General features: G+C 43.5%; 4 protein-coding genes and 1 non-coding gene across 14 annotated transcripts; 2 read left to right on the plus strand and 3 right to left on the minus strand.

Annotated features, from left to right (window-relative positions):
• Positions 1–1,468: 1,468 nt before the first annotated feature.
• COCH (cochlin) lies at positions 1,469–85,010 on the plus strand. Its single transcript, XM_040333397.1, has 12 exons — positions 1,469–1,590; positions 5,248–5,301; positions 12,003–12,047; positions 57,388–57,544; positions 59,970–60,103; positions 64,509–64,562; positions 68,254–68,298; positions 68,438–68,585; positions 68,759–68,862; positions 69,347–69,573; positions 71,782–72,298; positions 84,663–85,010. Exons 2-12 carry the CDS (start codon positions 5,268–5,270, stop codon positions 84,836–84,838), a joined length of 1,641 nt encoding a protein of 546 aa, XP_040189331.1. The 5' UTR covers positions 1,469–1,590; positions 5,248–5,267; the 3' UTR covers positions 84,839–85,010.
• Positions 85,011–121,232: 36,222 nt separating this feature from the next.
• On the minus strand, positions 121,233–221,768 carry STRN3 (striatin 3). 7 transcript variants are annotated; one of them, XM_040333572.1, is made up of 18 exons: positions 221,270–221,768; positions 194,846–194,949; positions 190,582–190,655; positions 188,200–188,281; positions 180,140–180,319; positions 169,261–169,393; positions 163,874–164,009; positions 155,311–155,421; positions 152,141–152,260; positions 151,797–151,930; positions 140,368–140,543; positions 138,764–138,817; positions 138,552–138,673; positions 132,435–132,602; positions 131,209–131,349; positions 131,013–131,120; positions 129,726–129,812; positions 121,233–123,661 (listed from the first exon to the last, which is right to left on the minus strand). In XM_040333572.1, the coding sequence occupies exons 1-18, from the start codon at positions 221,495–221,497 to the stop codon at positions 123,492–123,494; spliced, it is 2,328 nt and encodes a 775-aa protein (XP_040189506.1). In that variant the 5' UTR covers positions 221,498–221,768; the 3' UTR covers positions 121,233–123,491. The 7 variants fall into 7 exon arrangements, with proteins under 7 accessions (XP_040189506.1, XP_040189505.1, XP_040189504.1 ...); XM_040333571.1 differs by having other exon boundaries at positions 138,764–138,811; positions 152,123–152,260; positions 221,270–221,767; XM_040333570.1 differs by having other exon boundaries at positions 152,123–152,260; positions 221,270–221,767.
• An 18-nt stretch (positions 221,769–221,786) lies between these two features.
• AP4S1 (adaptor related protein complex 4 subunit sigma 1) lies at positions 221,787–325,546 on the plus strand. The gene is made up of 6 exons (XM_040333577.1): positions 221,787–221,885; positions 263,602–263,783; positions 280,880–280,966; positions 287,836–287,904; positions 312,415–312,426; positions 324,691–325,546. The coding sequence occupies exons 2-6, from the start codon at positions 263,646–263,648 to the stop codon at positions 324,817–324,819; spliced, it is 435 nt and encodes a 144-aa protein (XP_040189511.1). The 5' UTR covers positions 221,787–221,885; positions 263,602–263,645; the 3' UTR covers positions 324,820–325,546.
• Positions 325,547–327,751: 2,205 nt separating this feature from the next.
• On the minus strand, positions 327,752–478,347 carry HECTD1 (HECT domain E3 ubiquitin protein ligase 1). 4 transcript variants are annotated; one of them, XM_040332852.1, is made up of 42 exons: positions 478,235–478,347; positions 449,083–449,316; positions 429,050–429,284; positions 424,544–424,771; positions 424,156–424,437; positions 423,798–424,068; positions 413,885–413,961; positions 413,712–413,810; positions 398,607–398,721; positions 398,258–398,432; positions 396,965–397,103; positions 396,617–396,787; positions 396,276–396,498; positions 392,767–393,030; positions 391,138–391,214; positions 390,859–390,993; positions 390,488–390,634; positions 386,808–386,902; positions 385,402–385,507; positions 384,044–384,178; positions 383,582–383,721; positions 380,170–380,493; positions 379,839–380,005; positions 376,669–376,845; positions 370,633–371,421; positions 369,733–369,951; positions 366,093–366,226; positions 357,881–358,037; positions 357,493–357,715; positions 356,933–356,987; positions 355,420–355,602; positions 354,947–355,157; positions 353,293–353,378; positions 353,023–353,150; positions 352,732–352,933; positions 348,481–348,618; positions 347,483–348,090; positions 337,221–337,299; positions 333,604–333,697; positions 332,702–332,852; positions 332,061–332,205; positions 327,752–328,839 (listed from the first exon to the last, which is right to left on the minus strand). In XM_040332852.1, exons 2-42 carry the CDS (start codon positions 449,220–449,222, stop codon positions 328,702–328,704), a joined length of 7,662 nt encoding a protein of 2,553 aa, XP_040188786.1. In that variant the 5' UTR covers positions 449,223–449,316; positions 478,235–478,347; the 3' UTR covers positions 327,752–328,701. The 4 variants fall into 4 exon arrangements, with proteins under 4 accessions (XP_040188786.1, XP_040188788.1, XP_040188787.1 ...); XM_040332854.1 differs by having other exon boundaries at positions 370,633–371,280; positions 478,235–478,346; XM_040332853.1 differs by lacking the exon at positions 413,712–413,810.
• On the minus strand, positions 417,902–418,034 carry LOC120921470. The gene has a single exon (XR_005744889.1). It is a non-coding gene; the product is annotated as a small nucleolar RNA SNORA3/SNORA45 family (small nucleolar RNA).
• Positions 478,348–500,742: the final 22,395 nt, after the last annotated feature.

Genomic DNA, 500,742 nt, shown 5'->3' on the forward strand with positions numbered 1-500,742 from the left:
ATTGTGTGGGAACTTACCTAGTTGCATGCATAGACTATCTCTGACTACCTCCCGTGCTGACCACCTCTTTACATATAATATTGTGTGGGAACTTACCTAGTTGCATGCATGGTCTATCTCTAAATACCTCAGGTGATGACCACCTCTTTACATATAATATTGTGTGGGAACTTACCTAGTTGCATGCATAGACTATCTCTGACTACCTCCCGTGCTGACCACCTCTTTACATATAATATTGTGTGGGAACTTACCTAGTTGCATGCATGGTCTATCTCTAAATACCTCAGGTGATGACCACCTCTTTACATATAATATTGTGTGGGAACTTACCTAGTTGCATGCATGGATTATCTCTGACTACCTCCCGTGCTGACCACCTCTTTACATATAATATTGTGTGGGAACTTACCTAGTTGCATGCATGGTCTATCTCTAAATACCTCAGGTGATGACCACCTCTTTACATATAATATTGTGTGGGAACTTACCTAGTTGCATGCATGGATTATCTCTGACTACCTCCCGTGCTGACCACCTCTTTACATATAATATTGTGTGGGAACTTACCTAGTTGCATGCATGGTCTATCTCTAAATACCTCAGGTGATGACCACCTCTTTACATATAATATTGTGTGGGAACTTACCTAGTTGCATGCATAGACTATCTCTGACTACCTCAGGTGCTGACCACCTCTTTACATATAATATTGTGTGGGAACTTACCTAGGTGCATGCATAAACTATCTCTTACTCCCTCAGGTGCTGACCACCTCTTTACATATAATATTTTGTGGGAACTTACCTAGGTGCATGCATAGACTATCTCTGACTACCTCAGGTGCTGACCACCTCTTTACATATAATATTGTGTGGAAACTTACCTAGGTGCATGCATAAACTATCTCTGACTATCTCAGGTGCTGACCGCCTCTTTGCATATATTATATATTACATTTGTGTGGCATGTCTAGTGTATAGGATAACAGTAGATATGAAATAAGATATACATATAGGTGTAGAATAGTTATGATAAAATTAGGTGTGCGATCCTAGGCAAAACTAAGACAATAAGTCTCCGATATAAATTGGTATAGGTGACATAATATTTTAGATGTTGTTAATAGGAATACAATGTATGTCCAGTCTATTATCTATCAAAAATGTTATTGATTACACCCTGAATTTAAATAACATTTTAATCATGCTTTTATTTTGCTTCTTTAAAATATTGCACTAATATCCAGGCATTACTACTTCTGTATGATTATGTAGATATATACAACCCACTCTACTTGAATTGTAAATGAAGGATTTCTAACTTATAGTGGCCAGGTTTCAGACCAGATCACACTTTGGGATGAAGCTTTATAAATGTTTTTAGGGGGATGCTCTGCACCTTCCTCACCTCCGCCCCATTATAATGCCTCCTCCTTCCCAGCCCTCCTCACTGTGGTCCTGATGTTCTTATAAGTAGCACATTTACAGATCACATACTACACATTACAGAAGAGACAGATCAGAGCATAGCAGACAGTGTATATCTATACAGACCCTATACAGACATCAGCTGAAGTGAGCAACACAGGTGAGTGCCCTGCATGAAGCTTACTTGGTGCCGAGCTCAGTTAAATAAAGGTAACAGAGGGGACAGAACCCACTTTGTGTCTGGGAACACTATAGTGAAATCTGTTTTATTTAGGGAATGAAAATCTGTATATTGTTGAATTTGTCGTAGTAATGTGTGACACTATTATCCTGTCCTATATTTATTTATTTATTGTGTTCTGCTTAATAATATGTTACATTTGTAATATCCATTATTCAGGAGCTCAGGTGCATGTGTTTCCACTATGAGTTTATGTGCAAAGGTTTACAATATGAGCTCAGGTCATAGGTTTTCAATATATTCATCCCCAATATTGCCAGGTTTACTGTAGGTGTATAGTTGCTAGGTAAAAGAATGTGTCAAACAAGAAGTCTTATGCCGCGTACACACCATCACTTTATGTGATGAAAAAAAACTACGTTTTAAATCATGAAATAAAACGACGTTTTTGAAACTTCATTTTCAAAAACGACGTTGCCTACACACCATCGTTTTTTCAAAATGCTCTAGCAAAGCGCGGTTACGTTCAGCACTCTTTTCCATTGAAGCTAGCTTCATTACTTGCTTCTGAGCATGCGCGGGTTTAAAAACTTAGTTTTAAACGTCGTTTTGCCCACACACTATCATTTTAATTGACACAAAAAACGACGTTTTGAAAAACGACACAAAAAATTGAAGCATGCTTAAAAAAATTTTTTCCGTTTTTCACAAGACATAAAACAACGTTTTCCCCCCACACAAGGTCATTTTAATTGACGTTTTTCAAAACGTCATTTTTTTTTTCATCACATAAAGTGATGGTGTGTACGCGGCATTAGAAGGAATGAACCGGAATAGCAAACACATGATGACAAATTCTAATAGTGGAACATATTATACCCTTGCTAGAATCCAATCCAATTCATAAGTGTATCTTGTAAGACTACAAAATTTGTGGTTTTATACGCTAATACCTGGCATATACATTTATATATATAGAGTGCATAGTTTTAGAGGGAACATTAAATATTTGAAGTGCGTATTATATGATTATAAGCATGATAATGTTAGTCATGTGTCAATATTAGATAGAATGCATTGTGATGCAGCTTATTTCTGTAGCTATATAGTATTGTGTTGGGACTTACCCATTTGCATGCATGGATTATTTCTGACTACCTCAGGTGCTGACTGCCTCTTAACATATAGTATTGTGTGGGGACTTACCTAGTTGCATGCATTGACTATCTTTGACTAACTCAGGTGCTGACCGCCTCTTAACATATAGTATTGTGTGGGGACTTACCTAGTTGCATGCATTGACTATCTTTGACTACCTCAGGTGCTGACCGCCTCTTAACATATAGTATTGTGTGGGGACTTACCTAGTTGCATGCATTGACTATCTTTGACTAACTCAGGTGCTGACCGCCTCTTAACATATAGTATTGTGTGGGGACTTACCTAGTTGCATGCATTGACTATCTTTGACTACCTCAGGTGCTGACCACCTCTTAACATATAGTATTGTGTGGGGACTTACCTAGTTGCATGCATTGACTATCTTTGACTACCTCAGGTGCTGACCGCCTCTTAACATATAGTATTGTGTGAGAACTTACCTAGTTGCATGCATTGACTATCTTTGACTACCTCAGGTGCTGAACGCCTCTTAACATATAGTATTGTGTGGGGACTTACCTAGTTGCATGCATTGACTATCTTTGACTACCTCAGATGCTGACCGCCTCTTAACATATAGTATTGTGTGGGGACTTACCTAGTTTCATGCATTGACTATCTTTGACTACCTCAGGTGCTGCCCGCCTCTTTGCATATACTATATATATTTGTGTGGCATGTCTAGACTATAGGATAACAGTAGCTATGAAATAAGATATACTTATAGGATATAGGTGTAGAATAGTTATGATAACGCTAGGTGTGTTATTCCTAGGCAAAACAAAGGTAATGAGTCTCTGGTATAAATTAGTATATTTAACATAATATTTAAGGTGTTTTTAATAGGAAACAATGTATGTCTTATCTAAAATAAATACTGCTAGGTTCATGATATTAGCAGACCCCAGTATTGGTGTAGTATTAGTGAGTACAGATACGATTATATTAGGTGAGTGACTGGAAAATTGAAAAGTGATATATCAAATGATATTTATAAATGGAATTCATTTCTGAGTCAAATTTTTAGCTCTGAACTGCAGTGATGTAATGTTTGGATTTTACTTTTTGCTGCTATTCATGGCTGAAACGTTTTTTTTAAATAGTAGCTGCATGAATCAGTTTATCTCCTTATACTATATGCAGTATTAAAGAAGGTTATTAAAAAGTCTGTATGTCAAATTCTGCACAGAATATATTGAAATATGAATGGATTTTCATGGAAAACGTCAGCTAGATAGGTAGATAGATAGATACTATTTTAAGCTGTAGAGATAAGAAACATATTGGCCCGGATTCACAAAGCACTTACACCGACGTATCTCGAGATACGCCGCGTAGGTCTATCTATGCGCCGTCGTATCTATGCGCCGTGCCCACAAAACTAGATACTCCTGAAAATAGGCTGCATACGACCAACGTAACTTTCCTACGCCGGCGTATCGTGGGCGCATATTTACGCTGGCCGCAAGGGGCGCTCCCATTGATTTTCTATGCACATATGCAAATGAGGGAGATACGCCGATTCACGAACGTAGTTGCGCCCGGCGCATAATATACGTGGTTTGCGTAAGGCGTACATCTGGCGTAAAGGTATTCCACATATAGGAGGCGCAACTCATGCAAAGGTATGGACCAGGGAACAGAGCCGTCATATTTTACGTTGTTTACGTAGTACGTGAATAGGGGTGGGCGTCGGTTATGTTCACGTCGTAGGCAGTGAAACCTGTCGTATCTTAGGGAGTAGTTCCGATGTGATTCTGCGCATGCGCACTGGGATGCGTCCACGGGACGGCGCATGCGCTGTACGTTATTCGTATCTTTATGACGCTCAGTCCATCATTTACATGGGGTCACGCCTCATTAGCATGGCTCACGCCCACTTCCACCTACGCTGGCTTACGCCGAGGAGACCCAGCGTAGATTTAGGGGCGAGTGCTTTGTGAATACTGTGCTTGCCTCTGTGCGCTGCGTCGGCGTAGCGTATATTCGATATGCTACGCCGGCATAAATATGCGCCGATGTATGTGAATCCAGGCCGTTGACTCTGCATTTAGCATTATGTGTGGGTATAAAGTGAACTGTATTTTTGACATTAGCTAAAGCTCCTACTCTGTTATATAAAAAGATGCTGAATAATAACTGCACAGTAATGACAATTTCAATACAATTATCTGAGTGGCCTTTAACATGTGCAGAAAAACTACATAACAATTTGTACTGCATTTTCATAAGTATATGCAGGGTGGATTTTCCTAATATTTCTCTGTATTCTAAATGTATCATATGTAGAGTATGTATATTTATTGAATGCATTTAGAAACACTCTAAATAAAGGTGAAAATCACCAGAGAAAATATTTCTACAGTTGGTGTTATTTTTATTTATACTGCCAATAAGGTTCTATTTGGACAAATAATACTTTTTTTTTTTGTACAAAAATATTAACTTATATTGTATAATACTGTGTCCCTGCAGGTTTAATCTACCGTTTTACAATGCTTTCACTCCACACTATATTTGTGATTTTAGGTAAGTTCATTTCAGATATATAATATACATATATTAAGTACAGGAAGAGTTAAGAGATACTGTTCTTCTCCTATCCATATTATTTTTGCTACTAATTAATCACTTGCAATATATAATATGAAAGTCATCTAAAATGTAAAGATTACTGTTTAAGTTTGCCCCCTCCGCCTTGCTGAACCACTGATCAAAAGCCTAAAAATTACCTGTAGGGGGAAAAAAGTTAGCTAGTATGCACATTTTCCCCCAGTTTATGCAGAAGCACCTTAACAAGAGCGAGGTCATCCACCCTTTGACGAAATTTGGGGAATGTATAGAAATACATATCTCAATGAGAAGGCACTCCAAAGTGTCTTCTCCTGATATTTAGAGTACTCAGCTTTCCCCAGGATCACGTTACTCGCAGGGGTGTCAAGCTGTTGGCACTCCAGCTGTTGCGGAACTACAAGTCCCATCATGCCTCTGCCTGTTGTAGTCATGCTTGTAAATGTCAGACTTGCAATGCCTCATGGGACTTGTAGTTCTGAAACAGTTGGAGGGCCACTAGTTTGACACCTGTGTGTTATAGGATGATGACATAAACCCTTGCAACAAGGAAACTGAAAGAAAAAGGTGATTATAATACTTTTTTATAATACTTTTTTTAGCCTACTATTTCAGCAAGGGGAGTGGGGCAGACCTCCTCAATGGACCTTGGGCTATATGAGCTATGTGATTTTTCAATTTTAAAGCTTGCACCGCACCAACATTTTTTTCCGTTTTGGATGGAGTGGGAAAGCGTTAAAAAAATTTTGTTTGTTTTTTAGTACCTGTGACCCCACTGGGGAGTGATTGTCTATGGAACAGGAGCAGGCCCACAGTAGAATAAAATCATTTCGCCACCCTTCCCTACTCTCTCCAAAACTAAATAAAACTGTTTTTGTTGGAGATGTGCTTTAACAGTAAAAGATACATTTAAAACACTGGCTTTAAACATTATTGAACAAAAAAATACCAAAATGTTGGTTAACTGAATTCCGATCTACTAATACTGCTTGTGGATAGGGATGAGCTTCGTATTTGAGTCAAACTCATGTTCGACTCGAACATCGTATGTTCGATCGTTCGTCGAAATATGAACAAAACGGGCCGTTAGCGCCAAATTCGAGTTACGTTTCACAGACCATGATTCACTGCGGCATCGCTGGCTTTGCAAGCTGTGATTGGCCAAGCATGCGGGTCATAGTGCATGCTTGGCCAATCACAGCTTGCAAAAAACTGAGAGCCATAATTGGCCAAAGCCAGGGTGGCTTTGGCAAATTATGGCTCAGGGGGTTTAGTACACGCCCCACACTATAAAAGGCCGCCTGCAGGTCGGCCTTGTGTAGTGTGTTGCGGTGGTTAAGAGAGGACAGAGAGAGTGTCATTTTTTGCAGGTAGATAGGGCAGGCAGGCAGGCTAGTCAGTTAATGTTACAGTGTGTAGAGGATATATATACATCCCAGGTGTTGTACATATATTTATACACTGTATAGCTTAGCTACATCAGTTCTTCCTAATTTACTGGCAGGCAGGTGATTGTGCTAGCTGCAGTATTCTTACGTGGTTTATTGCCTGTGTCCTCTGTAGTTTGCACCTAAAGCTACTTGGTGTGTACTGGCCGTGTTATCTGTAGTTTGCATCTAAAGATTCAGGAGCAGTAGATGAGAGGGCCAAGGGATGGGGGCCCTGCTTAAACTTGCGAGTGTCGGGAAGTGTGAGGGTCCGATGTTGCAAATTACCCGTACTACTGTGGTATTTCTGGGTTTGATGTGAGGAGAGTAGGCCATGTTAAATGTTTGGTAGTGTTTCTACTTTTTTCGTGTGCTGTTACATGAGGATGATGTGAGACGAATTTGTCTAAAAAAAAAGTATGTACCCATGTATTTTTTACCATAATGTTCAATAAACATCCTTTTTCGAGAAAAAAAAAGATTCAGGAGCAGTGATTTTAATGATGCTTAAATAAAAAAAAAAAAATGAAAAATTCCTTTAAATATTGTACCTGCTGGGTGTCTATAGTATGCCTGTGAAAATGTCTTTGAGAACCTGGGTCTTTCCAGAGGGAACATGTATCAATGGAAAAAAAGTTTTAAAAACGGTCGTTTTTTCAGGAGTCCTGAAAAAAATTACCGTTTTTTTTTTTTTTTCAATTGATACATGTTCCCTGGGGCAAGACCCAGGTTCTCAAAGACATTTTCACAAGCATACTATTTAAGCATCATTAAAATCACTGCTCCTGAAAAAACTACCGTTTTTAAAACTTTTCTTCCATTGATACATGTTCCCTGGGGCAAGACCCGGGTTCTCAAAGACGTTTTACGACAATAACTTGCATATTAGGCTTTAAAATGAGCACTTTTGAATTTGAACGTTCGAGTCCCATAGACGTCAATGGGGTTCTTAATGTTCGCGCGAACGTTCGGTCTGTTCGAAGGTTCTGGTGCGAACCGAACGGGGGGGGGGGGTGTTCGGCTCATCCCTACTTGTGGAAGTGAATGAATTGAAAAACTGAAAATTAAAAATCTCAAATGAACAGCTAAATGTGTGGTGTTTGGATCTTCTTGAACTGGGCAAACCACCAAAAATTGCTGTCCACTGTACAGAGTATGATCAATCTGAAGGGGTGTGCAAGTGGTAAAGCTTGGCTATTTGTGCCTGAAAATAATACAGGAAAGTACACCCATATGTTAATTTATTTATTATAAGTCAGTTAGGTGTCCGTTTATGAAGCAGTGAAGAGCGGTGATCCCAGGGATCACCAGTGATCACAGCCCATAAACAGTTTATGAAACAGTGATAATGGGGGGAGAAGTGTTGGAATTTGTTCTCCCGCCGATTATCTCTACACACAGTGAAGTCTCATAGACTGACACAGAAACGGCCAGTTTATGAAGCTGTGATCTGAGCTCTTCACTGGCGATCTGTGTCAGAATTCACATGCCCCGATTCACCATCTCAGAGCTGGTGAAGCGGGGAGTGAAGAGGGAATCCCGGGGGATCTGAGGAGGAAGGAGGAATATTTTTAACTTCCTTCTACCTCGTTCAGAACCCCCAACACTGTAACCATGTCCCCCTGTAATATTTATGTGTATACATATATATACATACATATATATAATGTGTACATGTATATATATATATAATGTGTGTGTATATACATGTATATATAGTGTATGTGTGTATACATATATATATTATGTAGGGGGACTCGTTATTTTAATTACATTGACCACGCGGTCTGTCAGTGTAATGAGCAGTGATAATTTATCACCGCTCAATAAACTGACATCTCAGTGTTTCTGTGAATTTCTGGTACTGTAATCTCGTAGAGTCTCACGAGATTCCAGTATCAGGGGCCGTTCTCCACTGTTAGAAGCGTTGGAAGATCACTTCACTCCTCTGAGGGTGAAGCGATCTTCTCCGCTTGATAAACCGGCACACAGAGGAGAAAAATCTTCACTGTGAATGCCGGAGAACGAAGCAGTGAATAGAATTCACTGCTTCATAAACGGACACCTTAGGAAGAAGAAACTAGGGGAAAATGTGACAGCGCAGAAGAGAAAGACGGTTATTATGACCTGAGATACACAAAAAAAATTGCTACCTTTACAGTCCTTACAAAGACCAAAATGCTTGGGGAAGAATGTTTATTGTCACACTAAACCTGGGAAAAAAAATTGAAAAAGAAAGGGCATGAATGCTTCTCTGTGTGGTCACATGAAGAAAATTGAAGAATGTTGTCGCCTTCTCTCCCAAACTGCCACTGATCTTTACTACCACATTTAGAATGTCAGGCCTTCCACCAATAGGCAACTAAACAGAATCGCTTCATGTTCAGGTGAAAGACTGACGAGGATAAGTATGGTTAAATAGATTCTTTCAAACTTTAAAAAAAATATATATATTGGCCATCATCACAAGTGTCTTGATAAAAACAAGACCCAACAGTATCATTATGGATAGAGAAATACCATGAAGACATTTAAGAACAGTAGTATACAACAAGTAAGACAGTGGTGCTCTTAAGAAGGTTCCAGTTTTAGGATTTGTGAGAAAGAATTATTGAATAATGTGAATTTTACAGTACAGTGAACACAAGAAGCAACATCCTCATCAATGCCCATTGGAGGGAATCTAAAACATTCAGTAAAAGGAAGAGTATGGTCTTTATTTCTGCCCAGTATACAAACTCTTACTCAAGTTCCTATAAAGTGTAATAGGAACTTCCCATCAATATTGTAATTGCTGATGAGACCTGTTTTACCTGTATTAATTTGAATTTAAAGTGGAGGTTCACCCAAAAAATTAATTTTTAACATTACATTAGTTGTCCTAATGACAATCGGCAGTTTTTGTTTTTTTCCCGTACATACCGTATTTTCACCGCCGCTTCCGGGTATGTCTTCTGTGGAACTGGGCGTTCCCATCTGATTGACAGGCTTCCGACCATCGCATACTACGCGTCACGAGTTGCCGAAAAAAGCCGAACGTCGGTGTGCAGGAGCCGTATAGAGCCGCACCGACGTTCGGCTTCTTTCGGCAACTCGTGATGCGCTGTATGCGACGGTCGGAAGCCTGTCAATCAGATAGGAACGCCCAGTCCCGCAGAAGACATACCCGGGAGCGGCGGTGAAATACGGTATGTACGGGGAAAAAAAACAGCCGATTGTCATTTGGACAACTCGGCTAAATGTAAATGTAAATGTTAAAAATGTATTTTTGGGTGAACCCCCGCTTTAAGGGCATTGTGCTTAAATGGTGATAATCTTTTTACTCCTGTCAATGTGTACAGCTCTGGATGTTGTTGCCAAAACAGTAAATAACCAAAAAGTCTAGGTCAGATGAGTCTGCTCAAAAGCAATACATTCTGCACTAAGGATGCCAAGCCAAGCTTCATAATACATTTCCTTTCTCATACCAAGGACTTGAATAATAAGGTCTTTCAAGAGAAATTGATTTACATAAGTAAACACTGTCTATGTTCCCCTTAAGAATAGCACTTTTTAGAAGATAAAGATCACACTGCTGTGTAGATGAGTAGCAAATGATAATCTTTAGAAGAAAAATATATTTACTAATACATCTGTGACTGACCGCCATTCAGCAAACATCTGGAAATGAAGAATGTTTTCTTTTGGAATTATCCCACAGGAAGGCGTTTTGCTTTATTGGGATACCTAACAATTATGTGGCTTCTTGTGGAAATAAAGATAAAACAAAGGGAACATTTGAAATTCAGTTAACAAAAATTACAGCAATAGAAAGCTGATATAGGGCCAGATTCACGTACCTTGTCGCATCTATACGTCCGGCGTAGCGTATCTCAGATACACTACGCCACCGTAACTTACAGCGTATTTTCCGTATCCTCAAAGAATTTGCGCCGTAAGTTACGGCGGCATAGTGTAAATGTGTCGGCGTAAGGGCGCGCAATTCAAATGGCTAAGTTGTGGGCGTGTTTTATGCTAATACGTCTTGACCCAACGTAAATTAAGTTTTTTCTGAACGGCGCATGCACCGTCCGTGGGGGTATCACAGTGCGCATGCTCCAAATTAACCCGCAACAAGCCAATGCTTTCGACGTGAACTTCATTCTACGCAAAGCCCTATTCGTGGAAGTTTTACGCAAACGACGTACACAGCGGAAAATTAGACGCTGGCCCGACGTCCATACTTAACATTGGCTACGCCTCATATAGCATGGGTAACGTTACGCCGAAAAAAGCCTTACGAAAACGACGTAAAAAAAATGCGCCGGCCGGACGTACGTTTGTGGATTGGCGTATTTAGCTAATTTGCATACTCGACGCGGAAATCGACGGGAGCGCCACCTAGCGGCCAGTGTAAATATGCACCTTAGATCCGACGGCGTACTAAGACGTATGCCAGTCGGATCTAGCACAGCTTCAGGCGTATCTTGTTTTGTGGATACAAAACAAAGATACGCCGGAGCAACCTAGAAGTTACGCGGCGTATCAATAGATACGCCAGCGTAACTGCTTTGTGGATCTGGCCCATAAGGTATATACAGTTGCAGGAAAAATGCAATACCTTAGAATGTTTCTGCATTTTTTAATAAAGTCAGAATAATTAATAAATTAAGTCTTATTTAAAAAATAACACACATAATAAATGACAATAATATAATGGTCTAAAAAATGGTATTGAACCTTGGGGGTGCTGGTATTTAGGTACTCTAGGTAATAATTCAACTGTAGTCATTTGCTCTTCACAACAAAATTCTGTTGAAGCACAAAATTATCCAATCAAAAGAGATTCCGAAGAAAATTTTCTCAAGAATATTGTATTTGGATAATCTCATAAAATAGGGATTGTACAATTATTTCTAAAGGTCTGGTTATCTTATGAGGAAAACATGAATATGTGGTAAGCTTCACAGATCAGAGGTTGTTTAATGTAGCGGTCCTAAAGAACAGAAGTAATATCTGCTTTTGAATGCTCTCACTGGTCATTTGGACACTCCATTTCTCTCTTCACAGTTTGATGGTTGTCATAATTTGGATTAGTACCGGGGCAACAATTAATAAATGAAATAATAGATACATATAAAACACTGGAAAATGATGCTATTGTAATATACTTTAAAACATACATATGAAAGATACATTTTTTATTATCAAGTGTGTTATGTTTAATTAAGCAAAACTTTCTCCTTTTCCCAGGAATTATTGTGCAATCAGCATCAGGAGATCCTGGGGCTGGAGAATGTGAGTGAGTCAAGTATATTATTCTTGTTTTCCAAAATGTTATTTTAATAGCCTATTATATAATACAGTAAAAACTTGGATTGCAAGCATAATTCGTTCCGGGTGCATGCTTGTAATCCAAAGCACTTGTATATCAAAGCAAATTTTCCCATAAGAAATAATGGAAACTTAAATGATTCGTTCCACAACCATTTTTTCATAAGTCCTTCAGTTTATAGTCCATATAAAATGATTATAGCAATGTAATTGGTTGTGTAACCATAGAATGTCCATCCACAAATGGCAGCCTCCCCAAGGGGATTAGAAGCAAAATCCAGCAGGAGCTACAGAGTATAAAAGAGATGAGGGGTGCCTCTAATTGTAGCAATATGGTTACATTTAATGAAGGTATAAGATTTAGCAACTCACATGACTCATGATTAAAATAGGCACATTTAAGTATGCAGGCATCCGGGGTTAAGCTGTCCATATAGACCGTCATCCTAACCGCCGGCTCTCACCGCTATCAATCTGCAATCGTGACCGGGAAGACTACCCTGCAGTTGAGCGACATGAAAGCGAAACTTGAACCGCTCGTGGAAAGGACGACATCAATGGCGGTGAGGAGAATGGTCTATGTGGACAGCTTTATCCCGTATGCCTGCATACTTAGATGTGCCGGTTTTAATCATCAACCATGTGAGTTTCTAAATGCTGTACTTTCATTAAATGTAACCATATTGCTACACTAAAGCCTCGTACACACGATCAGTCCATCCGATGAGAACGGTCTGAAGGACCGTTGTCATCGGTTAACCGATGAAGCTGACTGATGGTCCGTCGTACCTACACACCATGAGTTAAAAACCGATCGTGTCAGAACGCGGTGACGTAAAACACAATGACGTGCTGAAAAAAACGAAGTTCAATGCTTCCAAGCATGCGTCGACTTGATTCAGAGCATGCGCGGGTTTTTAACCGATGCTTTTGCATACTAACGATCGGTTTTGACCTATCGGTTAGGCGTCCATCGGTTAAATTTTAACGCAAGTTCTAATTTTTTTGACCGAAGGTTAAATAACCTATGGGGCCTACACACGATCGGTTTGGACTGATGAAAACGGTCCTTTAGACCGTTGTCCTCTGGCGATCCTATCGTGTGTACACGGCCTTAGAGGCGCCTCTCTTTTATACTCAGTTGAGACATGACGCTACTCTCATATGAAGATACCGCTTGTATATCAAGTCAAAATGTATTAAATAATTTTGCTCATCTTGCAAAACGCTCTCAAACCAAGTTACTCTCAAACCAAGGTTTTACTGTACTGCGTAGATCTCAACCTTAGACAAAACCCTAACTGAGCTGCTGTGCAGTATACAAATTAATATATGTGTATTCTTCTAGTATACAGTACTGTCAGATTAAAATCATCCTACCTAATCCTAGAAATTCAATAAATAAGTGCATGTATATCATCAAGTGTAACATATACAAATCTAAATGGATCTAAGGGAAGGAGGAGAGGCAGAGTAGTGCGGATATGTATCCAAAATTTGATTGGAGGGGAAAGCATTTACTGACCTTTTTTTAAAGTCACATGTGTCTGGTTAGTTCACTTAGTCATTGGCACATTGAGGTGGAATAAAAATTGGAATAGAAATTGGATTTAGCAACAAGATTGATCACATATGGTTACCACAGGTTATCAATCATTGGACTGCACATTAGCACTTTATTATACACATTTATTTCAATATTGGTTGAATCTTTAGTGGACACTTTTATTTTGTTGTGTTTATTGATGGACATATTATTGGTTTACAGTGCACTATTATCTGATTTTGCACATTGCACTAAGTGCATAGTAGATTGTGTTTTTGCTTATTAAGTTTTCATTTTGTGTGATATATTGGTTGCATTTACATATGGACTTTTTTCGTATATATGACACTTATGCCGCGTACACACGATCGGTTTGTCTGATGAAAACGGTCTGATGGACCGTTTTCATCAGACTAAACTGATTGTGTGTGGGCCCCATCGGTTATTTATCCATCGGTTAAAAAAATAGGAACTTGTTTTAAAATTATCTGATGGAAAAAAAACCTATAGAAAAAAACGATCGTCTGTGGGCACGTACATCGGTTAAAAATCCACGCATGCTCAGAATCAAGTCGACGCATGCTTGGAAGCATTGAACTTCATTTTTTTCAGCACGTCGTTGTGTTTTACGTCACCGCGTTCTGACACGATCGTTTTTTAACTGATGGTGTAAGCACGACTGATCATCAGTCAGCTTCATCGGATAACTGATGGAAAAATTTATCAGACCGTTTTCATCGGATGGACCGATTGTGTGTACAGGGCATAGACATATACATGCACTTATTTATTGATGATAATGGAGTAGGAGGATTTGATCATATATCGCTGTGCACTGGGAGAATATTATAAATTACTCCTGGAGATCATATTCAAGGTAAGGTAATGCCAGAAAGGAGTTTCTTTTTTCTGAGATGTACCTTGTAAAGACCAAAGCATGTTTTTTTTTTTTTTATGCAGAACAGATAAAATGTAGCTCAATTTATCATTTATCATGTGCATTTGTTCTTATTCAATAAAAATTCCACATGCAGCATTTTTCTGTTTGCATTGCTCTCTCTCAGGATTTTGTAATGGGAAAGACTAAATCATTTAGGAATATCTCTTCCAACAATGGCATCACGTGGTAAGTGGGGCACTAACCACACCTGATGAGAGAGGTTACATTTGGGGGGTCTCAAAAAACACTGTAGCCACAGGAAATTCTCGGGTGTCCCCATGCACACAAACAACAGCCATCTTGTTATTCCCAGAGACCTCTGTAGTAACTAATTCAGCTTTTGCCATTGTCACCAGGCTACCTGAATCCAGCAACACAACAACATTTCTACCATTAATATACATTTTGCATAAGTGTGCCTCAGTTCCCCGAGTAGCAGTGCATGCAAGTGTCGCAAACAGCGACTGACATCTGACCATTATAAAGTCAAATTGCATAGGTTCATCCACAACTGGGCAATTTGCTGCAATATGTCCCTCTTGCCGGCAGCAGTAGCAAACAATCTTTTTTGCTGCCTCTTGCGGCCTTGGCTTCCTGGGCTGCTCTCGCCAGGCTTTAGGTAGAACTCCCACCCTCTCACTCTCTGCACCCTCACCCCTTGGAGTCATCTTACCCGCTGCTGGGGATGGTCTGGTCTTAGGTGGAAAGTCAGTGAGTCCCTGGAAGAGGCGGTAAGGTTCTCTTTAGCCAAGTACCTCTCAACCAGATCCACAAGATTGTCAGCAGTTTCTGGGTCTCCGTGGTTTACCCACTTTTGGATGGCAGTAGGAAGAGATCTCAGGAACTGATCCAAGACAACACGCTCCACAATCTTTGGTGCGGTCAAAGTCTCTGGCTGCAGACACTCCCTGCTCAGGTGAATGTGATCATACATTTGAGACCTGGGGTTTTTTTTAAGCTGAAAAGTCCAGTTATGTACACGCTGAGCCCGGACGGCCAGGGTGACACCCAGCCGTGCTAATATTTCAGTTTTTAGCACATCATAGACATTGCTGCATTAATGTCTCCACTTATCATTGGAGTCTCTGCTCCTGCTTCTGCAATAGCTCTATGAAGCGAGCCTCAGATTGTTGCTGGGCTTGTTGCTGAGCTTCCAGACTCTGCAGCAAAGTTGCATTTGTCTGCTGTTGAGCTGCAAGACTCTTTTGCAAATCCACATTTGTCTGCTGCTGATTTGCTAGAGCCAGCTGTCTCCGTATCTCCTCCATGCTGGCCTTAGAAAAAAAATAAATGCTTCTTTAGCAAGGCAGAGATCATCTTGGAGGTGTGTTTGGAGAGAGAAAAAAACAAAAAAAGAAAAATGACTGCTGCACACCCTTAAGAGTTATTACTACGTTTTATTAAATATCAGAAAATAGAGCATAAAAGGCATTAAAAACACACAGGTAACCAATAATGGTATAGTACCCTAGAGGTGACCTGAGAATACACTCACAAAAACGAGACAGCAAAAATCAGTGACAAATTGAAAACTGGAGCTTGATCATCCAATAAGGAGATCTAAGTCCATAACTCACCCATTCACCCTCCACACAACACTAAGAGACCCCCCACCCCAAGCACATATAAAACCCCCACTGCTATCAATAATCCTAAAGATTTCCACACCATGCGGTGGTTCCCTGTAACTACAGGTGAAAGTACCACCGTCTAAGTGGGAAAAGTTGCAAAAAAGAAAAGCTCAAAAATGGGGACATGAGAAGGATCCACTATATAGTGGTATAGTAATACTGCTCAATTGGAGATAAATGGCAAGTGATAAATCAGATGAGAGAGATATAGTCCCAGGGACCGCAGACAATTCTACTAGGCTGGAGAAAAAAAGTGGTATATATATATATATATATGTCTCTGCTCTTCAGATGGGTCGCCGCGTCTGGCGTAAACAGTTATTCAATTTCCATCAGATAGTAACTGATAAGGAGGCATTCAACAAAAATATATATTTGAGACACTGTAGTAGTGATCATTAAGTATCAGAGTTCACCTATGCTGCACTTGAGAGGACTTTGCAACAATGTAGCCACAATTAATTGACGGGTTCCCATTAGTTATGGGTAGTGTCCATTCTAATATATCAAGTAGATATGTCCATCAGATATTGAAATCTTGTTGAACTGCTAGTGGCAATTAGGCTTACATGAATATTGGATGTGTTGATATATACACTGTTGGTGAGCAGATAATTGATCAGCATTCCACAGAAAATAAACGGTTGAAGTTGTACTCACTGTTGGGCTGTTATGTGTAGCTCAGAGTTGTAGCTACCACATCAAATCTGTACTCACGTGCTGCCAGAGAGATTTGCAGCCGAGCCATCCATCCATGTGTAGCACACAGAGCCTGAAGCACTCCTCATCAGTGCAGTAATGATAGGTGAATGGTATAGTAATGTCCAGTATAGAACTGCGATTATACAGTGTCTTCAATGATGTTAGGCAAATACCAGTCTCCAAAGTTGAGAATAAAGAATGTATTAGGTCTCCATGGGGTCAGTCTCTCCAATTTGAGCGTGCAAGTTATGTTCAGATTGCACTGTTCATGTCTCCATGTGATACTTTTCCTTAAGTTGCTTAATGGCTCAAGGTAACCATGTTACCGAGCTCCAAAAGAAAGAAAAGCACTGAGGTTCAAAATGTGCATCGGGGGGTCCCTGTACCCCAAGAGTTTACATGTTTCGTTCCTTTAGAACTAGGGAAGTCCCTAGTTCTAAAGGAACGAAACATGTCCCTGTACCCCAAGAGTTTACATGTTTTGTTCCTTTAGAACTAGGGAAGTCCCTAGTTCTAAAGGAACGAAACATGTAAACTCTTGGGGTACAGGGACCCCCCGATGCACATTTTGAACCTCAGTGCTTTTCTTTCTTTTGGAGCTCGGTAACATGGTTACCTTGAGCCATTAAGCAACTTAAGGAAAAGTATCACATGGAGACATGAACAGTGCAATCTGAACATAACTTGCACGCTCAAATTGGAGAGACTGACCCCATGGAGACCTAATACATTCTTTATTCTCAACTTTGGAGACTGGTATTTGCCTAACATCATTGAAGACACTGTATAATCGCAGTTCTATACTGGACATTACTATACCAATCACCTATCATTACTGCACTGATGAGGAGTGCTTCAGGCTCTGTGTGCTACACATGGATGGATGGCTCGGCTGCAAATCTCTCTGGCAGCACGTGAGTACAGATTTGATGTGGTAGCTACAACTCTGAGCTACACATAACAGCCCAACAGTGAGTACAACTTCAACCGTTTATTTTCTGTGGAATGCTGATCAATTATCTGCTCACCAACAGTGTATATATCAACACATCCAATATTCATGTAAGCCTAATTGCCACTAGCAGTTCAACAAGATTTCAATATCTGATGGACATATCTACTTGATATATTAGAATGGACACTACCCATAAGTAATGGGAACCCGTCAATTAATTGTGGCTACATTGTTGCAAAGTCCTCTCAAGTGCAGCATAGGTGAACTCTGATACTTAATGATCACTACTACAGTGTCTCAAATATATATTTTTGTTGAATGCCTCCTTATCAGTTACTATCTGATGGAAATTGAATAACTGTTTACGCCAGACGCGGCGACCCATCTGAAGAGCAGAGACATATATATATATATATATACCACTTTTTTTCTCCAGCCTAGTAGAATTGTCTGCGGTCCCTGGGACTATATCTCTCTCATCTGATTTATCACTTGCCATTTATCTCCAATTGAGCAGTATTACTATACCACTATATAGTGGATCCTTCTCATGTCCCCATTTTTGAGCTTTTCTTTTTTGCAACTTTTCCCACTTAGACAGTGGTACTTTCACCTGTAGTTACAGGGAACCACCGCATGGTGTGGAAATCTTTAGGATTATTGATAGCAGTGGGGGTTTTATATGTGCTTGGGGTGGGGGGTCTCTTTGTGTTGTGTGGAGGGTGAATGGGTGAGTTATGGACTTAGATCTCCTTATTGGATGATCAAGCTCCAGTTTTCAATTTGTCACTGATTTTTGCTGTCTCGTTTTTGTGAGTGTATTCTCAGGTCACCTCTAGGGTACTATACCATTATTGGTTACCTGTGTGTTTTTAATGCCTTTTATGCTCTATTTTCTGATATTTAATAAAACGTAGTAATAACTCTTAAGGGTGTGCAGCAGTCATTTTTCTTTTTTTCTCTTTTGGTACATTATATTTTTGATTGCACCCCCCGACAATATCGGTGAGTACTACATATTTGATAAATAGGTGGGATTCCCATATCCTTCTCTCCTTTGTTTGGAGGTGTGTTTGGGGTTGTTGTTGGAATACTGCCCTCTACTTCAGTATGTCACAGTACATGTCGGCATTCATGGCGTTCATGGTTCCCTTAATGAACTGTAGCTCCCCAGTGCCGGCAGCACTCATGCAGCCCCAGACCATATATATTATATAGGGAGACTAATTATTTTTTTAACATAAGGTTGGTGGTCTCCTCTGAGAATGTCCGTGTACACAGCAGTGGTAATTTATCGCTGCTTAACCACTTAAGGACCGCCTCATGTACATATACGTCAGCAGAATGGCACAGGCAGGCACATCAACGTATATATACGTCCTCTGCTTGACGTGGGTCGGGGGTCCGATCGGGACCCCCCCCCGGTACATGCGGCGGTCCCCGTGGCTTCAGGAGCGATCCGGGACGACGGCGCGGCTATTCGTTTATAGCCGCTCCGTCTCGATCGCTCCCCGGAGCTGAAGAACGGGGAGAGCCGTGTGTAAACACGGCTTCCCCGTGCTTCACTGTGTCGGCGCATCGATCGCGTCATTCCCTTTATAGGGAAGACACGGTCGATGACGTCATTCCTACAGCCACACCCCCTACACTAGTAAACACATACACAGTGATCCCTAAATGTTACAGCGCCCCCTGTGTTTAACTCCCAAACTGCAACTGTCATTTTCACAATAAAGAATGCAATTTAAATGCATTTTTTGCTGTGAAAATGACAATTGTCCCAAAAATGTGTCAAAATTGTCCGAAGTGTTCGCCATAATGTCGCAGTCACGAAAAAAATCGCTGATCGCCGCCATTAGTAGTAAAAATAAATAAATAAATAAAAATGCAAAAAAACTATCCCCTATTTTGTAAACACTATAAATTTTGCGCAAACCAACCGATAAACGATTATTGCGTTTTTTTTACCAAAAATAGGTAGAAGAATACGTATCGGCCTAAACTGAGGAAAAAAAATGTTATATATGTTTTTGGGGGATATTTATTATAGCAAAAAGTAAAAAAATATTGCATTTTTTTCAAAATTGTCGCTCTATTTTTGTTTATAGCGCAAAAAATTAAAACCGCAGAGGTGATCAAATACCACCAAAAGAAAGCTCTATTTGTGGGGAAAAAAAGACGCCAATTTTGTTTGGGAGCCACGTCGCACGACCGCGCAATTGTCTGTTAAAGCGACGCAGTCCCGAACTGTAAAAACCCCTTGGGTCTTTAGGCAGCATTTTGGTCCGGGGCTTAAGTGGTTAATAAACGGACACCAGAGTGTTTCAGTGAATTTCTGGTACTGTAATGTCACTATGTCTCACACAATTACTGTTCAAACAGATGCTTAACTTCTCAAAAGGATAAGCGATCTACACCGCTTCAAAAACAGGCACTCAGAGGAGAACGATCTCCTCTGTGAATGCCAGAGAACTCAGCAGTAGATTATTTTCCACTGCATTATAAACGGACACCATAGATAGATTCCTATATTGAACTGATGGTGGATATATCAGCACACTCTAAGAAACATACCCTGTAGTTTTTAACTAACAAATACACATTCCACATAGTCCTGTGTGAAAGACTGCTAGATAAAGTTAAACAAAAATGAGATATTAGTCAAGCAAGTCTAGCTGCAGTTCACCTCAAAGTTTAATGATTCATTTTTAATTATCTGTGTCTGGCTAATATCAACAATATTGACAATGCCAGCTTCTGGAAACATATTACTAGAGATGAATATGTACAGTTTGTTGCGTGAAAAGCGAAAGCTGTTACAGACATCCTCAGTCGTGAATGAATACAGTACATCTTGGCATTTTTAAGCATAGTTCTATGTGTTTCATAGCCTGCAGATGTCAAAAAGCTTCAGTGGCTCTGGACTGTTAGGCAACAGAAAATGTAACTTTGCAGAATATGAGGTTTCCATGAAGATCTTTTAAAAGCAGATGTATTTTTTACAGTCACAATGACTCAACTGTGTAATAAACATAAAAAGCATTTTTTTCCCAGCATACAGAAAACTCTTCTGAACTACTTACTTTAAAAGGGCACCTGTCATCTGAAACCGCACATTACACCAATATTTGGTCCAGCCAGGTCTATATTTATAGACCTGAGTCTAGCACAGGAAAATATTTCCTTCTCTTATGTAACTCTTCTGTTACAAAGTTAATGCTGAATTCCAAGTAAACAACTAAATACATGGATGGAATATACATATGGGAGCATTTGTATTAGTGTTCATCCAATTCAGAGATATACACAGCTAAGCCACACATTATAGCCCTTTCTGACAGGTCAGGAGAGTTTTTTTCTCCAGCTGGAAACAAAAAACAGCGCTTCTACCTCCTTAAATAAACATCCACAGCTGAATGGCCGGTGCTCACGCACGGATTGAAGTCCGCTGAAGAATTGAGTAAAGGAAGGTCGCCAGCATCATGGTCAACTGCAGCAGGAAATCAGCTTTATTAAGACATCGGTGTATACAGCACAAGCAGTCAACGCGTTTCCACCATAACGGTCTTACTCATGACTTTATGTCACGATTAAGTTCACCATGGCAGAACTGCATTGAATGTTTGTGCTGTATACACTGATGTCCAAATAAAGTCAATGTCTTGCTGCACTTGACCGTGATGTCAGTGATCTTCAATTCTTCAGTTGTTTTTTCCCTGCTGTTCTTCAAGGTCCATTTTTTTTAGTAATGGCCACTTTCCCTTGCTAAAATTCCTTCATTAAATTGGGAAAACGCTGTGGTGGGAAAAAAATTACAATACTTGCCAATATAGATGGCCTAGTTTAATCTAGCTTAGCCTAGCTTACACAATGCAGGGTTTGACATCACCATCATTCTAATGAAATCCAGGGAAAGGCCAAGTAGCCCAAATCTTGTGATATGATGCTGCGATACAGTGCATAATATTTTTGTATCAGTTATATGAAGGGGATGTTCTACTTCATTTTAATATATTAAAAGTCCGCTATCAGTTAACAAATAATATCTTCTACCAATATCTTCAAATACGCCACGCATTACAAATCCAAAGCAAAAAAATCTAATTACAGTATAGACACTCTAAATTACTATCAAAGACAATTTTGGTTACCTGCACAAAACGAGGATTAATAGGAGACCTTTATTCCAATTTACAAATAATAGAGACTACTGCCCGGTGGCAAGGAGACATAGAGGATCTAGATGGACACATGCCCTGAAAACACTTCCCAGTACATCTCTCTCGCCCTCCCAAAAGTTATCTCAGCTTTTTATCATACATAGGGCTCATTATACCCCACAAAAATGATATGCTTGGGGAAAATATATAACACCATTATGCCCACAATGCTCTCTATTTAATGGTTCTCTTATACACATGTTCTGGCGATGTCCAAACCTTTATCATTACTGGTAAAAAATCCCCTGATGAGTCACGTGATGTGACGATACGCGTCGGGATTGGAGCACTAGACCCAGCACTCTGACGGCAGGCATTTGAATCACGGCGCTCGTAAGTGTCACCGATCATTTAGCTGAAGTATATGTGAGTGTTTTTTACTGTTCTTTACCAATAAATGTGCACAGTTTTTTATGGGATTATGCAATGTGCTCCTATTCCTTTTTTCCTTGACCATACTCCCACCCTTCGAGTACACTTTGCTGTTCACTGGGAGTAGGAGAGATCTAAGAGGAACATAAGGATTTTTGCAAGCTCGGCGCTTGTGGGGACAAGCCCACCATTCATTGTTCCATGTGAGTGCAGTAGTGTGTTTACCATCTGAGTCTACTTTGGGGTAACAGAGTTACACTATATACATCCTTTTTCTTTCCACATGGTATCATCCGAGAGTGATTCCCCTGACCGTATATGAGCTCATCGCAGTATCTGCTGTGTTACATGAGGTGCTATAAGCTGTCATTAAAACAGCTTTGAGGTAAGCTACTTGGCATCACTGGAGGTGTGTGTACTTTTGGAGTTTTTTACCCCCCAACACGTGTGCTGGTTTCCTGGATTCACCACTCAGAGAATCTTTCCATATCTGCTGGGCATTTAGTCTAGCTGGTGTAAGAGTTAAATTAGATACTCACTGGTTTCCTACCATCTGACTGATTATATTATCGGATGTGTATCCCTTGAGAATTATCAGGTCTTTAGAGCAACAGCTGTGAGGTAAACTGCTAAGAAGTCACAAGAGGTGTCCTTTGCACACTGAAGCTCCTCATTTCTCAACACTTGTTTTTTTGGGACCACCACTCAGAGACTTTCCTATATATATTTATTTATTTATTACATTATTACCGTATTTTCCGTCGTATAAGACGACTTTTTGGATGCAAAAAAATGCATCCAAAGTCGGGGGTCGTCTTATACGCCGATGACAGTCTCTGTCTGCTGCGAGCGTCCATGATTTAAAAGCCGCGCCTTCTCCTCAGACTGTCCTGTGATAGGCGGAACACAAATTTTCCCAGCAGCGCCTCTGTTCCGTGTTCCTCCTATCACGGATGCCTTCTCATCCTCGGACGAGAGGACGTCCGTGATAGGTGGAACACTGAAAGGAGGTCCTGCTGGGAAAATTTGTGTTCCGCCTATCACAGAACAGTCTGAGGAGAAGGCGCAGCTTTTAAATCATGGACGCCCGCAGCCTGAAGGAGACTGTCATCGGCCTGGAAGCCAGAATCTGCAAAACGTGAGTGATGGCACAGTGGGGGGAAAGTGATGGCACAGTGGGGGGAAAGTGATGGCACAGTGGGGGCAAGTGATGGCACAGTGGGGGGCAAGTGATGGCACAGTGGAGGCAAGTGATGGCACAGTGGGGGCAAGTGATGGCACAGTGGGGGCATGTAATGTAATGACACAGTGAGGCATGTAATGTAATGTAATGGCACAGTAAGATTTGAAAAAAGCCTGTTTTGCACGTATTCTATGCTGACTTTGTTTGGCCCTTACATTTATTTATTATATTAAAGCGGATGTGCCATGGGAAAAACATATTAAAAGCCAGCAGCTACAAATACTGCAGCTGCTGACTTTTAATATTAGGACACTTACCTGTCCTGGAGTCCAGCGCCGATCGCAGCAGAGGATGAGCGATCGCTCGTCTCTCTGCTGCTCCCCCCGCCATCCACGCTGAGGGAACCAGGAAGTGAAGCGCTGCGGCTTCACTGCCTGGTTCCCTACGGCGCATGCGCGAGTTACGCCGCACCTGCCGATTGGCTCCCGCTGTGTGCTGGGAGCCGAGTGTTTCCAGCACACAACGGGGGGGGGTGACGGCTAGTGACGGAATGCCCGTCTTTTGCCCGTGAATGCCGGGCCGGAAGTGGGTGCAAATACCTGTCTTTAGACGGGTATCTGCACCCCCCTCCCCCCTGAAAGGTGTCAAATGTGACACCGGAGGGGGGGAGGGTTCCGATCAGCGGGACTCCACTTTAGGGTGGCGAACCGCTTTAAGTCTACATATTTATGCATTATTTATTTGTTTGTGTATAGTGTGGCACTCACTTTATTGTAATTAATTTTTTTCTGAGATATTTGTTTCACCTATCGATCCAGGCAGAGATCTGAAATATTTGGTAGTCTATATAGACACTTTTTTATGCATATAGGGCCAAATTCTCAAAAAGTCTGCGTAACTTAAATTTCAGCAGTTAAGTTACACTGACTTAAAATTTCTACCTAAGTGCCTGATCGTCAAAGCACTTAGGTAGAAATTTCAGGCCGTGTAACTTAAGTGCCGCCGTCGTAAGGCGGTCCTCCTCTCCTGGGGGCGGTTAAAATTTAAATGAGGCGTGCTCCCGCGCCGGCCGTACTGCGCATGCGTGTGACGTAATTTTCCCGACGTGCAGCGTGCGAACGTAATTAACGCCGGGCGGCTTTGAGAATTTCGACGGGACACTAAAGTTGCGACGGGTGAAAAAAAAAGACGCGCCGGGAAAACAAATGATTATAAAAAAAAATGACAGCGTCGCTCAGCATGCATTCCTGAGAGGGTGAACTCCATGCCAATTTTCAAAGAAAAAAACGGCATGGGTTCCCCCCCCAGGAGCATACCAGGCCCTTAGGTCTGGTATGGGTTGTAAGGAGACCCCCCACGCCGAAAAATTGACGTAGGGGGTCCCCCTACAATCCATACCAGACCCGTATCCAAAGCACGCTACCCGGCCGGTCAGGAATGGGAGTGGGGACGAGCGAGCGTCCCCCCCCTCCTGAGCCGTGCCAGGCCGCATGCCCTCAACATGGGGGGGTTGGGTGCTCTGGGGCAGGGGGGCGCACTGCGGGCCCCCCCACCCCAGAGCACCCTGTCCCCATGTTGATGAGGACAGGACCTCTTCCCGACAACCCTTGCCATTGGTTGTCGGGGTCTGCGGGCGGGGGCTTATCGGAATCTGGGAGTCCCCTTTAATAAGGGGGCCCCCAGATACCGGCCCCCCACCCTAAGTGAATGGATATGGGGTACATCGTACCCCTATCCATTCACCTGGAGGCAAAAAAGTAAGTTAGTAAACACACAACACAAGGCTTTTTAAAATAATTTATTATTCTGCTCCGGATGCCCCCCCTGTCTTCGTTATTAGCTCAATTAGCAGGGGGGGCTTCTTCTTCCACTCTCCGGGGGTCTTCCGCTCTCCGGGGGTCTTCCGCTCTCCGGGGGTCTTCTCCGCTCTCCGGGGGGGGCTTCTCCGGACTCCGGGGGGCTTCTTCCATCTTCTCCCCTCTTCCGCTGTTGACTCGGCGAACCCCGGTTCTTCTGCAGCTCTCCGGTGCCTTCTTCTTCAGCGCTGGCTGCCTGCTATGTTTGTGTGTTAGCTCGATTTCAAACAGGCAGCCGGCGCGGTCTTCTGTGACGTCAGGGTCTTGTCTTCTGTTCTTCCGATGTTGACTCGTCGCCTGTTGTCGCTGTAATGATGGAAGCGCGCCTTGCATCACATTTATATAGGCATCACCGTCCCATCATGCTCCGGTAGGTACCCACGTGGTGGGTGCACGTGGGTAGGCACCCACCACGTGGGTACCTGCCGGAGCATGATGGGACGGTGATGCCTATATAAATGTGATGCAAGGCGCGCTTCCATCATTACAGCGACAACAGGCGACGAGTCAACATCGGAAGAACAGAAGACAAGACCCTGACGTCACAGAAGACCGCGCCGGCTGCCTGTTTGAAATCGAGCTAACACACAAACATAGCAGGCAGCCAGCGCTGAAGAAGAAGGCACCGGAGAGCTGCAGAAGAACCGGGGTTCGCCGAGTCAACAGCGGAAGAGGGGAGAAGATGGAAGAAGCCCCCCGGAGTCCGGAGAAGCCCCCCCGGAGAGCGGAGAAGACCCCCGGAGAGCGGAAGACCCCCGGAGAGTGGAAGAAGAAGCCCCCCCTGCTAATTGAGCTAATAACGAAGACAGGGGGGGCATCCGGAGCAGAATAATAAATTATTTTAAAAAGCCTTGTGTTGTGTGTTTACTAACTTACTTTTTTGCCTCCAGGTGAATGGATAGGGGTACCATTCACTTAGGGTGGGGGGCCGGTATCTGGGGGCCCCCTTATTAAAGGGGACTCCCAGATTCCGATAAGCCCCCGCCCGCAGACCCCGACAACCAATGGCAAGGGTTGTCGGGAAGAGGTCCTGTCCTCATCAACATGGGGACAGGGTGCTCTGGGGTGGGGGGGCCCGCAGTGCGCCCCCCTGCCCCAGAGCACCCAACCCCCCCATGTTGAGGGCATGCGGCCTGGCACGGCTCAGGAGGGGGGGGACGCTCGCTCGTCCCCACTCCCATTCCTGACCGGCCGGGTAGCGTGCTTTGGATACGGGTCTGGTATGCATTGTAGGGGGACCCCCTACGTCGAATTTTTGGCGGAGGGGGGTCTCCTTACAACCCAACCCATACCAGACCTAAGGGCCTGGTATGCTCCTGGGGGGGAACCCATGCCGGTTTTGAATTTTAAAATTGCCGTGGAGTTCTCCCTCGGGAATGCATACCAAATGCCGTCGCTGGAATGGGCCTTTACAATGTGTGACTAACTTTCCACATTATAAAACCAGCCCTAGTTTTGCGCAGGCAAATTCGGAACTTACGCAGAAATCAAAGTGCTGAAATGCTTTGAAAATCTGCTTAAGTCCTCATTTGCATACGCAAAGCTGCATTTCAATGAGAAATGCCCCCAGTGGCGGATGCGGTACTGCATCCTAAAATCTGACCGTGTAAGTGTCTTACACATGTCAGATTTTCTGCCTAACTTTGGAAAAAGCCTTTTGAGAATCGTTTCCAAAGTTAGGCACAGGGATACGCAGGCTGAACAGCAGTTAAGTCTGCGTATCTCTTTTGAGAATTTGGCCCATAGAGTGTGTTATAGTCACATTATCTATTTCCTTTTTCCCTCCCCCCTCCCCCCCTTTTCTCTGTTACACAGCGCAGATACCATCACCTTTTTTTATTTACCACCATATATAGTCCCCACTGTAATTTCCACAGACATCTCCCTCACTGTAATATCCACAGACATCTCCCCACTGTAATATCCACAGACATCTCCCCCACTGTAATATACACAGACATCTCCCCAACTGTAATATGCACAATATCCCCCACTGTAATATCCACAGACATCTCCCCCCACTGTAATATCCTCATCTCCCCCCACTGTTATATCCACAGACATCTCCCCCACTGTAATATCCACATCTCCCCCACTGTAATATCCACATCTCCCCCCACTGTAATATCCACAATCTCCCCCACTCTAATATCCACAATCACCCCCACTGTAATATCTACAATCTCCCCCACTGTAATATCCACAAACATCTCCCCACTGTAATATCCACAGACATCTCCCCACTGTAATCTACAGACATCTCCCCACTGTAATCCACAGACATCTCCCCACTGTATTATGGTCCATATTTCCCCCAGTGTATAGGAAGATTAGTGCTTGCTTAGTCTTACCAGAGAAGCCGGCCGAAGACACGAGCAGTTGAGGCCGGGTGATGACGACAGCGCGCCACTCTAAGCTCACCTAGGCCTGCCGCTGGGTGGACCAAGATGGCCGCTGCTCTGCGAGCTAGGCCGAAGCCGCGGCCTTTCCTATGGCCGAGGCAGCAGCGGGGCTCCGCGGATCACGTGACCCGTTCGGATTACGGATCATTTACGATCCGTTGCACCACTAGTACCGATCAAAAGAATTTTGATCGATTAAAAGAAATTAACGATTAATCGAGGAATTAATCTTTCATTTCCACAGCCCTAAATATTTTAGGAACTAAATGTTAATTTCATGTATTTTTGCAACTGCCTGCCTCCCAAAATACAACCTATTAAATAGTATGAGATTCTGTGCCTCAAATGTGTACAATGTTCATACAGTGTTTGTAAAGTTTAACCTAATATTTCTGGGTGAAATATGCCTACTCTCTGCCTCCAAAACCCCATCACATCCTGCCTCTAAACCCCATCAGTTCCTAAAAACGATGATTCAGTCCAACATATGATGACATTTAAATTATAAAAGGCTTTTGCAAGCAATACATTCTCGTTGAGATTTATTCCCCTGAGGATGTCTACATGGACAAAATGCGTAGGGGCAGGGCTTTGGCGATGAAGTTATGGCACTCGCGTGCCGAACCGAGCAGCATGTTGAGTTGTTGATTGCATGCCATCTTAGCATATTTCCTTTGTGAGTACATTTCTTTTAATAAATGCTGGTTTATTGTTGTTTACTGTAATACAATATGGTCCTAACTTATTTCTTTTGTGACATATTGGGACTTGTACCAAGGATGTGTTTTGGCATAAACCTAAACAGAGTTTACAGCATTCACCAGTAGAGGATGCAGAGGAGTTGAGGAGCTGGCTGTGCCCTTGTAGCTTTGTGATCGGATGATTGTTGGGCTGTGTTCCATATTTAAGCTCTGTTGTCATCTATGTGTTGGTGAAGAAGCATGGGAATTACAACAAGGATTTCTGGCACCTGTAGTTCACTTATCACAGGACTATATAAGATAATTTTTTAACAGTTATCCATATTTGTAGCTTAAAAAAGCTGACTATCTGCCTCAAATATGTGCCTATTATAAAGAATAATATTATGTTCTGCAAATATGTTCAATTTTGAAAACCTTTGTCTGAAACAATGAAGTTTCAGGCAAAATTTCTGACTTAAAGAGACCTAAGATTTATTTCCCCACAACTAAGGATGAGATTCTCCATAGCAAATATTGCTTGTTCCTTAACAAAAGGTGGCCTGCTTGAAAAAGATTACAAACTTTACTTCAGTTTTTCTTTAGTCTGTGAAAAAAAAAAGATTTTTTTCTTCCAGTTGTGTCCCATTCCTTACACTTTCATTTTCATAACTTGAAAGTATATTGTGTGGGATAATTAGCGACATTATATACTAAATATGCTAAATACTGCTAAAAAATAAAGCTATTATGTTACCTTTTATGATTGAAATACATCCTTCAGTGCTGGTGGAACAAAATTCCTTTTTCCACAGTACAATGTGCAGTAACTCAATCTAGGGTATTTTATGGAGAGAGTGGAATTTATAAATACAGAAAACAGGGCCATGGTATTTCATTGCCAAGAGCTTCCAATGTAGAGGAAGAGAGACCGTTGTAGGAGACCTTTTTTTTAATCAGCGTCACAGTGAGATGGTATTAACTGTTTTCTAAGGAGTGTAAAGCCATTCTTGGACCTTCTCTATCACATTCCCTATGTCTCTGGGACACGGTGTGCAAGATATATTCTCTAAAGTCACCATGCACACTGTGGTTGCCCTCCTTTTTGGAAACCTGCATTTCCCTCCTGGACAAAATCTCAAATGGTTTACATGGGGCTTCTACAGGATAGCTCATTTTATAAACCATAAAAAAATCAGAAAGCCCTCTTAATTTCTGGAGACCTTACAAATGCCCCCTTCAGAGACATTCTATCTTTGTCAGATCACTTATTATTTACAGACACTGTATTGGGATCAGGTGGATATCTCTTTCTATGAAAATAGGTGTTTGCGTGGTCCGGGGACACATGGCAGTATTTTGGAGCTATATACTCTGTTCGTGGACCAGGGTTCTAAACACTCTTGCCAACTAACTTGGGAGACAGACCTGGGGGAGACTATAGAGGAGGACATTTGGGCCTGTTGGTGACTATGGTGCACAAAGGAATTCTCAATACATCATTGGTGGAGGCAAATTACAAAGTATTGCAATGATGGTATCTTCCTCCGGTGCGGTTATCTAAGACACCTCACCCCTTTGTTTCAGAGGGTCAGGACAGCAATATGTTCCATATCTGATGGGCTTGCCTGAAGGTTCAAAGGTTTTGGACAAGAATATTTAATTTGGTATACTCAGTGACTGAGTTGAATATTCCCAAAAACGTTAAGACGTCATTATTTTCTGACCTATCGAGTGAGCTACCCAAACATCTTAGAACCCTCACTTTTTTATTTTTCTAGCAGCTAAAGTTACCAAAGCATGAGCATGGAAATCTCCTGTGAATAAACTTGCATTAGTCAAAAACAAAATCTCTTGGATCATGATTAATGAAAAATTGGCTAGTATCTTCCAAGACAAGCAACTTCACTTGGAACACCTGGATAAGTTCCCTTCAGTCTCCTGATGGGTGGCGTGGGAGGTCGGCAGTCTGGGATATGGTGATCAGCTGTAAATCTCTTCTCTTTTCCTTGTTCCCTTTTCTTTATTAAACCTTTCTTTTCTTTCTTCTAGCTTTCATATTAACTCCTCATGAACACTTTGATGTAGGCTACAGGGACCCCTCCTCTAGCCTAGCCTACAGGGCCTCCTCTGTTTGGCACTGGAAATTTTGTTTAGTTTTTTACAGAATTTATTTTATTGATTTTTTTTTCCTTCAAGAACAATATACACATAATAGTTTTGCATTAATGCATGTGCAAATATATTCCTTAGAGTACGTATAGTAAATGGATAACCCCAACTACTGCACTCTGGGCCTCTTGTACATCTTCATTCTACCCCTCCAGGTGGAGTTGGTTGTGAATTGACAATTTAATATTGCTTAGTCATGGTATGATAAGAATAAGATGGTTTTGTCACTTCTCAATGTAACATCATTGCTTGATATTCATTTGTACAACTTTGTACTTTATTGTTTGTCTAAACTTTTTTCAATAAAATTATTGGAAAAGAAGAACAGTTTGCATTTTCTACCCAGAAAGAACACACAGCTGCATAATCTCAGCTGCACATGAACAGAGATAATGACACAGAGTCAAGCATGCAGACCCCTTTTACCATAGTCCTTAGTTTACTTGTTACCTACTGCTACTAGCAGTCTTGTTGAGATGGATTTATTGTAAAAGTAAAAAAAAGACAGGAGAAAATATCTTCTCTGATCCATAAAGGCGATAAGATACTGCCACGATCAACATTCTACATTGACAATCAGAAACTACTTGGATCAAGATTCTATAATATATAATGTGTGAAAAAGTGGCTTGTATGTGAAGGCTGTAGGCAAAAACTATATCATTAGTACGGCAAATAAGTCCACTGTAATTATAAAAGAAGTTGTGGGTATAAATATAGTTCCTCATGTCTCTATCCCAAGTAGTTACCGGTCTGTCTCAATAATAAATTTGAAGATAACCTTATTGCTAAGTAAAAGCAATAAACTAGAAAGGGATATGGACAACTATAGAAAGGGTAAAGAGGAGGCTTTTTTGAGGGAAAGTATTCTTCTCAACCCATAAAGAAGCCCGCTGTAATTAAAAAATAAGAGTAATAGGCAGTGTTCATTTTGGCAGCAAATTTCGATCTAGTTTTAGTCCTAGTCTTAGGACTAAAATGGCATTTTAGTTTCAGGCCTCGTACACACGATAGGTTAAACAGAGGACAACGGTCTGATGGACCGTTTTCATTGTTTAAAACCGATCATGTGTGGGCCACATAGTTTTTTTTACCATCGGTTAAAAAAAAGCCAACTTGCTTTAAATTTAACCAATGGATTTCTGACCGATAGGTCAAAACCGATCGTTAGTAGGCACGACCATCGGTTAAAAATCCACGCATGCTCAGAATCAAGTCGATGCATGCTTGGAAGCATTGAACTTAATTTTTTTCAGCACGTCGTTGTGTTTTACGTCACCGCGTTCTGACACAATCAGTTATTTAACCGATGGTGTGTAGGCGCGACGGACCATCAGTCAGCTTCATCGGTTAACCGATGACAACGGTCCTTCAGACCGTTCTCATCGGATGGACTGATCGTGTGTACGAGGCTTAAGTCCCATTTTTGTTTTCTGCAATTGTTTTAGTTTTAGTCTTATTTAGTCAACTAAATCTCCAGGACATTTTAGTCAACTAAAACCCCAGTAAATTTTAGTTGAGACTCATTTTTGTCATCTAAAATCAAATGGGTGTAGTTAAATTGTAATGCATTATTTAAGCATTTCTCTACAATTTCCTCATTATATACTGCTGGAGTGAAAAATCTAATATGTTATTATTTATATTATTGAGGTATGAACATGCACTACAGACCAGTATTTTGACGTCAAATTTCAATTTAGTTTTAGTCTTTTGACTAAAATGCCATTTAAATTTTAGTCCCATTTTAGTCTTTTGACTAAAATGCCATTTAGTTTTAGTCATATTTTATTCATCTTAATTGTTTTAGTCATATTTTAGTCGACTAAAATGGTATTAAGTTAGTCGACAAAATTGTTTTAGTCGACAAAATTAACACTAGTAATAGGTCTAAGAAAAGAACTTTGACAAACACAGGGATAACAACAATAATAAGAACATGGATATTCCTATAATAGCAACTCAGGTAGCATCTGCTAATAAAGATCTTGGGACAAGTATGAGAGGGGTTAATATTTCTCTCCCCAAGGTGACCAAGCTCTCCAATGTGACTCCTCCCGAACACCTTTGTTAGTCATTCGGACTGAGGGGGCTACTAAAAACCCTGAGGATCCTTCATCTGGTCAACAGAGTGATATAGCTCCCACAAGGAAATCCATGGTTTCACCCAAGTAGATATATCCCATCCCTGTACAAAAGGATATGCTCCCCTCAGTGAGAGAGACAGATCATTTTTTAGAAGTCACACTCGGTAATTCTCTAATGGAGAAAAGAAAACTAGAAGAGGTAGACGAGGGAGGTAGAAGATACAGCATCCAACAAGAAAGAAAGGAAAGAAAGTTGCTAAACACAATGCAGTACCAAAAAATCTTCAATTTCTCCAAACGTATCCTAAACAATTCAGAACATTCGTTATTAAGTAAGGGGTTACGTTTTGAACCAGATACCAACACGTTTGTGCTATTCAAGGACCTAAATAGGTTTGTTTGAAACCTTACAGTCAGATGGAATTTTATAAAACAGGAGTTTGAAGGGGAGGTCATTAGACATGTGCAATTCGTTTTGGTCCAAATACAAATTCGGACAAATTTTTGGTTATTCGCCGATTCATGTGCATCCTAATCTCTGAATGAATAAGTAACGAATTTAGTTGAAATTGGTTAAAATGTGTTTTGTTTATTCATTTTCTAATGAATTCCAAATTAGCAGGACGATTCAAATTCAAATCGGTCAAAAAATGTATTCAAATCTTGTATGAAGAATAGCTGGTTGTTAAGCAGTGGGCTGGGAAGCCAGCCGCTGCATCCTTAAGTGATGACTTATCAGCTGTCAGCGGGCTTCTCCACTGACAGCTGGCCCCCAGATACCACCCCCAGAACCCCCCTATGTGAATGTGTATGTGCTGTTCTGCACTCAGATTCCAGAAGTTGATTTCATCTTAGCTAGGGACAACTTTCATGTCATCCATCCTACAGAAATTATGGAATGAGGGCTATATATGTAGCCAATTAGTTGAATCACTTTCAAATCCAGATAGAATACACAACGGTTTTAGACTGAAATCAGACTTTTACCCTTCACAGTCCAAAGGATCATTTATGCAGACTTATCAGGCCACTTATAAAGACCTTCTCAAACTATGCAATAGGAAGTCCCCCTTTGGCAAGCCTAATCTTAGTGTAGAGGATATATTGGGTGGTGTGTGATAAATTTCAGCAGTAAAAAATCCAATATAAAGTTCATAAACTGGGATTCTTAACCACTTAAGGACCCGCTCATGTATATATACATCCTGTTTTTAAAGATGGATATCTCTGTAATGGCAGCAGCTGCTGCCACAACCGAGATATCCATCTTTTCTTTGAGCGGTCCTGTAAACCATAACGGTGGTCTCCACGGCAGATTCGCCGCAAGATTACCGTTATCGGCAGCGGGAGAGGGGCCACCCCTCCCGCTGCTTATTGGAGCCGTCGACAGCGGCGGAGGCAATCGGGTCCTTTCTCCCGCTTGCTGTAGATGCAAAAGAGGGCAAGATGGCCCCCACCCATCCCCATAGCGTAGCAGGGCGGAAGCGACGTCAAAACGTCACTTCCGCCCATGCTTCTTAAAGCAATATTTTCTTGTTGTAATTTTTTCAAATGGCAAATTTTTTATTTTTTTGCATTTAAGTCTAAATATGAGATATGAGGTCTTTTTTGCTTTTCTTTCATGCTTTTTTCTATTACAAGGGATGTTTACATTCCTTGTAATAGGAATAAAAGTGATCCTTTTTTTTTTTTTTTTTCAGTGTAAAAATGAATAAAATAAATAAAAATAAATAAGAAAACAAAAAAAAATGTTTTCAAAGCGCCCTGTCCCGACGAGCTTGTGCGCAGAAGCGAACGCATACGTGAGTAGCGTCTGCATATGAAAACGGTGTTCAAACCACACAAATGAGGTATCACCGCGATCGTTAGAGCGAGAGCAATAATTATAGCCCTAGACCTCCTCTGTAGCTCAAAAGATGCAACCTATATAATTTTTTAAACGTCGCCTATGGAGATTTTTAAGGGTAAAAGTTTGACACCATTCCACTTGCGGGCGCAATTTTGAAGCGTGACATGTTGGGTATCATTTTACTCGGCGTAACATTACCTTTCACAATATATAAAAAATTGGGCTAACTTTACTGTGGTCTTATTTTTTAATTAAAAAAAGTGTTTTTTTTTTCAAAAAAAGTGCGCTTGTAAGACTGCTGCGCAAATACGCTGTGACAAAAAGTATTGCAATGACTGCCATTTTATTCTCTAGGGTGTTAGAAAAAATATATATAATGTTTGGGGGTTTTAAGTAATTTTCTAACGGCGCCTGCGCAGTCAGCTCTACACGGCAGGCGCAGGCGCCGTAAACACTCGAGTGTCACTTTGGGTATTTTCGGAAGGCGTGACGCGCTTTAGCAGCCCGTCAATCAAATCCGCTTGGCTTAGGAACGCCTATTCCCCGCAGAAATCCCCGCTCGGAGCCGGATAACAACGGCTGATAAAACGATAAGTACAAAAAAAAAAAAACAGCATACTGCAGATGTCAGCAGTATGCTGGATCTAATGGTAGAAAGTTGATTTTTGGGTGAACCTCCGCTTTAAAGTGCAAATGGTCTTCAAATCCTCCCAAAATACCAAATGTCTCACTCACCAGAAATCCTGGCTGCTCATTTACAGTAAGTGCAGCAATAACGCATGTATCCATAACCAATCCAATGGTCTTTTAGGACTCCGGATATGGCATAGGATGAAAGGCTATATATTGTAATAAAATAAAGAAAAAACTGCGCTAATACAAAAATAAGTGCCAAGCTGCTACATACAAACAAACAAAGCCAGCAAGATAATAAACAAAAATGTAGCGCTAACAGACTCAAAATTATATAGTACCAAGTGAGGTAACAACTCTCATAATATAAGAGCATAAATATAAACAATCGGCATGGATGAAAGTGACTAAAACAATGCTCAATGTAAAACAAAAAATATAAACGTATCAAAGTCTATATTATAAAGATGAGTGAACATCAGATGGAGTGATTGATGCAGGAAAACAGGTGAGCTGCAATCCAGTGATTAAGATGCAACAGGTGTGCAAGTTGTCTGTAGAACCCCGTGAAGATCACAATCACATCAAAGTATGAAATGGGTAAAACACGCTTACCAGATGGTGTTGGACTCTACTACCTTACAGCAAAGAGTCAGCCAGACATTGTGGTCTTTGGAAGCCGGGACCACTAGAAACCGGACTTGGATCATATGCAGGGCTGGAACTCCAATGGAATGGACAACAGGAACCAGCAGTACTTGAATGATGTATTTGCGTCAATGCCACAGGCTCTGAATACGATCTTTGGACCATCGATCAGGAAATGCAGGCAGAGGAAGTAGTTAGAGCTCCAAATGAAGCCATGGGGTGGATGATAGAAAAGGAAAAAAGAACTCCAATGGTGCAGGTCAATTAAAACCAATAGGTTTATTTATAAAAGTCATAAAAATGACAAAGATAAAAGTGATCACGTACAGGGGTAGCAATGTGGGGTGCTCAAAGGCAATACCCGACGCGTTTCGGCTCAGTAAGCCTTCAACAGGGGCATAAAGATGCACCCCCACATTGCTTGCTTAAATACACATAGTGGTTACAAGGCCCTCCCCCAACAGGGTGGTGCCAAGAGACAGGATATGATGTAACAAGTATGCATTGTAACAAACATATAAATAAATGAAAAACACAATAAATCTCCAATCTAATATGCATAAAATACCGATATCACATGCAACACATACAGTAAATCTCAACATAATGCATATATCATATTAGTCGGAGCTAATATTCTGCAACACTTTATAGTTCATCAAGAGACAGCATGACTTATACTGTGTCACCCAACAGGAAATTCTCTAATTAGTGTCTATGGGGACACTGCACCATCACGGTATATTGTGAATGATTCACAATCGATGAAGCACCACGATAAGCATTACAGACTGCCACCTATATATGGTAATCCTCATACTGGAAACTATAAAGTTCCCCATAGGTGAATTCACAAATGAAGACAATGCATACTATGACATGATGTAACTTTGAATGATATGCAACATTTTAAAATTCAGCAGAACCAAACATAGCTCATAGTTGTGTCACCAGACAGGGAAACTTCCTGAATGTTATGTATGGGGACACTGCACTACCATGTTGCGTTATGGCCTTTATATAATCGATATAGTGTAAAAACAGTCCGTCAGCAACCTGTCATCAGTGGATGACAGTGCTGATATATGGAATTAAAGTCCCCCATGGATGGATGAATAAATGGGGAACAACCCCGCAATAACTCAGATCGGTGCAGCGCTGGTACATACAAACCGCGCAAGCACCAATCAGACGAGGCGGGGGCGTGGCCAGAAGCCGCGCCGACCAATCAGCAGATGCCTCCCGATAGCCTATCAGACGTGGGGAAATACACGTACCAATAGGGCATCAGGGGGCGTGCCTTATAGTCATAGTGTCCGACAGAGAGCTAGGGACCTAGCCATGCCGACCGGAGGGTGGGTGTACATCACGCAGCCGCGGCCTCCAAACGGCGTAAGCAGTGGGGCCGACAGCATGTGGCGTGACGAATCACCGCCAACCAATCGGAGGGGCCATTATGGATCACACAAACTCACAAGCTGTAGCAGCCCAGGGCTGTCACACACACCCAGTGAGCAGACTCACAACAAGACTCCAAAACGGAGTCATATATGCAAAGTGCTGAAAAAATCAGATACTTAGATATATGTCTCTAAATTAGGGTGGGATATCAACCAATAGGGCATGTAGAAAAATACTATGAGTAAATTCCCACAAAATTGGGGATTTACTCATAGTATTTTTCTACATGCCCTATTGGTTGATATCCCACCCTAATTTAGAGACATATATCTAAGTATCTGATTTTTTCAGCACTTTGCATATATGACTCCGTTTTGGAGTCTTGTTGTGAGTCTGCTCACTGGGTGTGTGTGACAGCCCCGGGCTGCTACAGCTTGTGAGTTTGTGTGATCCATAATGGCCCCTCCGATTGGTTGGCGGTGATTCGTCACGCCACATGCTGTCGGCCCCACTGCTTACGCCGTTTGGAGGCCGCGGCTGCGTGATGTACACCCACCCTCCGGTCGGCATGGCTAGGTCCCTAGCTCTCTGTCGGACACTATGACTATAAGGCACGCCCCCTGATGCCCTATTGGTACGTGTATTTCCCCACGTCTGGTAGGCTATCGGGAGGCATCTGCTGATTGGTCGGCGCGGCTTCTGGCCACGCCCCCGCCTCGTCTGATTGGTGCTTGCGCGGTTTGTATGTACCAGCGCTGCACCGATCTGAGTTATTGCGGGGTTGTTCCCCATTTATTCATCCATCCATGGGGGACTTTAATTCCATATATCAGCACTGTCATCCACTGATGACAGGTTGCTGACGGACTGTTTTTACACTATATCGATTATATAAAGGCCATAACGCAACATGGTAGTGCAGTGTCCCCATACATAACATTCAGGAAGTTTCCCTGTCTGGTGACACAACTATGAGCTATGTTTGGTTCTGCTGAATTTTAAAATGTTGCATATCATTCAAAGTTACATCATGTCTTCATTTGTGAATTCACCTATGGGGAACTTTATAGTTTCCAGTATGAGGATTACCATATATAGGTGGCAGTCTGTAATGCTCTATCGTGGTGCTTCATCAATTGTGAATCATTCACAATATACCGTGATGGTGCAGTGTCCCCATAGACACTAATTAGAGAATTTCCTGTTGGGTGACACAGTATAAGTCATGCTGTCTCTTGCTGAACTATAAAGTGTTGCAGAATATTAGCTCCGACTAATATGATATATGCATTATGTTGAGATTTACTGTATGTGTTGCATGTGATATCGGTATTTTATGCATATTAGATTGGAGATTTATTGTGTTTTTTATTTATTTATATGTTTGTTACAATGCATACTTGTTACATCATATCCTGTCTCTTGGCACCACCCTGTTGGGGGAGGGCCTTGTAACCACTATGTGTATTTAAGCAAGCAATGTGGGGGTGCATCTTTATGCCCCTGTTGAAGGCTTACTGAGCCGAAACGCGTCGGGTATTGCCTTTGAGCACCCCACATTGCTACCCCTGTACGTGATCACTTTTATCTTTGTCATTTTTATGACTTTTATAAATAAACCTATTGGTTTTAATTGACCTGCACCATTGGAGTTCTTTTTTCCTTTTCTATCATCCACCCCATGGCTTCATTTGGAGCTCTAACTACGTCCTCTGCCTGCATTTCCTGATCGATGGTCCAAAGATCGTATTCAGAGCCTGTGGCATTGACGCAAATACATCATTCAAGTACTGCTGGTTCCTGTTGTCCATTCCATTGGAGTTCCAGCCCTGCATATGATCCAAGTCCGGTTTCTAGTGGTCCCGGCTTCCAAAGACCACAATGTCTGGCTGACTCTTTGCTGTAAGGTAGTAGAGTCCAACACCATCTGGTAAGCGTGTTTTACCCATTTCATACTTTGATGTGATTGTGATCTTCACGGGGTTCTACAGACAACTTGCACACCTGTTGCATCTTAATCACTGGATTGCAGCTCACCTGTTTTCCTGCATCAATCACTCCATCTGATGTTCACTCATCTTTATAATATAGACTTTGATACGTTTATATTTTTTGTTTTACATTGAGCATTGTTTTAGTCACTTTCATCCATGCCGATTGTTTATATTTATGCTCTTATATTATGAGAGTTGTTACCTCAATTGGTACTATATAATTTTGAGTCTGTTAGCGCTACATTTTTGTTTATTATATATTGTAATACTGTATGAAATTACCATATGTACCACAACCGTGCATGCAGTGTCAATCACAAAGATACAAAGAAAAGGAGAGCGCACAGGCTCTGGTGCAAAACCTTTATTCATGGGATGAAATGTATAGATGTTACATTCACAAACATGGGTGATTAATAGCATGAAATCCACTGCAGTACACCTCTCTGTACAGGGCTTCCTGCTGTGGGCTCAGGGTATGGTGAGGATGGATGTAACTTGTTAGCGTGCAGCTGCTGACAATTTACAGCAAGGTAGTGATCTTCTTAACCAGACTATATATATATATATATATATATATACAGTATATATATATATATATATATATATATATATATATATATATATATATATATACAGTATATATTGGATTGTTTCATTGGACTTTTAAGGACTTCTGCCTTTGGATTCATTTTGACTTGAGCGCAAGTACTGTCTAAATTGGTGGCTTAGTGAGAGCCGTCACCACACCAGCCGTGACCTACATGTAGTGCACACTTACCATTACCTATGCTGCCCAAATGTTAAGCAGCAATAAGGCTACTGTAAATTACCCATGCATGCGTCTCAGAGATTTTTCCAATCACAATGCAGGTGTCACAGAGATCCTTCCAACAGTAATGCAGGTCATGCTAGTATCCTTCCGATTTTTTTCCTGGGAGCACAGCACAGAGGCTTTCCTTCATCACGTGTCATAAATCATAGACAAAAGGTACGATAAAGTGTAGTATTTATTAAATAACTGATAAGGTCCAATGCAGAGCCTCATAAAAACATAACCAAAAATAAAAAAAAGTAATAAAAACAAAAATGCCAACACTCACATATATCTCCACCACAAGACATCCAGCATGGTGGTGCAGTGTGCCAAGCTTGTCAAGCCTGTCTAGATGCCCTTTGGGGCAAAATATGTGAGTGTTGTGGTATGTTTTGTTACTATTTTGTCATTTTTGGTTATGTTTTTAGGAGGCTCTAACTGCATTCGACCTTGTCAGTTTTTTAATAAATACTACACTATATGGCACCTTTTGTCTAGGATTTATGATGTGATAGATGAGAGCCTCTGTGCTGTGCTCCCTGGAGGATACTGTTGGAAGGATCTCTGTGACACCTGCATTGCTAAGATAAAGAGAAAACAAATCAGTGCAAAAAATACCCCAAACAATGAATAGCAGCTGAACACCAGGGTCAATGATCAAATTCCTAAGGTAAAATATAAAAACAGATAGTGCAGCGCTAGTATCCAGTCCATATATCAATAACAAACACCATCTGTTTGGTCTTCAGTGATGATACATGAATTCAACATGCAGGTGACTTGGTGTATAAACAGGAAACCTTCATAGATAATAAGGATGGCCACTCACCTTATGTAAAGGACCCTTTAATTATGGAGGGTCACATGCAAATTCCCTTACGGGCATAAAAGTGGATGATACAATATTGCAGCCAACCAATCCAGGATCAAAGGAGGATAGCAGTGAACAAATGCTTTAAAACTCCAAGGTCACACGATTCATGCAATCATAAAAACACAATACATAGTGCTCTCTGCAATAATGATCGTTTTAATGATAAAAGTGTAGTGAAAAACTTACAAACATGGCACTTTTCCAGTTCCAGATAAACAGCGTGTAATGTATGAGAAACAAACAGCGTGATGGCCACGGGTGACATCACGACGTTGCGTTCCAATGGGCGGGACGTCATCAGCGGGTACAGAAACGACGTGACCACCCGCTATAAATAACACAAATGATTGACATAGTAACCAGACACCCCGTCACATTCCGCAACGCGGGGCGGGATGATTTATCACATGCATATTCACGGAAGTGTCCCCACATACTATTTACAGAGCTTGAGATGCAGAGGCAACCAACATAAAGCTGCATAAATCACCCAACTAAAAATCATTAGCCAAAATTAACACATAATTAACACAATGGCAAAAATTGTATGCACAATCAAGTACACAATATCAGATTAATTATGCGATAAGGCAAAATGACATCAATATAAAATATAAAATATTTTTATCGGAAAATATATAAAATATTTCATATAAACCAATACAATAAAATTCATGTCTGGATTACCAGTAAACAGAGAATGTAATTATAAAACGTGATGTCATCCACGGCCATCATAAAACACTCAAATACATAAATACAAATATTTATTGATCAGTAATAAAGCAATTGATATCAAAATCAACGTTTAGTACTTGGGTCTCATTTATCCAGTATGATTCTCTCTTACTTCAACTGACAGATGAAATTCCCCCCTCCAATGTTTGGTAACCCTTTCGATACCCCAAAATTTGAGGCCTTTTGGGTTCTGCTGGTGGAATTGTTTGAAGTTTTTGGATACATTGTGGGTTTTAAGGCCCTTTTTAATGTTGTTGACATGTTCTGCCAGTCGACCATGTAAAGGCCTAGATGTCCTGCCAATGTACTGTAACCCACATTCACACTCTAACATATAGACCACTCCCACTGTGTCACAAGTGATCAATTGTTGTATGTTATATTCTCTATTAGTGGCCGATGCTAAAAACGTTTTATGTTTTTTAATGTTCACCTTTGAGTGTTTACATGAAACACAGTGTTCACAGCAATAAAAAAAAAACTAAAAAGGTTTTTAGGGGATACAACAGGTGTATTTAAAACACTCGGTGCAAGACGGTCCCTCAAGGAAGGAGCGTTCTTGTATATGAACTGTGGACGTGCGGGTAAAACTGGACTGAGCACCTTGTCCAGTTTTAAAATAGACAATTTTTTTCCACAATTTTCTCAAATTTTCTATACTGAACATTATAGTCAAGTATCATTCTAAAGTTGTGATCTACTCCTTGGGGATCTCTGATACGATTGGAGACCAATGCTTGTCTATCCATCGTTTTCATTTTTTCTATTTCACCCTCCAGACTTTGCTTATCATACCCTTTTTGTTCAAATCTAGAGGATAAGATTTGTGATTGGCTAATGAAATCGTTTCTCTGAGTACAGTTTTGACGTAACCTAATGAACTGTCCCCTGGGGATATTGCACAACCATGAACGATGGTGGGGAATATAGGAATTACGATCAGTCGACTTGAAGTAATTGACTAATCTGAAACGGTCAACATCTTTGTTGATGACCAAGTCAAGGAAAACATCCTTCTCATGATCAATGTTCCATGTGAGAGAGATGTTTTTATCATTACTGTTCAATGAGTCAATAAATGAATCAAGAACAGATCTCTCACCATCCCAGACCATGACAAGATCATCAATGTATCTACGTTAGCAGATCAATTCGGGGGGACGATGTTGAAAAATTGCCTTCTTCTCCCAGTGGGCCATGAACAAGTTGGCCACACTGGGAGCAAAACGAGCCCCCATTGCTACTCCTCTGGTCTGCAAATAAAACTCCTTATTATGCCAGAAATTATTTCTAGTGAGACAAACATTTAGGTAACTAAGCAAAAATTCTTGATGTCTCCCAGATAGAGAAGATGTAGATAGGGCCCATTCCACCGAAGTCATGGCATCTGCGTGGCCTATGATAGTATATAATGAGCTCACATCCACCGTTACCAATATGCTGCATTGCTGGTGGAAGGATCAGTGTAACATCTGCATTGTGATTGGAAGGATCTTAGTGACACCTGCATGGTTAATTCACAGTAGTCTTATTGCTGCTTAACGTTTGGGCAGCATATGTGAAGGGGAGCATGCACTACATATGTGTGACAACTGGCTTGGTGATGGCCGCTGGTGTTCACATGTCTCATGCTGTTTTGTGTGTGACACTGAATGCACAGTTGTGATATATATTATAATTTCATACAGTATTATACTATATAGTCTTTCTTTCTTCCTATGCCATTTAGAGTCCGAAAAGACCATAAAGAGGTTCCAGTTATCCTGGAGGTTATTGATACATGTGTTATTGCTGCACTTATGTGAGCATCCAGGATTTCTGGTGAGTGAGACATTCAGCTATTTTGGGAGGATTTGAAGACCGTTTGAACTTTGAGAAGCACAGTTTATGAACTTTTTGAACTTAATATAGATTTTTTTAGTGCTGCAATATTATACACATTCGTTCCATAAAGGTTATACACATCACCTTATTGCCAGCAGCTGTAAGATAGGCTTTTAGCGCTGACTATTTTTGTTGTACTATTTGTTTTTTTTAATATAGGGGGTATTCTGGTTATCCAAGACAGGGAACAGTACCTCAAGGAATCTTTCCACCTGTTTTCAGACAATCTAACATAGTTACATACCGTATTTTCCGCACTATAAGACGCACTTTTTCCCCCCAGAAATATGTGGGAAAATGTCCCTGCGTCTTATAGTGCGAATATACGACAGGCACCGCCCCCCCCCGCTGCCGCTGGTACCGCCCCCCGCCCAGTGCATATTGTGGGGCGGCATCAAGGCAAGAAGAAAGCCCCCCTCTGCAAGTCCCGACTCCCACACACATAACTGTCCCCAGCTACAGACCCCCAGGCAGACCTGTAGTGATAAAAACAGCAGCGAGACTTTGCCAGAGAGGGAGGGCGGGAACTAGCATCCCATAAGCGTCCCAAAAGCGGCCAGTGACGGAGGCTCTGCCTACCCTCCTCCGTGGCTCAGCTCAGATGTGCTCACTGCGCTGTCTACTAGTAAACACTCAGCCTCAGTTCTGTGCTTGCTAGCTCTGAACGCATCTGTCATGCTGGCTTTCACAGAATCTCTGAGCTGCTGCACTAAAACAACGGAGACAGTTGCCCAGCGCTGTGTAATAATGGGCAGGAGGTGGGGGCGGGGCACTACACGCTGAGCTTCAGATGTCTGGATGGTGACCCCAATGCCTGATGATCCCATGGCTGCCACTGGCAAGTGAAAAGAGTTGCAGTCACAAGTGCTGTACATTGCGTGGGTAAAGCCAGAAAGAAGGGGGTTATGGATGGGTGGGTGTGCAGATGTGAGTTATGGACAGGGGGTCAATGGTCAGTCTGCATTTATCATTTATGGCAATGGTCAGTCTGCGTTTATCATTTATGGCAATGGTCAGTCTGCGTTTATGGCAATGGTCAGTCTGCGTTTATAGCAATGGTCAGGCTGCGTTTATGGCAATGGTCAGGCTGTGTTTACGGCAATGATCAGGCTGCGTTTATGGCAATGAAATCTTTAGTTGACACTGCCATTATGGAAGGGGTGATAAATAAAAAATAAAAAAGCATTATTGTTATCAGAGGAATGCAATACTCCATATTTTTATAATTTACCAAAGGTTCAACCGAGTGGCAATCCCCCCGTTAGGCCTATTATAGCTAGTACAAATAGCTTTATTCGCAAACACACAAATAACAGTCATAGGAAAAAACAAGGGTATACCATTGGTGACAAAGGGCAATACTTTAGCGAATTCAATCCAAATAATTATTTTATTGATCTCAAACAATAAAAAAACAGAATAATACTCCTAATTTGACTAATAGCTTTGCAGTGCCATCACAGTGTTACAAAACTGAAGTAAAGTGCATCTACATGGGACAACACATATATTAAAAGAATGGACGTCCCAAACCTGATTGTGATGCTCAGACATGATGTCAAGCGAATTATCGCATGTTATAGCAGGTTCAAGCTATTGATAAATATGTGGTATAATATGACATCAGGTCTGAGCATCCCCCCGAGGATGAGGAGCTGGCAAATGGAAAACCACTTCAAGCACTAATTAGAATCTGAGACATCACTGTAGATCATAAATAGTGGAGCACTGTAAATGCCTATTGTGTAAGATGGGCTGGAGCTCCTGACCCGCATCATTGAATCTGTGCTTTGTTATTACTTGGTGATGTCATAGTAATTATGGTAGAGAGAATAAAAAAGTCTGTTGTATATAATGTTGATTATTAGCAGCCTGTCACACTATATATATTTCTTTATTCCCTGCCTTTGATTATCAAAGACTCAAGTCATCTGATTCACGTACTGCAAAATTAAACTTGGGAGCCTGGTTACACATGGGTGTCCCTAGATGTTAGCGTACTGTATACATATACAATGTAGGTCTCAACGCATTGTGTTTTTTTTTCTAGCCAATGATGTTAACCTTAACTACAAGCAAGCCAACTTTTTATTTGATTCTACGAAGTTCAGCCTAGTGCATAATAATTTTAGTTTTTTTGGATTACTTTTATTTGCAGACTCATGGAACAGTCATGGGGGGAGAATTATGCCTCATGCTATGCAAATATCACAATAGGCTATTGGGAAGAGATAGAAATCTGGAACGACTATGCTTTTTTTTAATTCATTATATTTTATGGTAGATACATTGATGATATTTTGCTGATTTGGAGTGGGGGGAGTAACACATTGGAATCCTTTCTGAAGCATTGTAACAACAATACCCTTGGTCAAAACTTCACATACGTAGTAGATTCTGTCAAACTAGTTTTCCTTAATCTTGAACTGTCCCATGAGGAGGATGTGATTATCACCAGGAACCACTTGAAACTTACGAGTGGTAATTCATATTTACAATATTGTAGTTGTCCCCACCCCTCATGCAAAAACAAAATCCCAGTAGGTCAGTTCAATAGATTAATGAGAAATTGTTTTAAGGTAAAGGATTATATAGAACAAAGTCAGATCTTGATCAAGAACTTTGTAGAAAAGGGATATCCCTTAGATTTAGTTATGGAGCCCATGGGAAGTATCTTCCCAGGTTACAGCAGACCAGGGGAAAAGAGGAACATGATCACAATGTCAAATTTATTACTAGTTTACTCTGATTATCAGGCCATACAGAGAGTGATCTGAAGGAAATGGCACATTTTGCTTCTAGATCTTAGATTAACCTCAATCCTACCCATGGGTCCCAAGGTTATCTTTAGGAGGGCCATGGCTTCCAAAAATATGATTGCCCTTAGTAAGTTGGTGGCTAAGCATAACAAAAAGAATATGTAGTATATACCCTACAATGCCCCTGTAAACAGTTGTATGTGGAACGTACCAAATGTACATTACAGAAAAAAATAGGTGAACATTGTAGATTTATAGAGGCAGGGTAGACAAAACATAATGTTCCTCAACATTTCTCACAACTACATAAGAAAAATATTCATGATCTTAAGGTTTTTGCTATCAAAACCATGCCAGCTCACCTTACAGACAATGAAACGTTTCTTAGATTATGTAGGCAGGAAACCTTCTGTATTCACAACCTTAACCCATATGGTCTCAATGAGGAATTTGACGTACATATGGTCATGTAGGGGCTTCTCTATTATAGATGTGAATCTTTCTATACTATTCTGACAAGATCCAGTTATTGGTGGATATTTTTTGATTTTTTTCTATCTAACCATCAATTATTTATCAGGGGTAATAATAATAATTTTCTTTTTTTTCCCTTTTGTTTCTTTTTTCATATTTTTTCAATTTTATCACATTTTTGTCCTCATTTAGTACATAAAAGAATTGACAGTTTATCAGTTTACAGTATTTCATGATTTACATACACTATATTGCCAAAAGTATTGGGCAATTCATGCGCCCAACTTCGTAGGAACAGTTCCTGTTCCAACATAACTGTGCACCAGTGCACAAAGCAAGGTCCATAAAGACACCGATGAGTGAGTTTGGGGTGGAGGATCTTGACTGGCCTGCACAGAGTCCTGATCTCAACCCGATAGAACACCTTTGAATGAATTAGAGCGGAGACTGCGAGCTAGGCCTTCTTGTCCAACATCAGTGCCTGACCTCACGAATGCACTTCTGGAAAAATTGTCAAACATTCCCATAGACACACTCCGAAACCTTGTGGACAGCCTTCCAAGAAGAGTTGAAGCTGGTAGAGCTGCAAAGGGTGGGCCAACTCAATATTGAACCCTACGGACTAAGATGGGAATGCCATTAAAGTTAATGTGCATGTAAAGGCAGGCGTCCCAATACTTTTGGGAATATTGCGCATTATATTATTTTCCCAATCTCCATTATTGGGTTTTAATATTTTGAGTGATTACATACATTAATTATTTATTTATTTTATCATTTTAATCTTGTTATTGATTAATTTGTTTGATATTCATTAAACACAGTATGACTTTTCTGGTGATATTTAGATTTTTATTGAAATATATTGTAATCAACATATTATAACATGTTTTTACACATTTTGGACACTCTATCAATTTTATAATGAGAGCAGAGGCAAATGGTGTGATGGGCAGCTTTTTTCCTGATTAGGCTCCTTCCCTTCCCTTCCACTTTCTTGACAGTTCTTATTTAATCTTTTGTCCCCCCCCCCCCCTTTGGATTTAACATAGAAGCAGTCAGTCACTTCCAAACGCATTACATCGGAAAGTGTGGTCCTTTTCCCACCCATACCAGTGCTGACATGACTTCTGTGTGATGCGGCTTCCAGTAATACCAGTCCAGCTTCCTGGCTATGCTACTACTACCATCTTCTTAAGCCGGCCATACACTTTTCGAATTTCGTATCAAAGCATTTTTTTTTGCACCATTAGTGGGCTGCAGCAACAGCTGATTTACGTGCGGCAATCAAATTTGAGGAATCGGACATGTTGGAAATCTTTGAAAAACGAACGAGTTTCTAATCAATGATGGGAGAATCGTGCAAGAAGTGTAATAGAAGTGTAGCAACATGAAGGTTTGGTCGGTCGAATTTCGAAAAACAATGGTGGCATCATCGGAAAAAACACAAAAAAAAAAAACTTTCTGATTTTAAAAAGAAAATTTGTTTGAATTTCGACCGTGTATGGCCTGCTTTAGTTTCCATCTGACAGCCCCAATGTTGACAGCTTTGTGGCTCCCTTGGCTCAATACTACTGTTTTGATTGGCCACAAGGATGGGTAACGTTGAGCCTCACCAGCCAAGCTTGGTGTTGCAGCAGCTCTCTTGGTCAGGAGGTTGATACTGGATACGTTTTTTATGCTTAGAACTTATTTTATTATTAACCACTTCAGCTCCGGGAAAGGTTTTACCCACTTCCTGACCACGCCATTTTTTGCGATACGGCACTCCGTTGCTTTAACTGGCACAATTGCAATGTTGTACCCAAATAAAATGCATGTCCTTTTTTCCCCACAAATAGAGATTTCTTTTGGTGGTATTTAATCACCTCTGCGGTTTTTATTTTTTGCGCTATAAATAAATAATTAACGCCAATTTTGAATAAAAAATAATATTTTTTTACTTTCTGCTATAATAAATTCCCAATAAAATAAAATAAAAATCTAATTTCTTCATCAATTTAGACCAATATGTATTCTGCTACATATTTTTGGTAAAAAAATCCCAATAAGCGTATATTGATTGGTTTGTGCAAAAATTATAGAATCCGAAAAGAATGGGATAGATTTAGGGACTTAGGTGATCAGCGATTTTTAGCTGGCCTGCGACATTGTGGTGGACCAATTGGACACTAAGTGACACTTTTTGGGGACCAGCGATACCAATACTGTGATGAGTGCTGTAAAAAATGCACTGGCACATATAAGCTGGCTAGGTGCTGCCGCCGCCGGCTGATGTACACCTACCTCTCTTCCTGTCCACTTATTTTCCCGTTGGTGAAGGGGTTTGGATCTGAAGCTCCAGGGCCAGAGTACTTTTTTGATAATGGTAATTATGCTCTTATTTTCCTCTTATTTGACACCAGTCTTCTAATCATCTGGCTCAGACTTTTTTAATCAGCGTGCACCTGCTGTCTTTGGGCAATGGGGTAGCATGGGGGGGCAGCTTGACTATGGCCCCGGACGCAAAATTTAGAGGGGCGCTGTCGCGAGTGTGCTGCCCTTGATGTCATGTCAGGTTTCCTGGTGGTGGGAGTGCGGCAGCATCCTCCGCATGTGAGATGAGATTAGGTAAATCCATGGATTAGGGGGCATAAATTACCTGCCTTGCATCCTGCACTGACAATCCACGCTACGCCACTGGAACTTCCATCAATTTTTTTAATCTTTCCTGTGTTTTCTTGTCATGTGTCCAGGTAGGTTAGCAGAAACCTCCACAGCATTAGCTGGTCAATAACTAAACACTCTAAGCATGGGCAGCACAGTGACTAAGTGATTAGCACTTCTGCCTGGCAGCACTAGCATTGTTGGTTTGAATCCCAACTATGGCACAATCTGCCTGGACTCCAAAGACATGCTGGTAAGTTTTTTTAAGTCAAAAAGTATTTTATTCAATTAAACACAGCCTATTTACAATTCAGCAATAACAAAGTAGATGTCACAGTAGCTTATCCAGCTCTTTCTTAACAGTCAATGCACAGGTTACATTACCGCAATTGGTTATTTTTTGCTCAGCAATTTAAAGTATCCAAACATACCATAGATGCAAATTCTATTAATTGCATGCTACCTACTTTCATCCAACATAACTCCCAGGGGTTCAGTCCAGGGGTGTCTAACAAAGGGGCCCACAGTCTTTTTAAATTTACCCAGGCAACCTCTACGTGGATAGACAACATTTATGAAGATAAGTGCATTTCCCATGTTAGTTTGTTGTTTTCCAATGCAGCAGCAGGCAGTATAAGGTCATTAAGAATGTTCAGCGACATGCTGGTAAGGTAATTGGCTCCTGTCTAAATTGGCCCTAGTATGTCTACCGTATGTATTAATGTGAGTTAGGGACTTTAAATTGTAAGCTTCTTGAGGGCAGGGACTGATGTGACTGTACAATGTACAGTATATGTAAAGTGCTGTGTAAACTATCAGCACTATATAAGTACCTGTAATAAATAAAATACACATAGTTCTGTCAACAAAATAAAAAATGTATGTGGTCTATTATTTTACCCACCATCAAAACTTAATCAGAAAAACAAACTTTGGACAATCCTTAATAAAACATTTAAGCCTGAAAAACAGCAGATGGCTCTGAATGGAACAAAAGAATAACAGTTATAACACTTGCTTATAGAAAACCTTCCTTCCTTAGACAAAAAATAACAATGCAATAGGTATTTCCATTTTGCCATAAACTACATTTTCTAAAGCCATGAAGGAGTTGTAATTCTTTTTTTGCTAAGCAACTCTGCATATTTTTATCCATCTGCTTTTGTATTCCATAAAGGGAGCTGGAATACGCAAGTGTCCATTTGTCCAAAAAAATCTACCAGGAAACAGTTACATTAATGGGATACTGGGGAGTTTTGGAACCTTACAGATCTCTGCTAAATAGAACTGACTAAATGCCAATTGAATTGTGGTGTTAGCCCTATTCAGGCCCAGGAAACTAAACAGCTATTGGTTAAAAGTGGTTGGGACAGACAGAGCTGGGAATTTGGCTGCACCTTAGATTTGGCTTCTACATAACTACGTGAAAGCTAATGATTTTATCCCTTCTTATAAATACCTGGTTCCAGTGACAGTTACAGTGCTGAACACTGGATAAAGTTGCTGCATTTAATTGTGTATTAATAGTTAACAAGATCCATCTGCTGTCTGTGTGACAAATAATAAAAAATGTCTTAGAACCCCTTAGCATGTGGGCCAAAGGCAATAAAAATCATTATAATTTTACAATAATTATTTACTTTCATTCCAAGTTAAATGTAATAAAATCACAACACTATTACATCAATTTTTTATTTATTTTAATAGTTAAGTCCAGAAATTGGAATTTGCAATTTGAAACAATAAAAAAAAGAATGCAGAAGAAATTAAAGATGACAAAATTGAATGCGTACAATAGCCTACAAATATCACTGAAGAGGTAACAAACAATTCTTGGAGTAAAAAATAAGTTCCCAGGTTTCTCATTTCACTATTCCCTAGCCAAGCTAATAAAAAGATGCACATAAAATAGGTAATGGTGCAAAGGAATTACACTATAAAATATATAAGTATTCCATGCAATCCTAAATCGGACCACCCAAATCTAAATTGGGCTCAGACAGTGTATCTTTAGCAATTATGACCATGAAGCATGGCTAGACAACGTTTGAAACTAAGGCCAAACTTCTGGATTGTATGAGAGTCAAACAAGGAACTCATTCAATAGCAGATGTGCTCATTTAAAGTCCAAACACATATAGATTTGTCATGCTTGTTGGCTTTTTTAAACTGATCATCTCAGATTTGGACATTTGGGAACTCTTACTTCTGTTGTTGATGAAGCACTATCCTATCTTCTAAGATTCAAGATCCAAGATTCCAATTTCAACACAAATGGATTCTGCCAGAGTTTTGCCTCCACTTACCCGTGTGCTTACCTGCAGTCTCTAACTTCTGTAGGACTTGTGTGGACAGGCATTTATTTACTTTAAACAGGTTTAAGGCAGGCCAAATGCAGGTCAGAAGGAAATGAAATGCACCTGTCAAGGAATTCTGAAAAAATCGTAGAAAGTGTCTCAAACTGATCCCACTGCCACTGCCACAACCCCAAGACCCATCAACAGAGGCCGCTATAATCTATACCTAACAGATATGGTATTAGTTATTGTGCACACAATAATTCATGGTATTCTATTCCCTACACCTCACATCATACTGTCAATAAATCAACCATTTCAGCACCGCTTAGCATGCACACTAAAGCCTCGTACACACTATACGAAAATCAGATGGGAAAATTCATAAGACGAGCTGTCTGTGGATTTTCAGATCGTTAGTGCGGTGCATTTCGACAGCCAATTTCGCTTTTTTATCAGGCAAAAGCTGGATGTACAGGCTATAAAATTTTTGTCGGATGTGAACTCAACATCTGTTTTTTTGATGGTCAGTACAGAAATCGTCACACAAAAGTCAAAAGTACAAACACGCATGCTCAGAATCAAGGAACGACTGGCAAGAGTTTGGTCTTACCGTTCGCAATCTAGAATTAACAATCGTGATGCGGGAATTGATGAAATGTCGAAATGCAGCGCACATTCTCATCTTCTTTAATGGGATAATAATGAAGCTGCTTTGCTGGTGATACTGGTATAGTTATGCCAAACATATTTTAAAAGGCATTTGTTTTGTAGTGATAAAAATAATATTAATATTATGGTTGTTTGATTTTTTGGGGAAGTTACCACAACACCATTATCCTTGAGTTTTAAGTATGTTGGTGTCCCTTGTTAATTTTCCATTGTATTGTTTTTAATTTAACTGCCAACTCCCAAACTGTCATTTAAAGAAAAACACATAGCCAAGTATTATTCTATAAAACAAAGTATCAAAATAAATATGGAACCGTGGTTCAATGATAAAAACAGCGCTATAAATTAATAATGTGTAGCCCCAGATGAGAGCTTAAATGTAAAAACAGAGGTGGTGTGCTAGGTGACCAAGAAACAAGGCGTAAGTGCCCCCTGTACCCTATTTAAAGATTCACCAAATATTGTGATAATATCCCCCTCTGGGATGCAGGCTTACCACAGCCTGCAAGAGGACTAGCGTGTTACTGTCAATCCTCTCAGGCACACCTTCCTCTTATTTTCAGAGTCTGCCGCGGTCATTCCCATTGAGGGTACATAAAGGCAAAAGAAATACTCAATAGTGAAGTACTACTAAAGAAATATCCCACAAAATGCCAAGGAGACAAACCCCCTTTTGAAAATGCCCGTACAGAAAAAGCAAAGTAAATGAACAAATAAGCAAGCCTGTAAACTTCTGCTGTCACCGCCGTCCTCGAGCACCAGGGGCCGCACGAGTGCTTGTATCGCTGGTAAACCGATGGTCAGCTGTGGAGCGCAGAAAGGCTTCCTGTGTTGCGCTGATGTAGCCACGCCCTGACACGTTTCGTCACTTCCGACTTCGACTGAGGGCGTGGCTACACAGCGCTGTCACTATCCCTTTATTCCCCGACATCCACAGCTATTGGATGAGTGGCATCCGCCCTCCGGCCTCGATTGGTGCACAACGGAGGAGGGGCGGACGCCAGCTGTGTTGTTTGGGGCTAGCAGGGAAACGTAGACTAATCTATTGCTGCACGTTTTTTTAATTGAGCACTATGTCTCCAAAAGATAAAAGAGCAAAACAGGATGCATTAGCCGTAGTACAGCCTGCGGAATCATTGGTAAATGACTCCAGCATTCCAAAGTGAAATATTAAAAGCGTATTTGTAAAAACAGGCACAGAGCTAGGGCATAGGGAGTAACAGCCAATCAGGGAAGACCTGGGCGGGTGTTATGCAAATGGATCTGCGGGCTGTGTTAAAGGCATCTAGAGACTGCGCTCCCTTTAGCCAATCTGCAAAGACTAGGGCGGGTATAATTGCTCAGCAGCACACCATTGCAGGCTTAAGCCAAACATATTACAGGTCCCAAAGACACAGACACTTTGCTACAGGTATAAGATTGTGCTGCTAATCGGACGGCTAGTCCAAAGGAATAAACGAATACTAATATCCATAATGGACTAGCTGCAAAATCAAGTATCTTGCACACTGTATATGCCACTTACATATATTTTATTAATCTGTGTGCGTGATGAATGTACTACATATAAAGTGCACATCCACCATCGTGCTATTACATTTTCATACAGACAGCTTCATATTTATAGGTCATGTGCTCGTACGTGTGCATAAACGATGACTGTCACAATCATAGAAAGTATGTGCATGGATGTTTTAATGCAAAAATGTCACGCGTGTGGCTTGTGTGCCACGTATATATATATGCAAATATACTGGTGGGGAGAGTCTAGAGGTAGGTTCATGTTAGCTATGCACTCTCCTTTTTTAGTGTTTGTGGGACCCCCATATATACTATGCTGGTTGTATCCCGATCTAAAAGAGAATATATCATATTAAAGATGATATATATATACTGAGATGACCAGTAATGGTCAAAATAAAATTAAAAAAGGTAGCTGAATGAAATCAATATATAATTATAATAAAATAACTATAATAGAATGAGATAAATCAGGGAAGGGGGAGGAGGAGGAGGAGGAGGAGGGTTGGTGCACCAGGCAGGGCAGTGGGGACGCACTGCAACAATGGATCAGATAGGTTGCCAGTGATTAAAAGGAGGATAATCAATAGCAATATCAATAAATCACAGGCACTTTCTAAAATCTTGAATAAAAAGAGACCGAAAGGGATAAATGACTATGATAATAAATAAATAAATATCAATAAATATTGATAAAATGAGTAAATATCAATAAATATCAATAAAAAGAGAGAATATCAATAAATATCAATAAAAGAGAGAGGGCTCGGGATCTGCCTTAAAACGTCCCGAGATAAAGGTAATTATGTGGACCACCATGGAAGGTTAGGAGTCACTGATGAAACAATTTATATCGAGTTCTACATTCAAGCCTTTTGGCAATAACGTATCAGCAATGTAGATCCACTCAGTTTCACGTTTTGAGAGTTCCCTAACCAAATTAGAGCCTCTCCAAGATGGCTTGATGTGGTCAATACCCCAAAACTTGAGGCCAGCTGGGTCTTGGTTGTGATGTTGCTTAAAGTGAAGCGATACACTGTGATCCTTGTATCCCAACTTAATATTTGCAACATGTTCAGCAATTCTCACTCTCAAGGCTCGTTTAGTTCTCCCAATGTACATTAATTTGCATGGGCATTCCAACATGTAGACCACATGGGTGGTGTTGCAGGTAATGAAATCTTTTACACTAAATGTCATTCCGTTTGGTGAAGATGTGAATGTTTCGATGGGGCCTCTGGATCTGTCAGCCTCTCTGCAAGGAAGGCATTTTCTGCATGGGAAAAAACAGTCCTTATCCCAAAAAGAGGGGGGTTTCTTTGGAGCATCGAGTACTTTCTTTATAATTTTGTCCCCGATACTCACAGCCTTTCTATAGATGAACCCAGGATTAGTGGGTAGTACTGTACTTAATACCCTATCTAAAAAAAGAACATGCCAATGGGTTTTAAAAATTCTCTCCACTTCTTTGTACTGACTGTGGTACCCTGAAATAAAACTCCACTCATGCACATTAGTAGTGTTCTTGGGCCTAGTTGTGAGAAGGCAATTTGCTCTTGGTATCAAGGATAGATCATTAATAACTTTGTCCAAGTGAACATCCTTATAGCCCCTTTTCCACAAATTTTCCTTTAAGAACCAGGGCCTGTGAGATGAAGTCGGTGTCATTGGTGCAATTACGTTTCACCCTCATTAGTTGGCCTTTAGGTATATTTCTAAGCCACATAGGATGATGTCCACTATGAGTTGGGAGGTAGCTATTTGCATCAGTTGGTTTGAAATATACTTTAGTTCCTAATTTATTGCCATTCCTAAAAATATTCAAGTCTAAAAAGTGGATGCTCTGTTGATTGTATTCACTTGTTAAAACTATATTACAGGTATTGGTGTTAAGATCCTTTAAAAACTTCTCCAACGTTAAAAGCGAGCCCACCCATATAAAAAACAGATCATCAATATATCTTCGGTAAAACAGTAACTCCTTGGGTCTCACATTAAAAATGGTCTTATCCTCCCACTCTGCCATGAATAAGTTAGCTATACTGGGGGCAAATTTGGCCCCCATGGCAACGCCATTCTTCTGGGAGTGAAAACATCCATCATACCAGAAATAGTTATGGCTTAGGCAGAAATCCAAGTATTATTCTACACAATTTTTTGTGCAGAAAAAAAAACTTGAAATTAAATAAGAGATGCTATCTCCCATCTAAATAAAAATAACTTAACAAAAAAGTGTGAATCATCGCTCACCAAACCAAAGGGTGGCACTTGAGAAATTAACTTTCTCTTTATACTCTCATAGTACGTCACTACGTTTGTGTTTGTCGAATGACAATTTGTGGATAGTCTGCTAGACAAAATCCTGCACATGCACTTTTGACAAAAATCAGACACTCAGTCTAGGCCCACCCCCTCCTCTTTTACTCAGTGCTCCACACTCCTCGATGTCTTCTCCCGTCCTCTCTTCCCATCCTATGCTATGATTGGATGCCTGATAGGCATCCAATCACAGAGCCTGTCGTTTCAGCCAATCAAGTAACAGACCCAAGCACCTGATTGGTGGAGAGGCGGTTTAGTGTTAGGAAAGCAAATATCTGTGTGTAGTGTACCTCTAAACTCTGCACTCTGAACATGGCAGACCCCTACACTCTGCACTCCATGTGTTGCTCACCCTTGAACTCTGCAATCTATGTGTAGCATACCCTTGAACTCTCTCCTCTGTGTGTAGTGTACCCCTGCACTCTGAATATGGTGCCCCATGAACTCTGCACTCCATGTGTGGTGCACCCTTGAAATCTGCACTCTGTGTGTAGCACAGCCCTGAACTCAGAACTCTGTGTGTTGCATACCCCTGAATTTTGCACTCTGTGTGTAGCACACCCCTAAACTCTGCAATCTGAACATGGTGCACCCCTAAACTCTACAGTCTATGTGTAGCAAAGCCCTGAACTCTGCATTCTATGTGTACTGTACCTCTGAACTCTGCACTCTGTATATAGCGCACTCCAGAACTATGCACTCTTTGTGTACCACATCCCTAAACTCTGCATTATGTATGTAACACACTCCTGGTATTTAATACCCCTTTAAGACATTTGAAATTTGGCCACACTTATTACCTGATGCAGTTTGGTGGGTGTGTGTGGGGGGGAGAGGGGCCATGGAGGCGCATGGTTGAATTCCTGCACCTATTCTCTGAGAAAAAAAAGCCCTGTATATATACATTTAATCTGTGCAGTCTATTATCTTCATTTGGTCGTGTGTACATTGCATCAACAAATGTATAAATAAGGTTAGTAACTGTAAATTATACCCACTTGATTCACCAGCATGCATGTCTGTTACATACAGCTCCTGTTCCTATAACCTGCTCCATGAGAGGAATGGATTTGAAAAAAGAATCCGCTCAAGTACTATGTCCCCCAGGATGCAACACCCAGCACGTCTCTGTCTATGGAGATGGCGTGTATGCAGGAGTGTCCAGTGTTTGCGGGGCTGCACATCACCGGTATGTCTGATTTATATAATCTACTTTACTAAAATTATTAATATCATATTAAATGAGAGTACAGGAACCAGAGGTAATATCAATAGACACAAAAGTGCATGTCTATGTAGGTAATGATTACATAATTTTATGGAAGGGGGGAAAAGTATCAAGTGTAGCTGTATTGGATACGGTGTCAAAGTCATTCTGTGTCATTATGGCATGTGTGTAATTTGCACCATAATCAGCACCATCGAACATAAACATGTTTTTTTTAAATAAGTAGAATGCCATTGCTGAACTTCCCTTTTAGAAATGCTAGTTGGGGCTGTGAATTTCTGACCTTTAGCAAATTATGTTGACTTTCCTATGCCTTCACTAGTGACATGCTTGTTATGGGTAAGTGGTTCAGAAAGTGTCACAGGCAATCAGCACTTTTTTATTTTCTGAATAAGCAGCCTCCCTATTTTTTCCAGTGCAGATTCCCTTTGCTTAGGATGAGAGACTAATCTCCTCTTCAACAGATCAAGTCCCTTATCCACACAACATGTCTCCACTAAGCAAGTTCTCTCTCTCTCTCTCTCTCTCTCTCTCTCTCTCTCTCTCACTCTCTTCTCTCTCATATCTCTCTCTCTCTTCTCTCTCTCTCTCCTCTTTTTCCTCTCTCTCAAACTGTTCAATCGATCAACTTGGGTACAATGATTTAGTTACAATTATTGCTAGTGGCTCCTATAGCCGCTAGCAATAATCACTGTCTTCTTAGCAATTGTGTGATCCCGGCTGGGAAAGATGCAGACAATTTCTCAGCAGGAGGGATTCCCCTGTCAGCACTGTCTGTGTTTATGGAGGAATCGTGAAAATCTCTTACCTGCAACCTGTGGTTGCAGGAAAGAAATTTGCACCGTCTATTGCCTGCCTAAGTGGTCATTATATCACCAATTTGCTTTTCAAATGTCTCCAAATTTGCACAAAAGTCACAGATAATACAGTAATATTTGTAATATGTAGCAGCAACAAAGTTCTATCTCTGCAAAATTGTATCAGTTTTGCATAGTGGTTTAATTTCTGCAGTAACTGATTCATTACACTGGCAGTGGTGAGCACAGGAATCTCCATACATTTTGTACACAGCACTGAGGACTCATTCATATGTTAGGGAATGTTATAATCACCTTGCAATAGGCAACACATAGACACTGACATTTCACACATATTCTAACATTACATGTTTTATTTGTGATTTTTGTGCAAATCCTGAGACATTCGCAAAGCAGAATTTTTATAACCAGACCCCTTAATGTCTTCCTATATCCAATATAAAATGTTTGAACCTCTCCCTCTTTCCATGTGACCTTTCATGGTGCCTGACCGGCCAATCAACAAGTTCCAGGGCTGTCAAACAAGAGGAATAGGGATGCATTAATTGTATTTTTTCTTCTCTCCCAGTGGCCAAATGTAGTGGAGGGGAGCAAGCTGGATGGGTGGCTGATAAAGGGACCCTTTCCTTTGCCCATGTAGGGCAAAAGTAAAGGGTTGCTTAGTTCCCTTCTCCCCAGGATCATTTACTCAACTTTTCTCCCCCGCCACTACACTCAAACACTGGTATGAGAGGCATCTGACTCACTTGTTCCTCCAGCATAAAACAGCATTTAGTGTCTCGTGATTATTTTAGGGTAGGGAAGGAGCCCATAGCCCAGTGTGAGCTCTAGCAAGTCTGTTTGTAGTTTTCCAAAGAGATTTTTTTCCCCTTGTATCAGCCATTGAAGAGAGCAAGAAAGAGTCAAATGTTTGCTGTTGGGGATTGGAGAAGTTAAGAGGCCATGTTTTTTTGCACTGCATTGGGATATTGTAGGTTTATTATAAATTATAAAACACATAGGATCTCAATGAGTTCTAATAGCAATGGATTCAGTCTTTTTGAATACATCTTGACGTGTATGTAAAGGCAAAACTTTAAAAAAAAATTAGAGCAAGAAAACACTGGACCATCTGCCAAGTTTTTTTGCTGTCTGTGTCCCCTCTGCGGAGCTTTGCCCACCCCACCAGAACCAAAAAGGTTGTCTGAGAAGAGGTGAGGGTTAATTTCCAATGGGGACACCTGTTCCAGTGACAGCTGCCTAAGAGGAGAATTTCTCTCACTTTAGGAAATGTGTTCTTATTTTTCCTGGTTCCTGTTGCATCTCCAGGACAGGATAGGGAAGGGAAATGTCCCCAACTGTATACACACAGCAAAAAAAAAATAGTCCTTCCCTAATCTATTCAAAACAAAGAAAAAGCTGTGGCTATAATACATTTTAGGTCAACTTGCCCTTTGCCTACATGGACAAATTAAGGGGTCAATTTAAGTTTGTAAATACAGATATTTTATATATTTGATGGCAGAAATGTAAGAGCCCTATGACTGTCCAGATAATTAGCAGAAATGTCTCTTTTGCTCTTTTGCTAGTGGGGTGATCTCCAGCAATGGTGGACCTCTGTCACTACGTAGACTTCCTGGTCAACAAAATTACGCAGCTGTCTTAGCAAATGGCGTGCAATCACAGCCACTGACCAAATGGACATCATCTTTCTCTGTATCCAGTAAGTAAATGCATTTGTTTATATTCTACATGTAGTGCACCTATGGATGTTGACTTTGATAAATATGCCGGTACAGCTCCTACCTAAATCTGGTGACACCCCCCGAAACCCAGTAACAAAATAAAAAACACGGTTACAAAAATGTGCAATTGTATTCAGAGGGAGCTGCAAGCTAAAAAATTTAAAAAAATGATTAGTACGGAGCAACATGTTCAATAATTAAAAGTGGAATCTCAATGGCATTAGAACATCAACAAATGCAATATATCACTTTAATTTCCCACATGGCTAAGCTAACTATAATATAACTCCAAAACATGTCTGTTGGTGAGCTCCCAAGTCTGTGCTGGGGCCCTGAATGACTGAATGGTAACAACTTTACAGAATAGGAAACTAGCAACTATCCTATTGTCTCTTTATGATATTATACACAGAAAGATATAACAAGTGTGCAGTCCCTTTAAGATAATCAGCCCCAAAAAAAATGTTTTCCTCCACAGTTTACTTTATCCAGCAAAAATAACTGTAAAGCAATTCTTCTGTACGTGTAACAGGGGCTAGTACCCCTTAGGTAATCTACCTCCCTCCTTACTGTCAGTGGTTTGTGGTGGCTGCTCCCTACCCATCTTGAGAAATGTGGAAGTTTCCCCCATGCAGGTGTCCTTAGCAGAATGGGACCTGGACTCACCATACTTTTTGGAATTCAGAGAAACCTGGAGCACTGGGTCTGGAGAGTAGAAAGCTGGTTAGTTGGGGAGCAACAAAGAGAGCACCCGACTATTGGTGAGCACCTAAGCCTGACTTTTAGGTCTAGCCTAACATTGACAATGAAATCTACCATTAAAGCATTTGTAGGCTACAACGAAGATGGCATGTCCTAGTAATCTCGGCTTTTCGTGTTCTACCTCCCTATGGATGAATCCTCGACTTCCTCAATTTTACTCCCTGCCAGACCCCATGATTTGGGCAATAAAGGTGTTAAGACTTTGAGAGACAATAGAAGGGAGGGGGAAATTCTGAAGTTTTTGACCAACTGAACACAAGACACGACCTACCCAACCCCTACTTGTTCAGATATCTTCAACTAAGTCATGCATTCTAAATTCAATTTTGTGGTGTCGGGATAGAGACTCTGCCTTCAGCCCTTGAAGAACTACTGTCAGCCAATGATCTTACAAAACCATTGTCAGTCATGTATAAGGAGTTATTCAAAAAGACTCCACCTGCAGTGACTAGATGCAGAGAACAATGGGCAACAGAAGTCCCTTATATCAGGGGTAGGATTGGGATGACATGTGGGAACAACCATTCAAACATACATCTTGTGTCAGCTAGAGATAGGTTAACCCCAGCAAGACTAGCACATATTTACCTCCTCAGCTGAATGCTGGCGTTGTTCTTTTGCCCCTGCTAATGATGAGCAACTTTTTTGGAAGTGCCCGCAGATAAAGACTTTTTGGTCTATGGTCACTTCTTGTATATCAGAGGTTCTCAATGTTCCCATTCCAATGTCAGTCAGGGTCTGTCTCCTTGGCCTGGTAGAGGAGGTTGTTCCATCCCTGGCACACAGGATCCTTCTTAACAAGGTATTAATTTATGTCAGGAAAGCAATCCTTTTGCATTGTAAGAAGCCACATGCCCTCCATATATCCTTTTGGAAGAGGCTGGTAAACACCATGATGCCATTATACAGGGCAACCTTTATTTCCAGGGGCTGTAAACATAATTTTTTTTATCTATTTATTAAAGCCCATTCCAGGCTAAACCTATTTTGCCCTCCCTACTAGTTATTTTTTTCTTACCTTATGAAGCTTCATATATTCACCTAAGTCCTCCCACCAGATCCCTCACCACTTATAGTTCTGGGTGTGGGGCACTGCAAATCCAGTGGAGCAATGGAGCTTGAGATTGCCAGTCCCCAACCAGCCCCCTGTGATGACGTCAGTCCTCTTATGTATCCAGGGGGCAACATGTCGCTGGACAACGAATAAGAAGTGTCCACATCATGCAGGCACTGATGTGGATACCCAAAGAAGGATCTAAGCAGGAAGTAAATAGAAGAGGAGAAGAATTGGGGTTGTGGCATCATGTGACCTCATGTGAGAAATTAAATAAATCGTGCTAACTTTAAAACATAAACACTTTTTGAAAGCTCAAAATTATGATTTTAAATGTGAGTGATATATGATGATATATATAGCTCACTAATATATCAAAGACAATGGAGTTTGATGGCCACTAGAAAGCGCTATGTGGCAATCTCAGAACCCCTCAGTGTAGGTAAAACAGTGATATGATAGTACCAACAGAAGAATGAGTTATATACATTTCGATCAAAAAACACATATAAACAAAAACTGGAAACAGAAATAAAATTAAAGTGAAATAAAATAAAAAAATAGAAATAAATAAAATATGAAAAATTAAAGATTACAAATTGTGACAATAAAGTCCATACGTTTTCAACAGATGGATTATCAAACACCCGTGGTTTGTGCCAAATTTCAGATAGGTTGCAAACGTGTCCAAAGAAAACAGTGATGTATCCTCCACCAGACTATGGATGGGCTCCTTACCAAAACTCCATGATCCCTTATTACAGGGGATCATAAACAGCATGTAATGGGTAGTCACTCCTAGTGTCGTAGTTCAGACATATACGGTCCAATTTCGATCTCATTCACAAGTGATTTCACCGGCATCAATGCCCACCATGTAAAAATAATAATAATAGCTCCACATAGTGTGTTAAATTAGTAAAAAAGGTTTATTAAAAAGTAGTAATGCACTTACAAGAATGCAGTTAAAAGATTGCCTTGAATCTGATGTTCCGGCCGGTACACAAATTCTCAGACACCCGTCCACTGGGGGAACGTTTGGAGCTTCTTTCATTGTCTTTGATATATTAGTGAGCTATATATATCATCATATATCACTCACATTTAAAATCATAATTTTGCGCTTTCAAAAAGTGTTTATGTTTTAGAGTTAGCGCGATTTATTTGATTTCTCACATTTTTCACTTGTATTTATTGTTTACATGCTAATCGCAGCTCTCGGAGTGAATAGATTGTCACTGGGTTGCAGGTCTTCTTTCCTCTTTTTTCCCTCTTGTCCATTTATGTTATTTTAGCGCAGTTTCTTTTCTATTTTCCATCATGTGACCTCAGCTTAAGGTAAGTAAACAGGCTTTTTATAACGATTTTTTGTTCCAGCAATCAGAGGGGGGAAGAGGTGGGCAGGGGTAGGCAATTACCCTGGCGTGGGGCTTTATCTTTATTTTTGTTGTTTGTTATTATATCTTATGTATAAATCTCATCCATTCTGTATAATTTAATAGAATTCATATTTATTTTGTTTCTCAGTTTTTTATTGGGATTTGCAATTCCTTATTTATCTTAATAACTAAATCAAAATGATCTTACTCATCTAATTTTTTTCTCTATTTTGGACCAAAAACATCAGCTTATTATAATGGCATTTTAAAAAAATGTTTTCCCTTAATTACTGATAAAGGGTGCTTTTGAATTCAATCTAAAGATCCATTGTGCTACTGTTTAAAGTCGGACTTTACCAGGTCTTTACCAGGAATCAGTGTGGACTTGTTGTTTGGCACTCATACTGTGTCCTAAAGCTCTCAAACGTCATATTTGTTCACTGAAGAAAAACTGATAAAAGCCAGGCAAGTGACTTTTTGGAGGCATTTGGAAATGGAGGCATAGACCTTTCTATTATAGGAGGTTGCTCGGGACATGTCCATTTCAAAATTAAAACATTTACCTTTTGATAAGCACCCTCCCTCTCCTGATGATCAGTAGTAAATTGTATATTCAGTCACATAGACTTTGTACTATCTTTGAATAGTCTTTGCCTATCTTTCCTGTTACAGCAGTTGTACAACTTGTCTGTTTGCAATTGTGAAATTTTAGGCATCGGATTAACCACTTCCCACCCATATACTGTACATGCGACCTCCAGAACAAACCGTTTTACCAGGATCATTACTGCAGCTGCAGCCTTGATCCTGGTATTGTTTTATAGAGCCGGCAATCCAGAGCCACTGCATTCAGAAAATACAGTAAAGAACACTGCAGTGTGAGAGCTAAAAGCAAGATTTCAAGGTATTTCCCATCAAAAATCACAAACCATAACATATGGAGGTACAGCACGATATATATGTGTGTATGTATATACAGTATATGTGTATGTACATATAGCAAGGATTTGTTTTTAAAATACATGAGAGGCCATTATACTAAACTGTCCCAGATTGCCAATTTAGGAGATCTATCTGCTGTAATCACACAATAAGGTCAATTTATTCAAGTAGCATTGCATTTTTGGTGACTCTTTTATACCTTACGAGTATATATAAAATACAAAAATGCTCTTTACTTTCTTTTAGAACAGAAGAGTCGTGGGATGGAGGTCTCTGGAAAACCTGTGTCTACCAGTACAAGTGAGCAACAGTATTCTCGAATCATGCTACTTTTTTTTTTAACAGAAAGAGGTTTTTATTAACAAAACAGCATTACAAGATATGCATTATTCGACAATCAGATTTGCATAGAAACAATGACAGTCAGAAACAAGTGATTTCAGCATTTGCAGATCATAAACAAAGGCAATCCAAAAAGGAAAAGGGAAAATAATACAAGTATATCAAGCAACGAGATGCTAGTCCATAGCCCTCCCTCCCCAGTCCCCCCCGACCGTAAGCCACCAGTCGCAGACCAACCGGAGTATTCCTTGGAGTACACACGGGCAAAAGACCGTCGCCCCCGCACCAAGTCCCTAGATAACCCCCAAACCGTGTGAGGACCCCAGCAGCCGATCGAAGTGGGCATCGCCCCGAGAGAGAGGGGGGGGCAAAGGCCCCCATTCCGGGCGGGGGGGGGGAATCCATCTTAGTCCCCCACCCCCCCGGCCCCCCATCCCGGTGCATCCACCCAGGCCGACCAGACCTTATCGTACTTAGCAGGGCACTGCCTACTCTCATACGTGAGTTTGTAAAGGGGCAAAGCCGAGTCCACCGCCTTCCTCCAGGATCCAAGGGTGGGAGGTCCTACCGACTTCCACCGTAGCAATATCTCCCTCCTAGCATAGAACAGTGAGAACGTGATACATAGCTTAGTGTACCTGTCTCCCTCGACCTCACCCAAATGACTCAGAAGGAGCACCAAGGGGTCCAACGGCACTCTGGTCCCTCCAATGTCGCTAAGCCTCTCTGCTACCCCCGCCCAATACGGCCGAAGCTTCGGGCAGTCCCACACCATGTGCCAGAATGTCCCCACCTCGACCCCACACCTGGGACAGTTCGGATCAAGATGCGGGTATATGTTGGCCATTCTATGAGGGGTGAAGTAGGCCCTATGTAGGAACTTGAGCTGGAGGAACCTGTCCTTAGCTGCTATCATGGATGGGATGTATGTGGAGACACATTCCTCCCATTCCTCCTCCCCCAAAGCTGGAATGTCCCCCCTCCATTTATCCATTAACCGGGTGAGTTTAACATCGTGGGCCACCGTAAGGTACATGTATAGAGTGGAAAGGGGCTTCCCCATTGCGCTCGATGTCAAGTCGCTCAATTGAGTCGGGTTCCAGGATCAGTGCGTCCGGGAATTGGGCCCTCATCGCATGTCTCAGCTGAAAGTATTTAAACTCAAGGGAGCCAGGGAGGGAGTACTGTCGTCTCAGGTCCTGAAAGGGCTTGATCCTACCATCTGCTATAACGTGTTTAAGGGTGGTGATCCCGCGTCTGGCCCACTGTGAGGGTTCGGGCAGATCACAGAGATGAGGCAGGGTGGGGTTACCCCACAGCGGGGTGTGTGGGGAGATACAATTCGGTTTAGCATAAATAGCTCTGGCCGCCCGCCACACCCCAACAGTCGTCTTCATGGACGCCGTCAGAGGATGGGGGGCGCCGGGACCCCTGTACACCAGATTAGACAACGCAGCATATGATCCCAGTATAGCAGCTTCCAGCCTCACCGCCGGGTTCTGTGAATCATGCTACTTTAAAAAAAAAAATGAATACAGTAAAACCTTGGCTTGCAAGCATAATTTGTCTGGAAGCATGCTTGTAATCCAAAGCACTCGTATATCAAAGCGAATAATGGAAACTAAAATGATTCGTTCCACAACCATTTATTCCTAAATCCTTCAGTTTATAGTCCATATAAAAGATTATAGCTAAGCATAAAATGTCCATCCACAAAAGCCTCCACAAAATCCAGCAGGAGCTAGAGAGAATAAAAGAGAAGAGAGGTGCCTCCAATTGTAGCAATATGGTTACATTTAATGAAGGTACAACATTTAGCAACTCACATGATGATTACAAGAGGCACATCAAATTATGCAGGCATCCGGGGTAGAGCTGTCTGCAATCGTGACCGGGAAGACTACCCAGCAGTAGAGCGATCTGAAAGCAAGACTTGAAACGCTTGTGGAGCGCAGCGTGGAAGGACGGTGAGGAGAATGGTCTATGTGGACATTTTTACCCCGGATGCCTGTTTTAATCATCAACCATGTGAGTTTCTAAATGTTGTACCTTCGTTAAATGTAACTGTATTGCTACACTTAGAGGCGCCTCTCTTCTCTTTTATACTCAGTTGTGAAATGACGCTACTTGTATATCAAGACATTGCTTGTATATCAAGTCAATATGTATTAAAAAATGTTGCTTGCCTTGCAAAACTCTCTCAAACCAAGGTTTTACTGTGTATGCATTTTAAACATACAGTACACTTAGAAAGCTTCCATGTGGCTAAGGATTAGTCATATGAAAATAAGTCCACTTAGGGATCTGACATCCTGTTTGGCCGGGTTTGGTATGGCACACCTATAATAAGCCTCTTGCTCACTGATTGCAATACTAAAGGGATGTTCCACCTCTTTAATATGGTCATTCAGAGGATGTGTCAGTCTGGCAAAGGAACCCTCTTCCGAGAGAGAGAGTCAGAGGCTGCCATTAATGGCATTCATTTGAAAATGATAGCTAACTGATTGTCTCGGGCTAAGGTAATTTCTAAATCACTCAGAGGCATTGCTAGGGGGGTGCGGTCCGCACCGGGTGACACCCGCTAGAGGGGTGACACCATCCCATTTTTTTTTTTTTTTTTTTTTAGCTGACATGCCCAGCCTGCCCTGTGACATCCCAGCCTGCCCTGTACCACCCCAGCCTGCTCTGTGCCACCCCAGCCTGCCCTGTACCACCCCAGCCTGCCCTGTACCACCCAGCCTGCCCTGTGCCACCACAGCCTGCCCTGTACCACCCAAGCCTGCCCTGTACCACCCCAAACTTTCCCATGCCACCCCAACTTTCCCTATGCCACCCTAACTTGCCCTGTACCCCCCAATCTGCCCTATGCCACCATAACTTGCCCTATACCACCCAACCTGCCCAATGCCACCCTAACTTGCCCTGTACCCCCCCAACCTTTTCCCATGCCAGCCCTATGCCACCATAACTTGCCCTATACCACCCAATCTGCCCTATGCCACCATAACTTGCCCTATACCTCCCAACCTGCCCAATGCCACCCTAACTTGCACTATACCACCCCAACCTGCCCTGTACCACCCTAACTTTCCCTATACCACCCCAACCTGCCCTATGCAACCCTAACTTGCCCTATACCACCCCCAAACTACCCTATATCACCCCAACATGCCCTATACCACCTTGACCTGTCCTATACCACCCCACTACACCAACCTGCCACTATACCACTCTATACTACCCTAACCTGCTGGGCAGCCTAGACAGAGGGGGGGTGACACCATGTTTTACCGCACCGGGTGACACCAACCCTAGTGACGCCACTGAAATCACTGACATGAAACAAGCATGGAAACAGTGAAGTCAAAGTCAGAATGCCTTATCTGCATACTTGTTCCAGGCCAGTGACTTGGGAAGTGTTGAGGCCTGTAAATGACAATCAGGAAAATAGCATTTTAGAAAGTGAGATCAGTAATGGCTTCCTTATATCTTACCTCACCGGTTAATTTGGTGTCTTTTACTTACAGTAAGTGTAACCAATGTTTCAACTTTACGAATCAACAATATAGGCAAAACAAAAGTTACCCAATGTGGAATGTGAAGGGAATTAATACAGATCTCAGGATTCATTCATGTCTCATTCTTGCAGCAAGACGCCAAAAGAAAACACCACAGAAATCAACTGGAAACAAAGGTATAATATAACTGATGAGTAAGGCATAATGAACAGTATGTGTGCTGGCACTATGTGGACTCCTATTTTTACATCCGAGATTTTTTCATTGTCTAATGTAATTACTGTTCTTGTTTTATCGTCCCCTCTCCATCTTTAGACTGTAAAGCTGAAATTGCCTTCCTGATGGATGGTAGTAACAACATTGGACAGCGTCGGTTCAACCTGCAGAAGAATTTTGTGGCTAAAGTGGCTCTCATGCTGGGAATTGGCACGGATGGGCCTCACGTGGGAGTAGTGCAAACCAGGTAATATGTTTTGCAGATTACACAAGAAGAAGTCCATGGGATGCGATTAACATAATGATTATGAAAGATGACAGACGGACCTTTTTCACTGCATGTAAAGCGCTGTGTAAATTGACGGCGCTATATAAGTACCAAAAACAAAGAAATAAATGTGTCTCATGTTCTTTTAACAGTGAACTGCCAAAGACAGAGTTCTTTCTGAAAAATTTCACCTCTGCAAAGGATGTCGTGTTTGCAGTGAAAGAAATCAACTTCAAAGGAGGAAACTCTAACATAGGTTAGGAATAATAATGATGAAAACAGAAAGTATGTGAAATAAATGTTTTAACTTACTTAAAGTGACATTAAAGGAGCTGCAAAATAATTTACACAGCCAGAGCAAAGCAGGAGACCTAAACTTTCTTTGCTGCAATTAATCAAAACAGTACCTTGGATGAATGAGTGATTGGCTCAGCAGTAAAAATAACAGCTTTAGTAAACTTTCAGTGCATGCCTGTAACTTTGTTAATAATGTTTCAAAAAAGTGAATTGACAAGGCAGTAATCCAGTGCATACCATCTTTGGGGACTCATACCAATGAAGTAAAACTGAATTCACAATAGAAATAACAACTGCTGCCTATCTCTATACTTGCATTATACTTAAATCTGGGGTCTGCAGCTTCTCTTCATTCATGAAGTTTCTCAGTTTGTAGCCACAGACATTTAAATGCTATATTATGTTCTCCTCTTCTAATTCAGCTCCCACTTGTTATATTTTAGGAAAAGCCATAAAACACACAGCTCAAACCTTTTTCAGCATTTCTAATGGAGTGCGAAAAGGAATCCCGAAAGTGATGGTGGTATTTATAGATGGATGGCCATCTGACAACATTGAAGAAGCTGGTATAATAGCTCGGGAATATGGCATCAACGTTTTCATTGTGTCAGTGGCACCTCCCAGCCCCGAAGAACTTGGAATGGTGCAGGATGTGGCATTTATAGACAAGGTGAGTAGTAAAGCTCTCAAAAGCAGAAATAATGTTCTAACACACTATCTGGATCAACTGTGGGTATAGGACTATATTGAGGTTTCAATTTGTGTGTGTTTTGTTTTGTTTTTTTTTCTGTGGGTTGAACTGGATGAACTTATGTCTTTTTTCAACCAGATTAACTACCGTATTTTTCGCACCATAAGACGCACTCCCCCCCCCCCCAAAATGGGGGGAAATGTCTGTGCGTCTTATTGAGCGAATATAGGTCAGCCCCCCCCCCCCCCCCCCGCCGCCGAATGCTGAGCCAGCCGCATAACTCCTCATCTTTGGGTTGCCTGCTCCTCCCTGTCAGGATGGGAGCATCTTTGTGTCTGTGACAGGGAGCGTGTGCCCCCTCCTTCTCCGGGCAGAGCGGGCTGTCTGTGTTCTCCCCCCTTCTCCAGGCAAAGTAGGCTGTCTGTGTACACCCCCCTTCTCAGGGCAGAGCGGGCTCTCTGTGTCCCCCCTCCTTCTCCGGGCAGAGCGGGCTCTCTGTGTCCCCCCTCCTTCTCCGGGCAGAGCGGGCTGTCTATGTCCTCCCCTTTTCTCTGGGAAAAGCAGGCTGTCCGTGTCCCCTTCTTCTCCGCGCAGCAGCACAAGCCGAGTAAGAGATCAAAGACACACAGAGCGGGCTGTGTCTGTGTGCATTCCATTTCCTCTCCCTTCTTCTGTCAGCAGTGGGGGTGGGGATTGTTAAAGCAGTGGCAGGACTGAGCAACTTGCAGAGGGGGACACTGAATTGCAGGCAATTAGTGTACAATCTGTAGTAACCTCTAGAAACCAATCAGCAAGAAGTAATGTGTTGTAACCTTCAGCAACTGAATGGTAAATGGTAATGTGTATGTAACCTCCTCAGAATATTTTTTTTCTTGTTTTTTTCCTCTAAAGCCTAGGTGCGTCTTATGGTCAGGTGCGTCTTATGGAGCGAAAAATACGGTATATAACTATCTCACAAACTTATTTAATTGGGTACGGGGGAAGGCAAAGGTGCACTGTCCAGCATTGCTGCCAGTATTCCGTCAGATATGGCAACCTGTCAGAATTGTAGATGAAAGTGATGTTCCGTCGCCGCCATCTTGCTACACCCCGCACTCCTCCACAGTAATGATATACTGAGAAGGGGGCAAGCGGACATCTTGTTACACCCACCGTTTGCATTTCACTGTTATTTTTAACAGGAAACAGAGCATATATGGTGAAATACAGGATTTCGAAATCTGACAGACTGTTTCCATGTTGAATTTTAAAATCAGTGGTGTTCTGTCACATTAGTGAGGTCAGCAGGTTTGGGATTTCTAAATACTGTATTTCACCTTAAAAGCTCAGTTTCCTGTTGAAAATAACAGTGGAATGCAAAACACCAGTGGGTGTAACAAAATGTTCGCTTGCTCCTTGCCGGTTTACCATTACTGTGGAGGAGTGCAAGGTGTAGCAAGATGGCAGTGAAGGAATGTTACTTTCATTACCAATTCTGACAGGTTGCCATATCTGACGGAACACCGGCAGCAATGCTGGACCGTGTATCTTTGCCTTCCCCTGTACCTAATTGAGTACGTTTGTGAGATAGTTATATAGTTGGGGGGGGGGGGGGCAACTGACAGGCTGCATGTACCCCAACACAAGGCTCGGGAACGATCTTAGCAAAGTGACTAGACAGGAATATGATGCAGACTATCACTGGGTGCAATGCTCTGCACTAATACAGACAAAGCCAAAAAAAACTATCAAGGCTATTAGGGAACACACTATTATATAAATATTAAATTAGAACTTTAGTCAGAAAATTAAGTCCTGCTATAGCTAAAAACAATAAAAATAAGTGCATATACTGTTTAAAATAGAGTAATACACTGTCTCACCCTGTTCTACACATGCTCAGTAACGCTCTATTTTTCTGCACTATGCCAAAAATGTAGAGGCCGATCTGCTGACAGCCTAAAGATTACTGCTGCTGAGGGGCTGCAGGTCAAAATAAAGCTAAAGACCAAACCAAAGATTAGTAAGCTGCAATACATTTTTTTTTGGTTTGAGGTTTAGATACACTATAGGCAAAGTAAATGTCATTCAGTTAGGGTTTACTGTATTTGGTTTAGATACACTATAAAACAAATTTGTTATAGCATCATGCAAGTCCGGACTTTTATGTAAAAATAATGTATTACATTTTGTTTTATATTTTTATAGGCTGTCTGCAAGAACAACAGCTTTTTCTCCTTCCACATGCCGAGCTGGTTTGGCACCGCTAAATACACAAAGCCTCTTGTACAAAAGCTATGTACACATGAGCAACTTCTCTGCAGCAAAACCTGCTACAACTCAGTCAACATTGCGTTCTTAATTGACGGCTCCAGTAGTATTGGGGATCAAAACTTCCGTATCATGTTGGACTTCATAACCAACATTGTACGTGCATTTGAAGTGTCTGATGTTGGTGCAAAAGTAGCTGCTGTACAATTCACCTATGATCAGCGTTTAGAGTTTGGCCTGAATGACTATTCCACCAAGGAGGATGTCTTGCGAGCCACCAACAACATCCCTTACATGAGTGGTGGCACTGCTACTGGAGATGCCATCAACTTTGTTTTGCGCAGTGTCTTCCAGCCAACTAAAGACGGGCCCAACAAAAACTTCCTAGTCCTCATCACCGATGGTCAGTCTTATGATGATGTCAGGGGGCCAGCTCTTGCAGCACACAGAGAAGGTAAAGGAAATTTATATTTAGACTATTCACAAGCACATATTGCAAGTAGAGGGGTAGCTGTCAGTAGGGCTGAAACACTCCGTGAATCCGTTCTCTTAGATTGGAAAGGTGAACTTATGATTCAAAATATTTAAAGCAAGTAGTAGATAAAGCAGGGAAAGGTGGGAGCTAAAGAAGTGGGAAGTATGGGCCAGATTCACGTAGAGCGGGCGCAATTTTACGTAACCGGTTTACGTTACACCGCCGCAATTTTTCTGATTTAGTGCCTGATCCACAAAGCACTTACCTGGAAATTTGCGGCGGTGTATCGTAAACAGGTCCGGCGCAAGGCGGCCCAATTCAAATGGGGCGGGTACCATGTAAATTAGGCGCGCCTCCAGCGCCGGACGTACTGCGCATGCTCCCGTCGCAAATTTTTCCGACGTGCTTTGCGCAAAATTACGACGCACCGACGTTTTGTGAACCGCAACGTGAAAAAAGAGTTACGCCGGGAAAATTAAATTTTTTTAAAATAATTCAAAAGCGACGCGGGAAACACAGGCATACTTTAACATGGTGGAGTACTTTTACACCATGTTAAAAGTGCACTATCTTTGCGTCGGAAATCTAACACTCGCAACGACGGGAAAAAGCTTTGTGGATCGCCGTAACTCCTAATTTGCATACCCGACGCTGGTTTACGACGCAAACTCCCCCCAGCGGCGGCCGGGGTACTGCATCCTAAGATCCGACAGTGTAAGTCCATAACACCTGTCGGATCTTCTGCCTATCTATGCGTAACTGATTCTATGAATCAGTCGCATAGTTAGAAACAGAGATACGACGGCGTATCGGGAGATACGCCGTCGTATCTCTTTTGTGAATCTGGCCCTATGTGCTGGAGAGGATGGTATGTCATTCAGCAGTTTGTACAGTATAAGAGAGAATTGTGGAGAAAATTACTTTGGGAAGTATTTGCAGGAGAAGATGTGGAGGGTGTAATAATGGGCAGTATGTGTAGAAGGGGAGTGTTGAGGGTATGACAGTGGACAGTAATGTACAGGAGAAGAGTGAGGAGGATATGACAGTAGGCAGTATGAACAGGAGAAGGGTGAGGCATGTATGAAGGCAGTCATGAGAAGAGTGAGGAGGGTGGACCATTGACCATGTTTTGGATGCTCTGGATAGGCGTGTACTACAGCATGTTCCAGTTCCTGACAATATCCAGCAAATTTACACAACCATTGAAGAGGAATTGACCAACATTCCACTGCACATTTTAGAGTGACCTCTTATTGTGGTCTGCCTAAGGCACACCTGTGCAATAATCATGCTGTCTAATCAGCATCTTAATATGCCACACCTGTGAGGTGGATGGATGGATTATCTCGGCAAAGGAGAAGTGCTCACTAACACAGATTTAGCCCTGGTTTACATTGCTGCTACTTTGAAATCGAGCTGCTTCTCTTGAAGCAGCGCGATTTCAAAGTAGCAAGGTCAGTGCGATTTCAGGTGCTACTTGATAGACATCTCTGTGGCTTTATACACAGATGTCTAATTGAAGTCACACCTGAAATCGGAAAAAGTAGTACCGGAACTACTTTTGCAAATCGGTGCAGCGCCGCAAAATCTGTGTTACACCAATTGGAACAGTGCCATTGCCTCCTATAGGCTGCGACTTGTCATGCGATTTGCTGTAGAGGAATGTAGAGGGTAGGGGGAAGTATTACAGTGGACAGTATGTGCAGGAAAGGAGTTTACATGGTATAAGTTTGGCAGTTTGCGTAGGGAAGGAGTGCAGGTGAGAGGTATATGCCAGGCTGAGGGATGTGGTGGGCAAGAAGTGGAAAGCGTGGATAAGATACCTGTTTTATTAACTTGGTCCATGTGAGCATATTTCTGGTTTTAGCCAGTTTTTAATTAAAAAATAAATAAGATAAGGTTGAATATAATGATATTTTCATGGTCTAAGCGTAAATACATCTCTAAATATGGCAGATCCATTTCACCTAGTTCACCACTCCTATTCCTAATATAGGGTCAGTGATCTTAAAATTTAGAACAAAGCTTCCCTGCCATGCATCAACAGACACAATATGAATAGACAAAAAAAAAAATATTATTTATTAATGTAACCTTGGTGTTTTTGACTAATATAGTACAACGAGCAGCATTGTGCACCATGCAATAACAAGCTGTTGAATATCAGCTTGCACAGATCTTCCAGCTCCAATTTCTTGATATATGATCGGTTATTATGGGCCATTGCTCATTTCTGATCATTGCAATGTGTTCGTAATAAGCCAAGCCTATTCATCTGTGTAGTATAAAATCACAGTTAGTTATGTCATTAAAAGAACATTGAACATCAATCAGCACATTATATCTTATATACTTTGCTTTCTAAGAATTTAGAGCCCCAAAACATCAGTGTGTATGGATCCCCCTACTGTATAAACCAGGATTAGCATGTGCTATTGGGAATGCAATTTGTGTTTGCATATTATTTCTTTGTGTTATATTAAAGGTAAAAAATTAAATATATATTTTTATCTAGGTAAACAAGCCACATAAATATATAAAATTTACACCGTGTAGCTAACAGATTGTGCATTAGAACATATTCACACGGCATACTGATCTGTACACCTGTGCAAAGGGCCGTCTTCATCTACATGGGAAGCACAGGTGTCCCATAGGGCGTGCTGAAATGTGCATTAGACCTGCACAGATGTATATCCAGGGATGCACAGGTTGATCCATGCAGATCCATGCAGCTGGCCACCTGTCACTGATTTGAACAGGTGGCCTGGAACACCCACGTGTATACCTGTGTGAATGAGGCCTTAGTCTGGTACTTTAGGAATTATGTTACCTGTTTACTGCTGGGACACACAGACAAACGCACATCTACCTTTTAGTTTTGATTAGCCAAAAAATGTTGAAAGCAATGGTTTCCAGTAGGGTTGTCCCGATACCGATACCAGTATCGGTATCGGGACCGATACCGAGTACTTGCGCTAGTACTCGTACTCGCGAAAATACTCCCGATACCAAAATAGAATACTTTTTTTTTTGTGACATCGAGCGGTGCACAGAGGCAGGGCCGGATTAACCGTGGGGCTGATGGAGCTGCAGCTCCAGGCCCCCATCATAATATAGGCCCAAACTTAATTCTCTAACCAGGGCCCGGCGGCCGGCCGACGACCGCTATATAATAAATCCACACGTCCAGGCAGCTGCAGCCTGCATTATGATATAGGCCCAATTGACGCAGTGAACAACATTTAATCACGGGCCGTGGGCCGCTGCTATGATTCACAGCAGAGCCGCGGCTATCCACAACAACACAGCCTCTTGTAGCGTGGGCGGTGCCAGTGCGCCGAGGCTGAGCGTGCTCCTCCCCTTCAGTACTGTACTGAACACAGACACTGACTGTAGGTGGAGCTTGACGTCCCCGGCGGCGTGCGTGACGTCATCCAGAGGCCGTCCCCGGCGTCCTAGGAGTCTCCATTGCCTTGCGAAAGGACCGCACCGCACGATCGACAGGAAAAGTACAGTAAAAAGCAAGTAAGCCATGAGCGCTGGGGAAGTCACTGTCATACAGATGAGATAATGTTTAATTGTGCAGAAGAAGTGTGGGTACAGTACTGGCTGCAACGAACCTGAAGTGGTTAACTTTTTTTTGGGGGGGGGGGGGTGCTAGATCAGTGCAGGGAGGCAGCTTATTAGTGCATCTCATCAGTGCCACATTTATGAGTGCCACCCAATCAATGCCAGTGCCACCTATCAGTGCCATCCATTTATGAGTGCCATCCAATCAATGCCAGTGCCACCTATCAGTGCCATTGGATGGCACTGATAGGTGGCACTGGCATTGATTGAATGGCACTCATAAATGGATGGCACTGATAGGTGGCACTGGCATTGATTGGGTGGCACTGATGAGATGCACTAATAAGCTGCCTCCCTGCACTGATGCACTAATGGGCACTGATGTGCACTGATAGCTGGCACTGGCTAGCTGCACTTTTGGGCACTGGCACCGATGAGCTGCACTGATAGGTGGCACTGGCAGTGATCACTCCTTCAATGATATGTAGTTTTCCAGTACCGTATGCTAAAAAACAGCCCCACACCATGATGTACCAGTTCTTCATAATTCTAAAGAAAATTTCCTTGGTCTGTATTGTGGTTTGAAAACGGTCACATGACATTTAAAAAAAGTATCGGTATTCGGTATCGGCGACTACTTGAGAAAAAGTATCGGTACTTGTACTCGGTCCTAAAAAAGTGGTATCGGGACAACCCTAGTTTCCAGCTTTCACAGCAGTTCACAATAGCTCAGGTATGGGATATGAATACTTACATTGATCCAAGATGAACCAATGTAACTAAGCAATTAAGCTTATACCTTTTAATGACATGGGAGGCAAAGTCTGGTTGTGTTTGTAACCAGTTTATTGTTTTCTTGTATACCACTTGAAATTTAAACATATCTTTTAAAAAAAACAGGTCAAACCTGGAGTTCTCCTCTGCTGCCAACGTCTTCCGCTACTGTGGGGGTTATTAGGGCCAAGGGATCACTCCTATGAACTCAAGAGTACCGACTTCACCCACCCTTTCCACCTCCCTCTTCCATTCATGGAAGCTGTGCTATAGCTTTTATGAATTGAAAACAATCTATGAATGGAGGCTGGGTAGATGAATATGAAAGGTCCGCCTTCTCCATTCATAGATTGCCTTTTGTTCATAGAGGCTATAGTATGGTTTCTAGGAATGGGGGGGGGGGTGGAAAGGGCAGCCTAATAGTCATCACTCTTGATTAAAGGGCTGGAACAGCTGTATTGGCTCTATTACCCTCTCCTACACTTGAGGATTATAATACAAGAAAATGTTGGCTGGTGCAGATGATGCAAAGAATAATCAGACATATATGGATGGCTGTAGTTTACTTGGATTCATTTGTATTGAAGAGACATACAGCAGAGAGCATGGTTCTCATGTTAGTACACGAGATGTAGAAAAACCAACAACAACAGATAACAGGAAACTGCAGTAACAGATAGTTAACACAAAGAACATTATGATAGAGTATCTGTGTATAGTGACATCTAGTGGTCATACTCCTAATACACAGGGAAATAAACCAAGCAATGTATAACATAGCATGAAACAATGTTCAGTCTCCAACACCCCTTCTCATTGTGAAGTGCTTAATTAGACAAACCGATTCTTCTTGTTAGATCCATATGTCTCTTTGCAGGCAAAGGCTTAGTAAGGATGTCTGCTAACATTTCCTCAGTGGGACAGTATTGTAGATCCATCTGTCCTTGCTCTTGTAAGTCTCTTAAGAAGTGATATCTCACGTCTATGTGTTTGGTTCTCGGGTTTATCCGCTCTGTCTGTGCGAGTGCTATACATCCTTGATTGTCCTCATAGATTGGCGTGGACTCTTTCTGGTTCTGATCTAGATCTTCCAGCAATTGTCTCAACCAGATTACCTCTTGCCCTGCTTGTGATGCGGCCACGTATTCTGCTTTGGTGGAGGACAGTGTCACTGTGGACTGTTTTCTGGTGGTCCAGCTGATCAGACCGTCTTTAAATAGAAACAGGTGTCCACTGGTGGATTTCCGATCACTGGGGTCACCTGCCCAGTCTGCATCCACATATCCAGTCAGACCACTCTTCCCTGTTGATGAAAATTTCAGTTTAAAGTCTATTGTTCCCTTCAAATAGCGTATGATCCTTTTTGCTGCGTTCCAGTCCATCTGGGTTGGCTGGGATATTTTTCTGCATAAGAATCCCACTGCTGTAGCTATGTCAGGCCTTGCCACTGTGGCAATGTATAGTAACTTCCCCATTGCCCTTCTGAATTGTGAGTCATTTTGCAAGGGGTTAATTGAGTTGTTTAATTCTTTAAGATAATTTGTCTCCATAGGCGAGTTGACTGGTTTGGCATCATTGAGCCCAAAAGTTTCAATTACTTCCTGTATTTTGTGACTCTGGTTAATAAGAAAACTACCATCTTCTTCTCTTTCTATCTGCATGCCTAGGAAGTGTTTGACATCACCTAGATCTTTTGTTTCAAAGTCCATGTTTAAGACCTCCAGCAGTCTGGAACAATCCCCTTCTTGCTCATAACATACTAACAGATCATCTACATAAATGAGTACAAAGATCCACCTACCATTTAGTTTCTTGGTGTATAGGCAGGGATCGGCCTTGCTCCTCTGAAAGGATTCTCTCAAAAGCGCCTCATTAATCTTCATGTTCCATGCTCTGGCTGCTTGCTTGAGCCCGTAGATCCCCTTCTTAAGTTTACACACCTGTTCTGGCTTTTGTGGGTCTACAAAGCCCTCTGGTTGCTCCATGTAGATGTCTTCTGTTAAGTCACTGTGTAGGAAAGCGGTTTTTACATCAAAGTGCTTTACCAGCATTTGTCTTGTAGTTGCAACTGTGAGTAGAGCTCTGATTGTGGTATGTTTGACGACTGGGGCATATGTCTCATCGTAGTCTTCTCCATATTTTTGGGAGTATCCTTTGGCTACGAGTCTCGCTTTATATCTCTCAACTGTGCCATCAGTGTTGTACTTGACCTTGAAAGTCCATTTACACCCAATTGCCCTCTTTTTGGCCGGCAGTTGCGTTAGTACCCAAGCCTGCGTGTCCTGTAGTGAGATGATTTCTTCCTCAGCTGCCTTTATCCATCTCTTGGCTTCCCTCTCTGGGAGTTGTGTTATGTCTTTCCAACAAGTGGGTTCTCTTACGCAGGATGTTTCTACTTTGTACGAGAGTCTGTTGGGGGGTTTACCTCTGTTTTCCCTCATTGAGCGTCTTGGTTCAGCGTCATTAGCTGGTTCAGTTTGTTCCAGTCTTTTCTGTGACACAGTATCACTTTCGGGGGTTCGTTCCATAGGAAAGAAAACCTGCTCAGCGTTATTTGGTTCTTCTGCTCTTGGCATGGCTGGCTCCGTTACTTCATTTCTCGGGTCCTCGATAAATGTTACGCTGCTGCTGATTGTCACTTTATCGGTCTTCGGGTCTATGATTCTGTATCCTTTGGTGTTGTCGGCATAACCAACAAAGACACCTTCAATTGCTCGATTCTGGAGCTTGCTGCGCTTTTCTCCCGGAATGTAAGCAAAAGCTTTGCTTCCAAATACCTTGAGGTGTCCTATGCTTGGTTTTCGACTGTGCCATAGCTCGTATGGAGTTTTGGTTGTTGCCTTGGAGTGTAATCTGTTTTGTAAGTAGGTGGCCGTTTGTGCTGCTTCTCCCCAATATTTTTCAGGGAGTCCAGAATCAGTCAACATGCATCTGATCATTTCAGTCAGGGATCTGTTTTTCCTCTCTGCTACCCCGTTCTGCTCTGGAGTATATGGGACAGTCTTTTGATGTTCTATTCCTAGTTCCCTGAGTGTATTCTCAACTTGAAACCCGGTGTACTCCCCACCGTTATCACTTCTGAGTACTAATGGTTTTCTGTGAAATTTATTGCTTACTTTGGTAACATAGTCCTTCAGCTTGTCGAATACTTCTGACTTATTCTTCATTAGGTATGTCACTGTAAACCTTGAGTAGTCGTCTATAAAAGTTAATATGTATTTATTTCCTCCTGGGGTGGTTGTTCTCATAGGCCCGCATACATCTGTGTGTATTAGGTCGATCGGTCTTGTTGCTCTGCTTTCACTTGCCTTTGGTGGGGTTACTCTGGTGGCTTTGGCCTTGATGCAGCATTCACACCTTAGCGTGTTTGGGCAGCCTGTTAACTTGAAGCCTTTCGTTAAATCCCGTCTGGCCAGCTCCTGTATGCTGTCAGGGTGCCTGTGGCCCAGACGTCTGTGCCATAAATGAATACAGTTCTTGTGTTTACAGAGCTTTGTTTCTTGCTCAACAACATCGAGTTCATAAAGGTGCTTGCCCGCTTTAGCTGTTGCTATCACTCTTTCCCCATCTTGGATAGTGCATTGGTCACCTTTAAACGTTGTGGTTAATCCTTTGCTTGCCAGTCGCCTGACTGATATAAGGCCGCCATTGAGTCCGGGAACATACAATACATCCATCATTGGTATTTTTAACACTTGTCCATCCTCATTTTTACAAGTGACTATTCCATGTCCTGTTCCTTCAGCAGTTGTGCAACTCCCGTCTGCAAGATATATGGCTTCTTTCTTGTCTGGATTGAGCTCTATAAAGAATTCTCTGTCGTTAGTCATGTGACTTGTTGCTCCAGAATCTATATACCATTTATGGTTGGTGACGGCATCTGTCACTTTAAAAGTTCCGTGCCACGCTGCTTGGTCGTTGTTTTTCATCATGGTTATGAGTGCCTGATTGGGATCTTTTTCCCTCTGCTCATTCCTCCACAATGGACAGTCGCGCTTGAAATGCCCGGCCCTGTTACACCGGAAACATAGTTTGGCCTTCCAGTTTGGCATCTTAGTGTCTGTTGCTTTAAGTGCTGCTCCTGTATCGCTCTCTTGCCTGTGAGAAGTTTGCTCCTTTCTGCGCTTGTATTCATCTGAAAGTCGAGATTTCACTAACTGTAATGTGAGTTCTGCTTCAGATCTTGTCTCTAATGCATTAATCAGAGGGTTGTATGACTCTGGCAGGCTGCATAAAAGTATTGCTGTCACATGGTTATCTTTGATCTCCTCTCCGAGGTCCCTGAGTTGTGCAACAATCTCCAGCACGCTTCTTATATGTTCTTGCATATCCCCTTCTGGAGTCAGTTTGGACTGGTACAGCTTCCTTAGTAAATATAACTTGTTGTTTAAGCTAGAGCTCTCATGTAATCTACGGAGTGCATTCCACATACCTTTGGCAGTATCTTCCCCTTTTATGTGGATAAGCTGTTCATCTTCTACCAGTAGGGCTATTGTGGCTCTTGCCTGTCTGTTTTTCTTATCCCACTCCTGGTTGTCTACATCCGGCCTGTCTGTGGTGAGGACATCCCATGTGTCATCTTTGCTCAGCAACATCTCCATCTTGAACTTCCACATCTGGTAGTTGTCACTATTTAGCTTAGTGATCCCCAGTTTAAGATCCCCGCTGCTAGCCATGATTGATGTACCTTGCTCGTATTCCAAGTGCCTGGATACCTCAGAGCAGATTTCCTCCGCAGCTTGATCAAAGATGGTGTGCAGGTGAAGACTAGGCCTCTGTTCCGGCTGTCTGATGATTCACGTTGTCTGGGCCCATAACCTTTGTTGGCTGGTGCAGATGATGCAAAGAATAATCAGACATATATGGATGGCTGTAGTTTACTTGGATTCATTTGTATTGAAGAGACATACAGCAGAGAGCATGGTTCTCATGTTAGTACACGAGATGTAGAAAAACCAACAACAACAGATAACAGGAAACTGCAGTAACAGATAGTTAACACAAAGAACATTATGATAGAGTATCTGTGTATAGTGACATCTAGTGGTCATACTCCTAATACACAGGGAAATAAACCAAGCAATGTATAACATAGCATGAAACAATGTTCAGTCTCCAACAGAAAAAACTGCGCTAACCTAAAAAAAAATTAAACGGTTGTAAAAACCAGAAGGCTGCAATTATGTGGTACAAACACAGATACAAATGGAAGAAGGAAAACTGCGCCAACTAATAAATATACTCAGCAAGCAAGGCCGATATAAATATGACAGTGTGAACAAAGTCCAAATTAATGTTGAGTAATTGAATGGACGTTTTGGATAGTAGGAATCAGGACGAACAACACCCAGGTGCACTTGACATCCGTGGAAACCACCACCACATGGAAAGCAGCTTACCAGATTGCAGATAAAAACAGCAATGTATGATAATCCAACAGCGAATGAACCCAGAGTATTCCAAAGCCACAGTATGGTTGTCATCAAACCATGGAGACTCAGATCAGTATCATGCAATCGATCCGTGGGTCTACTCTGCTGCCACTTCCAACAATGTCTTCTCTCTATTTCCATGGAAATAGAGAGAAGTCATTGTTGGAAGTGGCAGAATAGAGAGACCAACGGATCGATTGCATGATACTGATCTGAGTCTCCATGGTTTGATGACAACCGTACTGTGGCTTTGGAATACTCTGGGTTCAGTCGCTGCTGGATTATCATACATTACTGTTTTTATCTGCAATCTGGTAAGCTGCTTTCCATGTGGTGGTGGTTTCCACGGATGTCAAGTGCACCTGGGTGTTGTTCGATTCCTACTATCCAAAACGTCCATTCAATTACTTAACATTAATCTGGACTGTGTTCACACTGTCATATTTCTACCGGCCTTGCTTGCTGAGTATATTTATTAGTTGGCGCAGTTTTCCTTCTTCCACCTGAGGATTATAGCTGCAAGGGCATCTATAGGAGGAATAATTCAACTAAAGCAGGGGCCAGTAGCACAAGGGACACATCGCACCGATAGTAAGTAATGTCCCAATAGCATAAAATTACAGTATTCAGTGTGCTTACTGACCACTGTCAAATTTGGGAGAGGAGGAGGTTTTTTTTTTTATAAATTAAAGGAGCTTTTGTTTGAAATGAAATGGTCATAAAGTGACGGGAGGGGAGAATGTTTGACATGAATGACAAACAAATAAATTGTAGATTTAACAGTAGTCCTTTTTTTTTTTTTTTTTTACCACAGATACCCTTTAATGATTGCAGTGCTGCACTAATTGGTGTCTTTTATGTCTAATTAGAATTCAGCATTAGGTTACACAATACACTAGTGTACACATAATACATAATAATGTAGCACGCCTCTTCTCTGGGTGATTGAGGATGACCCCCCAATGTGGGGTGGCAGGCTAGCATTTAACTCTCAAGATGGAATCCTTGGCTTTTGATGGATAAAATAATGTTTTGCGCCTGTCGTTTTATTCTCTTTTTTATAGTTTTATTTACTCAGTAAATTCTTGAGGGAGGGTTAGGGGCATAGGATACACAAAAATGAACAAAACAGCTCAGGTCTTCTAATAACAGTTCATACTGCTGGCCCTTTATGAGCAGTCGAGCACATTAAAATTATTCTATGAGAGCATTCACTGTCTGTGGTTTAAGATCAATAGATCTTCCTCTTTCTCTAAGTAGATTCTATTCTTTTTTTACCTATGCAAGCAGTCACAGGCAACTCACATTTTAGGTAGTGAAATTTTGTTGCATTATCCACCGGAAGCAACCTCTCCCAAGCTTACCAGGACACACTTCAGCACAACAAACTTCTCTAAATATGCTGCATACAGGCAGTCAGGCTCCTGCTTTGTTTTTTGTTTTTTTGGATGTACCCTCCAGTAGGGCATCTAAAACTCCCTAGGGTGTTCTCACTGTGGCATCCACGCGAGGCAATAGGCCAAGAGGGAAGACACCTTTGGAAGCTTTGCACAAAATATTTATCACTATTATTTCCTCGGATCAAACTATCCCTATAAGACCGCCAGTATTTTGGTGGTGTGATTATCCTCATGGGCAGCACTTCTGTTATCATATTCCTGGAAGCTGTGTGAAATCATCATTCAGTGGAAAAAAGTTCCAGGCAGGACAATGACTGCTGCATAACTATGGAAATTAAACTTTACTGGAAAATGTTACATTAAAGGCCAAATGACACATGTGCTACTTGTTGGTGCAATGTGGTTCCATTTAATTTAAATAATATTCCTACACACCTGCATTGTAAAACAGAGCAAGGCACGGTAGTGCTTTGCCATACATTACGAAAAAAATGGCCATGTCCAAAAGTGGATACATGGGCAGCCAATTCAAAATAAATGAACTGCCTTACTACAATGAACAGTAAGTTCATTATCGCATGGTGTATGCAATGTACATAGTACCTTGTTTTTGTTTGTTTTTTGGTTACTGTATACTGAGCAAAAATAGCAGCACATCACAAAATGCTTCCTATAGCAGTTGCCAATATATTTTTTTTTCTAATTACACTGCAGTACAAAACAGTAAATATATTTCCCTCCAAACATAGGCGTGCGCACAGGGTGTTCTGGGTGTGCCTGGGCACACCCTAATCGCCCTGTGCAATGTAGATTTTCACTGCTGAATGGCCCTACCCCTGTTGCAGCTGAGGCTACAGAGAAAGGGACTAGGGAAACTCTGTTCTCAGTCCATGTCTCTGCTATTTCACCAAAGTCCCTCAATGGGGCTCCTAAAAAGAAATTGTAAAAAAAATAATAATAAAAAATAAATAAAATTGTAAAACATAATAACAAAATGAAATAATAAAAACAAAAAACTACTGACACCAATCTTATCTCTACTGCACATGTGTATTTGAGCTTTGGGGTGCACACCCTAATGCAATAGGCTGAGTACACCTATGCCTCCAAACCTGGGACCTTGGAAAAAGTCAGCTAATCATCGATATACTTTTGTTTTTATAGGTGTAACAGTGTATTCCGTAGGCGTAGCTTGGGCACCTCTCGACGACCTGAAGGACATGGCATCCGAACCCAAAAACTCTCACACCTTCTTTAGCAGAGAATTCCCAGGGCTGGAGCAAATTGTTCCTAGCATAATCCGTGGAATCTGCAGAGATTATCTGGATTCACAGAAGTGAGGTCATCCGACAAAACTATCCCCCAAGAGAGCACTGGCAAAGAGGTGGTTTATAGATACTGGAGAAAATGGGGGAAAAGAAAGCAAACAAGCAATATGCAGTACCTATAGACTACAGAAACGCACTGCATTTTCTTCTTTGCTAAATGTGTAGAATATAATCTTTATCTTCATCCACTTTTATGTTTTTTTTTAAGATCATTGACACCGTCTTTTTTATGCGTAAGAAAATATACAATCACAGGGAGCTCAGAATGTATTTAATCCTATTTTCCCTAATGGCAATTTAAATTCCAAATTCAGATGGCTCTTGCTATGTTTTTATAATTGAGATCATTTATTCAACTTTAGGTCCTCAAAAAGCTAATGATCTGTACTATTAACCACTTACCCCCCGGAACATATTGCTGCCTAAAGACCAGAGTACTTTTTGCGATTCGGGACTGCGTCGCTTTAACAGACAATTGCGCGGTCGTGCGACGTGGCTCCCAAACAAAATTGGCGTCCTTTTTTTCCCACAAATAGAGCTTTCTTTTGGTGGTATTTGATCACCTCTGCGTTTTTTATTTTTTGCGCTATAAACAAAAATAGAGCGACAATTTTGAAAAAAATGAATATTTTTTACTTTTTGCTGTAATAAATATCCCCCAAAAATATATAAAAAAACATTTTTTTTCCTCAGTTTAGGCCGATACGTATTCTTCTACATATTTTTCGTAAAAAAAATCGCAATAAGCGTTTATTGATTGGTTTGCGCAAAAGTTATAGCGTTTACAAAATAGGGGGTATTTTTATGGCATTTTTATTAATATTTTTTTTACTAGTAATGGCGGCGATCAGCGATTTTTTTTTTCGGTATTGCGACATTATGGCGGACACTTCGGACATTTTTGACACATTTTTGGGACCATTGGCATTTTTATAGCGATCAGTGCTATAAAAATGCATTAGATTACTATAAAAATGCCACTGGCAGTGAAGGGGTTAACACTAGGGGGCGGGGAAGGGGTTAAGTATGCCTGGGTGTGTTCTTACTGTGGGGGGGGGGGGGTGGCCTCACTAGGGGAAACACTGATTTTCTGTTCATACATTGTATGAACAGAAAATCAGCATTTCCCCTGCTGACAGGAACGAGAGCTGTGTGTTTACACACACAGCTCCCGTTCCCCGCTCTGTACCGAGCGATCGCGTGTGCCCGGCGGCGATCGCGCCCGCCGGGCACACGCACGGGAGTCGGGGGCGAGCGGGGAGCGCGCGCGCGCGCCTCCGGCGGCGCGCACGCGCCCCCTAGTGGCGGCTATACGATAGGACGTATAGCTACGGGCTCTCGCCCAGGAGAGCCGACCTGCCGCCGTATAATGACGGTGGCTGGTCGGCTACTAGTTAAAGGGGGTTGTAAAGGTTTGTTTTTTTATTTTCTAAAGCTACTTTAAGCTACTGAATTGTTTGTTCCCTTACCTTTTCCTTTGATTTCCCTTCTAAATGTTGTTTTTCTTTGTCTGAATTTCTCACTTCCTGTTTCTCCTCAGTAAGCTTGCCCCCATCATCCGAGCCCTTCTGGCTGGGGGTTAGTCAGCGTGTTCACCCCCTCCCTTGGGACTACATCCTCGTGGGGAGATGCTATGAACACAGCATCTCCCCGCAGGGATGTAGTCCCGAGGGAGTGAGCACGCTGACTAACCCCCAGCCAGAACGGCTCGGATGATGGTGGAAAGCTTACTGAGGAGAAACAGGAAGTGAGAAAGAAAAAAAACATTTAGAAGGGAAATCGAAGGAAAATATAAGTGAACCAACAATGCATTAGCTTAAAGTGGAGGTTCACCCAAAAAGTTAATTTTTAACATTAGATTGAGGCTCGTTTTGTCAAGGGGAATCGGGTGTTTTTTTTTTTAAATCGAAGCAGTACTTACCGTTTTAGAGATAGATCTTCTCTGCCGCTTCCGGGTATGGGCTGCGGGACTGGGCGTTCCTATTTGATTGACAGGCTTCCGACGGTCGCATCTATCGCGTCACGATTTTCCGAAAGTAGCCGAACGTCGGTGCGCAGGCGCCGTATAGAGCCACACCGACGTTCGGCTTCTTTCGGCTACTCGTGACGAGATGTATGCGACCGTCGGAAGCCTGTCAATCAAATAGGACCAGTCCCGAAGACCATACCCGGAAGCGGCGGAGAAGATCTATCTCTAAAACGGTAAGTACTGCTTTGATTTAAAAAAAAAACACCCGATTCCCCTTGACAAAATGAGCCTCAATCTAATGTTAAAAAAAAAATTTCGGGTGAACTCCCGCTTTAAAGGAACCTATTTAGAAAATAAAAAAACGAACAGTTACAACCCCTTTAAAGGTTGAATAAAAACTTAGCAAGCGCACTTCTATTTTTTTCAGTTTCCCATTGAACAAATCTATTAAAAGCAAAACCTTTTTGCATAACACAGGATTGTGGATGGCTCTGCAGTTGGTCCCGCATTTTAAAAACTTGTGCATGTAATGCTTTAAAGCTGCATACTAAAAAATGGCCATTAGGTGGCACATTTGCACAAGTAAAGCTTCACAGAACTTGGTAACCTAGACAGATGGGCTACAAATTATCTTCATAATTAAGATAACAGGCAAGAAAAAATAAAATAAAGTTTGTATTACAACTGGTATTTTGTTAAGGTTAACATCCAGCAATATGGCTGTTGATTTGTTTGTATAGTGTTGCTTTCATTGTCATTCTCATAATTACATCAGTATCTACATATTGTTTTACTGTTTATGGGAAGCTGTACCTGTATAGTACATCAATTTGTGTGTGTATATATATTTATATATTTGATAACTGAAGATTGATGTAACAGACCAAAGCTCACAATTTTACATCAAATAAATGCCTTGGCTTTAAAAAACCGAAGTACTCTTTTTTTAGGACTGTTGTTAGAAATAATTATAAATGAAGGATGTTCAAATCAGACATTGCATGGCCAGCTATCTGTAGCTGGCCTAAAGTCTTTCAAAATTAAAAATCTTGGCTAAAAACAGATGTCACAAAATAACTGCTGTAACCTGAAAGTAAAATTCCAGGATTCAAACAACATTTGGGGTTGTGAAGATTCGTTATTTATTTTCTAAATAGGTTCCTTTAAGCTAGTGCATTGTTGGTTAACTTACCTTTTCCTTCGATTTCCCTTCTAAATGTTTTTCTTTTCTTTGCTTTCTTTGTCTGAATTTCTCACTTCCTGTTACTCCTCAGTAAACTGTTCAGTAAGCTGTTCTGACTGACTAACCCCCAGCCAGAACGGCTCGGATAGTGGAAAGCTTACTGAGAAGAAACAGGAAGTGAGAAATTCAGACAAAGAAAAAAACATTTAGAAGGGAAATCGAAGGAAAAGGTAAGTGAACCAACAATGCACTAGCTTAAAGGAACCTATTTTGAAAATAAAAAACAAACCTTTACAACACCTTTGAATAAATACAGTAAAACCTTGGATTGTGAGCATAATTTGTTCCAGAAACATGCTTGTAATCCAAAGCACTTGTATATCAAAGCAAATTTTTCCCCATCAGAAATAATGGAAACTCAAATGATTCGTTCCACAACCATTTATTCATAGGTCCTTCCGTTTATAGTCCATATAAAAATATTTTAGCAATGTGATAGGTTGTGTAACCATAAAATGTCCATCCACAATTGGAAGCCTCTACAAGGGGAATAGAAGCAAAAACCAGCAGGAGCTACAGAGTATAAAATAGAAGAGCAGTACCTCTAAGTCATGGGTGCCCAACCAGTGGCCCGGGGCTTAGGTTAATGAAGATACAACATTTAGCAACTCACATGGTTGATGATTAAGAGGCACATCTAAGTATGCAGGTGTGTTGTCACATTCTCCTCTTTCTGGAGTTGAACTTCTGGCACTGCAGGGGTTAATAGGTTTCAGGTCTCCAGGTTGATCTCAAAAAAATACCTCGCCCCCTCCTGTCCTCTCATCCGCTGAGAAAAGCACTTCCATTTAGATTTGTGTTTAACCTCCCCAAACTGGAACTGAAAAGTTCTTTAAAGGTTTCAACAAAGCTGCCTAAATCTTGCAGAAAGCATCCCACATGTTTGGTGTACATGGTGCTCTAAGATTTATACAATAGGAAGACCATGTGAACAAAGCCTTATTATCTAGAAAACCCTCCCTTGTTTGCCACTCTAACGCTAGTTTAACCACTTCAATAATGGACACATTTACTCATTTCTGCCCAGGCCAATATTTAGCTTTCATCACCATCACTCTTTAAATGACAATTACTCAGTTATGCAAAATTGTACCCAAATTACCTTTTTATAATTTTTTGGAGAGAGAGAGCTTTCTTTTAATCACAACTGGGTTTTCATTTTTTTGGTATATAAACAAAAAAAATGCAAATAAATAATCTTTCTTCATAAATTTAGGACAAAATGTATTTTGCTACATTTCATTGGTAAAAATAACCCAAATCAGTGTATATTATTTATATTATTTAGTCTGTGTGAAACTTAGAGTCTACAAACTACTACTGCTAATAAATAATCATGTGACCAAATACTCATAAGTGCACATAAATACATACAATAAGTATGACTATGAACAGGTTGAAGGTATTAAAATAAGTGCAAGACATTAACTTGAGATCAGGTATGCTCCCAGTGAAAGTAATGATATGCTATTTGTCTAAGGAATGCCAAAACAAAAACCGATCCATGTGCGTGCCAAACAACTTGCGTGCTCCCACCAGGGTTCGCACTCACCCATAGGTGTGGACCCCCTGGGCTTATGCCAAGGCAGGTCTACCAGGCATGTATGTGTATATTAATCCCCCTGGAAAAATGGAGTCCCCCTTATTGGTTCCAATTCATAGGAAAAACAAGATCACAGGAAGGTGTAATTCCGTTAAATATTAAAACACATTAAAATCAAAGGTTTCCACTAAAACAGTTTTGTGATGTGTCCAAGCACCAGGAACGATCTTCCAACTGGTTTTAATGCTGGATTCGCCGATGCTCTGTGATTCCCTAAAGCCAGTGTGCATTTCACTCGGCGGAAGTGACGATGTACGTGAGCAGTGTGTTTGTAATGGAGAAGGGGGTCCTATGGTCCCTAAAGCCTACCTATATACTTGGGTGCATGTATCTGACATCTTACCCATAGAACATACTAGATGCACCATGTGCAAGCTGCACCCTAGCCCCAAATGTTCCTCCAGTATTTCTTGGTAACATAGTGCATTTATCTTGCAATCTCTCTTTTAATATTTGAAGTGAGTAAAGATAGGTCCTTGTTATGAAATTGTAGGAAGTGCCTAGACACTCTGTACTTGGGATATCCCTTACGGATATTTCTGATGTGTTCTTGCACCCTAATCAATAATGCTTGGGTAGTCCTACTCACGTACTGGAGCCCACACGGGCATTCCAGTACCTAGGTGACTCCCATAGATTGGCAAGTGATACATTTTTCAATATTAAACTTCTGACCTGTAGAGTCATACAAGAACTCCACTTGTGATCTGGTGGAGTCTCATTTGTCATTTGTCTATAGGCCAGGTGGGAAAAGGTTAATTTTGTTATCAGGGACTGATTTCTGGGCTGAGGCCTGCCAGCTGCCATTCACCTGTACTGTAGTCGCGCTCTAATTTGCAATTGAGGCACTCTCATTGATCAGGGGATGGCAGTTGCCGGGACTTAGCCCAGAGATCAAGCCCCCTGTGACAAAATACAACTATAGGGGAAGGAAAATGTTTTTTTTTTACTAAAAAAGTAAACAAGCAGGCATCTTGTGGGGTCTAATCTTAGGCAGGACTGTAGTTTCCCCCATATGTTTATACACCACCTAACTTTCTGAAATGAAAAAGAGGGACACAGTATGTAGGCAAAGGGCGTGTCCCTTCCATAGCCCTGGCATATGCAGAAAATTATTGGCTACACCACATAAGTGCTTTTTTCCCCTCTATTTTTTCTATGTTGTTGTTTTTTTTTTTCAAAATAACAAATATAGTTATAGAGGTTGGATAAAATGTTTAGTGAGCATAACACTTTTGGTAGTAAAATAGTACAATTTGTATAGAGTTGTACACACCAGAGAAGGGGGACAACTAAGACCAAATGAGGGACAGTTGGGAGCTATGTTTATAATGGTTGATATGTTGAATTAAAGGGTGGATGCTGGTTGGTAGAAGCCACTAGGTTCTCGAGGACTCTTGAAGATCTTCCGGCTTAGCTTCTGGCTCTGCTTCCCATAATAGTCAAAGGAAACCCAACAAGAAGAGTGAAAACGTGGGTACCGAAACATACTATAAAAACAACTAAGAGTCTATAAAGTCCAGGGAGTATACGTATGCAGCATTAGTTGTAAGATTTGTGACTGGTGCTTTATGCCCATTTTTATTTTATTTTATTTTTATTTATTTATTTTTTTACTAGATCTCAGCTTTATTAATTTTTGGAAAATAAGATTTTTTTCTTTACCAGTAAAATCCATGTTTTGGAGTAGCGTGCCAGACATTTGAACTTTAGTCTTTATTATAGTTATCCAGTATATAGGTACCTTCTGGAGATTGGACACTGGAAAAGAAAAAGGGAAGGGTGTAGGGACATCCCACTATATAACCTCTAATGCCTCGTACACACAGTCGGTCTTTCAGAGAAAAAAAGTCTGACCGTGTGTACGAGGCATTACAGTCCCAGCTAGCATTAGATTTGGAGCAAGCATTAGGGGTATCAGAAGAACAGAAATGAGGGACCTGTATTTCATACTGTAATGCAAGAAACAGATTTTATTGAGACTGGAATGGTACCACTGGATTGGTGCAGGGCCAACGTGGTGCCTATATTTAAAAAGGGATCAAAGTCTTTACCAAGCAACCTGTTAGTTTAACTTCTATAGTTGGGAAGATACTGCAGAGTTTAATAAAATATCACACAGACGAGTTCTAGCTAAAAAAAAAAAATATTTTAAGCAACCGACAGCATGGATTCATGAAAGACAAAAGTTGTCAAACAAACCTGATTTTTTTTCATGAGGAGGTAAGTAAAACCTTGGACAGAGGGGTGGCGGTGGATGTGGTATACTTGGATTTTGCAAAAGCGTTTGACACAGTTCCCCACACACGACTAATGTGTAAGGTAAAGTCTACAGGCTTGGAAAGATCAATTTGTAAATGGATAGAAAACTGGTTAAAAAACTCAGAATGGTCTAAGGCCATCAGTGGTGTACCCCAAGGTTCAGTGTTGGGACCCTTGGATTTTTTTTATTATTAACTTTATAATCGTTATTGAATTTTTTGTCCATTAAACATCTTTACATACAAAAAAGCCATTATCTCCTCCCCCTTCCCACCCCATTTAATATACAAGGATACGAAGAGAGGAGAGAGAAACATATTCGCTATAAATTTTGTAATATTTGTTCTATGCCAAGTCCATCTTTCTCCCATAAACTTCCCATTTAAAACCTACCCTCATAACACCCCCTATCGCACCATTCACTCCCCTTCTGTTCCATCTCTTCCTTCACTATCCCAATACCCACTCTCAACCACCCTCTTCTCCATGTTCCACACCTTTCACCCTCATTCACACTATTCTACTATTTCTATGTGTCACCTCTTTTTTGTATTGCATTCATTCTTTGCCCCCTTTTTTTTTTCCTTTAACATGGGTATCATTTATCCATGTCCTCTCTTCAAACCTTCTTATCCTTCTTCCTCTGTACAAATGGTTCATGACTATTAGTGTCTTCCACCTTACTCTAGAAAGGATATCCTTTTACCTCCCACCAGGGTTTCCAGGTCTCTTCATATTTCTATAAACAACCTTGTCTGACATATACAGATTTTTCCTTCCAAATTGTTTCATTCATGCCACGCTCCCATTCTATACAGGATGGGCGTGAGACTGATTGACACCTTTGTGCTATCAATTTCCTTGCCTGAAATAGACACCTGAGGATTGCAATCTGGGTGAATCCGGGGTTTTCCTCCCCCTCTACAAACCCCAATACATAAAGCCTTACATCCAGGTTTTCCTCCCCCTCTACAAACCCCAATACATAAAGCCTTACTTCCAGTTCCAGAATAGTTTCAGACACCTCCAAAACATGTGGATTAAATCACCTTCCATTTGCCCACATCTTGGACAACTAGCATCTAATCTACGGCCAAACGAAAAAAGCATTTAAGGGATAGAGTAAGCTTTATATAGCAGGAACAGATGTGACATCTTTTGGGGGTAAGTGAGACCAAGGCACACAAATTCAAGGATTCTATACCATTGCTCTTCTGATATAAATCCGATGTCTTGTTCCCATCTCCTCCTACTTGGTGGGGCTGCTATACCTTCCAGGCTCCCCTTAAAAATGCGGATATAAGCTTGAAATAAGGCCTTTTGGGGTGGTTGCATTAATTACCTTCTAATCTTCGGAATCTTCATGTGCCCTCTCTCTAAACTGTGCTTCCAAAGCATGCCTAACCTGTAGGTAAGGTACCTAAAAAAGGATTTATTTGATATTGTGCATTGTTCCCTCAATTCCTAAAAAGATTTCAGAATATCATCCTTGTATAACTGGCTAATAAACTTTATTCTGCACCTTTTCCATTCCGAATTGTCCCCCATCTTCTGAATTTCGCCCAGATTTCTATTCTTCCATAAGGGATTATACTCTGTAAGTCCCTTATACCCTAGCAATGTTTTCACTGTATCCCATATTTTAACCATTAGACTAAGGCCTAGTACACACGAGAGGATCGATCCGCGGAAACGGTCCGGAGGACCGTTTCCGCGGATAAATCCTCTGGTGGATTTTGATCTCATGGTTGTACTAACCATGAGATCAAAATCCCCGCGGAATTCCCTCCGCGGTGATGTGTCCCGCCGTCGCCGCGATGATGACGCGGCGACGTGCGCGACGCTGTAATATAAGGAATTCCACGCATGCGTCGAATCATTACGACGCATGCGAGGGATGTAATCGGACGGATTGATCCGCTGTGTCTGTACAGACCAGCGGATCAATTCGCTGGACTGGATTCCAGCGGATAGATTTCTTAGCATGCTAAGAAATTTTGATCCGCTGGAAATCCATCCCCGGGGGAAAAAATCCGCGGATAAATATCCGCTGGGTTGTACACACCAGGGGATCTATCCGCTGAAACCGGTCCGCGGATAAATTTCAGCGGATCGATCCTCTCGTGTGTACGAAGCCTTAGTTTGGGGAGCCTAGAGGGGAAAGAGCCGCCTCCATAGCTTCTATATAAAGTTGATATATACTTATTTTGTGTTCTCATTAATACAGTAAACTCACTTGAATTGTTTCTTTAATACTGTGTGAGTCTCCATTTACTACTAAAGTTGGTAAGATGACTGAACCCCGGGTGTCAGAGGTAATGGAGGATTTGCAGAGTCGAGGTACTCAGTGGGGTACAGAGTCTATTAGAAGCCCTCACTGGGGTACCGCTACATACATGGTTACATTCCAACTTAGACCAATGTCATTATGCATATACCATACCTGGCCAATGCCCCCCTAAGCTGGAAATCACTGAGGTAGACACAACTACTCCAGTGATCTCCACTTACTTCCAGCTATGTGCTGAGCAGCTGACCTGCTGCATTCTGAACACATGAGGCTGGCCGCGTGGCAGCATTCAGAGAATGTTTTGCATTTTCTGAATGAATGCAAAACATTATTTGATTGGATGAGGTGGAGGGGCGAGGCATCACACAGTCAAAACTTGTCCAAGGGGTGGGGGGCCATCTGCCCCTTAGGACTGTGAGCAGTTCAGCATCAGACTCTGCAGGTAAAGGCCCAGAAGTGTGTTTGGGGTTTGTGTGATCAGAACCCGTGAGGATTTAAAGCGGTGTTCTGCCAAAAAAAATAAAAACATTAAAAGCCAGCAGCTACACATACTGCTGGCTTTTAATTAATGGACACTTACCTGTCCTGGAGTCCAACAATGTCGGCACTGATGATGCTCCGCCGCCATTGTGGGTATGGGAACCCGGCAGTGTAGCCTTTCGGGTTCACGCTGGGAACCCTACTGCGCATGCGCGTGGCCCTACTCCTCTCTCCTATTGGCCCGGCAGCCGGGGGAGGAGGAGGAGGGAGCACCGCGGTGATATCACGGCTCCGCGGCAAGGACTCCCAGAAGTGCGAAAGGATACCTGTCAAAGACGAAATGTGCCAATTGTGGCACCGGAGGGGTGGAGGAATAAGATGAACGGAAGTTCCACTTTTGAGTGGAACTCCGATTTAAGTGAATTTGGAAGTTTTGAGTGACTATAGTAGAGGCCCAGTTCGATAAGGTGATGGTTTGATGGCCGTTGGCAAGATCATTATTCTGTGATGTTAAATGGCAGGAAAAAGCAGATGAAGTTAACCCCTTCTGAAATAGAAACCAGCAAAGAGCAGGAATTTTAAAAGATGCCTTGCAGTGAGCTAGCTCCCAGTGCTTAGTCTGAGAGGTAGTCTTCAGAGACTGGGCAAGTACCGTGGCAATGCCAGTGGCTTTGGAAGTGATTAGGTTTTTTAACATGTTAGCAGAAAGGGGTCAAAAAAGAGAAGTGCATGAAGGTCACTTACAGGCTACCCCTGCAATATCCAGTCCAACCTGGCTGGTCACACCACTCCAAGGTAAGAAAGTTATGAAAGAGAAACTAGATTGATCTTTGGTTAATCCTGAGACTTGCTGCCACATCCCAAAATGATTTGAGAAAACAAAGAGAACCCCAATGGATAGTGCGGGCAGAAAGCCAAATCAGGATACTGTGAAAAAGTACAAAAAATATATATAAAAGTATACATTTTATTATAAAACAGGTAAATGTTTAAAAACAATTGTGGAACAGTATAATTCAAAAAATAATAATAAGGTACAGCTACTCAATTACCGCAATTCACAATTGTACTGATAGACATAAGTCAAAAAACAGATAGTGATTGCAATAACAACCCTACATGTTTCGGATCAGCATAAGAGGCATACAATTCCTGCTATGATGGGTACAGTTCCTTCTTCAGGAGTTGAGCGTGAGCTGGCTGTTATATTTCTATAGAAAAAATATATGTAAATAGGTAAATATGACAATAAACAATGATTTTTAATTTTAGATTCTTTGACCTTTAACCAATTAGGTTTTTAGTAAGAAAGTGCTGAGAAAAAGAAAGAAAAGAAAAGGGGAAAGGAGAAGAAAGAGAGGGGAAAAAAAAGAAAGGGGAGGGGAAAGGAAAATAAAGAGTGCCACTCTTTCTTGAAAAAGATGGCAGAAAAATATGTCATAAAGAATGGGTACTACAGATTATATATTCCGACAGTATACAGGATACACAGCGTTATTGCAAATGGATGTAATCACATATCAAAAAATGAGAGGGGCCAGAAAAAGAGTGGCTTGTGATGGTTTTTCGTTGAGCCTCAGAACGGGGTAAAAATACCTAGTGGCTTATTCCCCAAACATCATTTCTGGGCTCTCTAAGACACAATTACTGGCTTTATATTAGGATTCTCTACATCTGCGGTCTCCTGCCAAAGAACGTGAAGCAGCAAGTCAGAGCTCACGGGAGCCAAAACAGCAAAGGGGAACAGGAACCTAACATATAAAAAATGAAACAAAACAAAAAGAAAACAGAACAACCAAAAATATATTAGACTACGTGAGTTGTCTGGGACAAGGTCAGCATTGAACTCACCGTGGAGTTCACAGGCAGAGAACTGGGGTATATGTTCTTTACCTAAATGAGGTGTCTCTGACATAGAAGTGTGATCCCAAAGACCATTCTGGCTGTGCAGCAATGGTATGCTGCACCTGCCTGAATTAAATACCTGACAAGGTGGGAGTGTCCTACTGTTATTGACCATCCCTGTAATTTGAGGGCTAGAGGTAGGGAAGTACTCCGGACGTGCCAGATAAACCAAAAAATCGCCCTGCCTTATATTTTTTGTGTTTCCGTGTGAGGTCCAAAAGGTGGAGCTCTTAAGTTCTACGGGAATGTGTATGAGAGGTGGGAGATTCATTATATTCAGTCCCTGCTTTCAACATGGCAGACTCAAGTTCTTCGGTACATATTTTAGTATTCTTTCTGAGCATGCCAGTAATGGACATAAATGTATCACGAATCGAGGTCTTAAAGGCCTCCCATTCTATATCAGGGTTAACGGTGTTAAGGTCACATTTCCAACATTCCGTCATTTCTCTTGTGCATGTTCCTTGGACTGTTTGGCCCTCCAACCAGTACAAATTTAAGCACCAAAGGGGTGGACCATGAAAGGGGAGGATATCAATATCTAATAAGAGGGAGGGGTGCATGGTCACAAATACCTTGAATTAATATAATCGTGTTGAAAATAAGAGGAGGGGTTAAGGAAGTGGTAAAAGCTAGGTAAATATGGGACATTGCACGGAAGGAGTCTGAATGGCAGGTAAATTGTCTAACATCTAAATGCTTCCATCTCCAAACATCCGTGAGATCATACACTTGTACTTAATCCAAAAGAGTTTGAAAAATTTTCCTCTCACCCCACAAGCGATCCATAACAGGGTCCATTAATGCATTAAAGTCACCAACATATATCACAGGACCCCTAGGGAGATCAAGTGTAAACAAGGTGAGAATTTCAGCAGAGAAAGGTGGAGGTAAATAGAGGTTAACTAAATTTATTGTGGACCGATTATTGTTCCGGAAGATTATTGTCCTCTAGCGTAGTAGGGGAGTTAGTCAGAATGAACTTGAGAAATCAGGTAAAAGCCATGTAGTACTTCCCATTAGGAGACTGGAATCAACACAAATGGTAAATATTGCGGATTTTGACAGCAACCAGTAGACCATCACCAATATTTAGTGTCTACGAGAGCGTTGTGAGCCGCTGAAGGTCTCGTCAACCGAGAAGGAGGCGTCCACAGGTGAAGTGAAGAAATTAGACTTGTGCACGTGGATAACTTTAAGCTTCACTGGATACAACATGGAGTATTTTCTGTTCCCTCAGCCTGGCTTTAACCGTGATGAAAGAGGCTCGCTGTCTCTGGACTTCAGCTGAGAAGTCTGTAAAAATATGGATCATTTGGCTATTACCCCACAATCTCGCAGCTCATATATAGCCACTTTATCTTGAAAAAGTAGTATGCGAGCAATGAGGGGTCGCGTGTGGCACACGCAGGATTAGGGAGAGGAGTGCAATGTGCCCATTCAATAGCAAAGGAGGTAGGGATGACATTTTGGCCCAGGGTCCCTCTAAGCCAGGCAAGTAGAAACTGCTCTGGGTTAGCCCCCTTTGATTTGTCTGGGAAGCCCACAAAACACAAATTGTTGCGGCTGGATCTGTTTTCAAGGTCATCCACTTCACTGGAAGCTTCACACACAGTGGTAGTGAGAGGTACAAGGGTATCCTTAACAGTACTAATGCGCACCTCTGTATCCCCAGTGCGATCTCACAGATTCTGGACATCCTGCTCCAGCAGGGAGAAATCAGTGTGAATGGTTTCTATCTGGGCTGTTATTGTTGCCTTACAGTCTTGTATGGCAAACATTGTTTGTGCTAGAGTGGGTTTAACAGGGGGAAATGGAAAGCTTTAGGTGGACAAGACAAGAGGAGAACTCTGGGTCTGCATTGATGAACACTTTAGGAGGATTAGGAGCAAGGAAAAGGCTAGACAGGGATGACCCCTTGCCACAATATTTTGAAACATACACAAAGGTCAAACAAGTGGTCTTCAGATTAAAAGGTATTTTTGCTTTAAATCTGCCCCGACACAGAGGGGACTTCAATAAGGTCCTCCTACAAAAAAAAGTGTGGATTTACAAATTAGGAGCTCTTTCTCCCAATGGTCTAAATACTGAATTACATTTTAGGTAACTTTTGAGATTCCTAGATAGGAAAAATTGTGGGTGTTTTTGTTTAATCATGAACTCTAGTGTGATCATTTGTCCTGCTCTAGGTTTCTCTATTATACTTTCAAATCTCCTCAAGTGGGCTCACTTCCTCCTAAATGGTATTGTTTTTGTTCTTTTGAAATGGGGACAATGTGCTTTGCACAGGATCCCAGTCAAAAATGATTTCCACATCATTGTCCCACTAATGCCTTTTTATTTTATTTAAAAACAATTGTTAAATTGCTTGTTTAGGTTTTTCTACCCATGAATGATGATGTCTACTAAGTTGGGAGGGGTCATATTTTGGCAGGAATGCATTTCAATAAGTTTAAGGTACACAAATTAACAAAAGAAAGACCCTCCTTTGTCCTGACGAAGCCTGCAACCATTGGATGGGTGAAACGTGTTGACGTAACGTAGTGACATCACGTCTGAATGAAATGACGACTCGTGCACTCCATCAAATTAAGGTGTTGCCTGCCAGAACTGTTTTCACTTCACAGCGACATAGCTGCCTCCTCTTTCCAACATGCAGGCCCCACTGTACCTCTCCTGAGATCCAGGGCCTTCGTGTTGGCTGGCTGGAGGAGAGGGTAGCCTTGTATGCTGACGAATTGCTCTTTTTGCAGGAACCCGGCCCATCCTTGCAGAGGGCTCTCAGGGTACTACTTTCTCAGAGGTCACGGGCCTAAAAGTAAATTGGACCAAATTATAAATTTTCCCAACAGACCCTGGGGTGCAAAACCTTGCCTCCCCTGATATACCATTGCAGTGGGTAGACAGGTTTAAGTACATGGGTGTTGTAATTCCTCCACCTCTGACTTTGTTGAATTGAACTTACTGCCAATTCTTTCTGTCAAGGCAAAACTAAAAGCATGGGAGAATCTGCCATTGTCGTTGTTAGGTAAATCTTACCAAAATGAAAATTCTATCCAAGTTCACTTATTTGTTTAGGAACTTCCTCCAGTGGTTACCTAAATGTTTTTTTGCAAAATTAAATCAATCATTCTCCTCCTTCCTGTAGGGACCTCGCCCACTCCGCTAAAAACGGTTCACCCTCTCAGGAGGGCTTGGCCCTGCCAGACAGCTTTGGAGGTGGCGGTGCTGTCCTCTTTAGAGGCCCTCCCATCTCTTCCAATGCTCATCACCCTTAAGGCGTGGAGAGTGAGCTTAAGCTTTGAATCCCACAATTTTCTCCAAACACCCTGCTATGGCTGAACCCCACTATGCCACATATATGGTATACGAATGATTGGATGGCTGCACACTCAATACTTGCAAAAAATAAATAAAAAAAATGCTTTATTGTAGAACAAAGTCCATAAAAACAACTACAATAAAGCTGTTTTTTTTGTTGCAAGTATTGAGTGTGCAGCCATCCAATCATTCGTATACCCGAGAGGCTGCAGTGGCAGTGCATGCACCTCAATTGCTGTGCAGTCTGAGCATCATGGCCAGCAAACATTACCTGCTGTAAGCAGCTGTTTCTTATTGTACAGACTTTGCCACATCTATATTCCCTTCTGGACCCTGAGGTCTGAGCCAAATATAAAATTAAATTTCTCTCACATTTATTTATTTTTTTAAATCCAACAAAATTTTATTTAGTTTACAGAGGTACAAGGTATGCAAGGTCCCCTTGACATTGCAGGGAAAGATAAAGAGCTGCAATGATATAACCACTACTCACAATACATCTATGTACAGGAGGTAACCCCCCCCCCCCCCCAGCAAGTCAAACATTTCCCTCCCGACAAGTAGCTCAGTGCCCACCTCACCCAATATTGATGCCCAGAAGCCTGTCCATTACCAGGTCCACAGGGGCCAGACCCGGCACATCCAGCCACTTTGCCCGTAACTTCTCAAATTTTTGGGCATTACCCCTGTGTTGATATATCACCTTCTCCATCCTCAGCACTATCCCAATGTTATTGATCCATTCAGCTAGAGTCGGAGAAGCCTCGGCCCTCCAGTGAACCATAATAAGCTTCCTAGCTTGGAACAAGACCCTTTGCACCGCCTCCCTGTCCGCCTCCTCCCATTCGTACTCCTCCAGAGCCCCCAAGAGACAAGCCCTCGGGTCCTGCGGAAGAGACACTCCAAATGCTGAATTGACGGTACTCACGACTCCCGCCCAATACGTGTGGAGCTTTGGGCATCTCCACAGCATATGTATCATATCTCCATGGTCTCTCTTGCACCTGGTGCAGGTAGGGTCGAGCTGTGGATTCATCCTATGGAGCCTGTGAGGGGTATAATAGGATTGCAACAAAATGTACAGCTGCGTGAGCCTCTGTGAGACATTCAGTGAGCACTTGCCTACTGCCTGAAAAATGTCCTCCCATTGTTCACCGTCCAAGTCCCCTGCATCTGCCTCCCACCTTTCCCGTATCTTCAGGGGATGCTGCTTCATCACATACTGTAACAGGATGGCGTAGCATTGGGAGATAAAGCCCTTAGACGTCCCAGCATCCCCCAGAAGGTCAAAAGCAGGGGTCGGCGACAGGCACCACTCAGAGGAGCGACCCTGTGCCGCCACTGCGTGTCTCAACTGTATGTATGAGAAGTGCATGGACTGTGGCAAGCCGAACGCCTCCCGCAATTCTGGAAACGTGCGAAGCACCCCGTTACGGAATATGTGGGTAAGGTGTGTAATCCCATAATGTTTCCACCTGGCACCGGACTGCAGTTTAGCCAATTCAGTGTACGTGTCATTTTGCCATATATAGGACTGTACTTCGTGTAACCCTCCGCGTTTTGGACATATTTAACCTTATTCCATATCTTCTGAATTAGACTAAATGTGGGGAGCTTCCTGTGTGGTCTAGCAAATGCCTGCGCCTCCAACGCCTCAGGGATCGGACCTCCGCCCACGGTGTGCTCCATAAGCTTCTGAGCCGAGGACCGCACCGGCGGCTGAAACATGCCAACCAGCTGCTGCATCTGAGCCGCCAAGTAGTATAGCCAGGGGTTTGGCAACGCCAATCCCCCGCTATCTTTAGGTCTCTGCAGGTGTTCCAACTTAATCCTAGGATTCTTATCCTTCCAGATGAGACCACGAAAAATACTGTTCACTGTATGAAAAACTTTCAAGGGGATGACCATAGGGGTGTTGTGGAGAAAGTATAATAGTTGCGGCATGAGTATCATCTTGATAAGATTCACCCTCCCGGCAACCGACAGAAGCAGGGCCTTCCAAGTTTTAACTTTGTCCCTAAACCTCAGCAACAGGGGGGAGATATTTAGATGAATGAAGTCTCGTGGCCGAGCCGTTATCTGTACCCCTAGATATTTAAAGGATGAAGTAATGGATATGGGGCATACGGGGTTAATTACTTGTGTGTCATCGCCGTCCAACAAAAGCAATGCTGACTTTGCCCAGTTTATGAGCAAACCAGAGAATTTTCCAAACTCTGTGATTGCCATCATAGCCTCTCTAAGGGAGGAGTCTGTGTCTCCCAGCAGAAGAAGCGTGTCGTCAGCGTACAACATCACCTTTTCCTGCATGTCACCATAACAAAAACCGGTGATGCGAGGGTTAGCCCTGATACTAATGGCCAGCGGTTCAATAGCCAGGGCAAAGAGGAGGGGGGACAGGGGACAGCCCTGCCGCGTCCCCCTCCTCAGTGCAAAGCCCGCCGACAACGAGCCGAATGTCCGTATCGCCGCCTGCGGCTGGCTGTACAGCAGCCGCACCCAGGAAATGTAGACAGGGCCAAATCCGAATTTCCGCAACACGGTCCAGAGATAGTTCCAATCAATACTATCGAAGGCTTTTGTTGCGTCTAAGGACAATAGAGCCCTACTGCCCTTGTTGTCCGCCCGCGCCTGCATGTTAAGGAACAGCCTTCTCAAATTAACCGCCGTCGATTTGTTAGGCATGAACCCGGCTTGGTCTCCATGTACTATAGAAGTCACCACCCCATTTAGCCGAATGGCGAGCACCTTGGCCAGGATCTTAACGTCACTCTGTAATAGGGAAATGGGACGGTAGGCCCCCGGGTCCACGGGATCCTTGCCTGGCTTAAGTAACAATACTATATTTGCTTTGGACATGGAAGGGGGCAGGGTCCCCCCCTCCCTGGCGCTGTTAAAGACCTGCAAAAGCTGTAGCAGCAACACCCCCGAGTACTGTTTGTATACCTCCATGGGCAGCCCATCCTCCCCCGGAGCTTTACAGTTAGGGAAGGCACTGACTGCCTCTTGCAACTCCTCAACAGTGACCGGTTTCTCCAACAAAGTACGCTGATTAGCGGACAGCCCCGGGAAGGTCAATTGAGTCAAATATAACTCCAGATCCTCCTGGGTATACGCCGCGCCGGAACTGTACAGGGCCTCATAGAAACCCGCCAGTTCCTGCATAATCTGGTCTGGCTGAGAGACTACCCCTCCTGACCTAGCTCTAATAGCCCCTATCTCAGGTGAACGTTGATGGGAGTTCGCAATCCGTGCCAGTATACGGCCGGTTTTCTCACCCTCCACAAAGAACGCCTGTTTGGCAAAGAATCTCTTCTTCTCTGCTGACGAGGAGAGCAACTGCTGGTAGGCGGATTGAGCCGCCTGCCAGGACTCCCTGGCCAAGTCAGAAGGATCAGCAATGTAAGCCCGCTCCATTTCCTGGACTCTGTTCTCCACTTCTATCAATAATGCAGCAGAGGCCATCTTCACCCCAGTCACTTCCCGTATGAGGAGGCCCCTAAGATATGCCTTGAAGGCATCCCACTGTAGCACATTTCGTTCCACCCCCTCCTCCGCAACAAAGTACCTCCTTATACTCTCCTCTATTTCGGCATGGGATCTAATCAATTTCAACCAAAATGCATTCAGCTTCCATGGTGCCTTAACCAGGTTCCCCTGCGGTGCCACGCAGAGCTGCACCACCAGGGCCGAGTGATCCGACACACTACGGGGCCTGTGCGACAGGTCCGCTATCAGTGGAAGCATGCTTGCGTTACCCACCCCCAGGTCTATCCTGGACAGGCATCCATGCGTCTTCGAAAAGCATGTGAACTGCCTGCCCCTGGGATTACGGTGCCTCCAGATATCCACCCAGCCCACCTCTTGCAGCAACCGCGCCAGGGGAGTACTCCTAGCGAGGGCAGAGGGTCTAGGGCCCGGATGTCTATCTGCCACCTGGTCTAGACAACAATTAAAGTCGCCAAGCACGAGCAACGGAACTTCCGGCTTACCCTCCAAAAAAGAGAGGAGGAGCCTGAGCACCGCTGCCGTGAATGGCGGGGGGATATAAACACACGCCAATACACAAATCAAGGTACCAATTTTGCAATGGATGAATACATAGCGACCCTCAGAGTCTATAGCACTGTCAATTTCCTGGAAATCCAGGGCATTGTGCACTAGTACACTCACCCCCCTAGAGAAGGAGGTGTGTGTAGAGTGATATGCCTTGCCCACCCACACATATTTCAGAAAGCACACAGTTTCCGCTGTCAGGTGCGTTTCCTGAAAACAGATCACCCCTGGCAGAAATTTTTTTATAAACATAAACAGCATCGTGCGTTTCAATGGAGAGTGCATACCCCTCACGTTCCATGACACAATAGATACCTTAGCCATGGGTGTCTTCCTTTAACATCAAAAAGCAATACACTTGTGGGCAAAAATATACAGTCTGACCCCACTGTCGGGAAAACGGGCCTCCCCATACCTGTCCACTCCTGCACAATATCTTGCATAAGGGCCAAAGGCCCAGGTCTGTTGAGTTGTACCTCTGTCTTCATATGGTAGCTAGAGAAACAAAAGTTAGTATAACTTGCGGACCAAACGGGTCCCGAATCATCAATGCCCGCCAACAGGGCGGTTCCAGCACTTTGTGCGACTAAACGTCGACTTACTCCAGTCACATTAATCATCATACTAAGAACAGCTTTCCTCACGATGTGCTGCCAATCATAATGTCCCCCGGCCAAAGGGTAAGTGAAAAAAGTTTCAAACAGGCAAAAAGTAGGGGATCCCCCCTAAAAGACAGCAGTGAGGCATAGAAACATTTCCAATCGTGCATATTCGGTGTCTGGAGGCAAAACCAAAGAAATAAAAAATAAAAATAACTTGCTCATGACTCACTCTCCCTCCTCCTGCGCTTGGCGTTGTAGATTGTTTGTTTCTATCCAGCCATGACATGGCCTCCTTTGCAGACTCAAAGAATTGGGCTTGACCCCGCACCACCACCCGGAGCTTCGCTGGGTAGAGCATAGCATAGGGGAGTTGCAGACGTCGCAGTCGCCTCTTCACATCAAGGAATTTAGCCCGGCGCCTTTGTACTTCCTGCGAAAAATCTGGGTAAAATGACACCCGGACGCCATTATGTTGGATATTCGCTCGCTCCCGAGCCTGACGCAGCACCGCTTCCCTGTCCCGGTAGTGGAGTAGTTTTGCCAGGATGGATCTAGGGGGGCCCCCCTGCTGCGGTGGGCGCGAAGGTACTCGGTGGGCCCTTTCCACTGCAAAAAATGGTGACAGCGTATTTTTGCCAAAAAGTTCAATCAGCCAGTTCTCTACAAACATGGTGGGGTCCTTGCCTTCCACCCTCTCCGGCAGCCCTACTATACGGACGTTATTGCGTCTGAGACGGTTCTCCATGTCTTCCACGCGGTCATAAGCGTCTCTAGCCATCTGCAGGGCAGCTCTAGTGTCTTGGGCCATGGGCTGCAGCTGATCCTCCACCTCACTGACTCTGCTTTCCACTGCAGTAGTACGTTCACGAATCTTTTGCATATCCTGCCTTAGTAATCCAAACTGCTCCTTCAAAGTGTCCACAGATGCAGTACATTTATTAACTGCTTTAAGTATGTCTGCCAGCGTGGGTTGCACAGTATTCGCAGCTTGTGCATCTGGGGCCTGCTCGTCCTCCGGCCCAGGGCCTGCTCCTTCTCTGTCCTCCTCCTCCCCCCAGTAAAGTGGGACATTGTCACCCTGTGCTGCAGGCCTAGACTGGTGTGCGGCACCCGATCGGGACGGTTGTTCTGGCCCCCCATTCCAGACATCTTCTGGGCGTAGTAGAGCATATCCCTGGGGGGGTCTTTACCCTGGGTCTTGGCAGGCTTACCATGTTTGGGGCCTGTTTTGTCCGCTCCACGAGGCGTCCCTTTTACAGTCGGCGCGGCGGCGCCATCTTGGGCCTCCATCCCCACGATCTCCGCCTGTCCTTTGCGGGTCTTTCCCTGGTGCACAACGCCAGTGGTGGTACCGCTGTGGTCCCGGGAGTGCTGGATTCCAGCATATGGCGGTCTCGAACCGGAATAACGGCCGGGGGAGGATCAATACCGGATCAGCACTGGGAGCTGTGAGAGATGCGTCCTCTCACATGCCTGTCCTGGCCACGCCCCCGCTCTCACATTTATTTGATCAAGGCAGATTTCTTCCTTTCCCTATTATCCGTACGAAAAGCAATGTTCCCACCAAGCACCTTTTTCCCGATACCGGCAACCATTTCATGCTTTTGGTAGCCAATTTTCTAGCTCATCTGTGACTTTAAATATGTAGGTTCATGAGGAAGTTGTGAGATCAGATTGTTCTGTCAAACCTATGTTCGTTCTGTATAATCATCTGTGTATAGTCACTCTTATGGACTTGACCTCCCTCTGGAGAGGGTGGCTGGCTTATATACCAGGTTTTGATCGAGACGACTGATTGGATATCTGGGACTTCCACTTCAAACAGCTCCTTGGGGACAGACTCATTAAATTCAAAATAGTACCTAGGGCTTATTTCACCCCTTACAGGGTTCATAAAATGGATCCAAATGCTCCTCCGAACTGCTGGAGATGTTCCCACATGCTGGGAGGTTTCATTCATTTTTTGGACCTGCTCTGCTATCGCCCAATATTGGGAGGCCACAGTCTGTATTATTACCTCTGTCTCTGGAATTGCATTCTCCCCCTCTTTGCGCATTTGCCTGTTGGGCCTAGCTGAAGATCTAGCCCCCAAGATAGCTGAAGGGACCCTGCTAGGGATCCTCCTGTTTTACACCAGAAAGGCCATTATCCTCACCTGTAAAAAAAAAAACCTCCAACATTTATATGTGCAACAGCTTTATAAGGATACCTATTGTCACAGGGGCTGCCCTAAAACGTTTACCAAGGTGTGGCCCAAGTAGATTCCACAGCTCGTTTATAGGTGGTTTCCCATTGATTGTGTTCTTACAGTAGTCTGTTTTTGTGTCTCTTGTTTTTTGTTGAACTGTCTACAGCAGATACTTGTGATCTACACATGTGTTGGCCCCTGCATGGGCATCTTCTGTATCTTTATTGTGAATTCAATAAATAGAATAACAAATAAAAAAAAACACTTATCTGGCTGATCTTTTGATATGCTTTTTGGCTTGCTCTTTCACCAATCACCAATCAATATGATTTGTTCAAGGTAGCATTGAGAACAATTGCAGTCTTTTGTCAAGGTGAGGCCTAAGATTTATTATTGGTACTATTGCCTTAATTTATGCATTGTTGATTAATTTATTTTCTAAACACTGACCACCATCTTTGCAAATGATAGTAATACCATCTGTAGGTTTAGTAATCACCTCTGATTTATGCATTGTTGATTAATTTATTTTCTAAACACTGACCACCATCTTTGCAAATGATAGTAATACCATCTGTAGGTTTAGTAATCACCTCTGATTTTGCTCACAGCACTGTGCATTCTGATTTTTCAGGTATTCAAAGTAATCATTGATTGAATTGCCACAAAAAAAAAAAACATGCAAGTTTAGCAAATATTTCCCCTACTCTCTCTCTACATGACACTGCATACTCTTTTTTTTTTATATCTAAACACGGATAAATAAAACAGCCCCTGGCTTTATTTGGATGCAAAAGGTAACCCATTTGTTTCCTTATATATGTAGTCTTTTTATCAATATGAGTGTCTGCTGTCATTCAGTTGCAGAAATACAACATGAATTCATATGTTAAAGAAAAAAAAAAAGTTTATCTCAGTTTGTCTGTAGCATGCAGATCTCTGCTTGTGTGTCCTCACAGTCCCCCATCTGGAATCCTTTCAGGTTGTTTCTCAGTGTGGTTAAATACACCCTTTCTTGGCAAGATGTTTTTTCTGTCTACTTGGAGACCATCAAGGATCCTTTTGCCCACAATATAACCTTCAAAAACATATTGGATCAGGAACGACAGCAATCAAAAGCAGAGGAGTTATCTGAATGTGTCAAGCACTTCAGCATTGATGAATTGCATGCTGAGGGATCAGATGCTTCTATGAGGAAGGAGCTAGAGACCTTGTAGATAGATTATGTTACTCCACAATCAAATTCATGCTCTCTACCCTTTCAGGTAACAACTCGAGCATATACAGTGGGGATCTAAAGTTTGGGCACCCCAGGTAAAAATGTGTATTAACCACTTCCATACAGGGCACGTATACACCTTCCTGCCCAAGCCAATTTTCAGCTTTCAGCACTGTCGCACTTTGAATGGCAATTGCGCGGTCATGCTACACTGTACCCAAACAAAACTGGCGTCCTTTTTTCCCCACAAATAGAGCTTTCTTTTGGTGGTATTTGATCACCTCTGCGATTTTTTTTTGTGCGCAACAACTAAAAAAAGACTGAAAATTTGGAAAAAAAATATGTTTTTATTTTTTTCTGTTACTTTTTTTGTAAATAAGTACGTTTTCTTTCAATTACGGGCACTGATATGGCAGCACTGATGGGCACCGATGAGATGGCACTGATGGACATCGATGACGTAGTACTGACGGGCACAGATGAGGTGGCACTGATTGGCGGCGCTTGTATGCGGCACTGATGGGCACACACAGGCAGCACTGATGGGCACACATAGGCGGCACTGATGGGCACACATAGGCGGCACTGATGGGCACTCATAGGCGGCACAGATGGGCACGCATGGGCGGCACTTATGGGTGGCACTGATGGCTACTTATGGGTGGCACAGATGGGCACTGATAGGTGGGCACTGGGCATGGATGGGCACTGTGGGGGTGGCACTGATGGACACTGTAGGGTGGCACTGATGGACAATGTGGGGTGGCACTGATGGACACTGGGGCGGCACTGATTTAGCTATGTTGCCAGTCAGTGCCCATTTGTGGGCACTGATTGGCATCTTTTTTTTTTTTTTTTTACAGACTTTTTTTTTTTTTTTGCCCACCCTGGTGGTCCAGGGTGGGCTTCCCTGGTGGTCCATGTGGCGATCCGAGGAGGGGGCTGCGCTGATAAACAATCAGCGCGAGCCCCCCCCTGTCAGGAGAGCCGCAGATCGGCTCTCCTATACTCGTGTCTGTCAGACGCGAGCGAGGAAGAGCCGACAACGGCTTTTCCTGTTTACATCGTGAACAGCCGTGATTCGACACGGCTGATCACGTGGTAAAGAGTCTCCGTGAGAGACTCTTTACCGAGATCGGTGTTGCGGGGTGTCAGACTGACACCCCGCAACAACGATCCCCGGGGGCGCGCAGAGGCTCAGAATCCTGAGGACGTCATATGACGTCCGGTCAGGATCAGACAACCACTTTGCCGCCGTCAATATGTCATTGGCGGACGGCAAGTGGTTAATGTGCATAACGAAGCCAAGGAAAGATGGAAAAATCTCCAAAAGGCATTAAATTACAGATTAGACATTCTTATAATATGTCAAAAAAAGTTAGATTTTATTTCCATCATTTACACTTTCAAAATTACAGAAAACAAAAAAATGGCATCTGCAAAAGTTTGGGCACCCTGCAGAGTTAATATCTTGTACTGCCCCCTTTGGCAAGTATCACAGCTTGTAAACGCTTTTTGTAGCCAGCCAAGAGTCTTTCAATTCTTGTTTGAGGGATCTTTGCCCATTCTTCCTTACAAAAGTCTTCCAGTTCTTTGAGATTTCTGGGCTGTCTGTCACGCACTGCTCTTTTAAGGTCTATCCATAGATTTTCAATTATGTTGAGGTCAGGAGATTGTGAAGGCCATGGCAAAACCTTCAGTTTACTCCTCTTGTTGTAATCCCCCGTGGATTTTGAGGTGTGTTTAGGATCATTATCCATTTGTAGAAGCCATCCTCTCTTTAACTTCAGCTTTTTCACAGATGGCATCAAGTTACCATCCACAATTTGCTGAAATTTTATTGAATCCATTTTTCCTTCTACTCGTGAAATGTTCCCTGTGCCACTGGCTTCAATACAACCCCAAAGCATGATTGATCCACCCCCATGCTTCACAGTTGGACAGAGGTTCTTTTCATTAAATGCTGTGCCCTTTCTTCTCCAAACGTACCTTTGCTCATTCCGGACAAAAAGTTCTATTTTAACCTCATCGGTCCACAGAACTTGTTTCCAAAATGCATCAGGCTTGTCTATATGTTCATTTGCAAAGTTCAAACGCTGATTTTTGTGGTGAGGACGTAGAAGAGGTTTTCTTCTAATGACTCTTCCATGAAGACCATATTTGTACAAGTATCTCTTTATAGTGGAATAGTGTACCACAACTCCAGTGTCTGCCAGATCTTTCTGGAGGGATCGTGCCGTCAAACGTGGGTTTTGAATTGCTTTTCTCACAATCCTGCGAGCTGTTCTGTCTGATATTTTTCTTGGTCTTCCAGATCTTGCTTTAACTTCCACTGTTCCTGATGACTGCCATTTCTTAATTACATTCCGAACAGAGGATATTGACATCTGAAAACGCTTTGCTATCTTCTTATAGCCTTCTCCAGCTTTGTGAGCGACAACTATTTTCAGTTTCAGTTTTGTAGACAACTGCTTAGAAGAACCCATGGTGCTGATTGTTGGGGCAAGGTCAGATGAGTCTGGGCATTTAAAACCTTTGAGATTGACATCACCTGGTCTTCCCAGACGATGATTGAGAACAATCCATGACACTGGCAGGTCTCAGCTTTGCAAAGGGGGCAGTGCATGCTATAAATTCTGCAGGGTGCCCAAACTTTTGCAGACGCCATTTTTTTGTTTTCTGTAATTCTGAAAGTGTAAATGATGGAAATAAAATCTAACTTTTTTTGACATATTATAAGAATGTCTAATCTGTAATTTGATGCCTTTTGGAGACTTTTCCATCTTTCCTTGGCTTCGTTATGCACATTAATACACATTTTTACCTGGGGTGCCCAAACTTTCAATCCCCACTGTAGAAGACTTTAGTCAAGATTTTTAGAGCACTTTGTACAGAGGTCCACATCAAGGATTTAAATAAGGAAATTTTTGATATCCTCAACACTAAAGTTCCACACACCCCTACCTTCTTTACCCTTCCCAAAGATGGACAAGAATATCACCCAACCACCAGGTAGACCAATAGGCATTGGATCCCTCACAGAAAATACTAGTATATTTGTGGACGTATTCCTCATGTCCCATGTTTTACGGTTATCATCTTATGTCCAGGACACATTAGTGAAAGGCTAGAGTTCCCCCATAATATCAATGCATTGTAAGGCTTGCTAGAGTTCCCCCATAATATTAATGCTTGTATGAGATGTATCCTTTAACCTAAAGCCATTAGGAGTGATTACACAGAAGCTAGGAACAACCATCCAAAATGTTATGTACTGAGCAGAGAATAATAACATAGATAAGGCGTGCGGGTAGACACAAGGTTTAGCTGGTTACACAGAAAATAGATTGTTTTCATGCTCTAAGAAAAGAGGGTTACACGTTGTATAATTGTGACGTGCTGTATTACTTGTATAACCTAATTACTTAAATACGATTGGCTGAGCTAAGGACATTCCTTTTCTTGTATGTTTTGATTAGGTACAGTGCGCATGGAAAATAAAGTCTAGTTTTGCATTCACCATATTGCTGTGGGTGTCCTGACTCGCCGATGCAAGAGAGAGCTCCATATATCCAGATAGTCCTAAAAGCCCGGGTCTAGTTGAACCACCCTTACAATTAGATCACCTCAAACATATTAAGGGCATCCAGATCCCTCCTGGCACCCTGCTTGTGGCTATCAATATCAAGGTGCTTTACGCAAGTATCCCCCACGAGCAGGGCATCAGAATAGTAAGATCCTTTCTGATGGAACAGGACCGCACCACATGCAGTCCTGTATTTAGGTAGTAACAATTACTCTCATTTACAATCTTGAAAGAATTCCTGTTCCCGACTTGGAAGTTTATGAATGTGTTACACCCAGTTACTACACACCCAGCCAGCTGACATCTCTAGGAGCCAGGGAGAGCTTTCGCTACAGGCAAGCGTAATGTCTTCTACCTAGGGAAAGCAATTCATCAACTACAATGCCACATTATTGACTATCTATATCTGGACAATGGCAAAATGCTCACCCCTGTTATCAACCATTTTGGATAATGAAATTGTTTTGACACTTGTTTTTTTTTATCATGCTGGAGGTGGTTCCCAGCAACCCACATGGAAATCGCAACAAAAAGAGCTTCCAGCTTGAAACTTTATTGATTAAGAGGTTAAATGCAACTGTCCCACTTGGCCTCAGCCTAGGTTCACACTGCTGCGAATTCAAAATCGCGGTAAAATGCGCGATTTTGCCGCGATTTCGAGGCGATTTCGGCCGCAATTTAATGTAAATCGCGGCCCGAAATCGCAAAAAGTAGTACAGGAACTACTTTTTGAAATCGCAGATGCGGCGTCGCACTGATTAGGACAGTGCCATTGCCGACAATTGCCGCCGATTTGAGATGCGATTTGACATGTCAAATCGCATCTCAAATCGTTCCAAATCGTACTCAGTGTGAACCAGGGCTCAATGAGAGGATTTCCCTATAAACCTTTTCTGGGATATTGGCTTCTATGGCCATACAGGGGGTCCCAAAGTTACGAACGACTCCTACTTATGAACAGGGGTGTTAGTGAGGAGCTCCAAGAATCCTGCACTCCATTCTTATCCATCCATGCACATAAATGCTGAAAAACAACCTAATTACCCACCTGCCTGTTCCTCACCATACCCTGCTGTGTCCTGTGCCTGTTTGCGGCGAACCCGCACACCTGCAGCCACCGCCATCTTCCTGGCCTGTGCCTTGCTGGAGTGAGCCGTTCCAGGCCTGGCTGCGAGTTAAGGGCCCCCAAACATTATATATATTTTTTTTATTCTAACACCCTAGAGAATAAAATGGCGGTCATTGCAATACTTTCTGTCACACCGTGCGCAGCGGTCTTACAAGCACACTTTTATGGGGAAAAATACACTTTATTTAAATTTAAAAAAAAATAAGACAACAGTAAAGTAAGCCCAATTTTTTTAATATTGTGAAAGATAAATGTTACGGCGAGTAAATAGACACCCAACATGTCACGCTTTAAAATTGCATCCGCTCGTGGAATGGCGACAAATGTTTACTTTTTAAAATCTCCATAGGCAACGTTTAAAAAATTCTACAGATTGCATGTTTTGAGTTACAGAGAAAGCCTAGGGCTAGAATTATTGCTCTCGCTCTACCAATCACGGCGATACCTCACATGTGTGGTTTGAACACCGTTTACATATGTGGGTGCTACTGGCGTATGCGTTTGCTTCTGCGTGCGAGCTCGACCGGACAGGGCGGGGCGGGTTTGATGGCTCCTAGATTCCAAGCAAATTTGTCAAACCCTGCTTGACTCCATGCCCAACCCAGGGGGGTTCATTGTTTCTGGGATTTGGGTCGGCTCCTTTTGTACCCTTACACTTCCCTGCTATGGGCAAGCCTCTGTGCCCCTCCCTACACCTACAGTGAACATATTATATTATGTTAGAACAGGATAGTTAGCTTTCAATTTTTGTTTAAGTTATTCAGAAAAGCTGGATGGCTCTACCCTGTCCCCTCCCACGTCTCCTGAAGAAGCGGTTTGGGACCACAAAACAGAGTATTTTTACTATTTGCAAGACATTTCCTTCTATTTAGCTACATTAAACATTGTGATTTGGGTCATTACTGGTGATAGAGATGTTCAGGAAAACCACCACGTTTACTATAATGAGATGCATCCGTTTTCCCTTTTATATTTTTCTTGCGTTTTAAAAAAAATCTTTGTAATAAAATCGAGACAATTATTTAAGATGGTGTATTTGTGTGCATGGAGAACAAAAAGTCCAAAATATTTTCTGTTTTATTTGCAAGCTAAGGGAGCAGTTTTAGAAAGTAGTCAAAAACGTGCATACATGCGTTTACATTTACAAATTTATAACAAATAATTTTTTTATTTGCAATCACTTTATAAGATCCGTGTTCGGCTCTGTACAGGGAGTGCAGAATTATTAGGCAAATGAGTATTTTGACCACATCATCCTCTTTATGCATGTTGTCTTACTCCAAGCTGTATAGGCTCGAAAGCCTACTACCAATTAAGCATATTAGGTGATGTGCATCTCTGTAATGAGAAGGTGTGTGGTCTAATGACATCAACACCCTATATCAGGTGTGCATAATTATTAGTCAACTTCCTTTCCTTTGGCAAAATGGGTCAAAAGAAGGACTTGACAGGCTCAGAAAAGTCAAAAATAGTGAGATATCTTGCAGAGGGATGCAGCACTCTTAAAATTGCAAAGCTTCTGAAGCGTGATCATCGAACAATCAAGCGTTTCATTCAAAATAGTCAACAGCGTAGCAAGAAGCGTGTGGAAAAACCAAGGCGCAAAATAACTGCCCATGAATTGAGAAAAGTCAAGCGTGCAGCTGCCAAGATGCCACCAGTTTGGCCATATTTCAGAGCTGCAACATCACTGGAGTGCCCAAAAGCACAAGGTGTGCAATACTCAGAGACATGGCCAAGGTAAGAAAGGCTGAAAGACGACCACCACTGAACAAGACACAAGCTGAAACGTAAAGACTGGGCCAAGAAATATCTCAAGACTGATTTTTCTAAGGTTTTATGGACTGATGAAATGAGAGTGAGTCTTGATGGGCCAGATGGATGGGCCCGTGGCTGGATTGGTAAAGGGCAGAGCTCCAGTCCGACTCAGACGCCAGCAAGGTGGAGGTGGAGTACTGGTTTGGGCTGGTATCATCAAAGATGAGCTTGTGGGGCCTTTTCGGGTTGAGGATGGAGTCAAGCTCAACTCCCAGTCCTACTGCCAGTTTCTGGAAGACACCTTCTTCAAGCAGTGGTACAGGAAGAAGTCTGCATCCTTCAAGAAAAACATGATTTTCATGCAGGACAATGCTCCATCACACGCGTCCAAGTACTCCACAGCGTGGCTGGCAAGAAAGGGTATAAAAGAAGAAAAACTAATGACATGGCCTCCTTGTTCACCTGATCTGAACCCCATTAAGAACCTGTGGTCCATCATCAAATGTGAGATTTACAAGGAGGGAAAACAGTACACCTCTCTGAACAGTGTCTGGGAGGCTGTGGTTGCTGCTGCACGCAATGTTGATGGTGAACAGATCAAAACACTGACAGAATCCATGGGTGGCAGGCTTTGAGTGTCCTTGCAAAGAAAGGTGGCTATATTGGTCACTGATTTGTTTTTGTTTTTGAATGTCAGAAATGTATATTTGTGAATGTTGAGATGTTATATTGGTTTCACTGGTAAAAATAAATAATTGAAATGGGTATATATTTTTTTTTTGTTAAGTTGCCTAATAATTATGCACAGTAATAGTCACCTGCACACACAGATATCCCCCTAAAATAGCTAAAACTAAAAACAAACTAAAAACTACTTCCAAAAATATTCAGCTTTGATATTAATGAGTTTTTTGGGTTCATTGAGAACATGGTTGTTGTTCAATAATAAAATTAATCCTCAAAAATACAACTTGCCTAATAATTCTGCACTCCCTGTATAGATAATCCCCCATCACTCCACTATTGCCTTGTGACCTCTGGCCAGCCACCCCCCAAAGATCATGCGTCTCCTCTCGCCATACTGACTGTTCCATATGCAAGTTGCTTATTGTTTGAATAAACTTGAAGTGTTGTGTTGTTCTGTGCATGGCATAGATCTGACCATGCAGGGCAGAAAGGTCTAATAGTAAGACACAAACTATTAGCCAACCATACTAAAATTATGATTTTTATAACCTTTTTGTTATTATACACTGTAAATCTATTTTCTCCAAGTTCATTGATGGACACAGCTCTTCCTATTCTTAATCACAGGTTTATAGAGCTGGCCGCAGGACACTAGGCATAAAAGAACACAGCACACCTATGGACAGTCCTAGCTAGTATAAACCCCCTCACTGCTATTAGGTGGCTGTGCTGTGTCCATCAAACTCAGAGAAAGAGCTTTTACGCAGTAAAAAATAAAATAAAAAATCAGTTTTTCTTTTACGTGGACAGACCTGCTTTTCTATTCTTGACCATTGGGACATCCCAAAGCAGTGCCTTAATGAGGGGTAGGTCCCCAACACAGCAACCAGGCACACATGCCAACCACCTAAACAACCCTCCCTCCAAACTTGAGACAAATAACCCTGATAAGCACTAATCACCCGGTGCAACAGGGAAGGGAAAAACCAGACTCCCCATGCCTGAACAATCATCTTCCAATTCCCATGGGAAGCAGTGGCAGAGGACAACACCTGGCTTACACCAAGGCAATCTTTGAGCACACAAAACAATAAAAATAAAATACATAAAGAAATCCAACTTCTGGAAAGAAGGTGCAGCAAATACACAGAAACGACAGCCATGAGTGCAGTACAACCAACTTAGGCTGAAACAGTCAGGGACACAGGGAAGGCAGGACAATGCCCTCATTCAGGTGTAAATTCTACACTGCCTTCAGAAGGCAAGAGGGGGACAGACAGAATCCCTTCATCTCTGTGGAAGGCCAAATAGGGAGACTTGCAGAACAGCTCCAAAACCACCATGGCAAATGTAACTGTAAAAAGCCACAAGTAAAAATGCAAGCCCTGCCACAAACCTAAGTAGGTGGCAAGCGGCACCCTAAATTTGTAGACTGCTCAGCTGCGTTGTGATCGTACCATACCCATGGCTGGGCAGAGCACCACCCCACAAGAGGCGGCCAACCCAACAAAGCTGAAGATCTACACCATGCAGCCCCCCCAGCTGCAGGGAGCGTGTCGCGACTGCATGGTTGCCAACCAAACATATGCTTCTCAGTGCCAAAAGCAGAGAGGTAGTGTCCAGGTTGAGATAGACTGGCCCTAAAACCCACTACCACCCAATAGTGGGTCACCAGTCAGTATCCCTGATAACCGCCACACCAGTCATATGAGGATGCTGTACTGGGCGCTAGTGAGCTAGTAGGTTTTAAAATAAAATATAAAAATTGTAATGCCTCTTAATACCTTAACACTGTCTGCTTTTCAAAAATCCATTGGGGGGGGGGGGGGGTATTTGTCCTGTTCTGGCATTTTAGGGAGATGAGATAGGCAGTCAGTTCATCAGAACTGATCAGTTTGTAAAAGTTGTAGCGGCTACAAACTATGGGATATAGATTTAAAGAGACCAAATAAACGCACACCGATTTTTTTTTTTTTACAAAAGAGATTTAGTATACTACATTTTGGCCTAAATTTATGAAGAAAGATTTGTTTGCAAAATTTTATAACAAAAACAAAAGTTATTTCCAAAATGTGCGCTTTTTTTGTTTCTGAAGCATAAAAATAAAAAACCCTGTGGTGATTAAATACCAATAGAAAGCTCAATTTGTGTGAAAAGATCATATAAATGTAATTTAGGTACAGTGTTGCATGACAGTTAAGCACTTCCGGAATGGCTCACAACGATATACGTCGGCACTTTGAAGAGGAAGATCGTTGTTATGGCAGCAGCTAGCTGCAATACCCTCAGCATCCTCTTCAGTGAGCGGTCTGGCTTCAGATAAAAGTGGTCTCTGCGCTGCAAAATTACTTAGATCACCCTTCCTGCCGCGGTGCTCTCCGCTACTTATCCGAGCCGCCAGCAGCGATCTGATCCTGTCCCCTTACTTAGCATGGAGCTGAGTGAGGCAACTCAAAACTGGTAACCTGTATACATTTTTCAATGTCACCATTCCACGAGTGGGTGCAATTTTGAAGTGTGACAAGATGGGTATCAATTTTTCTCAGCATAACATTATCTTTTACAATATAAAAAAAAAAAAAAAAGACCGTCTTATTTTTTTTATTCAAAAAAGTGTTCCCCCCCCCCCCCCCCAAAAGTATTGCAACGACCGCCATTTTATTCTCTAGGGTGTTAGAAAAATATATATAGAGAGTTTGGGGGTTCCAAGTAATTTTCTAGCAAAAAAAAACAGATTTCAACTTGTAAGCAACAAATCTTAAAAGAGGCTTGGTCCTTTAGTTAAAGTAGGACAGCGCTAAATTGCAAAAAAAAATGCCCCGATCATGAAGAGGGTAAAACCTTCCTGGAAGTCAAGTAATTAAACTTGCCTGGCATATTCCTATATAGATATTTCAATACAGATGAAATTCCAATGATACGGCCCATCAAAAAAACTGGTTGACTACAGCATAATGATTACTGAACAATCCCCTAGGAACCAAAGGCAAAGTCCAACTAGAACTTAAATATTGAATATCCAGATAGTAAGATGCAGACATGAAACAGTAAATGACTCTCACCTCAATGCACATAGCAAATTCTTTGGGGAAAAAAAATAAATAATAAAAATCGGTGCTCACCAGTCGTAGATCCCCCAGACAACAAACTTTGCACACTTAGAAGAAATAGGGCTACATGTGTGCCAAGTTCCGTTTAACATGGGAGTCTATGAAAGAGGTGCCCGGGTTTGAAAAAAAAAATAAAAAAAAAATAAATAAATAATAAAAAAAAAAAATCGGTGCTCCCCGGCCGTAGCTCCCCTGGACAACAAACTTTGCACACTTGAAAAGGAAGAGTGAGGCTACATGTGTGCCAAGCTTGGGGTCCATGGGACCTACGGACGGCCGGTACAGGGTCCCCAAAATCCGGGAGATCAGGCGCAAAAAGGTGGGGCATTTTCAGCACAAAAAGAAAAAAGAATGTGCTGAAAAACTTGGCTTATACTCGAGTATATACAGTAAGCCTATATGCAGTGGCTTCTTAGTGTGTAGTTGCCAATCTGATCTTGGTTTATCAAAAATATGGTCGAAATAGTCTCACAAGAGGAACTGTAAATGAATGCCCAATAAAATAAGGTAGTGCCTGGGTAGAAGGAGATCAGTGCGGCTTTTGGAGTGCTCACCAATTACTGTTAGCTGAAGAAATCATCTGCTAACATCAGTGCTTCAATGGCCAGGCACAGATATTCTAACCTTCAAAAGTGAATAGACCTGCTCCCTTAGAAGTCATCCAGGTACCCTATACCAGGGACATCCCGGGTACACAAAAGCCACAGGAACAAGACCTTGGTGAACACTCTGGAAGCAGTGTGCAGGCCAAATGGTAGTGCCACAAACTACACAATCTTTGGTGAGGTGGAAAGAACATGTATGTAGCTAAGCATTTTAGATATTCACTGATGCTAAAAAAAAAACCCTGCTAGAGAGGGGCCACAATTGACTGCACAGATTTCATTTGAAACTTCCACATCTATAGAAAGTTCTTGCGTCTCTGGAGGTCCAAGATATCAAACATTGCTATTTAGAACCATGAAGAGATTTGAGCAGAAATTCACTAGGAGAGGGGAATACTCCAGGCACTCACCAGTCAATGCTGCAGGCCCCCAAGTGGATCAAGCCCTCACTCATCATGGCAAGCAATGACACAAGGGCTTTTTAGGGTCTCCATTGCCTAGCCGAGGACCACTGTTCTGGACTTGTATAGCACCCTACCGGTCCATAAGGTAATAAATCATTGCACATGGTCCCATTCCTCGGGATCTAGTGCCGACACTAACCAAAAAAAAAACAAAACAAAAAAAAAACAAAACAAAAAAAAAAACGGTAGCCTTGGTGAAGTGTTATACTTGAGAGCGGACTTCCAGTTTTTGATTTTTGCCAGTGTTTAAGCACCTGAAGGTAGCAGTATAACCCTATTGTAATGGAGATGACATTTTAAAGGTTTTTAAGAACTCCTGGTGAAACGATGCATATCCAGCATGTGTCAGGGTCTGTGGAATCCTATACCAGTGTGTAATGAGTTTAACACAAGATTTTTAGTGTTGGTGCTGATCAAGGTTTTGTGTGCAAAGAAAACTATTCTCTTTCCTCTGGGGTCAGTTGCAAAGTCTTGCTCCCATTTTGCAATGCAATGAGATCAGTAAATTGTAGATCAGATTGTTTGTGTGTCTTAATATTTTTTTTTTTTAACCAGGTAAGAGTAGAGTACATTTATCTGCAGGTGGGAAGGTCTTAATACAACACAGTGTGACAACTGTCCTTCAAAAATCTAGATGAGCTGAGTGTTCCTCATCAAACAATAAAGTGTAGGTCACTGGAGGCAAGATCATTTTAGACCCTGTGGAACTTCTCTTGAACTAGCCTCCCAGAGCCAACTGGGAAAAAGGGTTCCAAATAATCAGGAGGGGGGGGGTGTTGGAAAGGTATGACCAAGCGCTGATACCCCAGTGCGAAGCGCGTCAGTTATCCACCCCACTGTCTGCTGTGATTTGTAGTGCGGTTTCCATTTTTTACCATTAAAGGCAACTTTTTAAGAATTTTGTGGAAGTGCGGCTGTCCAGTCTTTTCTCCGGTCTTCGCTTTGTGCCTTGCCAGCACCCACGCTTCTGAGAGGACACTGATTGCTGAGTGCACTCACCTAGAGCGGTAGTTTCCCTTTTCTCTAGGTGTTGGAAAGGTGTCATCTTTCCAAGCCTCAAATGGCTGATTATGTGTACCCAGAAAAAGAAAAATACTAAAGTGTTACTAAACCCAGTAATATGAAAATAGTTAATCCACCCTCTGCAGTGCCCACAGCTTATTAATCATCTTTATACATTAAATACTGCAACTATACACCTTTTTAGCTGATCTGTATACTACGGTCACATGATAAACTGTAGGGTCCCCCTGAGTGCTGAGTATTCAGGTAGGAGGAGATTTCGACTACAGCCTGTGTCCTCATGCTGTTATGGGAAGCAGATGATCCATGAATCAAGATGTGACATCCCACCCACTGTGTTCTTTTTTTAGTTACTGTGCATGGAAGAGGAGGGGGAGGGACTGGGGTGTCATTAAGGATCTGTATACATGCCCAAATGTCAAATACCATGTGACCTGACTAGTGCAGCAAGGAAATATTTTTTACAGTGATCGAGACCAAACTGAGTATGTGCAGGGAAACCACTCTGTCTTATCTGGCCTTGCCCAGAAAGACCCTGCAGGAGGGGGAGGCTCTTTGCATACAGGAACAAAAAGCATTTTTACACAATACAGAAGATTAACCCCTTAAGCTCCACAGTGAGTAGAACAAGCATGCCATTTTGCATATACAGACATATTTTACTGTTGTGGGTTTAGTAACACATTAAAGACTGAAAGCAAGTTTTGTCTTGGAGATTAAATATGTAACTATGAGCATTCCTTCATTTGTGAAAAGAACTTGTGTGCTAGAATGGCAGCCCTTTATAGGTGTGAAATTCACATGATTTTGCGAGGAAAAGATGACACAAGGAATTAGTAATACAATGGAGAGAAACAATGTACTGCCTAAATGTTAGACCAGAGAATTAGAGGAGATAAGTGAAAATGCACATTAAAACATTTTATTCCTTATTCGATCCATTAAAAATGGGAAAGGTATTAGTGACTCTTAAGGAAAAAGGATTGAGGACTGTCATTACATGCAGGAATTTATTTCAAGAATAAAATAAAAATATAGAATTTATGTATAATTTCATCTATATAAAACAGAAAACTACGCTAGGTTACTTAAAGTTGTGTTACCATAAATACACAATTTTAATCGTCTCCCTAAAGAGACTATTCATATTAAACAAATATAGAAATTATTTACAAAAATATCTTGATACCTGTTATGATGTTAGTTGGACGTTTCAATCAATGCAAGTTAATGTATACAGGTACACCATTTAATATTTATTATATGCATTTTATATACATTATTTTTCAACAACTGTACTTCTGCATTTTTTGTGGTACAATCTTAAAAATTAGCCGATTTGCAGTCTGTAAAATGAAAACCTTACAAAACTTGCAAACTGATCAGGTTTTTTTTTTTTCTTTGTGGAAGACTAGAAAAAATGTGAAATTATCTCAGTCATGCATAAAACAACGTAAAATCTTCCGTCAACAACAGAAGCTAAATGTCTGAAAAAAAAATATGGGAAAAAAGCGAATCCCGAAGGTATGAAAAATGCAAAAAGAACCCTGCGATCACACCGCTATGAAGGGCAGGTACAGGGTATTAAGTATATGGGGGGGGGGGTCAGGGAGCAAGCCGTATAAGCTCAGTAATGCTTAAGAAGCAAAATTTTTGCCTGCAAACAATCCTGTCTTTTGCAGGCATAGATTTTACCTCCATGACCGTCTTTCAAATTGAAACAAATCTCCAATTTAAATCATCCTTTCTTATAACATTGTTCTGTCCCTCAGATGTCCTCAGTTAATTGTCCCAAAAATAATAAAATTCCTGTGTCACATGAAAAAAAAAAAAAAAAAGAATATAAAGCTGAAATAAATAACAATAAGCCACTGTAACTTACCTGGGAAACATTCGGATAAATTAACTCGTAAATAAAGTAAACATACAAAATATCACACAGTGATAGAATGCTGCAATTGTTAAAAAAAGGGGTAGAGGTGCATTGGGCAGAACATATGAAACCCCTCTTACAGAAACAAAAACAAACGAAAAAAATGTAAAAAGCCAAAATAACTAGTTGTTAGTCTGTAGTCACTCAGATATGTTATCCTCTCTAACGCCAGGCTTCCTGGCAGCGTCACTGACTTCTGGCTGTATAAAGGGATGCAGGGTAAAACAGATGATTATCTATTTGCAAGATAAATCCCCTTATGCAGATAGCGGGGCAGCACTATTTATAAAAAAAAAAAGCTGCAAAATGCATTCACCTTCAGGCGTAATAGCCTGATAAAAAAACACTGCAATTATGTGACAGGTAAAAAAAAATAAAGAAAAGGAAAAAAAAAAAACTTGTGATTGTATTAATGCTAAAAATATATAGTTACACACTAGCGTCTGTTGCCAGGTAATAATAAATTAAAAAAAGTGTCAAAAAAAAATTGAAGTCCCTTCATTGGCTGCCAGGCACAGAGTCAAACAATGCCAGCTCTGTGAGTAATTACCTACACACAAATGAGAAAGTAAGCCAACGAGAATCTGCAGTTTACACAGGGTTTGCTTCGTGTGGAACTGGCTCATCACAAGTCCTTTACTGTTCCATTGAAAATATGATTGCAAGTATTAAAACCGCTTGAGATTGCTATTGCATTGTAACTGTATCTGGACAGGCAAACAAATTCATTAAAGGGGGTATGTCAAAAAGTTGATAAGCAGCTCCATAGCCCCCATGTTAGATGAGCTTCCGAGTCACAATAAATGCGCATCCGGAGCCTGAATTAAAATGGCACAAGGCCAAAATAATTAAAATTAAATTAAAGTTTGTTTTATTCTCTATGGACTGTAGAAGAAAAAAAACATATTTATATTATATATAATAAAGGACAGACACCCTATGCAGGGGCTGTGAATACTGGTTACTGTGGTAAGAGGAAATATTAAATTACAGTAATTAAAGCCCTGCACAGAGCAATCCTGATAAATGAGAAAAAAAAGGGAGGGTAGTGCCCGCCGCTCTGTAACCAGTATCTTTCTGTCCTGCAGAGGGAGCTGTGTCTTGTAGTGTCAGCATGAAAGCAAACTCCTCTTGGCAGTGATGTAAGAATTTGTTTAAATACCGCAAGTGTCCAAATTTCGTCCCAGAATGCACTTGTGGCATTGAGTGAAGGATAAGGTCAGGCTAGTGGGTCAAACAAAGACCTTGGCCAGAGCATCTGCTCCAGCACTGGCGATGAATGCTTTGGATGGGTGAAAGGCAACATCGTAAATGGACTCATCCAACTTCTTGCGATGGGCTGTAATCTCCTGCACGCATGTCTTGCTGTCCAGATTCCACAAGCGAATAGAACAATCATGGCCTGTAAGAAAAGATAGCGGTGTTATTAATCCCCATTCTTAAATTTGTTAGGAAATACAAATGGACAAAGAATTGTCAGAGTAACCACTTAAGGACCGCTTCCTGCAGATATACGTCGGCAGAATGGCACGGCTGGGCACAAGCACGTACCTGTACGTCCTCTTTAAGTGCCCAGCCGAGGGTCACGGGCACGTGCCCGCTCGCGACCTGGTCCGAAGCTCCGTTACCGCGGGACCCGCTCGTCCCGCGATCGGTGCCCGGAGCTGAAGAACGGGGAGAGCTGTGTGTAAACACAGCTTCCCCGTTCTTCACTGTGGCAGCTTCATTGATCGTGTGTTCCCTGATATAGGGAAACACGATCGATGACGTCACACGTCCAGCCCCGCCCTCCAACAGTTAGAAAAACATATGAGGTCACACAACCCCTACAGCGCCCCCTAGTAGTTAACTCCCAAACTGCAATTGTCATTTTCACAGTAAACAATGCATTTGTATAGCATTTTTTGCTGTGAAAATGACAATGGTCCCAAAAATGTGTCAAAATTGTCCCATGTGTCCGCCATAATGTCGCAGTCACGGGAAAAAAAAAAAAAAAAAAAAAAAATCGCTGTTCGCCACCATTAGTAGTAAAAAAAAAAAAAAATATTATAAAAATGCAATAAAACTATCTCCTATTCTGTAAACGCTATAAATTTTGCGCAAACCAATCGATAAACGCTTATTGCGATATTTTTACCAAAAATAGGTAGAAGAATACGTATCGGCCTAAACTGAGGAAAAAACACGTTTTTATATATTTTTGGGGATATTTTTTATAGCAAAAAGTAAAAAATATTGCATCTTTTTCAAAATTGTGGCTCTATTTTTGTTTATAGCGCAAAAAAAAAAAAAGACCGCAGAGGTGATCAAATACCACCAAAAGAAAGCTCTATTTGTGGGAAAAAAAGGACGCCAATTTTGTTTGGAAGCCACGTCGCACGACTGTGCAATTGTCAGTTAAAGCGACGCAGTGCCGAATCGCAAAAACTGGCCAGGTCCTTTACCTGCATAAAGGTCCGGGTCTTAAGTGGTTAACAAACACGATGCAAAAGTACATTATGTAAATGCTTAACTACTTTGCGTCCAGAGCAAATATTGTATTGCACACACACATTAAAAGTGCACTTACACACTGAAAAAGCGCACTTAGATTTGAATGCACAAACCAAATAAATTCTTTGGTAAAAAAAAATAAAAAATATTATATTATATTATATTATATTATATTATATTATATTATATATATTTATATATATATTTATATATATATTTATATATATATATATATATATATATATATATATATATATATATATATATATATATATATATAGGAGTTGTGTCTCATTTGCGGTGCATACCAACACATTATGGCATAAACCTCTTGAAAGGCCCATTTATTAAAAATAGAAAAAATAAATGTTCAAACTGCTTCAAAGCACACCTTGAAAGTCCTCCATGGGTGCTCACAGACTTTGGATTATGTTCCAGCAGCCACAAACACTGGGTTATTTCTTATGCAAATGAAAACGTCAGTCTGAAGATGCACTTTGCCCTAACCTTTAAGCCTGGTACACATGATCGGATTTTCGTCGGACAAAGCGTAGGACTTTTGTCCGAAGGGCGTTGGCCAGGAACTTGTCTTGCCTACAAACGGCAAAGAAGTGTCGGCCAAAAAACACGAAACTACGTGTTTTTTTCAGCTTTTAAGCACCCCCTTTGGGCAACTTCTGCTAATGTGTTATGATGAACATTGCGTCTGAGCATGCGTGTTTGTACTTTGGAGTTTTGTCCAATGGGCTTGTGTACACACGATCGGATAATCCGTCAACACACATTTGTTGGCGGACAATTTTAAAGCATGCTATCCCACATTTGTTCGCAGAAAATACGACAACCGTCTGATGGAGCATCCAAACGGTTGGATTTTCCGACAACAGCCTGTCATCTCACAATTAGTCGGATAATCCGATCGTGTGTACGAGGCTTTAGGCCTCATGCACACTGGAAGTTATAAAAAACTTCAGTAGCTTAGCTGTAGAATGCTGCATTAAAAATGCATGCATTTTTAGCATTTTGCAGCATTTATGCAATTTTTTTTTTTTTAGCAAAGCTATACTCCCACAAATGTTTATGGCTCAAAACACTTATTCAGAGTTGGAACGTTTTTACAGCTGGAAAACTCCTCTTCAAACCCACTAGTTCTGGGGGTTTTTTTCCCAGCCAGAAAATGCCCCTCCCAAAAACTGCTGATAAAAGCCTGTGTGCGCAGGAATACATGGGATAACAGGCTGGGGAGTTTACTGGCTACAGAAAAAGATGGCTGAAGGCAAAAACTTACTAAACAAAAAGTATGAGGGAAGACTCAACTGTATCAAGGTAGTCAAGCTGAACTGCAGTATATTTTTCTTTTTTTTTAACTTGCAGTAGTTCAGCTTGGTTATGTCTAATCCTTCCTCTTTTATATTTTTTCTATCCTGTACCAGGGATATGCAATTAGCGGACCACCAGCTGTGGCAGAACTACAATTCCCATGAGGTATAGCAAGACTGACAGCCACAAGCATGACACCCAGAGGCATGATGGGACTTGTAGTTTTGTAACAGCTGGAGGTCCGCTAATTGCATATCCCTACTGTAGACCCTCCTCACCAAACTTTTACATATGTATCGGTGGTTTGGTGTGCTCACAAATTTACTATCATATACATATAAAAGATTTTCTTCCTTTCCACAATAATATTAAGCTTTATGTATATTTATATTACAGGGTCCTCATCTCCATTCAAGGAGGGGGAACGTCCCTCTGCACCCGACTCCGCCCACCTTGATTCCTGGTCCTTCCCTCGCTGGCTTGTTTTGCCTTTCCTGGCTCCGCCGCCGATCCCCTCTCCTCCCCTCCCCCCCTCCGGCCTTTTCCTGCCCTCCCCCCCCCCCCCCGCAACCTTTGGCGCGTTAGGTTGTGACCTCTCGTAGGTCCAGGGGGTGTCTCTCTTTTTTGTGCCTATATTGGAGTCTTTTCCAACAGACCCAGGGGATCCCTTGCGTTTCCCCCTCCCCACCCCCCGGCACTCCATTGGGGAGTTTGATGATGCGGCTCGATGCTCGGTCAGCCCTCCGACACGCGTTTTGGTAAGTGGCAGTGGGTGTTTTACATCAGTTCATTTATGTAGGAGGAACACCTGCATCCCGCCATCTACTCATATGGTTGTGGTAGGCGGGTCCTCCTTATGTTCTTTTGCTAATATGACCTATTTATTTGTATGTATTTTTCTCTATAGAACCTATGGTCGCGTTTAATAACCTACTCCCTGAAGAAGACCGCTACTTTTAAAGGTCGAAACGCGTAGGGGTTATTTTCGCCCATAGCACTCACATATTCACAGTACTGTTATGTCTGTATTTATCATCATTTGTGTGATCTTACTTGTTCTCAATTGATATATGTTTTTATGTCAAGCTCATATCCTGAGTCCCTCATTTGGGGCTCTTTTTGAACATTATATTAAATAAAATGTATACTTTATCAACTGGTATATTTTTCATTTTTTTGCTGCAGCACAAAGCCCCTAGGGGTAATTTTCTCTTTCTTCATGTCTAATCCTTCATAGTTCACATTTGAAGGCCTACACTGGGAGGAAGAAACTCGCTGCAGTAGCCCATGTTACATACAGTCAGTACTGGTCTCTCTTGGAGAATGCTCAAGCGACTTGCCTTCTCTATATTGGACACAGGGGTTGCTTGGCATCTTCCCCATTCAGAGAATGTCTTTTTATCACCAAATACAAAGTGTTCGGTCATTGAAAGAGTAAGAGGCGGGCAGATATTATTGCAATCTCTTCCTCAGTCAGAGAAAGCCATGTGTTCATTGAAAACAAAAAACAAACAAAAAACACAAGACTTTTTTTGACTGGTGGAGAAGTCCAGTCAGTAATCCCGTATTCAGCATAAAGACAAATGTCTCAAGCAGCACCAAGAAGAAACCAGCACAGTCTATGTAGTACAGGCTGCTAAAGTGAATTTCTGCATCCCTGGTGGCCCTCTGGATGCGAGCTATGAAAGAATAGATGTAACCAAGTTTTAAAAAGATCTTTCCTGGATTTCAGTTTTGCTTTAATTCATCTACATTTTGAAACATCATCACCTTTGCTTTGCTGCTCATTACCAAGAACAGCATATCTGGCTCTTCAAGGTATAAAGGGATATGCAACAATCCATATGACAGTGCTGTTGCTTGGGATTAGCTCTGCTCTGGCACATGAGGGTTAAAAAAGTCTTCAGCTCTGTGTTGGCTGAAACTAGAGCCCTGCAAAATTTGCATATTAGATCACCAAGATTTTGGGGCAGATTTATACAATAACTACAGGAGATAGTCTAATCATTAAATGTAAGCTGCTGAGGTCAAATGCAATGACATGCAATAGTGCTGTGTTTGAGATCGCATCTGAACCACCAGGATTTGTTTGTCCTAACTGCTGGTCTGACCCAGAAAAGAGCACAGGATAAAGTTGTGAAAAAAATATCGGCCGGCAGTCTTCACACCATTACCAAGCACCATCTAGTGGTCAAAAGGAGTCTTTTCTGTATTAAAAGGCATGTTAGCACCACAGTTCATATTTCTGATGTGTGCCTCTGCTACAATATACTTGTAATAAAGTATCCGGTTCTCTTTGCATTGCTTCCTTTTTGTGAAATACCTGGTGATCCTGACAGTCACCCTACTTTCCCATTTCAAACTGACTACACCAGGGCATGACAGCACATCCACTCCAACTTGGTTAATTTCCTTCTTTGCATTCTGCTTCGGAGCACAGCCTACCCGTATACAAGTTGTCAGACTTGTGCTGAAAGCCCCCCCCCCCCCTATAACTCCTTTCACTACCTGTGGGCCCTGTGTAAAGCTGTGGCTTATGGTGCAAGATTCCAGTGTTATCAGTTTTTTTTCTTCTCTCAAACAAAGGTTTTTATTGAGCAAATGTGGAAAACAACATACAAAACTCCAGAGCACAGTCATACATGAGATCACAAGGAATAATACACGTATAACATGACATAACACTTCATCAAATGCCACTCAGTATTGCAAAATCCCGTAAAGCCGTCCCCCACCCTGTGGGCGTATACAAACAGTGTTATCAGTTTGAAGACTAAAACTGGGCATCCATAGAACCCCCATCCAAACGAAACCACATGGATTGACAAATCTACCGCTTATGACTATTGCATTCTGAGAGCCAGCACTCGTGACCGAACACCTGAACAATGACTGCAGACACAATGTTCGGCCAGCTTTCTTCTACCAGGCTTCCCAACTGAGCCAAGTGGTGATGGCATGAATCATCCGAAATTTGAGCTGTGTGTGTGGCCAACCTAAAGACGACTCCAACATTATTGGTTTATGCATATTTTAGGTCAAAACACTGAAAACGTATTATTTAAAAGCCACAGTGTGAATCCTGCAGAGCTCTCTGTTCGAGCAGCAAAGTAGGTTTGAGTGCAGACATGGTTTAATTTTTGAACATACCCATAGCATTGTGCTATATGAACTAATCACTGGTCCACCACACAAGTTTAAGAAATTCCCCTTGAACAGCCCTGATGAAATGTGTGCATTACTCCTGTAAGCTTCAGTTTATGATAATAGATTATACCACCTATTATATACCTATATATATATATATATATATATATTATATATTATGTACATACCCACACATACATTCACTGTGTTTTTGGACAAGCAAATAGGATTGCAAAAGCAGCTTGAAGAAGCGATCGTTAGGATGCACGCACTTCAGTCAACAAAATTCCATCATCTCTAGGATTTTGGTATTGTTTTGTTTAAACAAATATCCATATATCTAAGGCAGAAAACCTTTATTTTTTGCATTTTTCAGCAGGCTCATAAATAAAACCTGGAATCTGTGCAAAAATTGTAGTGTTGTCCATTTTCCCATGTACTAGATTTACTAGTGACATTTTATATTATGAAACAATATAGGCTACATGTCTCATCAGAATACTTACTTCCAGACATCAAGTAAATCCCATTGGGGTCCACTGCAAGACTTGTAACGGCATCCAGGTGAGCAACCATTGAATGAATGGTCTTGCCTGAAATAGAAGAACAGTAGCTATGCTGAAAGTCTAACAATACAAAAAGGTATGTACTTGTGTAAATGGATAGGAGCAGCTTCAATATTCCCAGATCCACCAGATTACTAGGTTAATTTCTGGACAATGCTGTGCCTTTCTATAGATAAAGCTCAACCCCATTCAGGTTCACTGCACTGAAGTACATCAGCATGCTTAAAGTGATTGAAGTCGTGTTTTTTTTTTTAAATAACAAAAATGTTCTACTTATCTGCTCTGTGCAGTGGTTTTGCACAGAGCAGCCCGAATCCTCCTTTTCTCGGGTCCTTTACTTGCGCTCCTGGCTCCTCCTTCCTGCTGTGTGGGCACCCAATCAAGCGTGCTCCCGATCAGCGGATCGGTGTCCCTTCACACACGGAGCTGTGGTTCGGCACAGCCCCATCCCCCTCAGTCTAGATAGGCTCACTGGCTGTGATTGACAGCAGTGGGAGCAAATGCTTTTGTGGACATTGCTGGATTGAGAGGGGGCTCAGGTAAGCATTGGGAGGTCTTATGTTGCACACAGGTTTCTTTACCTTCATGCATAGAATGCATGAAGGTAAAAACCCTGTGCCTTGACAACCACTTTAATAGTCAACATTTACCCCAATCACACAGAAAATATGTAATGCATGCACAGTGTGGGCAAAACACTATTGATGTGAAACCTGTGTTCATTACAGAGGTGAATGTGAGCCGTCAAGCAGACTCATCCGTGCTTTTAACTATAAGCACATCACACCTTAAAGACTTTATGCTATTAAGAAGCTCCATTATAGCGTTAAAATGTGAGGGAGATGTCAGACAAATAAAGAAAGACTTTAGCAATATCACTGCATACATATTGTAAAATGCCCTATTGAACTTATTTCACACTAGAAAAAGGGTGTTGTGTGCAATGTCTAGAGACTGGTTTTCATTAATCTGCATAATTTAGAGCTCATGCAAACAGCTGTAAAACATCCAGAGATCCCTTAAAAACCTTCCCGGGACCCGCAGCTGCAGAGAACAGCCACTCGTTTTTACAGAGGTTCTGGGTGCCGAACGGCCCTTACACGTATGAGCTCTTGCGCTGCTAAAAAAATGAATTCTTATTTGACACACCAATTTCTTTTTGCAACAATGTTTTAATTAATGATCAAACTATGCAGTCTATATAGAAACAGAACAAGGTCAGCATACCTGATTTGTTGTCAAAAAACTTGATGTGTCTATCCTCAAATGCAGCAATGGTAACAGGAAGCGTAGGATGACTTACAATTTTATTTATGTGGCCACCAAATGGGATAGCTTAAAAAAAAAAAACACACACATGTCAACCCAATGTCTGAAAAACACACTTATTCCACTAGGATATGGATTGTTAGAACATACTTACTAGAATCTGTAGGTGAAGATAACTGCAGTAAAGACTGCGATGTTTCTAAGTCATAGACTATGATGCAACCACTGGTAAATGAGGCAACAGCATGTGCAGGGTCACAGCCAACGAAATCTACAGAGGTTGGGATTCCATGTTCTAAGAAAACAAGAAATTACAATCTAAAACCAGTGACAATTAACTGAATCACTACGCTAGTCATAATATGCTTGCTAATACTTTTTAAAATAGGTCAGTTAACCCCTAAAGCCATTCCATAAGCGCACTTTTGTTATTTTAAGGAGAGTAATTAGCCCTCCGAATCCAACCTGAAGATGGGAGAGTATGTGGGTCTGAGTAGTTTGGAAAGAGAAAACTGAGCAGAGCTAATAACACTCAGCCCACAAAAATGTTAATAATTTTCACCATTACTGGGTAAAGTGGAGATACTTTATTTCACTGGATTATTTAGCAACTTGCCATCCAGCGCATGTATATAAACATCCTGGATATTAAGCAGTTTTCCCAGCATCATGGTTGTAAGTAGGGGTGCAACGGATCAAAAAACTCACGGTTCGTATTGTTCCGAAGACAGAGCCAGGCGAGAGATGTATGTGGGGGGGGGGGGGGGGGGGGGGGTAGAGAACGGGCAGCAGCACACACTCTCTGCTAGAAAGCAACTCACCACCCGTATGTTAAAACTGTCTCCGCTCTGCTCGCACACAGCCCCGCCTCCTCCTAACCCCACATTGTGATAGACAGAGCACATCCCAGCATTGGACCCACATTCTCTCTATCACAGCGTGGTTAGGAGCAGGCGGGGCTGTGTGCGAGCAGAGCGGAGACAGTTTCAATGTGTGTTTTACTGCTCTGCAATCCCGTGGCACGCTGCGGATCACGCGTGTGCCGATCCGAAGTCATTGATCCGTACGGATCAATGACGATCCGTGGCACCACTAGTTGTAAGTTACAGCTGCATAATCCGTGTTTGATCAGCTGCTCTGAAAGACAGACATCATATTGTAAAGCGCTGCACAAACTGCTGGTGCTATATAAATCCTGTATAAAATAATAATTTGAAGCAAATAGATCATGCTTCAATATACCAATAACTTCCTCTTGTGATAAGAGGATCAATCATTGCATATTGCTTGCACAGTCATAGGGTTGAACCAAGAAAGTGTATAAACAGTGATTAAGATGTCTATGCAATGACTGACTAAGCAGGTTATTGGACTACTTACCTTTGTTACCATTATATGTGCCAACACATGGTTTGCTTTCTGGTGGGTTCCATAACCGGACAGTTCCATCAGCAGAGCAGGATAGCAGACTGTCTTTAATTCCACTGTGAGAAAGTCCCCACACTGCATCTGTGTGTCCAGCCAATGTGCCAGCAAGAACACTAGGATCTGGAGAAACATTTTTTTTTTTATTATTAGATTTTAGCAATTGTAAAGACAAAGTTTTACAAAATAAAAACAAAAGGCTTATGAATAAAATAATAATATGTATATTCTGTTTGCCTCTGAGCAAGATTCAAAACCAACAGCCTGAAGAACCAAACCAAGTTCAAAATTCTGCTAATTGTTTGGGATTATCTACGGAAGACCCAGCTGAGGGTAGGAAGCCGTACCGAAAGCAAATGGAGGCTTGGCAGCATGTGGCGCCGGTTACCTGTGAATGAATGAAAAAAAATTTATAGAGCGCAACACATGCGAACTGAATCGCTTCTGGGCGCTAGTTGTTCGTGACTCATGACCTCAAAAGAGCAGAGTTTTGATCCGTCTTCTGAAAATCAGGTGGTTTTCCTCCAACCGAATGCTGGTTGGTAAAGCGTTCCATAGTCTAGGACCCTGGAAAGCAAACCTTCTTTCTCCTTTGGATTTGTATTTAGTTTTTGGTACCCTGACCAGATTTTGGTCGGTGGATCGCAGAACGCGATTCGAATTGTGAGGTTCTATCTTGTCGCAAAGATATTGCGGAGCCTTCCCATGGATGCACTTATGTGTAAGGCAGAGTGCTTTAAATACAATTCTGTCTTTTACTGGCAGCCAGTGAAGGGTTCTCAGCGAAGGTGAGATTGATTCCCATTTTTTTTTCCCAGTCACCAGTCTGGCGGCCGTATTCTGTACGACTTGCAGACGGGAGATTTGGTACTTTGGGAGTCCGAGGTACAGTGCGTTGGCATAGTCCAGTCTGGAGTTTATGATTGTTCCCACCACGACTGCTACGTCTTCTTTAGGGATAAATGGAATAAGTCTGCGTAGTTGGCTACTGATAATATCAAAGAAAGGGCGAAGATAGATGTTGAAAAGCACTGGTGACAGGGGGGATCCTTGGGGGACTCCACATGACACCGTGCGCCTCTCAGACGTGAAAGAACCCAATTTAACTGTTTGTGAACGGTTTTCAAGAAAGGAAGAAAACCATGGTAAATCACCTTCTGCAACTCCTGCTACCGAAGCTAGTCGCATCAGTAACAGTTTGTGATCTACCGTGTCAAAGGCTGCGCTTAGGTCCAGCAGAATTAAGAGACAAGATTCTCCTTCGTCTGCGGCCTCGAGGGCGTCGTCCCATATTTTAAGTAAGGCCGTTTCTGTCCCGTGTCCAGGACGGAAGCCTGATTGTAATGGATCCAGTAGGTTATGGGTATCTAGATGCTGTTGCAGCTGTTGTACCACTATTTTCTCCATTATCTTAGAGAGAACGTTTAGGCCTGTTATGGGGCGGCGGTGAATTGGGTCCTTGGGATCCAGATTAGTTTTTTTCAGGATGGGCTGGATTATGCCCTCTTTCAGCATGGATGGCACTATGCCTTCCTTAAAAGATTGATTTATAAGCTGTGTGATGGGTGGTGCCAGAATGTCGGCACAATCCTTCAACAGTTTAGTAGGGATGATATCATTGGGCGATGTGCTGTTCCGCAAGGCACCGATGATATTTTTTGTGGTATCGCTGGAAATAGGCTCCAGAGTAAATTTTGTAGAGTGCAGAAAATTTCTGCGGGAATTTTGTGGCTGATTGGCAGCCGGATTGAGGTGGGTATTGTTTTGCAGAATACTTTCCCGGATTCTTTCAATTTTGCTAATGAAGAAATCCGATAGTTCATTACAGAACTCTTGGGTGTCTGAGTTGGGGACTTCAAGACATCCCGGATTCATGGTCTGGGTGACCATTTTGAATAGTTCGCGGGGGCGATTTAGGGAACTGTTAATCGCCATAGAAAAATGATGTTTCTTGGCTTTGAAAATTTCTTTGTGATATCGTGTTGTTATTGCTCTGTAGAAGATAAGATTATCCTCTGCAGGGTTTCTTTTCCAGGCGGCTTCCGCCCTCCTTCGCTCTTGCTTCAGAAGAGATAGCTGGTTGTTAAACCAGCCAGCCAGCCAGACTTTGCGTTTCGGTGCTACTAAGTCGGCTGAGTGTAGCAAGGCTGCGTTTATGGCGTCCAGTGTATCAGCGGCTGTTTGCTGAGGCTGGATTGTTTTGATTTTGTTTCTCAAGGTAGATTTGAAGAGTTCCGAGCGGAGCTTGTTCTGAGACCTAGCCCAGTGTATTGTCACCGGTTTGGGTGCTTTTGACACTGGGGGGATTTTGGAGATTGTGAACTTGATTGCATGGTGGTCTGTCCATGGCAATGGTTAATTTTCTAAAATGCTTATTTCCAGATTTTGTCTGAAAATTAGGTCAAGTGTGTGACCTGAAGCATGAGTGGGCCCGCATATAAGTTGCTGTAGTCCTAATCTATCTAGGTGATCAATGCAGGCGTCCGCAATGGGATCCTGTGCGGAGTTAGCCCACAGGTTGAAATCCCCGAGTAGCAAAAGATGTTTGCTGTTGAGGGTATAAGTGGATATAAACTCCGTTAATGATGGCAAAAACTGCGATTTAGGCCCAGGTGGCCTATAGCAGAGGAGAATGTGAACAGTCTCCTGGGGGGAAGTTTGGAGCTGAAGAGTAAGGGTTTCCATGAATGGAAGAGGATTTTGCAGGGCTGGTTTAGTGATTGCGATGTGATTCTTATGGATCACCGCAAGGCCTCCTCCTCTTTGCCCTATTCTGTTTTCTGTTATTAGGTGATAGTTTTCTGGCACCAGTTCATCGAGAATGGTGTTGCAGTCGTCTGAGAGCCAGCTTTCTGTAATAAAGAGGCAATCTAGATCGTTTTGTAGTAAGAAATCGTGGATTTCTGATCGGTGTTTTACTGCCGATCTTGTATTAATCAAAACACATGATATGTGTTTTAGCTGTGTCAAGTGGTTAAAATTTTTGATGATCGATCGTCGATCGACTCTCCAGAGTTGGTCTATTTTTAAGGCCTTTTTGGTGACGGCTGGTAATGTAGTTGCGAATTGTCTCAGATCCCGAATGGAGTCCGCAGAGTAACGCAGATTACCCATTATTGCCTGTCACTGTGGGGGGGGGTTGATGATTTAATTTACAATTGGAGGGAGGATTAACAGAGTCCGTCCTCTTGATCTTGGTCCGGAGGAAGGCGAAAAAACCCCTGGCAGAGCTGAGCCAATATGCTGTCACGGGGAAAAATTCCTTCCTGATCCCTGAGGGGCGATCGGCTGCAAAGCCCTGGACCAAGTATCGTAGGGTAGAGGGAGGAGAGGAGGGTGACAGGTGTCCCTGTTCTGAGGGGGTACCGAGGCTCAAGCCTCAGATTTGTCTAGGCAGTGTTACCTTTTTTCTTTTATTAAAAAAGTAAAAAACACTGCTGATTGCTAATCCCGGGAGGACGGGGTCCTCCAGGGATATGGGGGGGGGGAGTTTCTTTCCTAGGACTAGCGCAATTCCGGCTGGATTTGTTCCTGGCTGCGGCGCGCCGCTAGGCCGCGGCTGAAGCCGCGGTGTTTCCTGATTTCGGCGGCCGCGAAAGAGTCAGGCCTGGCGCGGATGCGGAGAAAAAAACGGCCGCCCGCACAGTGCAAGAGACGTGCGAGATGCGGGGCGATCGTGGGTGGTTGTATGGGGACCGATGTGGGTTTGCAGTAAGCAGTGTCCACAGTTGGATCGCTGGGGTGGCTGTCCTTACAAGGACGGTTCTCAGCGATTTCGGGGGGATAGACCTGAGAAGCAGGGATAGAGTCTTACCAGTAAGAGAGCTGGTCAGTCCAAAAGCTGCAGGTGGAAAACGGCAGCAAGGTGCTGGAAGCGAGCGTAGGCGACGGAGAGGAACCCCTGCCTGTCTGGGACCAGGAGCCACACGTCCTACTACTAGGGCCGTGCGCCGATTACTGCTGGCCCAGTTCTAGCCCTGGGGAGGAGTCAGAGTCAGAGTGCTTCTGCTTCTGCTGATTGCAGTGATCAACGCTTGTGTATAGCCATAGAAAACACAGTCACGTCATGTCACCTGTGAATGATTGGCCCTGAATGCAGATTGCTTTCCTGCCATCAGAAAACAGGGAACTCCCAAGTCTTCTGTAGCAAACGGCCCCATTTGCAAAAGTCAACAGGGCCGAAGAAAATGTGCACCTGTAGCCGTTTAGCATTGGAAAAACCTCAAATACTTGGATTAAACTACTTGTTCCCAGGTCTTTTTCTCCCTAAATCCCCTTAAGTTGCAGAATGGTTTTATGCTCATCCCACATATATCAAAGTTTTATTCAACCCTAATGTAATATTCATATTTCTTGCACAGATAAAACTTTTAGTAGCAAATTTGAAAATGTTTTTAATTGCGTAAAACGAGTTTAAAACATTGGAAATTGGGGGATTTTTGACCCACTAGTAAAATCTGTCTCGTGGATTACAGCTACTTTTAAATATTATACCATCAAGGAATTTTTATAAATGCCCTGGTATTCAAAGGGTTAAAAGCAAGCTCACCACTGCTGCAACTATGAACTTAGTATTGATTTTTAGGGCCAGTGATCAGCTTTCAGGTATAAGTGATCTAAGCAGCCCAAGAGCCACCACATCACTTTTACAGGGCTCTGAAGGTAGGGGCCTACATCACCCATGGTGGTTCCTGGGCTCTACCATTCCTTTCTGGGGAGCATAGGGCAGCAGCAAAGTCATGCAACATTGACAGCAGAAAGTGATTGGGGAAGGTCTGTGTATCACGTCACTTCTGGGTTCACAGTTGTACTAATCCGTGCTTAATTCGATGAAATGGGAGGGCAGGGAAAGACATCGCAGGCATAAAAGACACCTGTTGTCTCCATAAAGAGGGCCTATCCCCATATTGGAAAAAGTGGGAAAAGTGGTATGAGGGGGAACCCATCATTTATCCTCCACCCCTGCTACCTTCCTTCCCCGCCATTTAACCATTTTTATTTTTCTCCTCCATCTTCAGTATCCCTTTACTTTTTGGCCCTGGGTTATTTCCATTTCCACATATTTTTAAAAACAGGGGACCTATTGTTACCCCAGCAGACAAGCAGCAAAAGCATGATTACTTGTTCATTTATTCCCCCAAGTTTAGTTTCTAGATAATCATTTTAGGCTCATTGATGTAATCAACAGATACTGATGGATGCTGATGGATGGATTAGAAAGTGCCATTATTTTATTCATCAGGGTCTCCGCTTTCAATAAATATTTAATTGAAGGTTTTAAGTCATTTCTAGCAAAAAACGCACTTAGAAAATGTGTGCAAAAAATAAAAACTGCCCCAGAAGGCTAGTGGTTAAAGGAGAAGTATGGGTTTTGGGTTTTTAATGGATTCCTACTTACCTCGGTGGATGGAGCATCAGACCGATGCTCCATCTGTCCCCCGCCGTCTGTGAACAGAGAGCCGAGCCACCGAACATCGCCGCTGGCTCGGTTCTAACAGATAGCCGAGAGGAAAGAGGCTGACTGTCAGTCAGCCTCTTTCCTCTCTGCTTCTCCACGCTCATTGGAGCGCTGAGCAGTGGAGGGGCGGGGAGAGGCTGTCTCAGCGTCTCGCTGATACGATGAGACCGCCATCAATCAGGGCAGATGGCGGATCCCAACTTGGGAAGTCCTGATGACACGCTGCCCTGACTGATGGCAGTGACGTCAGAGGAGAGCAGAATTGGTGCATTTCATTTTGCTTTAGTATATATTAGATTGGCAGTACATAAAGTGTACTTATTATTATAATATGTATATTGTATCAAATCTGAAAGATGTGGTTAAAATTAAATGTTAAACTTCCTAATAATTTTAATCTTAGAGGCTTAGGTGTTTTTGATCTGATAAATGCAATAAAAGTAGTTTTGCTGTATTTTTTTTTTTTATTAGACAGTAAATGTAGATTTTGACCAAATTAGCTTTGTTCTTTTGTGTTATTTGGCTTCAAAACAGTAAGTGCCACCTTCATAGCCACTGTTATCAGAAGTGGTGCTTAGTGTAAAAGTACAGGTAAGAATTGTAATGTAACCTACCGTATGTGTCATATGGATCTACATTGGGACTTGGCATTTTCCACCACTGTATTGTAGCATCCAATCCACCGCTGTAACAGTGCTCACCATTAGAACTGACTACAAGAGACAAAACTGGACCGCTGTAGAAAAGAATGAACAGTGTATAAATACTGGTTATGTATCTGAAAATTGAAGCAGTACTAACACAGTCACTTAAAATCGCAACTTACATGTGAGCCCTAAACGTATAGATTGGTTCCACATCAAGAGAGGCACTCCTAAAGCAATAAAACAAAAACAAAACAACAGTTATTCTAACACATACCCTATCACGTTGTAGTAAAAAATAACACCACAGTATAAATTTACATTTACTGAAAAATCCACCCAACCGCCCTCCCTAATACAATTGTTGTATCACCCCTTAGCCTCCATCACCGACTGTAGCCGGCCAGTCAAACATGCAGCCTGTGCACTTACAACCCATAGACTTTGGGCTGAGTTGTATCCTTGGGATGTCATTGCGAATGCAAAACCGCATGCACACATCCATACTAGAAAGTAGTGCAGACCTCTGATTCAATTACAAGCCCAACATCTTAATCCTCTTGTATTTTATTGTATTGTAACTGTATTGTCTCCCGTTTATATTGTAAAGCGCTGTGTAAACTGTTGGCGCTATATAAATCCTGTATAATATTATACAGTGGAACCTTGGATTATGAGCATAATCCATTCCAGGAGAATGATTGTAATCCAAAGCACTCGCATATCAAAGCGAGTTTCCCCATAGAAGTCAATGGAAATTAAGATAATTTGTTCCGCATTGCCTTCCATGGCATGCAATACCGCATGTGGCCAGAGGTGCACACCCCATTAGCTTGAATTCTGCTGGTTTTGCAAGACAACACTCGCAAACCAAGTCGATATTAAAAAAAAAAAAAAAAAAAAAAAAATGATAGTCTTTCAAAATGCTCGTTAACCGCGTTACTTTGAAAGACAAACCATTTGTCTATAGATTAAAAAAAAATTGTGTGCGTTTGTTTATATATTTTTTTTATTTTATTTTAATAAGTGATCACAAACCCTCTGTTCTGAGCTGCATAAGAGCTGGGTGCAGTTTCTCTCCCGTGAAAGAAAGGCTGTGCATTGGTGGCATGTAGGGACAAGTCTGATCATTAGCGGAGAGCAGGCTTAGTTCCCAGCGCAGCTAGTAAACTGACCAAACCATGCTGTGTGTGCCTAGTGTGATCAGTTTTAATAGGAAAGCAGAGGGACTGGCAGAACACCAGGGATTTCACACAAAGGGAAAAGCCTGGCACCAACCACCATGCCATGTTCAAAGTCCCTTAAATCCCCTTTCCTCCCCATTCAGTTTGAACTTCAGCAAATTGTCTTCACCACCTCTAGACACCTACATGCTGGTGTAAGCATCCCTGTCAGTGGTAAATGATTTGTCTCATCCCTGTAACTGATGCATCTGGAAAGGAGCTTGTTCTTTTGGAAAACAGACTTAATGGCTGAATCGGCAGGTGAAAATAAAAGTGAAAAAACAAAACAAAAAAACAAACAAACAAGTGCAGCCCTCACATCTAGAATTGGTAAGCTGCAACATAATAAATGTTTACTTTTGAGTTCAATACCGCTTTAAGTTCAGAACAATTCAGCGAAGACTGTTGAACTGTGGGGAATGGTGTGTAAATGGTAATCCCCCCAGCCACTGTGCAAAGGCAAACAAATTCCTGCTATTGTTACATAGCTAGAAAGATTGAGAACATATCATTTTAGGTATTTTGTATCCTATGCTCGCCTGGAATGCTACCTGTAAACTTACTTTTTGGCAGGGACCGTTTTCTGCAGATTCCACAGTTTTAGGGTGTGGTCTTCAGAGGCAGTCACCAATACAGGTTCAACAGGATGAAATGCCAGGGATCTGACACCATCAAAATGACTTCTTAGAGTGTATTTGGGGTTCCAGGTCTTCCTGAATGCATCTTTATTAGATGGCATCTACAAAGCAAGAGGAAGAAAAAGCTCTGGTTTGTAGTAGTGCAACTTTGTCTTGCAACATTGGTTAGATAAGCACTTCATAAAGGATAAGGAACCACAATTCAGGTACCAGGGCCTTGAAAAAGTATTCATACCCCTTGAAATGTTCCACAATTTATCATGTTACAACCAAAAACACAAATGTATGATTGCGATTTTAAGTGACAGACCAACACAAAGTGTTCAACACAGGGATCAGTCACATGTCTTCCTCAGGGGAATACCCCCCTGAGGAAGACACGTGACTGATCCCTGTGTCAAACACACATAGGGGAGGGGACAGGACAGTGCAGTAGGTTTGAACGCTGCGAACAGGCAAACTACTTAATTGTTTTTTTCTTTTATCTGCTATAGAATGGTGCGTTTCAGCACCTGGAAGATGCGAGGACCCAGATTGATGTTTTTATTATTATAATTATATATATATATATATATATATATATATATATATATATATATATATATATATATATATATATATATATATATATATATATATATATATATATATATATATATATATATATATATATATATATATATTATAGTTTTTAAATGATAAACACCATTTTAAAACCCAGGGTGTGGTTCAAAGGCCATTTTTGACCAAAACGTAGGTACCACTTCAATACCAGGCGCATTCCCCCCTTTCTGCCCAGGACAATTTTCAGCGCTGTCACACAGAAGACAATTGCGCGATCATACAACACTGTACCAAAACATGATTTTAATAATTGTCTTCCCACAAATTCTATCGTTCTTTTGGTGGTATATGTTCACCACTGGGTTTTTCATTTTTTGCTAAACTAAAAAAAAGACCAAAAAAAAAAAAAAGAGGAAGTTTTCGTTCTGAAATTTTGTTTCTCCTTCACCGACGAGGCTGCACTAATGGGCATTGATGAGGTGGCACGAACAGAGGTTAATGATGGGGCACCAAGGCCCCTTTCACACTGGGGCGGGAGGTGCAGTGGTGGTATAGCGCCGCTATTTTTAGCCACGCTATACCGTCGGAATTGCGGCGGTATTCGGCCGCTAGCGGTTTTAACCCCCGCAGAAGTGTATTGCCGGCGGTATAGCCACAGTTTCCTGTTCCTTTTAATGGGAAGGAGCTGTAAATACACCGGTCCAAAAATGCTGCTAGCAGGACTTTTGAAGCGGTGCTGCTAGCGCACCGCTCCAGTGTGAAAGCCCTCGGGCTTTCACACTCTAGAAACAGTAGCCACTGTTAAGGGTCGGTTTGCAGGCACTATTTTTAGCGCAATAGCGCCTGCAACCCGCCTCAGTGTGAAAGGGGCCTAACTGGAAGTTGATGGGCACCTCTCACGGGGGTTGTGCGGATAATCAATGTGCTGATTATTAGCACAGACCCCCCCTCTAAAAGGGAGAGCTGTCGATCGGATCTCCTCGTCAGCGCGAACTGAGAAAAAAGCCGTTTACCAACACTTCCTGGTTCACGCTGTGATCGGTCACAGCTGATCACATGGCAAGAAGCCTCTGTCAGAGTCTCCATACCGCGATCGGAAATGCAGGGTTTGACAGACAGACAAACAGCGCCCCTGCGGGTGGGCACCAGGATGTTATCCTGAAAGCCGTCATTTGATGTCCAGTCAGGATAACAAAACCACCGCCCGGTTGTCATTCTGCTATGGGCCAGGTGGGAAGTGGTTAATCTTGCATCGATCTTTCATTAGGCATGTTGAAGTGTACAGGAGATGGAGATAACAGTCTATGTGGATAGAGCTGTAGTATTGAAAACAGGAAAAGGGTCTCCTGGGTTCTGTAAAGATCACCATACACCCTAATTGTACAATCTCCTTTAGAGCTACCATCAACTATGTAGTGCAAGGACCTGCCTGATTGGATACAGAGTGATTGACTAGATAGGCGTTTGCTCCTATTATATAAAGTTGGTATATCTAAAAGGAGATTGTACAAGAGATATACCAACTTTATATAATAGGAGCAAACGCCTATCTAAAGGAGATTGTACAATCAGATTGTATAGTGTATGGCCATGTTTATACACCTAAAATTGCAAGTTGCGCTTTCAGTGCAATTGTTAACGGCACACTAAACACAGAAGCAAACACATTTTGCCATGTGAAAAAACGAGGGGCAAATGCTGCAAAAACACACAACCCACAAAATGCCAAAATGTCCCATTAACCACATGTAACCCAACACAGGCTGCCCTATGTGTGTCACAGAAAAACGATCCACAAAATGTGCGCTCCCACTATGCTAGATGTGAATGGGGCCTGAAAGTGAAATTGGTGTGTTACCACAAGAACAATGAGGCTCCATTCATATTTGCGCATTTCAGAAATGCACTGCACCAAAATTCACAGAAAAACGCACCGGACTCCACTTTAGAAAAAGTTCTGAAGCTTCTTTGGGCGATCGCTTTGTGTAGGTCTGCCCTATGTGTGATGAATGAAAATGTTCAAACGCCTCGCCCTCGCCCACCCCCCCCCCCTCCTCGTTAAAGAAAGAAAAAAAAAACATGCACGTGGGAATGCAAGTTCCTGCTATGCAGAGTTATGAACAGGGCTTGACAGCTCTTTCTGTCCACTCCCCCTTATGTATTTGTATATCTGATTGTGTATTTAGTGAGAAAAGTGATCACTGATTGATTGCATTTCATTAAAAAATAAAAATGCACCTGGGAGCGGGAGGGTGTATGATGCAGGGCGTGGTGCTGAGGTCAGCTGGTCAACTCCTTCCCGTGTCATGACCCCTAGTCTGATCAGGAAGAAGACATTACCAATAGAAATGTCTGGATACATGGATTAACACAAGAAAAGTAAGCGACTGTAGATTTAATGAAAATGCTATATTGGTGCATAGGGAGGGGAGCTGGAATTTAGAAAAAAAGTGTACAAAAGGTGAACTTAACCTTTTAAGTGGTTAAACCTCTGAGGGCTTCACAGAACAGCTGTAGTTATACTGAGATTAAATTACACATAGGTGGACTATATTTACCAATTATTAGGTGACTTCTAAAGGCAATTGGTTCCACCAGACTTTAGTATCAGCGTAAAGGGGGCTGAATACAAGGGCACGCCACACTTTTCAGATCTTTATTTTTCCAAAATTTTGAAAAACATTTATCATTTTCCTTCCACTTTATAATTATGCATCACTTTGTGTTGGTCTACCACATACAAATTACAACCAAAAACAAATGTTTTTTTATTGGAATATGACAAAATGTGGAAAATTTCAAGGGGTATGAATACTTTTTCAAGGCACTGTATATATAGCAGGAAGAGAGGCTAGCACAACATCCATTAGTAGATGTACACTACATTTTAAACCAATTCACACTAAAAAACCCAGTAACATGCAAAACCAGAGCAAGTCAAGCATTAGGACAGAGACACATTAGGCTGAATTCACAACACCTTAAAGCGGAGTTCCGCCCAAAAGTGGAACTTCTGCTTATTGGGTTCCTCACACCCTTCCGTGCAACAATTGGCACCTTTCGGGGGGAGGGGGGACAGGATGTCTGTCTTTGACAGGTATCCTTTCCCACTTCCGGGAGTTCGAGCCGCGGCTCGAGACATCATCCCTCCTCCTCCGGCCCAGTAGGAGAGAGGAGAGATCCTCACGCATGCGCCGTAGGGTTCCCAGCGTGAAGCAATAAGGCTACACTGCCGGGTACCCTTACCTGCAATGGTAGCGGCAGCACTCGACAGCCGATTGAAACATTAGCTGCGGGTGCCGACATCGCTGGACTCCAGGATAGGCAAGTGTCCATTTATTAAAAGCCAGCAGCTGTAGTAATACATGTAGCTGCTGGTTTTAATATTTTTATCTTTTTTAGGGAGGAACACCGATTTAAGGGCCTGATGATCACATGTGCCAAATGGCGTTTTCCTGCACTTGATGTAGCTACACAATTGTGTATCTCCATGTGTCCTTTTCACACTGCAACTCTGCCTTCAGGCGAGATGCAGGGCATTGCAGAAAAATACAGACCTGCTGAATTTTTCCCCAGTGCACCAGACCTCACTCGAAGTCGCTATTTTTGCACTGCAGTGGAACATAAAACAAAAATTTATATTTTTTTTACTAAAAATGTAAAAGCAAACTGTGCCTTGCACTGTAATAATGCCACAAGCACGCATAGTAAAAGCATTATTTTAGCATACGGCTAGTGAGTACTTGCCCCAATCCAAGGACAAGTTTCTTTATTTCAGCCACGTAAACCATTTTAAATTTCATTGAAAGCAACTGAAAATAAAACCTCATTTATCCTCATCTTGGTTTGTTAGCTTTATGAATTGAATCTAATGTACTTAGATAGTGGTGCTCTGTTTTGTCTCTTCACTTGTCCTACTCACTCCTCCTGATCTCTCATTGAAGTACAACCTGGTAGTCTACATTAATTGAGGAAGCTCTCAGAAGAAGGTCGTCCAGGTATCCCACGATATCGATCCCGCGCTGCCGTAGCAGGGCCAGAATCGGGGCGAGCACCTTGGTGAAAACCTGCGGTGCTGAGGCCAGGCCGAACGGGAGGGCCACAAATTGAAAGTGGTCCTCCCCGACCGCAAAACGCAGAAACCTCTAGTCTTTTGCGCATATGGGCATATGCAGGTACGCATCCTTGATATCCAAGGATGCTAGGAAATCCCCCTGATGGAGCGCTGTTTTACTGAGCGAATCGACTCCATCCTGAATTTTTGCACTTTGACAAAGCAATTGAGGGCCTTGAGGTCCAGGATTGGACGGACCCCATCCTTTTTGGGGACAACAGATTGGAGTAAAATCCCTGAAACCGTTCCGTTGAGGGAACCGGCACAATCACTCCCCTGACCAGCAGATCCTGGACAGCCCCTGACAGATCCTTCAGGCGATCCGGAGGTTGGAGGGAAAAAAATCTGTTTGGTGGACAAGAGAGAAACTATCTTGTACCCCGGGAAAACTACTTCGCAAACCCAAACGGTCGGAAAGCAGAAACCTCCACCGAGCCGCGAATTCGTGAAGCCGGCCCCCCACCCGAGATGTGGGCGGGGCAGACCTTCATGCGGAGGCAGGCTTGTTGGGCTTGCGGTACCAGGGGCGCTTTTGCCCTTCAGTGGATGCCTTAGCACCCTGGAAACGTTTCCTGCCGCACTTGGCCGGCGAAAAAAACGCTTGGGGGTAGTAAATGAGGGCCCTTGCTTACGGCAAGGCTCCTTACCCTTCCCAGATTGCGGGAGCAGAGTGCTCTTACCGCCTGTGGCATCTTTTATGTCATCCAGGGACGCCCCAAAAAGCCGTTCACCCTTAAAAGGCAAATCCACCAGGGCCTACTTAGGAGGACTGGTCCGCAGACTAACACTTTAGCCACACAAGGCGGAGTAGTACCACTGCATAGGCGGAGGCCCTGGAGAGCAAGGGGAGCTTATCCAGGGCCGACTTAAAGGCAAATTTTAGGCCTTGCACCAACTGGTCGGCCAGATCCACACAGGTCTCAGAAGCCTTCTGCGCCTCCAGCTCCTGCAACAGGGACTTAGCCCGTTCTGCAAGTGTCTGCGACACCAGAGCCCTGGACAAAACCGGTCTCACCGCCGACCCCACCACTGTGAATATGGAGCGGGCCACAACCTCAGCTCTCCTATCTGCAGGGTCCTTAAATGCGGGAGCCCCTTCCACAGGCAACGCGGTGGCCTTGTTCAGCCTGGACACCAGAGGGTCCACTGACGGAGGAGAAACACTTTTTTTTTTAAAAGTCCTCCTCAAAAGGGTAACGGACCACAAAGTATTTCGGTACTGCAAAAACTTTCTGCGGCTGTTCCCATTCCTTGTATAACAGTTTGTCCAGATATGGAACACAAAGGAAACACTTTGGCGGTGCGGGGTGGCTTGCGGAACCCAAAAGGGACCGGCATGTCTGATGCCTCCGCCAAATCCTCAAGTTTTTGAGTGTCCCGCACCGCAGTGATAAGAGCTCCAACAAATTCTTTATCATGCTTTGACCCTGAAGCAGAGTCATCCTCACTGTCCATGTGGGCCAAGTCTGCATCATCTGACATGACAGAACCAGATGCAGTAGCAGGGCCTGATTCCACGTCAGAGACATCCCGAGAAGCAGGCGCAGGGATTTTTACCCCCCCCCCTTTCTGGCCACTTGCCGCTTCAATCCTGGCAACAAACGCCTCAAGGACTGCCGTCATAGCATCCACCATGCTGACCCACCTATATATGCCGCCTAAGCACTGCAGAACAGGACCCACAGGCCACCCTCCCAGCTGTCACAGAGAGCAGGGGACCCCCAGGGGACTCACCACCCAAAAACAGGCTGTACTACTGCTGCAGAGCTGAGAGCGCTGTCCGTGCTGTGCCGTCCCTCAGGAAGTATGCTGCGGGCTTTGGCGCTGTTATTCCAGACACTAGAGGCCAAAACTTTTTCCAAGATGCCCGCCGACATGCAGAAAAAACAGCATGTGGGCTACAAAAAAATGGCCGCCGATATATAGAACCGCGTCACCGGAAAAATAGCGGCCATACACGTGTTTAAAAAACCCAGTAACACACAGCAGACACTGTCCAGCATACACAGCACATAAGCACAATAAAAAACAATAGCATAGCAGCACAGCCCCCCGGCAGCAACAGAGCCCCCCAGGTGGACCTCACAGCCGCCACCCAGAACGGGGAAGGAGGGGGAGAGGAAAGCAGGGCGGACCCTCAGTCGACCTCCCCAGGAATGCACCAGCCGAACCACCCAGCCGAGGGCAAGGGGATACTACTTACCCATCCTGCGACCACCGGCTGGAGGCATTCCAGACAGACCCAACATCCGCAGGTAGATACGGCATGGCTGTCGGCCCGGCACACTGTGACACAGCCATTGAGACCGGTCATATGTGTGCCCTGTAGCATATAGCTCACTGGCCACCCCTGAGCAACGGGGCATGTCGTGGACGGCCTAGCTAAAGGCCGGCACGCGCTCGATAGCCGAACATGGGGGGACTACAAGGTTCGCAGATCCAGCCTGTCACCCAGTTGGCAGTTGATTGTAGATCCCAGGATCCAAAAATGCAGGAAAAAAATCTAATAAAAAGCGAAAAATCGCAAAAAATCTCCAGAGCACATGGGCTCCAGAAAGGCCATGTCTTCTCCTAATGCTAGGCAAAAAAAAAATTGAGGCTGGATGTTCCAGAGAGTGGGATGTACCCAGGAGACCCACCCCCTGGGAGGTGCTGTACTGAGAGAAGTGTTAACACTTGAAGTGCTGTTTTTTTCTGCCTAGTCTCTCCTGAAAGGAAGGATATATAACCTCAAGGTCAATGCTGCTGTGTCTGTCCATGAACGGAAGAGAAAAAATACAAAAACTCATTGATCAACTTGATAAAAATGCTGCTAGAGCCACCATCCTAATTCCATGGAATCAGACATCTCCTTTCACTGAAAGAATATTTAGGGCACTTTCACATCAAGGTGATGGGGGTGGTAGCGGTAAAGCGGCGATTTGCTGCCGCTAGCGGTGCGCTTTTAACCCTCCCCCTAAGGGGTTAAAAGCACCCGCAAAGTGCCTCTGCCGAATCGCTGCCCATTGATTTCAATGGGCAGGGCGGTTTAGGAGCGATGTATTCACCACTCCAGCACCGCCCCAAAGATGCTGCTTTTTTTCTCGTCCTGCAAGTGCACCGCTCCAGTGTGAAAGCTCTCAGGCCTTCACACTGGAGCTGCAGGTGAGGCAGTTTTCAGGCGCTATTTTTAGCACTAAAGCGTCTGAAAAATGCCTCAATGTGAAAGTAGCCTTAACAGACTTGGTGGGACTTCTGCTCTATGCTGGAGTATGGTTCTAATCTCCAAGATATCCCCTAAATTACATCTTCTATCTGCATTTCAAACTCACCCTGCTAAAGTCCCCTCAGTAGACAGAAATTGGCAGGAATTTGCTCTCCTCCTTACTCACTACATGCCTGGCTAATCCATGCCACCTAGCCCAACTCCCCACTTTAGACGGAAGCCGTTTTTACTCCCCCCTTATACTAGGCTATCACAATTCCTTCTTCTCACACCCTTTATAGTGGTTGTAAAGTTTCTCTTATCTTCACACCTTCGACCTTTAATTTTTGATGTAAAAAGCTCTGAAAAGGAGCTCTAGGTTTTAGAAGTGTCAAGTCGTTCCAGTAGGAAAAAACATTAAAGTGGATGTAAACCCGCTGTCATTAATTTTAAACCATTAACGCAGTTGTTATCTATAAGGCTATACATGCCTCCTGCATGTATCCTTTTAGTTCGCAAGTTGCCCCCTCGGTGGGCGGGGTCATGACATCAGAGGACTCCTCCACCCACCGCTACACGCCCAGCCAGTGTTGAGAGGACCTCGCACCTGGTTAGACTGACGTGCATGTGCAGGAGTGACAGAGCGCGTTCTGTGAAGAAGCAGAGCGCACTCATGTTACTCCTGCGCATGTGCAGTAGAAACAGGAGCATAATAGAGGCAGAGCTTACTCCCCCCAGTCCCCCTCCGTGTCTTCCACATCCCACGCTGTCTTCCTCCTCCGCAGCTGCCAGCTTCCCTCTCCTTTACCATGGGGTGCGAGGGGGGTTTGATGCGCACGGGGGAATCTGTCAGGATGGAGAGCGGAGAAGCTTGTGCATGACATATGTAAATCCCGGTCACTCACAACAAGGGGGATGAACGACAAAGTGTTCTCTGCTTGTCGGTTTTATCACACTGAAAAAAAGAAGAGGATTGCTCAGAGCTGGATTAACTCTTTGTGGCAAGACTGGGCACAGATGATCCGAAATTTGAATGATTTCGGGTTTACATCCACTAACTCCCAAGCCTATGTGTGTTGTCCTAGATTAACTTTTTAGCATGGACATTATACTGTTTTCTTGGCTCTATCCTCATATGAGGAAGTATTACTGCTTGATTTTCTGTATTACAGTACAGTAAGTAGTGTCTTGTTCTACAACCGATACACTTGTGCTTGTATGGAACACTTCTGTTTGGACAGCAGCATTCTAAAAGCGTAAAACAAAGCTGGCATAAAAGATTACAGATAACAACCTTAATAAATAACTTGCGTTATTGTACACTTTGGCAAGATGTCTGGGACATCCTTACCAAGCAATAATAAAAGGTACACTCTTTACCACTAGGTGGTGCCAATATATCAAGGGTTGTGCTCAAAGGCAATAATTACTTGCGGCACATAGCAACTGCATTTGAAGCATACAGCTATTCCCGAAATAAACCACATTTGAGGACAATGACTGCATTTGGCACAAATTAGGGGAATGTATGTTTTGTTTAACACAGCTCTTAAAATAACAGATTTTTTTGTTTGCCCAGTATACATGCTTATCTGTGTTTTGCTTTCGACATCAGTTTGTAAAGCATTTTTGATGGACAGCAATGTTTGAATTTGGAAATGGAGACATACTGTAGGACATGGAATTACATTTCACAGATGAGCTTCTAGTTCTAAATACCTATAATGGCTAATGTATATACAGTAGTTATTGGAAGGATTGGTATTGGACACTGAGGCACTGAGATACACAATGTTTAAAGCTAAAAAAAAATGTTTTTATTACAAATTGATTAGAAAACACAGACACCAAGTTAAAAACTTTGCAAAGTAGAAATTGCCTATATGCCATTACAACACACAACCCATACACCAAGAAATATACTCCTGATTGATCACGACGACGTCCTTGTTATTGTTCTATCAGGCTTGGTGGGAGTTGATCATAGTGTGCAGTAGCTCGGCTCTACATGTTACGTGCATAAACGCTTCTTCAGGAGCTTAGGCTTACATTCTATATAAAATAGAGAAACAACAATAAATTTTTAAAAAACAGACTGGTGTGCATCAAAAAAAAAAAAAAGAAAAAGAAAAAAACACCAACAATGTATAGCAAATGAAATATCACATGCCGACAGTTTACCATCTCCTACACATAATGCAAAGATTTGCAGGACCCAGCGCAAAATCAATAAATTGCAGCTAAGGGGTGAGGTGTATTGAAATCCAATAGTGTAACCATGGATGGGCATAACAGGACAAACCCCTGGATGCAATCGGAGTAGTGAGCAAGCTAATCCAGTTTAGAGACTTATGCACATCAACCAGGAGATGGTAACAAAGTAGGTAACAAACAAATCCTGGGTGATGTGCATATTGTAAGTAAACTTGATTAGCTTGCTTATTTCTCCAATTGCATGCAGGGCTCTTGTCCTATTATACCCATCCATGGTTGTACTGTCTCCTTGACGATATACACTTTTAGATTTCAATAAACCTGTCCCCTTAGCAGCAATTTCGTTCTTCTGCGCTGGGTCCTGCAAATCTTTGTATGGGTTGATAAACAGTCAGCATGTGATATTTCAATATTTGCTATATATTGATTTTTTTTGATTCACTAAAGGATTTTGTTTTAAAAATGTATTGTCATTTCTCTATTTTATATAGAACGTAAGCCTAAGCTCCTGAAGAAGCACTTATGATCGCAACATGTGGAGCCGAGCTACTGCACACTATGATCAACTCCCACCAAGCCTGATAGAATAAAAACTTGTTTCAACAAGGACATCGTCATGACCATTCAGGAGTATATTTCTTGGTGTATGGGTTGTGTGTTGTAATAGCATATATGCAATTTCTACTTTGCAAAGTGAACGGATTGTTCTAATAAATTTGTAAAAAAAATATTTTTATCATTAAAACATTGCGCATCTCAGTGCCTATAAAATCCAAAACCAATCCTTCCAATAAGCATCTCCAGTTAATGGGACGTGGCACACATACATATATTTATATTATTTTGGCATCCACAGCACCACTCTGTGGCGATACCTCAAAAATTATCATCTATTTCAATATATACAGTAGTTGTCAGACTAGGAAAGAAACACAGAACAGGACATGCATTTGAGATCACATTAAGGTCAGTTAGGAATTGGTTTGATCTGGATTCATATGGTCTTAGATAGAAGGATCGAAGCTTAGTAAATATTGCAAAAGAATAGCAAACACTTTTTTTTTTTAATACTACAATTATCGGACAATTAGAGTATTAAACAGATGCACACCGACACCTTAAGACTGCAGTGAAATATGTATCCTGAAGATTATTTTGTGCTTTAACTGTCAGTTGTCAAGCGATCACTATGTTTTAACGGACAAACTAAAAAACGCAAAGAAACATGCAGACAGGTTCATATGTTGCTAGGATGGCAATTCATATCAGGTTCCTTACATCATAACTGTAGTCGGACTCATTGGTGACGGTGAGGTCTGCAAGGTCTCCAAGTCCTAACACGCTCTCAAGGACATCCTCAGATCCCATAATGAAAGACTTCCCACTACCAGATGGAAAAGTTATAGGCTCAGCTATAACAAAAAACAAAAACACTTTGTTAGGAAAAAACAGTCTAATATATGAAATACATTTCTTACCAAAACACCTAAGATTAGGAATGCTGATATAGAACCTCAGGTTGAAAATTGCAAAAGAAAAACAGTGAAGGAGTCAGAACATGTAACAAGATGAAGCATAAGGAACATTCCCCAAGGGGTGCGTACCTTCCTCTGCCCTCCCACCTTCATGATCTGTTATTCTGGTTGGTGACCGGGCCGGACTCAGGATGCCTGGCGGGATGTGGGACAGATCCTCATCACCCAGGTCCGCAATCATATCGTGCAATTTCGTCCGGTTTACCCCTGTAAAGTAACAGTGTTGGTTCGCATTGAATAGATCTCACCCCTTCTACTCTGAAACGGCTTAGGAAATTACAGTAGTTGGCGTTCACCACATTTTACCTCCCTCAATTGCCAAATAAGCCAAGAGCATAAGGGGCACATCTATGTCCATCTAACATACAGCATGTATATCTGGCTACCAAATCAATACAAGTTACTTTAGATATATTTTTAAAATCATAAAAATTTGTATGACAGGTAAGCGATTATCTGCGTACTAAATCAGGGCACATGCGTATGTTTGCCCAGTCTACACCTATCTAGGAAAGAGCTCAAGGAGTACAAATATTTTTCTACAAGACAACATGGAAAAGCACAATAGGCTCATGCATTACTGAAAGCATCTTATCATATTTTAGGTTTAAAAGGTTTAGGTGCAAATATTAAAGTCTGCAAATCTATTAGAGGTTGATAACTACTGTGGCAAGCAGTCTGCATTCCGGGCATTTGTCCTTAGGCACATACTTCCCTAAACTTAAAGTGTTACTAAACCCACAGCAGGAAAATCAGTCTGTATATGCAGTAACACACGCTTGTTATACTCACTGTGGACCCTAAGGGGGTTAATCCTCTGCATTTAAAAAGGCTGTTTGATCCCGTCTTCTCATATCCTCCCTTTCTCCCACAGTCCCCAATATATCTGCTGATAGAACAAAATCTTGGGGGCAAGCTGTACATGCTGGGTGTGTGTGTGTGTGTTCTTGGGAGTGTGCATGTGATCAGCACTATCCAGAGGGTCAGGGGTCATGCAGCCTCACAGGACAGTCAGATAATGAAAACTCCTCCTATAAGCTTTAACCAGTGATCTACTGGACACCGATAGTAGTCACAAGAGCGCTATATACCGCCGATGAGAAAGGGTATTTAGCAGTTTATATTTACAAAAATTATTGCATTTCCATGTTGTGTTTACTGTGGGAGACCAGATATAGTGAACTTAGGGTCCTGGGTTTAGTAACATTTTAAGTACCACTCAGTGCAGTGTCTAGCCGCAGCAGCTATAAAAGCCTCTCAAGCTTTTACAGGCTACCTGCAATGGGGCTGGATAGTGTACCTGCACCTGAAATGCAGGAGTCTCATGCACCGGAACTAAACGTCCAGTATACATGAGGTCTTAAGCTCAGCTTAGGTCAGTAGTTCAAATACTTATAGGTACGTGCTATCTGGAAATCAGAGTAACCTAAAGCCCCATACACATTAGACCAGGGGTGCCCAACCAGTGGCTTGGGGGCCACATGTGGCCCGCGGAGCCCTTTGATGTGGCCCGCGACCTCCTGCTCTGGGATGGAATAGAATAGAACACGGTTATTAAAAGGTAAGTTTATTACTAAAATCAGTGTATATATGGGCATATCTGTTCTGCAGTGGTTACTGGGCTGCTTTCAAACTGATTCGCAGGTGCAAAGCAGTGCACCTGAGAGTTACCTGTACTGAGCCATAGGCACCTTTGACACAGTCAGTCCGACCCAATTGGACCCTCCAGTCACCTCTAAGGAGTAGCAGATGTAACTGGACTTTTACGCACGCCTACCTCCAATCTGATCCGCAAAAAAAAGTAGAGTGGGCTGCCATCCAACCCGCTCATTGTGGCCCACGACCAGTTACCAAGTTGCTTAGTGGCCCTAGCTCATCAAAAGGTTGGGCACCCCTGCATTAGACTTTCTGCAGATTTTTGTCTTCAGATTTACCAAAACCATATAATATGAGGTCAAACCTTAAGAGAGTTTCAATTTGCATGCAATCAGGCAAGACTTTACACTACATGATTTTGTTAAAATTTGAAGACAAAATGGGGCTTTAGTCACTGTCCACAATGACATTTAAGACGGCCTAAAACAAACACACACACACACACACACACACACACACACACACACACACACACGCACCTCAATGTTTAACTTCTATAACAAATTAAGGGTACTAATGAAGAGTAACAAATACACATGGATTCAGTGAACTATTGTACTGTAGACATTAAAGGGGTCGTAAAGGTTCGGTTTTTATTTTCTAAATAGGTTACTTTAAGCTAGTGCATTGTTGGTTCACTTACCTTTTCCTTCGATTTCCCTTCTAAATGTTTTTTTTTTTGTTTTCTTTGTCTGAATTTTTCACTTCCTGTTCCTCATTAAGGTGTTCAGTAAGCAGTTCTAAATAACTTTCCACCACTCAGATGATGGTGGAAAGCTTACTGAGGAGAAACAGGAAGTGAGAAATTCAAACAAAGAAAAAAAACATTTAGAAGGGAAATCAAAGGAAAAGGCAAGTGAACCAACAATGCACTAGCTTAAAGGAACCAATTTAGAAAATAAAAGACAAACCTTTACAACCCCTTTAAAGCCTAAATGCATCCAAAATCAAACAGAAAAATCAGCACAAGGGACATAACAGAGTTCTAGCAGGATGTGTCCATTGTGCAGATTCCTCTCCTGTTGAAGAGGACGTGAGCTGTACTACAGCTTCTATGCATGAAACAGGATTCAAGCATGGAGAACATAGGAGGAGGATTGATAGCTCTGACCCCTCCCATTCATAGACGCAGTAATACAGCGTCTATGAATTGCAGAGCTGGACGGAAAGGGTAGGCATAGACAGGCTCTCTTTAATGAAAGGATGGGACAGCACAATAGAATTAACCCCTGCCGTACCAGAAGATTACAGTGGCGGGGGGGTGGGGGCTAGGATCTAGAAAGACTTACTAACAGAACAGAAATAGGCACATGAGACACATCCTACTGATTGCAAGTTATGTCCCTTGTGTTGTTTTTGGCTGCACTTTGGATTTAAGAATGCTAAAGTGATACTTTGTAAAGTGTTGGGAGATATCGATATTTTGATATCTATTAAAGTGGTTTACAGAAAATGTGCATAAATGTTACCCAGACCAACCAAAATTTATTTGTCAAACCCACAGAAAATACCACCTGAAAATGCTTGCTGTATTTAATGATATATTTTCTATAATCCAATGACAGACAATTTCACGAATCATTGAAATAATCTGCACTTACGCTTGGCCCCCTTTGTTCCCTTGCGTTCCTTTGTGTACTGCTCCTTCAGTTTATTTATCAGAGACTGGTCTACATCCCAAATCTCAGCAGTTGGGGACAGGACATCCTTGTCTGCATGCAGCATGTTAGTAAAAGAGAGAGGACATTTAACAAATGATCAGTAGGTTAGTGTGAACTTCAGTTACAATGGAGGGGAACTATGTTTATTCCAACTATTAGTAGATTAGGCGGGAAGGGCTTAGATCAGTGCTTATAAATAAGTGCTGCCATTTAGGAGAATTGCAAAGCACCATTATATAATGTTGTGCAGCATTACCATTAGAAACAGTGACAAGAACGTTAGTTTACATTTAAAGTTTAAAATCATGGATATAGGGCTAATTTAACATTTGGGGATACCAAATCGCAATCTTTTGATGGTATTATTAGGCATTGCCCCAAAAGAATTCATAAAATTTGACAGCTAAATTTCAGTTGCTGACTTACTTATTCTGCACTTCATGGATGAAAGGCTAACCACCTAGTTACTAACAGCAAAGAAATGTTGCTAGTGCATACACCAAAAAAAATGTATACACTACAGAATCATTTGACTTAACACATTCAAATGAATATCCGGCTCTGTTTTTTTTTTTTTTTTTTTTTTTGAGAGAAGGGTAGAGAATAGTTAAACCCTAGTGTGTTTTAACTGCTATCTGGAGTTCTGTAAGGGTTCAAACAGAACGTTAGGGTTGGGGATGTTCAAAGATTATAACTGAAGTTCTGACCAGCACTTTAAATTAATTGCTAGCAGGCTTCGGTTAACTACAGCATCAACTTTAATTTTGTTAAAAGTCTGCTAGAAAGTGTTTAAAGTGCATCTATGGTCAAAATTTAGAATTTCAACATCATGTTTCAATTATTTCCAGTCTACTCATTCATTTGAATAAACTTGACATTTATAAACTTACTTTGTGATGATCCTCACATTTACTTCCTTGAAACCTGTGACACATTCACTATGCCCTGTGAGTAGGCACCGCTGTGTCACACATTTCACAGAGCCTGCCTTCTGAAGTACAGAGGTGCTAAGAGGAGGACCTAGGAATCACCGCTTGCAGAGAGCAAGAAACCATCTGATAGTCAGTCCTTAGAAATTGAAAGTAAACCAAAAGGAATGAGTAGAAAAGAAGCCAAATAGCATGCAGGGAGTCCGGTGATTTATGGAAAGAAATAGCCAGATGACAGGCAGCGCTCATAACATGAAAATATTTTTTAGGTTTATATTGGATTGTCAAATATAATTGTTTGTAATGCTATTACAGTGTATGTTGTAACCATAGAACTACAGTGTGTTTCAAAAAGAATGACCCAATTGTAAAACCATATATCCGAGTCCATAATAAAGTTGCTTTGTGTGTTTGACAGCGTTTCAGTATTAATCCACCATTGACAAAGAACATTCGTCGTCGATAAATCTATTGGAAAAATCAATGTATTTATTTTAGGTTAGGTGGACGAGTCCAGGGCAACTACGCACTTCCTGTCATATGACAGTTTGGCGTGTTAAAGGGGTTGTAAAGGTTTGTTTTTTATTTTCTAAATAGGTTCTTTTAAGATAATGCATTGTTGGTTCACTTACCTTTTCCTTCCATTTCCCTTCTAAATGTTTTTTTCTTTGTCTGAATTTCTCACTTCCTGTTCCTCCTCAGTAAGCGGTTCTGCCCAACTAAACCCCAGCCAGAACGGCTCGGATGATGGGGGGCAAGCTTACTGAGGAGAAACAGGAAGTGAGAAATTCAGACAAAGGAAAAAAAAACATTTAGAAGGAAAATCAAAGGAAAAGGTAAGTGAACCAACAATGCACTAGCTTAAAGGAACCTATTTAGAAACTATAAAACAAACCTTTACAACCCCTTTAAGGCAACGTTTGCTTCGGAGGCCATACTTATTGCAAATGGTGCAAGCTTTTCATGCAAGTGACAGAAGAAAACGTTTACATTTCTGTTATATGCTCTTAGACATGAAGGAAGACATTCTTACTGCGGATGATTTTTAGTGAAGTGGTAAAGTTTCACATCACAATGTTCATTCATATGGGGACTTGAGAAGCCACACTAACTTGTACAGCAAGATTCACCAAAAATGGATGCGTTTTGTGGCCCTCTCTTTTTTGAGAGAAAAACACTGTTACAGGACATTCCCATCTTGGAATGCTGAAGGACTGGCTTTTCCCAATAGCAGAATTAAGGCCCCTTTCAGACGGACGGATAGAATGGTGCTTTTAGCTGCGGATTTTCTATTTTTCTACCGCAGCTAAAAGCACACAATGTTTTCCTATGGCCCCATTCACACACACAGCGTTTGTGTGCGATTACGTTACATGCGGTTTGGTGCGAATAGAAAAAATAGAATTGAATGCGTCCAGGTGCGATGTAGCGCAGCTATATGCACATAACCGCAGGTAATCGCAGTCTTTTTTGTCAACTGCGGATAGCAGCGTTTTAGAATTCAAGGGACCCAAACAAAAAAAAAAGAAACAAATGGTTGCTATGGAAATGAATACCGCAGCTAAACGCAGCCGCAGTTAAACGCACGTAAACGCATGTAATCGCAATGTGCAAATGCAGCTAATCGCAGTGCCTGGAGCCTTGAATTTCACAAAACATTTGTAGTGCTTTTAACTGCGGCAAAACAGCCGTCCGTCTGAAAGGGGCCTAAGACTCTAAAGATTTCATTTTTCAGCAAGATGAAGCACCAATGCATTGGCACAACAAAGTTCATTGGTTTCGAAATGAAACACTGCCTCAACATTGGATAGGTCACACGGGACCCCAAGACTTGGTATTGCACTCTTTGGCCCCCCAAGATCTCAAGACATTATACCCCGTGTCTTTCTTTTGTGGGGATGTGTAAAATAACCCTGTTTATGTTCCACTTAGATAAAATCAAGGCTGCAGTAATTTTTCTTTGGAAGAAGACACTCTCAGACGTGTTGGGGACAAATTCAGCGATCGTCTTGATGTTTTCCATGTAGTAGGTAGAGGGCACATAGAGCACGTATAACATTTTAAGTGACACTTGAGGACTTAATGGTTTGTAAATTGTTATGTAACAAACACATTTTCATTATTAAATATAACCATTTGAAATAGGATCACTCTTTTCAAAACACACTGCACTTTAAATTGACTGTCAGCACTCCCTGAATAGTCCTTTGAAGACTTTAAAGGAGTTCTCCAAGCTAAAACTTTTAACCCCCGCTGTGCCCGTGCTGTAAAACTATACAAAATAAACTTTCACTTACCTGCCTACGATCCCCCGTTGTTCCGATATCGCCGTCCCGGTCTCTTCCACGTCCTGCGGGTCGGTGACTCACAGTGCGCTCAGCCAATCAGCGGCCGCAACGGGACATTTCTGCGGCCGCTGATAGGCTGAGCGCACTGTGAGTCACCGACCCGCAGGACGTGGAAGAGACCGGGACGGCGATATCGGAACAACGGGGGATCGTAGGCAGGTAAGTGAAAGTTTATTTTGTATAGTTTTACAGCCCGGGCACAGCGGGGGTTAAAAGTTTTAGCTTGGAGAACTCCTTTAACAAAACTGTTCGAAGCTTGCTGCAAAAACACAGCTTTTATACAAATTGAAGCGCATATAAACCAGGCCCAAAAAACAGACACTGCTACTAATCCATCCCTACTATACTAACTACTTGTAAATCACAGGTATACGCTTTTATCAGTCAATATCCCTCCAACTGCATACATTTCCCAATCATCAGGGCAAAAATTAAAGAACATTTCATATTCCCGATATGTGCCTGTTGCATTTGTGTTAAAAAGTATCCTGCTCGTAACCTTGAACCAATGACCAATAAAACGGTTATTGATTTAAAAAAAAAAAAAAAAAGTATCCTGCTCTCTTTGTATTACTTCCTTTGTGTGAACGCCGATGTTGCCGCCAGTCTCCATGCTTTTCTATTTCAACATGACCAGCCATCTCAGAGTGGTTAGCTTTTCTGGCTGAGCACTACATGCCTGTCTAATGGCCAAGACTTCTGCTTTCTGCTGACAAACCCTGCCCCCCTCTTACTCCACCCCCAGCTCTCCAAGCCCCTTATGCAGCAGAGAACAGAAAACCTAGGAGCGGGATCAGCTGGGGAGCTGTGCTGTCAGACTCGCCGCCGACAATTGTTTCGTGATCCCGCTCCTAGGTCCCTGCACAGACGTACTACCGCTCCTTCACACGGCAAGCTAGCAGACCCACATGGGGTTATGTAAACCACGCATGCAGTCCTAGTGCCGGGTAGGCACCTACAAAAGAGGCCAATTCAGCTTTGTTTTTATGTATTTTTTAAATAAAAACGGTAATGCACTATAGTTTTTCTCCTGCTTTTTTGTGGATGAAACTTCTGGGACACCAATGATCTAACCAGAGTGGCAATCTCCAAGTGGCACAGTGCACAGGGACTTAAACCTGTCAAGCCTGTTAGACCTTTTTCATTAAAGTGGTCCACAATTTCTGGTAAGCATATACCCACATTAGAGCACATCGGGTGAAAGTTTAATCAGATGGTGGTGGCTACAGCAATATCAAGACTGATTGCATGACTATCCAATGAAACATCATGTGAAAGAGATTTCCTATGAATAGTGTTAATCACTGTGGCAATTCAGAGACACTTTTTCACTGTCGTTGATTTTTATGTTCCATGGTAAATTTTTGTGTGTATGCATATTTCAATTGATTTCACTTTGTATTATTTTTTTGGACTTTGATTAATAGTTCAATATTTGGGCAGAGTGTCCATTTACAGGACTTTGTGAGCACTCCTATTTTATCTCACCAGAGATTCAAGTTGTCACGTATTGAGCGTTTAATTTATTAATATTGTTTAGCTATTAGTTTTTATGTATTAAGAAGATCTTCCTGCTAGGGCAGCACACCAAGGAAGATTTTCTCGCTAGCGCCCTCTACCTCACCTTTAATAAAAACACTTTGACAAGGAAGGGTTAAAAACACTTACAAGATGGAAGTAAAGAACAGGCATATCAATGAATCCATAAATGTCCAGTGGGATGCCTCCTGGGAGTAAGACAGCTGCAGGTGGAACTTTCAGTCGACCAGCGATGGTAAATACTGTCTCTCTGAGCCAAGATGGAGGGCTGTGCTGTCAGAACCAGCATGGAATCCAGGCAACCTGAAGTGACGTCAGAATGGATAGTACATGTTTCAGGAGCATGCCCAGTCGCTCCTTAAAACCATTGGTATTTACCATCGCTGGTGGGCTGGAACTTCCTCCTGCAGCGGTCTTACTCCCAGGAGGCATCCGCGGGACGTTATGGATTCATTGATATGCCAGTTTTTCAGCGTTATTACTGCACTTGGTATGCTTCCCTCTTCTGAAGTGCTGCTCTGGTGCATTAATCACATCCCAAGAGCCAGTCATGTACGGTTTGTTGAAGTCTCCTAGTTATCCAGAGCACCCTATTCTTTGCACTCCTTCCCATGTACTTTAGTTGTCCGATTGGTGTCTCATAGGCCTATGGCCACTCACATCTGTCACAGGTGGTTAGCCTGTTGCACGCATAAAAATACTGTATATTGGATGTAACACTTACACAACCTATACAGGGCCTTCCCTGCCCTGGCTTTCCCACCAACTGAATGTACCAAAGATGTGTCTGGTGACCTGTGCACAATATGGAAGTGGTACACAATGGTGGAATGGACGAGGTGGGAAGCTTGGAGAGGGTGGATGGGCGATGGGTGGCTTTGGCCGCCAGTCACACCATTACGGCACATGCACAGAAGCACATCTACCTGCGCCATGTCAGGTTCCTGGCAGGAGGCGGCACTCACAGGGTGATGTTTTGGTGCAAATTTATGTATTGTATGCATCCCAATAGGCAACCAAATGGAGGCATATCCTTGAGTAGCAACTATTCTCTCTGAACATGCTGGCATAAGATCAACTGAACTTGCTTCACGGGTATTGTGCATCTTATTTGTGGCTCCAGAATGACTAAATACATACTCTGGGGGTTCCAATGGGCTCCAAATGAGGTGTTCCCCCCCCTTTTATGCAATTTCAGACGTATGCACCTTGAATGTAGTTACCTGACTTAATTTTGAATTTGAGGTTGTACATTGGACATACGGGTAAGGTAGGTCTGTATAAATGCTCTTACGGATGTATGCTTGTCTTTGGCTGTGTATGCTCCTCTATATGCAGTGGCTCATTAGCAATTTCTCCGATTCTTTTGATAGTGCTCTCTACATTTCAGAATTGAGAGTTTAAGATGCCATTTGCCTGTTCCCTGATAATTTGCGTCATCTTCATTGTTTTTTTCCGTCTTATGAGTATCGTGTGTTTGTCTGCACTGGGAGAAACTATAGGTGCACGTTTTGGACCCCCCCCCCCCCCCTCATTCTGCCTAATTATATGTCATTTTCAATACAGTGAAAAAATGTATAATGAAATTATGTATTGGATGTATATTATGTATGTATTTCGTTCTTTTTTTCTTCCTAGCAACCTTATCTAACTGCACCCCTTGAGCCCCTGAAAAAGCAGACAAGGCAAAATATGTTGGAATGAGCTATCCTTCCCTATTGTGATGTTTTGAGGTGTTAATACAAATGTGTGAAATATCAAACATAGATCTCACTAAGGACCTCCATCTTTAAGGTTGATTTGGTTGGACTATAGGCTGTGGAAGCTTTTCATGTTTTTTAAAAGGGGTGCATACACCCCAATACTATTTTTTAACCAATTCTGTAATAAAGAACTGTAATGTATGTGTATTGGTAATCATTCTGTGAGGAGGTATCAACACCTTTAAAGTCCCACCTTTCTATAAGTTATTTGGTATTTAAAATATTTGGGATGTAGTGTTAATTGTTCAACTGAGTTCATGCTTTTTATTTTCTTCCCTTTGACCTCCAAAATACAGTAATCCAGGTTTGAAAATGCCATTTCCTGTCTCTCCTGTTCTTGCTTTCCACCAGCATCTGAGCCGTTTTGCATGGTGGAAAGCAGAATGTGCTCACCCCTTCCCTATGACTACAGCCCTGCGTGAAGATGCTCTCTTATCCCTCACAGGCATGGAGGCTAAGCCTAATGGGAACTGAAGTTCCCATTAGGCCGTGATGTAGCAAGAATGAATGCGCACCGCAAACCAGGAAGTCCGTGAGAATAATGATTCAGGAGTGAGAGGTGAATAAAACAGCTCGATTTCAACAGGTATCAAAACTAGTTATAATGCAAAACATTACTTTTTACTTTATCAGCTACTGTCAGACTTTAATTTAAGAGGAAAATATTTTTGTCTTTACAACCCCTTTAAGCAGCACAATCATTGGCTGGTGTTTGATAGCTGTAAGGCCTTGCCCACCACCAACATCACTGCTGAATTTTGACAGCTGGTCTCTCTCTGCATTCAGTTACATATTGTGCAACTGTGAAACCCGAGAGTACCCAACAGAGCCACCAGCCAGTGCCACCCTCTATGATGGATAATGCATTCTTGGTCTTGAAGAGGTCAGGACCACTAGAGCATTGAGAAAAAAGCACTAAGGTGACCCAGTCTAGCAGCGCAGAGTATCAGAAAGGTGATTTGTTTTGTCCATGCCATCTAGACCTAAATGAGCAGTTAACCCACTAGGAGGAGGAATTTCACAATTTCTGGCGTTGGGCTTTAGATGAAAATTATAGTGCATTTTTCAGTAAGCACAGACTGACATTTTTAAAAATAATTTTTTTGCTAAAAAGTTTATATTTTATCATACTTGCTGTTCTTGCTTATAGTAATATAGATATTGGGACAAGGCACTATATGGAGTTTTCAGTGACTCTGTGCAATTACTTTGCCTCTTTTCATTTGTTAAAATATTGGCAACACAGGGAGTAAACTCTGTTTTACATGAGTGGACAGACTTGCACTTTCATTTTGAAAAGTCTCAATAAAAGCACATATATGAAAAGCTGAAAAGTGGGACCTGAGCACGCAACAAGCAAATATGTGAATATATACAGTACTGTATACTCCCTTTATTAGGAATGGAATCTGCTGGAAGGCAGAAGCAGTCAGCACAGAAAAAAGATAATCTACTAAAGCAGACATGCACCAAATGTTTCCAAGTACCAATTCCACCACGCTTTTTAATACTGAACTGATCAAATTACTTTGATAGGATTATTTTTTTCTATATACCATACTATAGCATTCGTCAAAGGACAAAACAGCAATCACCAAGACCTGGAAAAAAAGTGACGTAAATGCCGATACCAATGGGGCAGCAGCAATCCTATTAGTCAGTATTTACCCAACACAAAAAGAGTTACAAGTACGACTGCGGGTAATTATGCACATTTACTCCTGGGTGGCATTTTTACAGAGATTGCTTTGGCCAACATCCTGTAATGTAGAGCAGCCAACTTTTTTGCGAGTCAACATAAGGCAGCTTTGTGTTGTAGATTTCCTTCATCTAGCCCAATTATTTGGCAAATTTTCTGCAGAGCAACGCATGTCATTTTTAGATAACAAGAATTAAAATGAAGGGCTGACTTGGCTCTTCTTACCCCACTCTGTGCCATCTCCTGAACTTCTAGCTTCACCTGCTCCTTCTCCATCCTCCGCCGTCACAAGGAAGTCAAATTCTTTCAGTGCTTCCTCCGTATCTTCAGCAAGTTCAGCAGCTAAACCTTCATTTCCAATCTGTGAACAAGAGTAGAAAACTAAGCGTGATTGCTTTGTTTATATAAATCTAACATGACATGCTGTCAAAACATCGGAATAAGAGCTTTGTATACGTCTCTCAATAAAAGTGTATGCAAACCAACAAACTTTTCTAGTTTCATCCCTTCTGGTCTTTAAAGAAACAAAAGAAAAAACGAATGCAGCCACCACACCCAAGGACTGATTTAAGACAAAACCGTATACGTTTTTCTTTGAGTCCAAATGCTCTAGCCCAGTGTTTCTCAACGTCAGTCCTCAAGGCGCCCCAACAGGTCATGTTTTCAGGTTTCCCCCCACATAAACAGCTGTGGTAATTAGTATGGCAGTGAAACCGATCAAATCACCTGTGCAAAAAAATGGTTAGACTAAAGACATGACCTGATGGGGTGCCTATAGGACTGGAGTTCAGAAACACTGCTCTAGCCTATCCTTTTAAGGACATGGTCAACACATGGTTCCAATGTGAAAAGAAAATAAATAAAATAAAAAATTGATAGAAAACATCAATAAAAGGATGTTCCTTGTAATACAGAATATAGAACATGTCCAACTGTCTGTATTGATGGGCATATGAAAAGCATCACCAGAACTCCACTGGTGGAGAGTGCTCTCCTGTGAAAGACAACTTGTCCAAATAAGGTAAAGTACATTCCAAAACAGCAGCTGGAGCACACCGTTTAGAAAACCGACTTATGTCCAAAGGGCGTTAGCCATGAACTTGTCTTGCATACAAACGGCACACAATTGTTGGCCAAACACAAACGTAGTTGATAATTACGCGATTTTTCAGCTCTTTAGCGCCACCCTTTTGGCACCTTCTGCCAATGTTGTGTTTGGTGAGCATTGATTCCGAGCATTCGTGTTTGTACTTTGGACTTTTGACGGACGGACTTGAGTACACACGCTCGGAAAATCTGACAACAGACCATTGCCCATCCAACATTTGTCTGCGGAAAATCCGACAATTGTCTGATTGAGCATACAAACTGTCGGAGTCTCCTGTCATCACACAATTCCCGTCGGAAAATCCAATCGTGTGTACTAGGCTTAACTCACACAGGCAAAACTGCATCCAGGCAAAGGAGGGAGATCTAATTAATTGAGGCCAGAGGGAGAATGATATTGTAGTTGATGTGAAAGGCCAAAACTACTTTAGGTAGGGAGGACGTTCAAGGCCTTACCACCACCTTGCATTTGTGTTAGACCAGAAGTGATGCCAACAAGGAAAACAACCTTGGAGAGTGAGAATAGAAAGAGGTATATCCCTGATCGGTTCAAAGAATAGTTTTTGAAGTGCAGAGAAAACAAAATTTAAATTCCTTGAAGTCACAGGAAGCCACATAGGAGAAACTCATGTGAAGCCAATGGTCTTTGGAATAAGATCGCAGGCGCAGAGGCCTGACACTTAACGGTGACAAGGGCAAAAAGCTGGTCTATTCCCATAAGTAAAAATGCCAGAATTGATCCCTAAAAAGAGAACTTCCCAGGGTGAAGGTTTCTCATTAAGCAAAGTGTGTCTTCTATGTGCAGTTACAGACAATGCGAAAAGTAGACATACTAGCATTTAGTATCATAGTGATCACAGATTCAGAAATGCATGTCCTTCAAAAACAGACTTCATGCTGTTAATGCCAATAACAAAAAAGTAGGATGGTGAACCCGGTCCTTGGGACAAAATACAGACTAGATGACAAAGAAGAAAACACAGAGCATATGCCAGGAGTCTCATTTGGTCGAAGTACCATATCCAACTAGGCCAGTGTGGAGCTACGAGGACCATCAAGATGCCCTCTCTCTCAATCCTGCAAAGCAAACAAGTAAAACCCTCCCTTCTAGATTGTAAGCTCTAACGAGCAGGGCCCTCTGATCCCTCCTGTATTGAATTGTATTGCGACTGTACTGTCTTCCCTGATGTAAAGCGCTGCGCAAACTGTTGGCGCTATATAAATCCTGTATAATAATAATAATAACTTTCAGTAGAGGAAAGCCATAAATCAGGGTGTACTAGACAAATTTTGTACACAGAGATAAACCAGTCTAGTTTATTGTTTAACCTGGAGGGCAAGAGGTCTGTAATGGGTGTCCCCCAACTTTGCCAAAAGCCCTAGAACATTACTGGGTGTAGGGACGTTACCCCCTGGTTCAAGTGCTGCCGGCAGAGGAAGTCTGCCTGCCAACTGTCTATGCCCGAGTGTAAATATTTGACAGGGCTGGCGCATGAAGTTCTGACCATATCAGAATCCACTCTAGCTCTTGCCATGGTGAGACTTCTGGTTCCTCCCTCATGCTTGGTGGATGCCACTGCCATTGCGTTGTCCAACAGGATCAGGATTAGTAACCCTCCAGCCAAAGGGTCCAGTGTTGCAGGGACAACACAATCACACTGGTATTCAGTGTCAGAAAAAAAGTTTTGCCCAAGGACTGAACGATTTGTCCAACAATAACCAGATTTTGTGTTGTAGATTTCCAGAGTGAAAATGGGCAAATGGGACTGCCTCAAAACCCAAGAACTCATGCAGATGCCTGGACTGAACAATACAAAGCCTGAGAGCAAAAGGTTTTAAGTTTTTCTGGGGGAAGAAAGACTGGCTTGAGTGCTCTAGGATTAGATGAAGATATTCCAACTGATGAAACTAAATATTGCACAATAGGGATGCCCCGAGAGAACAGTATAGCTAGCACAGTGCCTTCCTGGTTTGTAGTGCAAAGAAGAGGGTGAACACCAGTGCTTCAAACTGGAAGTGCAAAGGGCCCACAGCAAAGTGGAGGAATCTTTGGGAAAAAGGAGCACATGCAGGTTTGCATTCCTCAACGTCCACAGAGGCCAATAAGTCTCGCTGATAAAAGGTACGCTATGACAGACCAGGTGGGCCCCAAGCATGTGAGATGTTAAGTTGTTCAAATTATCCACCAAGGCTAAAGTTGGAAAGTGATGGAGCCCCCTCATGCTGAAGATCTGGGGATTTGCATGCAGACTGGACAGGATACTGCAGGCACTCAGTCCCTCCATGGTAACTTCTACATAAAACCAGGGAAAAGCAGGAAACTTAAGACATTATTTGATGCTAGTAACAAGGTAGCTCCCGATGATCGGGCTGCACAGCTTGCTCAATGTGAGCCTCAAGTAAAACAGGATCACAATAAAGCAGGGATATGCAATTAGTGGACCTCCAGCTGTTGCAGAACTACAAGTCCCATGAGGCATAGCAAGACTGACAGCCACAAGTATGACACCCAGAGGCATGATGGGAGTTGTAGTTTTGCAATAGCTGGAGGTCCGCCAATTACATAATACTGCACTAAAGCAATGCCCCAGCAACTGGACCAGGAAAGTGTTCTATGGCCTATCTTTATAAGAGCACAGTGCCCAGTCACACTACAAGCTAGTCCTGCAACTACCAATCCAGTGGAGAATGGCAAATTCTCCTGTTGGCGACAGTATAGCCGATTAGGGCAAAGGGTAAGTTGACATTTGTTTACCTTTCAAAAATGTGCAATCTACCCATGATCAAAAGGTCGGGCTCCTGCAGACATTTCTTACAGTTCTCCGCCCGCACCTTCACACGAGCTGTCAGTTACTGAGCTACAGGTAGTGTGACTGGATTATGAGGGTGCTAATCAGCACCCTTATAGTTGTTTGAAAACTACAAGTAAGTCTGCCACTGTGCCAGATGGGGCTTATAGTTTGTTCATTCCAGATCATTGCGAATGAATGACGTGGCTGCATGTGCCGAGTCCCGCATAGCCCTGCCATTTTTAAATGGGACAGCGGCTCTGGGGGAGAGAAATACATGGCTGCTGTTTTGGAGGGGGGCTGGTGCTTGAACGCCTGAATATGGGTGTAACATGTTGCTAAAGATGAACCTGTCCTTTAACTAAGGAATATCAATGTGTTAAACAGTAACGCCTCATACACAGGATTGAACTTCCATCGGACAAATCCGTGGATATTTGTCGGAAGGCCGTTGGCCGTGAACTTATTCTGCATACAAACGGCAGAACATTTTCAGCCAACATACATCAAACTACGTGGTTTTTCAGCTCTTTACCGCCACCCTTTGGGCAACTTCTGCCATTGTTGCATGATGTTTAGCATTGGTTTGGAGCATGCGTGTTTGTACTTTGGATTTGTGTACACACGATCGGATAATCCGACGGAACACATGTGTTGTCGGACAATGTGAGAGCATGCACAGGCAACATTTGTTGTCAGAAAGTCCGACAACAATTGTCTGATAGAGCATACAGACGGTCTGATTATCCAACAAAACACATCCATCGCACAATTGTTGTTGGAATACCCGATCATGTGCCTTTAGAAAGAAAAAACAATTTTAAAAAAACACACACGTTGATTTACTAAAGCTTGAGTGCGCAAAATCTGGTACATCTTTGCATGGTAGCCAATCAGCTTCTATCTTCAGCTTGTTCAATTGAGCTTTGACAAAAATTCCTGGCAGCAAATTGGTTTATATGCACAGCTACACAAGATTTTGCACTTTCCAGTCTAAGTAAATCAACCCCATTGTGTCTACAGTTGCTTTTTACACTTGAAGGGTTGTTTTAATTGGCATCATATGCACATCAAAGTCTTCCATGTGATCTGCATATAAAATACACAGAGTAAATACAAAGTAGCAATCATGTTACTTTCCATCTCTGAAACACTGTTCAGAAAGAAATTTTTGGAAGCAGTAGCTACAGATGCTACTGCATTACGTGGAAAGTTACAGCTATCATCTTAAAAGGAAATGGCCACCAAGAACAGCAGGGGAAATGCACAGGGCATGCTATGCACACCTATGTATTTTGCCAATTTTTTTTGTGGGGGTATATAGCACAGCCGGCTGGCTAAAAACACCTCCTGTCGGGGAAAGACAGTGATTATTGCTAGTGGTTATAGCAGCCACAAGAGATAACTGCAAGGGAATCCGGCAGGCTGGTTGTACCCAAGTTGATTGTTCGATCAACTTGGTACATTCAGCCTGCCCACGCGTGGTTCGAATGTCGGCCGTTTCCTGCTGAACTGACCAATATTCAAACTGTCTATGGTCAGCCTGAGTTGGGGACAACACAATCCTGATGTGTTACATTGCGTTAAATCAACCTATTAAATTTTAGTAGGTTGCCGAAACACCCCAGCGCAACTAAAGCTGCGCATGGACCTTTTTCGGTGCAACATAACCGTATAAATTGCGATTGCATAATACAAAAGGTGACTTTTGCTTACTTTGTGTTTTTTGTTTAATCGTATTGTGTCTGTCCCATCAGTGACGTCTTCTATTATGTCTCCTTCATCCTCTTCATCACTGTCATCTGCACTTTCTAAGAAGTTGAACGTTTCAAGGACATCACCTGAGTTCCTATGGGAAAGACCATAAATGTTACACCAGACAAAATGAATTGTATGGGTAATGCTCCCTCAGAAAAACGTCAATGTATTCTGAAAGGAAAAACAATAATACATCATGTCAACTAAATATATGTCAATTTTTTTTTAGCTTTAAAGCAACATTTAAAGAAATTAAAACATGTTATACTTACCTGCTCTGGGCAATGGTTTTGCACAGAGCAGCCCCAATCCTCCTTTTCTGGGGTTCCCCGCGATGGTGCTCCAGGCCCCTGGTCTTCGGTGAGTGCCCCCATGGAAAGCCACTTTCCACGGGGGAAACCGTGTGCGCTTTTTTCCAAGCCAATCAGTCCTATTGACACGGACTGGGCGACTCGGCTCCGCCCACTTGTCACAGCATTTGATTTACAGCAGCAAGAGCCAATGGACACCACTACTATCAATTCGCCCAATGAGGAGGGAGACAGCAGCAAAAGCTGCTGTTCTAGTGCACGTCGCTGGATCGGATCAAGCTCCAGTAAGAATAGGGGGGGGGGGGGTCTTCCTGCAGAACAGAAGTTTTTTATTTTACCTTAATGCATACAAATGCATTAAGGTAAAGAAACACCTTGAGGCTTTAACCACTTAAGACCCGGACCTTTAGGCCAGTTTTTGCGATTCAGCACTGTGTCGCTTTAACTGACAATTGCGCGGTCGTGCGACGTGGCTCCCAAACAAAATTGGCGTCCTTTTTTTTCCACAATTAGAGCTTTCTTTTGGTGGTATTTGATCACCTCTGCGGTTTTTATTTTTTGCGCTATAAACAAAAATAGGGAGACAATTTTGAGAAAAAAAAAACAATATTTTTTACTTTGCTATAATAAATATCCCCCAAAAATATATAAAAAAAAGTTTTCTCCTCAGTTTAGGCCGATACGTATTCTTCTACCTATTTTTGGTAAAAATAAAAAAAATTGCAATAAGCGTTTATCGATTGGTTTGCGCAAAATGTATAGCGTTTACAAAATAGGGGATAGTTTTATTGCATTTTTATTTTTTATTTTTTTTACTACTAATGGCATCGAACAGCAATTTTTTTCGTGACTGCGACATTATGGCGGACACTTCGGACAATTTTGACACATTTTTGGGACCATTGTAATTTTCACAGCAAAAAAAATGCATTAAAAATGCATTGTTTACTGTGAAAATGAAAATTGCAGTTTGGGAGTTAACCACAAGGGGGCGCTGAAGGGGTTAGGTGTGACCTAATTTGTGTTTCTAACTGTAGGGGGTGTGGCTGTAAGTGTGACGTCATTGATTGTGTTTTTCTATAAAAGGGAAGACACGATCAATGGCGGCGCCACAGTGAAGAATGGGGAAGCTGTGTTTACACACTGCTCTCCCCGTTCTTCAGCTCCGGGGACCGATCGCGGGACTCCAGCAGCGATCAGGTCCGCTAGTCCCACAATCACAGAGCTTCGGACCAGGTTGCGGGCGCGCGCCCACGGCTGGGCACTTAAAGAGGACGTACCTGTACGTGCTTGTGCCCAGCCGTGCCATTCTGCTGACGTATATGTGCAGGAGGCGGTCCTTAAGTGGTTAAACCACTTTAAAATGTTAGCCGTGCAAACATAGTCGATAGGAGCAGCCTGTGTGTGTTGAGGTCAGCTGGTAAACTGCTTCCTGTGTTACTGGTTTCTATGTCCCAAATCTACATAACAGGAAATCATTACGTTTTTTATGGCACACAGCAGAGCCAAGGTAAGGCCTTGCTCTAAAAAATAAAAACTTTTATTTTTCTGCACCAGAGGTACATTAGCAGAGAGCTGTACATAGGAGAGCTGAAATTTAGAAAAAAAAAAAAAAAAAAAAAAAAAAGGGTCTAATTTGTCCTATAATCATTTACACAAAAAATTAGTAGTCATAATTTTCAGGAAATCTGACTGCCTTGCACGGGTGTGTGGTACAGCCCCCTATAATGACAGGCATACAATATGCAAAGTACACCCACGCAGGTAATGGGTAATTAAATTTCAAAGAATCTGTGTCTTTTATGCATGGATCAGCCAACATACAGGATCAAAGTAACAAAAAGCAGCAAATCATAATTTGCATATACAATAAAATACAATTTAGCGAAAAGCCCACAGAGATAGAAAATGATTGTTTGAGCTTCTTGGTAAATAAACTTGAGAAAAAAAAAAAAAAATGACAACCCTTAGAAAGGAGATAAAAAATTATAATGCCTGTCTATGGTACATAACATCCTTCCATTAACTATAACCGCTGAATGTGGAGACACCCTTACAGTTTGTAAAGCATGCATTAAACCTTTGGACATTATAAACAAAATTACTGCTTTTCCATTCAAATAATTAAACTGTTGTACTGACATGATATGAATATTTAACTGAATCTGTAAAGGTTTTGATGTATTCCACACTGTGGCAAGAATGAGCAGCCGTATTACCTATACCAGGTATGCGAAACTGCCGTTTTGTGGCTTCAATTAAAATTTGAAAAAGAACATTGATCTAAATTAGGAGAACACTTTCCGATACCTCCCATTTATTGGTGTTACTCTGGAACCTTGTGCTTATTTCATTAATTATCTGACAAATCCTATTTAACTGGCAGCCTAACTTTCCACTGACTAAAGATGGTGAGCCGTTCTAAAGTGACTAACACCCTCTGGCAGCAGGTTGGGGAAGGGGAAGAGACGCAAAACAGACGCAACTCCTAGGCCTCATCTATTGTCCCTACTTCATAAATCTTCTCACTGAGCCACCAGAAGGATTGTTTCTCCTCATATCTGCAAATGGGAACCTGAACTTTGGAAATCCCTCACCTCGGTGTAAATCACTAGAGCAATTAATTTAGCATACAGGTCCTCTATTGTCAATCAATTAAACCAGAGCTTCCAATTACTCTCTAACTGGAGATGCCAGGGACACTGCTGCATGTATTCTGGTACGGTCTCCTATTGCTCCCTTTTTGTCCAAGGTCTGTAAATTGACCCTTCAACTAATATCATTACATCTATGGATATAACCTTAATGGGCTAACTGCACTATAAAGAAAGAGTTTACCTTTCCAGAAAAAAAAGTGTATTTATTTTTCCGTCAGGAGCCTGAAAGGCATTCTACCCACGATCAGTGGTTCAGGGGTGCAATGTCAGGCTTCCACAGACAAGCCCTGCAGCTTCCTGCCCGTACCTTATGCGGTCTGACCGTTTGAAAGCTGCAAGGCTTGCGAATAAACTACAAGAGCGCTCATCAGCACCCTCACAATTCATTCAGAACTACAAGCCATCAGCCACAGTGGCACTTGAAGTTTATGAATTCACAGGAAACTAAATGAACACTGCGAATGTGTAGGCGGAGACCTGCACTGCAGCACTGTTTTCAAGACGTGACAGCGGGTGGGGGAAGAAGATTCCCCCTTCCGCTGTCACACTAAGGGAGGGTGAATCGGGGGAACTATCAGCAGGAGCTGGAAGATGTTACATGTTGCAAAAGGTGAACTTAGACTTCAACAAAATTCCAAATAAAACACCAAGTCTTCATTGACCAGGTTCCTGTTAAAGAGGAAGTAAACCCTAATAGGACTTTACTTTTGCCCTTGCAAATTAAAAGCACATGGGCTAGTATGCATCGCATACCAGCCCATTATGTTGTACTTTCCTGCAAACGAAGCCTGCGATGCATAGTTTAGGAGATATTTACCATATTCGCTGGTGGCCGCATCCATCTTCACCCGTTTCTTCCAGGCCGTGGGCTCTGGTGACTGGCCGCAGTCGTGTGATGTCACTTATGCGCATGGGAGCCGCCGGTCACGGCATGACCGTGCCCTTTCTTCAGTGCGCATGCGCCGACACAAGCGAATATGGTAGATATCTCCTAAACTATGCAGTTCGCTGTGAAAGCGGGTACCCTGTCAAAACCAGGTACCCGCTCCCCAAAAGGTGGCAAATAGGGGGGTAGACAGACAAGCAGCGCTTAACCTTTTGGGTGGAGCTCCGCTTTAAGAAAAAAAAAAAATGCCCTGGCTGGCAGGCAAGTGTAATAAGCAAATTGACAGTCACACGAGACCTCTTTCAGGTATACGTTTTGTATTTCATGTGCCAACAATGTCTTATATAGAAGTTACATTCTTAACTACTGGGCACATCTGCCGATGTAATTTGCTTCTTTTTCCATGGTTCATTCAGATGAATGTCAATGCCTGACCATTTACGTTCACAATGAAGAATTTAAACATGCTTAACGGTCCAAAAAAAGAGATTTTTAATACAGCTTACCTGTAAAATCTTTTTCTTGGAGTACATCACGGGACACAGAGCGGCATTCATTACTATATGGGTTATATGGAGTACCTTCAGGTGTAGACACTGGCAATCTCAAACAGGAAATGCCCCTCCCTATATAACCCCCTCCCATAGGAGGAGTACCTCAGTTTTGTAGCAAGCAGTATGCCTCCCAAAATGGTCCTCAAAAAAGAGGGGTGGGAGCTCTGTGTCCCGTGATGTACTCCAAGAAAAAGATTTTACAGGTAAGCTGTATTAAAAATCTCTTTTTCTTTATCGTACATCACGGGACACAGAGCGGCATTCATTACTATATGGGATGTCCCAAAGCAATGCTTACAATGAGGGGAGGGAGAACATCTCCAAGACAAAAGGATTTAATTTAGAGATATACTCAAATCATAATAAATCCAACTTAGTTGAGAAAAATAAAATTTTTAAATTTAACTCGAACAAGAGGAGCCCCCGGAATCCGAGGGTCTCAAACTGCAGCCTGCAGCACTGCCTGCCCGAAGGCAGTATCAGTATTCCTTCTTACGTCCAACTTGTAGAATTTTGTAAACGTGTGGACAGAAGACCAGGTTGCCGCCTGCAAACTTGAGCCATAGAGATCTGGTGGTGTGCTGCCCAGGAGGCGCCCATGGCTCTAGTAGAATGAGCCTTTAATGATACTGGAGGAGGCAACCCTTTCAAGCCGTAGGCCTGAGTGATTAATTGCTTAATCCACCTAGAAATGGTGGACTTTGCAGCTGCCTGCCCCTTCTTGGGCCCATCCGGTAGAATGAACAGCACATCTGTCTTCCGGATCTTCTTTGTAGCTTTAAGATAGGCCTTCATGGCCCTGACAATATCCAAGGTATGCAGCAACCCTTCCTTTCTGGAAGTAGGTTTAGGGAAGAAGGATGGTAATACCAAATCCTGGTTCAAATGAAAACTGGATATGACCTTCGGAAGGAAGGAAGGATGAGGGCGGAGAACGACCCTGTCCTTATGAAAAACAAGATATGGTTCCTTACAGGATAAGGCTGCCAGCTCCGAAACTCTTCTTGCGGAAACTATGGCAACCAAAAATACTAACTTCCTTGTCAGTAGAACCAAAGGAATATCAGCCAACGGCTCAAACGGTTGTTTCTGTAAACTTGACAGAACAAGATTTAAATCCCACGGACAAAGCGGGGATTTAACTGGAGGTCTAATACGTAAGACCCCTTGAAGGAAGGTCTTAACCAGCGAGTGGGTGGCCAGCGGCCGCTGAAACCACACTGACAGAGCAGAAATCTGTCCTTTGATTGTGCTTAATGCCAATCCTTTATCCACTCCTAGCTGGAGAAAACTTAATACTCTATCGATGGTAAATTTGCGAGAAAGCCATCGCTTGGACTCACACCAGCCTACATAGGCCTTCCAGACCCTGTAATAAATCACCCTAGAGACCGGTTTCCTGGCTCTGATTAGGGTAGAGATTACTTTCTGAGACAGACCTCTACCCCTGAGAATCAGGGATTCAGCTTCCAGGCCGTCAAATTTAGATGCCGTAAGGCAGGGTGGAGGATCGGACCTTGCGATAGCAGGTCTGGCCGTAGAGGAAGAGTCCAAGGGTCTCCCACTACCATCCTTAAGATTAGTGAGTACCATGCCCTTCTGGGCCATGCTGGAGCTACCAGGATGACTGGTATGTGCTCCACCCTGATCCTGCGCAGCAGGCGGGGTAGTAACTGGAGCGGGGGAAACGCATAAAGAAGTTTGAACTGATGCCAAGGGCAAACCAGCGCATCGGTTCCGCAGGCCATCGGATCCCTTGAGCGGGACATGAACCTGTCTAGTTTCTTGTTGAGTCTCGATGCCATGATATCCACGTCCGGCACTCCCCATCTTTGGCAGAGTGCTTGAAAGACTTGTGGATGCAGAGACCATTCCCCCGGCCATAGAGTCTGGCGGCTTAAGAAGTCCGCCTGAAAGTTGTCCACTCCTGGAATGAATATTGCCGATATGCAGGGCACATGAGCCTCTGCCCATAGGAGAATCAAGCTCACCTCTCTTTGAGCGGCTTGACTCCTGGTTCCCCCTTGGTGATTTATGTATGCCACGGCCGTGGCATTGTCTGATTGAATTCTCACCGGGAACCCCTGCAATTTTGACGTCCAAGCCCTGAGGGCTAGTCGAGCAGCTCTGAGCTCCAAGATGTTGATGGGCAACTGCTTCTCTGGCTTTGCCCAAGTACCTTGGCGAGTGCAACCATCCAAAATTGCTCCCCAGCCCGTCAGGCTGGCGTCTGTGGTCACTATCTTCCAAGCCACTGGGCTGAAAGACCTCCCCTTCAGTAGATTCTGAGGGTCTAACCACCAACACAGACTTTGTCGGACTCTTGATGAGAGCGGCAACGGGATATCCAAGGCCTGTGGCCTTCTGCTCCATGCTGACAGGATGGCTGCCTGTAGGATGCGAGTGTGGCTCTGGGCGTATGGTACCGCCTCGAATGTGGCCACCATCTTGCCTAGTAACCTCATACATAGGCGAATAGTCGGTTCTTTCTTGCTTAGAACCAGTAGGATTAATTCCTTGATGGCTTTTACCTTCCTCAGAGGTAGGAACACTCCTTGTTGTTCTGTGTCTAATCTCATGCCGAGATATTCCAACTGCTTTGTGGGCTGGAAAGCTGACTTTTCTCGATTTAGGACCCAGCCGAACCTCTCGAGGTATTGGACCGTGAGGGCCACTGCTCGCTCCAAGCCGGGAGACGAGTGATCTATGACTAGGAGGTCGTCCAGGTATGCTAGGATCGTGACCCCTTGGATCCTTAGTTTGGCTAGGATTGGAGCTAGGACCTTCGTGAACACCCGGGGGGCCGTAGCCAACCCGAAGGGAAGCGCCACGAATTGGAAGTGACGCGAAGCCACCATGAAGCGTAGATATCTTTGATGTGGCTGATAAATTGGAACATGAAGGTAGGCATCCTTTATGTCTATGGACGCCATGAAGTCGTCCTTCTGGAGTGTGGCAGCTGCTGACCGCACGGATTCCATCCGAAATGAGCGGATCTTTAGATATGCATTTACCATCTTTAGGTCCAAAATTGGCCTGACATCTCCATTGGATTTTGGGATGATGAATAGGTTGGAGTAGAAACCCAGCCCCTGTTCCAGGACTGGTACCTCTACTATTACTTCCTGGGAAAGTAGATGATCTAATGCCGATCTTAATGCGGCTCCCTTTTCCGGATCGTTTGGAATCCTCGACTTCTGGAAATGAGGAGGAGGAAACCTTAGGAAATCTAATTTGTAGCCTGTGGCCACGGAAGACCGTACCCACTCGTCGGGAATGCTGGCTTCCCAAATCTCTGAAAAGAGTCGCAGCCTTCCCCCCACCTTCGTGGGTGGGGGCGCCCCTTCATAAGGTTGGCTTGGGGGCTGGTTTTGCTGGTTTGCGAAACCACTGCCTTTTGCCTCTAACAGCCTGTCCTTGTGATCTGCTGTTGAAGCCGAAGTTTGCTTTTGCAGGAGGCCGTCGATACTGCTTGGCATTAGAGGGCCCCTGCCCAGGGGAATACTGTCGTTTAAACGCAGGTCCCTGAACCTTCTTCTTAGTTGGCAAGAGAGTACTCTTGCCGTTTGAAATGGTCTGAATGTATTTATCTAGGTCTTCTCCGAAGAGTCGTCCTCCATGGAAGGGGAACCCTACCAGGAGCTTCTTGCATGGGGGCTCAGCCTCCCAGCTTTTTAACCATAAGAGTCTTCTCATATGGATAAGGGATAACGATAAACGTGACGCTTGCTGGATAGAATCCTTGATTGCGTCTACCGTAAAACATATGGCCTTAGGGACATCCGAAAATTTTTCTGCCTGCTGGGCCGGAATAAGTTTAAGCATCTGCTTAAATTGATCCGATAATGCTTGAGCGACCCCAATCGCAGCCACAGCTGGCTGTACTACTGCCCCTGCAGTAGTGAAGGAGTTCTTAAGTAGTGCTTCCAAGCGCTTATCAACTGGATCCTTGAACACCTGTATGTTTTCTACAGGGCATGTTAACGATCTGTTAACACATGAGATGGCTGCGTCCACTGCAGGAGTAGCCCATCTTTTGGAAAAATTTTCTTCCATAGGATATAGGACAGAGAACCTTTTAGGTGGTAAGAAGATCTTATCTGGCTTGTTCCAATCTTGGAACAAAATTCCCTCTAATAGAGGATGGATCGGAAACACAGCATTGCTTTGAGGCGCCCTCAGTGAGCCCAAAGCTGAAACCGTCGATACCTGGAGATCTGGTACTGGCAAGTTGAATGTCCTATGGACCAAGTCCGACAATCCTTGAATCCACCAGCTCTCCCTCAGGGAGACTGCCCCAGACTCCTCTGTATCCGGGTCTTCGATCCCTGAACCTACTTGGTCCGTGTCCAAGAGGTCGTCCAATTCCCCTGAGGAAAGGACCTCCTCTTCTGAGGGTCCGCGCTCGGGCGACGGAGATCTATTCCGCTTACTGCCCCGCATAGCTGCGGATATCATTTTTCCCATGCTTTTCTGCATCTCTTTTAAAGAGGTGAGTAATACCTCCTCCGTGACCATCTTAGGGTTGGACTGACCCGCGTCAGCTCCAGCCCCAGATCCCGATGGCCCCAAGGCTCCCTGTAGGGAAAACAGCGGCATACCATGGTACAATACCGAGGTACACCTGCTACCTATTGGTATTTGGAACTATAAAAGTTAATTGTCCAAACACCTGTTTGGGGGATAAAAAAAATGCTTCCTCTCCCCTAGATGACTTTTTTTTTTTTTTTTTTTTTTTTTTTTTTCGTTTTTGTTTCAAATCCAGGAAAGAAAAAACATTCTGTCCCCCTGAGTAGTATTGCAAAGAAAAACTATGAGATGGAAAAGAAACAGCCTATTTCTAGGCTTGACAAAACAGTCCTCTGAAGACTGCAATATCCTTTCTGGCCACTGTGTGTCCTCGGCGCCCCGTGCTGCCGCTCTGGTCTTTCTCCTCAGTTCCAAAGTATTGATGGAACAAACAAGGAAGGGCCGCCCCTTCCTTTAAGCCACTGACCCGCCCTTCCCCCCCAGCAACCTCAAACAGGAAATGCCCCTCCCGACAGGGGGAGGGGGGGGGGATTTTGGGAGGAAGGGACCTCTCTGTTCCAGCAAACTGCAGCCTGGAACCATGAGGAGGTCAGCGTTTTGCCTGCTTGCAGGCTCTGAGGAGGAAGACTGAATGGAGCATCGCCTGGAGGCCTGCAGGTAAGCAAAGCTCTCTGACACACACATATATTTTTATATAACACAGGCCCCACTCAATGCTTTTCCAACACTACAAGGGAGGTCACATCTTATGGGGAATAATACATAGAGAGCCATCCTATCTTTATGATATGTGACTAGTTTGCCAGATGCAGTGCATAACTTTAGGCATGTCCCCTGTGACCCCCCAGAAAAAAACCTGCTAAGAACCAAGTTCCGCAAGTTTTCCCCTCACTTACCTGCTCCATGCCGCAGGACTTTGCCAAGCAAGAGGCCCAATCTTCCCCCATCTCCGTGGGGATGTCTAGACCTTCAGGCCCTGGGTTCCTATGAAGGATCCACTGTCCTGGGCCCATATAGCACCCTGGCAACAGAAAACTTTAGGTACCCAAAGGTTTCTAAGTTCTGGGCCCAGGGTCCAGCTCTCTAAAAAGAAAAGCATTATGGGCTATACCCCAAGGGTTTGGGGTCCGGTTACTGACCACTTTAGCGCTGAGGCTTTTTTGGACAGAACCGGTAGCTCACCTAATCCCAAGGATGCGGAGGCAAGCTAAACCATGACTAACACCTAAGACACTGGCGTAAAAACTGAGGTACTCCTCCTATGGGAGGGGGTTATATAGGGAGGGGCATTTCCTGTTTGAGATTGCCAGTGTCTACACCTGAAGGTACTCCATATAACCCATATAGTAATGAATGCCGCTCTGTGTCCCGTGATGTACGATAAAGAAATTGTATTTCATTAATAGATGTCTGCTCACGGAATACTACTATATCTGCTGATAGAACAAATGAGGGGGTGGTGGGGGAAGGGAAGTGCGCAAGACTCCACTAGTGTGTAGGTGGTGAATGTCAACACCTGCAGAGGATCATATGCCCTGTTGGGTATTGTTGCCGTAACCGAAAGTATCATGCATAAAAAAAGGGAAGAGGGGGATTGGGGGTGCGGCCGACAGGGGGGCCTACAGGGGTTACTTTGGGCAACAAAATGATTATCGTGATACAAAATTATTTATTGGTAGTATCAAAAGATAAAATATTTTAACAAAGTACAGCGATAGGTGAACTATATGGACACAAAGGTAATCTGGTATGGACAGGTGATTACCATGTGGACAATTTCAGACAGGACAAACAAAAAGGACAACAACAGCACGGTCTGCTGATAGACTTCTAAACTGCACAAAAGAGCACACGCAGATACCCAAAGTGGCACAGCAGTACAACAGAGTTTAAGATTACCTTTTGTTTTCCTGTCCCTTTTGTTTCAGTGAAGAAGAGTCTCCTCCATTGAGTATCTGTTCTAGGTTCTTTGTTTCAACAGAGCCATTTGGCTCAGAGCCTGAAAGTCCAAGCAGAGAACGTACCCTTTGTGACCGAACATCTAATATTGTGTCTGTATACCCAACCTCTTGAAGATACCTGTAGAAGGGAACACATTTAAGCAACATTTAAGCCTTTTTTGGCACAGCCACATCTACACTAAAATGCAGGATACAAGTCCACATTTGTTATGTCAAAGTGAAAAACTAAGGCCAATACTCAAAAGACCATGTTTATATCGGTTCAGTCATTTTACTGAGAGGGAAAACAGAAAATCATGAACAGACTAAAAATATTACATGCAACAGACTCTGAACACAGATTATTCAAATAGTAAACATTGGTGTCATGGGCACATGGAAATCTGCTTTCACCCGCAGGGCATGGGATATTGGGTGACCGATAACAGTCTTTCAGCAATATTTCTGCAGCAGCAAGGACACAAATATTTTTAGTTTGGATAAAAAAAAAGTATTAAAACAGAAAGGGCAGAAGATACACCCATCTACAATAAAGCATAAGTGTATATACAATATATACAGTATATTAATATACGTATTGTTTTTAAGGTAAACACTGTAGTAAGAAATATATATTTGACAGTCACATTTTTATATGCTTGCTAAAGAAGGGCTGGTATTGTATTTAAAGAGTAACTCCACTTTTTTTTTTTTTTTTAAATGACCAAAAGTTCCCTGCTGGGTGATATACGTACATTGCATGGATTTTACCCAACACTGCTGCAAATTCCTAGAAATAGCTGTTTGTCTGTGTCCATGAGGTAAGTGAATTTAATGGGAGTGGTTTTATAATTCTTAATCAGCTGCTGAACTTGCAGGACTCCGAGGAGGAAAATAGCAGGGTCTGCATCTTTCCCTTAAGTAGCGCACCAAAAAAATGTTTTACATTTCTGATGCAGGGGATGCCTAAAAACTGACTGGTCTGACTGAAAAAATCAATAAGCCAATCGCACAAGCAGGAACAGACATATGGGGGCAGAACGCACCATGTGTCTCCTGGTAGCCATATTGCATTTTACAGAAAATTACAGTGCTGCAAACTGAAAAGGAAAGGCAATTTTTAATACCAGTCAACTACAATATGACTTGTGCAAAAATTGTATACGAGTGAGATACCCTTTCAAAGTGTATCCATGAAGGGGTGTACTTGGTCAGCAACATTGTTTAGGTAGGTGGTATGTGTAAAGTAACATCCATATGATTGACAGGACCCAAGATTCCCAACAGAACATTGCGCAAAGCATCACACTGCCTCTGCTGGCTTGCCTTCTTCCCATACTGCATCCCGGTGCATCTCTTCCCCAAGTAAACACACTACCATGCCGTCCATATGATACAAAAGAAAATGTGATTCATCAAACCAAGCTACCATCTTCCATGGCTCTGTGGTTCAGTTCCGACGCTCACATTGCCATCAAAGGCACATACAGGGGAAACTAGGGCACCCCGACTGGTCTGAGACTATGTAGCCCCATACACAAACCGCAATGCTCGTTTAGTTCTGCTTTCAACACATTACCATCAGAGACAACATTTACTTGCTTTCTAATATATATTATTATATATATATATACACACACACACATACATACATACATAATATATATATATATTATATATATATATATATATATATATATATATATATATATATATATATATATATATATATATATATATATATATATATATATATATATATATATATATATATATATATATATATATATACACACACATACATACACACACCACTGACTACAGATGCCATTATAAGGGGATAATCAATATCATTAAAGCGGGAGTTCACCCATTAATCTATTTTTTCAAACAATCCCCTTAGATTCCTGCTCGTTTTGTCTAGGGGAATCGGCTAGTTTTAAAATATGAGCTGTACTTACCGTTTCTCGAGATGCATCTTCTCCGTCGCTTCCGGGTATGGGTCTTCGGGAGCGGGCGTTCCTTCTTGATTGACAGTCTTCCGAGAGGCTTTCGACGGTCGCATCCATCGCGTCACTAGTAGCCGAAAGAAGCCGAACGTCGGTGCGGCTCTATACTGCGCCTGCGCACCGACGTTCGGCTTCTTTCGGAAAATCGTGGCGCGATGGATGCGACCGTCGGAAGCCTCTCGGAAGACTGTCAATCAAAATAGGAACGCCCAGTCCCGCAGCCCATACTCGGAAGCGACGGAGAGGATGCATCTCGTAAACGGGTAAGTACGGCTCATATTTTAAAACTAGTCGATTCCCCTAGACAAAACGAGCATGAAGCTAAGGGGAAAAAGTATATTGTACGGGTGAACCTCCGCTTTAACTTGACCTGTCTTGTCATAAAGTTTATGCTGACCTGTGTATAATAAACGTACCATTCTGCCAACTTCCACTTACCTTTGCACATAACTAGTTCCCCCTGAAGTCTGCTGAAAACCAGACACTTCCAGAAGTGTCAGACTCCATTGGTTTCCCCTGCAGCGCTCACTGGTTCCTCACTGTGACCTTACAGCTCTACAGGATACAACAGTGATAGGAGGGCAGAGGAAGGAAACCAGCGAGAGCTACAGGAGAAACCGTGGTGCTCACCACTTACAGGTATGGTCCGTTTTCCAGAAGACTGCAGGGGGGACTGTTCTACTACACTGAAATGGCGAGTAGAGCAGGCAGCAGACAGGGGTATATTTTCAGTCTCTTCTACAGGTATGTGCTTTCCTCATAGCATAAGGCTCCATGCACACTGGAGCTGATAAACTGCAGTTTATTGGATTTCGGCAGTTTTTTTTTTTTTTTTAAAGCCCATAAACTCATTGACCTAGAACAAGCCCTGACACCTTGCTAGCTTCCGGTTTGCTCTGGGCCAGTGATTCACCAAGCAGAGAAAAAAAAAAAAAAAAAAAAAAGAACAGCCTGAGAGCATAAGCATACACCTTCAAAGACTAGTTCTATCTTGATAAGTTCCTTTATGGAGTAAAATGTATGACTTGGGGATAACTCCGTTGTGCAATTTAGCATTAGCAACCTACTAAAAAAAAAATTACTTGCTGCCTGGATTTCTATTTAACAAAAGAAAAGGGCAATATGAGTAGACAAAGCAGCCAATCAGAATGAACCAATTTAAAAACAGTTCCTATTGGTTGCTTAACCTTGTATAAACTCAACTATACCTATATTGTCTGGTAAAAATACTGCAGAAACAATATATCACTGTCTCCCATATAACCATTAAAAGCAACAAAAACTTTACTCATAACAAATTCATAAAAAAAAAAAAAAAAAAAAAAAAAAAAAAGTTCTTTAGCAAAGAACATACTTTTCACATTAATAAATATGCCACCAACCTGGGTGGATTTGATTTAGATCACTAGTAAAAGGGCTTGATTTGACCCTTACAATTCAGTTTTTACTACAGGTAAGCCTATAATAAAGTCTTACCTGTAGCTACCCTGGATATCTCCTAAACCTGCACTGTTTAGGAGATATTCCCGTCATCGGCACATGTGCACTGAAGCAATGGTTCGTTGATTCAGCAGACGTGTCATTACCGGCGGCTCCTGCGTGGGAGTGAAGTCAATCACAGCGCCAGAGCCAGCGATACCTGGAAATAACTCCGGGGCGATGTCGCCAACCGGATCAGTGTGCGGGGACCGCTGCGGGGGTTTCTATCCAAGATGAGTATTTCATAATGAGCTAGTATGCTATGCATACTGTATTATGACATTCTGTAATCCCAAAACCTTGATTAAAGAGGAAGGTAACACCCCCCCCCCCATAGACATCGGCGCCTGTAATTAGTAAATCTCCTAAATCGTGCAGGTTTAGGAGATATTTCTTGCACCTACAGGTAAGCTTAATCTAGGCTTACCTGTAGGTGGCAAGATGTGTGGTTGGGTTTACAACCACTTTAAAGTCCTTGTACAATTATGTAATCCATTCTGTTAAAAGATATGGATGTGCAGTGTCTCCTTGTATAACTTTATTGTGAAAGGATACCTTATTTACAGCACTGATGGGCGCTCACGCAACCTACCGGAGGTCTTCTTCCCTGCTCTGCACAGGGAGGGACTGAGATCTCCGCTGACATCAGCCCTGCTCTGAGCACTGTCTGCCGGGAGGAAAGGCGAAGATCTCTGGCAGGTCACGCGAGCGCCCAGCGGCGCTGTAAATAAGGTATTTTCCATAATAAAGTTACGCAAGGAGAAAAACTACACATTATATAACCTTTTTTACAAAATGGATTGTGTTTTTACAAGAGCTTGAACTAGGGCTTATTTTGGGTATAGGGCTTATATTGCAGCCATCCTAGAAGATCACCCTAGGTCTTATTTTCGTGGGAAATCATATTTCCAAGAAAAATTAAGGTTTCCCATTTAGAATAAGCTATCAGGTTAGTAAAACAGCGATATCAGAACCAATTCAATCATACAGTGTATGTAGATTTGCAAAACAATGGAATAAAGGAACATTCCTGAACTTTGTTTTGTTTATCTCATGGTTACTGTCAAATTGTGTCAATGCATGTTATCTCCGCTTGCAGAGCTTAGATTCATTGAGTTTACCAAAAATTTAAATATTGCAGCATATAAAGCCTCACGCTACATAACCAAGCTCGCATACTGAATAAACTACATTTATTTAATGCATCTTGAATAGAAAACAATTTTTAGACAGATGTTTTACACCAAAAGCATAATAAAATAAATTTGATAAAAAAAAAAAATATATATATATATATATATATATATATATATATATATATATATATATATATATATATATATATATATATATATATATACACACACACACACACACTGAGGAAAATAAGTATTTGAACACCCTGCTATTTTGCAAGTTCTCCCACTTCGAAATCATGGAGGGGTCTGAAATTGTCATCGTAGGTGCATGTCCACTGTGAGAGACATAATCAAAAAAAAAAAAAATTCCAGAAATCACAATTTATGATTTTTTAACTATTTATTTGTATGATACAGCTGCAAATAAGTATTTGAACACCTATCAGCTAGAATTCTGACCCTCAAAGACCTGTTAGTCTGCCTTTAAAATGTCCATCTCCACTCCATTTATTAGCTGCATAAAGACACCTGTCCACCCCATACAATCAGTAAGAATCCAACTACTAACATGGCCAAGACCAAAGAGCTGTCCAAAGACACTAGAGACAAAATTGTACTCCTCCACAAGGCTGGAAAGGGCTACGGGGAAATTGCCAAGCAGCTTGGTGAAAAAAGGTCCACTGTTGGAGCAATCATTAGAAAATGGAAGAAGCTAAACATGACTGTCAATCTCCCTCGGACTGGGGCTCCATGCAAAATCTCACCTCGTGGGGTCTCAATGATCCTAAGAAAGGTGAGAAATCAGCCCAGGACTACACGGGAGGAGCTGGTCAATGACCTGAAAAGAGCTGGGACCACCGTTTCCAAGGTTACTGTTGGTAATACACCAAGACGTCATGGTTTGAAATCATGCATGGCATGTCAAGGCCCGTCTTAAGTTTGCCAATGATCATTTGGATGATCCAGAGGAGTCATGGGAGAAAGTCATGTGGTCAGATGAGACCAAAATAGAACTTTTTGGTCATAATTCCACTAACCGTGTTTGGAGGAAGAAGAATGATGAGTACTATCCCAAGGACACCATCCCTACTGTGAAGCATGGGGGTGGTAGCATCATGCTTTGGGGGTGTTTTTCTGCACATGGGACAGGGCGACTGCACTGTATTAAGGAGAGGATGACCGGGGCCACGTATTGCGAGATTTTGGGCAACAACCTCCTTCCCTCAGTTAGAGCTTTGAAGATGGGTCGAGGCTGGGTCTTCCAACATGACAATGACCCGAAGCACACAGCCAGGATAACCAAGGAGTGGCTCTGTAAGAAGCATATCAAGGTTCTGGCGTGGCCCAGCCAGTCTCCAGACCTAAACCCAATAGAGAATCTTTGGAGGGAGCTCAAACTCTGTGTTTCTCAGCGACAGCCCAGAAACCTGACTGATCTAGAGAAGATCTGTGTGGAGGAGTGGGCCAAAATCCCTCCTCCAGTGTGTGCAAACCTGGTGAAAAACTACAAGAAACGTTTGACCTCTGTAATTGCAAACAAAGGCTAATGTACCAAATATTAACATTGATTTTCTCAGGTGTTCAAATACTTATTTGCAGCTGTATTATACAAATAAATAGTTAAAAAAAATCATACATTGTGATTTCTGTTTTTTTTATTATGTCTCTCACAGTGGACATGCACCTACGATGACAATTTCAGACCCCTCCATGATTTCCAAGTGGGAGAACTTGCAAAATAGCAGGGTGTTCAAATACTTATTTTCATCACTGTGTATGTGTAATATATATATATATATATATATATATATATATATATATATATATATATATATATATATATATATATATATATATATATATATATATATATATATATATATATATATTAAACATTGATTTTTATCCACCCTGCCAACATCCATGTGCACTGTAAATTGCCTCCAGCATTGCATATGTTTCCTCTAGCTGGAGGATGCCATTTTGCTGAAGCCCAGAGCCCCTGAAAAGCAGTAAATCATAAAGCGGAACTAAACTCATCAATTTCACTCTTTCAAAAAAAGAAATACATTACTGGAATGCCGGGAATGCTAGCTGTCAAATTTGCTTGTGTTGGCAACCAAACTGTCAAACCATCAAATGGCTGGTGTCATAACTGATCACATGTGCAGCACCACGGCAGTTGCAAATAAAACAGAAGTAGACTCCTTGGCTGTAAAGGATAGGAGGGTTTAATTCCACTTTAAGACTGTCAGCAGATCGGTCTCTACAAAATCAGCAGTGCCTAAAAATGGAGAGTAACTGAGCATGTGCAAAGCAGGGCGAGTATGTATATTACTGAATTTTAAACAGTATAGATACTTATTTTTAAAGCGATTGTATAGTCCCATAATTTTTTTATTTTTTTTTATTGTTGTTGCCTGTAAGGCAAAAGGCATAATGAGCTAGTATGCACCACATACTAGCTCATAATGCAATACTTACCTTAGAACGAGGCATCGGTAACTCACCTGGTCCACGCCGAGGGAGATGACATGTTGCCTTGGCGTGTCTTCCAGGTATCGCAGCTCCAGCACTGAGTGGCTGGAGCCGCAATGTCGTCACTTCTTTCCGGCATCTGCTGGGCCTTAACCTGAGAATCCCGTGCGCATGCACAACCACTTTAATGTGTTACATAGATATACCTGCAAAAGGGGCCATCCTGAAGTGATCTAGCAGGACTTCATTTTCTGACTTAAAGCGGTGGTTCACCCACACTAACAACATTTTACCATTAAATTAGGCATAGTAGCGCGAGCTACAGTATGCCTGTATTGATTTTTTTATCCCCGTACTCACAGTGTAATCCTCTATAGAAGATTCCGACTCCCCGCGGGGAATGGGCGTTCCTATCAAGAGGGAGGATGATTGACGGCCGGCTATGGCACGTCACGCTCCCCGAAGATAGCCGGAACAGGTCTCGGCTCTTCACGGCGCTATACGGCGCCTGCGCACAGACTATGCGCAGGCGCCGTGAAGCGCCGAGTCCTATTTCGGCTATTTCCGGAGAAGCATGACGTGCCATAGCCGGCCGTCAATCATCCTCCCTCTTGATAGGAACGCCAATTCCCCGCGGGGCGTCGGAATCTTCTATAGAGGATTGCACAGTGAGTCGCGCTACTATGCCTAATTTAATGCTATAAAAAAAAAAAATGTTTCATTAGGGTGAACCACCGCTTTAAGTTCCACTAACTTGCTTTGCTACTTGTAGCTCTAGCAGATCTTCCCACTTTGCCTCCTTCTGTCTGCATAAAATGGTTATTGTCTAGCTCACAGAAAATAACAGAACTTCCAAACAATCTAAAAGTGTCACATTAGCCAAATCTACCATAGAAGTAAACACTCTTACTTACTGTCTTAAAAGCTGTCGTCCTTGCTTCCACGTCAGCTGACTATTCTGAGGTCCCGCAGGAATCTCTGAATCTTTGGTTTCTTCTGGAAAGGACAGTAAACATACAGCCAGAATGAACAAAAGGATAGTTAATCTGGCTTAGCAGCAGATTCAGTATTTATAAAGTCACCACTGGATTTTATTACAGTGCACAAGTCCATGGAGCCCTTTCAACTCCCAGCTTGAAAAAGCAGCAGAGGTCCACACTGACCCAGCGACTGGTGTCACCAACAGTTAAAGAAAACAAAAAAAACAAAACACACACAAGACCTGCCATTGAAAAATAACGGCGTGATCCTTTATTCAGAAAGTTATGGGATTTATTCAGGGTATCAATGAAGCGATTATGTCTGTGGAGTAAGTTATAAAGCAGGTTACTCTAAACTGAACCACATTAACAAATGCATAAAAAGACAAAATCTCAATCATGTGTCCTGGGATTAAAAGTTAAAGTAGAAGTTACTAAGAAACGAATTCTAAATCTACTTAGAACATTCTAAAGCCTCATACACACAATCGTATTTTCCGATGGGAATTGTGTGATGGCAGGCTTTTGTCGGAAAATCCGACCGTTTGTATGCTCCATCGGACAGTTGTTGTCGGATTTTCCGACAACAAATGTGGGGTAGCATGCTTTAAAATTTTCCGACAACAAACGTGTGCTGTCAGATTATCCGATTGTGTGTACACAAGTCCTTCGGGAAAAAAATCCAAAGTACAAACACAACATTAGAACAATTTGCCCAAAGGGTGGCGCTAAAGAGCTGAAAAAACACTTAGGCCCAGATTCAGACAGCGGCGCACATTTATGCCGCCGTAGCGAATCTCCTTTATGCTACGCCGACGCAGCGCAGCGAGGCAAGCATGGAATTCACAAAGCACCTCCTCCCAAAACTGCGCTGGGTTTCCTAGGCGCAAGCCGGCGTAGGTGGAAGTGGGCGTGAGCCATGCAAATGAGGCGTGACCCCATGCTGGGCCGAGCGCCATCCAGTGGACGTATCTCAGTGCGCATGCTCACAATCACGTCGGAACAACTGCCTAAGATACGCCGGATCACTGCCTACGGCGTGAACGTAACCTACACCTAGTCATATTCACGTCAAACGTAAACTACGTAAAATACGCGGGCTTGAGTTCCCTGGTGCAGCCCTTTCCATGTCTGCTGCCAAGTTACACCTGCTTTATGGGGCTTAACTTTACGCCGGACGTACAACTTGCACGCACCAGTCGTAGCCTGCGTCGGGCGCATGTACGATCGTGAATCGGCGTATCTCCCTCATTTGCATATTTTAATAGAAAATCAATGGGAGCGCCACATGCGTCCAGCGGAAATATGCGCCCACTCTACGCCGGTGTAGGCAAGTTACGTCGGTCGGATGAAGCCTGTTTTTGGGCGTATCTTAGTTTGTGGGTACGGCGCACAGATACGACGGCGCATATTTGCACTTACACGGCGTATCTCGAGATACGTTGGCGCAAGTGCTTTGCGAATCCGAGCCATAGTTTTGCGACTGTCAGCCGGCAATTGTTTGCCGTTTGTATGCAACACAAGTTCATAGCCAACACCCTTCGGACAAAAGTCCTACACTTTGTCCGATTGTGTGCATCTAGGCATGAAAATACATACCTTTTCTGAAGCCGATTCCGGCCCCACGCTGGGATGTCAGCGAAGGCTTGTGTGTGCGCAGAAGAGGCAGCCGACAACAGAAGTCCCATAGAAACTATGGGTGACGTCACACAGGCATTTCCTAGATATTGTCAGCTGTCTCCTGCACACAGTATCCGCCGCTGGAGACCGGACTGGATCGGCTTCAGAAAGGCATGTATGTATAGCGATTTTTGCTTTACAGGGTTAGATAGTTTAGTCATAGAATGTGGTTGCAAGTAGATTTAGAGTTAGTTTTAGGCTGAACTGTTACCCCTCTGTACACCTGGATATAGAGGAAACAAATCTCTCAATTTTTCTCACCGTATTCCTGGACAGTGCAGTGCTCACTTGTTATTACATGACTGCTGTATTGACCAGGAGCGAGGATTAATTACTATGGGAAAAACAAGAACTGATGCTGACCAAACCGGCCAGCTAACCGAAGGGGGGAAAAAAAGCATGTATAAAAGTTATTTTCTTTTTTAAATGGATTTGGGCTTTAAGCAAGCTCGAATTGCAACAGAACCCGCTGTAGATGGGAGGACAACATTCTCCCATGTTCCTTCTATCAGCATAGACATAGCAAGTCAATTGACTAATCTCCAAAACCAGTTAAAGTTAAAAAAAAAAAAAACAAAAAAAAAAAAAAACACACGTTTGTAAAGTTGCAAATAGACCATCTATAATAAAGCCAACCTGGTTCAAATGCTGGCATCTTCAATTCTCCTTGATTTAACTCTGTGCCATATTTTAATTTATGGTATTTTGCCCTATAATAGAAAAACAAGAAAACAAAAACATGATCAAAATAATAAAAAAGTATACAACAAGTAATATTTCAACCCTCAACACATTTCTCCCTTCCAGAGCTCACAGCCTACTACTGGACCCTAGCCATAGGGTCTCCACTCACTAAAAGTTACATGTAGCCACAGGCACCGTTAAGACATAAAATACTTAACTCTGCATACATTGACATTTTCTTAACCACAGTCAGAACAGAATAGAAACAATTTCAACTCAAGTTTGCATTTTGGGAAAGTTTTTTTTTTTGGTGCCTTTCTTAGCGCAGGGTTTTTGATGGGGGGGGGGGGGGAAAGTGTATAGTGTCTGACCAAATTAACTCGACCCCTAATCTAAAAATAACCCCAACATAAACCAATAAAACCCACCCAAGCTCTAAAATTACCTAAACAAAAACACTTAAGCACCCACGTAAAGGCAAAAAAAAAAAAGTTTTGGATGCAAGAGGGGGATTAGAACTCTGGTTGTATCTGGTTTTTAATTTTATTTTTTGGATTCATACTTACCTTGGTGATGTAGCATCGGTCCGATGCTGCATCTGTCCACTGGCGCCTCTGCACCGAGAAACAAGCGATCAAACACTGCAGATGGCTCGGTTCTCACAGCTCCCAGAGCAGGAGAGCTGCTCACCATCAGTCTGCAGCTCTCTGATCTGCCCCCTCCTTGCTCACTGGCATGTGGGCGGATGCAGACTCTGGTCATGATGGCGCACGAGCCTGGGCCGACTGACGTCAGCAGAGAGGTCACAGGGGTGCAGAATGAACTGCATTCCTGTGATCCATAGGAGAAGTAAAGCCAAACAAGCTTTGGCTGTACTTCTAGTTTAATCTAACCGCATCTCCCATTCAAGAAATCCAGTGACCTCCCTCATGCCCCTAGGGCCGACAACATTGCTTGGAAATTTCAGTGCCACACAATGTCGGGTAACTTCAGGAAGCATGGCGCTTACTGGAGCTGGCAGGAAGGAACATCAGGTGCTTTACTTACAGTACTTTTAGATGGGGAAAAAAGGGCATTAAATTGGAGTAATGTAGTGAATTTCATTTTTTCTTTGTCAAACACCACACAGCTAAGTGTTAGCCACGTAACCAGATGTGTAATCACCGCACAGCATTGTCAGATTTAAAAATCCATGCACAGGTATGTCACCTAAATGTGATTTTGACTGCATTTTTATCTGTAGCTTGAAGATTCTTTTTAAAGCTCCTATCCAGGCAATAAATAGAAATCTCCTACCCCACTCCCTCAGTGTGTGTATAGTGAGGATGTGTTCATCTTACCATGCTCCTTGGTAAAGATACTGGCACTTGAAAACCCTGTGACATCAATCACAGTGTGTCTTACAGACCGATCACTATCAGGAGCTGGTGGGAGGAATTGGAAGGTTGCCCAATATCTCTCAGGAGCCCACTGCCTGCAGGCAGTCCGTGGGCTGAATTCTCCAGAACTAAACCCCTTCAGCACCTGAAGCCTGGATCCACCAACTACAGACAGCAATGACTGAAACTATATGGCTGTGAGGTCACCCAGCAGACAAGATGTAGAAACCTAAAGGCTAATTTTTTAAAGGTCCTGATGCTCACACTTTGATTCTTGTATAGAATGCCCATAAAAAAAAAAAAGGAGATAGATCTCTCTCTCAGTACACTGTTAAAGTTAACCCCAAATAAAGTTCAGCTCAGTTCTAGTAGGTCTTTCCTGACATTTTCTTAGTTGCATCCTACAACAAAAGCCATGGTCCGCAGACAGGGATCGCATTGTTAAAGGCATCAGTCAGAAAAAGTGTGCAAAAGAATTTCCAAGGCATTAGATATACCATGGAACGCAGTGAGGAGTCATCATTAAGTGGAGAAAATATGGCACAACCAAGAACTGGATGTCCCTCCACAATTAAGAGACAAGAAGAAAACTGGTCAGGGAGGCGGCCAAGAGGCCTACAGCAACATTAAAAGCTGCAGGAATATATGGCAAGCACTGGCTATGTGGTACATGTGACAACAATCTTCTGTATTCTTCATATGTTTGGGCTATGGGGTGGAGTGGCAAGTCGGAAGCCTTTTCTTACAAAGAAAAAAATCCAAGCCTGGCTACATGTGGGAAAATGTGTTATGGGCCGATTGAACCAAGGCTGAACTTTTTGGCCTTTATTCCAAAAGGTATGTTTGGTGCAAAACCACTGCACATCACCAAAATAACACCATACCCACTGTGAAGCATTGTGGGGGCAGCATCATGCTTTGGGGTTGTTTTTCTTCAGCTGAAACAGGGGCTTAGTCAAAAGGTAGAGGGAGTTATGAACAGTTCCAAATACCAGTCAATATTGGCACAAAACCTTCAGGTTTTTGCTAGAAAGCTGAACATGAAGAGGAACTTAATCTTTCAGCATGACAACGCCCCAAAGCATACATCCAAATCAACAAAGGAATGGCTTCACCAGAAGAAGACTAAAGTTTTGGAATGGCCCAGCCCTGAATTTAATCTGTGGTGTGATCTAAAGAGGGCTGTGCACAGAGGTCGTCCTTGCAATCTGACAGATTTTGAGTGTTTTTGCAAAGATGTGCCATGCCAATAGATTCATACCCAAAAAGACTGAGTGCTGTAATAAAATCAAAAGGTGCTGCAACAAAGTATTAGTTTAAGGAAGTGCACACTTCTGCAACCATATTTTAGTTTACTTCCCTCCACCTAAAACAGCAGGGTCTGGATCAGTCAACCAGAAGGCTTTTCTTGATCCCTGACTTTTGGGACCCTTAACACACTGGTATGCTTTTGCTGCACTTTTTCAGGTCAAAAAGTGCATGAAGACTATTCCACATTAAAACCTATTTAACTGTTCACACTGCAGGCGGGCTGCACTTTGAAAAGTCCTGCATTCGTCATTTTTGGTACAGTTTGTATAAAGCGCACCAAAAACGCATCTTCCACTGTAAGTCAGAGAACGCATCAAAAGTGCTTCAGTGTTCAGTGTTCTGCTATTAAAGGGCTGCTTTTTCTTTGCAGAGTGCAGACTGCTATAAATAGCAAGTGAGGATTTGCATAAAAAGCACATTTATGCTTTAGGGGTGATGGAGATCTACCTGGACAACATTGAAGAGATCAACAAAGATCACCAGAGTGCAGCATCCCCCCCCCCCTTTTTCATTTTAAGAAATTAACTAGCAAGCCCTCAATAAATAGTAAAAAAAAAAAATCTACTAAAACTAATGCAATGTCACTGTATAAATAAAAACGTAGCCTACCTTAAACGTTAGCTTCAGCAAGAAACTGCCATTCACTTTCATTCACATTTTTTTTTTTCATGCCTAGGGAATAATTGATCACTCCCACAAGTCTGATGCCAGAGTTCACATGAAAGCAGAACATCTGATACTGCATGCCGATTTTGAATAGTTTCAGGCTTGTCTATCTGCTCCGATTTCTGACCAGTGCACATAGGATGTAGGGCAGCATAGAGGGTGGTCAGGAGCAGAGTACTGTACAGGGTGGTCAGGAGCAGAGCACTGTACAGGGTGGTCAGGAGCAGAGCACTGTACAGGGTGGTCAAAAGAAGATCATGGCATTGGGGGCGGGGGTCAAAAAAATAGAATGGTACAGTGGTGTCAGGAGGGCATCAGAGGGGTACACGTTTTTTTAATGCAGAGCAACAGGGAAGGTGCACCTACATGTCCTGGTCCCTGCCAACAATCCTCTCTCACCTTATATTCCCCACAAGACCTTTGGAATGGAGGGGGGGGGGGGGGGGGGAGTGGTTTGGCATAATCGCGGAAGAGAAATAGCGTGTGTGTACTGAGAAGAACCCAAATCTGGCTGAGCTATTCCGGAGGCTTTCCCCACCCCGTGAAGCCGCATGTATGCAAGGACTGCCTCTGCAGCCTAGGATTGTGTAAGCGTGCGCCTGTGCCCCGAAGAGAAGACGGGTCTAGACTAAGGGCCTCTACACACAACACTGGGTGCCAAGCTGAATGCATTCTTATGCATTAAGACAAGCTGTGTCAGCCGTCTATTGAAATGGTATGGCGCACTACTGCATTTCACTACTCTTTACCTTAACGCACATGTGTTTACAAGCCCCAGTGCTACCAGCTCTACAAAGAAAATTTGAAAGTGCATGGGCAGATTTCACAATTTTATCCTACATACATTTCTCAGGCCTTACCTTTCTTGCTTCAAAGCGTATTCTAACATTTTTATTCTTCGTACTAAATCCTTCTTTAGATTTTCTTGACCTTTTCTTTCACCTTGCAGGAAAGCTATCCGTGCCTGAAAAACAAGTAAAATGTTTTTTTAGAGAACAATTTTTTTATGCTTACCCCCACAAAATCAAAGAGTTTTGGCACACTACTTTACAGCAACTTTTTTTAACGGCTTGTTTTCTCTGGCCTCTGTGCCTATTCTCATCCGATCCTTCGGAAATGGTGCTCCCCCACATCCAGCGGTGGACTGTTCCTGATGTCTTTACATCTATGGCCAGACTATGGGCGCAATGACATCCGCAACAGTTCACCTAAGACTGCTGGACAGGGGGAGCGGTGATGGTTGTTGGTTAGGAGCCGAAGGGATCAGTCTTACGCTGGGAGGATTAGGGAAGTACATCTTGGCTCTCTGAACTCCAAACCCCCAAAACAGGCAGTTAATACATACATACATACATACTACATTAATAAAAAAAAATTGGCCAGAGTTCTGCTTTAAAGGAGCGTTTTTTATTATTATGTTTATCAGGTTTCAGAACGTACATTTAAGACAGAAGTAACTGGCGCAAAGTATGTGGATGTAGCTGGTGATGATACCCACTTAGAACAATTGTTTTCAAGATTTAGAACACCCAGCATTGCCAGGATATTTCACAAATTTAGTCAGGTGTAAGGTAATTTTTTATCCCCCTCCCCACACACAAAAAAAAAAATTATTTTTTAGATTTGGAGGGGGTGGCGTCTATGAAGAAAACTTTGCATTTTGGTGCAAGGTCTGCTTCAAGCCATGAAAAACCAATCTGACTTGCAACTTTTGACTTTCCCCTGAATCTAATGGAGCTTTGTGCATGAGACGGGCATCAAAATGTACCAATTTTTAGGAAGTAGTAAAAGGGAGCATCAGACCTTAGGCCAATTTATGAGTCTAGGTGTGCTTTAAACCAACTAGGAATAATGAACAGACATGCATGCAATACTGTACTAATTGTTTTTCACGAATTGGCAAAAAAACATGATCCATTGAGAGCCCATTTTGATCAGTAGGGCGACTATTCATATTCTCCATTAGAAACAAAAAGTATGTCTGGCATGCAACTTGGCAGCTGTGTGGGCATACAAAAAACACATTTACAGGGGCCAGCCTGAACAGGATCCCGTACAATATGACCCCAAGGTAAAGTTCATTCAAAGTCTGCTGAATCACATCACACCCTGACACATACCTCAGTGATAAATCACTGCGCCATCAAGGGTAGAGAACTTTTGTTTGTTAGGTGCTGGGTTCAATAAACTTCAGGTCTCAGGTGGAGACTTTCAATTTTGTGTTACAGGACAAACTACTGAATAAACCAAAAGAAGTGCCGCAATACTTAAACCGCTAAAGTTTTTAATAATGTGCCTGGTCAAATATATACACACATATATACTTATCCATCAGATCTCTCGTTTACAAAGCAAGCCTAGTTGTGACTATTTCTGTTCAATGCGTCCCAAACTTAGAACCAAAAGTATGTATCATCTGCTAGATCATGGCCAACTGTGCATACTTCACAAATCATGTATGGTGTTTGGTCAAAAATACCACCAAGTATAAATATGATTATGAGCAAGCTCTACCATGAACAGATAATATAAGCAATGCCATAATAAAGCAGTCTGTTCAAAAGAGATATATATATATATATATATATATATATATAAGAAATGAACGTTTAAATATCCACTGTATTCACCAACAAATTTTGCTGAGCTTGTAGAAAGCAGTGCATTGCCCATGTAGGTCAAAGCAATGGGTTTAAAGTATGGGATAGCAAAAAAAAAAAAAAAAGCTACACACACTCTCATATAACATTTTTACCACTTCAATACCAGGCACTTTCAGCCATTCCTGCCCAGAAACAATTTTCAGCTTTCAGCGCTATCACACTTTGAATGACAATTGCGCGCTCATGCTACACTGTACCCAAACTAAATATTTATAAATTTTCTTCCCACAAATAGAGCTTTCTGTTGGTGATATGCGATCACCTCTAGGGTTTTTCACCTCTAGGGTTTTTCTTTTTTGCTAGACAAAACTAAAAAAAGACCAAAAAAAATAAAAAATGTGTGTCATAAAATTTTGTTTTCCCCTTCACTGACGGGCAGTGATGAGGAGACACTGATATGTAGAGAATTGATGGGCACTGATATGCAGCATTGATGGCCACAGAGACTTTGTTGCGTTTATTGCTGGGCACTGATTGGCACAACTGAGGGGGCTGTGCCAATAGTCAATGTTCTGATCAGCGCAGACCCCCCAGCCCCCCCTCGACATGGAGAGCAGCAGAACGGATCTCCCTGTAAGCACGTACCGAGGAATGCCATTTACCGTTTAAAAGGGCTCCTTATCACGATCGGAGATGCGGCGTGTCAGACTGACAGGTGCGCGCAGGCATGTTATCCTGCTGTACATCATATGACGCCCAGTCAGGATAACAGAACCACTTCCTGGCCGTCATTCTGCATACAGCGGGAGCGAAGTGCTGGAGGGGCAAAGCAGAGAGCCAATGACTGACGGTCACTGGCTCTCTGCTCAGTGAAGACCGAAAAACTAAATGATCAGCAGTACTATGTCTAAAGACCTGGCAGATACAGATGCAGCATCAGACAGACTGAACCCGTACCCACCGGGTCTATAGACAGAGTACTGCTGATCATTTAGTTCCGTCTTCACTGATCATCTGCCACTCTAGCACTCACTGAAGTACCAAGCTGTGGAAGAGGTGGGAGCAAATGGCTAAAGCTCTTAGCAGTGCACTGAAAAGCTGATCCATCTGTTGGTCAGTCATCTTGACCTGTCTTGATCGTGCCTTCCTGTGACCCAGAGGAGAAGTATGGCCTGCTGCAGTGCGGGTGAGCTCCTGAGCTGGGCTGTGTGCACCCATAGACACACAGAATGCATTTCAGGCACTACCCCTGCCCCCTCCTCACAGGATTTAACCGACGGACTGCAGCGGGAGGCATTGACTTCTCCAGCTGAGTCTCTTGTGAGAAGAGGGAGTGAAGGGAGAAGACCGGCAATCGAGCACAGCACTGGATCAGGATACAGGTAAGGTGTTTAGTGGGAGTATAAAAGGTAGCAAAACATTTAGCCTTAATGCAGGGATTACATGAAGGAAAAAATGTTTAAACTTTAGAACCACTTTAAGAGATAACTCTTGCCAAAACTGGGTGCAGGTGGGGTCGTCCAAGGGGCACAATTACATATTAACATATCAGACGTATATCGCATTGCTAAAATTTCAATACAGAAAAGCATAACATGATTGTTAAATACTTTGATTCGCTAATAAATGACAGATTTTCAATGCATAAATACTGTAGATCTGTATGTGGTATCAGGTTTTAATTTTTATAGGCACTTTAGCACCTGAAATTTGAAGGGCTGGACAAATAAATAAAGAATTCTGGAGCAACCAGGAACTTTTAATGATCCAAAGAACATAAGCTGCCACAAGAAAAAAATAAGAGGCCTTTAACATTTACGAACAAGCTTCCAAATGTAATTGCATTGGCTACGAGGCTCTGGAGCTAAAATCCCAGTGCAAGGCAATGCATACATTATTATTAGCCTTGTGGTTTGCCAAAGGATAATTGCATGCAAATCCGGCAGGCTGGTTGTACCCAAGTTGATCTTGGTGGATTCAGCGTGTCCACTAATGGTTTGAATCTAGGCTGGTAAAGCTGAACCGGCCAAGATTCGAACCATGTATGGCCAGCCTAACTTGTAGAAAAAAAAAAAAACCCTCATGCGAGCCAGAGCCAAACTTTCGTACGAAAATTCCCAAAGGGTACAAACTCTAAGATTTTTCTTGTATGGGAACGGAAACAATTTTCGTTCAAAGTGTACCGTTTTCGTAGAAAGAAAAATCAGAAAAAACTGTGCATGATCAGCAAAAAAAAAAAAAAAAAAAAAAAAAAAAAAAAGGGCCTTTGTCGAAAGAAAATTCTCGTACCTCGGTTCCAATTTGCTGTGAAACATTGCGAAAAAAGGACGAACGGTCGCCCGATTTTCTTATAGTGTGTACCAGAAGGGAACATGTTTTATCTTTTTGGGAAACAAATGCAAGTATCTTGCTGGTAAAACACCAGTGTCCCGCTTGCATTGGATACATTTAAAATGCCATAGTATGGTTTATCCATGAGTTAATGTGAATGTTTGTCCAACAGCTGTGGCCTTCAGCAGCTGAAAGTCCAGGCCATGGAAGGACTTCTTGACATACAAAGCACAATATATTTCTGTACATTCTAAGCTTATGCTTTCAAAAGCAATGCAAAGTGTGCAGAAGAGGAGAGGATATGATGGAGAATATGTACAAATGATACCCAGTTGTTTATATACCACGTCAGACTATAAGCTTAACACAGGTAATCGGATCTCCAGACAAGAAACTTCTGTACTTTTGAAATGGGAAAGATGCGGCGTGTCAGACCGCCAGGTGCGCGCAGGCATGTTATCCTGCTGTACATCATATGACGCCCAGTCAGGATAACAGAACCACTTCCCGGCCGTCATTTTGCATTCAGCGGATGGGAAGTGCTGGAGGGGCAAAGCAGAGAGCCAGTGACTGACGGTCACTGGCTCTCTGCTCAGTGAAGACTAAATGATCAGCAGTACTCTGTCTATAGACCTGGCAGATACAGCATCAGACAGACTGTAGCTGTACCCATACCCACCGGGTCTATAGACAGCCTGGTGGTAGTTTTTGATGCAGAGAACCCAGGACAGGCAAAGTTCAGCACAAGTTTTTTTTTTAAATAAAATATATATATATATATATATATATATATATATATATATATATATATATATATATATATATATATATATATATATATATATATATATATATATATATATATATATATATATATATAATTTTACACACACACACACGACCAAAAGTTTGGACACACCTTCTCATTCAAAGAGAATTCTTTATTTTCATGACTATGAAAATTGTAGATTCACACTGAAGGCATTAAAACTATGAATGAACACATGTGGAATTATACATAACAAAAAAGTGTGAAACTGAAAATATATTTCATATTCTAGGTTCTTCAAAGTAGCCACCTTTTGCAGCAGACACATCTCTAGAACTGTTAAGAGGAGACTGTGTGAATCCGGCCTTCATGGTAGAATATCTGCCAGGAAACCACTGCTAAAGAAAGGCAACAAGCAGAAGAGACTTGTTTGGGCTAAAGAACACAAGGAATGGACATTAGACCAGTGGAAATCTGTGCTTTGGTCTGATGAGTCCAAACTTGAGATCTTTGGTTCCAACCCCCGTGTCTTTGTGCGACGCAGAAAAGGTGAACGGATGAACTCTACATGCCTGGTTCCCACCGTGAAGCATGGAGGAGGAGGTGTGATGGTGTGGGGGTGCTTTGCTGGTGACACTTTTGGGGATTTATTCAAAATTGAAGGCATACTGAACCAGCATGGCTACCACAGCATCTTGCAGCGGCATGCTATTCCATTCGGTTTGCGTTTAGTTGGACCATCATTTATTTTTCAACAGGACAATGACCCCAAACACACCTCCAGGCTGTGTAAGGGCTATTTGACCAAGAAGGAGAGTGATGGGGTGCTGCGCCAGGTGACTACCTCTTGAAGCTCATCAAGAGAATGCCAAGAGTGTGCCAAGCAGTAATCAAAGCAAAAGGTGGCTACTTTGAAGAACCTAGAATATGAAATATATTTTCAGTTGTTTCACACTTTTTTGTTATGTAAAATTCCACATGTGTTAATTCATAGTTTTGATGCCTTCAGTGTGAATCTACAATTTTCATTGTCATGAAAATAAAGAATTCTCTTTGAATGAGAAGGTGTGTCCAAACTTTTGGTCTGTACTGTATATATATTATAAAAAAAAAAAAAAGTATTGACCTCACATCTTAATCTTTTATGGTGTTCCCATTAAAAAAGACTTGCCTATGTTGGTAAATGTTCTATGATCTATGTAATGCTTTTATTAGAAATGAGGGAAGGGTTAGGACATCTGTCGCGTTTTTATTGCTCTGGGTTTACCGGTCTCATTGAAGACAGGAAGAAGAGCAATAGCCCCAATGGTGACACACAGAAATAAAATTTGAGAGAGGATTTGGCAATTTCTCACCAAAGAAAACGTTTTGGTTTGAGTGCAGCATCCGGCACTAAAAGAGCAGTACTGTGAGGCACTTACAATACAAGTAAAGTCTTGGCCTCTAGGAGAGGGCAGAGTCAGTGTGTGATCAAGTGATAAACCACCAATGAAGGCATGTGAAGGAGGATTTACCCTTCACTGCATCCACAGCCAACCAACGCTGGGGGGCACCATCACTGCATCCACAACCAACACTGGGGGGCCCCATCACTGCATCCACAACCAACCAACGCTGGGGGGGGGCCCCCCATCACTGCATCCACAGCCAACCAACGCCGAGGGGGCCATCACTGCATCCACAGCCAACCAACGCCGAGGGGGCCATCACTGCATCCACAGCCAACCAACGCCGAGGGGGGCCATCACTGCATCCACAGCCAACCAACGCCGAGGGGGGCCATCACTGCATCCACAGCCAACCAACGCCGAGGGGGGCCATCACTGCATCCACAGCCAACCAACGCCGAGGGGGGCCATCACTGCATCCACAGCCAACCAACGCCGAGGGGGGCCATCACTGCATCCACAGCCAACCAACGCCGAGGGGGGCCATCACTGCATCCACAGCCAACCAACGCCGAGGGGGGCCATCACTGCATCCACAGCCAACCAACGCCGAGGGGGGCCATCACTGCATCCACAGCCAACCAACGCCGAGGGGGGCCATCACTGCATCCACAGCCAACCAACGCCGAGGGGGGCCATCACTGCATCCACAGCCAACCAACGCTGAGGGGGGCCATCACTGCATCCACAGCCAACCAACGCTGAGGGGGGCCATCACTGCATCCACAGCCAACCAACGCTGAGGGGGGCCATCACTGCATCCACAACCAACCAACGCTGAGGGGGGCCATCACTGCATCCACAGCCAACCAACGCCGAGGGGGGCCATCACTGCATCCACAGCCAACCAACGCTGAGGGGGGCCATCACTGCATCCACAGCCAACCAACGCTGAGGGGGGCCATCACTGCATCCACAACCAACCAACGCTGAGGGGGGCCATCACTGCATCCACAGCCAACCAACGCTGAGGGGGCCATCACTGCTTCCACAGCCAACCAACGCTGGGGGGGGGGCCATCACTGCTTCCACAGCCAACCAACGCTGAGGGGGGCCATCACTGCATCCACAGCCAACCAACGCTGGGGGGGGGGCCCATCACTGCTTCCACAGCCAACCAACGCTGAGGGGGGCCATCACTGCATCCACAGCCAACCAACGCTGAGGGGGCCATCACTGCTTCCACAGCCAACCAACGCTGGGGGGGGGGCCATCACTGCTTCCACAGCCAACCAACGCTGGGGGGGGGGGCCATCACTGCATCCACAGCCAACCAACGCTGAGGGGGGCCATCACTGCATCCACAACCAACCAACGCTGAGGGGGGCCATCACTGCATCCACAACCAACCAACGCTGGGGGGGAGCCATCACTGCTTCCACAGCCAACCAACGCTGGGGGGGGAGCCATCACTGCTTCCACAGCCAACCAACGCTGGGGGGGGAGCCATCACTGCTTCCACAGCCAACCAACGCTGGGGGGGGAGCCATCACTGCTTCCACAGCCAACCAACGCTGAGGGGGGGGCCATCACTGCATCCACAGCCAACCAACGCTGGGGGGGGAGCCATCACTGCTTCCACAGCCAACCAACGCTGAGGGGGACATCACTGCTTCCACAGCCAACCAACGCTGAGGGGGGGGCCATCACTGCATCCACAGCCAACCAATGCTGGTAGCTATTACTACATTAAAAATAGAAGTGCAAGGAAAAAAAAAAAAAAAAAAAAAGTTTAGGAGTGAACATTCTCCCAAGGGAAAGCACTTGTGATGACGGACCACAAATCACCACAATCGCTTTTCCAATGGTCTGCATAAAACTCCTTTTCTTTGCTTTTGGATTTTTAATAAAAAGAATGTTTGCATGAAGCACGGTCATTCATTATATATCCAGGACTGTTGATTTGAGGTTGGTGCGCCATCTTGTGTGCATTTTTCTGGCTTCAGTATTATGATGGTTTCCCTTTTTACCATTTTAGCAGCAGCAAGTTCACAGCTTCTTGGGTTTAAGATTATTTTCATGTTTTTAATATTGTTCTCATATTTTTGTACTTCTGTAACTCATTTGTCAGGGAATATTGAATGCCGTTGTAGATTTGGGCTTGGTGTGATTCTTAGTTACATAGTCTTGAAAAGACAAGTTCATCTAGATCAATAAAAAAGGAGGAGAAAAAAAAACAAAACAAAAAAAAAAAACCTCACTAACATACTGTACTACCGGTAGTAGAGCTGCACAATTAATCGTTAAAAAATCATGATCTCGTTTCAACCCCCCCACGATCTCCAATGCAGATTTTGACGATTCTATTATATGACAAGTGGAGAGAATTTATCTGCTCACTCAGCTGTCAAAAGAAAAAGTCCGGGCAGTCTGCCAAGTTTAGATCAAAGGGATAAACTTCTGTGTGTAAACAAAGTTTGGGCAGTCTGCCAAGTTTTTTTTTTTTTTTTTAACTACATGAAGCATTGTATCCAACTTCCTTCTTAGTCTGTGTGTAAATGCAGGAAGTTTAACCATTTAAAGACCAAATCTTTTTCTGACACTTGTTTCTTAAGTTAAAAATCAATATTTTTTTGCCAGACAATTACTTGGAACCTAAAACATATATATTTTAGCAGAGACCCTAGGGAATAAAATGGTAATTGCTGCAATATTTTATGTCACACTGTATTTGCCCAGTGGTCTTTCAAATGCAATTTTTTGGGAAATACAAAAATACAAAGAGCTGAGAGTACTGTGTGCTCGGCTCGCAGTCACGCCCAGTCCGGCCTCCCAGCATTCACGTTCCACCATTGGACCCATGTTATGCCCATCATAGGAGCCGGCCCAAGGGGCGGGACTTCGAGAGAAGGTCCGTCTGTTGCATTTTTGATATCACTACCAGACTTTCATTTCCATAGTTGAAATGGTAATAAATATGTTTGTAGATCAACTACATTAAGGAACCCTCAGTGGCACATGGCACCTCCTGGGTCTGGTTTACTGAAGAGATCGCTGCTCAACCTGAACTGAGCCATGATGCTAATGTGCAAATGCCCATTTCCTGGCATTTATCAAACTAAAGATGACACTAATCCAAAAGAGACATTTAGTGCACTACTTCATGCTTTAAGATGGCGGTTTACAGTGTGCCTGGTGGGCAAGGCTGCAGATTGACACTGATCATTCTTCAATGATGGACAAGGCTGCAGATGGACCCTGATAAGGCTGCATTGATGGGCATTTAAAATGCATTTTTTTCCCTTAAACTTCCCTCCTAAACTTAGGGTGCGTGTTACACGCCAATAAATACGAGGTATATAATGTTTGGGCATTCCAAGTAATTTTCTAGCAAAAATACAGATTTTAACTTGTAAGCAACAAATGTCAGAAAAAAGTTTGGTCTTCAAGTGGTTAAAACGGACCTCATTTACAGACCGAAGTTCATCCCTTTGATCCAAGAATTAAATGTTTACAATGTTTCTCTTTATCTCCTGTTGAGATAAACAATGCAGGCAGCCTGCCAAGTTTTTTGTCAGCTGTCAGAAGTGAACAGAGGACGCTTCACTTCTTACATAGAATCGGGAAACTACGTTTTAAGATTGGGAAGGGAGTAGAATCATGCAGCTCTACTATATAGACAACCCTATAACCACAGTTGACCCAGAGCAGTGTTTCTCACTTTGTTTTGCGGCGCACCAAAAAAAAAAAAAAAATTCACGGCAGACCTGAAAAAAAGATTTAAAACAAATTTTGTGGTGAAGAACATATTGTTACATATATATTTATTTTACATTTATAATGAAAACCTTTGTGTTTTTTCACCTTAATGCATCCTCTATGATTTTTCGGAGGCTGGGTGCGATGTTATGATGTCACGCCCGGCCTCTGCATTCAAACAAATGGGCCGCCTCGGCTAGGAAGCGGAGATGTTTTTATTTATTTGGTTTCAGTCTTTCCAGTCTAGAGGGATTATTGACACCACATCTCACTGTAAAGAGGACCAATCGTGCCATATTCCCATTACAAGGGATGTTTACATTCCTTGTAATAGGAATAAAAGTGAAAAGTGTCCAACTAAAAGATTTAAAGTAAAATTAACAATAAAATAAATTATCGTGCCCCTGCCCCCATCTGCTTGCACGCAGAAGCGAACACATACGCAAGTCCCGCCCACATAAGAAAATGGTGGTCAAACAACATGTGAGGTGTTGCCGCAAACGTTAGAGTGAGAGCAATAATTCTAACTCTAGACCTCCAGTCACTCAAAACATGTAACCAATAAAGAAATTAAAAGTGTCGCCTATTGGGATTTTTAAGTACCAAAGTTTGGCGCCATTCCACGAGCGTGTGCAATTTTGAAGCGTGACATGTTAGGCATCTATTTACTCGGCGTAACTTCATCTTTTACATAAAAAAAAAAAAGAAAGAAAAAGGTGTTTGAAAAATTGGTGCGCAATTACTGTGCGAGATCAAAAGTTGCAATGAACGGCATTGTATTCTCTGGGGTCTCTGAGAGAAGTGGTTAAAGTTTTTGATCCTCTTGAGAAAAAAACAAAAAAAAAACAAAACAAACACCTCTTAAAAACGCTAGTGCAAAAATGCAGAAAAACTCACTGCATAGCTACTGGCGTTTAACATTATTCTAAATGTCCAGTGTGCATGAGGCCCAAGTGTTCTTGGTGGGCAAAGTTTGCAGTGTATTTAAAGTGGTTGTAAACCCTTACAACACACTTTATGCTACAGGCAAGCCTATAAGGCTTACCTGTAGCTACCCTAGATATCTCCTAAACCTGAACGGTTAAGAGCCGATGTAATCGGCGCACTGAAGCAATAGCACGTACCAATTGCTTTCAGTGACTGTGCCGTTACTGACGGGTCCCGCATACATGCACGCGAGTGACGTCATCGCGGCTCTGGTCAATCACAGCGCCGGAGCTGCAATACCCAGATGCAACTCTGGGATGACATGTCGGCGGCCGGTGCCATGTCGGGCACCGCGGGCTTCGATCTAAGGCGAGTATTACATAATGAGCTAGTATGCTATGCATACTAGATTATTGCCTTTGTCTTGCAATTGTTAGATTTTTTATTTATGTTTTTGCAAAGTGGGTTTACAACCACTTTAAATAATGCCTTCAGTCAGGGGCAGAAGTTTACACTCATTTTAATACAAGCAACAATGAAGGCGTACTCAAACACAAATGATAAAACTATATCAGCGTCCCAAAGTGAGATGTTAGATCTCAATTAGGATCTTTACCAGCGACTCGTATTCCGGCTAGGAGACTCCACAAAAGTATGGGCCACAAATGTGAATTAAAAGTCAAACTTGTCAGTGTCAACATGTACATATCAAGTCACAACAGCTGGTTGGCACTTGACATATCTTCCTCCTTTTAGACATATGACAATAGTCTCAGGAACAAGTTTACTTTTCTTAGGCTATTCTTGATGAGCTATTGAAAATATGGGCTGGTCATTAGCAACCACATTGGCTTGTCCACCAGCTACTCAGGCCCAATTTAACATCCTACCATACAACACACGGAAAGAAAATCCCAGAGACACGAGGATACTGTGAAGCCTGTCAAGTGCACAACCCATTCGTTTACCAGCGGCATTCCTCAGACCATTTGCATATTGGGAAAACCAAAGCACTTGAGATAGAACTAAACCCTACAATCCTTTTCAGCCATGGAAGCTGCCGTCTTAGCTAGCTTGATCTGCAGTTGCCGTGGTGTTGCCCATATTAATTAGAACACCAATCATTTGAAGGCTTGACAGTTCGATTGAGATCCGAAGCAGCTATAACCATCATTGGTTATATGGCACCTGTAAAAAGCAAGTACCAGTGCTTAAAAGGCAAATACCCACATTCAGCATACCCTCATTACAGTTCTATGGGCATTACACACCAACTGGGACTCCCAGGTATCTCAAATAGAAATATATATTTTATGTGTGCGCCCATACACCGGTCTGCAAGAGCTCCTGCGACTTGTCATGTGATTCAGATGGTCACCAGTCATCTATCTTCCCGTCAGAGGCCTGGGCGCGATGTGATGAAAAAAAAAAACAAAAAAAAATGCCCGTCCCCGGTAGCTCGCACACAGAAGTTAACATCCTTTTTTCCCCCACAACTAGAGGTTTCTTTTGGTGGTATTTGACCACCTCTGCAGTTTTTATTTTTTGCGCTATAAACAAAAAAATTTAAATTTTGAAAAAAAAATAAAAAAATAACCCCACACAATATTTTTTGCTATAATAAATATCCCCAAAAAGGGTTTTTAAAAAACATTTCTTCCTTAGTTTAGGACAATATATATTCTACTTTTTTCAAAATTGCAATAAGCATATATTGATTGGTTTGCGCAAAAGTTATAGCGTCTACAAACTACGGGAGAGATTTATGGCATTTTTATAAATGTATTTATTTTACTAGCAATGACGGCGATTTGTGATTTTCAGCAGTACTGCGACATTGCGATGGACAGATCAGACACCTTCGACACATTTTTGGTACCATTGACAGCGATTAGCGCTATAAATATGCACCGATTACTGTATGTCACTGGTAGGAAAGGGGTTAACGGTATGTTCCCTCAGTGTGTTATAACTGTATGGGGATAGGACCGACTGGGAGAGGAGACAGATCGTTATTCACAACACACACACACCCCCCTGTGCTGGCTGTCATGCACGCGACCGCCGACCACGCGCATCGGGTCCCCCGCCGTGCAGCGAGCACACGCCCTATGGCGGCTCTTAAAGGGAAACCCATTGATGGATGGGATTTTGCCCACACACGACCGGTTTTCCCGACTGTGATGGAGGAGATAAGCCCGGGAATCCCGGCCGTGTTTTCCCATAGGAAAACTGCCCAAAAACGCTGGATTTCCATAAAAAAAAAAAAAAAACTTTTTTTTCCTGTCAGGCAGATTTTGGGCAGTTTTCCCGTCGGAAAAACTGCGAGGAGCATACACACGGCCGGGATTCCCGGCCAAAAGCTCTCCTCGCATTGTGTAAATCTGCATGAGCCGATCGGGAACTGGTTAATTGAGACAACAATCTAACAGAATTTGTTCTATAGCACTAAACTAATGTTCCTCTAATATCACATAGAACACATAGTAAAGCCAGCCATATGTGAAGTGAAATTCAGCAGGCAACAGCCAAATTTCAATCCTGGCATTTAACTTTGTTACAGACAGTTTGTAAAGAGTTTTGCAAAGGTGCACTTTGCTCCAAACATTACCCAAGATCGGGTAACCATAGCGTGTAATCTTGCAGCATTATTTGTCCGAGTGTAACAGAAACAAACATGAATGGTGATCTCATGCAAGTGACACAACAGTTATTTTAGGGAAATGACTGAAACAAATTTTAGTATTAGTAACAAAGAATCTCCTGGAGGAAAACATAATCCGGCGGTCACTGGCTGTCCATTACTACACATATTGATCTGCAGAGTTGATGATCTAAAGTCTAAAATGTTCTGGGAATAAGTGAGTCAGCATTTAATATTTTTATTTATCTAAACTTACGAATACCAAAAATGGAAAATAAGCAAGTAAATACACTATAGGACACCATTGATTTTTAGTGGCTCAACAGTCCGAGTATAAGATTGCCAAAACATATCAATGACTTGAGGAGCCACAGGTGGCACACATCAGGATGTATGTGGCCATACTTACCTAAACATCAACGCTTATATTCCAAATGTATGAAGCTTGCAGTAACAACTAGGCCTGAGTTAGCACTGTCCTGGGAGTATTCCACTCACCGTATGAGGTATGACAAGGGAATTATTCCACTTTAGTCAGAGCTGCACAACTTGTTTTTCTCTCCAGGCATCCCTCATCTACATAGGCAGTTCAAAAACCACACTATGCAACACAGGTTGCGGTTCTGGAGTGGTTTACCAGGGTTATGGCTGCCTGCAGCTGCCAACCACAGCCCCGGTTTTATCATTTTCACCTGGAGATTCTCTTTTTCCCCCAAAACTGATCCAGCAGCTGGATCACTTTTAAACCTCGTACAAACGATCAGTTTTCCCGACGGGAAAACTGAGGAGAGCTTATGGCTGGGAATCCCGGCCGTGTGTATGCGCCTCGCAGTTTTTCCGAGGGGAAAACTGCCCAAAATCCACCAGACAAAAAAAAAAAAAAAAAAAAAAAAAAAGGAGAATAAGTTCTTTTTTCCCCACCGGGAAATCCGGCAGACTTTTGTCCGGCAGTTTTCCTATGGGAAAACATGGCCAGGATTCCCGACTAATGCTCCATCGCAGTTTTCCTGTCGGGAAAACTGCCCGTGTGTAAGGGAAAGACTAAACTGAGCAGGTTCTCAGCTTTCCCTGCGGTAAAAAGTCCATCGGAAAACCCAATTGTGTGTACGAGGCTTCAGAGGCAGCAGGAGGGAGGCGTTAAACAGCCCCCCCCCCCCCCAACTCAAGCCAGTATTTCTTGGGCTTACCTGTCTCACAAGAAAGCCTGAGTTCTCCTCCAGCGGCTGACACTAGAGGTGAATTGAGACAAGATGGTCTCCGATCACCTCTATGATCTAGGAGGCCGGCAGTGATCCCATGATGTCACTTGGGGTTTAGGGCAGATGTAAACACTAAAATAGAAGGAAATACCAGCAACTCGATTGTTTCTTCTTACATTTTTATTGGGCACCAACAGCAGTGCGACATCTAAAAGGGCCATCATGTTCCGGCCGGAGCCTGTGTGTAAACGGATCATCCGCTAACGTCCGTTTTTCGTCCGTTCCGTTTTTTTGACGGAAGAAAAATAGGGTTTTCTTCCGTCCAAAAGAACGGAACTTAACGCAGACGGATGCTAACGGACGTTAGCGGATGCTCATCTGCTAACGGACGTTAACCCATAGGGAAGCATTGCGGTCCGTTAACGGACGTCCAAAAAATGGACGAACGGAACGGACGTGTGAAAGAGCCTTTAGTCTGCCTTTAAAATGTCCACCTCCACTCCATTTATTATCCTAAATTAGATGCACCTGTTTGAGGTCATTAGCTGCATAAAGACACCTGTCCACCCCATACAATCAGTAAGAATCCAACTACTAACATGGCCAAGACCAAAGAGCTGTCCAAAGACACTAGAGACAAAATTGTACACCTCCACAAGGCTGGAAAGGGCTACGGGGAAATTGCCAAGCAGCTTGGTGAAAAAAGGTCCACTGTTGGAGCAATCATTAGAAAATGGAAGAAGCTAAACATGACTGTCAATCTCCCTCGGACTGGGGCTCCATGCAAAATCTCACCTCGTGGGGTCTTAATGATCCTAAGAAAGGTGAGAAATCAGCCCAGGACTACAGGGGAGGAGCTGGTCAATGACCTGAAAAGAGCTGGGACCACTGTTTCCAAGGTTACTGTTGGTAATACACTAAGACGTCATGGTTTGAAATCATGCATGGCACGGAAGGTTCCCCTGCTTAAACCAGCACATGTCAAGGCCCGTCTTAAGTTTGCCAATGACCATTTGGATGATCCAGAGGAGTCATGGGAGAAAGTCATGTGGTCAGATGAGACCAAAATAGAACTTTTTGGTCATAATTCCACTAACCGTGTTTGAAGAAGAATGATGAGTACCATCCCAAGAACACCACCCCTACTGTGAAGCATGGGGGTGGTAGCATCATGCTTTGGGGGTGTTTTTCTGCACATGGGACAGGGCGACTGCACTGTATTAAGGAGAGGATGACCGGGGCCATGTATTGCGAGATTTTGGGCAACAACCTCCTTCCCTCAGTTAGAGCTTTGAAGATGGGTCGAGGCTGGGTCTTCCAACATGACAATGACCCGAAGCACACAGCCAGGATAACCAAGGAGTGGCTCTGTAAGAAGCATATCAAGGTTCTGGCGTGGCCTAGCCAGTCTCCAGACCTAAACCCAATAGAGAATCTTTGGAGGGAGCTCAAACTCCGTGTTTCTCAGCGACAGCCCAGAAACCTGACTGATCTAGAGAAGATCTGTGTGGAGGAGTGGGCCAAAATCCCTCCTCCAGTGTGTGCAAAGCTGGTGTAAAACTACAAGAAACGTTTGACCTCTGTAATTGCAAACAAAGGCTACTGTACCAAATATTAACATTGATTTTCTCAGGTGTTCAAATACTTATTTGCAGCTGTATCATACAAATAAATAGTTAAAAAAATCATACATTGTGATTTCTGGATTTTTTTTTTTTTTTATTATGTCTCACAGTGGACATGCACCTACGATAACAATTTCAGACCCCTCCATGATTTCCAAGTGGGAGAACTTGCAAAATAGCAGGGTGTTCAAATACTTATTTTCATCACTGTAATATATATATATATATATATATATATATATATATATATATATATATATACACACACACACACACACACACACACACACACACACACACACACACACACACACACACACACACACACACACACACACACACACACACACACACACACACACACACACACACACACACACACACACACACACACACACACACACACACACACACACACACACACACACCTGAATACCCGTGCCCGGTCTTCCTATCTTAACCTTTTGGGGAGGAAAATCATAGTAATATAAATATACCCATCTTTTATATAAGGGTGTAGGTAAGGGTTAATTTAACTGTCATATTTTTATTTGGCATATAAGTAATATGTGTACCAGGTATTATTGAAATATCTCCAGGCGTACAGAAGTTATGTGGGAACATACATTTCCCATTGATTTGCATGGGACTTTAAACAAAAACCCCGACCCTCACAAATGGGGGTAGTTAAGGGATAAATTAACTATCCTATAGTTTAAGTGGACATATAAGTAACATGTGACCAAGTGTCATCGAAATATCTACAGCCGTTTGGAAGTTATGAAGTAACATGCATTTCCCATAGAGTTGAATGGGACTTTAAAGGAAAACCCCGACCATGGCAAATGGGGGTGGGTAAGGGTTAAACCACCTATCCTATGTTTGTTGCTGACATATAAGTAACATATGTGCCAAGTTTCATGTTAATATCTTTAGCCGTGATGCTGGAACATACATACACACACTTGAGATTATATATATATATATATATATAAAAAACTCAAGTGTATGTATGTTCCAGCATCACGTCCAAACGGCTAAAGATATTAACATGAAACTTGGCACACATGTTACTTATATGTCAGCAACAAACATAGGATAGGTGGTTTAACCCTTACCCACCCCCATTTGCCATGGTCGGGGTTTTCCTTTAAAGTCCCATTCAACTCTATGGGAAATACAGGTTACTTCATAACTTCCAAACGGCTGTACATATTTCAATAACACTTGGTCACATGTTACTTATATGTCCACTTAAACTATAGGATAGTTAATTTATCCCTTAACTACCCCCATTTGTGAGGGTCGGGGTTTTTGTTTAAAGTCCCATGCAAATCAATGGGAAATGTATGTTCCCACATAACTTCTGTACCCTGGAGATATTTCAATAATACCTGGTACACATATTACTTATATGCCAAATAAAAATATATGACAGTTAAATTAACCCTTACCTACACCCTTATATAAAAGATGGGTATATTTATATTACTGTGATTTTCCTCCCCAAAAGGTTAAGATAGGAAGACCGGGCAACGCCGGGTATTCAGTGTGTATATATATATATATATTATATATATATATATATATATATATATATATATATATATATATATTTATATATTTATATATATATTTGGGGATTCAAAAGTAATTTTCTAGCCAAAAATACAGATTTTTACAAAAAGTGTCAGAAAAGGCCTGGTCTTAAAGTGGTAAAAAAATCACTTCAGAGAGCTTCTGCTTGACTAGGTAGTCGTTAGAGTAGGCTTCTATTCCTACTAATCATGTGGTTGCTGCAGGTAAAGCTGAAGGTGACTGTTAAATATCCCAGGTAGCTGGATGAGAATCCTATGAATTTAACTTTAGTCAGAGCTACGCCAGTTTGTGTACAGGTGCCCCTAAATCAGCATAGGCAGTTTTTTTGGTAAAGGTGAACCAACCCTTAACCACTTAAGCACCTTGCCTGTTTTTCAGATTTGGCATTTACAAGATTAAAACATTTTTTTTTTGCTAGAAAATTACTTAAAACCCTCAAACATTATAAATATATATTTTTTTTTCTAACACCCTAGAGAATAAAATGGCGGTCATTGCAATACTTTCTGTCACACCTTATTTGCGCAGCGGTCTTACAAGTGCACTTTTTTTGGAAAAAAATTCACTTTTGGTATTAAAAAAAAAAGACAACAGTAAAGTTAGCCCAATTTTTTTGATATATTGTGAAAGATAATGTTACGCCGAGTAAAATAATACCCAACATGTCACGCTTCAAAATTGCGCCCGCTCGTGGAACGACGTCAAACTTTTGCCCTTAAAAATCTCCATAGGCGACGCTTAAAAAATTATATAGGTTGCATCTTTTGAGCTACAGGAGGTCTAGGGCTAGAATTATTGCTCTCGCTCTAACGATCGTGGCGATACCTCACTTGTGTGGTTTGAACACCGTTTTCATATGCGGACACTACTCACGTATGCATTCACTTCTGCGCACAAGCTCGTCGTGACGGGCGCTTTAAAAAAAATGTTTTTGTTTTCTTATTTTTTTTATTAATTTTTACACAAAAAAAAAAAATGGATCACTTTTATTCCTATTACAAGGAATAGAAAAAAGCATGACAGGTCCTCTTAAATATGAGATCTGGGGTCAAAAAGACCTCAGATCTCATATTTAGACTAAAATGCAAAAAAATAAAATAAAAATAAATTTGTCATTTGAAAAAATGACAAGAAAATATTGCTTTAAGGCCTGGTTCACACTGGTATGATTTGAGATGCGATTTTAGATGTGAAATCGCATCTCAAATCGGCGGCATTTGCCGACAATGGCACCGTCCTAAATCGGTACGATGCCGCATCTCCGGCGCTGCACCAATTTCAAACAATAGTTCCTGTACTACTTTTTGCAATTTTGGGCCACGATTTACATTGACATCTGTGCAGAAACCTGCACAATGTCTCAAATCGCGGCCGAAAACGGGACTGACAACGGGAGTGAAATTGTGCGAGTTCAGCTGAACTCGTACGGCCTCATTCCCGCAGCCCAGTGTGAACCTGGGCTAAGAAGCATGGGCGGAGGTGACGTTTTGATGTTGCTTCCGCCCTGCTATGGGGACCATCTTGCCCTCACTCGTATCCCAGCCGAACAGGGGACAGGACCCCATCGCCTCCGTCGCTCTCCCGCTGCCGATAACGGTGATCTTGCGGCGAATCCGCCGCGGAGACCGCGGTTATCGTTGAAAGGACCGCTCACTGAAAAGATGGATATCTCGGTTGTGGCGGCAGCAGTCCTGTAAAGCACAACAAGACGTGAAAAGATATTTCCCAAAAGTAAGACAAGTCCCATATTAGACTTTTGTCTTAAAGTGGAGTTCCACCCATTTTTTTATGTTTGTCTGTGCTGCATGCCCTAATCTCATAGTGTTCAGAATGGACAATTTTTATTTAATTTGTTGCTTGTAAATAGCTTTATTTTGTAATCCTTAATTACTTCCTCCTCCTTATTAGCCTAGGCTATTAATTAACAAGGCTATTTGCAAGGGTTTCTGGGATAGGCATCATGTTTCCCAGTAGTCCTTGCAAACCTGATTGAAACCTATTACATTGCTTGTGCAGCACTGAGCATGTGCGAGATATGCAAAGCTGAAATCCAGGAAGTCATACAGTCTGGCTTCATGATGCCCACACTTAAGATGGGCACGGTCTATTTCTAGATTATAAACTATAAATGCTGTAACAACCTAACAGAACGGACCTTAGTTTACAGCCTAACTTTACTAGAATACATTAAGCTTGTGTATTACAGGGGTATTTATATTTAAAAAGTGAAATTGTGGGTGGAACTCCCCTTTAAGAACAAGTGTCCCCGCAAGATTTCTATTCTACTCCATTAGCAGAATAAGATTGTGAATTCATCTAAAAATGTCAATCATGGGGACAGCAGTCAGCAGGAATATTGGGAATGAATCTCTCCTACAGGACACAGACACTGAGAACATGACAGGGGTTCTAACCCTTCCCTGCTCCATTGAAAACAAAATAAGTTGGGTTTTTGAATATATGTTAAATATAGAATGTATATGAATTATTACTTTTATTATCCAAGCTGATCCAGATGGTACCTTTTCCTCATAAATGGTATGGGAAAAAATAAATAAAAATAAAGAGACATATAATAGAAGAATGTGGGTAAACTTCACATCTGTGCACAGATACAGACCCAGACTACATTTTCTAGTCCCAAGACTTTTCAAAGTCATAAACTGGGGGACCCTAAAACAAAGCTAAACTGACAGATGAGCATCTTTGGGATTTACATGATTATACTTCAAGCTGCAAAAAAATAAATAAAAAATAAAAAATAGACTTAGCAAGATGCCATCTCCCGATTGATTGTCATGGCATTTTTTTTTTATTATGGAGCACAAACTATTTGCAAAATGTCTATCTTTCATTATATAAATGTTTGACCAAGACATATGGTTTGGATTCCTCTATATAGGAAGCAATCATAGGTTCAATTTAATGCAAGGTTAGAAGCACACCATCATTTCCCATATCTTATGGATACATGAGCCTAGTATACACGGGCTGGTCACCATTCGGCCCATGTGTATGGCAGCTGCACCAGCTTCGGTCGAAGGCCCATGACCAAAAAAGGTCACGGGGGGGGGGGGGCTGTCCCCATGAGAACATGATAGCTTAGCAGGGGTGGTTGCTGTACCAACATCAGATTGTTAGTACAGCGGCTCTGACCTGAGCTAGTAGTGTGCATGCGGCTTTAGGGGGCAGATCTCTTTCTCTATATGTAATCTTTTTGTATGATGCAAACCGATTATCTGCACTGTGATACAAGGGGGAGAAGGGTTCATCCAACATAAAGCTCTATGGGCCAAAAGAAAACTAAGGGCTCAAATCAACAACCTGTCAATCAAAAAAGTGCTTGAAGTCCTGTGCCAGAAGTTTGAACGCACCACCACAGGACAAAAGAAACGCAACGCAAAGCAGGTCAGACATCTGAACGTGTGTACTGCTCCATTAAACTCAATTGGATTTTGCTGACCTGCATTCGGCTTGCGTTTGAAAAATGAAGGGAAACAAGGCTCATAATCATAAGCCATTAGAGGACAAACACTTAAAGCGGGGGTTCACCCTTAGAGGGCACTTTTCCCCCTTAGCTTCCTGCTCGTTATTACTAGGGGAATCGGCTATTTATTTTAAAATATGTGCAGTACTTACCCGTTTACGAGATGCATCCTCTCCGTCGCTTCCGGGTATGGGCTTCGGGAATGGGCGTTCCTTCTTGATTGACAGGCTTCCGACGGTCGCATCCATCGCTTCACGATTTTCCGAAAGAAGCCGAACGTCGGTGCGCAGGCGCAGTATAGAGCCGCACCGACGTTCGGCTTCTTTCGGCTACGAGTGACGCGATGGATGCGACCGTCGGAAGCCTCTCGGAAGGCTGTCACTCAAGAAGGAACGCCCGCTCCCGAAGACCCATACCCGGAAGCGACGGAAGAAGATGCAGCTCGAAAACGGGTAAGTACTGCTCATATTTTAATACAAATAGCCGATTCCCCTAGACCGAACGAGCAGGAAGCTAAGGGGAGAATTTTTTTTTTTTTTACAAATGGGTGAACTCCCGCTTTAAGCAGTGAATATAAGACACAAAAGATATAGGGACAATAACACCTCACCACTGCGTCATTCATACATTTCCTTTATTACAAAAGATTAACCCGACAGTGCAACAGGTGGTGAGCCTTACTGTTGGTACAATGGGTTGCCTCTTATCAGAGGTCAGTATGTTTTTTGTTTGGGTTACCATTGATCTGAGATCAGTATGGAGGTACACTGGGCATACTCTGATCTGCAGCCAAAATGGGGGATACACTGGGTTACCCTATATGATATCAGGTCAGTACGTGGGTACACTGGGTGCCCGTCTGATGAGAGGGTGCTTCTGGGTTCCTCTAATCTCTGACGAGGGGGTGCTCTGAGTGTCCTATGATATGTCTTTGGAGGAGTGCTTAGGGTGTCCTGTAATCAGAGGGGGGTGCTCTGGGTGTCCCGTAATCAGAGGGGGGGGTGCTCTGGGTGTCCCGTAATCAGAGGGGGGGGGTGCTCTGGGTGTCCCGTAATCAGAGGGGGGGGGTGCTCTGGGTGTCCCGTAATCAGAGGGGGGGGGGTGCTCTGGGTGTCCCGTAATCAGGGGGGGGGGGGTGCTCTGGGTGTCCCGTAATCAAGGGGGGGGGGGTGCCCCGTAATCAGAGGGGAGGGGGTGCTCTGGGTGTCCCGTAATCAGAGGGGAGGGGGTGCTCTGGGTGTCCCGTAATCAGAGGGGGGGGGGTGCTCTGGGTGTCCCGTAATCAGAGGGGGGGGGGGTGCTCTGGGTGTCCCGTAATCAGAGGGGGGGGGGGTGCTCTGGGTGTCCCGTAATCAGAGGGGGGGGGGGCTCTGGGTGTCCCGTAATCAGAGGGGGGGGGTGCTCTGGGTGTCCCGTAATCAGAGGGGGGGGGGGTGCTCTGGGTGTCCCGTAATCAGAGGGGGGGGGGTGCTCTGGGTGTCCCGTAATCAGAGGGGGGGGGTGCTCTGGGTGTCCCGTAATCAGAGGGGGGGTGCTCTGGGTGTCCCGTAATCAGAGGGGGGGTGCCATGTGATCAGAGGGGGGGGTGCTCTGGGTGTCCTGTGATTTGGAGGGGAGGGGGTGCTCTGAAGAAAGTCCTGTGATTTGGAGGGGAGGGGGTGCTCTGAAGAAAGTCCTGTGATTTGGAGGGGAGGGGGTGCTCTGAAGAAAGTCCTGTGATTTGGAGGGGAGGGGGTGCTCTGAAGAAAGTCCTGTGATTTGGAGGGGAGGGGGTGATCTGAAAGTCCTGTGATTTGGAGGGGAGGAGGTGCTCTGAAAGTCCTGTGATTTGGAGGGGAGGGGGTGCTCTGAAAGTCCTGTGATTTGGAGGGGAGGGGGTGCTCTGAAAGTCCTGTGATTTGGAGGGGAGGAGGTGCTCTGAAAGTCCTGTGATTTGGAGGGGAGGGGGTGCTCTGCAAGTCCTGTGATTTGGAGGGGGTGCTCTGAAAATCCTGTGATTTGGAGGGGAGGGGGTAATCTGAAAGTCCTGTGATTTGGAGGGGGTGCTCTGAAAGTCCTGTGATTTGGAGGGGGTGCTCTGAAAGTCCTGTGATTTGGAGGGGGTGCTCTGAAAGTCCTGTGATGGGGAGGGGGTGCTCTGAAAGTCCTGTGATGGGGAGGGGGTGCTCTGAAAGTCCTGTGATTTGGAGGGGGTGCTCTGAAAGTCCTGTGATTTGGAGGGGGTGCTCTGAAAGTCCTGTGATTTGGAGGGGAGGGGGGTGCTCTGAAAGTCCTGTGATGGGGAGGGGGTGCTCTGAAAGTCCTGTGATGGGGAGGGGGTGCTCTGAAAGTCCTGTGATTTGGAGGGGGTGCTCTGAAAGTCCTGTGATTTGGAGGGGAGGGGGTGCTCTGAAAGTCCTGTGATTTGGAGGGGAGGGGTGATCTGAAAGTCCTGTGATTTGGAGGGGAGGGGGTGCTCTGAAAGTCCTGTGATTTGGAGGGGAGGGGTGATCTGAAAGTCCTGTGATTTGGAGGGGAGGGGGTGCTCTGAAAGTCCTGTGATTTGGAGGGGAGGGGTGCTCTGAAAGTCCTGTGATTTGGAGGGGAGGGGGTGCTCTGAAAGTCCTGTGATTTGGAGGGGAGGGGTGATCTGAAAGTCCTGTGATTTGGAGGGGTGCTCTGAAAGTCCTGTGATTTGGAGGGGGTGCTCTGAAAGTCCTGTGATATGGAGGGGAGGGGGTGCTCTGAAAGTCCTGTGATTTGGAGGGGGTGCTCTGAAAGTCCTGTGATTTGGAGGGGGTGCTCTGAAAGTCCTGTGATTTGGAGGGGTGCTCTGAAAGTCCTGTGATTTGGAGGGGTGCTCTGAAAGTCCTGTGATTTGGAGGGGAGGGGGTGCTCTGAAAGTCCTGTGATTTGGGAGGGGAGGGGGTGATCTGAAAGTCCTGTGATTTGGGAGGGGGTGATCTGAAAGTCCTGTGATTTGGGAGGGGAGGGGGTGATCTGAAAGTCCTGTGATTTGGGAGGGGGTGCTCTGGGTGTCCCGTAATCAGAGGGGGGGGTGCTCTGGGTGTCCCGTAATCAGAGGGGGGGGGTGCTCTGGGTGTCCCCCGTAATCAGAGGGGGGGGGTGCTCTGGGTGTCCCGTAATCAGAGGGGGGGGGGTGCTCTGGGTGTCCCGTAATCAGAGGGGGGGGGGGTGCTCTGGGTGTCCCGTAATCAGAGGGGGGGGTGCTCTGGGTGTCCCGTAATCAGAGGGGGGGGGGGTGCTCTGGGTGTCCCGTAATCAGAGGGGGGGGGGTGCTCTGGGTGTCCCGTAATCAGAGGGGGGGGGCTCTGGGTGTCCCGTAATCAGAGGGGGGGTGCCATGTGATCAGAGGGGGGGGTGCTCTGGGTGTCCTGTGATTTGGAGGGGAGGGGGTGCTCTGAAGAAAGTCCTGTGATTTGGAGGGGAGGGGGTGCTCTGAAGAAAGTCCTGTGATTTGGAGGGGAGGGGGTGCTCTGAAGAAAGTCCTGTGATTTGGAGGGGAGGGGGTGCTCTGAAGAAAGTCCTGTGATTTGGAGGGGAGGGGGTGATCTGAAAGTCCTGTGATTTGGAGGGGAGGAGGTGCTCTGAAAGTCCTGTGATTTGGAGGGGAGGGGGTGCTCTGAAAGTCCTGTGATTTGGAGGGGAGGGGGTGCTCTGAAAGTCCTGTGATTTGGAGGGGAGGAGGTGCTCTGAAAGTCCTGTGATTTGGAGGGGAGGGGGTGCTCTGCAAGTCCTGTGATTTGGAGGGGGTGCTCTGAAAATCCTGTGATTTGGAGGGGAGGGGGTAATCTGAAAGTCCTGTGATTTGGAGGGGGTGCTCTGAAAGTCCTGTGATTTGGAGGGGGTGCTCTGAAAGTCCTGTGATTTGGAGGGGGTGCTCTGAAAGTCCTGTGATGGGGAGGGGGTGCTCTGAAAGTCCTGTGATTTGGAGGGGGTGCTCTGAAAGTCCTGTGATTTGGAGGGGAGGGGGGTGCTCTGAAAGTCCTGTGATGGGGAGGGGGTGCTCTGAAAGTCCTGTGATGGGGAGGGGGTGCTCTGAAAGTCCTGTGATTTGGAGGGGGTGCTCTGAAAGTCCTGTGATTTGGAGGGGAGGGGGTGCTCTGAAAGTCCTGTGATTTGGAGGGAGGGGGTGCTCTGAAAGTCCTGTGATTTGGAGGGGAGGGGGTGCTCTGAAAGTCCTGTGATTTGGAGGGGAGGGGTGATCTGAAAGTCCTGTGATTTGGAGGGGAGGGGGTGCTCTGAAAGTCCTGTGATTTGGAGGGGAGGGGTGATCTGAAAGTCCTGTGATTTGGAGGGGAGGGGTGCTCTGAAAGTCCTGTGATTTGGAGGGGAGGGGTGATCTGAAAGTCCTGTGATTTGGAGGGGAGGGGGTGCTCTGAAAGTCCTGTGATTTGGAGGGGAGGGGTGATCTGAAAGTCCTGTGATTTGGAGGGGTGCTCTGAAAGTCCTGTGATTTGGAGGGGGTGCTCTGAAAGTCCTGTGATATGGAGGGGAGGGGGTGCTCTGAAAGTCCTGTGATTTGGAGGGGGTGCTCTGAAAGTCCTGTGATTTGGAGGGGTGCTCTGAAAGTCCTGTGATTTGGAGGGGTGCTCTGAAAGTCCTGTGATTTGGAGGGGAGGGGGTGCTCTGAAAGTCCTGTGATTTGGGAGGGGAGGGGGTGATCTGAAAGTCCTGTGATTTGGGAGGGGAGGGGGTGATCTGAAAGTCCTGTGATTTGGGAGGGGGTGCCCTGAAAGTCCTGTGATTTGGAGGGGGTGCTCTGAAGGTCCTGTGATTTGGAGGGGAGGGGGTTCTCTAGCAGAGCTCACACCGTTGCTCCTCCAGCACACTCAGGCCGGTCCCTGTCAGCTGTGGTGAGCGGATGAGTACACCGCACACCTCCCTGCTCCTCAGGCCACACTGATCCCCAAGATGGCCTCCAGAGTGGGCCCAGTTTCCTGCCCTCCTCACCTGTAGCTCGGCCCTCTCCACCTCCCAGTGCGCTCTCTCCATCTCGAAGCGGGCCCATTCGTGCTGGATGTAGTGCAGGATCCCGGGGATAGTGTACTGCATGGGCCGGGCGGAGAGCTCACAGCCTGTGTCTGATGAGGGGACTCCCTGTGTCGGGCTCTGCCCGGGACCTGCGATTTGCGGCCTAGCTGAGGCAGCCATTCCCGCCACCGCCGGGTGATCCTCCATGTAGTCCCGGGGCTCCGCCGATACGGGCACAGTTACGTTAGGAAACAGCTCCGGTAGGTGATGAAGGGGGAGGGGAAACGGCCTCGGTGCCCGGCCACCGGAGAGAAAACAAATGTCCGCTCTATAACCTCCGCCCGATCACATTACTGACGGTCGCCATCTTTCAGACCTCCCCCGGGCCCGGTTCGCTCCGCGGGGCACTCTGGGTAACCGGCCTCGTTCGCCGCCTCCCGCTTGACAGCGTCAGTGCGCAGGTGCGAGACCCGTGAACCGACGTCACAAAGGCAACCTGCATCACGTGGCTTCGCTCCGCCTATTTCGCCTCATGACGCGACCTTACTTGTGAGGGAAGACTCTTCCGGTGGTGACGTCAATGAGCCCACACACGGTAATGCACTGCTACTTATAAACATAGAGGAGGATCTACCGGGGCCGTTCCCTGCTACTGCCTGTGTGACGGGCGTGAGGCTGACATTGTGCGTCTCCTTAGCTAATGCCTTACATTGTATCACACTATGGGGTGGTAATGGACGACACGACTAAAGGCGACCTTTTTATTTCTATTCTGAATAGAGTTCTAATATTCTTTTCTCCATCTTTGTCTCGCTGAGGAGATTAGCCTTCACTTCCTGTCCTACAACCAAAACAGGAAGTGAGAGGAAATCCCTCCAAGGTGAGGGACTAGTGTCCCCATTGGAAGATTCCCCCCTTTCCTATCCTGGAGACAACCCAACGCTTGGGATTTTCTTTCACTTCCGGTGATAATGGTAAACGGGACAAATAGAGAGAATGAATCTTCCTAATGGGGGCACAGACAGCAATACAATCTGATACTCTATTCTAAGTGGGAAAAAACAAGTTTTGCAGTTAATTATACTTTATTTTATTGTATCCAAAGAGAAAATCTATGGGTGGGTATAGATATCTGGAGATTTGTCTTCATATCCTATACTGTAGATACAGCAGGAAGTGCTAGTGGACTGCTACCTTCAGATGTGGCAAACGCTGCCTATGGACGCAGCGCGCTCTGTATTCTGGGTGAGGAGAAATGGACGTTTAGCTGCAGTCACAACCACAGTCTCTGGATACTTCTTATTTGAATTCACTAAACTTTATCTGTAAAGGAAACTTTGACTGGCTGCTTTAACTCCTGCATTGCCCTACACTGACGTGTTGTACTGAAAAAAAAGACTCCCCCCCCCAGAAAGGATAGTGTAAGTAGGGCAGAGTGGACCGTGTCAGTAGTTTTTTGATTTTTATTATTTTTTACATTATTATATTTTTCTTTTAATTTTAGAAACCCTGTTGGGGTGGTTTTGTTAAAGCGGGAGTTCACCCATAAGTTTTTTTTTTTTCAAAAAATCCACTTAGATTCCTGCTCGTTTTGTCTAGGGGAATCGGCTAGTTGTGTTAAAATATGATCCGTACTTACCCGTTTTCGAGATGCATCTTCTCCGTCGCTTCCGGGTATGGGTCTTCGGGAGCGGGCGTTCCTTCTTGATTGACAGTCTTCCGAGAGGCTTCCGACGGTCGCATCCATCACGTCACTCGTAGCCGAAAGAAGCCGAACGTCGGTGCGGCTCTATACTGCGCCTGCGCACCGACGTTCGGCTTCTTTCGGAAAATCGTGACGCGTTGGATGCGACCGTCGGAAGCCTCTCGGAAGACTGTCAATCAAAATAGGAACGCCCAGTCCCGCAGCCCATACCCGGAAGTGGCGGAGAAGATGCATCTCGTAAACGGTAAGTACGGCTCATATTTTAACACAACTAGCGGATTCCCCTAGACAAAACGAGCATTAATCTAAGGGGGAAAAAGTGTAATTTAGGGGTGAACCTCCGCTTTAAGATATCAGGGGTCTAAACTGACCCCCTAGACTACAGAGCAATCTTTACATCAGAAGCCCTCTCCACTTCAGAAGTCCACCTTTACATTAGGAGCCCCACCTCCCTCCCTACTCATCAGTCCCCCTTGTATAAGAGGTCCTCCTTTCACACAGCAGTCCCAAATTTACATCAGAGTCCCCCCTTGCATCAGAGTCCCTTTTACATCAGTCCTTTAACTACTTCCCACCTGGCCACTGCACATATACGGCACTCTCTCCTTCTGAGTTCAGGAACGTCCCTCAGAAGGAGGGGGATCGCGCTCGCGTTCCTGTGCAGCGGCACGATCCCGATGCACTCGTGTCACCTGGACACGGCGCATCTCAGGGCTCTGTGATTGGCCCTCCTGATCACATGACGGCCGTGTACAATCACAGCCATCATGTGATGTAAACAGAGAGCCGATTGGCTCTCCTCACACAGAAGTCGTTGGTAAGGAGAGCGGATCGATGCATCCGGCTGGTGATCAGTGAGTATGTGCTGTATTTTTACAGCTTTTTACACACTGATCACCAGTCTAGTGTCCCCACAATGTAAAACACACAAAGTAAACACACATGTCCCCACAGAGTAAAAACACCTGTCCCCCACATATGCAACAGTAAAATCACATGTCCCAATGATCATTTGCGCACATCTGTACATGATCATTTGCGTACATATGTCCATGATCACACAAACCAATTATTATACACTTAACAGGATTTTTTTTTTATTTTCCCAAAAACATGTAGTAGAATACATTTTGGCTTAAATTTATGACAAAATTAAATTTTATTGGATTTCTTTTAAAATAGAATAAAGAAAATATATATTTTTTCCAAATTTTCGCTCTTTTTTTTTTGCTTATATCGCAAAAAAAAAAGTGGATAAATACCACCAAAAGAAAGCTCTATTTGTGTGAACAAAATGATAAAAATGTAATTTGGGTACAGTGTTGCATGACCCCCCAATTGTCATTGTAAGTGCGAGAGCGACGAAAGCTGAAAATTGGCCTGGGAAGGAAGGGGGCGAAAGTGCCCAGTATTGATGTGGTTAACAGGAGCCAAGAAAGTTTAAGTTGGTCAATTGGTATGGCTGCTGACTTCCAGTTCCTAGCTATTGTGATTTTGGCTGATACGAATATGAACGTAAGGAGCCGTCTTTGGGTTTTGGAGGCCTCCTCTACCTTGCAGCCCAGGAGTGCATGCTTTGGGGACTTGGTCAGGTTGATCTGGGTGAGGGTATAAATAAAGTTATAGACCCTGATCCAAAATCTTTGTACTTTATGGCATTGCCGCCATATATGGTATACTGTCCCTTGATATTGCTTTTTCACATTTGTTTTAATGTTTTTTTTTATTCACGTGCTAACACTGTACCGGATGAAGGTAGATAAATAAATAAATGCACACAGAAATATTATGAAACTGAAAACATTCTAGTAGGCTTTCATTCACAAAACCATCTCCCTCTGCTGAAATGTTACAGAAACATTTCCCTCTAGGGAAATGTTACAATATATTTGTCAGTGCAGAGTTTCCCTCATTCTTATTTTGTACATAGCTAAAATTCCAACTGCCAGGTGAAAAATAACAAATGTGTAAGTTCTTTAGGCCCCTTTTTAGAAGGGGCAGAATCTGTCTATAGGATCCACCTGCTCAGCAGGGGATCTCTCCGCTGATCCCCACTGAGGCTGGGTTCACACTACTACGCTACTTTCATCCTACTTTGCTCTGTGTTCAATGTTTCCCTATGAGAGCGTCTTGTAGCATCCTACACAAGTCGGTCCGACTTTGAAAATGCTCCCTGTACTACTTTTAAATGTAGGACCAATGTAGCAGAGCAAAGTAGGATGAAAGTAGTGTAGTAGTGTGAACCCAGCCTCAGCAGGTGGATGACAGGTCCATGTCCGTTTCGCTATGCAGAGCAGACATATACGCAGCCGGCTGCTCTCTATGGGGTGGTCAGATGGAAACAGACTGCATGTCTGTTTCCATCTGACTGTCATCCGACCTGTTTGACAGATGGCAAATGTATTCCTATCTATCTGTCTTATTGGATCTTATGGGATCAGATCCGGGCCCCCTTCCCTTCTCCCTCGTCGCCATGGACACACAGGGGTTTGGGCAGGCCTGACCTGCTGCGCAGTGGCTGTCCATCCATTTGGGGTGCCGTTCTTACTATCCACACCACCCCCTATATGAATAATCCAACGCCGCTGCCACCCCCTATTCTTGCGTCCTGCCCATTTCAGGCCGCCGGGCACCTGACTTACAGCGATGTTTGATGTTTTTTTTTTTTTAAAGCACCTGATTAGAGCCATGGGCTCCAATAGGATGGGCTCTGAGAGCAGAGCATTGCGCCATAAGCCCACCCAGGTGTTACAACAGCGAATTAATATTCACTCATGCTCATATGTACTAATATCAATGGTTGTCATTGGAAATCATGGGGAACAACTTGTCATGCGACTTTGCAGTCCCAAGTCGTAGGACGAGTCATACAAGTGTGAAAGGGGCCTAAGGCGACTGTCATCCTACTTTGCTCTGCAACATCTGTCCTACTTCCATCTGGCTTGAATGAACAGGATAAGATTTTGCTTTAACTTTGAGATAGTCTGACTTGTCTTTTGACCAATAAAAACAATCCCAGTGTGACATAAATTCCTTTTATTGCTGCTGTAAGTCAGATGGTTAGGACAAGGATCCAATTTTGATCCAACGTCAAAGATATTGAATGGGGAACAATAACAGAGTCGTATTAGAACTATGAGAAAATAATAGATAAGGATGAACATAAGTATGCTATGTTAGAATAATGCAACTGTGTTGAGATGGCATTGGCTAGCAAATGTCGAAGAGAATATTAGTAGCATAAGTAGAATGAAATTGTCAATGCATGCATGTATGTTACTGTATAATATGAATGCAGCTGAGAAAATAAAGGATTTATAAAAATAAAAAAAAAGATATTGAATGGGCTAAAAACGGACCAAAGTAGTGCAGGAACCTTTTTCAAAGTTGGGCCGACTTGTTTCGGACCAGTTAAGATGGCCCTCATAGGGAATCATTGATTTACACGTGTAATGCGACATGAGCTCCCAAATTCGGAGCGCATGTCGTACCAGTGTGAACCTGGACTAAAAGCGAGAGTGTGTCCGTGTTCACACTGGTACGACATGACAATCGTATGACTGTGGATCCTACTTTGCCCTGCAACTTCAAGTCTGACATCCATTCGACTTTAATGAACAGGGATCCAACTTTGAGCCCGACAATACCTACCAGGCACTTTGTGTCTGGTATGACTCTTTAGGGAAAAATTCACGCCAAATAATAAAAAAAAAGTCACAGGGTTCCCCCTCCAAGAGCATACTATGCCCTTCAGTCTGGTGTGGATTTTAAGGGGAAACCCCACACTAAAAAACGACAAGGGGGCCCCCCCAAGATCCATACCAGACCCTTATCTAAACACACAGCCCAGAAGGTCAGGAAAGGGGGTGGGGACAAGCGAGTGCCCCCTCCTGAACCATATCCGGCCACATGCCCTCAACATGGGGGGGGGGGTTGGTGCTTTGGGATGGGAGGGCCTGCGCCCCCAAAGCACCTTGTTGATGGGGACAAGAGCCTCTTCCCAACAATCCTTGATTGTCAGGGTTTGAGGGTGGGGGTCTTATCGGAATCCATCGAGTATCCCTACCCATTCACCTAAAAAAAAAAATGTAATTAATTTAATTTATTAAGGCAGCTCCGGCATCTCTTACGATTTTTTCCCCCCTCTCTGGCTCTTCTGGCGATGTATTCTGGTTTTGCTGGTTCTTCTCCGCTGATGTCTTTTATCCCTCTCCAGTTTTTTTCCCTCTGCCGGGTCTCCTCTCCACTTGTCAAAAAAAATGTTTATCAACATACCTCAGCGCTGGGAGATAGAGAAGAGGTACATTGTCTCTCTGATCTTTTAGATCAGGGGTCTCCAAACTTTTTACTTGGAGGCCACATTCTATATTTTACCCATATTCGCGGGCCAGAATTTATTTTTTTTAATTAATCAACAGTAGAAGAATGGAATATAATTTGACTTCCTGCTGACAGCAGGGCTGGATGGTGCTCCTGTATCCTTTGCTGGCATTTAAACACTGGAACATCATGTAACAGGGTTAAACTTCCAGTGTGCATGAGGCTTTACATGTGTGTCCCCATCCGTCTCCCCATTCGTCTGTATCCCCATCAGTCTCCCCATATATAGTAGGCGAGGTTGACAAAAGACACCTAGTCCATCAAGTCCAACCTATGTGTGTGATTTTATGTCAGTATTACATTGTATATCCCTGTATGTTGTGGTTGTTCAGGTGCTTATCTAATAGTTTCTTGAAATTATCGATGCTCCCCGCTGAAACCAGTGCCTGTGGAAGGGAATTCCACATCCTCAAGGCTCTTACAATAAAGAACCCTCTATGCAGTTTAAGGTTAAACCGCTTTTATTCAAATTTTAGTAAATGTCTTATTAAATTCCCTTTTGAGGAAAAGTTTTATCCCTATTGTATGGTCACCAGTATGGTATTTATACATTGAAATCGCATCCCCTCTCAAGCGTCTCTTCTCCAGAGAGAATACGTTCAGTCTTCATAACTAATGTCCTCCAGTCCCTTTTATTAGTTATGTTGCTCTTCTCTGGACTCTCTCCAGTTCCAGCACATCCTTTCTGAGGACTGAACTGGACAGCATACTCCAGGTGCGGCCGGACCAGAGTCTTGTAGAGTGGGAGAATTATTGTTTTATCTCTGGAGTTAAAGGGGTTGTAAACCCTTGTGTTTTTTCACCTTAATGCATCCTATGCCCCCCCCCCCCGTTTTACTTACCTGAACCTCTTAATTTAGTTGGCAGAGAAGCGCTCTCCCTCTCTCCACGGGGTCCCGGCTCTTAAATGGATAGATTGATAGCAGCGCAGCTATTGGCTCCTGCTGCTGTCAATCAAATCCAATGTCCGACATTCATGTCTATTGGCGCAAATGCTGGATATGGGAGCGCACCCTCAAGGTAACCCCCCTCGGGAGAGCGCTTCTCCTAGGGGGTTATCTGATGTAGGGAGGAGCCGCCGGGGGACCCTAGAAGAGAACGATCGGGGCGGCCACTCTGTGCAAAACAAGCTGCACAGTGGAGGTAAGTATGATATGTTTGTTATTTAAAAAAATCAATCAATCAATCACTTTAATCCTCTTTTTTTTTTGATGCATGCCAATATTATGTTTGCTTTGCCTGCAGTAGCTTGGCATTGCATGCTCTTGCTGAGCCTGTCATCTACTAGGACCCCCCAGGTCCTTTTCCAGAGGTCATCCCCAGTGAGTAGATTGCATTCATATTTTTGCCAACCAAATGCATTATTTAAAAAAAAAAACTAATTTGCCACGTAGTTGTCCACCCCGATAATGTGTTTAGATTTTCTTGCAAGGTTTCCACATCCTGCAGAGAAGATATTGTCCTGCTTAGCTTAGTATTGTCCGCAAATTCAGAGATTGAGCTGTTATGAACAAATTTAAATAGGACATCTGTGTCCCCATCAGTCTCCCCATTCATCTGTGTCCCCATCACTTAGGGTATCTCCACACATTTTTGTCCCCATTAGAGCCCCCCCACTTAAATTTTTGTGTCCGCATTAGAGCCATCAACTTTCCCTACGCATATTTGTGTCCCCATCAGAGCCATCGGCCCATCAGTTCCCCCTAGCCACTGATCACTGTATAAATGGCACTGGCGTGGAAGGCTATAACACTAGGGAGGGCGATCAAAAGGCTAATTATGTCCAAGATGGCGATTGGAGAGGATGTTCTGTAACTGAGCTCCTGGAGTCAGTTCATTCATCCTGACTGTATCCGGTGCAGAGGCACTAGTTGGGCTGTGGATCGGTCCTGAAGTTCAGCGGTGGTTCCAGGTCATGCCCAGGGGTAGACCCCGTCGCTCAAACTTAGCTGCTGCTTCGTGGGACCGAGCAAGGACCAGGGGACAAACCGCCATTACAGCGCACATGGCTACTCAAACAAAGGCCTCGGTTCCTCCCACTGCCACGGCGGCAGATTTGGTGGCTGCCATGCAGACTATTGCTACTTGGCAATCTGCACTTATGGGCAAAATAGATCACCTGCAGACTAATGTGGACTTTATACGCAGGGACCTGGACACCTTCCGTGGCGGAGATGGAGCAGCAGGTCTCTACGGCAGAGGACTCCATCACCATCCCTTGCTACATCATACAATGCCTGCCTCTGAGCCCTATGTCCCTTATGAATCCATTCTCTGTAGGAGATGTTGCTTATATCCGTAATGGAAATTGTTTCAGTTACCTGTTTCAAACTGTTCTTGCACCACTAACTTATGTAACCCCAGTGTCACCGGGGGACTGCACCAGCTCATTTATCACGACTCTAGAGGCTGGTTCATGTACTGCACTCCAGACGACCAGTCACTTATGCCTTCTTGCACATTGTGCTCTCACATAGGCATATTGCCCTTATCTCTCCTGGCTGATAGGCCTCCTCCAGTTGGGGCGGGGGGTAGGGTTTGTTTATGCTTTCCTTTTTAATGCTTATGCTTATCAGTATGTTTTTGGAATTGTCCGCCTAATATTCTGTCTGGGGGGAAGCTACATTCAATGATTATATGGTTTTATGGTGGGTAACCAACTCCGGGCCTCTGCTCGCTGCGTTTTCCTGCTGCAGGTTTTAATATAGGGAAGTATGTCTACCTGTAAAATAGTGTCCTGGAATTCCAGGGGTTTAAATTCCAAAATGTAAAGGTCACTGGTGTTTCAGTTCCTGCAGCGTCCTACACCTCACGTTTGTATCCTCCAGGAGACTCACTTGACTGGCGGTAAACTTGTGAGTCTTTGAAGGCCCTTGGTTGGACATTTATATTACTCCACATATTCTTACGTCTCGTGTGATGTTAGTATTTTGATATGCAAATCTTTGCCCTTCCACCTTTTGGCGTTAGAAACCTTGGGGGTTGATATGTTGTAATTCATGGAATTATCACTAGTCTGGAAGTTGTTATTGTGGGATTGTATTTGCCCCCCCCCCCCCCTAGCCCCAGTCCATTTACTCTACCAGCTAGCCTCTAGGCTCCTGCTGTATGCTACTGATAATATCATGATCTTTGGGTACTTTAATATGGTTTCGGACCCTGAGATGGACAGACTTTCTCATACATTCGCCTCTGTCACCGAACTGGCATCCTGGGCGGAAGCGTCCAACTTCACAGATGTCTGGTGGTGGAGGCATCCCAACCTGTGGGCGTGTATACCTGTCATTCTGCCGCATACAGAACTTTTTCCAGAATCGATCTAGTGTACCCAGAGGCGTATCTAGTGAAAATGGAGCCTATGGCAAGCACTGAAACTGCGCCCCTGTCAAAACATTTGAAACCCATCTTTCAGATAATACTGTCAGTATATACAGGTATATAGAGAGAACAGTAGGTTAGTTGTTGGGACTTGCCTCTCTTGGTTCGAATCTGGGCCAGGAAGCTATCTGCATGTTCTCTTGGTATGGGCACACTCCAAAGCCATGTTGGTAGGTGATGGTCCCCTGTCTGTATGAAGTGGCAATGAACATGGGTGATCACAGTCTGCATGTCACCCCCCCATGCCTGAAAAATTATCCAAAATGAGCGCTGGCCCAAAATCTGGCAAGAGCTGGACAGGACTGAATGGAAGTATACATAGAATAGATATGTGTAGGATTGTGTAGAATATGATTGGCCATGTACACTGCCAGTCTGTACACAGGGTACAATTCACCTACCTGCATGTGTTTAGGGGGGGCAGATGGAGAGACAGGAACAAAAGTAGGGGGGCCCCCAACTACAACAATTTTTATATATATATATATATATATATATATATATATATATATATATATATATATATATATATATATATATATATATATATATATATATATATATATATATTAGTGCTGTCAGTTAAACGCGCTATTAACGGCGTTAACGCAAACCCATGTTAACGCCGTCAATTTTTTTATCGCACGATTAACGAGGCGGCGTTCGGGGGTTATACCGGGATGATGCCTGCAGCCGCAGGCATCATCCCGGTACTGTTGTTTAGAGCGGGCGATCGGCTATCCAAACATAACAACCGATGCGGCTAAAAGCCGCTTGGTTGTTATGCCGGAGGAGCGGGAGGGGACATCCCCCCCCTCCCGCCGCCTTTCGCCGCTCTGACCGGGCCTCCCGTCCCACCGGGAGACCCGATCCTCGATCCGCCGCCTTCTGTGTCCAGGTTGGAGACTGACACTAAGCCGTAAGCGGCTTTGATTCAGTCTCCGCATTGAAACCACGGAAGCGGCGTCATGACGTCACTTCCGGGTTTCTCGGCTGCCAATGGCGCCGGATTTAAAAAAGTACACAGTATTCAGAATCGCCGTTTTCGGCGATCTGAATACTTTGAAGTGCAAAGGAGGGCTCGGAGGTCTTTTAGACCCCCGATCCCTCCATAAAGAGTACCTGTCACCACCTATTACTGTCACAAGGGATGTTTACATTCCTTGTGACAGCAATAAAAGTGATCAAAATGTAAAAAAATAAAAAAACACAATTTAATATTATAAAAAAAAATAAAATAAATAAAACAAAAAAAAAAATGTTTTAAAGGGTGAACCTCCTTAATCGCGCGATTAATCGTGAGTTAACTATGACATTAAAGCGATTAATCGCGATTAGAAATTTTAATCGCTTGACAGCACTAATATATATATATATATATATATATATATATTCATATACATATATATATACACACACACAATGCCTTGGAAAAGTATTCATACCCCTTGAAATTTTCCAAATTTTGTCATGTTACAACCAAAAATGTGAATGTATTTTATGTGATAGACCAACACAAAGTGCCAGGTTAGGGTGGTATAGTGCCAAGTTAGGGGGTATAGTACCAAGTTAGGTGGTATAATCTCTGGTTAGGTGGTATAGTGCCAGGTTAGGGTACAATGCCAGGTTAGGGTACAATGCCAAGTTAGGTGGTATAGTGTCAGGTTAGGGGGTATAGTGTCAGGTTAGGGGGTATAATGCCAGGTTAGGTGGTATAGTGCCAGGTTAGGGTATAATGTCAGGTTAGGTGGTATAGTGCCAGGTTAGGTGGTATAGTGCCAGGTTAGGTGGTATAGTGCCAGGTTAGGGTATAATGTCAGGTTAGGGGGTATAATGCCAAGTTAGGGGGTATAATGCCAGGTTAGGTGGTATAGTGCCAGAGTAAATACATGACAACATGAAGATAAGAGAATGCTGGTTCTGTTTCCCTCTTCCTCTGTCACCTGCACTAAAAGTCTAAATGAACACATGGCTGTCTCTGCTGCTGCAGAACCTCCTTCTTCCCCCCTCCCTGAAGTAAGCTTAAAGAAAGACAAAAAACTCACATGGGTACAAGCCAGTTTAGGTGGTATAGTGCCAGGTTAGGTGGTATAGTGCCAGGTTAGGTGGTATAGTGCCAGGTTAGGTGGTATAATGCCAGGTTAGGTGGTATAGTGCCAACCTCCTTCTTCCCCCCTCCCTGAAGTAAGCTTAAAGAAAGACAAAAAACTCACATGGGTACAAGCTGAGGACTGATTATGGCTTCTTCCTGGAACTGAAGTCAAAATGTGGCGGGTGGGAGGGAAAGAGGGAGGGGCTGCAGCATGGGCAAAGTATTATAGGCTTACAGTGAGATGAGATGCAAATATCTCCCCTCCTCCCTGTGATGGTCGGCAGTCGAGACACTGAAATTATCATCCTGCAGCCCTGAATCTTACTGCTGTGCTGTGAGCTCTTCTCCACACAGTACAGGTTAGAGATGTTCTGCTGGACCTGGCTCTGCCTTTTGTCATTGTGACAAGCAGGAGCCCCGACACTGAGGAACGGATGATCGGCAATTACTGAGAGATTCTCTGTTTCTATCTCTCCATCAGCTTGAGAGCTTACAGGAGGGGGGAAGGGAGATAAAACGAGTAATTATCTGTGTGTAATTGGGGGGGGGGGGCACAGCTGTGCAACAACGCCGCTCTTTCTCCCACATGCAGCCACTTTCTCCCTCCTCCCACCTGCATGGCCGCGGACCGAATAGTGAGCGCCCACACTGCAGGGAGAACATTGTGGTGTGCTGAAGGGGGGAGTCACCTCCCCCACACACTAAACACACTTTCACAGACCTTCCGGGGAGAGGAGAGCACCGCCTGTGTGTTATGCTGGGAGTGATCTGAGCAGCGTGTAGACTGCCAGCTACTCACCAGCGCCCCCTTCATGTGTGCGCCCATGGCACTAGCCATGTCTGCCATACCGTGGATACGCCACTGAGTGTACCCTGGGGGGTCTGTCCTTTCTAGGGCTCGAGATATCACCCTTTTGCCCAGGGGTATCTGATCACTCTCCCATTTCCCTGGGGTCTGTGGTGTTTGTCTAGGTTCTGGTTATCTGACTTGAAGGTTAATATACCATGCAAGAATATGATACATTTTTGGAATTCTCAGGATCGCTCTGTCTCTCCCATTGTCACTTCGGATGCATTTAAGGCCTGTATGAGGGGTAGCTTTCAGGACTACAGTATATCGAGAAGGTGCGTAGGGGAGCCCGTAAAGAACTACATTGACTAAAGCTACGGCCTTGGAGACTATTTACAGTATTCCTCTCTCAAGGCGGGGATGTCACTTTTCTCCGCATATCCACTATGAAAATGAATCTACTGCATTAGTCAGAGGATCTTTGAACAGGGGGAGAGAAGTGGTTGCCTGTTGGCCTGGTTGTCGCGAGAGCACTCCTCCCCTCTGTCCATTTTTCACATTCAGTCCCCTACTGGGGATATCCTTGTAGACCCTATGTAGATTAATGCCCGGTTTGCCTTTTCCAGGAGCTCTATAGCTCTTGGGTGCCGTATACTGAGTGGGTGGTGCACACGTATTTAGCTTTGGTTGACCTGCCATGTATTACAAACTCGACCAGGGAGCGATTGAATAGTCCCCTTACCCTTAATGAGATTCATGCGGAGGTCAAGTCTCTACAAGCCAGGAAGACGCTGGGCCTGGTGTTCTCGGCGAAATTATTTAAACATTATACTGATGATTTACTCCCCACATACCGTGAGATTCTTCTGAAGGCCTTGGAGGGTGGCTCCTTGCGCCGTCTATGTCTGAGGTCCTCCCTAAGCATGGCAAAGACCCCAAATTGTGTTCCTCTTATCAACCATTATCTCTCATAAATGTGGATTTAAAAATTCTTGCCAAAATTCTAGCCGGTCGCTTGAGCTCTGTCATTACTGCTTTGATAAATAAAGTGAAAAAGTAAAGAACAAATTTATAAAAATAGGAACCCCAAAAAGGTATATAAATACGTGAAAAATTCATAAGTGAAATCAAATCAGAAAAAACTTGTGCAGAGTCCCATCTAAATAGTAACAAAAAAAGTCCATATGAAGTTAATCTTTCAAAATGTTGCAAAAAGTAAATTCCACAAAGTTGAAGAGGTGTCACCAATCTTCCCAAGCAATTCGTGTTTACAGAAAACACCCAGTGATGTGGTAGTCTGCTTACCAACGAGCCACGACTGCGGATCAGTCTCACTTGCTTGGGAAGATTGGTGACACCTCTTCAACTTTGTGCAATTTACTTTTTGCAACATTTTGAAAGATTACCTTCATATGGACGTTCTTTGTTACTATTTAGATGGGACTCTGCACAAGTTTTTATTGATTTGATTTCACTTATGAATTTTTCACGGATTTATATACCTTTTTGGGGTTCCTATTTTCATTCATTTTTTTTCTTCACTTTTTCACCTTATTTTTCTTTTATATGAGTTGGTTTTGTAGCGCTGCAATCTTTTGAATTATACATTGCTTTTATGTTTTTTAGTGCTGAACTTTAGTGCTAGCTGCTTCATCTATATATTTTTTTCATTATATTTCATTAAATTTTTTTATTCCACATTTATGATACACAATTAATTTTATATTTCTTTAGCGCTGCGTCAGCCTTAGGGCTTTCTTTTCTTATTACTGCTTTGATTCATCCTGATCAGTCTGGGTTTATGCTGGGCAGAGGGACAGACATAAACATTTGCAGACTGTTGTAACATGTGGACAGGGCAACGGAGAACAGCCCAGGGGTGGTGGTGTCCCTGGATGCCGAGAAAGCAATCAATGGAATGGGCATACCTCTGGGCTGTCCTTAAAAAAAAAAAAAAAATTGGGGTTTGGACCTGTTTTTATCAAATGGCTGGTGACTGGGTGGGCAAAAGGATCTTGGATCGCGTGGTACCGGACAGAGAAAGCATTTACGGTGGACATAGACCTGTTGAGGACAAGAGTTCTTCGCAATAAATATATAAATATATAAAATTCTAACACCCTAGAGAATAAATTGGCGGTCGTTGCAATATGTCTGTCGTACCTTATCTGCGTAGCGGTCTTACAAGCGCACTTGTTTTGGAAAAAATACACTTTTTTTAATTAAAAAATAAGACAACAGTAAGTTAGCCCAATTTTTTTTATATTGAGAAAGATAATGTTACACAGAGTAAATTGGTACAAAACATGTCTCGCTTAAATTGCACCCGCTCGTGAAATGGCAACAAACTTTTACCCTTAAAAATCTCCATAGGCGACGAATTCTACAGGTTACCAGTTTTGAGATAAAGAGGAGGTCTAGGGCTAGAATTATTGCTCTCGCTCTAACGCTCACAGCGATATTTCAGATGTGTGGTTTGAACAACGTTTTCATATGCGAGTGCTACTCACGTATGCGTTCACTTCTGCGCCCAAGCTTGTCGAGTCGCGTTAAATTAAAAAAATGTTCTAATTTATTTTACTTTATTTTTTACACTGTCCTTTTAAAAAAAATAATAATTTTGGGTCACTTTTATTCCTATTACAAGGAATGTAGAAAAAAAAGCATGACAGGACCTCTTAAAGCGGAGCTCCACCCTAAAGTGGAACTCACGCTGATCGGAACCCTCCCCCCTTCCGGTTCCACATTTGACACCTTTCAGGGGGGAGGGGGGTGCAGATACCTGTCTAAAGACAGGTATTTGCACCCACTTCCGGCCACACAGTTTCGGGTTTACTGCGGACAGGACGTCACCTCCCCTCCCCCCGTTGTGCTCTGGGAACACTCGGCTCCCAGAGCACAGCGGGAGCCAATCAGCGGCGCAGCGCAACTCGCGCATGCGCCGTAGGAAACCGGGTAGTGAAGCCGGAGCGCTTCACTTCCTGGTTCCCTCACTGAGGATGGCGGGGGGAGCAGCAGAGTGAGGAGCGATCGCTCGTCCTCTGCTGCGGACGGCGCTGGACTCCAGGACAGGTAAGTGTCCTAATATTAAAAGTCAGCAGCTACAGTGTTTGTAGCTGCTGGCTTTTAATATTTTTTTTTAGTGGCACATCCGCTTTAAATATGAGATCTGGGGTCAAAAAGACCTCGGATCTCATTATTTATCTCAAATTTTCAGTTTTAAGAGCTTTGGGCAGAAGTGATGTTTGACATAGTTTCCGCCCTCTAATGCTATGGTACTGAGCGGGGGCAATATTCCCCTCACTCAGCAACAAGGCAGTGAGGGGAGCGGATACGATTATCTCCGCTGTTACGATGGCTCGGTAACGCACAACAATAACGGTTTGGCATTGGGCTAGAGTATTGCATCGTACACCAGAGACTTTCTCTCTCCACACACCTCCTATGGGGTAATCCTAACCTTCCTCATATGCGCAGTAAACCTGACCCTCGGGTGTGGGCCTCTAGAGGCATAGTGGTACTGAAACATTTAGTGACTGAGGGTAAGCTTCCAGAACTCAAAGCTACTTGTAGTTTTCCTAATTGGATGTTTTTTTAGATACATGCAGGTGCGACATGCCTTCCAGCATCAATTTCCTCATGGTGTCACACTTGAGTCGGACCCAGTAGAGCACCTACTGTGGTCTAAAGTCCTGACTGCTCCCCTGTCTACACTATATTTTCATTTCACGCTATCTCCAACCTGGAAACTACCTAGGGTGTTTCTTAAATGGAAACAGGATATTCCTGCTCTCAGAGGAGGACTCGGAGGGTGTGTCTCTTCATATGTTGGGAATTTGGTTTCTGCTAGGGACCGCATTATTCAATAAAAATTTCTGCATAGGGCTTACTGTATGCCACCAAAATTGGCGGCCATATACCCTGATAGGTCAGCATCATGTCTACCTTGTGGGGACCCGGAGGCTTCCTTTATACATATGATCTGCTCCTGTCCCCTCCTGCAGGGCTTCTGTAAAGGGGCCTTGAGGATATTAATCAGGCTGAGGGGACAACCCTTGCCTTATGTCATGAGTTTATGTTGCTGAACATAATTGTCGACCAAACTGTTTGTAATTTATGCCACGTGTTATGCACGCAGGGAGATTTTGTGAAATGGAAGGCTACATTACCACCTACTGTTGCTTCCTCAATAGTGTTTTGCCTTTGTATAAAATAATGTATACCAACAGAAATGGTCTGAGTAAATTTGACAAGATATGGTCCTCCTGGATAGATTCTTGGAGTTCTTTACAGATGGAGATCTCCCCACCTAGTCCGGAAGCGGCCCCTTATGTTTGAACGCAGTTCTTGTTGGACCACATTTAGCTTGGAAGTGGTCCCCCCCCCCTTCCCCTTTCTCTTTCTTTTGTCCTTCTCTTTCTCCTTGCTCTGGTCATGAAGGGGGTAAAACCTTCCGGAGGTGGTTAATCACTTGCCGACCGCGCTATAGCTGAATGATGGCTACAGCGCAGACGGATAGTCAAAACATAGCCAGGGTTCAGTAATCAAAGCGGGTAGTCATTGCAAGCCAGTAAATTGGGAAGCCGGAGAATAGCGTAGTCGGAGACAGTAAACAAGATCAGGAACCAGAAGGGACATCAGCCAGGCAAGTCTTTAACAGGAACACAGCAGAGAATCTTTAGATATGTTGACCAAGGCAAAGGCATGGGAGAAATGAACCAGGCAGTTTAAATAGCCAGAAGGGGCTGGCTGACGAGCAGGAAATGATCACCAGGTGAGGCACTGTGGAACGTTAGTGCTGGCAATTAAACGACAGCTGGTCACTAAGAAGAGAGGGCTGAGCCCAGCCCTGACAGTACCCCCGCTTTAACGACCCCTCCCCCTCGGAGGTCCACCGGGTTTGAGGGGAAAACGTCTATGAAAAGCACAGAGGAGGACAGGAGCATGTACAGTTGCAAGAAAAAGTATGTGAACCCTTTTGGAATGATATGGATTTTTGCACAAATTGGTCATAAAATGTGATCTGATCTTCATCTAAGTCACAACAATAGATAATCAGTCTGCTTAAACTAATAACACACAAAAAATTAAATGTTACCATGTTTTTATTGAACACACCATGTAAACATTCACAGTGCAGGTGGAAAAAGTATGTGAACCCTTGGATTTAATAACTGGTTGAACCTCCTTTTGGCAGCAATAACTTCAACCAAACGTTTCCTGTAGTTGCAGATCAGACGTGCAAAACGATCAGGAGTAATTCTTGACCATTCCACTTTGCAGAACTGTTTCAGTTCAGCAATATTCTTGGGATGTCTGGTGTGAATCGCTTTCTTGAGGTCATGCCACAGCATCTCAGGTTGAGGTCAAGACTTTGACTGGGCCACTCCAGAAGGCGTATTTTCTTCTGTTTAAGCCATTCTGTTGTTGATTTACTTCTATGCTTTGGTTCGTTGCCTGTTGCAACACCCATCTTCTGTTGAGCTTCAGCTGATGGACAGATGGCCTTAAAGGGTCACTAAAGGATTTTTTTTTAGCTAAATAGCTTTCTTTACCTTACTGTAGTCCTGGTTTCATGTCCTCATTGTTCGTTTTTGCTCTAATCCTTCTCTGTTCTGAACACTTCCTGGTTGTCTGTTTCCTGATGAAAAAAGTCCTGGGAGCTTTCTCTCTGTGGTCACTAATCAAGGAGGTGTGATTACTGTGTGTCTAAAACTCCTCAACACCAATCGACTTCGTTTTACAAACCATCACTTCCCTGTATTGGCTCTGTGTCTCTGTACATCACACAGCATGCAAAAACGAAACTGAAACTGTAGGTACATTATATGATTGATTTTTATCTATGTTTAATCATTTTTTAAAAGGAATCAGTTAACTATTATATCTCTATATTATTAAAAAGAGCACACCACACACAGGATGGACTGTGGGTGTCTATAATAGTGCAGTGCCACGTCCTAAATATATTGAAACAACAGATGTTGGGGATGGACAAAAATGGACTTTGTAGGCACCAATTGTAAAAGTATGAATACGTTTATTGATACAATGCCCAAAGGGTTTATTGGACCAACAATAAAATAAATTAAAACATTAAAACAAAAGAACAACACAGTAGCAACTGTGCTTAACAGAAAAATGATTAACCAATAATGATCCAAAAAAAGGCATCAGATCTCAGAAGAGATGTAATGACTATCGTGCATAGTAGGACACAGAAAAGCTCGACATGTTTCGCGGATACTGCTTCTTCGGGAGCTATTAATAATTCCAAAAGGAAACAGACTATTATTGGTTTCTGAATTAGACATACACAATATATATCAAAATGTATAGACAAGACAAATATACTACGTTCATTGGAGCACCATAAAACAAATCATGCGAGTAGGGTAAGAACTACCAAGGTGCCAAGGCGTTCTTACCCTACTCGCATGTTTTGTTTTATGGTGCTCCAATGCACGTGGTATATTTGTCTTGTCTATACATTTTTGATATGAATTGTGTATGTCTATTTAATTCAGAAACCAATAATAGTCTGTTTTCTTTTAGAATTATTAATAGCTCCCGAAGAAGCGGTATCCGCGAAACATGTCAAGCTTTTCTGCGTCCTACTATGCACTATAGTCATTACATCTCTTCTGAGATCTGATGCCTTTTTTTGTATCATTATTGGTTAATAATTTTGCTGTTAAGCACAGTTGCTACTGTGTTGTTCTTTTGTTTTAATGTTTTAATTTATTTTATTGTTGGTCCAAAAAACCCTTTGGGCATTGTATCAATAAACGTATTCATACTTTTACAATTGGTGCCTACAAAGTCCATTTTTGTCCATCCTCAACATCCATTGTATTATGTCTCTATACCCTGTAAACAGTCATTTCAGCAAAAAAAATAAAATCCTTTACAACTCCTTTAAAGTGGAAGTAAACCCTTCAATTTGATAGTTACAAAAACAGTTAACATTCCCGGCATGCCGGAAATGCTAGCTGTCACATTTGTTTGTGCTCTCAACCAAACTGCCAAACCATCCAATGGCTGGTTTCATAACAGGTCACATGTACAGCATCATGGCAGTTGCAGATTAAACAGAGGTCAAGATGGCCGCTTCCTTGGCTGAAAACGATAGGAGGGTTTACTTCCACTTTAAGTTCTCCTGCAAAATGTCTTGATAAACTTGGATGATAGCAATCCATCCAGGCCCTGACGCATCAAAGCAGCCCCAAACCATGATGCCCCCACCACCATACTTCACAGTTGACATGAGGTTTTGATGTTGGTGTGCTGTGCCTGTTTTTCTCCACACATAGTGTTGTGTGTTTCTTCCAAACAACTCAACTTTGGTTTCATCTGTCCACAGAATATTTTGCCAGTACTGCTGTGGAAAATCCATGTGCTCTTGTGCAAACTGTAAACGTGCAGCAATGTTTTTTTTGACAGCAGTGGCTTTCTCTGCGGTATCCTTCCATGAAATCCTTTCTTGTTTAGTGTTTTACGTATGCCAACAGGGATGTTGGCATATGCCAGAGACTTCTGTAAGTCTTTAGCTGACACTCTAGGATTCTTCTTCACCTCATTGAGCAGTCTGCACTGTGCTCTTGCAGTCATCTTTACAGGACGGCCACTCCTAGGGAGAGTAGCAGCAGTGCTGAACTTTCTCCATTTATAGACAGTTTTACTTACCGTGGACTGATGAACAGCAAGGCTTTTAGGAGATACTTTTATAACCCTTTCCAGCTTTATGCAAGTCAACAATTCTTAATCATAGGTCTTCTGAGAGCTCTTTTGTGCAAGGCATCATTCACATCAGGCAATGCTTCTTGTGAAAAGCAAACCCAGAACTGGTGTGTGTTTTTTATAGGGCAGGGCAGCTGTAACTAACACCTCCAATCTCATCTCATTGATTGGACACCAGTTGGCTGACACCTCACTCCAATTAGCTCTTGGAGATGTCATTAGTCTAGGGGTTCACATACTTTTCACGCCTGCACTGTGAATGTGCATGGTGTGTTCAATAAAAACATGGTAACATTTACTTCTTTGTGTGTTATTAGCTTAAGGAGACTGTGATTGTCTATTGTTGTGACTTCGATGAGGATCAGATCACATTTTATGGCCAATTTGTGCAGAAATCCATATAATTCCAAAAGGGTTCACATTCTTTTTCTTGCAACTGTACATCCAAGGATGATACCCAAGCGTGCTCCTCTAGACCCCCCTTTTCATTAACCCAGGCACTGTATGCGCCCACGGAACCTACGGGAGTCAATGATTGATTGTATCCCATGCTCCTCGTGGTTCCCAACCTGAACCAGGTGAAGACGTGGTACCGAGGTAGTAAAGTGGTTACACACTTAGGGTTTTAATAAGGAGACATGAAATACATTTGAAATTTGCATCTTAGAAGGCAGGTCTAATGCATAAGCCATTGGGTTAATCGTACAGAGAATATGGAAAAGCTCAAAAAATGTGTGGTGCCAGTTTCAGTGAGGGAACACAGAGTCAGAGTTTGCAAGACGACAGCCAGACCCTCTACCTAAATTGATAGGAAGGGACAGGTAGGCATCTGCAGTTCAGCATGAAGTCTTTATCTATCACTGGAAAGTTGCAAGCACACTTGGACCTGCACCCAAGTGGAACGAAGACCAAGGAGATGCTCTAACACAGGAATTATTTGAGGAGCAAATGAGTCAGGCAACATGGATGTTTGGAAACCATAATTCGCCAATAAAGGAGACAATCGGGAAGCGATATTGATGGCAGTATTGTGAGCAAACTATGCTTAAGGTAAGAGGTCTGACTAGTTATGGCGGTCAGAAATATAGCAGCATAGAAACTGCTCCAAGGCTTGGTTGGCTCGTTCTGCAGCCCCCATTGGACTGCGGGTGATATACAGAGCAGAAGGAAAGCTGAATTCCCAACTGTGCAAAAAAGGTTTGCCAAACTCTGGAGACAAACTGGCTACCCCTGTCCAAGATGATAACCTTGGGTAGCCCATGTATTAGAAAGATCTCCTGAGCAAAAATATGGATGCCAGTTCTTTTGGATGTGGACCACTACTTAAGTGGAATACAATGTGACATTTTCGAGAAACGGTCAACCACCATGAGAATAACTGTTTCCCTGGGAGTTGGGTAACTCCACAATGAAATCCAATGACAGGTGGGTCCAAGGCCTCTCTCCATTGGGTATGGGTTGTAGGAGACCCACTGAAAGGTGTTTTGGTGTTTTACACTGAGCACACACGGAACAAACGGCTATGAAGGTGGCTGTATCTGAGCAGCAAGAATTCTGTCACCCACTGGTGAAGTGACATTGGCAAGAGCGGTGGCCAGAATACGATTGGGAGGTATCGCAGAAACAGGAACCAACTCCACCTTGGAAGTGGAGAAAAACTGTTGCGACAATGCATCAGCTCTTACATTCTTGGTACCGGGTAGGAACGAGTCTATGTAATTGAAGTTTGATGGCAAAATAACCCATTTCTCCCGTATCTCCCTTCTGGGAGATACGTTTTGCCTCAGACAAGAATGAGAACAGGAACAGTGGTACTTTCGAGGAGATGACTCCATTATTTAAGAGCTAAAATGATCGCTAACGGCTCTCTGTCCCCAGTCACGTAATTGCATTCCGCAGGAGACAATTTCTTGGAAAAGTAGCCACAAGGATGCATAGTGCTCCCAAAGGTAGGACGTTGAGAAGGGCAACGTGGGATCAGGATGCGCCAACGCAGGAGCTGAAGCAAAGGCAGCCTTGAAAGACTCAAGCTTTTAATGGAGTCTAGAGATCAATTCTGTGATTTACTGTTCTTTCTGGTCAGATCAGTCAGTGGTTTGACCAGAGAAGAGAAGTTACGAAAAAAAGTTCAATAATAATTGTCAAATCCAAGAAAATTTTGTAGCAGACATAGACTTGTGGGTCGAGGCCACAGTAGAACTGCATATATTTTCTCTGGGTTCATTGAAAAGCCAGCAGTAGAAATTACATAACCCAGAAATGTAACCTGTTCACGATGAAACTCTGCACTTTTCCAACTTGCAATACAGGTTATGCTCGCTCAGCCTCTGTAGCACACGGGAGACATCTGTGTGGTGGCTCGCTAGGGAATTAAAATATGACAATGTCGTCGAGATAAACCACCACACATTGCGGCAACACATCTTGGAGGACATCGTTGATGAATTCCTGAAAAACTGCAGGACCGTTGCAAAGACCAAACTGCGTTCCGAGGTATTCGTAATGTTCTGTACTAGTATTAAATGCAGTTTTCCATTCGTCGCCCTCCTTGATCCTCACGAGATTGTATGCCCCTCTTAGATTGAGCTTCGTGAAAGCTGTTGCTCCCTTAAATCGGTCAAATAATTTAGTTGGGCAATGGAATCGGATAAGCGTTCTTAATTGTGATGCGATTGAGACCCCTATAATTAAGTGTATTACTAAAATAATGATACAAGGTCTCAGTTCCCCACATCGCCAAATTCGCAGTACTCCTCTAGCAGGTAGGTGAGTGAAGAGGTGCACAAGACCTTGGCCACTTTTCGAAAACATGTCTTGCTGCATTGTGGCGACCAAGAAAGATCCTCAACTTAAAGCCAATCAAAAGAGGGGTTGTGCCTCTATAACCAAGGATAACCAATAACCACCAGGTAATGGGTTGAGGAAATAACTTGAAATTGGATTATCTCATGGTGAAGAGCCCCTACGGCCATGGTCAATGGAGTAGTCTCATGAGTCACATGAGCAGGCTGTAGAGGTCTCCTATCAATAGCCTCAATGACAAGTGGAGTGGCAAGAAGCTGCAGCGGAATCGAGTGCTTAGACACAAAGGCACTATCTATTAACAGGCTTGCAGCCCCGGAGTCGATTAGAGCCTGTGTCTCCATGGACAACTCAGAGCAAGGAAGTGTAACTGGAACAAAAGGCTTATCCTTCATAATAACTGGGGGCGCAAAAAAAACTTCACTTAAGGTCTGTCCTCCTACAGGACCTTAGGTGCAAGTGTTTCCTGGACACATAGGTCAGGACTTCAACAAGTGACCTGCCTGGCTACAATAAAAGCACAATCACTCCCTCCTCCTAAAGGCTCTCTCCTCCGCAGAGAGACATGTAAAGCCCAACTGCATGGGTTCTTCCTCACTGGCAGACACGGTACCAGGAGGCATGGGAGGTGAAGGAGACAAGGGTGGGACTGCAAAGCTTGGAGCCAAATGTACAGGAGGCTTCCACAAGCGCTCCTTAAAGGAAGATCTCTCGAAATGTGGAGTCAATCAGAATGGCAAACGTGATCATTCTCCAGATCTGTAGAGTTTGGATGGTATGCAAAGAACTGCATCAATCTGGACTGAAAGGTGTATAAATAAATATTTGTGTGAGTTGATGTAAGAATAGTATATACAGTATAAAATACATAGTGATGAATGTTAAATGTGCAAAAAAAAATAATTAAGAAAATGGTGGAAAAAAAAGAGTGGAACGAGTCACATTTTACCCCTTCCTGGCTAGCATGTGTACTGACGATATGTGAACCAGAGATACGGTATCTTACAGATGGCTGAGGATTGCAAAGTGATCCGCCCGGCCAGTGCTGGCTATAAATACCCTAGGCTCAGGGCGGGTATCCGCCAGCGTCATGCTCATGTCGTGTGGGTGGAGGGGAGGCAGACCATGTATGAATTGGCCACCATGTCTAGCTGGAGCCGGAAGCGGCTCCACGCCTACCCATCCTGCGGCGCATGATAGAAACAAAAACTTCCACCCCCCCATGCCATCGGCGTAACGTCAGGAGGGGGGCATGTCTGCATGAGGCCGATGCACAGGAGGGCACTCCCTGCCCTCCCCTTGAGGTAGAGGACAAGGAAGGGAGGCACTGCGGCACATCACAGCCCCGGAACCAGACATATTCGGACACCTCCCCTCCTCAAAAAAAAAACTCTTAACCCACACAAGCCCATCTTGTGCCTGATGGGGAAGGAAGATTAAAAACAAATTAACCATGTGCTGGGAAAAAAATTGTAATAAAATAAAACAAAAAGGACAATCAGCTTATACTCTTTAGTGTGTGATCTCTTATTGGTATAAATAGCACAGCGGTCACAGGAAAATGGGTATCTTTCACCCCAACAATATAACAAAGAAAAGAGAGAAAACGTAACCTGGCATAGCCGCACTATCAAGCCTCCATCCCTGAATATAAAAGCATAAAGGAAAAAATATTGGGACTTTAGATGAGATATGCTACTGCTAAAAAAAAAAAAAAAAAACTTTTATTTATCAAACACACTTCCTTTTGGTCTAGAGCTGCATGATACAGTTTCCAAAACATAAACACAGCCATGTACAGATGAGTTGATATTAAAGGGGCTGTAAACCCTCGTGTTTTTTCACCTTAATGCATCCTCTGCCCGTGGTTCTCAGCTCTTGATTGGATAGATTGATAGCAGCGCAGCCATTGGCTTCCGCTGCTGTCTATCAAATCCAGTGAACGGGGGGATAGGGCCAAATCCTAAATTCGGCTTCTATGGACGCCGAATGCTGGACCCCGATGCGCGTCCGCAAGGTAACCCCTGGGAGAGCGCTTCTCCTAGGGGGTTATACGATGCAGGGAGGAGCTAATAGATCCGCCAGGGGACCTCAGAGGAGTATCGGGGCCACACTGTACAAAATAAACTGCACAGTGGAGGTAAGTATGACATGTTTGTTATTTAAAAAAAAAACACAAAGCTTTACAATTACTTTAAATACACGTTTATCAAATGAACATATGAAATAACATATGATGGCCTTACAAACTGATATATATATATATATATATACTGTACACATAAATACATATTGAATATAAAAACTGTCTTGGCATCCTATGAATAAAAGCTCTGTCACATTCACTTGTCAGGAGAATGAATGCAGAAATTCGCTGTAGGTACAAAAAATGTAATATATTAAAATCGGTATATTAAACCATTCAACCCAAAGGGGGGAGAGAAAAATTCTCAGAGTAATTTTTTTCTATAATCTAGTACTTGCAGATTAGCTCATGAGATGTATATCATCTCATACTATGATGGAGGGATAAGGGAAGGGATCCCCAATAAAATGTCAAGTCCGGAGCTGAGGTGGGGAAAACCCCGAACCGGATCAAGGGGACCGCCAGAATACAGAAAAGGTGACCACAGTGCAATCTGTGAGAGTTTGGATGGTATGCAAAGGATCGCATCAATCTGGAATGAAAGGTGTATAAATACACTTATCAATATATATTTCACTTTTTTTTAACATATACTATTCTTGCATCAACTCACACAAATATTTATATATACACCTTTCATTCCAGATTAATGCGGTCCTTTGCATACCATAGAGTAGAGTTTTTATTCATGGGATGCCAAGACTGTTAAGCTTTCAGGCCTGGTACACACGATAGGATTGATCCGCGGATACGGTCCGCCGGACCGTATCCGCGGATAAATCCTCTGAGGATTTTGATCCGATGGAGTGTACTCACCATCGGATCGAAATCTGCGCCGAATTTACACCGCGGTGACGTGTCGAGCCGTCGCCGCGATGATGACGCGGCGACGTGCGCGACGCTGTCATATAAGCAATTCCACGCATGCGTCGAATCATTACGACGCATGCGAGGGACGGGTTCGGACGGATCGATCCGGTGAGTCTGTACAGAACACCGGATCGATCCGCTGGAGCCGATTCCAGCGGATAGATTTGTAAGCATGTCTACAAATTTTTATCTGCTGGAAATCGGAAATATCCGCGGATAAACATCCGCTGGAACGTACACACCAGGGGATCTATCCGCTGAAACCGATCCGCTGAGATTTTTCAGCGGATGGATCCTCTCATGTGTATGGGGCCTCACTCTTTATATTCAATATGTATTTGCGTGTGTGTGTGATTATTTATATATATAAAAAAAAAATATATATATATATATATATATATATATATATATATATATATATATATATATATATATATATATATATATATATATATATATATATATGAAATCTATCCATCTCAGTATGTGTATTTGATATCAACTCATCTGTACATGGCTGTGTTCATGTTGTGGAAACTGTATCGTGCAGCTCTAGACCAAAGGAACTGCATTTGATAAATAAAAAGGTTTAACTATATACATACTCCATACTCTGTTTTCTTTAGCAGTAGCATACGTCATCTAAAGTCCCCAAAAAAATGTCTTTATGCTTTTTTTCACGTAACCAGGGATGGAGGCTTGCTACTGCGACTATGCCAGGTCATGTTTCCTCTCTTTTCTTTGTTAAAAATAAACTTCTACTAATTATTTCTTCAGCTGAAATTTAAAGGGCTCTTTCACAAATGCGGACCGTATGTTCGCTTTTTCATCCATCCATCCGTTTACGGATTAAAAAAAGGGACATACATTAATCCCTATGAGATTACGGGTGTCAGCGGATGAACATGCACTGACACCCGATCTCATCCGGGTCTGCAATCTTCCGATTCTGCAGACGGAGAAAAACCCTTTTTTTCCATCCGTCTGCGGATCAGATCGGGTGAACACGGACAGACGGTCCGTGTTAATCAGATCCCGCCCATAGGAGAGAGTGGAGATCTGACAAGGCGGTCCCTGCACAGTGTGCGGGGACCGCCCTGTCATCCGCTGCTCAGCGGGGATCAGTGGAGCGATCCCCACTGAGCAAGCGGAGGTTAATGGGGTGGATCATCCCGGATCCGTCCCGTGTGAAAAAGCCCTAAAGTGGAGTTCCGCCTGCAAAAAAAAAAAGACATTTAAATTCAGCAGCTACAAATACTGTAGCTGCTGACTTTTAAAATAAGGACACTTACCTGTCCAGAGCGGTAAGTTTGGTTTGAGCAGTTAGTAGGTCATTAGTGAGTTTTGGTAGAGCAGTTTCAGTAGAATATTGTGGGGGGAAGCCAGACTGTAGGGCAGGTGTGCCCAACCAGTGGCCCGGGGGCCACATGTGGCCCGTGGAGCCCTCTAAAGTGGCCCACAATTTCCTGCTCTGGGATGGAATAAAATATTATAGAATACTGTTATTAAAGGTAAGTTTATTACTAAAATCAGTGTATATTTGGGCATATCTGTTCTGCAGTGGTTACAGGGCTGCTTTCAAACTGATCCACAGGTACAGAGAAGTGCACCTGTGGGTTACCTGCACTGAGCCATAGACTTCTATTACCTGCAAGTTTGGTGTGCTAAGAGTAGAGTGGGCTCTATAGAGCCGAGTGGGCTGCCATCCACCCACTCCACTCATTGTGGGCCATGACCCGTTACCAAGTTGCTTAAATGGCCCTTGCTCGTCAAAAGGTTGGGCACCCCTGCTGTAGGGGGTCGAGAAGGTTATCAATGTGGTAGCAACTCATCTGGTTGTGGACAAGGCGTTCAGGTCGCTCAAAGGGCAAATGGGAGCAGAGAGATGGGTTATAAGTTGTTCAAGCAGGTTGGGTCCAATGAGGGTTTTTTAGGTGTGGGGTTAATCTGTGCATGTTTGAGGGGGGAAGGAAAGGTACAGATGGAGAGGGAGAGATTGAAGATATGGGTTGGAGAGTGTAGAATAGAGCAGAAAGGGGGCCGAAGTAGTTGAGGGGTCAAGGTGGTAAGGTGGGCCTTTACAAAGGAGTTTGGCAACTCCTTCATTAGTAACAGGGTTTAAAAAAGGAAAGTATTGAGTGTGGGGTTATACCTGGTATGTTGGATTGAGGAGAAAATTAGCCACTGGAGATCTAGGACATATGTAGTTTTTCTTTTTAAAAGTTCAAATTGACCCCTTACGACAACAGTCTCCTCCAAAATCATTAGACCCACACAAAATATGGTTGATGGAGAAGGGCATTCAGGATGTACTGTATGCAGAGCAAAACACGCTAAACTGGTTATGTGTCCTATTTATAGTTCCATGTTAGCATTCATTGAGTCAGAATGAAATGAGCAGGATAAGAAGCTCTTTGTTCATCATTCGGCTAAGAGGCAATTTTCCTTTGATGACTCAGATATTGTTAAATGGGACAAATGTCCACATGTAAATGCACCCATTTCTAAACTGTTTAAAGACATTTGGGGATTCAATAATCATTAAGGTTTTAGTATACAAAATGTTTGCGATACTGTTTGGCCACTTAAGGTCTGAGCCTCTTTTTCAGACATGTTGTTTACAAGTTAAAAACAATTTTTGTTCCTAGAAAATTACTTAGAACCCCCACATTTTTTTCTAACGCCCTAGAGAATAAAATTGCGGTCATTGCAATACTTTGTCACACATTTGAGCAGCAGTCTTGCAAGCGCACTTTTTTTAATAAAAAAATAAGACAACAGTAAATTTAGCCCAGTTTTTTTTATATTGTGAAAGCAAATGTTATGCCGAGTAAATTGATATCCAACATGTCGCGCTCCAAAATTGCTCCCACTCGTGGAATGGTGACAAACTTTTACCCTTAAAAATCTCCATAGGCGACGTTTAAAAAATTCTACAGGTTGCATGTTTTGAGTTACAGAGGAGATCTAGGGCTAGAATTATTGCTCTCGCTCTAACGATTGCGGTGATACCTCACATGTGTGTTTTGAACACTGTTTTAATATGTGGGCACTGCTTACGTATGTGTTTGCTTTTGCGGGCAAGCTCGTCAGGACGGGGCTCTTTAAAAAATAAAAAAAATCATCTTTATTTTACTTTATTTTATTTTGACACTTATTTTTTTTTATTTGGGTCACTTTTATTCTTATTACAAGGATTGTAAACATCCCTTGTAATAGAAAAAAGAATGACAGGTCCTCCTAAATATGAGATCTGGGGTCAAAAAGACATAAGATCTCAAATTCACACTGAAATGCAATAAAAAAAATGGCCCTTTTAGGAGCTATGGACGGAAGTGAAGTCTTGACGTCGCTTCTGCCCTGCTATGGTATGGGGACGGGACAGCCACAGCAAGGACCCGATTGCCTCTGCCGATTGCTCCGTTAAGCGGTGTAGGGCACGACCGAGCGCCAGGAGGGGGGCCCTCTTCCGCCGCCAATGACAGTGATCTAATGGCGAATCCACCGCAGAGACCACTATTATCATAAACCGGACCACCGCCTGAAGATAAGGATATCTGAGTTATGGCAGCTAGCTGCTGCCATAACAGAGATATCCCGCTTCAAAGTGCCAATGTATATAGTCGTGCGGCGGTCCGGAAGTGGTTAGACAACTGCCAGCTATACAAGATCTCTCACTGTCTGGCTTAAAGAGCTTGAAAGTTATCTAAGTCCTCTTGCACACTGCAGCTTGAAACAGCTCTTTACTGATCTAAAATGCAGCCCATTTACAATGTGTCTGTATGCACAGGTGCGTAAACAAGCGCTGCATATTCTTAATTAAATATAAATAAATTTCCCGGGCAGTATTTTGTGCCAGTACGTGCAAATGCCCGCAAATACATCCATATGAGCATGAATATGAATGAATTTTGCCTAGGAATGTATTGTGCGTGCAAATGCGTGAACACACATATACACGCAAAACACACACCTGAAATTATGTCCAGAAATGCTGAAACTCAAACATCGGTACCAAGTGTACGAGGCCAAAAAAACGACTCTCAGAAACCAGTGTTTAGATTCAGTCAAAATATTTATAAAGGATAGAATTGTTTTGGTCCAGCAGAACATATGGAAACCCATCATAGAAGGCATTTTAACTATTACAACTTTGTTTCAGAGGGGGGTTTGTCCATGTTTTTTGCATTTATTCTGATTTAGGAGAACATTTCAGATATTTTCAGAAATGACTGGGTTCGCAATCTCCTGAGAGGGATATCATCTGGACTCATACATTTTAATGTCCCCACAGAAATCTCTGTTTAACCACTTAACCCCCGGACCATATTGCTGGTCAAAGACCAGAGCACTTTTTGCGATTCGGCACTGCGTCACTTTAACTGACAATTGCGCGGTCGTGCGACGTGGCTCCCAAACAAAATTGGCGTCCTTTTTTTCCCACAAATAGAGCTTTCTTTTGGTGGTATTTGATCACCTCTGCGGTTTTTAGTTTTTACGCTATAAACAAAAATAGAGCGACAATTTTGAAAAAAATGAATATTTTTAACTTTTTGCTATAATAAATATCCCCCAAAAATATATAAAAAACTTTTTTTTTCATCAGTTTAGGCCGATACATATTCTTCTACATATTTTTCGTAAAAAAATCGCAATAAGCGTTTATTGATTAGTTTGCGCAAAAGCTATAGCGTTTACAAAATAGGGGGTATTTTTATGGCATTTTTTATTAATATTTTTTTTTACTAGTAATGGCGGCGATCAGCGATTTTTTTTTTTTCGGTACTGCGACATTATGGCGGACACTTAGACACATTTTTGGCACCATTGGCCTTTTTATAGCGATCAGTGCTATAAAAATGCATTGGATTACTATAAAAATGCCACTGGCAGTGAAGGGGTTAACACTAGGGGGCAGGGAAGGGGTTAAGTATATTTCCTGAGTGTGTTCTAACTGTAGGGGGGGTGGCCTCACTAGGGGAAATGACCGATCTTCTGTTCATACATTGTATGAACAGAAGATCAGCATTTCCCTCCCTGACAGGATCGGGAGCTGTGTGTTTACACACACAGATCCCGGTCCCCGCTGTGTAACGAGCGATCGCGTGTGCCCGGCGGCGATCGTGCCCGCCGGGCACACGCACAGGAGTGGGGGGCGCGCCCCTCTGGCGGCGTGCATACGCCCCTAGTGGCCTACGAGAGAGTCGACGTAGAGCTATGGGCTCTCGCGCAGGGGAGCCAACCTGCTGCCGTAAAATGACGGCGGCAGGTCGGCAAGTAGTTAAAGAAAGTAATTATGAAATCTTTTTGCTCATCTGCTATTAATCTGATTTATGGCCTTGACAGATCATTTAGATGCCTATTGCCATGTCCATGAAATGCAGGTATTTCTGAGGGCCACTACTACTTAACATTTCTGAGGGCCACTGGCTGGATAAATTCCCAACTTAGGCCCGATGCACACAGGCATCAAAATACATGCGTCCAGATGTGTTTAAGCATCTGGAAGCATGTAATGCTTTGCTATGGCCAAATTCACAACTAGACGTTCGGCTGTGTCTAGGTGCATTCAGTTTAACTGCAATTACACAAACAAGACTTTTGCATGTCCAGGGACCATTTAGCCTGGTTTTCTGTAGATAGACCCAATTACATTTAGAACACAAGGAAAATTGATCTGGGAAGGTTTGTTTATACTTCCCAGATCAATTTCTCCTGCATAAAAACTGGAGGTCCATGTGTGTGAGGCCTTGCAGTTTTACACCCTGTCCTTCAAATCCCAGGTACTAAAAAAAAATCATAATAGAGGTGTGAATGTGAAAGGGCTGATTTTTCTTTACTTCTCTGAATGATCTGATACTCATCGCAGGCAGAAAAAAGCTAAATTCTTCTCTCCCAAGTTTTAAATTGTATATAAGATTCTGGATCTTATTACCTTGTACCCTCCCCTGCTCTTTTCTCCGCTTTCTACTTTTCCCTATTCCTTCCTTCACCCCCTTTCCTCTATATCTTCTCTTCCTGGTCCTGTGCCAGCTGTGTTTCTGCTCTAGTGGGCTGCTGACAAGTAACAATCCTATTCCATGTGCCTTTCCTCCCTCTCCCATTCCCCCTCACTTACATGTACCATGGCATCTGTCTGCCCTATAACGTTAGCATCTTTCAACTGCAGGGGGTTTAATACTCCCGAGAAGCGGAGCCAGATTCTCTACCATTTCCACAAGAAACACTCTAATATTTTATTGTTGCAGGAAACTCACTTCCGCACTGATGCCGTACCGGCTATGCGTAACAAATATTACACACAATGGTTCCATAGTACTAACCCCAGGGCCAAATCAAAGGGTGTATCCATAGCGTTCCATAAATCCTTCAACCCAGAGGTCCTGGACACCCTTGTTGATGTTAACGGCCGTTTCCTTTTTCTCAAACTAAAACTAAACAATTTTCTTTTTACAGTGGCCAACATATACGTACCTAATACTGGTCAGGCTCGGTTCCTCTCATCGGTTCTCACCAGACTGTCTTCGTTCGGGGGTCCCTGTTACATCATTGGTGGAGATCTTAATGTCGTCATGTCCCCGTCTGCTGACACATCCTCGGGTAAGTCTTCTATACCACACTCTACACTTACACGCATTAGAGCTCTCTTACACTCTTCCCTTTTGGTGGATGTTTGGCGTATCCAGCACCCCACGGAAAGGGACTACAGCCATTACTCTGCAGCACATAACTCATACAGCAGACTAGACCATTTTCTGATCTCCCAATCTCTGTTAGATACTCCCATTCAGGCATCCATGGGTCAACTGCTCTGGTCCGACCATGCGCCCGTTTACTTGACCCTTGCACGCCCCCCATCACTACGCAGAGGAACGAGTTGGAGGCTGAATGATAACTTGCTACGGGACACTGTTTGCGTGGCGGAGGTTTTCTACCGCCATACAACACTTTGTCTCTGATCATCTTTCTGACACCACTTCCCCTGTCATTCAATGGGAGGCTTTGAAGTGTGTAATCAGAGGGGTTCTCATTCAACATGGCTCCCGCCTTAAGAAAATGAGATCGGGCGACATCTGTCGTCTTTTAGCCACTATAGCGGAGCTCGAGCCCCTCCACAAACGGGATTTGGATCCGGCGGTTTTTGTTCGACTTTCGAATGCCCGCAGGGACCTTCTTGATTCACACTCGCTCATAGCTCGGGATCGGGCACGCAATTTTCATTATTCGCTGGCCAACAAGTGTGGCAAACAGCTAGCTCGGGTCCTACACCCTAGATCTTCGCGATGCAACATCCCCTTTATTTCACGCCCTGATCACACCAAAACATTCCATACGACAGGTATATCCTCTGCCTTCCGGGAATATTACTCTCACCTTTATAACCTGTCGCCCACCGACGCGGCCGCACGCTCCATTCCTTCGGGGGGCGACATGTGGGACTATATCGTCGAGACTGCGTTGCCCACCATTGCCGCCTCTGACGTAGTTGCACTGGATAAACCCTTGGGCTCGTTTGAATTTCTAGGTGCCATCAAAGACCTGAAAATAGGCAAGTGTCCCGGCCCAGATGGGTATACCCCTCGCTTTTATAAAACCTTTGCCCCGTTGTTGGCCCCTTTGATGGCTAAAACATTCAATGCCATGGATGATTCTCTCCCCCCGCCTAAGACATTATTATCTGCTAATATCTCCATTTTGCCCAAACCGGGCAAAGACCCCTCCCTTTGTAGTAGCTACCGGCCGATATCCCTTCTTAATGTTGACCTAAAATTGTTCGCTAAGGTTTTGGCCAACCGTCTGTCCCCTCTACTCCCCGGCGTGATCCATAATGACCAGGTGGGGTTTGTGCCGGGCCGAGAGGCCAGGGACAACACCACCAAGACAATCCATTTAATCTCCCTTATCCAGCGCAAGGGCCTGAGGGCCTGCCTCCTCTCATTCGATGCTGAAAAAGCATTCGATCGGGTTAATTGGGGATTCCTCAGACTCTCGCTGGAACAGCTGGGGATAGGTCCGTCCTTTATCTCTAAGGTGATGTCCCTCTATTCGCATCCCTCGGCCTCGGTCTTGGTTAATGGCTCTACTTCAGAAGCTTTCGACATCTCCAATGGCACCCGGCAGGGCTGCCCCTTATCTCCCCTTCTTTTTGTCATTGTAATAGAACACTTAGCCTGTGCCATTAGACAAAACTCTTCCATACATGGGATCCACACACCTTCCGCCCATCACAAGCTTTCGCTTTACGCGGACGATCTTCTGGTATACGTACAGGACCCCTTCTTTTCCCTACCGTCCCTCTTTGCAGAATTCCGCCGTTTTGGCTCATTCAGCAATTTTAAGCTCAATGTTTCCAAGACCGAGGCCCTCAACATTTCCCTTCCCCCTGCCACCATGACCATGTTAAAAAACAATTTCTCCTTTCAGTGGCAAGCAAAGGGGATTTCGTATCTTGGGGTCATCATCCCGTCTAATCTCGCCAACCTATTTTCCCTCAATTATGTACCCTTGCTCTCACGTGTCCGAAAGGACTTAGAGGAATGGGGAGGGTCCTCTCTGCCGTGGTTTGGCCGGATCAACACTCTTAAAATGGACACTCTTCCCAAACTTCTATACCTTCTCCAAACTATTCCAATTGTAATCCCCAAATCTTTCTTCACTTCTCTACGCTCTCTTGCCATTAGATTCTTATGGAGTCGCGGGTTGCCCAGGGTGAAGTACAACTTGCTCACCCGCTCGAAGTTGCAGGGTGGAGCCGGTCTCCCTGACTTTGAAACATATTACAAGGCCACCCATGTAGCGCGAGTATTGGAATGGTTCCCTCGTCCGTTTTTAAAGGCCTCTGTTGCCATAGAACAAGACCTGGCCCACGTTGATCTCCGGTCCCTATTGTGGGGATATAGGTCTGACTTGACACGCATGCCCCCCCCATCCCCACTTACACTGGCTTCCCTTAGGATTTGGTACAACAGGGGGTTGTGCGCCCTTTTATCCTCGGACCCCTCTCCACTGACCTCACTATTTGACAATCCATCCTTCCCTCAGGGTATTGGGGTACCGTTGTTAGGTCCCTTTAGAAGGACCGCATGGCCTCAAGCACGCTCGTTTGTTCACCCGACACTGGGGACGCCGGTGGTACCGGAGGGGACGCACGATTGGCTAACTGCTATACATCTCTCTACACTCACTAAGCACCTACACTCTTCTTCTCAAATACACCGTCCTAATACCGAGTTTGAACGTCTGTGTTCTCTCTCTGAGACCCCTAGACACCTTCTATCAGGCATATATAGTCTTCTCCAGTCACTCACACACTCCGAGCTCCCGTCTTACACTAGGATGTGGTCCGCAGACCTGGGTGAAGACATCCCACGCTCAGACTGGCAGACTTCGTTTCACTTTACCCATAAGTCCACGATCTCCTGCTACTCGCAAGAAAAGAACTACAAGGTTCTCTCAAGGTGGTACAGGGTCCCCTCCATGTTGCACAAAATATTTCCGTCCACCCCGGCATCCTGCTGGCGATGCTCTGCAGCTACGGGTACATATCTTCACGTCTGGTGGGAATGTGAGAGGATCCGCCCCTTCTGGACTCAGGTATTTGAGTGTTATAATAAGACTTATGACGAATCGTTGGTTCCCTCCCCCAAAATTGCTCTCCTGTCCGTTCTGCCTGGCTCCATTGCATCGCAGAAGCGGAGTCTCCTCCGCTTCTTTATGTCTTCAGCGAGGCAGCTCATACCTTCCTACTGGAAATCGACCACCACTCCTCCCTTGTCACATTGGGTTTCAATTATGAACGATACTATGAGAATGGAGGAGATGTTAGCTCTGGACAATGATACCTACGAGAAATATAAACAACTGTGGCTCACCTGGCTCCACTTCTCTTCGTCTGATACTTTGTTGAGCATGTTGCCTCCCGCAACATGATCATAAGTGTGATGTTTTATTCCCCGGGAGGGGTTGGGACCCCGATGCGGGACCTTCCGCCATGGATACACCTCCCCTCACCCTCCCTCTAGATTGTCCTGTCGGCAGCCCACGCATTCCCCCTTTCACATCTCCTCTCACCTGTGTCTCATCCACCTCCTCCCTCTCTCCTCCTTCTCTCTTCTTCTCCTTTCTCATTTCAACTTTCTCTACACTCCTGTTCCTCTTTTCCTCCTTTTTCTTTCTTCCCCTCCCCCCCTTTTATTTTTTATCCTTATCTTGTTATATCAATACAGTAGTCTACAGTCGCAGCCCCGCTAAAAGGCAGAGACCTTAGTGGTCACGCTTAACTTCCTTTATTATTGGTTCATTTTATATAAAGTTGTTGCCTTGTCTATTGTTATGCTTATTGGTGAGAGTCTAGCTGTAGGCGATAGCCACTTGGCTGATTCTTCCCTCCAATCATTATTGTGACTGTTTGCGGACTGTGCCTTCTAATGTTTATTGCCTTTTATCTGTTTGATATGTCAAAATTTCCAATAAACATATTTTCGACTCTAAATTGTATATAAGAGATAGCCTCTCTAGGTTGGACCCATAGTCCTCAAACTTTGGTCCTGACTCCATCACAGTGAAACAATTTTCAGGACATTATGTTAAATCCTGTATCTCATATCTTGTCAATCATCTGTCATTAGGAGAAGTGATGTTCCCTTTGGGAAAATTAACAGCAGGTATTCCAGCCATTAGGGGGAAAACAAACTCATGCTGGACCTTTTCAACTGCCAGTTTTAATAGCATCAGATTATCTGGAGGAAGTCTTGAAGATCTGTTATACAAAAACAAAAATAAATCTGCGCTGTCCAAATACTTAGCAGCCACAAACAATCCAGTGAAACAAGAAAGCAGTGAAAAAACAGAAAACAATTTTGTGGCGCTAAAAATAATAATAATGATGATGATATGGTACTAATAGTCTGTGTTAACACCAATTGACAGTGTAATCAAATGAAAAAGTCCATATATAATAAATCAATGACAGTAGATAGTTAAAAATAAACTGTTGATGGATGAGTAATCAAGTGAATGGTTCCAAACACCACGGTGAATCAAAGTAAATGATTTGTGAAAATGACCACCACCAGAAGCGGAGGCTTACCAGAGGTATTGAACCCAAATAAGCATACGCTTAAAGGGTCAATACAAGCTGAATGTAAGTTGGTGAAGACCACATCAACCGGATCTGGATATACGATTGGGAGGATACCCTGAAGACATCACGTAAACCAGCACAGGGGGGAATGGCAGCAACTTGGAGGTAATTCTCAAAGGATCAGGGCGTATCAGAGGTATTGAACCCAAATAAGCATACGCTTAAAGGGTCAATACAAGCTGAATGTAAGTTGGTGAAGACCACATCAACCGGATCTGGATATACGATTGGGAGGATACCCTGAAGACATCACGTAAACCAGCACAGGGGGGAATGGCAGCAACTTGGAGGTAATTCTCAAAGGATCAGGCCGTATCCAAAGTGCATAAAGGAAAACGAAGGCACATAGTGTGATACCGTAACAATGTTGAGATTTAATAACTGTTAAAAACACTTACAGTTTTGCTGAATAAAAAGGACATCAATAAGAAATAGTGCATGGCAGCAGCAGAGTCCCGACGCATTTCGCAATAGTTTGCATCATCTGGGGTAACACTCTGTTGATACCACCATGCTTATATATAAAATATGACCCCATCAAACCATTTCCTGGGAGCTCGCCCAATCAGAGATCACTTCCGGGTTGGTTTGTTATGTAATAAACATATGTATATGGGATACCATAAAATTAAATAGAAAATAAGGTAGCTAGAAAGCTCATCTGAATTTAGAAATCCAAGATTGAAAATGAAAGAAAAAAAGGAAAACCAAAAGCCATTTCTGGCAGAGATGGTAGAGACTGTATTACCATTGTTTATCTATAGATGTCATGTGAGGCCTGACCTCTCATATTGGCCAATGAAAAAGAGAGAAGTGTGGGTCACATGTGAAGTGACCCCCACGTTAATCCATAGCATAAAGCAAAGTAAATCATCATAAAAATTTATGTTGACCACTTACCAGGTATATTGGTAAGATAGCGCAGGGGGCTAATGCTCCTCTGCACCAGTCTGCGATTGCCTGGGTTGCAGGTTCGATCCCGGCGGGGTCCACCCAGCCTTTCATCCCAAACCAAAAATGTATATATTTTTTTAAAAATACACTTATCCAGTATATATGAATGGGCAAATGTATAAGTAATGAACTATAAAAAAATTAAATAATATATAACCTAGTAGTCTGAATGTTTCAGTGTGATTATATATGATACAACCACAGAAATAAAGGAGGAAAAAATTAACTGGAATATTCCAGAAAAAAGTACAAATATAGAAGGATAATTTTCATCTATATCCATTTATAATCCAGAAAATGATCTCAAATTGGACAAACCCCTAAGTGTATAACATGTATACATAACTTAACATAATCATACATGTAAAAAACATTAAAAAACATGTTACTGGTATATTTTAAAATAAGGAGAGAAAATAATTTATTGGTAATAAAATTGGGATAATTGATCCCGATTTGGCCAGGATAACAAAATCGTGGAGTGGCATGTAAAACAAACCTAAGACTTATTAATAAATGAGTTAATGTCCCACTCTACGTTGAGTCCTAACGGTGTATGTGTACCAAGTTCATAGATCCAAAAAGTTTCTAATTGTGATACCCCACAGGTTTTAGGGGCACCTCTCCATGGGGGAACAAATTGGTCAATGACAAGGAACTGAGTTCCGGCTGGATTTCTAGCATGGTGTGCTTTATAGTGTCTAGGTACTGTGTGGTAAATATCGCCAGCCAGAATAAGAGCTATATGCTCTGCCACCCTCACCGAAAATTTGTGGATGGTGCGGCCAACATATTGTTGGCCGCATGGACAAGTGATGAGGTATACCACGTATTTTGTAGCACACGTGCAAAAACGTTTAATCGGGTACACTTTCCCTGTGGTTGAAGAGCGAAATTCTAGACTTTTCGTTCTCCAGGAGATGTTGTATTTACATACTGTGCATCTCTTACATGGGTGATATCCTACTAACTGATGAAAAAAAGTAGGGCGTGTTGGGGGATTGATGATGTTAGGGGCAATTTTGCTCTGGAGTGTCGGTGCACCCCTAAATACTACTTTTGCTCTTTCAGGTAGTACTGTCCCCAAAACGCGATCATTTCTCAATATATCCCAATGTTTAGACACAATGGACTTAACCTGTTTATGTTGAATCGAAAATGACGTAAGTAGAGACCATTTAAAACTATCATCCTGCTCTCGTTTAGGTTTAACTTCTAGTAGAGAGCTCCTCCTTGAAGATCTGTTATGGCTGATTGGATCCGGTCAAAGAAGCCCTTGATCAGTGGTTGGATCTGGCTAATCCAAATCTGGGTTTTCTGTACTTGTCAAGATGTTCTCTGTTAGTTTTCATTGCATCCCTAGTGTAAATCCTATCAGCCGAAAATAGGGTTATCAGCATTTTGCCAATAGAACAAAAAAAGGTGCCTATGATGGCATGCTGCGTTCTATTGACTTCAGTGCAAAATTGCTTCCCCTTGACTTCAATGCAGAATCGCATCCTATTGACTTCAATGCAAAAATGCTAAACCACATTAATTAAATGAAATAAAAAAAAACTCCATTTTGGTTTTCGGCCAAGTGCATGCTCAATTTTTGGTTTTGGTCCAGAATTTTCATTTTAGTGCACCACGATTGACACAGGCGAGGCTCAGTCCATTCAGCAGGGGATCATTGAACAAGTTTGCTGAATCGGAATAGTACAGGGTGACTGTCACTTTTGTGACATCTGTACCCTTTCAGTTTTCTTCTGCATTGTGACGGCAAACCTGTCCAGACCTGTGTTTGATCTATGGGCGGCCAGATGAAAACTGACTTGTTTCCGTTTACATTAGGTTACCTCCCATAGGTTAGCTTGGGTCCAGAAAAACGGAAAAGCATGTGGTTCTTTTTCATTTTTTTTTCCCCACACCTGGATGAACTGAGAGGTAACCAGATATAAATGGATTTGTGTCTGCTTACATCCACCTGCTCAAAGACTTTCATGGAGGTCTGCCTGAAAAACTGACCTGGCCCGGATTGGAACGCTCATGTGAAAGGACCCTTGCGATGATGAGAGATTGTTTGGTGTGCACAGACAGAGGATTTCTGTTTGCTGAGAATGAAATCCCCTCATGACATTTACTAGTGTTTGAAACTTCATGTACTGAAAATATTAGATCCCATATCATAAGCAACTTTTGATATTTTTAAATAATAATGTACTGACGCATTTAGATGACTATTTTATTTATTTTAATACTCAAAAATTATGCAAATTGACTGCTATAAAGCATGTATCCACTGTTTGCGTTTGGTTTTAAATTGCAAATCTTTGTTCGTGCTAGTCACACATTGAATGTTTAAACATCTAGCCATTCCTGTCCACAGAGACCAAGAAACACATGGTCACATGGGTACATTCTTTCACACATATGCTCTCACACCTGTTGTTAGGATTACACACATGCACACCTGTTGGACTGTAAATCCAGATATTTTCTTTGGCCAGCTATGTTGGTCTTATGTGATCTGTGTTTTAGGATAACTATAGTTGAATGTCCATGGCAAGGCATATTATATTCTTTTAAAATAGTTTTTCATATGAATATCAATTCAACCATCTTAATGTTATATATCTGTGTAAAAAAAGTGTTTTATGTATACGTTTTAATTCTTTATGCACCTATGCAGGCATGTTTATTCATTGCTGTCAGGGGTTAATTGATAACCATGTGTGTTACCCACAAATAATGTGGGCTCCCATGACATGAAGAGCCTTGAAACTTCTGATCTTCACCATGATGCCTTATGGCAGCGGTGCCCAACCAGTGGCCTGAAGGGCCACATGTGGCCCACGAAGCCCTCTGATGTGGCCCTCTGATGGAATAGAATACTGCTATTAAAGGTAATTTTATTACTAAAATCACAGTGCATATCTGGGCATATGTCTTCTGCAGTGGTTACTGGGCTACTTTCAAACTGATCTGCAGATTACCTGCACCAAGCCATATACTTCTGTTATTGCCTGAGAGTTTGGTGAAAGTGCACCAAACCTGCAGAATATAATAGAAGTCTATTGCAAAGTGCAGGAAAGCCAAAGGGTGCAGAAAAAACCGCAGTGCATCAGTGTGAAAGCAGCCTTGGGCCCCTTTCACACGGTCTGTCCGAACCAATTCGACCCTCCATGCACCTCTAAGGAGTGGAAGACGTAAACCGTCTTGTGTCCTAACTCCAATCTGATCCGCTAAAAAAGAGTATAGTGGGCTGTGTCCGTGTACGCTCTGCATCCCATCCACTCGCTCTGCTCATTGTGGCCCGCGACTGGTTACTAAGTCGCTTAAATGGCCCTCGATTGGGCACCCCTGCCTTATGAGTTTTAGGTTTGGATATGACTGAGTGACACTCCCAGTCTCTGGTTTGTCTCACTGGTTACTGCATACTTTCAGGCTAATAAACAATAACCTTAATATCGAACAAAAGCCTAAAATATAAAAAAAAATTAAATGTTCCCTCCCCCTCCTCCTACCTATCCTGCCTAACCTGTATATAAAAAAAATATCTGTAATCTTACCTATTTTTTAATCCAGTCTGGTCATGGGATCCTACAACTCCAGCTCCCCCGCATCAGTGAGTGGCTGCTGCAGGTGAAAGGAGGAAGTGTCACAAATGGGTGAAGTAATGGCTCCCGGAATTCAGGGCTGTTGTGGAGCACTACCCAGAGCTGTAGGATCACGTGACTAGACTAGTGCAAATTAAAAATATGTAAAAGTATACAGATATTTTTTACAGGTTAGATAGGAGGAGGGGGAGAGAACATGTATAAGTCTAGTTGTACTTGGGCTTTTCTTCCACTTAAAAAAGATTGAAAATTGCAGAAAACCGAAAATGGGGAAAAAAGAAAAAATTAGCTCTGTGCTAAGTAAGAATGGGATCTAGCATCTACCCCGTATGTATGTTAGGCAAAAACTGCTAATCCATTTATATATGCAGAATAATCATTCAACAAACATACGCATAAGTCCTCATCGGACAGGATTTTTTCTTCTCTTCCTGTCCTAGGTGTCAGTAGTCCTCAAAACAGAAAATTAGGGTAAATTTCTCCAAAAGTTATACAGATAGCAGTACAAAACCTGATGGAGGTTCTAACCCTTCCCCACGCTCTCCAAAACTTAAAATCTAAATCATTGGCAGACGTCTATTGAAACACTTTGTAGGAAAGACTCTGTTTGCAGTTGACCTGATAAAAAAATAACATGTTTTATTATTAAATTTAGGAGTATGAAAAGATGGTTTATTTTTTTTCCTTTTTTTTCTTTTTCTTTTTTTTGCAGTGTACTAATTTAGGGGTGGATGAGATTGTCCCCTGATAGTAGAAATGATCAAATTCTTCCTGATTGTGAACAAGCAAGGACAAACAAGGCTATCCAGATACTATGAGTGTGTAGAGGTACAGAGGAGGACGCTGTTGGAATCTGAGGTCATTAAACTTTGCCTTTCCCGTTCCAAAGATCAGGTGAGATAAAATATATGTTTATTTAGGTAATTGAGATTGGTTTTGGTAAATGCTGATTACTTTTTAAAGGAAATTCTACAGTGAGAGAAATATGAGGGTCTCCATTGGACTCTGAACATGCATGTAGCAAGGGAAGTCGGAGATCCTCCTCTGCATTTATGTCCTAGGCTAGTTGAAAAGACATTGGATTAGAATAACAGCCACACAGATAGTATTTACAGAAGATGCTGGCAGTAGCAGCTTCCATATTACTCCTAGTACAGTATTTTGAGCCATTTTGTATTCTGCACTTCCAGCTGGGTACACTCATCACACCTCACTGAATCCCCCAGTATTATACTCAGGATAGCAGGCAGCATCACAAAGCAACAGAGGAACAAGTTACCGTAATTGTGGGTTGGTTTTCCTCAATCAAGGAACAGCAGTGGGAAATTGTGCAGTGAAAAACAAAGGATTCACCTCACCTGAAGAAAGCACGGGTGTCTCGTTCTCAGTTCAAAATCATGTTGGTGTGTTTTTTTTGATTAGGAGGGGATAGTTCACTATAAGTTCATAGAACATGGTACAACAGTCAACCAATTACTTGGAAATTCAGAAAATGGTTACATGAATCTGGAGGAAAAGACTGGAACATGCACATGATACATTAAATGTTCCTGGCACAGAAATGCATTCCAAAAATTGACCAATCAACAATAGAGGTTAAAAGCGCACGCCCCCCCCTCCCCCCTCTGCTCCTTAGTTCTTGATTGTGTTTCCCTCAGCATTAATTTTTGAATTCCCTGACCGAGGCCTGGGGCTGAGGTCCCCCCCCCCCCCAGGCACCAGATCGGATGCAGACCAGTGGTGGATGCGAGTCTCGACCAGGGCCTTCCCTTTCCCAGGGGGAATATTGTGCCCTACTCGGGGGGGGGGGCAGCAGAAACCAAAAGACCCCCCCCCCCCTGAGATCTGGAGGCCCCTGGGCACAGTGAACATGTGTCCAGAACTCCAGGAACCATGCTTCCCACTCCCTCCTCCTACCTGACAGTGGTAAATGGGATGGAGGAAGCTGTGTGCCCATCTGCTGCCCTGCGGGCTCCTCACAGACTGGGGAGCGTCTCCTGCTTTCTCCAGCCCAAAGTTCTGGTAAGGCTCTTGGGTAACAGGATAGAGGTTACAGGTTGGGAGTCCTAGTACGGTGGGTGCCGGCTGCTCTGTGCAGTCCAAGATGCTCGGCAGAGGGTTGGGCCACGCCAGATGTGACGTCATGTTCGCAAACATAATTTCCAGGGACAAAGGCTCCGACAAGATGTCAGTGGCAGAGACAGTGCACGGCAAGGCACGCTGAAGCAGGCCAAAGCAGAGCGGGGGTGCGCGTCCCTTTTTTTCCACGGCCGGCTGACGACAGGATTGGAGTCCTGCAGGCTTCCCTGCCACAAATGGAGAAAGAGGAAGGGCCAGGTTTGCCAGTAGGCCCAAATCCAATGCCCCCTCCCGGTCTAAGCGTTGTGGGTACTGTAATGACAAGCTCCCACAGGACCACACTAAGCCTTTCTGTTTCAAGTGTATCCATAAACTACTGTAGTTTAGCATAAAGACTCCATATTCAGAGAAAGTGGAACCACCCACAGTGTATATAGGACAACGTAAGTTAGGTATATCCTCCACCGAACACCAACACACCGGGCCTCTTACCGCAAACAGTGGACTACGAGGTTATAGGTGGTCACTGGTCAGATAGGCATAATATCACGATTCCACTCCACTTAGATAACTGCTGGATCTTGTGTAGTAGTTATGGAAAGGCCAGCAGCTATGAGCCAGAGGGGGAAGGAGAAAACACACCTGGCTCCTGGCGGTCGGAAAAGCCTTAAAGGTTTTGGAGGACTGAATCGGGGGGAAGAGAGGTCCAGATCTTCTCGGACAATGCAGTAATGGTATCCTATTTAAACTGACAGGGAGGAACCAGGTCCCAGAGGTTAACAAGGTTAGCCCAGGAGATCCTAGGGTGGACAGAGAAGAGAATCCCCTCTATCTCGGGGGTCCATATAAGAGGAGCCTACAACATGGAGGCGGACTTCCTCCACAGGCAGTCCATCCACCAAGGGGGAGTGGGAGCTAAACAGCTAAGTGTTTTCGTTCGTAAGTCAGCGCTTTGACAGACCAGAAGTAGATCTATTTGCCTGAAGATAAAACAGGAAAGTACAGTGGTTCTTTTCCCTCACAAGGGGGTGGACGCATTAGTCCAGAAGTGGGAGTTCGGCCTGGCATATGCGTTTCCTCCCTTGGCACTCATCCCCCGGGTGTTACAGAAGCTGAGCCAAGTAGACTGCAGACTAATACTAATAGCACCTTGGTGGCCAAGGAGGGCGTGGTTCCCCACACTAAAGAAATGGTCAGTCCCCCCCGCTATGTCTGTCAATCAGACAGGATCTCCTCATACAGGGACCAGATTTCCATCCCGTCCGGGGTTTCTCTCCATGACGGGCTGGTGCTTGAGAGGGAAATCCTCAGAGAAAGGGGATGTTCGGAAAAGGTGATCGAGACCCTCTGGCTAAGCAGGAAGCCGGTCACCAGACATATATATGCAAAGGTCTGGGGAGTCTTTTCTCATGGGTGTCAAGTGAAAGAAGTCTCCCAGATGACGATCCTGGTGGTCCTGGACTTCCTCTAGGAGGGAGTTGACCAGGGTCTGGGGGTTAATACCCTCAGGGTCCAGGTAGCGGCCCTCTCCCTATTTTTTGTAAAGAGTCTCGCCCCGATTCCTTCTTATAGAGAGATTTCTGTTAGCCAGAGAAAAGGCAACCCTGGTGAAATCGAATAGGTTTCCACCATGGCATGTGACCTTAGTGCTGGAAGCCCTAACTAGCGGGCCTTTTGAGTCTGTGGCTCAGGTCCCATTAAGTTTCTTTCCCTTAAGATCGCCTTTCTTCTGGCAGTTACGACAGCCAGGAGAATAGGTGATTTACAGGCTCTGACGATTAAAGAGACTTTTTTTGTTACTTCTAGAAGACAGGGTTATCCTTAGGCAGGAGATCTCCTTTACTTACCATAGGTGACCTCACAGTTGCACAGGCCACAAGAGATCATCCTCCTTTCATTTTGTGAGAACCCCCAAAATAAAATAGCGGAGATCTTCTATTCGTTAGACTAGTTTATTTGGACAGTCAAGAGTTTTTGGAAAACCAACCACTTGTTAATTTGTTTCTGTGACCAGAGGAAGGGTCTCCAGGCCTCTAAACTAACTTTAGCAAGATGGATAAAACAGACCATCTAGGTAGCTTACGAGCAGTTGAGTAAACCAGTCCTGGCGCACATTAAAGCTCTACAAGATCTCTGACGACCTCCTGGGCAGAGAAGGCGGGTGCATCTATTGACCAGATCTGCAAGGCGGCCACTTGGACAAGTCAGAACACCTTTCTGAGGCACTACAGGGTGGAGCTGTTACCTCAGCACCTGGCGTTAGGTAGGCCTGAGCTTCTTGCTCATCAACTCAGGTGTGTCATCCGGGAAGATGACTGGAGAAAATTACCAGTCACACATACCGGTAATGGTGTTTCTAGGAAATCTTCCAGGATGGCAGGCCTACTTCCCACCCCTTGTTTGTTGGTGATAATTAATTCTCACATAATTTACCCTCATGCACTGCTGTGGGCTAATACTTTGTCACAACTGAGGAGCAGAGGTGAAGGGCGGGGGCTTTTAACCACTATTGTTGATTTGTGTTTCCTCTCAGGTAGGACCAGTCATCCCTCAGGTGCAGGCCCGGACTGGCCATAGGGCACGCCGGGCATTTGCCCGGTTGGCCACAGCCCCATGGGCTGCACTTTTTAGGAAGAGTGGCTTCTTGATGACTGAGCTGCACAGCGGGAGGTAAGCGGCAACTGCGGTTCGGACAGGGTTAACGCAGACCGCGGCCGCTGCTCACCTCCCGCTATTCGGGGATTCCTAAAGCAGGGCAGTACATTTCTGAGGTGCAGAAGGAGGCGGCAGAGAAGGCTACTGTGACTTGCAGGAAGCTCCTGCACTGGACAGACACCTCGTTGGCTGGCTGCGCTGGAGGTATAGCTACACTGACGCAGGCAGCCTCTCTCCTAACACCGGCCGGGACACTGTGATGGCTGCACAGGGAGGAAGGTGAGCACACTAAAAAAAAAAACATGTTCCAGTGCGTTACATCCCGCTCTATAGTAAAGGGGAATAGGAGTGGACAGGGGCTTGCTACTTTACTGGTATGGGGCTGCCTATTACTGGTATGGGGCTGTTTTTTTACTGGTATGGGGTGTCTATTACTGGTATGGGGCTGTCTTTTACTGGTATGAGGCTGCCTATTACTGGTATGGGGCTGCCTTTTACTGGTATGGGGCTGTCTTTTACTGGTATGGGGCTGTCTTTTACTGGTATGGGGCTGCCTATTACTGGTATGGGGCTGCCTATTACTGGTATGGGGCTGTCTTTTACTGGTATGGGGCTGTCTTTTACTGGTATGGGGTGTCTATTACAGGTATGGGGCTGTCTTTTACTGGTATGGGGTGTCTATTCCTGCTATGGGGTGTCTATTCCTGGTATGGGGATACCTGGTACTGGTCTGGGGCTGTCTGTGTACTGGTCTGGGGCTGTCTGTGTACTGGTCTGGGGCTGTCTGTGTACTGGTCTGGGGCTGTCTGTGTACTGGTCTGGGGCTGTCTGTGTACTGGTCTGGGGCTGTCTGTGTACTGGTCTGGGGCTGTCTGTGTACTGATCTGGGACTGTCTGTGTACTGGTCTGGGACTGTCTGTGTACTGGTCACCGTCTGGGACTGTCTGTGTACTGGTCTGGGACTGTCTGTGTACTGGTCTGGGACTGTCTGTGTACTGGTCTGGGACTGTCTGTGTACTGGTCTGGGACTGTCTGTGTACTGGTCTGGGACTGTCTGTGTACTGGTCTGGGACTGTCTGTGTACTGGTCTGGGACTGTCTCTTTGCTGGTCTGGGGGTGCCTCTTTTGCTATATGGGTATGTCTCTCAGAATGAATATCTGGTCATCAACCACCCTGCGAATGCCCGCCCCACATCTCCGCCCTACTTCCCCCAGGGATTGGGCTGCCCAGTTTAAAATTCCCGGGCCTATTTTTTTGTCCCAGTCCGGGCCTGCTCAGGTGTGCTGTCCTGCAAGATTTGCTAGCAATACCGTTACTGGTAAATGTAACTGGTAAATGTTTACAGTCTGTTCCAGTAATTAAATTGTCACAACTGGTATATGGCCCCTTAACCACTTGACCACTGGGCACTTAAACCCCCTTAATAACCAGACTAATTTTCAGCTTTTTGTGCTCTCACAATTTGAATGACAATTACTCATACAAGATTGTACCCAAATGAAATTTTCGTCCTTTTTTTCCACACAAATAGAGCTTTCTTTTGGTGGTATTTAATCACCGTTGGGTTTTTTATTTTTTGCGCTATAAGAGAAAAAAGACTGAAAATTCAGTAAAAAAAATGAATTTTTCTTTGTTTCTGTTATAAAAGTTAGCAAATTTAGTATTTTTTCTTCATAAATTTTGGCCAAAATTTATACTGCTACATATCTTTGGTAAAAATAAGAACAAATTGGTGCATATTATTTGGTCTTTGTGAAAGTTATAGAGTCCACAAGCTATGGTGCCAATATCTGAAAATGTATCACACCTGAAGTACTGACGGCCTATCTCATTTCTTGAGACCCTAACATGCCAGAAATGTACAAATACCCCCCCCCCCCCAAATTACCCCTTTTTGTAAAGAAGATATTCCAAGGTATTTAGAAAAAGGCATGGTGAGTTTTTTGAAGTTGTAATTTTTTCCCAGAGTTCTTTGCAATATCAAGATCTTTTTTTTCTTTTTCACAAAATTTTCATATTAGCAGTTTTTTTCTCACACACAGCATATGCATACCACAAATTACACCCCAAAACACATTCTGCTATTCCTCCTGAGTATGGCGATACCACATGTGTGAGTCTTTTACACAGCATGGCCACATACAGAGGCCCAACATACAGGGAGCACCATCAGGCGTTCTGGAGCACCCAGACCAATTCTGACATTTCTCTCCTACATTTAAAAATCATCATTTATTTGCTAGAAAATTACATAACACTCCAAAACATTATATATGTTTATTTAGCAAAGACCTTAGAGAATACAATGGCGGTCGTTGCAACTTTTTATCTCGCACTGTATTTGCGCAGCAATTTTTATAACGTGTTTTTAAAAAAAACTGTTTTGTGCTTAAAAAATAACAAATCCGTAAAGTTAGCCCAATGTTTTTGCATAATGTGAAAGATGAAGTTACCCTGAGTAATGGATACCCAACATGTCACCCTTCAAAATTGCACACGCTCGTGGAATGGCGCCAAACTTCGCTACTTAAAAATCCCCATAGGCGACGCTTTAAATATTTTTACTGGTTATATGTTTTTAGTTACAGAGGAGTTCTAGGGCCAAAATGATTGCTCTCGCTCTAACGTTCACAGCGATACCTCACATGTGTGGCTTGAACACCGTTTTCGTATGTGGGCAGGACTTACGTGTGCGTTCGCCTCTGCAGCATGCAAGCACACGGGGACAGGGGCGCTTTAAAAAATATATATATTTTATTGTTCACTTTACTTTACTTTATTTTAGTTTGACACGTTTTTCCGCAAAAAATAAAAAAATTTGATCACTTTTATCCCTTTTACAAGGAATGTAAACATCCCTTGTAATAGGAATATGGCATGACAGGTCCTCTTTACTGTGAGACCCCACATCTCACCTCTAGGCTGGGAAGCCTAAAAAAAACAACAATCCTGGCTTCGATCGTAGCGCTGAGTCGGTAGAAGCAGGAGGGGCATATTGCAGAGTATTGCGGGGTATTGCACAGTATAAGGCAGAGTATTGCAGAGTATTGGGCAGGGATGGCTGAGCAGGGATGGATGGATGGCTTGATCTGTGACAGATCCAGCCCACAGCACTGCTGCTGCCTCCGCTCTCTCCCATCTCCTCTCACACTGTACCGTTCGGTACAGAGAGGGGAGGGAGGAACCGGCGTCATCACGTGACGCCGGTTTGTTTACAAGTGATCGCTCCGTCATTGGACGGAGTGATCACGTGGTAAACCGCCGCTATCAGCGGCGATTTACCGTGATCTGTGATGCCCCGGGTCCTCACGGACACTCCCGTGTGCACGCTCCATTGACACACAGAGCCACCACGGGAGTGAGCCCACATTAGTGCCAGCATAGCTAGCAGCTTGCTATGGTTGGCACTCGGCGGGAGGAGCCAAAAGCGCCAGCGAGGGCCCTGAGAAGAGGAGGGAAGATTAGGGCTGCTTTGTGCAAAATCATTACACAGATCACGAAAGTAAAACATATTTGTTATTTAAAAAAATAAAATTGCTGAGTCAACTAGACATGTGCAGGATGAAAAAATTTGTTTTGTTTCGATTCGTTATTTAACTAAATCCATTAAGTTCGTTGCATTCATTACATTCTGTTCTAATTCAAAATCATTCTATACATCGGAAAATGGTTTTATATATATAATTAGGGTTAACCCTAACCCTAATAAAGATTAGAATATAATAGAAAATAATAAACTGGAAAAACAATAGAACAGAATAGAATAAAATATAACATATATTTTATTCTGTTCTATTGTTTTTCTAGTCTATTCTTTTCTATTATTTTCTATTCCAATATTTGCTATTCAAATTCTTTCTATAAAAAATTCGAATTTTGGAAAATGGATGGATATATATATATATAACCATTTTCCGAAATTCTAATTTCGTATTCAATGATTTTGAATTCTTTTGTATTCAGATTCAAATTCATTCTATACGAAATTCGAATTTTGGAAAATGGTTATATATAGTTAACTTTTTCGAATTCGGTCATTTTTTTTTTTTAATGTGGTAGTATTTTTTCAAATGTGATCTTTTTTTCGAATGCGGTATATTTTTTCGAGGAGGAGGAGCGAGAGAGAGGGGAGAAGTTGAACGATGGTGGACGGACGGGGTATCGTGGAGGAAAACAAACAGATCAGGCAGAACTCGGAACTTAGCAGGTTCAAATTGATGAGAGGCTGAGCAAGGGATGATGATGTATTTGAAATTAAAACAGGACCAATTTACTGTTCGGCGAAAATAGCAGCCGCAAAGCTGAACAGGTTTCTGTGACAAAAGAGCTTTTGTGATGGAGAGCATATATACTGTGCTCAAGCATCTATTGAAGAATACCTTTATGGACACAATATGTCAAGGGATGCTTACGCAGGCATCCGAGTACTGGGTAACAGGTCAATGGGCTGCACTAATGGAAACAGGCACCAAGATAGTGAAAAATATATGTTTTATTAAAGTAAAAGCACACGTGAAAAACGAACATAGAAAACCCCCAAGATAAGCAATAATGACACAGCAAACCAAAAACCACCAAACAGGTAATGCAGGGATAAGACACAAGCAAGTCCAAGGTTAAAGCCAGGGGTCAAGGATTGGAGAGAGCAGCAAAGTCCAAAAATACAAGCCGGGGTCAATAAGCGACAGAGTCCAGGGCAGGGAGGCGAAGCAGGAACAGGTTGGCAACAGCTAACAGATCAGGCAGGGAACAGGCTGACAAGCAAAATACTGAAGCCCTGAACTCCAGTTTAGGGCGGGCTTAAATACCTGTGCAAATATACATAGGGAGACACCTGCTGGTGGCCACCAGAACTGCACCCCTGTTACTGGAGGGAACAGTGCCACCAGCAGGTGACCAGAGTCATGACACGGATCATGACACAATAGGTCTGATGGATGTGTATCTCCATGTTCCGATTGCCCGGGAACACCAATCCCTGCTGAGGTTCGCAGTCCTTACGAGCAAAGGGATACAGCACTGCCAATTCTGAGCTTTTCCCTTTGGGTTAACTGCAAGCCCAAGAGTTTTTACAAAGATCCTGGCAGAGGCTGTAGCTTACTTGCATCTAGACGACCTGTATAGTGAACCGGGAAAAATCATCCTTCGTACAATCCCAAATAAAGACTTTCCCAGTATACTTGGACGCAGGGGCTCAGAAACGTTTTCTCCCAGAGGAAAAAAGGTTAACAGTGGTAACAGCAGTTTCCTCTCTAATGAAACCCAAGGACTGCTCTCACAGAGAGGTTATGAGGGTGTTAGGCCTAATGACCTCCTGTATTCCAGCGGTTCCCTGGGCTCAGCTCCATTGCAGGGAGTTAGTTTGTTCTACTATCCTCCTGGAACAAAAGGACTGAGTCACTGGACGTAAAGGTAGCCATTCCAGCAAGGGTAAAGGCCTCCCTAAATTGGTGACTGTGTCAGGACAGGCTCACGTTGGGTCGTCCCTGGGCCTAGTGGAACCCTATAAAAATTACCACAGACACAAGCGCCTGGGGTTGGGGTGCTCACTTGGGGGACCTCCAAGCACAGGGATCCTGGACCCCGACCCAAGCAAGGGCCTCCTCCAATTACAGGGAGCTTCTTGCAGTGGGTCAGGCATTGAAGGCTTTCGGAGGCAGGATTCAGGGACTAGATGTCCTAGTCTTTTCAGACCAGCCAACTTAGAGTGCAAGCTGATCCTAATAGCCCCATGGTGGCCAAAGAGGACATGGTTTGTTACTCTGAGAAAATGGTCAGTTTCCCCTCCATTTCATCTCCCACCCAGGCAGAATCAACTTCTACAAGGGCCAGTCTTTCACCCCGACCCAGGTTCTTTGAGTGGACGGCATGGCTCTTGAGAGGGAGATTCTCAGAGAGAAGGGATGCTCCGATAGAGTGGCTGGACACCGAAAGGAACAGAGCTTTCTCTCAGTTCTCTGCATACTTTCGCAATTTGGGTCAAACGGCAGAAATAGGGTTTTGCCCTGAGAATTGTGTCAGGGGTCTCATTGTTATCATCCCCTTCCTGGCAAACTCACGGACGAGAGAGAGAGAGCGAGCTGTGCATAAAGTCATAAGCCTAGGATTTTTACCCAACAAGAAACAGGAAGTGGGCTTTATAAGTCTGTTTCTATTCTGGGGACTACGTGATCTCTGAGTGGAAGGGCTGCCACTCTATCTCTGTGTGGAGGATTGGATTCGCTGGATAGCAGGCTCTTCTCCTCCGGAGATTTTTCCCTTGGATGACTGTGATTAGGATTCCTCTGGATTGGTTATCAACATAAGAGCGGTGTATCTTGTTTAAGGCTATTCCCTCTTAGCTATCCGGTAAGAGGCTATCTATGTGGTGGTGGCTTCACTGATTTGTAATACCTCTCACTGTGGTGTCATCAGAATCCAGCTGTACAGTTTCCTGCTGCATATTCAGTGTCTTTTTTCATCAGGACATTTATTTTGGACTAATCCATTTACCAGTCAATTTTTCAATATCTGATTTTATGTTTTAATTTATATTGAACATCTTTTCCAGTTTCATAGCTGGCTATTAGAGTTGGCGCGGTTTTTATTTTCCTATCCGATAGAGTGATTTGAGACCCTCCTAGATAGCCTGAAACCAGTCACTAGGAGGATTTACTCAAAAATCTGGAATATTTTTTCTCACTGGTGTCAGGATAGAGAGGCGTCTAGACCCTTTGGTACCAGTGATATTCAAATTTTTACAAGCAGTTGTGGACAAGAGGATTGCCACGAACACCCTGAAGGTACAGATAGCAGCCCTATCTGTATTTTTGTACCAGAGTCTCGCGCTAGAGCCCCTGATTAGGAGATTTCTATTAGCTAGGGAGAGGTTAACCCCCATAAAGATTAATAGAGTCCCACCGCGGAATCGAACGCTGGTCCTGGAGGCATTGACGAAAGCGCATTTCAAACCAGCTCAGGAGATCTCAATAAAATTTTGGACTAATAGATTAATAGATTCCCACCGCATTTCAAAGTTAGCCTTTTTACTGGCCATCACTACAGCCAGAAGGGTAAGTGACCTGCAGGCCTTTTCAATTTAAAGAGCCTTTTCTGTTGCTCCTGGAGAATCGAGTAGTGCTGAAGTAAGAGCCACTATTTCTTCCTAAGGTCGCATCACAGTTTCATACGTCTCGGGAGATAATTTTTCCCTCCTTTTTGTGAAAACCCAAAGAACAAGGAAGAGGAAAAATTATTTTAGTTATTAGATGTGAGGAGGTGTTTGCTGACAAACTTGGATAGAGTAAAGGACTTCAGGAAGTCGAGTCACCTTTTAGTTCTATTTAGCGGCCCTAAAAAGGGAGGGCAGGCATCTAGATCTACAGTGGTTAGGTGGGTTAGACAGACCATAGGAAGGAATAGCTTATGAGCAGACAGGTTCCCCAGTACCAGTAAACCTTAAAGCCCATTTAACGAGATCTTTGGTGGCCTCTTGGGCGGAAAAAGCTGGGGCCTCAATAGAACAGATCTGTCGAGCAGCCACATGGGCGAAGCAGGACACCTTCTTAAAGAACTACTATTGCCTCCAGGCTCTCACGTTTTGGAAGGAAGGTCTTACAAGCGGTTGTCCCACCTTAAGATAGGCCTTGAACTTCTTGTCCATTCTCTCAGGTGTGCTGTCATGGAAGATGACTAGAGAAAATTGACAGTTACTTACTGGTAACTGCTTTTCCCCCAGTCCTCTTCCAAGTCGGCCCTTGAGAGATAGAGCTCCTCCTGACAATCAGGAAATACATTGCCATTAATTTTCCTCCCCTTAAGAGGCAGTCCCTGGTCAGTCTTAGTGTTTCCTCCATCCGGAGGAGACATGTTGCCAGAGGATCTAAGGGGGCTCCATCTCCCAAGGGCTGAGCTGGGCAGGGGTCTCAGGCTGCAACAGGGAGGATTGTATGGGAGCCTCTGGACGGAGGGGTGAGTGCATCCTTTCCGGGGTTTTTGTTGGTGGAGGAGGTCTGGTTACAGGCCACAGGCAACCCTCCTTTGTACAGCGGGAAGTGTCCTGGATCCAACCCCCCTCTGAGCCCAGGCGTGGAGAGAGGCGGTGATGCGGTGTCCCCTTGGCAATCTCTGGCTGGGGGCGTGAACCCACGCCGGAAGCTAGCTAGACCTGGAAGAACCGGCGGAATGACATCATCGACGTGCTTCGGGGAACAGAGAGCGACTCCAGCTGGCTTCTGGGCCCTTGAAGAGGTAATTTCTACCAAAATGCTTTAGCCGGAGCAGGATGCCGTGATTGGGCGTTTTTTTTTACCTTCTGCTTTTACATGTTATAGCGATGTGGGAGATGAGGGCTGGCCTTTGGATGCAAACCCTGCCATGTTTTTGTTATAACAAGCGCTGTTTAACTTCTCTATTCAGGGTCACATCCCTTTTGGTAAGATTATACTGTGGCTGGTGGAGGACACGTGGTGCACGTTTGGTGCATAGCGTGGAGTTTTCTTGCCACTTGTTGTGGCATAATATCACAACCCATCAGGAATTCACTGTGGACGTGTGTTTCTCATTAACACCACACATTGGCTATATGTAATCATGGACTTTTATGGTGTATTTACTTTAATGTTTTAAAGTGAGCTGTAGTATTAAAAACAGGAGAAGCGTGTCCCTGGAAGTCTATAAAGCTTACTATACACTATACAATCTGATTGTACAATACCATCAGCTATGTAGTGCAAGGTCCTGCCTGATTAGATACAGAGTGATTGGATAGATAGGTGTGTCCTCCTATTTTATATAGTTTTGGTAAATCAAAAGGAGATTGTACAATCAGAATGTGTAGTGTATGGCCACCTTTATACACCCAAAATTAACACTCTTTTGGTGCCAATTGTTAACGGCACCCCAAATGCAGAAGCTAAGGCATATTTTGCCATGTGAAAAAATGAGTGACAAATGCAGTAAACGTGCAGTTAAAAAAATGTGCAAACCACAGCGTGCCAAATTGTCCCATGAGCTACGTTGCCACGTGTAATTGGCTGCTCTTTGCGTGTTGCAGGAAACGTGAGCCAAAAAATGTGCGCTCCCGTTGCACTAGGTGTGAATGGGGTCTGAAAGTGAAATTGGTGTGTTTACACAAGAACATTGAGGCTCCGTTCACATCTACGCATTTCCAAATACATGGCAAACCACACAGAAAAACACTGTCAGGAACGTTACTTACCGAGGCCGAGATGCTGAGGGCGGCTCACCTTTGCGACCCTGTGCAGACCACTCCCTGGAGTTAGAACAGAGGAGGGACGGCACAAGGAGGCACCTGTGCCGGGAACTGGTAGGCAGACTTGGTGCAGCTGACGAAAACAGGGCAGGTGCAGAGGACTGGAGACAGTCGTTGATCAGGCAGGAACAGGCAGGTAAGTCCAGAAGGGATCAACAGGAAACAAAGGCAAATCCGGGTCACAGGCCGTGGGTCAGGAGTTGGAGAGATCAGAGGAAGTCCGTGAGAGCAAGCCAGGGTCAAGGGGCAGGAGACAACAGCAAATCCGATAAGCAGGCAGGGGTCAAGTGTAGGAGATGGCAGAGAATCGTCAAGGTCCAATCCGGGTCAAGCAGGTCTGGGTATACAGGTTTCCAAGGTTCTCTCACAGGGTAAAGCTGACAACGAACCAGCCATTAGCAAAGGGGAAGGGGCTGGCTTAAATAGGCCGCACTGGCCACTGATTGGTCCACAGAAGTACAGGTTTCAGAACCAGGCTCCAATGGACAGCACACAGAATAGAACTGAGCAGTGGCTCAGAGACAAAAGAGCTGGACCTTCAATGGAGAGATCCTGGGTTCGATTCCACCCAGGACCAACTAGGGAAAGAGACCGTAAAAGGTCTGTGCCCTGACAAACACACACTTTGCTGCACGTTTTGGAAATGTGCTGCAAGCTTGCATTGCCATGAAGTGTTAATAGCACCTCAAGCGCAGGTGGCAGGCACATGTCTGCCATGTGACAAACTTCAAGTGAATGGGCTGCCCTATGAATGATGAGTGAAAATGCTTCAAAACCCCCCTCCCTCCTATTTATTTGTATAAAGATGGCCATACACTATGCAATCTGATTGTACTGTCTCTGTACAATTTCCTTTAGATTTGCCAAAACTATGGAATTTGAGGACCCGCCTGAACAATCTATTTAATTTGCACTACATAGCTGATGGTAGATCTAAAGGAGATTGTACAATCAGATTGTAATGTGTATGGTCATCTTAAGGGAAGAAGTAGGAAAGTGGGCGAAAATAAAACAAGATGTGGTATAGTAATGCGGTTTGTGTGGTCCAGATTGGTAATACATGCCCTATTCTGTGATGCATTAAGGAAGTGCACGATGGCATATGATCTACAGGAAATTATGAAAGCAGAGAGCATTGGCCTTTAAACATGGCTGGTTATTGTTTTTTATAAAAATACCACCCATGCTGATTTTTTTTTTATACCAGTTCCAGTCCTACTCACATCCATTTAATATAATTTCTATGGCCAGGTATTGTAATGACAGCATTCAGATTCATCCCGATTATTCTCTGCCTCCCACTGCTTTAAATGCATCTGATCCCCCACCCAATCCTTTCCTTTTGGCTTGACAAAGGGGCGTCATAAGCCCCGAAATGCGTAGCCACGCTCCCGTTGATGTAGTTACATCATCCTACATTGCAAAAACAATTTTGTGGCGCTAAAAATAAAAAAGTGATATAATACTGATAGTCTGTATCAACTCCAAGTGACAGTGTAGTCAAATAAAAAGTCCATATATGATAAATCAATAACAATGAGTTGTTGAAAGTGAACTGTTGATGGATGAATAATCAAATAAATAATTCCAGACACCACAGTGAAACAAAAAAAATGAATTGTGAGAAAAACCACCACCAGAAGCGGAGGCTTACCAGAGGTATTGAACCCAAATAAGCATACGCCTAAAGGGTCAATACAGGCTGAATGTAAATGGATGAAGACCACATCAACCGGATCTGGATATACAGTTGTGAGGATATCCTGAAGGCATCACGTAAACAAGCACAAGGGAGGAGTAACGGCAACTTGGAGGCAACGCTCAAACGATCAGACCGTGTCCAAAGTACATGAAGGAAAAACGAAGGCACATAGTGTGATACCGTAACAATGTTGAAATTTAATAACGGTTAAAAACACTTACAGTTTTGCTGAATATAAAAGACGTCAATAAAGAGTAGCGCATGGCAGCAGCAGAGTCCCGACGCGTTTCACAATAGTTTGCATCATCTGGGGTGGTACACCCCAGATGATGCAAACTATTGTGAAACGCGTCGGGTCTCTGCTGCTGCCATGCGCTACTCTTTATTGACGTCTTTTATATTCAGCAAAACTGTAATGCCGCGTACACACCATCACTTTATGTGATGAAAAAAAACTACGTTTTTAAAAACGTCACTTTAAATGACCGTGTGTGGGGGAAAACGTTGTTTTATGTCTTGTAAAAAACGACAAAAAAAATATTGAAGCATGCTTCAATTTTTTGTGTCGTTTTTCAAAATGTCGTTTTTTACTTCACAGAAATTGACCGTGTGTAGCAAAAAACGACGTTTAAAACGACGTTTTTACACCCGCGCATGCCCAGAAGCTAGTTATGAAGCGAGCTTCAATGGAAAAACGTGGTGAACGTAACCTCGCTTTGCTAGAGCATTGTGAAAAAACAATGGTGTGTAGGCAACTTCGTCTTTGAAAATTCAAGTTTCAAAAACGTCGTTTTTTATTTCACAGAAAATTTCGTTTTTTTTTCATCACATAAAGTGATGGTGTGTATGCGGCATTAGTGTTTTTAACCGTTATTAAATTTCAACATTGTTACGGTATCACACTATGTGCCTTCGTTTTTCCTTCATGTACTTTGGACACGGTCTGATCGTTTGAGCGTTGCCTCTAAGTTGCCGTTACTCCTCCCTTGTGCTTGTTTACGTGATGCCTTCAGGATATCCTCACAACTGTATATCCAGATCCGGTTGATGTGGTCTTTATCCATTTACATTCAGCCTTTATTGACCCTTTAGGCGTATGCTTATTTGGGTTCAATACCTCTGGTAAGCCTCCGCTTCTGGTGGTGGTTTTTCTCACAATTCATTTTTTTTGTTTCACCGTGGTGTCTGGAATTATTTATTTGATTATTCATCCATCAACAGTTCACTTTCAACAACTCATTGTTATTGATTTATCATATATGGACTTTTTATTTGACTACACTGTCACTTGGAGTTGATACAGACTATCAGTATTATATCACTTTTTTATTTTTAGCGCCACAAAATTGTTTTTGCACATTTTTACCACTTTCTTGTTTCACTAGATTGTTTGTGGCTGCTTATTATTTGGATAGCGCAGATTTGCTTTTGTTTTTACATCATCCTACATTGTCGAGTTGATCTGAGGGGTGCTGACTCTAGCCAAACTGCAAACTGCATAGCCGCATCGAAGGAAACTTGCATTCCAGCGTGACAGCCATCATCCTCCTTCCTCCAGCATCTTCCCAGAGTAGCCCTGCCTTTTACCAGCTACCTCTCTGCCGATACCTGTAGACATAGGCCACTCCATAGGGGGTTCCAAAGTGGATTTTGACTTGCTGACCAATTTAATCATGCAGTGTGTGCAATCTTGTCCTTTTTTTAATTATTGTTTTTTATAAAGTTTACACTTAGATGGTGGCACCCTCTTCTGCTTGTTCTCAATATGTGCATTAGGTTACCCAAGACCTGGTTCAGAGGAGCAGCAGCTGGTTTCTCAGGTCCCCCGCTGGTGCTCCTGTCTCCCCCCCCCCTTTTGAGTAACCCCCCCCCCCCAGCAAGCCGTTTTGCTAGGGAAATGGTACTCATGCAGGCTCACTTACGAGCCCCGCTGGCTGTGTCTATAGACAGCCCCGTCCCCCGCTACCTCATCAAAAGATTTGATTGACTGTTCCCGCTACTATCAGTCTGCACAGCTCTCATACACGGCACTGGATCACAATTGGGCCCAGGTAAGTATAAGTAGGGGGATCCTAGACACAGAAGGTTTTTTATCTTAATGTAGAGAATGCATTAACGTAAAAAATCTTGAGGCTTTAAAACCAATTTGACCCTTTGGTCTGCAACTATTCAGCTCCATTTAACACCTAGTTGTTTATGCAGCTCCGTAGTCTTGTTCATATATATTATTCAAATAATAGCTGAGCCAGAAAGAGCTACAATACATGTTTTAATGTAATAATCATATCTTGTTTTTCCAGTGCTCCTTTATAGAGTATAAAGATTTCAAACTGGTTTACCGTCAGTATGCAGCACTTTTCATTGTTGTTGGAGTAGATGAGACTGAGGTAAGAAAAAGCTCTCTACAAAGCAAATTTGTATTTTCAATGCTGGGTATTCTTATTCTACTTAGGCCCCGTACACACGAGAGGATCAATCCGCTGAAATTGATCCGCTGACCGGTTTCAGCGGATAGATCCCCTGGTGTGTACAATCCAGCGGATCTGTTTCCACGGATTTTTGTCCCCGGGGATGGATTTCCAGCGGATAAAAATTTCCTAACATGCTAAGAAATCTATCCGCTGGAATCCATTCCAACGGATTGATCCGCTGGTCTGTACAGACTCACCGGATCAATCCGTCCGAATCCATCCCCCGCATGCGTCGTAATGATTCGACGCATGCGTGGAAGTCCTTATATCACAGCGTCGCGTACGTCGCCGCGTCATCATCTTGGCGACGGCGCGACGCGTCACCGCGGACGGAATTCCGCTGGGATTTTGATCTCCTGGTTAGTACAACCAGGAGATCAAAATCCGCCAGAGGATTTATCCGCAGAAACGGTCCTACGGACCGTTTCCGCGGATAAATCCTCTCGTGTGTACTAGGCATTATACTTTCTGCTTTTACAGTAAATGTTTGTCCCTATTGGGTAAGAATAGAGTGAAACACTATCCATATCCTAAGTGATATATGAATTCATAAATGAACAGTTATGGCAAATGGCCCAATTTATAACTAACTTTAAGGGGTCATTCTATACTTGCAGTTTGGAAGCAGTAAAAACATGCAGCTGGACTGCATTTTTATGCCCCTTCATGCCCCCCCCCCCCCATGCTCCCCCCTAAGCTACAAAGGAAGCAGACGGGGGTATACACATGCCACTGACGCGGTGATTTGATTTGTGACCATGGTAGGAATTCTAACCCTGTCATGTTTGGTGGGCACTACCTCATGACCAACGCAACCCATTAAGTTAGTGGAGCCATGCTGTAACTGCATGCAGTGTATCGTTTAAAGGGTTTAAATGGGCAATAAGGAGGTAACATATCACCTCCTCACCACCTGTTAAACACATCTGAAAAGCAACAAAGAAGCAGCAGTCCTTGCCGCAAGCGTTAACAGGCATTAAAGCGTTTAACAAAAAAAAAATGGATAATGTTCCTTTAAAACATGTTGTATAACACTGTGCATGTGCTGTGTCATTTGACCCCCTGTAACACCTAACAAACCTGGCTGATCCTGCCAGTCTCTGCCCTCCCCTATGTAAACTGACCATGGTTTAACATGGCTGCTAAGCCCTGAAACAGTGGTCAGTTTACGTGCCTCCGTCATCCACAGCCCTGCTATCTGTCTCCTCTCTGCTCTTGTGACCTCCTCCTCCCTTCCCTTCCTGCCTGCTGCTGCTTGCATAACTGTAACATGTATGCACCATCAGCACTGTCATATATTGTAGTGTTCCCCTCTGTGTGTGATGTATAAAAAAAATGCTGTAAATACTAATTTAAGTGTGTCGATCCGCGATCACATGACCAGCCAGCTCTCTCCTCCTCCCCTCCTGACTGACGTCAGCAAGGGAATCTCAGCCCCTCCTGCTGCATCTGTCAAAGGAGGAAAGAAGAAAGCTGGCTGGTCAAGTGATCGCGGATCTCTGCTCTGAATTTAGGTATTTATAGCATTACAGCACGGCTTAACAACCACTTAAAGGTAAGGTTCACATGGAAGGGCTTTTCACAGAGCAAACAATACAATATATTTCCTAACACGCTTATAAAATAACAAATAACATTAACAGTTTAATCACAGGCTAACATTTGCTCTGCCGAAAGACCACATAACACTCAACCTTAGACTGACGATGGATCCCTTGCATTAGAGCAAGAACTGTATCTATAGTCAGTCTTGGCATCTGATTTTAGCTGTATTTCAGGCACACAACCAATGGCCTATTTGACTAAACCATAATTCTCTGCATCTATGTTACATTTCCTTTTACAGATTACAGTTTTATTACAGCCACCTCAGTCCAGGCTGCAAAAACGCTATGCCTCTTCTTCTACTCCCATTTCTTAATTTGGAGTCAGATTCCTATATGCCAGTCCTAGAGGACACAGAAGGGAATAAAGGGAATATTCAGGCAGTATTGGAGGAAGCTGGGGAAGATTTTTCAACCCTAGATTGTCATCATTTTGAAGAGGGAGCTTCTAGCAACATGCTTGCTTACAATGATGAGATTGTTGCCTCTGTCTGCAAAAGCCTTGTCATTGCGCAAACTAACTCTTCTTTGTTTTGCCATACCCATTGGATACAATGAGGTCTACAAAAGCCTGCAAAATATTTCTTTTTCATGAACAGATAGAATGTGTTGTCTATTACAACTGGTTCCCTCCTGAAAGAATTTCCACTCTCCCCAAAAATCTTTACTGGTCTGTTCCTGTAGTTGATCCTGCCGTCTGTCCTAAACAGACATCTCATGCTTCCTATTGAAGTTCTTTCTTTCAGAGATTCTGCAGATAGAAATTGGAGAGGCTCCTAAAAGCTCCCTGTAATCTTGCAGGTCCAGCCCTGCAACAAGCACTTGCTGCAATTTCAATATGTCAAACTGCAGCTAATTGGACTAGGACAATGAGAAACCAACCTGACCCTGTATTTCAGAATTGTGCTGTTACATAGCAATTACAGCAGTTGCCTTCTGCTTTGCTTTTCTGTGTAGCTATAAAACTTCCTGCAAAAGACACCTCAAACAAATGTCTTTTCAAGGAAGAAATCTGTTTGGTGAGGCCTTTGACCAAGAGGTCACTGGTGGGAAGGTTTTATTTACTTACACAGTGGAAGATCCCAAAACCACCCCCTTCAGAAGTGCCTTAGCTTCACTAAATGCAGAGCACTTGTCTGCTCTAATCAGGCTTCAACTTCAAAACCTAAGTTTAGCCCTTCCTTTTTGGCGCAAGGCTTGGCCCATTTAAGGGTCTCCCTTACTCCTAAAAGTGGGGGGACTTCTTTTAAAGTTTGTCTCTCTAGATCACAGATGTCCCAGACCTGTGGGTTCAATCCGTGGTTTCAAAGGGGCACAAAATAGAGTTAAAAACTCTATTGCCACTTTCTTCTTTCAAAAAAAACAAAGGAAGATTTGCAGAATTCCACCTCTTGTTCCATGGAGTCATTGTGCCAGTACCGCCACAAGACAGATTCAATGGATTTTACTCAAACCCATTCACGGTACCAAAACCCAATGGAGGCGTTTGTGGATTTAAAATCTCTCAATAAATTCCTTCAATCTCCAAAATTTTGCATGGAATCCACAAGGTCAGTAGTCACCTCTCTGTGACAAGGAGAATGCACAACATCTGTGGACATCCACTTAAAGTTATCACAACAGATGCTAGGCTCTGGGAAGGAGTGTTCCTATTGCTATTGGTCCTGCAGCAAAGGACCACCCTTCTGAAGTGGCACCCAGTCAGGATGAGGTCAGACAATGCTACGATAGTGGCTTACGTTAAGGATCAAGAAGGCATTAGGAGCCTGGAAAAAACAAAAATAGGTGTCCCAAAATGTAAGTTATAAACCTAAGTCAGACCACATCCCTAAATACAAAATGTCTAAGTTCACCCCGAAGGGTGTGTTTCCTCAATGGGACTTTAAGTTGGAATGACTGGGTAGCTAAGTGACAAAATTATAAGTCACAAAGTGTTGAAAAAAGTATATAAATAACAATAATAATGCAGAACCATATACCCGGCCTATACTGTCTAAAGAGTGAGACAGTGCACCCAACGTTGACGTTTCGAGGCTTCTTTCTTTTAAGGACCTCTTTTTCAGGGGAAGGGTGTTGCAGTTTATGCTAATGACGATATCTGTATTTGGCGACAAGAGCAAACAAAGAATATAACATAAAAAACACATATTTACATCCACAGTACTACTCATGCGTAAATAAATGTGTACCCATAGAGAACACTTATAAAGGTAAGTATGTACATATCTAGTTAATAAATTACAAATGCTGACCATTTCGCACCGCTGTGCATATGCCGAAAGGGGATAGTAAAATAAACTACCAATCATCTAAGTTCCAAGTGTGTTGGACAGAATGGTTAGATTCGTCACTTCAACATGGAATCTAAAGAAGGGGGAGAGGAGGGACAACCAGTCTCAACAAGACCACGCAGGGGCCGACAAACAAGCTGCTAACACAGAGGGCGTGATGGATACCGGCCATACCTCCCAAGGCGCTACAAATACGCATACCAGACAGGTATAAGGTGAAAAATCTTCTGACCATGTTCAATGGAAATTAACTAAATAAATAAACCATGAACTTAATAAGTGAAAAAACAAATTGTGATAACACAATATTAGTGAATAGAAACCATGGGCCAGATTCACAAATGAGATACGACGGCGTTATACGACGGCGTTTCTCCTGATACGCCGTCGTATCTCTGTTTCTATCTATGCGACCGATTCATAGAATCAGTTACGCATAGATATCCCTAAGATCCGACAGGTGTAATTGTTTTACACTGTCGGATCTTAGGATGCAGTACCGCGGCCGCCACTGGGGGGAGTTTGTGTCGTAAACCAGCGTCGGGTATGCAAATTAGGAGTTACGGCGGGTCCACGACAGTTTTTCACGTTCGCTACGTCGCCGCTAGTCTAGTATCCCGTCGCAAAGTTACACTTTTTTTTTGGTGCCTTAACTTTAGTCAGCAAGTGTATTGCTGTCTAAAGTATGGCCGTCGTTTCCACATCGAAATTTAAAAATCAACGTCGTTTGCGTAAGCCGTCCGGGAATACGGAAGTACGCTATGCGCGTCGCCGTTCAAAAAAATGACGTCACGGCGCGCAAAGCACGGCGGGAGTTAGGAAACGGAGCATGCGCAGTAGGTCCGGCGCGGGAGCGCGCCTAATTTAAATGGCACACGCCCATTTGAATTGGCCCGCCTTGCGCCGGAGGCCGCGGGCGTAGTTTTCATCGCAAGTGCTTGGTGAATCAGGCACTTGCGATGAAAAATTGCGGCGGTGTAACGTATCTAGGATACGTTACGCCGCCGCGATTCTACGTGAATCTGGCCCAAAAGGTGTAAAAAGTGACTAAAGTCCAAATGAATGAAAAATAAGATGACTCCACCATGGATATCGCCCTCAAGATGGAACAACAGCTTATCAGAAGTACCACCACCAAAGGCAGGAGGGGGGGCTTACCTGAATGCCAATGACTAGGAGAGGCATATATCACCCAAGTCACCATGCCTGTGTGAGCTCTTAGCGGAAAGCATTTTTTCGAGGACTTCAGCTCACAGGAAGTGACAAGGACACTGCATTACTGGCAGGATCAGCATGTGTTTTCTGTACTTCCTGAAAATAAAGTCATGAAGAAGTAAAAATTAATGCAGCCACCACATCTAATCACCAGCATGTGGATACTGAGGCCCGGATTCAGATACATTGGTGTATCTATCGGCGGGAGTAACGTGTCTCAGATACGTTACGCCGCCGTAAAGTTGGGCGCAAGTTCCGTATTCAGAAAGAACTTGCGCCCTAAGTTACGGCGGCGTAACGTATGTGGTCAGGCGTAAGCCCGCCTAATTCAAATGTGGATGATGTGGGCGTGTTTTATTTAAATTACATGTGACCCCGCGTATTTGACGTTTTTTACGAACGGCGCATGCGCCGTTCGTGAAAGAATCCCAGTGCGCATGCTCGCAATTACGCCGCAAATCGTCTATGCTTTAGACGTGAACGTAACTTACGTACAGCCCTATTCGCAAACGACTTATGCAAACGACGTAAAATTTTCAAAATTCGACGCGGGAACGACGTCCATACTTAACATTGGTACGCCTCATATAGCAGTGGTAACTTTACGCCGGGAAAAGCCTAACGTAAACGGCGTATCTGTACTGCGTCGGCCGTGCGTACGTTCGTGAATTGGCGTATCTAGCGGATTTACATATTTCTAGGCGTAAATCAGCGTACACGCCCCTAGCGGCCAGCGTAAATATGCAGTTAAGATACGACGGCGTAAGAGACTTACGCCGTCGGATCTTATACAAATCTATGCAAAACTGATTCTAAGAATCAGGCGCATAGATACGACGGCTCGGACTCAGAGTTACGACGGCGTATCTGGAGATACGCCGGCGTAACTCGTACGAGAATCCGGGCCTGAGCCTCTACCCCTACAAGAATACATGATATACATCGTTGGTATACATTGAAGCTTTGGATTACTATTGTCGAGTAGCCGATCGGATTCAGGACCAGCTGCACTGATTGAGTTGACCGACTATTTAGCTTTTGGTGACTTGGGTGGTATATGCCTCCCCTAGTCATTGACATTCGGTAAGCCCCCCCTCCTGCCTTTGGTGGTGGTACTTCTGACAAGCTGTTGTTCCATCTTGAGGGCTATATCCGTGGTGGAGTCATCTTATTTTTCATTCATTTGGACTTTGGTCGCTTTTTACACCTTTTGTTTCTATTCACTAATATTGTGTTATCACAATTTGTTTTTTCACTTATTAAGTTCATGGTTTATTTATTTAGTTAATTTCCATTGAACATGGTCACGTGATGATACTTTATGATTGAGGTACCACACACACGCAGATCTAGTTTAAATATTTATTAGATGTGGTTCACTTCCATATTTATATGCAAATATTAGCGCTACATTTTCTGTTCTTATCAAATTATTGCTTTCTCCTATAGTCGTGTGGCAGCTGATTATTGTATTTATAATACACTACCCACAGCGCAGTTTATTCTTTACACTTTTTACATTCTTGTTTCCTGTATGTGTTAAAAGTTTGTGGCATATTATGAGTAATTCTGTAGGTGCTCCAGTGTAATGTGTGATGTCCTGTTAGTATAATATTAAATCAGGCTTAAATCTCAATCATAAAAGTGCCTGATTTTTTTTTGTTATTTGTTGCAGAACGAGATGGCTGTTTTTGAGCTTATTCATAACTTTGTGGAAGTTTTGGACAAATACTTCAGCAGAGTGGTAAGTATAATGGGAAAGAGAATCCTTGACAGGTTTATTAGAATCAGAAATTATGTAGTCCCTTTGACGATTTCAGCTCTGAAAGGATTTACCCCCTTAATGACCAGGCCATTTTATGCGATACAGCAATGCGTCGCTTTAACTGACAAATGCGCGACACTATACCCAAACAAAATTTATGTCCTTTTCTTCCTACAAATATAGCTTTATTTTGGTGGTATTAGATCACCTCTGCGGTTTTTATTTTTTGCACGATAAACAAAGCGAAAATTTGTGAAAAAACAATATTTTTTACTTTCTGCTATAATAAATATCCCCAAAAAATGTAATAATTATTCATCAGTTTAGGCCAAATTGTATTCTTCTTCATATTTTTGGTAAAAAAAAATCACAATAAGTGTATATTGGTTGGTTTGCGCAAAAGTTATAGCGTTTACAAAATAGGGGCTAGATTTATGGATTTTTTTATTTATTTTTTATTGTTTTTACTGGTAATGGCAGCGATCTGCGATTTTTAGCGGGACTGTGACATTGCTGCATACTTTTTGGGGACCAGTGACACCAATACAGTAATCATTGCTAAAAAATGCACTAATCAATGTATATATGACACTGACAGGGAAGGGGTTAACACTAGGGGGCCATCAAAGGGTTAACTATGTTCCCTGGGTGTGCTCTAACTGTGTAGGGGATGCGCTCATTGGTACAATACAGAGATCGCTGTTCCTAATCACTAGGAACAGCAGATCTCCATGTTGTCCCCTGTCAGAATGGGGATCTGCCTGTTTTTTCATAGGCAGATCCCTGATCTGCCTCTTTGAACCATGATCGTGGGTGGCCGGCGGACATCGAGTCTGCCAGTCCTGTGCACGCTATCCTGTCGTGCAGCGGCACATCCGTTCGCCCACCCACCCACAGTATCTCATGCACAAAACGACGTACAGGTACATCATTTCGCACAGCTTTTCTGAAATTGTTATAGTGTGTAAAGGGGTCTTTTCTTTTTCATTGAGAAAGACAGGAATGGCAGAAATTCTTAAACATTTAAGTTAACTGCCTTTAGGATGATGGAACACTGGGAAACAAAACACCCAGCCCTTGTATAACCTCGTCTCCAACCATCATGCCTAATTTTTTTTCTAGTGTCCTAGAAGGCTGGACTACTTTACACTTATGCAAATTTAATGCGGCGTTCCCTGCACCCAATTCGCATGACAGGAGAGTGTGACCTGCTCTCAATGGAGCCAGTGCACACATACTAGGGGTGGTCGCAGAGCGCACAGCAGAAGGGTCCTGTGCATCTTTGGCTCAGTTTCAGGTCCGAATTTAGGCAAAAATTCGGACCTAATTCAGACCTGAAACGGTAACTGGGGGCACTATGGACTCCCTGCTGTGAGCCGTGGCCACACATAGGCCCAGATTCACAGAGAGCAAGGCGCACATTACGCCGCCGTAGAGCAAACACTGTACGCTACGCCAACGCAGCGCGGAGAGGCAAGCATTGCATTCAGCAAGCCAGTGCTCCCAGCGTGGCGTGGGTTTCGAAGGCGCATGCCAGCGTAGGTGGAAGTGGTCGTGAACCTATGCAAATGAGGCATGACCCCATGAAAATTATGGGCCGAGCGCCAGACAGGTACGTATCACGAACTGTGCATGCGCCGTGACGTGGACGCATGCACAGCACCCCCCTGCGCCTGCTCACAACCACGCCGGCACAACTGCCTAAGCTACGCCGGATCACTGCGTACGCCGTGAACATAACGTACGCCCAGCCAGACAGACGTCCAACGCACAATATGCCGGCTTGTGTTCCCTGGTGCAGACCTGTGCATGTCTGTTGCCGGGTTGCACCTCATTTATGGGGAATAACTTTACGCCGGGCATACAACTTACGCGCATCTCGCGTAGAATGCGCCAGGCACACGCACGTTCGTGAATCGGCGTATTTTCCTCATTTGCATGTTTGAATGGCTAATCAATGGGAGCAGCACCATGCGCCCAGACCATATGTGCGCCCACCCTACGCCGGCCTGTGCAAGCTAGGTCGGCGGGGTGTAGCCTGTTTTTAGGCGCATGTTGGTTTGTGGGTCTGGCGCACACATACGCCGGCGCACATTTGCACTAACATCGGCGTAACATGTTATACGTCGGCATAAGTGCTTTGTGAATCTGGGCCATAGTGTATACCCAGCCTAATGGTTAAAGCTGAGGGAATTGATTGTTGAAGTCAGCCTAGAAGAAACACTATTCTGCTACCCCTGCTCCTGAAGCCCTTTGTGAATCATCTGGTCTCCAATCTAGTTCCACTACCCACCTTTTTGTGATTTAGTCACCTCCAGGCACCTATGGCGTATATAAGCACTTGCTACTTCGGTTTGTGAGTATGTAAGGCCTTTTGGGCATATTTGTTTTCAACTAGGCGGTGCAAAATGTATTTTCAAAGATGAGGAATGTCCTGCTGCAACTGGTGCCCTTAACCTATAATCTACTATTGCTTCTAGGGTCAATTAGTCGATATCCCCAGAAGAAATCAATGCCTATAACCTTGATCACTTACTACTATAGTGTCTTTCTTTATCAAAGTATTTTTAATTTAATTTTCTACCTCTGCCATGGGGGGCTGAGAGCTCTCCTATGCACACATAACCCCTCATATCCACTTCAGAATTTGTATTGGTTTTGTACATTTAATGGAGTAATATGCTCGCAGGGACCTTTAAGTATGGTCTAGTTTCATCCATGACAGAATCAAATTCTACCCTATTGGGTCTCAAACTAAGTGTGACTGAGGCCCCAATTGCCTTTATTATCAGATTCAAAAATGATATTTCTTCCCTCTATAGTACGTACCTGACTTTTCAGTGTTCTCTAGCTGTTCTGGACTTTCTCACACTAGTGAATTTTGTGTCCATTATAGTGCCTTTTCCTGGCATCCCCAAAACTCATGGGACTTTCCATAAAGTTACATAGTACGTGAGGTTGAAAAAAGACAGTCCATCAAGTACAACGTATGGTAATTGAATCCATCTCCTAGATTTTCTGCACTTCCTACAATGTTCAGGGTCCTATCTTCTGCAACTAATGTCTACATACAGTATGTATTAAAGTGGGTCTAAAGGGAGAAGTTGTTTTATTTTAATGCACTCTCCCCCCTCACAAGGTGGGTTTAATGGCTGCGGGAGCCATTGCCTCTTGCTGCTGTCATTCAAATCCTGTGACAAGGAAGTGGGGGGCGAGAGTGCTGTCTGTGTCTATGGACAAAGGCAGGGTGGCTGCGGATCAAGCCCAAGGTGTGCCACCATAGAAAGCGGCTTCCTATGGTGGCACACCAAGAAGAGAAGAGGTGGAGCCAAGAATGCCGGCAGGGGATCGTAGAAGGGTAGAATTGGGCTGCTCTGTGAAAAAACATTGCACAGAGCAGGTAAGTATACCATTTTTTTTAAATACCCTTTACAATCACATTAAAGTGAAACCAATTTTTTTCTTTTTAAAATAACAAACATATCACACTTGCCTGTTCTGTGCAATGGCTTTGCACAGAGCAGAACCGTTCCTCCTCTTTTACAGAGAGAAAGCGATACTGGGAAGCGGGTGAAGTCGCTGCACACCCCAAATTGTTATGGAAAGGAAAAGTACCCCAGGGGCTTTGTGTTGCAGCAAGAAGTATTAGTATTGAAAGTATCAAAAACAATTTTAATTTGAATAAATGTATCACAAAGAACATGTCTGTTGTATTAAAACATAAGTGCCAAGTACTAACAATAAAAAATATACATGATAATACAGTCGTGTGGGCGAATGTAAAATAGCATGGCATAGTAATCGTACAATATAAAAAAAGTACAATATAAAAATAGGAACCCTGATGCGCTTCGACCTTGTAAATGGCGGTCTTTTCAGGGGTAAACAGGAGATGCTCTAAAAGGGAATACATTGTATAGGTGAAATTGTACATGTGACAGAAAACACTCTAAGCAATGAAACATTTACCATAATTATAATATTTATACTGGTAAGTATATTTGCCCATTACTGGCTGGGGGGAGAAAGACTTCCCATGTGTTGGTTTTGTGAACCGACCAAAGACCCTGTGGCTGTGTCCAATGCCTCAAATGGCCCACATAGAAGCAGGAGGGGGCAAGGAAGAAAACGCCCGGCTGAAGGTGAATTATCATGTATATCTTTTATTTTTAGTACTTGGCACTTATGTTTTAATACAACAGACATGTTCTTTGTGATACATTTATTCAAATTAAAATTGTTTTTGATACTTTCAATTTTAATTCTTCTTGATGCAACACAAAGCCCCTGGGGTACTTTTACTTTCCATTCCTCCTCTTTTATGGTCCCCCGCCACCAGTCCTGGCTCCTCTTCTTGTTGTGCCACCAAAGAAAGCCATTTCCTATTGTGGCTTCCTAAACAATTTTTTCGTTTTGGATGTAATGAAAATGGATTAGCGCAAGTCAGGTTTTTATTGTTGTCTGTGCCCCTGTTAGAGAGATCCACCCTCTTTTTTACCATTCTCATCAAAAATTACGGTAAAAAAAATCCCCAAATTTTGGGCTGCCACCAGAACAGTAATAAAGGAACTTTTCCAACGGGGACACTAGTTCCGATGTCCCTGGTTATAACCAGGATTTCCCTCACTTTGGAAGCATTTGCTCTCACTTTCTGGTTTGTCTATGGGGCAGGACAATAAGGAAAATCCCCACAATGGGACACGAATGGCAAAAAAGGAGGAAGCTTACAGTTGTGCTCATAAGTTTACATATCCTGGCAGAATTTGATTTCTTGGCATTTATTTTTTTAGAGAATATGATTGATAACACAAAAACTTTTCTTTCACTCGTGGTTAGTGTTTGGCTGAAGCCATTTATTATCAATCAACTGTGTTTATGCTTTTAAAATCATAATGAAAAAAAAAACTACCCAAATAACCCTGATCAAACATTTACATACCCCAGTTCTTAATACTGTGTATTGCCCCCTTTAACATCGATGACAGCTTGAAGTCTTTTGCGGTATTTGTAGACGAGGCTCTTTATTTTCTTAGAGCAGTGGTTCTCAACCTTTCTAGTGCCGTGACCCCTTGATAAAATTTCCCAAGTTGTGGAGACCCCTAACAGTAAAATTATTTTCGTAGCGTGGGTTGTTAGCACCCAAGGCAAGACAAGTAATTTGTACCCCTATCCCAAGGACATTTAGCGCCCCCTGAGTCCCTTCCACTCGTACAGTATTAAAACCCTTATGGAACATTTGAGGATGTACCCCCTCTTTCTCTTTGTGCTCCTTTCTTACCCTTTTTTCCCCCCCATCCCTCTCTCTAGCCCTTCACTCCCTTTTTCTTTGTTCCTCCCCCTCTTTTTCTCTCCCTTCCATGTATTCTCTACTTTTATTCCTTCTCTTACTCCTTGGTTGGGGGGGGGGGGGGGGTTAATGGGAATAGTGGCAGTGCTGGTGGGGAGTTGGGATCAGTCAACTTAGGTGCTCTTGATCAAGGTCATCTGCTGATCTGAGAACTGTAGTGAGGACTTTTAATGGCAACTCTAATCAGAGGTAGTGTTACTCACTGTGTCTCCAGATTCACGTTGTCTCCGACTCTGTGGTGTCTCGCAGCAGTGACACCTATGCCAAAATCAGGAGATAGGGTCTCCTCCAGCCCCTCCCACTTCACATTCTTCACCAGTCAGCTGACCTCTAGTCTCTGCCCCCTAGCCATGTCGTGAACTGAATGAGTGGCTCAGTGGGTGGCCGTGGGCTCCAGGAACAGCCCAGGATTCAGTGACCCCTGGCAAATCATCATTTGACCCCCAAGGGGGTCCCGACCCCCAGGTTGAGAACCACTGTCTTAGAGGGTAAAGCTGCCTATTACTCTTAGCAAAAAGCCTCCAATTCCTGTAAATGTTTGGGCTGTCTTGCATGAACTGCACGTTTTGAGATCTCCCCAGAGTGGCTCAATGATATTGAGGTCAGGAGACTGAGATGGCCACTCCAGAATCTTCACTTTATTCTGCTGTAGCCAATGACAGGTTGACTTGGCCTTGTGTTTTGGATCATTGTCGTGTTGGAATGTCCACGTACGTCCCATGCGCAGCTTCCTGGCTGATGAATGCAAATATTTCTCCAGTATTTTTTGATAACATACTGCATTTATCTTGCCAATAATTTTGACAATATTTACTGTGACTTTTTAGCTCACATATCCCCAGAACATCAGCGATCACCCTTAGTGTTTTACAGTAGGTGTACCTTTCTTTTATAGGCCTTGTTGACTCCTCTCCAAACGAAACGTTTATGTTTGTGGCCAAAAAGCAACATTTTGGTCTCATCACTCCAAATGACTTTGTTCCAAAAGGTTTGAGGCGTGTCTCTGTGCTGTTTGTCGTATTGTAAGCGGGATACTTTGTGGCATTTGCATAGTAATGGCTTTCTTCTGGCAACTCAACCATGCAGCCCATCTTTCTTCAAGTGCCTTCTAATTGTGCATCTTTAAACAGCCACACCACAATATTTTCAGAGTCCTTTATTTCACCTGAAGTTATTTGTGGGTTTTTCTAAGCATCCCAAACAATTTTCCTGGCACTTGTGGCTGAAATTGTAATTGGTCTACCTGACCGTGGTTTGGTTTCAACAGAACTCATTTTCCACTTCTTGATTAGTGTTTGAACACTGCTGATTGGCATTCTTAATTCCTTGGATATCTTTTTTTTATATCTCTTTCCTGTTTTATACAGTTTAACTACCTTTTCCCGCAGATCCTTTGACAATTCTTTTGCTTTGCCCATTACTTAGAATCCAGAAACGTCAGTGCAGCACTGGGTGAAAGATGCAAGGATCAGCCAGGAGTCCAGAAACTCATTGACCTTTTATACACACACACACACTAATTACAAGTAAACAGATCACAAGTGAGGATGGTTACCCTTTAATAGCCGTTCAAACCCCTTTTTGTTAACTTGTGTGCATGTTATAAGGCCAAAATCACCAGGGTATGTAAACTTTTGATCAGGGTGATTTGGGTAGTTTCTGTTGTCATTATGATTTAAAAAGAGTAAACACAGTTGATTGATAATAAATGGCTTCAGCCAAACACTAACCATGAGTGAAACAAAAGTTTTTGTGTCATCATTCATATTCTCTGAAAAATGGCCAAGAAATCATAAATTCTGCCAGGGTATGTAAACTTATGAGCACAACTGTATCTCCTGATCAATATTCTGGAACCAAGGGTGCCTTAGTTATTCCTTCAACATTGGACCTTTCATCTACTAGGTCATCTGACCAGAGATCAGTCGGCAATGCTATGGCAGTAGCTTACATTACTCATCAGCATGGAAGCAGATTCTCACTTCTCAAAGAGAAGAGGACCGGATCCAGGCTAGGGAAGAATTTCATGTTCCAGACCTCTCCACCATACACATCCCAGGGGAGGAAAATGGGCATGTGGACATCCTGAGTGATCAGTGGTGCTTCAAGACCTCTGTCGCAGGTGGGGTCACTGGACATGGAGCTCCTGGCTTTCAGGTTCAACATTAAGCAGAATTGGTTACATAGTTGCATAGTTAGTGTGATTAAAAAAAGACACAAGGCCACCCAGTTCAACCCACAAAAAAAAGAAAGGAAAAACAAAACGCACACAAATTGAAAACCTCCCATGTACACAATCCTTTAGCCATAGTTGATCCCAAGGAAGGCAGAAAAAAAACAATAAAGCATGATTCAGTTTGCTCCAGTGGGGGGAGAGACTATTGGATATTCCCCTGATCAACTTTACCTATAAATATTAGTATCCAGTTATATATTGTGCATTTAGGAAAGAATCCACAATCTACTGAGCTGGCCAGAACCAACTTTTGATGGAGTCTATTCCACATTTTCACAGCTCTTGCTGTAAAGAAGCCTTTCCATATTTGGAGCTTAAATCTCTTTTCCTCCTGTAAACATTGCCCACTTGTCCTCCTGTGATGACCTTAAAGTGAATAACTCAACACCATGCTTACTATATGGACCACTTACAGTGAGGAAAATAAGTATTTGAACACCCTGCTATTTTGCAAGTTCTCCCACTTGGAAATCATGGAGGGGTCTGAAATTGTTATCGTAGGTGCATGTCCACTGTGAGAGACATAATCAAAAAAAAAAATCCAGAAATCACAATGTATGATTTTTTTAACTATTTATTTGTATGATACAGCTGCAAATAAGTATTTGAACACCTGAGAAAATCAATGTTAATATTTGGTACAGTAGCCTTTGTTTGCAATTACAGAGGTCAAACGTTTCTTGTAGTTTTTCACCAGGTTTGCACACACTGGAGGAGGGATTTTGGCCCACTCCTCCACACAGATCTTCTCTAGATCAGTCAGGTTTCTGGGCTGTCGCTGAGAAACACAGAGTTTGAGCTCCCTCCAAAGATTCTCTATTGGGTTTAGGTCTGGAGACTGGCTAGGCCACGCCAGAACCTTGATATGCTTCTTACAGAGCCACTCCTTGGTTATCCTGGCTGTGTGCTTCGGGTCATTGTCATGTTGGAAGACCCAGCCTCGACCCATCTTCAAAGCTCTAACTGAGGGAAGGAGGTTGTTGCCCAAAATCTCGCAATACATGGCCCCGGTCATCCTCTCCTTAATACAGTGCAGTCGCCCTGTCCCATGTGCAGAAAAACACCCCCAAAGCATGATGCTACCACCCCCATGCTTCACAGTAGGGATGGTGTTCTTGGGATGGTACTCATCATTCTTCTTCCTCCAAACACGGTTAGTGGAATTATGACCAAAAAGTTATATTTTGGTCTCATCTGACCACATGACTTTCTCCCATGACTCCTCTGGATCATCCAAATGGTCATTGGCAAACTTAAGACGGGCCTTGACATGTGCTGGTTTAAGCAGGGGAACCTTCCGTGCCATGCATGATTTCAAACCATGACGTCTTAGTGTATTACCAACAGTAACCTTGAAAACGGTGGTCCCAGCTCTTTTCAGGTCATTGACCAGCTCCTCCCGTGTAGTCCTGGGCTGATTTCTCACCTTTCTTAGGATCATTGAGACCCCACGAGGTGAGATTTTGCATGGAGCCCCAGTCCGAGGGAGATTGACAGTCATGTTTAGCTTCTTCCATTTTCTAATGATTGCTCCAACAGTGGACCTTTTTTCACCAAGCTGCTTGGCAATTTCCCCGTAGCCCTTTCCAGCCTTGTGGAGGTGTACAATTTTGTCTCTAGTGTCTTTGGACAGCTCTTTGGTCTTGGCCATGTTAGTAGTTGGATTCTTACTGATTGTATGGGGTGGACAGGTGTCTTTATGCAGCTAATGACCTCAAACAGGTGCATCTAATTTAGGATAATAAATGGAGTGGAGGTGGACATTTTAAAGGCAGACTAACAGGTCTTTGAGGGTCAGAATTCTAGCTGATAGACAGGTGTTCAAATACTTATTTGCAGCTGTATCATACAAATAAATAGTTAAAAAATCATAAATTGTGATTTCTGGAAAAAAAAATTTTGATTATGTCTCTCACAGTGGACATGCACCTACGATGACAATTTCAGACCCCTCCATGATTTCCAAGTGGGAGAACTTGCAAAATAGCAGGGTGTTCAAATACTTATTTTCCTCACAGTATGTACAGGTATTTATACATGTTGATCATATCCCCCCTTAATCTCCTCTTCTCAAGATCGAATACATTTAGTTCCTCTAATCTTTCCTCATAGCTGAGCTCCTCCATGTCTCTTATCAGTTTGGTTTTCCTTTTCCTGCACTTTCTCCAGTTCCATAATATCCTTTTTTTTGAACGGGTGCCCAAAACTAAACGGCATATTCTAGATGAGATCTTACTAATGATTTTTACAGGGGCAAAATTATGTCTCCCTCTGCAGTCCATACCCCCTTTAATACAAGAAAATATTTTACAAAAAACGGGGGGGGGGGGGGGTTGGAACAAGGTGGGACTTTATATGTGCCTTTGATAAAAAAATAGAAAAGTTTACACTCCTCAAAGGCACATATAAAGTCCCACCTTGTTCCAACCCCCCTTTTTTTTGTAACATATTTGCATATTTCCAAGGGATGGTGCCTTTGTAGGAGCTTATGTGATTCCATGTTCACCCCAACCCCTACACGTAATCTTTTAATACAAGAAAGGATTTTGCTCACTTTGGAAACCACAGCTTGGCATTGCAGGCTATTATTACATTTACAGTGCCTTGAAAAAGTATTCACGTCTCTTCTGCGATTTCCCTTTGGGAGGCCCACAAAGCCCCTTTGCGATGCCACCTCATCCAAATCACGTCAGCACATAAATGTGGATGGGAGCAGAGGCTTTGAGACCTTAATACTATTACTCAATTGGGGGCAGTGGATGCTACCTGGAAATCCTCTTCATCGATTGCGACAATGATGCGATTGTTGTGGAATTAAACCTGTTGGCCTCTGATCAAGCGGAAAGAGACCTTTGCTGGGTAAGACATAAATTCTACACTTGTGCGAACAAGCCAGGGGCGAAGCTGGCTCTGAAACCAATCCGACTCTGATCACCCGGGGGCGACCTCACCTCGGACTAGACTAAAATCAGAGTCTTTTGCAACCTTCCTGTCCTCCCTTTATAGCAAACCCGCTCCCTTCCCTACTGACCTGGCAGACGCTATTTTCCAAGATCTTAGGCTCCCCTCTTTGCCCACGACTGCCCGGGAGGCACTGAATGCGAACATTTCTGAACTGGAAGTATCCCTAGCTATCTAATTGACTCGTCCTGCAAAGACCCCGGCCCTGACCGTTTCTCTGGTCTTTATTACTGCAAATTTTCTCAACTGCCGACACCTCACCTGACAGCCTATTTTAACCCAAAGCGTTTTGGCGAGCTGCCTTCCTCCAATGCCCTCTGAGCTCATATTTCTATGATCCAGAAATCGGAGGTGGAAGCACAAGATCCACAGGCTTTTCAGGCCAATTTCCTTACTGAACGTGGACATGAAACTTCTGGATAAGATCTTGAGTGCCGGCGTCAAATATTTATGCCAACTGATCCACAGTGACTAGGTAGGATTCATCGCCAGGCGGCCGACAGCGTACGCAAAGTGATACAGCTTATTTCCCTGCTGCATTAACATAAAATTCCAGCATACTTGCTTTCACTTGATATATACAAGGCATTTAAAACCCTGTCCAGGGACTATCTACGATATGTGTTGCAACATTGGGGTTTTGGAGATTTTTTTTTCTGACCTGGCTCTCCTGTACTCCTCCCCTACAACGTCATTTCGCTATGAGGGCTTCTCCTCCTTTTCCTTTCCTTTGAGGAACGTGTTAGGGTTGCCCCCTCTCCCCGGCCCTCTTTATCCTGGCCCTGGTACCTCTGGCAGCGGCTCTCTCTGCTGATCCTAAAATTATAGGGAATTCCATACGCCAGTGAATCCTATGAGATTGACTTATTCGCGGACAATGTTCTTCTGACCCTCTCTAATCCCATTACAACACTAGGTATATAAAAGATGTTATCCCTAGGGGGGAAAAAAACACTGCGCTAACACGTGAATAAATGTGTATAAATTAACCTAATTAAAGAAGCCGCCAGTACCTATTACTCAAGATACCCAAAGTAAAAAAGACATAAAATACAAAAAAGGTACAGCGCTAAAATATTGAGTGATGATAACAAAAATATGTGAAAAATTCAAAGTAAAAAGTGAATAAGATGATATAAAACAAACGTTTGAAACCAATATTATATCAATGTAAAAGTCCCAAGTAGTGAAGTGGTTAATGGTTTTGAAAGGAGAAGAAGGGTGCACTGAAAAAATCTTCTTCCACCAAAAAGGGACACCCAGGTAGTGAGATGTAGTCTCCTTACCGAATCCACTGACCGTTAACAGCGGTCAGTAAGGCACAGGGATCATTATAGTCTTCCCAATCAGACTTTCTCCAGCAGGTGGATGAAAAGGGCAGATCCTCAGCAACAGTCACCAACATATGGAATAATATGGAATGGAGATACTACGCGCCAAAATGTATTTTTAAACTGAAAATGAGCTGCTACCCAAAATAATCAAAGATTATGCAATATTGTGTAAAGATAAGGTGCGCTAAATAAATAAAATAATAGTATTAACCAATATTTAAACCTAAATATGAATACTAGACATCAGATAAGAAACAAAGTGCTATAGTGAATCACTATATCCAGTCCCTGGATATTAATGATAATGTAGTGATAATCAAAAATAGTGATAAACATATATGAGTCCACAATTAAAAAGAAAAAGTCCAGTGATGACGTTTTTAAAGCTGGAAAAATGAATTCCCTTAGGTGATTTCTTAATTGCAAGAAGTATCGTGTTTTCAATCAGAATGATCCACCTTCACCGTGATTTTTGTCAAAACACACAGGGCCAGATTCACGTAGCGCAGCGGATCTAATAGATCCGCTCGTTCTACGTGAATTAAGATCCGCTCCCGCAAGTTTAGGAGGCAAGTGGCTAATTCACAAACCACTTACCTCCAAACTTGCGACGGCGGATCCTAAATCCCCCAGCGGAATTCAAATTCCGCGGCTAGGGGAGTGTCATATTTAAATCAGGCGCGCTCCCGCGCCGATTTAAATACGCATGCGTCGTCCGGGGAATTTCCCGGCGTGCATTGCTCCCACTGACGTCAATAGGACGTCAGTGGTTGCGACGGGAGCTAGACTTGCGACGCGCGTGTTCGTGAATCGGCGTACGCAAACGACGTAGGAAATTTCAAACTCGACGCGGGAACGACGGCTATACTTAACAATACTTACCCCTGCTTTTAGCAGGGGTAAGTATACGACGGGTACCGCGCTACGGAAACGACGTAAGAACACTGCGTCGGGTCCGCGTACGGTCGTGAATTTCGCGTATCTCGCTGATTTACATATTATTCAGTGTAAATCAGCGGGAACGCCCCCGGCGCCATTTTTAATTAAAAAAAAAGATCCGACAGTGTAACACAGTGTAACACTGTCGGATCTCAGCCCTATCTATGCGTAACTGGTTCTATGAATCAGGCGCATAGATAGGACCTGAAAAAAGCTGAGATACGATGGTGTATCTGAGATACACCGTCGTATCTGCTTCGTGAATCTGGCCCCCAATGTGAATAAATAGGCAGGCTCCTTACCAGATGGAATTGCCCCCAATTTTGATATCAAAAAGGGAGGACAATTAAGGCTTTGACAGGATCACCTGCATATGAATGGGATACGTCCTGACAGCAGTGTTGGAAACAATCATGGATTCTCGGATATGTGCATGGAAAATAAATGGTGGCAAACCATAGCGTAATTCGTTTTAATAAGATATAAAAACATACATTTCAGGGAGCCAAGTGGCCGCTTACTTTGTGAGTGCCTTGGACCCGGCACTGAGGCTGTAGTGATTTCAAATCAGCTAGAATAGATCCTGGGTGCTGTGAGCTGCGAGATGTCCGGATCCCCGGAGCGTGCGTTCCACGGCCGCAGCAGTGTAGAGCCAGCAATGCAGGAAGTGACAAGGTACTGGAGCGTACAGTTGCGTGGTTGGGTGCCGCCCCGACGTACGTTTGTGGAATAATATGGCTCATATACAGTATAGTGGAAAAATGAATAAAAACACTCCATAGTGAAGTACTGCAAAATCGCGGATTGTATTTGATGTAGACACCAAACCCGACTAGATTACAACATGCTAGGTGCATGCAGCATCAGACCGAAGCCGCAGCTGTCACAGTAGACCATTTCTGTACAGACCTAAGGATCTTTTCTTCCTTCCACAGTCCTAGAAGACTGACCTAGGACGGCATGCGCAGCGGGATCCTCGGCTAAAGGGCCGGCAGCCGCCGGACCTTGCCGGAGAGAAGTCTCCCGCACGCATGTGCGGGAGTGACAACATCGCCGCTCCAGCCAATCACAGCGCTGGAGCGGCGATACCCGGAAGACACGCTGAGGAAAGATGACATCTCCCTCGGCGTGGACCAGGTAAGTTCATCTCACCTCGTTCCAAGGTAAGTATTTCATAATCCCCGCATACTAGCTGATTATGGGTTTTGCTTTTCAGGTTTAAAAAAAAAAAAAAAAGATGACAGCGGGTATACAACGCTTTAAGCATGCAACTTCGGGTTTCAGAGGAGCGGTTTACATACAGTAAATAAAACAATCTCAATATAAATTGATCATACCCCTCTATGTGTTAAAAAAGGTGAGTACATTAAACGGCAATGAGAGAAGTTACACCCGGGTGTCAGGATCAACAAGACCCGACCACCGAGGGTAGATGGAATAACGTCTCACAAGAGATTGATAAATATATATAAAAGGAAGTCCATTAAATATCAAAATTAATGATTAAAATCTGATTAATAATTATTATTTTCCCGAAGAAATCTTCTCATATAAATAGACCAGCTTATGCAAATGAACATGAAGTTGCCATCATCCCTCAATGATTATGAAAAATATGGATAACCTCTGGGGTTGGGATTATGTGGGCAACAATAATAATCAAAAAATATACAAAATTTTTTTTATTATATAGGTATAGAAAAATTCATAATTATACAATACAATTCAGGGTATAAAAACACAGATTGGGGACAATAAATCACAAAAGATACAGTGCCACAATTCTAATTCTCCAAAAAGGAGACAGTTGAAAGAAGGCTCATCCAACGTGTTTCAAACAATAATTTAAATTCGTTCTTCTTCGGGGATATTGCATTATATCTTTTATCTATAATAAATAAGAAAAAGTAATCATAATAATTTTAGTTTTTAAAAAATATAAAAAAAAAAACACATCTGGTGTGAGTAGTTTAGAATGAAAAACTCACTTCATTGAATCCTTTGCAGATGTATGCATTCCCCCAGCAGTCATAGTGCTATCATAGATTCCTCATCAATTCTGCTTCTGAATATCACAAAAAAGGGTTACCAAGCCTATCCCATCAGAGACTAGGATCATTATGCAATGCAGAGGGCGTCTTTTTGAGAAGATCTAGCTAAAAGATTATAAGATATAACCCCATAAAGTTAAGGAGAAAATCAAAATGTAACAGGCATATATATATGCACCATTCTACACATTGAATTATAATGCTTACCGTTGGTCATGAATCGCATAAAGAGCAAAGACCCAGTGAGTCTAATTGGTCCCCATGTAGACAAAAAGCAAGCAGCACATAGACCTCTATAACACTCCTCAGCAAATGCGCTGAGGAGAGGGAATGATGCCGTTTGGTCTCTCTGGCATCCTTTTATACCCCTCCAGCTCCCTGATTGGCTGGTGTCCGTCATGTGATCACATCAGCTGGATTATGTGTCGCATCTATCTGTCATATTGCGGCACCGCCCCCTTCGCGGGCCGCGCCAATCGCCGGCTAAAGACCCATGACGACCTCAGTGCACCAAAACTGGAAACGCCAGCGCGGCCATGTTGAAAGAGGGAAAGATGTAAGCACCCTAACAGATGGGAATTAAGTATAAGGACGTGGGTCATAAAAACAATGGAGCGGGATATTAGGGGTTAGGATCAATGGAAAGAAATCCCCCATAGGGATGAGGGATTTGAAATTGACCAGGGACTGCATAACAGCAGTGCCAAAAGTCTCCCATATCTGGAAGCTGGGAGGGAACAAAAGTCAGGGAAATCAGCATAAGCCAATAAAAATAAAAAAAACGTATTTTTGGGCACCGGATGGTAGGAAAGGCACCCTGTGATCTAAAGCAGCATGAAATCTGAGGAATCAAACAAAACAAATTAGAAAAACACAGTGATGTCGCTGGAACAAAGCAGACAAATGCATAGGTATGTCAATGTGTTAGAATTGCATTTTAAACAAATATACATAGACCATCATAATGAAACAATAATCTTAAATTAATTACTAAAACCCCAATATGTACAAACTGTGTCTCAAGAAGTCTCTTGAAATCTCTATTCCTCCAAGTCAACATATGGAGATCTTAATCATAAGGTAGCCCCAAATAGGGTAAGTGGACTACTGGAAGAAAAGGGGCAAAAAAATCCCTCTATACATTAACAGTTATACAGAGGGTAATATTAGTCAGTTTTCCCTGAATTAAACCCTTCCAAAAAGGGCCTAAAACTTTCCATCTCATTGAGGCCTGGAGGTGTGGTGGCTCTAAGGTGCCTGATCCAGCGCATCTCCCGCTGGAGCAGGACCTTATTCCAGTCTCCAACCCTTTGGGGGATATGTACTCTCTCTATGACTGAAAAAGTAAATTTGGGCATTTTGTATTGATGCTGCCTTGCAACATGACTCCCTAACAGGAGGTACAAGTTTCCTATTTTCATACTGTGTACATGCTTTTCCACCCGTTTTTTCAATTCCTGTCTGGTTTTTCCAATATTGAAAGCCCCACATTGGCACATTTTACAGTTGGCAAAGTGTCGAAAAGTAAATGTTTCCCCATTGGGGAGTGCCAGTGTGTGTCCTCCACCTTTGACAGAACATTGAGTGCATGCTCCACGTGGGTATGTCCCAAAGGTTTTACATGGATCACCCCTAGCATCCCCCTTATATTCGCTCTGTACGAGCATATTCCAATAGAATTCGCCTTCCCGTAACAGAGCAGAGAGCTTCCATCTCGTAACCCTGAAGAATTCCATCCCCTATAGCCAATTCCTGCATATTAGAAGAAACTGCAGCTAAGACATTCCAAAAGTAATCGGACAAACTCAGTAATTGCCTGATGGTGAGAGGCTACACCAAAACAAGCCTCAGGAAGGCTTTAAATAGAGTGTTAGGAATTAAGAGACGTGATCTGATCTTCAAAAATAATAGGAAAAATAATAAAGAGGACAATATCTCTCGTATAATCATGACCTACTCAAATGCGCACTTGAAAATTAGAAAGGTTATCAATAAATATTGGTCTATCCTCAGAGGACCCAATCTTGAAAGGATGTGTAACCCCTAAACCCCAGATCACCTTTAGGAAGGCAAATTCTATTGGGAATATGCTTGTACAGAGCGAATATAAGGGGGATGCTAGGGGTGATCCATGTAAAACCTTTGGGACATGCCCATGTGGAGCATGCACTCAATGTTCTGTCATAGGTGGAGGACCCGCACTGGCACTCCCCAATGGGGAAACATTTACTTTTCGACACTTTGCAAACTGTAAAACACAGGGGGTAGTGTATATTATGATGTGCCAATGTGGGGCTTTCTATATTGGAAAAAACAGACAGGAATTGAAAAAACGGTTGGAAAAGCATGTACACAGTATGAAAATGGGAAACTTGTACCTCCCGTTAGGGAGGCATGTTGCAAGGCAGCATCAATACAAAGGCCCAGATTCTCAAAAGAGATACGGCGGTGCATCTCCAGATACGCCGTCGTATCTCTGCCTAGCGCCGTCGTATCAATGCGACTGATTCTTAGAATCAGTTACGCATAGATATTCATTAGATCCGACAGGCGTAAGTCTCTTACGCCGTCGGATCTTAAATGCTATTTTTTTTTGCCCGCTAGGTAGCGCTTCCGTAGATTTCCCCGTCGAGTATGCAAATTAGCTAGATACGCGAATTCCCGAACGTACGCGCGGCCGACGCAGTAAAGTTACAACGTTTACGTTAGGTTTTTCCCGCCATAAAGTTGCCCCTGGGTCTATGAGGCGCAGCCAATGTTAAGTATGGCCGTCGTTCCCGCGTCGAAAATTAAAAAATTTACGTCGTTTGCGTAAGTCATCCGTGTATGGGGCTGGACGTCATTTACGTTCACGTCGAAACCAATGACGTCCTTGCGACGTCATTTGGAGCAATGCACACTGGGATATTTGACGGACGGCGCATGCGCAGTTTGTTCGGCGCGGGGACGCGCTTCATTTAAATGACTGCTGGGGGAATACATACATCTGCAAAGGATTCAATGAAGTGAGTTTTCATTCGAAACTACTCACACCGGATGTGTTTTTTTTTTTTAAATTGTTTAAAAACTAAAATTATTATGATTACTTTTTCTGATTTATTATACAGTTGTGTTCAAAATTATTCAACCCCCCAATGCTGTAAAGGGGTTTAGGGAATTTAGTGTACATTTGTAATTGTATTCAGAATTAAATCCTACAAGGACTTCTTAAAGAACCATATGCAACTAAAATGACATAAATTGGTTTTGTAATACAGTAGTAAATGTGTATTTTGTGAATTCTTCATTTACACAATTATTCAACCCCTTAAAGACTACCACTCTGAAGAACAGAGGTTCATTGAAGTGTTTTCAATCAGGTATTGAAAACACCTGTGGATGTCAGGGAGCAGCAATAAAGCCTAATAAGCACCAATCAGGCAGCTTTAAAATGACTGTGATACTCAGCTCCTTCTAGACATTTACTGGTGTGGTTACAAACATGGTGAAGTCAAGGGAATGGTCCAGGAAGACAAGAGAAGAGGTGATTACTCTTCACAGGAAGGGCAATGGCTATAAGAAGATTGCAAAGATGTTAAACATACCAAGAGAGACCATAGGAAGCATCATTCGCAAATTCAAGGCAAAGGGCACTGTTGAAACGCTACCTGGCCGTGGCAGAAAGAAGATGCTGACTTTGACTGCTGTGCGCTACCTGAAGCATAGAGTGGAGAAAAGTCCCCTTGTGACTGCTAAAGGAACTGAGAAAAGATTTGTCAGATGTGGGTACTGAAGTTTCTGCTCAGACAATACGGCGCACACTGCGTAATGAAGGCCTCCATGCCAGAACTCCCAGGCGCACCCCCTTGCTGTCTCCAAAGAATCATGTGGACAAACCACAGAAGTTTTGGGATTGTGTTCTGTGGACTGATGAAACAAAATTAGAAGTGTTTGGGCCCATGGATCAACGCTATGTTTGGAGGAGGAAGAACAAGGCCTATGATGAAAAGAACACCTTGCCTACTGTGAAGAATGGCGGGGGGTCAATCATGCTTTGGGGCTGTTTTGCTTCTGCAGGTAAAGGGAAGCTTCAGCGTGTGCAAGGTACCATCAATTCTCTTCAGTAACAGGAGATAGTGGATAACAATGTGATGCAGTCCGTCACAAACCTGAGGCTTGGGAGACGTTGGACCTTTCAACAGGACAATGATCCCAAGCATACCTCCAAGTCCACTAGAGCATGGTTGCAGATTAAAGGCTGGAACATTTTGGAGTGGCCATCGCAGTCACCAGACTTCAATCCGATTGAGAACCTCTGGTGGGACTTAAAGAAAGCAGTTGCAGTGCGCAAGCCTAAGAATGTGACTGAAGATACCCGTAGATCGCTGCAAGACACTTGTGTCAAGCTATGCTTCAAGTTTAAAAGCTGTTCTAACTGTAAAAGGATGTAGTACTAAGTTTGAATGTCAACTGGGGGTTGAATAAAACTGATAATGATGTGAGCACAGAAAAGACATTTGTGGTTATTTCATTATAAATGTTATGTTATATTTGTCTGACCTACACGTGCCTCTTTGATTAAATTGTAAGCAGGATGACTGAATGATCAAAATCAATGTCAAACTGGGCAAAACAATAAATTTCAGTGGGTGTTGAATAATTTTGAATACAACTGTAGATAAAAGATATAATGTGATATCCCTGAAAAAGAACGAATTTTAATTATTGTTTGAAACGCGTTGGATGAGCCTTTTTTCAACTGTCTCCTTTTTGGAGAATTAGAATTGTGGCACTGTATCTTTTGTCATTTATTGTCCCCAATCTGTGTTTTTATACCATGTATTGTATTGTATAATTATGATTTTTTCTATACCTACCGTATTTATCGGCGTATACCGCGCACTTTTTTGCCCTGAAATTCAGGGCAAAATCGTGGGTGCGCGATATACGCCAATACCCGCTTCCCACGCCGAGTTTGAATCACTGCGCTGGCATATACCGAGCGCAGTACACTCGGGTAGGCTTGGCTCCTCTAGCGGTCACGTCCTGGACGTGACCGCGAGAGGAGCCGAGCCTGCCCGACTATACCCGAGTATACTGCGCTCGGTATATGCCGGCGCAGTGGTTCAAACTCAGCGCGGGAAGCGGGGAGGACACCGCAGAAGGACGCCGGACCCGACGAGGAGGACACCACCGAAGCCGCAGACAGACGCTGGACCCAATGAGGCCGCTGATGGACGCCGCGCAAGACAGCAAGACTGTAAGTACTAAAATGTTTTTTTTTCAGGAATGCGGGTCCACTTTAGGGGTGCGCGCTATACGCCGGAGCGCGCAATACCCCGATAAATACGGTATATAATAATTTTTTGTATATTTTTTGATTATTATTGTTGCCCACATAATCCCAACCCCAGAGGTTATCCATATTTTTTTCATGAATAAATCTTCTCAAATCTCTCCAAAAAACTGACAAACTTGTCATTTAAAAAACGAATTAAACAAACCAAAACCATAACTGAAGCAACCATAGAGTCCAAATCTGGGCAACCCAAAATAGTCCCTCCAGGGTTTCATCAACCAAATCAGGACATATGGAACAAGTCCACACAATGTCCAGTTCCAATTGGTCAGATCAGTTAGCTAATAGTAATGCCATAAGACCAATTAGTAATCTAAAGGGGGCCATACTTGATATGAGCATCATAGCAAACTCTAGGAATTGTTTATGAAGGCGTTGATATCTGTATCCACATAAAGCCCATGGGGCAGATAAGTTCTTAGCCGATATACCCATGACATTTCCTGTTTTGAAATTTCTCTAACCAGAGAACTGCCCCCCCAATGGGGCCTATATTTGTCGATACCTATAAACAAAGTGCCAGCGGGATTCCTCCCATGCACCAAGTCATAATGTCTGGATATCGAGTGCTTATCAACGCCCTTCCTGATGTTTGCTATGTGCTCATTCAATCTAACTCGTAGTGCCCTCTTGGTCCTTCCTACATATTGGAGCCCGCAGGGGCATTGAATAAGGTACACTACCCCTTCAGAGGAGCAAGTGATGAAAGGTTCCACTTCATAGGACCTGCCGGTACTGGTAGATATGAAATGAGAGATCTTTCTATCTTGTCACCTATTTAGAGTGCATACTTGACACTTTTTACATCTATGGTATCCAGTTAAGTTTTGCAAAAAGGTCCTGTTCTCCCGTGGGGGATCCTGGACACTCGGGGCAATGCAACTGGATAGTAAAGAGACTCCCCTAAAGTGGCCTCTCCGGTAAAATAGGTGCCAGTAGCTGGTCACTCACTAGCACATGCCAATGTTTGCGTACCAGCCTTTTGATGTTTAAACATATATAAACAACGTTTTAGTGTAATAAAATTACTAACAAATAATAATAAATATTCATGTGAAGGAGGGTTCCTAAATGAATCCTTTTCTCTTTACTAAAAAAGTCCCAATGTGGTAACCAGGTGCTCTTAATCAATAAGAATTTCTCCTGTGAAGTGTTCAAATACAACGTGATTTCACCACTTCCGTGATCTTCCCATCACCGTTAAAAATGGCAACTCACCAGATCCCATTCAATAAAGGGCCTTTGGTTCATTCCCAGGATAACCACTCCTGTTTTGTATCACCACAGCTGTCCGGTATCTTGAATATATTGTTATGGCTTCTCTTTCTCTATAAAAGCTCACAGGGAAAGGATGCCCATCAAAGTGTAGTAGGTAAAAAAAAATGTTTTGATTTAAAATACAAAGCATATATTACACTCAGATTTTAGTGTGCCTGTTTGCCGGCACCAAGCTTCTCCAGCCGTGTATGCAACCACATGAAAGAAATAACATTCCTCTACTTCGTTCCCCCCGAACCTCTCATACGATCGGTGTGGTATCCCATGGGTATCAGCAGCCTCTACGCGTTTCGCAAGATATATTGCGTCCTCAGGAAGCTGCTTTACTTTTATTGCACTCTATATTTATACCCCTCTATGGCTGACTGTAATTGTGAGGTTTCCGCCCCCTCCCCCCCCTGAAATGGGCGGACCGGAAGTTTTCTCGCCGCCATTTTTCTTGCTGGAACCACGACCCTAATTATCCCACATTCCCTTTTTTGTCTTGTATCAATAGAGTTTTTTTGTGCATCAGATAGGCGCTCATTTCCCCCTCCGGTGTCTGTCGGATTCGGTAATCTCTACCATGCTACGAGCGCGGAAGTCTACTTCCCGGAAGATTTATCATCGTACGTGGAAGGCTTACATCTCTGTGTGAGGAGATGAATTGGCACCCCCGTACATACGTGATGTCCCGGATTCTGCTGTTCTTACACTGTGGAGTGGATCAGGCTCTCGCCTTAAGTACGATTAAGGGTCAGATTTCGGCCTTGGCTGTTTTTTCTTTCAGTGACCCTTGGCGTCGCACTCTCTGGTACGTACGTTTGTGCAGGGAGTTCGGCATGTGGCCCCTCCTGTGCGTCTTCCACTGCCTCCGTGGGACTTGAATTTAGTCCTCTCGGTGCTTCAAAAGCCTTTGTTTGAGGGCATTAGGGAAATCCCTTTATTGACTCTTTCCCAGAAGGTGGTTTTTCTGGTGGCAATTACATCAGTCAGATGGGTGTCTGAATTGGTGGCCTTGTCTTGCAAGGCTCCCTATTTGGTCATCCACAGGGATAAGGTGGTGCTGTCATTCCTTCCTAAGGTGGTTTCGGCCTTTCACATTAATGAGGACATTGTTCTTCCATCCCTGTGTCCTTGGCCGGCGAACCCAAAAGAGGCTGCGTTGCATTCCTTGGAAGTGGTTCGAGCCTTACGGGTGTACCTGTCTGCTACGGCTCTGTTTCGGAGGTCGGATTCACTGTTCGTGTTGGTGACTGGTCCTAAGAAGAAGGGTCTGGCGGTCTCGTCGGCCACCATTTCTAGGTGGATCAGGCAGGTCGTGCTTTAGGCCTATGCCTTAAAGGGTCGGGCGCCCCCCTTCCCGGGTTACGGCGCATTAGACCAGGGCAATTGGTGCCTCTTGGGCTTTCCGCCATCAAGCGTCTGTTTTACAGGTGTGTAAGGCAGCGACCTGGTCGTCAGTCCACACCTTCTCAAAGTTTTACAAGGTGGATGTGAGTGCATCTTCGGATGCCTCCTTTGGCCGCAAGGTTTTGCAGGCGGCTGTTTAAGGTTGAAGTTCCTCTGTTGAGGAGCTCTGGTTTGTTTGGGGTGATGTTGGTTTGCTGTGTTTTCCCACCCCTCGATTTTTTGACACTGCTTGGGGACGTCCCTAAGGACAATTGCTGCTGTGCCCGTCCATGAACGGAAGAGAAAATAGGATTTTTGTACTCAGTTAATCCATTTCTCTGAGTTCGGACACAGCACCCACCCCTCCTTTGTTTGTACTGCTTGTTACGAACTGGGGCTGCAGAGCAGAGTGTGGGGGATTTACCTGGGGGAACCGCCCCCTGGGAGGTACTGTACTGTGTGGAGTGTTTAACACTTAACATGCTGTTTTTTCTGTCGAGTCAATCTCCTAAAAGGGAGGATAATACCCTAAGGTCATTTGCTGCTGTGTCCGTCCATGAACTCATAGAAATTGATTTTACGGTGAGTACAAAAATCCTATTTTTTTTTCCTTGCATGTCTGCAGCGACTGTACTTAATAGTGCACTTGTAGTGCAAAGTGAATTTGCCATTATTAAATAACCCTCATTGTGTTTCACATATATAGTCCCTGCATTAAAGTATATATAGGAACCAGTGTTGGATTTTATTACTGTATATCTGTATTTATATATGATCCACTTATATAAATCCTTCTTCCGGTGTGTCCTATTTGCCAAGGACACTAAGGAGCAACATTTTATTCTTTGTGTGCACTTTGTACTTAAACACAATTTACTGACACTACTAGGCACAACAACATACATACTCATTCTATAGGTTAATCAATGTAGACATGGGGGCTAACGCTGATCATATACTAATAAAAAAAAAATTCTTCAGCCTGTGGACTGAACAGCAAAAAAAAAAAAGATCAAACAGATTCCTCCATCCATAGATCTTTTCCATTTTTTTATTTTATTTAATCAGTGGGTTGAATGAAAGTGACTCAATTCCATGTTTGGCAATTTCTACGATCACATATGCTTTTATTGTGTATTACTAAGTTGTGCCATGATTTGTTTATTTCCCCTGCATGGGAATATTACTGTTGTTCTTACCTTTCCAGTATTTCCATAAAAAAAGATTGTACCGAAAGTGACTTATTCCCCCATCCACATTCGATGTGGATGTGGGAATTCTCCCGCTGAGCTACTGTATTCTTACAAGGGGGATACTTCCTCACCACCAGAATACACTGATCAGCACAGCCAGCGGCGCTGATCAAGAGAAAATTTTCCAACAAATTGTTCGATAGATCAACTTGTGTACAACCAGTCTTCCTATACATTGATCAAAATTCCGCCAGTCCCTGCTGAACCAGACAAATTTAATCCATGTACTAAAACTGTCTTTATTCCTGCATTGATGGTTCATTAGGCACTTTCAGGTGGAAGGGAAATCCCTGCTTAGTTGTTAAAGTGCATTAACCTAAAGAAACTACAATGTATATATTTGTCTGGTATTACTAACTGGGTCTTTTTTTTTCTCCACAGAGTGAGCTGGATGTATCCTTTTCCAAAATAAAGAACATATATACAAAAAAAATGTATATACTGTATATATAATTCCCACTAATCAATAAGGTACATGGCAGTATTAAACAATCCAAATATAATTTTGAGTTTCAAAAAATTTAGATCTCTCCTTACATAAGTAAAAATAATTGCTGTCCACCTGCTCCCAGCCTAGATTATATACAGTATCTCAGGGTAATAGTGATTATTGCAGATTCTATGGCTTTTAATCTGCAAAGTGGTAACGTGGTCAGAAAGAATGGACCCATACACACAGATAATTACAGGCAACAAGGTTATCAACACAATGATAAGATTGCTTGATTCTGTATGAATTTCCAAGAAACAACTGAATTATAATTCCCCAGAAATTCTCGGGCAGAGTGAAATTACTTAAAAAAAAAAAAAAAAAGCCCAAGTCCAGGTTGTGCAAGAAGATAAAAAAAAAAAGAAAAAGATTTTTGTACTCCCTTCATTCTTTTTCCTGATGTCCTTCAAGGGACATATGAAATCGTTCACCTTCGGCCTATGCTGCTGCATACAAGAGTTATGGAGAACAGGACTTGTGTCTCTTAATGGACAGTACAAACACCTCCCATATGAACCAGTTTTGTACTTCGTAAAGGACATGGTGAGTTCTAATTTTTCACAGCTTTTTGGAAATGTATTTTATTTTCCATACCATCACCAGAGTAGTGCAGCGTCACCATATTTTCTTTATCACAGGTACTTCTATAGTGATGTCAATTTACACAGCACTTTACACATATATTATATGTTCACATCAGTCCCTGACCTCGAGGAGCTTACAATCTAAGGTGACTGGTGACCCGTATTTAACCACTTAAGCCCTGGAACATTTCGCTGGCCAAAGACCAGGCCACTTTTTGCGATTTGGCACTGCGTCGCTTTAACTGACAATTGCACGATCGTGCGACCTGTTTCCCAAACAAAATTGATGTCCTTTTTTTCCCACAAATAGAGCTTTCTTTTGGTGGTATTTGATCACCTCTGCGGTTTTTATTTTTTGAGCTATAAGCAAAAATAGAGCGACAATTTTGAAAAAAATGCAATATTTTTTACTCTAATAAATATATATATATATATATTTTCCCTCAGTTTAGGCCGATACATATTCTTCTACATATTTTTGGTGAAAAAATCGCAATAATCATTTATTGATTGGTTCCTGCAAAAATTATAGCGTGTACAAAATAGGGGATAGTTTTATGGCATTTTTATAAAAAATTTTTTTTACTAGTAATGGCGGCAATCAGCGATTTTTATCATGACTGCAACATTATGGCGGACACTTTTGACACTATTTTGGCACCATTGTCATGGTGCCGCTGAAGGGGTTAAGTGCGACTTAGGGAGTGCTTCTAACTGTTAGGGGGCGTGGCTTGCTGCGACACATCACTGATCGCTGTTTCCGATGACAGGGAACAGACTATCAGTGACACGTCAGGGGAAGGAGATGTTGTGTTTACACTGACATCTTCAGCTCTGTGACCCGATCGTGGGACACCGGCGGACATCGAGTCCGCGGGGCATGGTGACGGAGCTCACGGACGCGCCACCACACGGCTCGCAAATTAAAAAGGGACGTATATATACGCCCATTAGCACAGCTGTGCCATTCTATTGATGTATATCCTCGTGCGGCAGTCGGGAAGCGGTAAAAAAAAAACACTTGCCGACCAGCCACTGTATATATAGCGGCAGGTTGGTGCTCAAACCGTCGTACCTGTATGGCAGTCTGTGCATGTGAAACTGGGCGCTTGCTGCCACATACTGTGGCCAGAGCAGTAGAGTGTCGCCATAGTGACACTGTACTAAATCTGGGTGGTGATCAGGATATAAAAAAAATGTTGTTCTCTGATTTCTTATTACAGTGATCATAATAATGAGCAAGCTCTAACGTTCTCTGTACAAAGGTTTCATTCATGAAGCCTTGCTTACTACTGTGATGGTCACAACTATCACATGGTACAGATCCGCTGTGATTGGCCCCGTACCACGTCAGAAATTGCAACAGTACACACAATGGCTGTAAATGAAAGCCACAGATGACAACTGATATTTGATCGGTCATGGTGATCACATGCGACCAAGGCTGCGCCCTAGCACACGGAGCTGTATTTTGCTGTGTTCGTTTGACACAGATCCTGCCTCTGCACACCCCATAGGGCATGCACTAGGCAGCCTAAATGGGAGTAAATCATATGATGTCCACCCGGACAATGCTCCCACCTGGATTTTTTTTTCTCTTATCTTTAAGTGGACCTTGCCAGGATATGCATAAAACACAGGGCGACAAGTTACTGTGAATGCAACTATTTGAGTGTACCAACGTCCCGATAATATGGAAATGGGAATTAATCTGGACTAATAAAATGTACTTTTGGCGGTACAGGTAATTAATGTAAAAAATCTATAAATATTTATTCATAAAAAAGGCATATATGAAGAAAATTGTATACATAACTTCGTGAAAACAGTAGAGTATCAGCATATGATCTCAGTACATATTACATAGAATATCTCAAATAAAGCTTATACTTATGTAGATATACTCATAACATGAGAACATATAGCATCAGAGAGTGTATATAAACTTTTAATTCTTGAAACGGAGTTCGATATGCGAAATGGTAGATCTTGCTTTTACTCTCAACATGTTTCGTGTACAGGACGCTTAATCAGGAGCATAGAGGTAGATTAATCAGGTTTCCGCAAAAGTATGTGGATCAGACCATTAATAGTAATGTAGGGTATATACAGCGCTGTTACCTAACCAGCCTTCTGGGCATATGGTAGGTACTCTGAAACACCGTTGTATGTAAAGATAAGAGGGTAGGACTATCGCACGGTTTGTTGATCGGCGGTGATAGAGGGTAAGCGACAGGTACCTCATCCAATGTCCTACAAATCTCCCTGAATATGGTGTAGCTCCAAGTGTTGAATTGCTTGTAAGCTAGGCAGCAGGGGGGAAGAGTCACCACCCCAGCACAGAAAAGGGGGTAATCCTTTTCAGTGATTCAGTGTTATCTTCACACCCGAGGAGTAGTCGTCAAGTAGGGAACATGGAGGGTGTAGTGTGTCTGTGTCGCACTCCTGCGTATCGAACTCAGTTTCAAGAATAAAAAGTTTATATACACTCTTTGATGCTATATGTTCTCATCTTATGAGTCTATCTGCATAAGTATAAGCTTTATTTGAAATATTCTATGTAATATTTACTGAGATCATATGCTGATACTATACTGTTTTCACAAAGTTATGTATACAATTTTCTTCATATATGCCTTTTTTATGAATAAATATTTATAGATTTTTTACATTAATTACCTGTACTGCCAAAAGTCCATTTTATTAGTCCAGATTAATTCCCTTTTTTCTCTTATCGTCCATGGACGGACACAGCTCCTTAAATCTTGACAAGTGGGTTATGTTCCTGTTCATAGGAGAGGACTAAGCAGACATGTTAGTTATCTTAAAACATGTAACTTTAACAGAGTAAAACAGCCCCGCCCAGGGGGCTGTCCCTCCGGTCATAACCCCTCACCCTGCAGCATGCAGATCAGTTTTTTTCTGCCTAGCAGAGGAGAAGGACGTGGCTCTCTTTGGGCCCAGAGTCCTGAAGACATTTTACATTTTTATTTAATTGTTGTGATTCTTCTATCAACTGCCGGCTGGGTGACAGGCTGGATATTATAGATCCTTGTAGTCCCCCCAGTCCGGCCATCGAGCGTGAGCAGACCTTAGCTACGCGCTGGGTCGCCCACGACATACCCCATGGCTCCAGGGGTGGCCGGTGAGCATATGCTCCGGGGTCCACATATGACTGGGCTGCTGTTGTCTCACTCACAGTGGACCGGGCCGACAGCTACTCCATACCATCAGTTGTGGGTTGTGGACGCGGCAGCAAATCCTCGCAAGGATGGGTAAGTACAGTTCCTCCTGCCTCGGCAGGATGGAACAGCTGGGCATTCCTGGGATTAAGGGTTTCTCCTGTCCTCCCTTTCCTTGCTCTCTGTCGCCCTTTCCCCTCCTGCCCTAGGGCCCGCTGCGACCAGGGTGTACCTGTGGGGGGGGACTCCAGGTCCCTGCGGCGGACCGTGGGGTGCCGGGGTCCACTTTCTGTGAGGGGGGTATGTCTCCTGGGAAGTCTCTGCACGGCCTTCTAGTCCACATTGCGGTGCTCAGGCGCCATATTTTGCAGCGCCGACGCCATTTTTAATGTGCCTGCTTTCTCTATGGGAATTTCCATTGGCGGCCATTTTGTCGTGGCCGCACTGTGGCGCATGTCGGTATTGCAGGTGACCATTTTCTTGTGGTCTGCGCCCTTTTATCTGAGGCGTCTGGCAGGCATTTTGGAGTGGGTTTTGGCCTCCAGCACTGGCTTTCTGAACGGCGCACAGCTCATTCACCTCAGTTTTTTTCCCTCACAGTTTTTTCCTCACACACACGCTGTGTATACAAGGAAGGCAGGCAGAGGTGCTGAGTGGTCTCCCTCTGGGTGGTGAGTCCCCTGGGTAAGTCCCCCCCGGTCGCTGCAGCAAGGAGGGTGGACTTTTTTTTTTCCACTTAGTCCCTGAGGGCTGTCAGTGGGTGAATATGGAGTCAGTATCTGGCCTTTTTTTCCCCTAAATTGCCATAGGCAGCAAACGTTACCCCTGTGGTTCCCATGGACATGCTGTCGGTAGTCCTGGAATCATTTGTTGTCAGGGTGGAAGTGGCGTGTGGGTGTAAGGGGGGTAAAAAGCCCCCCCGCCATCTTCTGGGGAATGCTCTGACTCGGATTCGAGCCTGGCTGCGGCTCAGGACCCCAGTTCTGGTATGTCGGAGGATGCGGGCCGGGCCCTCACTGGTGAGGAGGACCCCTTGTCTGGGTCAGTGCAAGACAGGGCACTTGTGAGTGCACTTATTGATGCTGTGAGGGACTCTCTTCAAGCTTGAGGATGTAGCTGGGACTTCCACAGAGGGGTCTGTCACCTTTGGGTCACACAAATCTAACCGCTCTGTGAAAGTTTTTCCTTATGTTACTTTCTTTGATAAGTTCATAGATAAGGAATGGAAATGACCACAGAAGTCCTTTGTGGTCCCTCAGCGCATGGCGGTCCGTTATCCTTTTGAAAAAAGGACCCCCCGGTCTCTCAGCTAAATAAGGTAACCACTCTCCCGGTAAAGGGGACCTCTGCCTTTAAGGACCCTACTGATAGGAGGTCCAAAGTTGTGACCCGTTTCATGTTTACCATGTTGGGGTCTGCGTTGCAGCCTATTTTGGCTGCAACTCTGGTGTCTCAGACGCTTACTAAATGGGCAAAGATTTGGCGCCAGACAGTGGAGGAGCATCAGCTCCCCCCTGAGTGTGTTAGGTTGGCCGACCAGTTGGTAGAGGGCCTTGTGTACGTATGGATGCAGCTCCCTTGATCTCCAGAGCCTTTGTATCAGCGGTGGTATTGCGCTGACTGATTTGGCTGAAATGCTGGTCTGCTGACCAAGCATCCAAAAATGCTTTAGCACATTTGCCGTTCAAAGGTGGGAGGTATTTTGGTACCTCACTAGACGACCTTATTAAGGCTGTAACTGGAGGTAAGTGCACATTTCTCCCTCAGTCCTCTAAGGGAAAGGAGCCGCGTCTTAAGCCAGGGCCCTCCTATTCAGTGCAGAAGCGGTATTTTCATCAGTCAGGGTCAGCCGGCATATCCTCCCAGACAGACAAAGGTCCAGCTGGGGAACAGAAGCGTCCCTGGGTGCGCAAGCCTGCTACCGCATGAAGTTTTGCCCCCGCCCCCACTCAAGGGTAGGGGGACAGCTTTGCGGGTTTGCAGCTCGGTGGACCTCCCTGCTCTGCGTCCAGTGGGTCTGCGAGGTGGTCACTTAAGGGTACAAGATCGAGTTTCTTTCTTGCCTGCCAAATCTTCCTCTCCTTCTGGCTCGTCGGTCTGCCTTAATGGGAGCAGTACAAGACTTGCTCATGTGCGCGGTAATTTTACCTGTGCCACTGGAGGAAAGGTTTCAAGTATTCTATTTGAATCTGTTTGTAGTCCCTCAATGCCTTTGTGAGGGTGCGAAAGTTCAGGATGGAATCAATTCGTTCAGTAGTTGCTGCGCTCCATCCGGGGAACTTTCTGGCGTCCCTGGACATCAAGGACGCATACTTGCATGTCCCCATCTGCACCGGGAATCAGAAGTTTCTGCGCTTTGCGATTTTTTTTGCTCTTCTCAGAAATATGTCACTTGTAATCTTTATTTTTTGACCCGATTGCACTCTTGCCTTTCTTATTGCTTTCCTTGAAGTTTTGGAATGTCTGTGTTGACCCTTCGGCATTATATATATATTTTAAAGGACAGTTTTTTCTCGTTAACATACCTTTTTACATTGGTATTTAGCCTCCCAGGTTTTTGTTATTTTATTTGCTGCCTCAGAATGCACTAATGCCATTGTTTAATATGTCCTTAACCACTTAAGGACCGGACCAATATGCTGCTAAATGACCCAAGGGGTTTTTACAATTCGGCACTGCGTCGCTTTAACAGACAATTGCGCGGTCGTGCGACGTGGCTCCCAAACAAAATTGCCGTCCTTTTTTCCCCACAAATAGAGCTTTCTTTTGGTGGTATTTGATCACCTCTGCGATTTTTATTTTTTGGGCTATAAACAAAAATAGAGCGACAATTTTGAAAAAAATTCAATATTTTTTACTTTTTGCTATAATAAATATCCCCCAAAAACATATCTAAAAAATAATTTTTTCCTCAGTTTAGGCCGATACGTATTCGTCTACCTATATTTGGAAAAAAAAATCGCAATAACCGTTTATCGATTGGTTTGCGCAAAATTTATAGCGTTTACGAAATAGGGGATAGTTTTATTGCATTTTTATTAATTTTTTTTTTTTTTACTACTAATGGCGGCGATCAGCGATTTTTTTTCGTGACTGCGGCACTATGGCGGACACTTCAGACAATTTTTACACATTTTTGGGACCATTGTCATTTTCACAGCAGAAAATGCATTTAAATTGCATTGTTTATTGTGAAAATGACAGTTGCAGTTTGGGAGTTAACCACAGGTGGCGCTGTAGGATTTAGTGTTCACTTAGTGTGTGTTTACAACTGTAGGGGGGTGTGGCTGTAGGACTGACGTCATCGATCGAGTCTCCCTATAAAAGGGATCACTCGATCGATGCGCCGCCACAGTGAAGCACGTGGAAGCTGTGTTTACGTACGGCTCTCCCCGTTCTTCAGCTCCGGGGAGCGATCGCGACGGAGCGGCTATAAACGAATAGCCGCGCCGTCGTCCCGGATCGCTCCCCGAGGGAATCCGACCGCCGCGAGTACCGGGGGGGGTCCCGATCGGACCCCCGACCCACGTCTAGGCAGGCACGTTGATGTGCCTGTCCGTGCCATTCTGACGACGTAAATGTACATGCGGCGGTCGGGAAGTGGTTAAAGCACTCTCACTTCAGTGTTCTTTGTTTTAATAATTTGATCCCATTTAGTGTCCCGTATGTAAAGTTAGCCGTTTTGAAATGTTGTGTTCTTGTCCTACCCTCGCGTCTAATTTTCCAATAATTTATAGAAGATTTAATTACTATGTGATCACGGTTTCCTAAGTTAGCTCTTATCTCCACATCTGCAGCTCATCAGCTCTCTGTTGTTTGTAATAAGTAGGTCCAGCAGAGCATCATTGCTAGTTGTGGCTTCCAACATTTGGCTCATGAACTTGTCCTGCATCATGTTAAAGAAATGACAAGCCTTAGTTGAGTGTGTAGTTCCATCTGCCAAATCAATATTAGGATAGCTTAATGCCCATGATTAGAACATTGCCATGCCTCCCCACCATCGCTAACTGTAAAAGTAAATTGGTCTCTTCCTCCTCAATGTTGGGGGGCCTATATATAACATACGCCCACAAATAATTTCTTTGCTTTGTCCCTTTGAAGCTTCGGCCACAATATCTCCACCTCCTCCCTTGCCAGTTAGCAATGTCATTTCTCATATTCCCCATCAAATCACTTGTGACATACAAGCACCCCCCTCTTCTTACCCTGTCCCTGCTATACAGGAGGTACCGTTCAACAGTTGTAAGGCTTCTGATATTCCCACAGCCAAAAATCAACATCTGTCAGAAGACATTCTACTTCCATTTTTTTTTTAACCAGTTTCGTGGCCATCTCTCTTACTTTTATACAAACACATTTTTTTTATCCGGCTTACAAATATTGTTCCTCAATACTTTAGTTGCTCTACCTTTTGGTTTTAGGCCTCCTTCCCCACATCTGCAAACTTTGACCCTTGCTTACTGCACTCACTGATTCCCCCCCCCACATCTTAGTTTATAAGTTCCTCCAACCTTTTACGTATACAAAGTGATCTTGCGCGGTAATGTGTTATCATTAAAAACACTAAATGATCCAAATCCCCAAAAACTTGAACAAAAATCCAAAATGTGTTATATAAAAAAAACTTCCAAATAAATATATATAAAGTCCAAAAAATAAATACATAAATCTCTTCAAGAAAAAGTCAAGATCAATGTTCGAAGATGAATATACAAATATAGGAAAACTAGAATATGATGGTGTAGGTCCTTTATAGTATTCCACGGAGCAACTGTGATATAAATTCCTTAGGCCCAGATTCTCAAAAGAGATACAACGGCGCATCTCCAGATACACCGTCGTATCTCTGCCTAGCGCCGTCGTATCTATGCGACTGATTCTTAGAATCAGTTACGCATAGATATTCATTAAATCCGACAGGCGTAAGTCTCTTACGCCGTCAGATCTTAAATGCAATTTTTTTTGCCTGCTAGGTGGCGCTTCCGTCGATTTCCCTGTCGAGTATGCAAATTAGCTAGATACGCGAATTCCCGAACGTACACGCGGCCGACGCAGTAAAGTTACGATGTTTACGTTAGGCTTTTCCCCGGCCTAAAGTTGCCCCTGGGTCTATGAGGCGCAGCCAATGTTAAGTATGGCCGTCGTTCCCGCGTCGAAAATTTAAAAATTTACGTCGTTTGCGTAAGTCGTTCGTGAATGGGGCTGGACGTCATTTACGTTCCCGTCGAAACCAATGACGTCTTTGCGACGTCATTTGGAGCAATGCACACTGGGATATTTGACGGACGGCGCATGCGCAGTTCGTTTGGCGCGGGGACGCGCTTCATTTAAATGAAACACGCCCCCTACCCGCCGAATTTGATTTACGCTACGCTGCCGCCGCAACTTTACAGGCAAGTGCTTTGTGAATAAAGCACTTGCCTGAAAAACTTGCAGCGGCGTAACGTAAATGAGATACGTTACGCCCGCACATTTTTGCGCCCATCTACGTGAATCTGGGCCCCTTATGTCCAATATAGTCTCGCAGAACTCTCACCTCATATAAATGAAGCAACCCACATCAATAAGTAAAGATATCCTTCAACCTTCATTCCCCAGCATCCAATTGGAACTTCTCCGTCTCTAAAACGGCTGTTGTGGTATTCTGAACTGATCCTCAAACCGCATATTCCATCCACAGAACCACCCTGATACACTCCAGTATTAAGGATGTGCGGTGGGGAAAAACAGAAAAGAATGCCTCCAATGGTGCATTACGTCATGACATGTAACTTCAACAGGGGAACCGTGATGAAGTCACATGTCGTGACATAACGTCTAGGGAGTGGCCGGAGGCACATGTACACCGGACGTGACGTGAGAAGGTGCTGAAATGCAGTTTTTATCTGTTGTGCTTTCTTTATATTGATGTTAATATACAAGTCCACCCATTAGTACTTTAATAAACTATTACTTAGTTGTTTAAACGTACTGCACCATTGGAGGCATTATTTTCTCTTTTTCCCCACCGCATATTCTTAATACTAGGGGGTACCAGGGTGGTTCTGTGGATGGAATATGCGGTTTGAGGATCAGTTCAGGATAGTTCTGTGAGACTATATTGGAGATTAAGGAATTTATATTGCAGTTGCTCAGTGGAATACTATAAGGACCTACAACATCATATTCTAGTTTTCCTATATTTGTATATTCATCTTCGAACATTGATCTTGACTTTTTCTTGAAGCAATTTATATATTTATTTTTTGGATCTATATGACTTTTTTTTTTATACAACACATTTTGGATTTTTATTCAAGTTTTTGGATCATTTAGTGATAACACATTCCCGCACGGGATCACTTTGTATATGTATTTTTATTCTGGTATTGTGAACACCATTAGGGTTTGCTGCTGGTTTTTATTCACCTTTATCACTTTTTCTGTTACTTTTATCATTCACTTTTAGTAGTGTGAAGGACACTTTGACACACACCTCCAACCTTTTAGCCAGGACCTAGAAAGTGCTTAGTGGCTAATAGTGCTTTCAAGTGTGGAGTGCGGGACAGTGCTGCTGATCTGGATAGATGCATGTAGTTACTAGCTTGGCAGCTTGTAAAAGGAATCTTGATCCATAATCTTTATGGAAGAAATCTAGATCAAATATTAAATAAAAATGTTCTTTTCCTCCTCCTTACTATCTCCTAAGTGAAAGGAAATACGTCTTTGTGGCTTTAGAAGCTTTAAAGTTGATAAAGCAACAATATGAGCCAAAATAGTCTCCTTTAATGCGATAGCAGAAGACAAGCTTCTCAGCAATTCAGGATTAGACAGCAAAAAAAAGGTCGCTAAGGGAGAATCAGACAGTGTCTTCAGGGGAAGGTGTGGGAGCCGGTTTGTGGTATCGGCAGCCAAAGTTTGCAAATAAATGGATGATTTGGGCCATAAAATCTTACATGACAGAAAATGTAATTTCTGGTACAAGTTAAAAGTAACTAAGCAGCTCAGTGCCATTCCTTTTCTGGGTTGAATGATACTCAGGGGTTAAATTACTAAAGGAAAATAGACTGCGATCTTTGCAAAGTGCAGTTGGGGCAGAAGCTCTGCTGCATTTCATTGTCCAATCATGTGCAAGCAAAAATGCTGTCTTTTTTAATTTTCCTTGCACTGGATACTCAAAGTGAAGCTTCACCTCATTTACTAAGCTCTGGAGAGCCACTGCACTTTTCAAAGTGCACAGTCTATTTGCCTTTAGTAAATGAACCCACATCATACTAAACTACTAACCAGTTTAGGATCAATTTGTCTCATGACTCCCAAACCATAGTTGTTTCTATCAGACCATAAACTTTAGCAATAGAATTTTCAGGTTAATATATAAAAGAAAACATTTTATGTATGAACACATAAAATCATAAGGCCACTTAGTGTTATTAAACCAGTCTGTATATGTAGCATAGCATGCTGGTTATACTTACTGTGGAACTTAAGGAATGAATCCTCTGTATTGTGTAAAAAGGCTGTTTTATCCTGTATGCACAGGTCCGCCCCTCCTGGACTCTGGGGAAGGCAGAGTAGCCGACCTGCACATGCTCAGTTGTCTTTTATGCTGGAGAAAACATTTCCTTGTTCTCAGAGCTAGCCAGGTCACATGATATTGTTGCCACATGTGGGTGTGTATACAGGCTGTAGTGGAAATGTCCTCCTACCTGAACTCTTAGCACTGGAGAAACTGCAGTTTCTCATATAATCGTATCATACAGATCATCCAAACAGGTATATAGTGGCAGTATTTAAATGTTAAAAGATTTAAAGGCTGGCGGGGATGAGCTACTTTCATATTACTGGGTTTATTAACACATTTCTATTAGTGTGACCTACAGCAGTGTTGTTCTAAGTGGGTTTGTTATACATCTTGTACTAGAAGCAGTATACATTTATAATGCATTTGCAGCCAAAGATATAATGCATCTAGGTTATTTCATTGTTGCCGAAGGGATGCAGTTTAATATCAAAGTTGTCAGGGATTTTTTTTGTTTGTTTAATTTTTTTAACTCCATCAAGGTCTACACTCTCTCCTTGTAATAATATATGGGAACATGCAGCACAGAAGAGATGTTTTCTGCTATAACCCCACTATGGTCTGAAAAATAGGATCGAGTAGCCACATGAATCGATTCCAAACTGGTCAGTAGTTTAGTAAGTGATTTTGATCTCACTATATTTAGCAGTGATAACATACCTTTTTTTTTTTTTTATCCTAATGTTGTGGGTAGCAAATCCTGTGCATTAGTGTACCTGCATAATACACTTCCAAAATTGTAGGCCTGTATCCAAAAGACTCCAGGCAGTATTGTGTGTTTTATTTGAAATAAACAAGATGTCACTTTTCTGAATTCAATGCCTTAACTCAGTCACACAGATCATGTTTAATCTAGACAAGGTGCACATTATTTTGGACGAAATGGTGTTAAATGGCTGTGCTGTGGAGACAAACAAGACCCGGATTCTGGCTCCTCTGCTTGTACTGGACAAAGTGGGAGACAGCTGAATGTTAGCCTCTTAGGCGCCACCTATTGGTTACAGTTCAGAATGCTTAAAGGAACCTACACAACCTGATTAAATGACTTGTGCAGTCAGCAAATGTTTCTTTTTTTCTGGATCGCCTACACCGCTTTATATAATGTGAAACATGGATGTCTCCTGCAAATGATGCATGTCCTGATAACCAACAAGGAGTTAAAATTAGGTACTTTGTGCATGTTGAGTGCCCTGCCAGCACCATGCCCCAAAAGGTTTTCCTCGGTACAAACGTGTGTGTGCAAGTTTGGCTTTGGACCACAGCAGACCACATAGTGCTATTGCTTCTTCGGCGAATTTCCAAATGTCACCTGGATAACAGACTTTGAATAATCCTCATCAGTAAACCGGCATCCCACACCTGACAACAGCGATGCAGAGTTTGTGCCAAGATGGCCAGAAAACATTCTTCATAAATGCAGAGAGTTTCCATTTACTGGCAGCCAAAGACAAGGAGTACAATTCTCAGTTTTAGCCTATAGTGTGCACATCAGTCCTGACATACTACCCGCACCTTTCTTCATAGTAGTCAATTGATACTGAAAACAGCAGAAGAAGAATGGACCGATGACTCAAACTTGTAAGTTGTTTAGTGGCATTTGGGACTTACAAAAAGCTAATATGTGACTAGCTATAGGTACAGCAACTCACTGTTTTCACCAGGACTTTGAATAAAGCACTATCTACACAAGACTCAAGGTGTCGCTATGTGTATTGTTCATGGTTCACAAATAAGTGACAGTCTCAGTAGGCCATATATCCGGCTAAAAGTAGTATTGAACACATCACCATTTTTCAAGGCAAATATATTTCTAAAGGCACTGTTGACATAAAATGTTCACCACGTCAGTAACAATCCATACATACAAAGAGACCAAAACAAGTAGGTTCAGAAATTGTTATGTGTAACAAAATTACATGACACAGGGGAAAGGTATTGAACACGCTAACTGAAATTTAATACAAAATCATTTATTGGTAATGACAGCTTCAAGACACCTCCTGTATGGAGAAACTATTTGCATGCATTGCTCAGGTGTGATTTTGGATCAAATCTTGAAGGTTCTGTGCACCTCTTCTATGAACTCTGATCTTTAGTTCTTTCCATTGATTTTCTATTGGATTCAAGCCAGGTGGTTGGCTGGGCCATTGTAGCAGCTTTATTTTCTTTCTTTGGGATCATGATCTTGCTGAAATGTCCCCCCCCCGTTTCATCATCCTGGTAGATGGCAGCAGATTTCTATCAAGAATGTCTTGGTAAATTTTTTTCCCATTCATCCTTACTTCAAGGATATGAAGTTTGCCAGTGCTGTATGATGAAAAACAACCCCACACCATATTCCCACCTCCAAACCTCACTGTTGGTATGGGGGGTATTTTTGGGGTGTTGTGCAGTGCCCTTTGGCCTCCAAACATGGTGCATATTATGGCATCCAAAGAGTAACATTTTGGTCTCCTCTGACCAGACTACATTCTCTGAGTATTTCACAGGCTTGTCTAAATGTTGTGCAGCAAACTTTAAACACGCTTCAACATACTTTTTCTTCAGCAATGGAGTCTTGCATGGTGAGTGCATTACTTATTGTTTTCTTTGAAAAGCAATGTATCTGCTAATTCCAGATATTTCTGAAGCTCTCCACAAGTTATTCTTGGCTCTTTGAACAACTTTTCTGATCATTCTTTTCACTTCTCTGTCAGAAATTTTGCAGGGAGCACCTGGTTGGGGCCGGTTTATGGTGAAATCGATGTTCTTTCCACTTCTGGATTATGGCCCCAACAGTGCTCACTTGAACATTAAGAGGCTTAGAAAGCCTTCTGTAACCATTGCGATTAGTATGTTTTGAAACAATAAGGCTGCAAGGCTCTTGATAGAGTTCTTTGCATTTACCCATCATGAGATGTTTCTTGTGCGACACCCTTTTATAGACCATCAGTTGAGACTAAACCAGCTGATAATTTGCACTGACAAAGGGGGCAGGATTGCTTTTTAATTACTGACAGATTTCAGCTGGTCTCTTGGCTTTCCATGCCTTTTTGCACCTCCCTTTCTTCACATGTTCAATACTTTTTTCGCAGGGTCATATTTTATTACACATAACTTCATTTCTGAACTTAGTTGTTTTGGTCTCTTTGTAGGCATGTGTTGTTACCGACATGTGGTGAAAACGTCATGGCAATAGCAGCTATAGAAATATATTTACCTAGCAAAATGGTGACGTGTTCAATACTTTTCTTACCCGCCGTATATCAAAGCTAGAATGGGGCAGTTATCTCAACACCCAGATCTGATCCAAACCAGCACTAGGTATTGACATTTGATTTAGGGTCCATTCACGCGATTGTTGTGATATGGTGCAATTATTTCTAAATGACACCCCAACACACCTCACCTGCCTTGCAGTGCTCTAGACCAGGGGGGCTCAAACGGTTGGCCCTCCAGCTGTTGCGAAACTACAAGTCCCATCATGCCCCTGGCTGTGGGAGTCGTGCTTGTAACTGTCAGCCTTGCAATGCCTCATGGGACTTGTAGTTTTGCAACCGTTGGAGGGCCGCCAGTTTAAGACCCCTCTAGACAAAATGGTGCATGTTTTCATCCATTGTGGTATGTTAGGTGTGTGCATTTAACACACCACAACAGATGCGAGTGGTGTGAATGGCCCTTTAATGTTTCAATCAATTGGCTACAATGGAAAAAGTATAAACTGACATTTCCTCAGATGTTTTCATACATGAGACTTGCGATTTAGGGTCGATGACAGCAGAAAATCTATCATTTTCTAAGAAAGGCAACGGGTTGATTTAGAAGCAGGCTGCTGTTACAACAGAATTGATACAGAACAGTTAATTTTCTACGCTGTTAATATTTTTAATTTATATTTTTCAGCACGCATATTGGAAATGTGTATTTTTAATTTCTTTATTAACTTTATTTTTTTTTCTTCAAACTGCAACAAGTTAAATAAATGTTTATAATATACAAAGAAAATACAAGAGAGCAAAACTTGTTTCAATTTTTTTAAACCCCTTAAGTGCGAGGAACAGCCTCCTACCCAGGAGAGTTAGAAGTTACCCTGAACAGAGAAGGGGTCATTGGCTTTGTGCATCTATATATATTGTGGGGATCGATTTCATAGCTTTATTTGCATGTTGCACAAACACTTCAGCTTGGTCTGCATAGCAGGGGCATCTCAAAAGGAAAACAACTATCCCTCAAGTATGAAGGACAGTATAACAAAGGTGCATGATTATAGTAGGAAAAGAAAAAAAGTAAACATTGGGGGCATTAAATTGTGCAGGCACCATTAAAATAAAAAGGTAAAAGTATTATCGGGAGGGGAAAAAACAAACAAAAAAAAAAAACACACTTTTAGGTGTCCATTGACGTTCTACGTTTCATGTAAGCAGCCTTCGAACAAGTTAGTTTAAAGCTAGCAAATGAGAGTTGGATGCAGGACATGGGGACTGGGGAATGCTGACGTAGTGTATTATGTTCATACAACAGACGCTACACTTGTACAAATGTCTGAGTGCTGACAAGCAGTGACCCTAGGACATACATTAGAGGCTCCTTTCTGCCCTTTAAACCATAGGCTGCCGGAGAGAAATGACAGGTTAAGTGTTATTTTTTTTTTTTCAGTCAGTCATGCCAGGAGAAAAGACCATTTTATCATTAGCAGCGAACAACAAAAAAAAAAAAAGGCATTACACCCAGTCTCTCCTTTAAAGCCTCGCGGAGGGGGTGTAAGGAACACACAGCAAGAGGAAGAAAGGCCATGTCTTTTCTCAGCACACAAACACAAGAGAGGGAGTGCCACTAGTAACACACTGCAGTGTCCTGCCAGTCCGGGGGCGTTCAGTTCAGATGGAATCCTTTTTCCATGGTAGCAGCAAGTAGGCGGTCTCGCATGATCTCCTCCGAAGAGTATTCCGGCAACTTAAGATAATGCACACATGTATTCACAGAAGGATAGCTAGCATCAGTAGCATCAACCTGTCATAATAAAATAAGAGTGTCAATACCCGTTTCAGTAGACATTGTACATAAAGTCTTAAAGTGGGTTGTAAATCTCAGACATAAAAAATGAACAAAGCACATCCTTCTATACTGTATACTCGCCTCTATCTAAAGCACTGAATGCGATTTCTCTCTGGTGCCTCGTTCCTCTATTAGCACAAGTCACTTCTGTTTCCCTACACCTGCATTTCTCAACTCCAGTCCTCAAGGCGCCCCAACAGGTCATGTTTTCAGGCTTTCCATTATTTTGCCGCAATTTCGTTTACTTTTTTTTTTTACAAAGAATTAAACATTGCTGTCTATGGCCAAACGCCAATGCCGCCTGAAAAAAAGGGTCCAGGACTTGTTTTCAGGCGGCAGGCGTACGGCGTGAGATGTGAACCATCTCATAGACAGCAATGGAAATTCGCCCCCCCAGCGTATCGAGCGTCAGGCGTTTTGTCGCCAAGGTGTGAATGGAGCCTCAGGGCTGAAGAGGTTAAAGACCTGGGCTTCAACAGCCATGACATTAAACTGAGAAGCAGGATAGAATAGAGGGATTTGAGACAGTAGGTTTGACCTGTTGGCAAGAGGCCAGGGGTAGTCTCCTAGCAGTCGAGTATACCGGTATGCTAGTTTACTCCAATAAGAATAAAGGGCCAGATTCATGTAGATTTACGGCGGCGTAACGTATCCCGTTTACGTTACGCCGCCGCAAGTTTTCGGCGCAAGTGCTTGATTCACAAAGCACTTGCCTGTAAACTAGCGGCGGCGTAGCGTAAAGCCGTCCGGCGCAAGCCCGCCTAATTCAAATGGGGGGGGGGTACCATTTAAATTAGGCGCGTTCCCGCGCCGAACGTTCTGCGCATGCTCCGTTTGGAAATTTCCCGCCGTGCTTTGCGCGAAAGTTACGGCGCCCCGACATGTTTTTTGAACAGCGACGTGCGTAACGTACTTTCGTATTCCCCGACGTCTTACGCAAAAAAAAAATATTCAAATTAGACACGGGAACGACGGCCATACTTTAACATGGATGGTGTAATTTTACACCATCTAAATAGCACTCTTAACTCTTAACGACGGGAAAAACCGACGTAAGAGAATGCGACGAACGTGCGTACCTTCGTGGATCGCCGTAAACAGCTAATTTGCATACCCGACGCTGGAAAATGACGCAAACTCCACCCAGCGGCCGCCGGAGAATTACACCTACGATCCGAAGGCGTACAAAGCCATACGCCTGTCGGATCTATGCCAAAAGCCGTCGTATCTTGGTTTGATTCCAAATCAAGATACGACGCGGCAAATTTGAAAATACGCCGGCGTATTTCTGCTGTGAATCTGGCCCAAAGTGTTTCTTCTCTTCATCTGTTTTGCAGAGCAGTCAAGGTAGAATGTGCACTGGAGAAAAGGCATAGACTAGCTTGAATTAAGCCCAGGGAATTACCAGAGCATCCAATGCTATTGCTACCTTTGATCCTGGTAGCACACAGGTAACTTTGGTGTTGAATCTGAAGGCCAGGATGTCCATGTCCAAGGTTCCCCAATCCCTGTAAGCTCATACTGAAGATGTTGGGGTAAAAGGAACTAGTCCTCTTGGTCCAGGTGGTGACAGCGGAGGTAATCTGCCTTTCAGTTGTCCGCTCTAGTGATGTAGACAGCAGAGATTGCTGGAAAATGTTCTGTCTACTGTGTTGCTTTTCTTGAAGGCAGCATGACCCCTGGTACACCCTTGGTGATTGATGTATACTACAGCTGTGACACTGACATCACCCTAATTGGGTGTCCCTATATTAGGGGGTCAGTGATGGAGTTATAATAAAAAGTAAGCACTGACCAACTAACAAATAATGTGAAAATTATTTTTATTATCTATTATGTCGATTAGTGTGGTGTGCAATTTAAGTAATATGTAAAGTTAAAAAAAAAAAAAATGATTCTTGAATATCTATATGCAATGGTAAATATAAATAACCAACTATATGGTAAGAAAGAAAAAACAATATTTAAAAAGACCTAATACACAGTTTTGCAAATATGGAGGACTCAGAGCCGGGTAGAGTAAGGCCACTTTCACACTGAGGCGCTTCTAAACTGCCAGTAGAGAGTGCTTTTGAAAAGCTTTCCATTCATTTCAATGGAAAGGGGAGTTTTTCGCAGCCCTGCCAGCACGCTGCCCCAGTGTGAAAGCATTCATTGATTTTAATGGAAAAAGGTTTTCCCAAGCTTTTTAGGCGTCATTTTTAGCGTGAAAGCACCTGAAAATCACCTCAGTATGAAAGTGGTCTTATAGAGGAGACACTCAGGAGGGTGTGTCCTCAAACGCTTGGCAGTATTCAATCATCTGAAGTTAATTTATTCTTTTTTTTTTTTTTATAAACACTAAAATTATTTTTTCCTACTTGGCCCTAAAACTTGTTTTGCTCTTGCAAATTCCCCAATAATCATATCAGTTAAAGCGGGAGTTCACCCATTTATTTAATTTTTTCTCTTCTCCCCTTAGATTCCTGCTAGTTTTGTCTAGGGGAATCGGCTATTTGTTTTAAAATATGAGCCGTACTTACCCGTTTTCGAGCTGCATCTTCTTCCGTCGCTTCCGGGTATGGGTCTTCGGGAGCGGGCGTTCCTTCTTGATTGACATTCTTCCGAGAGGCTTCCGACGGTCGCATCCATCGCGTCACTCGTAGCCGAAAGAAGCCGAACATCGGTGCGGCTCTATACTGCGCCTGCGCACCGACGTTCGGCTTCTTTCGGAAAATTGTGACGCGATGGATGCGACCGTCGGAAGCCTCTCGGAAGACTGTCAATCAAGAAGGAACGCCCATTCCCGCAGCCCATACCCGGAAGCGACGGAGAAGATGCATCTCGTAAACGGTAAGTACGGATCATATTTTAAAACAACTAGCCGATTCCCCTAGGAAAAACGAGCATGAAGCTAAGGGGAAAAAGTGCCCTCTAAGGGTGAACCTCCGCTTTAAGTGACAGCCCAGGACAACTCTGGGTACTGAGCTCGATTTTCACAGGTACAAATAGCTTAACCTACAGTCTTTGGAGTAATTTAGTATTTTTTCGCTGCGCCTTACAACCAAATGCAAAAAGGTCCCCACTCCCTGAATACACTTAATACCTAGAAAACATACAGAAAAATGTAAAACTACGCTCCTAATGCATGCTTCAGGTCCGTGTTCAGCAAAAACATAGTAAAATGTAGCACTTACTTTTCTTACGACTGTGAGGCGTGGATGCAGATTGGCGAGTCCTCCGGGGGGCAATGTAGAGCACCCAGTTGTAAACTGTAGAAAAGCCTTCCTCTCATCTGAGGACATGCCACAAAGGACCCGTACAAACCGAAGGAAGCCCGGGCTGTAAAAGTCCAAAACATATACGATATCAGTATTCTATATAAAATTGTTTTTAATCACATTATTTCAACCCACTTTAACTCATCTAATAGCATCAAAATGAAAAGGATCGCATCGGTTGTGAAAAAATCTGATCATTATCATTCAAACCAATTCTGAACCATAAACTATATTTGTATTCTTTGCACTCAAACAAACCAATTAAATGGAGCAGAGAAAGATTGTTTTCACTTTGGAAGTCGCCTGACGACTTTCGTAATTAAAAGTGATACAATTTGCTTTTACTTTCTTTTTTAGGGTTGACCCAACAATGAGAAAATGTAAGAAGCACAAAAAAAAAAAAAACTGATCATCATTATTTCAGTACAAATTCCCCCAAATGTTTCTGTGCACCGCAACAGTTCAATTTGCATGTGTTTGATTGCGGCAGGTGACACAATGTGAACGAATCGTCGGATAAGATGCTTTATGAATGTTTATGAATTATAGTTTCGCACCTCTCTCTTGTGTATCCTAATTTGGGTTCTGTGTAGTTGATGATGTCTTCAGCAGACCAGGAAGGTGACTGGTTTCCACAGAGTATCATTTGGACTTCCTCGGGGCTAAATGAACCCAGTTTCTCCATAGGGAATACTTTATTAAAGCCACCTAGAGAAAACAACCAAGTAAAATCAAAGTTATGCAGCAAATGATTTGGTCTATCCTTAAACTGATTGACAGTCAATCTCTATTTAAATAGCATGGCTTTCATCTTATCATTAATCTACACATCATGCAATGTATTCTTATTGCCTGCTGTGTCCTCAATGAGCACTCAGAGGAAGTGAAAATAACTATTCGAAAACACACTTTACTGTAATTCCTCACCAATATCCACTTTGTATTATAAATAAGTCAATAACTAACTTTATAGGCTTTATTCAACCAAAACTAGTTTTATTTCACTGCAGAAACACCACACAATATAGTGACTTTGGTTTGTCTAATGAGACCAATGGCGATTGTTCTCCAGCAATACGGTCCTGATTTATGCACTTTACATTGTGTCCTATGCAGAGGAGGACATCTGAAAAGTCCACCCTCAGTAAACACGTGTGCCGCACTTTAGATCCTGATCGGTCTAGGACACACAGGTGAAGTCCACCCTCAGTAAACACGCGTGCCGCACTTTAGATCCTGATCGGTCTAGGACACACAGATGAAGGCAGGCTAGGATATGATCATGTGCACATTTTTGTGCTGTTATCAGTTCCATTACCAAGGCCTACACAGACTACATTTAGTTCCCGAAATGCCCTGAATATTTCTAGCATAAATCTTTATGATGTAGTTGAAGCTTTTCTATAAAGAAATCGTTTATTGTGTAGCGGTCTCTGAAGTGGATCAATGTGACACTTACTTCGAAATGCCTCCATCTGTTTTTGCACACCGTTCTGCATGCAAACATCAAACATAAAGTCTACATAGTCTTCAGCATTGTCTATAGTCACCATCTGCAAGAAAAGGAAAGTAAATAATGTGTTTTCCAACAAATCTGGACCCAAAACCATGTTCTAGATATAAAAGACATTTAGCTTAAAATGTGCCAAACAATCAGCTTTGCAAACATTACTGATTAACACAGGTTCACTTTAAACCTAATAGAACTTTTCTAGTCACAGTACTTGGGGGACACAGGACATCTATAAAGTATAACTAAAGGCAAAACTTTGGATAGAGTAGAGAGGGCATAGAAGACCTGTAGGGCTTTTATTGCCGTCTGTGCCCCCACATTAGGGAGACTGACCCTTTCCATTTGTCCTGTTTATACCAAAAGTGAAAGAAAATCCCACATTTTGGGTTGCACCCAGAACAGTAATATAGAAGAAATCTTCCAGTGGGGACACTAGCTCTGGTGACAACCCGGAATTCCCTTACTTCCTGTTTTGGCTATGGACAGAAAGTGAAGGGTAATCTCCCCAATGGAAAAAAACCTGACAGACTACGGTCCTACCTTACTCGATCCAAAATGTAAACACAAGTTTTTCCCCAAGTTCTACTTTAACCACTTAAGCCCCGGACTATTTTGCTGGTCAAAAACCAGGCCACGTTTTGCGATTCTGCACTGCGTCGCTTTAACAATTGCACGGTCGTGCGACGTGGCACCCAAACAAAATTGACGTCCTTTTTTCCCCACAAATAGAGCTTTCTTTTGGTGGTATTTGATCACCTCTGCAGGTTTTTATTTTTTGCGCTATAAACAAAAATAGAGCGACAATTTTGAAAAAAATTCAATATTTTTTACTATAATAAATATCCCCAAAATATCTATAAAAAATAGTTTTCCTCAGTTTAGGCCGATACGTATTCTTCTACATATTTCTGGAAAAAAAAAAAAAAAGAAAAAAATCACAATAAGCGTTTATTGATCGGTTTGCGCAAAAGTTATAGTGTCTACAAATTAGGGGATAGTTTTACGCCATTTTTTTTTTATACTAGTGACAGGGGCAATCAGCGATTTTAATCGTGACTGCGACATTATGGCGGACACATCGGACACTTTTGGGACCAGTCATTTTTACAGCGATCAGTGCTATAAAAATGCACCGATTACTGTAAAAATGACACTGGCAGTGAAGGGGTTAACCACTAGGTGGCGCTGTAAGGGTTAAGTGTGCCTAGGGATGTGTTATAACTGTAGGGGGGATGGGCTGTGTGTGACAAGACGGATCACCGCTTCCGATTACAGGAAGCAGTGATTAGTGTCACTGTCACTAGGCAGAGCAGGGAGATGCTTGTTTACATCAGCATCTCCTCGTTCTTCCTCACTGTGAGATGATCACGGGTATTCCCGTGGCGATTAAGTCCTTGGGACCCGCGGTCGGGCTTGCGGCGGGCGCGTGTCCACAATGCCGCTTACTTAGGGAACGTGTCTATACATGTCCTTCTGCCCAGGAGTGCCATTCTGTCAACGTATAAATGCGTGCCGCGGTCGGCAAGTGGTTAAGAAAAATTACAGGGATTGCAGCACTTTTAAAAATGTGTTGGCTTATAAGGAGTTAAAGTGATTGTAAACAATCACCTTGTAAAACAACCCAGTTTAAAGCGGGATGCTCATTTTGTCTAGGGGAATCGGGTAGTTTTTTTAAAATCCGAGCAGTACTTACCGTTTTAGAGAACGTTCTTCTCCACCGCTTCCGGTTATGGTCTTCGGGACTGGGCGTTCCTATTTGATTGACAGGCTTCCGACGGTCGCATACATCAGCCTCACGAGTAGCCGAAAGTCGGTGCGGCTCTATACGGCGCCTGCGCACAAACGTTCGGCTACTTTCGGAAATTCGTGACGCGATGTATGTGACCATTGGAAGCCTGTCAATTAGGTAGGAACGCCCAGTCCCGCAGCCCATACCCGGAAGCGGTGGAGAAGATGCATCTCTAAAACGGTAAGTACTGCTTCGATTGTAAAAAAAAAAACACCCGATTCCCCTTGACAAAATGAGCCTCAATCTAATGTTAAAAAAAAAGGTTTTTGGGTGAACCTCCACTTTAAAATAGAAATGAAAGGCAAAACATTTTTGCATAGACAAAATAAAAAAACATTGTACTTTTTTTATAATTGATCACATTCCCTCTATTCTCAGCTGCATAAGAGCTGGGAAAGGAGAAGCAGCGGCACGGTGAGCTTTCCAGTGAATGGCTGTGCAGCGGGGGCGTCAGGACATGTCTGATCATTGGAGAAGAGCTAGAGAACTGACCATTATGTGCTTTCCTGCTCAGTGTGGTCAGATTTTAATAGAAAAGCAGAGGGACTGGCAGGAACACCAGGGATTTCACACAAAGGAAGCAATGCAGAGAGACCAGGATCCTTTCTCACACAAAAGTTTTTTTACACAATTAGATGCCATTATTTCTCCCTTCCTATGGAAATCTAAAACTCCCAGGTTTAGCAAAGCAATCATCTAGAGGCCCTGAACAGAAGGGGGATTAGCCTGCCCAGATCTTCAAAAAACAATTACCCTACATACAAATGCACATAATTGGATGATACAAGCGCCTCAGTGGTATTAGAAGCTGCCTTTTTGGGGTCCTTTGAGCCATTAAGAAATGCACTGTACAGAGGCCCTCAAGCACCTTTTGCTCTCACACTCTGAAAACAGTAGAGCCAAAACGAATCGACAACTAATCAATTATGAAAATCGTTGTCAACTATTTTCATAAATCGATTAACCGGCCAACCGATTAGTTGGCCTGCAATACAGAATGCATTATTTGTTTACATATCAGGAAATACAGTGCAGCACACATACTGACATGTATGGAGGGTGTACTGAGCTGTAAGTGCCTGAGAACTTATGAATGTGAATATGTGAGGAGCAATGTCTCATGGGACCTGTAGTCCTGTCGGGAAGTGAGTGATTCTAAAGGCAGACGTTTTTTACCTTGCGATAGGGGCACTCTATACTATACTTTGCAGCTTGCTGTGATGGGCACTGCATCAAGAGCAAAATGGTTCCCAATATTTTGGGAGTAATAGCGGTAGGATAAGACTACTCCGGCAAGCTCATCAAAGACTATGAATTAGACACTGCAGCCAAGGCCACAAGCGAATCAGATGAGGAGTTTGCAGGAGAGAATGGGGGAGCATGGTTAGGCCTCTGCAAAGAGTCAGAATATAACTGGTAAGTTGGGGTCAAAGAGTCATAAGTAAAATGTGAGCTGGGGAACCAAGTGCAGTGGTACTGTCCAAAGTGGATGACATGATCAAGTTACAATTAGCCACTGACAGGCTTTATTTTCTTTAACACATACTTTATAAAAAATAAATAAAAAAATGCTACAAATTTTTGAAGAGATTCCCGTTGCCATGGAAAACTCCACTGTAATTTTGTATAAGATTGTATTTAAGAACTTGAACACCCAGAAGATGGCACATATCTATTATATTACCAATCATCATTACATTCTAAAAATACAAGATAGAAAATGCTACCTCTGTGTAAATTCCCTGCATCTAAGAAAGTAAAGATGTTTGCATACCTCATCTTCACCATTTGGTTTCAGATCAACCGCACTGAAGCCGTAAACACGAGAGGAAGGGCAGAACTGGAAATTAAGTCTGAAAAGAAAAAACAAATCAACATATAAATAAGAGTAACGGTATATCCTCAGTCTTTTTTTTTTTTTTTATCGTTTTGTACAGTGCCTTAAAAAAGTATTCATACCCCTTGAACTTGTCTACATTTTTTCATGTTGCAACCAAAAACGTGTATTTTATTGGGATTTTTTGTGATAGATCAACACAAAGTGGCACATAATTGTGAAGTAGAAGGAAAATGATAAATGGTTCTCAAAGGTTTTTACAAATAAATAAATATGTGAAAAGTGTGGGGTGCATTCATTTGTATTCAGCCCCATTTACTCGGATACCCCGAACCAATATCTAGTGGAACCAACTGCCTTCAGAAGTCTCCTAGTTAGTAAATAGAGTCCACCTGTCCTGTGTGTTATTTTAATCTCAGTATAAATACAGCTGTTCTGTGAAGCCCTCAGAGGTTTATGCGAAAACATTAACATGAACAAACAGCATCATGGAGGCCAAGGAGCACATCAAACAGGTCAGGAATAAAAGTTGGAGAAGTTTAAAGCAGGGTTAGGCTATAAAAAAAAATATCCCAAGCTTTGAACATCTCACGGAGCACTGTCTTCATCCGAAAATGGAAAGAGTATGGCACAACTGCAAACCTACCAAGACATGGCGGTTCACTTAAACTAACAGGCTGGGCAAGGAGAGCATTAATCAGAGAAGCAGTCAAGAGGCCCATGGTGACTCTGGAGGAGCTGCAGAGATCCACACCTCAGGTGGGAGAATCTGTCCACAGGACAACTATTAGTCGTGCACTCCACAAATCTGGCTTTTATGGGAGAGTGGCAAGAAGAAAGACATAGTTGAAAGAAAGCCATAAGAAGTCCCATTTGCAGTTTGCAAGAAGCCATGTGGGGACACAGCAAACATGTGAAAGAAGGTGCTCTGGTCAGATGAGACCAAAATGTTCCTTTTTGGCCTAAAAGCAAAAACGCTGCACATCACCCTGAACACATCATGCCCACCGTGAAACATGGTGGTGGCAGCATCATGTTGTGGGGATACTTTTCTTCAGCAGGGACATGGAAGTTGGTCAGAGTTAATGGGAAGATGGATGGAGCCAAATACAGGGAAATCTTGGAAGAAAACCTTTTAGATTCTGCAAAAGACTTGAAAGTGGGGTGGGGAGGTTCACCTTTCAGCAGGACAACGACCCTAAACATATAACCAGAGCTACAATGGAATCATTTAGATCAAAGCATATTCATGTGTCTGACTGGGCCATTCTAAGGCCAGACCTGAATCCAATTGAGAATCTGTGGTAAGACTTGAAAATTGCTGTTTACAGACGCTCTCCATCCAATCGGACAGAGCTTTTCAAAGAAAAATGGTCAAAAATGTCAATCTCTAGATGCAATGCTGGTAGAGACAAAAAGACTTGCAGCCAAAAGGTGGTTCTACAAAGTATTGACTCAGGGGGGCTGAATACAAATGCACAGCACACTTTTCACATATTTATTTGTAAAAATCTTTGAAAACTATTTATCATTTTACTTCCACTTGACAAGTATGTGCGCCACTTTGCGTTGATCTATCACATAAAATCCCGAATGGGACAAAGAAAAAAGCCCTCAGGCTTTCACACTAGAGTGACAGGAGAGACACTCTGCAGGCGCTCTTTTTAGCGCCTGTAAAGAACCTCAGTATGAAAGTAGCAAACAGCAATAAAGTCCCTAACCTATGCTAAAAAACAGACAAAAGAAATTAGATTTTTATAACAGCTTACCTGTAAAATCATTTTCTTAGAGTACATCACGGGGACACAGAGCAGGATAGTAATATCTCCCCTACATAACGCCTCCCATACAGAGAGTACTTCAGTTTTTGTAGCAAAGCAATAAGTATCCCAAGAAGAGGCGTGGGAGCTCTGTGTCCTGTGATGTACTCCAAGAAAAGGATTTTACATGTAAGCTGTTAAAAAAATCCTATTTTCTTTATCTTGCATCACGGGACACAGAGATGGATAGTAAAAATTATATGGTATGTCCATAAAGACTTGTCCCTTGAGGGGAGGAAGACACAAAAAGCAGGGCGCCATCAGACGCAAGGTCCTAAACCACTGCCTTCAAAGCCGATATCCTCATGCCTTTTTACATCCCCCTAATAAAATCTAGTGAATGTATGTCCCGAAGACCAAGTTGCGACCTTGCAGATCTGAGTCAAAGGCTTGACAATGCACCGCCCATGAAGCACTAACTGCTCTGGTAGAATGCGCTCTAAATTGAAAAGGTGGAACTCTCCCTTTCAAACCATAAGCCTGAAAAATAACTTTTTAGAATCCACTTGGAAATAGTAGATTTCAACGCTGCCTGCCCCTCCCTGGGGCCTTCTGGCAGTACAAACAACATATCAGTTTTTCTAATCTGAGCAGTCGCCTTTAGATAGATTTTAACTGCTCTCACTGCATCCAAGGAATGTAATGACTTCTCCCTTCATTTTTTCCAGAACCTCATTCTGCGGAAGAAAACCACATCTTGGTTCAAATGAAAACCTGACACCACTTTAGGTAGAAAGGTTGGATGAGGACATAACACTACCATTTCCTTATGAATAATCAAATATGGCTTTTTACAAGAAAGAGCAGCCAACTCTGATACCCTTCTAGCAGAGGATATAGCCACCAGAAAAAATGATTTCCTTGTTAAAAGGACTGAGGGAATATGGCGTAAAGGCTCAAAGGGCTGCAACTGCAATGCCGACAGAACCAAATTCAAGTCCCATGGACACAAGGGTGTCTTAACTGACGGGTTGATCCGCATTACCCCTTGTATGCAAGCACAGACCAAAGAATGCGTAGCCAGCGGTCTTTGAAACAATACAGACAAGCGAGACCTTATCCTTGATGGTAGAGGTCGACCGATATATCGGCCGGACGATATTTGTCCGTTTTTATGAAATCTGCATTATTGTGAAAAAATCGTCCGATTCGCGGCTATAACAATAAACGGCCCGCATGGCCGCCTTCCCTGCAGTATTGACCAGTGCTCCCGCAGCATGTATTCCTGAATCCTCCTCCCGCACGGCCACTATAGAAGGGAAGGAGAGATTTCACTGGCATTGCATCGTACCGCCCCGCCCCCTACCTCGGCGTGCTGTATTGGAGAGAGAGAAACAATCATTGGCCCATTACAAGCATCTGCTGCCTGACTTGGTAACTCCCCCCAGCAGGAGATTGTGGCCAGCACTATCTCTGTCCTCCTTTCCTGCTGAGGCGGAGCCTGCTGGCTGCTTGTATTACACTCTTGTTCAATGATTGGCTGGTCATCTCATCAGCATGCACCTATCCTATCAGGTGCATGCAGATAGATACCAGCATGTATTGAGGGTAAGTTGCCAAAATTGTGTGCTACTGTACTGTGCCCCCCTGCAGACTTTATTTAATAACTTAAGACCCGGACCAAAATGCAGCTAAAGGACCCGGCCAGGTTTTGCGATTCAGCACTGTGTCGCTTTAACAGACAATTGCGCGGTTGTGCGACGTGGCTCCCAGACAAAATTGCCGTCCTTTTTTTCCCACAAATAGAGCTTTCTTTTGGTGGTAGTTGATCACCTCTGCGGTTTTAATTTTTTGCGCTATAAACAAAAAAAGAGCGACAATTTTGAAAAAAAAAATGCAATATTTTTTACTTTTTGCTATAATAAATATCCCCCAAAAATATATAAAAAAACATTTGTTTTCCTCAGTTTAGGCCGATTTGTATTTTTCTACCTATTTTTGGTATAAAAAAAAAAAATCTCAATAAGCGTTTATCGATTGGTTTGCGCAAAATTTATAGCGTTTACAAAATAGGGGATAGTTTTGACACATTTTTGGGACCATTGTCATTTTCACAGCAAAAAAATGCATTTAAAATGCATTGTTTACTGTGAAAATGACAATTGCAGTTTGGGAGTTGACCACAGGGGGCGCTGATGGGGTAATGTGTGACCTCATGTGTGTTTACAACTGTAGGGGGGTGTGGCTGTAGGTGTGATTTAATCGATTGTGTATCCCTATAAAATGGATCACAAGATCGATGACGCCGCCACAGTGAAGAACGGGGAAGCTGTGTTTCCACACAGCTCTCCCCGTTCTTCAGCTCCGGGGACCGATCGCGGGACTCCAGCGGCGATCGTGTCCCGGAGCTTCGGACCGGGTCGCGGGCGCGCGCCACCGGGTACTAGCACAGGACGTACCTATACGTGCATGTGCCCAGCCATGCCATTCTGCCGACGTAAATGTGCAGGAGGCGATCCTTAAGTGGTTAATGTCTTTTTAAAGTGAAACCTGGCTGAGGCTGGCATTGAGAAAATGGATGAGGATGATGGGTGTATATCAGAGTTACATTGTGGAGATCCTCTTCACAATGTAACTCTCATCCTCATTAATTTTCACAATGCATTGCAAATCAATCATCTTCAATACCACAACGCAGCACCACCCACGCCTATCACCACCCATCCCTCTCCACAACGCAGCACCACCCATCTCTCTCCACAACGCAGCACCACCCATCTCTCTCCACAACGCAGCACCACCCATCTCTCTCCACAACGCAGCACCACCCATCTCTCTCCACAACGCAGCACCACCCATCTCTCTCCACAACGCAGCACCACCCATCTCTCTCCACAACGCAGCACCACCCATCTCTCTCCACAACGCAGCACCACCCATCCCTCTCCACAATGCAACACCACCCACGCCTAGCAAAAAATAAAAAAATAGGCCGAAAATATTATATATCGGCTGCCCTGATTTCTAAATATCGGCATCGGCCATAGAAAAACCCATATCGGTCGACCTCTACTTGATGGTACTCGAGGCCAGCTTCATTTCTACGCTCAACTGTAAAAAGGCAAGAATCCTACTTATGACATACTTCCGAGGATGCCAACACTTGGATTCGCACCAAGCCACATATTCCTTCCAGACTCTATAATATATAACTCTGGAGGCCAGCTTCCTAGCATTAATCAGGGTAGACAGTACTGAACCTGAAAGCCCCCTTTTCAATAGCCAAACAGTTAAATTTAGCGTTTGTAAGGAAGGGTGGAATATTGGTCCCTGTGAGAGCAGGTCTGAACGTAGTGGAAGGGTCCATGGGTCCCCCACAGCCATCCTTACGATCTCCGCGTACAAGGACTTTCTGGGCCAGGCTGGAGCTACAAGAGTAGATGGAATACTCTTACCGGATAGCGTGGATCTGCTTGTCAGCGACAACAGATCATAAACGCATGGAAGGACTCCACTCGAATCTGCTCAGCTGGACGAGGGCCCAATGGTAGACTTCCACACAGGATATCCAGATGAATGGCTGTAGTCCTGGACTGGAACCTCACCGTGGGTAAATTCGCTCAGACTCAGATCCTCAGCAGAAAAAGAAGATCGGCTTGTTCCAAAGCGACAATCGGTGGTGCAAAAAGTGGTATCCACTTAAAGGAGAGTAGGCACAATCATGGAGTATGAAAAAACTTTGTATCCAAACAGGTCATGCAGGAGAAAAGAAAAAAACAATTCTCCGGATGGTGCAGATAAAAGAGGATACGGTTTTATTGTAGTAAAACCAAATAACATAAAAGTGATCACTGTAGCATAAAAGTAGTAAAAGCAATATGGGGAGCAGGTAAAGCAATATGGGGAGCAGGTAAGGCAAGCACGACGCGTTTCGTCCAAATGGACTTCAACTGGGGCAGAATGTCCCCTCCATGACGATGATGTGGTCATATGCTTTCTACTGATGGACTTTTTTTCTGTGTTTCCATTATTTAATGGACACTTATTTACAGATTACTGTGGTTTAATTGCATTTATCCATGGTTCTTTATGCACTTCCTTAAGTGTTTTTTTCACTAGCGCTACATGTTTCTTCACTATTTCTATCCAATTTTTGTCACATTGCTTGTGTAGCTGCTCACTTTATATTTCTAGATTAGCGCAGTTTTTTCCTTTTTTTGCATTTGGAGCTACAAGAACCACTGGCCTTCCTTCCACCTTGATCCTGGCGAAAAAGCTGCAATAGCAGCTGAATTGGGGGAACGCATAAATCAGTTAGAACTGATCCCAATGGGTTACCAAAAGCATCCATCCCGTAAGCGAGTGGATCCTTTGTCCTTGACACAAAGTTGTCCACCATCTTGTTAAAACTGGATGCCAACAGATCTATGTCCGGGGTCCCCCATCTCCGACATGGCGAAGAAGATGTCGGGGGGAAGAGACCATTCCCCCTGGAGACAACTGCTGGCGACTTAAGAAGTCCGCCTGCCAAGTCTCTATTCCCGATATGAAAACTGCAGATATGGAAGGAACATGCCTCTCTGCCCAAGCCAGGATATGGTTCACCTCCCTCTGGGCTGTGTGACTCCTGGTGCCCGCTTGGTGATTGATACAGGCCACTGCAGTGGCAATGTCGGATTGGATCCTGACAAGACAATTTTGTAATCTGAGCGACCATGCCTTCAGAGCCAGGTGTGCCGCCCGAATTTCCAGAATGTTGATGGGAAAAGTCTTCTCGAACCACCTGCCCTGGACAGTCATCTTCCCCAGGACTGCTCCCCAACCTGAAAGGCTGGCATCTGTTACCACCTTCCAGGCCACAGGAACGAAAGATTTTCCCCTTCTGCAGATTTCTGGACATCAACCAACTGAGGCTCTCCTGGGGTTAGATACATTGGCAAATCAAGATCCACCAACAGTAGATCGTCCAGGTAAGCCATAACCGTTATGCCCTGAGCCCTTAGCCTGGCCAGGAGAGGGGCCAGAACCTTTGCAAATACCCGGGGTGCAGTAGCCAGACCGAAGGGCAAGGCTACAAACCGATAATTATGTTGTTACATTTTGAATCTCAGGATTTTTGGTGAGCGGAGAAAATGGGTACATGCAGATATGCATCCTTGATGTCTATTGATGCTAGCAGTTATCCTCTCCGAAGGGTGGAGACTACCGACCAGATTGATTCCATGCGAAAAGAGTCAACATTTAGGAATTGATTCAGACCTTTGAGATCTAGAATGGGACTGAGATCTCTATTTTAGGTTTTGGCACCGTGAAGAGATTTGAATAAAATACCAAACCGTGCTCTTCTGTGGGAATCTTAACGATCACCCCTTGAGACAGCAACCGGTCTAGAGCCAAAAACAGAGACCTTCTCTTTACTGTATCTTTGGGAACGCTTGATCTCAGCAAATGAGGTGGAGGAAACTCTTGCAACTCTAGTTTTGTAACCTAGAGATCTGGTAGAGATGACCATCTGTCCTGGATCTCCTTTTGCCAAGTTCCTCAGAACTGCAGAAGCCTTCCCCCCCACCCGATCCAGCAGGGGCGCTCCTTAAGGAAGCCTTGGGACGCTGCTCAATAGGCTTCCGCCCCCAGGGCCTCTTGTGTCCCTGTGTTTGACCTTGAGCTTTTCCCCCTGACGGCGGAGGCAGTTGTAACTGCCTAGAGACTGATGTCCCTGGCAATGGAGAGGAAGCCTGTCTAAAAGAAGGACACCTGCTCCTCCTTTTAACAGGTAAAGGAGTACTAATCTTTTGAATGTATTTGTCCAAATCATCCCCGGACAACCTTTCCCCATGAAATGGAAAACCAGCCAAAAGCTTCTTGCATGGAGCTTTGGCTGACCAATTTTTCAACCACAGGATTCTACGCAAATGCACCAACGGGAGCGTCCGACCTCAGAGGTCTGATGAATAGAATCCTTAATAGCGTCAACAGCAAAGCATAAAGCCTTTGGTAGATCGGCCAAGTCTCGATCTTGCTGAGCAGGAACCACCCTGAGAACCTGTTTCACCTGATCCTTTAGGGATTGACAAATGCCAATTGCTGCTACAGCAGGCTGAGCCATAGCACCTGCCATGTAAAAAGAGTTTTTCAATAAAGATTCCAGTCTTTTATCCGTTGGATCCCTAAACATCTGAACATGGTCTACTGGACAAGTTAGACTTTTATTAACACAAGAGATAGCAGCGTCAACTGCCGGCACACTCCACTTCCCCGGGGCGGGGGAGGGGAACCTAGCCTGCTTCGTTCCACCCTGGAACGAAAATGTGATTAGAGATGCTAAACACTCCTCCAAACCTATGAGCGCTGAAGAAAGTACTTCCTCAGTAATATAGGCAGGGGTCGAAAGTACTTCCTCAGTAATATAGGCAGGGATCTGGAGGTTGGGGGTTGCTGCAGAACCTGACAGTCCCAATGACTCACCCTGGTCAGCCACATCTGGTACCTACAGAGAGGCTGGCACAGCGGATGCATGACCAGAAACCTCAGAGCCTGATGGTGATGCCTTAGGAGCCTTGTTAGAGGAATTTGTCGCCGCTTTAGGAGTCTTAGTCCCTGAATTCCTGGAAGACATAGTCCCAAGCACAAAAGCAGAGGTACTATAAAAAATGCATCAACTGCTGACGTATAGTCCAGCAAGAAATGCCGCTATCCACTGTTCAGCCTGATGCAAAATAAATGTGTCACTAGGGAGTGCCTGTATCGATCACTCACATGCCACCACCGCTGCTGTGTCCCTCAGTCAGCTCCTACCTCCACGAGGCAAACTCCTCCTCGCCGGAACCCCCTCCGGCATTCAAATCTGCTGTTTGCCACAAGCGCTGCACGGCACTCGGCGGCACACGGGATGGAAGGAACACACCTTCCAGTTGTGAGAAATAGGCATGACACATTTACTTAAAGAAGAACTCCATAAGTGAACTTAAAAGCTCCTTAGGAGTCTTCACTTACCTTATCCCTCCCTGCCTGAGAAAAAACAGTCAGACCCAAGCTTCAGCCCATCACGGCGGGCTATGTCAAGGACCGGGTTCCTAAAAATAAGGTTTCCACTCCCCTGGACCTGTATCGCACTCGGACAGAAAACTTTGGCATCTGGTACATAACCAAAGTACTGGTTTCCCGGGTCCAGCTCTTTCAAGATAAGCATTACAGGCAAAAACCTTGCTCTTATCCGAGGCCCGGGTACCATTCACTTTGGCCTCAATGGCACTTTAGATGGATCCGGTTGTATAGTACGCTTGATCCTAGAGGATCCTCCAGCGAAGCTCTTCAAAGCACTTCTTTAACCATGACCAACACCTTAGACACTGTCGAAAAAACTAAGGTACTCCCTCCCTGTATGGGAGGGGTTATATAGGGGACTGGACTTCCTGTCTTGGCTGTGCCAGTGTCCATCACCTGAAGGTTGCCTATAACCCATTTAGTTATTACCATCCAGCTCTGTGTCCTGTGATGTACGAAATAGAAAAATATGTTTTGCCTGGTACATATGGACTGAATATCTCCCGATTCAACAGAAACCGTGTGTACAGTAGCCTGACCCGCTTTTGTTAAACAGGCATGCTAACAAAAACAGCAGCTGATCACCACTCGCAGCCAATGGCTGGGAGCTCTGACTGGTGTGTTCTAGCAGAGGGACAGTCCCCCAGTCAGAATACAATAGCTCAGCGGGGAGATCGGTGTACTAACATTGCATAGTTAGTACAGCAAACTCATCACAAACTCCCCCCCCCGTTCAGCCCACTAGGTTGAATTTAAAAAAAAAAATCTCAGTGTGCGTCAGGCCTTTTTAGAGGTCAGTCTACTCAAGACAAGAAATTATATATGCTTAAACTATCTAACAATTTCTTATACCGCTTGGGGACCGTCTCTCTACAACATCCATCAGAGAACCCCATGTTATTCAGTGTCGAGCGAGCAGCCCCCTGTGGTTGCTATGAAGAAGGGAAGCCGCAGAGCATTGTACCCAGAAGACTTATGTCTGTAGCAGCAGCAAATACTACAGTGATTTGCAGTTTACACAGGGATTGGTCAGGTATGAAGTATGTACACTTATATTGGTCCAAACTGAGCCAATGTAACTATACAAAAAGTTATACTTAAACTTCAGCTTTAATTTAATGCTAATAAATGGAGCAGGGGAACAGCTGAACTTTGATGGACCACAGATCCAGAGGTTGGGTAAAGTCACTGCTGGTATCCCAAAGATAAGAGAATTAGAACTCTAGCCTAGTTTACACCCATAACAAAATGTCACTTTTAGTCCAATTGGCTTTTTAAAACATTTGAAGAGTACAGAAGAGATATACAGACAAAATGCTTGTAAACATCAGAATTACATTCATAGGGTCAATATTAATGCATAAACTAGATAACATTTCTCTGGACTCAACTCACCCTAGATCCTCAATGCTGACAGGTGGACCAGATCCTGATGGATTCTTTAGCATCAGCTCCTGGAGTTGTGTGTTTTTCTCATCCTCAGACAAGTTCCGGTTGCTCAGAAGATATCTCCTTTTCACTGCCAGCTCTCGAATATCACGGAGGAACCGGGCGCGGTGCAGGTTTATAAGTTCAAAGTCCTCCCATGTCAGAATACCCTGGAACCATGCTGGTGGCTTTGGCTTTGGTGGGTCCAGAATAAACTCAGACTTAGAATCCTCTTCAAAGCTCCCAACAGAAAGAGAATCATGTCCATCCTCTGTGGAGGCTTCTGATTGGCTTTCAGTACAGTGTTCACTTTCTTCCCCCCGAGAGGCATACAAAAGTTTACTCATGTTGCTTTTAATGTCACCCATGCACATAAGCCTGAAAAAAGGCTTAGAAATGGGCAAGTCTACTAATCGATTGTCCTGTATGCATTTCGCCAAAAATATACCCAGAAAATGGCAAAGCCTGGTCACTCGATCTAGTTCCTCACTATCCTGAGGATAAGGAGCTGGGAAAAGTCCACATGATCGTTGCACATAATACCCAGGAGGCTTCAAACCACCACCTAAGTCAACCTGCCAAAGACAAAAACACAAAGATTGACTACAGTTGATGCACCTCTACCCACCAATCCACATAAAAAAAAAAACGTATCCCAATTGTTCCATAACCCTTTTCCACCCCAGCTTTCATTTAAATAATTCAGACTACACAGTGGTCCCATGATTGGAAGACAGTCCCATAAGCTACAGATCTGTTGCCCGCACCGAGACTTGTCTATGACAGCCCAGTCTTTTTGCTGAGAGCATGTAGTGAGCACGTTATCAGCACAAACAGCCACCCAACCATGTATTTGTGCGGCATGTGGGTGTTAAAGCCCACCCTTTTGCCACCGTACATATTTTACAGGCAGTTGTAAAGAGTTTAAAAAGACATCTGTGTATTTTATCTCAGCATGTTGTTACCTGGCGAGACTCATCATCTGGGAAGTCGTCATCACATAACCAAATTCCCAAGTCTGTCTTCTGGAATTCTGCTGCCACCAGGGCATAAAATTCGAGGGTGGGTCCCAGCCCAGTACCCTCCTCTCCAAGAAACTCCACCTGGACAATTAAAAATAGTAAAATTAATGGATGCTGTTCATTCTTGGAATCATATGAGGGAAAGTACAAATAGCATAGTTTACCCTACTGTTTTATATACCGTGTTTCCCCGAAAATAAGACCTACCCTGAACATAAGACCTAGTGTGATTTTCGGGAAGGGCTGCAATATAAGCCCTACCCCGAAAATAAGCCCTAGTTTAAAGTGCTGTTGAAATACTAGAGTACACTCTATTACAGTGTTATTAAGTGTAGACTGTGTGTGTTTATGCGATCTAGTTGTACCAAATACCTTTGGCATATCGCTGCTCTCAGCTGATCTCACGCTGCTCTCCTCTTCTCCTCTCCTCTCAGCTGTCAGTGGGGGATCTCAAGCCCCCCTCCCTCTGCAGCTCTCGGAGCTGGAAAGAGGCTTCCGACGGGGCACAGAAGCGCCGAGCAGCGCTCAGCTGATGTCACTCTGCTCTGCTGCAAGCTGTCAGCGGGGGATGTTGGGCCCCCCTCCCTCTGCAGTGCTTGGAGCAGGCATGAGGGCTTCGGCTGGCCATGGAAGCACCGAGCGGCGCTCAGCTGATGTCACTTTGTTCTTCTGCAAGCTGTCAGTGGGGGGATGTCAGGCCCCCCTCCCTCTGCAGTGCTCGAAGAGGGGAAGAGAGCTCCAGTGGGTTACAGATGTGCCCAGCACTATAAGAAGGTATGTGGCACTAATGAATTACAGAGACATACACATTTTGAAATACTGTATGTGGTCCTGTTTGAGTGGATTCTAGGATTTTACAAGCACTTTACAAAGTTCCACAGGGGATTTCTGACAGGCATGGAAGAGAGAAGACAGCACATGGCATAAGACCTACCCCGAAAATAAGCCCTAGTGTGTTTTTGGCTGCCAAAATTAATATAAGACCCGGGCTTATTTTCGGGGAAACACGGTACATGGCAGAAAAAAAAAAGGGGGGGGATGTCAAATCTGTACAAAGATTGGTTCTTTGACAAAAATTAGACTAACACTAACTAGCGCCTACTGGGAGGGTATAGTCCTTAAAATGTATACACAAAAGCACTAGACCATGGGTGCTCAACCTGTGGCCCTCCAGCTCCTGTGGAACTACAAGTAAAATCATGCCTCTGCTTTTGGCAGCCATGCTTGTAACGGTCAGTGGCTTGCAATGCCTCATGGGACTTGTAGTTCCGCAACAGCTGGAGGTTGAGAACCCATGTACTAGACTAGACAGAAGAGTGTCCAGTGTTCATGTAAAGAGAGCATTATCAGCCCTGGTAAGGGGTAAATCTTTGATCAAATATCTAATATCTGAGGTGATAAGAGAGGAGAACAAAAGCCAACGCTGGAGATTCTTAACCTGTTGCTGATCACCCTATAGCAGTTTTACTGCTACAGGGCAGCAGCTGTGCGCTGGATCACGTGATCCCACACTACCGGGTAGTGGGTGCGAATGTGTGCTGCTGAGTAATTACAGAGGGCGCAAAATCAGCGGGAACGGGGTACTCGATCTCTGCCGCCACCTGACGATCGTCGAGCAGAGAGACAGAACTGCCTATGTAAACAAGGCAGATTGCTGTTCTGAAGGGGGGGTGTATTTTGTGTTTCTGCAAAGCAGTAACCTCACAAAGTACAGTTAACCCTTTGATTGCCCCTGATGTTAACCCCTGATGTCATTAGTGCAGTGACAGTGAATATTTTTAGCACTGATCACTGTATGATCAGAATGTCTGCCGCAATATTGCCGTCCCACTATAAGTCGCTGATCACAGACATTAGTAAAATAAATAATAAAAAATATCCCATAGTTTGTAGACACTATAACTTTTGCGCAAACCAATCAATATACGCTTATTGTGATTTTGTTTGCAAAAAATATGTAGCAGAACACATATTAACCTAACTTGAAGAAATTGGATTTTTTTTATTATTTTATTGGCTATATATTATAGCAGAAAGTAAAAAATACTGGTGTTTTTTTTTTTAAATGTTTGGTCTTTTGTTGTTTATAGCACAAAAGGGAAAAACCGCAGAGGTGATCAAATACTACCAAAAGAAGGCTCTATATGTGGTTAAGAAAAAACATTTTTTTTTTTGGGTAGTGTCAGTTAAAGGAACGCAGTGCTGTAGCGCAAAAAAATGGCCTGTCAAGAAGGGGGGGGGGTAAATTTTCCAGAGATCAAGTATAAAACCCTCTGCACATCACTATTCCCCCGCCCCCCCCCCCTGCATAGTTCTAGCGAATGTTGACATGTTATCATACCCCTCTAACACCTCAAATGTTATATATGTAAGCTATTTGGATCTAGACACAAACATTTTCAAGCTATACTGTATAGGTGCAGGTCAGTGACCAGACCTGAATTTGTATTCAGTTTACCTCCTGTTGGCACTGATGTCCATTTAGGCAAGTTATGTGCAAATAAGTATATTTTTAATTTATCCAAGCACTAGTAGAATCACCCATTCCCAAATAGAAATGTTGAGTTTTAGTTTCTATTTGTGACCGCCTCCGGAACATTGCTTTGATCCAACCAAGGGTCTGAACATCCATTCATGTCCATGGGATTCACTAAGCGCCCGACCCCTGGCCACATGTGTATGTAACCCATATGTTTATGTATTGCTTTTCAGTTTGTGTATATGGCCAATTTGATTATTTTTCTTTACTTAGTTATAAACAATTTTGAACGGGTTTTTCTTTCCCCTGAAGAAGCAAAAATCGCGAAACATGTAGGGAATATGCGATCTCTGTATGCTTTAAAACGGCAATCATGTGTATTATTGACCACTATGAATTATAACTTTAATTGGATCATGTTTTTATACACATTTTGTATTTAATAAAACTATTTTGTAATTTTTTTAAGACACGTTCTTTCTCATCATTACTGCTTTACCCAATGCACCGCAAAATATCCCTCCTTCTCTCTATCCTAAAGTGCAAATAAGTAGTTGGCATGTTGCAAAGTAGAGTCGGGACTCGTCAGACAGGGATAACTTTGACACAGTTGGCTAGAAGTCCTTTTTTTTTTTTTTTTTTTTTTTTTTTTAAGTCCAGTGTGTAGAGAGTGGACAAAAAGGAGAATTCTCAACTGTCTATGCCAATAAAAATCATTAAGAAACCTGTGTTTGTGGTACTAGATAACATTCTGTATGATGTATATATCCAATGCCACATTTCAGAACTTCTATGTACTGTCAAAGACCTAACCCATATGACTCCACTGGAATAGAAAGAAATATACGACACTGCAAACTTGTGTGTGATGGCACCTGTTATATTGATAACAATGGATTATTAAATAAAGAAAAAAAATGCAAAGGTAATTATCTTCTTTTTTGGGATATGGATACTAATACTGATTTTTAAAAATGAAGCAAAGAGGAGCTATTCTCTATAGCAGGGTTCTCCAAACCTTTTAAACAAAGGGCCAGTTTATTGTCTCAGACTTTAGGGGGGGGTTGGACTGTGGCCATTGTGGGTGGAAATTTTCCTGGCATCAGTGGGAGCGAACATTTCCCTATCGTTGGTTTTATTGGGAAGAATGGTACCTCATGGTTGGTGTCAGTAGGAGAAATGGTACACCATAGTTAATGTCAGTTGACAGAATTGTCTCGTATCAGTGGGAAGAAACAGTGCTTCAAGGGCCAGATAAAGGCAAGGAAACTGACACATCAGGCCCCTGGGCCGTAGTTTGGAAACCACTGCTCATAGATAATAGAATCAAAATGGATACAACAGGCAACTGCTCCTTTCATCTGCATCTTGAAATTAAAGCTAGTGTTTTCACACAATTTTTAAGTCTAAAGTGTATCTAAAAGCAGCATGTTTAAAAATTTTAATGTCGTAGAGACATTTTTAAAAGTCTTGTAAGTTGTTTCCTATCCGTGTCCCTTTAGGCAGATTTTCCTTTACTTGTCCTATAGACCTAACAGGAAGGGAGAGGAAATCTTTGTAAACGTGAGGAAAATCCCCTCAGTTGTCACTGTAACAAATTGGAAGATTTACCCGTTTTCCTTTTTGATAAAACTTAAAATTGTAATTTTCCCTCACTTTCAGTCCAGATGACAGTAATAAAGACCTGACAGAGGTTCTAGCAATTCACTGCTTACCTCCAGCACAGACTTGCGATCTGCATGAATCTGCATAACATTTTCTGCCCATTCCATCAATGAATCACCCCGTGGCACTTTAACGCGTTCATGTTTCAGACGTCCTACTCTGAATTCTCCAGGATCATCACGACGCACTGCACTGGCTGTCCGACTCCTCTCTACAGTGGCCTCCCGTCTGTTCTGCAGCCAGACAATAGCTCTGCACAATAAACCAAAAACAAAACATTGTACTATGCGAGTACAATACGTGTCAAGGAATCGTGTATAAAAGCTTCACAATAATAATACCTGGATGCTCCAAAAGCTGTACATGTAAAGTAGAGCTGCCGGGTTTCAAAGGGAATGAGGAAGGGACATTTGCTGGTTAACTGCTCACACCAGTCTGGTAATGCTCCACTTGCTAAAGCCAATGGCTCCTGTATAGAAAAATATATTTTTACCAATGTTGCTTCTACAGTAAATATACAGATGCAAGCTTTATGTGTTTCCAGAATCATCAGCCAACACTGTAATTAGTAATTTGTGGCAGCAAGAATGTCTGTGGCTTTACCACAATACCTCAATCTGCTGCAAAATTTTGGTGGTGATTTTCTTGCTGGTGAATTCCTCTGGAGGAACACTGAAGAGAAGCATTTCATCTCCTTCTGCAACAAACCAAGACAAAGCTTGCATAACTTCTATGGTAAAATACATCTAAATACTCCATACAGTTTTATTAGAACGACGACTCAATTTATAATCAATTCATATTACTTTGAGTAACTAAGATACTAAAAAAAAAAAGTGCAATACATTTTCAAAAATAGTTAAACTCTTGTCTGGAATTCATGTGTTGTAATGTACAGCTGGGTGCTCTAAAAGTGAAAATCCCAAAAGCCCTCTGCAGTATCATGGATATGGCCCCTTCTCCTGCAGTTTCTTGATTTGGGAAATAAAGCTACAATTAAACCTGCAATGACTCCCATCTTTTAAAACTTTTAAAGACAGCTTTACCATGGCGGTCTTTCTGAAGAAATACCAAACGGGCAATACTGAGAAGCAGCCTCATAAATGATATGCTAATTTCAAGCTTCTGCAAGAAATGAAAGCTGCCGACGTAATCATCCATCACAACCTAGCCATGCTACTGCCTATGCCCAGAGAACAGTGACAGTGGGGCAGAGCTTGAAAGCTGGCATCAGCACACAGGACAAAAGTACCAGTTATAAGGACAGAACATTGAAAGTATTGTCGGCTTGCTCTTTCCATCTGTATAAGTTTGCAAAGACTGAGTGAATGGTAAGCATTGCACCTGTGTGAACGTTTGCTTACGTGGGCTGTGACTGTCAGTTTGTCATGGCTTCCAGCTTATTTTGTCATGAAATTATATCAGGATCAAGACATCTGAAAACCGAGGTTTTGCACACAGAGGAACGTATTACACTAATCAGGTTGGTAATGGTAGCTTACTTTATATTTTGGAACAGGGGTCTCCAAACTTTTCAAACAAAGGGCCAGCTTTCAGTTTTTAGGGGGGGCTGGATTGTGGCCACTGGGGGTAAAAAATGTCCTGGGCCCAGAATCAGTGGGGGTAAACATGAGGGTTGGTGGTCAGTAGGAGTAGTCATTGTGCCCCATCATTGGTATCAGTTGAATAAATAATGGCCCATTGTTAGTGTCAGTGGGAGCAATAGTGCCCCATATCATTTGAAAGAATAGTGCCGGAAAAAGCCGGATAAAAGACTAGCAAAGGGCTGAAGTTTGGAGACCCGTCTTCGATCACAAAGAACGGCTTGCTTTAATGACCATCTGCTTAATTTTCTTTATGTTTGTGTGGTGTTCACTATTGCCCTAGTTTTCTCCAACAATCCAAAAATATACACACTCATAATGTAAGCTGTGACAGTAACATCAGATTGTAAGCTTCTCTGGAGACAAGACAAGGTGTGAATCAATCTGTGTACTGTGAAAACTGCTGTAGAATTTGTTGACATTATATAACTTTTTTGTTTCACTTGACGCCAGTACCAAATGTGTGTTTTTTCAGTAGCACTACTGTTTTTATGCAACGTGATATTAAAACAAATACAGAATTCTCTTGTGCCGATTAAGCAGTGCCCTTTAGCTCTGCAGACCATTCTTTCGGGAGAGTATTATATGTTCAAAAGTAGTAAAAGGAACAATAATGATTCACAAAGAAAATTACAGTAAAACACTCAGAAACCTGACCTACCTTCTTGTGGAGTCCTAGCAGAGTATGGATCGCTGGCTACAATAAAAAGAATGCGCAGAAGCTGTAGAACATCCTCTACACCACATGAGTTTTGCCCACTGCCTGCCTTGGCTTGTGGCTGTTCCCGGGCGTAACTTAGAATGTCCGCATTCTGCAGTGTGGAAAGGGTAGCCGTCATCACTACAGATTTGGTGCCATTCTCACAGAAGTCCTGCAATTAAAGCAGTTATGACCCAATCAAATACAATTACTGGCAAGCTCTAAGCTATAGAACAATATAAACACAAAACACACACACACACACACACACACACACACACACGGTTTCTCAATTACAACTTAAATGTGGAAAAAAAAAAAAATACTTTAGCTATAAAACCAGTTATCGTCTGAATGTCCGTAATTACAACTGAATCTAAAGACAACAAACCAAGCATAAACTAGACAACCATGCCACCCCAGCCCCGCATTACTTTGTAAGCAGCGATAAGCTGAGAGCAGTTGCGGTTCTTTCGGATGCTCTTGTTAGTTCCAGTCAGTTTCCAGCGCCGCAAGAAGCTTGGATCTGCGTTCATCTGCAGATAGGTGATCAGATCATTCTTTGGCAAAGCATCTGTACCCAGTGACTGCTCCACATGTTCCACGGACCAGCAGCCCTGAAGAAGGGAATGCGGTATTAGGGGACAGCACAGCTCTGGATAGCACAGCTGGACAGATCTGCTCTATTCCTGGAAACTGAATGGAATTTCCTTGGATGACTGTATCCATAAAATTCTGTACACCATAATATTAAAGTGGAACTCTACCTAAAAAATAACAAAATGAAAAGGCAGGATTTTTAATGCAGAAGAGACATAATATATTTTGTCTCTGCATTAAAATTACTTCTCTGCCTGTCCACACTGTACACTGATCTGTGCATGTACAGCTCAGTGTACAGTGTGCACAGGCAGGCAAGTCATTTTAATGCAGAAGAAATATAGTATTTCTCTTCCGCATTAAATTGAATTGCTGTGATGACTGAATTCTGGCACAAAAACGGCCAGCCAACGGAAACGACCAGGTGTTGATATCCAGGAAGCCGCCAGGCTGAAGATGTCAATGGCAAGGGCGGAGCTCTGGGACATGGCAGGGCTGGAGAACAGGCGAGTAGTAGTTTTGCTTCCAGCTATGGACTAGACAAGATTAGATGGCTTACAGCAATTAGAGTTTAAAGCGGTTGTATACCCCCTGATTTTTATTTTATTTTTTACACACCTGTAAGGGAATAAAGGAAAAATGAAATACTTCCCTTAGAACGAGGAGTCGGTGTCCCTCCCGGTCCACGCTGAGGCAGCTGACATTTCGCCGGCGTGTATTCCGGGTATCGCGGCTCCAGCGCTGTGAGTGGCTGGAGCCACAATGACTTAACTCCCACGCATGCGTGCAGGAGACTTCTTTCTGGCAAGATCCATCGCCTGCTGGGCCTTCAGCCGAGAATCCCCTATGCGCATGTGCCGCTGCAGTCAGCGGCGCATTGCGTGGGGAATATCTCCTAAACCGTAAAGGTTTAGGAGATATTTTTTTTACCTACAGGTAAGCCTTACCCTACTAAGGCTTACCTGTAGGTAAAAGTAAAAAAAAAAAAAAAAAAAAAAAAAAAGACTATACAACCGCTTTAATGGTCGCTACAATTGGCGAACACCAAAAAGAGGTCTGCTGAAATATTCAACACCCCTAGTGTGCATTTCACATCAATCTATCTGCACGCAGCTTCTTGCTTGTATCCTCCCTTGCAATTGCATACCATTTCTACAACCTGACATAATGACAGCAGATCTCCATTTCAATGCAAACCTGTAATCTCTGTATTATATATTCTTCGTATATTGCATTATTTCACATGCTTGAATAGCTGTAGCACAGAACAGACTTGTTAGGTTAGTAAAGCTGCATGTGTCTGGTTACACAGTGTAAGTAAAGGAAGCCAAAAACAGTGACACTTACCATTCTACCAGACTCTTTTTGCCTATCAGAATCCTTCATTTCCCTGTACATTATTCTGTTAATGAAAATATGAAAGCAGTTTGTAGACACCGGAGCTCAATGCTAATGCTTTAGAAAAGGATTTGTCAAGTTAAACAAGAAAACCCCACATTTGGATAACATGTTCAATACAAATCGGTATGGAAAATCGGCTTGATAGAATAAACTGAGTACTGAAACACAAGATCCTCATCATCTAATAAATACAATTTATATAAAAATTTAATTATCAATATTTTACCTTTGCTGGGTCAAACAATCAGTTTCTCGCAAAATGCATTTGAACCAGGCAAAAAGCAGATGGGTATTTGGCCGCATAGAGGGGAGCATTACGCAGTGTCAATAATAGTAAGAAATCACACAATATAGGGAAGAAACAAACTGAAGGCTCTAGAGCTTAATATTTCTTTGCAGGATATGTATATTACTAAACTGCTTCCTAACAACCAATAATAAAAATACGAGAAGCTTTGCAGATACAGGAAAAGACATCATATCACAATTCACATGTGCCTTCTTACGTGTATGTTGGTTCCCATATCCTCCTCAATTTATCAGACTTGATGGCTCCATTACAGGAAAGATGCAGAAGTTTCTGCACATAGTAAAATATGGTGGCACGGAAATTACTGAGTGGCAACTCCACTTCTCTTCCACTACCTAGACCTGTCACTTTCAATGTAAGTGCCAATCTAGGTGCAGGAGCACATTCCACTTCTTCCAGGAGTTCTGAGTGAGGGGTTCCTGCAATGAAAGACAGCTCATATGTAAAGCAGATAAGCCCTTAATTACTGTTAGGCATTTTCTAGATATATGAATATTCTTCCTCTCTGTCCACATGCAGAACACACAAGTCACATATAGCACATCCAATGTTCACTGTCTGTTGCTTTGCCTCTATGTACACACCTGGAGCTGGAATCTCCAAGTCTGTGGTCTGCTGCACATTGGTTCGTCCAGGACGAGGATCAAAAGCTGGCACAAGAGCAGAAAACTGTCTTTTCAGAACATAATCATCATCCCAAGTTCTACGTCTTCCACCTTTTGTCTCATATTCCTCTTCCTCCTATGTGGCAAAATGAGAATTTGTCAATATATACACTTCTTAATATATATCAGCAGCCAACAAGAATTCTTCTTCTACATGTGTTATATTACTCTCAGATGTAACCCTTACAGAGAAAAGGATGAAGGAAGATTTCTAGTAAAAGAAGAGGAATCATCACAAGAGACCAATCCTGCTGACTTGTAAATTATGTCCCTTGTGCTGATTTATCAGTTTCCCAATTTAGGCTTCACATAAGCAGCCCCATGTTAAGGGCATATGGCCTGGTATAGTTGGGGGGGCGTACTGGCTCATCTTGCACACCCCCCCCTCCCCTTTGGATGTCAGACTGCATGCTCGGACAAGGGTGTGGTTTGGACTTTGGGGGAACCCCACGCTTTTTTTTTGGCTTGTGCACGGCTCAAGATTTATACCAGGCTAGTCATTCTTTAGTACAAGATAAATAACTAAGAAAGCACTTTGAGGTAACACAGGAAGTGTGTAGGAGGCATGGGACAGCTCAGTTTCTGACAAAAAAAGCAGTTTTTTTGCACATATCAGATACAAAAAAAGGCTTTCAATGGTAAATTAACCACTTTAATACATGGCACTTTCCCCCTTCCTGCCCAGGCCAATTTTTAGCTTTCATGGTTGTCGCATTTTAAATGCCAATTGGACGGTCATGCAATACTGTACCCAAACATAAATCATTTTGTTCCCACAAATAGAGCTTTCTTTTGATGGTATTTGATCACCATTGGGGTTTTTGACAAGTGGGGTTATGTTACCTGTTTACAGAAGAGGACTAGGCAGAAACATGTTAGTTAATTAAATACATATTACATTAACAGAGTTGAACAGCCCCGCCCAGGGGGTGGTCCCTCCAGACATAACCCTCCTCACTGCAGCATGCAGCCTCAGTTCGTAACAAGCAGTACAAACCTAAAAAAGGAGGGGTGGGTGCTGTGTCCGTCCATGGACTCGGAGAAAAGGATTTTACGGTGAGTACGAAAAATCCTATTTTCTCTTATCGTCCATGGATGGACACAGCTCCTTAAATCTTGACAAGTGGGACGTCCCCAAGCAGTGTCAAAAACGAGGGGTGGAAAATATATCAGTAAAACCAACTTTAACTTCACCCCAAAACAAGCAGAGCTCCTCAACGAAGGAGGTACAACTTTAAACAGCCACCGGCAAAAACTAGCAGCCGAAAAAAGCATCAGAAGATGCACTCACAGCAACCATGTAAATTCTGGAAAAAGCGTGAACGGACGAGCAAATCGCCTCCTCGCACACCTGCGCATGATGTCGGAAAAAACCCAGGAAGCACCAATTGCCCTGGTCGAAAGTGCCGTGACCGGAAAGGGGGGCCCGCCCCTTAAGAGCATAGGCCTGTATGACAGCCTGCCTGATCCACCGAGAAATGGTGGTCGACGAGACCACCAGGCCCTTTTGTGGACCAGACACCGACACATAAGGGAGTCAGAACTCCGAAATGGAGCCGTAGCAGGCTGGTACACCCACAAAGCGCGTACCACGCCTAAAGAATGAAAGGTAACCTCCGTAGGATGCGCCGGCCGACGACAGAAGGATGGAAGAACAATGTCCTTATTCCGGTGTAAGGCCGAAACCACCTTCGGAAGAAGGGAAGGACGCGGGCGCACCAACACCTAATCCTTATGGAGGAACAAGCATGGCGGCTTGCAAGACAAGATCGCCAATTTAGAAACCCCTCTAACAGAGGTAAAGGCCACTAAAGGGGCCACCTTCTGAGATGGTGTCAAGAGAAAATCTCTCTGATTTTTCCAAAAGGAAGGTTCCTGAAGAACCAAGAGCACCAGAGTCAAAACTCATGGGGGGGGGGGGGGGGGAGAGATGGTCCAAGAGGGGAAAGTATATGACAAACCCCCTGAACACAAAAAGGCCACTGATAGAACACAGCCAAGGCTGAAACCTGCCCCCAAACGGTGCTTTAAAGCGGTAGTTCACCCACAATCCCATGATGTTACCATCGAGACAGGCATTGTAGCGCGAGCTACAGTATGCCTGTCCCGATTTTTTTAACCCCGTACTCACCTCGTAGTCGTCCATCGTAGATTCCGGCTCCCGCGGGGAATGGGCGTGCCTATGGAGAGGGAGGATGATTGACGGCCGGCCCTGGCACGTCACTCTCCCCGAAGACAGCCGGAGTAGGTCTCGGCTCTTCACGGCGCGTGCGCACAGGCTATGCGCACGCGTCGTGAAGACCAAGCCTATTTCGGCTATTTCCGGAGAAGCGTGACGCGCCAGAGCCGGCCGTCAATCATCCTCCGTCTCCAGAGGCACGCCCATTCCCCGGTATCTTCGATGGACGACTACAAGGTGAGTATGGGGGGAAAAAATTCGGGACAGGCATACTGTAGCTCGCGCTACAGTGCCTGATTTAAAGGTAAAAGATAAAAAATTTTTTTTTTTCCTGTCGATAGGGTGAACCCCCGCTTTAAGCAATTTTTAGATCCACTCCATGCTGTAAAAACAGCAGGACCCTGGACACCGAGTACGTCCGTGGATGTCACTCCATCCCTTTGCACCAAGAGATGTAGGCCTGTCAGGTGCGACGGTAGATCCTCCGGTAGAAGACTACTCAGCATTGTTGAGATGACCGAGTCGGACAGACCCCGGTCACTTAAAGTCTGGCTTCCAATAGCCATGTTGAGCAAGTCAGTGACTGTACAACAGGAGGAAGTAAGGGACCTCGAGACAGAGGGACCTCCTGCCCTGGCAACCGCCAGGGTACCTCCGCTACCAGGCGCCCGATATCGGCTGAGGTCAATCTGGAGCGATTAGAATCATCGGGATCTTCTCTGCCACCAAGGAAGCAACTACAATCGAGGAACGGTAAAAAGTCGCCGATACAGTCCCCACAGCGCGACTTGCGTGTCTGTACCAGATCACTAGACCTGGCCACAAACTTCGAGACCCTTGCGGTGGAGACGAGCGGCCAGGAGATCCATGCCCTGTGAGGCTCACCTCCTGCAAGGGAGCCGAAACACCCCAAGCACAAAGACCAGTCGCCCTGGTCCAGCCGACGACCTTGCAACCTCCTCGACCACGAGGAGAAGCATAGCCTGATTGCCTATAATAGTAGGACAATGAACGGTAGACAGCAGCTGGTATTTCCAGGCGGTCTCCCACCCAGGCACTAGTCAGGGTAGCTACCGAGACCAGACGAGTGCGGGCACATTCAGGGAGGTGTGGCCGTAGGTCCACGCAAGTCCAGCGACTCTGGGCCAACTGGACCCCCCAGGTTCACAACCCGTGAGGCTGGCATCCGTCGTAAACACCGACCACTGGAAGGAAGAAACAACTTCCAAGAGGGAAGAGTCGGGGATCTCCGTCACCAACTCAGAGACTCTGACAAGGTGGCGCACCGGAATCTGATGATTTCAGAGACAAGAGATTTTTACCACCTGGACAGTATTCCCCCTGGAAAACCCAGAGTATGGAACTGGGCATACAGTACCGCCTCGAAGGAGGCTACCCACAGGCCCCGGACCATCAGGCGCCCGGAGAGAAGACCGATTGCGTGATGCCAATACCTTTACCGCAGAGTCTGCAATTTCTCCAGGGGAAGAAGGACCTTCGCCACGAGGAGTCCGGATCAACCCTAGATACTCCAACGCTGAGAACCTAGCATGCCCAGGATTTGAACCCTGGGTCGCACACATGGAGGGCAGGCTTGCTGCCACTGAGCTACACCTTCTGGACTAAACGTTTAACACCCACCCGAATCTTCGGAGTGTCTAACACATCCACTAGGTCGGAGACAGAAGCTGCTCTCAGAAGAAAGTCGTCCAAGTAGCCAATGAGGCAAAGCCTCACTGTCCCAACAAAGTTAGGATAAGTGCGAGCTCCCAGCTGAAAAACCATGGTGCCGACGCCAGATCAAAAAAGAGGGCCACAGGCTGACAGAGACCCTCTCTCATCACGAAGCACAGAAAAAAACACTGACATGCGCAAAAACGGGACATGCATGTATGCGTCCCTGATGTCCGAGGACGCCAGGACGTCCCCCGGATGGAGCGCAGCTACCACCGAACAAATGGATTCCATGCGGAACTACCCGACGTTCACAAAGGTATTTAGGGTCTGAGGCCCATCGAAAACCCCAAACCTCTCGTCCTGCAGGAAAGGTAAAATTACCCCCCAGCTTAGCAAGTCTCACACTGCCCAAGGCAGACCGACGGGCCGGGAGAGGAAGACACGAGGAAAGAACTTTATTCTGTGGATAGGAGGAAACCCTATCTAGTACTCCGAAGAGACCACCTCGCAGACCCACTGGTCGGAGAGCAGGGAGGTTTCACCGAATTGTGAACATGCAAGCTGCCCCTCCCACCTAGAGACAGGGAGGGAAGGCTACATACATTGGCAGGATTTGGGCGTCGGCGTGATCAGCTTACGCACCCAGGGACGGATAAGTCCCCCAGCTGGGCCTTTGACGGCCTGGGAGGGTTGCCCCTAAATAATACACACACATAGGCCCAGATTCAGGTAGATCCGAGCAATATTTGCGTGGGCAAAGAGCAAATATTTTTCTCTGCGCCCACGCAAATATTGCGGTTTGCCCGCGATTCGCGGAGCAGTTGCTCCGTAAATTGCGCGGGCGATATGCTAAACAGCCGGGCGTAAGGCTGCCTAATGTAAATAATCCCGCCGGAATCATTTAAATTAGGCGCGCTCCCGCGCCGAGCGAACAGCGCATGCTCCGTCGGGAAACTTTCCCGACGTGCATTGCGGCAAATGACGTCGCCAGGACGTCATTTGCTTCTAAGTGAACGTGAATGGCGTCCAGCGCCATTTACGGTTCACTTACGTAAACGACGTGAAATTTAAATTTCACGAGCGGGAAGCGCAGCTATACTTTAGCATTGGTTGCCCCTGCTATTAGCAGGAGCAGCCTTATGCTAAAGTCGCCGTACGGAAACTCCGTACCTTGCGTGCGCAGGGCCCGCGCAACTTTTGTGAATCGGTGGTAGTATGCAATTTGCATACTATACGCCGATCACAATGGCCGCGCCCCCTAGCGGCCAACGCAAGAATGCAGCCTGGGATGTGAAGGCATAAGGAGGCTTATGTCTGTCACATCCTAGGCTGCAGTCGGTGTAACGAGGCTCCTGAATCAGGAGCACTCGTTACACCGGAGCAAGTAAGCCCTTGCGCAAGTGCTTCTTGAATCTGGCCCATAGTGTGTATGGATATGCACACATGCCTTTGGAGGAAACCGGAGTACCCGGAGGAAACCCACGCAGACACAGGGATCGACAATGCAAGCTCCAGGCAGATTGGCGTCAGTGTCCGGATTCGAACCAATGACTCTCTTGCTGCCAAGTAATGGAGTTAACCACTACACCACCGTGTGCATAAAACCATTCTGAAACAGAAGCCCTGGATAACAAGGGCGCAGCATTCAATGAAGCATCACAGACCTATATGAGTCCCTGGACCAGCTGGTCCGCTAGCCTAATAACTTCGGGAGAGAGTCGGTGCTTCTCCACTGTCTGGTGCAAAATGCTCACTCCGTGAGTTGTATACAGGACTAGGGGTCAGGACTACTCCAAGATGGCCGCCGAGCGTTCAAAACGCAGCCACAGGAAAATGGCCGACCACAATGTAAGCTGCGCCATAGCGCGGCTACGACAAAATGGCCGTCAATGGGAGTTTTCAATGTAATTGAAAAACCTCCTAAAAAATGGCACCGACTGAGACCCCAGAGTAGTGGCCACAATAGGCTGCAAGTCAGACCCAGCATGGTAAACATGGAACGGGTCAGTACTACGGATCAGTCAGATCCATACAAGCAGGGGTTCCCGCAATAGGGAGAGAGGTCACCTATACATGACACCTGGAGGGTCCACCACCGGAGAAGAAGCCCACCTTTTGAAAAGGCTCTCCTCAAAGGGGCACTGAACCGCCTGGCGGTGAGGGACTACAAAAGCCCTCAGTGGCTGTTCTCATTCCGCCTCTTAGAAATTATCAAAGAAGGGCACAGAAGGAAAAAACCTACACAGAGCGGCCTGATTTGTGTGATCCAAACAAGACCGAGCCCTCGGCAGAAACCCAGCTGCACTATCCAGCTTAAGAGAGTCCCTTGCAGCAGTGAGAAGCACACCCATAAATGCCTTATCCTGCTTTTTTTTTTTTTACTACCCAGTTACCACAGCTTCATAACAGAGCATTCCCCAGGGGATAACGGGGGAAGGGGGCACTCTTTTACCGCCCGTCCGCAGTCCACCCTCACCCTGGCACAAACGTGTCCAGGACTAGAAATAAAACCTCTGTGGGAATCCCAGGTGATAACACCTGCTGCCACCACCAGCATGTTGGGGAAGGACCCAGATAGTGACTCCAAAGATTAATAATATTTACATAGTGTGTATGTATAATATGCACACCTGTCCTTACAAATAAACAAAAGCTCCTAGAACCCTATTCAGGGCCTCTCACCCACTTGCTGCGCTCATCATGGGTACCCAGGGGACTCACCTCAGGAGGAGACTGCCCTAGCGCTGCCGTCCGCTCTCAGCACACAGCGTGTGAGAGGAAAAGAAGGTAACTGTGCGGCATCTGCAGGGACCTGTGTGCCAAATGGCGGCAAAATACCGATTTAAACGAGGAAAAGCCTCCTAGGGCTTTTTAACAGTGAAAAACCCCTCACAGGAAAGCCCCATACAAAAATTAAAAAACACAGTCCCCTCAGGAAGTCCCCCTCCCCCCTGACAGCGGGAATGTTAGCAATGCAGCAAGGGAAAGGAGCAGGGAAGTAAGAGGAAGGGACCCCCGAACCCCAGGAATGCCCAGCCGTACCAACCCACCGAAGTGGGAGGGACCGTACTTACCCGTCCAAACGAGGACTCGCTGACGCATTCCTGACAGAACTACAACCGCAATGGAGGTAGCTGTCGGCCCGGTCCACTGTGAGTGAGACAACACCACAGCCCAGTCATATGTGGACCTCGGAGCAAAGCTTACCGGCCAACCCAGTCATGGGGTATGGCGTGGCAGACCCAGCCTCTTTGCAAAGGTGTGCCCACGCTTGCTGGTCGGACTGAGTAGACTACAAGGATCTATATTATCCAGCCTGTCTCTCAGCCGACAGTTGAAAAAAGATTCTTCAAGAAAAAGTAAAATAAAATAAAATTTCTCCTCAGGGCGCTGGACCCAAAGGGAGCCATACGTCCTTCTTGCTAGGCAGAAGGAAACTGAGGCTGCATGCTGCAGTAAGAAGGGTTATGTCTGGAGGGACCGCCCCCTGGGCGGGGCTGTTCAACTCTGTTAATGTAACATGAATTTAATTAACTAACATGTTTCTGCCTAGTCCTCTCCTGTAAACAGGGAACATAACCCCACTTATCAAGATTTAAGGAGCTGTGCCCGTCCATGGACAAGAGAAAATAGGTGTTTCTTTGTTTCAGTTATAACATTTTGTAAATACATTTTCTCCTTCACTGATGGGCACTGATGAGGCTACACTGATGGGTACTGATGATGAGGCACTAATGGGAACTGATAGGTGGCACTGATTGGCACCTCTAAAGGGCACTTATTGGCAACCCTAGTGCAGACCCACCCCCATGTCAGGAGAGCAGCCGATCGTCTCTCCTCTACTTGCATCTGTCAGCGCTAGTGGAGGAAAAGTCGATAACACTACTCTTCCTGTTTATGCTGTGATCAGCTGTGATTGGACACAGGTGATCACATGGTAAAGAGCCTACGTCAGAGGCTCTTTACCGAGATCGGTGACCAAGAGCGGTGTGTCAGACTGGCACGCGTTCACAGCTTATCCTGCTGGACGTCATATAATGGGCAGTCAGGATAACTTAACCACTTTGTGCATGTCATTCTGTTATATGGTGGGCGGGAACTGGTTAAACAGAACAAAACAGAGAAAAATCTGAGAATTTATTTGTTGGGGTTTACACGGCAGCATCCTATTAGAAAGGCAAAGAGCCAAACACTGATAACTTTCTTTACATAATGATGTATAGTCAATTGATGTTAATTCTGATAACCAACACTGTATAGGTTTCAGAAACTCACCATAACTTCCTCATATTCCTGTTCCTCTTGGTTGTCATCTTCGTTCTCATCATCCTCTTCATCTGGTTCAGGAAGGTCTTCATCGTCATCCAACTCAGCCAGAAGAGTGCTTGCCCGACAACTGTCCAGGAAATCTGCCAGCACAATTGTAAACAAACATCACCACAAATGTAGGTAAGTACAGCACACCTGGTGCTAACACAACACCTTTACATTGTTAGGAGAACAATCTTCGAAAAAAGTTTTAAATGACAATGCCACTACATAAAGTTAAAAGGGATTGTAAAGGTAAAAAAAAAAAAAAAAAATCCCTAAATAGCTTCCTTTACCTCAGTGCAGTCCTCCTTTACTTACCTCATCCTTCAATTTTGCTTTTAAATGTCCTCATTTCTTTTGAGAAATCCTCACTTCCTGTTCTTCGGTCTGTAACTACACACAGTAATGCAAGGCTTTCTCCCTGGTGTGGAGAAAACCTCTTGAGGGGGGAGGGGGCGAGCAGGCAAGTCAGGACACTCTATACTTTGCAGATAGAAAAAGTAGAGACCAGACAGTTACAGACAGTTACAGTTACAGTAGTTACAGACAGAAGAACAGGAAGTGAGGATTTCTTAGAAGTAATAAGGACATTTAAAAGCAAAATTGAAGAATTAGGTAAGTGAAGGAGGACTGCATTAAGGTAAAGGAAGCTATTTAGGGATTTATTTTTTTACCTTTACAACCCCTTTAAACGGATACTAAATTCTTGTTTTTCTTAACAAACATGTTATACTTCCCTGCTCTGTTGCAGTGGTTTTGCACAGAGCAGCCCAGATCCTCCTCTTCTGGGGTCCCTCCCTCCTGCGGAGTGCCCCCACAGCAAGCAGCTTGCTAAGGGGGCACCAGAGCCAGCCAGCCAGCTCTCTGATCACTGGCTCACCGATTGAGAGCAGCGGGAGCCAATGGCAGGCTCGAGAGCCCCGGACAGCCGGGTCTCTCGTGAACATCGCTGGATCGAGATGGGGCTCAGGTATTAGGGGGGATGCTGCACACTGAAGGTTTTAAAGAATGCATTAAGATAAATAAAAAAAAAACTCTGCTTTTACAACCACTTTAAATAATGTGCTGTACTGCCAATGCTTCTGGCCATTATTTCAAGTGAGAACATCCCTTTAGTCTTAGGCTCCATTCATACCTAGGTGATTTGAATTGCGGAATTGCTGCATATCTGCCCGCGATTCCAGAATCATGGCAAAACGTGGGATGTGTCTTTGATGCCATTTTTACTTGTTAATGGCACCACAAATCACAGTGTGGTTTTGCTGCTGCTGCCCAAAAAAAGCTCCAGCTCATTCTTGAGCGACAAGCTTCGTGTGTTGCGGTTTTGCCATGATTGCAGCGCGATTGGGGTACTATTAACAAATAATGGCATGGCGAAAGCGCCCCGTGTTTTGCCACAAATCTGAAATTGTGGGCGGATCCAAATCACCTAGGTTAACAGCTTATCTGTCTCGTGAGTCACATCCTACCTTGATAATCTTCTGTGGAATTTCCTCATATAACCTAGAACTTAATGGTCCCTCAATTATTGTTAGCCATGCAGGCCCACACCGATATATGCCTTCACTGCACAGATCACATTTTGGTGTGCAGAGTTTTGTTTTTCTCAAAACAAATGTTGTGGAGATTTTTTTGTGGTATTAGTTTGTGGACATTTCTCAAAATGTTTACCACCAGACTCGTGTGCCCACATTTCCAGCAGTTCTATGGAACATTAAAGTGCCATTTAACAAAATTAAGGACCGGTTCATACCAGAACTCACACGTTTTTGCACGTTTGGCTTCTGACAGCCCATTCATTTTAATGGACTGCCAAATGCACGGTAGATAGTAAGGGGTTTTTTTTTTTGGAACAGCAGTAGTTTCCTTTATGATGACCTCCTACAAACCTAGCCTTGTTATTTACAATTTACTTACAAAGAGGTTATCAGATAGCAACAGATGCTTAGATGTCATCCTGGATTAATGTGGACAGTTGTGTGGTGTGTCCCCTTGCACTGATCTTCACAGGACACCAATGGAGATCAGAAAGAGTGCTGAATGTCTCCTCTATTTGTAGACTGTGATGGGCTTGGGTGTGCTTGGATCGAGTCCACCAGGAAGCTAGAGCTGCACACCACGAATCAGACAGCGTGTGTATTTGCAGCTGCCGTTTGGCAAATGCCTCACTGCCGATGATTGGTGGTGTGCAGCGACGGCTTCCTGGCAGGCTCAATCTGAACACGCCCAAGCCCATTACTATTTGTAGAGGGTCTTTGTGTAAACAATTCTTATACGGTCAAAGTAAATCTTTTAATTAAGCCAGATTTCCTTTAAAAAAAAATCTGCTTTGAAAAGCAGCTTGACTTCTTAAAGCGGAGGTTCACCCAAAAATCAACTTTCTGCCATTAGATCCAGCATACTGCTGACATCTGCAGTATGCTGTTTTTTTTTTTTTATACTTAGCGTTTATCAGCCGTTGTTATCCGGCTCCGAGCGGGGATTCCTGTGGGGAATAGGCGTTCCTAAGCCAAGCGGATTTGATTGACGGGCTGCCAAAGCGCATCACGCCTTCCGAAAATACCCGAAGTCACACTCGGGTGTTTACGGCGCCTGCGCCTACCGTGTTGAGCTGACTGCGCAGGCGCCGTAAACACTCGAGTGTCACTTCGAGTATTTTCGGAAGGCGTGACACGCTTTAGCAGCCCGTCAATCAACTCCGCTTGGCTTAGGAACGCCTATTCCCCACAGGAATCCCCGCTCGGAGCCGGATAACAAAAGGCTGATAAAACGATAAGTGGGGGGAAAAAAACCCCAGCATACTGCAGATGTCAGCAGTATGCTGGATCTAATGGCAGAAAGTTGATTTTTGGGTGAACCCCCGCTTTAACTACAAAGTACATAAACATCACTGTTTAAATGGACATCTTCTTGCTGTATTTTTCTGGGTTCATGCTCTTAGGCCATCTTGATTGGCATAGCTAGAATGATGCAGTTTTCAGATATGCACTTTACAGTTTATTCATGGTGGCATTTGGCAGATTTGGGAAATGTACACAGAGTTGTGTAAGCAGAAATTGTCAAGGAGGAAGATTACTAAAGCTTCCTGCTTGCAATTTGTTAAAATATACACCTAATTTCGGCATTAAAATAGTTTAATAAAATTAGCAACTTAACGTGAGGTCCGCTTATTAAGCAAGACTTCAAGTTTTCTTGCATCTGTATGCATAATGAGACATTATTGGGAGTAAAACAGAATATACAGACAACAAAATCACAGCCCTGTGACTAGGTACTACCAGAAAACACTAAGGTTAGCCTATGTGATGATCATGCTGGGGCTGACAGATGCTATTTGTTGGCAGATCTGCGATATAAAACAAACCTTAAACGAATAAGCAATGGGCACAAATAGTATGAAAACTGCAACAAAATCAATGATTTACTGAATCCCAGTTTTCTAGATGGATTTTGTACTCGATGAATACATTTTATAGGAACCTAGAACTTGCATTGGTTTGATATGCCAGACATCTCAAACAATATGCCATCCCACTACTGCAAACAGAACTCCCAGAAAATAGAACATGCTAAGGCCAGAAAATCAGTAAGATTGCCTACTTACCATATAATGAATACTCTGCCTCCTGGCCAGTGTCACTCTCACTGGAGGTGGAAGTCAAGCTGGTGGTCAAAGTATTGCTGAGCGAATGGCCCACAGAGAGGCCTGTGGTGGCTGTGGCTACATTACTGCTAGTGACACTAGAAGTGGACATTGTAACAGTCGATGTGGTTCCTGTTGTGGTCAGATTGGGAAAACTCTGAGCTCCCATGAGTGGAGAGGCTAAAAAGAAAAGCAAACCAAAACTTAGGATTTACAACAATTTCTGTAATGGACAGAACTTTTTTTATCCATTAGCTAAAAAGCTAACACATTAAAGTGGAATTCCAGCTTAAAGCAAAACTAGCCTTAAAGATGTACCCCCCCTCCTCCTAAAACGTATACCTTCACGTGTTAAAAAGATGCATATACTTGTTTTTGTTAACAAAACAAAAGATGTATATACCTACCTATTTTTTAGTACATTCTGATCTGGTCATGTGATTCCCTGTGTCAACCAGAGGCTGCTGCAGGGTAGGAGAGAGTGCTCAACGGCTGGTAAAGCCTGGAGTGGTGACATCACCCATATGCTCCTATGCCCTAGCTGTTGTCGGCGCCCCCTCATTTCCCCCGTTGACTGACACAGGGGAGCCAGCACATGTTACCGGCCCAAAGTGAGCTGAAAATAGGTAAAAATAAGTAAATGCATCTTTTTTTACACAGGTTAGTCAGCACAGCTGTTAAGAGGGGGTAGAGGACATTTTGAAGGCTAGATAGGTTTAAGCTGGAATTCTCTTTTATATGTTGCATGTGCCTCTGTGTTAATAAAATATAAAACTTCTATTAACACAAAGATCCAGATGAACTACAACAATGGTTATTTCTGGGTCAAACCCCCCCCCCCCCCCCCATGTCAATACTCACTTGCAGAACTCACGGCATTTCTTCCAAGTGTGTTGGTGTTGTTATCGCTGCTGCTTCGGCTAAGGTTCATATTGTTGGTGGCGTTCGTCCTGGCGATGTTTGCAACCCTCCGTACAAAGGATTCAAGGCTTGATGTCTCTCGTGATGACAGGTTGGGAACACTAGCGCTGGAACTCATAGGAGCCCCTGCAGCCAACAGAGAACTGACTGAGAGCCTGTTGCTAGCAGACGAACCCAGTGGTCTGGGAACAGCAGCCTCCTTGTTGCTGAGTTCTGACACAGAACTGACGTCGGGTGAGCTAATGCTCACCATGCCCATTGATATGGCAGGTGCGTCCCCTGTTTTCCTCTCTCCTCCCTCACCCACAATTTCACCCCCTGTGGGGCATGTGGATGGACCAGAGGCTGCCAGTACAAGGATGGGATCATGATGCAGGTCAGAAACGTGCTCCTCTGCCCTCCTCTCTGTCTTGGCACAGGTCAGACTCACATCACTGCTACTTGCCACGCTACATACGGAGCTGCTGCTCCCCTTGCGACTGCAGGAGCCAGTCACACCGCCAGCAACCGTACAAGAGGAGGAGGAAGGCGGAGGGGCTTTGTCGGGACAGTTGTTTTTCACCAGGCTGCTCCAGGAGGGTGGTGTGCCTGCAACAGTGGATGAAACAGGTTTGGATGACACTGCAGATTCTGGGTCATAACCTGGGGCCAGCTTGAGGTCAAACTTTCCTTCCGCGCCCATGCGGTAAGAGTTAGAGCCACCGGCATCCCATATGACATCAATCCAGCCTGGAAAGGGACAGTAGCGTGTAAGATGGAAAAGCAGACAGCAAAGAGCATTTGATTGGGATCACGCTAGAGTTCAAGCCACAGCAAGCACATTAACCCCACTCACCACCAACACCTGATTTAGTGGAATTAAGAAAACATGGACAAGCTCATAGCAGCACAATTGCTGTTATATGAATAAATTATATTATACCCAATAAAAAAGTGATTTTAGCGACTAAAGGCAAAAGACAGATATCGTTAATTTTAGAACAAGCAGAAAGCAGAGATAAGCAGCAGAAGTAGAGTGAAAAAAACACTGCAAGATGAGATGTTAATTCTGGCCACCACAGCAAAATGAAGGAGTAAAAGAAAGACCTTTACTACCCAAAGCGTTAGTCACTGAGCCATTGCAATGGGCAAACTTTCAATGTTAAATGACCAGTAAACCTAAATAATAACTTGCTTTCTGAAAATATATTTGTGTTATACATTCGTGATGCAGAAAGATCTGAATACAATAGTATCTGGAACCTAAGAGAAGATATTTTTTCATACACACAGTAGGTGAAACTTAAGCTGGAGGTAGATGATGGTGTTACACAAAATGCTGGCCATGCTGGGCTTGATTTTGAAGTCCATGGACTGAACAAGAGAAAATCTATTGATTCTCAGGAAGTCCCACTGCAGCTGTATGAATACAGTGGCACCGTCGAAAAAGTAACTGCATCTGATAAATTGCAGTCACTTTCTGGCTGATAAACTTCCACCCAGCTTGACAAAAGTCAATTTAAAAAGGAACTGAGCTGAGTAAAATTACTGCTGGCAGGGCCACCATTGCTCCAATTTCAGCCAACTCGATTTATGAATTAAAATGCGAAGATTTCACACTCCTATTAACATTCTGTCCCCTTCCAATAATCAATGGTAGAATGATTCTAAGTATAGGCTATCACTACTTCTAACCAGAGGTGATATGGGAATAAGGGCATTTACCTGAGTTACTATTTCAGGAGTGGTGCCACATGGGTTATTTTTTCACTTGCATCTTAAAAACTTTTGCCCAACTAGTTTTAATTTCCAGTGACAGATAATTACACTACAAACACTCCTGAGCATGTACTGAAACACTCTTGCCAACATTAACTAGAGAAAAATTAACAAAATAAAACAGAATGGGGCACCAGCCTTGTGCTTTACTTTAATTCCCTACCCGCCCATAGTCATATGACGTCCACAGATGGGATCTCCCATCCTGGGTGGACACCATATGACATCCTGGGCTTCCCGGCCGTCTAGGGGGCGCGCGCTCGCGGCATCGGGCGGGACCCGGTGCTCGTTCCAGGCGGCCGCGATTGCACGCCATCAAGGCAGGGCGGTGGATCTGTCAGGTGAGGAGACCAATGTGCGTTCCCAGTACAGAGGAACACACATCGGTCTCCTTACCTTGTGAGTCCCTCCCCCCTACAGTTAGAATCACACACTAGGGAACATATTAACCCCTTCAGCGCCCCCCTAGTGTTAACCTCTTCCCTGCTAGCCACATTTATACAGTAATCAATCAGTGCAGTTTTATAGCACTAACCGCTGTATAAATGTGAATGGTCCCAAAAATGTGTCCGATATGGCCGTCATAATGTCACGGTCACAAAAAAAAAAAAAAATTGCATTACTAGTAAAAAAAAAAAAAAAAAAATGCAATAAAACTATCCCCTATTTTGTAGATGCTATAAATTTTGCGCAAACCAATCGATAAACGCTTATTGTGATTTTTTTTTTTTTCTTAACCAAAAATAGGTAGAAGAATACGTATCGGCCTAAACTGAGGAAAAAAAACAACATTTTTTTTATATATTTTGGGGAATATTAATTATAGCAAAAAGTAAAAAATATTGAATTTTTTTTAAAAAAAATTGTCGCTCTATTTTTGTTTATAGCGCAACAAATAAAAACCGAAGAGGGGATCAAATACCACCAAAAGAAAGCTCTATTTGTGGGAGAAAAAAGAACGCCAATTTTGTTTGGGAGCCACGTCGCACGACCGCGCAATTGTCACTTAAAGCGACGCAGTGCCGAATCACAAAAAGGGGCAAGGTCCTTAACTTGCATAATGGTCCGGGTCTTAAGTGGTTAAGGCACCATTTAGTCATAAAAAAAAGTATATAAAATATACTTACATACGACAACAGTCATAAATTGAGGAAGTGATAATGAAATAAATAATATGTGCCAACAGTGCAATGGCTAATCACCACCCATTTGAGTGAATGGTTGCCAAAAGTGCATCAGAACAAAACATGCATAAATCGAACACAAATGAGTCCGTTGCAATATAACAGTGAATAAAGTGTCCATAAAAAGTGCATGAAAAATATTAGTAGTGCTCAGATTTCCTTCTATTCATGTTGTGCAAGGAAAGAGATGGTTTCCACCTTCACCAATTAAGGTACACCGCAATTGTGCATAAAAGGATGGCACCTTACCAGATGTCGTTGACCTTTTTCGTTGGCAAATATTCCCTTAGTTCCTTGAGTGCAGCTTGACTTGGGGCGTCATTAAGCGTGGCAAAAAAGAAGAAGAGACCGATGGGTCCTCGCTGGGGAAGCTGGCGTGCTGGAACGCACGCCAGCTTCCCCAGCGAGGACCCATCTTTATTCCGACCTAAGCCGTACTGCTGGGACGTGGGCACTTTTCCAAGTAAGGAGCCACTCGGCACTGTGTTATTTTAATTATTTTAATAAATGGTATCATGCTATGGCGGGCTCTGCTTCTTTTTTGCCACGCTTAATGACGCCCCAAGTCAAGCTGCACTCAAGGAACTAAGGGAATATTTGCCATAGTTTGTCCTTTTGTGACAACAAAGCTCCATTTGACCTCTTTTCTAACGAAAAAGGTCAACGACATCTGGTAAGGTGCATTCCTTAATTGGTGAAGGTGGAAACCATCTCTTTCCTTGCACAACGTGAATAGAAGGAAATCTGAGCACTACTAATATTTTTCATGCACTTTTTATGGACACTTTATTTATTCACTGTTATATTGCAACGGACTCCTTTGTGTTTGATTTATGCATGTTTTGTTCTGATGCACTTTTGGCAACCATTCACTTAAATGGATGGTGATTAGCCATTGCACTGTTGGCACATATTATTTATTTCATTATCACTATCTAGTATTATATGCATTTGTAGTTAGTTCAGCGCCCCCTGCTTTGCTATTTTGTTACCGTCTTCAGTTTTACTGAATTTTGGGGAGCAGCTCTTATAGATTATTATTATTTTATTTATTCACTGTTTTTTATTTGGCGCGAGATCCTTACCTCTTATAAATTGAGGAAGGGTTAACCTCACTAAGAGGACCTGGATGACACTCCAAAGCAGATGCAAGAGCGAATGCATTTTGAGGGGTATGCCCTTTTTATATGAGCCAACCTATCTGCTGATTCTTAAATCAATATAGTATTGCTGCATAAGATGTTTGGGGACCTATTATTGGCATCTTTTGCAGCAATACTAGATATATTTATTAAGACTCAACAGATAGGTTAGCTCTGACAAAGAGGGTATACCACTGGAACACATTAGTTCTTGCATTTGCTGTGTAGTCCATGTCCACCTAGGTTAACACTTCAGCTATTTATATGCCTATGGCTGTTGTCGTAAGCAGATTTTATTCACTTGTTATGAATAAATGGTGCCTAAAAAAGGTAATGCACAAGACTGGTATGCCCCCCTTTTTTTTCTATCAAGAACTTACCAAATCTGAAGCTTACACAGTCACTTTATTGGAGTATAGAACTTACAAGTTTTTCTGTCTCACTATTGACCTATGCACTTTCTACTGGTTCACAACACCTTAGTGCTTATGTTATGCTCATTATTTCACCTTCAGAGGAAAATTATCTACCAAAGCTTTTTAAAAGTAATCTGGCCATACATGTTACAGTTTGAAAGTAAAATCACTGTACAATCTCATTTATAATTACCAAAACTATGTAATGTGAGGACATATCTCAATCATTTAATACATTTTACATTTGTTATAAATAGTTGTTGATAAATTTAAAGGAGATTGTCCAAAAGATTTTAACCTGCATAGTCCACTTTACACAGAGCTGAAAAAATACCTATAAAACACTGTGAACACTTTAAGAAATGCAGATAATCTGACAAAAGTACAAAACCACTGACTGACCGCCGGTCCATGTGCAATCACCCTTAGAAGATTTAAGGAGGAGGTATTTCAGCTTCTTACTGCCCTGTCCCCCAGATGTGGTAACCCCTGTATATTTTGTGTCCACAAAAGGTAATTAGTAAACATTACAACAGACTCTACAAACACATGTAAATATATTGTCAAAAACTTAAGAAACAGGTACTAGCCTGGGGATTAATACATGGTGAATGGTCATAATTAGAAGCTCTCTCTAGAAGAACAAAGTTCTACAGCAGTGTTTCTTAAAGCAGCGTTGCACTGAAAAAAAAAAAAGAAAAAAAGACAGCAGCTACAAAAAGTGTAGCTGCTGACTTAATAATCAGACACTCACCTGTCCCATGGTCCACCGATGCAGACATATGAAGCCCCGCTCCTCAGCGCCGGAATTATTACTGTGGGCGCCCGGCTGCGGCTTCACAGCTGGGCATGCACAAGCCACGCTGTGCATGGTCGGGCAATCTTCTGGGACGTGTCCCAGAAGATTACAGGGAGGGGGAGATGTGAACTTTCTTCCGGGGCTGCAGAGCCCTGGAAGGAAGTAGGAGCTGGATGCCTCTAAAACGAGGGAATCAAATGTGGCATGTCAGGAGGTCACATTTAAAGGAAGTTCCATTTTTGTGTGGAACTCTGCTTTAAAACAGTGCTCAGGGACCAGCACCAAGTCACATTTCCATATTTCATTTTTTTTTCCACTGCATATTTCACACATGTCCATTTTCCTGCTATAAAATCCATGAATTTTACTGCAGGAAAATATTTCCTCTCCTACTTGGCTGCTTCACATTTATGCTCTGCATTTTTTTGTGTTTTTATCGACAAGTAAAAGAGCCCATTCACACATAGGTGCGACTGATCCCTTAAATTGTGGTCAACCCAGATGTAATAGAAATCTGAAAAATACAACCAGAGGTCCAGGGAACACGTGTGCGAAACACTGCTCCAGCATGTCAAGCAACATATATTTTAGGTTTACTTGCCTTTTAACATACCTGAATGAGTTTGAACTCTTTACAGAATAGGCAGCCTAGTTAGGATGAACCACAACTTCCTTACCATTGTGCAACTCTCCAGTAACCGTGCCTTCACCCTGTGCACTACCATCTTGGTCTCTCCATTTCCAGTCAATGCCACGAATCACTCTGGCTCCAGGCACCATATATTTCAGAACTTGTGAGCGTACCAATCGCCTCTGGCGCCTTAAGTTTGCTTCCGCTTCTTTGGCTGCTTTTCCTTAAAAAAGGGAACAGGTAAAGCCTAGTACACACAATGAGATTATCGGATGGATGATCATCTATTTTTTTTTTTGCATGCTATTCTCTATATGGAAAACGAATAGGTTATTAATGTCCAAAAATTCCCGTACAACAGAATTGAAATTGGAAGTGATGCAATATATTTTTATTGTATTTTCGGATGAAAACTGTACTGATTAAATGAAAATCCTACGATCTGTTATCGGTACGAGGAACATTTTTGTGCTTGCCCCCTGGAAAATTTTCGGACTGAAATCGGTGTACTAATGATCAGATTATCGTACGATCGATTTGAAAGCGATATTTTTTTGAAAGATATTCCGATTGTGTGTACTAGTCTTAAAAAATGTCACAACATCTTTCGGACCTATCTGTCAATGGTACACAAATGTGAACACAGACATTGCATGTGATTCGCACCCACATTGCTGAGCCGATCACATGCAATATCTGTGCAATGCAAGTTCAGCCAGTTTGTATGGCTGAACTTGCATTGGTTTTGCACAAAAAATTAGCAGGGATCTTTTTTTCCCGCACAGGAATCAGATCACATGGTTGTTTAAATTACCACTCCAGCTGCACATGATTTCCTTAATTAACCGCACTGCTTTATTTAGCTGCCAGAAACAAAGAAAACACTTGGGGCCAGATTCACAAAGGTTAGCGGATCTTTAGATCCGTGTAACCTATGTGAATTAAGATCCGCCCTCGCAAGTTTGTGAGGAAAGTGTCAAATTCACAAAACACTTACCTCCAAACTTGCGACGGCGGATCCTAACTCCCCCAGCGGAATTCAAATTCCGCGGCTAGGGGAGTGTCATATTTAAATCAGGCGCGCTCCCGCGCCGATTTAAATACGCATGCGTCGTCCGGGGAATTTCCCGGCGTGCATTGCTCCCACTGACGTCAATAGGACGTCAGTGGTTGCGACGTGAGCGGGACTTGCGACGCGCGTGTTCGTGAATCGGCGTACGCAAACGACGTAGGGAATTTCAAAATCGACGCGGGAACGACGGCCATACTTAACAATACTTACCCCTGCTTTTAGCATGGGTAAGTATACGACGGGTACCGCGCTACGGAAACGACGTAAGAACACCGCGTCGGGTCCGCGTACGGTCGTGAATTTCGCGTATCTCGCTGATTTACATATTATTCAGTGTAAATCAGCGGGAACGCCCCCGGCGCCATTTTTAAATCAAAAAAAAGATCCGACAGTGTAACACAGTGTGACACTGTCGGATCTCAGCCCTATCTATGCGTATCTGATTCTATGAATCAGGCGCATAGATAGGACCAGTAAAAATCCGAGATACGATGGTGTATCTGAGATACTCCATCGTATCTCTTTTGTGAATCTGGCCCTTGGGTTTTTGTGAAATAAGGGGAAGTGCTGGGTCAGTTACCAAGCACCAGTGCTACATGGCAAGAGTATATAGCCCTGTTTAAAGCGGTCTATAGATGGATCGAAATTTGGCTGGTCCCTGCTGAAATAACCAAATTTAGATCCATCTATGGTCTTTCCCAATCAAGACCCAAGTCGACCTATTGATCAACTCCTTTCAAATGAGACTGGTGGAAAATTTGTGTTTGATCATAGCATGCAGCCAAATCGGCTGCAGTGCTGATCAGTGTATTCTGGCAGTAGAGAAGTCCTGCTGTCAAATTACAATAGCACAGCGGAGAGGATTCCTTGGTCCACCTCAAATTTGTGAATAGGGGAATCCACTTATTTTCTGAATGGCCGTCTGGCTGATCAAAAAAGGAAATAAAAAATTAATCATCTAGGACGAGCCTTAGACCCCTTTCACACTGAAGCGTTTTTACAGCGTTTTAGCGTTAAAAATAGCGCTATTAAAACGCTCATAAAACGCTCTCCATGCATCTCAATGGACCCTTTCACACTGAGTCCTGCAAGCAGCATCTTTGGAGCAGCTTTTGAGCGCTGGGGAAGAAAAAAAAAAAACGCTCTAAAAACCCCCCTCTCCATTGAAATGAATTGAAAGCGCTGTAAAACCGCCTTGCCCTTTCACACTGAGGCGTTGCACTGGCGGGGCGTTGAGAAAATTCCTACAAGCAGCATCTTTGGAGCAGCTTTTGGGCGCTGAAAAAAAATAAATAAAAAAAAAAAAACGCTCCAAAAACCACCCTCTCCATTGAAATGAATTGAAAGCGCTGTAAAAACGCCTTACCCTTTCACACTGAGGCACTGCAAATACGCCCTATAACATTAGGGTCTTAGCAGGGCTTTACCAGCACATTGGGATTGCAGATGAGGCTTCGCTCGAATAACGCCCCGGTGTGAAAGGGGCCTTAGGGAAATCATAGCTTACACATACCAGATGCCTCTGGCAGCCCAATGCAATATCGGGTGTGCAAGGGAAAGGAGAACATGTGCTGCTGGGGAGGAGGGATTAAAGGGAACCCATTACAAAACACTATACAGTTAAAGCACGTGTTCACTTTAAAAGACTAGCTATTCCAGTGAAACAAATCTTAACTGTTAAAATGCTTTGTAGCCTTCAGGCCTTTTTATGCCCATCCACATTGCCACGTCTGAAGATAATTTACTAAAAAACTGTATAAAGTTTATCCTGATTAATGCAAAGCCCGTATTTATGGGCAAATTATGCATGGTCCAGAATGGAAAACTGAGTAAATGGATTACTGTGACTACTTTAACATTAAACACAATTTTTTTCACTACTGACTGTAAAATCCAAATGATGCATTACCAATATGAGACTTCAACAAGCTTGTTTTTGTTCATGTACAAGTTAAAAAACGTGTCATTTGTAGGATATGAACTAAGCTATTTTAAGAAAGTATTTGCAGGAACCACAGAAATAAACATACTTTGTTATTTCTGGCTCCCAGTCAAAACACCCGCAACATTTTCTATCAGCACAGAGCAATGTTTTATATCAAAGTATTCAAAACTCTCCCAACTTCTGTAATGTCATACCATACCTAGCTGGTCTTCACATACTCCTGTCACAGTGCCGTACAGCTCAAAACCAGACAAAGAAAGGTAATGTGTTTGACCACTGGCATTCTTTCCGGTTTGTTTTATTCGAATATGTCGCCAACCCTGCTTTTCCTCTCTTGGAGGATCCAGTGGCCATGTGGCAGTTGACCTTGAAGACAGAAACACAAATTCTACTTGCTGATCCAAAACACTTTATTTAGAATGTAATAAACTAAGATTTCTTTACAATTAATTAGTTTTATAGTATATTTAGAAAACACGCTATTTCTATAGGTAACTAAATCAACACTTGTATTAATAACTGGTAAATACCCAGGCTCATTCAGGCTGCAGTCATCTACATGGGTATATAATGTAGTCCAATTCTGGCCATCCTTGGAGACCTGGAAGACCCAATTGCGAAGTGCAGAACGTCCATAGCCACGGGCATGACGTAGGGTGTAAGCAGATGGCACAATCCATAGGCCAAGATCAATTGCAAACCACGCACTTTTGTCATCATTTGTATGACAATTAAGAGCAGAGCTGTCACGGCTCAGAATATCCTCAAGCCTACCATATGGTAGGTTGCGGCCCTCCGAAGATGTAACTACTACCAAGCCATAAGCAGCAGGGTTTACCCACTCATAGGCAGTCCTGAAAAAAAAAGTAGAAATGACATACAACATCATTAAAAAGGAACTAAAACAAATATTTAAAACCAAGAACTAAATTGTATGCATGTTGACTTTTTTTTAACTTATACTTGAGGTTCTAAATAGCAAATACACTCTCCTGTGTCTTTAATTTAAGCAGCAAACTCAAAAGAAGAGTTATGTGAAATGTACAGTGAAGACTATCAAGAGATACGTTAACTGCAACTTATTTGAGATCATTAGATATTGCAGCTAGAAGCAACGTTTACAACCTATCTCTGAGGAAATAAAAAATTCTCCCTTGCAGTGGGACTGCCCGCACACTACAAGAGTTCAATGCTCGCTTGGATCTCTGGGGGCCAAAAAAAATAAATACGTTTTACTTACCAAATCCATTGTTCTCCTGGCAGCCAGAGCTCTCCTCTACCCCCCATGCTACAACTGTGGACTGTCCCTCAGTAAGTTCATGTCCAATGCAAGGCGGGCTCTGCATTTGTCTTGATGGAAAAATAGGACCTGCGACCGCCAGGGCTGGACTGGGCCAAAAATTCGGCCCTGGACTTCATCCAGACTGGCCCACCTTGACATGTCTCTCCCATGGCGGCCAACCAAGCCCCCTCTCCCCCTTCACTAGCCATTCTGCTTTATTAGAGTAGAACTAGTACTCTTATAGGCAGTACCAGTGGGGAAGCTAGACATTATTTCACCCGGGGCAAGGAATCGGTTCGGTGCCCCCCTTATGGAACAAGATTAGGCAGAAGTGTGAAACTCCCAGGCCATAGCTGTTGAGTCAGCTGTCTGTCCCCTCCCCCCCATGTTCCTCTGTCCCCCCCCCCGCTCTTCTGGTCTTCCCCCTGCTTCTCTGTTCCCCCCCAGGTGAGCGCTGCAGGGAGGGAGGGGAGGTGAGCGCTGCGAGAAGGGAGAGACAGGAGCGGAGGGGGGGCGGGCCGCTGTCACTGAAGCCGGCCCACTGAGCCATCGGCCCACCGGGAAACTCCCTGTAGTCCCAATGGCCAGTCCATCCCTGGCGACCTCTAGAGAATAGGACAGAAGAAGCTGTGGGGGCTGGTCTAGCAGCCCCAGGGAAGCCTGTGGTAGTGGGAGATCAAGTAAATGAATCTGCTTTTTGCAGCCCTCTTGAACTAAATGAGCATTCGATCCTTGCATTTCCAGTAATCAGAAATGCCAACCAACAGCACTAGATAGTAACCTTGGCTGTTAGAGATAACAGCCATTTTAACATACAGTAATACAGATTGACCCAAACCTAAAGTCATAAACTACATCAGAGAGCTTAAAGTGGAACTAAACTCTCTTAATCAACTTTCTTATCTGTTTACTAAGGCTAGTAGCATTTACAAAAAAATAGTAAAAAGTGTATCATATTTTTATATAAATTTCTTCAGTTGTTTCCTGGTTTCTGGCCTAGCTAAGCACTCTCCCCTGCCTGTATGCCTGAGCTAAGGGTAGATGTATTTCAGGAAATGGTACATAAATCATCTGCCCTTAACTTAAAATGGCCTTAGCTAGAAATCCTAGGGGTGTTTTTTTTAACGCGATTTCTCAAAAAAAAAAACATGGATGTATAGGTGGATTTGCTGTCACTATTAAAATAAACCAAATAACGTTTTCAGTTTGTGGTGCAGTTAAGTTCCGCTCTAGGTTTACCTCTGCTTTAACAAAAAATTAGGGAGAAGTGTGGGAAATAAGAAAAAAAAATAAAACATCTATACTCATCTATATGACTGCAGCAATGGTCCTGATGCAGCAGCTGTCCATTGATGGCTCCAAGACCAAGAACATAAGCGATCATGACCACTGAGGACTCAGTTCTCGGTCCACTCTGAATACAGAATTGTGACAGTCAGTCTCTGCTCTGCCCCTCCAGCACTCACTGGGCACCAGGCTGTGAAGGGGGAGGGAGCAGCAGGCTAAGGCTCTCAGCTGTGCACTGAGATGATGAGGCAGCTGTTAGGCTTCTGGATAGATCCAAACCTTAAAAGCCGGATCCTTCCAGAGCTTGGACCACGCTGTGACGTCAGCCAACAGTGGGCTGAATCTGAGTTACAGACTGAAGTGCACGTCTCTGATCCAAAAGAGAAATATGGCCAATAGAGCTTTGACCATACTTCTCTTTTAAGGAAAGTAACAAAAAGCATATTTGTTTCTGTAAATGTAGAAACGATGTAGCCATCTTTGCCTTAATTATAAGTGCTGTAAAAAGCTCTCCATTGCGAACATTTTTCACAAACCATCCAACAGGATCAGTTGGAGGGCAGTAGTAGTGCAATTCCTGGACCTTGTGTTGTGTAACTTCACTCTCTTCCTGGTATTGCCAATTGCATTTAAACTTCCAAAGCAGGTTCGAATCTGATTGGTGGCTGTGAGAAACTTTTCAACACTGCCAATATTTCCTACATCAGGCTTTCTGGATGCGAGAGTCAACAAGGAGCGAGTAGGATGCGTTTTAGCACCAGAAGCAGATGCTAGATTTCTGACAAAGAGGAAGTGAGGTAGACTTATGCACTAAGTTAAAAGAGCTGAGCATAAAAGTTATTGCGCCTGCCATGCATCCCCACAGCTTCACTACATTTCAAATACTGACTGGTGTTCACCTCGAACTGAATAATGAGTTTTGACATTAGGTCCACTTCAATAATGGTCAACAAGGAGTTATTTTTCCGCAATCTTTTTTATACGAAATTTTGTGCAAATTCAATGTAAAGTAGTGATTTAGATCCTGTACTTCAAATCGGTCTCAGCTCTCGGCAAAACAGTAAAGGCCCTTTTCACATGGGCATTGTCAAGCAACAAAACCAGGTGGCTGAGGTGCGTTTTTACCTTGCCTCAGCCACAAATTGCTGTAGCCACAAATCTGTACTTCAAGAAGTGGGACAAAATAAATAGGATATCTGCCGACATGTCCCATACAGGTGAATTGGGCTGTGTCGCAACCACGTCTATTGGATGCAGTTGCATCGAGGAAGAGGGGTTTTACTGCAATTTTGATTGACCACAGTTAACCTACATTTGGGCTGAAATGCCGTATATTTTTATACACACCTAACTATAGTTGAAGAGCTACTTACTTTGCATTGGTCCCAATCCAATACATGATTCCGTTATCATCAAAATCATGCTGGTGTCTGAACACACAGCTTTGCCCTTCACGCAGCTTACGCACAAAAACAAAAGATGAGCGATCAAAGTCATACCACTGTTTGGCCACCTGTAACAAATACAAAAAACACATCAGTAGTGAACGTGTACAGAAAAATAAAGATTTTCATATCCAGTAACAAAAGGTTTTACTAAACTGCAACTAAACATTTTTAGCAATGGGAAAATAATACAGTAACTGAGTATAAAAACAAGATTGTGAGCCAAGGGGACAGACTAGCATTGCATGATGCATCACACATCACTTTGCACTAGCAAGTTCTCCTGAAGACATTATTAATAAAAAAAAGCGAGCTTGTGTTTCCTGTAACCAAAAGCAAAGAGCTTTTAAGGCACAGTTGGCAGATCCCAACAAGCAACACCAAACTTACCATCTTCAGCAAATACTGTTCTAAGGACTCCACTGTAGCCAATGGCTCCATTTTAAGCATTCGACCGGTGCGGTCAATAAGGGAGGTCTCTCCAGGTGCGCGCTCCAGTCTGAACCGAAGCCTTCGAGTAAGGATCTAATCAAGACAGTAAACAAATATCAGCCTGTAATCATGCTAATGGCCATCACTCTTTGTACAGAGACCACAAAATTAAAATCATAAAAAGCACAGAAATCACTGCACTGAGAAAATTGGGTTTAAATGTCAATAGTAGTTCAGGATTGCTCACACATACAGCTGTCAGACATTCCTATACTGATAACGAGGCAAAGGAAGAAAGCTTTTTCCCAAGGTAGGAGAACAATTAAATTTTCAGTCTCGAAAGCTTTAAGTGCCACGCAGGGATGAATGCCCAAAAAGCAAGAAATCTGCCCCAAATATCAGTAGCACTCGGTGCACCGCGCAGTCTAAGCTACTTTCAGCCTCTCATACTGTCACAGGTTGCTGGCAGCTGGACTAGACGGTGCAACTGTACCTTCCACCTGCACCTAAACCCTCTAGAGCAGGGGTGTCAAACTGGCGGCCCTCCAGCTGTTGCAAAACTACAAGTCCCATGAGGCATTGCAAGGCCAACAGTTACAAGCATGACTCCCACAGGCAGAGGCATGATGGGACTTGTAGTTTCCGAACAGCTGGAGGGCAGCCAGTTTGACACCCCTGCTCTAGAGCCTCATGTTTTAGGGCTAAACTTCCAATGTGCATGAGGCCTTAAGCTGAAATCTGGGGATGATACAATTTGCATACTTACATTGAGTCAGCTGTAAAAACCCAATCAGCCTCTTTTAATGCTAAAGTCTTCCAGGTACTCTGCTGGGCATCTACCCTTCTGAAATGTAACCATAGGGGTCATTCTTACAGCATGGCCTCCATTCAGAAAATGCTTCCAAAGTGAAGAGGAAGGCTGGCAACGACGTGATCTCCAATCAGAAATTGCTTTGCATTCATTAATCAAAATGCATGGCCTTCTCTGTATGGCATCTTACCAAGCAAGCCACCACCTGTGGTTACTATGCAGACTGGCAGCCACTGGGCACAACGTCCGCAAGACTGTTGCTACTATAGTGATTTCCCTCTTCTACAGAGGTTGATCAGTTATCACATATGCATACTTAGGATTGTGCAAAGCTGTCTGTGCAAGTATGCAAAATAGTTTATACTGGATTTTGTGTTGATGCATTTGTAAAATGGAATTTAGCCAATCACTTCTACCAGTCTGTGTAAGAGTGACATACATCTCCTCATGCTAGTTGAAAGGTTCTCCCCAACCATCTACTTTATGACATTTTATATGCACTTACTTGAAGATTGTAGCTGGACCCTGGTGTGTCATACATGTGTAGTGGCAACCGCTCTATAGACTCCAGCACTGCAATCAGTTTTCGCACCAGAGCAATAGCTGGCCGACTGTAAATATACAAAGAATATTTGAATATATATAAAAAATAAGTAACATTCCTACGTGGATTCTTATGCTTCAGTAGGATTTCCTAAATTCTCGAAACAAATTCTAATATACAGGGCACGTTATTTATACAAACTATCTCAGTTGAGTATAAAGCAAAAAATAAGTTTTAGCAGACTTTTTATGGTAAAGTAGCAAACTAGCAAAAGGTAAAAGAAAGGCATGGCCCCACTGTGACTCAATTTTGATTCAAATTCAAATTTACAGATAAGTATTTTCAAAGCAGCACAAAGCCTTTCAGGAAAAAGGTAACCAGGTATTTGTTGAAGTCTTCATATGCTATATATAATTGTTTGTATGCCTTTGCAAAACAAAAAAAAAAAAAAAACGATTTTTGTAATTACTGCAAAAATCTTTTCTCCAAGTTAATTGAAGGACACAGCCATACTTTGTGATGGATGGGTTTGATGTCACCACCTACAGGAAGAGCAGGATGTTGGGATGCAACTAAACTAAAAGCACACCAAGGGGGCAGCCTTGTGGAGGTGCCCCCCCCCCCCCCCCCAAATCTGAAGGAGGGAGAAAGGCAAAAGACCGGATGGGTGCTGTGTATTTCAATGAAGAAATAAGGATTTTACGGTGAGTACAAAAATCCTGGTTACTCTTTCACTCACTTAATGACACATACTTCGCGATGGATGGGACATCGCAAAGCGGCACCAGAAAGAAGAAGGCCAGTATAAGTACAGGGAACCGCACTCCAGCGGAACTCAAACTGTCGCCTGCAAAACTTTCCGACCAAAGCTGGCATCTGCTGAGGGAGCTACGTCAACCTTCTAGAACTTGGTAAAAGTGGGAACCAGACTAACAAGTAGCCACCTTGCAAACCTGAACAACTAAAAAATAATAATAAAAATCCCAGGACGCAAGGCACCTTTGTAGGATGCGCAGTAACTTGGCTTTCAATTGTGTAAACCTGGACAACAGTGTGACAAATCCACCTGGAAATTGTGGAAGGCGAAAACTCTAAAACTTTTCAAGGGCACATGACACCACAAGTCATTGGCTACGTCACAAGTCACGTGACGTCACAAGTCACTGACTACTTCCTTGCTGCAGATGGGGGGGTTTGGCCACCTCCAGAGTGCCGCTGCTTTTAGTTTAGCTGCACCTAGCATCCTGCTCCTGTAGGTTGCAACATCAACACCATCAGTCATGAAGTATGGTTGTGTCCCTCAATGAGAGAAAGACAAAGTGGCGTTACTGTTTTTTTAGGCATGAGCTGTTAAATTTTACACACACCTTTCATCATCCTCATTTTCTGTGAATGCAGTTTTAAATACATTCACTCTCTCCACCAATTGTCCACAGTCCTCTTTGTGATCAAACTCTTCATTCTAAAAGACAGAAGCATTTCAAATTAAAGTATACGTAAAACAGTCATTAAATAGTTTGAGGTTTTTTTATGTAATTTCAAACGTTTTCAATCTTTTTAAATCTGCAGCTTTCACTAAAATAATATCTGGTAATCCTGCAATCATGTTCCTTGTTCTGGCACTTTTTGTTATGGGGTAACAACTGTTTACCAACTGTGCTCCCACATTGTACCCTAGCCCATGCATCACTGAAAACAGCTGTACCAACATGTATTGTGCAGCCATGGTCCACTATTGTCACTCTCAGAATTCTTGTCAAGAGCAATAATGTACAACCAAACCTGGAGCAAGTGTATATGGGCAAGAGGTAGTTGAATGAAACTGGAGATAATCAGTAGTGAAATGCAAAGTAATAGTTTATGATTCACAGTGTTTACATTTTTTTTAATGTAATCCAGTTAAGGTTTAAATCTACTTTAAACCACTTGCCGACCAGCCACCATCATTATATGGCGGCAGGCCGGCTCTCCTGCGTAAATCACTTTAGCTGTATGGTGGCTTGGGCAGGTTCAGTTGTGGGCGGGGGCTGCACGCTGCAGGGGCATGCCCGCAGGTTGGGCGGACTCCATGTCTGCCGTCGACCCGCGATTGACTAGTAAAGAGGCAGAACGGGTATCTGCCTTTGTAAACAAGTAGATCCCCGTTCTGACAGGAGACACCTTAAGACATCAACTGTTCCAGTCATCGTGAACAGTGAGCTCTGTCATGTCCCTGGCAACCCATCCCCCCTACAGTTAGAACACACCTGGGGAACACACTTAGGCTACTTTCACACTCAGACCGCCCGAGCGTTAGCGGCGATGTGCAGGCAAGAGCGGGGCGTTTTTAACCCCAAAGAAATGGTTAACAAGGGGTTAAAAGTGCAGCTGCAGAAGCACTTTGGCAGCGCTGCCCATTGATTTCAATGGCAGGGGCAGTTTAGGAGCGGTGTGTACACCACTCCCGCACCGCCCCAAAGATGCTGCTTGCAGGCCTATTTTTTCCATCTTGCAAGCGCACCGCTCCAGTATGAAAGCACACAGTCATTTTTACATCGATCAGTGCATTTTTAGAGCACTGATCAATATAATAATGTCACTGGTTCCCAAAAATTGTCATTTTTGGTCAGATCTGTCCGCCGCAATGTCACAGTCCGGCTAAAAATTTAAGATAGTCGCCGATTTAAGTAAAAACAATAAAAAAATAAAAGTCCCTAAATCTATCCCATAGTTTGACGACACGATAACTTTTGCGCAAACCAATCAGTATACGCCTATGGCGATTTTTTATACCCAAAATATGTAGAAGAATAAACATTGTCCTAAACTGATCAAATGCCACCAAAACAAAGCTCTATTTGTGGGACAAAAAGAATGTCAATTTTGTTTGGGTACAGCGTCGCACGACTGAGCCTATTATCGGTTAAAGCGGTGCAGTGCCGGATCTCTAAAAATGGCCTGGTCATTAAGGGGTTAAAACCAACGGCTACAAGTTTTTAGTAATAGCATATTTTCATCAATCAGGGGAACATTCCCCAATACATTGTTTGTAAAAGGTGTGTCAATTTTTTTTTCCATGTATTCACTGCTCCCTTTTCCAAATCATGCCGGGGAGGGTCTGTACTGAGGACACAGTGAGGATAAGGGAACGTGTGCATTAAAAAGGAGGGGCAAGCAAGATAGTGGCTTTGGCGCTATGCAAATAAGTAAGGAGAATGAGCCACCCACAAACTGAAACAGTGTCAATAGCGCTAAACTTAGGTTTTAAAATCGCTTTAAGGAATCACCCAGGTCTTTACAGAGCAGAGGTACTCAGACTTTTTAGGAACTGGAAGACAGTGTGTCTTTACAGACCAGACGTAAAAGTGGAGTAGAGCATGCGTATATGTGCGTTTATAGAGGGAAACAACGTTTTTAAATAAGGCCCTTTGCAAAAGTTTTTTTTTGTTTGTTTTAAATCATAACTGTGCTGGTTTAAAAGGAGGGGGCAGGCTGAGGACACCATGCTCTCTGACTCCAGCAATCATAGAAAGCTTTGAATTTGTTCATGGAATACAAAGCTGCCTATGAATGGCTGAGCACATCTTAGACAGTCTGTGTTGTTCTTGGTGTGAGATGGGAAGTCTGCCTGTGTACTGTATGCAGCAGAAGTTAGATGCAGTACATTCAGTGCTTAGTGCAAGTGTAGCACTTAGTAAAGAAAATAGTTTCTTTGGACCAGCTTGCTAAAAAGGATTTAAAGTCACCGAAAATCTGTAGTTCAGCTTTAATAAGCATTTAAAAACTTGTACACATTTTTGTTATGTACTGGGGTTAATTTTCTGGAAAAGGTAAACTAAGGCTTTAATTTTTAAAACGCCCATTGTTACTATGAACTCAGTTATTTGATGCCACCAGGAAAGCTGAATGTGTCTTAGAGCCCATTCACACAGGGGCAACACGACTTGTAGCACGACTTTGGGAGGCAACTTGGACACGACTTGAGTATGAATCATCAGGCAACTTACAAGGCAACTTCAAGTTGCTTCCAGCACAGTACAAGGCAACTTCAAGTCGCCTCCAGGACAGGAGACTTTCCAGTGGCCAATCAAACAATCAGCTCTGTGGGAGGGGGAGGGGTTTGCCTGAGAAATGTATTTTATCTTCCTGTATTGTTGCTTCAGTTAAGACAGTGATCCGACTTCTGAGGCGACTTCCATTGAAATCAATGGGTACAAGTTGCCTAGAAGTCGGATTGAAGTAGTACAGGAACCTTTTCTGAAGTCGGAGCGACTTCAGTAGTGTACATTAAGACGGCTCCCATTCACTTCCATTTATTTTCTCGACCGCGCGACTTGGGGCAACTTGGGGCGACTTGAAGTCGGATCCCGGGTCGCCCCTGTGTGAACCGGCTCTTAAGCAAGATCATTCAACAACAGAGATATCAGAGTGCTTCCCACATGACATTAAACTTTAGAGTCAAGTCAAAGTCTAATGCAGCGTACACACCATCACTTTATGTGATGAAAAAAAATGACGTTTTTAAAAACGTCACTTTAATTGACTGTGTGTGGGGGAAAACGTCGTTTTATGTCTTGTAAAAAACGACCAAAAAAAATTGAAGCATGCTTCAATTTTATGTGTCGTTTTTCAAAAGTGCACTTTTTACTTCACAGAAATTGACCGTGTGTAGCAAAAAACGTCGTTTTCTAAGACGTTTTTTCATCCACGCATGCCCAGAAGCAAGCTTCAATGGTAAAACGTGGTGGAACGTAACCTCACTTTGCAAGATCATTGTGAGAAAACGATGGTGTGTAGGCAACTTCGTCTTTGAAAATTTAAGTTTCAAAAACGTCGTTTTTTACTTCACAGAAAGTGTCGTTTTTTTTCATCACATAAAGTGATGGTGTGTACGCGGCATAAGACAAAGTAAAGCAAAATATTAGGACAAACATAAGTGAAAAAAAAAAAAGTCTTGGTATTCCAACTTTTGCACAGACTCGCTTGAGATCAGTTCTCTTTACCATTCACTTTTTTCACATTTAAAGAAAGTTGACCATAATTATAGCAAGATAACTTTGTCACATACATTGTTTAGCACAGTAAGCAAGGCCTGGACCAGACCACTGCTGCACATTTCATAAGGAGATATGGTATTTTCATCCTTCAGTAACACAATAAGGTTCTCCAGGGCTGTTTTCATTAAATCTCTCCATGTATTCTCTCCTTCAATACACTGCAAGATATACGGGACAGGGTTTAAGAGAAGGGGAAACAAAAACCAAAGGTAGTCTAAAGTATTTAGATATAAATTTGATTGCCTTAATTTCAACATACAAACATCTCACCAGGCCTCAGTATAACAAGTCAAAGCCATAATAAACATGTTGGCAAAAAATAAATAAAAATATACCAATCCCCCCAAACAGAAAAAATGTACTTTACCCAGTATACACTGACCTGTCTGTTTGTGTGGAGCTCCCAGGAGGATTCAAGCTGTGTAGCAATATTTCTCAATGTAACCACCACACCACGTGGCATGCTCTCCACTGCTTTGAAATGATCATCATACAAATCTCTGGCCATTGTCCGTACCTTTCGAGATACAAACATTTAGGAAAAGCAAATAATTACTGCACAAAGGAGCCATTTAATAAACTAGTGTGACACATTTAAGTACTTTATCCTACTACAGTACCGAACCTAAAATAAAACTACTACGTATCTAGTGTACTGTACCTTCTGTTTTGTTTTCTCCAGCTTGGACTTGAGCTTTCTACCTCTCTTCCCTGTCCAGCCAGTAACAAACTCTGAACCTGAAAGGAAAACACAAGTCATGAACTGTTAAACTACAAAACAAAAAGGAAGCAAAATGCTGCGGGTACTGATCAAGGCTTATATAACTTATAAAAACCAGGAATGAGTGCCCAGGTTCTTGGCAGATCAGTCCTAAAAATAAGAACAAATAGAGCTGCGCCACCGTTAAATCACACATAACAATATTTATTTGAAAGGATGGAGGGATTTCCCACCAGAAGCAATTGGCACATTTAGTCTGTAACTGGGCCTAGTCATAAAATAAAGCTGGCAATACACTGATTGAAGTTGTCCAGTTCCGAAGAGACTGGGTAAATTTGAAGCAATGTGTTGTCATCCCCCTTCGAAGGGAGGGAGGGGATTTCTCCATCTATCGAATTTGAATCAGTGTATGACCCGTTTAAGAATACTCCTTGAGTAAGCCCGGTCATGGTGAAATGTGTTGGTGGAGTGGTTTGCATCCTGCAAGAGATGTGTATATTCGTTCAATAAACTAGGAATATCTGGGATTTAGCAGTGGTGTAGCTCTACTTTTTTTTTTTTTAACAGAGCTTTGAAAGCAAAAGCAGTCAAGTGTTTATAAGTGCCAATTTTCTTTGCTGTTCCCTTTTCCTAGTATGCAGCACTTACCAAGCGAGAAAAAAAGTACTACACAAGGTAGTGACAAGGCGGACTTTTTCAGGCAATCACAGGGACATAGGGATTTAGAAAAATATAAATTTAATTGCAAAAATTACATACAATAACTTCAATAAAATACAATGAAAAAGTACAGGGTATACATTCACAAGCAATATTTTATTTCGTCTCGCCTACGCGTTTCGCCTAACGGCTTCTTCAGGACGAGTTTGAGAGAGAGTTTTTGACAATAAAGTATTGCTAGTATCATAAGTCAATAAGACTGCTAGCCATCCACGTGCATCGAAAACCGATTGGAATCACAGATGTACAGAAGGTATATAGCTTGTGAGAACAAACTCGGGGCAGCCTAATAGGAAGAGAAAAGAAATGGGCGTGCAGCACAGGCTACCCCCCCCCCCCCCCGGACACACGATATTCCTTCCTTGCCGAGGTCTCCAATTCTTTGGTTTGTCCTCTAGTGGACATTGCAGTGTGGCTGCCTAGTATGTGGATCTAATTTCCATCCTGGCTTCTTTCCCCTGCTCCGTGCCTCATTGGTCCTGGTCTGTATTGGCTCTCGTTTTACGTCAGAACCTATCTATTTATGTAATTTTGATACATTACGGTCTGCCGCCAACTATAGGAAACCTTCTTTTCTCTTCCTATTAGGCTGCCCCGAGTCGAGACGAAAGAAAATATTGCTTGTGAATGTATACCCTGTACTTTTTCATTGTATTTTATTGAAGTTATTGTATGTAATTTTTGCAATTAAATTTATATTTTTCTAAATCCCTATGTCCCTGTGATTGCCTGAAAAAGTCTGCCTTGTCACTACTTTGTGTAGTACTTTTTTTCTTGATTCAATATTTCGGATGTTGGCAAATGTGAGTGCCTTTATGTTTCCCCCTCCCCTTATCTTTTTGAACGTACCAAGCGAGGTCTCTGCAGTGAAAGAGTGCTTGGTTCCACGGTTAGATTCAAACACGAAGCCTGGAAGGTCCTCTTTCAATATGGTTGCTTGCTGCCCATCAGAGTTGTGAATGGCAATTTCTCCATCTTTTAAACAAGTGAGAGACCAATTTCCGACTGTTAGCTTGCTTGGTCCAGGCATTGATAATATTGGCTGGCTGGAAGTAGAAGGCTTAACCTGGCTACGTGCCCGCTGTAGCTTCTCTAGAAATTCACTTCTGCTTTCTACAAAGATAAGAGAGAAGAGATAGTTTTTTTAGTGAAGAAAGCAAAAAGCATCAAACAAGACTGGCAGGCATAATAATTGTACCTATCCACAAGAAGAGAAAAGCAACTAATATTACATCTGTAATAGTAAAATAAATGGCATTACTCCTAAACATGGATTTTTTGTACAGTTTCTTACAGGAATGCATACACTATTGGGCTATGCAGCCACCCACAGTCCGACCCTACATGACTTTAAACTCTAAGGCCCGGATTCAGGTAGAGCGGCGTATATTTGTGCCAACTCTGAGAGGCAAGAGCAGTATTCACAAAGCACTCGCTCCCTACGTTGCACCAGCGTAACGTAAATTGGCCGGCGTAAGCCCGCCTAATTCAAAGTAAGAAGGAAGTGGGCGTGATCCATTTAAATGAAGCTTGACCCCATGCAAATGATGGGCCGAACGAACGGCGCATGCGCAGAATCACATCGAATTTACTCCCCAAGATACGACGGCTCCAATGCCTACGACGTGAACGTAACCTATGCCCAGCCCCATTCACGTACGACTTACGTAAACAATGTAAAATACGATGGCTGTTCCTACGTCCATACCTTTGCATGGGATGCGCCTCCTTATAGGTGGAATAACTTTACGCCGGACGTACGCCTTAAGTCATGGGTGCTCAACCTTTGGCCCTCCAGCTGTTGCGGAACTACAATTCCCATGAGGCATTGCAAGCCGCTTACAGGTACAAGCATGTCTCCCAAAGGCAGAGGTATTATGGGAATTGTAGTTTTGCAACAGCTGGAGGGCCACAGGTTGAGCACCCATGCCTTAAGTAAACGGCGTATACTCATGTGACAGGCGCAAGTACGTTCGTGAATCGGCGTATCTAGGTCATTTACATATTTAATGCGTAAATCAATGAAAGCGCCCCTTGCGGCCAGCGTAAATATGCGCCTAAGATACGACGGTGTAGGAAACTTACGGCGGTCGGAGGAAGCCAAATTTCCAGCGTATCTTACTTGCAGAATCAGGCGCAGAGATACGACAGCGCACCCGTGCACTTACGCGGCGTATCAGTAAATACGTCGGCGTAAGTCTTTCTGAATCCGGGCCTAAGGGGATATCCATTAAACTACAGGAAAACGATTTTTCGATAAGTACAAAAATCAAGTTTTCTTTAGCATTTATTGAGTATTCATAGACTGCTGGGACATCCAAAGGCAGTCCAACTGACAGATGGGCAACAAAACACTGATATGCCCACAAAAAAAACATAACAAGGGGCTTCATGCAACTCAAAGGGCCACCTGAAGGACCATCTGTCCAAAGCTGGCATCAGAAAAGGCCTAAACATCCACCTGTAAAACGTATCAAATGTGTGAAAGGTGACTAAGTGGCAGTCTTGCAAATTGTGGAAACAATTGCTTCATCTGTAAAAACCCAAGAAGGCCCCAGGACAGACACTTGCCAGGCAAAAGTGATGGCAACAAGGAATCCAACTTTGTAAGTGAGTTCAAAGGGAAATATCCCTAATAAGTTCAAAGGTCAGTATTTAGGGCATTGAGAAAGCCAGACTCAGAGACCACAGATTCACAGGGGAGTATACGGGTGAAGCCACATGGTAAATACCCTGCACATCCATGTGGAAATGGGAGGCCAGCGGTCTCTAAAAGAAGATCCCAAAGGCTGACTACAATACCGCAATGATACTAAAGGCTAAATGTGGATCCAGGCCCATTTGCAGAAAGAAACGGATTTGATATAAAAAACAATCTGCTGCAGCAAAATTATTTTGGCTTGCACCAAATGAAGATTGATTTCCATGTGCAATGGCAGGTATACCACCACAGGCATGGAAGCCTCAGTGTTAACCTTCCACGTTAAACTGACAAAAAGCAGGGATTTCAAATGGCACCCAAAGGGTCCTAGTAAATAGGCCACTTCCAGTGCTCGGCCCACACAGTGAGTTTTAATACCCAGAGACACACTTGGTGCTGTGCCACAGAAAAGCGGCAAAATGCAGAGCCCAATACTGAAGGGTAACATTCAAGGCTAGCCCCATAATCATCCAGTGCAGATACTGGTGAAGGAACACTGATCCAGATAGTTGCGTGAAGAGACCAACTCAAACAGCTTGTAGAGGAATCTTGATTAAAGTAAAAATAGCTAGCTAAAAAGGTTATACAAAAGACATCCATTCTCTGGACACTAGAAAAAAAGGCATGCTGAAGGTGGAAGGAGTTATATCAAGCTGGCACTGTTTTTTCCCCAAATCCTCCCAAAGTAGACAATCTAACCTAACAATTTATGAATTCCACTGTTCCCCCAATGAACGCAAAACGACCACTGATCATTTAAAAACACACAAGGCGGGGCAGGACTAATACCTTTAAGTACATTAAAAGGGTACAAATAAGGTAAAGCGGTATTTTTAATATGAAGCCACAATCAAGAACAAGGCAAGCAATATTGCATAGATATTGAGGAAAGGTCAAAGCTGATCTTATAAAGTACTACTTTACATAATGGGTAGTTGAAGTAGTGAGCCAGTCGACATTAAAGTGATTGTACGGCTTTTTTTTAAACATGCTAAGCTTATTTTCTTTTCTTTGTGCAATGGTTTTGCACAGAGCAACCCTGATCCTCCTCTTTCCAGCTGGTGCTTCTGGCTCCTCCCTTAATGTTCTCCTATAGCAAGCAGGTTGTTGCTCTCCCCGTTTCACTTGTCACTGGCTTTGACAGCGGACTGTATCTGAGCCAATGAAGAACGAGAGAGCCTCAGCTCTCATACACGTCGCTGGATCAAGATTGGGCTCAGATAAATATGGGGGGAGCTGCATACATAAGGTTTTTACCTTACTTCTCAATATGCAGTAAGGTAAAAAAAAGTTCTACCTTTACAACCACTTTAAGAGAATTAAAAAATGCTTAGAACAAAAGGAAAATTACACTTGTGTTTAAAAAAAAAAAGGGGGGGGGGGGTAAACTTGATATACTGTTTTTTTTTTTTAATGCCGTCATTCTTTAAAATCTAGGCTTGGGGGTCCAGTGTGACACTGATGAAGTAAAGACCTATTTTACATATACTTTATAGTTACAAAGCTAAAACTGGGCCCTTACTAGTTTGTGCAGGGAGTATAGCCCACAGCGTAAGGAGCATGCATTTCTGCTCAGTGTCCATGCTTCTAGGACATGGCCAACAAGTAAGTGGTCTGCTGTGTCTCAAAATTAACAATCATAAAAAAGCCAACTGACCTGAGCTATCGGAGCCTCCTTCAGGACTGCCACTTGAATACATGGTTGCTAGTTTGCCATCTAAGATGAAGCGGAACCAGCCATTACTGCCATTAGAGAGTTCTAAGGCTGCAGCATCACTCCAGATATACAAACAATCTCGCCCCCTGATGACAGACCAATCCCTCCAGTGATAGGGTCTTCCCTGCTGAAGTTCTTTGGCATCTTCCTGTGGTTCATCATCCTGTCAATGAAAGGAAATATTAGTTCAAATTGTCCTTAAAAAAGACAGTAAAATGAAGAGCATATATACATAGAAAGTCATGCAAAAGGTCTAAAAACCCTTTTTCATGTACATTCACCTTTTCTGGCTTGGGATCTTCCTCATTCTCGTCATCAGAGGTAGGGCCGGCTAAAGTTGATACTTTGCTTATTACACCAAGTCTTGCTAATTGATCCAGAAAGAGGTCATCCCCTTTATCTACAAGATCCCTAATAATCTGCAGTGCCAGAAGGTGACCATCGTCATCATCCTAAAAACAAATGAAAAATTAAAGTTTAAAAAAAAAAAATGGCAGCTGTAACACCATTTTAAAATTATTTCTCTATAGCCACCAATGTTCAACCTGGAATCAGGGATAGGCTTACAGAGATGTGATGCACAAGACTGAGTGCTAGTTATTTGGCATCTTTGAAAACAGTGCACTGACCTCCTGATCCAGAACTGTAGCAGTAATTTCTACAAGCACAGTGGGAAGATTGTGTCCAGCATCAGAGTCACACACTTCTTTCAGCAGTGCTTCCGAACAGAAATGAATCATTTTTCGGATTAGAGCAAGGCTGGCCTTCCTGTATGTTAGATGGAAACAAAGTCAAAATACTAGTATCCAGGATAAACTAACATGAACATCTTAAAAGGGTATTTACAATTTTCCAACCAAATCAAAAAAATACCTACTTTTTATTTGTTACATGCCCCAGTTCATGTAGCAAAAAAAAAAAAACGAGAAAAAAAAACCAAAAACAAACACGCATTTACTAAATTGCAGCTTACCTTTTAGATGCTCTTTTCTAGAACATCCAGCAAGCAACAATTCTGCTTAGTTATCTGCTATGAGGGGGGCTGGGAATCTGGGTTTACCATATTTAACCCTATCTGGGGGCAGATATCTAATCAGTTGTACTAGATTTGAACCCATTCTATCTTCGCAAAAAGTTAAGGATTGAGAAGCTGTTGTATGTTATTCACAACTAATCTTAGCCAGTCCTCGGCTTAGCTATTGGGACAGATCACGCTGAGAATTTTTTTATTTTTTTGTTAGGTATGCTGTGTGAACAGGAACACAACAGTGGTGTTTTTTTGAAGAGTGGAATACACAAAGTTAAGAGGCTTCTCAGAAAGGACCACCTTTTATTTTACTACCATACAAAACTGATTAGGACTTGTTACTACCAGATGCATTGTCAAATATTTTGCTGAATTTTACAGTCAAAATGCATACATAAAATGTAATAATGTTAAATAAATTTTCTTCCGTCAATGCTTTGAATAGCAGTGAGTTGGAAAAAGTCCAACATTTTGAGTGTGCCGACTTGCTGTTTGCCATTCCAATAAGAGTTTTTCAAAAACCAGAGTGCGAGATATACTAATACTCAAGCTCTAATGAAAACAAGCCCTTTGCGTGACAGATAGAAATACCTGTTTTTTCCAGTTCAATTTTCTACTTTCAACCAGAAACTTCACTGGATGATCTTTGCCCAGTGGTGCTGGCAAAACCAGCTTTAAACATATAGTATTCAAGACCATAGCTGTATCATGATGGGGAAAAAAAGCAATGCAGCCCCAAGTGCCAGTGGGCAGAACACAAAAATTAAAAGGGTGCCTTCAAGCGCTTTATTAGTAGAACCATCGTGTCTGATAACTGTTGGGTCAATTACATGATCAACCTATGCAAATAGATGGCAGCTCATAGAATTAGTTGAATGCCTAACAAACACAGCACCTGATTGATGGAAGCATGGTCTGTTGGAAAGTCTGTGCAAAAACAGGCAGCAGCCTCTTCAAGTAAATTGGGGCCATTTCTGGGTCACCCTTCGGCTCATTGCACTCCTCTTCTTCTCGATTAGAGTCTTTTTTCTTCTTCTCATCGCCCTTGTTTACTGGGCACATCCAGTCACCTAAAATAACAAAGCACACAGACACGTTTCATAAACACCCAGCAAGCTGAACTGCAAAACAAAAAGACTAAATAAAGATCGACTGGCATCACGAGAAAACAAAAAATAACCAACTCTCAAAGGTCTCACAGTCTACATAATAAAGTAAATTGCTGCTGAAATAGTTCAGCGTACCTGGTGACTGTAAGATGGCGACCACCTCACTATGTCCACGCTCCCTTGCTTTGTCCAAAGGAGTCTTCCCATCCTCATCACGCAAGTCTGGATTAGCACCATGGCGAAGAAGTGTCTGAAAGTATAATGCATGTTAATATTTATTTGAATCACCATTACCTAAAATAGAGCTTTTAGCTTTGGATAAGGTCAGAAAGATTTACAAATTCCTCTCTTATAGATCCTGCCCTCGCTATTTGTCATGGTGAAAAGTCAAACTCATGGGAAATCTAAAATGTTATAGCCATCACTATAAACGAGTGACAATTGCCAAAAAAAAAAAAGGACATTTGACTTACCTGGAAATTCGTTGTCTTGGCACTGACCTTGCAATCTGCATGTGTTAATGTAATGTTAACAGCACCCCAGGCGCAGATCACAAACTCAGTAAATTTGTGGGCACCAAATCACACGATACTGCAGTACCATGCAGTTTGGTGTGGTGCATTTTTAAAAGTAGTGCATACATTTTTCCAAGCTCTGGTACTATTTGCATCTCATTCAAATGAATAGGCTGCAAAATTGCACCGTGGTGTAATCGCACAAGAACATATGCCTTGCACTGTGAACCGGCCGGGTGGGGGAGGGGGTGTCCTGTACTCCAAGCTATGGAATTTACAGGCAAAACGGTTATCCTACTCATTTAGTACAGGACACATGCAACTTATTCATAGGCAATAGGATGGCAACAATTAGGCAAATGGAACTCTGCCAACAGGCCCAAAAAACAACAGGTGTCAAGCAACCACATTGGAGTGCCGCTGCAAGAACCATGCGGCCAAATGCTGCACCCACAGATTATTGGACATCTACCAGTTAACGCTGAGAAAGTATGAACAGAAGACCAGGTGGAGGCCTTACACAGTTGGGCAACAGAGGGTTTTGTGCAAGTAAGATAATGGGAAAGCATAGGGTACTGCAAGAGGGGCCTAACATGAGCATAAATGCTTTGACAAGAAAGTGTAAAGCCAGAGCCTTGAAAAAGGATGGATAAGGCAGATACCTGCCTTTTAAGGGTAGCAAGGTTTAGATTCTGGTCAAGACCTGCCTGTTGGAAGGCTGGAAAGTGAAGAAGTGTTCTATCTGGGACTGGTTTTGCTGCCCTCACCCCAGGCAAATTAAAAATTCCAGGTCAACAGTTCTTCCTGGAATCAGCCCTTCTTGCTTTTAGGTAGGAATCACCGACTGAAGACCTTTGACAGCCATGCCGTTAAAGTAACAGGATATTCTACCTTATACCATATGGGGTTCAAGGGACCTTTCCTGCGCGCGATCTAGCATCTCTATACCAATACCACCTCGCAGGTCAAAACCCCATTCGCCACGTCGTCCTCCTTTCCGATCACTAATGGGATGAGGCAGGGCTGCCCGCTCTCCCCACTACTATTCGCTCTGTGTCGAACCACTAGCGGCGACCATTCGGAGAAACCCAGATATTCGGGGCATCTCCGTTAGAGGTAAAGAATTCAAGATATCCCTATTCGCAGATGACATCATCCTTACCTTATAGAAAGTGTTTTTCCGTGCCAGAAATTATATATTTAAATATAGTGCAATCTATATACAACCCCCCCCAAAAAAGAGGATGGTATATGCAAAATATACAAATAAAAAGCTGCTCCTCAGTTTACAGGGGTGAACTGTGTACGTGAATATATATGTGGATGAGGGCGCTGTGGTTCAACATGTGAACCAATTTCACACAATGTGTTAACCTAGTGAATGAGATTCACCTGGTAGGTGAAACAAACAATACAATATAGGAAGGTACTGCTATTGTGCAATTATATAAACATCTAAAAAAATTGGTTAGAATTAAGTTTCAACACATCAAAATAACAGGGGGAAAAAAAAAAAAACTCGCCCAGATAATAGCAAATTTCATCCAAATTTTTTTTTAAATGCAAGAACACAGATCACAAATGTGATGTGATCATGTGAAAAAGTTCATAAAAAGAAAAGTTCATGTGGATGGATGCATGAGGTTAAATTCACAGCAGATAAGGAGAACGCCTTCACCATCTAGTTTCACCCAAAGTGCTCTGGATAACCTATGCGCTTACCCATACGTATGGACCCCTTAGAAAAGTGGGTCATGCACGCTGAGCAGGATGAGTGCCTGCACACTGTATGGCAGAAGCTGCAACAGGGAGTCTTTCCACAGATTCTCGATTGGATTCAGGTCTGGACTTTGATTTGGCCATTCTAACACCTGGATATGTTTATTTGTGAACCATTCCATTGTAGATTTTGCTTTATGTTTTGGATCATTATCTTGTTGGAAGACAAATCTCCGTCCCAGTCTCAGGTCTTTTGCAGACTCCATCAGGTTTTCTTCCAGAATGGTCCTGTATTTGGCTCCAGCCATCTTCCCATCAATTTTAAACATCTTCCCTGTCCCTGCTGAAGAAAAGCAGGCCCAAACCATGATGCTGCCACCACCATGTTTGACAGTGGGGGTGGTGTATTCAGGGTGATGAGCTGTGTTGCTTTTTACGCCAAACATAACGTTTTGCATAGTTGCCAAATAGTTCGATTTTGGTTTCATCTGACCAGAGCACCTTCTTCCACATGTTTGGTGTGTCTCCCAGGTGGCTTGTGGCAAACTTTAAACACTTTTTATGGATATCTTTAAGAAATGTCTTTCTTCTTGCCACTCTTCCATAAAGGCCAGATTTGTGCAGTATACAGGGACTGATTGTTGTCCTATGGGCAGAGTCTCCCACCTCAGCTGTAGATCTCTGCAGTTCATCCAGAGTGATCATGGGCCTCTTGGCTGCATCTCTGATCAGTCTTCTCCTTGTATGAGCTGAACGTTTAGAGGCACGGCCAGGTCTTCGTAGAATTGCAGTGGTCTGATACTCCTTCCATTTCAATATTATCACTTGCACAGTGCTCCTTGGGATGTTTAAAGCTTGGGAAATCTTTTTGTATCCAAATCCGGCTTTAAACTTCTCCACAACAGTATCTCGGACCTGCCTGGTGTGTTCCTTGTTCTTCATGATGCTCTCTGCGCTTTAAACGGACCTCTGAGACTAACACAGTGCAGGTGCATTTATACAGAGACTTGATTACACACAGGTGGATTCTATTTATCATCATTAGTCATTTAGGTCAACATTGGATCATTCAGAGATCCTCACTGAACTTCTGGAGAGAGTTTGCTGCACTGAAAGTAAAGGGGCTGAATAATTTTGCACGCCCAATTTTTCAGTTTTTTATTTATTAAAAAAGTTTGAAATATCCAATAAATTTCGTTCCACTTCATGATTGTGTCCCACTTGCTGTTGATTCGTCAAAAAAAAATTTTTTTTTATATCTTTATGTTTGAAGCCTGAAATGTGGCAAAAGGTCGCAAAGTTCAAGGGGGCCGAATACTTTTGCAAGGCACTGTATAGTGCACTCTCTTAAAGTCTCGGAGAATGAACTACTCCATTTACAGTCGGAGTTTCCCTATAAATGGGAGCGTGAGACCTTAAAAAATCTGGGGGTGAATCTCACCCCGTCCTTTAACTCCTTATACCAATACAAATTTCCTCCCCTCTACAAGTCCATTAGGGAACTATTACAAAAACGGAAGAACAATCAGATTTCTCCCTTAGGGCAAATTGCCTCCGTAAAAATGGTCATTCTCCCTAAACTCTTGTATCTATTCCGGACCCTACCTATCCCTATTCCCTACAGCCACCTATGTAGACTCCAGGCTGACCTACTGCGATATGTGCGAAACTATGGGCGTCACAAGGTATCGCCCTCGGGTTATGACTGCGGCCCTTGCAGACGGGGGCCTGTCATTTCCGGACCTGGTTAGATATTACCAGGCAGCCCAACTGCGAGCGATAGTCTCCTGGTTCCCACAAAGATCGTACAACAAGTGGACAGAGATAGAAAAAAATCTGGTTAGCCCCCATTCACCCTAACAGTCTCCTCTGGAATGCAAATGTGAAGGTAGAACACGGCCGACTGCTGGGGTCTATGTCCCAGCTCCGGCGGTTATGGCAAAAACTCTCCCGTGAACACGAGCTTAAGTCGGAGCGCTCACTGATGACCTTGTTCCTATGTAACACCGAGGTGCCGGCTAGTCTTACACACCACATGTCTTGGCCCTGGGCCTCGCGGAACCTGTTCCATTTTAGGCACCTGGTGGACCCTAGGTCTTGTACGCTGCTCCCGTTCTCCAAGCTCCAATCTCAACATGACCTCCCTAGACAAGTGTTTTACAGTTACCTGCAGATCCGCCACTATGCCCAAACTATAGCCCCGCGGCTACAATTCTCTGCTCCTTCCCCATTTGAACGCATTATATTAGAAGGCCGCTCACGTAGAGGACCGATTTCTGATATTTTACCAAATCCTGAACAAGCACTCTATGCAGGTCCAAGGTAAGCACCCCTATATGCTCCGCTGGGAGAGGGAATCGGGTGGGGAGATCCCAGGAGGTGGCGTGGGGGGCGGTCTGGAGTCAGGCGGCCAAGAGTTCCATGTGTACCCTCAATAAAGGAAAATTCTTACAAGATTCTCTTCTTTTGGTACCTGACTCCGGACATACTCCAAAAAATGTATCCCTCCACTTCTGATCGCTGCCAGCGAGCTAAAGGCACGCTCTTCCACATCTATTGGTTGTGTCCCTTAATAGTCCTGTTTTGGACCTCAAAGCAACAACTATTGACCCGACTCTTCAAGGCACCCATACCCTGGACCCTGAAATTCTTCCTCTTCAGTCTCTCCCAGCCAAAGCTAGCCAAACCCTATAAAAAATTACTTAGGCATGTTCTCACAGCGGCAAGGTGCTTGATAGCCCTCCACTGGAAGAGGACTGCACCCCCATCACAGGAAGCCCTTTATGCCAGGGTCAAAGAAGTTGAGATAATGGAGAAAATGACGGCCAGACAAAGACAGACTTGACGACCACGACAGTGTCTGGGAGCGGCGGCGCTCTCGAGAGGACCCACCCTGATCCAGCGGTCGACATTAGAAGGTATTTCTCCCCCTTATTTTGCTGCTTATTTGGTCCCCCTTCTTCCCTTCTCTTCCTCTTTTCTCCCCCCCTCTCCCACTTTCTTCCCATCCCACTTCTTTAAGTATATTTCAAGTGTGTTATGAGAAGTTGAACGCGTCTTCAGTCTCGAGGCACTGTACGCTACATATTCCTCTAGAGACATTGTTACTATTGTTAATCTGTGTGATGCCATGGTTTACAGGAGGATACCTCTTTCAGGGTTCCGACATTTGCATACTAGACGATGCTCTAGTTTTAATTCTGCCTATGTCTACTTGCCATTTTTGTACCACTGTCCTGTCGTTTTATTTTTCTAAAAGATCAATAAAAATGTTATTTAAAAAAAAAGTAACAGGATAGACTAGAGGGTCTTGAGATAGCATATCTGGCTTGTTGGGAAGGGGCCAGTGGTCATCTGCAAGATGTCCAAATACGTCTGTGTACCAGGTTCTTCGAGGCCAGTTTGGTGCAAGTAGAATCAGTTTTTTTTTTCTCTTGATCTATTCTGTGGAGCAGTGAAGGCAGAATGTTATAAAATCAGCCTGAATTGAGACCAGAGGATATATAGGAGCATATAAAGCCAGATCTAGAGGATCTCTGGTACTGTTAACAGATGTAGGTGGTTGTTACATCTGGAGGCAAGAGCACATCTGGATGAAGAGAACTTGGTCCAAGCGTTGGCAGTTGAAATTATCTGCCTGCCAGCTCTGGAACGTGGACCCCAGAAATCACTAAACCGCAAGTTTCTGTCCATGAGAGAATCTGGGTTGCTTTCTTCAAGGCAGTCATGCTTCTTGGGCCCCCTTGATGGTAGATATATGCCCATGTGGTGGCATTGTCTGACCGTACTCGAGTTGGGTGTTCCTATAAAAGAGGTATCCAGTAATGGAGAGATAGATAACCAGACTGAGCTACAGGATGTTGATGTGGAGTTGGTTTCCTCTTGACCATGTTCCCTGAACTGTCAAGGATTGGAAGACTCCTCCCTACCCCAAACAGGCTTGCATATGTTGTAAGAACTTTCCAATTGTAAGGAAGGATTTTCCCCACTGTTAGAGCTGGAGTGGTGATCCACCAGGGCAAGGAAGCCCTTGCTTAGCTAGATGGGAGCATAGATAAATCTAGAGAAAAATACAGCTTTTTCAATACTGCCAGAATGTTTTATTGGAGGGTTTGAGTGGAATTGGATGAAAAATACTGCCTCGAAAGAAGGGGGCCATGAGAGCCAGAACTCTCATAGTGAATCTCAGAGTGGGACTTCTCTTGGATATCACCTGGATCTCAGTTGTCAAGCATGGGCTCTACGAGAAATAACTTTCTTTTCTGGAGACTTATGGCTTGGGATATATCAATGATCCAACCCAAGTATTCTATGTGCAGAGAAGGCTGGAGAGCAGATTTGTTTAAATTGATCACCAGGACAAAAGACCTGGTGCAGCGTATTTGTCTTTTGGACATTTGTTGAGAGTTGCAAGGGAGATGAATCCTTTAGGAGATGGCTGCCTAGAAAGTTTGTCACTTGGATGCCCAGAGTTCTGTGAAGGGCAAGCACGGATGCTAGGCCTTTTGTGAACACCCTGGAAGCAGAGGATAGGTCAAAGTGCAGTGCACTGCAAAGTGTAGAATCGCTGATGAGGTGTATAACTGGGAACATGTATATAGGCAAGTCCACCAATGCCATATATTCCTCTTGTCTCAGAGAGGAAATTACTGACCTTTTGGATTCCATCCATTTGGAAATTCTGGAAATCGGACAGCCCTATGGCAGTTTTTGGTTGATTTGAAAGGGAAAAAAAAGCAGTAAGGTGGTAGTTTTGAACTATATCTTGTACCCTTTTAAAATCCTGACTGAGCCCAAAGGTCGCTTGTGACTCAGAAGTAAGCGTAACAGATGTCCCTTCTCTCTTGGGAGTGAGGGCGCCTCTTCGTTGTGAAGACAGGTTTGGGCAAAGCTTGGTGGCTTTTGCGGGCCAAGCCTTGTGCTAAAAGGAAGAACTGAACATAAGTTCTGAAGTTGAAGCTTGGTTAGAGTTTGCAGGTGCCCTGCGTTTAGAGGAACTAGGGACTCCTGAGAAGGGTGGTTTGTGATGTTCAATTGCCTCACCAAATAAATGCCTTATTAGGAAGGTGACTTTTGCATGTAGTTTCTTCTGTCCAATCCTTTACCCATAAAGTTCTGCACATATCAATGGAGACTAGAGCCACTCTGGATATTTGTTTCATGACATGTTGCAGGGCATCTACACAAAAAAAGCAAGGCAATTGTTGTAAATGCTCATTGCCCTAGTCCAGTTAGCTATAGCTTTACATACAGAAATAAGATGGAGAGATGGTTGCAGGTTTGGGCCTGATAAAGCCAGCTTTTAAGAGTGTGTCAACAGGTATGGCTCCCAAGGCTTTACCAAGATTGCCCTGATCCAGATACACTGCTTCAGTGTAGGTATTAAAATACAGATAGGGTTGGGCAAAGAATTCTAAGAAAATAAGAAAGGAAAAAAGAGATTTTTAATACAGCTTACCTGTAAAATCTTTTTCTTGGAGTACATCACGGGACACAGAGCGGCATTCATTACTATATGGGTTATATGGAGTACCTTCAGGTGTAGACACTGGCAATCTCAAACAGGAAATGCCCCTCCCTATATAACCCCCTCCCATAGGAGGAGTACCTCAGTTTTGTAGCAAGCAGTATGCCTCCCAAAATGGTCCTCAAAAAAGAGGGGTGGGAGCTCTGTGTCCCGTGATGTACTCCAAGAAAAAGATTTTACAGGTAAGCTGTATTAAAAATCTCTTTTTCTTTATCGTACATCACGGGACACAGAGCGGCATTCATTACTATATGGGATGTCCCAAAGCAATGCTTACAATGAGGGGAGGGAGAACATCTCCAAGACAAAAGGATTTAATTTAGAGATATACTCAAATCATAATAAATCCAACTTAGTTGAGAAAAATAATTTTTAAATTTTAAATTTAACTCAAAAAAGAGGAGCCCCCGGAATCCGAGGGTCTCAAACTGCAGCCTGCAGCACTGCCTGCCCGAAGGCAGTATCAGTATTCCTTCTTACGTCCAACTTGTAGAATTTTGTAAACGTGTGGACAGAAGACCAGGTTGCCGCCTTGCAAACTTGAGCCATAGAGATCTGGTGGTGTGCTGCCCAGGAGGCGCCCATGGCTCTAGTAGAATGAGCCTTTAATGATACTGGAGGAGGCAACCCTTTCAAGCCGTAGGCCTGAGTGATTAATTGCTTAATCCACCTAGAAATGGTGGACTTTGCAGCTGCCTGCCCCTTCTTGGGCCCATCCGGTAGAATGAACAGCACATCTGTTTTCCGGATCTTCTTTGTAGCTTTAAGATAGGCCTTCATGGCCCTGACAATATCCAAGGTATGCAGCAACCCTTCCTTTCTGGAAGTAGGTTTAGGGAAGAAGGATGGTAATACCAAATCCTGGTTCAAATGAAAACTGGATATGACCTTCGGTAGGAAGGAAGGATGAGGGCGGAGAACGACCCTGTCCTTATGAAAAACAAGATATGGTTCCTTACAGGATAAGGCCGCCAGCTCCGAAACTCTTCTTGCGGAAACTATGGCAACCAAAAATACTAACTTCCTTGTCAGTAGAACCAAAGGAATATCAGCCAACGGCTCAAACGGTTGTTTCTGTAAACTTGACAGAACAAGATTTAAATCCCACGGACAAAGCGGGGATTTAACTGGAGGTCTAATACGTAAGACCCCTTGAAGGAAGGTCTTAACCAGCGAGTGGGTGGCCAGCGGCCGCTGAAACCACACTGACAGAGCAGAAATCTGTCCTTTGATTGTGCTTAATGCCAATCCTTTATCCACTCCTAGCTGGAGAAAACTTAACACTCTATCGATGGTAAATTTGCGAGAAAGCCATCGCTTGGACTCACACCAGCCTACATAGGCCTTCCAGACCCTGTAATAAATCACCCTAGAGACCGGTTTCCTGGCTCTGATTAGGGTAGAGATTACTTTCTGAGACAGACCTCTACCCCTGAGAATCAGGGATTCAGCTTCCAGGCCGTCAAATTTAGATGCCGTAAGGCAGGGTGGAGGATCGGACCTTGCGATAGCAGGTCTGGCCGTAGAGGAAGAGTCCAAGGGTCTCCCACTACCATCCTTAAGATTAGTGAGTACCATGCCCTTCTGGGCCATGCTGGAGCTACCAGGATGACTGGTATGTGCTCCACCCGGATCCTGCGCAGCAGGCGGGGTAGTAACTGGAGCGGGGGAAACGCATAAAGAAGTTTGAACTGATGCCAAGGGCAAACCAACGCATCGGTTCCGCAGGCCATCGGATCCCTTGAGCGGGATATGAACCTGTCTAGTTTCTTGTTGAGTCTCGATGCCATGATATCCACGTCCGGCACTCCCCATCTTTGGCAGAGTGCTTGAAAGACTTGTGGATGCAGAGACCATTCCCCCGGCCATAGAGTCTGGCGGCTTAAGAAGTCCGCCTGAAAGTTGTCCACTCCTGGAATGAATATTGCCGATATGCAGGGCACATGAGCCTCTGCCCATAGGAGAATCAAGCTCACCTCTCTCTGAGCGGCTTGACTCCTGGTTCCCCCTTGGTGATTTATGTGTGCCACGGCCGTGGCATTGTCTGATTGAATTCTCACCGGGAACCCCTGCAATTTTGACGTCCAAGCCCTGAGGGCTAGTCGAGCAGCTCTGAGCTCCAAGATGTTGATGGGCAACTGCTTCTCTGGCTTTGCCCAAGTACCTTGGCGAGTGCAACCATCCAAAATTGCTCCCCAGCCCGTCAGGCTGGCGTCTGTGGTCACTATCTTCCAAGCCACTGGGCTGAAAGACTTCCCTTTCAGTAGATTCTGAGGGTCTAACCACCAACACAGACTTTGTCGGACTCTTGATGAGAGCGGCAACGGGATATCCAAGGCCTGTGGCCTTCTGCTCCATGCTGACAGGATGGCTGCCTGTAGGATGCGAGTGTGGCTCTGGGCGTATGGTACCGCCTCGAATGTGGCCACCATCTTGCCTAGTAACCTCATACATAGGCGAATAGTCGGTTCTTTCTTGCTTAGAACCAGTAGGATTAATTCCTTGATGGCTTTTACCTTCCTCAGAGGTAGGAACACTCCTTGTTGTTCTGTGTCTAATCTCATGCCGAGATATTCCAACTGCCTTGTGGGCTGGAAAGCTGACTTTTCTCGATTTAGGACCCAGCCGAACCTCTCGAGGTATTGGACCGTGAGGGCCACTGCTCGCTCCAAGCCGGGAGACGAGTGGTCTATGACTAGGAGGTCGTCCAGGTATGCTAGGATCGTGACCCCTTGGATCCTTAGCTTGGCTAGGATCGGAGCTAGGACCTTCGTGAACACCCGGGGGGCCGTAGCCAACCCGAAGGGAAGCGCCACGAATTGGAAGTGACGCGAAGCCACCATGAAGCGTAGATATCTTTGATGTGGCTGATAAATTGGAACATGAAGGTAGGCATCCTTTATGTCTATGGACGCCATGAAGTCGTCCTTCTGGAGTGTGGCAGCTGCTGACCGCACGGATTCCATCCGAAATGAGCGGATCTTTAGATATGCATTTACCATCTTTAGGTCCAAAATTGGCCTGACATCTCCATTGGGGATGATGAATAGGTTGGAGTAGAAACCCAGCCCCTGTTCCAGGCTGGCCGGAATCCGAGGCGGATCGTTTGGAATCCTCGACTCCTGGAAATGAGGAGGAGGAAACCTTAGGAAATCCAATTTGTAGCCTGTGGCCACGGAAGACCGTACCCACTCGTCGGGAATGCTGGCTTCCCAAATCTCTGAAAAGAGTCGCAGCCTTCCCCCCACCTTCGTGGGTGGGGGCGCCCCTTCATAAGGTTGGCTTGGGGGCTGGTTTTGCTGGTTTGCGAAACCACTGCCTTTTGCCTCTAACAGCCTGTCCTTGTGATTTGCTGTTGAAGCCGAAGTTTGCTTTTGCAGGAGGCCGTCGATACTGCTTGGCATTAGAGGGCCCCTGCCCAGGGGAATACTGTCGTTTAAACGCAGGCCCCTGAACCTTCTTCTTAGTTGGCAAGAGAGTACTCTTGCCGTTTGAAATGGTCTGAATGTATTTATCTAGGTCTTCTCCGAAGAGTCGTCCTCCATGGAAGGGGAACCCTACCAGGAGCTTCTTGCATGGGGGCTCAGCCTCCCAGCTTTTTAACCATAAGAGTCTTCTCATATGGATAAGGGATAACGATAAACGTGACGCTTGCTGGATAGAATCCTTGATTGCGTCTACCGTAAAACATATGGCCTTAGGGACATCCGAAAATTCTTCTGCCTGCTGGGCAGGAATAAGTTTAAGCATCTGCTTAAATTGATCCGATAATGCTTGAGCGACCCCAATCGCAGCCACAGCTGGCTGTACTACTGCCCCTGCAGTAGTGAAGGAGTTCTTAAGTAGTGCTTCCAAGCGCTTATCAACTGGATCCTTGAACACCTGTATGTTTTCTACAGGGCATGTTAACGATTTGTTAACACATGAGATGGCTGCGTCCACTGCAGGAGTAGCCCATCTTTTGGAAAATTTTTCTTCCATAGGATATAGGACAGAGAACTTCTTAGGTGGTAAGAAGATCTTATCTGGCTTGTTCCAATCTTGGAACAAAACTCCCTCTAATAGAGGATGGATCGGAAACACAGCATTGCTTTGAGGCGCCCTCAGTGAACCCAAAGCTGAAACCGTCGATACCTGGAGATCTGGTACTGGCAAGTTGAATGCCCTATGGACCAAGTCCGACAATCCTTGAATCCACCAGCTCTCCCTCAGGGAGACTGCCCCAGACTCCTCTGTATCCGGATCTTCGATCCCTGAACCTACTTGGTCCTTGTCCAAGAGGTCGTCCAATTCCCCTGAGGAAAGGACCTCCTCTTCTGAGGGTCCGCGCTCGGGCGACGGAGATCTATTCCGCTTACTGCCCCGCATAGCTGCGGCTATCATTTTACCCATGATTTTCTGCATCTCTTTTAAAGAGGTGAGTAATACCTCCTCCGTGACCATCTTAGGGTTGGACTGACCCGCGTCAGCTCCAACCCCAGATCCCGATGGCCCCAAGGCTCCCTGTGGGGAAAGCAGCGGCATAGCATTGTCCGAGACCTCAGACTCTCTGGGGGAATCCCCACCTCTTGTACCCTTGTTTTTTGATGCCATGGTACAATACCGAGGTACACCTGCTACTTATTGGTACCTGGGACTTATAAATAGTTAAATGCCCAAACACCTGTTTGGGGGATAAAAAATGCTTCCTCTCCCCTAGATGACACTTCTCTTTTTTTTTTTTTTTTTTTTTCAAAAAAAAAATCTTTTTTTTTCAAATCTAGGAAAGAAAAAACATTCTGTCCCCCTGAGTAGTATTGCAAGAAAAACTATGAGATGGAAAAGAAACAGCCTATTCCTAGGCTTGAAAACAGTCTTTCTGAAGACTGCAATATTCTTTCTGGCCACTGTGTGTCCTCGGCGCCCCATGCTTGCCGTTCTGGTCTTTCCTCCTCAGTTCCAAAGTATTGAATGAGCTATATGGAACAAACAAGGAAGGGCCGCCCCTTCCTTAAGCCACTGACCCGCCCTTCCCCCCCAGCAATCTCAAACAGGAAATGCCCCTCCCGACAGGGGGGGGGTGGGGTTGGGAGGAAGGGACCTCTCTGCTCCAGCAAACTGCAGCCATGAGGAGGTCAGCGTTTTGCCTGCTTTGCAGGCCGTGAGGAGGAAGACTGAATGGAGCATCGCCTGGAGGCTTGCAGGTAAGCACAGCTCTCTGACACACACATATATTTTTATATAACACAGGCCCCACTCAATGCTTTTCCAACACTACAAGGGAGGTCACATCTTATGGGGAATAATACATATAGAGCCATCCTATCTTTATGATATGTGACTAGTTTGCCAGATGCAGTGCATAACTTTAGGCATGTCCCCTGTGACCCCCCAGAAAAAACCTGCTAAGAACCAAGTTCCGCAAGTTTTCCCCTCACTTACCTGCTCCATGCCGCAGGACTTTGCCAAGCAAGAGGCCCAATCTTCCCCCATCTCGGTGGGGATGTCTAGACCTTCAGGCCCTGGGTTCCTATGAAGGATCCACTGTCCTGGGCCCATATAGCACTCTGGCAACAGAAACATTAGGCACCCAAAGGTTTCTAAGTTCTGGGCCCAGGGTCCAGCTCTCTAAAAAGAAAAGCATTATGGGCTATACCCCAAGGGTTTGGGGTCCGGTTACTGACCACTTTAGCGCTGAGGCTTTTTTGGACAGAACCGGTTAGCTCACCTAATCCCAAGGATGTGGAGGCAAGCTAAACCATGACTAACACCTAAGACACTGGCGGAAAAACTGAGGTACTCCTCCTATGGGAGGGGGTTATATAGGGAGGGGCATTTCCTGTTTGAGATTGCCAGTGTCTACACCTGAAGGTACTCCATATAACCCATATAGTAATGAATGCCGCTCTGTGTCCCGTGATGTACGATAAAGAAAATAATAAACTAGTGGAGTGGACTTCTAAGTGAAGAAGAAAGGGTCCATCATCTTGAGACACTAGCAAAAAAACTGAGTTACAGAAGAGCTGCCCAGGATGTCGTCCTCAAAAGCTTGTCAGTGTACAATCACCCGAAGGAACGAGCCAATAACCCATGGTGTATGAATAAGTTGCCTGTGTCCTGTGTATGGTACGATTAAGATATTGGGATTTCCCCTCATTTTGTATATAGGTATACAACATCTAAGAAAACAAAAAAGTTACACATCTAAAAACACACATAGCTTTTAATTTTCTACCCAATACAAGATAACAGGTTGGATTAGACTAGTAGGTAGGAGCTGTACCCCACCTTTCACTTCCTTTAGTTTAGGAGCAGCAGTGAATTACAGAACTCCATGAGCAACTTTGAAAAAAAAAAAAAAAAAAAAAAAAAGAATCCTTTTTAAATGTATTGAATATTAAATTGATTTTATCAAAGGCAAGGAAAAAAAATAAAGCAACAATACATCTCTGCAATACTTGCGCATTTCCCCAAGTCTTGTATCTTTAAAAATGCTCCCAACTTGCACTCTACCTGTACTACACCAAAATCCTAAGCAATGTTATCAGCCCTGCTGCCAGGTAATATCTGAACTATGGAACACCTCCCCCCTATGTTATGGAGATGAGGAGAGGTAGCAGTCCTAACATACTTTGTGTCCTAGGGTGAAAGTGCTGCTTCTTCCTAGATACAGCACAGTTACAAAGCATAGTTACCCTTGAACAGGAAGCATGTTACTGACAGTATCAGCAGGTGAAAATAAAGCCTTAAAGTAGAACTAAAGGCAATTTTTTTTTGGGGGGGGGGGGATAAAGTAAGGGAGGGTTATAGCCCCCATTGTTTTGTTTTTTTTGCAATCAGTTTACCATTGGGGAGATTTAGCTTCACCTCCTGTCCACGGGAGCCAAGAGGAAATCCCTGAAAATGAAAGGAACCCCTTGGGGACACACAGGAAATGAGAACTAGTCTCCCCCATTGGAATATTTCCCCACTTTGTTGGTGACAACCCAAAATTTTGGATTTTTTTACTTTCGATTTTAATGCTAATGTTAAAACAGGACAATTGGAGAGGATGAATCTCCCTAATAGGGGCACAAACTGCAATAAAAACGGTTTCTAAATCCTTGCCACTCTATCCAAAACTAAAGGAAACGTTTTGCCTTTAGTTATAACTTAAAAAAACACACACAACTAATGGAGCCACAAAATAGATGGACTGGAAAGCTGCAATATTTTACATTTTACCTCTAGGGTTTAGAGATATACGTAAATAAGTAAAATTATTTCCCTCCCATTATCTATGTGCTGCTGATCTCTGCAGATCATATTAGCAGTCAGTTTAGTGTCAGATCACAATGTCAAGCAAGAGGTCACATGCATTATGTGGATTTAATCTGCCCACTGAAACCTCCGGCTGCCCTGGAAGGCTTTTCTAAAGCCCTGTCACTCGACTGACCCAATTCCCTATGATGGGCTCAGCCTGGTGGGAAAGCTGTTTGTTTCATTTTGATAACTTCCTACCTTTGCCACCTGAGGTCGTCCAAAGCAAGCAGCATAATGTAGTGAAGATGACCTTTGCCCCCTATTCACATCTGCTCCTCGCTCACACAGAAACTCCACCTATGAATAGCATTCACAGAGTTACAACCAGCGGTATACTATAAGCTAACAACAACATTAAAGAAAATGCTCACCATCTCCTGAGTGCCAAAAGCAGAAGCCCAGTTCAGAAGGGTCTGGCCAACATCATCCATGAAATTTACTTCAAATGCTGACAGATAAAACAGAAAAAACAAAATTAGAAGCCGCAATGGGATTTTTTGTAATCATCATAAAGTTGGAGCTCATTGAGAGACACAAGAAGTCTTTTCCTTTCAGCTATACCATTACCTACAGAAGATTTGAACACCGGCAAAGAAAAAGACCATATGCAGCGCAGGGCAGTCCAAAAAACAGCCCACCTGCAGGAGGAGCAACATAGCAAAAACCGGTAGTAGGCCCAAGAAAAGTACAAAACAAAGCTAGGGACTATGTACAGTGCCTTGAAAAAGTATTCATACCCATTGACATTTTTGTCATGTTACAACCAAAATCGTAAATGTATTTTATTGGGGTTTTATGTGATAGGCCAACACAAAGTGGCACCTAGTTGTGAAGCAGAATTAAAATTAATGGTTTTAAATTTTTTTTTTTACAAATAAAAATGTGAAAAGTTTGGCGTGCATTTGTATTCAGCCAATACTTTGTAGAACCACCTTTCACTGCAACTACAGCTTTTTTGTGGATGTCTCTAACAGCTTTGCACATCTAGAGAGTGACATTTTTGCACATTCTTTTTTGCAAAATAGCTCAAGCTCTGTCAGATTTGATGGAGAGCGTCTGTGAACAGCAATTTTCAAGTCTTGCCACAGATTCTCAATTGGATTTAGGTCTGGACTTTGACTGGGCCATTCTAACACATGAATATGCTTTAATCTAAACAATTCCATTATAGCTCTGCCTGTATGTTTAGGGTCGTTTTCTTCTAAGATTGCCCTGTATTTGGCTCTATCCATCTTCCCATCAACTCTGACCAGCTTCCCTGTCCCTGCCTGCGTTGGTGCGTTCAGGGTTATGTGCAGTGTTAGTTTTCCGCCACACATAGTGTTTTACTTTTAGGCCAAAAAATATAATTTTGGTCTCAACTGACCAGAGCACCTTTTTCCACATGTTTGCTGTGTCCCTCACATGGCTTCTCACAAACTGCAAATAAGACTTCTTATGACTTTCTTTCTGCAATGGTATTCTTCTTGCCACTCGTTCATAAAAGGACAGATTTGTGGAGTGTACAACCAATAGTTGTCCTGTGGACAGAATCTCACCTGAGCTGTGGATCTCTGCAGCTCCCCCAGAGTAACCATATGCCTCTTCGATTAATCCTCTCCTTGCATGGCCTGTCAGTTTAGGTGGACGGCCATATCTTGTTAGGTTTGTTGTGCCAGTTGTTCCATTTTTGGATGCTGGATTGAACAGTTCTCTGTGAGATGTTCAAAGCTTGGGATATTTTTTTTAATAACCTAACCCTGCTTTAAACTTCACCACAACTTTATTTTCCTCGTCTGTCTGGTGTGTTCCTTGGACTTCATGATGCTGTTTGTTCACCAAGGTTCTCTAACAAACCTGAGGGCTTCACAGAACAGCTGTATTTATATTCAGATTCAATTACACACAGGTTGACTCTATTTACCAATTGGGCAACTTCCAAAGGCCATTGATTCCACTAGATTTTAGTTAGGGGTATCAGAGTAAAGGGGGCTGAATAAAAATGCACACTACACTTTTCAGATACGTATTTGTAAAAAAAAAAAAAAAAAAAAAAAAAAAAAACTTTAAAAAACAACATTTATCATTTCCCTTCCTCTTTACAATTATGTAGCACTTTGTGTTGGTCTATCACAAAAAATCCCAACATACATTTATGTTTTTAGTTGTAACATGACAAGAAGTGGAACATTTCAAGGGGTATGTATACTTTTTAAAAGGTACTGAATATGAAAAAAAATGCACTTAGTGCAAATAAGTGAACCATAAAAATCAGAAAATTAAAAATGATGATAATATATTAGGGCAGCTGCAGTCACTAATATTCGAATACAGGAATATCAACAGGCGCAAAATTGCAATGGGTTGCACTGTCCCCTCAATCAATATCCCATAAAATATGAATAAATAGTGCAAACATCCACATGAAAACACAATAATTGAACAAAGCTAAACATACAACAGTAAAATCAGCTACTGTGAAGAAAAATTTGAAGTGAAGACCATTCATTAGTAAAGGAACATATATAGTCCATGAAAGTCTGTGAAAAATGTGTGCGACAACACACAGGAGTAGCATTTCTCTTCTGTGCAAGTGCTTCAGTGCTTAACCATCAACACATGAATACACCGTTTACCAGAGGTAAAGGCCTCAGAAATTAAAGAGGTCTGATAGTGCCTATCCTATATTCCAGTATTTCCAACTGTAGTCAGATTAGAACATTCTTTGTCCCTCAAGATCATATCCATTAAACAGGAGAGAACAGAAAAGACCTCTCACAGCATAGTATAAAGCAACTAGAGATGCACTAAAATTTTCGGCAGCCGAAACAGGGCGGCAGTGGGTAAACCAGAGTGAAAAGCAAAACAATGTGGAGAAGCAGCTGGGAGTTTCAGACTTGTTGATCACGTGAAACACTGACGCTGTTATGGGCGTGGCTACCAGTTTCAGGACTGTACACATCCTTTTGTCAAACCTATGTTTCATAGGAAAGGAGGCATATATAGAGAGCACCAAGCAGCGGATCGGCTTGGACCAGGAACATGAATGAGTGGCATTTAGAAAAGATGCACAAACTGCATGTAATATCTCAGGTAGAAGATACGAAAAAACAAACCTAAAAAGCCAAAGCAAAAATCCACTTGCCGAGGTAACAGAAAGTGTGTGTATATACATACTCTTTTTGTTTTGTTTTTTTAAACAAAAATCCACAACATAAATAGGTAAATAAGTACCGGTAAACATAAAATGTATGTGTATGTATCGTAATGTACACTGATTGGACAGGGATATACAATGTAATACTGACATAAAATCTGACACATAAGTTGGACTTGATGGACTTGTGTCTTTTTTCAACCTTGCCAACTATGCAACCCTTAATAAAAGTTAATGTGTACAAATTATATATATGTGTATATATATTTTTAAACGTACTAACCTAAAACATAAAATATATGGAACTGAACAATAAAACTGATAAAAAATGATGTCAAATATATGGAATCTGACAAAAAATTATAACACAATATGGAAGTGTATGAAAAATACTGGATCCCTATTAGATAACTGTATTGACTTCTATTTCCCAGATGGCACCAATGTATTGAGAAAAATATTCTAAGTCTCCCGCTCAAAAAAGTATTTTGAAATATTCAACCTTGGAGCAATTGTTGGGCATCTTCTAAATAATCGACACCTGTAGAATTATGGTGTACTGCCTTCAGAACACTTACAGTACTGCCTTGCTCAATGGCACAGCGATGCTAGCCAAATCTGGCTTACAATGTTCTAATAATTTAACCCACACACAACAAGCCACATGGGCACATAAGGCAATATATCACAAATTTGGTGAGGTAAAAAAAAAAAAAAAAAAAAGTGAAAATTAAAAATACTTTGCATGAATACCATTTGCTCTAAAATTTGTTTTGTCATGGTCTACAAATTTGAATGTATGATGTCTGTGCCTTCTTTTTTATTTATTTTTTGCTTTCCTCTCCTTTATACACACACACACACACAAACAATATATATATATATATATATATATATATATATATATATATATATACATACATACATACACACACATTATAAATACACTATATATATATATATAATGTATATATATATAATGTGTGTGTGTGTGTGTGTGTATGTGTGTATATATATATATATATATATATATATATATATATATATATATATATATATATATATATATATATATATATATACACATACATACATACATACATACATACACACACACACACATTTAACATTTTGCTGCTTCTACAAAACAGTAAAACAAGGGCTGTTACTGCACATCGGGCACCGCAGCAGTTACAAGCAGAACCAATTTCCGCACATCATTCCTCCCCATACAGAACAGCCCAGCAGCGGCTGATGTTGCAGTACCGTTGTCTGGTTAAGCTACAATGGAGAACCGACCAGAGACTAAAGATCAGCCATTACTCTTCGAGAACTCTAGCACACCAAGGCCACTAGAAGTGCATAGGTGTGACTCTAGTCTCGGCGGTGTGTGTGTGTGTGTGTTTTTCACACTGGAGCATACCCACCAAATTACTGAAAAAAATTCCCCGAAGCAAGCAGAGTTTTAAATAGTTTTTTTGAGGTTGTTGGGAGCTAGGGGGAAAAAAACAAGCTTCGGCCCTTTTCACATAGGTGCTCTGATCAGGTCTGCCTGTCAGTTTTTCAGGTGGACCTGATCGGACACTCCATTCACTTCAATGGACTAAAACAAATATCCAGGCGCATAGACAAAATCCCAAGTAAATAAAAAATGAATAGAGCTGTGGCTGCTGCCGTCCTGATCTCATAGACCGATGAGATGGAAGCAAACTGGGGAAAGAACAGCGCTCAACAACAGACAAAAAATAATAATCCTCAGGTACAGTCAGTAACACTTTATTCCATTAGAAGTGAAGATAAACACCAGAGCACACAGCAGTCTGAAGACAGTCATTCAGAGACCTGGGTGGAGGCTGGAGCCACAGATGTTACAGGGGCTCATGAGGGAAAATGCTGAGCAGGAGATACAGGAGTGTCACTGGCAGAGGGGCCCGACCCAAACTGTAGGGCAAGGGGTCCAGTGAAAAGGGAGCCACAACCGTAGCTACGGGAACTCTGGGGACATGTAACCAATGGCTGTGTGGACTGCGTCCGATGCCCGGAAGTGACATCACAGCCTGGCGGAAGTCAAACAAGAGGATCCAGAAACTATGGGCAAAGCCCTGCTGCTGAGACAGATTCAAAGCAGCTGATGCCAGAAAAGCAAAGAGGACCACACACTGCTGACAGGAGGAACTACATGTTTTCAGGGTCACGCTCCTTCTTCAGGTTTTCAGTCTGGTCGTCAAGAAGTGGAGGATTAAATAGGAAAAACAGGAAGAGAGGGAGCAGGCAGGAAAGGGGCTGAGCACCCTTGTCATCCATGAAGCTCCACCGTCACATATAAACAATATAATCACCCAGTACTCAAATATATATTCAAATATGTATATATCCAAGAATAAAAAAAAAAAAATGTTTTTAAAAACGGGAAAAAAATTAAATCAGCGGAGCGATTCCCCGCTGAGAAAAACCGAGTACGCCGGGCAGAAAGCACACATGAAAGGACTATAAATATTACGTGTTCGACGGTAGGCAAATTTTTGTGTTTTGAGAAAAATGGACCCTAGTATTGGGTCTTGTAAAAGGATACTCCAAAGTTCAGATCACCGTAGAGGTTTTTGTTTTAACAGACAGAACTAAATATGTATCAAAAGGCCTTTTTCTCAAAATTTTTGTTTAATAATGTTGCTCTGCTCTACGTAGTCTGTATCAAGAGTGCAGTTTTTTACAGAGCTGATGGAATCAGCTTTTGAAGAAGCTTTGCTTTCACCTAGGGTGGCGGCAACTACTGGAGTGCATAGAATTTGAGTATAGCCTCAGATTGGATTAATTAGATTGAAAATAAAATGTACCATCATCCGAAATTAATTAGGAAAAAGAGGGGGACCAGGAATAGAGGGGTAGCGGCTGCTAGTACCGCAGGCTCACACAAACTATTACCCAGACAAAAAATGTGTATCAATGGACTTCACTACTGGAATGAATATAGCAATTCCCCTGCTGTCGACAAAATGGTTTTTAGAAATAATTTGGGACACTGGGGAAACTATTTCTAGGTTCAAGAAAACGAGAAAAAACATCAACCACATGCATGATGGATAACCCAATACTAATGGTGTTGAGATATTCATTATTATATTGATATCTCTCTCTATCTATCTAAATAATTCAGCTTAAATGGGTGGAATCACAGATGTAAAAAAGGTAGCTTTTGTACCAGTGGTTGAAGAAAGAAATCAAAATATTGGATCCATTAGTGAAACTACCCATAGAGGCTACTATAAGGCCCGGTTCACGCGAGTTCATAACGAATGTAATGCATCAAAAATATTCTAAATTCGCATGTCATCTATAAAGTCATTGTTTTCAATGACAGACGTTCACACACATGTGTTGTGATTCTTCTACGAATGCGATGCGATAAAAAAAGGGGGGAGTTAACAGCATTGCGTTGCGAATTTAGTCTCCATAGACATCAATGTAAATCGTTCTGGAATCGCAATGATGGTTCACATATGTGCGAATTCCACCACAATACTCTCCACAAAAACCAGGAAGTTAACACTTTTTTTTATTTTTAATTATGATTCCATTGGCTGGAACATCAATCGCAGCTATGTCCAACTCCTGGAATTTGCGGTAAATTCGCACCTCAAACAGGACAAAAAAAAAATGAACAAATTCGCAGCACTGCAGTGTGAACTGAGCCTTAGTCTGCCTGGAGGGTTCAGCAGGTTTTTATGTACTTTCAGTGGATAATAAAAAATGGTGCCTTCTCTCAGAAAATATGCTGATCCTATTTATTAGGTGATCTTAGCTCTCATACAAAATCTTCAAGCTAGTCTCTAGTCCAGTCATCTGCAGGAGGCTTACCAGACAATAACAGTTGGACCTCTATCATGTAGTCAGATTTGTTCAGTACCAAAAGTGGGTAGGATTGAATATAGATTGGGGTCTGAAATGAGTGTGTTGAATGGGCAGAGTACGATGGGTCAAAATTTCAGGCTTTCACCAATTTTACCATTCTCCCACAGGTGTTCCTTCAACACACTAAGAGTAGCAATGTCTTGTCAATCAATGATATTTGTGATAGTGGTGTCTGTAAGACCCCTTTCACACTGAGGGCGTATTTCAGGCACTATAGCGTTAAAAATAGTACCTGCAATCCGCCCTCAAACTGATGCTCTATCATCTCCAATGTGAAAGCCTGAGGGTTTTCACACTGGAGCGTTGCGCTAGCAGGATGGTAAAAAAAAAAAAAAAAAAAAAAAAAAAAAAAGTTGTGCTAGCTGCATCTTTAAAGCTGTGTGTTTACAGCTCCTTCACCGCTGCTGCCCATTGAAAGCAATGGGACAGGGAGGCAATACCGCCCGCAATGCGCTGCTGCTACCGGGCTTTCACAGATGTCCTCTTTTCTGGGTCCTCTGGTCTCAAGGGGGAGACTGGCATTCGATCCGGCGGTTGCACTGGCTTACAATAGAATCACCTATATGGACAGTAGACAGGAAGTGACAAGCATTCCAGTCACTTTCAGTTTCCCCAGATGTAAACAGTGCCATTTTCAAATAGTGAAAGGAAAGGAAGTGCAGAGTCTGCGCAACGATCAACACAGAGAATGATATCAGTACTCTATCAGCATTGCTGTAAGGCAGATAATGGGATTTTTTTTATGCCTTACACAGGACTTGGTGCCCCAAGATCACTTCCGGACCTGCCCTGTAATGTCCAATCCAGCAGGGTCCAGCTGCAACACTGCAAAGGCTAGGCTGAGAAAAGGTCAGCCCGAATAGCTGCATTGAAGAGACCAGCTGGAACGGTAGTGGAGAGAAGAGTTCTCACTGAAGAAACATAAATTATGCTAGTCAAAATAAGTTATGTTTTTTCCCCCAGCAGAACTGAGGAAAAGACACCCATCCTCCTAGGGCACAAAAAAATAAAAATAAAAAAAAAAACTGAAAAATCTGGTGGTTGGAGAGGTTTTCCTTGGCTGGCCTAACGTGTGTCTGCCAATGCCATGCATGAGGCAGTATAAAGGAAGAGAAAAAAGACTGTGTCCCTCAAAGAGAAAGAAAGAAAATACATTTATGGTCACTCAAAGTGTATGCAAAGCCAACAAAATCCTGTCCCATAGACACAACAGAAAAAATAACTTCTACAAAAGGAAGGGGAAGATCCCCTTTGACCCAATAGCACACTTGCAATCTTATAACTGGTGAAAACACGGCAGTAAGAGGATCGCTACTACAGGGACAACACTGATCCGCTTTTCCAACTTCAGTAGAAAGGCCACTCCCTCTCTGCCAAAAAGCTGCCTTAGCTGTAACTTCCATATCTTGGAGTACAGGACACAGGCAACTTATTCATAACCCATGGTAAATAAATAAAGTGGAACTTTAGTCAGAAAATTAAGTCTTGCTAGATCACTTCAGGCTGGCCACTTCTGCAGGTATAGCTATGTAAAACATTAAAAATTAATTGTCTATACTGTTTAAAACCCAGTAATATACTGTCTCACCCTGTTCTGCACATGCTCAGTTGCTCTCCATTTTTAGGCACTGCTAAGTTTGTAGAGGCCGATCTGCTGACAGCCTTAAAGCGGAATTAAACCCTCCTATCCTTTACCACCAAGGAAGCTGCTTCTGTTTGATCTGCAAATGTCATGGTGCTGCACATGTAATCAGTTATCACACCAGCCAATTGATGGTTTAACATTTTGGTTGATGACACAATCAAATGTGACAGTTTGCACTTCCAACATTCAAGGAATGTAACTTTTTTGAAACGGTTAATCAATGAGTTCAGTTCTGCTTCACGATTTACTGCTTGGGCTCTGGTCTTCAGAAAAATGACAGCCTCCAGCAAGAAAAAGGAGCAAAGCTGGAGGTAATTTACAGCACACACAAATTTTCGTAGCATAATTAATAAAGTAGAATGTATGTTCCTTGCTAAAGAACATCATTTTTATTCAAGTTGTTATGGGTAAAGTTGCCTTTGACCTGCATTGCACACTTAAAGCGGTGGTTCACCCTCCATAATAACTTTTTAGCATAAAATTCGGCATAGTAGCGCGAGCTACAGTATGCCTGTCTTTATTTTTTTATCCCCGTACTCACTGTGCACTCGTAGATACAAGATTACGACTCCCCGCGGGGAATGGGCGTTCCTATGGAGAGGGAAGGTGATTGACGGCCGGCTCTGGCACGTCACGCTCCCCGAAGACAGCCGGAACAGGTCTCGGCTCCTCTTCACGGCACTATACGGCGCCTGCGCACAGACTATGCGCAGGCGCCGTGAAGCGCTAAGTCCTATTTTGACTATTTCCGGAGAAGCGTGACGTGCCAGAGCCGGCCGTCAATCCCCTTCTCTCTCCATAGAAACGCCCATTCCCCGCTGGGAGTCGTAATCTTGTATCTACGATTGCACAGTGAGTACGGGGATAAAAAAATAAAGACAGGCATACTGTAGCTCGCGCTACTATGCCTCATTTTATGCTAGAGGGGGAAAACCCCCGCTTTAAGATATAGCAACGCTTCACTCATCGAGCCGGTGAAGGTGTAACACATGCAAGCAGGTGAGACTTTTGCCTCCCTGAGGTGTACTCTATTAGGCAGCAACAGGATTGCAAGTGGCAGCCTTAGACAGCCATCAATTAGGAAAGGAAAAAAAAAGGTGTCCCCATTTGGATATTTCTCCTCACCTCCAATTCTTGTGTTAACGCAACGACAAATTTTGAATTGCCCTTTACTTTCAGTACAAGAAACAATAGTCACCAACACAAATAGAAAGGAAGAATCTCTCCAGTGGGTGTGCATACAGGCAGCAATAAACCTTACAGGATGTTTATACACTTCCTCAATGTATCCTAAACTAAACTATGTTTTTACTTTACATAGGTGTTAAAGTTAACCTATTTTCAGTGGCCAAATGTATGCTTTTTTCATTTTGGATAGAGCATAGGAAAGGTTAAATCCTATCTTTTTTTTTTATCCGTGTTCCACTGGGGAGTTTTCGCTTTCTATAAGTACTAGAGAAATTGAAAGAAAATCTCGCAGAACAGTTGTCACAGAACCCCATTTGTAGTTTTCTCCTCTATTCATTAGCTGGTGACAACATACAGTACTTATATTACACACACCTTTTCCACTAGTTGTCAAGTATTTAAATACCTCCAGTGTCGATGGCATCTATTAGCGCATCTGTATCCTTACTACGTATGCAGTCAATCAGTTGGCGGTGGGATCTCTCTCCTGAGCTGTCTAGTCTTCTAAGCCCTGGGATACGACCAGTAGAGCCAGCAGCCGATTTAGGCAAAGCTTTACGGCCTTCAAACAGAAGCACCAACAACAAGTCTACAAGACGCATTGTGTCCAGCACACACCTCTCATCTCCTTGCAGAGCGCTCTCCATAGAGTCCAATAACTCTGCACGAAGCAAATCCTGTTGGGAAAAATTGGCATATGTAACAGAGATGTAAACTGTACTTAAGCAGAACTAACAAACTACAAGATTCTTAGAGCAACATACATGTGTTACTACAGGAGATCCACGGCACAGCGTAGAAAGCAGACTGACAATTGTGGAGACCTGGTTGCTAATTTTGGAGTCTCCTGAAGTTGAAGGACCACCACTGGTGCCACGCCCTGGTTTGCAGGCTGAAGAAGGACCAGAAACTATTCCTCCTGCTGCTGCCATACGAGATAACAATTCTTCGGTAAGTCCATGTTGTGCTAGTGGTGCAGGGTCCACACCTCGTCGTGTAAACCTATCAGCTAGTGAGGCAAAACAACGCAGGGCTCCATCTGAAACCTAAAGGAAAAAATTGAAATATCACGGAAAGTCTCCCATTATCTACGCAGATCTTCAAAACAAGATTTTATAATCGTACCAATCTGAATATAAATTATTTCCTCACCTGGTGGTCCTCATGCTTCAACAGGCTTGACAGGGATTCAACACAAGTTTCCAAAGAAGTATCCTGCGGCTCCATCTTGCCACACAGCCGTGATACCACCGACATAGCGGAGTGCAGAGTATCCTTGTGAACTAGATGACCACTGTCTCGAATGAAAGTGAGGACACAATTCAGACCGCCTGCTTCAAACACTGCCCCTGATTCACGTGTACAGATTAACTCCAGCACCTGACAGAAAGACATAATATTATTTTTCAAAATATCCAAATTCAAAGTATAACCAAAAAGGAAAAACTTTTTTTTTTTTTTTTAGCTTTGAATAGAGTAAGGGAGGGTTATAAACCACCATACATTTTTTTTTTCGCCATCTGTGTCCCATTGGGGACATTTCCCCAACGTCAAAACTATGGGCCAGATTCAGGTAGGAGATACGACGGCGTATCTCCAGATACGCCGTCGTATCTCTGAGTGTGAGGCGTCGTATCTTGGCGCCTGATTCAAAGAATCAGATACGCCAGAATTTCACTAAGATACGACCAGCGTAAGTCTCCTACACCGTCGTAGCTTAACTGCATATTTACGCTGGCCGCTAGGGGCGTGTACGCCGATTTACGCCTAGAATATGTAAATCAGCTAGATACGCCTATTCACGAACGTACGCCCGTTCGTCGCAGTACAGATACGCCGTTTACGTTAGGCTTTTTCCGGCGTAAAGTTACCCCTGCTATATGAGGCGCAGCCAATGTTAAGTATGGACGTCGGACCAGCGTCAAATTTTCCGTTGATTACGTCGTTTGCGTAACTCGTTCGCGAATAGGGCTGTGCATCATTTACGTTCACGTCGAAAGCATTGGCTTATTGCGGGTTAATTTGGAGCATGCGCACTGGGATACTTTCACGGACGGCGCATGCGCCGTTCGGAAAAGGCGTCATTTACGTGAGGTCACAATAAATTAACATAAAACACGCCCACATCTTCCACATTTGAATTAGGTGGGCTTACGCCGGCCTATTTACGCTACGCAACTTTGCTTTGTGAATACCTGTCAAAGTTGCAGAGGCGTAGCGTAAATAGGATATGTTACGCCCGCACACAAATACGCGCTCCCTATATGAATCTACCCCAATGTCTTGAAGTTAAGAATCCCTTAGCCACTAACATAAGTCCTGGTGATGTTTAAAAAAAAAAAAAAAAAAAAAGAGAAGCATTACTCTAGTAAATCTAGTATAGGTAGACTCTTATAAACAGAGACAAAAATTACCCAAGTATATCTGTATATTTGCCTAAAATTAGACACAGACTGTGGGGTTGATTTACCAAAACTGCCAAGTGCAAAATCTGGTCCAGCTCTACATAGAACCCAAGTCTAGATGAAGAGCCCATTTCCCATTATCCAGGTGGAGGTAGCTGAGATGAGATAGACTTCCCAGCTTTCTACTTCTGAGATGTGGATTGCAGAGATAGCTGGACAATGAGTTTCTTTCCATAAGGTTATCGGACTGCTTTTTTAAAGGCTGCATAGCTCCTGGTGCCCACTCCATGGCTGATGCAGGCCATAGGTTTCTTAGCCGTTGCTTGGCAACCTCGAAGTATCAGCTCCCTCCATAAATTTTCGAAAGGATTAAGCAAGCCGTTTCTTCAGTGCACACCCGCCGATGACGTTGGTGCAAGCGTATATGGATAAAAATCTCCTAAACCATGCAGGTTTAGGAGATATTTACAGTATCTATTGGTAAGCCTTATTATAGGCTTACTTGTAGGTACAAGTGGTATAACAGGGTTTACAAACACTTTAAGGTCTGGAGACTGGCTAGGTCACTCCATGACCTTGATGTGCTTCTTCTTGAGCTACTCCTTTGTTGCCTTAGCGGTATGTTTTGGGTCATTGTCATGCTGAAAGACCCATCCATGACTTATCTTCAGTGTTGAGAGAAGAAGGTTCTCATCCAAAATTTTACAATACATGGCCCCAGCCATTGGCCCCTTAATGCAGCAAAGTCGGTCTGTACCTTTAGCAGAGAAACGGCCCCAAAGCATAGTGTTTCCACCTCTGCTCGACTGTAGGGATGGTGTTCTTAGGGTCATAATCAGCATTTTTCTTCCTCCAAACACGGTGAGTCCTCCTCAAGAAGTCACATGTACAGTCATACCAATGAACATCTAAATGATTCAGGGAAGGATTGGGAGAAAGTGCTTTGGTCAGATGCGACCAAAATTTAGCTCTTTGGCAGTAACTCGACTCGCCGTGTTTGGAGGAAGAAAAACGCTGACTATGACCCTAAGAACATTCAACAGTCAAGCACGGATGTGGAAACATGATGCACTGGGGCAGTTTTTCTACTAAAGGTACAGGCCAACTTTGCCGCATTAAAGGGTCACTAAAGGAAAAAAATGTTTTCGCTGAAATGACTGTTTACAGGGCATAGAGACATAATAGTTAACTGATTCCTTTTAAAAATGATTAAAAATAGATAAAAAAACAATCATATAATGTGCCTGCAGTGTAGTTTCGTTTTTGCTGTTGTTTGCTGGTTCTCTGATGTACAGAGAGCCAATAGAGGGCCAATAGAGGGCAGTCAGCCAATAGAGAGCAGTGATACTTTGTCTAAAACTCCTCAGCACCAATCCAGTTTCGTTTTACACACAGTAATCACACCTCCTTGATTAGTGACCACCGTGAGAAATCTCCCAGTACTGTAGTTATCAGGAAACAGGCAACCAGGAAGTGTCCAGAACAGAGAGGATTTACAGCAACATGAAAGCAAAAACGAACAATGAGGACATGAAACCAGGACTGCAGTAAGGTAAAGGAAGCTATTTAGCTAAAAAAAAAAAATCCTTTAGTGACCCTTTAAGGGGCCAATGGACGGGGCAATGTATTTTAAAATCTTGGATGAGAACCTTCTTTCCTCAGCCAGAACACTGGAGGCGGCTCATTGATGGATCCCAATGTGGCAAAGTCTCCAAGGCAACAAAGAAGTGGCTTAAGAAGAAGCACATTAAGGTAATGAAGTGGCCATATCAGTCTCCAGAAAGGATTTAGGATGTAGAGAAGATCTGTAAAGAGTGGACCAAAATCCCTCCTGAGATGTGTGTAAACCTGGTCGCCAACTGCAAGAAACGTCTTACCTCTGTGATTGCCAACAAGGGTTTCTCCACCAAGCATCAAGTCATGTTTTGCTTGGGGATCAAATACTTATTTTACGCACTTAACTGCAACTCAATTTGCAGCATTTGTTTTATGTATTTGTTCTGGATTTCTGGCTGATAGTCTGTCTCTCATTTAAAATACACCTATGATAAAAATTATAGACCCTCCATTTCCTTGTAAGTAGACAAACGTACAAAATCTGCAGGGGATCAAATAATTATTTTCCCCACTGTATCATGCATTCCTCTGGTCTCAGTCAGGCAATTACCAACCTTGCGGATGCCATACAAACAGAACAGACAGCTGTACACATGGGCCCAAAAAGTGTCCAGTTCCTGCCAAAACAGCCGATTTGTGTACAAGGCTCTAAAGAGAAAGTAAACCCTGATCTCATGGGTTTTACTTCCCTTCTTTTACCCTGCAAAGTAAAAGCATAATGTGCTTGTATGCATTGCATACTAGCACATTATGTAACACTGACCTGCAAACAAAGCCCGCGCCATCCCCGCTGCAGGCTGCATCTATGTTTGCTCCTCTATCTCCCGGGGCCGCAGACTCTGGCTCTGTGACTATCTGGAGCTGCGTGACATTACTCCAGTGCATTCGCACGGGAGCCGCCCATCGGTCACAGCACTTACTCGTGAAGAAATGATGGTGGTGGTGGGGCATTTCTTTACAATGCATGCGCAGATGAAATCATCGGCGCAGTATACAGTAAATATCTCCTGAAATGCGCACGATTAGGAGATATTTACAGTACCTAAGGCAAGCTTTATTCTAGGCTTACCTAGAGGTACAACTTGCAAGGGGAGGTTTAGAACCTCTTTAGGGCTCTTATTAACAGGCTCTGTTATAATGCATCTGACAAGCATTAGAAGCGCACTTTAAAACGCAGATTTTATTTACTTCAATTGTGTAGTGTGAATGACCTATGTGAGGTTGCGTTTTACCTCCTGCGTGTATTTCCAGACACAACAACATCTACTGAGATTCATCCACATTTAAGAAAAGGCAGATCAAATGCTGTCTATGCTGCTAGAACACATGCATAGTGAGTAGTACTGCTTTTCGTTCATAGACCATAGATAGACCAAATCCATCTGCACACTTTAAACAGAGGTGTGAACCAATAAGAGATTCAGACCCTATAATCAAATTACTTGGGATGAGAAAAAACATTCTGCACTCACATAATTTAAAACACATATGTCATTAATTATGGGCTGCGCCGTGTCAAAGGCAAGGCAATTCCAACTGGCATTGGGTTCCAAGTGCACCCATCAATTAGTAAGAAAGGGACATAAAGCTTTATCACTTAAATTTGAAAAGTTATATATTCATATAGGTTACTGACCTTCACACACTGCTCTGCCAAATCCCGACTGGTCCGGTTATTGAGTTCCACCACAACAAGCCGATTGCAGAGTGCTTTGATGGCACCTTCCACTCCCACAATGCGCCTGGTACATTCAGCCGACACATCCAGATAATACGTGATTGCACGAGCGGTAACTTCAAGCACATTATCAGGGGCACTTTCATCCAGAAAGATCTTGCACAGCGCTGGAAGGAAAGTCCGAGGGGGACACCTACAAACAAGAGTAAGCAGTAGATTTTAGCAACCAATTTAACATTTTTGAAGTCGAAGTAAGTTGAATACAACTATATCTCCTAAGCGTCTGCTCAGCCAGTTTTGTGATTCCCCACTTACCTGCAACACTATAAATCAAGAGGGAGACACCACCATTTGGAGCCTGCAGAATTCCAGTTTATGTGTTGCTTTACAGCCCAAGTACCCAATTACAGGAATATTACCATACTTTTGTAGCCTTTGCTGGGTTCAAGTTGTCCTGTAAACTGCTTGAACAATCAAACGTTACACAGGATATTTGCTACAGCACCCTGGCTCTTCAGCAAAGGCACCTCCACTTTTAGCCTAATGTCACATTTTTAACCCGTTATATAAACAATATATTTAGATAAATTATATACAGACAAGAAGTTGTAAACAGTAATAAATTCAAACAATTTAACACAGCAAAGCCTTCATGACATATTATGGTATCCAGTCTCTTTCTAGAACATCATAGTGAATATTGTATATTCACAATACAATTATGGAGTTTAAAAAGTGAATGCTCAGTATTACAATCTTCTACTACAAGACAGTCCTAATGGTTTCAATTTAAAATACATTTAATAATCAATTAGATGTAATTTTTTGTATTGTCTTGAATTCCCCTTAAAGTATATAAAAAATATTTTTTGGGTTCAGGACAGGAAGGATGTCTGTGTCCCCAACAGAACACAGATGGGAAAAAAAAACTCCACTCATTCACTGGAGTTCAGTTCCTTCATTCATTCATTCATGGAGGCGCAGCATCACATGTAGACAGATGTTACCTAGGACTGTCTGCATGCAAAAGCAATATGCCTAGAAATGCCTGCTCCTCCCCTACTGACACCTACCCAAAAGGAATTTTGGCATCTTCACGATTCCTCCCCAAGAGCCAGCCCACTAATTACATCACACTTTAACAGCTACTAAGGTCCTCATGTGCGTCGGTGCGCAGGCGCCGTATAGAGCCGCACCGACGTTCGGCTTCTTTCGGCACCTCGTGACGCGCTGTATGCGTCGGTCGCATGCCTGTCAATCAATTAGGAACGCCCAGCCCCAACCATCATACCCAGAAGCGGCGGTGAGAACACATATAGGAAACGGTATGTACAGACGTATTTTTTTTAAAAAAAAACAGCCGATTCTAATAGTCATTAATCTCATAAATGCAATGTTAAAAGTTTATTTTTAGGGGAACCTCCACTTTAAGGACCCTTTTCACAGTTTTCTTTTACTTTTTTAGGCAGAGCTGATCAGATCATTTATTAACCTCTACGGTCCGTAGACAACCACCGTCATCCAATCTGATCCACTAAAAAGACAGATGGGATTCCGTTTCCCACCTGTCTAGCAGATCTAATGCTCGTCTGGTGTAAACGATCAGGCGATCCATTTACATTTGACGACCAATAGAGGACATCGGGCTGTGTCTGTATCCGCTCTGCATAAGCAGAGTGGAACACAGACACGCCATCCACCTGCTCAGCAGGGATAAGTGGACAGATTCCCCGCTGAGCTCGCAGAGTCAGTCCTATGTGAAAGGGGCCTAAGGCACTACGGCACACTAGCTTAAAGAAACGCCAGTGCTCTTGGTAGGAGGGGGAAAAAATGCTAATTAGTGGGGGGTTTCCGCCAGAAAATTGCTCTAAAAATGCAAAACAGAAGTTTTTTTTTCTCTGCCTCTAAACGCTGATCTTAAAAAAAAAAAACAACAAAAAAAAACACCTCTAGGGGGCATGGCCAGCACGTGAACCAGGGCAGACAGGCTTCATGAGAGCTCCGATCCTGATCCCCATCTACCAGCATTATCCAGCTGCCCCAGGCTTCATTCTTAACTCTACCATCTGCTTCCCGATTGTCCCAGGCTCACAGCCATCGCTCCGGTTCAGCTTGGATGGAACTGCCTAGGACCCGCTCCACACAGCAAGACTCCAGTGTTATCCTCTCTTCCCGGCCGGAGGCCACATGTGCGCCGATCGGCGACAGGTCTACCAGCAAACAGTCTCTGGATGAGGCCAGAGACACATCTCACCCCTCAAGAGCAGCCATCCTAGCAGCGATTGTACCAAAGTGTACACCCATGTTTACCCGCAAGGGGATGCACAGGTGTTCCGTGCATCTCCGTACAGGCAGCCCCATTTCTGTCAATCGGGGGGGGGGGGGGAATAGCTGCTGTTCCCAAACCGACTTCCGTGTGGTTACACGATCCCGAACGCAGACAGTGTGAGCTCAGGGACATGCATGCGGACCTACATGGATGTAATATTGGGAACGGCGATGTCCGTGCAGTTACTACACCCCAAATTACATCAATGGGACTGCCTGCACAGAGATGCACGGAACACCTGTGCATCCCTGTAAAGGTTTGCTGTGTATGCCCCTTTCACACAAGCAGACCGATCAGGTCTTCCTGTCCGTTTTTCAGGCGGGCCTAATCGGACCACCCATTGTTCTCTATGTTGAGGCTAATGTAAATGGACATGTGTCTGTTTACACCCGCCTGCATCCGATCCAGTCCGCTAAAAACAGACTGATGGGGAATCCCATTCCCCATCCATCTAACAGATAGGACGGTATCCAGGCGGTCCGTTTCTATCCAACCACCCCATAGAGAACAGCGGGCTGTGTCTGTTCTGCATCAGCGGAGTGGATGTGGACCTGTCATCCTCCTGTTCAGCTGGGATCAGCATACAGATCCCCCGCTGAGCAGGCAGATCTGCTTGACAGAGTCCGTTCCATGTGAAACGGGATCTTACCAGAAGCGGTCGTTCTATTAGGGGCGCCACTACCATGCAAGGCGCCGGACTCATACGTTTGTACGATTTTTTTTTTCCCCCTCAAGCCACATAATTAGAGCCCAAGGCTCTAATTGGCTTGAAAACTGTTGGGCTTAGGGTACAGTACACACCCACTTGTGACAATAGTGAATTAATATTCGCCATGGTCTTCCAGCTTCTCCTATAGTTTACTATGATCAGCTGTCAGTAGACATAGGAGCGATCGCTGCCTCTGTCCACTTTACTACATGGAGGGGGCTGGTAAACGCATGTTTACCAAGCCCCAACTCCACCCGCACAGCTACCCCCGCACTCCCCAGCCTGAAAGCTCGTTGGAGCACATTGCAGGCAGCAGCAGCAGGCGGTGGGAGGGGAAGGAGGGATGCTGCCAGAGCAGGCATGGATCGGGGGAGGGGGGAGAACACATCTGGATTCCCTCTAAGCCCCATTCAGCATCTATAGCCGGCAGGGGTGGCAGAGGAGGGATGCCAGCTTCTGAGGGTAGCTGCAGGGGGATCAGGTTTGCGGAGGTTGGAAATTGGTGCTGGGGGGGGGGATAGGAAAGAGCAGAGAGAAGCATTTTTATGTGAAATGGAGTTGCAAGAGGTATAGAGGCTGGGGGCATGGAGGCGGCAGTATAGGAGGGGGGGGGGTCACATTTGCGGTTGTAACGATCAGCGAGTTGCAATCTGCTGATCAGAGTTATATTACTGTTCAGTAGAGTCTGCTGAACTTCTGCTATAAGTTTATGGTCATTAAAGTGACCCTGAGCTTATAGGAGAAGGAGAAATGGGGACTGTACAGACCTGGCCAGTTGCAAGCAGTGCTGTAGGCAAGTATAGCATAAGGACCAGGCAGTGAAAGGGTTAAACTTGCAATACCTCTACAACCTATTGATTCTTGCAACCAAGGCACCCATGTACATAAGATGTTCATACACCATTGTCCTCTGCACACACTCAGCATGGAACAAAAAGGGTCCAAGCAGGGAGACCGGTCTGCGGGAAGACAAGGCGGGGGAGCTCAACCATGTGGCTGAAAAACGAAGACAGCCCATACACTATTTTTATCGTTTAGATTTTAGGTGGAACAGAAAGAAAATGGTAATATTCACCCATCCACACTTTCCAGGTGAATGGAGGAATCACTCCCGCTGTGCTATTGTGTTCTAAAAGCAGGGAACAGTAGCTGCCATCAGAATACAACGATCAGCACTGCTGGCTATAGCCAGCAGCGCTGATCGATCGTGAAAAACCCAACAGGCTGTTTGTACAGAAGTCGATCAATAGATCAACTTCTGTACAACAAAGGTGCTCATGCATAAAACAAAATTCAGCCAGTCCCTGCTGAATTTTGATCCATAAATGGTCAGCTTAAAAGCACCTAATGGGGGTGACATTTCTATCTGGAATGGTACCCGTCATTTCTCTCAATTCTCATGGTCTACAACTTCAACAAGTTACCAACTTCGGACCACCTGACGTTCTCCTCCCATCAAGTGTCCACAGCCCCAAAATAAAAACCAGCTCACATTAGGTGCACCCTGGGCACTGCTGGAACTGTGCTGCTGAAATTGCTGTCTGTGTGGGGCGTCCAGGAAGGAAGAGACACATGGCATGGCAGCAGCCAGCCACCTTTTTCAGTAAGTGAAGAAAAGTATGGAATAAAATGAATAATCAACATTGACCATTTATAATTTTTCTGCTGCCAGTATTAGTAAATAGATAGGAAAGCATAGATCATATTTACTGGTTTAAAAAAAAAATAATAATAATTTTTACATGTCTTTAGGTTTCCAAGTCTAGGCAAATGATGTCATACAGTCCTGGAGTCTTAAGGAGGGGAGGAGGCATTTTATCAGATAAGCACAACCTCCTGACTGCAGGACTGAGCTAAAAGCAGGATGGATTCCAGGAAGTTAATGCTACATGGATCATCTGCCCTTGCTCAAGATAGAAATGTTAGGGGTGTTTTTCAAAGCGATATCTCAGCAAAATAAACAAGACAACGTGGATGCATGGGTGTTCCTGCTTTTAATATAAAAAAAAAAAAAAGAATAAAATCAAATTTTAGGTTTGTGGTGCAAACAGGTGTAGTTCCACTTTATATATAAAATAGAATAAAAATATTATTTATTATTTAAAAAATAAATGGTATTTATGTGCTTAGATGTGAATTTTTTTTTACAATTTAAAACTTTTATTTTTTTGATATCACGTAGGAGACAAAAAGGCCCTATGCAATATTTTTTGGTGACAGGTTCTCCCCTGTGCCACCCCAGATCGCATTGTATTACATTCTTTCCCAGCCATGCTGGCCAGGGAAACCATTAAGTAAACCTGGAAGTGACATTTAACTCTTCGCTTGCAGGTCAGCAAGAAGGGGAGGAGAGCGGACATGTGTCCCTCCCCTCTACCTGGTGGCACCCAGTAATAATTGGGATATACAGCTGTCACATGACTCAGCATTTTCCAAGCCTGTCTGTAGGGAAAGAGTAGCAGGATGAGCTTCTAACCCTCTGCTGCTGCTGCTTGTATTCCAAAACAGACTTTGGAATACAATAAAAACTAATTATTCATTTCAAACCGTTTTAAAAATCGTCATACAAATATATATTTGAAATTAAATCTTAATTATTTCTGGCAATAACAGTGTGGGTGGATTCCTCCCATCCAGCCTGTGTCACAGAACAAAAAGGAGGTGAAGCCTTCATTATTTAAGTAGTAATATCCCACCCCCATTGTGTTTAGCTGGTTAGTGAGCATGGAGGAGGGGGGAGAAAGTGGGCTGTCATTTACCACTATGTATACATTTACATGTGACTCTATAGTCACACGGAATGCTCAAGGTGTGATAGGGAGGAAATGCTCCAGGCTGCTTAAATAACTGAAAACCGAGCAAGTTTACTGTTGAACAGGCTTACCTCATCCTCACACTCTAAGGCAGTGGTTCTCAACCTTTTAGTGCCGTGACCCCTTGATACAATTTCCCAAGTTGTGGGGACCCCAACAGTATAATTATTTTCGTAGCGTGCCTTGTCAGCACCCAAGGCAAGAAAAGTCATTTGCACCCCTTAACCTACAGAAATGTAGCGCTCCCTGAGTCCCCTCCACTCGTACAATATTAAAACCTCATACGGTACATTTTAGGATGTACAACTCTATCTCTTTGTTCTCCTTTCTTTCCCTTTTTATCTCTCTCTCTCTCTCTCTCTATCCTAATGTCTTGTTTTTTTTCCCCCCATCCCTCTCTCTAGCTGTCTTTCTTCTTTCTTCTCTTATTCTTTCTCTCTCTTTTTCTTTCTTCCTCCCCCTCACATGTATTCTCTATTTGTATTCCTTCTCTTACGCCTTGGTGGGTGGGGGGGGGTTGAGAGAGTTGGGATGAGTGACAGTGCAACTTAGGTGCTCTTGATTAAGGTCATCTGCTGATCTGAGAACTGTAGTGGGGACTTTTAATGGCAACTATAATCACAGGTAGTGTTACTCACCGTGTCTCCCGACTTTGTGGTGTCTCACAGCAGTGACGCCTATGCTATAATCAGGAGATTGGGTCTCCTCCAGCCCCTCCCCCTTCACATTCCTCACCAGTCAGCGAACCTCTAGTCTCTGCCCCCAGCCATGCCGTGAACTGAATGGATGGCATGCGAAGAGGATGAGTGGGCGGCCGTGTGCTCCAGGAACAGCCTAGCTGGGTGGCCACAGGCTCCACAGACAGCCTAGCTGGGCAGCCGCAGAAAGGCTGGGAGAGTGGTGCAAGCTTCAGGAACAGCCCAGGACTTGGGGACCCCTGGCAAATCATCATTTGACCCCCGAGGGGGTCCCGACCCCCAGGTTGAGAACCACTGCTCTAAGGCCTCATTCACACTTGGCGGACTCCGTCGCTACGGAGTGCGCCGGCTCCTGTCAGCTCAGCGGGAGATCGGTCCGCAGATCTCCGCTGAGCCGACGGATGACAAGCTCCTCCCTGCTCACTGAGCGGGGAGGGGCTTGTAGGGCACCGCTGTGTCCTATGGAGCGATCTGATGAAAACGGACACCTGACACTGCGCCGGTCCTAAGTTTTTAGGCGAGGCCTCGCCTAAAACATCCTGCCCGCAGCTCACCGCGATCCTGGGAAAAGGCCGCGAGTGGTGTCCGGCCTCGCGGTCTTTTCCCAGGATCGCGGCAAGCAGGAATTTTTAGGCGAGGCTGCGGCTTCGGTCTAGTCCGCGTAGCGCCGGTCCTATGGAAAGGAGGATATTCTTTGTAAATGGTCCTCCCCCACCCTCCCTACTGTATCATCCTGGGAAGCTATGATTGTTGCTACACTGCCCTTATACAAGTTGACATATCAGTCTGGGTTGTCCTTGGAAATTCAAAAAGTCTGGCAACCATGGACCTCCCAATAGAATGAGCCTGCTAAGCGCCTCTCCTCCTTATTAGGACCTGGTTGACGTGTCTTAAGATCCCCTGTTCTTGGTTGGGGTGTCTGCCCCTTCCTTTCCCCTACAATTTTCAGTATTATTTATTTCCTGTTCCCCACTCCCCCTGGGTTGTTATAGATGCTCTTACTACTTGAATGCTGTGATCAGTCCAAAGATGGTTGCAGTAAACATTTGGACTATATCTGTGAGATGTTGCTGGATGTTTCTTGGATTTTGTACTCCTGTACCTTTTGTCCTTATGATACAATGTCAACAGTTTTGTTCTTTCCGTGCAAGTCGTGTTATTTTATTCTTTTAATAAAGCACTCCCAATTGTCAATTAAGAAAAAAAAATACAAAGCTCCATATGAATGGCTGAGCAGCACTTGGCCCCAATTGATTTTGTTCCAGGAGAGGCACATGAAGATCTTAACCTGTAAAGTTCTTGACCCACTGCCAGAACACAGCAACGAGGCTACATGCAGTTTAAACAGCACACACAGCCGCTACAACTATTAGCGAAGTTAACAGATTGTTTGGACCAGCTTGGCCCAAACTATTTAAAGTTAAAGGTGCGCTGGCAAAAGGTGTTTGGGTACAATTTTAAATAAATTGCACTGCAACTTTGCATTACCATAACATGCAGATATAAAGCTAGCTTCAATGTGTTTTTTTTTGTTAGCTTAGATTTAGTAAGGACTTTGGAAGTGTTGTATTTGCAAAAGATTTTTTTGAAAAAAAATAGATTTGATAAACATTTGCACAACTATCATGGGACATACAAAATCAGTAGCAGCAGCTTTTATTTCTACAGACCTTGCGTTTTAGAAAATACAAGGTTTGGGTGGGGAGTCATTTTTCAACTTTAAGGCTGGTTTCACACTATAGAACGCATCAGCTCACAGCAGGAGTCTGATTGTGTCTCCATTCACCGTATCAGGTCTGATTTCAGCCCGAATTTTGGGTCGAATTCGGACCTGAAATGGACCGAAAGACGCACAGGCCTTCTGTGCAATTCACATCAAAGCCACTGCGGAGATGTGTGAACTGGCTCTGTTGAGAGCCGGTCACAAATCTCCTGCTATGCAAATTGAATGCGGAAAAACCTGCATCCAATACGCAATAGTGTAAACCCAGCCTCAAAGCTGTAAGCAAAAAAAAAATGAAAAAAAAAAAACATTAAAATTATATTTCGTGAAAACGGTCCAGCCGCCTAAGGCAAAAAAAACAGGAGGCAGGGCCTAACCTTGAGTGTTGGTTCACACCAGACACAGCTCCATTCGCTTTTTTTCTGCACGAAATGCATGCAGTGTTTTCCATGTATTTCAATGGCTCTAGTTCACACCATGCAGTCAGTTTCAGGTCAGTTTCTGCAAAACTGACCAGTAACCGGCATGGTGTGAACTAGAGCCATTGGAATACATGGAAAACACTGCATGCATTTTATAGAGCAGAAAAAAAGCGCACAGAACTGCATCTGGTGTGAACTGGCCCCGAGTTAAATGACAACTTCACTAAAAAGGGTACAGCTGTCCTTTAAAGAACTTGGCCTTTAGAGAACTGCTGGAATGTTGTGAATATGTTATATACAATTAACCTCTCAGGCCTAAAGTTCATGTAAATATGAGCCAGTGCTTTCTTTCAACAAACCTAGACAGCAAGCCTCCCTTGCATATCCGAAAGTTAATGGAAAAAATTCAACAAATGTATATGTGTCTGCTCTCACAGCCACTGCTTTTAATAAGCACAGCAGGCATGCAGAGTATGTGAGTGAGCAGATAGACTTTGCAGACACCGCAAACAGAATTTATAGAGGCTTACATTCCCACAGAAGATTGCACAAAACTCTGTTAATTCTTCTCTGTGTCATTTTATAAACCATTTTCACAGTGGCAGAGCCTTGCACTGTTAATGTATATAGTACACAATGGTTATGACTCAACCTAAAACTTCTGACATGGTACTGGTTCTGACAGCCTACTTATTCAAAATGGCCACACACTGAATTTTACATTTTGTAACAACTCTAGGCAATGAAACCGGCCATACAAAGATTGAAATTCAGCAGAGATGGGACAAATTTTGATCCATGTATGGGCAGACTGGTTGTACAGAAGTTGATCTACAGACTGTACATCTTACAACTACCCTGTTGGGTTTTCCCTGATTAGTGCCTCCAGCATTAAAGAACAGTGTATTCTGACAGCTAGGAACTCTCCCTGCTGCAGAATACAATAACTCAGCAGGAAAGATTCTCGATGTGGGAATCTGTTTGTTTGTTTTTTTGCTTAATCTGCTGGTTGAAAAAAAAAAAAAAAAAAAAAAGACAAAATGTATGGGCTGCCTGATTTTTCATACATAATGCATATTAAAGCGGTCCTCCACCCTAAAGTGGAGTCCCGCTGATCGGAACCCTCCCCCCCTCCGGTGTCACATTTGACACCTTTCAGGGGGGAGGGGGGTGCAGACACCTGTCTAAAGACAGGTATTTGCACCCACTTCCGGCCACACGATACGGGCGAAAGACGGGCATTCCGTCACATCCCGTCTGTCGCCCGTTGTGTGCTGGGAACACTCGGCTCCCAGCACACAGCGTGTGAGCCAATCGGCGGGCGCAGCGCGACTCGCGCATGCGCCGTAGGGAACCGGGCAGTGAAGCCGCAGCGCTTCACTTCCTGGTTCCCTCAGCGTGGATGGCGGGGGGAGCAGCAGAGTGACGAGCGATCGCTCGTGCTCTGCTGCGATCGGCGCTGGACTCCAGGACAGGTAAGTGTCCTAATATTAAAAGTCAGCAGCTGCAGTATTTGTAGCTGCTGACTTTTAATATTTTGTTCCCATGGCACATCCGCTTTAACAGTTTATAAATTATGTATAGTTAAATAAAAAGAAAAAAAAGTTTGATGTACTTCTGATGCCCATACTCCTTGCACAAAACCTGTGCCTGAATGCTCTGCAAACTTTAGGGTGGAGGGGGTATCTACTCTCAGATCCTGCATAGGAAGAACACACTGAGCATGTGTGAAAACTTTCCAGTTCATGTTACAGTCTACAATACAATTTCAAGGTAACTTGTGCCGCTCATCCTAGCAGCTGTTCAGTCCATATAATAGCAAACGGAATGTGGACTTAAACTACCAAGAAAAATAAATAAATCAATTTAAAAAAACGGTAAACAAAATATTATATATTTTTTTTCTCAAAGACGTCCTATGCAAAACTAAAAATAAATAAAAAAAGGTTTCCTTTTACAGCTCACTAGAGCTGGGCAAAATATAGTCAATGGGCTTGTTCAAAAGGTGTATCTAGGCAATACATAGCATTCAAATATGAGCAATAAGGCTGCTTATGTTTTACACAGGCTTCTAAGTGGCCTTTATATTGTTGTATGTTCCCAATTGGTCCCGATTCACACAGGGGCGACCTGTCAGGTGACTTAGCCGTCTGACAAGTCAAGCTCCATGCAGTGCAATGGAATAGTTCTAATTGGAGCGACTCAAGTTCCTACACTACTTTGAGGCAACTTCAGAGCGTCTTGCATCGACTTCCTTTAAAAGAAGTTGTTTACAAGTCGCACTGAGGTCGCGCTGTGCGGGGCGGCTGCAGAGTCGGATGACTTTGAATCCGAACCTGTGTGAACCAGCACTTCTAGAGAACATTAAGTATCTGCTCAGATATCAAATGACCAGAAAGAAAATGCTGACATACAATGGCCACTTCATACATGTATTTAGTGTTCACATATGATCCATTGGTCATGCCTTGAACACTGACCATCCAGGTAAGAACTGGCCATCACTGTGGATAGTAAAATCCATTAAGAGTTTGGGGTGCGAGAATATGATCCAGTGATCAAAACATTTGTCACTGGAATGTATGTAATGTAAGAATAAATTTAAAAAAGTTGATGACGTAACTAGGAGACATACAGTATGACCAATTGTCAAAAGATGAATTTTCCCTAAGATTAGGAAATATGTCACTTCATCACTTTTTGGCATGTCCCTGGACAGGCAGCAAGAGGAAATCATTACAATGGGCGTGTACACAGTCATGAAAACATAATAAACGTTTATAAAAGTTAAAAACCAAAGTAATAAAAGCATTAACTATACCAACAGCCATGACTTTGTAGTTCCCAAAATGCTCAGACAAGAAAAGTTAGATGGGCTGAAAGAGCATGCATGCTCCGAATGTGTGTCACACCCACTACTTCCTGCTGTGAAGTCAGCTCTGCCCACCCAGAGGACCCAAGACAACCAGGAAGCGCTGGGAGCCGCCAGCACAGCCTTCCAGGGATCTAGTGTCAGCGGGACCAGACTGAAACCAGACAGTGTGGCTTGTAGCTAGATGAGAGCGCTTATTGCAGTTTCTTGAGACTTGCTTACTTGTGGAAATAAAAAAAAAATAGGATTTTTTGTACTCACCATAAAATCCTTTTCTCTGAGTCCATGGACGGACACAGCTCCTTATATCTTGACAAGTGGGTTATGTTCCCCGTTTACAGGAAAGGACTAGGCAGAAACATGTTAGATAATTAAATACATGTTACATTAACAGAGTTGAACAGCCCCGCCCTAAAAAGGAGGGGTGAGTGCTGTGTCCGTCCATGGACTCCGAGAAAAGGATTTTACAGTGAGTACAAAAAAATCCTATTTTCTCTTATCGTCCATGGACGGACACAGCTTCTTAAATCTTGACAAGTGGGACATCAAAAAAGCAGTGTCAAAAAACGAGGGCTGGGAAATATATCAGTAAAACCAATTTTAACTTCACCCCAAAACAAGCAGAGCTCCTCAATGGAGGAGGTGCAACTTTAAACAGCCGTCTGCAAAACCTAGCAGCAGAAAGAAGCATCAGAAGATGCCCTTACAGAAACCATGTAAATTCTGCAAAAATCGTGAACGGACGACCAAGCCGCCACCTCACACACCTGTGAGACCGACGCATGATGTCGGAAAAAAAACAGGAAGCACCAATTGCCCTGGTCGAAAGTGCCGTGACCGGAAAGGGGGGCCCGCCCCCTAAGAGCATAGGCCTGTATGACGGTCTGCCTGATCCACCGAGAAATGGTGGTCAAGGCGACCGCCAGGCCCTTTTGTGGACCACACACACACGACACAAAAGAGTCAGATCTCCGAAAACGGAGTCGTAGCAGGCAAGTACACCCGCAAAGCGTGTACCACGTCCAAAGTTTGTAGCGCAACCTCCTTAGGATGCGCCGGCTGAGGACACAGGCATGGAAGTACAATGTCCTCTTTAAGGTGAAATGAACAAAACCACCTGAACGAAAGAAGGGAAGGTCGCGGGCGCACCACCACCTAATCCTTATGGAGGATCAAGCATGGCGGCTTGCAAGACAAGACCGCCAACTCAGAAACCCTTCTAACAGAGATAAACGCCACTAAAGGGGCCACCTTCTGAGATAGTATCAAGAGAAAAATCTCTGATGTTTCCACAAGGAAGGTTCCTGAAGAACCGAGAGCACCAGAGTCAAAACTCATGGGGGAAGAGGTGGGCTAAGAGGGGAAAGTATAAGACAAACCCCCTGCACAAAAAGGTACCCACCAGGGAACGGGCCGCAAAAAGGCCACTGAAAGAACACAGCCAAGGCTGAAATCTGCCCCCAAACGGTGCTTTAAGCAATTTTTAGATCCACTCCAAGCTGTAAAAACAGCAGGACCCTGGACACCGAGTACCAAGAGATGTAGGCCTTCCAGGTGCGACGATAGACCCTCCGGAAGTAGGCTACCGTGCCCTCAGCATGGTTAGGATAACTGAGTCGGACAGACCCCGGTCTCTTAAAGTCTGGCTTCCAATAGCCATGTTGAGCAAGTCAGTGACTGTACAACAGGAGAAAGTATGGGACCTCGAGACAGAAGGACCTCCCGCCCTGGCCACCGCCAGGGTACCAGGCGCCCGATATCGGCGTACCAAGGCCAATCTGGAGCGATTAGAATCATCGGGATCGCCTCGCCTCAGCCTCCACTCTGTGGATCAGCCGATGAAGCAACTATGATGGAGGAATGGTATAAAGCCGCCAATACAGACCCCACAGGGCCACCAGCGCGACTGATGTGTCTGTACAAGATCACTAGACCTGGCCACTAACTTTGACACCCTAGCGGTGGAGACGAGCGGCCAGGAGATCCATGCCCTGTGAGACTCCCCTCCTGCAAGGGAGCTGAAACACCCCCAAGCACAAAGACCTGGTCCAGCTTCTGGCGACTCCAGTAGTCCGCCTGCCAGTATACCTGATAGTAGACCGAAACCACGGCCATTGGCGTTGTCCGGCTGAATCCAGATCGGATGACCTTGCAACCTCCTCGACCATGAGAAGCATAGCCTGATCGCCCAAAATAGTAAGACAATGAACTGTAGACAGGGTCCACAGCACCTGGTATTTCCAGGCGGTCTCCCACACAGGTACTAAAAAGGCCCGACTCTGGGTAGCTACCGAGATCAGACGAGAGCGGGCACATACAGGAAGGTGTGGCCGTAGGTCCACCCAAGTCCAGCGACTCTGGGCCGACTGGACCCCCCCCACAACCCGAGAGGTTGGCGTCCGATGTAATCACCGTCCACAGAAAGGAAGAAACTACTTCCCGGACCGAAGGGTCGGGGGATCTCAGCCACCAATTCAGAGAGACACTGACTAGGTGGCGCACCTGAATCTGATGATTCAGAGACAAGAGATTTGTACCACTCGGACAGTATTTCCCTCTGGAAAAACACGAGTGTGGAACTGGGCATACAGTACCGCCTCGAAGGAGGCTACCCACAGACCTAAGATTTGCATGCAAACAGAGAGAAGACCGATTGCGTGATGCCAATAACTTCACCGCAGACTGAAGAGTCTGCAATTTCTCCAGCGGAAGAAAGACCTTCGCTACCGAGGAGTCCGGAAACCCTAGGCACTCCAGAACTGAGTCGGAACCAGGAACGACTCCAAATGTTTAACGCCCACCCGAATTCTCGGAGGGTCTGAAAAGCTACAGACACAACCACAAATTCTGAGTCAGAAAGTCGTCTAAGTAGCCCACGATATCAAAGCCTTGCTGTTCCAACAAGGTTAGGATAAGTGCAAGCTCCTTGGTGAAAACCTTTGGTGCTAGCGCCAGATCAAAAGGAAGGGCCACAACTGACAGTGGGCCTCCCCAACCTCTGTGACTTGCGCAAAGTGGGACATGCATGTATGCGTCCTTGATGTCCAAGGACGCCAGAAAGTCCCCCGGATGAATCGCAGCTAGCACCGAACGAATGGATTCCGATTCCACAAAGGCCTTTTAGGCCCTTGAAGCCCAAAATCAGACTGACCCTGTCCATCTTGGGGACCGAGAACAGATTTGGATAGAATCCCTCAAACCTCTAGTCCTGCAGGAAAGGTAAAATTACCCCGCAGCTTAGCAAGTCCCACACTGCCCCAAGGCAGACCGACGAGCCGGGAGAGGGAGACACGAGGGAAGAAATATGTTCGGTGGATAGGAAGGAACCCCATCTAGTACTCCGACCAGTGGGTCTGCAAGCTGGTTTCTTCGGAGAGCAGGGAGGTCCACCGAGTTGTGAACAGCAAAGTCAACCCCCCACCTCAGAGACAGGCAGGGGAAGCTACATACATTGGCGGGTTTGGGTGGCGGCGCGCTCGGCTTATGCACCCAGGGACATTTTTAGTCCCCCAGCTGAGCCTTTGTCGGCCTGGGAGGGTTTGGCCGCAGACCCTGACTAACGAAAATACTACATTGGCGTGGGAAAGGAAGGACCCGGCCGACGGCGGGGCTCCTTTCCCCTGGAGGCCTGAGGGAGAAGAGTGCTCTTCCCTCCAGTGACATCCTGGATCATGTCGTCCAGCGAGGACCCAAAAGTTCTCCCACCCATAAAGGGTAAATCGCCAGGGCGTATGTTAGAGGCCTGGCCAGCAGACCAGCATTCCAACCAGAGAAGGCGGCAACCATCTCTGAAACCGAAGCCCTGGATATCAAGGGTGCGGCATCCAGTGAAGCATCACAGACATATACAAGGTTCTGGATCTCCCTAATCACTTCGGGAGAGTCGGTGCTCCTCCACTGTCTGGTGCAATAGGGAGGGTGGTCGCCTGCCTATACATGACAACCAGAGGGTCCACCACCGGAAAAGAAGCCCACTCTCTTAAGAAGGCTCTCCTCAAGGGGCACTGAACCGCCAGGCGGTGAGGGACTACAAAAGCCCTCAGCGGCTTTTCTCATTCTGCATCTTAGAAATTAGCAAAGAAGGGCACAAAAAAAAAAAAAAAACCTACACAGAGCGGTCTGATTGTGTGATCCAAAAAAGACCGAGCCCTCAGCGAAAACCCAGCTGCACTATCCAGCTAAAGAGAGTCCCTTACAGCAGTGAGAAGCCCATCCCTAAGTGCCTTATCATGCAGACCCAGGTACCTGGTCCATGGCTCCATGACAGAGCATTCCCCAGGGGATAACGGGGGACCCCAGGAATGCCCAGCCGTACCAAACCACTTAAGCAGGAGGGACTGTACTTTCCCGTCCGAGCGAGGACTTGCTGACGCATTCCTGACAGACCTACAACCGCAATGGAGGTAGCTGTCGGCCCGGTCCACTGTGAGTGAGACAACACCACAGCCCAGTCATATGTGGACCTCAGAGCAAAGCTCACAGGCCACTCCAGGAGTCATGGGGTATGGCCTGGCAGACCCAGCCTCTTTGCAAAGGTGTGACCACGCTTGCAGGTTGGACTGAGTAGACTACAAGGATCTATGCTATCCAGCCTGTCTCTCAGCCGACAGTTGAAAGAAGATTCTTCAAGAAAAATTAAAATAAAATATTTCTCCTCAGGGCGCTGGGCCCAAAGGGAGCCATACGTCCTTCTCCTTTGCTAGGCAGAACGAAACTGAGGCTGCATGCTGCAGTGAGGAGGGTTATGTCTGGAGGGACCGCCCCCTGGGCGGGGCTGTTCAACTCTGTTAATGTAACATGTATTTAATTATGTTTCTGCCTAGTCCTTTCCTGTAAACAGGGAACAAAACCCACTTGTCAAGATTTAAGGAGCTGTGTCCGTCCATGGATGATAAGAGAAAGGGTGTTTTTTTATGCTAAACTTAGATGCCACTGCTGATCACAGATTGAGGTAAAGAACAAACTAGCAGCTCTTTACCATGTGATCAGCTGTGTCCAATCACAGCTGATCATGAGATAAACATAAGCTGTCTATCTGCAATTTGTTACCTCACTCTATCATGAGGAGGGGAGAAGAGAGCCAGTAATCGGCTTCTGTAAAAGGGACGTATACACTGATAATCAGGGTACTGATTATCAGTGCAGTTCCAACAAAGCTCACCAGTGCTGCCCATCTGTGCCCACCAGTGTTGCCAAACTGTGCTGCTTACGAGTGCCCATCAGTGTCGCCTCATCAGCGTACATCAGTGAAGGAGAAATTGTCATTCAAAGTTTGATAGCGCTGAAAACTGGCCTGGGTAGGAAGGGGGTAAAAAATGGCCAGTAGGCAAGTAGCTAAAGACTTTATTACGCCTGCCTTTATTCACTGTATACCCGGGTGGCTTTAATCTCAGTGTAACAAAACACTCCATTTGTTTTTTTTAGAAGGAAATGGTTAAACCACTATTTAACCCTTTCTTTGCCTTGTCCATATGGCGTACCGACCCCTACAGGACATTCCAGCTGGCCAGGTCTGCACATCCTATGGACATGGCACCTTCCTTCTGCTAGAAGTTTATGGTTGCTTCAATTGGCATGAGCTTAAAGCGGTACATGTAAATAAAGGAAACAATTCCACCTGCAAAGCAATATAACGTGCTAGTACGCATGATAGCACATTATGAAATGCTCATCTTAAAACGAAGCCATTCAGTGGTGCGCTATCACCATTGACAGGGCTTTTATCTTAACCCAGTCTTCCGTCTCGGTACACAAACTTCGGCTGTCTTACTGGCAGAGCCGCAATGACATCACTCCAGCGCATGCGTGCGAGTCACATTTTTCGGCACAAAGCTCTGAAGGAACAGCATGGGTGTGCCGTCCATTCAGAGCATATGCGCCGCCGATGACACCGGCAGCTACCTACTGGAATATCTGCTAAATGGTGCACATTTAGGAGATATTCTTTTTACCTACAGGTAAGCTTTACTCACACTGTGTGCTTTTGGGGGTTGTGCAACCACAACTACATGGATGTCAGACTGGGAGCTGCGGCTGAGTCCCAATTTACATAGATGGGACTGCCTGCACGGGAATGCACAGAATATCTGTGGACCCCTATTCAGATAAACTGCCGCCTTCCATGGTATAGACAATAGAAATAAGACTAAGGAGGAGTTTAGCCGACATTTCGTAAATGATGTTGCGTTTTATGTTCAGTCAATTTTTTTGTGAAAATATTGATTGGATAAACATTTACACAACTATTGCAGGGCCAAAAAAAAAAAAACTAAGTGAAAAATTATAAACTTCCAAAGTTTTAGAGCAATTGTGCCTTTTTACAGTTCTGTGTACCATTTCTGCGCATGATTTTCACTATTTTGCAAAAAGGAACTGTTTAAATTTTACACATATTTATTATTTTTTAACTTAGTACAGTTTTAGTGCTTATACTTTATTAAACAGGCATTTTAGGTTTTGCTGCGTTTGTAGATAGATAGATAGATAGATAGATGGGATAGATGGGATAGATGGGATAGATGGGATAGATCTATTTATTTAGCGAAAATATAATTTCGATAAACAATTGCGCAAAAATCACAGGGACATGGCTACCTGAGTTTTAAAGTGGAGCTCAGGGCCTGGCAGCAAATGGGTTAAAATGAATCTGGGCTTTGCCAATACAAGGCAAAGAAACATGTTTACTGTGAACTAACTTATCTTCCTACCCACCACCTCATTCTGCAATGGCTATAAGGTGGTGGGTCGATTGGCTCAGTGCTGATCAGACAAGGCTTGGAGCTTCACAGCAAGCTTCTTACTGCACGAGCAAGCCACGCTTTACGAATGGTCCTGCAGTCTTCTGGGACCCGTTATGTGTCCCAGAAGGCTGCGGGCAAGGAGTGGGAGGGTGAACTTCTGCTCAGATTGCCTGATAAAACCAGGTACCCACCTCCCCCTCCCACCAAAAAAAACAACAACTAAGTGACAAATGCTTAAAGAGGGGGGGGGGGGGGTTGGAGGATAGGAGGCAAACAAGCAAAACTTCTCCTTTTGGGTGAAGTTCCACTTTTAAAGCAGCATGCCACTTGTTTTTCAGTTTATTAAAAGTCAGCAGCTAAAAAAGTGTAGCTGCTGACTTTTAATGAACAGATAGACATTCACCTGTCCCAAGGTCCAGCAAAGCGCCGCCTGAAGCCTCGCTCCCCCTCATTGCAACTGTGGGCACCCAGCTGTGACTGCCTGTGGCTTCACAGCTGGGCACACGCTGCACTCGCCTAGCGACCAGGCAATCTTCTGGGACCTGTGATGTGTCCCAGAAGATTGCAGGGAAGGAGGGGTAGCCTAGGCGGTGAGAAGACGGAAGGAGGTAGTGGAACAGGAAGTGACATACCAAATGTGGCATGCAAAAGGGCGAGGAGTGCTTAAAGCAGAAGTTCCACTTTTGGGTGGAACTCCGCTTTAAGCATCTATAGCAGGAATCCATAATTTGTTTTATGATGAATACCTTAAAATGCTTTTCGAACTTGAAAGTAAAGTGCTCACTGTCTGCCCATGCTAACATATCTATCTATTCAGTAATTTTACATTATTGTTAAAGGGTTAGTTCAACTTTAGAGAAAATCGGTAAAAGGTGACCTAACACCAGACCCCCTCCACTTACCTTCTGTGATCCTCAGTTGTCAGGGCTCTCCCAAGCCACTCCACTGGCCCGAGGATTTGAACTCCCCGCTGATTTCTCACCTCTCTATCCAGGACTGGAAGGATGGACCAGATGAATTCTGGTTGGTCAGCACCGTCCACGGTCTGGCAACACTGGACGGAGAGGAGAGAAAGCAGCTGGGATTTCAAATGCCCAGATCACTGCAGCAACTTGTGGGAGCCCTCACCGCTCAGGATTGCTGGAGGCAAGTACACAGGGGATCGGTGGGGGGGGGGGGGGTCGAGGGGTCTGGTGTTGGGTCACCTCTACAGATTTTTTGTAAAGGTGGACACTTAAGGGGTTGTAAAGGTTTTTTTTTTTTTTTCAAATATTTAGAAGGGAAATCTAAGGAAAAGGTAAGTGAACCAACAATGCACTAGCTTAGAGGAACCTATTTAGAAAATAAACAAACCTTTACAACCCCTTTAAGAAAATCCTTTAACAGTGTGACAGGAAAATGTTTCTGGAAAGGAGTTGCTTCAGCGCAAGTAAGGGCAAGGAGCAAAAAAGCAGTCTTGGACAAAATATCTGTCAGGGAATTGAGCATCTGCTACTGAGGGATACAGCCGTCTTGCTGAAAATGAAGAGTAGTACTGAAAATCCCTGGGTTTAAATTCAACAATGTGACAATAGTTTTCCTTTGTGAAGAAAGCATTGAAAAGTAATTTTTGGCAATAACACACAAAAAAAATCTAATAAATCTGAGTAAAAGCACAGTTCAAAAAAATTAACAGAAATACTCACGTTTCAAAGCACCGGTCCACATTATCAGACATAAGCAGCAGCATGCATAGTTGCTCCAGGGCAATGAGCTGCATGTCCCTTTCATCCCCCTGTCCCATCTGCAGCCATTCCAGCAATGTATCTGGATCTACATCAGCCATGGTGGCTCTGGCTGTGGTGCGGCTTCCACAATGGCCGTGTCGTCTGTCAGGTTCTTCCTATCCACAGGCTTGATTTGTCTGCTGGGGCCCTCACCTGTAAGAGGAAGCAGCAGAGAGGCCTTGGGTTATTAATGTTGCAGATAAAGCAGGTTAATCCCAGCCTGGCCAAAGGAACACAGGCGCCTGTGAAGTGCAAGCTTCTGGTATAAGCTGATTATGTGTTCTGAATTCCATAAACCAGCCTGGTAGCAGACCAGGAGAGGACACAGACAATTTGACTAATGGCAAACTAGCCTTTACAAGACAGCTACCGAAACAAGTTATATAATGAAACTGAACATCAAATACAGGTAGGGTTATGAGTATGACATATGTAAAATAGAAGAAAATATATTATAAAAAGCAAAGGCAAAAGAAAGGCAACTGCTGCATTTCTGTACATGCCATACATGTAAAGCCATAATCGTAAAGTGTTTTCTGACAAAGGAAACCTGTCATGAGAGAAATACCCGACGGGGCATTCTATAAAAGTTTTTACTCTCATTACAGCATCACGGCACTAGAAAGGTTGAGAACCACTGATCTAGGGGTTCCTGGCGATTAGCTGTGGGAGGCAACCCCATTGTAAGTAATAGGAGGCTACCAGGTCCCGCAGCCACTCGCATGCAGTGATCACCTACAAGTGATTGGCCCTGGATGCAGAGTGCCTGCTTCCAGGACGGATCACTTGCGAGCAGCCACCTCCCATTGCTTCAAACGTGGCTAATTACCAGGAAGCTCCCTGGGGTTCTTGGATGCAAATGCGATCGGGCCCATTTGCTGGCTACCTGCACATCTGTGGTTGGAAGAGAGCCTGTGTTTGCAGCTGGGGTAGTTTGATTCAGAGCAAACACACATACCTTACCTTTCAAACCGCCCACCGCTGCAAAAATGAAAAACCAGCAGCTGCACATACTGCAATAATCGGACACTTACCTGTCCTGGAGTCCAGCGATGTCGGAACAGCAGCTGATGTTTCCATCAGCTGTCGAGTGCATGCTGTCTCCATTGCGACTAAGGGAACCCTTCAGTGAAGGCTTACGGCTTCGTGCAGGAAACCCTACTGCACATGCTCAAGGCTCTGCTCCTTTCTCCTACTGGCCGGGGGAAGGAGGAAGGAGCCCGGGAAGTGATGTCAATACCCATGGCCGAGGGTCCTGGAAGTGGGAACAGGATACCTGTGAAAGATAGTTATCCTGCCCCCCGAAAAATGTCAAGTGTGGCACCGGAGGGGGGGGGGACGACACAACAAGCGTAAGTTCCACTTTTGGGTGGAACTCCGCTTTTAAGCATTGAAGATGTGATGATTGTATGAATTTTGTCTAAAGGTGGGGCCACATGTCCCATAAATAGCCTTGGCTATAAACTTCATCTGACATTCAGAGAGCTGAACAATCAAATCTCAAAGCAAATACCCCAAATTAGGTCACAGAGCCTTCTAAAATTAACTTTTTACACCTGGTTAGGTAAAACTTGACCATAAAATCTAGCACACCACCATATTTGTAAATGTTAAATAAAATAAAAAAAAAAAGTGTTAGGTTCTCTCACATTTTCTTTCAATTCTCACAAAATAAAATGCAATCCGTTAAGCAAAGGTGATAACAGAAAAATGAAACGCACACATCATATTTACTTACGACTACATACCAGTGAGTCATATCTAGCTGAGATAACACCAATTTCTGGCCTCCCGAAGAAGTGTTTAGTAAAAGTGGCTGTAATTTAGTAAAGGCCAGGATAAAGTTAGAAGGAGCACATCATTTCACATTTTAGATTACAAGGAATGAGAGAGTGAGTCACAATATCAGATTATATAAAAGGATACAGATACAGAAATTAAACTTCTCAGATGCCCATTTCATCCAAGTGACCAAATGATTTCTGCCAGCGAGACATTTCTGGAGAAATAAATGCCCCAATAAAGATGCTTTGAAATTCTTGTGAACAAGTTAAAGTGGTCACTTTGTCAACTTTACATAATCCTCCCTGTTCCCTAATGACAGGAGCTGCTGTCTCTCGGTTTTATAAAATAAATGCCTTCTTTACCATATTTAAGAGCAGCTCCCCGCGATCATGTGACCCGCCGGCTCTCTCCTCTGCCCGGCTGATAGATGCAGTGGGCAGGGCCGGTATCCCCCCCCCCCCCCCACGTCAGTTTTTTTTTTATAAAACGCAGGCAAGAGCTCCTTGGTGGATTATGTAAGATTATAACAGTTATGAAAGCAGCAGAAGTTTCGGGGGCGGGCAATGTCACAAGAGCTGACAGGCAGGGAGGGAGGGCGAGGGAGGAAAGAGGAGAGAGAGGAGAGCTGCGGCTTACAGAGGAACGCAAGCTGACTACGGTGTCAGGGCTCAGCAGCCCTGATATACCGTGGTCAGCTTACAGGGGGGGAGGGAGCAGAAACTGTCAGGATCAGCCAGGTATTACAGGTGATAGAAAAGGCCAAATGACACAGCACAAGCACTCTAGCACTGTGCAACATGCTCAACATGCTTTAGGGACAGGATCCATGTTTTTCTTTTTTAGGTTGCTTTAACCACTTCCAAACCGCTGTACATCTTTATACGGCCTAACTTTAAAGATGGATATCTCGGTAACGGCAGCAGCTGCTGCCACAACCGAGATTTCCATCTTTAGTGTCAGCGGTTCTGTTAACAATAACGGCAGTCTCCGCGGCAGATTCGCAGCGAGATCGCCGTTATCGGCGGCCGGAGAGGGTCTCCTGTCGCTTACCGGAGCCGTCGGTAGCGGCGGAGGAGATCGGGTGCGTTCGGCTGCTGACTGGGGACGAGACTGAAGGAAAAATCTCCTTCGCCTGTCCCCATAGCTCTGCTGGGCGGAAGTAACGTCAAAACATCAGTCCCGCCCAGCCTCTTAACCACTTAAGCCCCGGACCAATATGCAGCCTAAAGACCCAAGGTGTTTTTACAGTTCGGGACTGCGTCGCTTTAACAGACAATTGCGCGGTCGTGCGACGTGGCTCCCAAACAAAATTGGCGTCCTTTTTTCCCCACAAATAGAGCTTTCTTTTGGTGGTATTTGATCACATCTGCGGTTTTTAGTTTTTGCGCTATAAACAAAAATAGAGCGACAATTTTGAAAAAAAAGCAATATTTTTTACTTTTTGCTGTAATAAATATCCCCCAAAAACATATATAAAAACATTTTTTTTCCTCAGTTTAGGCCGATACGTATTCTTCTACCTATTTTTAGTAAAAAAAAATCGCAATAAGCGTTTATCGATTGGTTTGCGCAAAATTTATAGTGTTTACAAAATAGGGGATAGTTTTATTGCATTTTTATTTTTTATTTTTTTTTTTACTACTAATGGCGGCGATCAGCAATTTTTTTCGTGACTGCGACATTATGGCGGACACTTCGGACAATTTTGACACATTTTTGGGACCATTGTCATTTTCACAGCAAAAAATGCATTTAAATTGCATTCTTTATTGTGAAAATGACAGTTGCAGTTTGGGAGTTAACCACAGGTGGCGCTGTAGGAGTTAGGGTGCACCTAGTATGTGTTTACAACTGTTTGGGGGTGTGGCTGTAGGAATGACGTCATCGATCGTGTCTTCCCTATAAAGGGAATGACGCGATCGATGCGCCGCCATAGTGAAGGACGGGGAAGCCGTGTTTACACACGGCTCTCCTCGTTCTTCAGCTCCGGGGAGCGATCGCGACGGAGCGGCTATAAACAAATAGCCGCGCCGTGGTCCCGGGGAGCTCCCCGAGCGGACCCGACCACCGCATGTAGCGGGGGGGGTCCCGATCGGACCCCCCACCCGCTAATAGGCGAGGACGTACCTATACGCCCATGTGCCTGTACGTGCCATATTGTGGACGTATATGTACATGCGGTGGTCCTTAAGTGGTTTTAAAGAAACATGTTTTTTTTTTGTCATTTGAAAAAATGACAGTTTCAATTTTTTTTTTTTTTTTAGCATTTTAGTCTAAATATGAGATCTGAGGTCTTTTTGACCCCAGATCTCATATTTAAGAGGACCTGTCATGCTTTTTTCTATTACAAGGGATGTTTACATTCCTTGTAATAGGAATAAAAGTGATCATTTTTTTTTTTCCCCAGTGTAAAAAAAATTAAAATAAATAAAAATAAATAAGAAAAAAAAATATATATATTTTTTAAAGCGCCCCGTCCCGACGAGCTCGTGCGCAGAAGCGAACGCATTCGTGAGTAGTGCCCGCATATGAAAACGGTGTTCAAACGACACAAGTGAGGTATCGCCGCCATCGTTAGAGCGAGAGCAATAATTATAGCCCTATACCTACTCTGTAACTCAAAAAATGCAACCTATAGAATTTTTTAAACGTCGCCTATCGAGATTTTTAAGGGTAAAAGTTTGACGCCATGCCACGAGCGGGCGCAATTTGTAAGCGTGACATGTTGGGTACCATTTTACTCGGCGTAACATTATCTTTCACAATATATAAAAAAATTGGGCCAAATTTATTGCTGTCTTATTTTTTAATTCAAAAAAGTGCCTTTTTCCCCAAAAAAGTGCGCTTGTAGGACCGCTGCGCAAATATGGTGTGACAAAGTATTGCAATGATCGCCATTTTATTCTCAAGGGTATTAGAAAAAAATAAATATATAATGTTTGTGGGTTTTAAGTAATTTTCTAGCAAAAAAAACAATTTTAGTCTTGTAAACACCAAATCTGAAAAACACCCAAAGTAGAGAAGTGGTTAAATCTAGACTCCAGGAAACCCAAAAATCTCCCTTGAAATGGGAAACTGTAAACTGTTTCACTGGAGTCACAGACAACAACAACAACAAAAATGAATTCCAACTCTTTATTGTTGGACCTAAAATTTTAGTTTTAGCTGGAATTAGGATTTAAAATACACAAAGTGCATAGCCAATCTCTCGGGTGTTTTACTTTGTGTACTACATTTTTTTGCACTGCATTGGTAAACATATGAACTAGCAATTAATAGTAATTAACAGTAAGCATATTTTGAATCACACAATATAAATCAAACCTTCAACTACATATCTATTTATAGGGGAATGACTCAGCCGCTGACAGCAGGGCTTTTGATGTAAACGGGTTAATCATGACACTTTCTGTGCGAGTTAAAAGGAATCACGTGGAAGGTCTTGATGTTCCACTCTAGTAGGAGTTTCTACAAAGAATCACACAGTGTTTAGGAAGGCGCAGTGTAAACATGTCATTAACTTCCCTGTAATAAGAGCTAATAATAAGCACAGAGGTGCGTGCTTTGTTCCCTAAAATCACAATACAAGTCAAGCAGCATTGCTGGAAATACCTTGTATTGCTCTCACACCACATTGTGGGTCATGGATCGTCTTATTAGTGTAATAAATGTATCTACCTGATTGTATCAGCATGGTGTTAGCATCAGTACGATATGTGGACCTAAAGGGGCTGTAAACCTTCGTGTTTTTTCACCTTAATGCATCCTATGCATTAAGGTGAAAAAACACCTGGCAGTGACCGGCCCCACAGCCCCCCCCCCCTCCCGTTTTCTTACCTGAGCCCTGGAATTTCCCACGGCAGGCACGCGCTGTGCCCCTGCCCGGGGTTCTCGGGTCTTGATTTGATAGATTGATAGCAGTGCAGCCATTGTCTCCCACTGCTGTCAATCTAATCTAATGACACGTTCGGAGTCTATGGACGCTGAATGATGGACTCGGGAGTGCGCACGCAAGGTAACCCCTCCCCCCTGGAGAGCACTTCTCCTAGGGAGTTATACGATGCAGGGAGGAGCCGCGAGAGCTGCCAAGGGACCCCAGAAGACTGTGTTCAGGGACACACTGTGCAAAACGAACTGCACAGTGGAGGCAAGTATGACATGTTTGTTACTGAACCACAAAGACCGCTCGCCGCAGAAATACGTCGCTATTTTGAAGAGGAATATCGTTCTTATGGTAGCAGCTAGCTACCATAGCCCCGGTATCCTCTTCAGTGGGTGGTCTTTCAGATAAAAGTGGTCTCTGTGGTGGACTCGCCGCGAGATCACTTTTAATCGGCGGTGGGAGAGGCCCCCCACTCCCACTGCTCTCCAGTGCCCTCGCCGCTTACCTGAGCCGTCAACAGCGGCGATCCAGTCCTGTCCCTGGCTGGGTATGGAGACGAGTGAGGGAAAGATGGCCCCCACCTGTCTCCATATCATTGCAGGGCGGAAGCGATGTCAAAATGTCACTCCTGCCCAATGTTTTTAAAAAGTATTTTTTCTTTTTTTTATTTATTGCATTTTAGTTTACATATGAGATCGGAGGTCATTTTGACATATTTAGGAGGACCTGACATTACTCAATTTTTCCATTACAAGGGATGTTTACATTGCTGCAATCGTCAGAGCGAGAGTAATATATCTAGCACTAGACCTCCTCTGACTCTAACCTGGTAACCATTAATTTTTTAAGCATCACCTATGGAGATTTTTAGGTACCGTTCCACGAGTGTGCGCGATTTTAAAAGCATGACACGTTTGGCATCTATTTTCTCGTTTTTTTTATTTCATAAGTGTCTTTTTCCCCCAAAAAGTTGCTTTTTAAAGACCGCTGCACAAATACTGTGTGAGAAAAAATATTGCAACAATCGCCATTTTATTTTCTAGATTCTCTGCTAAAAATATACATAGGCCCGGATTCACAAAGCACTTGCGCCGACGTATCTCGAGATACGCCGCATAAGTGCAAATATGCGCCGTCGTGTCTGTGCGCCGTGCCCACAAAACTAAGATACGCCTAAAAACAGGCTTCATTCCATCGACGTAACTTGCCGGCGTAGAGTGGGCGCATATTTACGCTGGACGCATGTGGCGCTCCCATTCATTTTATTTTCAAATATGCAAATGAGGGAGATACGCTGATTCCCGATCGTACTTGCGCCCGACGCAGGCTACGACTGGTGCGCGCAAGTTGTACGTACGGCGTAAAGTTATGCCCCATAAAGGAGGTGTAACTCAGCAGCATCCATGCAAAGGGCTGCACCAGGAAACACAAGCCCGCGTATTTTACGTCGTTTACGTTGGATGTGAATATGACTAGGCGTAGGTTACGTTCACGCCGTGGGCAGTGATTCGTCGTATCTTAGGCAGTTTTTCCGACGCGACTGTTAGCATTCGCACTGAGATGCGTCCACGGGACAGCCCATGCGCCGTTTGTTATACGTACCTGTCTGGCGCTCGGCCCATCATTTGCATGGGGTCACGCCTCATTTGCATGGCTCACGCCCACTTCCACCTGTGCCGGCTTACGCCTAGGAAACCCAGCGCAGTTTTGGGAGGAAGTGCTTTGTGAATTCCATGCTTGCCTCTCTGCTCTGCGTCGGCGTAGCGTAAAGGAAATGCGCTACGGCGGCATAAATGTGCGCCGCTGTCTGTGAATCCGGACCATAATGTTTGAGGGTTCCAAATAATTTTCTAGCAAGAAATATGGATTTTAACTTGAAAACGCCAAAATGTCAGAAATTGGCTTAGTCGTGAAATAATTAAATTAACCACTTAAGCCCCGGAAGATTTTGCCTCCTAATGACCAGGCCATTTTTTGCGATATGGCACTGTCGCTTTAACTGACAATTGCGCGGTTATGCGACGTTGTACTAAAAACAATATTGAGGTCCTCTTTCCCCCCCCCCCACAGAGGTTTCTTTTAGTGGCATTTGATCACCTCTGCGATTTTTATTTTTTGCACTGTAAAACGAAAAACAGTTTTTTACTTTTTTCTATATTAAATATCCCGAATTAAAATAAATAAAATAAATACTTGTCCTCCTTAGTTTAGGCCGATATATGTTTTCTTCTACATATTTTTGGTAAAAAAATTGCAACAAGCCTATATTGATTGGTTTGCACAAAAGTTATAGCGTCTAAAAAAATAGGGAGGGGGTAGCTTTATGGCAATTTTATTATTAGTTTTTTATTTTTTACTAGTAAAGGCGGTGATCTGCGATTTTTAATCAGGACTGCGACATTGCGGCAGACAGATCAGGCACTTTTGACACTTTTTTGGGACCATTGATATTTATACAGTGATCAAAGCTAAAAATAGCCACCGATTACTGTATACATGTCATTGGCAGGGAAGGGGTTAACAATGGGCTAAATGTGTGTCCTAGGGAGTGTTTCTAACTGCTGGGAGATGGAACTGCCTGGGGGAGACCACCGATTATTCCAAAGCATTATGAACAACGAGTCAGTCGTCTCACCCCTGACATAACGGAGGTCTATTTACATTGACAGACCTCCATTCTGTCTGTGTGGAGCGATCTCAGGTGCGCAACGGACATCACGACCGCCGGACACGCGCAACGGCTCAGTCATCGCGCACCCCCTAGTTGCCTTAAAGCGGCCGACGTACAGCTATGACAGCTCGCCTATGGAAGCCAACCTGCCGCATTATAACTGCGGCGGCTGGTCGGGAAGCAGTTAAAGTGAGCCTGTACACACTGCCCAACAGAGCAAGGATCAGAAGTAGACTGCAAACTGCAATTACTTTTTTTTTTCTTTAAACCACTCAAAATACCAGTGTATGTTTGGACTTGCCTGAGCAAGTCAGAACTTACACAGGGCTGTCCTTGCTCCTGTCTCCCCCAAATATCCATGCCCAAGCCTGGCAACTAGCTACTTATGTAGTGAGCACTACATTGTGGGGAGGCTGAGGGAACATTACTTGTCATCCCATACAAAATGCACAGAGGCATATCAACTTACCTGCATAGATCTAAAAGGGCTTTCAGACTATAGCAATGCATAATATATAGGCAAATATATAAATCACCATGAGATTTTACTAACTTCCTGCCTCATTGAAAACGGTCATTGGGATATGCAGTGAAGAGAACTCTCGAAAAACTAGAACAGACAGCAATAAAACATTTCAGAGGTTCTTACACTTTCCCATGCCAAAGAGAAAAAACGTGCTTTTATTGTTGTATGTGTTTCCACTGTAGAGATTTCCTTTAACTTCAAATCCCCATAACACCAAAAGCAAATAACAATGGTTGTCCCCATTCCACACAGTGCAAGAAAACTATTAAAAGATCTGCCTGGAGCTCTGCTTTAGCACATAACACTTGTCCTAGACACACAGCCAACTTTATATGAACTGCTGCATCCACTAAATGGCTTAGGGCCTTTTAGTCAGCAACATAGTTACAGATTGAATGTTTACCTGGAAACCAACTGCAACTCACTATAGAAAAACTGCAGGTGGTTTTATGAATGAAAGGAATGATGCAAATATTTATTGTGTTCACAATTTCTATCTCAAAGCTCAGTTATTCTTTAAAGCGGAGTTTCAACCAGAAATGGAACTTCCGCTGATCGGGTTACCATGGAACACGGTGAAGACAGTTATCTTTAAGTGGTGAAAATATGGCACAACAACAGTGACATTACCAAGAACTGGGCATCTCTCCAAAATTGATGAAAAGATGAGAAGAAACTGGTCAGGGAGGCGGCCATGAGGCCTACAGCAAAATTAAAGGAGCTGCAGGAATATCTTGCAAGTACTGACTGTGTGGTACATGTGACAATCTCCCGTATGCTTCATATATCTGGGCTATGGGGTAGAGTGGCAAGACGGAAGGCTTTTCTTACGAAGAAAAACATCCAAGCCCAGCCACATTTTGCAAAAACACATCTGAAGTCTCCCAAAAGCATGTGGGAAAATTTGTTATGGTCTGATGAAACCAAGGCTGAACATTTTGGCTAGAATTCCAATAGATAGGTTTGGTGCAAAAACAACACTGCACATCACCAAAAGATCACCATACCCAACAGTAAAGCATGGTGGTGGCAGCATTGTGCTTTTGGGCTGTTTTTCTAGAGCTGGAACAGGGGCCTTGGTCAATGTAAAGGAAAATATGAACAGTTTAAAATACCAGTCAATATTGGCACAAAACCTTCAGGCTTCTGCTAGAAAGTTGAACATGAAGAGAAGGAACTTCATCTTTCAGCATGACAAAGACCCAAAGCATACATCCAAATCAAAGGAATGGCTTCATCAGGAGAAGATTAAAGTTTTGGAATGGCCTAGCCAGAGCCCAGACCTAAATCCCATTAAGAATCTGTGGGGTGGTCTGAAGAGGGCTGTGCACAGGAGAAGCCCTCGCAAGCTGACAGATTTGGAGTGTTTTTTCAAAGAAGAGAGTGGGCAAGTGGGCGAGAGTTGCCACGTCAAGATGTGCCATGCTGATACTCATACTAAAAAAGACTAAGCACTGCGATAAAATCAAAAAGGTGCTTTAACAAAGTTTTCGTTTAAAGGTGTGCACACTTAGGGCCCTTTCACATGTATGGATCCCGTGAGAATTCGTACCTTTATCATCCGCTTGCTCAGCAGAGATCACTCTGTTGATCCCTGCTGAGCCCGCAGATGACAGGCAGATCTCTGCTATCCTCTGAGGGGATCGGATGAACAAAAATAGGTTTTTCCTCCGTCTGCAGAAACAGACCATAGCGGGGACAGATGAGATCGAATGTCAGCGGATGTTCATCCGCAATCCCATAGGGATACACGTATGTCTGTATTGCCCTCCCCCCTGTAAACTGACCACGGTACATCATGGCTGCTGAGCCCTGACACTGTAGTCAGTTTACATGCTTCTTTCATCCGCAGCTCTCCTGGCTTAACAACCACTTTAAGTTTTATATACTTGAAGATCTTCACAAGTAATGGTAGAATAGTAATAGTTGAAATATATTGTCGAAATTATTGTAATTATTTTATACCAAAGATACATTTTGAAGTTGAGAAATGTGTAGATATTGCAACAACCATATTCCAGGTTGGCAGCTAGCATGGGGCTCATTTATAGAGATTAAGGCCCCATTCACACCTAAGCGTAGCGTTTTCAGGCCAAAAGTCAATTTTACTGTGCTTTTGCTGCGTGTTTTTGCCGCAATTTTGTACAGGTCAAAAGGTCACCAACATAAAAAAGCAAAAAACGCTGGTAATCTGCCAGTTGGTCTTCTTGATGTTGTAAATGTTTTATTTACAAACGGATACATACGTTAATGCTGAGCCCCTGTAACGGTCAGTGGAATGTTAGGGCCCTTTCACACGGACGTGTCTGTGTACAGGCTCTGCTTTGCTCAGCAGGGATCACTCCGCCGTTCCCCGCTGAGCAAGCAGATGACAGGTCCGACCTGTCAGAGCGAGTGCAGGAACCGACCTGTCAGAGCACCGCTCTCCCCTATGGGGGATCGGATGAAGACGGACCGTAGAGTCCGTTGTCATCTAATCCGCCAGATGGATCGAAAGTAGGGTTTCCATCCGTCACACTTGAGCAGATCGGAGCGTCACAGCTGACATCCTTGGCTCCATAGACCTACACTGAGCATCCCTTCAGGTCCGCCTAAAAAAACTGAATGGTCCACCCGTGTGAAATGGGCCTTAACTTTTATAGCCAAGAATAGAACATTGTAAATGAACCCCTCGTGCACATATATTCATCTGGTAACAAGCACAGGGGAAATATGGAGCTGTGGGTGCCATTTGGACTTGCAAGTTTTACCGTTGATAGATCGGTATATCAAATGTCACATTTCAGAGAATAGTAGTTTACTTCTGCCCGTGTTTGCAGTGTGTACCTTTCAGCTGGTGTCCCGAGAGCTTCTGATGCAAGAGGCCTTAGTAGTTTAGCAAAACAAGCTGCTGGTAAGATTACAAGGAATGCCAGTGTGCTGCCCTGACTCTACCAGCCTGTATGTGATCTTCATGTTACTGCACAGTCATGGTGGGACACAGTAACATGCTGTTTAGAAAACAACTTCCCAAATAGGGTGTTATTTCTCTGGATTTCTGATGTGAAACCGTATGGATCCTCCGGGCTGTGTTTACATCTATGTGTTTAGGTGCGGTGCGTTTATAAAAAAAAAAAAAAAAAATTCCTGCTTGCTGCATCTAAATGTGCTTTCATGAAAACATGTATAGAGCTCGGTAGGGTCAAAACAACTAATCAATTATAAAAATAGTTGTCAACTATTTTCATAATCGATCAGCCAGTTGATTAGTTGGCCTGCATATAGAATGCATTATTTGTTTACATATCAGGGAATACAGTGCAGCACACATACAGCTCAGTACACCATCCATACATGTCACTAAGTGCCTGAGAAAGGTGAAAGTGTGAGGAGCAATGCCTCATGGGACTTGTAGTCCTGGGCAGGAAGTGAGTGGTTCTAAAGGCAGAAGTTTTTTTTACCTTGCTATAGCGGGCGCTCTATACTATACTTTGCAGCTTGCCATTGAGGCACTCTGAAGGCAGGAGGAGACAGCAGCATCAGTGAGGGACCCCAGAAGTGGAGGATCTGGGCTGCTCTGTGCAAAACCATTACACAGAGCAGTATAACAAGTGTGTTTAAAAAACATAATAATAATCACTTTAAAGACTCTGTGCAGGGAAGATCAGCATCTGAACCCAGAGAAAGTGGAGGTAATAAAAGGCATTACAATTACTGTAGTTGGTTATTTATATTTACTACTGCATATGGATATTTAAGAATAAATTGCCTTTTTTTTTTTTTTTTTACATATTAACTAAAAATTGTACATCACACTTTTTTTTAAGATTACCCGATAAGTCGATTAATCGTAACAATCATCGGCCAACTAATCGATTATGAAAATTATCGTTAGTTGCAGCCCTAGGATCAACCAGGTATTTCAGGATATACAGGGGGCCAAATTACACAGCACAAGCCCTGTGCTGTATAACATGCTTTAACCACTTTCATTACCCAGCCATAGTCATATGACGTCTGCAGATGGTATCTCCAATCCTGGGCAGGCGTCATATGATGTCCTCGGCTCACCGTTGATAATGCGGGCCCCAGAGTGTTTCCCGATGGGCGTAATGAGGGGGCGGTGGAGCGTGGGGAGCAGCGTGACCGGCTGTATCCAATCACAGCCGGTCACTATGCAGGGTTTCTCCTCTTCACACACCAATCCAGTCTAAAGAGGAGATCAACTAACAGTGAGTTACACATTACAGTACCCTATATATGAACTACTGTGCTCAGATTGCCCCCGTAAATAAAGAGGACCTGTCATCAGGAGTACCTGCCATTATGTCCAAAAAAGTGTACACCACAGAAGAGGCATATCAAATTCTGAGTCTGACCGATGAGAGCAACAGGGAGTTCTCACCACCCAAATTCTGGTTCGGAAAATGAGCCCCCCGATGGCAGCACATCAGGATCCGAATCAGAGGAGGAAGCAGTATGTCCAAAAAGAAGACTGTCTGAACGCCAGGCAGCTACCAGCAGTGCCAACGGTGGTAGACCCCAGAAGAGCCCCACTACAAGCGCTGCTAGACCCCAGGAGGAAAGGCCCAGTACAAGTGCACACCAAAGAATTAGGGCCCAAACCTAGCTTCCAGATGCCTTGGCAAACCCATTGTGGCTGCCTTCTAGCACAGGGTTAGCCACAATCCCCCCTTTCACAGCACAACCAGGTGCAGGGCAGGTTTTTCCCCAATAGATTTTTTATGTTTATTTTTCCCTGACGAATTAGTTCAAGGCATCATGGACCAAACCAATCTATTTGCCCAACAATTCATTGCAACCAACCCCAGCACTCTTTTGAATGGAGCCCCCTAACAGCGGAGGAGCTTAAATTGTTTTTAGGGCCAGTTCACACCGGACGCAGTTACGTACAGTTTTGTGTGCTTTTTTTCTGCACAAAACGCATGCACAGTGTTTTCCATGTATTCCAATGGCTCTAGTTCACACCATGCAGTCGGGTTTCTGCACCGGAAACTGACTGCATGGTGTGAACTAGAGCCATTGGAACACATGGAAAACACTGTGCATGCATTTTTAGTGCAGAAAAGAAGCACACAAAACTGTACGCAACTGCGTCTGGTGTGAACTGCCCCTTAGGCCTAACGTTCAACATGGGGCTTACAAAAAAAATAAAAAATGAAGTACATAAATATTGGTCGACCAACCTTATCCACCACATGCCAATTTTTTCATCGGTCATGTCCAGGTCCCGATATGAAATTATAATGCGCTTCCTGCATTTCAGTGATAACTCACAGTGCTCCCCCAACTTTCATAAACTATATAAAATTTGCCCCCTAATTGATTTTTTCTCCAAGAGGTTTGCTGAACTTTATGTGCCTGACAAAAACATCTCTGTGGACGAATCCCTGGTGCATTTCACATGCCGGCTGGTAATCAAGCAATATATCCCCAGTAAGAGGGCGAGGTACGGATTGAAGCTCAACAAGCTCTGTGAAAGCTCCACCGTTTATGTGCACTCATTCCGTGTGTACGAAAGCAAAGACTCCCAGCCCCCTGAGTATCCATCGTACATGGGAATAAGTGGAAAAAATTGTTTGGGAGTTGGCATTCCCACTCCTCCAAAAGGGGTATCATATTTACAGTACATGGACAATTATTACACCAGTTTTCCCCTTCTCCGCCACCTATACCTGCAATACAGCAAGGAAAAACAGAAAGGGCTTCCCACAGAGTCTAGTCACCACAACCATACAAAGGGGGGAATCGTCAAGCTTGAGGAACACGGAAGTGTTGGCTGTGAAGTGGAGGGATAGGAAAGATGTGTACATCATGTCCACCATCCATGACGACACCTCGGTGGAACTTCGCAGGAGACGCGGTACTGTTCGAAAGCCTTCCTGTATCAAAACGAGTACAATAAATTCATGGGGGGGTGGATTTAAATGATCAAATGTTGCAGCGCTATTTATCAACACGTAAATCCATCTTCTGGTACAAAAAAGTCGCAATTTACTTTTTTCATTTGGCCGTGTTAAATTCTTTCATAATCTACCAAAAATCAACGGAAACACCCAACACCTTCCTAAAGTTTATTGAAGACATTGTCACTGCCCTGATATATCAACAAATATCAATCCCCCAGAAAGCATTCGATCCGATTATGTCAACAGACTACATGAGCACCATTTTCCGGACCATATTCCACCAAAAGAGGAGTTAGGAAAGACACCAGTTTCCATTGTCCCCAATGTCCTGCCCAACCTGGCCTTTGCATCAAAGAATGCGTCAAACACTATCACACTCTTGTAAATTATTGGCCCATATTTCTAATACTGCCATTTACCCGTTTTCAATTTCCATCCTGAATATTTCTCTGGTGCCTCAACCAACCATATCATTGTCTTCCATGTGAACTGACCCTGGCCTGTTTCTCGACTATGCCTCTGCCTGCCGTCTACATTGTTTATCCGCCATGTTTCTGCCTTTCACATGAACTGACCCTGGACTGTATCGACTATGTCTCTGCCTACAGTCTATTTCTGCCTTTTACCTGCACTGACCTTGGCCTGTTGACCATGTTTTTGCCTGCCCCTTGGACTGATCTTTCACCCTGCTACACAGGGGTCTCACATGTGTGAGGGACTCCAGAGTTGAGAAAACCAGTTTTTGGTTTTCTGTGTTCCCAGAACAGGGTCTGGTTGTCCTGAGGCTTCAAAGCGATTTGGGTGGGAGAAGCCTCCATCTCGGTCCCCATTCTTTCCTGACCGATGCCATAAGCTTGATGGTCCTGCCTGCTCCCTGGACAAATTCTTTGGCTGTACTGACCATATCTCTGCCTGCTGCATGTACTAACTATGGGGGGGTTATTTAGGAAAGGCAAATCCACTTTGCACTACAAGTACACTTGAAAGTGCAATCGCTGCAAATCTGAGGGGGATATGCAAGGGGAAAAAAAAAACACATACATTTTAGCTTGTACATGATTGGATGATAAAACCAGCAGGGCTTGCCCCTCATTTCAGATCTTCCTCTCAGATCTACAGCGACTGCACTTACAAGTGCACTTGAAGTGCAAAGTGGATTTGCCTTTTGTAAATAACCCACGTGAAAATATATATATACACATTATACACACACTAATTATATATATATATATATATATATATATATATATATATATATATATATATATATATATATATATATATACATACATACATATACATATACATACACACACACACATACACACACACACACACACACACGAACAAACCACTGGGAGGATTTTTCATAAAGCACAAATAGACTTGTATGAAAGTATAGGTCTATAGTGAAGGCGGGCGGCCACCTCAGCATAAAGCCTTGTACACACGATTGGATTATCCAACGGGAATTGTTTGATGACAGGCTGTTTTCATGCTCCATCGGACAATTGTTGTCAGATTTTCCCGCCAACAAATGTGGAATAGCATGGTTTAAAATTGTCCACCAACAAATGTGTGTTGTCGGATTATCTGATCCGACAACACGTGGCTACACAAGTCCGTCGGACAAAACTCCAAAAGTGCAAACACGCATGCTCAGAAGCACTGCTAACCATAACACAACATTAGCAGAAGGTGCCCAAAGGGTGGAGCTAAAGAGCTGAAAAACCACGTTGTTTCATGTTTGTTGGCCGACAATTCTTTGCCGTTTGTATGCAACACAAGTTCCTGGCCAACACCCTTTGGACAAAAGTCCTACACTTTGCAGAAAATCCGATCATGTGTATGAGGCTTAAGAGTGGAGCACGGTGTGGTGAACACAGATGTTGAAGCATGTGGATTAGGAAACATGAATATTGGGCTTTATGGTTAGAAAAAAATAAAAAAATTGTGCTTTTGGACACTTGTAAACAACACTTGTGGAGCTGCATTAATAGCACTGGAGGTGTGGTATCAACCTCTACACGAGACATAATAACTGCAGACACTTGTCAAGTTTTTTATCATTTGCACTCAATGCACAGTACTGGAATTGTGGCATTAACCTCCAGCGGGGTTGATAACAGGGGGAGTTATTGTACACTTTATATCAGGATTTGACGAATTTGCTTGGAATCTAGGAGTCAGGAACGCGCCCCGTCCTGCCGAGCTTGCACGCAGAAGCGAACACATACGTGAGTAGAGCCAGCATATGAAAGCGGTGTTCAAACCACACATGTGAGGTATCGCTGTGATTGGTAGAGCGAGAGAAATAATTCTAGCCCTCTAACTCAAAACATGCAACCTGTAGAATTTTTTAAACGTCGCCTATGGAGATTTTAAAGGGTAAAAGTTTGTCGCCATTCCACGAGCGGATGCAATTTTGAAGCATGACATGTTGGGTATCAATTTACTCGGCGTAACATTATCTTCACAATATAAAAAAAAATTGGGCTAACTTTACTGTCGTCTTATTTTTTAATTAAAAAAAGTGTATTTTTTCCCAAAAAAGTGTGCTTGCAAGACCGCTGCACAAATACGGTGTGACAGAAAGTATTGCAACGACCGCCATTTTATTCTCTAGGGTGTTAAAATAAAAAATATATATAATGTTTGGTGGTTCCAATTAGAAGGAAGGAGATGGCAGTGATAACACAGGAGAATCTCCATTAGTCTTGTCAACGGCCACCACAAGATGGCGCCAGATCACAGAAGGAAGCATAGGCCTGCAGAAGGCCGCGGCCTCAATTACCGGCCGGCGCGGAGGTGTGGGCGCACAGAGACACAGAATAGGGTATCCAGTGTCTCTGTGCGCCCCCCACCGCGCGATTACGTCGGGCCGTGCCGGCAATTGAGGCCGCGGCCTTCTGCAGGCCTATGCTTCCTTCCCCAGGTCGCTAATTCTAGTCGCAATTGATATAGTTTTTATTTTATTGAGCACTAGTAAGGCATTCAATTCTAAATTATTTATGTGACATTTATTGAAGCGAGCACTGCATTTTATTATCTATTTTAATGTACATCTGTGGGGACACAAAGAACCAATGTGAGCAGCTGCTTTGTTTTTATTAGGGATGCACCGATGACACTTTTTAAACACCGAGTAAGAGTACCGATACTTTACCTCAGGTACTCGTCGATACCAATTACCGATACCCATCGTGTAGGTAGGAGGGTGGTTTGGCGGGGGTTGTTAGGGAGTTGGGCGAGGCTGGGGTGAGGGCAGGGTGGGAAGTAGAGGGATAAGTGAGGGCAGCCTGTGTACCCTGTGTCCCCCCTCATCCAGCCTGTGCCCCCCCCCCCCCCCCCGAGTCCCCCCTCATCCAGCCTCTGTCCCCCCTCATCGAGTCTGTATCCCCCCTCATCCAGCCTCTGTCCCCCTGTGCCGCCCCCCTCATCCAGCCAGTGTCCCCCCCCCCCCCCCCGAGTCCCCCCTCATCCAGCCTCTGTCCCCCCTCATCGAGTCTGTATCCCCCCTCATCCAGCCTCTGTCCCCCTGTGCCGCCCCCCTCATCCAGCCAGTGTCCCCCCCCCTCATCCAGACAGTTTCTCCCCCCCCCTCATCCAGACAGTGTCTCCCCCCCCCCCCTCATCCAGACAGTTTTGTTCCCCCCCCCCCACTCATCCAGCCTGTGTCACCCCTCATTCAGCCTGTGTACCCGTGTCACCCCTCATTCAGGGTGTGTCTCACTGATACAGCTTGCTGCTGTCCCCTTCCCCCAACCAGCCTGTGTCTCGCCGTGTCCTGCTGGCATCCAGATCCAGTCTGTGTCTTTAAAATCCAGCCAATCACTCGGCATGTAAGGGGGTTAATTCACCACAGTTGTGTTTGGCTGCAGCAGCTCTGTGCTCGGCTTCACGCGGGATACCAATACTGATACGCCAGGCGCCATGCCCCGGTCCAACTTCCTTGCCCTAGAGAAGGTGTCCCGCTCCAACTGACGTCACTTCCGGTATCGGTTTTCGGTATCAGAGCATTTACGCGAGTACCGATACTCGTAAAAATGGCTAGTATCGGCACCGATATCTGTGCATCACAAGTTTTTATTGTTATTTTATACATTGAAATCATAATTTAAAGTGATAGTGCATAGGATCCTACCTATATAGACTTTGTGAAAATCCCCACACATTAACTTTACAGTGTGGTTGAAAAAAGACAAGCCCATCTAGTTCAACCAATAAAAAAAAAATATATATATACACACACACACACACACACACACACATATACATATATACATATATATATATACACACACACACACACACAATCCATTACTTCCTTGAATTCTGTGATACATATTCACTATGACCTGTGGAGAGGCACAGCTGTGTCACAAATTTCAAAGCGTCTGCCTTTTGAACTACGGAAATGCGGAGAGGAGGAGTTTCAGAAGGCGGAGTCAGTACAGGTATCACTGCTTACAGGTAAGGTACGATGGTACCTTGCCTGTAAGCAGTGATACCTGTACTGACTCCGCCTTCTGAAACTCCTCCTCCGCCTTCTGAAACTCCTCCTCTCCGCATTTCTGTGATATGTAGTCCTTACAAACTAAAAGTAAAAGGAGAGGAGAAGCTGTAAAGCATGCAGGGAATCCAGGAAGTGGTTTAAAAAAAGATGGGCAGCAGACAAACAGCACTCCCAACATAAAATGAGAGTTTTAAAGTAAGTTTATATTGTATTGTTATTAGAATGCTGACCAGCCAAAACTTGTTCTTCCTTCGTTTTGGATAGAGTACAGAAGGATTAGAACTGTAAATTTTTACTACTGTCTTTGGATCCATTGAAGATATTTAATCGCATTTCCTGTTGTGCTGACAGGGTATTTCCAGACAGGAAGTGAGCAGAGAGCTCCAAAAGCCACACAGACAATAAAAAAAAAAAAAAAATACCTTTTCTTAGTAGAAATTAGGGGTGCAACGGATCGAAAAACTCATGGATCGGATCAGAGTCATGGATCGGATCATTTTTCGGATCAAAAAAAAAAAAGGAGACTAATCTTGTTACACCCACCCGAGTTTTAGATTTCACAGTTATTTCCAACACAAAACAGAGCTTATGTGCTTAAATACAGAATATGTAAATCTGACGGACTGTTTACATGTTAAATTTTAAAAACCTTACATGGTTGCTAATGTGAAAGAACACCTCTGCTTTTCACATGTAACTAAATGTGAAAAATCAAAGGTGTTCTGTCACATTAGCAACCATGAAGATTTGCTGCTGCTTTTAAAATGTAAACAGTCCGTTGGATTTCCAAATACTGTATTTAAGCACATAAGCTCTGTTTTGTGTTGAAAATAACTGCGAAATCTAAAACTTTGTTGGGTGTAACAAGATGTCCGCTTGCCCCCTTTTCACCATCATTACTGTGCAGGAGTTTGGGGTGGAGCAAGATGGCAGCGACGAAACTTCACTTCCTCACGAGACAGCCGCCGTCGGGTGTACCAAGATGGCCACCGCTCTGGAGCTAGGACGAAGCCTATGGACAAGGCTGCGGATCGCGTGGTGTACCCATCCGAACAGGGTAAACCGTTGGGATCACAGGTTGGTGACGATTCGTTTCACCGCTGGTAGAAAATGATCAGAACTCCTATCAGATATTTCTGGGCATTGTACCCCTGTTACAGACATTCCTTCACTTCCTGTCTGGTCAGCAGGGCAGAAAATTAGTAAAACGCTCTAGGGCTACTTTCACACTTAAGCATCTTTGTGGGGTCCTTCTTTAGCATGTTTGTACATGCATTTTCAGGCTTGAATATTTCTGATTTAGGTAATGGAAAGATGGTTAATAGGAGGAGAGGAATAAAAAAAAAAACACTTTATAAAATCCTAGGTTGACATTAAAAAATTAAATGAACTGTTGTAAGAGAAAAGCACAATTTAAACAAACAGTTAAGCTTCATGCACATGGTCGTATTAAAATACTATGTATGCTAAATCTTTATGCCATAAGATGACCAAAAAAAAAAAACACACGCAAAAAAAAAAAAATAATAATAATTAAAGAGCTTTTTCTGGTGCGGAATTACACATGTTTACAGGTGTATGGTGTTTAGTAGCATATGAGCATAAACTCGTACTGGTCAGAATTCTAGCCACTGGAATACATTTTTGCATACACACAAAGTATGCTCATAAACTCCTCTCCAAATGTAGATTAAGGGCATTCTTTATGCCTCTAAATGCTGCTCTTTTATGTACCTAAATGCCTAATGAGCATGGCTGTATAGGCGAACACTAAACTGCATTTAAAGGGCGTACAAAAAACGAGTAAAGATAAAAACTATTTCTTTAATACACGTAAACTCTTGGAATAATCCCCTAGCATACAGACTAAAGCCAGTAACCAAATATAAATGCCATCTACTGGCTAGTCTGATCTTTCAGCACATTATGTGTGTCAGTTATAATGTGTGTGAGGAGGCAGTGCTGGTTTACTTGAATCCACCAGTCACTGTGAGTCAGTACAGACTTGTGTACACTCTGCACATTACATGACGATGACTTGGCTGTTTGTAGCCTGTGTTTGCATAGAGAGGAAGCAGTTTTAAAGGTCTGAGAATCGGTATCAAAGTGTTCTGAAAATGATTGAGCAATTACAAAAAGCTTACATTTAGCTTTAGTCAACAAACAGACTTGTTGAATTCTGCTACAGAAAGCAACACAGGCTCAAATCTATCAAAAGAGCATAGTCATCTCTAACTACCATAAGGCCGCATTCACACCTGAGCGTAGCGTTTTCGGTAATTTTGTGGCGCGTATTAACACGTATTCGGGTGTTTGCATACAGCGTTTTCCGACGTTTTTGAACTTCGTCGTTTTTTATTTTAGCCATTAGGAAAAATGCTCATCTCTTTCATCATTTGTTGCTATGTTTGTAGATGTTTTTTTATCTTCCAGGGTGAATGTTCTATTTCACAGAACAGATTAAAGCAACAAAACGCCTATAGAAACGCTCGTTTTCGCGCTTGGATCTATCGTCTCCATAAGTTTCTATGTGAATACAAACGTTCAAAAACGCCCAAATCAGCACGATTCGTGCGACAAAAAAGGGTCCAGAACTTGTTTGAGCTTCAGGCGTTCGGCTTCATGTGTTTTGGAGTGGGGATGTGAACCATCTCCATAGAGAATAATGTATTTTTTCCCCTCTAGCGTTTTATAGCTTCAGGCTACAAAACGCTCAGGTGTGAATGCAGCCTAAATCAACAGAACTGATACATTACCCAAAAATGTAAAAACTTTTATGATATAAAAAAAAAAAAAAAAAAAAAAAAAAAACACATACACACACACACACACACACCTTTCTTTTAAGTTGGGATCCGACTGGTCAGACCTAAAGTTGTCCCAAGTCACTGGACATAGGAAATTCCATTGAAGTGAATGAGAGCCATCTTAACCACTTGCTGACCGCAGCACGACTATTTACGTCATCAACATGGCACAGGCAGGCAGATTGGCGTACAGGTACGTCCCTTTAAATTTGCTGACCAGCGGGCGCGTGCATGCCCGCTGCATGCCTCGTGCGTGTGGTCGTGGGTCCCGGGAACTCGATGCGGTCGGCAAGGGCAGAACTGGGGAATGCCTTTGTAAACAAGGCATTTCCCTATTCTGCCTAGTGACACTGTCACTGATGACCGTTCCCCACGTTTGGGAACGGTCATCAGTGACGTGTCACATGTAGCCATGCCCCCTAACAGTAAGAATCACTCCCTAAAGACTCCTGCCCGCAGCTCCCCAGGACCGGTGCGGACACCGCGCCAGTACTGAGGAGCTGCGGGTAGGAGTTTATTACGCAAGGCCGCAGCTTCGGCCTAGTCCGCGAGGCCGGACGCCGTGGCCTTGCCTAAAAACTTGTGCTCGCAGTTTCTCAGGACCGGCGCGGTGTCCAATTAAAAAAAAAAAACACAACTTGATTTGAATCGTGAATCAAGTTTTTTTTTTTTTTTTTTTCAATCAGTTTTTTTTTGCCAGAAAATCGCCCAGCTCTCGTTCCTGTACTACTTCCAAGGCGACTTCTAGGCAACTTGTAGTACCCATAGATTTTAATGGAAGTTGCCTCCAAGTCCGATCTCCATCTTAACTGAAGCAACTTTACAGGAAAATAAAATAGTTTACCCAGGCAAACCCCTCCCACAGAGCTGATTATTCTGTGATTGGCCACAGCCAATGTCGCCTGTCCTGGAGGCAACTTTAAGTTGTGTTGTAAGTTGCTCAACTCAACGTCACACTGAAGTCGCCTCCAAATCACCTTGCAAAGTGGCGCTGTAAGTCGGGTTGCCCCGTGTGAAGCGGCACCAAGAAAGATGCCATGTTTTTATTTTGATCAAAGATATAAATACTATTCAGGGCCAAGTGACAGCATCTGTTTGAAGCTTTCCCCTGCTCACCTTACACTCTTCTTCACAAACCTTTAGCTCCCGACACATATTTTCTATTGGATTAAGGCATCCCTTTTCACAATAGCAGGAGATTTTGACCGGCTCTCTGGAGTCGGTTCACATATCTCCGCTGTGGCTCAGTGCGAGTTTGCACGGAAAGCATGTCGGTCTTTTGGCCCATTTCAGGCTGAAATTAGAACTGAAACGATGAACCAGGACGCACCGGACCCTTGCTGGGAGCCACATGCAGCGATGGTGCGCACCAAACCGTAATGTGACCTATAATTTGTACAACCTAATTGAAAAAAAATAAAACTAAAATAATGTGGTTGCATAAATGTGCACACCCTCTTATAACTGGGGATGTAGCCGTGTTCAGAAGCAATTGCATTCAAATTCATGTTATTAGGAGTCAGTACATACCTGCCATCATTTAAAGTGCTCAGATAAAACCCAAATAAAGTTCATCGGTTCAATAGGTCTTTAGTGTTTTTCTTAGTTGCTTCCTACAGCAAAAGCCATGGCATGCAGAGAGCTTCCAAAGCATCAGAGGGATCTCATTGTTAAAAGGTATCAGTCAGGAGTAGGGGTATAATAAATAATTTCCAAGGCATTAGATATACCATGGAACACAGTGAAGACAGTCATCAAGTGGAGAAAATATGGCACAGCAGTGACATTACCAGGAACTGGACGTCCCAAAAAAAATTGATGAAAAGACGATGACGTCCAGAAGGATAACATACCGGCACTTGGCTGCGGGGGAGCTCAGCGCAGCTATCGCAGCATTTCAGTCTGACAAGCTGCATCTCCGATAAGAAGAAGCCTCTGACAGAGGCTTCGTACCACGTGATCATCTGTGACCAATCGCAGCTGATCATCGTGTGAATCAAGAAGTCCCAGTAAAAGTCATTCCTTGGTTCGCAGTGACAGAGAGAGCCAATCAGCGTCTCTACCGGTCACGGGGGGGGGGGGGGGGGTCTGTGCAGATAATTAGCACATTGATTACCACCAGCACAGCCCCCATCAAATGTACCCATAAGCTGCCAATCGGTGCCCAGTCAGTGCCCCATCATAACCCCCTGCCAGTGCCCAATAAAGTGCCAGTGTCCATCACAGTGCCAACCAGTGGCCAGCATTAACACCTGTCAGTGCCTGCCCAATCAGTGCTGCCCATCAGTGCCCGTCAGCGAAGGAGAAAACTAAATTTTATCACAGAAACAAAGAAAAACTTTTTTTTTGTTTTTCAAAAATGTCAGTCTTTTTTAGTTTGTTTAGCAAAAAAAAAAAAAAAAAAAAAGTCCTGCAGGCAGCTTCTTTGAGGTGCTTTAGGAGTGGTGTACACATCGCTCCTAAAGCGCCCCTGCCCATTGTAATCAATGAGCAGCGTTGTGCAAAGCGTCTCGGCAGTGGTGCTTTGTGGGTGCATTTAACCCTTTATTTGGACGCTAGCGTCCGAAAACCGCCTCTAAAACGTCAGTAAAGCGCTGCTAAAACTAGCAGCGATTTACCGCTGATGCTCCCGCGCTGTAGTGTGAAAGGGCTCTTAGGCTGCTTTCACATTGCAGCGTAGAGCCGCGGTGACGGTATAGCCACGCTATTTGTAGCGCGGTTATACCGTCGTATTTACCGTGATATTCAGGCACTAGCGGTGAGGTTTTAACCCCCGCTAGCGGCCGAAAAAGGGTTAATACCGCGGTATTGCCGCGCTTTCCCATTGATTTCAATTGGAAGGCGCGGTATAGGAGCGGTGAACACACCGCTCCTATACCGCGGTAAAGATGCGGCTAGCAGGACTTTTGGTGCGCTCCTGCTAGCGCACCGCTTCAATGTGAAAGCCTTCGGGCTTTCACATTGAACACTACAGGGCATGATTTTTCATGCGGTATAGCAGCGGTATTTTTAGCGCTGTACCGCATGAAAAACGCCCCAGTGTGCAAGGGGCCTTAGAGTGTGCACACTTATACAAACATATTTTAGCTTTTTATTTTTACTTCCTCCAACCTAAAAGATTTTGGTTTGTTCAACAGCTTGTACAGTTTATAGGTCACATTAAGACCCCTTTCACACTGGGGCGCATTTCCGGCGCTTTAGTGCCAGAAATAGCCTCTGCCAAGTGCCTGAAAACCGCCTCCCATTCATTCAAGTTTGACTTTTCACACCCAGCCCGCACGCTTGTGGGACTTTCCGAAAAGTCTTACAAGCAGCATCTTTGGGGTGGTTTGGGAGCGCAGTATTTAGCGCTCCAAAAACGCCCTGTCCGTTGGAACAAAGGGGCAGTGCTTTGGAAGCGCCGCAACACAGGAGTTTTTAGCCCCTTACTTGGAGTTAAAAGCGCCCCGCTAGTGGCTGAAAAGTGTCGCTTTAACATTGCCACGCTTTAGCGCCAAGTGTCAAAGGGGTCTAAGGGCCAGTTCACACCAGACGCAGTTCCGTGTGCTTTTTTTCTGCACAAAATGCATGCAAGTGTTTTCCATGTATTCCAATGGCTCTAGTTCACACAATGCAGTCAGTTTCTGCACCGGAAACTGACTGCAAGGTGCCAACTAGAGCCATTGGAATACATGGAAAACACTGTGCGTGCATTTTTAGTGCAGAAAAAAAGCACAGGGAACTGTATGGAACTGCGTCTGGTGTGAACTGACCCTAAAGGTGGAAAAAGTTCTGAAATTATTTTTTATCTGTCTCATTTCTTTACTAGCTCAGGCGTGTCCGCAATCACACGTGCAGAGCCCACCAGGAAGTTGGCACTGCGCATCGCTAATCACAAGCAGTGAGACATTTCCCTATCTCTGCAGCCTCGCATCGGGAAATGTCACACTGCTTGTGGTTAGCGATCCGCAATGCCGACTTCCTGGCGGGCTCTGCATGTGCGATTGCGAACACGCCTGAGCTCATCCTTATTCTTTACATCACAGAAACCTGACATTTTAACAGGGGTGTGCAGACCTTTTTTATCCATTGTACACACACCACTGAAACCAATGATCTTTTTAGGGATCTAAAAGTGGGGATTCTTCCCCCTGCCCATCACACTAAGATACCCTGAGCTGTAATTAGCAGGCTGGTAAACTCTACCGCACACGTAAACGAGACCTAAGGGAGGGGGAGATTTCCTTCCTACTGACCACAAATTTAAGTAATACTCTGATGATCACATTAATGTACTGTATATATCGGATTAAATAGCTAGAGCTCCCCGAGACTGGAAAGTCATTTCAAGTTTCAGTTAAAATAGGAAGTTACACTATTCCTCCTCTACTACTATTATTGTACACTTTTTCTTATCTCTGACAAGTACTCAGTGCCACTTCCCTTGCCTAGGCTACCTCTGATCCACAACACCGGCATACTGCAGAGCCACAGTGACTGAATAGATTTAACCCTCTGAGAGCTTAACTATTCCCCAGGAAATACTGTCCTGAAGAATTCCCCCGAAATACATTGGATTTACTTGTATAGTTGTATCTTCAATAAATAACTGTAAAAACGAACAAGCAAGACTTTTTTTGGACACCGGCGCTCCTCTCCAGTCACCTAGGTGAGAATGCCTGAAGTTTTTACACCCCCCCCCCCCCCCCATCCTAAAATCTCCTAGGAGTGGTGGGACCAGACAAATTGCAGAGCATCTTGTACAGTGTGATACAGCAAGAAGTCAATGCCGACTTTTCACAGCCAAGATGATGGCACCGGGGACCCAAAGACTGGCAAAGAACAAGCCCCGGGTGAGGAAAGCTCAGGACCCCGGGCACAGGGGAGTACTGAGGTTCCAGGATTTCTATGTTCATGTTTACGAAGGCTGACGGACTCAGAGAGCTGAACATGTGGTGGGCAACAGAGAGGTGATAGGAGAAAGCTCAGGCCTGTGATGTGGGCCCCCGACAGTCATGGAGAGGTGATAGGAGAAAGCTCAGGCCTGTGATGTGGGCCCCCGACAGTCATGGAGAGGTGATAGGAGAAAGCTCAGGCCTGTGATGTGGGCCCCCGACAGTCATGGAGAGGTGATAGGAGAAAGCTCAGGCCTGTGATGTGGGCCCCCGACAGTCATGGAGAGGTGATAGGAGAAGGCTCAGGCCTGTGATGTGGGCCCCCGACAGTCATGGAGAGGTGATAGGAGAAAGCTCAGGTCTGTGATGTGGGCCCCCCCGACAGTCATGGAGAGGTGATAGGAGAAAGCTCAGGCCTGTGATGTGGGCCCCCCCGACAGTCATGGAGAGGTGATAGGAGAAGGCTCAGGCCTGTGATGAGGGGGCCCCTATCAGTCATGGAGAGGTGATAGGAAAAGGCTCAGGCCTGTGATGAGGGGGCCCCTATCAGTCATGGAGAGGTGATAGGAAAAGGCTCAGGCCTGTGATGTGGGGTCCCTATCAGTCATGGAGAGGTGATAGAAGACTCGGGCCTGTGATGTGGGGTCCCTATCAGTCATGGAGAGGTGATAGAAGACTCGGGCCTGTGATGTGGGGCCCCTATCAGTCATGGAGAGGTGATAGGAGAAGGCTCAGGCCTGTGATGTGGTGCCCCTGAAGGCTCATGTCTGTGTTGTGGGGCCTCTGTCAGTCATGGATAGGAGAAGGCTCAGGCCTGTGTTGTGGGGCCCCTGAAGGCTCAGGTCTGTGTTGTGGGCCCCTATCAGTGATGGAAAGGACAGTCCGGGGAGAAAGCTCAGGTCTGTGTTGTGGGGCCCCTGAAGGCTAAGACCTGTGTTGTGGGGCCCCTGTCAGTCATGGATAGGAAAAGGCTCAGGTCTGTGTTGTGGGGCCCCTGAAGGCTAAGACCTGTGTTGTGGGGCCCCTGTCAGTCATGGATAGGAAAAGGCTCAGGTCTGTGTTGTGGGGCCCCTGAAGGCTAAGACCTGTGTTGTGGGGCCCCTGTCAGTCATGGATAGGAAAAGGCTCAGGCCTGTGTTGTGGGGCCCCTTCGTGTCGTGGGGCCCCTTCGTGTCATGGAGAGGACACTCCAGGAGAACACCAAGGCCTGTGTTGTGCGGCCCCTGAGAGCTCGGGCCTGTGATGTGTGGCCCCTGCTGGTCATGGAGGCGACACTCTGGGAAGAAGACTCAGGCCTGTGATATGGGGCCCCTGAAGGCTCAGACCTGTAGTGTTTGGCCCCTATCAGTGATGGAGAGGACGGTCTGGGGAGAAAGCCGAGGACTGTGTTGTGGGGCCCCCTGAGGGCCCGGGTCTGTATTGTGGGGCCCCTGTCAGTCATGGAGAGGACACTCCGGGGAGAAGGCTCAGGCCTGTGTGGTGGGCCCCCTGAGGGCCCGGGTCTGTGTTGTGGGGCCCCTGTCAGTCATGGAGAGGACACTCCGGGGAGAAGGCTCAGGCCTGTGTTGTGGGGCCCCCTGAGGGCCCGGGCCTGTGTTGTGGGGCCCCTGTCAGTCATGGAGAGGACACTCCGGGGAGAAGGCTCAGGCCTGTGTTGTGGGGCCCCCTGAGGGCCCGGGCCTGTGTTGTGGGGCCCCCTGAGGGCCTGGGTCTGTGTTGTGGGGCCCCCTGAGGGTCTGTGTTGTGGGGCCCCTGAAGGCCCGGGTCTGTGTTGTGGGGCCCCTGTCAGTCATGGAGAGAATAGCAGCGTTGAGGCCTGGCCGGGACACACACTCCTAGTCACGGCTGTGAGAAGGGAAGATAGGGAAGACGAAGGCCGTATAGAGCCTCATTCCTTCCCCCAGAACACACGGCCTCATCCTGAGAAGACCGGGGTAGGCCGGGGCCCTCCCCTGCCACACACGAACCTAAACCCGGCGCTAGGCCCCGACCAACGTCTAGAGTTTGAGGCCTGCCCTCCGCACAGTGACCCCGACCCTAAGCGGAAACGCCAGAATGACACAGAGCCTTGTTAGAATAGACTATTGAGCCGCCACTTACCGTATCCGTACGGAGCCGGTCTGGGCCGCGCAGCTCCGACTGATCCCCGGAGTCACACGGAGCGCGTCACGGGCTCAGGCCGAGACTCCGCCCGCAGCTCTCCACAGCCAGCAGAGGGCGCTGTTCAGCGCAATCCTCACCGAGGTGCGGGGAGACCACACAGCCTACCAGCAATACTGTGTTGGTCATCCCCGCCCCAGTCCTTGTACAGGAAGTGCTTTGTGAATCAGCGCTAGAGTTCTGCCCGTCCTCACATTGTTCGAATCAAGGACTGCTCAGCAACCACATGATCAACGAGAAATGGGTTTTAAATATGGCCTCCCACTGGAGTTTTGTGTAATATTTTGTTCACCAACCACAAGACCAATTTCGTTCTGTGTGATTATCATTTCAAAACTTTCACAACATGTCGTGTAGATTTAGCTACTCGAAGAGGAAGCTTTCTTTTGTTTCGTTTTGGATAGTGTGTTTTTTTTTTTTTTTTACTGCTGTCTGTGACACCAATGCGATTTTCCCCTCACTTCCTATTCTGGGGACAGCAGGAAGGGACACCACTCCAAAAGGACAATAAACAAGGCCACGATCCCCCCTCTCTGCTTTTCCTGTATTGTATGTCTCCTTAAAATAATTGTAAAGTCTCTGTTTGTTTAAAAAAAACAACCTTACATGTTATACTTACCTGCTCTGTTGCAGTGGATTTGCATAACGCAGCCCAGATCCCCCTCTTCTCAGGTCCCTCTTTGGAGATCGTGGCCCCTCCCTCCTGTTCAGTGCCCCCACAACAAGCAGCTTGCTATGGAGGCACCCAAGTCACAGCTCCCTGTGTTCATTTAGACACAGAGCCACAACCCGTCCCAGCCCCCCTCTCTTTCGTGATTGGCTAGTTGACTTTGATTGACAGCAGCGGCAGCCAATGGCACCACTGCCATGTCTCAACCAATCAGGAGGGACACATTAAGATAAAAAAAAACTTCTGACTTTACAACCACTTTAAAAGCTGGGTTCACATTGACGTACAGAGCAGCTTAAGGCAGGGGTCCTGTGTGTTCCTGTTCACCATTTCAGGGTTAAATTCAGACCTAAAACAGACCAGAAGATGCACGGGACCCCTTTACACTTCGCTCCCCGGGGATGTTTGAACCAGCTCCATTGAGAGCCGGACACACTCCTGACATGCGAATTGGATGCAGTGAAAATCTACATCCAATTTGTAATAGTGTGAACCCAGCCTAATAGAATTCCTCCAACCCCTTTACACTTACCTGAGCCCAATCTCCATCCAGCAACTCACTCCTCTCCAGAATGGCTCCTGCTGCTGTCAATCATAGCCAGTGAGGAAGTGGAAGGGTAGTCTGAACTGTGCTATGTGCAGGGCTGCCAGCAGTGGGGTACAGCCATTACAACTGTAAGGGGCCGGCTAATGCTGTATCCTGGCCTAGGGCAACACTGAAAGAGCCCCCACCAGCTAGTGTAGTGCCAGTCTTATGAGGCGGACTGGGCTGAGAGGCAAATTAGTCTAGCGCCGCACTACTTCCACTACAAGGGGGGGGGCAGCGTTCTGCAACTGTGGGGGGGGGGGGCACGGCCGCTTTTGACTGTCCTATAATCCTAGACAACAAACCTTCCTTTCTGTGTTATACGTTTTCTGCTGCAACATTGGCATGGTTATATCTTCTTAGTCCTTTCCATAAAATTATCAGAAATTTGTGCTTAAAGTTGAACTATAGGGGACATTATTTTTTTTTTTTGATAGAGTAAGGACTACTGTCCCCACTTGAAAATTTCAGGGTGAGTCATATTTAAATTAGGGGGTGCATGAGTTTAGTCAGGCCTAGGGCAGCACAAAACCTAAATACACTACTGGGGGCCCGCTTGGGCCAGAAGAAGGCAGGCTGGGTGAAGGGGAGCCGTGTTGTGCACTATAGAAACAATCTTGTAGCTTTTGCTGCTCTCTGTATCTTTGAGCTCAGATATCAAGCACTTTACTGCCACCTCTGGCTACTATGTGCATGTGCACCCCTCGTGAGAGCTTCCTGTACTGTGCTCCTCTGTAGTAAACAAAAAATGTAGCGCTAACAAACTCAGACTTTAAAATATATAATACCATGTGAAGCAACAACATCCATAATATACATGAACTACCGACACACATATAGGTAGCCCAAATAGTGCTAAATGTAAAGAAAAACGTTGTAAAGTCTATATCTTAAAATTAAATAGACATCAATTGAATAATTGGTGCAGGAAGACAGGTAGACTGCTATCCAATGATTGGGATACAACAGGTATTCAGGTTGTCTGTAGAGATCTATGGGGATCACAATCACATATGGGGTTCTCAATAGCAATACCCGACGCGTTTCGGCCACATAAGCCTTCAACATGCCCCTGTTGAAGGCTTATGTGGCCGAAACGCGTCGGGTATTGCTATTGAGAACCCCATATTGCTATTTTTGTACGTGATCACTTTTATCTATGTCATATTTTGTTTATGACTTTTATCAATAAACCTTCATTGGTTTTAATTGACCTGCACTATTGGAGTTCCTTTTTCTATCCTTTATATTATCCACCCTATGGTTCCATTGGAGCGTCAGAAACATCCTTTCCTGCACCTCTTGATTGACGGTCCAAGGATTGCACTCGGAGCTCGCGGTGTTGACGCAGTACACCATCCAAGCACTGCTGGTTCCTGCTGTCCACGCTATTTGGAGTTCCAGTCTCTTCAACGGTCCTACCCCGGTTGCAGTGGTCCCGGTTTCCGAAGACCACAATGTCTGGCTGACTCTCTGCTGTACAGTATTAGAGTCCAACCTATCTGGTAAGCGTGTTTATATCCACTCCATACCTTCATGTGATTGTGATCCCCATAGATCTCTACAGACAACCTGAATACCTGTTGTATCCCAATCATTGGATAGCAGTCTACCTGTCTTCCTGTATATGCATGTATATTATGGATGTTGTTGCCTCACATGGTATTATATATTTTCAAGTCTGAGTTTGTTAGCGCTACATTTTTTGTTTTCTATTTTGCTGGCTTTGTTTGTTTGTATGTAGCAGCTTGGCACTTCCTTTCTGAATTATGACAGTTTTTTTAATTCTGTGCTCCTCTGTGCCAGCAACATGTCAGCTTTGTGAAAATGAGCTGGGACTAGGTAGGAAGATTTCTACTTTACAAGTAGGGGCTGTGAAGGAAAGGGAGGGGGCTGTTTGTGTACAGAAAGGGGCCAGAGGCTTGTATGTTTACAGATTTGTGTATGTGTGGGGCTGACATGTGTATACAGGTGTGAGGGGGGATAGGGCAAACATATATACAGGTGTGAGGGGGAGCTCAGTGCATACAGGTGAGGTGGCTGGTGTGTGGATTCAGTGGGATGGCCCGTGGGCAAGCCCTGGGGAATGTTGGTGGTCAGGCTTGGGGAGGGAGGGGGCAGGCCTAAAGTTATGTAAGGGGCCCAAACATTTCTGATGGCTGCCCTGGCTATGTGTGTCTATATGTTCGCACACACAGGCCAGCTTGTGAGTGAGTCTGCACAAGAGACTTGGTATGGTGGGCGAGGAGAATCCAGGAATGCCAGCAGGGGACCCACAACGAAGAGGATTGTAGCTGCTTTGTGCAAAACCATTGCACAGAACAGGCAAGTAGGACACGTTTGGTATTGAAAAAGAAAGGTTTACAATCATTCTGAGGGGGAAATCTCCTCAAGGGTGTACAGATTCCAACAGAAAACTGACAGAGGTTCTAACTACTACACATGATGTACTGAACCAAAATCCTCTGGCTAAACTGAAAGTGACCTTCAACCTGGGTTCATACTTGTGGGTTGCGGACATTGCACCGCATTACTGTGCGCATCACATGCGTTGTCTGTGCTGTGTGATTTAAACCCTACATTTTGTAGGGCTGAAATCACAATGCATCCTCACCAAAATGGTGCAGGAACCTTTTATTTTCTGCACCTGAATTGCATTGCATGGGTGATTTTGCAATTTTTTGCATTTTGCAAGCTGTTTTGGAGTGTCGTTATCCAACATTGACACCCGCAGTAGTTTGCATGGACGCTGTGCGATTCCAATGCGTGTGAGAAAAGCACAGGATTCGCTGCATTTTCCGCATCACACCAGTGTGAACCAGGGCTCAAGTAAATTTTTTTTATTTATTTATTTTTTAAGAGGGAACACTTACCTATTTAATGATAATACAGAGAAATGTAACTTTTTTCCTTTTCCTGCAGTCCCTATCAGCACTGCAGGCTACTCCTAGAGGTGTAAAATTTCTGAACATTTTAAAGCCACAGGGAAAAAACAAACAAAACACAATTGATCAGTTTTTTGTCTGGGAAAAAAAATGGAAATTTTCAGAAAATTAAAAAAAAAAAAAAAAAAATTCAATGTGAAGTACTTTTTTAACCGCTTAAGCCCCGGACCATTTTGCAGCTAAATGCCCAGGCCAGGTTTTGCGATTCGGGACTGCGTCGCTTTAACAGACAATTGCGCGGTCGTGCGACGTGGCTCCCAAACAAAATTGGCGTCCTTTTTTCCCCACAAATAGAGCTTTCTTTTGGTGGTATTTGATCACCTCTGCGGTTTTTATTTTTTGCGCTATAAACAAAAATAGAGCGACAATTTTGAAAAAAATTCTATATTTTTTACTTTTTGCTATAATAAAAATCCCCCAAAAACATATATAAAATTTTTTTTTCCTCAGTTTAGGCCGATACGTATTCTTCTACCTATTTTTGGTAAAAAAAATCGCAATAAGCGTTTATCGATTGGTTTGCGCAAGATTTATAGTGTTTACAAAATAGGGGATAGTTTTATTGCATTTTTATTAATTTTTTTTTTTTTACTACTATTGGCGGCGATCAGTGATTTTTTTCGTGACTGCGACATTATGGCGGACACTTCGGACAATTTTGACACATTTTTGGGACCATTGTCATTTTCACAGCAAAAAATGCATTTAAATTGCATTGTTTGTTGTGAAAATGACAGTTGCAGTTTGGGAGTTAACCACAGGGGGCGCTGTAGGAGTTAAGGATCACTGTGTGTGTGTTTACAACTGTAGGGGGGTGTGGCTGTAGGATGGACGTCATCGATCGAGTCTCCCTATATAAGGGATCACTCGATCGATGCGCCGCCACAGTGAAGCACGGGGAAGCCGTGTTTACATACGGCTCTCCCCGTTCTTCAGCTCCGGGGAGCGATCGCGACGGAGCGGCTATAAACGAATAGCCGCGCCGTCGTCCCGGATCGCTCCCCGAGGGATCCCGCCCGCCGCACGCAGCGGAGGGGGTCCCGATCGGACCCCCCACCCGCTAGAAGGCAAGGGCGTATATATACGCCCTTCTGCCTGTCCGTGCCATTATTTTGTTACACTGGGATGGTGAAATGCAGCTTGTATAACAGTATTATGATTGAAACAAAAGTACAGCTTATGCAGTAAAACTAAACTTGCATTTTGAAATTACATTTTTTTATTACAAATGCAATAACAAGGATTGTATGTTATTAACCACATCAATACTGGCCACCTTGGCTCCCTTCCTTCCAAGACCAATTTTCAGCTCTCTCGCACTTTTAATGACAATTGCGCACAATTGCAACACTGTACCAAAATTACATTTTTATCGTTTTGTTCACACAAATAGAGCTTTCTTTTGGTGGTATTTATTCACGAAAAAATATTTTCTTCTTTTTATTTTAAAACAAATACAATAAAATCAAAATTTTGTCATAAGTTTAAGCCAAATGTATTTTGCTACACGTTTCTGGTAAAAAAAAAAATCCTGTTAAGTGTATAATAATTGGTTTGTGTGATCACGGACAAATATACGCAGATGATCATGTACAGATGTGCGCAGGTGATCACGGACATGTGTGTGAAGATGATCATTGGGACATGTGATTTTACTGTTACATATGTAGGGGACAGGTTGTTTTTACTGTGTGGGGACATGTGTGTTAGCATTGTGTGTTTACATGTGTAGGGAACACTGGGCCGGTGATCAGTGTGTACAAAACAGCTCATACTCACTGATCAGCGGCCAGCTGCAGCGATCTGCTCTCCTCTCCTACAACTTCTGTGTGAGGAGAGGAGAGCTGCTCACCTAGCAACCGACTCTCTATTTACATCACATGCCTGTTGTGATTGGACATGGCCGTCATGTGATCAGGAGGGCCAAACACAAAGCTCTCCTGTTGATCTGAGATGCGCCATGTCCGGGTGACACGAGTGCATTGGGGCTGCGAGGGTACACGCATGGTGCCCCTCCTTCTGAGGGACGTTCCTGAACGTCCACTTAGGAGGAAGCACCCACCCGGCCGTATATGTACAGTGGCCAGGTGGGACGTAGTTAAAATGTTAGAACATTTCACCTATACACGAGAACAGGTAACTACTCCCCTTTTCCCTCGAAATAATGTAAAACCTTCCTATATGCATTTCCAGTTATTGACAATGCTGATCCAGAAGCATAGACGGCAAAGAAAAATGTATTTGATCCCCTGCTTATTTTGTAAGTTTTCCCACTGATAAAGAAATGATAAGTCTATAATTTTAATGGTAGGTTTCTTTTAACAGTGAGAGACAGAATAACAACAAAAATATCCATAACAACGCATTTAAAAAAAGTTATTAATTGATTTGCATTTTAATGAGTGAAATAAGTATTTGATCCCCTATCAATCAGCAAGCTTTCTGTCTCATAGGTGTCTTATATAGCGGTAACAAGCTGAGATTAGGAGCACTTTCTTAAAAGCTTAAAGTGGATGTAAACCTGATTCATGAAATTTGAGCTGGGCACATATATCTGCAGTATTTTGTTATCTCTTTTCAATGAGCCAAGTCTTATAGCTCTCTTCTGAACAGTTCCTCTGTAATCAGCCTGAGAACTCCTGACATATTTTAGGACAAAAGCAGCCAGAACCTTTTGTCAAAGGAGGTTGCTAAAATAGATTAGCAGAGAGCAGCTCCTATTACAAAACAGCTCCGAGTGTCTCTGCCTATGAAGAGAGGGGGTGTGTGCCTTTCCTCCAATCAGCAATATTAACTATCTTGGCTGTATGCCCAAACACCACATTGTGTGTTAACCAGGAAGAGAAAATCTCCTAATAGGATTTCAACTTTCTAAACAGTATATAAATGTGAACACAGCAGATATACATATACAACCTATGTAGGGAGATTTGGTTAATCCCTGTATATCATCGGAGGCTGTTCACTTCACTGGGTGTATGGAGGGTTTACATCTACTTTAACTGTATAAAAGACACCTGTCCACAGAGGCAATCAATCAATCAGATCCCAATCTCTTCACCATGTCCAAGACCAAAGAGCTGTCCAAAGATGTCAGGAACAAGATTGTAGACCTACACAAGGCTGGAATGGGCTATAAAGACCATCGCCAAGCAGCTTGGCGATGGCATTTATAGCCCATTCCAGCTTTGTGTAGGTCTAAAATCTTGTCCCTGACATCCTTGGACAGCACTTTGGTCTTGGACATGGTGAAGAGATTGGGATCTGATTGATTGATTGCCTCTGTGGACAGGTGTCTTTTATACAGTTAAAGTACATGTAAACCCTCCATACACCCAGTGAAGCTGGGTGTGATTATTCACAAAATGTAAGAAACACAAAATAACTGTCAATCTCCCACGGTCTGGGGCTCCATGCAAGATCTCACCTTGAGTATCGATCATGAGAACAATGAGGAATCAGCCCAGAACTACAGGGAAGAATCTTGTCAATGATCTCAAGGCAGTTAGGAGCATAGTCACCAAGAAAACAATTGGTGACACACTATGCCAGGCCCCCTTGCTCAAAAAAGCACATGTACAGGCCCGTCTGAAGTTTGCTAATGAACATCAGAATTGTTCATTGGAGAACTGGGTGAAAGTGTTGTGGTTAGATGAGACCAAAATCAAGCTCTTTGGCATCAACTCAACTCACCCTATTTGGAGGAGGAGGAGGAAGAGGAATGCTGCCTATGACCCCAAGAACATCATCCCCACTGTCAATCATGGAGGTGGAAACATTATGCTTTGGGGGTGTTTTTCTGCTAAGGGGACAGGACAAATTCACTGCATTAAAAGGATGGACGGGGCCATGTACTGGCAAATCTTGGGTGAGAACCTCCTTCCCTCAGCCAGGGCTTAAAAAATTAGTCGTGGATGGGTATTCCAGCATGACTATGACCCAAAACACATGGCCAAAACAACAAAGGAGTGGCTCAAAAATAAGCAAATTAAGGTCCTGGAGAGGCCTAGCCAGTCTCCAGACCTTAATCCCATAGAAAATATGTAGAGGGAGCTGAAGGTTCAAATTACCAAACGTCAGCTTCGAAAAACCTTAAAGGGTCACTAAAGGAAAACATTTTTTTGCTGAAATGACTGTTTATTGGGTATAGAGACATAAAAGTTAACCGATTGCTTTTAAAAAAACCTCTGTGTTATAGGCAATCCAGTTAGTTACAAAGCAGTGTCAGAAGTAAACAGAGGGGCGAGTACTGTGTTCATTAATTACATCAGAGAAAGTGATTTTACATTGAGTAGCAATAAAATTCTGTTTTCTCTTTCATTCATTCATTGGCAGACACAGCTCTCCTCTGAATCTTGACCATAGGGATGTCCGAAAGCAATACCTCAACGAGGGTTGACCAATCAAAAAAGCAACCGTAGCAAACATGCCAACCACCAAAACAGCTACTAAAAAGGGCAAAGAAGGAGCCATACGCAGCAGGCTGCAAAACCTTGCAATCAAAACAAGCATCCAAAAATGAAAACAAACCAACATTAGAAATCCCTGTAAAAGTGCGCCCAGACCACTAGATAGTCACCTCGCAAACATGAGCCACAGGTCTCAGAAGCCAAGACACAGGAGACACTAAACACCCTAGAGGATCGCACAGTAAACAGGGAAGGTCATAACCTGCCCCTTAATAGCACTCGCCTAAACAGGCATCTTCCAGATCCAACAGGGTTTCATGGCAGCGGAAGCCACCAAGCATTCCATTGGGCTGTGTGAGCATGAAAAAAAAGATTGTGATCTCCACATGAGGCTGCAGTGGACAGACACACTCAAACGCTTGGACCACATCCAAGAAGCGCAATGCAACCCCGTCAGGATGAGGCAGCTGTCATTAGTGCCCCTCCTTTCTGCCAACACGCCGTTTGGCAGAAAGGAGGGGCACTAATGAAGAACCATCATATCCATGAGTAAAACTAAATAGGGGGACTTACAAGTAAATACCACCAGCGCTGACACCGATCTTGCAGAAGCACCAATTCAAGTCAAGAAAAGTGTGAAGCAAAAAGAGTGCAACCAAGGGACGCTGAAACAAGAGATACAAGTCCAGTTTTCTGCCCTTGCTAAGGGTAGTCAATGCAAGAATGCAGCCAATGCTATGTGGAAGCAGAGCCAGCACCCAAGCCACCGAGCAGAGGCGTGGAATGACATCTAGAGCCCTGCACCAGGCAATTGGGTATGATATATCCTCCAAGAGACATTCGCGAGCCACCGACGTTGTGGGAAACAACCTCCTGTTCTGTAAAAATCTGTCTCTCAAAGCCAGAGACAGTAATGCAGGTTGGGAGACCAAACCCTGGGACCGGTGGTCCTCCCAATGAGGTAACTGCCAGAGGGTGACCTTGATCAGCTGCACCTCGATGTCCCACATACCAGCCTGGAGGCGCCAGAATGACCGGAACCCCTTCGGCCTCTATCCTGTGATCCTGTGCAGCAGGTTAGGAAGCAGTGCAAGATGGGGAAGGGGTAAATGGGACTAAAAACAGTCCCACAATGCCACCAGCGCATTTGGTGCATCCACCAGGGGGATCTGCATTTATGCCACAACTGCGGCATCTTCCTGGCAAGGTAGGACACCAGAAGATCAACGTCCGTAATTCCCAGTGAGGGCAGAGCTGATGAAATACATCTGGGTGCAGGGACCACTCTCCCTGATTCAGCGTCTGACGACTGGGATAATCTGCCTGACAATTCTCAACACCAGGAAGGTGAGTGAAGGAGAAAGCCAGAACATTCCGGTCTGCCCACTGCAAGAAAAACTGAAAGCCTTCAGCGTGGCTGTCACACGTCTCATACCACCCTGGTGGTTGACATAGGCCATTGCAACGCCATTGTCCAATCGGTCCCTGACCAGCAGCCTCCGGGGAAGGTTCATCCATTGCTCAGGACCCCTCCCAAGATGGGCAGGCATCTTGACAACAGCCCAAAAGGAGGGGAAGAAGGGACTGCCTGGCCTACAGGGCAGGGATCGGGAACCCTTATGGGAGGGAGGCCCTCTTCAAACGTCTTAGACTTATCCAGTCGTCCAGAGAGGATGTAGAACAGGATGTCCTACTGCAGAATTCTGGTACAGAACTGTGAATTTGGCACAGCCTAAAAAGTGGACAACATAAGACCCAGAGAGCCTGCACGCAAGGCATCAGGGAAGAGCTCTAATGGACAAGAGCTGTTGGACCACCATCCAAAGCTTCTTGAGGTTCAGGACCCATGCAAATACCTGCAGGGAGCGCATTGTGATCCCCTCACTGTCCATCAGCGCAACCAAGGCGTTCGCGAGCAGGACATCCAAATAACCAGTCACGCCAATCCCCTGTTGTCTCAGCAACACTAGGACTGGAGCCAGCACCTTGGATAACACCTGGGGAGGCAAAGCCAGGCCGAAGAGGAGCACTACAAATTGATAATGTACATTCACAACTGCAAGCGCATGAACCGCTGGTGCCCCTCAAACATTGAAAACGAGCAGACATGCACCTCTCATGTCTATGAATGCTAGAAAAAATCCCAATGAAGGGAAGCCACAGCCAAACTGATGGATTCCAGCTGGAACCTCCGGACCAGCAGAAGCAATGCAGGATCTACACGTTCAGGGTCTGAGGAGTCCTGTCCTTTTTCAGGGAGCATTGAGTAAAAATTTTACAACTGTTCCATCTCAGGTACAGGTACAAGCACTCCCTGGCTAAGCAGAGCCTGCACTTTACTGCACAGAGCCCGAAGGGGCAATGGTGGGAGATGAAAAGTGGAGGGAAAGAATAGCTCTGGTGAAAGATGGAGGTCCACGGATCCGAGACCAGCAAGGGCAGGGCTACCTACACTCCAAGGTGGACTTATCTGCAGGCCTGGTATACTTATAGATCAAGGAGCCACGAAAGGCTTGGAGACCCAATCACAGTCCCCTGTAGGAGTTGCACTGGCATGCATAGTCATGCAGTGCCACAGGGATGGGCTCTCCCCATATATTGCATATGAGCCCCACCATTGGAGGGGGCGGGAGGTGAATATCAGAAGGAAAAATGGCACACCTGCTCTTACAAGGTCCGCCCCTCAACACCGCCCACTAGGGATAGTCACCGCTCACACTGTCCCGCAGTTAGGGCGATTGCCCACAACCAAAATGGGGGCGTCGCCGCCGGTCCCAGAAGCCATGGCCTAAAGTAGTGGAGAGCCCGACCACATGGTGTGGACACCAATGCAAAAGCCCCAAACACCACAAGCCCTTGGGCACGGTGCAGAGCTGGAACATCCCCCGCCCTTTCAGCAATTAATACCCGGCCCACAGCCTCGGTCTATAAAACAGCCCAGGAATGTGGGGGGAAAAGGATGCTACACGCATTATCCCAACAGACCCCCTCTGAACTAGATCGGGGGGCTGCCATCTATTCAAGGAACCGATACAGCCCCCAGTTGGGGGGGGGGGTAGGCAGGGTGAACAGCATACGCAACCCAGCAACCAACCTGGAGGGTAGGGGGACCAGGATACCCAACGCCACACCAATTCACCTCAGGAGGTATAGGGGTAGAGGGGGGAGAAACAGGCGGGGAGGAGAGCCCAGGAGAGACTGACCACCCTGAGGAGTACCTGCGCCCATGGAAGGGACATCTACTTACTGATCCATGGAGGTTGTGGGTAACGCTCCCGAGACAGGTCCTTCTCGCCATCAAAGTGAGGGCTGTTGGCCAGGGTAACACTGTGACACGGACTCCGGCATGTGGTCTTAGCTAGGTCTGTGCTCACTCACACTTTATGGTCAGACTGGCGTGACCACTGGATCTAGATCATCCAGCCTGTCACCCAGCCCGGCTGTTGATTGAAGATCTCCGCAGGAAAAACCCAGGAATTTTTTTTGAAAAAAAACACACTATGGAACCAAAGGTCCCAGCAGGTTGTCTATGGCAGAGAGGGGGTTTTATGCCAGCTAGGATTGACCATACGCCGAGTTATTTTCTGCCTAGTGTCCTACACAGGTAGGTGGGGATATAACCCTATGGTCAATAGTATGTACACACAAACTAGAGAAAAAGCAGAAAGAGCAAACAAAAAATGATATTACTCTCATTCAAGAAAGGACTGCAAATTCCTAGACAATATGTGGTTTGAGAGCATCACCACCTTCTCAGTGGAGGACATACTAAAGCATCACATTCATAGGATTCAGCAGAATGTCTCATCTCTCGTATTTTTTTTTCAATGGATACAAGTTGTTCTCCAATTGGACAAGGTGGAGAGGAGTGGCAGTGATGTCATACTTTTTAGAGCTTTACAATTCATCCAGGCAACTTTTGATTTTACGTCAGTATTCTGCGGATCAGATTGCAAAGAGGAAACCAACCAAAAAAAACTAAGATTATGAAGAACTGAGTTTTATTTTAAGAATTAGAAAACAGCTTTTTAACAGTAAGTTTATCAGTGTAAGTTAACTGCTTCTGAAGTCCACTTTATTTTACAGAAATGATTAAAAATACATAAACGCAAATCATTACAAAAAAGTACAGTACACACATTTACTGCTGCATCCAACAAGCAAATCACATTTCATTCGTAAGTTCACTTACGCAGTGCTTTGTTCACAGTGATTAATAATACTGTATTAAAATTCACACCACATGCAAGGCAGATGTATTGTATTGGATCCACTCTATAACAGGTAAAGACAGACACAGACAATATAATCAGGGTTTCAGTTTTTTTGTTTTTTTTCTTAAGGACTAAAGTTCAACTAAACGGAATGGGAATATAAAATATTAAAGTGGCAATATATTTTGTGAAAATGTTGATATACATTCAGATAGTTAATTATAGGCTTACCTGTAGGTAAAAGTGTCAAATTTGGGTTTACAACCACTTTAAAATACTAACATATCTTAGCAAAGATTTATTTTAGGATCATTTGGAATCTGTAGGAAAAAATGTACTCATATAGAAGGGCTTCACAATTTTTTTTCCATCTTAAAAAAACAGCCCCTGCTAGTACTAGCATTAGGTCCAACAACTCTTTTCAGGCTCTATTAAAGACTAGAGCACCTGATTGTGTATTATAGAATTAGTAAAGCTTAATGCTACCTAGTTAATAAAACAGAAGTTGGTAACAGTTATATATGTGAAATCGCCAGAACTTATTAAATCGATTGTAGAAAAGGTTACAGCCCCAGGCACATATAAAAAGCCTCATCTGAAAGAAGGCTCACCAAAAGTGTATCATGCTGTAAATATATTGTACTACATTTTATTTGAAACTGCCGAGATCTACTCAAGTCTAAAATAGGAGTTTCTCTAACAATGTCTGAAATGGCCCACTGCAATGCAGGGGAAAGCAACTTGGGCAGATTTGTTAGAGAAACACATTTTTATATTTAGGACTTGGGCACTTTGCACAACATATATTTATAGCATGCATTTATTTATTGCACTTTTCACTGTGTGCGTTTTCTTTAAGATGAGCAAAAATAGGATTTTAGCACTCAAGGTAAAACAATTTTCTCTGGGTCCTTTGAGAGACACAGCGTTATTAAGAACAAGAAACCATGGACCCCAAGCACATAAAAAACTGCAGACATTCTCCCTAGAGACTATAAACTCTGCCACCTCACACCTGCTCAGCTGGTGTATGCAGTCCAAATTGGAAAGGCAGCATATAAGGGGAGAGAGTTGTGAACTCAAACAACCGGAAAAAAAAAAACACAAAAATAAAAACCACCTCCCCATAATACATTACAGGAGAAAAGAAAATGGGAGTTTTGAGGTGCAAAATTATTCAAATTGAATCAAAGTAAAAAATTTCAAAATTGTATTAAATAAACATTTAAAATGTTAACGCCAACATATGAAAATTCATATGATCGTGGTACAAATAATTTTTGGCTACATGTTTTTCTATAAACATGGCTTCCTCAGGAGCTTTTGTAAAACCTTATGTATAGTATCACTATAAGTAAATGGAAAAAAACATTAAGTATATTAAATAAACATAGAATTAACAATTAATTTAAGGAAACCATATAGGTCTAATAATCAATATAAAACACTACAAAAAATACAATATAAATAGTTCATCCGATGAATGAACTCTCACCCCAAGTGCAAGCACAGCCCCAAAAGGACTACCAAGACCTCCAAACGGACAGGCTAGCAAACAAAACAGATTATGTCTAACGGAACATATTTGATCAATATTTCCTAGGTAAAATAGGTAAAAATGGATCAAATATGTTCCATTAGCCATAATCTGTTTTGTCCAAGTCCAACTAGTGATATGTCTCTGCAGGTTCAATTAAGGGGTATATCCCCTCTATGACACACTGATACTTTTATAGGCTGCCCATTTGGAGGTCTTGGTGGTTCTTTGGAGCTGTGCTTGCACTTGGGATGAGAGTTTATTCATCAGATGATCTATTTAAATTAATGTATATTTTGTAGTGTTCTATATTGATTATTGGACCTATATGGTTTCCTTAAATTAATTGTTAATTCTATTATGTTTATTTAATATACATTAAAACTTTTGTATTAACTAAATAATATCTATTTATTTATCTATTTTTTGCTGCAATACAAAGCCCCCCGGGGTAAATTTCCTTTCTCTTCTGCAACAATTTGGGGGTGTGCAGCACTTTGCCCACTTTTCAGTATTGCTTTTTCTTTGCTAAGATTTAAAATACTTAATGTTTTTTCCATTTACTTATAGTGATACCATACATAAGGTTTTACAAAAGAACATGAGGAAGCCATGTTTATAGCAAAACATGTAGAGCCGAAAATCCTTTGTACCATGATCGTATGAATTTTCAGATGTTGATTTTAAAAAAAATGTAACGTTTATTTACCACAACTTTGTCATTTTTTACTTTGTTTCAATTTGAGTAATTTTGTATGGGAAAAGGAGGCACTTTTAACTTGCAGCGTATAGGCCTGTAAAAAAAGCTGCTGAATCCACTTAGAATCAGTAGACCTGTAGCTGGAGAACCTCTTTAAGATCTTCTGGAAGAACAAACCGGTAATCTGTCTGCCTAAAAGAAGCAGTGGCCAAGAGGCCCTCCCCACATCCAGACAATGGAGAGAATCTCTTTGGAGCGAACTTGAACTGGATGCAAGGAAGGTAATACACAATATCCTCAATAAGGTAAAGAATAAAAGGATTTTGGTCCCAAAACAACCTGGTCTTTATGTAAAAGCAAATGGGCCCCCGACAGGCCAATGTTGAAAATAACGGAGATCCTTCTGGTTGTAAGGATGGCCATAACAAAGGCTACCTTACAGGGTAAAACCATCAAGGAAATATTCCAAATGGGTTTAAACATTCACGATACTAGGTTTAAATCACACGGTTGGAATGGAATTAAACAGGGTGAGCAAACCCCTTGAATGAGAGTTTGAATCAAAAAATCAGAAGAGGATGTTGCAACAGACAGGACAGATGCCTGACCTTTGATAGTGCCGAAATAGAACTAAATGTTGTTCTACCGCAGCTGATGGAAGAAACATGACCCACTGTAAAGGCACGTGGGCAAACCCCTATAGCAGGGATAGGCAATTAGCGGACCTCCAGCTGTTGCAGAACTACAAGTCCCATGAGGCATAGCAAGACTGACAGCCACAAGCATGACACCCATAGGCAGAGGCATGATGGGACTTGTAGTTTTGCAACAGCTTGAGGTCCGCAAATTGCATATCCCTGCCCTATAGACTCACACCAGCAAAAATAGATCTTCCATGTTCAATAATAAATCTTGCAGCAGGCAGATTTATAAGCTGAAAGCATGCTTGGAATAAATGAAAACAAAATGCTTCCAGAACCTCAAGGAATTGTGCCTTTTCTGTCACTGTTTGACAGATCAGGGTTACTGCTCACACAGGGCAGAGGGCCAAACCAGCTAATTCAAACTGGAAATGAAGGAGTCTCAACTGTCTGTCAGTTAAATCCCTAAAAGAGAACAAACTTTCAACCCTTTTAGTGGTGTTTCTGTCAACGGAGATCACTGGTGCAGCCACAGTGGGCACAGACCACTGGTTTACAAATCCAGTGTCAAAAAAATAAATTTCTAGCACAATCTTAGGTGGGGCTCAGGACCCTTCAGGTTGTTTCCAGTTGATTAAAAAAATTACTCAAAGAGCAAGTGTAGCGGGAAGGTATTTCCTGTTCTAGGCTCTGGGTCTCTTAAGGCTTTTACAGCTGCAGGCTAACCTTATTGATGCAGTGCATAATAACCTGTATCTGGAGAATCAGAAACCATAAAAGTGAGATAGCCAACATTAAAAAAAAAAAAAAAGGAAGGAATTTTGACATACATGTAGATTTCATATCACTGTGTACAATACAGGACACAGGAATCGATTCATAGACCATGGGTTATATGCCACTACCTTCTGGTGGTTGGACACTGACATTGCTGGGTCTGCCCCCTAAATTTCCCCATGTAACCCAGCATACTCCGAGGTTCCAGCTTTGTTAGCAATCAACACAGAAGAGAGTTGAGAGTGGTATCCTATACTGTACGCTACACTAAAAAACTGAATATACAGGTATGTCACAATTCCTCTTATCTTTATCGTACAGTACAGAACACCATGATCAATTTATAGGCCATAAACATAGCCAGGAAAAAATGGAGAGGTGACCAACAAGCTAGCTAAACAGCCACAAAAGGCTCACAGGAAGAAAATAAGAATGGCAAGAGGCCTTAAAACAACCTGTTGACAGTAAAAACAGGCCACTGCAGGAGCAACAGTGTTGACTGAACAGCTGCCTTGAAACCAACAGTTTGGGAGAAAAGTAAAACAGATTTTAGGCAGTGTCTCTGTTCAAAGAAGAAGTGATGATTTATAGGTGCTGCATAGGCCCCAGAACCCCATATGCAGGGCTTGGGTACCATTTCCAAGGTGTGCTTAAGAATCACTGACCCAGAAACTGCTAATGAGCCAAGGCAGTGAGCAGCCAAATCTTGATAGACGTGTCAAAAGGAGGTAAACAAATCTGGTAAAACATCTTGAAAAACGCATCATCTAAGGACACTAGCATCAAACTAAATCCTCAAGGAGTAGGTAGGGTTATATGGGGACACTAGAGGACAGACCCAGTGAAGCAAAAGGTAGCTGCATATAACACATGGTCTATGAATCAATTTTTGTGTCCTGTACTGTATAATAAAGCTGTAGACATTTTCAGCACAGTTGAAGAAAAAGGGGTACAACTTTCCAGGGGGACACTAGCAAAAAACGGAGGCATGCTGGATAGAGGAGGGATTAAAGGGGGCAGGCTAACAACCTGCTTGCCAGTGTCCCACCCCCTTGTAAGCAGCAGTATAACAAACTTTTTTTCTGAATCCCTTGGAAAAAGATGGTCTCCCACGAAAAGGTAGTCCAGATGCATCCTACTGACCTACACAGAAGGAAGAGTTACCCGAGACATAACTGGGAAAGAATTTGCAACTAGGTCCTGAGTAAACAGGTTGTCTGCAGCCAGAGGATGACTACCTTGTTGTTCAGTGCCATACATGATGCAATAAGCAAAATTAGTATGTACTTAAAAATAAAAAATAAAATAAAAAATCAGTCTGGAGCCTTGAGGTGTACATTACTCAAAAATAAAAAAGGTATGGTTTCATGATCACTTGTTGCTGCAGGCGATGTTGTAACATCACCAGGGTTGTATTACTGCCAAAATACTGCGTCTCTGAATGGACGATGCAACTGATCTGCGGGTGGTGAGAACTTCTGCAGGCAACTTTTGCCATTGTGGTAGATACAGTTTTGATAACACTGCAGTTTGCAAAAAATGTACACGTGGCTGCCAGTTCTAGAGTTCTAGCATAAAAACACTGCACAAATGACATTATCCTGCAAGAAAGTGATCCAAATTGAAACAATCAGCGCTGGAGGAAGAGACCATTACACATGCAAGCTCTGATGAGCGTGCAAGCACAAAATACGACCAGATGAGTGTGTGTTCATGCACGCAAAGCATAAGATGATGCATGAGAGACATCGCTGAATAAAGCAAAGGGAAATAATTTTAAAATGACACACACGGCTAAGTCAATAAATGGCAGTAAATTTAAAAAGAAGTTCGGACCCAAATTTAGGGAAGCTGTACAACCCTTAGTTGCTTATTCTCAATAGAGCCATGCCCCTCAAAGAAAGTTGGGGTCCATTTACAGATCTATATGTGCTTGGGGGAAAAAAAAGTCCTGGCACATATTTTGTCTGTTACTTTCTGTGAAAACAAAGGATTGTTCTTACTATGTTATATAGCACGATAAGACAAACAACCTACGTTAGACTTACCATTAACGGTATTTCTACGAACCTTCCAGGAAGGCACCTGAGAGGACGGCACCTGAGAGATGATGGCTCCTCCCTGCAGGAAACACAATCACATGACAGATTAAAAGGCCCCACCCATCCCCTTGTTCCCCAGTATGTATTAGAGTAATCCTAAACTGGTTCACATAAGACGTAGTTCCTTATAGGTACTTACCTTTTCCCTCCACTTAGGGCAGGAAGTAGGCCTGCCATCCTGGAAGGTTCGTAGAAATACCGTTACCGGTAAGTCTAACGTAGGTTTTCTCCCATCACCTTCCAGGACGGCACCCGAGAGGATGATCAAGGAAACACAGGCCTACCTTCAGGGTGGGACCACAGCTTGTAGAACCTTTCGACCAAAGGCTAAGTCTTGCTGTGACAACATTTCCACATGATAGTGCTTCAGGAATGTATGATGGCTGGACCAGGTGGCCTCGCTGCGGATTTGTTCCCAGGAGGCCCCTGCTTTTTCAGCCCAGGAAGTTGCTAAGGATCTGGTAGAATGAGCCTTGATATTAGTAGGGGCTGCCACTCCCGTGCCTACATATGCCCTTGCTATAGCTTCTCTAATCCACCTGGCGACTGAGGCTTTTGAAGCCTGCAGTCCCTTCCTGGGTCCAGCATGTAGAACTAATAGATGATTAGACCTCCTAAAGCTCTTAGTTCCCTCCAGATAAGTGAGAAGACACCTTCTAACATCTAGACAGTGAAACTTTCTTTTTATGTTCTTTGGTTCAGAACAAAAGGACGGCAATATAATGTCTTGTGTCCTATGAAATAAGGATGCCACTTTAGGTAGGTACAGGGGGTCTGCAAATCCCCTACCCTCCTGGCCAAAGTAATGGCTAACAAAAAAGTCAATTTTAGGGTTAGGCATTCAAGTAAAACCTCTTCAATAGGTTCGAATGGATGAATAGATAACGCCTCTAACACCCTTGTCAAGTCCCAAGGCGGACAACTAAATGTTTTGACTGGAGAGGTTCTCTCTCTTGCTAACAAAAAACATTTAATGAGGTCCTCTTTAGCCAATCTTCTATCAAGATAGACTGAGAGGGCCGCTACCTGGACCCGCAGGGTACTAACTTTCAAGCCCAGGTCTACCCCCTCCTGGAGGAAGTCCAGGATAACTGGGATAGAAGTTGCGGTGACCTGTCTATCCTTAACCCAGGAATAGAAGGTCTTCCAGATTTTTAAATACATTTTTCTAGTTACTGGTTTTCTGCTCAGGAGAAGCGTACTGATGACCTTCTCTGAGCAGCCTTTACGTTTCAGGATCTGGCGCTCAGTAACCAAGCTGCCAGCTGAAAGAATTCCGTCTTTGGATGAAGTACTGGGCCCTGCCTGAGGAGATCTGCCCTGTACGGAAGTTTTTGCGGTTCTACTACCGCCATGGATCTTAGGTTTGCAAACCAAGTTCTTCTTGGCCACCATGGGGCTATCAGAAGAATTTTTCCGGGAGACCTGCTGAGCTTCTGCAGGACCCGCGGAATAAGAGTCACAGGTGGGAAGGCGAAAGCCAACCCGAAGTGCCAGGTCTGGGATAGCGCATCCAGACCCTCCGACTGAAGTTCCTGGAAAATCGAGAAATACCTCTTTACCTTTCTGTTTTGCCGGTTGGCAAATAAGTCTATTTATGGATTTCCAAAGCACTGTACCAGGGATAGAAATACATCCTGGTTCAGTTCCCATTTTTCCTGTCTCAGCCGCTGACGGCTGAGGAAGTCTGCTTCTATATTGCTTGTCCCTTTGATGTGTATGGCTGAGATGGAGAGGACTCTCCCTTCTGCCCACTCCAAGATTTCCTTGGATAATTCTAGTAGAGGGCTGGACCTGGTCCCCCCCTGATGGCCCAAGTATGCTACCGTGGTAGCATTGTCGGAGCATACTTGGACATCTCTGCCTTTGATATCTTCCTGGAAGGCTATTAAAGCTTCCCCCACCGCTCTGAGCTCCCTGTAATTGGAGGACCTGCGAGCTAGTGAGCGGTCCCATTGAACCTGTGCCTTTTTCTTTTCTAGGTGGGCACCCCACCCCCAAGAGCTGGCATCCGTGGTAATCTTTACCTGATTCCACTGAGCCCATGGTCGCCCTTCTTTCAGATTTTGGGGACAAGTCCACCATTCCAAGGAAACCAGGACCTGGGGGGTGAGTAGAATTTTTTGGTCCAAGGACTCTCTCTGTCTGTCCCAAGAGGACAGGAAGAAGAAATGAAGTGTCCTGGCATGAAGTTCGGCCCAGATTACTGCTGGTATGCTTGCAGACATGAGACCTAAAACTCTCAGAACATCCCTTCTGGAGAGCCAAGGATTTTTTATTAGGTCCCCTGCTGCTGAGACTAGTTTTGCCACTTTTAGCCTCTGCTGTCTGGTGTCCACTATGTATCCCAGAAAGACCTCGACCTGTTCTGGTTGGAGGGAGGATTTTTCTGCGTTTATAATCCAACCTAGATTCTTCAGGACTGACACTACTTTGTTGGCATCCTTTGTGACCTGGATGGCCGACTGACCTGAGATCAGCAGATCGTCCAGATAGGGTATAAGAGATATACCCTGAAGGTGTAGAAATGCCACTGCTTCCGCTAGGATTTTTGTAAACATTCTTGGGCTGGAAGTTAGCCCAAGACAGGAGCACCCTGAACTGCCAATGGAGGGTTTCCCCTTCCATCACTATGGCAAACCTTAGGAAAGCCTGATGATCTATGTGAATCGGCACATGAAGGTAGGCATCTTTGAGATCTAGAGTTATCAAGAAGGCCTCTTTCATGAGGTTTTTCCTTACCGAATAGATACTTTCCATAGTAAACTTTTTGTATGTCAGAAACTTGTTCAGGTTTCTTAAGTTTACTATTAGACAGTATTTTCCAGAAGGTTTGCGGACTACGAACACATGGGAGTAAAATCCCTGGTGCTGTTGATTTTTTGGTACTGGTACTATCACTAGCTGTTCGGCTAGCTCCTGTATCCCTTCCAGAAGGGCGGATCTTTTCAGGGTCTCCCTGGGAAGATGTGTGAGGGTGATCATAGAGGGGGGTGTTGCCATGAACTCTAGACGGAATCCCTCTTGAATAATTTGGCAAATGTAAGGACTGTTCGAGATTTTTACCCACTGAGGTAAGAAGTGGGACAGTCGACCCCCTACTTTGATCTGGGCGTCACTTGGACTGCTTGTCGCTGGCTTTAGGAGAAGGGAAAAGCAGGTTGTTCTTTTTATTCCCTTTCCCAAAGTTCCAACGCCTGAAGGGTTCCTTTTTGTTTTTCTGTTTTGCTTGCCCCTGGGGGCCTCGAAAAAACTTCCTGAAACCTTCTTTTTTAGGTTTAACCGGAAATGTTTTGCCTTTTCCTGATGATCTCGCCAGGACATCATCAAGGTCTTTTCCAAACAGAAGGGAATCCTGAAAGGGGATGCCACACAATTTACCTTTTGATGTCGCATCCCCCTCCCAGGCCTTGATCCAGATAGCTCTCCTAGCTGAGTTAACCAGGGCCGCTGTTTTAGCTGAAGCTTTTGCAGATTCAACTGCTGCATCCGCTAGGTAGGCAATAGCCTTCCTGATAACTTGTAGGGACTCTACTACCTCCTCGGCATCCGAGTTCTGGGTCAGATGCTCGGAGAGTGTTTCCACCCAGATATCAGTGTTCCTGGCTACACAAGTCGCTGCTAAGGCTGGGCCTAGAGCTGCTGCATTAGCTTCCCAAGTCTTCCTAAGGAGAGATTCTGCTTTGCGGTCCATCAAGTCTTTGATGTTACCTGCATCCTCAAAGGAGAGGTCAGACACTTTTGCGACTTGTGATAACGGTGCATCAAGTCTAGGAAGCTTAAAAAAGACTTCCTCGTCCTGCTGGGAAAAGGGAAACCTTCTTTTCCAGGTCTTTTGTTTGACAATTCTCCTTTCAGGATCTCTCC

This window comes from Rana temporaria, chromosome 13, assembly GCF_905171775.1.
Source record: "Rana temporaria chromosome 13, aRanTem1.1, whole genome shotgun sequence".
Lineage (NCBI taxonomy): Eukaryota > Metazoa > Chordata > Amphibia > Anura > Ranidae > Rana > Rana temporaria.

Excerpts from the sequence above, each read along its gene's own strand:
- COCH (XM_040333397.1), top strand. The coding sequence starts at position 5,268 with ATGCTTTCACTCCACACTATATTTGTGATTTTAG. Across the intron at positions 5,302-12,002 it reads CACTATATTTGTGATTTTAG|GAATTATTGTGCAATCAGCA; the intron begins GTAAGTTCATTT and ends TCCTTTTCCCAG. Across the intron at positions 64,563-68,253 it reads ACCTGTGTCTACCAGTACAA|CAAGACGCCAAAAGAAAACA; the intron begins GTGAGCAACAGT and ends TCATTCTTGCAG.
- STRN3 (XM_040333570.1), bottom strand. The coding sequence starts at position 221,497 with ATGGAGGATCACCCGGCGGTGGCGGGAATGGCTGCCTCAGCTAGGCCG. Across the intron at positions 169,394-180,139 it reads AAGGGACAGGAAAACAAAAG|GAACTCAGGTGATGTCCTTG; the intron begins GTAATCTTAAAC and ends TCTTTCCCATAG. Across the intron at positions 151,931-152,122 it reads AGGTGGGAGGGCAGAGGAAG|CTGAGCCTATAACTTTTCCA; the intron begins GTACGCACCCCT and ends TTTTTGTTATAG.
- AP4S1 (XM_040333577.1), top strand. The coding sequence starts at position 263,646 with ATGATCAAATTCTTCCTGATTGTGAACAAGCAAGGACAAACAAGGCTA. Across the intron at positions 263,784-280,879 it reads TTTCCCGTTCCAAAGATCAG|TGCTCCTTTATAGAGTATAA; the intron begins GTGAGATAAAAT and ends TTGTTTTTCCAG. Across the intron at positions 280,967-287,835 it reads TTGGAGTAGATGAGACTGAG|AACGAGATGGCTGTTTTTGA; the intron begins GTAAGAAAAAGC and ends TATTTGTTGCAG.
- HECTD1 (XM_040332852.1), bottom strand. The coding sequence starts at position 449,222 with ATGGCTGATGTAGATCCAGATACATTGCTGGAATGGCTGCAGATGGGA. Across the intron at positions 385,508-386,807 it reads GAAAATGAGGATGATGAAAG|TCGGCCAGCTATTGCTCTGG; the intron begins GTGTGTGTAAAA and ends GTATATTTACAG. Across the intron at positions 353,151-353,292 it reads AAATTTTGCAGCAGATTGAG|GAGCCATTGGCTTTAGCAAG; the intron begins GTATTGTGGTAA and ends TTTTCTATACAG.